Raw genomic sequence first — 470,952 nt, 5'->3', positions numbered from 1 at the left:
CTGCTGACTCAGATTCAACTTGCTGTTGACCAGGCCCCCCAGGTCCCTTTCCATGGCACTGCTTTCCAGCATGTCATTCCCCAGTCTGTATGAACATCCAGGGCTGCCCCATCCCAGGTGCAGAATCCAGCACTGTTGAACTTCCCAGAATCCATCCCCTGTTGAACTTCATATGGTTGGTGATTGCCCAGTCCTCTGATTTGTCCAGGTCTCTCTGCAGGGCCTCCTTGCCTTGGAGGGAGTCAACAGCTCCTCCCAGTTTTGTGTCATCTGCAAACTTGTTTAGTATCCCTTCCAGTCCTGCATCCAAATGATTTATGAAAATGTTGAGTGCCTCTCTCCTCCTGTGCTTTGTCTGGTTTACAGCTCCTTTGTATTTTTGCTCTTTTTCACTAACAGACAACTGGCATATTGTACTCCCACCTAGTACTGTGCTTTCCTGTCTATATGCCTTCATGTAAAAAACCCACTGAATCAATGCCTTGCCAACGTGTCTGAAGGTTGAAAAAACAACTTTAAAAATGCTGACATGTATTTGTTTTCTCAAAACAAACCTTGTGCCTGTAATGTTAGAAGCTCTAATTGCCTAGGGAATTTCTTCCTCTGACTGTGTGAAAGTTGACAATAAAAAGAATTCTTCTTACGGGGAAGTCTTTTTTTTTTTTCTCTTCATTAAATTGTTTTATTATGAATGAAGGTTGTAACTAGAATTACAAAACAGCAAAAGGAGATAGGGCTTTAATTCAGACCCTGTTTTGTCCTCAGGGCCTGGATCACCACCCTGTATCCTGGGACATTCCTGGTGCTGCAGAGGTGGTGACAGCTTTGCCTCCATCTGAAAGGAATCTGCTGGGCCCAGCAATGACAAGGGGAGGACCCTGGTACAAAAAGGATAAGCTGAGAAGCTGCTACTGTAGGATAAGGCTCCTGGGGTTAGAGGTGTCTAAAAGACTCTGGAGAAGATGCCTCCTTCCATTTCCATGGGTCCAAAGTCAATGCTGGTGCTTGATAACTTGCAGGTATCACTGCAACAGGAGAGGCAAGAGGAAAAAGAGTATCTAAAAAAGCTTTCACTGCCCTCCTGTATTATCTAACCCTGCACTGGAATCAAATATTTTCATAGAATCATTGGATCATTTTGGTTGGAAAATACTACAAGATCATTGAGTCCAACCACTGCCAAGTTCACCACTAAGCCATGTCCCTAAGCACATCTACTCATCCTTCAAATGCCTCCAGGGATAGAGGCAGCCACTTCCTTGGGCAGCATTTTTGGTGAAGAAATTTTTCCTAAGAGACAATCTAAATGTCCCCTGGGGCAACTTGAGGTCATTTCCCCTTGTCCTATCATTTATTACTTGGAAGAAGAGGCTGATCCGTACCTTGTACCTTGCTACAACCTCCTTTTAGGTAGTTGTAGGGACTAATAAGGTCTCCCAAGATTCTCCTTTTCTCCAAGTTAGAACTGTCAACTTGTCTTAATTTAAAACAAGAAAGACAATCTAACTTTCTGGATTGGATCAGAAGATAGACTGGAACTAAATGTGTTTTGGTGTTACATATGTCAATACGTATATACTGAAATACATACTGAAGCTTGGAAACTGGGCATTGGGGTCCTCTCCCAACAGTGTGATTGTGGAGAGGGGGCTGTGTTGCAGCTCTTGGGCCTGCTGGGAGTCAACAGGCTTGGCAGCAGTGCTACTGGCAGTGTTGCCATCCCAGGATCACCACAGCTGCAGAACCAAAGCCAGAATGGACAATGTCCTACATACAGGCTTTGGGGAGCCGCTCCTCTGGCATGTGTACAGCATCTCTCCCTTCTGCAGGGCACTGTATGTGTACCAGAGCTGGCTGGGCAGCTCTGGGTGAGAGAGCAGCCAGGTAGAGTAGGGACTCAGTCTCGGCTGCTGGATAGTGGTGTCTCACCATTCACAAGCTACTAATATTTTATGTAAAGCACATGTGGCTTCTCGTGACTTCATCTGAAACCTTGCCGTGTGAGGTCTGAGGTAGAAGCTTCTGTTATTGCTGGTACTTTTCCCATAGGGTCTGACATAAATCAAGACCTGAAAATGAGGTGGGATACCCAAGTTTTCTGTCTTTGCAAAAACAGGGTGTAATGTGCCAAAGAGGGAGTGTCAGGTTTTGGCTTTCTTAAATTTCCTGGCTATTGTTGATTTATATCAGAGCCTTAAAGCTATTTAAACAAAGTGTTTTGTTGGTATTTCCTTAGTACAAATGAGTGAAAGGGATGACATATTTCATGGAAGCTTATGTATGTATTCTTCTCAGAAAGACTCAAGGGATTCTTTTGGCATCAGCATGGCCGTTAAGATGTGTAGTACGTACCAGGTAGACTTTGTGGCTCCTAGAAGTTTGTCATGCTGTCTTCCTTTAAGCAGATACCTATAGTATTTTGTGTATGGCCTATATACAAAATTCAGTGTATTTATACTACATACCAAACCACGCTCCGTAAAAAACTCTCTGGTCTCTCTCATAAAATATTTACTTGGTATATGTGCCATGTGGAAAAATTCTGTACCAAATTGCATTTTACAAGTTTTCATGCATGCTCATTTAGGTGATATATCACCCTTACAAGAAAAGATCTTTCAAAGCTCCAAAAAGGAAGCACATACCATATGATTACTGCCAGTGCTTACTTTTAATTAAACCTGTCCTGAAATAAAACAACAATAAAGAGTATATGAAAATAAGTACCTTCAGAGTAATTATGCTAAGTCTTGTATTTCTTTGTTCTTACTACAGGCCAGTGACAATTCTAGGAGCAATTCACAAGGACGTCCATTTTTATCAGTTCACACTTGGTCTAAATTAATGGTCCTTCCACTTTCTTATTTTCAAAGTGGTGATAAAAGCACAGAGATCTGCAGGTGGTAGCTAAATTCAAACCTCTGCCTCGGTGGCTGGAGACAGTAGAAGGCAAGTAGCAGTCCAGGACCACGCAGAGTTCTCTCAACGCTCCCAGTGATGGTGACATATCTCATGCCACACCAATTGGTCCACGGGTCAGCCAGGAGCTCAGTCCAACTGCAGGGTCTCAAAAACAGGGAGGGCAAACCACAGCAAGCTTGGATGGACAGAAAAGGCTTCTTTTGACATCCGTCTTGCTCACTTGCAAAACCATCATTTCCAGAAAATTCACCATCATCCTTTGACGTTGTCATGAGCAGATTCTTCCTCTGATGAGCACCATCTTTCAGCTCAGCTCCTTGCATGTTTAGCTTAAAAAATGTCCCCATCAAATTTACAAGGATGGCAATGTGCTGATGCCGTGTAGTGTCCTCCCTGTCCACCTCCAAGGTTTGCAATGAATCCTATAAATTCTGGGAGCATTTATGATTTAAGGAGTGCAGTGTCCAGATTTCTAAATGCAGATCGTGCCTTTACCACTCAGTGCTACCATCATCAAATCACTAAGCCTGCATTACCCTGTGTTTCTTAAGCCCAAGCCATGTGCAATGGCAAGTCACAAAAAAAAAGGTCCAAAAATAGTAACACACTGAAAATGCGGGAGAAGGCTCTATATTTTAGATATCTTTGTTCTTACTCTGTTTTATTTTTTCCTTCTTCATAATACTGAAAATGATAATTTTTTCTCTCCAATTAATTCTGGTTCAGTTCAGGATGTGCAACTAAGTTACTGGAAATATTAATATAGTAGCTTCTCACAGTCTAAATTAAGTAAAATCCAAGCTTTTACAGAATACATCCAGCAGCTACAAAGAGGATGCAGCTTTGACTTGAAGGTGCCACAAAAATATGTTTTTCCCACTGAAAGATTATGGCAAAGGCCAGTTGATACTAGCTGGGGAAAAAAAAAGCAAAATCACTTGAATGAAAAGGAAGTATTGCTCTCTTATTCTAAAACTCATGTACACACACACAGAACCACAGAAGTGGGGAGGTAGGATGTACCTATTTTGTAAATGAGGAAGATTTGCCTTTCCCTAAATTGAACAGTACGGATCTCCAACCATATGTCATAGCCTAAATCTCAAATAAAAGTTGTATGGGTTAAATTGATATGTTATTACAAGTTAAATAACCAGAGGGGAATATTAGTCAAAAGCTTGCTCCCACCAAAGATTTGATATATAGTTTCTGAGGAAAAAAAAGGGACTGTTCGTTTCTGAAACAGGCCCTGGAGACATTAGGATATTATCTAATAGGAAGAAAGTTTATTCTGCAACAGACCACAGTGCATGAGAGTGACTGAGCAGCATGAGACTCCAACAGCTGAAGCACAAGGTAGTATCTATCATTCCACCCTTTTCATTTCCCAGCCAGACATATGGCTGAATCTTGTAATTTAAATGCAGATTATCTGTCCCAGCAGGAGTGCCTGAACATCCTAGAACCAGTGTCACGTTTCAGTAGAGGTGTCAGTGACTGTTTCATGTTGCATAATTTCAAAATATCTCATTCTCTGCCAAATTTAAGTACTGTTTATGCATTTAAAGGGTGGGTCTTCCTCCTACAGATGCTTTTTACTCCTTTAAGGAGAAAAGCATTAATTTCTGGTTTTCTGTGCTATCTGAAAGCTAGTTTGTCTCCAAAAATCTCCAATGAATGTCTCCATTTACAGTACCAGGAGGGCTGAACTTCGGGCTGTTTGGCCCCTCGTCCTGGGATGGAACTGTAGTGTACAATGTACAGTGGCGAGCTGGATGCCAAGGGCCTTTTGATGCAGACACATCATTTAGTCATGTAAACACAGGGGTTTCAATGAAAATCAAAGTCAGTAGATATATGGGTATAGGTATATAGGTGTTAGCATGTGAATTTTTTTTGCCAGATTTTTTTGAGGAACAGGCATTAGTAGCAACACATACACCTTTCAGAATTATGGTGGGACTTGGACAAAATCCACATGCCTAAATCCCAGGTGTTCAGACTGCCTACTCTCTAGCGCTGTCTAACCCACTAGATGTTTACCCTCCAGAAACATCCTGGTCTGCTGTCAAATCTCTCAAAGAAAAGTTTTGAGCCAACTCAGATGCAGCCCAGTGTCAGGAAATGCCCCATGTCTTTCACCTAAGATCTGTCATACTCCAGACTGACCAAACAAGATGCCCAACCTCTTCTGAAATTCCCAGAGGGGGCTTAACCTATTGGACACTGAATTCAGCTTTCAGGATCTTCGGTGTTAGCCATCTCACCTTGGAAATGGGAAAGTTTTTGAACCTCCAGGATTTTAGGCTGCAGCTCTTAAATACCTCAAGAATACTTAAATTACAGTGCTAAGGAAACTTGTAGAGGGAGTAAGCTCTGCTGTGCTGAAGTTAAGCTTCTGTGTGGTAACACAGGAAAGGCTGCATGGGCAGAAGGAGAAGAGGGAAAAGAAAGCCAGTCTACCTCAGTAGCTGTAACAGTGGTGTGGAAGAAGGGAATGAGATGGACAGTGCAGAGATGGTGCAGTGATAACTCTCAGGGAAGGTATAGATGCTACCTAGTTCAGGTGGTACTGAACTCTGTGAAGCTCATATAGAAAGACACGGGCGTGCCCAAAGGCACAGTCATGGTATGGCCCAACAGGTAGTTGTTCTCGAGTCACATCTGTGTGAGTAACAGGGACACTAGTCCAAACCTATCTTGTATTGGCCTTTTCAGCCACCAACACGCTTGTAACAAACGTGGGTAGAGCCCTTCCCAGATATTCGTTCGCGAAGCCCAGCCATGATGATGAGTCCAAACCTTAGCATGCAATTAGTCACATAGCTAAATTGTTAGTGTGATCTGGTGCTATACTGGCAATTATCACCATGGGTAAGGCCACATCAGGTCTAAGGCTGATGAGAAAAATTCAGTTGTGGCTATGGTGAGGACTAGGAAGTCCCAGCTGCTAGGATTCACCCTCCAAGTGAAGGAGAAATGCCTTTAAAAAAGGCTACTTTGTAAGACTGGAAGTAGGCAGCAGATTACAATGCAGGACTCGGGATAATGTAGTGGAGTAACAGAACAGGATTCATCCCAAGTGCTGTAGAGGAAGCCACACTACACAGCTGAACCTAACAATCTCTGTGGACAGAGGAGATAGACAGAAACACACTCAGAGCATACCTTGGTGGAATACCATTACTTTGTACGTCCAAACAATGCAGCTTTTGTTTTAGCTTATGCGCAATGAAATAATTGATTTAAATAGAACTGAATCAAATGGGACATATCTCAGCACAAGAAACATTCAAACTGCAGCAAATTCATGTGCAGAGTAAAAGATACATCACTCAGGTAGGTTGTTATTACATTTATTGCCTTTGTGTGTGGTACTGTGGAGAGTAATTGCATGGGTAAAAAATTTACATCCCTAAGAGGTACACAGAAAGAAATTACGCACTAAGAACCCCCTCAAAACTTACTTCAAGAAGTTGTTGTGATGTCTGTGTAAAGGTTCTTTGATTTCTTTGATTGCATGCTAGAAGAGTGAAATCCTTTTCCTAAAAACTTGCATGCAGGGTGATTAGTGAACAAAACTGGAGACAAAAGTGAGAAAAGACAAGATAAGCTTTTTTTTTTGGCATTACTGTTATTCCCACTGAATCTCCAAATGTCTCTTTAGCAAAATGTGATAGATTGGGAATGAAGGATTGTTTCCACATTTTTTGATGCTAATTAGGAATCAGTAGGAGAGAGAGTGGATCAGCATTTGACAGCCTTCTTTTACAAGCATGTTCGTAAAATCTCTGTGTTTTAGTGAGAGATTTCAATGTGCTCAATCTCTAAACCCTGGGCTTTTAGGTTTATCTTTGCATGTTTCAGTTTAAAATCTCAACCAACAAAATCATCACTTTCTATGCCTTGTAGGCTTTAATCCTTTGAAAATCTGATTTAATGAATTCTGCCTTCTGCCTTTTACCTAGATAAACAGTCTTTAAAAAAAACCCAAACCAACAAACAAATTAATGCCATCAACAATAGTAACAAATGTCCTGTCTGTGAGCACAATTAGTAGGAAAACAGCCTTAGTGGTGTTTAGCCTGCAGACACCAGTGGAACTCCACAACCATAGATTCTAATTAAGGGATTGACTTTTCAAGAAAGATTAAAATAACGAAATGCATTTAGCTTTGCTAAACAAAGACAGGGAGGGAATAGGAGAACCCTCAGCAACAGTAAGGAGATTGTAAACAGCAACAATGGACAAGAGCTGTTTAAAGGAAGAGAAAGAACATTTTCCTAGGCACCAAGAATAATAAGGAATAGTGGATGTGTAAATGGAATAAATAAGTTCAATGTTTTTTGCTGGTATTCTTATTATATTACAACTTATGAATGAACACAGGGATATTACTTGCCAAGGATGGATTTATTCATGACCAAGGAAAATGGAAGAGCTCTGATTACCTTGTTACCACTGCCAAATGTAACATCTAGTTTCATGTGACCCAGGAGAGGCTGTATGACTATATATCCACTCATCATGGAAATGTTTGCATCAAGTCTGGTTTCTATGCAGCCTCTGTAGAAATGTTTACCAGAAATAACATTTACAGAATGGTAAATCCACTTCATCCTTGCAAGGAGCAGTAGTGAAGCCACCCTCTTGCTACTGCAGAGAGAGGAGAGGAGCGGTCAGGAAGGCAGCATAGGCTGTTCAGTGCGATGTGCCCATGGTTTTGACACTGCATCCAGGGGTGGGAGGTGTTCCATTTCTAGCATGAGCTTGAGTAGATCCTTGGCTCCACCACTGGAGTTTCTTTATCAGGTGTCTAAACAGCTTGATGGAGAAGACAGAAATAAAACTGAAGTCTTTATCGTCTGCTACTGCTGTTCAATCCTGCTGTAGGGATTTCTCCTACTTGCTTCTGAGAAAGACGTATTTTGGGGTTAGAATAGCTTCAAAGCCTCTAAGAATACAAGGCTTCTAACACATATTTCAAAAGCCAAACTCAACATTGTTAAGCAGTTCTAGGTTATCAAGATTCAAGCTTGGGCAGATGTCTAGTTTCAGTAAATGCTAATAACTCTTATTAAAAACGCTCTTATTAAAGATTGAGATTGTTTTCTCAATCTTCATAGTAGAACATAATCTTATTACTGCTGAGAGGAGTAGTGTCTTCAAATTAAGCTGTACTGTGTCCATTAAAGCTCTTGTAGAAAAGCATAACCACTTCCACTAAAGTCACAGAATCCAGAAATGGACATAGAGTCAATATACAGCTCTGGGTATCCAAAATTAGAGAGGAATCCAGCAAGGCTCCGAGATTGCCTTCTTCCTTTGTCACCTGAGGACAGTTTCTGATAGTCCCTCAGAGTATTTATTTCCAAACAGAAAAATAATCACTTTTGCCCCTCCCTACTAACATTAAATGTCCTGCTTTTCCTCTTGACATGTGGGCTTACCAGGTGAACACCTTCCCTCCATTCCACAATGTGGACAGAGCTGGGGACATGTACTATTTCTAATGTGATGTTTGTATAATTTCCCACCAGTTACACAATTAGAGAGACAATTGGGAATTATTTTTTTGTTCCACTGCAGATGATGCATGCAAATGTAGCATTACAGTGCCCACCATGCAATTGCGATGGCATGTGACGGCAATGTTTGCAAATAGTCTATTCTGCAACAAAAGGTCAGCAAGTAACCACTCAGACAGACACAGTGACAGACTTCCTTTCTCCTTGACATGCAATCTTCCTAGAAAATGAAGACAGAAATTACTGAGTACATTTGTAAAACATAGAATGAGGTGTGTACAAAACCAATTAAGGAAAGAATTGCTTTTTGCCGCTTTTTTCCTAGTGCATTCTTTTGGAAATTAACCTCCATATACTAATTAACCTTTGGGTGACTTTATGTAAATTAGATGGCATTCTTTGCAGCATTGCTATGGTAGTGTGATTTAAAGTGATATAAAGTACTTTAAAGGTAGCCAACAACGTTTCTTTTTAATGTATTACACTTTAAAGATGTTCAAATGATCAGGTTCTCTTGCAATGAGAGAGATATGAGAAAGAGGGATAGATGAGGAAGAGAAAAGGTGCAAAGTGATGTGAAAGATACTGGGAAATTACACAGAGTTCATGGGCCACATCACCAGCTTGATAAACATGCCCAGGACTACTAACTCAATGTAGATGTTCAAATTAACATCATCTCAGGACCTAGGCTCATACACTGAAAAGAGATATTAAGGATGTTAACTGGAGTCCTAGTGCCCTTGCTGATTTTGGAGAAGTAATTTCAGTAGATCAGAAGTATCACTTAGGAAGCCAGGTGATTGACTTCCCTTATGATGTGCAATTAGTTTTCTTATGTGTCTGAGACATCAGGGAACCAAGAGTCTTGTGAGGAAATTTAACTAAGGAAATAGTGCTCAGATTTATTAATATCTGTTGTTATACCTGAAAGATTTCAGACTAGAATTAGCCTAGGTGACTTGGTGTTATCCACAAGTACTTAAAGCACTTGGGATGGCAAAGACATGAGGAGCAACCAAAGCAATGTCAAAAGAGTTGAAGTCCATGCTGAAGCCAAGTGTGACTCCTGATGTCCACTAAAGCGTTTCGTACAATAAAGATGTCTGGCAATGCCAGTAAAATTTAGAAACCTATTTTAGGATGAGATGAGAGAGATCCTAAAGGTATCTTTCCCATTACAGAGGGGTACAAAGGTCGTTGGTCCTGATGTAAATGCCTACAGTCCAGATTTAATAAGACATATCCTAGTGCCTCAGACAAGCACTTATAATCTAAGTAGTGGAGCTGGGATGTAAGAGATGTAGAAGATACATCACCTAGGTGCTTGCTGTGTATTATTGTTTTTATTATTCATAACACATGTATTAAAGCATTAGACATTAAAATGTGCTTATTACATATTATACTACATGTCATATATATATATCATGGTCAAGGTACTGCTGTATCATTTAAATAAAAAAAAAAAAAAGAGCTCATTCAGCCCCTTGAAAAGATGGCTGAGGTGCTCAGCTTGAAAGAGAACCAGGCTGTGACTCCCAAAACACAAAAAATACTGCCTTGCAGCCCATACTTAGACTCCTTACATGCTGAGACGGGAAATTTTACAATATAAGTGCTTCAGTCATTCTTTGTCAGTTTAAGAGACTTTCCACTCACTACTGTGGTTGTGGTGAATCCCAGGCACCTGATTCTCCATGTGACATACACAGAATGGGTATTTCCCACTGCACAGTGTGAACTCAGAACTGGGAGCCTACAAGTGATGTGCAGTGAAACTTGGTATTGTCATGTTTTCTGTGAATGTAAGTGTCTGGAAGTTAAGCACAGTAGCAGCTAGCCTTAAGGTGCACGAATTTTGCTGTATTTACCCTGTCATCTGTGAAATGCTCAAACACTTGGAACAATGCCAAAGAGCTACCTGGTTCACTGTCTGCATCAAACAGGATAGTCAGGCTGAAAGACTTACTTCAAGGCAGTCTGGTGGAAAACAAGGAAAATTTCAGAGAAATATTACGGGAAAATGATATTATTAATTATATCATAATGGCGTTAGACAACTTTGCATGCTGCTATTAGATAGGGGACTGAGTTTTAAGTATGATGGAGAGGCAGGTGTGGTAATAGCCCTGATGATGAGGGGTTTTGTCATCAGGGCATCCTGACCATCAAAGTCCCCCCAGTTACTCTACTGGGAGAGCAACCAGCTTAACATCACCCCTCCTCCCACCCTTTTCCCAATACACCTGTTCCTGGGTGAAGGGTATTTCAAATTATGAAAGCCATTGAGGAAATTTCTAAGACGCGGTTTCCCTTTGCTCCCTCCATTTTGCTGAAAATAGACATTCAGTTAGCAGGACTTTTGGCAGAGCAGTGCCAAGGCTGCCAGCAGGGCACTCTCCATGAGATCTAGTCACTCCATACTGTGCATTCAAACCTCCACCCACTGCAGCCAGCATTTATTTGTGTCTTGGTTGGAAAGGCAGCTTCCCTTCCTGGCTCCAGCATGTAAAAGGACTGGAGGTTCCTGAGGCTGAGGCTGTGAGATGGTAATGCCTTGCAGTCAGCCCCAGGTTTTTCACCTTTAGCACAACTTTGCATTGCTACAAGGAACATACCAAAGACACGGTGGCATGGGAGAGGCACTCATAATAATGCTTTAGAAATGGAATGAAAGTTTGTTCAGAGCAAAAACGCAGCAGACTAAGAAAAGGACAGAGCTGCCTTTTCTCCCTACCCCACGGCTGGCCTCATGCTCTGGTGTGTTTCCATGGAGGCTGTTGCTGTCACTACATGGCTCATGCTGGAGTGTCACACTGGATGGGGGCCAGCTCAACAAGAAAAATAAAGTGAGTTTTTAAGAGGTAATGTGATAAATGTTCTTCTCAGTCTGGCTACCAATATGTACTGTCTAGCCTGAGGCGTGCAGCACATATGGGTGAAGCTACTGACGTTTGGTACTTTTAACTTGTCAAGTCACTTCTTACAAAACCAAAGGAGATGCATTAGACTAACTGAGGAGTCAAATAAAAAAAAAATGGTAAGGAAAGGCAAGGCCAAGCAATCTGATTCCCACAGACTGCCAGTGCCCATTTCTCAATTCTTATTCCGAGGTTTACAGGCTTTCTGCATACTGGGGGATTTTCCCTGCTGCTTAGGCACCAGTAGAGCGGGCAGCTGTTTGCAGCAGCAGATGGCAGGATAGCAAAGCACCCTGGCCATGCTGATAGGGCTCAGGCAGGTGACAGTGTCCAGGACAGCAGCAGATGCTGGCATTCAAGCCACCTGCCTGGGGCAGCTGTAGTGGTAGCCCTGCTCTCCCACTCTTCCAGCAGCTGCTGGAGGAAGTAGCGTGGTTCCAGCTCCTCCTTTTGTCAGGGAAATTCAATTTTACCTTCACTCCTGAGGCTCAAATGAGCTCTGGTGCTAAGTGCTCCGAAGAGAATTTGCTCAGCCTGTTTGGGGAGGCTGGGATAGAAAGGATAACTTTTAAAGCAAAATATAGGTGATGTCTGCTCTTCAGAAATCTGTACCTCTCTCACTTACGGTCTGTCAAGACACTTCAACAGTCATTTTGTGGTGTGCCCCTGGGCTTCTGGGAGAGCATCACAACCTCCTCCTCTTTTTCCCATCTGTCAGCTCAGTAGTGACAATAGGGCAGACTGGAGTTTCTTTCAGCTCATTCGATTTCTGCGGTTAGCATTTGCCAAATGCTCAACCATTTGTAAAAATCATGTCATCAGTTGTCATTAGAAAGAAAATTGATAACTGGTATTTACTGAGCTTTGAAGTCACTCAAACAAATTCACTCCTTTAGTTCAAAGAAACAAAAATCACACAAACAAGCCTAGACATTAAGTAAGCAATTGCTACAATACGATGCTTAGGTTTTTCAGCTATTAGATTTATATCTAGTGTCACAACTATGAAATAACAATCTATGAAATTCACCATTTAAAAAACCAGAAACCTTTAAATCACAAAAAAAATAATTTACTCATCTGTAATGTGGTATTTACAGCTGAGTCCAGCTGAAGCCTCTTAATGCTTGTGAGTCACTGACATTCTGTATCCAGAAAGCATATGATCCAGAAATCATCATGACCATGGATATGTCCATGATGCTCAGGTGCAAACCCAGACATTTCAAGCCAAAGTAATGTAATAACACAAGACTTAAAAAGAACCATTTTTCATTTTTAATCATAGAATCATAGAATGTCCTGAGTTGGAAGGGACCCATTAGGGTCACTGAGTCCAACTCCTGGCCCTGCACAGGAACATCCCAAACATCTCATATGCCTGAGAGCATTGTCCAAATGCTTCTTGAACTCTGGCAGGTGTGGTGCTGTGACCACTTCCCTGGGGAGCCTGTTTCACCACCCAGACACATTCTGGGTAAAAAATCTTTTCCTGATATCCAACCTAAACCTCTCCTGACTGAGCTTCAGTCCTGTCACTGATCATGAGAGTGAACAGACTGGTATTTGCCCCTCCGCTTCTCCTCACAAGGAAGTTGTAGACTGCAATGAGGTCTCCCCTCAGTCTGCTCTTCTTCAGGCTGAACAGACCAAGTGACCTCAGCTGCTGCTCATACAGCTTCCCCTCAAGGCCCTTCACCATCCTCATTGCCCTCCTTTAGACACTCTCTAATAGCTTAATATCTTCCTTATATTGTGCCACCCAAAACTGCACACAATAATCAAGGTGAGGTTGCACCAGTGCAGAGCAGAGTGGGACAATCCCCTCCCTTGACCTACTGGTGATGCGATGCCAAGTTGCATGGCCATGAAATCAAAACAAAAATTATCAACATGAATGCCTTAGTAAAACAGGAAAGCATGTGTTAGGATGGAAGCTGGGAAAGGAGGAATGCTGTATGAGTAAAGAAAAAACATCTAAGTGCCTATTTATTTGGAGACTTACTCTGTTGTAATTTTTTAACACCTCCACAGGGAACAAAGAACTTTGCTTAATTAAAAACAATGGGGAAAATATTTGTTATACCTAAAACCTGTCAGGAAAAGCACGAAAGATTGCTAGGGTAATACCTGCAAAGAAGATATCCCAGATGTTTTTGGCTGCCTACTAGGTGCAAAATCAGATTCAGCTGAATGTATTCCTTTGCTAACCTGATTGCAGAATGCTTCTCAGTCCCATGCACAGCCACCAGCCATTTCTGAAACATTTCTGGCTTTGAAACTTCTCCTCCAGGTCTTTAACTTGCAGATCTTCTTTTGGAACCTATGAAATACATGCACAGGGAACAAATTAGATATCATCAGTTGTATGAAGACACAGTGGAACACAAAATTATCAGGAGATAGAGAGAACACAACACAGTGGGAGTTACAGGGAAAATTGGGAAAAATTGTCACAGGCTGTGTCTCTATCTTACCAAAAGAGATGTAATAGCTTTAATGTTCATATGAGAATACTGTCTGCCTCTCTTTATAAAGCAGTTTAAGAAATCCTGCTCCCCCCTTTTTTTGGTCTCCTAAACAACCAAACAACACATTTAATATAAGGAGCTGAGATAACTGAACATAGACTTCAAATTGATGGAAGAAATTTAATTGGGGTGATATTTAAGTTCATAAATTCAGCTATAAACTATAGGGTTTTGAAATGAAAATCCAGTGCAACCTGTTCCATTCATGGGCATTGCACTGACATGGTGTCCAGAGCCAGGAAGGCTTTGTCTCCTTTTCTTTTTTTTCTTGCAAAAACATTAACCAAACACTGAAGAGATGCAAAAACCAAAACCCTCCCCAAAACATGTTCCTTGATGATTTCCTGCTCCCTATTAACTTTTGCCAGTGTTGGATTATACTAAATAAGGAACTGTTCCCCCTGTTCTTCTGCCTCTTCAGTAAGATCATAACCTTTCAAGGGCCCTTGCTAAAAGAAGGCAAGTTTAAAATTAAAAAAAGAAATCCATGATTTCAATCCAAGGTTATAGAAAGGGCACAGAGCTTTTGGATCAAAGGAGTGAAGCATTAATACTGTGTGGCCCCACTTTCCTAGAATAAGTGTCTTGGCAACATTGCTACTCTAAATCTGGCAAATTGAATATTTTGATCTCTGCCCCTGGAGAAAAACATGCACCTATTAATTATATCAGATTATAATTTCCCTCTCTTGTGCAGTGTAACTGAACTATTCTCTGCTATATACTTTATTGTATCACAGAGGCTGCATTGTGTTCACTAACACTGCCATTTATGCACTGAGGTAGGTTGTGCTTTTTGGGGTGGTTTAAAGCAGAGTGGGCTGAAGGGAAGATTTCCTGATAGTCTAAGAACAAAAAATTGGTTTATACGAAGTACAGAAAAAAATAAAAATACTATGTCCAAAAGCTCCAGTGTTCATACCCAAGGAATTGTACTGCTGATGTTTGAATGAGTCCCACGAAATACAACAGCAATGCTTGTTAGTTGTACTTCCCTGTTTTAGATTGACTGGAAGTTGACTATAAAGCTCAGCATTTGATGGCAGGGTGCCGTGCATGTTGAAACACTTCATAAGTAGATTCAAAGAAACAGAAGCTGATGTCCTTGCCCAAAAACATCTGCACCCTCATGCTTGATGGCAGCTGTCAGATAAAGGGGCAAGGCCCACATGTTGAGCTTAACCCCAGTTCGAATGGAGTAAGATGGAGGAAGCACTTGGCAGATGATCACAGGCTGGATTGCAAGACAGCAACCATACCTGAAAGGCTGTATATGCTGATGTGGTCAATTCCTTGGCAAAGAAAACCCGTTTATTTGCCTGTATCCAAAAGGGAAGGGTTGTGAAAGGAATTAGTAATACAATCCCTCAACTGCAGGTATTTGAATTGATTATCTGTCAACTCAAAGGTTTCTCTAAGTTCAGCAAATGAACACAATCTGTCTTCTAAAATGCATCATGTAATTTGTTACAGCTTTTGTCTAACCGTGCATCCCAAATAAAAATTCATTTAGGTGAGGTTGATTTTTTTATTTGTTTGCTTATTTGAGTTAAAAAATTTAATACAATCTGAAATGGAATAAATAACAGGTAACTTAAGTGATTTTTTTTTACAACTGGTGTTAATTTAAATGACAAAATCTCTCAATATTCCGCACATTACTCATTTATTTCAGATGTATTTTTATGTGTTTCAGGCACACATTGTTAAAATATACTATTGATTTTATGTTTTCTTTTGTTCTGAGGTTCCCATGTACTCTCTGCTGGTGATGCCATTCCCCATTTTGAAAAATGATTGATTATTAATAAGTTTAAAAAAAAAAACTTAAATCATTCTTAAGTTAAGGGTAGAAGTTGCTAAATTGCTTTCAAAAGTATTATTTATTTGCACATGGATTAGGATCTAAGACAAAAATATAAGACAAATAAGACAATGAATATTGGGGAAGAATGGTGAAGAAAATTCTGTATCAGTGGAGGACAAATACAGTGTGAGAGGCTGAGGAACATTAAGGGGAGATTTTACAATATGTTGGTTTTGGTAAGTTTTAAGAAACTCCATTAGCGGACGAACAGCTAGAGGAAGACTGGAAAGAGCCATGTGATATTGTAAGTGGTGGGAGTCAATAAAAGGGAATTAGTAGTAGTGTTCTAAAGGCAATATGGCAGAAGTGGAGAAGGACTATGGAAAAAGTCTAAAATCACACATAAACACACTTGTTGAGCTTGTGAAAAAAGTAACCAGAAATGGTCAGTGGGCCAATTTTTTTTCCTGGTTTCCAAAAGTATGATTTTCTGAATTTAGTCTAGTATATGGCAATACGCTGTTAATGTTCCTGTCTCAAAATTTAGGACTGTTGTTTCTGAAAAAACAGCATGCTGAAAAGTCCCCTTGATTAATAGGAAATACAATTAAAGTTCCCTCTTTCCAGGGGGAAAAAAATGAGGAAAAAAAAGAACTTTCTAAATCTGGAGAAATATTAAATGTTTTCAAAGTCTTTCTGTGTTAAAATGTAAGCCAAAACATTTTCAAATAGATGATGTCTGCTCAGCTTTGTTAAGCTAGATGAGACTGAAAATAGTGGTCAGGTGTATGGAGTGAGCCAAGATGGTGATTTAGTAGGACAGGTTTTCCATAAAAGCATGTGATTGAGAACTACATTTCTCTATAAATCTGTGATATACATCAAATAGTAATGTGTAATATCCCTACTTCTGTATCAATCTATTGATACATAATCAGGTAATACATTTCTCATGCGAATGTAGCTACATATTTTTTTTCTTAGTTACTGCCCTGCAAATTCATGCATATGGGTAATAGTTCTTAGTAGCAGGCAACAGACCATGTAAACAGCCAACATAGCACATAATGAAGCTCGCAGAGAACAAATTTTATCACCCACTGTCAGTCAGCCATCCCCTCTTCTAAATGATTTCCTTAGATATAGTAGATAACTGAATAAAATATTTCTAAGTATGACAAAATAAATATTGGTGTTTTAAAATATTTTATCTGAAACTCAGTGGAAATGAGCTTTGTCTTTTTCTCAGGGCACAGCAACATGTGTAACGTGATGTTTCTCTGCTACACACCTTATCACACCATCTACATGCAATCTTCTTCCCACTATCACTATTCATTTTTCATGTGCCAAATATTCATTAATCCTTTAACCTCTGTAGGTAGAAACCAGTTTTTCTCTGCAGAACACTTAGTGCTCCCTGTTCCAAGTGGTTAAGGAGGATAAATGTTGTTAATACTTGTGTTTTTTATTGATAAATCTGAATATAAGCTATGCATCTGTCCAGGGAATGTTTCCAGCTGTCTCCTATACTAGCCTGCTTCCTATGGGATTGCATATTTTATCTTTTAAAACAAGTGTTACAGTGTTAACTTTTGACTTGGGTAAAATCTAATGTATTACATATGTAATTTACAGTGAGTAGCTGGAACTGGTTTTGTATCTAAAATACTAGCATGAGGAAAGACATTGCTTGGGTCATTAGACTGTATTTTAACTATATACTCACTTTTCTCCAAAGAAAATGATTACACTAGAGGCAACATTACAATAGCAAATCATGTATAATCCCCTTTATAGCTTGGGGAGACGTATATTTCTGTTTATAGCCATTTTAACATTTCTTATTTACTATTCTGCCTCTTTTTTTTTTTTTTTTTAACTTTGTGGAAATAGAGGTAAGATGCAAGGACAAATAGTGAAGGGTTAAGTTATCCAAACTATTTATGCCAAGAGGCGGCAGAGGACCATTACAGGGAGAACACACAAAGTGATGTGTACATGTATTTCCAGCAGCCGGCATGAAATGCTCTCCAGGAACAAACATTGGTTCTGGTTCTTCTGGCTTCCTCAGCAAATATTGTGTTGAACAGCAAATATTAGTTTGTATTTACCGCAAGTAATAGCGTTTTAGCAGTAATTATTTACCTGTGCTCAGCTTGGCTTTCTGTGTAAATACACAAGCTGTATGAGCATTTACAAACACCTGGACGTGACAGGCCAACCTCCTAGATGAGAGATCCATCCCTCTTTTTGCTTTTTATTCACCAGATTGTTGTTATGACTAGGACCCTCAGGAACTGTTGAGCTGAGTTTGAACTTGAGGAGAATGAGGGATGGGACTCCACAAAGAACTTGCCCGTTTCTACCTACTTTGACCATGGCTTTTGCCAGGGTCCAGCACAGCACCCTGATTATTCACAAGGCTGTGAATAATCAATTCCTTAAATTGAATTGCCCTCCAAACATTGCCCAGAAACCATCTCAACAGGCAGGGGTGGCCAAAGCTTACCTGCAGTCTGACCACACCGTTTTTACTTCATGCAACATGAACCACAGGGGAGGAGGCAGAAAATAGCCACATCAGCTTTACATTAACAAAAGGCTCTCCAAGGCAAGGGAATCCCTAGGTAACCTGTCAGGCCAGTTTAATAGCTTCAACACTGCTCAGGCATGGACCAGGATCTTTCCATCAAAATATTTCACTGTGTAAACACATACATATAAGAACGCTTTTGAAAAGAGATTTGCTTCTTAAGGTTTAATGCTGACTCTCATGATTTATGTTTTCTAAGGTTTGCTAAGTTCTTCTTTTAAAACATCCACGTAATGAAGACTTTATTTTAAACAAACTTTAAGATTATGAAACCTGTTTCTCTGTATATTGTTATTAAAGCCAGTATCCGCAGCCCAAACGTGTGAAAAACCTTCCCCGTAAAGGAAGTTCTCAGTTTGCAGGGGCGCGACTCAGGCTTACAAGCGCTGACCAAAAAAAAAAAAAAAAACAAACACAAAAACCCCAACCAAACCCCGCCTCGCGTATTTCTCACGAGCTGCAGCCTGGCTGTGCGAAGGAAACAAAATAAAAAAAGGGAAAGGTTTTCGGCGCTCAGCGCCAGGTAACTGCGGGACACGGCTCGGTCAACCCCGCCCGGCAGCGCGGCCCCGGGGCGGCCCCACCGCGCCCTGTGCCATCCCCCCGGGACGCCCCCCAGTGTCGCCACCGCCTTGTCACCTCCGGGGCCCCTTCAACGCTGCTCCCGCCCCCCTGGGGCTCCCTTCAGCGCCCCATCGCCTTGTCCCCCCCTCGAGCATCCCCTCAGTGCCCCGACTGCCCGTCGCCCCCTTCGGGCTCCGCCCGCCGCCGCCACCCCGTGAGCCGCCTCCGCCCCCGCCCCGTTACACGCGCCCGGCCCTGACGAGAGCGCCCCCGCCCCGGGCCTCCCTCGCGCCACCGCGCCCCCGCTGCGCGGCCCCTGCCGGCCGCCTCGCCCGTCGGCGCCCCGCTGCCCTGCCCCTCCCCGGGCCGCGGCGGGGCCAAGGGCCGGGCCGGGCGGGGGCGGCGCGGCCGGGCCGTTTCCCGTCCCACTCCCCCGGGGCGGGGCGGGGCGGCGCACCGGGGCGGCCGCGGGCGGGGGCGGGCCGCCTCCCTCCGCTCCCCTCCCTCCGCCCGGCTGCCGGTGGGGGCGGGGACGCACCGCATGCAAGCGACGCCACCGGGCGCCCGGCCGCGGCGCGGAGCAGGGGCCGGGGCTGGGAGGGGGACACCGGTCCGGACCCTTTGTCTGAAGAGGCCCGCGGCGCGGCCGCGGCGGGCCCAGCGCCAGGCGCGCCAGGCGGCGCCGGAGCCTCCACGCCCGGCCACACTGGCCGGGCCTCATCATGTGACGCAGGTAAGTCGGCGGCGAGCGAGACGCCGCGGGCTCCCCCGGCTGCCACCCATTCATTTCCTGGGTAACGGCCGCCGTGCGGGCTGTGAGTGCTGGGGCAGCTGCCGGGGAGAAGCGGGCGGGCCGGACAGATCACAGAGCGGGGACCCTGTGTCAGGGAAGGGAACAGTTTCTTTCTCCTGTCTGCGCTTTCTGCTCAGGTCTGTGCCGATTCCCTTTCTTAGCCAGGATAAACGGCGAATGTGTGTGGGTTTTGCTGCTGCTGTCCCAGCCAGCCTTCTATTTAAAAAAAACAGACAAACAAAAAATCGCTCCTATGCCGAAGTTAAATAATTCTAAAGAAAAGGCGGGGGCAGGGCGGCCGCCCCGCTTCCCTCCGGCCGCCGCGGGGAGCCGGGGGTTAACGGCGGTTGGGCGCCTCCCTCCCTCCATCCCCCTCCCTTCCTCCCTCCCCCTCTCCATCCATCCCTTCCTCCCTCCATACCTCCCGGTGCCCCGGCGGCAGCGACACCGGGGTAGGGTGCTAAGGGCCGGCCCGAACTTTTCCTCAACTTTCCCGCTGAGGCTTTAGGAGGGGGAAAAGGGAGAGGGGGAGGGGGGACGGTGAAAAAAGCGGGGAAAAAAAAGGCGATAAGCGAGGAGTGATGAGCAGCGATCTGGGAGCGCCCAGCCCTTTGTGCTGCCGCCCCGGGGGGTTCGGGGGATGGGGCGGGCGGCCCCCCCTGCGCATTTGGGGGTGGACAATTAATATATAAATAAATACCAAAAAAGTATAAAGCGTAACGCTCTTTGGAGGGAAGAATCGGAGTGTAACGCTCTACGGGGAAAAAAATCGGACTCTAACGCGCGATGGGGGAAAAAATAAAAACCAAGAGTGTAATGCTGTATTACCTTCTACAAAAATAATTATCTTCTATGGAACAAATCAGGAGCTTGGGGAGCAAACCGCTGGTATTTATATTTAAAGCGTATGCCCAGAGCGGCTGCGGGAGATGCGTTATCCCATGGCATCGGCATCACCCCATGAAGCTCTCTGAAAGCTTTCCGCGGCTGGGGTGAAATTTCCTCTAGGACGAGATCTGGACTCCTATCCGCCTCCCCCAGAATCCTGCACCACCGCTGGTGGTGGAATTTGGGGGAGGCGGGTACGAGCAATCAGATGGGTTATTTTATATTCCCCTCCCCGTGATTTGCAGGGGTGCGATGCTCTGGTCCAGACAGCGGGTTTTGTTTTTTTTTTGTTTTGTTTTTTTTTTCCCCGGATCTTGGCGTGATGTTCACTCCCGCAAACGGGTTTGCTTGGGAAATAAGGTGTTTTACGCGCTTAGGGAGCAGGTATGAGCAGTTTCGGTAGGAAGCACTGAAGAGAAGTTCACTTGATCGTGTCTGTATGGAGCTTGTAAGATCCTGCTAGCTCTTGGCAGTTCCCCACTCCCTAAGTCAATAAACTAGTTTATTTTTTTAATTATCCGTCACGAAATAAATGGTATTTCCCCCACTCCCCCTTTTCCCCCTTGCTTCTCCCTTTTTGTCTCGCCACGGCAGGTACATTATTCGTGGCAACTTTGTGTGGCTGCTTTATATAGCGCTGGCATATGGGCTCCATTTTCTGCTCTCTGGTTGGTCTACAACTCTGAAATGCACAGGAACAGCAAAGTGTTCTCAGTGTGGGATTAGTAACTGTGCTGAATAGGTCACAGATGGGGCGATAGGAGCATTTTATTAATGACGTAACGTTGCATAAACCGAGTCTACTTTTTTTTAATATATTATTCGGGCTGGGGGAGGGGGAATATTTTGAATGTCTTTTTAATGGGACATAATGAACTTGAAACCGCTGTCTGCAAGCTGGCGTATCACCTCTCGTCACAAACCGACGGCGCACAGCGAAGGAAACATTGCGGATTTTTTTTTTTTATTTTTTTTAATGTCTTTTTGGTTTTTTTCCCTTCCCGTGCTGCCTGAGGCTTTGGCAGTCGCTGCTACGCTGCTGCTGGCAGGTGCCCGGGCTGGAGGCTGGTGGGATGACATCACCCCCTCGGTGGCACCCATGCGCACCCCTCGCCAGCCCAGCACCTCCACCCGCTCGCCCCCACTGCCTCCGGGACAACAGCGGTGGTATTTTCCTCCCTCCCCCCCCTTTTTTTTTTCTTTTAGTTTTTTTTCCCCACCATTTCTTTTGCTGTGTTTGGTACCTGGAATCGGGGGGTGGGTGGGGGGGGGACAGTCTGAAGAGCACCTTTTTTTTAGTCAGACCTTTTCATTAGAACACTGGCAGCTTTACAATGTGGTTTAGGCTTTTTTTTTTGGTTTTTTCCTCCTCTTTCCCTCCCTCCCCCCAAGTTCATGGAGTAGTCAGTATAATTTAAAATGGGCTGTGAAAAAATCATATTTCCTTCTGTCCCCCAGCTGTGGGGTAAAAGAAGCTTTTTGAGGAGAAGATATGCCATAGGGCATTTAGAGTTTAGGATATGGGAGATACTGTTTGCTTTCTGCTTCTGATAGTGAAGCAATATCAGACATATAAATAGGGGGTATGGGAAATGAGGTATTTTTAATTCTGTTTTTTCCCCCTCCAGCAATACTTGGTGATGGCATTTCCAGGCCTTTCTTTGCTCTCTTGTAGAAAAACCTTTGCTAGAAAGGCCCCTGAGAGCCCAAGAAGACTATGTGTAACAACTTTTAAAAATAAACTTTAAGATTCCAGGACAGGCTAATTGTGGAGTCCTCTGCCAGCTGTTTCTGTTGGGATGAGCCAGACCTGAATGTGCATGAGCAGAGTTTCACTTTAGATGAGAGAAGGCAGAAATGTAGTGGGGCTGAACCAGCTCTTCTTCCTCCAGGAGATGCTAGTATGGGGTCAGTGAAGGGCTTGGGCTGCAGAACTTTGTGGTACCGACTGTTTTCCTCTTCATGTAGACCAAGGTGGTGCATGATGGTACCCACCATAATTAAACAGAAATACAGACCATGTATTTGGGGGAAATGGGTGATGCCTTTCCCAGGTGCTTGGGGAGCTCTCTGCTGCACAGTGTGATTTCAGAAGGTCTGTGTTATTTGGTGCAGGTTTCAGTGCTAGAAGGGTATCCCATTGTGCCTTTTCTCATGGCTGGGTGCATGATGTCCACTTACCAGTAGTGTTCACGAAGTTGTAGTGCTGTAGCCTCCTTGCTTCAGGCTGCTGGATCACCTGTGTGAGCCTTGCATGGCTGCTGGCACCACTTCTCAGAGTGGTCAACCTCCTTGCTCTTTCCTTCGATAAGTGTTTGCTTTGTGTAACAGGTCTCATGAGTACAAGGATGGTTTTGACCAAGTCTTCCTTTGAATCAAGTAAAATAGGCGACTGTGACTGAGGTGTTTGTATATTAATAAATCTGGGGTTCTGAAAATACTTTTGCTGAAGGGTCTTGCTTCTGACTTTTCAAGTACTGTATCTTGGTTTATTCTGTTGGAAGATGACTGTGGTTTTGCCTTTCCTTGACATAACTAAACTACTAAAATGAGACAAAAAATTAATTTCTTGAAATAGAAATTTTGGTTTTAGAAAAGCTGAAATGGATGCAGCACCCAGACTTTGACCTTCTCAGCTCCTCACTAGTGGTTGTTTACTACAGCTGCAGCTGTGCGTCTTTGAAAGAGGAGGAGCTGCAAACGCAAGCATGCTCACTTTCCCCAGCTAAGACGAAAATGTCTAATGAGCATGCTGTTTCAAAGTGAGATGTAGAGAAAAGTATTGAGTAGTCAGGGTGCAGCTTTTCCTTTCCTTTGTACAAGGAGTGCTTTGCTGTGTCTGTAAGAGAAATTTTGAATCTTGAAAGTGCAAAACATGAATGCATGAAATGATTACGTTTCCTACACAGTAAAAAAGTTTTGTTTGTTTTTTTTTAATAAAATGCATACTTAAGCTAGAAAAGAGAAATGCTTTTGCACTGTAGTACTGGGGACACTTTCAACATTGTTCATTACTGGAAAAAACTCTGTGTAACCTTACCCTGTGTTCAGCAACTGAACTTTAGACAGTCCTCTTCCTTCAACTGAATGATTTTTTTTTTTTTTTAGTCAGTACTAAATGAGGAAAAAAAAAGGCAACAAGAGTTTTATTTGATGATTCAGTGTCAAAATGATTGTGTTAGTTTATAGCTAGACATACAGGTATGTTGACAAACTTGACTAGAGTGTTGACTAGACCCTGTGGCACTGTTGCAAAAGTGGGTAAAATTGGACCGATCTGAACCTAGTTGTGCAGTCTCTTTTGTTTTTTTATACATATATAAATATATAACCCTGTGTTAACAGTGCTATGTTTGCATTTGGAATCTTTTTTACTGTGCAGAAGGTTTGCTTAGATTTGGTGCTCTGAAATACATGAACTTTCTCACACTTCTGCAAAGTTTGGTGTAACTAGTAGGTCTGAAGTTTATTCCAAGACTGTACTCTCATTTGCTCCTGAGGAATAACTTAATACAGAAAAGGTAAACTATTCTTTAATTAGTTCTATTTATCTTTTGGTGGCAGAGAACTCTAAAATAATACTGAAAGACAGAAAGAAGAGGGAAAGTGAACATGGCTTTGCCAAATATATATCCATGTTGTATGTAATACTGAGCTTGCAGGGACTTTCTTGAGTGTAAAGTCTCTTGGTATTAATCAGAAAGCATTATCTAGATTTTGGACTAAACCAAAATGAAAATATAAATATTTTTTGCATTTATGTTTGCTGCAGAATGACGTGTTTTGATTTGGAGAAGACAGATTATGGTGTGCATTGGTCTTATAGCTGTTTCTGTCATTTTCTGCTTTTTTGGGGTGGGATGATGGCATCAACCATCTCAGTGTTTCTCAACTGAAATATATGGTAAAACTTGGGAGTGAATCAAATCATGTGAGATACATTCAGGGACTGTATGCTTCATACTGTCTGTTTCTTCTTCCACTCAACATCTGTACACGTCAGCTCTTGTGTCAGAAGAGTCCCTTTAGCTGCAGGTACAAGGGTGGGACTTATCTGATGTTGACTTGCTTATATTTTTTATTACTTTTTTTTTAAAGTTCAGTAAAATCACAAGGATTCAAAACCTGTGTATGTCAGGATCAAGGGAGATGCCATGATTAAAGAGTATTAAAGGTACGTATTCAGTGATACTGCAGGGAGACCTCGACAGATCAGAGGACTGGGCAATCACCAACCATATGAAGTTCAACAAGGGAAAGTGCCAGATTCTGCACCTGGGGTGGGGCAGCCCTGGATTTTCTTACAGACTGGGGAATGAGATTCTAGAGAGCAGTTTTGCGGAAAGGGAGACCTAGGGGTCCTGGCGATGGCAAGTTAAATCTGAGTCAGCAGTGCCCTGGCAACCAGGAGGGCCAGTCGTGTCCTGGGGGGGCATCAGATGGCAAAGCATCACCAGCTGGTCGAGGGAGGGGATTGTCCCACTCTGCTCTGCACTGGTGTGGCCTCACCTTGAATATTGTGTGCAGTTTTGGGTGCCACAATATACGGAAGGTATTAAGGTATTAGTGAGTGTCTAAAGGAGGGCAATGAGGATGGTGAAGGGCCTTGATGGGAAGCTGTATGAGGAGTGGCTGAGATCAATTGGTCTGTTCAGCCTGGAGAAGAGGAGACTGAGAGGAGACCTCATTGCAGTCTGCAACTTCCTTGTGAGGGGAAGAGGAGGAGCAGGCACTGATCTCTGTGGTGACCAGTGACCCGAGGTAATGGCCTGAATTTGTGTCAGGGGAGTTTTAGTTTGGATATCAGAAAAAGGTTCTTTACCCAGAGGGTGTATGGACACTGGAACAGGCTCCCCAGGGAAGTGGTCGCAGCACCAAGGCTGACAGTGTTCAAGAAGCGTTTGGATAATACTCTCGGGCACATCGTGTCTCTTGGGGGTGGTCCTCTGCAAGGTTAAGAATTGGTACTCAATAATCCTTGTGGGTCCCTTCCAACTCAGGATATTCTGTGATACTGAATAAAGTCTGCTAAGACTGTTGAACGCTTATATTTCTTACCGTCTGAATGCAATCCTAATAATGTCTGTGCTTTTAAAAAAAAATCTGGTTTATTTGTTCATAGGATTTTTGTTTGTTTGTTTGTTGGTTTTTTTTTCTTATTTTATTTGTATTTCTTGAAACAATGCCCTCGTATGCAGTGATGTTTATCCTTTTGTGGATGGCTGGCAGTGCTGGTGTTGACAGGCTTTAGAGTTGCAGCACAGACCAGCACCACTTGAGTTAAGGAATGTCTGGTTAGCAGTAGCAAGCTTTTGTCCTCTCTGTGAACCAGCCTCCAGGACGGGAATGAGGCAGAGCTCTTTGCTAATGGCTGGCGTGGTATTTGCTACATAGTAGAGTAATGATGGGACTCAAAAATCGCTAGCTTTGTTCCTGGCCTGGCTGTGGGGCGAGTGTGTTCTCGTTGTTTAAACATAGAACAATCAAATGCATGACCTTGGACATCAGCACTTTGAAGGGGATAATTAATCAGATGATGTATCGTGTTGGGAGACCTGAGTTCTAGTCTTGTTTGTGTCATATGTCACCTGGGACGAGCACTTCAATACCCGCTCTGTAAGGTGGTAAGCAGTGACCTTTTTATTGTGAAGTGGTGTCCAGTGATCAGAGCAGCAAAGAGCACAAGGTTATGCATGCTAACGCTGATCCTCTCACTGGCAGCCTAAATAATTTCTTTTTCTTTACCTTGGCCAAGAAGGGCTTTTCTAGTCGTAGTAATGCATCTCTGTTCTGATGGTAGCACGGGAAGCATAGGGGTGCTGGCAGACCACGTGGGGGTGTGTGCAGAGAGCTCAGGCCAGCTGGAAATATGTTAAGGTTTGTTAGTGGAGATGCTACTAGTGAGCTCTGGAAGCCTTCCTGAGCATGGGTGAACCGTAATTCTCATACACTTTGGTCAAGTCTTGGCAGGCTGTGATTGACATGGATAAAGGCAGCCATCTATCCCCAGCAGTTTCTGTCTGTGGATCCCTGAGGGAAAATCTAAAAAAAAAAAAAAAAAAAAAAAAAAAATCCACTGAATTTTTTTCTTTTTCTGCACTACAAAAATTGTCAGAATTGACTGATGTGCTCTCAGAAACTTTCGAATCAAACTTTGCAGAAGCAGTCACTGAGCATTTCGGTTGAAATGATTGAAATTTGTTAACTGGAATAATGCAGTATTAGAAGTTCAAAGAGTAACTGTGACTGTTATTTACCATGTATGTTATTTACCACCCCGCCCATGGTACCAGCATTTTTAGATGGTCTGCTAAAAATTGAAGAGACCTTTTATAGCAGATGTCATAACACGACATCTGAGGTAGTCACTGAGATATTTAGGATTAATGGTATCAGTTGCCAGTTCTTTCTAGAAAAAAAGAAAGATAGTGGCTGTGACTACCATGTAGATTCCCGTTTGACAGGAATCTGAGCAGGACTTGACTTAAAATCAGAATAATATAGAAATATTTTTTTTTAATCTGTCTTTATTTTGAGTCTGTAGTGCTGGCATGAAACAGTTTTGAGTTAGACTTCAAGTATGGGTTGGCAGTGCTCTAGAAGAGCATGTAAAGAGCTGTGATTGATGACACTTCAAAATCTTTTAAAGTGTTGGAGAGTAGTTGGAGCTCTTCCAGTTCCTTTTTCAGTGAATCTTTCAGTTGCAAGAAAATTGCAAATGGGAAATGATTTCTCTTAAGAAAAAAAAAAAGGTAGATAAAAAAATTCCTTTCCAGTTTCTATAAATTGGTAACAGTTACCAGGTGACTTAATTTTTTCACTTGTTCCGTCTAACCAAGGAAATCTTTTGTGTAGATGGTGCCCTACAAAATTTTAAAAGGAAAAAATGAGCTAACTGGGTTATTTTTCCACTTTTGAAACTGAGAGCGTGCAAAGTTCGTTTAGTTAGGAGGCAGATTTGGAGGCTGCTATTTCAGAAAACATTACTGTTTTCACTTTTACTTTTGAGATCTATATTCAGCTAAATGAACACTTGGCTAAAATGTCTTCGACATTTATCTAAGAATATATATTAATAATTATGGACCTTTCATTTTGAGAAGGTGATACATTTGTAATTTTTGATTCCGACTTTATTGGGATAAAGTTTACAATAGTCAGAATCAAACAACTAAATATGAACATAGCACAAATTGAAAAATACCATGAGATTTAGTACACTTTCTCTGCTTTGCATTCCAGCCAGTATCCAAACTGTATTTATTTTGTGCTTGCTGGAGATGTGCTCTCCTTTAGGTTTCAGTTGTTGATGGATTTAGGAAGACAATATTTCTTTTGCATTGCAATACTGAAGAACTGTGGGGGATAGACAGGGGTGGGAGGCTTGACTCTGCATAGCAATCACAAGACATTTGCCTAAGTCAGTTCTCATGGATAGCTTGAATAAAATATGTTACTTTTCCAAAAAGCAGAGCTTAGCTCACCCTTGCCTCAGAAGTGTGTGCTAAAAATCATGACGCTAGAATCATTCTCATGGTCCAAACACCATCATAAAATCTCTCCGTTGGCTGACAGTAGAGAAAGTCTCAGATGTTTGGCTCACACGTGGATGCATGCACTGTACTTGTTAAAAAATAAGTGAGAGGACATCTGCAGTGCTGAAATCCTGGGAGAAACACTAGTGACCCTGCAGGATTTGGTGTGGTGAGGAAGGAATAGCAGTTTCTGTTGGTTCTTCTTGTGGTTTTTGTTATTTGGTGTTTAGCTTAGCCCATGTATTGCAGAAGCAGGTAGCCCTAGCAAGGCCACAGTAGGCAGGCTATGATTTCCTACAGCAGGGGCAGCACCAGGAGCTTAGTGGTTTAGTACCTAAGTCCTCTTGGGGGCATGGCCTGAAATATACCTGTATCTTCAGATCCCTCTCCAAGTAGTACTGAAGTTCCACCTATGTGTGGCTTTCATGGACGCATCTTTTTTCTTGCCTTAAACAGAAAGAAAAAACTAGGAATTGGAGTAAAAGAAGGAAGTTTCTTCTTGTGATGAATTCTGACTGCAGTTGATGTTGCATGTTCCCATCCATCAGTTCTCATCCCTGTGTGTTTAGCTATTGTGTTGTCTTCTGCCTCTTGCCAGCAGTGCTACCCTGCCCTTCTTTGGGCAAGGAGTGCTGTTCTCTTCCTCTTGCTGTAACTCTTCTGTTGATAACTTTGTCATTAAAAAGCTTCTTTAATTTTTATTTTCAGACACATTTTCTGGCTCCTGGATTATTTTAAAGATGCCTTCTTCTTATGAAAAGTATAGCAACTTTACCTACTTCCCACCTCTGATTTTTCTTAACAATGTTTCTACTTGTACAATTGTGTTTTCAATCCATCTGACTGAAGAAGCCTTTATAGATTACATATATATCGTGGCTAGGCTTCGTGAATGAAGATTTGGGAAGGACTCTACCCCTATTTGCTACAAGCATGCTGGTGGCTAAAATGGCCAACACGAGACAGGCATGTCCGATTACAAAAGGCACAGCAGAAAGACTCCTTAGGTGGTATATTCTGCAAGGCACGATTCTTTCTGCATTGCCTTTTCTCCTCAAGGGTGATCCTGCGTGCTTTCTCAAAGGCATTAGCAGCGTTATAGATGGTGTGTCTCCAGGTCTCCCGGTTGGAGGTCAGAATAGACCAGTTATGTTGATCAGTGTGGCCAAGGCTGAGATGTTGTTTCAGGGTGTCCTTTTATCTTCTCTTCAGGACTCCTCTCGTGCAGCAGCCGGTGGCAAGTTCACCATAAAGCAAGATCTTAAGGAGGCAGTGGTCCTTCATCCTTGAGACGTGTCCTGCCCATCACAGCTGTGTTCTCAGCAACATGGCCTCAATACTTGTGACTGCTGCTTGTTCAAGAACAGTTGTATTGGTTACATGATCTGACCAGTGGATGTTTAGGATTGTATGGAGACAGCGTTGATGGAAGCGTTCTAGGAGTCGCAGGTTGTGGCGGTCGATGACTCTTGATTCTGACCCATATAAGAGAGTAGACAGCACTATGGCTCTGTAAACACTGATCTTTGTGCTTTATTTCAGGTGTTTATTTCACCAGACTCTTTTGTGGAGTTTTCCAAAGGCACTATATGCCTTTGCTAACCTATCTCTCTGTCAATCTTACCGTCCGAAGAGATGAGGCTACCTAGGTAGTTGAACTACTGGACAGATTTGAGCTCTGATTTGCCAATGGTGGTATGGGAATGATGGAAGACTTCCTGAGGTGCAGGTTGATAGAAAACTTCTGTCTTCTTTAAGCTGACTTCCAGCCCAGGAAACTCAGGAGCTTCAGCAAAGCAGGATGTTAAATGCTGCAGAACTGCTTCTGTGTGGGCAACGAGGGCGTCGTTGTCAGCGTAAAGCAGCTTCCTGGACAAGATGATTTAAGGTCTTAGTGTGGGCCTTCAGTCGCCTTAGGTTGAAAAGGCTTCCATCAGTACGGTATCGAATGTAGATACCATCCTGATCATCAAGGTCTGCCATGGCCCTTTGGAGCATCATGCTGAAGAAGGTTGTGAATAGGGTTGGTGCAAGAACGCAGCCTTGTTTCACACCATTGGTTATCAGAAAGTGCATTGCCATATCTGACTTGGCCGTGCTGATCCTCATGAAGTATGATGATCATTTTAAGGAACTTGGAGGGACATCCTTATCATTCCAAAATCTGCCACAGACCTTTTCTGCTCACAGTATCAAAAGCCTTGGTGAGATCAACAAAGGTTACATAGAGACCTTTATTCTGTTCCCTACACTTCTCTTGCAGTTGTCTGAGAACAAATACCATGTCTGTGGTACTCCTGTTGGCTCTGAAACCACATTGGCTTTCAGGTAGTTCTTCTGCTATAGCGGGTATTAGTCTGTTCAAGAGTATTCTTGCCAGGATTTTGCCAGCAATGGAGACCAGAGTAATACCATGGTAATTTGAACAGTCTGATTTAACTCTTTTCTTCTTATACAAAGTGATGATGACTGCATCACGAAGGTCTGATGGTAGCTCGCCTAGTTCCCAAGAGCACACCACACACTCATGAAATTTAGCATGGAGTGCTTGACCCCTACGCTTCCAGACTTCAGGTGGAATTCCATCAACCCCAACTGCCTTGCTGATTTTCACCTGCTGTATGGCCTTAAGGGTTTCTCCCATAGTAGGGGCAATATCCAATTCATTCTTCACCGGTTGCTGTGTAATGCACTGAATTGCTGAGCACAGACATATATATATATATATATATGCTAAAATTGCTACTTGCTTTGCATGAGGGCTATTTTCTCAGTTGTTCAGCACCTAACTGGCAAGCCCATTGAGCAGGGCTGCCTTTCTGAGAGCATGACTTTCCATGGTGGCTTCTGCCTGACGGAGAGCAGGGAAGATGGGGTGAGAGTGCTCCTCTGCATTTGGTTGTGGGTGCTGTAGTGTCTTTCAGGAGATCCAGAGTGAGCCAGGGTCACTCCCATGTCCCATCTTACTCCTTGGATATTGCTGTGATATCAAAAATAGAAATGTTAGGGTAGTGTGAGAGGTCTTTTTGTATTGGTCATGTATTAGAAATATGAAAATAATCAGTGGAAATATTCTCGTGTTATACAGTGTTAAAACTAATTCAGCAAACTCAAAAATTCTAATCTATCTCAAAGAATCTGTACTAGTAATTCTTATATAAGGGAACAGAAATGAGACACATCCTATGGCAATCATTTGATATGATCTAAAACAGTAATTCCAGTCAGTGTTTGTCAGACATTATAGTGTTTTCAGTTTAAAAGTTGAACGACCAGACCGCAGCTCTTTTGAAGCTTGAGGTTTGGCAACTCTGTCAAATACAGGAATTGTGTTGTAAAAGCATCTTTACAGTGCTGCAAGTGCCATAGAAGAAGCAAAGCCACAAAGCCACATTTAACCAATATGTAAGTTGCAAAGATTTTTAAGGATTTCTGCCTGGATGAGCAAGTCTGAATTTAGCCGCAGATGTTCAAAGTCTTAGTTGGTGGTGGACAGGTCGACATGAATGAAGTTACACTCACTGGAGGCAGGACTTAGTGAAGTGAAAAGAAATATGATATGTATTATAACATCTCAACATGGGATCAAATTGTAGTCTCATTGATTTGTAGATCAGAGAAGACCATTATGATCATCTAATTAAATTTAAATAATACCATCAGTAGAGTATCACCTTGTCCTGCACAAACCATGCATGGTCTTTTGGAACTGGAGCATTTTGTGAGTAGATGGTTGTAACATAAAAAACTTTACGCAGTGGGGAATCAACTGTCATCTTTGGTAAGCTGTTCCAGTGGTTATAATTACTCTAATCTCTATGCTTTCTTTCTTCCCTGAATTTATCCATATATTTGGCTTCTAGCCACTTAACCTTGTTATACTTCTGTCTCTTAAATGAGTGGTCAACACGTCTCTTGTCAATTCCTTCTCTGTCTTCATTTTTAGAATATGCATAATTGAACAGTGTTTTAATTTGCAGCTGCTAAAGACGGTGAATTGATTTAAATAGTTTTGACTTTAAAGTAGTGGGCAGGAAAACTCGATTTAAACAATCAGTTTAAATCTTGCTTGGTTTCTGCAGTTTTTACTGACTTTCCATTCCCAGTGCCGTCTGTTGGGCAAGTGATGTTTAGTGTACTGGTACACAATAGGCGAAATAGTCTTTATGCAGATATACTCAAATTTTTTACCTGAGAGCACACATTGTATGCATACCTATATATTTAAAAAATTTGTGGAGTTAATATTTGTTTACCGTGTTTGAATTTTGGAATGTTTAATATTACAGTATGACTGTGTTTCTGGTTTACTAGGTGGTTCATCTTTATAATTAACTTTGTCAACTAAGTTAGAAATTGGAATTCATATAAACCATGGAATACATCATTAAAATAATTTTTGATAATAATTTGATTCCTTTCTGATGTGCCAGGTTACTTTAAAAATCTTATTAAAATGTATTAGTGTTTAAAACTAACTTTTATATTGAATAAAGGAAAAATAAACTTAGCTGTTAAGAAAAACACAATTTCTGTTAAAAATACCCTTGAGAGTATTTAGTATTTAGAACTAGTAGGTATCACCCTTCAGCATATTGTTTATAGTAAAAGACTGGAAAATAAAAACACATTTACCTAGTTTCTTTTGCTCATGGTAGATTTTTCAAGTTCTGAATGAGCTAGTAGTTGATCTGTGGTGGTTGAATAAGGTGTGAGAAAGAAGATACTCTGTACCTGCTTATTGATTAGCTTGAGTTTCAGTTTTGTTTGGTCTGTGGTTTTTTTTGGGTTAGTTTCTTTGAAACTTCAGCAGCAAATGCATACTGCTTCAGCATTGGTGAAAGAAGGAATGTAAATTGGTTTCATAATTTCAGATGTTATTTTGTTGAATAATTTAAATAAGAGTCAGAATTTTTCAATAATGTTACAGAAAAAAGCCATTTCTTCACCAGACAGGTTTTAGAACAGCATTGGTTAGGCTAATCCTTCTAGGAGTGTTAAACATTTGACAAAAAATAGGAGTAGGCAACTATTCTTGTTTTGTGAAAATGCCAGTGAAGATAACTTTTTCAAATATTTCACTTATTCTCAGCTGGTGACACTGACAGCCCAGTTCTCAGGTGCCTTTTTGGATGTGTCTATTCAATGTATTGTCTAAAGTGTGAAATAGGATGGTTAAACCTTCATTGGTTAAAGGTACCAGCTGAGCAGGAGCACCCAGGCTCAGTGTTTGGTAGACTTACCTTGTGCTGCACTTCTCAGACCTTCTAGTCTCTTACTCTTTTTTTTTTTTCCCCCACTCAGGATCATTTCAAATTTAATAATGCTGTTATTTGGATACTCCATTCCTCCCTACCCCCCACTGCTGCTTATTAATCATACCAGTTTTAAAAGAGTGAGTAAAAATACTAAGCAATTTTGCTGAGCTCTGTTCAACTTGGGGAAGTTTTGCTCTTTCAAAGTAATCTTATCACTGAAGTCCTTCTGGTACTCAAACTGGAACTCTTCACTGTAGTTATTTTATCCTTTCTGGAGACTTTTTCAATGCTTAGGTATATACTCCTGTATTTCCTCAGTCTTTTCAAGGAGATATAATTATGTAAATAAAACTTAATTTCTGCATCTTCTGACTTTAAAACTGTGATCATAGGTAAATTTATTTTATAGAGAAACCAAACTAAAAATGGGCTTTTCTCCTTTTTTTTCTCTACCTAACTTCTTGAAATGGCAATGTAAGACAAAAGCAAGATTTTGTTTGCCAGCTTTTTCATTATGTAGTTTTGTTCAGTGTGATGACTCCATTTCTACTTTTATTTGTCATGGAACCAGGCAAAATGATGTAGGATGCAGAGTTATCAGAAAATAGTACAATTGGAAATGTAATTCACTTCCTTCTCAAAGAGGGAGAAGGACATTTGTTGGCTACGTTGCTTTCTTTTTGCAAATTGACGTAACCAGTGCAGATCCTGTGAGAAGGATCAGGGCTGGGAAAAAGGACCATTGTGCAATCCAACCCTGTGCAGCAAGTCAGAAAACTGAAAAGTGGTGGTCAGAGGAGAGGTTTTATTAGTGTTTCAAGCTGCCTGAGAGCAAAGTGAATCAGGTAAAGAGAAATACATCCAGCCATGGTGGAGACTCTTTGAAAAAATATCTCTTTATGCTCTTGAGAGAAGTAGAAATGGGTGTTTACTTACCTGTGTTTTAAACGATATAAATATGTTATAAAGCTAATTTTACACGCACCTCATGCGTTACTACTGCAAAACTAATTGGCCTGTGGGGAAAAATAGCACCCTTATAAGATCCAGTTGGCTTTTGGTCACTTGTTAGTCCCAGCATTTGCTCTGGTTCCTCTTCCTGACAGACTGTTCTCCAGTACACACTGCAGTGTCCTGGTCGAGACTTCCAGTGGGGTGCTTGGGCTTTCCTCCATTGAGCTTGCTACTGTTAATGATTTTTATGTTCTTTAGGAACCATCAGTTTATGAAGAAATAACCTCATACTATCTCATGGTGGTGTGCAAGGCTTGTGAACATGTCTGTATGGAGCTTTTGAACTTTGTCATCTGAGTACAGGGCTTTGCATGGCAAAGAAGAAATGTGAGCTTAAAGCATTTGTGATCATTAGCTTAAAATCCTTCCTCTGTGAAGGCTAGTACTGATTTTAATTTTTTACTCAAGTGAAATTTTTAGGTGCTGTTTTTGTTCTTCACCAGTAATGTTCCTTCTGCTTTGTCCATGCAATGACTGCTAGCCTTTTTATCCTTTTTTACTTCTAAGTTTTTAATTTTTTAATGCAAAATTAAAAAATTTTGCACACAATTTGAAATGTAAAAACCAGTCATCACTTAATTTATGTTTTCATGTTGGAGATGACATAGCGTGTTATAGGTCTCTGGAGCCTTGAATTTCTGCTGAGAATTTATTGCAGCAGTTTCTTCAAACAGTGTGGTGGAGCAGTAACCCCTTGGTTTCTGGGTCGGTGCCATGGGCAGCTGGAGCTGTGTTTCATGTCTTGGTGCTGGTGTTTTGTATTACCTTTGGATAAGCTTATGGTACTTCACAAGTTGCCATATGGAAAGCAACTCCATTTCTTTGATTTAGGTCAGGCTGTCAGGTGCCTTTTGTGTCCTTCTCTTCTGTAAGTGGGACATCTGAGATGTGAGGTGACCATGATTTCAGATGCAATCTAGCTGGAGGGTCCCTGGGGTCTTCTACTCTCCTTGCACTGTAGATGGGGGCTGCCTTTATGTGTCCTTGTGTTTGTTCTGCCTCCAGGATCTTGGGAGAGTATTTCTTTTCTTTTGCATCTGTTTCCCAGTTGTGCTGTTGGACTCTCTCTGAGTCGCCCTTCTCTGGGATGAAGACAGGAGGCAGGGGAGAGAAACTACTAAATTAAGGGGTTGTGGGGAGAACACAAATGGTCCAAGAAAAGTAAAGGTGTGTGTTTCAAGAGTAAATGGTGGCAAAAAAAAAAGCCTGTTGTTGCTTTGTGTTGATTTGAGGTCTTTTGAAAACTACTTGCTGCTGAATATACTTTCTGCTCAACATAGATTTCTCTTATTGCAGCCCTGGTCATTATCTACTGAAGATCTTGTTCATTGCTAGTATCTCAGTCATCAGCCCTGGAATGACATTTCTTATTCTTCGGACAACTTTGAGACATATTGCAAGATAAAAATTGGTTTTCGCTGCTCATGAAGGATGTTTATGTAGCTAATGTGATGCCTGATACGTTGTGTAAAGTGATTCTGTTGCAATGGATTGATTTTTGTTGTTAGAACAATCTGCTGTTGTAATGTCAAATGCCTCCTGGCTGCTCCTTCGAAAGTTCAGGTTTATTTCATGTGCTGTTCTTAAATATGGATCTTTGAAAGTTGCAGATTTGTGCTCGATGCAGTAAATTTTTATAGTCGAAGTCCCTGAGTTCTGCTTGATGCGTATTATATTAGGAGGAGGTTATGATGCTTTCTTGAAGGGCGGATGGTTCTGTTGTTACTATGAGCCACAATAGAGCATCCAAGTCTTACCCACTGTTGTTTCTCTGAGTGAGCAAAATGCAGCATCTTGAGGAACTTGTGTATAATTTGTGTATTAAGCAGTTGCCAAGGGTGTCTTGCAGGTGGATGTGAGCTGATGTGAGGATATGATGTGGATTTTTCTAATCGGTATTCTTCTGGTGAAACTTTAGAATCTTTGTTTTTCAGCAAGAATGTTTGGATGCGTAATGCTCTTCAAGTGTACTATTTAAAAACACATTACCCAGCTTTTTGGAAACAAGTCTTACAGAACTTCTAACAGACAGGAAAATGAATTTCTGTGTTGCTTTGATCTGTCTTCAGTGTGCAAGAGCACAAAAATATGGTTACAGGCATTTTGTTTATAAGTCTTCACATTTATCAAAGTGGAATTCATAAATTTGTTATTTCTACTTAAGACTTTTCCCGCCTTTATTCTTCAGATAGAGATGTTATATCATTGCTGTTTTCCTGATTATCTTGCTTCTTCCGAAGATCCCATCAACAAAATTACTTACAGTATATTTTGTGCTCCTCACCATTTACTTCGTCTGCAGGATGCAGTGAGCAGTCATGCCTTAAGTTGATTTAAATATCTGTCAAATAAAAAAATAGTTGGAAAAATCAAGTAAGCAGCATTCTGTTATAACATGCTACTCTGTTCGGTCTCTATCTTCATTAATATTTGAACTTTACTATGAGATGCATAATACGTTTTTGGAGAGGGCGTGCAATATTCACCATAGGTGGTGTACTGGCTAATAATTTGGAAGTCATTTCAGAAGTGCCTCATTTTTGCACGTGCAAAACGAATGTAATGCTGTTTACCCTGGACATTTTTAGATCTACCATTGGGAAAAATACATAGAAAAGTTGGGAAATACAGGGGTTATTAGACACATGCTTTAGATGGCGAGGACCACAGGGATTTCTGTAGATGCTTGTTACATACATTACTTCAGTTCCCTCTGCATGCTGATGACACATAAGGCAAAGTGTAACTTCTTTCCTTTGTCAGGCTGCTAATAACTTCTGTGAGTCTTGTAGCCGTGAAAAGTGTATTGAAGGAGGTTGTTTGCAAGAGGTATTACCCATTTGGTTTCCTTGGAAACATGAAACATGATTTACAAATATTGACTTGAGAAAGCTGCAGCTTAGAGGAAATCCTAAACTGTTGGTTCAGACTTTTAAATTAATATCTCCAAAGAGTTCAGTCCGTGTTGAAAGTCACTTTATGAAGTCCATTATAAATGATATTTATAGTAGTTCTGGGTTTCTGTGCTTCTCGGTGTAATAGCCAATTCTGAATGCTGGAGGACTAGAGAGAATGTGAGTTTTGCTGGAAAAGGGGTACTGAACTGGGATCCCTGGCTCCAGTGTCACCTGTGTTAAATAACTCGCACTAGAGTCAACAAATTGATGCTCTTGAAAGTCAGAGCTTTGGTGCCTCCCTCATATAGCTGATGGACTGTGACCTGGAATGCTTTCTTGTTGGTGAGGTTCAGACACTATAAATCATCATTCATGTATTGTAAACATTTTTAAACTCCCTGGAGGGTGGTTTGAATGCTCTTTGTTACATTCATGTAAGTGACTGTGTGATAAGCCTAAGTAATTTCCATTTACCGGGTAGCTTATTTTTATTGTATAGGAATTTTCATATAGTCTTATTTTTAAAGACTGCTGATCATAATTTGATCTTTTTGGGCTCATTAAGTGTTTCGAAACGAAAGCTCCTTTATCCCTGGAGCATGGTTATCCTGAAGCTGGTGTTAAGATTCATGCTGGGGGGTGGAAAGGGGCATCAATATGGGAGAAAAAACATACAGCACAAGTGTTGCATACATGCTGTGGGTGCTGGGTTGTATAAAGGGTGGAGAGAGATTGCTTCTGTGCACTCATTAATGAGGAACAGGTCTTGGTTCAGTCAATCTCACCAAAATGCTGTTGGATGTGGTTTTATTGGTGCTTCTCTTAGTGTCAGTGCTGGCTTATGTGGTCCCTGTTGCCACCCATCTCCTGTGGTGCCTGTCCCTCTGTCACTCACACAGCTTCTGCTGTCAGCGGACTGAGTTGGATAAAGAAACTGCTCTGTTTTGGTTTTTCTCATTTATTTTTGTGTTATTTTCCCAGTTCATCCCCCAAAATAACTGCGGCTGCGCAGGAGCAGATCAGGTGGTTGGAGGCAGGAAAGCACCTCTAGCCATTCCCAAAGTTAGGAGTGTGACAGCTTTATATCCCCTGTGTTCTTAATCCAGAGGAGAACACCTCCAGAGCAGAGATGAGATGAGATCTTGGATTTTCCTGCAGAAAAGCCATGTGTGTTTGTCTGCTGGTTGTCATGCTAGTTGATTCATGGCCGTGAGGAGGTAGCAAGGCACAGCTTTTAAGAAGGTATGATGTATTAGGTTGAAAAAATGACGTACTTTGAAAGAATGTGAACATTCAAGTCTGTACTGCTGTTTTAGATCTGGATAAGGCTGTGTATCAAGTTGTTGGATTCTTTTCCCCCAACATATCTTTCATGTTTTATGCAAAATATCACTACTGCTTAAGAACTGCACTTTGCTTGGTGATTGTAAAGGTGTTTATGGTGAGCTGCCTAAGGTGGCCTTATGTGGCTATGTTTATTAAGGCGGGATAAACCTAAGTCTGCCTTCATCTGGGGTTGCAGGAGGATTTTATACTGGAAGTAGGAGGTGGGATGCAGGCAGGCAGCTGCACAGATCAGGGATCAGATCCTCAATATCCAGAGGCACTGGTAGTGTAGGCAAGCAATGATTGCTGAAACCTGTGTCACAGATAAGGCAGCTAAATCTGTGGGCTGTATGTCTTGTGGGATTTAACATTAAGAACAAATAGGAGACCACAGAAGCCTTCAGTGCATGGGCTAAGCGATGCTACTGTTCTCATCAAGCCAGTTTAACTAAGGGGAAATGCTTTGCCTAATGCTTCTGTAAATCATGCCTAACATCCTGAAGGTTACAAAGATGTTTGTGGATGCTAAGGAAGTATTCAGCTGTATTGTTTTTCACTGACTGGTTCTAGCAGGTGAGGGCAGCTTGCTCTTGACTTGCGACATGCAATGACTGTGGATTACAGTGGCAGAGGAACCTTCTCTGTGGAAAGAGAAGGTTCATATGCAGAAAAGATGGAGTGGAAAATGGCAATGCTTCAGAATCTCAGATGGAGACTCCTGTTGTTGGCAACTTGTGTACAGTCATTCATTGAGGATTGTGAGTATGCTTCAAAAATTGAGTACGATGGTTTAGGATGCCAAACACAAGTACTAATAAAAAGATAATTATATAAAATGAACTGTAGTTCTTTGTGTAACCAGATAAACTGTGTGGATTACTACACAGTCAGTCAAGATGGGAACAAGGATTTACAGCACAAGAGTCCTGCTAAATTTAGAATTGGTTTTGTGTGAAGCCATTGTGCCAAGAAAAACTGAATTTCGTACTGCAGGATTGTTTGTAAGATAAATGCCTCCACAGAATATGGAGAGAAGTCCCTAAGTTACTTAAACTTAAAAGGACAAAGCAATAACTGCAGTGAAGGTGTATAGAGAATTCTCAGAGTACAAAAATAGAAGATGAAAACGTATGATATGGCAGTATGAAAGGTTTTTAATTTTATAATATGATGAGTGTCTTCTGAATATCACTCACATTAAGTGATTAGAATAGTAGCCATATAATTAAGGTGTGCAGCCTCTAAGGGAGAAGCTGGGAAAGAATACACCCTTAGACCTATTGCTCTTTTCTAGTTTTATTCTGATTTTTTGGGGTGTCACCAGTAAATTGGTAGTTGCGAAAACTCAGTCCTGTAGAAACATCAAGGGAGTATTATGTTTGCTGTTTTTCTGGCAGAATATTGATACTGTTTTCAGTTTTAGACTCCTTTTTGTTTCTACCAAGTATAGGTAGGTTTTAGGAATAGCTGTGTGAAACGTATTTAGCTGTTGCTTGTATAACACTGGAGGTTGAGAGCACCTCTCAGCTTTGTGGCAGCTCCAAAGCAGCTCCAGTGCAGCATCAGTGTCAGTTCTCAGATATGTTGGCTCTTATTCTAGGTTGTATTGGCTTCTGGGAGTAACGTGATGAAAGAAGAGAGAGATGACAATAGCTACAGATAAAGAGAAATATCAATTCCAGTAGGAAGTATCTCTTTCTTACCTTCAGCCTGTAATGTGGGTGAATCTGACTATCAGCAGGTTCTCTTACCAGGCATCAGAGCTACAAGGTTTTAAAGCTTTCTGGACAGAGCACTTGTATTATCTGTAGCTCAGTATGATGAAAGAAAGAGGTATTTCTGCTAGAGGAAAGATGGAGACTTCTGTTTTCAGCTCCATGACAAGATGTTTTTCATGTTGAAGCTGAAATCACTATTTGAAGTGTTCAAGACCAGGCTGGATGGGGCTTTGAGCAACCTGGTTTAGTGGAAGGTATCCGTGCCCATGGTAGAGGTGTTGGAACTAATTGATCTTCAAAGGCCCTTCCAACCCAAGCCACTCTGTGATTCTAAATGAGAGACATTAGTGTGGAGATGCCAACTCCTTCAGATCAGAATGAGCCAGTTCATGTCTTCCAATGTAAGTTTGTCACCAAGCTGCTATTGCTGCCTGTGAGGTTAAAGCCAGCGGGCAAATGGCTTCCACTGAGAAAGGAAAGGGTGAGGAAGAGAAATTATGACAAAATTGGCAAAGCCTACAGAGTCATTCTCACTGACTGACAGGAGCTAATTATTCTGGACTTATGTTTCAGATTTACTTGGTCTGGGTTCTGCATGGCTGGAAAATACACTCACCGAACAGCAATATACTGGACTAAGCATAGGTAAATGTTGAAGTTACTGAGAGAATGGCAAATACTGGGTTTAAGAGAGAAAGACTCATTTGGCAAATGACAAGTGAAAAAAACCCCAGTTTTAATGTACTCTTAAAAGATTACAAATCTGAGATACTGCCAGACATCCTCTTTAGTTAGCAAACTACAGAAGCATGTCTGTGCAAAATGAGAAATGTGTTTGCTTGGCTAGCTTTTCTGAACTGAAACATTATAGGTGTTGTGAAATACTGTAGAATGTACAAATGAACACGTTGTCAAGAAAATCACATTGCAACACATGGGGTAGTTTATACATCTTGGTACACCTCACTTAGTCATAGCGGCAGTCACAAGCTTAAGAATGTTGAGCTTTTGGGGATAAGACTTAGGAATCTAGTCCTAATTGCAGCATTATAAGTATTTATGTGTGGTGGGGTGAGATGGAGGTAGGAATGGAGAGAAAGGAGGGGAAGCATCTACTTCTTACTGAGCTAAAGGTGTTTTGGGTTTTTTTCTGAAATTAATCAGTAATTGAACTAAAGAGGGGAAGAGCTGGGGAATGAGATGAGCAAGTGAGAAAGGGGAGCTGCTGGAGGGCCAAAGGAATGGCTTTTGGTAGTGGGGTGATGGGAGATAGAGTAGACCACAGCATCTGGAAGCTTCACAGTGAATATGAGAACTGGTTGGGTTCCCGCTTGCCAATAGGCTATTCAGGAGAATAACAACTAATAACATAGAACATGCAAGGACAGCAAGACCCAGGTTCACTTGCCTAACACCAGAGAAAGAGGGAATAAGGTTGTGCTTTTCAGAAGTTTTGAAGTACTGCAGGTGCTGCAGTGGAAGTGCCAGGGTGCCACCTGTGTCACTGCACGGGAAATATTGAAAATATGCATTGGTGGGCTTTTTAATTCCCAGCTGAAGAGCCTGTGCTTCTGCAGGGGTACACCTGTGTTGTTTGGGTGTAAGGGCAGCTCTTTGCCCAGAGTTGTGCACCCACACGGCATCTGGCTCTTTCCTGACTCTGTTGCCCTTTCTGCTTGGTAGCAGAAGAAGCTCTATCCTTGTGGCATCTGGAGAGCACAGCTCTCTGAACCAGAGGTTCATCTCAACTGGAGCTGAGGTACTGTACAAATAGACAAAAGACTGTGGCGTAGGGAAAAAAAGTGTGTTAACCTTGGATTTACTAAAAGTTCAAAGAGTGAAGTTTTCACTGTTTACAGAGTAGATAGAGTATCTATTAAAGAAAATAAAACACTGCATGTCAAGCAGCCACCAACTGTGCTTTCAAAAAGTCAAACTTTTTAATTTGCAAGCAGCAGGGACGTTGCATAGTGGACTTTCAGTTCTGTCACTAGCAGCTGTTTGCACGGGGAGTGTTATTTTGGTGTGCACTGAATGTCACTATGGCTAAACTGAAGTTATTCCTTCATAGTTTCGTATTGTTTGGATTTATAATAGTGAAAGATCCTGTGGTTTGTAGATACTCTGGGGGCCTTCTTTGCTAACTTCTTTTCTTAGATACTTAATCGCACTTTCTTTCCTGCAGATTTTCATGGTTTATCATTTTGTGTGGGCTTCAAGTTAAAAAAAGATTAATTTTTTTTTCTTTTAAATACTTGACAATTTGATCTGAATTTGTTTCCTCATCAGTAATAGAAGCACAACAGATAGAGGGCTCCATTTACATCATGCAGGTGATACCAAAGGAACTAAATTCATACTGATGCTTTCATTTCCTTCTGTAAGAAAATAGGTAACTTCAATGGGAAGAAAAAAAATGGTGCAAACCCAGGAAAATACAGGGACTCAGCATTGTTCATCTTGTCCAAGTTTATTATGTAGAAGAAAATACTGATTCTAGCTTGCACTTATATTCTTCATAGGACTTAGGAGTTTCTTCTGTCTTGTTGCTTGCCCTTTCCTCTGTGTGTATAATTTCTTTCTCCTTTTTTGTGGCCTTGTTATACTCTCCATTTTGTTTGGGATTTGAAATCTAACCAGGTAATTGGGCAACAACCTTCTCCAGATTGATTTCTCAGTGACTAACTTCTGTTGCTCCTCTTTGTCATCTCTGCTGTAAATTAATGATGCAATAGCATACAGAGGAAGATAAAGACTGGGAAGTGTGGGAGTGTAGGCAAGAGCTTTCCCTTTCCATCCCTGGTATGGGTTGCGTGAATCTGGAAATGGTATTAGTGTTTATTTTTCTCCTATTCAAATATTGATGATAATACTTGGAGGAGATGAGTGTTGTTATAAAGGTACTAAAACTGAAGGTTGTGTTAGATTGGCTTGAGACAGTCTGGATGAGGACTACAGGTGCAGAGTTGTTTCAGCTCATTTACTGAAATAGTAAAGTTAGCCTGAAAATTTACCCAGAGAGTATCTGTAGTTGGGAACTGAAAAAGTGGGTCTGCTTTTGAAACATCAGCTCCTGGTATTAGTCTTCATATTGAGACATTGAGAAATGGGGTGTGTGTGTGTTTATAAATAAGCATAGGATGGTAATGAGAAGCATTCCTTATAGATGGTTCTCCTTAAAAGTTCTTGCATAAGTAAGTAATTGGAGAGAGTTATTACCCTTCCACATCTGGGAGGTACTGAGAGGCAACCAAAGAAATTATTACTTTTGCATCATTTACCTTTTTACTTGCAGGAGTAAAACTTAGTTCAATGTCAATGCAAGAGAGATAGTAGTTACCCTTTTTCAAAAAGTGCTACCTTCATTTTTATCAGTACAAACTGTGAGTGATGTGAGATGTGGCTCACATCATGTCGCTTTAAAGGTTTATAAATTTTACCTGGATAATGGTTTCAGACAGATGAAAATGTGATTCAGGTTTTAACTCTTGCAAATTGTAGCATAACAGTCACAAGGAGCTGAAATCTAGGAGAGGCTGACTTTGGATAGTATGTGATTTTTGTCAGTGTTTCTGCTAGAGTGAAGGGAGGAAGAACAAATTCAATCTTTCTTTGCAGATACCAAATATATGAATACTTACCCTATTTGTGTTTACTGCATCAGTACTCCATTAAACTGAAATTAAAAAGTAAAGTCTTTCATGTTTTCTGTTTTTAAACTGAGTTATATCAGAGTTACAGTGCAGCCAAATGGATTATTCCTGTTCAGTAAGTCTTTCAGAAAGTGTATGAATACTATAATCAACCCGTTTGCCAAGATCTTTCATACAAGTTTTTTATAATTAAATCAGTACCCAAAGCACACTTCAGTTTTGTTAACAGTAGTGCCTGATCAGAAGGCTCTGAAGAATAACACAGAGTATATGGGTGGTCCCTTCGAATAGAAGCCAATCTCCTCATTTGGGTCTATCCAAAGACTCAGTGACTGTAAATTGTGTAATTTGCTTGGAGAACACAAAAGCTATTCAATTATGTTAATCAGCGGTTCTACATCATCACAAAGTTGATCTCTGCTTTTCTTGTTCTGTGGGAGAATTTTGTCTTTAAGTGCATCATAGTCACTTCATTTTCAAATAATTTATTTGCTCTATTTGTAGAAGCTCTGGTGATAGGTCAGGATGCCCTTGTGATAGGTGTTCCACAAACAAATTTCTAAGAATGGCAAGTGTGAGACACCTAGGCATAGATGGACACAAGCAGACTAATGGAGGAACACACAGGAGAGCAGTGAGGGGATACTTATAACAAAAAAACTCCTCAAACAACCAACCCCCCAAACAAGTCAGAACAAGTGGAAAAACAACCTAGGTTTTAGCACATCAGCATCATGGAAAAGAAAGTTTGAATGTGGACAAATCTTTTTTATGACTACAAAATGCACCATATAGTGTGTAGATATATATAAATGTGTATTCTATTGATGTTATACTTCTATATATAGATAAATACAGTCTTTTCTGTGTGTTTTACCCATTCTTCATTTGATTGTTGCTGTTGTACAAGAACTGCCTTGTTCTTTTCTGGGTGTCTGTCATTTCAGCACAACGGGTGCTTGCACAGCAAAGGAGCCAGTGATAGTTCACTGCTCTCGCTGGCTCTTTGCTCTTCTTGACCTACTCTTGTTTCTCCTCTGTACTCAGAAAGCAGCTCCTTGCATTAGATCTACTTGAGATGCATCAAGATGACTTTTCCCTTAGATTTTAAAATCGTTTCCAATGCTTTATGGTTGGGTGTGATTTTTGTTTTGTGTTCCCCCTCTCCTCCCGTCTCGTGTCTTCGTTTTTGTAGCCATTCATTTTCCTCCTATTTTACGTGATTGGTATTTAGACCAAAGGATATGTGTATACCAATCTGTCATCTTTGCTCAAACTTTTTATTTGTCAAGGAGACAACTTTGCCTCTTACTGTGTGTTGAGTATTTTCTGGTCTCTGTCTTCACTGTGCCGGTCTTGGAGACTTTGAGTCCTCCTGGGTACAGACTTAATCTGAAGTTGGGCTTAATGATGAGTGCTCAAAACTGCTCCCCCCACCCCCAGCAACCTGCTAACCAACCCATCAGTAAAAGTTGAAAAAGATTTCAGATTACCAGAATCTGGGTGGAGGGGAGACAGGAAGCACTGAGGTGAAAAGGTAAGGACTTTGCTCCCTCTGAACGTGCAGAGCACATCTCTCCATGGCAGCTGCTGTGCTTTTTGGCATGCTTCTCATGTTGTTGCTGTAGCCTGCTCTGTGGATGGGGAGGATGCTGGCAGGCTGGACTGGTCCTGCTGGGTTTGCAGCCCTGTGGGCAGGAGGGGAGGTTTTTGGGTGGCTGTGTCACATGGAAAAGAAGACTCCTAGTGCAGCTCTGCTACAAGAGCAGGGAAGGTGAAATATGATACTGGATGTTCGGCAGCTAAGATGAAAAAAAAAAAAGGGAGGGGTGGCGAAAATCAGCGTTAACAGTTTCATGGCAGCCGGGAGGTTTTTGCAGAAGTCTGGAAAGTTTATGACAGTTGTTGATAATAGCATGCAAATCCATATGCTTAACAAAGCTTTAGTCAGCTATCAAGTGACATTAGCTACTGACATGGTGCTTAACTCATATGCCACAATGTGTATAGCTGAACAACAAATGTAAAAAGGAGACTGCTTCAAGTCACATTTTTTTGCTGAAAATGCTATCAAAGAGGTTGAATGCTTGCCTTTTTTTTTTCCTCCCCCTTCTCATTACTGCATGTATAAGGAGGTCTTCAGGCAAGAGTGACTTGCTCAGGACTGGTTCTTCAGCCAAGGTGTTTTCTGTGATGTGCTGTAACAGTTTGGTCCCTGTGGTTCTGTGGTGTTGGTGCTCTGTGTGCCAGAGCTTTCAGCATCCTGTGAGATGGCCTTTGCATGACTGGTGCTTCCAAGCTCGCTCCTTCACATATGATTCATACAGCAGCCAGGGCATTGAAATTGAATCCTGCTATGTTGGAAGTAAAAAAGAGAGTCGGTTGTGGACTGCTTTTAGAAAAAACATAGCAGACAAAGAATTTCCTCAAGGAGTCCAGAACAAGATTTGGTACTTTTGTACATCTCTGGGGGAGTGGTGGGAGAGAGGAGGCCACATTGGGCATGCTAGGGCCAGCATGTATTTCAGAGATCACTTATATTTTTACTGGTGGTAACTGATAGCTTTGTTTTTCAGATACGTAACTTGAAAATGGGTGAAGAAATTCCTAGTATTTCTTGGCTAGTTTCAGAAGTAAAACTGGTTCTGGGGTAGGTGGTGGCTCTACTGCATCTCTGATATTCACCTTCATTTTTCTTTGCCATTCAGTTGCCTTACAGATGTGTGTAACTTCAGTTGGAGTTAGAAACTTGGACAAGTTCAAGGTCAGACTTTTCCCGAACATGACCTCCTCTTTCTCAGGCATGAGCAAGCTCTGCCAGATAGATATCTTACTTGGTAATTACTTCTGTTCATCAGTAACAAATGTCATCATCATGGCTGGGCTTTGCGAACGAAGATTGGGGAAAGGTCTCTACCCATGTTTGACACAAGTGCACTGGTGGCTAAAAAGGCCAATACGAGACAGGCATGTCTGGTTGCAAAAGGTACAGCAGAAAGACTCCTTAGGTGGTAAATTCTGCAAGACACGATTCTTTCTGTGTTGTCTTTTCTCCTCAAGAGTTATCCTGCGTGCTTTCTCAAAGGCATCAGCAGCGTTATAGATGGTGTGTCTCCAGCCCTCCCGGCTGGAGGTCAGAATAGGCCACTTATGTTGATCAATGTGGCCAAGGCTGAAATGTTGTTTCAGGGAGTCCTTGTGTCTTCTCTTCGGGGTTCCTCTCTTGCGGCAACCGGTGGCAAGTTCACCATAAAGCAAGATCTTAGGGAGGCGGTGGTCCTTCATTCTTGAGACGTGTCCTGCCCATCGCAGCTGTGTTCTCAGTAACATGGCCTCAATACTTGTGACTGCTGCTTGTTCTAGAACAGTTGTATTGGTCACATGATCTGACCAGTGGATGTTTAGGATTGTACGGAGACAGCGTTGATGGAAATGTTCTAGGAGTCACAGGTTGTGGCGGTAGATGACCCATGATTCAGATCCATATAAGAGAGTAGACAGCCCTATGGCTCTGTAAACACTGATCTTGGTACTTTTCAAGTGTTTATTTTGCCAAACTCTTTTATGAAGCTTTCTGAAAGCACTATATGCCTTTGCTAACCTGTTGTCTATCTCTCTGTCAATCTTACCGTCCAAGGAGATGAGGCTACCTAACAAATGTAGTAAGATACTAAAGCCCTTTTTAATGCTCACTTGGAACAAGTTGATAAAACCTGATGGAAATAAGCCAGAGATGAATCGAGCACAGTTTGTTAGAGATACTGCAGCAGTTCACAGTAGTTTGAGTGTTGCCCATCAGCCTTGTTCTCCCCTCTTCTACTCGAAAGTACCTCTGCCATGCTGCAGAGAAGTGGGAATGCTTTGTGAGTCCAGTGTTACATATTTCTCCTTTAGCTTCCTCTATAGACCTTCAACCATCATCAGCCTTCATCATCCTGGAGTTTTTGGCAGCATTCTGCTTTGTTCAGTCTGAACCAAGCCCTCTGGTTGCTCCTCTGCAGACTTCAGGGAGATGTGCTGGTGGTGGCAGGTGTCCCTCTCCGTGCTCTGTGCTCTTAAACATCAGAAGAGATGTTAAGTGCCAGGAGACTACTGAACCTCTTTGGTTTTTATTTAATTTTGACTTAAAGAATGGGCCTTAGATGTAAATACTAAAGATCCTTCCACTAGTGGTCCTTGACCTCTGTCTTCATCCCTCTCTTTGTCCCCCAAGGAATTAAAATCCTAAGTATTTCGTGCAAACGATTTTTTCTCTGGGTGGTTCTCTTCCAAGTGCCCAGTAACTCTGTCACCTTGCAGACTTCGAGGGTGAAAGTTGAGAAGGCTAATACAGAAAATATTGAATAAAAAGCCCCAAAGAGAGCGGTGTAGTTGTGGTATTTGATGTATCACCACAACAAGGCCTGAGTAAAGGATAAAGGTTTCTGAAAACTCGATTTGCATAACATGCAAAGGATGGTTACCAGATCAGTCAGGCACTGATGATTTACATGCACGTGTAAATCTTCTCTTTAGTCACTCTTTTCTTTCCTTTTGGTCTGAATTCCTGTGCTGTTCCATGATTTGGTGAAGTTATTAAAAAACCCAAAACAACTTACTTGGTATTTTTTCCCCTTCTGATTCGTCTTCTCCTTCCGCTGAAAAGTATATCTGACCAATTAATGAATTTCCTTTATTCTCAAGAGAAGCTCATAAGGGGAGATTTCTTCTCCCTTGAGCGGTGAATGTGAGGTGATTGCCAGAGCACTGTTCTTCTAAATAGCTTATTCTTCTGTATGGATGGACACTTCTTCCCCCCCTCCCCATTTTTAGAGCACTGATTAAGTGATAATTTGTGTTTAGGCTTCTGTGAATACCCATAAGGTAATCCATTGCCAGTTCACTGGTGGGTTTGGTAGTCTGGGCAGAGAACCAGCAAACTCGTGCACTGAAGGTCAGATGAAAAATGTAACCGAGTTTTCCTCGGAGACTGTATGAATCCCTTAGTCCATCCTTTCCTCTGTGCAATCTCACCAGTTTTCAGCTGGTGTTTGAAGTGGCAAGGAGAAGATAGATCACCATGGTGAAGTGATTGGATCGGTATACCTGGCTCATGTGTGACTTCTGTGAGGCAGAAGTGCCCAGCAACAGGGCTGCGCTGGCACAGAGGTTTTGGATGACCTGAGTGCACAGCTGTAGGAGGAGATAAACCAACAGCCTCTGCTGAGGTTGATGTTGCTGGACCTCCTCACGCAGAGTGCTGTGTCCAGAGCTGGAGAAGCGAGACCTCTGGAGATCCATTATCATCTCCCCGCAGCTTCTCCAAGGCGTGAGGTACATGTTTTGTGTTTCTCAGAGCACGTGGAGAGTTTGGTATATGGGATTGGCAAGTCTGGCCAACTAGACTTGCTGCCTCCCGGTGGAACTCTCTCCCCTCTCCTGTGCACTCTCACTTGGTGCAGCTGGGTTGCTTCCCAGCTGCTGCTTCTGCTGCTCTCTTCCCTGCAGTGAAAGGCTTGTGAATCTTGCTGTTGACCTCTTTCCTTTGCTAGGAGGTTGATGCATCTCCAGCACAGCCTTTGTGCCTTTGGAAGAAATGTTACTTGCTTCTCTGGCCAGTAGCTCAGCATTCAGTGCCCTAGTTGCAGTGTCCTGCTGGGATTGTATAATTTGTGCCAGTGAGCCATTTCGGTGGCCTATGAACGTGACTGGTGTGAAATGACTGCTTAGTGGGCAGTTCCCAGCATCTTTGCCGTGTTCTTTTAGTTATGGTTCCTAGGTGATGTAAAAAGCTTGCTTCACCTTAGTCTTGAAGTGGTCCTGTGTCACACTTGACAACCTGCATGGCTGGAGACACCTGAGCAGTTCTATTGTTCCGGGCTCTGGTCATCCTGACTGAGTAGCTCCCACCTGCAATAACCTACTGAGTGAATGACTGTAGAAAATTCTACCAATGGTATTGGGCTTTCAGCTGGGGATTAGTTTCTTTTGTGGTACAAAACTCTAAGAAGTATTTACAGAAAAGGTGCAATCTCTGAATGCATTCACAGAAGTCAGCAGTTGTGCAGAAGACTATTCTCCCAGGCTAGCCCTAAAGCATTAGAATAAGTGTGCTGGTTTAAAGGTAAACCAGCAGGGGAATTTAACTCAACTCAAAAGAGAGACCACAAGTCAGAATAACAATTTAATGAAACAACACAACAAGTATGATTATACAGACAAACAACCGGCTTCAATCCACAAAAACCCAAATGTACAACCCAGCACCCTGGGACATGATCAAAACGGTGTTCCCCGGGCCCCACCCTGAGTCCAAAGTAAAGGGAAACCTGCTGGTGGGAGAGCTGTTGCAGTCTGGTCAAAATGGTGATTGCAGTCCAGTCGAGGGTGGTGGTCTTAGTCTGGCCGAGAGCGGTGAGCTGCAGTCCTCCTCTGGATCCCACGAGTGGTAAAAAGGTTCCAAAACTCCAAGTTTATATATTCTCCAGTTCAGGCAGGAATGCTCCGTCCTTCCCTCAGAGCAGGGAATTCCATAAAAGGGTATGAGGATGCTCAGTCCGTCCCTCAGAGCGGGGAATTCCGTAAAAGTGTATGAGGACAGGAACATCTACAGGCCTCTACTGCTAACAATTTCTGGGAAATGGCATGGAAGGCTATAGAATACACAGTTTTGGGTTACACCCATACCATGATGAACTGGTCTCAGCTGTCCTAACTAGGACAGTAAGTAATGGTTGTTTTGTTAAAAGTAGGAATATCTCCTTTGGAACCCCTTCTTGGGAAGGGTCCTTTTCAGTCTATGCAGCCATGAGATAGGTGACCAGGTTACCCTGCCATGGTGCTGTCCTCTGATGACTTTCAGGCATGAATGTCACAGCTGCTCTTAAGACTAGGAAGGAACTTGTCCAGTTCCTTCCTATTTCATGGTGTCTATTCAAACCAGTCATCTCTGAATTTATTTCTGAACATCATGAGTTAAAACTTCAGAAAGCTTCTTGGTCATTTTGACTTGGAATGAGAAATAGGCTCCAATACATAGCAGCTTTAGCGATATCTCTGAAGCATCTGAAGTGGAGAGATGATTTGGAAGATGATCTGTGTGGTACTGAGAGCGTTAACTTAGATTTCTCACATACATTCAGTTCAAACCTTTTTGTCTTATGAAACCTCCTTTAGTATTGATTCCATGACCATTGCCAGAGCAGTGATGCTTTCTGTCTGCATCATCACACCTGGGGTCAGGTTAACACCTTACATGGATGACTCATGTGCTTGGTATATTTGATCCTGAAAAGATGTGGAATGGTCATGGGCCAAAAAAGCATGTTGACTGTGCTACCTCATCTGTAAATGCAATTTCAGGTTGCTCCTCTGCATCTCGAGATGCACAAGTGAGGCGCTGAAGTCCTCTGAAACACAGCTCTGCAAGCTTGGGTAGATGCAGTTGTGGCAACACTGCTCTTTAGGCTCAGTCTGAACTGCTCTTTAGGCTCAGTCTGGAGGCAGGGCTGTGGAGTTGTGATGTGTCATAGGCACTTACACTCTGTGCTGATTTGTGCATTGAGATGCAAAAGCACTGATTGTAAAATATCCCCCAGTGATTTACCGTCTTGTTGGAGCAGGCTTGCCATTACAGATGTCCTTATAAAGAACTTGCTGATATGCATTTAAGTTTATTTAAGAAAGTTTATTTAACTTAGGTAATCTTGATTATTTTGCACTGTTAAGCAGGCTGAACCTCCACTTCCTCCAGCTCCTGGTCGGATCAGAGGTGCTTTGGATGCTTTCACTCTTGCAGGCTTTTCTTTACTGTCCTGTTGGATTTTTGTGTGCCCCCATAGCTTTTTACATCTCTTGTTAGTCAGCATCTCCAGAGTCTCCTAAAGTTATGGCAGAATAGCAACAGTGTGGAATTTAGGCTTGTTTGTCAGTTTGGGGTTTGTCCCCGGGTTTTCTGGACAGGAATGCTTTAGTTCTGAAGTGGAGTTAGAACAGCAGCACTGGGAGCATTTTTGTAGCTTATTGCTTTGCTATCCACTTGCTTGTATTTTTAAGGGTATCTCTGCAGTCATAACTTTTAGGTTGTCTTAGTTCTCATAGGGAAGATTAGGTTCTGCAGAACCAGATTACACAGGTGAAGTTTTCCTACTTGCCGGGAGTGGGCAGATGTGTCAATTTTTCAGATTTTGTGTTTGAAAGAGAAATTTTTTTCTTTTTTTTCCCATGCAGTCAAAATGAAAGTGAACATTCAGAGCTGGGGTACAGAAAATAATAAACTCTCCTTTTCTGCCTGGAACAGGACTGCTGCTTCTGCCAACTGACCTCTTTGAGAGAGCCAGCAAAGTTGTCAAGCCCATCTGTTTTCATCCACTGACACAGTGCACTGAGACAGCTGGAGGTGTAGGCACACAAGCAAGTGAGGGAGAGCGGAGAGGGTGGGTTTATTTTTCCTTCCTTTGCTCCCTGAGCAGCAGAAATTTTTTCTTCCTCATTGACAGCATCCTCATTTCAACCCTAGTGAGGTTCTGATAGATGATCTGAAGGGGCTGTAAACTTCTCAGCTGGAAATGTTGAAGGGGCACCTCAACATTTGTCATCTAAAAAAACTGGTCTCAGCCACACCTGCGTGTGGCTCAGTGTCAAACTGCTGTGACTGACTGGGTTGCTGGGGGTAGGTGAAAGTGTGGCCATCAGGGGCTGCAGGCAGGGTCCTTGATTTAAATGGCAAAATGGAATTTTTTTTTCTGAAGTAGAGGTCAGAAATGCCAAGGCTGCTGTTAGCTGACTCAATTGTGCAAGAGATGATCAGAAAAGTGGTGCTACCCAGAAGTAGAACACACATCATTTATAATTTATCAGTATATAGGGAAACACATTTAATGTCCTGCTGTGCAATAGATGTATCTGCTACAGGATCACTAAAGAGGGATAAGATGCTCTGCTTGTTCTTTTAATTCACCTCTTTTCACCTAGTTAGAAAGAAGTTGCTTTTGTTCTTTATTGTCCACTTAATCTAAGAGCTTTATTTCCTATGTTTGTACTGCAGGTTTAGAAGAGTGAATGACGCATAGGAGCCTGCCTTGAGGATTACATATTTGCCACCACAGCATATTTTAAAGGTGTACCATGAACTTCATATTGCAGGCAATTAGTGAAAACTGTTATTTCTGAGACATGAAAATATGATTAACTGTAGGTGGCCTGAAGGAGCATGCTGGCAGCCTCTCAGCTGGCTTAGGGAAGAGGCAGGATGTTTTGGACATAGGCACAGAAGTGCTATCTCACTGCAACATGTAGTTCATGGAACTAGACAGAGTTGTGACATGACTACATTCAGGGATCACAGTGGTGAGGGATGTCATGATTCAAGCTGATGTAGCATGGAAGCCTCGGTGGGAAGCCGCTGTGTTTGTAAGAAGTGGAGTAACCACAACTACCAGTGGTCTTGAAAGATTCCACTGTGGCTTTCATTATGAATAGCAGGAATGGCTGCTGAAAGCTTGGGTTAAAAAATAAAAATGGAGATACCAGCAGGAGACACCTTGTGAAGGAGACATGAGTTCTGTCTCCCAATAACAATAAAAATTTTTGTTTCTGCATCTGTAATGGTTACTGTAAGACAGAAAAGGATCAAAGATCAAATAATTCCAAAACACCAATTAAATTGATGTGGGGGAGGAGTGGGGAAAAGGGAGGGCCACCGTAGTTTTGGTTTATTTCAGTAGACTTGAAGAGGATGGACTCCTTACAGACTGCTGCTCATTTTATTAGATTAAAAGGCATCTCCTGTCAGTGGTTTTGGTCTTTTGCAGGAATCAGATGGGTTTGTTTTTGTTTTAAAATGCTTTCTGAAAATGATAGGCTGCATTAGCCCAATTCTGTTGAAATAATGTCTTAATAATTTGACTGCTGTACAAATACATCTCACTTGCAGCCTGACTTGGAATTTAGACTGAAACTGTTAAACAAACTCCAAGTTTTGCAGTAATTTTTATTTTGTACAAGGGATGTATTTTTCTGTCTTAAGTGAGTGGAAAACCCTGGAAGTTACACAAATCAATGTGATGTGTGTTTTGCACTGTAGGTAGATTATATTTATGCATAAAGCATCAGACATGAATTTCGCAGTCTTTGGCTATGAAAACAAATGAGGCATATGAGCCAGGATTTTTGGCTGATGTTATTGTGAAACAAAGTGTCAGTTTTGCCTTCTCAACATCATTTATGTGAAAATGGTTTAAATTGCCAAAGATAAATTAAGGGTTTTTGGCCAAGTTTTTCTACTGCAAATCTGTTTCTCTACCATGATGGAGGCATGGATTTTGCTTTTAACCTCTATATTATTCCACATAAGAGGTGATATTAATCAGCTTTTGAAAGAAGTTTTGCTTTCTTTGTTGGCTTTTCATTCTGCAGTCTATTAATATCTTTACTCTTTCTAGTCTTGGGTATCTTTTTCTGGTGTGTTACTGTGAATGCTTAAAAGGATTCTGGCCTTTCTGGTACTAGGTTCAGTCCTGCCTTTTGTTTCTTCTGTGTAAGTATGACTTCTATGAGATAGCTTTCATTTCGTATCTCTCAGCTGGGCTTGCCTTGATCTGTAGGGCTGGGTACCTGGGTGCCAAAACTCAGTGCGTAGTGCTGCTTCTGCTGCACCTGTGGCATCTCTCCTGGCTCTGCTTGCCCCTCCCAGGGAGTCAGAAAAAGGGCAGCCTGCCCCGCCACCCTTTGCTAACCTGCCACGAGCTCAGCTGATGAATTGCATAAGCACAGTGTGTGAAATCAGTGTCGAAGGGAAAGCATGGGGTGGGGGGAGCGCAGGGTAAGTTGCTGCACATTTATGGTTTTGTTCTTATTTGGTGTTTTTTGGTGTTGGAGGGGAGTTTGAGAAAACTTAGCAAACAGTTAGTTCTGAACTTCACTGGTGTTACGTGCTTTCTTAGGGGTCAGGGAAGTGCAGACCTGTGCTTGGTTTGGTCACTGCTGGGTTTGAATTATAAGCATGACCTGAGGGTTACGTGCACGATGAATCCCTTTCAGTGGGGAGGGAGGTACAAAGAGATCGAATCTGTCTGATCTACACCTCATTTTGTAACTGAGTAACTAGATTAGCTTCTTTTTACATCGTACCTTGCTCTTGCCCAGTGTTCACACATAACCTGTAGTTATGGGTGGTCTATATTACTGATGACTTGGTTAAATGTAGCTGTCACTTTCATAAAATGTCTTGATGTGTTACAGAGCTGATGACAGCTTTGCAGAGAATGTGAAATTCCCTTATATACGTTGTTTATGTGGCTTTTTGACTTATCGTGTAATAAGTCTCTGGGGACCAGCATGTGTAAGAACCCCTTTCTCTTCCTCTTTGATACCTTTCCTTTTGTGATTAGAAAAATTACTCGAGTTACTGGAGTTCTTCTCACATTAAGAGACTGTTATTGGCAACACATTTACATGGGAACTTCGTACTTTGGACGTGCTGAATTTACCCAGACCTCTGTTTACTGTAGAGCACAGTGCAAATCACTCATGCTTAGGCGTCTTCTGAACAGCGGGGATCATTGTGATTTGTGTGCTAAGAAATGAATTTTGCAACTGGCTTGTGTTTTGTCTTTCGGAGAGTTCACTGAACAGTTTCTAGCTGCCTTCTTGTGTTTGTAAATTTACACCGGAAGTGCCTAAAACCATGTTTGAGTTTGTTTTTTTTTTTTTTTTTTTTTGCTCCCCTGTGGTACAGATCTGAAGCTACTGGGTTGGAAAACTTTTTGATATTGCAAAGCAATGCAAATATTTAGAGGGCTGTGATACCATAAAATCTATTACAACAATTTAGTATTGTAATGTCTGAATTAAAGTTCAGAGTACCATTTTACATTGACTCCCAAACCTTCTGAAAGCCACAGGAGTCTTTTAGATTTCTTGATGATGTGCTTCCCAGCTTTAAAGATGAGCTTTGAGAGCAATAGCTTGCATAAAATCTGACTACTTTAAGGCACCTCCAGGTGGATGCATAACATTAACATCTGAGAAGCCCAGCGTCTTCTGAAAATCCTGGCTGACAGTGTGGGTTTTGTTTTATTGTTTAATGTTCTTGGGGTTTGGATTTTTGTCTGTAGGCTCCAGCAACTGACAAAGTTGAGACCAGAGGATTCACAGCAGCCTGAAAGGCTGTTTAACAGCCCTGTGAGGGAGGCAGGGGTGCATTGGGGTTTGGACCCTCTTTCTCCTCCATGCCCATATCTGTAATCTCCAGCACCAGAGCTTTGGTGGAGCACCTCGTCTGGGTAAAGAAGACTGGATTTACTTTTTTGTTGCTGTGGCACAAGTCAGGCAATGTGTAGTTGAGTGCAAAAACCTGTGGGCATTTTTTTGGATCAGGGGAGATGAGAAATCAGCATACCAAGAGGACTGATAGGGTTGAGAGATGGAGGATTGTAAGCGGGTGTGGGAAATGGTGGTGTGGAGGGACAGACATGCCACGTGGTGTGGGGGTCTTGCACTCTGTCACATCTCTAGACATCTCCCAGTGAGAAGGAAGGGGTTTATAGCCCCTATGTGCTGTTGGCCTGACTGGAGCAGGTGACAGCTGCCTATGAGAGCATGAGCCAGTGGTATTTAGAAGTAGCAGACACCCATAAGAGGTTTTTTTTTCCTCTTAAGTGAAATTTTTCGGGTTCTGTGATAAAATTCTGTTTTGGCTGCTCCCACCTACCTGTCCAGAGCTTTCCATTTGGGTATTTAGCTTCAGAAAGCATTCAAAGGTTGTTTGGGTTTGGGCTCAGAGATCTAGAACTTAAAAACGGGCTGATAGACCGAGATTTGATTTTTGCACGTCCAAAGTGACTTCTGCTACCTGCCCTGAGGTCTGAGGGCAGAAGTAATGCTCTGCCTTAAGAACCTGTATGTGAATGTGAAAGGTGCCATCCCTTTGCCAAATTGAAGAGTAGATGGTCTGAAGACAGATAGAAATACCAGTAAGGAACGCTTCCTTTGGGGAGGATCTTCAAAGGTGTTTTGGTAGTGATGGTGATGGTGACAGTCATGATTGAAAAGAATTAATTTAGTTCTGGACACAGTTACCTTTTTGCTTCTTCCTGTGCTTCAGGATTGGGCAGAAAGCTCTAATCTTTGTCTTTTTCCAAACCAGATTCTGCTTTCCAGGCACAGCCGAAGTGTGGGAACTCTGATGCTGAATGGTAGGAGCTTCGTTCTGAAGTGACCGCAAGAGAGTTAGGATGGAGGTGCTTGTGTGACTCTGGGGTTAAGACTGTCCAATTTAACACCCTGTCATGAATCACATTTCCCACTTTCCCTTTGGAGTATCTTCTGCCCTGAAGACAGGGGCATTGAACTTTATATTGCTTGGTGACCATAAATATCTCCTTTCTCAGTGTTTGGGTCTGTGATATGATAGCCAGTTAACAGTTGCATTATTTTAAAATTATCTGCTTTTCCTGAAAGACAAAATGAAGCCTGAATGACCCTCGTAGGTGGTGCCTGGTGTTTGTTACCAAATAAATTGCAGTTGCATCTTCCTGTTTGGGGCTGTTTCCTGTTTTGAATGTGGTGGGGTTGTAGCAAGAGCCTTCTTGACTTTTTTGTTGGTTTACAGATCCTGAAGAGTGGAATTTTAGGCTATTTTGGGCGTGGCAAGAACACAGGAGGGAGGCAGAAAATTCCTTTTGCAGTTTGTGGAAAACAGTATAGAAGCTCAGAGCTATATTTCCAGATACTTGGGTTGTGATTGCCTCAAAGTACTAATGAAAAAAATAGGGAAAACTGCTTTTATGGTGAGAAATGATTGGATTGAAATGAAATGAGCGTGTTCAGGAAACTATACCTTAAAACTTTTAGAACAGCCTGGAAAAACCGGATCTTCCCAAATGCTTTCCTTTTTCCTAGCCATTTAGAAAATTGAAGATGCACATAGCATGTGTTAATTTTTATAGAGCAAGACATCTTGGATGAGGTGAGCGGTAGCTTGCTTTTATCCTCCTCTTTGACTTTTCTCAGTTTCTTGCTACAGACCATCTATTTCCTTAATGATGCTCAGACTCTTCTTGGCCTTGCTGCTTCACCCTCTTCCCCGAGGTCATTCTCAAATCATCCATGTTCTCATGACTAAGGATAAACAAATGTGCAGATGCATATGAGGGAAGAATGAATGAAATAACTCCAAATCACGCAAACACTGCAGTGCACACATGTTTTTTCCCAGGAAAGATTTGAGAGACTGAGTTTAAGATAACACGTTAGTTATGTTTCTTTATGTCTTTTTGGAAGATGCTCAGATACTGTAGAACAAAGGACCTGCAATAATTCTATTTGTTTAAATATACTTGTACCTTTTACATTTTGCTTTCTTTATGGTTGGCAGACTTGAGATTGTTCTATAACTGCTTGATCTCTTTTCCTGCCCGGGGCAAACATTTTAAATATACTGACAACACATGTAACCCTGTTTGAAACTCATACATTTTTTTCTTATTTAGGAACATGCAAACACCAAGAAAAAGCACCAGCATATTGTAAAAGAGGCTTTCTTGTTAATACGTTGGTCTCTGCAATTGTGAAACCCCTTACAGAATAATCATCTAAAATTTCTGTGACAAAGATTTACCTCCTTAATGCCAAAGCATTTCCTGGATTTAGTTGTATTTGTCAAGACAGTGGCATTTGTTTCGATTTCAAAGCAGCTCAGTTTTCAGCTGGAAGAAGTCTGAAGCTGTATTTTTGATTGAGGACAAGAACCTGGAAAGCTAGCAATGCGTTCTTCCTTCTGTGGCAGGCTTCTTATAGAAAGCTGCTGAACTGCTCAACTGTTCTGCACCTTGCTGTGGGCGTTAACCATTTGAACTGTTGATGCTCTAGAAATTATTGCTTTGGAAATTAACTAAATTTGGAGATTATTCCATGAAGGTGGTCTCATGCAGACTTTATATCTTTGTTATATAAATATTGAATACAATATTTATATAATATAATATATAAATTATATAAAAAATATAAATATTTGATGCTTCATATTTTAAAAATATTTTAGCAATGTAGGATAGTATCTAGAAGAGAAGGATTTTTAAAATTCAAAATGATTCTTTTGAGAGCAGCTTAGAACTTGCTCTTGATATATTTTATGTTCTGGCTTTCAGAAGTCATCATACATTAGTTGTGGTTCTTTTTATTCTCAGCCACTACTGGAGGACTCGATAAATACTTCAGTGCTGGGAGGTGATGAATAAGAACCGGAAAATAAGGGAGAGTGGTTCAAAGAAGCAGCAGGAGTCAAGGAGAGTAAAGGGAACCATCAAATATGCAACAGATACTGATCTGGTAATATTAAAGAAACATGTCTTATGTCATGCAATGTGACTTTATTTTAAAAGGGATTTGAAGTACAGAATTGCAGAGCCTTGAAATTGCCAGATTTAGAGCCTTGAAATTGCCAGATTTAGACTTGTTTCACCTAACTGTGTGCTGGAGGCCATGTCTAGACAAGCAGAAGCAGATGGAAAAGATGGGAGCAGTTGTTATTGTAGGACCTTATGATCCCTTGAGGGTTGGAGTACACTTTGTGCAGCTGCAGAGGGGCTTCTGGTGTAGCTTCCTCCAGAAGCAGCCTGGTTTATGTGCACCATTGCTCTCCTGAGAACCAGGATAAGATGATAGTCCCAGCCAACGTGCTGGTAGAGAGTTGGCCTCTGTGTTGTAAGGTGTCTCCAGAGAGGGATACATCTGCAGGGCAGTTCAGCTTTTCTGTCTCTCTTCTTTTGACTATATTTGAAACTTAGGGTCACTAAACTATTTAGGATAGTTTGCATTTGGAGGTTATGTGGAGTAAAGCTGATCAGCTTGAAGAGTAGTAGAAGATTGCTTGTTTTGCTGCAGACTTTGTGGTTCTGTAGTATAACTCTTGTTCTCGGTTGCTGCTTTGACAAAAGATTTGTTGCACACTAAATTTTCTGAAGTTAAGAGCATATGCAAATTCACTTAAAAATGCTTCTTCCCCTTCTGAGAAAGGTAGGAGGTCTCATTTTATTTATTTACTCTGCACTTGGTTTGTCGAATGATTGTCTGTTTATCTGGCATCCTTTTTTGGCCTGGATATTCCTCAGGGCACAAAGATGAATCATTCATCTCTGCACAGGGTGAGATGCTTCCGTTTTTTAATGAATAATATTGTGGCAGAACTTGTGCTTTGTTTTTTTCCTTGGGAATTGCTGCTGTGTAGCCGATCAACCAAATAGAATGTAGCTGTATAAAAAAAAATGAATTGTCCCTTGCTTGTTTTGGAGGATGTCACTGTGGGAGTCACAGTGCTACATGCCATATGCATGCTGTCCATTCAGGATATAACCTTACAGAGGACCATTGCCCCGGATCCCCACACCTGGGGCTCTGTCCCTTTTGGGACCTGGAGGGTCAGTGAATTTCATTCTTTAGTTTTCCCACAGCTTACAAGCAGGGTGTGTTGCCTTATAATAAATAGATAATTAGAGCTTCAGATGTGTTTTATAATTTGTGTATCTTGTTTATTGTGTCCTGATCACTTAGACTTTTTTGTCAGCTTGATAAATGAGCCGTAGAATTGTATAATTGTTGGCCTACACCGTAATTCGTGTGTTATTTGTGCCTTGGACCAAAGGGCTAGGGAAAGAAAATAACAGTCATAAAGGGTTTAAAACAATTGGACTTAAGTCAAACTCTAAACAGTTAATGCTCAAAGGATGCTGGAATAGGAATATATTTGAGGATTTCAAATGCATAGGCTTGCAGCATGGCTAGTTACCTTAAATTTCCTTAAAAGTACCTTAAAATTCAGTTACCTATTACATGCAAATTACACAGAAATTTTGTATGCTACGTGTAGGTTTTTCTAGTGCAAAAGAGATTGATTGCCTGAGTGGATTAATGCCTCTCACATCTGCAAGTCTTAGTTCAGATCAAAAGTGAAACAAGCCATACGTGTTCCGAGCGGACATGTGTGCATGTCATAAATGCTGCTGCACAGCCTGGCCTGGATTGAGAATTAAGAAGGCCAATTTTTTGTAGAAAGGATTCAGGGCTAAAATATTAATGTTTCATAAGAACTATAGATTTAGCCTCAATTATTACTGTTTTTAAATTATTATTTGGATTCATCCCCAAATCATTCTCACTGGAAAATTTTCAGTCGAACTTTTTTTTTTAAATTTTACATGTATGCTACAATTTTGAAGTTGTATAGCCACAGGATTTGAAGGACTGGCGTTGTCTGGCATTTTTCCAGCTAGTCCAGCTGTCTTCAGAGGAACTGAGTAAGTTGGCAAAGTATGGTGTGGTTTCATTTGTTAAATCCAGCAGAGAGGATAGAAACGGGCAGTAGCCATGGTGAGAGCTTTATTGTGTGAGTCCTTTCTGTCATTTCATCTTGATCTCCTAAAATTCTCTCTTCTTCGTGGGTTTCCCTTTTATTTTTTGTGCTAGGTTTCCTGAGGTTATTACTCTGCTGCCTTATTACTCAGAAGCTGCTTGGGGGAGTGTGAGCTCCTGTTGCATCTTTCTCAGGTATTTGTGCTGCTCTGAGATGTCCTTCTGCAAAAATACACAGACTTTGTCCTGAGGGTCTCTGGCTGCAGGAATGGCCTCTGAGCATCCTCTGGGAAGGCAGGAGCAGCCTCCTCATCTTTTAGTCGTAATGTGATAGGGTGTCTGAGAATTGATAAGACCACCGGCAAGTGTGGGACTGGGGCTCTCAGGTGCTTATTTGACATGGCTTACTGGAAGTATGGATGAACAAATACAAAGATTAAAGCAAGCAGTGAGCTGCAGGTATGGACACTTCAGCAAACACAGCTGAGGAAAATCAATTTTTCACAAATGAAAGAGGAGGGAGAAAATCAATAGGGAAGGGACTGTTATTTTCAATTTAAAGCCAGAAGAGTTAGGAGTTGATCTCAGAGTTCATGCATTCCTGTTCTCATTCACATGTTGCACGGCTCTGTTATTGGGAGAACTGTATACTGTGTTGTATAGAGATCATTAAATATAAATGTCTGAAAGAATGTGAAATGCTCCCCATCCTTATTTATTTATTTATGTCTTATCTACATGCAGACACTCCGTAGTTAACTCTTGTGGATACTAACTCCCTGTGTGAAGTATTGGAGTGCGTCAAGCTTTGTGGGCTGTGAAGTCCACCAGCCTTTTCCTGGTGCATGTTTTGACAATATTTAAAGCACACAAATCAGACTGTAGTTATTGATCTGTGTTTGTTTCTTTTTAACAGACTGTGATTCCATCTGGCTACCTGATGGTGTGAGTGCCCCACAAAAACATAACCAATATTTTAAGTAGAAATACAGAACTTGACTTTGCAGTACTATCTCCATGAGGTCTACTAAATATGACGTGAGTGGACAGAGCCAGGTGGGATGCAAAGGACCCTCTTGTCTCATCTTGGTGCAGCCTGCTGTAATGGCAGGGCAGAGTGCCAGTTTTTGATGTTAAAAACAGAAGCAAAACAGTGTTTTTGGCTGATTCCTGTTGCTAGATTCCACATTGCCAAACACATGTCTACTAGCTTTAACTGTGTGAGAGCCATGCTACCTTGCAAATGCCCTTGCCTGGGAGCTAGGAGGCAAACCCACGCGCTGATGCAAAGACTTTCTTTACTAACACTCTGCTCGCTTGCAGGCAGGCACTAGGTAGGTCTTGGCTCCACTGGCAACTCAGGAAAGCAAGCAGAAGTGATCATTAGGAAGGTAGTACCAAGTTCACGAGTGATCTGCAAAACTGCACATCTCTGTTTCTCTTCAATCTGTGGTAACTATTTCTTCTAGTATATATTTTTTAACTTAAGTGGATTAATGTTTCTGCTGTGTATAACTCCAGCTATGCCAAACTAAAAGTCTGCTGGGAGAAGCACCCGCACCCACTAAAGGCTTAGAGGTTCTGTAAAGGTGAATGGGAGAAATAACAGTCTGTCCTGACTTGTATCAGTTAATTTCTTTGCAAGAGCAGCTTACTGCTTGAGTGCAAGTGTACCAAAAGCAGTTCTACTGAAGAATATTCAAGTGCCTGTATTTATTTATGTGTGTACATACATGTATGTACATACATGTGTATATATATGTATTTGTATGTACTCATACATGAATATGTATAGTGTATGTATATAGATATGAAATACAACAGTAAGGGAAGGTGACCTAGGCTTATTTCATTTAACACCTGATGGAGGAACTGTGCTCAGGTGTAGTCAGCACAATGTTCCTGCTGTGGTCAAGGGAAAGGTAAAAAGCCCTTCTGATCTTGGGTGGGTTGTGATTACCTCTAGAGATACCTGTCCCCATGTAAATTGTATGTAGGGAGAGTCTACATTATCTTATGTCCCCATCTGGGTACTTTGATTAGATGCCTAACACTAGGGGGAGACAGACGTAGACCGTGATGGCAAAAAATAACGTAAATGATAGGATTTTTTAAATTGTCTGAATGACTGAGACAAATAAATGTGACTCTGGTTCTCAATGGGATGTGTCTGAATGGCCAATATGCTCTTAAAAATGTCTCTAAAGCTAGTACATAAAGACTTCTGAACTAAACGAGTAAGAAACATACAAATTACAAATTAATTACCATGTGAGACCATGTTCCTGTGTTCCAGGAACTCCATCAAAAACCCGATACCCTAACGTTGCTTCATCATAGGTTGCTACATACTCAGATATGTTGGGATTTGAGTGCATTATCCTTCCCTAACAGGAATATCTTATCTGAAGGGAGGGTAACCACTGGCTGGAGCAGTTTCAGCAGCAGTGGGCAGCATCTTCTTCAGCGATGGAGCCTGGAGGAGGAGATGTGATTGAAACCCGCGGTTGTCTACACATTGTGTCGCTTCGTGGAGAGTGGTGGGAATTGCAGTTCAATCCTGTGTTTTTTCCTTGGCAGTTTCTTGAGGCTGTGCATGTTTTTTATCCCTGCAACTTCTGATATGAAGTGAAGCTGGTGCATCTGAAGAGAAAAGGTTATTGCAGGAAGAATCCTTACCATGCAGTTTGAGGAAAAGTTTTGTTACCATTCTGAAAGTTTTTTTTCACTGGACTGAAGAAAGATAAGAGAGACAAACAGAGGAAAAAAAAGAATCATAGTTGTTTATGTTGGGAAAGACCTTTGAGATCATTGAGTCTGACTGTAATTCTCCATGGATACTCAGACTAACATTTTTAGGGATTTCTTGTAATTATTATATACGTATGCACCTGCATGGGGAAACAGCCAGAGAAGTTGGAAGAAACCAAGATACTTGCTAGCTGGAGAACAGAAAATACAGAATGACTGAGAATGCCTCTCCACTTCTAGTTGAGGTTAGTAGCGGAGAAAATAAAACTAGCCCCAGGCTTTAAAAGCAATCCAGAGCTTTAACTGGCCACTGTCAGGTGGGGATTGGAGAAAGCAGGAACATCTCTGGGATGGTATGGATCTTTCTTGCTGAAGATTTGACTCATTCCACTGAGGTTGATGTAATTGCCAACAACTTAGTGTTTTCAAAAAAATTGTCCTTCAAGTAAAGCAGAAACCTGTATGGAGAGAAGGCTCCCATGCTTCTGCAGAGCTGGAGCATGGGTACAGTAAATGTTACTTCCTTTTTCTGTCTTGCCACTGGTTTGTTAAAATCCAGAATAGCTATAAATTTTGATATCATGAAAGTACTCTTATGAGTCCTGTCACCATTTTATTATGCTTATAAATACAAGACGTTGCCAGATACGTACATTGTAGAAGTAAGGAAAGCACGAGCATTACCGCTGAGTAACTTGAAATTTTGTATTTTTCTGAATATTTTCATCCTGTCGTTTCTTTAAACACATTTTTCATCTTTTTCCGTATCTGACTCATCTTTGTTCTAGTGTCTTATATTTGTCTGATGGTTTCTTTTTATGGCTCATGCACCTTTTTGTGTCTCTTTCCATTCTGGTCTCTTGCTCATGAGTATGCATATGCAAGATGCTCTTGCTATTTAAAAACATTTAAAATCAATAGATACGGCTTGTCTCAATAACTTCATTTTACTTCCTGATTGTGGTTAAGTCGCTCAGCTTTCTGATCCAACCATTTCTGTAATAGTAGAAGCAAGAAAAAAACCCACTACACTGAACAAACAACAGCTAAAAGGCCATTGTTTCATCAGAGGAGTATTTGGAAGTTTCTTAAAATACTTAAAATTTTCCATACCGAAAGAGCGATAGAAATGTGCACCATTTCTTTTGTGTTTCCTCTCTCTGTCACTCACCCAGTTCTTCCTCCTTTTGCCCACTATTTTTTACTTTGTTCTCTTTCTCATGTTTATCCTTTTAGTGCTGTTTTCCCTTACTTTGTCCTTCCTTTTTCTTTCCTGGGAAGAGGTTATACTGCTGCTGTTCCTCCTGTCCCTAAAGGTAACTGCTACCACTTGCTATCTCCTCCTCTTTGTTTCTCTTCTGTTAGTGGAAGACTTGGAGGAGATGACTCTACTCTTGCGCAGCTGTATTCCTTGTTGCAAGGCTAATGGGCTTGGTCTGTTCATCATCATCTTCCAGGGTGAAAGTTTGTGACTGCCTAAATTCTACTGAAAACCAGTGTATCCTGAACTGCTGATGAAATTATTGCCCCAGTGGCTGTTTTTGGAGCTCCAGAGAAGGATCTGGTCTAATTGCAGAGAAAGGCAAGGCCACCTAGTGTCTGCCAGTGGTGGTAATCCAAGGTATGCATGGGGCTGGACTTGAATGAGGAATTTAGCAACTTTCTTCAGCAAATATCCAAATGCATGAAATGGATATGGGAAGGTGGGACCACCTTCACCTTAAGTGCGTGACTGGTCATGCTGTCCCATGCTTCTCAGTGCCTCTGGAAGAGTAAATCTATTATTCCTGGCTGGGAGGAGCTAATATCAATCCCACTGACCTGGGAGGAGCAGTTTAGTCCTCTCTGCATCTTCTGATGCCTGTGTAAAGTGGCGCCAACCCCATGTTATTGCTACTTTGTTTTAGCCTAGAAGACTGAAATTGTCAACTCTTTTTAAGTGAATAATGTTTGTTCTTTCTATGTGGGAACCACAGATCTGGTACCTTGTACAGAGGATTTGGGTTTAAGATCAGCCTCTTTTTGGGGCATTAGGACTTTGCTGATCCTGTTCAGCTCTTGAAAGTGTGGGTGAAGGCTTTGATGCTTCTGTGAGATGCTTCTCTCTTCCCATGCATAAAATCCCCATCATGGGCTTCTGAGTGCTGGAGCTCAAGGATCAGATGCTTGTGAGCTTGAAGCTGTGGTGGGGAATGTGTGGACACTGCTGTGTACTGGATCTGGTCTTCAGGTTTGTTTGTGTGTGTCAGATAATGCCCAGCTTCCACAAACTGAGTAACTGCCTTCCAAACATCAGAGTTTATGTTGTTCTGATATTAGAAGGTAGTTGGGATTATGAATAGCTAACTGGTGGAAAAAAATCATTTTGACAAAGTCAAAATGAAGCAGTTTGATTTGTAGTTTGAAGGGTACTTCATTGCAAAAAGATGGGGGAAGAAAAGAGAAAGCTTTTAAAATAAAGCTGAGATAAGCACTGTCAGTGAAAGGACCTTAAAAAGGTTGCATCCAGCAGTCATAAAGATAGGACATTTGTGGAAGCAATTGTAGATAATGGTTTACCTTGAACTATCCATGTCTTTTTATATTGTTACAATAAAGGTTTTTGATAATATTAAGTAGCTGAAAATCCATATTTCTTTTACTGTCTATAGTTAAATATGTCCACTGGAAATCCCTGTTATTAGGGACTGATAAGTCTCAGCTGTAAAAATGTGTTCTGAGCAGAAATTTAGCATAGAATATCTCAACAAAAATAAAGTCACTTCAGTTATAAATTACCTGCTACCTGTAGAAAACAAGTTAACAGGACTGGAGAAGATATGTTGTACTGTATTGCAAGGAAGTCAGCTATATTACAGAAATGGCATATTGTCCAAAAAAGGGAGCTAATGGTCTGTGTGACATGTATGTCTTGATACACCAATCTAAACTGTCGTCTTACATTATTTAAAAATTTCATGCCATTAATGAGGAATGTAAAAAGTTTTGGAAAGCTTTTCAGTTCTGCAGTAACAGCAGTTTGCATGTTCTCCCATTTGTTCACCAGATATAGTTCTGATGAGACAGTCTTAGCAAACCCTGCACCCCGCTGTGCCAGAAGCAGTGGTCTCCATGTCCCCTTCTCCTTCCATTTGTACTCCCTTCCATGTGTTGGTTCCAGTTCTGATTTGACCTCTGGGCAAGCAGATTGAGTTGACTAATCTGGTTGACAACTAATTATTTAAAAAAGTCGATTATAGAGTTGCCCGTTTGGTGACCTTAGTTCTCCAAAGTATTCAGATGAACATCAGAGGTGGTGAACCAAGAGTTGATGATGTCAGTTGAGAGTGGAGATGGGGGAAGCAAGAGTTGGTTTCACCATGCTTTTAGATATGTTCTTCTGTTGTGATGAATTGTGCTCTTTGCCAAAAACATGACTGTCTTCTGGTAGAGTTACTGCTTTGTTTTAAAACAGAGGAAGCTGTGGCTGGGGTGTACAAAGGGTTTCCTAGGTGGTACAGCATGAAAAACAGCAGCAGTTGGGGACTACCTTGTGCTGGCTCTGTATTATTCCTTAAAAGGACATTACACTCCTGCATGCAAGAAGCAAAAGAAATAATTAAGTCACGGTTAGTTTCCTAAATTACAGCTTTCATCTATTAGATACATCTCAGTCTGTATCAAGGTCTTGAAACTTTTACTGCCACAGTCAAAACCTATTTTTGGGTAAATTGCATCACAGCAGTGATTTTAATAAGGGACCTGATGCTTGGAGACAGTGAGTAAACCTTTGCTGGCCTCTGAAACAGCCCATGTTCCCAAGTTCAGTTCGTGTCCTGGGCACCTCTCACTATTGAGTCAGCATATTTGCGTATGAGAAGAAGGAAGCACTAGATCTGTAGCATTACTGATTCATTATCTTGAGGGATTAGTTACAAATTTGATATTAAAAATTTGATCTAGACCAACGTGTGTTTTTCCCCCTGCCTTGGGCTATATTTATGCAGTGTAGTTAAAAAAGTGTCATAAAGACTTTTTTCTCAGATTTTTCAGTGAGAGCTAATATGTAAAACTGTGTTTGCCATACCTCCCTTAATACTGTTATAATAATTAGCAATATAATAATTAACTTGAATCGCCTGTGTTTTCCACTTCAAAATCCATGAGGGTGAAACTGGCTTTGTGTTTTACGAATAGTAGTGTAACAGTGAATCTAGATTGTCAAGCTGTTTCAGGCGACATGTATTTATCCTCCCTCCTTCCATCCCTCTCCTGAAGAATGTGGGTTAAAAGTTAAAACATCTAAGTATTGTGACTATATTTTCAGAAAGAGGATGCTTTGCTTTTGTGTTTTATTTTTTTTTCTTCTTTGATGGTATAGGGTTTTTTCTTTTTTTTCTCCACAGCTGTATATTTTTGTTGGTATGTGATCTGATCATTTAAAAAATAATATTGTGTTTGTCTTTACAATTACTGTTGCAATGCAGATGGTTATGGTACAAAGAACTGGATATTTGATGGGTTCTGTGGGAATTTGTTATTTTGCATTGAGCACCACTGCGAGTTGTTCAGCTGCTGCTTGCTTTATACAAAAACATTAAATGCTGATTATCCATGCCCTAGGTATGGTTGCTTGCCCTTGGGGACCTGATGGCATAGTTCATGGAGAGCCATGCTGGTGAGCATCCATTGCTGAAGGCAGTGGCTGCTTTGGATAGATGCCCAAAGGTGCTGTGCATGTAGTGAGCTGGACCAAGGCAGAGCTACTTTGCTCTCCTCGAGATATTTCCCAAGGATAGATATGTCCCATAACCTGAAACCAAGCATGACCTTCATGATTTACAGTTGAAATACAGGCAAAATTTTCTGCAGTCTGCTTTGTGTTCATTCTCTCTGGTTTTATATGAAATGAGTTATGCCATTGCAAAAAAAAATACTACCGATGTTGCTGAGAACCACGGTTTTAGTGTGGTGTTATTAAGTATTTTGGAACTGAGACACAACCTGGACACTGTGTTATCTTTCTAGAAGGGAGAAAGAATATCATCTGAGGCTGCACCAGTTCTGAAGGGAAAAAGCAACTGAATGTGTCTTCCCAGTCCTCGGTACTGTGCGGAGTCTAACTTTAGCATCAAATTATAATAGTAATTGTGGATTCCATATGTAATTCTGCTGATGCAATCTGTGGAGTCCTGGGTGATTAATATCATGTATGTGTCCTGATGCTTTGATCACAGATGATGGGAAACTACAGAAATCTGTTCCTCCTTCTGCTTCGTCATGTGATTTGTATTCTCTATTTGTATATAAAAATCTGAAACTTGAAATTTTCTTTTGGCATATATTTTATATCTCAGATGGATTATACATGCTTACATAAACATACCATGTGTGCATAGAAGAAAAAAAACCCAAACGGGTGGAATTATGACTTGACTTTTCACATCTTGCAAGTTCTCAAAGTCTTTGACAGGGCAGTTGATCCGAGCTACTGAAGTCCCCTAGATGTAGTGTAATAGTATGTTCTAGTCATGGCACATGATTTGACACACAAGTAATGCAGGTCTTTATTTTCATCTGAAAACATACTGTCACTTTTCTGGTGTCTGTATAAGATGTGGCTATAGCTGTTGTTACCCTAGTCGGCATCACAAGTATAGGAAACCCGTGACACTGTCACTGATTTAAAATACAGTTTGTATTATGGAAAAGCTGAAATATCAGTGAGATAAACAATAAACAGTGAGAATTAACTGTGTGATTTGTATTTCTGTGGTATAGTACTTTAATATGAAGCTGCTGTGTTTTTTACCTCTTCAGAACGCCACGAATATTTGGAGGTTTCAAGATATGTTATAAAATACATATAAATACACAATATATATTTTTACATACACACTTGTATGCATATTCATGATTAGGTGTTCTGAAGAAAAATTGCATTTCTTTTTGACCAGCTTAGAAGGAAAATGTAATTTGGAGGGATTTTTTCTTTACAGTTTTAAGAATGCTAAAACTTGTGTGAAGCTCCCCTGAACTCTGGGTCTTAAAAAATTGTGTCACTGGAATGGGATCTTAATATATTCTCAAAAACTCTATTGCTAAAGTCTTAATGACTGGAGAAATCTTGTATATAGAGGAAAAAAACCCCTCAGAATGGTAGACTAACATAGGTTAGAGGGTGTCTCTGGAGGCAGTTCATTTGATCCAGTCCCTGCTCGAAGCAAGGCCAAATTCAGTGATGGTGCTCTGACCATCGGGTATTCAAGTGTTGAACATCCCCAAGGATGAAGATTCAGTGACTCTTTTAGGCAATCTGTTGCAGTTTTTGATGACCTTTATCATAAAAACTTTCTTCTTTTCTGGTTTCACTTGCTGCAGTTGTGACCTTTACCTTCTGTCTTGTTCTTCCCCACCTCTGAGAGGAGTTAGGCTCTCTTGTCTTTGCACTGCATTAAGGAGTTGCAGACACCACTAAGTTCCCTGCCGAACCTTCTCTTCTTTAGGCTGAACAGCTCCAACTCTCACAGCCTGGCCACAAGTACCATGTGCTCCTGCCCTTGACCAGCTTGGTGACCTGTCCTGGACTCCTACCTGTTGTGTTTGTCTGCTTTGTACTGGAAAGCACAGCACTGGACCCAGTACTCCAGATGTCTCATCAGTGCTGAGCAGAGAGGAAGGATCACCTCCCTCAACCTACTGGTGATGCTTTTCCTAATGTAGTCCAGAAGGCTGTTGGCCTTCTTTGCCACAACGCCCCATTTCTGGCTCCGGGTCAATTCTTCATCCATCCAGACCTCAGCTCCTTTTCTGCCAAGTTGCTTTTCAGCTCATCAGACCCCAGCGTGTACTGGTGCCTGGGGTTATTCCACCCTAACTGCAGGACCTGCCATTTGCTTTTGCTGAATTTGATAGTGTTCCTGCCAAAACATTTCTCCAACTTGCTGAGATGTCTCTGAATCGCAGCACTGCCCTTGAGTGTGCTCACTGCTTCCCCAAATTTTGTCACCTGCACATCTGAAAGTCTGTCCTGGCCTATCAGTATTGGCAGCTAGAAATTGACTGTTAGTAGTGCTTTGAGTGGCTGGTGAATATATTGTGAGGCCAGTGGTCTAGCTGCTTTTTCAGCTGCTTTGTAGTCCAGTAGTTGGAGGTAAAGAACAGTTTATCTGATGTATGTGATAAATCATAGTAGGTTTTTTTGCTTTGCTCTAGATAATAATTTTAACCCTTCCTTTTCTAGACTGCTCATCTATTATCTTATTTTTTGGTTTTCTTTTTAAATGTGAAGTAATGTGAAATTTTGGTCATGCTGCTTTCTTGTACCTTTCCCCACACACTGTTTGCGACTTTGGCAGGGTTTCCTGTTGGCGTGTGAAAGAAAACCCTGAGCTCAAGCTTGTTCACACAGGAAGGAATCGCTAAAAATGACAAAGCTGGCTCACCAGAGTGTGAGCAAGCAAGCAAAAATTCACAAATACACCTGTTTTAAAGTCAGTAATGAGCGCACGAAAGAGCAGTCAGTTGCTGGAATCATCTGCTACTCCCATGAAAAAATTTCATTAAAAATATTAGACTTACACAGAGAAGTTAACAAAGCAAAATAAACGTAAAATTTAGTTTTCTATTTGTTGTATCTTGAATAGCTGTTAGTCTTTTTAAAGCACTATTGTGTAGAACCCTAGTTTTACACTCTAGGGTTTGATGATGTCTTCCCTGGTGACAGTAAGTTAGATGGTCTGTCCTATCATTAATACTTCTATGTTTCCATTACTGAGGAGCAGAGAAAACACAAATGCAGTAGGATGAATTGCAGTAAACATATATTCGTTTTCCTTCTCTACTTCTCAGCTGCATTTGAGTCTTTCTTTTTTTTCTTTTTCCTTCCTGCTATTTCCTTTCCATTCCTGTTAGTCTGGCTTTGTCTTTCACAAGTGTGTTTTGATGTTTGTTACTGCTTTTAACAGCATTGCTGTCTTATGTGACTATAACATAGAAGATAATTAAAAGTTACATAATTGCTCTGTATCAGTGAATGCTTATGATAATGGATTTATTAATATCCTTTTCAGACAGTGCATCCCTATGACACAGTACAGGAGGGAAGCATTCTGTCTGACCATTACCCATTAGAGTATATCTAAATAGCCAAGATCTTTATTGCCAAAACTGTGTTAACATTGTATGATCAAATTATAATAATAATAATTAAAAAAATTGTTTGCAAGGTCTTGTGTATGCAATAGAAAAAAATCCTGGTATTATTTATGGTGAGTCTCTGGGTGTTACTTACTGGATATAACCAAATCCCAAGAGATCAGAGGATTTATAAGTGTCTGTACATAGTAATAACAACTTCTGCATGTGGTTACCTTGAAAGTGTCTACATTTTCATGTGTCCTTTTACTGTACTAAAAAGATTTTTGTTTTAGTTGTGAGAATAGTGTTATTTTGAGTGCATTTGCTACTGTTCATTGCCACCATACAGCCTGCATACAGATTTACACTTACAAATTTACATTATGACTTTACATACCTTGAGTTGAGATGCATTAAAATAGAAAAAATACATGGACCAAGTACTGACTTTTATATTTCACTAGAGATCACAACCAATTAGATCATCAGCTCCACAGACTTTGTAATGACCTAGATGTGCCAGTATGAGAGTTCAGTGGTATCTGGAAACTTCATCTGACTAAGGTTAGCAATAGCCTTGCCTCTCTGAGAAAATAAATTTAGCCAGGGGAACATAGACTTCTGCATGAAGGAGCTGCCTTTTGTCACTCCTGTTTTGGGGCGGCATGGATCACAAAGCTTGTGTACAAAGTCTGTTTTAAAGAAGCTGGAGGAATGATTGCTATTGTGTATGGATTTATTTTTTTTTTCAATGTAAAAGACTACTGTATTATTTGAGGAATGAAAATATATTTTTCTTAACTTCTCTCGTTCTTGAATGCTAAAACTTCAATAATTTATACTGCTTTTCATCTTTAAATAATTTTGCAGACATCATCTGTGGTAGTTGATCTGAAAAACATCCTTAAAAGGCAGAGAATGTATTGTAATTAGTCATATTTTGTGGGGGGTTTAGTCCTAATTTTCTGTTGAAAAATGTTTACTTTATAGATGTTTTTAGGAACAATTGAAGTAAATATCAGAGCTCTGGCATGCTCCCAGCCTACATAAACTGCTATTTTTGTTCTTTTTGTGGTCCTGGTGGTAAGTTAAAGCAGATGTTTTGTCTTCAGAGTGAATTAGGATGAATCTTGGTGCTACAGGCAGTTTTTCTTTGCAGGTCCAGTGATTCTCTTCTTGAAGCCTGTGTATAATGGATATGATCAAGATGGAATGTTTTTTTTGAGGTAATCATAGTGGTGCAAATTGCTGGGGAGAGACTAGGTGATCTCTGGAGGTTTTCTCTATCCTAGTTTTCACAATTTCTCTTCAGGTGGCAACAGAGAAAATGAAACTGTGAAAGCAGAGAAGGGCCAGATGATGAGGATCCTGATCTGGCACACCACTGGCAGGAGTGGAGGAAAAGGACATGCTCTCCTAGCTGTGCCACCCACTCCTGCTAAGTTCTTTCAGTTTGAGAACAGCTCAGGAAATGCCATGGTCTTGTGGGGTAATGCCTCCAGGGTGGTGGCAGCTTCAGCTCAAGCTAATGTTGACCAGCTGTTTGAAGTTTAGTATTAGTTTAATTTAGTGTTAATGCCCCTCACTTCTATGGAAGAGTTGTTTTGTCTTGGTCTAGCTTGAGAAACAGGAGGCAGGAAGCTGAGCCCCAGAGAGGTAGAACTTGACACAACCACTTGTCTTTGTAGCCCTCATCAAGAGGAGGGGACAACATGTTACGACTGTCTTCTCAGCCTTCTATCTTGAGAATTTATTGTCCTTCTCTTTCTGAATCCGGAAACCATGATAATCTGAGTGTGCTGGGTGCAAAGTATGAGAAAGCTCAGAAGACACACAGGCACTGCTGTCACGCCTTCTGGCATGTTCATCCTCAGGAGACTTCTGAAGAACATCTTCTGTGAGACTTCTGCATTGCTGGTACAGCCTAGAGATGTTTGTTTTGAAGGCATTTACATGATAGTAAGAAGATGTTTGTGAATATCATCCCTGGGTATTAATACAAATGTGCTTCTGTAGTTAGATAATACACTCCTCCTGAACTCATTCACTATAGCGTGTTCTTGTGGCCTGCTTATAAGAAAAACAACACTGAAGAAAATACAGCATTATTTCTTTCAGTACATGTTTGAAAGAGCTTACTTTGTGTTTGCTGACATACTGCAGGTTCAGTTACTGCATGTTTCCAGTTAAGCTTGTGGCTCTTTGGTGAATTTGCTTGTTAGGAAGCCAGACCTCTCTGCTTTTCATTTTGAAATGGTACTGGCTTGTTCTAATCCTTCTCCACTTGTCAAAGCCCTTTTAACTGCTGGCCCCAGTCCATGAGATTTTTTCCATAGAAGGGGATGACCTAACTATATTTGATGCCTTTAAGATTAGAGGCCTGTCGAGATTTCTTGACTGCTTGACACTTGTATTGTAGCGTGCCTGCTGTGCGCGGCAGGATGTGGAAACAGACAGGCGGATGGATCACTGGACCGATCTCACGTTATCGTCACTTGGTCAGTTGATAAAGGAAAGAGAGATAAGAAAAGTGGGCTTCCTCCATGTGTCAGGTTGGAAGATGCAGCTGGAAAAGCAAAATAATCTGATGGTAATGCACAAGCAGGACTAAGAATAAAAGCGATGGAGCTGATGAAAATGGCCTTTAAATGCAAGAAGCCTGCCCCTATTAGCCCTCTCCAGCTGTAAACCTTTGGTTGGATACCAGGGCCTGATGGGCTGAGAAGGGGAAATAAATACACCTGTGCTGAATATGGCCCTGCTGGGAGCAGTTTGGGTTTTAACTCTTTGATACACATTCCCTCTGTGGGTTTGTACAAGTATTTGCATGAGTTTTTTTAATTTACTTTCTCTGTTTCTGAAACTAAGCCATGGAGGATCTAGTAGAGCAGACATTGTTTTCACTTTTATATATTTTTATGTATCAACTTCAGGGCTGTAACACTGATTTTTGTTCTGTTCTTTTTAAACTGTAAATGTACACCGAGGGAACTTTTATTTTCAGTGGTTTACTTTTTTTATTATCTATAAAACTTCATCTGTGTATCCAAAATCTATGATTTTTATTTTTATTGACTTGTATTCCTTCTTCCCATGTACATTACAATTGGTTTTATTTCCTTCTCCCTCCCCCAAGAGGCTAACATTTATTTTGTTTTTCTAATCCATTGCTTTATGAAAATCATCAAGTTATAACCTGTTTCATGTAATAGGATTGAATTACAGTTAATTAAAAATAGATATTTGTAACAGGCATTTTAACAAAATCTTAATTGTGATAACCCCTATCAAGTTGCATCCTATAGAGTTATCATTAGGATGATGACATTGGCCACTTTTTTTTTGGTTTTGCATTTGTGGAAGTGTGAGTTGTTTGCAGTATTCTGTATGTTTATTACGAAGACTGTTGCAGCTACCTCTACTTTTAATAAAACTGTTTTCAGAATGTCTTAATAGTGCAACATGCAGCGATATTTGCTGTTTGCCTCTGGACTGCTGTCAGTACTTTGGTTGTGTGTGGTGATGTTACTAACTGAGGTTTGCTCCTGTGGTGATGCTGTTATAATTGCTTCCTCTTCGGTAACAAAACCTTTTCAGTAGGAGAACATCGTGTTTGACAAGTTCTGTTTTGATGGTGTCTTGGAGTAGGTAGCACCAGCCATCTCTGCTGCTAACAGTGAATTCAGGATATTGAAAACTCAAAATATGTAGACCAGAGAATATTTGTATCTAATGAATAATCAGGAGTACAACTCCTGATATGGAAGAAATAATTAGCTTTTGTATTAAAAAAAAATCCAACAAAACCTTGAAATCTTTCATAGTGGTGGATTAAACAGCAGGATGGAATCAAGATTTATCTTTCTAGTAGAAATAGAGGCAGTTTCAGTGAAACTGAGAGGATTGCTGTTGGAATAGTACCAGTGAATGAGTGGTGTGCACAAAAAGGAAACTCAGGGAAGGGGATGAAGGGAGGGCTGTGGTAAGAGGAGTGATGAGGGTAAGTGGGACAAGTGACAGAGGAGTGTTGGGTTCGCAAGCTCTACATGGCTTTGTTTCAGATTATAATTCTAAACTCTTTTAAAACTGCTGAATATAAGGCAATGGAACGTGAGATTGCTCACTCCATGGGGTGAAAAGAGGGTGGTCTGGTTAACAGCCTCAGCCCCCTGAAGTCTGTGGCTGAAGGTGCTAGTTGTGGCACCAGTGCAGGGGTGTGCATGGGGGCAACTGCTGGAGAGGCTGCCAGCTCACCTACCAGAAGCGTGTCCTGGCAGTGAGGGATGTGGAAAGGGAGGTCCAGTGATCAGGAGGGGAGCATTTCCATACCTAGGCCAGGTGTCAGGGGTAGCAGGGACTGGTAGTGGCTGTGTCTTAAGGGCAACTGTAGGGATCATGAACCTGAGAGATGGGAGGACACTTGAGGCTTGAGATCCAGATAACTACAATCTTTCTGTGTTGGTTAACATGGAAAGAAGAAATTGTGTCACCGAAGGAAGCAGTTGGTAGAAAAGGCTGGAGGAATTTTGTGACGTTGATGATAGATGATGGGCAGCTGCTCAAAATCAGTATGATTATAATAGCAGAAGCTGTTTGCTATCTCTTACATAATCAAATTACAGAAATATTTTTCAATAGTTAATCTAATTTAGGAACTTCCTCATAATTTCAAAATGCCAGGTAAGCGTATTCCTGGCATTAAGCTGAAGATAGGTATAGCTCCAGGTGCATCTTTAGCTAATGTGTGTCTCGGATTGCCAGTTAAACCGCTTTGTTAAGCATTTAAAGTCATGTACCGTGTCAGGTGTTACCTGCAAATCAAAAAAGTAATCAAAGGGAATTGATAGAAAAACAAAAGCTTTGATTGTTGAGGAGCTGTTGAATTGAATCCTCAGAAGTGGTGGGTCTAGTTATTCATGTATTGCATGGTGCTCTGAGGACAGTTTGTATGGATTATGGATCGTGGTGGTCAGGGGAGGATGGTTTTGTGTGTCTTGGGTAGAAGTCTTTGAGGCTAACTTAATTCAAAATAGCATCCATATTGTCATATTGTTTTTGCTACACCTGGAATATTGATGGGGGGGTGGGGGGAGAGAAAAGTTTCTCCTCGCTGGTAATTGCCTCTGGTATTCGTATCTCTTTGTTGTTGTTAAATTATTGATTAATGGCATCTATTAATTTATTGTTACACCCTCTTCCATGAAAGATAATTAAATACAATGAGTCAAGGTGCTAGCTTGTAATGGGAATGGCGGGAACATAAATTTGGGGTTGATTTGTTTCACTGGGGTGACACAGAGTACAGTATCAGCAGCCTGGCCTAGTTGGGTAAAAATCCTTACTCTTTACAGTTGTGAGTTCTTCCATGAAATGCAGGACTTTGTGGTGGTTTTGTCTCTTGTTTAATAAACCAAGCATTTTGACTTCCTTACCATCCTCAATTTCTGATTTTTGTAATAATTTTTTTGTGGTGGTGTCCATGTAACTGATGATCTTTGGTACAGAGGAAGCTTAGCATGGATGGTGTCGCCAATTTCTGCTTTACAATAGTGTTTAACCAGTTCAGGTTACTTTTTTGTTTTTCCTTGTTTTCTCCAAGCTCGTGTAAAAATGGGATGCTTTTCGAAGTCTGTCTGGCTCCATTGAAAATGACTAATTCTTAAGTCTTAAGAATTTGGAGCATTTGATCCAAATTGAGAACAAAGGAACCCAAGACTTGTTTAAAAAAACAGAGCTCCTAAAACTTGTAGTACCCTTAACTTTGCAGACAAGTAAGTACTGTTTTATTTAAAATACCTTTTGGTCAAAAGCAGTTGCTGAACTGGCTGCAGTGACAGTGACTCAGGCCCTTACATTGCCTCTTTGTCTCCTTTAGCTATAGAGCCGTGAAGGGCAGCTAGTGCAGGTGTAGGTGTCTGTCAGTAGGTGAGATGAACCCGCCAACTGGCAAGAACTTTAGCAGATAAAGTTGCTCTTCAGGTCATAGTTTCTGGGCTGTGAATGTGAATAATTGCTGAGCCACGGTTAATGTGGTTGTTTGTCCATGTTGGTCTGCAGAATGAAATGGCACTGGCTTAATGCATGCAGATGGCGAGTCCTGCAGGCTGCTGCAGTCATCTCAGTAGGAGACTGGAAAGTTACAAGTTACCCTTTGAAATCAGACTACTTTTAGTTTTTGCAGTTCAGTATGTAGTCAGATTTGCAGCTTAAACCCCCCTTGGAATATTGCATGAAATAATACAATGAATTATTCCCCAACCATCCCCATCACCAAAAAAAATTGAAGTGATGAGGGGAAGCTGTCGATAGGGGAGAAACAAATATATTTCTAACTAAGCAAGGACAGGAAAATAACCAGACCACCTGAGTTTCCTGTTAAAAATATGAGGGCTATTAGAACAAGGAGAGAAACAGCGAGACCTAGGAAGGCTGATGGAATATGACCAGGTATGTTTTGGGTGGATCTCCAAACACATGTACCACTTTGCAGGGTTAATCATGGCTTGTACTGAGCTTTACAGTATATTGGGAAGCTTGAAATGCTGGGATGGAGAGTTTTCAGTAGAAATTCTCCAGGAACAATACTGGGGTAAATTTTACTCTCCTCGTTTCTCCAAAAGACATCAAGAGCCCATGTACAGTACAGTGACTTTCTCTGGATTTCAAATTACTAAAAGATTTGTAGCTACTGAGTTTGATAGTAAAACTGTTTCGAGCTGGTCAGTACCTGATGGGAATGTTGTATTGACAGATTTGGAATTTCTCCCTTTTCTGAGCCTTTTACCTCCAATATGCATAGGGATAGTTATTAGTAATAATGCCAGTCTGCACTTTCAAGAAAGGATAGGCTAGGAGAAGAGACATTAAAAATTATTAATTGAAACACTTGTGGTCAATTGATAAATTTAAGAGAGTGTACCTTCCCATTAATATAGACACTCATAACCCACATTCGTGGGATGCCAGCCAAATAGGCTCCTTAAACTGATTAATAACATCACTGGTATCATGTAGTGCTCCTGTTTTAGAGCCTGAGTATGTGCCTACGCATTCACATGGATAGTTACTATGCTGTTTTCTTGAAAAAAAAAATTATTGGTATGTTTTTAATAGAAAACAAAAGAAGGGGTCTAAATTATCATGAATGTGGTGTTGGAATTTGCTGTGGGTTATGCAAAGGCCAGGAGTAGGAGCTGAACATTACTACCCACTATGTAGAGCACAGTGCATTCAGGTTGTAACTTTCTTTTTTCTTGGAAGCATTACTCTGAGCCTGGAAATTAGGATGGTTGGGTTTCTTCAGTGCATATCACAACTTGGAACAGCATTTGCTTGGTTTTGTTTGCTCATTTTTCCCAATTTTGGGGTAAATTGTGGAAACCTGTCTTCTCATAGAGGCTGTGCCTATGTAGATAGAGAGGTCAAGGCCATGTCATGCTTATTGTTGCCACTGTTTTGGAGGAGCAAAATAGGTTTGTTTGAGCAGCTTGGGTTTTTGCTAACTTGTCTTGTGTTGATTGACACAGTGAGGTGGAATTTGCACATGTGGGTACTTCCGAGTGCCGTCTCCAGGCTGGGGCTTGGTGAAACAAGGTGTTGGCTCTTGCTGCCTGTGCCAGCCACAGAGACATCAACACTGATTTTACAACCACCTTCCGGTGATGTATAAACTTACAGCTTGGTTAACTTTTTCTGCCGCTCGTGGGAATGATTTTGTTCCCTTTTTTAAAGGAAGTTTAATGGGCACAACTTCTCTGTTTTTGTTTATTCTTTAAGTGGTTTTGCTGTGAAAGTTGGCACAGAGCACTTGACACTGTGGTAAGGGGAGAGCTGCATGTTATTTTGTCCACAGTGGGATGGTGGTTAGTGCTGTTCTCTAACTTTTTTATAACAATTTGTACAGTCTAAAAGGAGAAAACATGCCAGAATTTATATAAGCTACCACATATAAACAGTGTTACATTTTTTTTTCCTGCTCTGATTTTTCCACTGTCCTGGTGTTCCCTCTGAAGGGAAGTATGAGGAGACTCTTTACAAAGTTCTAAGCCACATAAGGGTAGCATTAATCAGACATTTATGAGTTTCAGATTTTCTTGCAGGCTAAACCACTATAGCAGTGCTCACTACAGGTGGGTTAACCAAGAGCAGATTTTGGCACAAGTGTCCAGTGAAGTTGAGCTCATTTCTTTGGACTTTGTAGCATGAGACCTTAGGTGTTCATCCACCCTCCCTTAGATCAGGTTGTCTGGAGGTTGCCATCACACAGAGAAACATCAGATGCACAGTCCACATGGAAATGGATGCTCCACTGACTTCCTAAAGAAACTGGTTCTTAAGCTCTGGTTATTTCATTTATAACTGTGTACTAGTGCAGGGATTACTTGTTCTTCTGTCAGTCTCTGGGATTCAGCAGCCTCTTAACAGAAAATGAAAACCCTTGTTTTATTTTTGAATGGGTTGGAATGTAAAAGATTATATTGCAGCTTTGAGAAGAGAGAGTAAGTACTGCTGCATGTACCATAAGAAGAGCTGGCTCGATTCTGGACTAAACATAAAACTTATTTGAGTAAAGGCATTAAACCAGTAGGGAGGAGTGAGTGATAGCATTTGATAATGCTAATCCATATTGTCAAGGCAAAATAAGAGTAGGAAACCTTTACAGTTGTCTTTTTCTGTACAACATCTGTAGTGACAATCTAGTCTCCTGATGGAAGATCTACTGGAGAGGTTGGTTTTTATCCCTTTCCCCGCTGTGATGATGTGGCAGACTCACTGGCAAGTCTCTTCCCTCTTATCCTACTTGAAGCACAAGCAATTTTCCTGTGGGGTTACCCTACTTTTCATTTTCAGTTTGACTTCACTTTTAGTACATTTAATCACATTTGTTTTATCTGAAGTATAAACAAAATGTAGAAACACAACATACATAATCCCAACTTGCAATTAGATATAACCAGTTTTAAATTTTACTGGTTTATAATTTCTTTCAGATGTTCATAAGCCCCTATGAGAATGAATCTTGGATAATCATTATCTGGAGAGTAATAGACACTGTTTTGCTGAAGAAGGTCAGGGGAAAAATAAAGTCTGTAGGGGAAAAGATGACTTTTTTTTAATTGGAGTTCTTTACGGGTTCAGAAACATAGTTACATTTAACAGCTTGGCTGAAAAGCCTGTGTTTTGAATAATACATTAGAAAGTATGCTTTCAGCAGATTCTTTCAGACTGTTATTTACTAAAAATTAATTCACCAAAAATTTGTGACTGTATAAGTGCATGTTTTTATATTAATATATACATAAATGTATATATGTGTGTGCATATAGTAAAGTTATAATTCTTGTAACAGCAACAGGCTTACTGAGTCCTTTGACTGTGTGCACAGGCTGGTAAATAAAATTGTAACTCTAATGTGTGAGTTTGAATTGTGTACGAGGAGAAGGTGGCAAACTAGCAGACCTTGTACCGCATGTGTGTACTGTAACATGAACATTTCCGTATGTCAGAGAAGCTGTCCAAAGTGAAGTGTGACTGTGCTTATCAGTATTTGTTTTATTTGGATCTAATGAAAAACAATGTCATTCTGTTTAAGCTGGAGTTGTGAAGGGAGTATCAAGCTTTCAGAGCTATCCAGACAACTGAGTGTCAAAGCTTACTACTTCTAGAATAGCAAGTCAAGGAGGATGCAGTGATTTGGTCTGTTTTCCTCTGCTCCCTGCAATTCATTGCACTCTTCTAGACTGACTACAGATTTATTACCTAAATCATTTAAGGACTCCACTACTTCTCCAGAGTTTAACTGTCCTTTTCTAACTTTACAATGCATCATTATGCACATACGCTTTCTAATTTCATTTGTGTACATTGATGCAGTTGCAGGGTTTTTTTAGGTATTACTGAAAGACATCGTCTTTCACTGAAACTTTATCTAATATTCTTGTCAAACCAGACCCTTAAGTTGTAGGGAGAACAAATTGGTTTTGGAATTCATCTTGAAGACTCAGAAGGTCTGAGACTTATCTTTGAAGCTGTTCAGTTAAGAGTAATTCATTAAAAGACTCTGGAAAGAATAATGTTTATTCTTCTAAGCCTTTACTGTAGAGAACTGTGTAAGCACTCCTTGAAAGTTTAGTCATGGAGTAAACCTTCTAAAGTGAGGAGGGGGAGGAACATGGAGTGAAGGTTGTGTGTTTGGTTAATGAATTGTTCATCTGCATTTGGCCAACTGCATGCTTTTTTCTATGGAAACCTGTTGTCAGAGTATAATGGTTTTGGGAAAAAAAACAAGCAACAGAACAAAAACATTGCTATGTGGTCAGTGAGCCAAGGATACATTTTCTTGCACTGCTGTGATCCCAGTGGCATTGAGATCATTCTGGTTAGGCATAAATGTATTGGAGGTATCATCCCATAAGGCTCAGCTGAAATTGGGGTACATGTTCAGAAGGAGCTGCATCACTCCCATCCCGGACTGCATTCTCCTCATCTTAGCTGCCTTAGTGGCTGAGCTCATAGCAGAGCTGCTGCTTCTTACCTTGAATCATGATGTACTTTAGTACGTGTGTCTCCTTTCTCTATGCTAGATGTCATTTTTTGTGGGAGTCTGGATAAATATTTCAGTCTGTAGGAGTTCAAGAGAGCTAGGTATCACCTAGCAACAAGCATCCCACTCTCTGCCTCCTGCTTCTCTTTTGTTAAAATATCTGTGAAAACCAGAAGTTGAAGCATTAAGTTAATTTTCTGAACTATTTTGAGCAACAGGGTATTTTTGTTATGATATTACTGCAGAGCAACAAAGATGTTGGTGAGGGCTGACCTCTTGAAGCAAGTAACTGCCTTGTTTGAACAGTAATCACAAAGACTAGCAAAAACTTTAGCTGCGGACAGAATAACCCTTATGATTGCAGTTGTTTAGTGAGTAGCAGAATGCATAGCAAGTCATCCTTTGGTCCTGTGAGGTCTATAAAATATGTAGCAATTACATTTAACCTAACCTGAATGTGTTTTAGGCTGTATTACCTGGTTCGTCTTGCAGCTTGTGATGGCTGCTGGTGGGACAGTGCCTTAATGTTGGAATTCAAAATTTTTAAACTTTTTTTACAGACAACTTTGTGACAAAGTGTGTTGGCTAGTTTCAGTTACAGTGGTACATGGCAGTCAGTTTTCAAAGATCCTGGGGACTAGACCCAGGTCTGGAAAGGTAGGCACTTGAAGTACAGTTTGGGATGTGCTAATTCAGTGCAGGGCTTCACTGAATTTCATCATCTTCTGTACCTTATCAATTTTAAATGTCAAGGACTGTTGTGGATCTGTAGCTAGTGGTTCATGCATATTTTATTTGTAGCTTCTGCAGAATGTCCACTCTATAGAGTTTATGAATTTCCTTGCAAGAATCAGGAACTTAGGGAAAAAGGACAAGTATGTGTCTACTATTATTATAAATAAGGTAGCTATCCTCAACACTGGGTTGAGGATAGCCTGTGTTCCTTCATTTCTGAATGGTGCTGAAGCTGTGCTTTCAGTGATCCTGCCTTACCTGATGGTCAGGGTGGTCTTTGTGAGTTTGGGAGAAGTCATGCTCTGTCTTCAGGAAAGTTTGGTGTGACTCAGGGCCTTTGAGAGGGATTGCAGAAGTCAAAATGCAGGTTTAAGGGCTTTCAAGGAGAAAAGTGCATACTTTAAAATAAATGATGTAAGAACGTGACTAAGAAACACGGTTATGCTCAAATAAGGGGTTTGTTTTTATAGAGGTAAAAGTTAATAAATCCTGATTCAGCAAATGACTTTAACTTTGCAAATGAGTTGGTCTTTTCCAAATGTATGTTCTCATATCTATCTGAATTAGAAAAGGGTAAAAATAGCATAAGGAGTAATTTGTAACTGTATTAACGTGAATTTACTTTAAAATTATCAGTATGTAAAAGAGAAGTGAAAGTGATACCAGTGTGGACTTGTTTTTTAAATGAATTAATACAGGTTTATATGTTGAAAAATGTTCTATTTGTAGAGATATGGGTAACTATGCACATAGAGGCCTCTATTTTTCTAGGAATATGCTCAGCATGACTGTCTCAAAATATATGCCTTACTCTGGTCCATGAGTCTTGCTCAGGTCTGCCAGTGGATGGGCATGCTGGTCAGGGTGGGACTTCCAGGACATTTAATCTGATCAAGACAGGTTTTCAAATGGACTAGGTGTTGAAATTTATTTGGTTTTCTCTTGCTGTGGGAGAAGGAGTCTAATGTTTGGTGGCATTCATAAGCTTTATAAACTCCTGGGATCTGAAAACACTATTTTAAGGCAATGGTTAGTCTTTGGCTGGTAGTGGACATAATTCTGTGTTTGCTACTTAAATTTCATTCTTTGGTTGAAACTGGTTATTTGTTAGACACTTTGTTCAGTGGTTACTTAAAGACCCTTTTTGACCTAAAGATTTTAAATCAGCAATATTGTGGAGTTGTCTCATTGGGTAGATTTTCTTCTAGTATAAAACCTGCTTGATGCAAAGGGAAGGTGCTTGTACTTTCAATGTCTGCTTTCATATTTCTGATAGTAGAAACTGAGTTTTCACAGTAAGATACTGAAAACCCAAGTCCAAAGCTGGTTTCATGGTGGTGACACACGTGACAGAATGGATGCACTAGATCTGTAAGGATGGATGGTCCTGTTTTTCATATGCATTTCAAAGTCCTTTCATCTGAAGTTGAAGCTTTTCCACTCTTGTCAAAATCAGGCCAAAGATTTGTGAAATTACTAGTTAAACGTAATTTTCAGATGAATGGTTTGCTCTTAGTCTTAGGCTTTTCTAGCCTGACAGCCCTTCTGGAGAGGTGAATACACCAATGGTGCAAGGATTTTGGAAATTCAGTGCTTGTTAATTTATGCAGACCTGAAGAGAGGAAATAAGAAAACCCAATTACTTGTCATTGTTAACGAAGTAGCTTTACCATGGGGAGGTGTGTTGGACACGATTTAATAATTCAAAACCAGCTGCAGCTGTGGCTAGTTGGATAGTGGTTTGTTAGCAGTTCTGAAACACACACCCATGTTTGCTGTGTCACCATAGCCACTGTAACATAATAGGACTCCGGCGTTGGTGTGTAACTTGAAGCTAAGTTGTGTTGTAGGACCATGTGTGTCTGGGTGCATAGAGAGAGGAGTAATGATGAGAAAACCTGGAGAACTGGAAACAATTACAGGTCAAACTCAGTCTTCCTTTCACAGAGACTCCATGAAGCTTTTGGATACATGACATTTAATTTAAAAAAACCTTGATGACTAAGTAATTTCCTGTTCAGGTTAGTTGACCACATCATAAAAGTCAAGGATGTGGAAAATCTGGTCCAGTTGTCCCATTTTTGGACATGAGCACAGAGAAAAGAGCAGCTAGAAACTCAAAGGTTGTTCTTTAATTAAAAACAAATCAAAAGAAAAAAACCCTGATAATAATGAAGATCTGTTTCACGAAATGAAAGTTTTGAAGCAATTCAAATAATGCCAAAGGAGATGAAATAACAAAAGGGAAAGACAGTCTACAAGATGCATGAGAGACAGGGCAAATGGTCTACATCAGTTAGCATGCTCTCAGCCTCTACACTATTTAGTTACATTTAGTTAGGTCAGTGTTTGTGGTGATTTTGCAGCCTTTTATGATTCACACAAATATTTGGAACTTACTTTTTTTCTATTAAATGTAATATTTTCTTGGAAATAAGATTTATGTGCGTGGTGTTTAGTTAGTATGATAGTAGCACAGTATATGAATGGACTATTTTTATGATCTTATGAAAGCTTCTTGTCTTGTTTTCAGTGTTAAAGTTTGTGTAGTGTTTGGAAACCTGTCATGTTGTCATATATACAACAGTAAAGAAATACTGGAATGTGGTTTAAAATCAGACAGGTGATGCTCTACTGCTATTTGAAGGGTGACCTTATTTTGAATGATATAAAAATAACAGCAGATTGTTTATAATAACTCTGACAGCAGATTTAGGTTTTCGACTTCACACCATTTCCAATATTAAAAGAGGCATATGTAAGTAGCATTTGCTTCCAGATACATGCACATATTCTGGTAAGAGGTTTAAGAGCATACTATTATTTAAATTTTTGACATCTGAAGCTCTCACCCCCCCCCCAAGGCTTTTTAAAAAATTTGTACCAATGGATGTGTATATTTTCTTAAACCTGCATGAGCCTCCCAAAACTATAATATAGTATTTAAATCTCTATACACTTTTTCTTTTATAGATTAATATAAAATCATAGAATGGTTTGAGTTGGAAGGTACCTTTAATATCATTTAGTTCCAACCTCTCTGCCACAGATGGGGATAATACCACCTACTAGGTCAGGTTGCTCAAATCCCCATCCAACCTGGCCTTGAACACTTCCAGGGAGGGGGCATCCACAATTTTTCTGGGCAGCCTGTTCCAGTGCCTCACCACCCTTCGAGTAAAGAATTTCTTCCTAAATTCTAATCTAAATCTCTCCTTGTTTAGTTTGAAACCTTGTCCTATGCTGTGTGCACTTGTGAAAAGTCCCTCTCCAGCTTTCTTGTACTCCCCTTTAGGTACTGGAAGGCTGCTATAAGGTCTCCCTAGAACCTTCTCTTCTCCAAGTTGAACAACCCCAACTCTCTCAGTCTGTCTTCATAGGAGAGGTGCTCCAGCCCTCTGTTTTTATGGCCCTCATAACTAAGCTAATCATGTATCTATATGAAACATTTAAAGAAATACATATTCAAATTTTGTGATGCTCTTGGACTTCGTCTTATTGTTCAGATCTTGCATAATATTTCTGGGAAATACAGTTTGAAATACTAGCAGTGTTTGCACTCAATAACTGATGGAGAATTTACCTTTACAAATGCAGGATACTAATATATAATAGGCTCTGAAGACTAATTAAAATAGTTGGGATTTAGCACACTCAAGTAGCAGCGTGGAATTTAAAGACACTGGGAGCTTTGACTAAAATCATGAGCTAAGAGGAAACATAAGGCTTTCTCCATTATACCTTTTTTTTGGTCATATTTGTTTAAAGTGCTCATAAACTTACTATTCTTCTGACCTCTGTTTTACTATGCAACAGATGTCTGTGGTTAGATTTTTTTTTATTTACATATACAATAATATTTGAGAAATAAATGAACTTCTAAGAAAATACATCCGTTAAATTATTTAATATTTTCTTTTTTAGGATTGAAGGGGATCTTGGGACAAATGGATGACTGAATATTCATATGAAGAGGAAAACCGTAAAAGTTGGTTGACATTTTTACAGCCATATGCATTATACGTATTAATGCTATCATCAAAATTTTATATTGTATTATAAACCAATAGATTAAATAAATAGTCTGAGCTTCATATGCTGTATTGTCTTTCAGGCAGGGGAATACTATAGCTTAACAACTGTTCCTTAATGCAGTGTTTTCTATCAATACCTGAATGTTCAGAGGAAAACTTGGTAGTGCGTTAAGGAGTAGGTAATTCCTTTGAGGCCAAGTGTTTGAATGGGCTGATACATAGTGGTGTTCATTATTATGTGCCAGGATGAAGGGAGAATGAGAGAGGCGTTGTTTTCCATTAGAGCTACTGACTACGAAGCTTAATATGTTGTGGAGTGGCACTCAGTTGCCACATTGAGAGATGCTCTTTAAGAATACAAACAAGATATGATCTCTTTGAAAGTATCTTGGTGCTTTGTTTTCTTGTGATAGAGAGAAGGCTGTTTTACAGTATGCATTTTCTGCACTAGTTAAAAAGGAAGAAGCTGTTAGTGGACCTCCATGCTTTACTGGCTTTCGACTTTTAAGTTGATAAAATACGCTAAGCCTTGACATCTGCCAATTTGAGTTGTTGGTGACTGTGAAGGATAGACTTTGGCTGGGATGCTACATTAGCCAATTCCTGCCAAGGCTGTTTAAACACAGCTGATGGTGCCTGTGGGTTTGCACTGTAGCAAATGAGTTGTAATGACAAATGCAGGGTGTGGTACAGAGGGGTGCAGGGCATCGTCCAGCAGGATGCTGCAGAGCAACTTGGTTAAATAAGGCCTTATGGAAACTCTACTACTCAAGGAGGGATATGTTGTTGTGGAAAACCTATTTCCTAGAGAGCTTCTGTCAACCCCTGGATCCCAGTCAGGGGTAGAAACAATCAAAAAACCAGCAAAACCTCCAGATTTTTTTTTTTTCCAAAAACAGAGGATTAGTTCAGTACAATAAATGTAAGTTTCTAGTTCTGTTAATTTAGCAAAGTAGTTCAGGAGGACAGATTCTTACTTATCTCAGTGATAATTTGGTTTTGTCAGTCTTTTCGTGGTTCAGAAGTTTTACAGTTTATGAACAATTGACTTGGATACAGAAGAGTTTAATTCCTTCTTTGGTGAACTTCTTTAGTGTTCACTGCAGCTAGTAGACATGCTGATTCCAGTGACCTCCAAATTCACAAGCAGTGTGAGACTTGATTGGAATCGTCTGTGTCCTTGAATCCAGTCTCCTGAAATAACAGCCAGTGAAACAATCTTTAGTTCAGAAGCATCCAGAGAACGTCTGCTTTATAGACTGCAGGTCCCAGAAAACACCTCTAGCCTCTCAGAGCCAAATTTAAACCCTAATAGAGACAAAGTGGTATTAGTAGCTGTGCAGTAATGTTTTTTCTGTAGGGTCAGGGGTCCATATGGCCACATATGAGCCAGCAGTTGTTGCCTGCTAAAATCAGCACACAAAATCTTGAGGAATTTCTCTTTGGTTAGATTGCTGACGTGTCAGTGGCTGCTGTCCGTACTGATGTCTAATAGCTTGAGGTGGACTTGCATCATGACAGAGCAAGATCTCTGCATGTGAATAGCAGAGTGAAAAACTGATACCACCCAAAACTTACATCTTCGAGAAATGCAGTCATAAAATCCTATACGTACAAACTCAGGGAGGCACTTCACTGTCAGAAAGTGCAAGAGGATGAAAAATACCAAACTAATTATCTGTAAGCTATCTCTGGACATCATTATGTTACAGTGGACAACTCATGCTGTCCAGAAGACAGCACAGAGCAGTACTATCATAGCATTGTAATATTTTGCATTGAATTGAGAAGAAACTGGACCAGACTATGTCTTAGGTATTTGGTTTGGAAAGTGACACCAGGGCAGAAAAAGTTAAGGATTTGTCAGATTCTTGAGAGGGGCTTTTGTACCCAGAGTCTGTGCAGAGGAAGAAGGGCTTCCAGATAAGGCAAAAGTAAAAATCTCTTGGACTCATGACCTTTCTACAAATTCCTTGGGAAAGAGTGTAATTGCATGAGATGTATTGCTGTTAGCTCTGTGTCTCTGTTCTGCTCTCTGCTTTTACTTTCCTACTTCAACACAGAGTGATAGCATCAAGGAAGGAGGAATGGGAGAACAGGGTGACCTCTTTCTTGTCAAGCCTTAGTTTCACTCTCTTGTACCCTTCTGATGACATCCCACAATAATCATGGGGAAGCTGCTCAAAATATGTGCAGATAAGGAAAGGGGTACTGAGTTACTACTTTAGATTTTTTTCTGTTTGCAGTCTTTGCAAATGCAGGACTCTGAATATAGCTGTTAATCTTTTATATTAGGAAAGTACCATAATTAAATCATATCATCAAATGAGAAGAAAAATGTGGTTATGTGGAGGCATTCAGAGTTTGAGGCTAAAAATTCCTTTTCTGGGAAGAATGGTTACAGGAAGCTTAAGCAATAGAGGTGGAGAGGGCTTCTCTGTGGTCACTGTTAAGATCAGTTGATAAAGTTCTTGCTCCAATAGGAAAGAGACTGGATTTTGGCCAGCACCCTGCCTCAGCCTTTCACTTTATTGCTGCTTTACTAACCAAGTTTCGAAAGCTTTCCATTGCTAACATGAATATGTTGGTGTGTCATTGGGAGTGTAAACAACTTGGTTTACATTGTCTGTGTGTTATAGTGGAATAATTTAGGTCTTCCTTGGTCTGCCTTGGACCCTATCATAATATATGTAAATGTGGTGTTGTATAAATATGATATCTAAGTGTATATGCAACTAATGAAGGAAATATGAAGATATTTTTTTTCTGTCCCATAGAATGAGGTTAGATGAAAAATGAGAAATATGCAAAAATAAACCTGAAAACATACATGTGTACTGAACGCACGCAGCTTATGATGCTTCTGTACATTCCATAATACTGATAATTGCATTCAGAGGTTCATTTCTTTGTTGAATCTGATGTTTAAAGTCTGTTCTTCAGGCTACAGTGATTGTGTTGGATGTATGGAAATGAGACCTGGGTAGGAGCTGGTAAGGAAATGGGTAACTGACAGAGAACTATAGCCCAAAGGTTCTGGGCAAAATAAACATCAAGACATCAATCCAGAACCAAGTAAACAGGACTGAAAGGAGTCAGAGAGCAAAACTGAAGGGGGAAAAAAGCTTGTTCAGATTGGAAAAGCACATCTGGGTTTGTACTTAGCAAGTGGCCTTGGGTGCAGTCACACCACTCACGCTGTGGTTTCATGAACAGCTTTTAGAAATAACACTGGACAGTTCATTTGATCAGGCTTAATGATGTTCTAATTTATTGAATGCTGAAAAAATTATAAACAACACTGAATTCAGTGGTGTTAGGAGATGCGTGCTAATTTTCTATGTGATAAGCCTGACAAGTATTTGCTGTGTCACAGATGTTGCAACCTGTGTGTCATCTCTTTAAAAGAAAACCGCCAACCAACAGCAAACTTCAGCTCAGCTGTTTAGAGAGAGAGACTCTATACAAAGGTGTATTTCTTGATCTCTCCAGAGCTCACCCTGTCTCAGCAGTCTCCCAACCCCTAATGTGCCCTTGCTTCACCTTCTGTCTCCTATGCGGAGCTGGACGTGGAGGGATGCAGGACCCCTGCGCTGCTCGTTGTGTACCTGGTGCTGCAGGATGATGCCCATCTGACGTTGTGAGGGCAAGCCTCACACCCTGTTCAGGGTGACCTCTTCAGGCTGGAGAAATGAGCTGGCAGGGTCCTCCCCAAGTTCAGCAAAGGGGGAAGAGTCCTGCACCTGGGGAAGAACAACCCCATGCTCCACTGCAGGCTGGGCAAGCCCCTGGATCCTCTGATGAGAGGAAGAGCCACCCTGGTTTTCTGTGGAGTTTGGATTCATTGGACTTTCAGCCTTTACTTTTTCATGATTTTAAAATCTGGTCATTATAAAAATGACTTTTTTTTTTTAATGTATTTGAAAGTGTTTTGAGGAAGTTTTATGTCTTTATTTGCATAGGCAGAATACTGGTTACAGTATGGTTACATATTTGGTTTTTCTTGTCAATTTTCCCCTCTGTATTACAAACAAATGCAGTTTTTCTTGAAAAAAAAGTGGCTACTCTTACGTAGTCTTTCATGTCTAGTATTGTTCAGTGGATTCTTGGAATATAATTATGACTAGAAGCATCAACATGATAAAATATATTAATCACAAGGGAATTATTTTACACAGGCCATCAATCTGTTTTTCTGTCATGTGCTTTTCAGTTTAGATTACTCTCAGGCAAAGAAGCTGTAGTTTGATGTTTTTTCTCAATTCATTATGATTATAAATTTGTTGGATAAAACAATGTAACAAATGACCACTTAAAAATGACTGACCCCATTCAGCAAGGCGGGAGGACTGTTAAGTTCTTTTGATTTCATCTGTTATCTAGTATTTATCAAGATGGATCCCTTAACAGTCAATTGGTGGTTGATTTTTAATGAGTATTTCACAATGTAAATAGATAGCAGGCAGTTTGTTGTCTGGAGCTTAGTCATATTCATAGGACAGATCTGCTTTTACTTGCCATCACAGAAGAATGTAGAAGTTACACTGAAACTGTAGAGTGGGAGGAAAGCTTTTCCTCAAACCTTATATTCAGGAAAGGGAGGAACAACAGAGGTTTTCTTTCTTTTTCTGTTCCTTACATCAGCTGCCACATACTGTGCTGTCTCTTGCTCCTATTGGGAGCAAGTCTTTTTCCATTGGGTGCTGGAGGGCTGTACACTGTTAGCCCCCAGGTTTGGTCACTGTCAGCTCAGCCCTGCTGGGAGTGGAGTGGGGTGAATTTGGAACTGATCCCCATGGCTGAAAAATTGCTGGGGTTATTTCCAATACTGATATTTTCCAAAGAGAAAAAGGCATTTAAGATACCTACCACAAACCACTTCAGCTTGATATGTTTGCATATAAGCTTGTTCCTGTTCCCTCTGCCTTTGTAGAGTTATGGAATGATTTCTGGAAAGACCTCGGTGTTCCTTTTAGACTTTTCTTATGAACAGCGGTACAAAATTTGTTCTACTCACCTTCTTTCTTCATTTCTGGTAGACAGATGCTTTCATAACCTAAATGGTTTCTTGTTTAGGGGTCCTGGGTCTTGGCTCCATTCCATTAATTTTCTAACTATTTTGGTGACACATACACGTGGAGTTAGGAGTAAATCATATTTAGTGGTTGACCTGTGAACTGACCAAGTTTAAATCAAATTGGGTTATGATTTTGAGGGTATTTAGTATTTTGTTGCAGCTATTGTGGATTGGGGAAAACATCTATGGAGAATCCTAGCCATTGCTTTTAAGTTTTATATATAAAAAATACAATATATTTTAGTGTTATTTTACTGCCTGAAGATACCTGTGGCCTTTCTGCACTCTCACACTTCAGAAGGGCATAGTAGACGTGTGGGTTAGACTTTCCCTGTCAAACCCTGATTTTCTGCAAATCCCTCAAGCTTTGTTTTAAAATCAATAGTTACAGGTATCTTATTATATAATAAATAAAGTTGTACTCTCAAGAGCAAAGCTGCCCAAGAGGCTTTGTTCATAATCGGGAGAAACTTCTTTGGCTCATCAGTGGTTGTGCGGGGTTTGCATCCCTGTGTCTGAACAGAGTTCTGCTCTGCTTGGAGCTGCTGTGGAATGTTTCAAGTGCATTGATTTTTGAATTAAAATCCCATTTATTAAACATTTTTTTGAAATAGGAAGAATTGCATAAAAGAGGATGGCAGCAACCTTCATGTGAGGTGATGTGTGGGGGAGTAAGGCAGCCCACATTGTAGTGCAGTTCTCAGGAGAATAGTTAGTCTAGAATTGACAAAATGTGATGAAAATGTGGAATATTTAAAATGTTCTGTTCACAGTTGAAGTTGTTAAAATTATTAAATGTCATTGTAAAGCTAAGGTAGATTTTGCTGGTGTTGCCTGGATCACTTCTCCCCAGAGAGATAGGTGGTGATGTTGGTCTGTGGGTTGTAAATTGTGGATGTAGATGAAAGCTGTTTTTAAGAGCTTCCTTCAACCCCTGCTGACATAACTCAGTGCTGTAGATTACCTTTTAAACTAGTTTTGACAGTTAATAGATATCCCTTTATGACTATTTAGTAAACATGTTAGCATCTATAATTTGTATTACTGCTGTTGTTTGTAAGGCTTGGTGTATGATAACTTCATTTGATTAAAGTCATTCGGAGCTTAAATGCATCCTGTGATCAGAGTCCTCCTGTAACTGTTGCTTTGGTTTTTAAAGTTTTAATATTTTTTGTGGGATTGAAGGTTTTCTGTTTGTGTGTTTTTCAATTCATATTGGGAGTGAAAAAAACCAAAAAAACTTCATCTTGAAGATATTAGCAAGAGCTGAGAGCAGAGTTAGCAAAAGCTAGCCCCTGAGCATAAAAGAACAAATTGCTTTACCATGCGGACATAGATACCCTTGGTTCCTGTTTCTCATATTGGAAATGCGGTGTGTGTCGGTGTTCCACTGCTGGGAGGGAGAGATGTGTTAAAAGCAGAGTTCCTGCATCTTGGATGCAACAGAAACAGATGCCACTGCCTCTTGTCTCCAAAATTTGTGTTGATGAAGTAAAATGATGGAAGCAACCCAAAGATCTAGATGAGAAATTTTGGTGTGACTGTTTCCTTGGTTCTGGCTACACTGGGAAGTGAGATGAGCGTGTTACTGGTTTAGCTTAGATCAGGAAATGCTTCCATGAATGTCCTGGCCCAGCACACTTCATTTCACCTCATGGCATGGCCCAGGGCTGCACAAGCTGGGTGTCTTTTGCAAGAAAACTGGTTTGGTGTTCCCAAACCACTGTCTGTTTCAAACCAGTTTCTTCAGTTCCTCTTTCAGCCTTGATACCTTTTTTGGGGACTAGTCATAAGTGATGGGATGTAGTCCACAAGGAACTAGATCTCAAGAGCCTTGATTTGCCCCTTTCAATTTCAGTTATTTTGCTGAAGGCTCCTGTCTTCCACTAGACAGCAGACAGCAGTAGGAATCTCCAGAGAGCAGTTCTTCCCGTGGGATTTCTGTGTCCTCCCTGAAAGAAAAGACCTCTCCTTTGCATGTAAAGCTGTACTGGTGCAGACGCTGTGAGTACACCAGGCTCCACTCTGCTGGACTCATTCTCCAACCCTTGGGTTTCTGAAGCACCCCTGGGCATTCCTGCTCTTGCAACCTGACTGATCTGCTGTGACATGTTCTCTTGGGAATGAAAGAGCAGTCACCAGGCTCATTTCACCTTTTATTCCTGGAGCACTTAGAGAACAATTACACTAATTCTGATAATGACTAAGTTTATACTACTCCAGAGAGGGAAGCACAAGGCATTTAATTTCAAAGCTGCTTGACAAGACCATTTCGATGTGCAAATTTTCAGAAGTGTGACACAAGTTTTCAAAGTACTTAATGGGGAGAAAAATTTTTAAATTCATACTCTCAGGTTTTTAGTTTCCAAGAAATTGAGTAATCTTCAGTTCTGTTGAGCATGATCCATCAAATAAAACAAGTTTACAACAGAGATACACAGAACTTGCTACTTCTGCTTGTTTATAATGACCCGTTTCTGGTCATTAGTTAAAAGGATGTAGGTGCATGGAGAAAAGGGTTACGTCTGTTGTGGGGGATATTAATTCTCAGTATCATGAAGCATCACAGTTAACTGCATTTTAGAGTTAATCTTTACTTTGCAGTGAGAAGGGGAAAACCCATAGTTTTTGATCTGCACAGTGGTGCTGATTAAGATACATTGAAACTGAAATACTACATATGTGTTTTTGTTTTCCTCTTCCTACATATCAGTCGGTAAGAATTTAGTGCTAGAAATAAATGCATTTGGATTTTAGTATTTTTGACGTGCCATGGAGAGAATAATGTCAAACAATGGCAATTTCTCACTTCTCATATGAAGCCTTAGAAGAATATATTAGAATTCAGTAACTAGCATATAAGGAGAAGATAGTTATTTTAATACTGATATCCACTGCTAACAGACCTGAATAATGATTCCCCTGGATACGATGTTTCATATATCCAAGGACATGTGTCTAAAAGGGAAAATAAGCTTCTAATATTAATCTAAATCTTGACCTGCTCTTACACTTCCCATGTGGTGCTTCATGTATACTCCTGGTGATTCATTAAGTCTTTCTTGTGCAGAGGTTTGGTTATGAGTCCGGAAGGGGCAAGTTTTCTGCTTTGAAGCTGTCACCTTCTTTTGAACTTTGCTATTTACTGAAAGTTTTTTGCTGTTCAGTTTGATGGTCAGCTGCAGCTGCAATTGCAGTCAACTGCGATGGACATGTGGGCATAGCTCAAGTGAAAACAAAAGCCCAATTTTTAAGTAATATAGAAGTGTTTCAGTATTTCTTTTAGGAAAAATAAATGAAAAAAACCCTAAACAAACCTCAACCACCAAAACCTGAACACATCATAAAAGGTGTCCTAGAAATAGCAAGATTCAAAACATTTTTTCTTGGCTTTATTCTTCTTCTTTTTTTCTTTTTTTAAAGAGAAGATGGTACAATGCTCAAACCCCAAACATTTCTAGTTCAGTCTTAGTTTCATTTAAAATTTTATGAGCTTGGGCTTTGGTGATTCTGGAATGACAGTGTGAATCTCTCTTGCAAATTAAGAAGTAAGGAGTTTCTGTTGGTCTTGGGAAGATGAACTTAGATATGTAGGTTGTCTTAAGTGCAGTGGAACTGAGATGATGTTTGCTGAACTACTCTTTGGAGATTTACATAATGGATGAGTTACAGGAGCTCCAGGCGGCATGACAGTGGAGTTTATTTTATCACAGGATGTAAAACAAGTGAATTGCCTTAATAATCTCTGCAGAAAGCAAAGATAATATTTTTTTTATATGCAGAGTTCATAATATCCTGGCTATTCATGTACAAGGAGCCAAACCTTTCTTTAGAATCATGTGAATCTGTTTAACCATTCTACTGTCTTATTGAAGACTTTTAAAGTTCTTCAGGAAGGGCAAGCAACATGCATCTCTGAAAATGTCTTTTATGTAGTAAAAATGTAGTATGAGATGATAATTCATGGCTTAATATAACATTCTCGTAACAGGCTGGGTAATTATTCTAACTGCTATGTATTTAAATAAATGGAAAGCATTTATAAGCCACGCTTACCTACTGTGTAGTTCTATAGTAATGATAATAATTCCAAAAATTTTAGAACCTTCCTAATTTCAAAGTGGGTATATGTTGGAAAGAAGCTTTAATATTAAAAGGTTTCAGGATTTAAGTTACTCAAACCAGTTGACCCACTTTGGTTGGTGTGGAAGTTTTTGTTTCTCTACTTTAGCTGATGATATCTTCTCAGCATGGAAAATGGACAAAGAAACACTGGAAAAGTAGAATAGTTAAGTGTAGATGGTAATAACACTCCTATTGTGTGCTTTTCAGCCATATATTTGGCTTCAAGCAAGAGTTTGACTATTACATTACTCTGAATATAAATGTACCATTGCTCTTTGATCTACAGCAAAAGTTTGTAATGATCAAGGCTACTTACCACTTTGGCCTGAAGGAAGAGATTTACTTTTAGGCATAGCTGGTTTCTAGAAGAGTTAATGATGTCCTTAGTTTCTGGTTTCTGTGAGCTATATGCAGCTTAAGAATCTTTTTGTGTTAACGTGATGTCAATTGCTACTTCTTTTAGAAGAGCCTGGGCAAGTAATTCATACAGTGTTGCACAGAAATAAAGGCATTGATTTACCTAATGTGTAACCAGGTTATTGGAAAACAAGGCATAATTCCGTGAATGTAGTATTCCATGAGTTTCTGCTCCTGTTAATGAAAAAACTTGTGATTTCAGCCATGATTGACAATACCTAGTCAATCTGCTAGATATACTGTGCTCCACTCTTATTTCCAGGATGCAGGCTGGGATTAGTTCTGACAGATTTACTCTGGATACTGGATAGCATTTATTGTTTATCAGTTGATGTAGGAAGTTAGTTTTTTCTTTTTGCCAGTTTCTTTTTTGCCTGGGTTTCTAGTAAACATGTTATTTCTATCCAGTCATAAGTCTGTATCAGTAATAGTTGCTGCAGTATGCAAGGGAGGGCACCAAAATGATAAGCTGTTGGTGTATATTTGCTGGAGTCTGTCCACATTGTAGCCTGGCGGAATCAGAGACCGAGAGATCTTTTATAAAGACAGAGTTGTTTGCATCAGAAAGTGTTTTAAAACATTGAAATTCTTCCACCCCCGTGGCTCTGAACTCTCCCACGTGGGGATCTTTAGAGTAAATAAATAAAAGATCACACCAGGCAAATGTGATTTAAAGTGTGTGTAACTGTTCCCCAAACAGCAGTAAAATCCTAAATATGATATGAGCAAGGCAGTCAAGGGGAAAAGTTCATTTCAGCCTCCAGACTTTACAATGTACTCTGTAGCTGTGTAGCACAAGACCCTATGACACAGAAGAGGATTCTGAAGAGTCATGGTATCTGTCCTGGTTTTAGGACAGCTTCTTCTTGCCCTACTTCTTCACAGCTTCCCCTACTTTGGGATGCTTGTACATTCATATCAGAGAGAATTCTCTCATTTCTAGTCCAAACATAAGTGACTTATCAGTATTTGCCTACACAGAATCAGAATCATAGAATGGTTTGGGTTGGAAGGGACCTTAAATATCATCTAGTTCAAACCCCCCTGCCATGGCAGGGACACCTTTCACTAGACCAGGTTGCTCAGAGCTCCATCGAACCTGACCTTGAATACATCCAGGAATGGGGCATCCACAGCTTTGCCAGGCAACCTGTGCCAGTGCCTCACTACCCTCACAGTAAGGAATTTTTTTTCTAATAGCTGATATAAACCTACTCTCTTTCAGTTTGAAACCATTCCCTCTTGTCCTGTCCCTACATGCGCTTGTAAGAAGTCCCTCTCCTATCTTTCTTGTAGGCTCCCTTCAGGTACAGGAAGGCCACAATTAGGTCACCTCGAAACCTTCTCTTCTGCAGGCTGAACAATCCCAATTCTCTCAACCTTTCCACGTAGGAGAAGTGTTCCATCCCTTTAATCATCTTGGTAGCCCTCCTCTGGACTTGCTCCAACAGGTCTGTGTCCTTTCTGTGCTGGGGACCCCAGAGCTGGGTGCAGTGCTCCAGGTGGTGTTTTATGAGAGCGGAGTAGAGGGGCAGAATCACCTCCCTTGTCCTGTCTCATCAGGGCTGCTCTCAATCTATTCATCCCCCAGCCTGTATTGATACTGACTTACCTAGGAGCAACACCTTGCATTTAGTCTTGTTCAGCCTCATGAGATTCCCATAGGCCCACTTCTTGAGCCTGTCCCTCTAGATGGCATCTCTTCCTTCAGGTATGTCAGCTGCGCCATGCAGCTTGGTGTCATCTGCAAATTTGCTGAGGGTGCACTTGATCTCTCTTGTCATTAATGAAAATACTAAATAACACTGGTTCCACTGCAGACCCCTTGAGGAGCACCATTTATTACTGATATCCATCGGGACTCTGAGCCATTGACCACATGATGAGACTGTCCAACCAATTCCTTATCTAACTAATGGTCCACTCATTGAATCCATCTTCCTCCAGTAAGAGAAGGATGTTGTGGGTGACCATGTCAAAGGCTTTACAGAAGTCCAGATAAATGACATCCGTAGCTCTTCCCTTGTTCACTGATGGAGTCATTCCATCACAGAAGGCCACTAGATTGGTCAGGCAAGACTTGCCCTTGGTGAAGCTGTGCTGACTGTCCTGAATCACCTCCTGTCCTAGTTAGAACAGCTGGGACCAGTTCATCACTGGATGGGTGTAACCCAAAACTGTGTATTCTATAGCCTTCCATGCCATTTCCCAGAAACTGTTGTCAACAGACTATTTACACCCTCTGCCCAGAGCAGCCTGACTCATCAGGCTACAAACTGCGTGTTAAGAGGCCTGTGAGATAGGAGGGTGCCCCCTGTCCTCATACCCTTTGTGGAACTCCCTGCCCTGAGGGAAGTACTGGGCATTCCTGCCTGAACTGGAGAATATATAATCTTGGAGTCTTGGAACTTTTATAACCACTCGTGGGATCTAGAGGAAGACTGCAGATCACCACTCTCAACTGGACTGCAGCCACCACTTTTCAAACGGACTGCAACCACCACCCTCGACTGGACTGCAATCACCACTCTTGACCAGACTGCAACAGCACTCTCACCAATAGGTTTTCCCCTCTCCCTTTACTTTGGACTCAGGGGGCCCAAAGGACACCACTCTGTTCATGCCCCAGGGTGCTGGGTTATACATTTGGGTTTTGTGGGTTAAAACCAATTGTTTGTCTGTATAATCGTACTTATTGTATTATTTTATTTAATTGTCATTCTGACTTATAATCTCTCTTTTTGAGTTGGGTTCATTTCCCCTGCCAGTTTACCTTTAAACCAGCACACCTCCCTGTCCTCCATGTGCCTTAGCACAGCTTCTAGGAGGATCTGTTCCATGATCTTCCCAGACACAGAAGTGAGACTGACAGGTTGATGGTTCACAGAATCGAATGTTCTACCCTTTTTAAAGATGGGTACAATTTTTCATGTTTTTCCAGTCACCTCAGACTTCACCTGACTGCCATGACTTTTCAAGTATCATAGAGAGTGGCTTGGCAAATAGATCATCCAATTCCCTCAGGACTCTGGGATGCATCTCATCGGGTCCCATAGACTTACATACATTCAAGTTCCTCAGGGGGTCATGAACCTAATTTTTAATTACAGTGGGAGCGACTTTGCTCCCCCAGTCCCCATCCTGCTGTCCATCTACTCAAGAGGTGTGGGAAGAGAGGTTACCTTTGAAGACTGAGGCAAAAAAGTTGTTGGGTACCTCAGCCTTCTCCTCATCTATTGTTACCAGTTTACCAGCATTGTTTATTGGTGTGGGACATTTCTTTTGAAATTCATGCATATCTAGTAAATCAGAAAAAAAAGGTGGTTTTCTATGTGTGGCTGAGATACCCTTGCATTTGCAAAGGTATATAAGTGCTGACTAGCATGACTGTGGTTATTTTGTTAAACTGTTGTTCATTTAGTAAATACCCTGAAGCTTTCAGTTGGAAAATTTTACAACTTATACAAATTTTAAAGGAAGAAACGAGTAAGCATCTGCTGCTTGTGTTGTTGTACGATGGCAGTGTCTGCCTCCTTCACTTCCTTCTGAGATGGCAGCTTAAGAATACTTATCACACTTTGCTGAACCCATATTCCTTGCTAGTAGCACATGAAACTGGGCATTTCCATCCTGCATTATTAGGTTGGACTGCTTTGAGCCCTGGGGAGTGTTTCAGATAGTCAGCCAAGATTCTGTCTTGCATGGTCACATGTTACTAACCCCTTTGTAGGCCATTCAATGTGATGAGCATGTGAAGTGCTTAGTAGTATCCACCTTGCGAAATTTCAACGAAAATTATCCAGTCCAGGCCTAAACCTCTATGTCTGATGCTAAAGCATTTGTATGGCAGAATGGGAAGGATTGTTTGGGAACCCATTTTAAAAGCTTGTTTTGACTGAGTAAGGTTTTACAGGACTTGATAATTAGATGTAGTAATAAAAAGTATTAACAGTGATCTCTTGAATTAGTCTGGTAGTTCCTCAGAGTTGAGGATATGACTTCTTTTTTTCTTCCCAGTTGTGGTATATTCAGGTTAATACTTAATTTGTGTTTTAAAATAATAGATCTCATCCACTGATTTTGCAATTATTCTTTCAGGTTGCAAATAAATTTAGAGTTCTGTTCTTTTTCAGGCAAATGACCACTCAGAGTTGTCATTACTTAAAAAAAAAACAAACCAAACCAAGCTTCAAAACAATTACAAGAACAAACTCATCAAAACCTCCAAACAACAAAAGAAAAATAGAAAATCCCAGCTGAATGTTTTGGAGACTATTTTAAACTTAAAAATAAATGATGATAGAGTTTCACAATTTTTGTTTAAGAGTGGATAATTTACTATTCCTGGCACCAAACAGGTGATAGAATTACCCAGCTCTTTTCTGTAATACTTGAAATTATGAACTTATTAATGTCTTCAGACAATATAAAGTATACCTCCACATACATAAGGCATACATGTGCACACAAATGTTGGATGGAAGCTCTGTCTTGATTGTGTTGAGCCAGGGGATGGATGTCTCAAGAAACAGCACCAACAGTGACATACATAGCTTTGGTTCTTTTCATTACAGAACATAAGCTGGGTGCCTGGCACAGATTCTTCAAACTTAAGTCCCATGAGGAGTGATTTTTAAAAAAAAAAATAAATTTTCCTGAAAAAATTCTCAGAGTTCTTCCTTACTTTGCTTGTGAACTGGTGACTTGGCATGAGCTTTCAACGTGGAAAGCATTCTTGTGATTACATTCTGCATTGATTGAGGGAATCATTCACCAGATTTGTGTCCAGCATCATTCAGTGTCTAATAAACACTGCTCCTGAAGCCACCAGCGGCTGTGATTTTAATGGTCAGAATATTTTAGTAATGTCTATTGGAATTTCAGCATCCAGAATAATGACTTAGGCAGTTTATCATATTATTAATATTAGCAGTCCAGATATCTTCAGAGAAATGCAGTACACATAACATTGCATGTCTGTACAGAGGTTGTTGCTTAAAAATATGAGCAGCTTAACCCATCCAGTTCTTGTGGTGCAAAGTAAATCTAATAAAAGCATTTTAGTCTATGTGAGACATAGCTAATGTGGACAGGAAATCGTTTTGATCATTTTACACAGTGTAACTATACCACGTGTTTGGAATAAATATGTGATTTATACAGACACAATTGCTTTTTATGTCCTAATGAGAAATGTTAAATATGTTAGTATGACTTGGGGCTTGACACGTGCTCTAAAGACTATGTATGATGCCAAACAACCAATTATCTCAGTGCATTATTCCTCAAAAGCCTTGACATGGGTAGGGTCACCATATATTTTAAAGGGATCGCAATGCTAAGTTATAAAAAGGATGCTACAAATCACAATACTTTGTTAGATCTTCCTGCTGCACAATGTATAATCAGGTGCTCGGACTTAAAGAACACTAATGAGGATTTAAAGACCCAGCGGGGAATGTTCAGCAGTCACACACAATTCTATCAAATGCTTTTGTAAAGGGCACCTCTGATGCAAGGTGGAGTTCAAAAGCAGGTAGGGTTGTATAGTTTTATTGTATAGCTTGGTGTAATACTTCTGTGTATTTCATTAAGAACAGCAGTAACTTGCAATGTGCTGGGGCTTTGGCAGGTGCTATTGTTTGGCCATGACTTTTACCAGTCATGAAACTAGCCAAGAACGGTAATGCACATGGACAGGCTGTATTGCTGCATTTTCAGCAATAGAGTAGTGACTGAGGGGAACAAAGGAAGAAGCTCTGAAGGTATTAGTTGAAGTCCATGCTAAGCTGTAGATGCTGTGTGCTGACCATCTCATTTTTCTCTGGAATAAATGTTAGGAAGTGAAATACTGCAGAACACAGTGGCCTACCTAGCTTAAGGTCCCTTTTTGGCAGTGATCTGTATGAGATACTTGGCAGAAGAATGTCAGTTCATTCTGGAGTGCAGCTCTTGAGACTGGAATGCTATGATTTAGAGATGGTTTAACTTTCATGTTTTTGGCATGTATTATACTTAAATAAAAGACATATAAATATGAATGTGACTGTTTTCTATTAGAGCAGATGACCATCTACTTTATCTACTTCCTCTGCCAGTAGTCAATAACAGATGCTTAGGGAAAGGATGTAGCAAGGCTGTTGTGGTGGTATTGCCCCAGTACATCTTCCAAGTTTGCAAGAAATCTAGGGCACAGATACTTCCATAGCCAGAGATTGTGTCTGTATTTTCATGCTTGATAGATAGCTCTTCATAAACAAATTTGTAGAAAAGTCCAGTTGTTTTTGGATGAATTTCCAGCTCATCAGACAAGCAGACATGTCATGAGACCAGTTTCTCTCTATGGTGATGTCATGGCTTCCAGTGCAAAACCCCTAGATCCCAGTTAGCAGGAGGTGGAAGCAGAGACATGCTATAAAGGATGAACACAGAAATACCGCACAGGCACAGAAGGGGTGGTGTCTGGAAAGCTAAAGCTCATCTGGGATTCAGACTTGCAGGGAACGTCAGAGACGATAGGAGTGACTACCCCTACATCAGTAAAGGGTTGGGCAAGGAAAATATGGGTCAGTGGCTGAGTTATTGACAGTGAACACTGACAAGGCCAAGGTACTATCCTTCTCTGTATGAACCTTCACCTGCATGGCCTTCTCGCAGACCTCTGTGGTTACTAGCAAGGTTCAAGAAGCAGAACCACCAGTCATGAATGAGTGATTATCTGAGAGGACTCAACCCACACAAGCCCATGGGAACCACCTGGCTGCATTCATGGGTACTGAGGGAGCTGGCTGATGTCCCTGTGGCACCCTTCTCTACCGTGCTTGAAAGGTGCTGGAGACCATAGGAGATCTCTGATGGCCAGATGAAAGCAAACGGTTTGCTCCTCTTCAGATAAATCCAGAAGGGCTGTCTGAGGCCCTACAGACCAGTCCATGTATAGAGTGAGTCATCGGGCAACAGACTTCTGGGCACCATGAAGGAGAGAAAGGTGTCTGGGAACAGTGAACATGAAATTACCCAGGATAAAGCATGCCTGACCCACCTGATTGTCATCTGCAGTGTAAAGTGACTGGAGTAGTGCTTGAGGGTAGAGAATTGAACACCGTTCACCTCAGCTTCTGCAAGGCTTTCGTTAGTGTCTCCAGCAATGTTCTTGTGTCTGTTACAGTTATTACAGCCTGGGTGGATGCACAGTCAGATAGGCAAAAACCGACAGGATGAGTGGGCTCTGGGGGTACTGCACAGTTCATAGCTGTGTGTGGTGGGAGAATCGGAGACAATGCGTTGAAAGCAAGAGATTAAGGCTGGGTGTGAGAAAAACCCTCTTTTCCCCTCAGTTGGGGCTGTTGCCTGATTGAGCAGGTTGTGCCATCTTCATTCTTTGAGAGTGTTAAGACCTGACCTGACTGGACACAACCCTGAGCAACCTGCTCTGACCTCGTGAGTTGCACCTACTTTGAGTGGGAGTTTGGACTGGAGACTCCTGAGATGCCTTCCCACCTAAATTATCCTGGCATCCTAAAAAACCCCGAAATCAGATTGGCTATGGCATTCATTGTTCCCCCAGTTTTTCCATGATATTTCATGCTGTGAAATGATGTGTTATAAATTGATTATTCATTATCTTGTCCTTTGCTTAGACACACACTCAAGTATTCTTTTTGTAATCTTAAATTTAGTATATCTGCCTAGTTTGATTGGCTGAATATAGCAAATTTGAGATCTCTGCATTTTAAAGAAGTTATAATGGAAGTTCAAACCATCTGTTAATGTAGTACTATATGTACTACTTATATATCTCTTTCTGATGTTTTTCTATGGTTTTTATGACTCTATCCATGTTACTTACAATACTCTTTAATCTTGAAGTCTACAGTTATTTTAATTATTGGCAGTAATTTTGTTTCCTGTGCAGTGCACTTCTTTTTTAAGCATGTTTGAAGAATCATAGTTTCTCTCAGAATCTGGGAAATGTGTATTGGCAACATTTAAAACTTGTTAATTGGAAACTTTGAACACTTAATTAGAATTGCCTTTAAAGGGAACCCTCATTCCTCCATAAGTTATTACTTGTGGAATCTAATTTGACAGTTTTGTACATAAGCATTTTGGTCATTCTGTTTTGGGTAAGTCAGTATTTCATGTGAGTAGTCAGATATCAGCTTCTATCTAAGTTGATGTGAGCAGTCTGAGAGCAATATGTATTATTATTATTATATATTATATTATACAATTTTCCCACATATTTGGTGGATACGTACAAATTCTTATTTGTGAACTACGGTGCTTTATAGTTCATTCACTAAGTGAACAGGAGTCAGTTTTCCCTTTTTTTGAAATGTACTGAGTACTACACACCAGCTTTAATGTTAATATTTTCCCAGGAGTTTGCACTGAAACCTGTGGGGAGCAGGAAACCTCAAATTGTTGTTAAATAGAACAGAGATTGAGTTGGGACAGGGTGTTAAACGGAAGTTTCATCAGAGCTTACACCCTTTCTTTTTGCATGTCAAAATAAGCAGTGAGTTTATGAGAAGTGTATAAAGCAATTGCCGTTCCTCCATGTGTGTGTAAGGTGCTGTGCAAAAGATACAGGAAAGGGTGATGGAATAATGCTCAGTTTCTGGCGAATAGTCTGGCTTTTTCATCTAAGTGTGCAGTCACTCAGCTTTATTTAATTATTCCTGTGGTATTTTGGCCTGCGTATGAATCATGTGATCTCTGTATGTGCTCTTGCTAACACGGGCACTCTGTGCTTCTGAGGCAAAGACTGCAGTCAAGGTTTTCCTAGCAGCTGGAATAGGGCCATTGTAAGAAAGCTTTTGGTTTCCTCCCTACTGCCTGTTATCTCTCTGACTTTGTATGTGAGCTGTGATGGTTTCTGAGGCTCTGTGAGAACCATCTGCACACCTCGCGGGTGTGTCCTACAATACCTGACATAGGAGAGTGCAGCTGCACACAAGCATGTCCTCCTCCCCAGGGCTGCTGTCCATGTAGCTGGCAGCATGACAAGCTGAGCTGGAAATGAGCAACTGACTTCTGGGAATGAGGTTCTTGTATGCATGCCATGTACTGCTCTGTCTTAAATAGTAAAAAATTCTGAAAAGTTTTTAAAAATTGCTTATGAACAAAGCAAATATGAAGTGAAAATAAGGCTTAACTGAAATTCCTGAATTTTAGTGGTTACGAAAGCTGGTTTTTCCTTGTTTCCTTTTAGTTCTGCCTGTATGTCAGAGCTCCCAGATCAGTGAGAAACACTTCTGCTTGGTAGAAACAGTATCAGCTGCTTGACATTTTTGTGGCTTGTTTTCTGGAAGGCACTAGGCATATTCAATGTTGGCATAACCTTATATTACTCTTACTCAGAGGATACCATTTGCAATGTCCATGATTTATAAGAAGTTGGCTTTTGGCCCCGACAGTCAATTTATCACTATATGTTATGCTAGGGGAGGGAACATCACACCTGGAGGAGCAACAGTTTTCTCTCTCATCTGAAGGGTTGGGTATGATCCACTGACCAGTCCTGCAACCACGGGGCAGACAGCATTGTTGGTAGTGTGTTTGGTTTCTTTGAAACACAAGATGGCAAGGGCCAGCATAATTTCTGGAGTAAATGATGATGCCCAGGCCTGTGAAACCACCTATGCAGTTGTTTCACTGCTGCCTCTGGAGCTTTGCGATCGCAGAGCTGAAGGCACTGTTGTTTTGAGGTGGTGGTCCCTTTGGACTGCACGGAGTGATGGTGCAAAGCAGATCCTGTAGATGGCGTCTTCTCTTCTTGGCAAAGAGCAGTTATGTTTGGCATGCCACATGACATCTCATGCGTGAATTTTGGACTAAACTGTGGCTACTGCTACATGCTAAATATTCCCATGTTGTATCTGTCTTCATGGAAGCAGACTTTGCACACTGGCAGGTGGGGGGAAAGTGTGCCAACCAGCAAACTGTGCTTTCAGCAGATAATTTTCTGACCAGCGCAGGTACAGTCAGAATTCAGAGTAAAATTTTAGTCACTGTGTATTTGCTGGTAAGCTCCTGAGCAACGCCACTCAATGTTAATTTGCTCAGCAAATAGAAAATAGTCATAATTTAGACAATTAACAGATACAGGAAGATTTTGTCAGATGATAGAATTATTCCACTGGCGATTTATTGATGTCACATACTCTTTCTAGCACCAGAAGTTATTTAAAAATGTCTATTGAATTGAGACTTACTTTTTGATTTTGATTTAGGCTTTGATTTAAGCTTTTTGTGAAGACAAAGGACAGGGGACCTCTTGAATGAAAACCTGACCTGAAACTGTTTTTGCTAGCTGTTCGTGTAACTTCTTTTTCTCAATTTTAGTAGTGGAGGCAACAACCCACTTAATAATAAAGGTAACCTTTATTTAGTATGTGCTTCAGAAAATTTGATCAATGTAGGACTAGAAAAATTCTTTTACATTTCCTGTTACAATTTTTTTTTGGCAGGTGGTGAGGTTTGTTTTTAATTTTAAGCCTCATTCTTCAAACTCCTCTTTAAACTCTTCTCCAAACCCAAGGACAGTTGTCATAAGATAGTGGAAAACGACTTTGGAAATTGAACAGTAGTGTTTTAAAACCACTTGTCTTATAACAGTAGTCAAGGACAAGTGGTAATCTAGGTCAATTAGCAGAGTTTTTTTTGTCAAAAAGTCATGCATTTCCACTTGATAGTAGTCTTCACTACTTGTCTGTACTTCAAAAACCCAAAGGAGAAAGTATCAAGAGTTTATTTTACTATAGTATACCATCGAGTGTTCTGAAAAAATGTCTTTTTAAATAAATCCAATGTAAAGATAAATGTATAGTGCATGCTTTTTGCACGCCTACCCCTTTCATAAGTATGCATCTCTCCTAAATGATGGCTCTTTTGACTCTCCTTTGCTGTTTTTTTTGGGGGGGGAGGGAGGTTGGGTTTTTTTTGTAAAGGGGAACTTTTAAGTGTAAGGCAAAGAAAATCCACAAATACTTAAGGAATCCATTGGTATTCACAAACCCTCAATTATTCTGTGAATGTTGTATTAGAGGGAAAACAATGAAGCCATTAATGTTGAAAAAAGTTAAAGGAGAGTCTCTGGTGTAAGTACTGTTACTTGTAACATTGTGTCTGAACCCCTATATAGGAAGGATCAGTAATTCTTTGTGGAGACAGCTAAAACTGGCAGGAGAGCAGAGCTGATGTAAAGGGATTTTAAGCTGTTAAAGCTGACAGGGTTGCCTGCTGAGTCTGAGAAATAGCAGATTGGCTTCTAGTTTCCAATGCACTTGACACTTCTCTGTCACCTGGAAGCTGACCACATCTCTTTGGTTCTATTTATATTCCCTAAAACTAATTTAAACCCAAACTAACAAAAAAGACTTTAGCAGCAAAATTTGAGATCTTCGTTCTCTTCACTGAATATTGTCTGGACTTGAACTCTTTCCCTGGAGACAGATTTGTAAAAATACATCAAATTACAACATAGCTGTGTCCTTAGGCATTTGAATACTTCATAACCTTGGAAAGTCTGCTGTCTTCAAAATCAGTATTATTTTCTTCCAAGAGATGACTAGGAATTCGAGAAGCTTGTGTTGCATGTGTACATCTTTGTACTGGTAGCAATGGGATACAGCTGGACACGGTCTGGTACATCAGATGAGGATCTGAGCAGAACAGCATGAGCTGAAGGCCAACCTTTACATGTGCCTCTTGGGCATTGACAGAATCAAGTCTCAACTGCTGTTGAGGTCTGGGCTCTACCTGGCACACACAATTGTAATAAGAGACCACACTTGGAGGCCTTCCTGGAAAGCTTAGAGCTGTGATGCCACCCTCTTCACTGGATGCCATGCTGATGCATGTCCACTTCCCTACTCACTAAAGGAATTTCACTGTGAACTGGAACGAACTTGAATCAACTCCTGTTTCAGATGAAAACAGTACGGATGCTAAGGCTTTACTTCACTTTTTTCTCAAGAAACTGTTGTGGCTTTCCTGGATGCATCAGTGAATGCAGCCTATACTTTTCTGGTGAATTTGACTGGAAATTCAAGTTCAGAGTAAAATGAAGAACTACCAGAATCTGTGCTTTCATAATGAACATTTCACACAGCTATAGACATAATTGCATATGATGAAGATCTTACAGCAAGACATGGGCTGTTACCCTCGATTCCCTGGCAGAATTCCCAGTTGAGTGATTATCTTCTAGCCACATAAACCTACTTTCATTCTATCGGATAGTTGTTTCTTCCACTTTTTGGAATGAACTGCTCTCATGCATACTGTGACAATGTTACATCTGCTTCATCCTAGAGAGAACTACATTGAAGTGACCAACAGATCTAACATTGTATGTTATATAAAGGTCTTTAGGAAACTGAGGTGGTTGACAACTGAGTGATTCTCCTTAGCTTCCTCTCTCTAAGGACTTGATGAGAGATGGTAATCTTTCATTCTGTTATCCCTTGAAACAAAGAGAAAAAACAGTTTCACGCTTTGAAAAACTAGTCATATCCTTAAAAGATTCTGTCATATCTTCAAAAACTTTACCTTGGGTGGATCACTTCAGATTTTTTTGCCCTGGTGTGTTATGCTGTCTCTTGCTTTGACTGATTAATAACTTCACTGTAGTAAAGTGTATTGAGAGTAATATGAATTTAGGTATATATGTTCAGAAAAATCAACAAGATAATCTTATTGATAGGGCATATAACTGACATAAGTTACTTCATTATTAGTTCAGTAATGTTTCTAAGATATCTGTATAAAAAAGGAAGACTTAAACGTTCATGTTTATGAGCTGTCAAGAACATTGTTATAACAAAAATACTCCAGATTTTTGAGCCATGAAATAAAAATATAATGATGAATTAAGAAATTATTGCATGTGCGGAAAACTTGTGTAAAAATAATAGAAGATGAGGCAGGTAAAGTTATACGTCATAGCTTTGGGACAGAAAGACTGCCTAAGGGTTGTTCTTTGCTCTCAGCTGTTAAAACATACGTCTTGAACATGAAACTTTTATTGTAGCTTGAATGTTGAATTTGAGACTGCTCCTCCCCCAGCTGATATTTCATTTCTCAAAATGAGAGTGTGTCATGTTAAAGTTAAGTTTGTGCAGAAAAGTGAAGGAAGAGTTAGAATAAAGTTGGGCCTGAGCAGAAGGGAGGAGTGGGTGGAGATGTTTGAGTTTTGTCTTTATTTCTCACCGTGAATGTCTATTTTAATTGGCAATAAATTAATATTCCCCAAGTCAAGTCTGTTTTGCCTGTGTCGGTACCTCATAAATAATGTTTTTGTCTTTATCTCAGCCCCTAAGCTTTTCTATATTGTGTTCTTCCCCTGTCCTTTTGAGGAGGAGAGCAATGGTGACTCGGTGGGCATCTAGTAGACAGCAAAGGTCAAGCCACCAGAGTTATGAAGCTTTGAATTATCAGCGGAATGTTATAGGTCATCATGGGAAAGGCAGAACCATCCGTGGCTTTGTCTTGCCAGTATGCAACTCTTCAGTGTGACTAAGTAAGCCTGTAACTTTCATTAGTGACAGCAGTAATTAGCATCATCCACCTTGCCTCTGTGTATTGCTTGTGTTCATGAAATGGAACAAGAGTAGGAAGGAAGGTAATGTTTGTCAGTCCATGCAGGAAGTGTGAGGTCTAAGTGTTCTGGTTACTCTGAAGCCTGAGCTCACTGCTTTCTTCCTGGGGTGGCATGGGGTTGGACCTATCATACTTTAGTACTGAGCAGCACGATGGGAAAATCTTGGAGAGTGGGAGAGACAATTGTGATGTGGGATGGGGATGTGTGGTTTTGTGTCATCTTGCGCTTAGAAGAGATTATGAACGGAGTTTAGGGATGTCTTTGGTGGTGTCTCAGGACAGGAGAGTGGTTGTGGCACCAGCTCCTCTGTCACTGTTAAAAGTTTGCAGTGTGATTCTCAATATTTATGGCTTGGCCAAATTAAAAACTTGGCTATAAAACCTTAACCCTTCTTGTGGATGGAGCCAAATGTCATAATAGTGTAATTAATAATTAAATAAACACTATAGGATGCTGTGGGGGGTGGAGGTGTTGTATAAGGATGAGATAATTAGGTTTTTGGTTTTTTCTTCCTTTAAAGTAGGTAAAGATGAATTTGATTAAAAATTGCAGCAGAAAATCATCCTCATTAAGAAAATGCTAGTTATGGTTACAGTGGTGCTGTACTGAAAATGTAGGCCTTTTAAGAGGGGGGAGATTCTGGTTATTAAACTGATTGCAATAGCTTCTCAGAAGAAGAGCTTGTAAGCTTATCTGCCTTCGATAACAACAGCTCTAATAGCAGCTGCCTGTACGGACCTAGGTATGATTTGTGTTTTTAATTAATGTTTCAAGGGACTAAATGTCTGAAAGTGATTAGTGAAAGGCTCCAGTGGATGGCACTGAGAAAGAGTGCTATCTCTTTTAGGATGAATTACTTATCCAAGAGAACAGATGTTCTGGTAAGGTCATGCAGTGTTTGGCTTCATTATATGCCCAGTTTAGGACCTACATTTGCTATGTGCTTTACCTAGGTGGGTAACTGGAGTACACCAGGAGGTGGGAGAATAGAGAAGGAAGGACTGTCACACGAATTTAGGTAACCTTCACCTGGGTGATTTTGGGAGTGGAAGTTAGCTACCACAATTGATGAAGAGGATTGAGTGAGCCAGGAAGGGGCTGTGGCTTGAATAATTCATTGATTCAATATATCATATCAGCAGTCTCTGCGGGTGGGTCTTATGAGTGTCATCAGTTAACGTGGGGCACTGGAGCAGCCTGGCCTCACTCAGGTGTGGATGCTCCATCTGCTTCTCTGACCTTAGAGGCTCCTGGGAGAATTCAATTAACACATTCAGCCTCTGTGAGAATGAGTCAAGCCCCTTTGGCTTAGGTGACAGCCCACTGAATGCAAACCTTGGCAATTACATCCTATTTGCCGCATGGCTTTGAACATACTGTAGTGCAAAACTGGTTATGGCGGGAGAGCGCAGTTGGGAAAGATCAGCTTTCTAGGGCTGAACGTGTTATCCCTGTGTATAGCACACAGACTGGAACTACTTGGCAGTGGCCCCCCAGGATGTGTCACACAATGTACTTCCAGTTATAAATGCAGGAGGGATCAAATAGTTTGGAAAGAATTTACTCCTGTGATTATTGCTACTCTGAATTATGAATTGCCCAAAAGCCAGAGCTGTTCGCAGCCAGAGCATTTGCTCTTCAGACCAGCACTTGAAAGGTTGCTTTTAAGAAATAAGATTTTTAGAGAACAAAAGGGGAAGTGAACACTATGGAAATTTAGTTAAATGTAAATGTGTTAAATGGTACATGAACTAGTCAGGTTTTCATGATTTATCAGTTTTAAACTTCAAAGGCTCTGGTTAGCTTGCATTTTTAAAACTAATGAGTTTATCACAGCCAGTGGGTAAAAATGGTTCAAGTATATCAGCTGTAAATTGGTACAAAGCACTAAAAGGGACATTAGCCTCTAATCAGATTCTAACAGTTCATTAAACCTGCCTTTCCTCCATGGCACTTTGTCTTCCCCCCTCCTTCGGCTTGTGCCTCCTGTGTAAGCTGGCCTTGTCCCTTTGCTCAGGCGGGTAAGACTTCCTCAGGGACACGATGCAATATCATATTCATTCTTCTTTGTCTATGAGCTAAACAGCCTAAGGGATGCTTCATGATGGTGTATTCCTGATCTTGCTATAAAACTCAGCTGTGCTTCCTATAAATCAAGAAAGGAGAGGAACTGCTTTTTCTTGCAGAATAGGCACTGGGGGAGCCAGGAATGCCACGCTGGGTCCTGCCTTCTTCACCCCACAGTGGAGCTCAGTGACACTTGAGATCTGCTGCTAATAAGTAAACAGTGCACTGCCCTTCCTGGGAAGAAGGATGTAAAGCCAAGAGCAATTTCATCCAGCTTCTTTGTGGCATTGAAGACCCTTTTGCTTTTTGTCCACCTCATGCCTCAAACACTGAATAAAGATCAAGTTGCACAAAATTATTTGCTAAGAAGACATAGGAAGAACTTTTTTCTTCTTCCTGTATTGTCAAGTCTAAAAAATACAGTAGATGCACAGAAGAAGCATAGCATGGACTGGGATGTCTCAGTAGCTTGAGTGGTCTTCATTCACACATGTTTGAACGCAGAGGTGTTCCGTTGAAAATGACTTGTTTGATCTGAAATTTTATAACTTAAGCATTTAGAGCTTTTTATCAATTACCTAAATCTACTTTTAAAGGAAAAAATAGAGATTGCATTTGCTTATCTGCTTCATCATTGAGTTCCTGCCTTCCCTGTAGTATCAAACCACGCAGAGTTCAAAGTGAGGATGACAGGGATTTTAAACAGGTCATTTGCTTCTGCACCATGTTGGAGCATGGGCATATCAGTTTCCCTGCTTTTCAACATGTTATTTAAATTACAATAAATACAAAAGTAAACAGCTTCTGCAGTGCTTATATCCCTGAAAATGAAAGTCCTGGGATGGGGTGTATCAGGAAAAAAGGAAATGTTTATATTTAAGTTTTTAAAATGTGTTTTGGAAGCTTCATTGGGACAGACCATTTTCCTTAAAATTCTTCTGCAACAACCGTGATAAGAAACAGGCATATGACATACTCCTTATGAATAATGGCACCATGCAGTGCTGGACAGATCTGCTGCCTGTGAAACACAGGGGAAAAGTGGTTTTTTCCATTAAGGTGCAGTTACTGAGGAGTACAAGGTAGCAGAGTAGAGGTGAGTTTCCAGTTTAGAGTGCTGACTTCCAAACAGGGCTGCATGTAAATAACTGACTGTGAATGAGCCACTTTTAAATGATATGTGCTGTAGTTTCGCTATTTGAAAAATAGCTGTGGCATCTCTGTGTTTTTGTACCACTGACCCAAGGTGTCTGGATTTGTAAGGTCAGGTTCTAACTTGAAGGATAAAATGTCTTTTATTGTCTATATGTTATCCAAACTAAATGACAGCTAAAGGTACTTGCTTTCAAACACCATCATTCGAGCCTTGGCTAGAGTAGAAAATTGACTCAGGTTGAGGTAGTATTTGAACTGAAGGCACAAGAAGTTTTGTATATCTCCATAAGCTGCTTCAGCAACAGCAGAATGGGACTTACACAGTGGGGATGTTGATTCAGGGAAGGAAATTTTTCTTCAGCTTGAAGCTCTTGGCATATATTGCCCATTACTACGTAGGCAGTGCATGTTTTTAACATGCTTTTTTCTCTGTCTTGTGTCAGAGATGTGTGTGTGGAGATTTTAGTTGACAAATGCTGATAACTTTAAAATACAATAAATGATAAGAAATATGAGGAGTTCTGTTAATTTATAGTGTCTTAATTTATAGTGTGTATATGTACATGCCTTCCCTGTAACGTTTCTGAACATAAGCGTATGCTTTCTCTAGGTAATACAGAAGTACAAATGTTTTGATTCAAATCAACTATACCTAAGTATACTCCCAAAAACTTCAAATGATTTGACATCACTGGTCTCTTTTCCAGTTCTAAAGCAAGGAACTAATATATGTGCACCTGTGTGATTAATTTCAAATTACAAAATAGTAATTGGAGATGATTTTCCCTTATTGTTTACAGAGACTTAGATCTCTTTTAAGGGCAACTAAAAGTATAATTTACTTTTTTAACAGAAGTAGTAACTTGGCAGCTCCTCCTTAAAATAACTATTATATCTTTGTTAACTTCATTTCCACTAAAAGAAACTTACTTGTATGGTATCATAGAACTTAAATCAGTGAATTAAAACAAGGTTTTCTTCCTTTTTTTTTTTTTATTAACCTTGTCCTTTTTTGTTTTAGGACATCAGCGCCTTTGAGAACAGAATGTTAATGCTTGATGGGATGCCGGCAGTCAGAGTCAAAACAGAGCTGCTGGAATCTGAGCAAGGGGTAAGAAGAGGTTTGTGTGACCTCACTCTGGTGACCCTTCCCCAGCTTATCTGTGGTTAGCTGTCCCTCCCATTTTCTTTTCTGTGTTTTTCTTTATTTCCACTGTTCTGGAGCTTATTTTCTTGGGAGTTGTACTGGTGAGATCTAGAACAAAACTCTGCAGAAGACTTACTAAAACTAGCTAGGATAGCTGGGATGGTGTTGGTATAATTTTACAACTATAAATAAAAAGGTACAGTTCAAACAAATAAACAAACAAATAAAAAACAGGAAAAAAGAATGGATTGTAGTAAAGAAGCCAAATTCTTATGTCTGGGAAGTCCATATGAATGTGTTTCCTGTTCTGCCTTATTGGGATATTTGCGTTACTGTGATTGTTTCGGCCTTTATATGCTTGTCCTATTCCATTTTCTGTTTATGCAAACCTGCTCTCTCTGGGGTGAAATACACTTGTTTGTCATTAGGATAAGAGGAGTAGAACCTTCAGATGGTTAAAGCTGGTATCACATCAGCTGCTGAATACAGGGCAGATCATGAATAGAATTTTGAATTTTTTTGCAGAACTTGGCATTGGAGCGATAGGTTTTAGGAAAATGGAAGGGTATTTTCTTGCATATATGGTAATACATCAGTAGTTGTAGATTACTGTGAGGGCATATGTATTAAATGGATTTTGTTTTATCATGGCAATTTCTTTCCTTGTGTGTATCTTGCGTTATCCCAAAGAATCCATGCCACCTTACTAATCTGAAGATGTACCTTCAACAAGCAATGTAATAGAAGCAGCAATGCTATTGCCATGTATGGATGGGCTTTTGCCTCCTTCTGTTAGTTGGCTCTTTCCCTTTCTGCTATTTTCTCAGTTATTTAATTGAGAATTAAAATTATATGGAAGAGAGGGAATTAACTTTCAGGATGACTTAATTTGAAACACTTGCAAGGAAATACCAGGGTGTATTTGAGGCTATAAGTTTGAGAGAAAAAAGCTTGACATTTAATCAAGTTTGTGCTCACCTCTTTGCCTTTTTGAGAGCAAGTACCCTCAGAAAATACTCCAATACACTGTAGTTTGAGGGACTGTAAAAACTGAACTATTGTATGAGCCACAATGATGTAAAGACAGATCCCTTAGAGGTAATTTTTTATTATCTTCTGGATGCTTTGCATCATATCTTTGTATGTAACAGAAACATTTCTCTATAGTGTTCAGAAGACAAAAGTTTCACCTGTATCTGCCTTTGTTTAGTTTAAAATAAAATTCTGTGCATGATACATATTGCTTAGTCCTTTATGAAGATTAATTCCTTTAGCAAAGTGTTATTTGATTCTGGAAGACCTTATTTGGTGTCTTAGAAACTGGAAGGAAATGATCGACCTATATAGTTTTTTAATTTCCTTAGAGTTCTTCAATAAAATTTTATGGACTTCTGTATTAGCAGAAAATGATGTCACTTTTTTCCAGTGGCTGAGCCATTGGACAGAGAGCTTGGTTTGATTTGGGATTTTATGCACTTTGATACTAATTAAGTAGTGTCTGGTCAAGAGTCTCTGGCACCTTTATGACTCTTCATTAGGGAACAATCAATAAATACAAAATGAATTCTCCAGTTCACTAACAGAGGAGCTGGCCATTAGGATGGCAGTTTTCCAGCAAACAGCTTAAACTCTAAAGAGAGCTGGTTGAAACAGATGTTTAGCATGTGCTTTGGAGACTGTTTTGAATATGTAGATGTTGGTATACATAACAGGGACAAGTGTTTGAAGGATGTGATTACCAAAAACAGCACATGGAGCTGTTTGGGAAGATGAATATCATAACTGGGAAGCATGGAGAGGGAACTAAAGTGTGAAACCAGTAGTATGAATCTGAAATTGTGGTGTCTGTATGTGTGTTGTTTATAGTGCCCGAAGTCCCTAGAATTGTACCTCCATTGCAGCATATGTGTGCACAGGGAGATGTGATTTCTACTTTGAAAATTTGCAAACTAAGATGACATTTTGAGTCTTCTGAATGTAGTGGCCAAAGCTTCATCACTTAGGATGCTGAACACCAGACAAACTTTTCCAAAACCCATAGAAAAACATCTGGGTTTTTTGCTGTTCCTTCTTGGTATCTACTCTTGACTCTAGGTTTGCTGCAAGGGCAAAAGTGAGGCATGGTTTAAGGGTTATGAAAAAAAGAGTTTCATGTGTGGTTGGGGGATCATGAAGGCTGTGTCAGTTGTGGAGTGGAAGAAACAGGGTCTGGAGTTGGCCTGGGTCTTGACCAGGATGGTGAGTGCTGAGCTGTCAGAACCAGAGAGTGCCGAGTTGTCATGTTTTGCTAATGAAGCTTTGAGATGCTGTTGTCTTAGAAGGGCTATGAGACTGCTTTGAATTGCTTCCTCTTTAAATCTGGGCCCATATTTCAAACAAACATCATCTTCATTTACAAATTGATCATGATGAAGGACCTTCCACAGCTATGCTAGTAATTACCTGTGCTTCTGAAAGCACACACCTTGTTTTTAATCTGACTTTATCCAACATCAGCTTCCAGCGCTTTCCAGTGGCAACAGAAAAACTCCATTGTGGTGATGCGTGAGGATCTCGCTTAACCCTTTGGGGACCAGACTGTACAGTGTATGATGAAGAGAGTAGGGTTGCTCCTCAGGTTGCTGTTTCACTGTGGGAGACTGTCACATGTGATAGCTAAGTATTCCAGTCTTGGTGAGTCCTCTGTGTTAATGGTGATGAGTGTTTACAAGGCAATTACCACAAAACTTTCTTGAAACTAAGATTAAATCAACTGTGGATTCCAAGGATATGTGCCTGTTCCTTGTAGGTGTATTGAACGCTTCCCTGCAGGACACATGAATATCTCAGTCAGAAAAGGTGTTTTCTCTGTAACTGTGCCTTGGTTACCTGTCTCTTGTAGTTCCAGGGTGGGATTCACAGAAAAGACCTTGCTGGGGGAATTTGGATATTGTTTGGCCATGCGTGCATGCAGGACTGTGTGGGACACTCAGCTGCTCCTTCCTACGGTCCTGGCTCTTGCAGCCTTGGCAGTAGTCTGGCCGCAGCTCAAGTATTGTGTTCAGTTCTGGGCCACACTCACTCAAGAAAGACATAGAGGTTGAGTTGCTGGAGTGTATCTGAAGAAGGGCAACGGAGCTGGTGAAGGGTCTAGAGGGTTAATCATATGAAGAACATGTAAGGGAGCTGTGGTTATCTAGCCTGGAGAAAAAGAGGCTCGTGGGAGACCCTATTGCTCTCTACAACTACCTGAAAGGAAGTTGTAGCCAGGTGAGAGTTGGTCTCTTCTCCCAGGCAACTAACTAGTGACAGGACAAGAGGAAATGGCCTCAAGCTGTGCTAGGGGAGGTCCAGATTGGATATCAAGAAGAATTTCTTCACTGAAAGGATTGTCAAGTACTGGAATGGACCGCTCAGGGAAGTGGCAGAGTCACCACCCCTGAAGGTGTTCAGGGAATGACTGGATCTGGTATACCTGGTGCTGTGGTCTAGTTGACAGGGTGATGATCTGTCAAAGGTTGTACTGGAGGATCTTGGAAGTCTTTTCCAACCTAATTGATTCTATGATTCTTTGATGAGAGAGCAGCCAGCAGAGGAGGGACTAATCACACAGTGGGCAGGGATTCCATGGAGGCAAGCCTTTGTGCCTGGAGGGACATCAGGGTGCTCGGTCAAATCTCACTTGAGTGCCTGTGCGTCCCATCACCTTCATGTTCCTGGGGTGTCTTGTGCATTACTGCTGTTGGTGAGGCAGAGGTGTGAAGATTTTCTCAGAAGATACTTGATGCTAGCACTGGATTACTGAAAAAGAGTGGGAGCCAAAGGAACCTCTGTGATTCTGAGTTTGGCTTCAAGACCATAAAGAGATGAGTGATGCCCTACATCTCTGCTTCAAATCAGAATTGACATAATGATGTTACATGTACCATGCTGGCTTGGTGAATTACTTCAGCATATGGCATGATCACAGGGTCTAAGTCCATTTTTGCTCCAAGGTTTCAATTAATTTAATGAATTTATTTGATAAATTAGAGTTTAATGATTAAATGATGTGTTTATCCTAGGACTTTATTAAAAGCTTTTTTTTGAAATTCATGTGGCTCTTCATAGTTTGTGAACCAGTAACCCATCAACCTATTGACTTGATCAGTAGAAAATACCCCTGCTTAGCAATCTTGGTAAAGTGAACAATGAGCACTGCTAAACTTGGGCAACACAGAAATAAGAATCAAAGAAGGAACATTCCCTTTCCTTTTACACCTACTCCACTAAAATGGGAGCACAATAGGAGGAAAAAAACCACCAGGTTTTAACCTTAAGTTAGTTTTTCACTTACCTTTTGTGGCATACAGCTACAGTGAAATAAGCACCATCTGCCTGTGTGCGTTTCATTAACCAGAAATTCATCTTCCCTGGGATGCTCTGAGTAACTTGATCTTCACCACCTATTGTCTCTTGACTGCGTGTGGTGGTAGTAGAAGGTCACCCATGATGTAGATGAGAACCAGGACAGAGCAAATCCTTAAGCAGAGAATAGCATTTTCTACTGTATTTGGATATCAAGCCAGGCAATCAATCCATTATATTTCTGGTTTTCCTATTGGAGTCTTCAGTCTTCTTTTCAAGAGAGGTTAAGTAGAATGTAAGGTTCTTCCCTATACTTTGTGTGTAACCTCCGGGATCTTTAACTTCCTTATTAGGAGACACTTTGTTTTGTTTCACTATTTGTGTTTGGGTGCTCTGTGCCCAAACCTGGGTGGATATCCCTGAAAAGTTTCTACTGCACAAGTGTTACATATCTAGACCAAGTGAAGGTGGAATTAAAATGCAATACAGCAGAAGGATTAAATGAACAAAAAAAGTGTAGTCCAGCTGAGGTTTTAGGGTAGCCTTGGGAGAATGAAACTGCAAGCTACTCCTACTGCAAAGCAGCCCAGTCTCTAGCTGAGGCTGAAAGGAAATTGGAGCTGACATTTCAGCTCTGCCCAGTGCACCAGACCTTTGGAGCCTGTGACTAGAGAACAGGTGGGCAGGACTCCGCAACTGCAGCCTGTGTCGATGCAGTGAAGACAAACCTTTACCAACCCGGATTTAAAGGACACTGAATTCAAGTTAGGTCATGGTAGGAGAATGGGATTTAGGCAGTCCATAAGGGAGACATGCCTTATGAGATAAAGGTTACTAGGCAGATTTGGAACAAAGAAGTATTTACAAGGGAAATGGATTTTCTCTTTGCTTTGGAAAAAGTTAAAACAGTTCCGCATTGTTTTATCGTTGCCAGTTTAGAATAGTTTAATGATTTTTAGAAGGCCATCAGCATTAGCCAGAACAGATGCTTATTTTTCCAGTGAACTACTATCCTTAATTTCCACAGGAGATTTAATGCAGACTATTGTTTGAGGCTTCAGGAAGACACAGTGCTGCTTTAATGACTTTATCACAAATGAAAAAACTGCATTACATAAAAGATATCACATTGCCCTTTAACAAGGCTTCGTTATTATCTCCCCTACTGTGGAACAGAAGCTAGCATTGCTAATAAATTGGTAGAATTACTTTAGAAATGTGAATTTGCTTATCATTTAATATCCTCCAGTGACCTACAGCTTTAGATCTTTCAATCTGCAGTAAAATCTTTGTCTGTCAGTTGCCAGCTTCAGAAAAGGGTGCAAAGAAGGTGTTCCCACCCCATGAGGCTGAAGTTGGGGTTCTTCTTTCAGTAAGAAAAAAAATCTTCAGTCTTTGGCTGTGCCAAAAACTATTTTGAGAAGTAATATTTCTCACTGTAAAAATGTACAGAGGCTGGATTAATTTAATTGGTAATAGAGACGGGGCAGTGAAAGCTAGTGGCTACTATCAAGAAATTAGGATGAATAGTGTTGACTGGCTTCAGCATGAAGTCTGAAAGTTTTGATCACTGCAAGATTTGGTCCAGTTTCTAAAAACTGGTAAATGTGTCTGACTTAGATGTGTAAAGCTGCACTTTCTGACGTATTTGCTGAGTGGGGCCATAAGCTTTTGTTAAAAGGAGATATAAATGTGGGACTTATGTCCCACAATTAGTCTTCAAATAGAGAGGATAATGAACCACTAATTTTCATCAGTCTTTTTGTTTCCAGATCTGCAGTCTCATCTGTTTCTTTGCCTGCGTTTTGTCCTCTCAAATTATTAGTGGAAGATTATATATCTTCTTGTGAATTCTCCTCCTAATTCTTCTTGATCTGCCTCCATTCCAAACCCTTATCATGACTGAATTATGAAAAGAAATGGCTAAAATGACAAAACCCTTTAACAAACCAATATTGTTCTCTGTGTCTTTCATCTCCAGCAAAATTATCTTGTTGTCTCATATCTCAGGAATGCCATTCATCCCTATGTTGTTATATACATAAACACATTCCACCTCAGCCTGGGTAATAGTAACATAAATCTGTTTTATTTTTAAAGATTTCCAAAAATACCTATTCAAATTCAGTTGAGTATAGTCTCAATAGCAAAGCTTGCTCCATGACTGTATGGGAAACTGTTTTGCAATGATTCATTCAGCTTATGTACATTCTTTGTATTAGCAGAAAAAGGAGAACTTCTTGTATTTGCTGTTTTAATTTGTGAATCTCTGCTTCATTCAAATAATTATTTTTTTTCTGAATTTCTTAATGTTTAGCATGACTGATTTGGGGAAATAAATGGCACATGTATCAAACTCTTCTGCAAAGAAAGCCCTTCATATTTGCTATTGGTTTTCTTTATCTTGCAATAGACAACACTTAAGGAATGTTATTGAGATGTTAGAAACACAGCTAGTATGATTCATTAGTTGCTTTACAGTCATAAATATAGGATATTTTTCTGAAAGAGATCAGGATCTGACCCGAAAACCAGTAAGGACCTAACCTACAGGGCATGACACAAAGTTAGGTGAGATGTACCTAAGGAGATACAGCCTTGTTTCCTTGCACTGCATCATGAGATGATGAATACTGGTACTGTTTCACACTGAGTGGAAACTTGCATGAAGAATAAAAGGTAGCCATCTCCTACAATTTTGCTATCATCCTGCCGTTCCTGCTGAATCCCTTGCCAGTGACTCAATGACATTGGGAAGAGTAGGGTCAACCGATCACTGATCCAAGAAAAACCTAACCCAAAAGGAGAAAGGGAATGGTGCTATTTGCCCTGCAAGTCACACTATTAGGAAATCATGGATGTCCTGTATTCTGTGGAGAGGGGAAAGAAAGGTGAGAAGAAGATCATGGGTGCTGCTTTTGACAGGAGTGTGTGATTGGAACTTGTGAATTGTATCTGAAGCTATGTCCTGAGACATCTCTACTACTTCTGGGACCCAAACTGCCTATTCCGGGCATGTCTCTGCACTGCTGCATTGATGAAAACTGCATATTTCAGTATTTCACATGTTCCTTACTCCTTTTGAAGTCATCTCCTGTGTAGAAAGCCAAGGGGTTTTATCATGGTTGTAGGTGTGGTCTCCTTACTTCTTGTTGTTGTTGTTGTTTGTTTGTTTTGTTTTGTTTTCTCTTCAGGGATCAGACTCAAAAGTCCGATATAAAGGTAATAGATTTAAGACTAATAGGAAATGACAGCTTAACTAGCTCAGTGAGCACACTTGCCTGGTAGCTTTTGCCAAATTAACCAAGATTGCAGTGAGAAAATGCAGGTGGGTTTGTAAGACTATGATGCTGTCTGAAATTCACACTAAGAGAAGGATCCCAGATCCTCTGAGACTTAATTTACTGACCACTGTCTGCCATTGCTTTCCTTTCCTAGGCAGCTAAGTTTGCTGTTACGGAGCACAGCAGGGAATGTGCTCCTTATTCTGTCTGGTATCATTTGTTGTATGTGTGCGAGGAACGGGGGCATTTTCAGTTGTGTGGGAGGACTTAATTGTGTGAGGCACTGTACCAATAAAGGGTGGTCCCTGGTATCTTGGTTTAATTAGTCAGAAGGTTAGACATGTTTTAATGGCCATCTTCAGAAAATAGTGATTGTGTGTATTAGGAATTTAGCAGCAAGTGTAAAGGTGTGATGCAGAGGAAGATCTCTGCTCTAAACAGCTTGTGTTTAGCCAACAGTACCATGCACAAAAGTGGTTTCCTACATCTGTAGTGATGGAAGGGCAACAAGAAGATGATTTCACTTACTAGAAAATTAGGTTTCATGAAAATGTATTTGGTAGAGGAAAAGGATAATATTTTATCTACAAGATTGGAGAAGGTTTCAAAGAGAATGTATGATATTACTCAGAAATTAACATGGCTTAAAATTGTTACAGTTCTATAGAAAAATCACAGTTATATGTTAAATACATTAATTGGTAAGTTTTATGTGCTTATATGGACTGAAAAAATAATGTTGGGTTTGGGAGAAGGAAAGTCAACCCTTTGATTTGAGCATAGTACTGAAGTGCATTGTGAGATTATAGTTTGGTTGCCTTCTATCCCCGGTCAGTTATTTTGTTACCTCACCTTCAAGCCAGTCTGCTTTTTTGATGATGTATAACCTCTCAGCTTGCTCTCCGGCCAGAGTTTATGATGGGAATCTCCTTTAAGATTTGCACAGTTGAAAGACTAGGCATAAAGAAAAACAAACGTGATACATACAAGCCCTGTATCCGTTTGGTTCCTGTGAATTTCTAAATCCACATTTTAGGTTGAAAATTGATTCTTTTATAAAGATGCAAAAGGTCAACATTTCCATTACTGCACTAAAGAAATAAATGAAAATGTGACAAAATGAAACAAAACCAAAAACAAACCCAAAACAAAGTAAGAAAAATTTTCAACTATCAAAATATCTACAATTAATGTAATTCCTCCCAGTAACCCCAGTTCCAATGACTCTTGCATGTGTTCTGTGTTCATTTTCTTTCATGTTCATTCTTTGGGGAATCCAATATTCACAGTTTAACTGTAATTTCGATTGCGTTTGCAATCCTAATTAAGGAACTAGTCAAGTATGGATTTTTGCTCATATGCATCCTGCCAGGAAGGTATTAATGCTGTAGTCACAGAATCTCAGAGCATGCCATGTATCAGCTGGTATACAGCAGTGAATTCTAAAATCCTATTGCACTTCTACCTCGAAATTCATCACAGGTCTCTGTCATTTCATGTCACAGTGCAGTGCAATTCTAAGATACAGTAATGTGCATTTTAGACTTCATGCAAAACAATTATTGGCATATAAAAAACCATTACCTTCTCATCTGGTGACTTACTTGATTGGGCATCCGAAGTTCAATTTGGTTTGCAACAGTGAAATTCAGTAGGTTGCAATCATAGTCCCTCTGTTCCTATTAAGAAACTGAGGGTGAGTTAGGCTATCCTGCTTTTATTATCAAGAAAGCTATCTTGAATTACCTCACATTTACCTCCATCTATGATTAGGTATATGGATGGATAGTGGTGACCTGCTGATGCACAGCAGCTTCTTTGTGGTTCAGAGTTCCTTATACAAAATGTTTTCCATTGAAACATCTTGGTGAAATAATTGTGAATCACAAAATCTTTACATTATTTAGCTAGGAGAAAAGTTAATCATTACATTTCATCTTGTTCTACTCACCAGTGAGTTTAATGGATTTTTTTGTTTGTTTTAATGCTCATTAGAGTGGTCACTTCGTTATGGCAGTCTACATTTTGTTCATCGGGGCACATTGGTATGTTCAGAGTGGGAGAAATGGAAGTGACTGGGCTCTTGTCCTTCCCCTTTGTTTTGGCTCAGGGTGAAGTGAAATCTTCTATATTCCTGGTTCTCAGTTGGATAATTGCTGTACTTTATTTCTTTATGGACACTTGAAGCAAGAAGTATTGTGTAAGTGTGCATTGTTATTATATTTTTATTACATGTCAACTAGCCTTAGAAAAATAAGCATAAGCTAATATAACTCAATAATTTACAGTATCACAGAACACTTCAGCAGCATGAGACAAATGCTCTTATGTTAGTATCAAAATTATTTTAGTTCTTGTTGGTTGTTATGAGAAGGGATTCCTTATGGTTTTCACTTGTTTGTTGATGTTCTTTTAGCTCTTCTTTTCTATTGGAGATTGCCTTATAAATAGTCTTTTTAATGTATATTTTACTCTTGTTCTGTATCCTGCTGGGGAAGTACTGAAAGAGCTGTATATATTTTTTAGCATCATTGGCTTTTTTCCTTATTTTTCCCTGTGGAGATGAGCTCTTACATAAATTACTTTAAGGATTCTATGTTCTTGATTTAAAAAAAAAAAAAAAATTTAATTCCTTTTCTTCACAATCTCCCCCACCCACCCCCATTTCACACTGGGAGATAAGTATTTGATAAATGGTTATTTAGGGGGTATCTGCTTTCACAAACATCCTTTTACAGATGTTGTTATTCCTTGATTGCATCATTTAAATGTACCAGAAAACCATAGGAACAATAGGCAAAAAAAGTCAGCAGCAACAGAAGGTGGTGTTTGTCCTCCCCTTCCTGCACAGGTCACTGTTCATGCTCACCATTGCCCAAGGACAGAGCCCAAGCAGACAAGGATGGTAAGACCCAGCTCATGGCGGTGGGCAGGGAACAAGGAAGAGGAAAGGTGCTGGGCATGCAATGGAAGGAGGATAGGTGGTCTTCCCAAGCGAGTCTTGTTCATGGAAAAGATGAGCATCCCCAGCCCTGTCTCCTCCAAATACCTCCATTCCCCTTGTTCCTGGGGGGAACACCAACCATGCAGATGTCAAATGCATCTTACCTCCTTTGGCTCTGTTGACATTTGTAGTTCACTTCCTACTTTCATAATGTACACTAGAGATAATATTGATACCAAGACTTACTTTGGCTTTGATCTTCTGTGATGCTGTATCTGCTGCTTATGTCATTACAGTAGGTGAATTACTGGAAATTCCATAGCAATTATGGCAGTCTGTCCTTGGAAGACAGCAGCATCACCCTCTCCTATCAGGGTTACAGATATGCTTGGTTATGTTTTGAATACTGTAGATGCCCTTTCACAACATTTTTCACTATCTTTGATAGCTTTCTGCCAGATAGATGGTTTTGATACAGCCTTTGATACAGGTCATATTCTGGCTTGGTAGTTCTCAAGTACTGGATGCCTGGTGGTTCTGAATGTTTTTGTGTTCACTTTGCTGTATTTCTTTGGTGATCTTCCTCTTTTAATTGTTAACAGCTGTTTGTGAACAGAAAGGTGTAAACTGATGAAAGATCAGTTGAGAGCTTCTGTCTTGCACTGTGGAACAGGGAATTCTTGGTGAGGAGGGACAGCTGTTGACTGAGAAAGGAAAGATATGATTGGGTACTGTTAGCGATATCAGATGCTTTATCCTGGGTGAATCCAAGCTGATTGTTCCTCCTCACTTTCTCCTCTTTCATGGTGCCCAGAAGTCTTTTCCCAGGGCACTCATTCTGTGATTTTTCTGTGGACCAAAGGGAGGCTCAGTGGTCTGTAGTGCCTCAGATCAACCTTCTGGACTTCTCTGAAGAGGAGGGCACCATTTGCTTTCTTCTAGTTATTGGGAATCTCTCATGGTTTATAGCACCACTGACAGGCAGTAGAGGAAGGTGCTGAAAGGATATCAGTGAGCTGTCCCAATGCCTGTGCATGGAGGCATGTGGGATCCATGGGCTTGTGTGGGTTCAGTTTTTCTCAGGTAATTCCTGGGATTTAGTCCTTGTTCGTGACTGGTGGTTTTTCACCTTGAACCTTGTTTGTAAGCATGAAGGCATACAGGTGAAGGCTGATGCAGAGAAGACAGTGGAGTACCTTGGCCTTACCTTGTCAATAACTTGCCCCTTTCAGCCACCAACACGTATTTTCCTTGTTCATCCTTTTACTGCTGATATAGTGGTAGAAATTCTTGTTGCCTTTGATATGTACTCCCTGCAAGTCTGAACTCCAGGTGGGCTTTGGCTTTCCAAACACTATCCCTCCTTACCTCTGTGCTATTTCTGTGTTCATCCTTTGCTTGATCCTCTTGCTCTACTGCCTTTTTGTGCAGGAGCCCCATGATGTGTTTCATGTCTGCTGAACTGGTCTCCTGATGCTTGATTTTCTGAGTGGTTACATACACTAGTCTTGCACTTTGATGTCCTTAAAGATCTTCCAGTTCTCCTGTGCTCTTTTTTAGAGGTACCTCCCATGGGGTCCCACTTAGTTCCCCAAAAACTTCTGCTCTCCTGTATCTGAGGGTCTAGATTGGTCTGGACTAGGTGTTTGTTTCTACCATTCTTTCCTCACTCTCCTCAGGTTCTCAAACTCCAGTGCTTAAAGGTCATTACACCAAAGCTACCACTGATTACCGCAGCTCCACCTCTTCTTCCTTCCACGTGAACAGTGGTCATTTTGGTTTTTCCATATGGGAAATTATGAGAACACTGAAATGAACACAGTGTGTCTGATGAAAGGTTCTTCTCACTCATACCATGGTAGCTCTTGGCATGTACTTACAGGAAGTGCAAGCAAAAAGCAAGCATACAGCAATACTGCCCTGGTATCTGTCAGTGTGCAGACTGGAGACCATATGAGCAGAAGCTGACCTTTCGTATTGTAAACTTTCACTGCTCTTTGAGCTCCACAGTGATTTTTCTGATAACCAGAGGCTGTAGTGTAGGTTTTGACCTGTAAAACCGTGAACTGTCTTGCACCTCTGTACTGCCATCCTGAGACTACAGTAGGAGCTTACAATGATAGAACGGTGGTGGCAACAAGAACATTTCCTGTGACAGACTCTTGATGTATTTTTCCCATTAGTCATTGTGGAACAGAGTTGTGGATTTTTAGAGTCCATATGATGAGGTTTCTGGAAGCTATGGTGTTGAGAACATTGTGATGCGCAAAAGATTTTGGTTTTGTTCCTTTATCTACTGGGTATTGTGGAACAATGCTGTGTGATAACTTCATGGTACTATAAACCTTATGTTTAATAAAATAATTAGGGCTTTTATACCAATGTGTTGTTGTATTGTTGAATAAAAATCAGATAAAGTGCTAACATTATTGAGAGCTTTCAACAGAAAAACTTCCCTTGTGGAAGTAGTAGTGACCTGGGCTGTAATTTTTATGGCAGAACATCAATTTGGGAAGCTTCTGTCCACTGTTAACTCTTCTGTGGTTGTGGCAGTTCAGATGTGTGCAAGAATGTGCTCTAAACCAGGAAAAAAAGAGGGAAAAAACCTAAAACACCCTAAAGAGTTTTTTTCTCTGAATTCAGGTTATTTCACAGATTCAGGTGTAGGTATAAACTGATTAAAGTGTTAGATCTGCAACATCCACAGTTCTGTGTGGTCTGCAGGTTAAAACATGCTGTGCAAACGTGGCACAAAAAACAGTATAGATTTTCATGATAGAAAACTTCTAAAATAGCATATAGAAATAGAATAGGAGCCAAAATGTTCTGATTGACTTCTGAATAGTATTCATTTTTACAGAATAAATAAAAAAAAAATCTGATGTGGAAAGGTAAATATTACTTACGTCTGTTCTTGGAAAACAGATTATAGTTTGGCTTGTTGAAGCTTGAGTTTGTAGCCTTTGTTGCTATACATATTAGTTTTCATGAATAGATTTAGGCTGAATGACTTGTCTGGGACGTGAAATATGCTCAACTTTTCAACATTTTTTTTCCCCTGAATAACCCTTCATACTATTGATGGAATAAAGAGGCAGTTTAAGACAGCTGTTAACATAAAATAAGTATATATGTTGTTAGTATTCAATACCCAAATGTTAATTTATTCTTAGGTTAAAATTCCATAAGTGCTTCTAGCCTGAAAAGAGGACTCCTTGAGTTTCATCACAAGTTCACTGTGTAGATTGTGACCTTATTGTTGTCAGAAAAGGATCAAAAATTTATTAAAGGCTGAACAGTAAAATAGGTACCTTATCTAGAAATTTGGTAGCTTTAAATGGATAATGGAGAAACACTTGCAGCTTCCCTTAAAGTTATATTTGCAAGTTTGTGTCTGCAAACCCAGAGTTGAAAAGAAACAAAATAGTGTTCAAAGTATCATTGAATCATTAAGATTGAAAAAGACCTCCAAGATAAGTCTAATCTTTGACCTAATACCATTAAGTGCTCTAAACCACATTGTGAAGTGCCATGTCTGCTTGTTTTTGGAACACTTCCAGGGATGATGACTCTACCACTTCTCTGGGGAGCCTGTTCCAATGCTTAACCAATTTCTCTGAAGAACTTTTTCCTAATATCCAACCTGATAAAGTAAATCCAAGTCACATATGCAGAGTATGAAATACCTGGACCATAGTGGAAAGCATGCTGTGGGCTTGTTCTTGGAAGGTGCTGAATATTAAGGATTCAGCAGAGAATGTAAATATCTTAGTTTTTAAGAACAGAAGGGCTTCTGTTACGTTCTCATGGCACTGACTCAGGACCAGGGTACCATGAAGGAACCTTAACTCTATAAAAACTGCTACCATAATCTCTAGAAGTGTTTAAAAGTGAAGAAATCAAGTAGATTAAATGTCCTTGTATTTTAAGGAACAGTAATGTATTATGTTAGGTATGATGCTTGTTCTTAGTTTTATTTAAACTCTACTATTAAACTAATTTCCAATACATCCTAAAACAAGGAATGCTTTTGTGAAGTAGTGAATTTTAAATATTCTTTAAGGACTGATTTTATTTATATCAAATATGATATGTGTATGAGACAGGGTTTATTGTTTATTGTGTACCCTGATTTTTTAATATGTTCCTTGCTTTCATTCAAATGATTTCTAGAACCATATAATCTCCTAAAAAAATAAATGTTTTTGTTGTTATCCATTAGTTAATGGTGAGTGCAAATTACATCAGGAAATGTAGTTGGAGTGTGTTCTATGCTAAGCTAACTTTCTGTTTAAAAATTTTGTAATAACAGTGCATAGATTTGCCTTACTCATTTTAAAATAAAGGAAAAATCTTTTTCTCCCAAACAAGATTTTATTCCATTTAAAAGATGCATGATGTAGGTCAGTAACTGAGCCGTGACGTGACCATTTCTCCTGTGTGTTTAGGAGTTGCTGTTTATATTGAGTGTGTGTTCCTGAACCACAGCTCAGTCCCCAGCTCCCCTGCAAAACGTGTTTGCTAGAGAACAGGACGACCATGCACACCTATGGACACCAGATGAAATTTAATTAAAAACCTACGTGAAGGAGTAGGGTGTGGGTGGTAATGGCATGAAAGGGTGAAGAGGGACCAGTGATGCTCTCAGTCCTCAGGAGCTGAAAGGAGGCAGAGGGATAGAAATTCATAGTGGGAATATGTTGCCATGCCAACCAAGTAATTTCTCTAACAGGGGGAAACTGGTAATGAATAACTGCTGAGTGGGAACTTTAAGAGAAAAACATGCCCTGTGAAAAACCAAAAGGTTACATTTTTGATAATCGACCTTCACCATCCCCCCTATAAATCCTGCACTGGCAATCTGTCTGTCAGAGCTTCCTGCCATCCTGTACCAGACCCTGCTGTGCCCATCTGCTAATCTGGAAAGCACTTGCCTGTGGTGTGGTGATGGTTACCAGTCCTGAGCCCGCAGCTGCAGGCTGACCTGAGCCTTATGTGGATTGCTTCTCAAGCAGCTGTGAAAGCCAGATGTGGGTTTCACAAGTCTGTCTCCCCTAGTAGCTGTTTTGGGTGTTCCCTTAAATCACTGACTAGTGTACTTAATTTTTATCTTCTCTGTCTTGTCTAACACAATGTCAAAACTCTGCAGAGAACTGGCATTTAAAAAAATACTTATTTCTAAACTCTGGAAATTGGACAAGTCCTATTTACATTTGATCTGTAGCTCTGTAAAACCTGATTTTAAAAAAGAAGGAAAAAAATAAAAAGCCATTGAAACTTTATCTGAAATATTTTTGTGTGTGTGTGTTTTGGGGTTTTTTTTCGTCTTACCTCATGCATTGCAGGACGACTTAGTAGTACAGGGCAGTTGCATTGCTTTACCTCCAGTGCCCTTAAAGCAGTGATCACAGCTAGGACTGTGATATGTGTTTAGATCAATACTCTCACTATTTGGGTTTGTGCACTTCAGGTATAGGCCGCTTCTGGCATCAGAAGAAGCCAAATGTGTTACTAGGGAGTATCTCTGGATACATTTGCCCCTGCTAAGTTCTGGGCTGCTGCATCTAGGCTGCTGCTGGGCACTGGCATGGCCAGGTGTCATAGAATCGTAGAATGGTTTTTGTTGGAAGGAACCTTAAAGATCTTAGTTCCAGACCCCATCCCATGGGCAGAGACACCTTCCACTAGATCAGGTTCCTCAAACCCCATCCAACTTGGCTTGGAACAAATAGCTGTACACGTTGTGTGGGTGGTTTGTGCTCCTCTACTGCCTCCTCTCAATTCCCTTCTCTTTCTGTTGGATACATGCAAACATCCACTTTCTGTGCCAATGTTTTAAGTGATGACCTCCGCTTTTTTGGGCAGAATAGGGAGTTGCTTTAGCCAAACACAAAGACTGGGACCAAACACAAGACTACTCACCATTCCTAACAAGATTTAATACTCCTTGTAGTAATAATCTAACCATTAGGTGTCTCATTTCTTTGCTCTTTCCACTTCCTCCCTTCCCTAACTCCTCAACTGCCATCCCTGAACTGATGCTGGTACCTGCGGGATTACTCAGTGAGCTGGTTCAGTTTAATAGTCTGACATAAAAGTAGCCCAGGGGGGAGAAAAAAGCCTGACAAAACTTTGACTTTCTGAGGAGTTCAGCAAATGCCAAAGCAGACTCAAAGCAGAAGGAACAGCAGGGAAGGGGAAGAGTGACAGTACATGCTTGGATATGTGCTACCCTAATTCATGGATTGTGCTTTTAGCCATGCCATGGGGATGAAGCGTGCTGTTGAGACTTTGCCATGCAGTTTGTAGGTGTTAAGTGACTGAACAAGGAAGGCATTTTGACTCCAGCAAAAGACAGCTAAATGACAATACATGAAATAATGGAACTGCATGACAGTGCAACCTGACCTTATTAGGGTGAGATGGATATTTCCCTGAAACTATTTTTTTTCTGATGGAATCTGCTGCTGGTGTGTTTTTGTTTTGAAAGCTGTTTTTCTGAGCATGAGGGATTGCACATGCAAAAGAAAGCAGTTTTCAAACTCTCTGCAGAGCTGTGTCTGAGGATCATCCTTTATAGAACCTCTGTGTAACCTGTGCTGTTTCTGGTAGTAGAGTTATCAACCTTTTGAGCCACAGAAGGATCAAGGCCTTTCTGAAGGTGATGCATCTGCATCCTGGAAATCTTGGGAGCTTGTCATGCAAAAGAAAGCCCCACAAAAATTAAAAATGCAGTGGCAGAGATTAGTTAAGATTTATTGCATCATTATCTCACATGAAACAGTAAAATTGTCCTGGCATGACTGAGCAAAAACAATGGTATGAGAGTATCATTATTTATTTTGTCATCCTGCTGATTGTCACTAGACATTTCCAGGAGCCAAGGCATCCTCAGCAGTGAGGTCTTTAGTTTCATGTAGTTTCAAATACATTAATTTCCAGGAGGGAAACTTGATCTACATCATGTCTCCTTCTTCAGTATATTGCATAGATAGGATGTGTTCATCTGAGATAGTGAGAGACTCAGTAAGTGGGAATGGTTTCTCCTCCTGGCTTCTGTTTGTTTCTATAAAACTTGACAACAAAGCCCCTGAGCAGATGCCTTGCAAGTTTACACTGAAGAAACATAAAGACTGATCCCTTTCCTTACTGACCTGGAGGAAAAACAAACTCCATACAATATAAACCTTCTCGTCTGAGTGTAATGAACCAGTAGTTACTGCTGTCTATAGAAAAACAGGAGAGTGCACAGATCAAGATACAGCCCATGACATGATTCTGATTCATCTACACTCATAGGTTTTTTTGGGGGGGAGCATATTAAAGAGTAATAATAAAGTGTTAATGAAATTCAAGAACCTTGTGAACACAATCCTGTGCCCATGTGCTGTAGGACCCTGACTAAACAAGGAGGTTGGGCCAGATGACCTACCGTGGTCCTTTCCAACGTTACCCATTCTGTAACTCTGTAATCTTAATATGCATCTTTAATATGCATAACTCGAAACTAATAAACTCCCCATTTTTGTAAGGGGAGCTTCATAACCTGGAAGTGATGCACTAAACATGAAATTACACTGTTGTAACTTAGACAGAGCCTAGTTCTAGTGGAATGGCTTAAAAATGGAGGTCATTGGCAAATAGCAGAAGGTACTTGATAAGATCAGCATTTAAGATTCAGTGATCAAGATGGATAGCACAATCATTGGTTGGACATTGTTACTGTTTGATACAGCATAAAGGTTTTGAAACATTTGCAGCACCCAGGGTTTTTGGTATGTGCACAAGACTGTTCTCATTATGTATTTTTTCTTCTCAGTATTTTGTTTATCTATAGCACTTTGTGTATTTCTAGAGATGTTTCTTAAAATTCACTTTATCAATTTGGTCTAGGCAAAAAGTGCCTAAACTGAAGCTTTCAAAAAAAGTGCCTCTTCCTATGAGATGCAGATAAATGTATTCACTATGGTCCAGCTTTACTTAAAGGTTCAGTCTAATTTTGAATTCAGAGTGCATCTCCTCCTGAGTAAATCATCTAGTTCACTGCTACCTACCACTTGAAGCCTGACCTTGAGGAAGTAAAAGAACTTTCATCATTCTCATGAGTTTGGGTAGGGGGAGAAAAAAAAAGGTTGGTCTCTGCATGAGTTTGGGTAGGGGAAGAAAAAAAAAAGGTTGGTCTCTGCTGGGCCAAGAAAAGCACTCCTGTCATGAATGCCCTGAACATCTTAACCTGGTCAGATGAAGAACCTTATCTGAGTTCAGTTGTCAGGGAAGAATGTATGGAAGAGAGTTTATCTGGGCTAACCAGCCTCTAAGTCAGTAATGAATTATTAGATAAAAAACACCTGCTTCCATTGTGCCCTGATAAGAACAAGAAGTCTGTGCCTTTTGCAAAACCCAGGTATTTTTTATTTTACTCCTTTTGGGGAGTGAGATGAATGCTACACTTTGTGTCCCTAGTAGGAAAAACTAGCTTTTCATGTAATATGTGTAGTTTCATCTTTCCTATGTTGCACTGACCACTATGTAGTTTCCTTAGTCTAAAAATCATGCTCAAAATCTCGTCATCAACCCTGTGTATTTCACCACTCTTCTTAAATCTAAGTGCAGCTCTTGTCTTTTTTTAAATACTTTGTGACCTATTAGATTTCTATCCAAATGGCATCTGAGTACACAACATGACATTTTGAGTAGTAATATCCACTCAAGGAGCTAAGTCGACACTTAACCTTTGTTATGTGGGCATGTGGTGAAACATACTGTGCATTAAGGTAGTTTATGGTTTCAGTATGGTTGTGTGGAATGAGGTTATAGCAGTAGTTGACTGGTTTGTTCAGAATCACTGAGTGGCATAACCACCATGGCAAGTCAAGCCAAAGGTCTGTGTGGCCATGCACTCCAGCAGGATCTCCAAAAGGTGAGGAAAACAGGGAAGATGAGGAAGGTCCATGTTGTGTGATCCTTCCTTGGACATAATTTTAATTGGTGAGCAGTTTTTAGGGGATTTTAAAGTCCATTGCTATACTCGAGTCATTGTGTTTGATAGCCACTAATGAACTCCTCCTAGCAAAACTGTCGAATCCATCTTTTAACTCATTTATCTCTCTGATTTCCAGACCACCTGTGTCAATGTGGTGGTAAATGTACTTATTCCATAAAATATATAAATGTTCTTATTTTCAGTTATTTTATAGCTGTTGTCTGCCAATTGCTTTTGTTCTTAAGTTGTGAAGAACAGTTTCCGTATTGATCAGGATTTTGATGTTTATCATAGGACTTCAGTCATCATTTTCCAAAACCAAAGCATATTATCTGCTTTATATATACTAAAATGTTCATTTCTCAGATCATCCTTGTAGCCTTTATTTGCCCTATTTTTTTTTTTTATTCAGTGTAAGCATACCTTTTTAAATATCAGGTTCAGGATTCTTCTTCAGTAAGTTAGGTATTTAAGTGTTAAATAGCAGTGTCTGAGCTAATCATCCTTTGTCTCCAGGACAGGCAAGACAAATAACCTGTCATCTTTTTAAAGGAAATGTTTTGTTTCCTAAGAGAACCCATTTCTAACCCATTACCACCAGAACAGCTACTTTTACATGTGTGTCCATTTACGGGTCATCACTGTAATGCATGGTAAGGGTTGGTTTTCCCATATGCATTTTGTGTTATTGCCTTGTCACTCAGTATTGCAAGTTCGTTCTGCAAGACTTCGTAGATGGATATCTGATGTAACAAATAGAAGGAAAATCTCTGAAATGTGACTTAAAAAGCAGAAGTGCTATATGTTAAGTGTTCTTTAAAGGGCCAAGAATACTGCATATTAAGTAACATGACCTTTAGTGCCAATCTCTTGAATTAATTATCATTGGTCTTCTCACTTAAGCAACTTCTGCATGTCAAGTGGGAAGTTCTTTCTTGGCGTGGTGCTGCTGAGTGCAAAACCCTCTTGCCTAGGCAATGTAACTCACTGTGCACGTCGTGCTTTGGCTGTTACCGACTTAAACTTTTTCATTGATTCTGGGTTTGGTTGGACGGAAAGTATATTTAAAAACAATGTACTTTTCTGTGTCTACTTTGAAATGTAAAAAACCCCCTCAGAAATAAGAGGATTATGTGTTTTATATATAGAAAGTGCTAGTGGGTTTATTGGTTAATTCTTTAAATACATGTATTGTTCTTTGCAAATGTATTGTTTCCAAAGCCAGTGACACCACCAGAAGACTATTTGCTGTACAGCTAAATTCTGCTAGATTGTTTGTTGCTATCTCATTGTTCTTAATTGGAAATGTATTGAGCTTAGGATCTGCAGAGATCTTAGTTTGTCTTTTCATTAAAAAATTATACTGCTTTTTCTGAGCTGCTTATTGTGCCTGCTGTTCATCAGGGATCATTTGGATGTAATATAGCTTAAATTAAATCTTGTGAGTTTCCACTGTTACTCAGCTGTTTGTCTTTAACTTCTTCAGCTTCTGAAGTGTAGTCCTCCTTTCCTGCCGCTCAAAGTTTATCACTGGCTTTCCTGCCCCATCTGCTTTGGTTCCATTTAGTTTGGTGGGTGTGTTTTTCACATCCATGGAGCCTCACCCCTGTGGCACTTTCATGTGGGGGAGCATTTGTGGAGAGGAAGGCTGGCAGGACAAGTAGTATGTGTCTCCTGCGCCCTGCCAGAAGTGGAGCTCATGGAGGCACTGAGTCCTCTACACTCCAGAGTCTCGGCTTCCCACAGTCTTGAGGCCCGGCTGGGGGGTATGTACAGTAATGCATTCAGTAAACCTTGAACTTGGGTTGTGTCTTCTATGATATGAATAAGAAGGCTTTAATATTACTTGAAGTGATGTTCCAGGGGAAACAGAGCATCAAGCAGTCATTGGTGACAGTGGAATAACAAGTACAACCTGTTGTCTTATTCACTGATTGCTGTTCATCGTGAACACCGAACGAACTGAGAGCTTTGCACAAATGCTAGTGTGCAATTATGTAAATTAAACACCCAGGAAAAACAGTCTAGGGACAATGGTACAATGAAGTTGTCTGTGCGTGGTCCCGCTGATCCCAGCGGGATTACTGACAGAGGGCACCACTGAATGTGAGTTGATTACACAGGACTCCAACCGCTTGGGCAGATGTCAGCGTCCTTTTTGAGTTATCCTCAGACCCACACTTCATTTCATCATAACCACCATCCCATGGCATAAGCCAGTACTGCTGCCAGCATGCAGTGTCCTTCCACCTTGTCTCCTTGGTTGACCCCAAGCTCCTTCCTCATCACCAAGAGTAGCATTCCTAGAGCATCAGGTTTGGGAATGGATATACAATAAAAATAATTTTTTGGGACGAAGAGGTGATTTTCAGTTCGCCAGTTCTCTGGTGCTGTTATGCAAGTCCCTGTGGAAGCATGAGAGAGGAGGCAAGTTACGGGCAAGCTAGAGTTGGGGTTACTGCCTCTTGTGACATCAGGTTTTAATGTCAGTTTGCATTGGTGTAGTGCACATGCCTGCTCTGGGTTAGAAGGACCAAGGTGATGAGTTAATTCCTTGGCTGGTGGTAGCTGTGCCATTTGTTGTTATTATATGAAGAACAACCTGAAGGCCTGTTCTCCAGTATTTATAATTTTACACTTTACATAAAAAATATGTCACTTAGCTTACGCTTTTAAAGAGTTTTTGTTTTGTTTTGTTGTTTGTTTTTTTTTTTTTTGTTGGTTTGGTTTGGTTTTTTTGTTGTTGTTGGAGGGAGTAAGATCAAGATGTAAGAAAAAAGAGAAAAGCTCGTCTTTTATTATGAAAATAGATGTTCTAAATTGTTGACTGAACTCAGTGTTCTGAGTAACAATCACAGATTTTTTGGTATCTGTGGATAGATTTCCACAGATTTGTGTGAGTCGGCAGTTCAAAAATTGAATGTAAATTGCTGTTCACACGCTGGACAGCCTGATAAAATACTTTCTTTTTCATTTTGCAGCTACAAGGTATTAGAAAAATATAGAAAAAATACTTCTATAGAAAATATTTTTGTTAGAATTTTCTTTATCTGAGAAACTCTGCTTTACAGCCTTTTCACTAACAGATGCCGTTCATACTGGGTAAGCCCCAGCAACCTTAGCTTTGTATTTCCTGGAATTCTCTTTAAGTCTGTTTTTCATGGGTTTCCAGTTATGTCATTCAGTTCATGCTTTAGAGGTTGCTTGTGCTTCTTTGGGCAGCAGGCTTGCTGATTATCTCCAAAAGTCTGTCATCAGGTATTTGTTGACAAAAATGAGTGTCGCGGTTGAAGCTGGTAGGGAAAACTTCTGATTGATTTGCTGTCTAAGTTACTGACTGTATGAGATATCATTGGAGTAAGGAACATTTTCAATTACGTCCTGTGTAATTTTAGAGATGCAGTCAAAATGCTGTTGTTAGTTATGAACAATCTAAGTTTCAAGCATGGATCCCTCACTCTACTCAAGACTAGTGGTTCATTTCTTACCAGAGGTTAGTTTATTTCTTCATTTATAAGAAATAAGTGAATTGAATACCATGCACTTGGCTCTGTGGGTGTGTTTTGGATGAGATCATAAAAAACTGAGATCCTGTTTATTCTGTGTGGGTGTTAAAGTTATGTCCCTGTTATGTTGTATGCTGTTTGCAAGTTGCTTAATACGTCTGCCCTTTGAGATGACTACATTTCAGCAGTGTTATGTGTACATAGTTGCAAAATGTTTTGGCATCCTTCAAAGCAAAAGGGCCTCCATGTGAGAGTGTCTGTTATATGCATTTATTGTGCCTATCACTATAGTGTTCCACACCATTTGTTATTGCTGTTTATTGCATTCATGATTGTTACTGTGTTTATCACATAGTTTCAAAAAGTAATCATCTATTTAATATTTTGAGCTGGCACAACTTAAGTTTTGTCCAGACTTTTATAATGATGTGAAAAAAATTTAGTTGTGAATTGCTTACTAGCCTTCGAAAAGTGCATTAATAACTGGGAGCCCTGTCTTCCCAGTTGCTGATGCAAGCTGTAGATATTCAGGACTCCATGGAATAAAAGCCATGCAATATCAGGCAAATATTCACTTTGTCTGCAAGTCCAGGAATTTACCCTTTTGTGTAGCATTTGTGACTCCTTCTCCTTTGCAATCCCTTGAAGTCAGACATAATTATCATTTTTAATAATCCGATTGGGGTGAGTTAGTCCATAATTTGTACTAATACCCAAAGAAAAGCATAATGATAGGTTAATACGGAGGTAATGTGTGGAGCTAAAGACAGCTTGGCCTGAAGATATTTCCATGGCAACGGGAAGGTCCCTACAGATGTCTTCCTTCTGAACCTGATGCTGTTTATTAAAGGCTGTCTGTAGTACAATCTGTAATTATCATTAGGTAAAGAAAGGTTGTGAACGGGGGTGTACTGCTTGGCTGATGCTCTCTGATTTGTTTAGTGCAGCTTTGAAATACAGTTACAAAAGAATATTAAAAACCTGAGATAATTTTGCAGTTTTTCTCTGCAAGTAAGTTGAGACTTAATTTGAGACTATTGGCTAATCGGAGAGTGAAGTATCTGAACAGCAGTATGGGTAGGATAGGGAGAAATGTTTTCAAACTCTTTCAGCACTATGAGTATTAAAGATAAAAGAACATTAAAAGTATGTTGGACAAATTAAAAACTGCAGAGCTTCAGATAGTAAGGGATGTAATGCACAACAAAATAAGGTTTTGTAAATAGCAAAAAGCTTCTGTAAGTAGAGGGAGACAAAGGAATCTGTAAGACTACTGTCTAAAGAAGAGGGTGAGAAAATAATGGATGATGGAAGAAGTTAGAATACTAATCTATCTGTCTTCTGTCTTTATGAAGGTTGATTGGGATCAGCTGCATAGCACTTGACGCTAACAGCAAGGTGGAAGGAACACGGGGCAGAAAAAGGAAAGAACAGGTTAAAGAACTCTTTCATGAGTTAAAAGTGTTCAGTTTTGTAAGCTAGGGTGGAATTTATTCTGTTCTACCCAAGCAACTAATTGAAGCAGTTTTTAGTCCATGAGCAATTACCTTGTAAAAACCGTAAAGGACGGGTGAGATCCCAGAAGAGGGCACATAGAGAGAATATATTCTCTAAAGAGAGAAAAAAGGAAAATCTTGTGACTGCAGACCAGTAAAACAATTTTGGCACCATGAAAGGTGCTCGAACACATAACTCTTCAAAAGCAAGTGGTCATGAGTAAGTGTAAGCTGGACATTTTATGACAGTTTTGTAATAAAGCACATCGACTTTAAGTCTTCTAGTTGGTTACAGTATTGAGGACAAAAACAAATGTAAGGCTGGAATATAGTGAGCTTGTGAAATGAATTTTATGAAATGATTGCTTGAGATGGAGTGATTTGGTGACACTGAAGCTCAGCTGGGATGGAGGAACAATTCAAGTGTCTCTTTGTGACTCTAGTAAGGCTTTGATTAGAATCATATACAACATCTCAGAAACAATTTGGAGATTTATATAGTATGTAAAATTATTACTATGTGGATGTCTGCAAACATACACAAACATGCTATCTGGATGACCACAAACAGATTAAATGGTGATGGCTGTCTGGTGAAGGATGTATCTGGTGAGGTTATCAACTTATGGATGATAGGATGCACTTGAGCATAACCACAGGATCACAGGGTAGTTGGGACAGACAGACACTTCAGGATACAGTCTGGTCCAGCCCTCTGGTCAAGCAGGACCACCAAGAACAGGTTACTCAAAGCTGTAACCAGTCCATGTTTGCATATCTCTAAGTATGGAGGCTCCACAGCCTCTCTGGGCAACTTGTTCCAGTGTTTGACCATTGTCATAATATGGAATTTTCTTCTCCTATGTTTAAATGGAATTTTCTGTGTTTCAGTCTATGCCATTGTTTCTTGTCTCTTCGCGGGGGACCACTGAAAAGGGTGTGTCTCCATCTTCTCTACTCCTTCCCATGGGTATTTGTTATAAACATTAACATTCCCCTGAGTACTTTCTTCCTGTGGATATACAAGTGTTGTGGTTTAGGAATGATATTCTCCAATACAGTGCTCCCACTAAATCCAACCACTGCTTGCTCCCCTCTGTCCTGTACAGCGGGCCAAAGAGGAAAATTGGAGGCACAAAAGGCAAAGATCACGGGTTGAGATGAGAACAATTTCCTGGAAACAGCAGTGAGATAAGAAAACAAACAGTAACAGCAAAAATATTAATAACAAAAATGTACAGGAGAGGCGAACGATTCACATGCAAAAATGCTCACTGCAGAGCTTGACCTTATTGCAGCCACGACACCTCGACTGCTCCCTCTGACTGCTCCCTCTGGCTCAGAAGCGGCACCATGCTCACTTCACTGGACAGAACCCCTTCTCCAGGAGAGTCCCTTCCCCACCCCCAACAATGATGTGAGGTGGTAGAGAATAACCTCCCGGTCCTGGCCATGCCCCCTCCTGGCAACTGCAGAAATTAACCCTGTCTTGGCCAGAACCAAGACAGCAAAAGCTGTGAATTTCAAGCTGGACTGCAAGCATTATAGAAGACTAGATTAAAGTCACTAAACTGGAGGTGAGATTCAGAACTATTAAAAAGAAGATCAGTACAGAAAAGTGACAATTTTAGAATGGGAAGTCAAGTCAGTAAATGCATAGCATAAAATAACTGGATAGAAACAATTGATAAATATTAAGTATAGAAAGGAGAAAAAAGGGTAGCATTCAAATTTTTGAAAAGGCTGTTTATAGGCAGAAAAATAAATATTTCATATTCTTTGAGACTGTGATGAGAAGTTTTAGTTTTCCAAGGAAAAACCATGTAACTTTGATGATAGCTAAGCACTATGCAACAGGTCACCTCCTGAGGCTGTGAAAACCTAGTTCTCAAAGTTTTAACGTTAAATTAAACAAACCTTTCTAAATATATCTGGTTCAACTTAATAGGACAACAAAAGTCATTAGTTTCTGCCTTAATATCATGTGCAGCCTTATGTTTCTCTGCTACTATGATCTTCTACAAAGGGATTTTTCTTTGTTATGGGGGGCAGGGCATCCTTTGAATGTGTTTTAGGATGTAGTCTGTCACCATTACCTTAGTATATGTTTTTGTAATGTTTTGCCTGGTTTTCAGTTAAGAACTGAAGCAAATACAAAAACCTGAATTGGCTGTTAGAATTAGGGTGATTCTGTAACTCCCTGTAGTGTGCACATGTCTGATTAGGGGCCAACACTGTCATTACTAGAGGAAAAAATTTAGCATTGGTGCATTTTACAGTGTTAATAAATTATGCCCTCATGAATTTTGCTCACTTGTTTGTCTGGAACTGACATTTTAAATTTTAGCTCAGTCAGAAGATGTTAGTTGATATTCATGGTAAGGTTCACATCTGCATTTGAAATGTAGTGGTTTTGGCAGCTAGGTAAACAGCGAGTAAGAGGGGAGGAGAAATGTAGCAAATAGATTTATGAAATTATTTTTTTATAGTATCTTGCATGAATAATATGGTACAGTGCTCTTCTGTTCATATTGATAGAGAGGCATTTTGCATATCATGGTGTGGTACATGATCTCAGCTGAGATGGGAACAAGAATATGCAAGCTCAATAATAGAAAATCTTGTAAAAGCAGAGGGGTGTCTCCATGTACCTCAAGACAACAGCATATCAGCCTTTGATTTATTGCTAGCTTGTCTCTACAGAACTTTGCCAATGACTAATCAATGTCTGAAACTTGACAAAAATAAAGAGCAACGTTAACTGCTTCTGCATCATTTGAAAAAAACAAACCATAGCTGAAAAAGACATGGACAAAAGCTGCATACAGTTGAGCAAACAAGTACTTTTGCCTTTCGCTTTTTTTTTTAAGTAATCATTTTAGCATCTCTTGAAGAAGACTTTTTTACTGTTTATTAAGTTAATCCCAAATTGTATCTGTTTTAGTGTCTGTGGGGATAAGAGAAAAAAAAACGGTCTTGCAAACAGTTGGGGCTTTTCCTGTAGCCTTGTAAACCAGAGCATTTTGTTTCATTTATTTCTTTTAGAACCTGACAACTATTTTGCGCTTAATTGCTGCTTGCCATAATTACCGGAAGATTCCTGGGGGGTGTCTATTTTATTTGAATTAGACAGTGATGTTTTCACAGTTCGAGAAGTGAGAGAGATCCTGAGGCGCTTGCTCAAGGCTAGTCAGTCTTGAATTGAATGATAAGCTGAGGTACTTGCTTTTTAACCATGTCTTATGCTGAATACTTTTTTAATGCTGTAAGGGCTGATTCATCTATTGGTTTTTAATAGAAACAAAACAAAACAAAACTTTATTTGTAAAGCTTTTCTTTATAAACTAGATGGAGAATGGAGGAGTCACCTGCCTCATCCTCTATGCTTTATGCAAGCATAGATAGAGTGACTGATGCTGTTATAATCTCTGGCATCTCTAGGTGATGAGAATAACGTTACGCAACCATACAGTCCTTCGTCCCCTAACAGTGTTCACAATGGGAGTTTATGTGTGTATTACATTGGGATGTAGAAAATTCTGTCACAGGACAGGAGCCCCTTCTTGTAGGAGCTGGTGCTGTTTTCGACTCACTGAAAAAAAACCTGAGTCATTTATCCTGTAGACTAATCAGTGCAAAAACATGTTTGCATTTGAGAACATGGCTTTTTTAGTTTATTTTCCAAGTGTTCTTCAGCCTAAGTGTGGCTGAATCCATATTTATTTAAACTCCCCATACCTACTGTGAGGCACAGAAGGGTGCAGGAGAGCTTTTCTGAAGGATTTTGATGCCTAGAAGTTGTACATGACCAAAGCCATAGCACTTGAATGTGACACTATGTGTTGTATTGCTTGCTTGCTTGTGCTTCACAGGTGTTAGAGAAATACACTTGATTTTTATGTGCCCCATCTGTGTGTCCCAGTCATAATTATAATCAAAAAAAGGGGCAGTGATATGTTTGGTGTACCTGTTAATGTCAACGTGGAGTTACAAACGTGTAGCAGTGTTATTGTTGCAGTAGTGCTGGAGAGAAATGTGAGGCCTGGACCACTGTGGGTCTGTGGACACTTAAGTCTTTTCTTTGAAAACAAAAATGCTGTGACAAGCATCCTGTTTCACCCAACTCTGATCTGCTGTTGTGTTTTAGATGCTTAAAGCAGATGTGGTCACTTGGCAATTAAAAAAAAAAAACTACCACCAACCCAAAAAACTCCTACCAAACAAAAAAAACCCGAAACAAATCCCAAAAAACCCACAACCCAATGTTTGTCTTTCAAGTGCTGTGTGCTGCCCTTGCTGTTTTGCACACTGTGCTGGTTGTGCATGTCCAATTCAGAGAGATGCTGCTTGGCATTTTACTCTTTGCTGGGTCAGTTAAGGTAACTTGCTCAGCTTCAAGTGTTACAAAGAAAATGAGCTTTGTACACTTGCATGTAAAAGCTCAGATAGTTTCAAAGTCTGTTGGAGAGGAGCTTCATTTTAAGATACCTTTCTGTAGCAGTCACTGTAATAGGTTTCTGAATAGAGTGTCAAACTGCAAGCCAGCTGTTACGTGAAAGAACTCTGTTTATTGCTCCTGGAAAGTAGCAGAGAAAAGGACTTTGAAGGGAAAATGATATTTAGTCAGCAAAGAATCAGAGTTGAAAGTGCCTGAACGATGATGGTGCTCTGGAAAATACGCAAACTTTTAAAGCGGTGAAGGGAGATAAGTCATCAGGGGGCTTTGCTGTACCATGTGAGTCTTGAGTTCACAATCTAGTTTTTGCAAGGATGCCAACTTTACAATGAGTGGGGTTCAAATGTCAAAACTTGAGATGTATCTGTCTACAGATACATAAAAATATGACGTAGCTATACTACGTTGAAAATTTAGTTTAACAGTAATAAAAATAACCCCAAATGTTGCCTAATGGAAGGTATCAGAAAAAAATACTGAACCAGTATGTTTCAAAGACCCCATATAAGCTCGCTATGCCATGTCAGGGAGGAGGGAGGAAAAAAGAGGGAGGCCATAAAAGAAGGAATCTGAGGAGCACATGTCATGACACTGCTTTCTCTTTAAAAGAAAGCTACTGAATACAGAAAAGATGTCTGGGGGGTTTTGTTCGTTTGCTCGCTTGCTTGTATTTTTTCAACCTTTGTACGTTCTTGAATGGACTGTTACAGGAACACTTTCTCCTCTTTTTCTACACAGTACCTTTGACATAGAAAAACTGTGAGAAACTACACAAGTGTAGTACATGGAAATTTTTTGGGTTTGGATTGCCTTACAAACAAGCATCTTGATTTTTGGTGCATAGACTTGATTGAATCCACTCACCAGGGCACAGGAAATACCTGAATGTGTTTGCTGTTGCATCTTCAGCATTTACATTGTATACTTCCTGACTTAAAAGGAAATTTTTAATCTTTGTCTCCTGACTCTGACTGTGGTTAGAACATTTGATTATGCATGAAAAAAAATCCATCAAGAATGTCATCCAATTTTTGTGAAGTTTTCAATTTCAGACTAACAGCTTCTTTTCCTAGCTGTGACTGCAGCTGAGATCAGAATAGAACCCTGTTGTTCACAGTGTTGGTAGTGATTAAAAACAGCTGCTAATATAAAAACTGGCTTCTCCTTGGCAGAAACTTTCTGGTATCAAATTTAATCTCTTTCCTGCTGGTCCAGTGGTTGGACTAGCACATCTGGGAAGAAAGTCAAAGTTTTTTAAGACATGGCATAACACTGTGAATCAGTACTTCTGGATGAGAACGTAGTTTCAGGGGCAGAGGTGGGGAGCTAGTGAGAAGACCATGCTTTTATTATGGTTTAAGTATGGAGTGCAGAGTAGAGCATGGAGAGGCTGTGCCATGTGATCTCTGTGGGTGGCAAGAGATAATGTTTAATGTGTGGGCCTTTAAGGACATAGTCTTTATAATGCTATCTGATTTAAAACTAAAAATATGACTTTCAGCAACCCTCTAAGATATCTCGTAATTCTGTGCCTTTGAGTCTAATCTAAGAGCCATATGATGGTGTTTGATAGAAATGATTTTAGCTGCTATTGCAGCTGGCAATTCTGTATCTGTTACTTATCACAGGTTTTCTTTCTTCCTTGACCTTTGTGTCACTGGATATCTTTCTGTGGCATCTCCCATGAGTGCAGCTCTTGTCCCTCTGTAATTGCAAACCAGAAGGAACTTCTGTCCGGTTCTGGTGAGAAGATAGCATTGATGTTCTCGTCAGAAACACATTAAATATTTCAGTTACTTCAGGAATTTTTTTTCAGTTGACTTTTAATATCAAGTTGGGTAGCATAGGAGAAATATAAAACTGGTAAAAAAATAGGCTATGTCAGGACAGGAGGTATATAGACCTTATCAAGTTCTGTATGAAGAAGGAAAAATAAAGACCATACATCTTTCAGAAGGACTTCTAGATGATTACATTTAAGTGGCTGATGATTCACTAGAGAGCTAATGGTGGTCCCAGTGCTCCTCAGGCCTTTGCTGAGGGACGTATGTTGTTGGACAAAACCACATATGTGGGCTGACTCCTAGAAAGAGACTTAAGAACCTGCATTAATTACTGAGACATTCTCTTTGAAGAATACTGGAATACCCAAAGGAACAAACTGATGTAAAATTCATGTCAGAGTTTTCTTTAAATGGATCTTTTCCTAATAAGACTGTAAATTCAGTGAATTATGAATGTTGTGTATGGGGGAGGCACATGGATATAGCACAGAGGGAAGAGAGCTGGGGTGAGGGGGTGTCTGCATTTCTTACAAGCCTCTTTGGCCAGTAACATCATGGGAATATTTAACTCATAGTTGATTGCCCTAGAACCTCTATCTTTTAGAGTCTGATAATTTTTAGGTATGGTTTAGATTTATTGTCTTAAACTTGCACCTTGTAAAAAGAATGATTAATGAAATTTTTGAGTATAAAAAGCTTTTGCAAATGAAGTTGGTTTATTTCTAAGGTCTTTTTTACCTTTCTAGTTGCAGTGATTTCAATAACTGTCTGAAAATTAAACTTACTTTCTCTGGTAGATAAATCAGTTACAGGATCAAAACACTGAAAAGCGGGATCAGGAACTCTTCGACCTGTGTTGAAGATTGACACAGAACAAAACGTCTTAGATTTCTTCTACTTCCATATATTTTCCCTGGTTTTTTTTGTGGACCTTTTAAATTGATTCATTTCCCTGTTAGCAGAAATTCTTGTGTCTTCAGTACTGACTAGTTTTACAAGTTGGGAACTCAGATGTGCCCTACAAACCTAAGAGCTTTCCTTGGAAATGCAATCATTTGGTAACCTTGGAAGATTTCTTGAAGGTGGAGCTCATTTCAACGCTGAAGCTTTGCAAAACTATGTTGTGTTTTGTTTTCAGGTCTTTCAAGCCTTTGAAGAGTCTTGGCAGTGCTGTACCTCTGAGGTTTGCTGGGTCTGAGCTGAGATCATATTTGGGGAAATCTGAAGGATGAGAAATAGGGTTGGTTTGAGGGACAAACTGTTTCAGTTGCCCATGATTTTAGTGAATTTAAATGAGCACTGAATTTGCCCTGGGACCGTAGGTTCTGGTGAAGGCCGTTTTGCCCAAGTCAGTTCATTCACCCCCAGTGCAAAACATATGCGGAAGGTTTCCTGAGAAGTATGTGCCTCTGACTCTTTCCCCCTCCAGTAATTTGTGCTGCAGCAATTGTGAGGCTGGAGCAGAATAACCTTCCCTGGTTAACTGACAGAGAAAAAAGAAATGGAAGGAACCATTATTTTCCCGTCAGGATTTCCCTGAAACAAAGAAGTGTCGAATTATGCATGCTGAGGGGTGTCTTTGGTCCTTTGATTAACAGTGGAGGCCCAATTTCACCATCAAAAGCATTCTTAATTATAAGCCCTGTTGAAAAGGCTGCCTTGAACGTTAAAGAAATGATATTACAGAGCACATCTATCTTTGCTTAGGTGATCTGCAGGCTTTTTGTGGGATTGTTTTATTAAAATCATTGGAAATCCACAGAGAACAGAGAAGAAAACTAAAAATATGTTATTTGTTTCAGTATAATCGCAGCAGAAGGCATTGCATCACTGAGAAACTCAATAGCTGGTTCTGGCTTGAGTGTGAGAAAGCTTCCTGCTTTGCTACCTTAGCAAAGTCTGATATTCTCCCCCTGCAGCTGTGACATAATGTGTATCACAAGGTCTTCCTCAAATAAAAGACATCCATCTTGGTTATTTTATGAGTCTGCTGATTAAAGAGATTTTATTGTAATTACTATGACTAAAAGGCTACAGCGGTAGATGGAAATGTTAATTTACAATCTGCTTGCTGACCAAGTGTCATGTGATAATGGATTGGGACAGACTGTGGTTTGCAAATGGACCTGAATTTTCGGAGTCACTAATTTGAAGTGGCAGATGAAGTGCCCGCATGTAGGTTTCAAAAGGGACGTGTTTGATTAACCAGCTACAGCGCAGCAGTGGGTGTTTGACAGGCTGGTTGAGGAATGATCACCTTTGGTTTTACACTGGTGGCAGCCATGTACATGGTAGAGGAGGGGAGGGAAGAAGCAGCAAGACAGATGGACAGGGCTTGTTGGTAAATCTCTGCTTTATAATATACAGACTGTGCTCCAGACCCACTTATGTTCCCAGTGTGCAATTAACAAAGGGGATTTAGGTATCCAGCTAGATATGTAGATCAGGTCTTTAATTCTGTCAGTCTCTTAAAGATGTGTATATAGTCACAGATGTAATTAATTCATTAAAAAAATATATATTTTTCCATCTGTAACATTGGCCCTGCTCTTTTTTCAGAGGCTTTATAACTCAGGATGCAAGATGTCAGGCATCCTCACTCTGATATGGTGCCAAAAGATTTGAAAGAGTTTCACAGTTGTGGGCTCAGGTGTTTCTGACAATAATAGTGGTGGTAGTCTGATAGCAGTTCAAAATGGTTTTACTGTTTCTATGGAAATTTTGAAGTAGAATGTTCCATAGCTGAGGGATAATCCTTTCTGAAATCCCCCATCTTGGTTTACGTGTCCTATTCAAAAGATTATCCTAACGTGTGAACTTACAAAACAATTTCTACAAATTTTAGTTCTTTATGTATGTTACTGAAATCTCCTGTATAGGTTAATTTATTTACAGTACTGCTGAGTCTTGTTATGGGCTCTTAATAGGTGGCTGTATTGAAACTGCAATTGGAACTGCCTGATACTAACAATAAACTAAGAGAATATTGATTGTGTAAGTTCTTATTTTGGAAAGTGATATTAGGTTACAGAAAGAATAATTTGCAGTGCAGAACACCTCACTGTATTTGTGTTGTGGCTTTGAAGTAAAGTTTTTGCATTAGGCACTCTAAAAGCACTGATGTATCCGATAGCATCATGCAGAACTTCGTGGGTTTTTAAAATTTTTCTACTGTTCTGTATGATAATTAATAAATAAGAATAGGACTTAAATTCATCATTGCTTTACAGAGTGATGTATGATGTTGCTGTGATGTCCTTTAAATTATAATTGAATTGCAAATGATTGATTACAATTATGCTCCAGAGATGACAGTGGAAATGAGGAGTAGCAGTAGCCTTGTTACACTAGGTCTTTTTTACATGCTGAAATATTGCAAGTTGGAAGCAACAAGCGTATATGCAGTGTATATTAGGGATCTATTTCTGGGCAATAGTTACCACAATATGTTGTATATTCACTACAAAAATATTTCTTGCTGAATGTTGTGAGCAGATACTGAATTTCTGAAGAAGATATAAAAAGTAAGAAGGCAGAGCTGAAAAAGGCATTGTAGTGATTGGCCCCCAAGGAGCAGATTCATGAGCACAGCTTGAAATCTAATGGGATTAAGAGCTGATTTTGTCAGAATTCACTCTCTTTTATTTTGATCTTTGATGGGACAATATTAGGGGTTTGCTGGTGTAAAACCAACTCTCATAAGCAGAAATAAATTGGAAATTCTCAAACTACAAAGTTCATTGGGATATTGAGTGCAATAGTAATAAAAACTTAGTTGGCTAAAAAGGAAGAACCTGGTGCTCATCGTTAGTTTGTTTTGATTTTTTTTTCCCTAAAGAGTTTGCAAAAAAAAAAAAAACACGCACCAAAGGGAGAAGGAGGTACTCAAGTGAAGTCAGTGTTTTATGCAGATTTTTGAGTTGTTCTGCAGATCACTGTGGTGTACATTGATACAGACAGATGCATTCTTAGGCTTGAGCTTATAAAAAAGCCTTGTCACTTGTTTATGTCAGTTTAAAGGTAGAACAGAGTAATCTGGTAGGCAATAGTAAGGCAGGTGTTTAAATTACGAGGTACCTGTTTTGGGGTGGCAAAAGGAAATCTACTGCTCTGCTTGTTGGGGATTCTGGATTCCACCAAAGTAAACACTAAAGCAAATGCACTGGTCTTACCATTCACTACCCTGAAGTGTGCGTGATGTGTTCATTGACTCTGTCACATTTCTTAATATTGAGACAAAAATGTCAGTGGATCTGTTATAATTTTATTAGCATGTCATTTGCGGTAGAGCTGATATGCCACAGATAGTAGTTGCTGACCTCTATGTAGTTATCCTGTGACTGAGAGTGCTGCTGTGGTGGAAATCTGTGTTCAAGAGACCATGGAGGATGTACCAAAAGCTTATGTCAGTCCTTGAACTAGTCCCACATTCTGAATGAGAGGCAAGGGGAAAAGGGCAAATAAATCTTGACAACCTACAGCACCACTGAAGAGCACGTGCACTGTAGTGTCAAATAAAGATGCTTCACCTCGCTGTCATCTCTGTGGGCTTTGAAGGTAGCTGAAGTGCAATTTCTAGCCTGTGATGACATCGTGTAGGTCTCCTGGCCCTGGTCCCGGGCTGCCTGTGGTGAGGCTGCCAAGGGCTTTGTGGAAAGCGGGATTTCGGAGATGTGCTTTAGCTGAGTGTATCAAAATGTTGTTTAGTCATTTTTTTCTGGTTTTCCAATTCTTGTAAGTTCATTCAAGGTTTTGACAGAGCTTGAATTATTGTTGTGGTGTGACATGACTTTAATGCAAGTGGCCTACACGGGAGGGGATCCAGCTTTCTCTCTAGATGCCATCACTGACACCTTGCATGTCTTCTTGAAAACAATCTTGTTTTCACTCTTTATGAAAGAAAAGGTGATGCTTATTGCCTATAAACAAACTTTTTGAGATTTCCAGACAAGTAGTCCTGTATTCCCCGAGCTTGATGCATGGCCGGTGAATGATGGTGAGCAGTATTGTGCGCAGCAACCTTTGACCATAAAATCTTCCCGTCTGTCCAAAGCAGTCTCTTGACGTGGCTCTTTCAGGAGTGGTGTTCATTGCCCTGTCCCAGCTCCTTCCATGAAAGAGGTTTTCTGTGCAGTGAATGTACCAGCACTGTGTGGCTGGGATAAAAGCGGTGATTCATCACCCAAAAATAAGTGCTGTGCTGATTATAGCTGCCAAATACTCAGTCATCAGTTTCCTCCCTGTTAAGCATTTGCCACCTTTCTGACTGTGGTGTAAGCAGATGGCGGGCAGAGTGAGTTAACCATTGATGAAGATAGTCATTGCTGGAGCACAGTGGTGGTCTTGTAGCTGCCCAAGGCTTTAGGGACATGTGAGGCTGTGTCTGCAGTCCTCCCAGGAATTCCTGTTCTTGTTTTGTTAGTAATCTTGGTAGTTAAAGCAAGCAAAAAGCTACAGATCATTGTTCTTGGAGATCAGTTAAATTTAGTTGCTTTTAATGGAAAATAAAATCTGGTTTTCATATTTGCAGGCTACTTCATCAGAAATTGTTATTTCACAAGGTGAACTGATTCAATTCATCTAATTAAGCTCCAAACTGAACTTGGGCACGTGCCATTTAGTAACCACACGTGTTGTGTTTATTATCTTTCCATTCGTTTTTTAGCTGTAGTAATAGTATGTAAATCAGAAATTATATCAGGTTACATTGTGACTTCAGTAATAGAAGCTAAGATTAAATATTTTAATTTTCAGTACTTTTGTGATACACTGTAAAACAGAAAAGACAGCAATTCATATGTGCCCTACTCATTCTTTCTACTCTCCTATGTATTTTTAATTTTCCTGTTCAAAAATGTCTCTATTATAAATGCAAATAATGAATATTACTCCATTTTATCAAAGTAATTCATTACTGTAGAGATATTTTTATTGTGTTGGTCACTTCAGAGTTTTCTGTTGAGAATAAATTGAAACACTTCACTGGTTTCTGGTATTAAATATTCTCAGTAACTGTGGTTCTCTTGGTTGTCCTAAAGGTATTAATACCCTTCCTGGGAAACCTAGGCTGAAGTTAAAATTCAGTATTCTGGACATCCTCAAAGTCTAATGCCTTCTGGTGGTGCTTCATTTAAGAAGAAGAAAATAAGTCCTTCTGGAGCATGCTATTGTCAGCTCTGTTTTAGTTTGGATGAGTAACATTGTGCTATTTCTGCTCCCTACTGTGCTTTTCATATTTGTACTGCAGCTTCATTCTGACCACGTGTACCTTTGGCCAAAAGTTAATCTGGACAAAACGAATGGGATATTGACAGATGAAGGAAATCAGAATTTCTGAATGAGGCTGTCCCTTCTATAGAGGCACTGTTGTTCCCTTGCTTCCCTTTTTCATTATTTACCCCTTTTGCAGCTTGAGGTCTACAGTTAGGAATTAGATAGGGCTGAGTATGCAGCTCCCAACCTGAAATCTTGCTTATCCTTTTGAATGTTGTAATTAGGGAGAGTTACCTTTTTTCATCATATAGGTGACATATTAGAAGAATCACTGAGTGATATATTGTCTTACCTTAAGTGAATTATCTATCTAAACCTTCAGTTTAGCCCATTTCAGTGTGTGTATGTAGGCTTCTGGTTGGACCTCATTAATAAGGGGAAGCTTTTTTAGCTGGAAGCCCAGGACCTCTCTGCCCTCTCCTGGTTCTACTGACTATAGGCAAAGATTAAATTCCTATAGCTCACATGAGAACATTTACATCATAGACATCCAAATGCAGGATCAGGGAATATTAACCCTGCCTAAAGCCAGTTTGTGGTACACCATTATGATTGCTGGTGTTAATAGTTTTTTTACAATATTCAAAGTACACTCTCTCCAAATATTCATTATTATTGTCATAATACAAGCAGTTTGACACACTTCTTTCACCATCAGTAAATTTTCTGGGTTTTATCTTGTGTAATGTAGTTGGTTCATTGACTTCAGCTGTAGTGTTTTATTGAGTTTGTTTGGCTAAGTTAGAGTGAACTAAAAACCAGCTCTTAAAACTCACAATAAGGTTTCAAGAGGCATGCTGACCCATGAATATCATAAGTAGAATAATATTTGATAACTAAGTGCCTCTCAAATTTCATGAGATACCTCTTAAGGAAGAAGGTTTGTCTGGATTAAACATATCAGAAATACCATGTTATGATAATTGAAATAGATTATGTATTCTGGGGTTTAAGCCATTGTATTCTAGCTTTTTTATTTTATTTGCATATATCCTTTTGTTTGGGGAATGGAGTTCAGTGCTAGCTGTGGTTTCAGGATCACCGTGCCAGGAGATGTTTCCCTGTTTGTACATGAGCACACCTCTACAGGGCAAATGCAAGATTCTAGGAGGGCTTGCTTTTCCGAATTTTCTTTCTTAGCTCCTCTTGCTATGAGTTAGATGAACTAAATGAGTTAATCTATTCAAATTTCTCTCTGTTTTATGTCATTTTTTAATTCTTCCTTAGTTTTTGCAGTGTTCTTTGTCATTACCAAAAATGTATGTGGTGGGAAAATGAGTGGCATACTTCTTATTATTTATATACCATGGATTTGACCTTTTTGACAGATCTGAAATATTGAAAGCAAGACCCAAAAACGTGTGTTCCCCAGGAGGATTTGACTGCTTGTTTGAGGATAGCCAGACTAGTTGTTTTACAGGACAAAGATAATGTGTAAGGGGAATACTGGAAAAAAATGTCTCACGTCGTTCACAAGCTTTCATGCGGGAGAGGCCTATTGAACTCGACATGAACTTGACGAACTTAATGATACCTTTCCAAGCACCACCAGTTACTGTATTTGTTACCTTTGTTGTACACAATTGCTATTGCAAGTGCTGCATTACCATCCTAAGGCTCATTTCTGTATCTTGACAGAATTACAAGGTAAACTGATTTTCCAAAGGTAACTGTCTTAGGCTCTCAGTGATAAACATAACCCTATGTAGTAGTGTCTGTTACTTTAGGATGTAAGGGAGATGTCATTTGACACCATAATTGTGGTGTGTAATCAATATTTCTAAGATTATATATTATATTTCTTAGATTATATATTCTAAGAACATATGTAATATTTCTAACATTATATTATATTTCTAAGATTATATGTTTCTAAGATTATAAGACTTCTGTATATAGAAGTCTTAGGAGACAGGTAGGATGAAGGCAAATCATGAATTAGGTTTTACTTGCCAAACTTTTCCTTTTCTTAGATTTACATATTATGTAATGTTATAAAAAGATTGGTTGTTTTGTCTTATTAATGTTCCTAAATCTTTCATGTTTGGGTATATCATGACCCATATCTTTTGAAAGAGCGTCAATGCCTGAAGCGGGGCACAGTCTGCAAATTCTGGCCTAAACAAATGTTCTTTCTCTTTTGAGATTCTGAGTATGAATAAATAACCTGAGATTTCCCTCAATAGATTCACACATTAAGTTTTTTTAGGGTTTTTTTTGGCAGCCACACAGCCCTACTGTTTTAACTATCAGCCCTGTTGGGATTTATTTTTAATAGTCAGAGTGGATCAGTTGGTAAATTCACTTTTTTGGCCAGTTGAAAAGTGGTTCCCTCAGAATAGGACTCATTAGTTTGTTCAGCAGCAGCCCTGGTTGCTCTAAGCATGCCTGCATCCCATGGGACTGATGTCTGGGCTGATGCATTGTCTAGTGTTATACTGAAGACATAATACATCTTAAAATGAAATAAGCAAATTTCAGAGGATGATACGTTCACATACAAAACACAATTAGAATTTGGCAAGCAAAATTGCTTTATTTAATCTGCGAGTGTATTGGTTTTGTATTCCTCCATGTAGCACAGACACTGTAGTTAAGTCTTTGGGCTAGTACAGCTGGCTTTGTACGTCCAAGTGATGACCTTTCAGTATGATCATGAACTTCCTTTAAGTTTAATAAAATGTAATATCTATGACAGATAGTAAGATAAAACTGGTATTTTCTTTCCTTATAAGAACAACTCACTTTTTAAAAAGGAGGGAAGGGGGGAAAACGGCAATCAGTCTTGTCATTAGATTCCAGGATAATAAAGCAGTACAGCTATCAATTATATCCTGTGCACTGTATAGTTAGTAGTTGAATATAAATGGCTGTCTAAGCTGTTGAGTTATTGGGTTTGAAGTTTGAGTGCTCAGAAATGCTTAGTGTGCTTGAGGAATAGTCCCTTGTATATCAAAGTTCTTGTTACTGTGTAATGTGATCAAGTACCTCATCTGTCTTTGAAGACCACCTGGGTTTATATTAACTATGACTTATTCTATAAAACTCTTGTAATGGGATTATAAAGTCTTTTCACAGCACTGTTGTCATGTTAAAGTTGCCCACTGTTGTTCATGTCAGCTAGTTTCTTGGACACCTAGTCATAAGCAAGTGTGAATCTGACTTTCCTTTGCCTCTAATTCTCTACACAGCAAAATAAATGGGCATGGAATATCACTCGAGATTTCAATACTTTAATTCAAAAGTGAAATCCTTAAATCTTCTGTTTGACTCCAAAAAATTTGGAGGACTGTAATGTTCTTTACTAATAATATATTTCCTGAGGCCTAAAACCTTGTTTATGAGTTTGTGGTCCCCTTAAGGGCAGAGCAGCTCAGTGCTGCATGCATTTAATCAGCACTAGGAAGAGAGGCAATATGTCTCTCTCCCATTGAGGGTATCTGACCTGGTGGTTGAGATGTTAAAACTTCTACTGCTGTGACTCAGACTCTGCTTTACATGCCCTGAAACACTGTGTTTTAAAGTACAGAAATAGTAGGTAATGTTCCTGCTTTCTTTTTTACTTGGAAGCATGGGTCACTTAACCACTAATGATGTGGAAGACCTCGGTTCAGTTTGCACCAGTGCCTGAAGGGATTCAAGTCTGCCTCGCACACGTGCAAGGAGAACTCTATTTATGAGGCTTTTTTGTGGTTTATGAGGTGCGGTTATGAGGCTGTTGTTCTGAGATGGGATCTTCTGATGCATCCTTTTCAAACTGGTCTGCTTTACAGGTTTTACAATATACAGAACAGGAGAGAGAAGGAGAGTATTTGGATCATAGTTTACTTGCTAGGCAAATTTTCAGCAGTGTTGTTCTCAGGAGGACTTTTCTCTTAACTGGCTGGGTATTACCAGACGGATAATTCCTGACATCTTGATTCCTTGAAAGACAGATGATTGTAGCATCTAATTCCTGCTGTGTGCTATTCACAGTCTACCCACATGCCACATTTGGTATATAAGCCAGAGGTTGCCAACAGCTGTGCTAGCGGAAGACAGGCTTACGCCATGTCACACATTGCTTACAAAATACCCTTCACTGATTTAATCCAGTGATTATGTAAATAATGTGGAATCAGAACTCCAGAGTCCCTCCTCAATGTCATTATTTTCTTAGAAAATTCAGAACAAAGGTCAGTGTGGGACTTGGTTTTCCCAACTGAACCTTCCTTCTTCCACAGGGACTTTGGTGCTGGAGTCTGGTGGCAGGTGGTGAGGATGCTGGGTGGCTTAGCCCAGCATCATCAGGACAGGTAGTGGGGTGTTGTACTGCTCTGAGAAACCACTTGCCTGCTAGCTAGGCGGGTCTCTATTCAGTGAGATGGATTTTGTTTGTTGGGGATTTTTTTTTTCTTACAAAGTTAATCTGAAGCATTTAACTTTCTCTATTATGTAATTACTGAGGGCATAGGAAACCTTCCTTGTCATCAGAATTTTCCATACCTGCTTCAGCCTTTTTTTTTTTGAAAATTGGCCTGTTCAGTTAAGAGATGCAAGTGGTAGACCTGTTGTTCTTTGCTGATGTGAAGTTTGCTGCTTGGGAAGTACACAGAAGATGAGATTTTTGCCATGGCCAAAGTATCTGTAAAGATGAGCAGTAGCTACCAACCTTGCCCCTGTGTAGTCGATTGCAAATCAACTAGACAAGCTGTTGAAACAAGAAGTAGAGTACTGCAAAAATCATACTCATCAAAGCATGATTTTAATTTATACTATCACTGTGCCTCTGAAAAAAACATTTTGGTGAGTGGAGGAGTAGTTGGCTCTGTACCATCCAGAAAGGATAGTCTGTGTTGTGGATGAGAGCATTTAGGCTGATCTGGAGGAGGACCACAAAAATAATCAGAGGGTTGGAACAACTCTCCTATGAAGAAAGAGTGAGAAAGATGGAGTTGCTCACTCTGGAGAAGAGAAGGCTCCAGGGAGACCTTTTTACAGCCTTTCAGTATTTAAACAGGGCTTATAGGAAAGATGAATAAAGACGTTTTACCAAGGCTTTGTAGCAACAGCAGAAGGGGCAGTGATTTTAAACTGAAAATGCATAAATTTAGATTGGACATAAGGTAGAAATGTTTTATGATGACATTGGTGAGACTCTTGAATAGGTTGCCCAAAAAAGCTGTATATTCCCCATTATTGGAAATGTTTAAAGCCAGGTTGGATGAAGCTTTGAGCAACCTAGTGTAGTGAAAGATATCCCTGCCCACAGCAGGGGGGCTGACTAGATAATCTTTGAAGGTCCCATCTCCCACCCAAACCTTTCTGTGATTTTATGATACCTTTGTGTGGGGATGGGTAGGGTAGTGGAGGAAATTGACCACATTGGAAGGAGGTACCTGAGCTAATTGGCACAATTATGCTGTGGCCCTGCCCCAGGCAGCCCCGCAGAGGAACCATGGCCCTGTTTGTGCAGGTGTTGTTCTGTATCAGAACCTGTCTTCTGTGTTGCTTGAATGCAGAAGTCATGATTTATTGAAGCAAACCTGGGAGATGCCAAGCCATTTATGAAACAGCTGCATTCTTACAGCTTTTAGTTTTCTCATGTTAGATTTTTCTCATGTTAGGCTGTAACATGCAATTATATGTATATTAAAACTACAGATACTCTTTTTAATTCAGTGGAAAAGAGCCCCTAAACCAAAGTGTGAATTCCCCTATTTAATTTGTAATATATTAGGAGCTGTCAGTACTAATTAGTACCGTAAAATAGCTTAAGCACAGGACTCATGTGTCAACAAGAGTAGTAGTGACTATGTCTCAGAAGAAGCAGAAATTTGAGTATGTCTATGCAGAGGTGTATTTGGTGTGCTCATCTCTATCTAGCTGTGCACAGTAATGATGGTTAGTGGAAAAAGAATGATTCAATTTATAATTTTTTTTTTAGGTTACCTGATGCACCCCTCCCAAAGTAAATAAGCATGTTGGGTTTGCAAGCTTGCAAATTCCTTCTGAATCAGAGCAGCAAGGTATCACACATGGAGGGATCAACTCTTGCGCCTTAAACCGTGCTCCTTGGACAACAAGGAGGAGTATTTGGAAATGCTCGGTAGTTTTGGTCCTTCGCATAAGCTTTGACTGTTGAGTAGGGTGAATACATGCATCCGTTTCTGCATGTAAAAATGCAAGAGTAAGTTCTTGGAGTCAATGAACACACAGTTAAGCACCTTCTTTCTTTGACCGTAACAATAATTTGAACTCAAATATGGGAAGTGTTTTCAATGATGTGGCAAAATGTCAGCTCTGTAGCCAGTATCAGATGTCCTGTTCAACCTAACATGGGTATATGTGACTGTGCTTACCCTGACATCATTGTTGTGACATTACACAACATCACATCACAGGCTTGATGTCTGTAATTAATGTCTGTATTTAAAATGAAAGAAAGCATTACAGAACCTTTTTTACCAGCACAAAGCAAAACATGATTTTTTTTTTTCTTCTGACTCCCTCTGTGCTTGCATGAGGTGCTTGTGTGCATCTTTCGCTGGGTTTGCATAGGTAACTAATTGCACAACTGCCAGCATTGTCAGCTTTTGTCCTCAGAGGCACTATGGTCTGCTCCAACCACTGTCATTGCCTCCCCGTGAGGGTTCCAGAGCCCCTTTCCCTGAGCTTCATGCTGTCCTCCCTCCTCCAGGAGGTCTCAGATGGCACCACGTGCCTATGCTTGGACATGCGAGTTCTGCTTAGTGAAAGAGTCAAAGGTAAACTTTGTACAAAATGTTGTTTTGTTAACAAAGGAAAGGGGTAAGGAAGAAGCAAGGAAAGGGGAGATGGGTCAACCAAAAACTTTTAGGAATTGATTTCAAATTCACTAGCTTGTTATAATTAGCAAAGAAATAACGAAGATCGGAAAACAATTGATATGTTCTTTGACTGCCTAAAGTTTAAATGACTCAATGTGTATCATTAATAATGGACCATTTTAATATTCACTTCTCTTCCTTTATTTTTAAATGGGGAAATTCTAAGGAGCTTGAAAATATAACTGTTCGTTTTGTTGAAAAATAATTCATGCACCAAAATAAAAGGTATCTTTTTTCCTTTTCCATTTCTTCCACTTTTTCTCTGGACAAGCAAGAGAAATAGTTTGTGTCTAGTTGTCCCTGTCACCATGGGAAGCATATAAGAAGTTTCCATTAAATTCCCCCTCTTAAGGGGGCTCAAGAGAATTGTTTTACATACAGTTTAGCTTTGGGTGTCTAATCTGGTGTTTTATATGTATTACTTGATGAAAAACACAACAGTTTTGTCTCTAGCAGAATTTAATTTTGGCTATTGTCATATATTCTGAAGTTGATATAAGCTTAAAAAATGAGAAGTTATTAAGCAGCTGTTACAAACCCCTTCTTTGAACATTGATGTTTGTTCTGTTTAAAAACAATTAATTCTCCAGAAAAAACTTGGAGTGATGTGATAACTAATAACATGGTGATCATACTAGTTTTGTATTAACTCTGTTCTGAGGAAAACAAATACCCAGTTTCTTCTGCTGTGTAGTAGTATCACTGTGATATTGTTACCTATTAAAAAAAAATCAGTTTCAGTTCATTTTAGTTCAGTTGTTGAGATATTTATTGTTTTAAGATTAAAAGTATAATGACATATTGAGTGTGTACAGTTGTCTCAGATTTCAGATGTGAGCATTTCAAATAATGGGAGTTGTTATAGATACACACTGCAGGGTTTACTTTAGAGCAGGAAAAATATTGTGAATAATGATAGATTTTGTTTTATGCTATTTATATTCAGCCCTTAAAAGTCAGAAAAAATAAAATAATATAAATAGGGTTTCACTGTTAGAATGCATTTAATTTTTTTATTGAATGTTTTAATTCCAATATTGTAACTCTAAACTTTGATATTGGAGTACTGGAAAAACTCAAGAGAGTCTTCCCTACATTTTCCCTTCTGTAAACTGGAAGTTTCTGTGTTATCCCCATTTAAAGAAGATTTCTGAAGACTAATAATTTTTCAGTAATCAGAAAGTGATTATTATTCTCATAGGATAAGAACTGAAACAAGGAAGTCTTCATGGTCAGCTTGAGAGCATTGTGTTAAATGGTCTGTAATGGAGTCTGCTGGTCCATGTATGGTGTCAGTGAGTTGTCCCCCTCATAACTAATATCCTGTCCCATTTAGCCTTTAACTGTAAACTTCATAATCTGTATAAAGACTCAAGGTGCACAGAGAGGGTTAGATTTTTACTCTTTTTCTATAATAATATGTACTATAACATGCCAGGTCAGTGAGTTGAATCAAAGTCCATTCCAGAGACATGAAAAATATTATATATTTTCCAAGTATGCACATTCATAGTTTATATACAACGGCGCTCATTTTGGGGGTAGAAAGTCAGAATTAGCCATCCTAATCCTACCTTCCCAAAAGCCAAGTTAAAAGAAAATTGGTAAACCTGAATGATGAAGCAGTCTGGGCAGTGTTAAGAGAAGGCTGTCTGTGCTAGTTTTGGTCAGGCCCTTAATCAGCAATTACTGCAATATGCACTTCTTGCCTTCATTTTTTGTGTACGGGTGTTGCAGAGGGACAGGATGTTTCACCAGTGGGTTTCAAGAATATCTGCTGACAGCAGAGGAATGGTGAACCTCAGCGGCTTCAGGTCCCATGCCAAGCACTGGTGGGCTGTTTTGCTTTACTTGGCACAAGCCTTTTTTGTGTGGTCATTCCAGGCTTGACCGATCGATCTCCTCTTCTCCAGGCTGGGATGCTCTTCTTCACATCCAACCAAGCGCCACAACCTTTCCAGCCAACCCCACAACCAATGACATGAGCACCATTTCCTTCCCACCCTCATCTTCATCTCATAGGCCTCCCAGTTGTATCTGAGGTGACATCAGGTAGCCAATGGCTTGCTTAGGATTTAAAGTGCGTAATTTCCTTAATTTTGTAGACTCACCTCACATGACCCCTTGGAGTCCATGTTTCTTTGCTGATGATATTCCAGCCTTCCCAGCCAGGACTTATTACATCAGTTTCCCCTTTCAGGCAGCACCAGACCCAATCTCTGCATTTTATCTGTCTCTGTAGGTTTTTTTTCCCAGCCAGTGTTATTCTTCTCACAAATTTGGCTCTTTGTCCATCTTTGAGGTCAGCTCATATCCTCAGTGCTGCATGGTCCCAGAGGAAGGGTGGCAGTGGGAAGCAAGAGGAGTTCAAGGGGGTTAGAGAGGCAAACCACTTGCTCCCAGGTTAATGAGCTTGGAGTAGAGCCACTCACACTTGGAGGATGAGAGGTTTTGGCTAGACAAATTCAGGCCATGGTCCCTCAGTATGTAGTGAACAGTACCAGGCATGTTTGTTTGACTAGGACCAACTATAACTTCGAGGAACAGACACCAGAAAGTGCTAGTTTTAGTAAAATTTGATTGAAATATTTTCTTTCTGAACAGTTGGGTTTTTTTTAAAGGCATTGAAAGGCTTAATTTCAGTCAGACCTAACTATCTGTTTCTACTTGATGTATTTATTTCAGTAGAGAAATGTAAAAATTTAGATGCAGTCTCAGTTGTGAGATCAGAAGAGCAAAATGAATTTAAACTTCAGCCTGAAGGATAGTAGACAGAAGGAGGTTCATTTGGGAAAAATGAATCCTTCTAGTGGAAATTAAAATGAACAAAGACAAGCAAAGAAAGAGAGAAACTTGGTTGCAGTATATGGATAACATACTAGATGTGTGTTTCAGGCATGGCACCTCCATTGCCACCACTCCTGATGTTTGTATGTGATAGGTGTAGAATATTTGAAGCAAGACTGAGTAATGAGGAATGACTGAAAAGAAGTAACTGCCCAGTTTTACACCTTTTTCACGTCAGCTCTATTTACCAAGTGCACAGAGTCCTCATGCAGTATCTGGCACTGCTTGCCCGAGGAGGAATGATGTGGAAATGTAAGACCAGTTTGTGAGTGCTGAGCTCTAAGTCTGGTGGGGACATGGCTGAGTTTTGCCTGGAACTGGGCAACAGCTTACAGGTGGTTAAAGGGTATCAGTAATAGTTTCATGCATCGGTCATTCATATCAGTCCTTTTTGCTAATACATTTATGAATATTTTGTGATAATGTGCAGAGTAAGAAAATGTTTATCAAAACTTTGCATCAAAATTTTAACTTGTGGATCTTTGGCGTATGGTTGGCTACAATTTATTGTTAATGCTTTCGTTGTTTTTCAGTGTAAGTTGACTTATGTGGAAACATTGAATGCTTCCATATTAGTCTGAAAAACATCACAGAATATAATTTGATTATTTTCTCCTAGAAATGTAAATGCCGATAAGTGCTTTTTTCAAAAATTATTTTGACTAAGCCTTGCTAATTTGGTGGCCCTCTCTATCAACAAACCTGCTTGATAGGTACTTGTGGAAAGTTCTTGATGTATTCCATGGCAGACAAAGTAACTAGTCTAGACTGACAAAAGAGAATTCACTTAGAAAAATTGTACTAGATGCACACTGGAGTTTTTTACTATTTTCTAATATAAACATCAAGGACTCAAATTTATTAACTCAAGTTTTCAGATAAATAGAATTGGAAGATTCTGATTTAAGATTGGGCTAGAGAAAATAAAGAACCAAATGAAATCAAAATGAGAAGAATTACCCCAAAAACATGGGGGGAAAACTTGAAAGGAGAGCTGCTAAGTGGGTGTATGAATTCTTGTTGTCTGGGATTTTATAAACTAACCTTTTTTAAATTCAAAAAATAAATCTGAATTGGGGGCAATATAATATTTTTTCCTGGTATTTTACCTCCGCTTTAGCAATTATTTAGGGATCTGCTATTTTTTGAGAAATTTTCACATCTGAAGTTTCTTAGTACAAGGAATACAAGTATGTTATCAGTATTCTTTATATGCTTAAGCAAGTAGTAATCCAAGCACCATACCTTTGTTAGACTTTTTTCTCTTGAAGAGTTGTGTTGACAGATTGTTTCTTTGACAGAACATTCTAGTAACACTGCTCATATATAAATAATACATCTAAGCTGAACATGTAGTTTCCTGAATGTGTTTATGATTTAGGGAACAAGGGAGTAGGTTTTGTTGCTTATCAAAAATGTCACAGCAGGCCCATGTAGAATTTGAGATATTGAGAATTTGGCCTCATGTCAAAGAAATGTATCATTTTTACATTTAATGTACCAGATGGTACAGGGGCTGATTAGGTTATTTGGTGTAGAAATCTGTAATCATTTGTTCTTCTGTACTATTGTAGAAACCCTTTGATAAACATGTCATTTCAGGGACAGGAGGATTAGATGCCAAGTAACCTTAATGCTTACTTGCAAATGTATTATTTAAAAATAAGTATTTTCACACTAGATGTGTTTGCATTTATTGTTAAACATATTTAAAAATTTATACTGTTTGCATAGGGATCTCCATTCATTTCAAAGCACATTTCCCCAGTCCTAGTTAGAACTGCTACTAAAGGTTGGAGCACATAGTACTTTTTTATTGGTGAAGTGGTTGGAAATAATACCATGGTGTGACTGTTCAGGAAAAGTTAGAAGATAGTTTTTACAGCCTTGGAGCTTGAATTTTGCTTGTCTATGAATGGTTGATTTGCTTTTGGTCTCCCCGTCTCTTAGTTAATTCTCTTTTTATTTTGGGGTATCTTCTGGAGGTTCTACACATTTAGCAACACTCTGCTAATAAAGGCCACCTGCACCTCATAGTATGTGCTGAGTTTCTTTTGTCTCTTCAGATTCACAAAGAGAATAGATATTCTATTTTTAGGCCTTGAGGGTTGGAAACATCCACTTTGAAATCAAACTTCCAAGTGTTATGCAGAGATAATGATACATTAAGTGAATCATGAGTACTTTAAAGTGAGTATCTCTCAGTCTTTCCTGTTAAATTGATTCCAGTTTGTTTAAATGCATTTTCATTGAACCTTTTTTCATTTTAATAATTCCTGGGCTCTACCGCCTGTCTATCTCGGTGCCAATTGCTGCTTCAGTGTGAGTTGTTGTAACAGTCTGACTCGACCTTACTTGGGAGCGCTATCTCGTGGGGATCTCTTTTCTTCCCTGGAACACAAATTTAACCTTGACCCTGAGGAACCATTTGTTGAAAACTGACAGTAAGATACATTTTAATTTATGCTTCCAGAAAAGAAGCAGAAAGATCCAGCTGTCTTGCATTTTGCCCTCTTCTTCAGTGTGACCTCCTGCATTTGTCCAATGCATCCAAGCTGAGCAGTTCTGTCAGCCTGGGAACGCCTGCAGCAGCAGCCTTGAGCAAAAAAGCACAAATGCCCATTCCAGCGTTTGCATTTGGGAACAAATTTTTAAATATTTTGCTCAGTTTTACTTTTCAGCTGTCTACATGTTTGCCCTTCTGCCTTTATACAGCTGTCTGTTACCACTGTAGTGGTACATCCTTCATGCACAGATCAGTAATGATAGCCACATCTCAAATTAAGCATAATTGACTCTTGGGTGTGTTGTCTTTTCAGGAGGATAGCAGAGTGTTTCAAGTAGAAGCTGTTTAGTTCATTTTTTGCAGGTTGTATTACTTCTTCCTTTTCTTTTTGGTTTTTTTTTTTTTTTTTTTTGCTTTGGTTAAAGTGGGGATTTTCAGGCAGAAGCAATTGTTGCAAATGTAATTTCTCATTATGGGAAGGTGTTTTGCAAAACATCTCTTCCTGTAATTTTAAAGAGAGTTCACTCCTAAATTAGCAAGATAAGCCAAAAAAAGACTCTGACTAAAGCGCTGGGTACTTGAGCCATAACCTGCAAGGCTTTTTGAGGTGCCCAAGCTGCTACTTACCCAAGCTGGCTGTACCAGTCTTTTTACTCAGCAAGTACCTAGTTGGAGTGGGACAGGACAAAACCTGCTATAGCCAGATATGCTTCATGGCATGCACCCACCAAACTGCAATTTCAGGAGAATGAACTTTCTACCCTTGCCTACGAGAAGGATAAGGGAAATATTCAATTTTAATTTTAAAAAGCAAATTGTGTGCAAAAGATGAGCACACCATATCCTATACTCAATCCACCTGCACATCTCATGGCATTAGAGTTGTAAGCACATCTGTATGCTATGCAGAAGCAAAATGACTTCTACTAGAGCAAGTGGTTTTTGTAATTTAAAACATATTGGTTTGTTTTACTGTGAAGTGTTAGACAGTCTGTAACCTGCAGAATATTTCTGGTTGTTTGGGTTTCACCCTCCAAGCATGATGATCAGAGCTGAAACCTGCTCTAACTGGGCACAAGTTCTGCACTGCTTGCCCACACAACTGCATGCCTGCACTTCCAAGCCTTAACGTTTTGGTACCGCAGTAGCAATGATGTAGTTAAAATTGTGGGTAGCTTTTCAGATGGAGTGGGATTTTTCTCATCTCAGTCTCTTTTAGCTGACAAAACAAAATCATCTCATCTGAAATTTCTCCTGCCAGAGCAGAGTGAGGTGGGACAGCATGATGTCAAATAAGAACGGGTTTTTGAGTGATTTGACTGAAGAGTTAAACATTTAGCAATTTATTTTTTAACTTCCTGTCCTCAAAGCTAAATGCTAAATTTAGTCTGTTCAGTTTCCGTCATCAAGGACAGCTTTTTTGGTATGCTTTCTTACAAAATATTTGACCTTGAGAGATTGCTGCCAGAAAGGAAGACACTTTAGTATCTGACAGCTGATTGTTGGAGGTTTGCAAACTCTGTTGTGTGGGAGCAGTAAAAGTCCACAAAGGTAGAAGGATTCACTTCAGCTTAGCACCCTGTGAATCTAATGAACTTCAAGGTGTGAGGATGAGTTGCTGAAAACAAAATGATCTTTGCTTTTTGTCTGGTTTAAACTGTAGCTGGATGGAAACTATGAGCTCTTCATGGTTTGGTTATGGACGGGAGACAATATTGGTACACAGAGGAGATTGCCATGAGTAAAATAAGAGAATTGAAGGGGGCTATTGCAAAATTTCCTCTCAAGTAAGTTAAGAGGAGGTAGAGTTCAGGGGGCTGAAAAGAAGATGAGGAAGAACTGTGCAGGAAAGGATGGCCATCCAACAGATGGGATGTTATCAGCCACAACTTCCCATGCTTTGCTCAGGGTATTATGGCTTGTTGTGAGTTTGACTGGTTGTTTTTCCATAATGGTCTGGGAATAAGGCAGTAAGGAATGCTTTTTTACTCAGCCAAAAAAAGCTTCGTGAATAGGGAAATCATGTGTTATGTTCTTGGCGGTGTTTATTAATGACAAGCTAATGAAACAGAGCACTGCAGAGAATACTGGTGTACAGCTTTAAAAGGGCAGGCACAGAAGTGTGAGCCAAGAGCAGTGATTAATAGAGGCTGCAGCTTTATTGAAAAACCATTTGTAGCAGGGAGCCATCCTAACCTGCCTTCCAGTTCTCTCTCAGACTGGATTTGAGTGGATGGTGAACAGCATAAGGATGCAACGACAATGTTGCAGAGAAGGGCATTGCTGATATTTGCTTCTGAGTCCCAACTGATGCCAGGGTTGAAGCTGTCTGTCTCCTTTGTACCAGCAGGCAGGAGCAGTGAGATGAGGGAAGCCACGTGGAGCTCTACCCCTTCATGTTGTATTTCCGTGGTCTGGGAAATACGTCCAAGGCAGCCCACTCAGTTTCAAGGACCTCAGGCTGAACCCTTTCTAACCTACCAAATGCTCTGGAAGCTGCCAAACTGTCAGCTACAGAGTTTAGATGCATAAAACCAAAATGAAGTTCACAAAACCAACACAGACACTTTTGGAAACCAAACACAAAAAACCTGCTTCAGATGCCCAAACCAGCAATTAACTGAGCCTACACCACCACAAGAAGCTCAGTTCACTAGATGAGGATGGAAAAACAGGACTAGAGAGACAGGAGAAATAACACACAACTGTTTGTTTCTCATCCAATTGACTTTATGAGCTGACAGAATGGCTGATGCTATACCTCTGAATATCCCAGCCATAGCTTTATTATCTTCTCAATTAGAAAAGATGTAGTTCCATTAAATAAAACTAACAACAACATTCATTGTCTAGAGAAATTAACAGTTAATTCTCAGTTAATAACATTAGTGGGAGATGCTAAGAAATAGTGTGCTGAGAATTCATCCATCTCTTTCAGCTTCATTGCTACACTTCATCCTGTAGTTCTTAATTCTGGAATAGTCACCATTAGGAAAAGTTTACTTATAACATTCATTTTCAGAAAATAATGATAAATTTAATATTCAAAGTTTTGAATCACATACTGATTAAATAGAGTTTTGGCAACTTAGATAAAATTTGAGATCATGGACAAACATCTATACTGGTTGTAGGTCACTGTAAGGGAGCGTGAGTTTTTGGGCTAGGTCTTTGCTCACCACCAGCAGAACAAAATATAGCACTTGCTTACAATTTTTATCTTAAATATGAGATGCACAAACCTCTTTTCATAAGGATCCTCTGCCTTTGTAATGTCAGCTGACATCAGTCATAACCTGAATTTACCAAAAAAAGGGCATTCTTAGTTTTACAGTTTTGACAGTGAAAGGAGGTCATTGAAGGGTATACCAGTTTTCATCCTGTTTGAAGAAAATCATGAAGAGATTGTAAAGTTTCACGCTTAGTTTCTCTGCTGAAGACTGAAGTAATTAATAATATCAACGACATTACCACAGTACACGGAGACTGCCTGGTCCCTCCAGCAGCTCTGGACAAGAAGAGAGCACCTAGGGAAAAATATATGCAATACAAGGAATGTACAGACAAAAGTAAATGTAGACGAGCTCTTAAAAGAGAATGTGATTTGTATGATAGTCTGAAGTTACATGATAATTTATTTTTTTTTTTAAGTCTCAAAAAACTAGGTGTAAATACTGAGTAAAACAAAGGGCTATTCTTAGCACAGTCTAGAAAAATCTGGAAGCTAATGACCCGTGCTTTGTCGTAAAGACCATTAGTTCTATCCACAGAACAAATACTTTGTCTGCCATTAACTACATAAGGGTTTGGGGTTCTTCTTTACTCTTCCTGTGGGGGACCTAGTGCTGCTTGCTGCAAAGGCCAGAGGGACTTTGGGGCAGATGTGCTCCGTTTGCTGATAGACTGCTTTTGAGATCCATGTGGATTCTTTGTGTCCAGTCTCAGAAGTATCTTGGAAATTAGAAGACTAATACTAGCAGTCTGACATGCATACACTGGGTACATCAAGTCCCCAGTTCCCTCAGAGCACTTTAGAGTGCTCTGAAGAGCAAGGAAGGACAGCAACAGCAGGTAATCCATCCTTCAGGTCACAGAATAACATATTGTGTAGCTGAGGCAGGCGGCATTGGGTCAACCTGAAATCTGCCTTTGGCACTCAGAGGAAACCTGGAAGTATGGCAACATGTAGGATTTCCTCCATGGTGGATTTATCTGCCCTGTGCACAGAGCTGGCAATTCGTACTGCTTCTATATGACACTTGTGCAGCCATGTGCACAAGGGGATCTCTCATCTCCCTTGGATGCAAGTTATCCCCCTTCTCTTGAACATTTAAGACAGAGGATGTTGCCTTTGGCCTTATGAAGATTTGGGTATAATCTGTGCAGGGTGTCCCTCTCTGCCTTGCCTTTCCTCTGTCACCAGTCAGTTTAGTTTAGCAGAACCAGTGTCCCCAATTGCAAGTATATGAGACTTGTCAAGACTTGACAAATGAACTACTTGTGCCGTGTGTGTTTATGGTTTTGACTTCATGATGGCACAATGGGGGATCTCATGGATAATAATCCAGGCAAGGTGGTTTCAGAGGAAATTAAGAGGCATCATTACTGGACAATTACAGGCGGGTTTGCCTTCTTAAAGAAGAAGTTTTCATGGACTTCTCACTTGTAGCTGTTTATGCACTTTGAAAAGTAACCTGGTCTTCACTCTGTGTTCTTTCTTAGCAGATCTTCCCACTGTCTTTACAAAATGAGATTTTTTGCTTTTGTTATTTGTATTACCACAGAACAGCAGGATCCAGGATCTAGGTGAATCCTTTATTTAGATGGTGGTCTCTATTTTATATTGATTTGTGTGTGAATAGTGAAAGACTCACTGTTCCAGAGATGTTCTTGCTTTCAAATGGGGGGAAATGTCAGATTCAAGAACCAGACTAAATCAGCTAGATCTACTAGAACATCTCATGTTTCAGCACGCCAGAGATAATATCCACTTAGGTTGTTATTATTGGAGTTTTTAATATTAGTGTTTCTGTTTTCCTTTTGCAATAGAACTCCATTCTGTGTTGAAATTTGACTCTGATGCAAAACAAGGAGTGTTTTCTGTGAAAATATTTAACATACTTGATTATAAAAATCACAAAATGAATTAATAGTTTGCTTGATTGTTAGTTTATTTAGAGTAGATGTGTTAAAATATTTCTAGCTTAAATATTTCTGACTTTATATTTTTAGATACTTACTAAATATTGTAATCTAGAGATCAAGATAATACATTTAGAGCTGCTTAGGTACTGTAAAAAGATTGCTTGTATATGGAATAATTGCTTTGGATCGAGTGAGATTTGAAGTAGCATGGCAAACGTTTTATACTCAGTTTGGTTTTCTGTACTACTGCCATAACTGTGTGTGTGTGCCTGTCTGTAGAGAAGCTCTGCTGCAGTGCAGCATGATTTGTACTTTAAAATTATGAGCTGACACAAGAAAAGGAAAGAAGTCCTGTGGCTTTCATGACCAAATTGTGTGATGTGCATTAGCAATTGTGTGTGCAAATTGTCTCTAGCCACATATGTAACTATGTCCCTCTGTACTTCCTCAACAGTCTCCAAACGTCCACAACTACCCAGATATGGATGCTGTACCCTTGTTACTAAACAACATGAAGGCAGACCCCACGGAGGATTCATTATCTACAGACCACTTCCAAACACAGACTGAACCAGTGGACTTGTCAATAAACAAAGCCAGGTCATCCCCTACAGCAGCTTCATCTTCACCGGTTTCCATGACAGCATCAGCCTCCTCCCCTTCTTCTACTTCTACTTCTTCTTCTAGTCGGCCAGCTTCATCACCCACTGTAATAACATCAGTATCCTCAGCGGCGTCTGTACCGTCAGTATTAACTCCAGGTCCTCTTGTGGCCTCTGCATCTGGTGTTGGAGGCCAGCAGTTTTTGCACATTATCCATCCAGTACCACCTTCAAGTCCCATGAACTTGCAGTCCAACAAAATGAGTCACGTGCACCGTATCCCTGTGGTGGTACAGTCGGTACCTGTTGTCTATACAGCTGTGAGATCACCTGGGAATATGAACAACACTATAGTAGTACCACTGTTAGAGGATGGGAGAAGCCATGTCAAAGGTAAGGTGCAACCAGTTTTGTGCATCTGTAGCATCTCCGAGACTGCTCTTACATGAGAAAAATATAATATTATAAAGCTGTTTGTTTCCATACCGTGTTGTTTGCTGAAAAGACATATAACTTACACTGTAAGGAGGAAGAAATAGGACAATGGAAAAGTGTCAATATGTAAAACATCATAGATGAATATGGAGAACTCACCAGGTGTTTCAGGTTTAGCAAGGGAAGGAATGTCAGAGAGATTGGTCCCCAGCAAGGAGAAAGCAATCATTCGTCTGTAGGAATGTGAGAAAGAAAGGCTTTTATTAAGCTCAAGGAGTGGCAGTACAATACTTTCAATCAGGTTTCTTCTTCCAGATTAAACAGCAGAAAGGTTTCTTCTTCCAGATTAAACAGAAAGGGAAGGAAGCCACACGAGGCTGTATACTGGAAATGAGTTTTGCAGACACAGGACCTGAGAGGCGTGTGAAGGGAGGAAGAAGGCACATGCCAGAAGGACGGATACACTCTTGAGGTGTCCAAAGAACACAGAAAAGGGAGCTGGAAAGCAAGTAAAAGTGCAAACATAACAGTTACTGAGGGAGCTAAAACTTGTTAGAGATGGTGAGATGATGGGTGGAGGAAGAAAAGAGAGAACAGTTGTGCCCAGATACCTTGAAAACTATAGCTTTATAAAGGCAGCATTAGTGACAGAGATGGGAATATGAAGAAAGGAATGAGAGACACTAATTTCAAGGCTCACTGCATGTGAGTGAATAAAATACAGTAATTCTCCCCTGAAATGAGGTATTGCTTGAGGTGGAAAGGGAAGGTATTGACATATAACCTTACTTTGGGGCTTATGAGACTGCAGGACATTTCGTAATGTATCTTATAACATCTCTTCCATACCTAATTTCATAATGACCAGGTCTCTACAAGGTTTTGCCTCACCTTTCATGTCTGTTTTTGATAAACTGGCAGGTGTGTATTATTGCACAGGACTACAGTGATGGGTCACTCTGATGTTTAGTTGTATCTGGTTGTCTATTAGCCTCTGATTCTGCTACTGCTCCCTCAGTACCCAGGTGTGGATTGTGCCCTCCCAATGGGATTGGACATAGGAAATGGACTCATTGTTGATCTGAGTTTAGTTTTAAGCCTGAAAATGATGGGTTTTTTATTACACTTCATACAGTGATGTAATATTAGCTCTTTGTGTCGTTATGTCAAGAAATTATGAATAAAAGCAGAACTTTTCACCATATTGTCTAAAAAAAAAAAAAAAGAAAAAGGAAATTTTTAGTCTGTATTTTGATTTTGGAGCCTCAAGCTGCACCTGACCTTGAGCTCATCCAGAAATTTTTCTGTTTGTTTTCTTTTCAAAGGTGCTAGTTGGCTCTGGTAGTAGTCTCCTTTATAGGAAGCACTTTCTGGTCTCGTAAAACTGGAACAAAATTGCAGAACTTAATGTGCTGTAGGGATTTCAGCCCATGAACTCCATGCCATCTGGGCTGCCCTGACAATATGACCTTTGTGCTATTATTGGCAGAGGTCATTAACCAGCCCTGCAACACTTATTAACGAACAGTTAAAGAGAAAAGGGATTAACAGTTCTTGAATTTATCAATTTTTTTTGCACCAGTTGTACCCGTTTTGCTATCCCTAATGCTTTTGATATAAATGTTCTGGTTAATTTGAATAAATACAATCGAAGAATCATGGGTGGCAGTCCACTCTAGGTATGAGTTTTGCTGGAGTGTGTTTTTCATTCTTTAATGTAAAACGATACAAGTAATAATATGCAATGATATCGCACAAATTAACCAATTAAATAAATTTATGTGTGCAGACTAAATTTCCTTCAGTGATCAGCTCTTGTGCTGAAAACAAGAAATAAATGTACACAGATCCTAACAGGACATTGCTGTTAAATTGAATTAGTTGCTAGCTCTCTACCAGCTGATGGACAAATGCAGGTTTGGAGTCATCTAGAGTAACAACTTCCAACTTCTACATGAACGTTGATAATTTTCAGAAACAAAAAAATACACACATTGAAGCAGTTGATTCACAGACAGCATTGGCAGCCTAGTCTCTGTGTTGTTGCAGCTTTGGTGCTAATTCAGAGACTGTGTTGATGATCCAGGAGTGTCAGTTCGGAAGCACTTAAAGTTAGATTTACATTAGCCTCTGTCTAATTCCTTTTCACTCAGTTGAGACTTGGGCACTTTCCCGAACAGAAATTTTTTAATGCTAAAATTAGTGAAAATTACATCAGACTGAAGTTCAGACTTCTCCTGTTTTTCAAGGTTTCAGGTACTGAGGGGAAAAAATGGAAGAAACAGGATACAGAGAAAAATTTTTTCCTTGTTATTCCCAATTTTGTTTTTCTCATGCTGAATTTTCCTGTTCATTCCTGATTTGACTAGAACCATTTCATTTTTAATTTTATTGCAAAACCTTCTCAGACTGCCACCATCCCTCCAATCATGCGTCCAGGTGTTTTGCTCAGATGGCTTTCTGCTTTCCCTGATACTTCCCAGTCCTCCTTTATCTCTCTCTCTTAGACAAAACTGTCTTCCTGGTATCTGCTTTTTTAGGCAGTTCAAGCAAATACTTATTTCTGTTTGAATTCTCTCTTCCCTCCAGCACAAGAAATTGCTACCTTGTCTTCTCTTTCCCCTTCTTCTTCTATTTTTTCTACTTTTCTAGTCCTTCCCATCTTGCTGACTGCTCTTTGAGTGCCATTTTCAGCAGCTCTGTTTCATCTTCCCCTCCTTATCTGTTAATATTTCTAACCTATATTGTCATCTCCTCAGCCACTGTGCATCCTTTTCCATGGCGTCATTCATCCTGGCATTCTTTGTCTCACCATCCTTCAGGAGAGTCTCAGATCTCCTTTTGTGCCTCTCAGTTTGCTGCTCATTTCTGCTGTCTGTCCTGCCTCCTCTCTCCCATTTTCTTTACTTGCAAGGTTTTGCGTGGTTTTGAAGAGAAATAGCCCTTGTATACACAAGCAGCCAGCAGGATCCCATTAGGACCTGTTCCACGTGCTACACCTCAAGGCAGGCAATGGGAGACAGGGCTATGATGCTTCAGCAGCATCCTTATGTCAGTGATGCTTTTTGTGGGATAAAAACCTAGTCTAAATCAAAACCAAGATTGAAGCATTTTTAGGAAGTTATTAACAACACCCAATTAGAAGGTAATTAATGGACGATATGTTCAGCATCAGTAATACAACATCAGCCACTTACAAAATCTTACTTAATTCCTACAAGTTCTTTACACCATTTAATCCCCCAGCACTCACATATATGCACACACACCCCCAGGTGCATGCAGACTCCTCTGCTGACCATGTACCTTCCCTCCCCGATGCAGGAGGCAGTCCAACGAAGTCCACAGAGCGAGAGGTCTCTGTGTTGCTCCCACAGCACCAGCCCAGCTGTACAAGTTGTACCCTACAACCTACAGCTCTTGGTTTTTTGTGTGCACAAAGCATAGTGATGTGTTAGGGCTGTCGGGCACGGAGGGGAAGGGAGCCAGATACAAGTCCTTGTGGGCACCACAGGTGTGAGCTGTACCCTCTGCCACCCCTACAACATGGCAAAGAGACAAAGTTCACTTCCTTCAGTGGTCCCTGCTCTTGTCAAGCACAGCCTTAAAAAGTTCTTTGAGATTTTTTAATGTGTGGATTAGGTGGTGGTGACAGAACGTTATTGTATGTTAAAATATTCTGTAAAAGAGCATTGAAGTCCCATGAAAAACTCTTTCCTTGCCTTTTTTTTCTCCCTCTTCAGCAGTGATGAGGACTGATAAAAGGTAATTAGAGGCAAAGCAGGTAGCAGCACCTATAGATAAAGTTGCCTGATGATTTCCCTTAAAACTGTATGTTCAGTTGCACGAAGTCTGTCTATATGTTAACCGTTTAGAGTAGCATTTTCCATACTGCATATCTGCTGCAAGCTATTTTTATTTTTTTTTCTTCCTTTTGTAGGAAATTTTCAAGAAAAAACTATGCCACTCTTCACAGAGCATGGAGACAAAAATGTAGCATTTTCTATGTTGAAAAAATGTATTCTACCTTTTTTTTTTTTTGGTAAAAATCTGTAGAACCTCAGTGTTTCTGTCTCATGAACCTCAAGCTTAATTTGGACCATTGTCCTTTGCTTTCAGAAGATATCCATAAATACTACTGGCAAGTCGTGTCCCTCTAGCAGCAGGTTTCGCCATACATAATATCCTTTCTGTTGTTCAGAAGAGTTACTCCATTCATTGAAGGGCCTTTTAAAAGCTCCTTCCTGGTGGTGGTGCACCAAGGACAGGAGCTGTGCAACTTTGATATTTCTGGGGATTTGGGTTCAAATTTATGGATTCTCATTCTTACAGGTTTTTAAATTTTCAGAAGATACAAGCATTTGCAAAATCTAGTGGTCAGAACATTATAAATTTAAATCTGCTGACTGAACTTTATCTGCTTCCTGTGTACATAAACAGCTGTAATGACATGGGCTTGGACTATTTTTATATTATGTCTGTACATAGACCTGACAGAAATACAGTTGTGTCTTTTAGCAGTTTTCACATTCCATATTCCTCACTGTGAATATATTAATAAGTAGTAAATCCATACCTTTTGCTGCAGATTTTTTTGTGACTTAGATAGTATCACAAGACAACATTATCCACTGCCCATGGTGGTTTTTTTAAAGTACAACCTGTTATTTCTGCCTACTGTAAAGTTTATTCCACAGAAGTAAACACAATTTGTAGTACAAAGTTAGAAATTAACAGAACTGTTCCATATGTTTAAAGGTCAGATTATATGGTCTGTTTGTATAAATTATGCTATGGAAGAGACTTTTAATTAAAACCAATAGTGTTGCCTTTTTTATTTCATGTGAAGTGATTATCCTTTCTACATTTTAGGAGATGGTTATTTTGAATTTGAGCACTGAGGCTGAGAGTTTCTACTTTAGCTGCAATTTTTTTGTTGTTATGCACAAAAATCCTTTGCAGCTGTGCATATTCCAGCCTGTCCACCTCCATCCTGCTGCCCCCTAGAATGAATCTCTCTCTTCCCCTTTTTCTTGGTTCAGCTGGAAGGAACATTAGTGGTTCTTGGAAAGGAGAAGCAGGTTGGCAGTGGCTAGCCAGGAGGAGAAACAGGCAGAGAAGAGGCTTGTATTCAGGGTGGGGCCTGTGTTCCTGAAGGTGGTGCACACATTTAAGAACTAGAGCAAATAATAATTCTTGCCAGAATGCAGAGTTAAAACACAGGCTATAAGATACACTGTGGTATTTGAAACTGAGAAGGAGATTGAATTAAGACACATGCTGTTTTAAGATTAATCAACAGTGGATTGTATGTTTTTATGTATTTTATGGATTATATGTTTTTAAGTAGGAGCAGGTTTGGTGAAGGTAATGAGGTAGGTGCATATTATTTACAAAGCCCAGCATAAGCAGGATGAGGAAATCCATTTTGATGTATCCTTAGTCCCTGCACCTCTTGGAAGCTGTTAATTCCTTGTCTGCCATGTCAAGAATGCTTTTGGTCCTTCAGCTCTGTGTTCTCACCAGGGCTGAGCTTTGATCTGGTTGCTTTTATCCCAGATTTGGATCCAGCAGAAGCACATGCCTGAAACTTCTCATTTGTTTTATCTCTGCGTTGGGTTTTATTGTGTCTTGGACCAACCTGCTGGAAACTTTCTGTTGTCTAAAATATCTCTGGATATTTGTTGCAGTGTGTAAGTTGCAGTCTGCTACCATTGTGTAGTGGCTTTGCAATATTTTATTTAATATTAAATATATTCAGTCCTTGTTTTCTTTGTTTACTTTTGGTGATAGAATATTTGTGTACTAAATGCTCGGTGATATATAAATCTCAGTAATCCTAGTAGTTTCTTTTTTTGTGTAGATGAGGTTTTGTGGCATTGAAATAGCTTAGAAAGAGAAAAGTCCTTTGTTTAAAAAATGGTTTTGTGTGTTTATGTATACAATCCGATGACAGAGATGCTTAAATATGTGCATATTTTACATCCATGCAATCACTCTCACCTCTATATTTCTCCATACAGCTATTCTTTTACAGGTTTATGGCAAATTATTTGACTGTTGAAATGATTTTAAATATTACCTTTGATTGGATCATAGCAATTAATATTCCCTGGTAGATTAGTTACACTGTGCATTCAGTGCCAATTTCCATTCTCTGTGAACCATAGCTATGGTAGGTGCAGTTAACTGCTCTAGCCATATAGTCCCATAAAATCTCAATAAAATCTGAAAACTGTGGAGTATGGGTAATCTTGCTATAAATTGTAATAAAAATTACCCCTGTAGACTCTATATTCTGACCATTACGTTCATGGATACTGCTGCTTTGTACATAAAGTTTTATGAAATAAATCGACCAGTTCTACTGCCTCTTCTAGGCACCAAGCTGTTTTGATTGAAAATCTGATAGGTGTGCACAGAGCATTCTTTCCATGCATAAATCATTTATAATGAACTTTAAATAGGAAGAAAAATTCCGTATATGTGCTTCATGTAGTATGGACCAGCTTAGAAGGAGGAAATCATCAATACTGTTATTCACATGTATTTGTTAGGTCCATAAAGACAGGATTCTGTTTCCTAAAACACATTAAATAAACCTGAGTACCACACTTAATCTCTGATGTTATAGTTTGAAATAGCTCCTGTACATCTACATCTGAAAGTGTCGCTTCCACCATTAAAAACATGTACTGATGTCTGTTACATTCTCTTTTGACATCTTCCTACTGGACAAGTCTGTGCTGGTCTCCTCTTCTCTAAAAAAATTTCCAAGAAGGAGGATGTTTAGTTGCTTCAGATATCAAACTGTAGTCTGAGGCTGGGCTTGCACAGTTGTAAAATCTATTTTACAAGAAGGATGAGATGAGTTGGTTCCTCTGCTTGGTATTTGGTCCACCCAGGTACATTTTTTTATCAGAGGCATTTGAGACAGTTTCAGTTTAAGAAAGCAAAGGAAGTCACTGTTGACCAGCAGTTTCCTTCTTTCAACATTTCGGGTACTGAACTATGCTGTATGCCAAACTTAGATTCCAGAGTTGTGGTTTGGACACAGCAGTATTCATAATTGTTGGCAGATGATTATTTTTGATACGATTACTTTGACCCTTTGTGAATGACTTCTCCACATTTGCCTCCTAAGGCCCTGAGGCCAAAGATCCTTTTCTTTAGCTTCAGTGTTGGGGACTGAGGCACCTCTTTGACATTAAGTGAACAGTGACGGGTGGGAAGAAAGTGGGAGCGAGCAAGCCTGCATAGTGCTGTTGCCAGCACTGTGCAGCTGTCTGATCTCAGACACTTTCTGGGATCCCCCCCAGACACTTTTACTAGTTTCCCTGAAAACCAAGGTGTTGCAGAATCGCATGGCAAAGGCTTCTGTTGTCCTCTTGCCACCAAGGAGCAGGTCCACAATGGCTCAAGGGGACACTGAGTCTCTTTCCTTTGCCAGGACTGGTGGTCCAGCACCCAGCAAGAGGAGAGAGGGGGGCTTACACTGCTGAATTTCCCATGCAGCCCATGGAGACGAGTAGGCTCAGCATCCTGAAGGCACCTATCTCCTTCTGATCGGCTGTGTGGGAGGGTTGTCGATGGTTCTGTTTGCAGTACAGGTACCTGAAGACAGTGGCACTTCTCTCCCAGTGTCTCCTAGGTCCTGAGGTCTAGGGCTCTGAGAGGAGATGGGGGCTGATTGAAACATACTGTTAGCATTGTTAGGTCATGGGGTTGTTGCGAGTGGCAGATTATTATTATTATTGTTATTAGGTTCAAACTAAGATGATTTCTTCTTTTGCAGATTAATAGCATATTGTGCTACAACATGAGTGCCCTACAATTTTCTTAGCCATATTTTCCACTACCATCCTTATAGGAGTTTGGCAGCAAATGTCACTTTGCTACTTCAATCCTTCATGCTCTGCAGACACAGGGACACACGTGTAACAGCAGTAATAATGCGATTCTTGTAAATGTCAGTTTTGGCATGTAGGGTAATACTGGTTTTCCATTCCTAATGGAAGTAAGTACACAGCAGCATTGCTTACAGATAATGATGATCTTTAACTTGTATGCCAGCATGCACTCGAAGCCACTGGAGAGGAGTTTCTAAGAAACAGTAATCATGACCCTTTCTGACTTATTTGAGGCACCTCATATTTCTGCTTCATTTAAACTTGCATCACAATTAAAACCTGGGGCTGTGTTTCCGAGAAAAAACACGTCACCCAGGCTTGGATCAGAACTGGCAAGGCCGGAGGGGCTTCCCCACCATCCAGGCTGATGTCTCACCTAAAAAAGGTGTTGGGTGTTAGTCCGCACACTGCAGAGCCACATAACCCTGCTTCTGACTGGCAAGTCTTAGTGGCTGGATGCCAGGGCCACAAAAAAATCCCATCATGAAGAATCATTTTGATTAGCAAGTTGAAAGGCATCCTTCAGAGAAAGCAGGATGGGGAGTTCATATGTGAAACAGAAGCAATGGAACTCTGAATTTGTAAATCCTTTCAAAAAGCAGAAATAGATTCTTAATTAAGAGAGCAACTAAACATAATTCAGTTTTTATTGTGGTGTGGTGTATCAGCAGACCTACTTGTATGTATGTTTAAAAAGTTATTAGCAGAGAAGTTAATTCAATGCAGAAAACTGAGGTTTTAAGCTGGAGTAGACAGAGCCTTCGGTATTTCAGGATGCTGAAATTTTTTCTCTCTGCTTTTACACCAGCAAGCATCATCTCATAATGAGTCATTTCAACATCAGGTAATTACTGTGTGGCTTAGCTACAGACATCGATGAAACTCCTGAAAGTTACTTAATTTTCTCCTGTCTCTTAAATATTTTGTTTATCTGTAGCCCAAGTGGCTCATATTTGCCTCTAATTGAAAGATAGTATGTAGACATGAAGTTACTTCTAGTGGGTCTTCATAAGCCTACTGATGGGTTGAGTTTTCATCCCTTTCACTCACAGGAAATGTGACTAAAGTAAATCAGGTTGCAGTAACTGAAAACTGCCAGTGGTGACAGCAGCGTGGTGGTGTATGGTCCTTTTCATGACACCTGCAGGCATCCAACTGCAGGATTTCTGACAGCACTTGGCTTTGTCTGACCACATCAGACAAAGGTGTGTATCCCTAATTAATCACTGGAAAGAAGCAGAGAGGTTAGGACATACTTGGGTGAAGCCCAGATATGACAGACAGGGACAGCATTTACCTAACAGCTTAGTATGAGCAACGCATGTGTGAGAAGTGGGAGGAGACATGCTGGGTTCTCATCAGCCTGGAGCAATTTAAATCCACAGTCCCCTCCTTCCCAAGAGTTTCCAGAATGTGGACAGGAGCACTAGTTTAGAGAGTGAAAAAAACAAAAAAAATACTGTGATGGTGTGGTTTTGTGCTTGGGTTACTCCCCTGGGAAGGTGGAGGCTGTGTCCTGTTTCAAGAGGTTCATCTGCCCTTAGCAACCAACAGCCTGGATCCTTCCCAGAGATTTTGCTTCCTTGACATGGCTAATCCCATACCATGTCAAAACCAATGCAGCCGTGTGCCAGAAAGCTCAAATTCATTCAGTACTCATTGGAAAGCTACTGTGCAAGTTTAAATCTCTTACAGCACTGTAGAACAGGCAATTTTGCCCTCGAAAGCAGAATCAGGTATTGTCTGGCCCCACAGCCAGAAAAAATTTTAAAGCCAAAAACTATTTAGTTCAATAGAAATAGAAGCAAGCTTGTACCTGATCTGGATCAGACTTTTTCCTACTGGCAACTGACAGCTGGCAGATACAGTATTAATGATGGTAGACCAAGTTCTGTAGTATTTACAAATTGATATGTGCCTTATGTGAGATCCATTTGCACATCTTACTTTAAAACAAGTGCAGAAAGTGAATTTCCTCGTACTGCCCAAAGGGAAACTCCTGTTTGTTAGTTTGGCAAAGGGGGCATTGAGAAGGGATTGCATATATGTATGTGCATTATGAACAATTCTCTGTACTTTCTGTAGTGAAAAAGGACCATTGTTTCTTGAGGGTAACAGCAGTGTGGTCACTTGCAGCCTTCAGCACTTGCAGATGTTCTTAAATAACTCCCCTGGCTCGCCAGTCTGTTCAGCATGGAGAGCTAACAGCTTGCTTCTATAGCTCCTGTGCACTTATTCAATGGCACCTTTGTCCCATGAAAGCAGCAGTCTCTGACTTGTTTCATTTTTCTTGCCTCACCTTAACTTCATTCACACTTCACAAAACCACCAGATAGCTCTGTTGGACAAATCTTGCCTTTCAAGAGGAGCAGCAAGAAAACCAGTTCAGGTGTAGGGCTTGGGCTTTATTAATTAAATGTGTCTGCCTGTGTTAGGGAGGACTCGATTCAGTGACCCAGACAAGTTCCTTCTGGACCCATGGCCCTAAGTTCAAGGAAAAGCTTGGTTGTTAGGGCAAGGTACAGCACAAAGGGAGGTTAAAATGCACTGACATGTTTTGTGGGCTTTCTTCCACTTTGCTTGCCAGTTGCATTCCATCACTCACTTGTCCTGCACCTTTTTAATCTTATTTGCTAAATTATCTCTTACCTACTTCTCTTCATTCTTTCCCGTTTGATGTTCATTAGGCCAGTAATTACTTTTAATTCAGTGTTTATGAACTGAGGCTGGTATTTATAAACCTTAGTGCCAGCAGTTCAACAGTTGTTCTTAGATGTCCAAGAGAAAGTCAAAGCTGTTGACATAAGTAGGAGTCATGAACTCTTAATGTATAAAAATCCTGTGCTGCAGTTTGCACGCTGCAGTGAGTGGTGAGGAGGAGATATCTGTTGGGCTTTTGGCCAGTTGGTTATTCTCATGGCTCATTTCGGGTAGGAGAATAGCTTTAAAGGCTGTTTCCCCCTTGGCAGCTGCAGCCATGCTGATGAGAAAACAGGGCAGTTTACACCGTCTGGCTGCGGCAAAGTTCAGCTTCCCGGTTAGTCACCTCAGCTACCCAGTGCCTTGGCCACTCAAGTCTGCAAGCTGAAAAGAAGTGACAAATGGGGAGGGAGACTATAAAGGATGTATATGTGGGCCGACATAAAAAAAATAAGGGAATAATCCCTAGATCGTTATCTTACTTAATTACAAGCTTTGGTTAGGTTTATTGCAAAAATATAACAGAAAATGTCCTTGAGTTCCTTGCCTTTGAATTTGCCCACTGGTACATTTCCATTCCTTGCCTTTTGTCCTCACCGTGCTCATGTGTTGCAGCACCTCATGGTGTGTTCAAACATCGGTGTCTGATGGGGCAAACTGTGCCCATTGTGCCGTATTATCCCTAGGTGCGAAAGTACAACCCCATTGGCAACTTCATGGCTGTGTTAGGAGTATGCGGAGTAGGACTTACTTGGCAGACACAAAAAGAAGGTAATTGAGAGTTTTCATCCTAGCACATTCCTCTAGTAATCTAAAACCAATACCAAATGTCATAGGACTCTCAATAGTATTTGAAGAGCCAGTAATCTGCAATAATAATGAAGCAACATGTCTTACGAGGAACAAAAGTATGTAAGATTTTTCATATGTATTTATAACATGTGTTTTTATGTAGGTGTATTCATGCTTACATGATCAGAATTGGTGTGTAATAACTGTATTACAGACTAAATTATGTAACAACTTTTTTCATTTCAAGTTAGGCTTAGTTTCTGAGCTAGCTACTTAAAACTTCTACTGTAGTGCAAGTCAGATTAAACCACAGTTTACATAGTTTTTTGTTAAAATTTTTCATTTTGTTGACAAACAATTAGCTTTCACAAATCTGTCACCTGTAGCACATTTAAATATTGGGCAGATACAAACATAACTTTTTGTGATGAGGTTCACTTTCGAGAAAAAAAGCTTTACTCAGAGGATAGTGAGGCACTGGAACAGGTTGCCCAGAGAAGTTGTGGATGCCCCATCTCTGGAAGTGTTCATGGCCAGATTGGGTGGGGCCCTGAGCAACTTGGCCTAGTGGAATGTGTCTGCCCCACAACAGTGCAGTTGGAAATAGATGATCTTGAAGGTCCCTTCAAGCCCAAGCCTTCTTATGATTCTGTGAAAAAAATGAAGTATTAATGAAACACATAATAATAACCTCATGCTTTTAAGAAGGAACATTAGGAAACGAGGCAGAAGTAACACTTCTTTCCAGTTTTCTGGGACTAAATCAGCTGACTAGATGGTTCAGTTGCTCTTAAATCAAATGCTAGATTATCCCTAATGCTCAGGTACACATTGAATATCATCATGTGTAAGTCGTGATTTTAAAAAGCACAGTCAGAATGGTGCTCTTTCTGCCTAAAATAATTAAATGTTTTGAACAATTTCTAAGTTGCTGTGTGTTTGTCTCGTAGGTCACTATTCATTGTCAATAGTCTTTGGTTTGATAAGCAAAAGATGTTTAATTTACCATACATGAAAGAAATAATAAGCAGTCCAAACATAACCAACATTACTGAGACACATAAACTGTGCTAGGAGAAAGCTAGTAGAAATAGTACTGTGCAACTGTAAATGCACTGTGATTCCAGAAGGGGTTGTTCATCAGCTTACTGAACATATTTTCACTGTATTTTCTTTATGAAGTTCTTTAACATAAAAAAGAAAAACAGCTGAAGGGTAGTTTGTAATCACTCACTATTCTTTTACTCAGAGGTGGTTCACAGCTAAGACATGAATTAAAATTTAAGACCAACTTTCCCTCGAGTCATCATTCATTTGTGGGGCACTTTCTTTTCAAGAGCCCAGCAATCCATCAGTGCTACTCTATGGCTGCACAGCTCCTGAAGTATCTACAGCCCTCCCATTTTTCATTGTTAACTCAGTCCTTTTACTAGAGTCAAAGAACACTGTAACATAAGAAAGATGGCAAAATGGGAACTTTAACTGTGACTTTTGGGCCTTCCTCCCTAGGTGAACTGGGCCTACTGAACTGTTCGTGATCTCTAGAGGAAGCCTGTGATACCTGTTGTCCAGGTCCATGGCTAGCCAGAATTGAGTAGGAATTAATACCTTTCTCGAAAATCGTGTTACAAGACCCAGAAAGTGTCCTGTCTCTGACACTGCAGTACAGGAGAGCACAAACTAACAAACTGCAGCAGTTGGCTCTTTAAATAAATAACTGTGAATTCCCTTATTTCATCCAACCAAACAAAATAAACACATTTTACACAAATCTCCGCGTGTCTTTCCCCTTCCTACGCTTCCCTTGCGGAGTCAGGCATCTCTCCAGTTTTGCTCTGTACTCCAGCTGCCTTCAGTGTCTCTCAGCATTTACTAATCCTATGTGGTATTTCATGAGTAAGAAGGAATGTCTTTTTCTCTACATTACTTCTGAAGTTTGTCTCTGGATTTGTCCCTTGGCACAAGCAACCGCCCCAGTTCCTCTCAGCACTATCCCAAGTCACACTTGTGCCCCATATTTTCCCCCATGCCTGTCTCTTCATTTCCTCTCCCTCTCCATTTGTGGATTGTTCTTTCTTCCCTTTGAAGGGCAGCAATCAGCATAAGAGGGAAGGCAAGTCACCTGCCTTTCTGCTCTCCTCTTGTTTCCTGTCTCTTTGGCACAAAACCTAACTCTGGTGGGTTGATTTTGGCTGTCTGCCAGGCATACACCCAGCCACTCTCACACTCCCCCTCATCATAATAGTGGGAAAGATAAAGTGGAAGAACTCAAGGGTCAAGATAAAGACGGGGAGATCACTTATCAATTACCATCACAGACAAAGAATACTCAATGTGGGAAAAATAATTTATTGCTAATTAAAAGTAGATTAGGTTGGTGAAAACCACCACCCCCAACCCCCTATTCCAGGGCTCAACTTTATTCCTCTTTCTCTGGAGGAAAAGAGATTTCCAACTCCTCTCCCTCCCCCATCCCAGGAGGATAGGGAATGGGGACTGGGGACTGTGGTTAGTACATAATGGTTCCTCTCTGCTGCTCTTCCTCCTCACACTGTTCCCTTACTCCAGTGTGGGTTCCCTATAAATAGCAGTTCCCATCAGGACAGCCTGGTCCACAGTGGTCTTTTCTAGGGGCTGCAGGAGAACTTCTGCACCACTATGAAGAACCTCCTCCCCCCAATCTCTTCTCATGTTGGTGCCTGCAGAGCTGTTTCACAGAATCACAGAACTGTTAGGGTTGGATGGGACCTCTGGTGATCATCTAGTCCAACCCCCTTGCCAGGGCAGGGTCACCTAGAGCAGGTTACACAGGAACACATCCAGGTGGGTTTTGAATGTCTCTAGAGAGGGAGACTCCACAACTTCCCTGGGCAGCCTGTTCCAGTGCTCTGCCACCCTCAGAGTAAAGCGTTCCTCATACTATTTTTTCCTCCCTCCTCTCTTGGCCAGTTTTTTTGCTTTTTCTTAATCCTGTTTTCCCTGAGACACCCTCACCACAGCTGCAGGGCTCAGCCACATCCTGCATTGGGTTGTTGGAGCAGCTCGAACTGGCTGTGTCCAGCATGAGGCAGCCCCAACCACTCTGCACAGAGGTCCCTGCAGCTGCCATTGCCAGCACCTGAGCACTTACTCCATTGCCATACAGTATGGATACTGTAAACTATGAAGGTATAAAACAGTCTTGCAATTCCTGATATTCAGATATTTGTAAGACCTGAGACTACGGGACTTTTCAAAAAAATTTGACTAGGCCCCCTGCTATCAATCACTTAAAAGTTGTTTGCCTGTGTGAAGTTATGTATGTAATGTAGAATGAAGGATCCTTCAGAGGCTGACATCAGTGTTGAGCTGACATCAATGTGTGAGAAATAAGGACAGCTGCAGTTTTAGATACCTAAATTTTAGTTGGATGGAGTGACGTGGATTCCATCCTGGTACCTCATGATGAACGCTTGAAATCAGAGATTGCTCCTGGAATTTTGCTGTAAAATGTGTTGTTGAGTGTTCTGTGTTGCACAAAGCAGATGTAGCCCTTTCCCTTCACTTTCTGAAGATAGGCAGAGTAAGTAACTTGAGGGTAACCTGAGTTTTTGTTGGATGTTGCATGTACACTTGTATTTCGGTAATGCCAAGTACACTGGCATAGCCTTTGTGAATTCACACACCTGTATGCGCTGGTAGTGCTTGCACCCAGCTATGGCACTGCTGGATGACTTTGCCCACCTGTCACCTATTTGGGAAGCTCAGCACAAGCAATGCTACCTGGCCAGAGCAGGCGGATGTGTTGTGCGCCCTGATGTTGTTCTGGGACAAGATTAATTTCAGCACGCTCATATTAATCCGTTATATGTCTCTTTCCAGCACAAATGGACCCCCGAGGCCTATCTCCCAGACAAATTAAAAGTGACAGTGATGATGACGACCTGCCAAATGTGACCTTAGATAGCGTTAATGAAACTGGATCTACAGCGCTCTCCATAGCCAGAGCAGTACAAGAGTAAGTATCATATTCCCAGAGCAAGATGAGTGTTGCTGAGGTGTTCCCAGGCTGATGGAGGCACCGGTGCCGCAGGGGTGTCCTCTTGGCTGCGGGCTGCATACCTGCCAGCATCTCTTCCATGTAGCTTTGTTCCCTTCAGGAAGAGATGACTGTATCTCTCATCTCTCATTGTCTTTTCCTTTCTTTCTCTTTACCCTCATTATTAAGTTGAGTTTGAAATTGAAATAGTTTCTTCCCCTTCATTTACTTGCAAAGCTTACAGTGGTTTTATATCCTTTCCAAAGGGAGATCAGGTTAGATTTCCACTTAAAAAACATGAAATTTTTTTCTTGACTAAAAGCAGCATCAAGAAGTGGATTCTAGTTGCTATCAGACAGGAACTAGCTACATTTCTCCTGAAGGACAGTGTTTTTGGAAGAAAATTAGTGAGTGGCTTTGAACGGTTTTTCCATTGCGGTTATTTTTCTATGTACTTTACTAACTGGACGGACAAATAAGTTCTCAATTTAGTGTCTGCATTGCTTGTTTGAAAAAAAAGAAACAGTTTATCATGAACATTAGCAATTCTGTAGATATATGAGCTTGTTCAGTCACTGTAGCAGCTGGAAGGGAACCAACTGTGAGGTAAATAAGTATTAATATCCCCATTTTATAGGTGAGGAAAATGAGGTTATGCGTAAAGGTCACCCTGTACCTCTGAAACAGAGCTGGAAATAGAACTAGAGCCTCCAGGCACTGAAGCCTGTGCTAGACCCACAAAACCCATTACTTTATCTGAGAGGTTCAAAATATGGGTATTCTGGACATTATTAAAGAAAAATGCATATAATAAAGGCCATTAGACATTGTTATTTTATAAATTATCATGGACACATTTTAATTGTCTCTAACACGGTATCTAAAAACTTTTTTCTTTGTTTTCCTGGACATCAGTAAACAAAACCAGTGACATTCCTAAACCATGTTTGAGGAGGAACTGTCTTTTTTTGTGTGTGTGTTTTCACCAGACATATACTAATTAATCTTCTAGCCAGGCACAGTAACTGTGAACCTCAAATCTATATTATCCTTAAGCAAGAAGAGATGTTTTTATGGGCAAGGAAATGCAAGGTGTTGGCTCTCGTGATTAGCAGACTCCCCTTTTGACCGTTATAAAAGAAGGGAAGGTTTCTTTGCCAGTGACATTATTGCTTGAGAGACAGGTCCCTTATGTACTTTGAATTCGCTAGTTGCGACACTAGGCCCTGAAGTGCTGAGTATTTTGTTCTCAGATTACAGCACACATAATAAGCCAGAAAAATAAAACAACCCAGCATGATTTTGCACTAAGTGGTTCTTTCTAATTAATGAAAAAAGGAAGCATGGAGCACTAGCAAATAATTTTGATATATTACTGGCAGACAGATACTGTTCTCTGTGATGGATATTGCTTGAACACTTAGAGAATTGGTCAAACCATGAAAAGCTTTTTTAGCTTTTCTACAATGCATTCTACAGTTTGTGAAGGTAATGCGTTGAATATTACTTGGCTGGCTCTGGAGCTTCAGAATTGAATTAAGAAATTTAATAATATAACATCAACTCATCCTTGTTACAGGTTTTATTTAAACAGTAATCTGTTAGTTTATCTCAAAAGCCCCATTAGGAAAATCTAATTTGACTGTGATATGCAATTTGTCGTCTTTACTTCATTCTCAATCACAGACACCACACATACAGCTGCTAGCTGAAAAGGAATGTTGGTGCATTACACCAACTTCACTCAATCCATTTCTTTCTTGGTCTGCAATATTGTGCCCTACAGGCAGGCTCTATTCTGATTTTAGGCATCTAATACGTACCTTAATATTAGATGTTTAGCAAAAGAGTCCACTGAAAAAGAAGCCCACATTCTACTTACCTTTGTTTCAGAAAGGAAAGTGCCTTTGAAGCCTTCCAAAGGGAGATCCTGTGTACTCAATTTCAGTATCTAAACTTAGCAGACGGGAATTTCCTCTGAGGATGTCGAAAGGCACCTACTGTTCTGCTGAATAAGTGGGCAGCACAGGGATGTGCATAGTAAGACCACTTCAGTAGTCAGTAAAACATAGGTCCAGGCCAAGTGCCCAAGTGAGGCAGGCTGGCTTCACGTATAGACAACTGTCCCACAGAGTGTGTTCTTCTCTAAGTGAGCCTGTAAACTATTGTGAATAGTTACACAGTTAACAACAAAAAATACTTTCTTGCGTGTACTGGCTGGGAGCATGGCACTTCCAAAGGGATGGCAGCATCCTTTCCTTCAGTACCAGTTACTGTTGTGCGGGCCTGGCTTTGTTAGACACCATACCAAGCCTAGTTTGTAGATGCTAGTAGCAGGTGCAAGACAACAGTTTACCTTTCCTGGTTGGTTTTCGGACATATATTAAGTTATTCTGCATAAGGATTATAAATATATATATGTATGTATATATATTTGCCTATTGCCACCTATTCTCCAAGAGAGGTAAGGGATTTCAAACCTTGTGGGGATTTCACTTATCCTGTGGTGGGCATTTGCTTTGTGTTGATCCTGCGTAGCCCCTCATGCCGTGTGTGGGGTTGTGGGGATTGCCTTGGTACCTTGCCTTTCCTTGCCTCCTGGCTTTCCCTGTGCATCCAGGATTCATGTTGCCTACATAGGTATCTGCATCCAAGCTGGCTATCTCACCTCCCTGCATATGGGACAGAGAGCACTTGGTATGTTCAGACAGTAATTCTTTTGACCTGTTCTAGCTGTCTAATTTAGGGAGAGAGAGAAAGAGAAAGAGTCCATCCTGTGAGCGCCCATTCCTCTCCATTGACCGCAGGCAGTGCAGACAGCTGCCTGGGACACACGTCAGCACTGCAGTTCTCTAGTGTGAGGTGAGGGTACAGCAATCCACAGTGCCTGACTGAGGAGTCAGCGTGCCAGAAGCTGGTAGTGACAGCATCATACTGAATGCTGCAGCTTTTTGTCTTGAATCTAAGTCCGCTAGGTGGAGTTAGCCAAGGTTGTAACCACAAGCTGAAGGAAATCAGCTAGTCAGTTTTTGGGGAGAAACCGCTGTTTTAATACAGCCATTTTTAAGCTTTTTGTCTTGGAAATTATACTTTGTGGCTGGGTCACAGGTCAGTTTGGAATGCCTACATGAAAGCTTTGCTTTTCATGTCCTCTAAACCTGGAGGGCATCCACCTGTGTTGCTGCTTTGTTTCAGGTCCACTGTAGTCTTGCAAGAACAAAATTCTTAGCAGTAAAAATTGTGACAATGAAACACTGAGAGCCACAGGTTTGGCATTAGTTCTTATTTACACAAACGGAATGTAATTTGCTTGCATATTTGTAAAATAACCAAGTATGACTATTTTTTCTCAGGGAAATTGCATTCTTGCTGCTAGCTTTATATTGACTGAGCTTCAAGACTTGTTTCTTAGTAGTTCTTTTGGAATGACTTCATAGTCCTCCTTCAGTTCAACAAACCCAATCAATAATGTAAATTTATAGATAAACAAAGTCATTATTTCAGACAGGGTACTTTGGTGAAATTTCTTCATGTGACAGTGCTGCTTTATGGCAGTTGCTATGCCTTGAGAAATATGGACTAAGAACAATTTATTAATCTCAGATCATATGCTCTGGCTGATAATAAATATTGCAGCATTATGGAGATTTCAGTGGGCTTTGCATTGTAAGCAGCATTTCATCCTTTTTGTAGCGTGTTTTACAAACTCACTTTGACATGTAGCTCTCTAACAAAGAGCAGATTTGCCTCTATGCGCCTGACACCACTGACGCTAATTGCACAGCAAGAATAGCATCATTATATTCAGGGTCAAATCTCAGATATGCTCTAGAAATCTTTATGAAGCCAAGGGAAGAGAAGGCTTTAGTCAATCCCTAGAAGACCAGTAAAACTTTTTAAGGGTCCCCCCCAGAGGCAACAAGCTGTTTCCTTGGCCTGGCAGCCCTTCCATCCCTGGGCTGCTCTGATGCACTGGGGCTCAGGAACCATCTCCATGGTATGTAGTAATGCAAGCCCTGAACAGGGCATTAATCTCCTTATTTCCCTGCACACTTGTGTGGTAAAATACATTATTTTACAGCATGCAAATCTCTCTCTATGAATATGCACAACTTAAGGTCTCCTGTGTGCAGAGGCTGAGGGCAGAAGCAGGAGAAGCAGAAGGTGATTTTTAGCATGAACTTTTGATCAATATATCGGTAAAAATTCAGAGATCCAGAAATTCCTCTTTCTCTCTAGACTTTTTTCTCCTTAGGCGTTGTAGGTGGAGAGAACTTTTTTAATGATACCATTTTTTCTTTCAAATGTCAAGGAAAAGAGGAACTGTGCATATAAACTGATGATACTTCAGGTAGCATATTGCTTTTCTGGGGTAAGGGAGAGACAGAAAATTCTGAGAGGAAATCCCGACGACTTGTAGTTATAGCTGCAGTTAATTCAGAGAAATGGAATTTGTCATTTGTATGTGACTGCTGTGACCTTTAACAGGAACTCTTCTTTGCACTGAGCTGGGTGCCTCTGAGTGCTTGTATGAAAATGAGATTAGGGACTTTGACCCCACCCTTGTTCTCTTTGGCTACTTTATGTGATTGATACATGAAAGCTAACGTGATCATCTTACTTTATTTTTAAATTCACTGGCTTCTATTACTGCAATACAGTAGGAGTTGGTTTTTGATACTACACTAGTGAAAAAGAAATTCCACAGCAGACAGACAGCATACACACCATACCAATGTACTCTCTTAAATTAGTATATGTTTTTTCAAGTCTTAATTTTTTTGCCCTAGATCTCTTTTTGTCTCCCTCCTCTTCTTAAATGTAAATCAACTTTTGTGGCTTATTTTTATCTCTTTTGAAGTTTGTATCTGTGTTTCCATCAGCTGTTCATTTTCTGCACTGATATAGCCTGCTTTCCTGCTTCAGCTGCAAGCATTGCTGCTATTGTGCTATTCATTATAAGGAACTTTCACCTCAGTTTTTCTTCCACTTACCGACAAAAGACTTTGTCCTGAGTCTCCAAGAAACTTTAACAAGGTTGTTTTGGCAGTACTTATGTGTACTTCACCTCTCTCTCCTCTGGTACATCCACCCTCCGTGAAAAAATGCTCATTTTAAAACTGGCACACAATTGGATACTGGTTTTACAGATGGACAATTGACTAGTAGTGGTCCAGAATTGCCTCAATAAAGGATTTTTTCACTGGAGAATGCTAAGTGGTCTAAAGTGAAATTGTGGGAATACGTCAATTTCAATTTTACTTTTCTCATAAAGCGTTCCCAAGTCTGGGATGCATTTTTCCATTGCAGTAAGACTTTAGAGCAGAAGATTGCATAGTTGCTGCAATCCTCTTGGAAGAAAATTGGACCACATACTCAGAAAGAACTGTCTGTGGGCCTCCCACCTCCCCATAGGCTGTTACGTGTTATAGGGCTTCTCCTTGGCCTCCTTTGGAGTCACTTTACAAATTGAACTGACTTAATAAACACTGAGAGAGAGGTATGTATGTAGATCTGTAAATGAAAGACACTGGTGGTGTAGAGCCCTACGAGGCAGGCAGTCATCTGTGTTATGGTTGATGCTCCCACTGTGTCATTATTTCAGGGATTTTATCTTCTAGTTCTGTTTTATTTTTTGGCAGAAGTCTCAAGTAGGTATCCTGTGGCAGAAAAGAAGAGATTTCTGCGGTGAAAAGTGTTGCTGGGTTGGAAGCTGGCTAATAACCCAAGGGCACCATTGAGCTGGCAGACATGTGCTGTGTCTCAGCTAGCTTAGGCAACTTGTGGGCAATGCTGACTGTCCAATTTGGACATAACTTTGCAGCAAAGTTCATCTCTTCCAATGCAATCTACCTAAAAGTTAGGCTCAAGTATTTTGGATTTCCTCAGTTTAGAGAGATGCATACTCCAGTCATCTCATCAGTTGTGATCACCTTTTGGAGGAGTCTGTCATCCCCAGCAGCTGTAAAGAAACCTGGACAAGTGGTTTTGGGAGAGTGATAAAATCTCAAATGGCTGAAGATACATATGAGGAAACCCCCTCTCTGTTATTTTCTAAGGCCATTCTGGAAGTCTGTGACTTAAGAAGAAATTGAGCTAGTACATGTAAGCTTTGGCTTGGTGCAACTACTATAGGGGAACTTTCTGCTACCTACATGCAATTCATATAACTCACTGAAGAAGTACTGACTTTTTCTACAGTGTGTTTATATGGCATTTTACAAACTGCTTCCTAGCAGAATCTGAATTCTCAGAAACGTCTGCTTGTATATAAAAAATTAATGTGCCTAAAGCTATATTGAAGACTTCTATCCAAGACCTTGAAAAACCTATATACCTCTGGGAAATGCTCTTTTGGGCACTAAGTATGAATCTTGGGTTTCAGTAATCCAATGAACTTATTCTAAAAAGGTTCTTTTTCTTTTTTTTTTTTTTGAATATGTGATATTTGACAAAAGAAAAGTTTAATAATTTGACAGTTGTTAGTAAAATCAAAGGATGCCATTCTGTGCATGCACTAGTATTTTTGGTGTGAACATTTTTTGATATATGTTCCAGAGCCTTTTGCCAGGATAACAGATTTCCCATCAGCCAGCAACCACAAGGAACAAGGGCTAGGTGAATGACAATTGTAAATCAAAAGCATCTTCTTCAAAGAAGTTGACATCACTGCCTACTTTAAAAGGACTATATTGCTTAAGTGACAGTGTATCAGGGGATAGGGGTATTGTCAAATTGTTTGCTGAAGAAAGCTAATTTGAAAATAAAAGTGCTTTTATCTTGGTCTACACAAAATCATGTTTTCCCATTTCCCTTGTAAGAGTAAGTTTCCATGACTGTTGAGTAGATGATTGTAGAACAAGGCCATATTGCCATTAGGATGTCTCTTCTCTTGAATCACTTAGAAGGGGTGGCCATTGCTCTTAAATACATATTTTACCCCACCATTGCTAGAAGTAATATTCTCCTTTTGAGAAAAATATTTAAGTGCATAAGCTGGAAGAACTAAGGAATCCTGCTTCTGTTAAAGTCCAGAGGAGTTTTACCATCAACTTTGTTTGGTCTAATGATTACTCCTGAAACTTTAACAGAAGTCTGGATGCTAAAAAGAAAACCAGTAACTCAACACTTGGGCTATTTTTGGAACCAGTATGATGCAAAGAGAGAGTTATTTGCAATATGTATTCATTGATACCTTCTGTATGTCTCTTTCATTTCCTTTATACATCACAAGCAAATTTGCTAAAATCTTGTTTCCCAGCTTCAGTTTAGTGTCTGTATTAAACTCACATATAAATATCTTCTCAGAAATAAATTAGATTTTTTAATTAATTTAAATTTTACTCTGTGAAATGCCGATCATTTCAAGGTAGTTACCAAACTTTGTCATTATTGGAATTAACATTTCTAAACATGTTTACACAAATTTGCTTTGGAATAAATTGCCACAAAACAATACCTTAGGATTATCATTCACATAGCACTTTTTATCTTTGGAGTGCTTTGCAAACATTAACTAATTAAATTGTACAGGTCCCCTGTGTGTTCAGATATTATAATTATCCACAGGTTAGCGACTAGCTCAAGGCCATGCAGCAGAGCAGAGAACGAGCTGATATCAGGAATGTCTGCCTCTTACTTCCCTGCTTAATCCACTACAATGTGTTGCTCCAGAGTCATTAGTTGGTAGATATGTGAAATGCATTTTATGGATAGGAAGGTAGACATTCTATAGTTGCTTGAAGAGCATGACACTGAAAAAGGAATTATAAATAACATTATGAATTACTGCTACCCAGTTAGCAGTTTGTACACCTATTTGGTATCTGTTCCCCCAGTGATTCGTTATTCAACTTTTTATGTTTTTTCTTTCTAAATGAGAGCAAAAAGCAGGGACAGAGCTGTGTGTCTTTAGAAATTCAGGGCTGTAGCAAATACTTAGAGGTGTGGATTAGATAGCAGAACACTGCCAGAAAAAAACACAATGAAACTACCTCATTGAACTACTACCTTGGCTTACTGATAAGAAAAAGAAAGAGCATTGTCCTCTGCTGTCACTTGAGCCAAAATTACTTCTTTTTTCATTATCTAGATCAGATAAGTTTTATCTTTCCTTTTGCATAAGGCAGTTCCTGTGATTTTGTGACAGACAAATATGCAGCACAATTAAATCTTAATAGCAGTGCTTATACTGATTTATGGAAAAATTGTCCTATTTAGATCAATGCATGCAAACTACAAAAGTTGTGTAGGTCATGGATATGTAAAATGCATGCAAAGGAGGGGAAGTATTAAGAGACAAACACTGTTCAGCAAGACAAAATTGAATGAGCATGTAAATACAGGGATTAAAAAAAAAAGCCACCACCCTACATTTTTTCCTGCCATTTTCCTGCATAATGGGAAAAGATTGTGCTAGATTTTCCTGTCTATTAGTTCAATTCTCTGTGACTAGAAGTGACTCCACCTCAACCTCATTTCTCACAGCAAGTTCTTTTTGGGCTGGAAATAAAAGAGAAATGAAAGGAAGTTCCTGGGTGATGGGTACAGAAGAGTTTTTTGTGTTGAGCCTGCGTGCCAAGGAGTTGTCATTGTCCATGTGTTTGTGACTTAGGACATGAGTGTTACTATTCTGAATACATCACAGAAAGGATACTTGGAGCATAAAGTCACCATACACATGAAATTACTCTAGCCAAAATGAAAGGAAGTGAAGGCTGAAACAAAGACTAAAGCAGCACAGTGACTGATATTTTAGCATCTAATCCTGAGTAATGATGGTCACAGATTTCAGAGTCAAACTGAACACCTCCATCATTAGAGCTGTGACAAAAGATGCATCAAGGAGGAAGTTTTGGGTCATGTTTTTCTTTATTTGTCCTTCTGAGATGTACTGACTTGCCACAGGATACAGTGGTGCAAGAAAATATGAAAGCTGAGGCAGGAAGAAAATAAGGAAGAGACCAGGGTGGATCAGAGGAGGCAGCAAAGGCCAAACCTCTCTTGCCTGTCGCTCGCTCAGGTGTCATGGGGCAGGCTTGCAGGTACTGAGGTCAGACACTGCCCTAGAAAGTGCTCATCCTAAGGCCTGTATAGAGTATCTGCTGCTGGCAGAAAAGCCCAGCATTGCAAACAGAGCCTGAAAAATAAATTAAGCTGGGAATGACCAGAAGCTGACATCAGGCACTAAAATACTTGATTTATTTACATGTTAAAAGTCAGCAGTCTCAGTCTTGTCAAAATACCTCTCTCAATTATTTGCATGAAAAATATTTAGCACAGGACTGGGATAATGCATGATAAATCAGGGACACACAATGCTGTTAGATAGACATAGAAGGCACCGTGGTGTTTATCTTAAGAACTGATGACCACTGCTGTTTCTGTAATCTGTTGCTTGTCAGGGCCAAAGAGTCAAACAGTTCACAGGAGGAACTGGAATAATGACTGAAATCTCAATCATAAAAGTTTCAAAAGCACAGTAGCAGGGTAATGTTGTATAATAAATTATTTGCTGAAAATTATTTATCCCACTGAACAGGTTGATTCCCTTTTCACTCAGTATTTCCACTTCGGGACTGCTTGCTGTCTGTATCACCACATCATTTCTGAGATTCTTAGCCACAACTAAAGCATAGTCAGAATAATGAAATGTGGGTTTCCTCTCGCTTGAAAGAAACTACCAAGTACACGCAGTTCTGTAACTGGTACATCCTTGTCAATGTACTGCATGGCATAGAGGTACCACTGTCCCCAAATGTTTGCAACATGTGTGAAGTACTGCAGGTACCCAGGACCAAGGTGGGCCATAATAGCACGGGCACTTGAGACAAGATGCAGATTGCCTGCTTTGGGGGAGGTCTGGTGGAGATGTTGTGAGGTTATGAAATACGTGATCAGCTGCAGCAGTGTTTCAGAGCACCTGCACAAGGCATTCAACACTCCCACAACATAGTCAGCAGAGTTAAAGGCTTTGAATTTCAGCTGCAGAGCAGCCAGCTTCCTAGAACTGTCTCCACTGACCTCCTAGGTAGGTATTTGGCTTTGAGTCATCTCTGCTCTCTTTGGGGCTTGGGCTTCTAACCTGTAATTGTTCGTTAAAATACAGTTCAGGAAAAAAAAGAATGGCTCACGTTCCCAATTTTCCCACTGTGAAAATTAAGAGATCAAGTACTTTGTTCTGAGCTTACCTATTTCTACCTATTGTAAAACCCAGATCGTACTCTTCCTCTTCCTGATAGCCATCACTGTTTAAAAATGTGACAGCCAGCAGCAGCAGTGGTGCAGCCACCCACCTATGGCATAAAAAACTAGTGGTTGCAGCAGTAACTCAGGAAGCTATATACCTACATTTCTATGCAAGGAGAGATCCAGGAGTGGTCCTTTATCTCTTGTTTTCCCTCTTACACTTATTTTGGATTGGGAAGATCTCTTTTGTGCTGATTACCTGTTGTTAGATGTGTTTTAGCCATTTTCTTATCACAGATAAGCTTCAAGCCCCAAAGACAAGGGTTGGCTATTTCTCCCCATGATTTCTCAATCGGAGCAGAAACTGGGTGGGAGGCCACAGCCCTTTGGCTTTCATGCCAAAGAGAGAGGAACATAATAAGTTTTCGGTGTCTGTGAGGTTGATTGGATAATGTCTGGGTGTCTTTTCCTTCAGTGTGTGGATACCGTAAGTTCTAATCAGAGTTTTAGTTGTCTGCGAAATTTCCCACTGACAAAAATTCAGCATGAAAATACCTCAACAAGTGTATTTTTGTCTGCTCTATTGCTTAGTTGTTAAAAAGGGTCCTATATGAAAAGAAGTGTACTAAATTTATAGAGTTATGACTTCTGAATAATCTATTGTTTATATCAGCTGTAGGAATAAATAATTTTCCAGTAAGACACAGAGGTGATTATAAATTAATTGACATGAAAGAGAACAATCATTGTTTTGGTTTTCAGTTACCACTTTTCCAGTGCATATTGCTTTCAGTTGAGGGCTGATGGGGCAGGGGAGATTTTTGTCCCAGTGCCCTTTGATTAGGTACTGACACAACTGTGAAATAAAATCTGTACCTGAGGTGACTTGGTCTGTTCAGCCTGGAGAAGAGGAGACTGAGGGGAGACCTCATTGCAGTTACAACTTCCTCTTGAGGGGAAGAGGAGGGGCAGACAATGATCTCTTCTCTCTGGTGACCAGTGACAGGACCTGAGGGAATGGCCTGAAGTTGTGTCAGGGAAGGTTTAGGTTGGATATTAGAAAAAGGTTCTTCACCCAGAGGGTGGTTGGGCACTGGAACAAGCTCCCCAGGGGAGTGGTCACAGCACCAAGGCTGACAGAGTTCAAGAAGCATTTGGACAATGCTCTCAGGCACATGGTGTGACTCTTGGGCAGAGTTTAACCCTTCTGTGTAGGGTTTAAGAGTTGGACTCGATGATCCGCGTGGGTCCCTTCCAACTCAGCATATTCTGTGATTCTATAATACTGTGGGACAAGTACCTGAGATATGTTTCTGAGAAGAAAGAGACTCTACATGAAGAGTGGAAAAACAATTTGGGAAAAAAAACTGTATCGGGCAATGGTAGAGCTAATAACTTAAGGCTTCAAAAATTCTTTACATCATTTTGTCATCTACATAGCATATTTCTGTCATTATCAGAAATCTAGCATCTAACAACTGGCAAAAACAGTAAAGAAAACAAATATTTACACTTGAAGCAAGGCAATCTGAGCAGTTCAAAATATGCAGTGCAGAATCTAGAGAGAAAATAGATTATTTGTAGATTTCCAACATCCAGTAGAAAGTACAATTATATAAATCAAGAGAAGTTGATCTGAAAATTTCCTTTTCACTTTCAACAATTACTGTGCCAACCTGGCCATTTTACCTTTATCTTTATGAAAGATCCAAAACATTTTCAGTGCAAATGCATTCAACTGCTACTGTACTAGATCTTTTTTTATGATTCATATTGTTACTCTTAATATTTTTGCTAGTTTCTTGGGCGTTGGCCTCAGACTAATTTCATAGTACATTTGAGGTCTCAACCACAGAAAGGACTAAAGGGATTATTCCTGTTCTTGGCTTTCTACAGGTTTTTCTTTTTTTTCCCCCTAACCTGGTGGAACCAGTTTCAAGTAAAAAGCATTAAAGCCTATGTTTTTTCAGTGATGTGTTGGGAATAATATTACTTATGCAGCAGAATTCTGGGAGCTGACATTCACTCCAGCCTCTATTTACTCTTTGTGCAGTGTCTGTCTGCTGTAGATTCTTGTTAATGTTTACCTCTTGATCACTGATTATTTTTTAATAAGAAAATATGATCCGTCATGATCCAGAATTACGACTGAGTGACATGTGGCCCCTTAAGCTTTGACTCTGCTCCCATGCAAATTAATCACAGAGCTCCTAATGACTTCCTTATCATTAGCTGGGACCTCTACAGAGCAGTTTCAGTTTAAGAAGAGTTTTAAGTGAATGGGAAAATCCTAAAATGCCTTCCACACTGAGGCTATGTGCCTTACTTACTTTGCAGTAAGTGTTGCTCGAGCTTGTCTAAGTCCCCTTCGATTGTTTAGGGTAACTTAAAATTCCTTATTGTCTGTGTTCAATTTCCAGAGAGAGCATGTGGGGCTGTGCCAGGTCAGCTGTTAACCCTTTTCGTTTTTTCAACTCCAGGTATGAAGCATTTTATTGTGTATTATATAATATTCTGTTTTATTGACAAAGTCTAGTAGCAGTGCTTTTCAGGTTTCTTTCCCTCTTTGTGTCATGACTGGGGGAATATGTGTGGCTAGAAAAGGTCCAAAGTTGAGTTTTCCAATTGAGTTTTATATTTTGGGGCTGAGAGGGTGGTGGGAAAGCTGCATTTTTGTTTTTTCTTCCAAATCCAAATGTCTGAAATACAAGAACAGAAAAAAAAAAAACCCTCTCTTATCTGATGTTTAATAATGTCTGTAGTTTAAAAATGTTCATAATAGTCTACTGGAATTGAGTACCAAAGTTAATGTGAATCATTGTAGCTCGTGTTATAATGGGCCATTGCCAGTTACCGTGAAACAGCTGGCAAGCAAAGCTGTAAAGTGAAGAAAGTGCTCTCATCTCCTTGCTTTTTTTTCAAGGAGGGCATAATTTTAGAACCTTACTGTGTAATGTGCCTAGTAGATGCCCTGCTTTAGGGTGCAGAGTTCATATGCCAGTCCAGTGTGGGGGTGACTGGGAGGTTTCAGCAAGTGTTGTGATGCCATAAGGGCCTTCAGGTTCACCCCACTTGCCTAAATAGAAATGATGTCATGTGACAGCAGGGACATACCAAAGCTGATAGGTTTCTGGTTTTGTTGGATTCATTGCTGTTGTTTTACTGGGTTTTAAAATAGTGTGCAATGAAATGTCCACTCTCAGTCTTCTTGCTGCCTGTTTGTCCTCCTTCCTTTCGTTTGTTTTGTGGGCCCCTCAGAAGATTCCTTTTGAGTCACGGTCATTGTGTGACAGATGGAAACCCATCAACTCACTGCTTTATTTATCCTTAGTAATCCATGTGCCTGTGGAGTAGAGAAGGAAAAACAACTTTACACATTCAATACAAGCAAATAAGTTGCAGAATAAATCAAATTCTTCATATTTATAAGTACAGCTAAGCTTCATAATAAAATTAGGAAGAAGTCATGTTTAAGAGCAGTTACACTTTCAAATTGGTAATGAGTAGTCAAATACAGAAATCATTCCCTAAATCTACTCCTATCTCCAGTTTGCAGTTAATTACGTTACAACTGGTATATTTATATTAAATTTTGCAGGATCTTATTACTCAAACATTTTCAAAGAAGCAGCAGGAACAATTTCTCTGTTAAAGCCAGTACAAAGCTTTTAAGGTTTCCTTGGCTATGAAATTGAAACCATACATTTATTTTTTAAAAATTCCTAGAATTTTCTTTGATCTGATTGAAATTATCAGTGCAACTTCAGAAATTATTCTGAAGAGCTAAGTAGTCTCCCAAAATGTTGTGTTTCTAAAATATATGTATATTTTTAATGCAGGCTTATTTAGCTGAAATGAACTATAGTATTCTGTGTAATCACCAATTATATTAGCTTCCATTCTACAGAAAGCATTTTCAAGAAGGAAGTTTATGTTGTTAATTTTTTACTCCTTTTAAATGTTGTCAATATTTTGCTTAAAAAATTGCTCATGGATTTACATATAGAGTGCACACAAATCATAGTAATGAATATGAGATCCTACTAATGAGGCCCCCTGAAAAACATGCATGGTGAGATGTATATGAAGATGACATTAATCACCTGGAGAAGAGGAAACTCAGGGGAGACCTTATTGCTCTCTACAACTATCTGAAAGGAGTTGTAGCCAGGTAAGGGTCGGTCTCTTCTCCCAGGCAGCCAGCAGTAGGACAAGAGGGCACGATCTTAAGTTGAGCCGGGGGAAGTTTAGGTTAGACATTAGGAAGAAATTCTACACAGAAGGGGAGTGATTGGGCATTGAAATGGCTGCCCAGGGAAGTTGTGGAGTCACTGTCTCTGGAGGTGTTTAGGAAGAGACTGGATGTGGCACTGAGTGTCATGATCTAGTTGACAAGGTGGTGTTTGGTGATCTCAGAGGTCTTTTCCAACCTAGTTGATTCTGTAATTCTGTAATCTCATGTAGCAATTTTAAACTGCTGAAGGTTAGTGCACTGTGACTGGAGCGAGATGAGACTGAAGTGTAATATTTGGCAAGGGAAATAGATTCAAATAAAAACAGAAATTTGGAAGAGAACTTTAGGGGGTTTATGTATTTTTAAAATAAAGGACCAAATCGATCAAGAAAGTTGCATCTACCAAACCTTATCTAGGCCATAAGAATCTGTCCGTAGAGTGAAAGGTGGAAATTAGATCAATGAGATTAATATTTAAGTCAGTGTATTATTTGAAAGTGTGAATTCTTACCCTGCACTTAATACTGCTGACACTGGCATTATTCCTCACAGCTGGTCCTGTTTCTTGGGATACGGCGCTGTTGCAGTTTAGGAACAATAACTGCTTGTCGGAAGTGAATTTGGCTACAAGTAAATGCAGCTATATGAGTGGATATATTTCATTTGAATTAAATTTTATGCCTACCTGGATTTGGTTTTTTTTCAATTTTGTATTACTAAAGTTGTCTTTTTCCACTGAATTGGAAGAGAGTTATCCTTCCATAAAATTAAACTCAAAATTATGGTATTCTAGTTATGAAGGTGCAGAAATATTCTTAGATTTTTGATATCTTTTGGGATGACGGAGGAACAATGGATCACAAAGTCTTGAAGAAACATTTTTTGTAGGCTTTTTCCTTTGTTTTTTTTTTTTTTTAGTTGGGTTCTACTCAAAGCTGCTAAGTTTTACTCAGAAGCAATTCCACACGAATCTTCTACATCTGCTGACTCTCTGGATGGCCACAGGCTGGGGATGTTGCTTCTGTTCATGCACATCTAACTCTTCATCTCCTATAAAATGTTGAACATTTTGTCCATATTGCCTCCCTTGATCCACCAGGACAAAGTGATAATATGTGTGAGTTTCATGTGTTGGCAGGCACAACGTGCCTCTTCATCCTTGGTGTCTTGCAGATGGTACTTCTTTTGCTCTTGTATAATTTACCCCTGTTCTTTTTTAACACCTTGTCCGCAGGCCCGGCCAGATGGGGATGTTTGGCAGCTGGAGGACCCAGATGCCAAATTCTGGAATATAGCTTTCCTGCATTGGCCTGTGGGTTCATGGCTGGCTTCTTGGCTTGCACCTCCGCTAGCTGCTTGGCTAGCTGTCTCTCTGGCAGCTGTAGTACTGCCTCTGGGGCTATGTTCAGGTCAAGCTGCTATGGAGTTGGATGACTTTCCTGATCTGAATTACCCTGCCGGACACCATTTTCACCTTAGATTGCTTTGACTCTCCACTATTCAAAGACAAACATTTGTAGTGTTCTGTTTTATTTCTGTCATTTGTAAGACTAGTTTGAAGCAGTTTTTCTCATTTGTCACCAGTTCAAAAAGAAAATAAGCATTGCAGTGCAGAGTACACTGTTTGACTTGTACTGTTTGACTTAATTCCCATTAAGTTAGTAAGAATGTTGAGGCCCAAGTCTGTGCTTGCAATTCATCTCCAGGACAAAATTGTTAACTACAGAGCACAGGCTTTAAAAAATGTATTCCTTATGCCTAAAATTTGATTGCTTTCAGCTGAAAGTGAATCTAACATCTGTCAAACAGGAAAAAAACCGCACATTTGCAGAGATAATCTGGATAATTTTTAAGAAAAGGATAAAGAGTCATGATGATGATAATGAATAGGAAGTTACTGGTAACAAGAGCACTGCCAGAAGGATATGCTTGATCTGCTACTTGCCTGGTTTGGAATGTCCTCATTTCATATTTTAGTTTTACCTCAGGGTTTTTACTGTTTTGGGGTTTTTTTTTTGTTGGTTTGTTGTGGGGTTTTTTTCATGAAGGAGGTAATGAAAAATTAATGCATCTAGGATAGCCAAAGCATTTGAAGTAATTCCCTAATCTACATCTTTTCCTTCATGCAGCTCAGTGCATAAACATTACTTTCAGTGGGAAAAAACTGCAAAATCAGGAGGTCACTAAGACTCTGGATACTTACAGTAAAGTGCAGATTAGTCATACCTGCTATGAAATTTTCATTCCCTCTCTCAGCTGTAGTGAGACTATGTTGTGCTACACTGGAGGTGCTGATGTCTCTGTTACACGCTCACAAAACTTTTTTAATGCTTGAGCAAGTAGCACTGGTGCCTCACTGTGAACACAAACTTCTACCTGTATGTTAAAGTTAAGCTTTGCAGGTTGATCTACCTCTGAGGAAAAGCACTTGAATTCCTTATTATAGTCACTGGAAAGAATTGCATGTCTCCAGAGCAACCAAAAAGGAGCCCCTACCCATCTAGTTTAGGTGTATACTTCGCTGATGGCCTAGGGATCATAAGTGCTTTTGTGGGAATACAGCCCATTTGGGTTAGGTAAGTTGTTATGGACTACAGAAGGAACGAGTAGGAAATAAAAGTGTCAGTTTCCCTCAGATAATCTGCATAGCCCTTTTTATATAACCGTGGAGCAGAGATGATTCTTTTGACAAACAAGCTGGCAGCGGCAACAGCAATATTGCCACCTCTGCAGATGGGCTTCGTTAACCAGCTTGTCAACAAAGTGGGAGACCTGAGATGTAGGTTCTCAGCACAAGCATCACAGGGTTGTTTTAATCATTGGAATCCTTGGTGCAGGCCTAATCAGATGAGATGCTTGGGGAGCAGTGGGGTGTCTCATCTCCATTCTTGCTGAATATGGGCTGTTGTATAGACAGAAGCACAGAAGTCATGGGGTGAGAAGGAGAGCGGATAAGAAGAACCTGTGTCCTGCCTGGATGTGGACAGGACTGGGACTGTAGGCTCCATTCACTGGAGCAACATCAGACCAGAAACAGTTGCGGATACTGATATAGAGCTTTCACTATTCCCCTCAGAGAGCTGTGTCCAGATTTCTAGTATGGAGCCAGGATCCCCCTTTTCTGCCCAAACTTTTAGCCTCATGGTTCTTGCATTCCTGGTTGCAGAGTAGCCTCACTTTCACGGACACTTATGCAGAAGACCCTGTGTCCTTATGGCTAGGTTATTCCTGGGGTGATGCCCCTTCTCTGGGCTACAACACAACACCTTGCCGGTGTTGTGGTGCTACCACCATCAGAACTCTGCTTGCCTTTTGGGACTTCTTTGCAAGATGTAGACAATGTTCAGGACGTGGCCCTGCCTGTGGGTGGAAAACAGGCAGTTGCCAGAATGAGTATGTGTGAGCACGTGCCTTGTGGTTGGTACCCAGAGAAGCTCCAGCTTACCAGTGAAGGACTTCATGGGTTTAGGGACATGCTGTTTAGGACTGTTCATGGGACAGTGGGTGGGAATGTGGTCATGGACCTAGGAATAGTCTCCCAAATCAGGGTTTCAGCGTGCCGGTTTCCACACTTCTCCATGTATTTCACTTTCCAAACTGTATTTTCTTCTTTAAAATTAGCAAGCTTTCAGTGCTTTTTAATGTAGTAGAATTAAAGATGGTATTCCAATTGTCTAGATTGGTCCTGTGCTGCTCTTTTTCCCTTTTCCCATTTTACCTGTTTCTGCCCTTTTGTCAATCAAAGGATGGATCTGGTTGTCCTTAATTTTTGCATCTCAGCCACAATTTCTGCCCCATCAAAGAGATTCTTGTCAATTCCTATGCCCCAGGGGCTTTGGAAATCATATATAAGATTGAGCTAATTATCTTTCTTCTTTTTTTTATTTTTAAAGGGCCTATGATTGTTGTCCCTTATGTATTCTTTTTAAGCAAAGAAACAATGTGTGCTGTTAAAAAGGGAAAAATAAACAACTAGAAAGCTGTTTTTCCCATCTTTTGCACCTCTAGTACATTCTGTAACCCAGTTACTGTAATTGTTTTTAAACTTTTTTTGAACATGCATACTGTCAAGAGGTTGCAGTAAAAAAAGTGTTTCTCATAAGGCCAATGAGACCACAAGGGACGAAAAAAGATGACTGAGCAAACAGAAAATCCCATGTTTTGTTTATCAACTTTTTTTTTTTTTTTTTACCTAATGGCATATTCTTGGAAAAAGAATCATGTTACTTCAGTGAAAGACTAGCTTAGGGTTTGCTGATTCCCAAGGCAAAAAGAAGGCACAGTTTCCAATTTGCAGGCTATTCAGTGTGTGTGATGAACTGAAGTCATTTGTGGATTTCTGTGTTGCATTTTGACGTGATTAAAAGTTTTAAGTCTATTGATTTCATGCTGGGGATTAATGATGCTGAATGAAGGAGCATCAAAGAATAACACATGTTTACATGCTCGATTAAAATACCTTAAAAAAGGAGCCAGAGTACCTATTATTGGATAGGAATGCGATAAGAGCAGCACAAGCCCAATCATGCATTCTGCATCAATGGGAAAATGAATTAACTTCTTTAGGCATAGAAAGAAGAAAAACAAAGATTTGATAAGGATTGACTGTACCTTTCTGAATGCTTAACACTCGTGTTTGACTCATTTTTTTGGAAGAGGAGATTAAAGAGGTTTCATTATCAGTTACCACAGATCTGATTTACTGGATCAATCAAAGCATGATGCTTAGCTTCTGGGGATTAATCTTTTAACTGGAGACTAGTTGGTAACAGCAATGTTAATAAAGGACAAGACCCAAAGATATTCAGTGCAACTGCGGACATGAGATACAGTGAAGATGGTGTTTGCTGCTTTGAATTTGCATAATACTTTTAGATCTGTTTGCCTTAGCATATTAGCTCAAAAACATATCGTTATCTTAAAATGTTCATAGTGCTAATTGGTTTGTATCTGCTCTCTGTAAATGTTCCTAATAGCTGTCTAGATTCATGGATCATATCTGGAGTTGCAGTCACATTCATTTTACCAAGATGATAGTAGACTGAGATGGAAAAGACCTGTTTGCTTGTTAAATCCACCCTGTTGCAAGCACAGTATAGGCTCTTCCAATAGTATTAAACTAACCCCTGATAGCCAGAATGCCAGGGAGAAAATTTGTTTATGGTACATCTGTGGAGAAGGATGCCTTAATGATCAAGTTATCATGTGAAATACTTGATGCACATGAAATACTTTCTACTGAGCCAGGGAGAAGTTTAAACGTGCAGTTTAATGCAGCAGAGTAAATGTCTGACAAGACCAGCTCATCCACCCATTCCTTCTTTCTCTGCTGATGCTGATCCGGATTAGCGTATGTGAGATGAATTCAGCATCAGTCTGATACAATTCACCTCAGAATGGGTTAAATTATTATCTTGGGTTTGAGGCAGCAGAAGGGTTTGACAACATGAGGTTAGGGTTTTTTTTCTGCCATTTCCATTGCTTAATACAAGACCTGAAGCCCTTAGTTACAGAACAAAGTATCTGAGCAATAACCAAGCTTGTGCAAACCCAAGAGAAGAGTAATGACTGTTCCTTGCAAGCTTCCTGCCTCAGTGCAGGTGCAGGAATCAGGAGGGCTTGAATAATTCATAAAGTGCAAATTAGCTCCAGCTTGCTCCCACTGCTCGAATTTTGCTTCTGCTTACCTACCTAGTTGCTAGAAAGAACAGAATAGAGAACGCTCGGGAAACCAGAGAGAGAAGGGCAAAGAGTGGTACAGTTTAAAGGCCAAACTCACAAGAGACTCCTGAATGCTGGGTGTTTAAAGGCTTGGTGCTTATTGAGGAATTGGACCATATATTGATTATTCATGGCTTGTTTCTCAGGAAGAAGGAAGCTCTGGGGACCCATTCCATTGCTCAGAGAGGGAGAAACTTCCTTTTCAGAATTAGATTTTTCCTGTTTTATTGTTATTGTTTCTAAAAATTATTGGGCAAAAAAAAATCTTAAAAGTTCATTTAAAGCCTAATAAGGTATTTGAGAGAGTATATATTTATGATGTCACTCAACTCAAGGGTCCAGAGAAATTTGATGAGAGATTTTGGATGGTAGGATGGTTACTGCTTAGAGTAAATATAGATTCCAAGAGCTGATATGAAACTACATATGAAAATACAGTGTGCAATTAGTTTGTATTTTTATCATTTAAAAGGCAGCATTCCTCTGCTTTAAATACTGTTAGCGATGGTTACCTTTTCTGTTGGGTTACATAGCTGCTTTTTCTGCCTGGAATAACAAAATGAGAGGTGAGTGGTGTTTAATTCTTCTGCTGCACAACATTGCAGCTCACCCAAATATCAAGTAAAAGGTTTTGCTGAGCACTGTAGTGGGAGAAGGGAATTCCTGATGCAAATCTTGAAACAGTTTGTTGGTCGCCATGCAGTACAGAGAGGAGCCAGCCTGAAAAAGGCAGATTGTTTCTGCTGTGTGCCTGAATATCCCTTTGAGATACCTCATGTGGGAGATGGAAACATCTAACATCTCCAGCAGGAGCAGGAACAAGGTAGCTAGTTCTCCCTCTTGGCAGGTGTTCAGATGGAGAAAAACTCTCCTAATATTTTTGCTGTGCTGAATATGAAAAGAGAACAACAGGAGGAAGAAAAGCTTCCTTTTAGTGGATTTTGGGGGGGTTCTGTTTTTTCATTTGTTTCTCTTTTTCAATGTATACCCCTTCTTTCTCCATTTCCTTTTACCCCACCCCCTCTTGGCTCCCACGTGCAGCAAGTAGATCACGTTGCCATCGTCTGTTTTCATATTTCCCTCATTTGGGTAGCTGGAATAGGAGCTGGCTCTCATTTCTATCTGATTCTGTCATTTCCGCTAGGCCCCAGCTTGGGCAAGTGCCAAGACCAACAGGTGATCCTTGTAGCTGCAAAGCAGCAGGAAGAGGGTTGTACATGGAGGAGATGGTGCACCAGAGGGGCTGCCTGGCCCCGCTCCATCTTGCTGTATAATTAATGCCCCCCTCCCCAGCCCCCCGTACTGAGGAGAAAATCTGTGCAGAACAGCTCATCTGTGGCAGCCATCATAGGGAAAATGGTAATAAAGAGTCCTGGAAGAATATCAGCTGTGTGAGCGCAGAGATGCACTCCCTCTTAGGGAGAAACCGTGGTTGGTCCTTTGTAGGAATAGGGGCAAAATTGTATTAGCTGCTGTAAAGTAATATGCACTCTCTCAACCACTACAGGAGAGTAAGCATTTCAATAAATTTAGGTGTTATGCTCACGGGCTTTCTTATTTGTATAGAAACTAGTTTGGAATAAGATGATAATTCAGTTAAGCTTTTCTCTACAAGAAGTAGCTTGCAAAGTCACGTGGAAATTATTTGGGTAGAGAGTTAACTCTGGTTGGGAAGGGCTGTCTTGAGCTGTAGGACTGGGGGCAACTGGAGCAGGAGCCATGCAGGCTCTGCGTTCTCTGGGTGCCTGCAGTGGGGAGGGATGACTGTGCAGGGCTTCACAGGGATGATTTTTAGAACACATGAAAGACTTCCAGGAATTCTCAGGATGGCCTCAAAGAGCCATTTTTTTCAGAGGAAACTCCTAAGGCATTTATTTTTTTTATTTTTTTTTTTATAAACCGAAGTTATATTTAGATGACAGTGGCTTAGCAAAACCAGTTTCAAAACATATCTCCAAGACTTAGATTAACCCCTTGGCATATACCATAATGTGAGATAATGTGTCCCTGAAAACCCTATAACTGCATGTTTGTATTTGAGAGGCAGGCTGATGCTTTAAGATAGACACGTGGTAGCCTTAATCCTCTGAAAAATAGATGATATGTCAAATTGTCTCTGCTCAGTACACATAGAAGCCAAATTGCTGCTTCTACCTGTGGACTCAGTACTAGTGGTTTGAAAGCTGAAGGTTTTATATAGACAAGGTATAAGTTCCTTGTATGTACTTCTGTAGGGAGCTAGACTCTCAATACGCTACAGCACATCTCCAACAGCAAGGGGAGGGCGTTGGAAGAAGTGAACTGGGAAGCCTCAATCAGCTCTGCTGCAGCAGGTCTGCACAGCAGCAAGCATCACCTTGCCTAGCTGTTCCTGCTACACACAAAACAGAAACACAAACAGCAATGAGATCAAATTGTTATGAAACACCAACATGTTTAGTAATGCTTCTAGCAGCTATTGTCTACAATCCTTTTGACTAAGCCAGCAATTGTTTCTCTGTGCGTTGTTCCACAGTTTGTCAGTCATCTCTTGGGGAGGAAGCGCCCTAGCAGGGGTACGTTTCATCTCAGGGATACATTGTGTGTGTGGAAACCTAAAGGTGGTGCAAGACTTGACCACTGCTCATGAATACACACTTTACTTCCCTTGGGTATGTATCCTCATGCTAAATGGTACACCACTGCAGTGGTGCAATGGACACTAGCTTCTCAGGTTTTTTTTCCCCTTGTGCCCCTTCCTTTCTTCATACTGGTTTACTGCTTTTTTCCACTTCCAAAACCTCTGGTATATGAGGCTGTTAGCAGGGAGTGAGGTCAAAACTTGATGAATTTTTCTCTTCTCTCCTCTGTTTCTTGGAAGACCATCCTAATCCTTACATTTTCAGTGAGTCCTGGACAAACCTGAATAGTCCCTCTGGCAGCCTCCAGTCTTCCCCTTTCTTACCTTTGGGTTACGGGACTAAGGGGAATGATTTCTTTCTCAGACTCTCACCTGTGGCTCTAGTGACTTCTGTTAAGCCTCATGGGAAGAGCAGGATGCTTTTATCTGTAGGGTGATGAGGGATCCCAGTGACTTTCATCAGGAAGCAGCAGTACCACTTGGGGAGGCTGGAGAATGAGCAGGGATACTTCCTACCTGCATTTGGCTCAGTATAGCCTCAACTGGACAAAAGCCCTCCAAAGAGTACTGCAGGCAGGAGAAAAGCATCCTTGGGCAACACCCAGAAAGTCAAGTTTTCCAGTGCCTTTGGCAGGCAACCTGAAGCAGATCATTCCTTACTCCAACCCTGTAGAGTGCTACCCCTCACAGCTCTCCCTCGTGTTGCAGCACATACCTTACTATTATTAATAGTCTGGAGGTGCCAACAGCATGCTTTGTTCTGGACAGTATGTAGTTGCCCAAAGTGCAGGGAACTGCGTGGCAATTGGGTTTGTATTGGTAGATGGATTTGGTAATGAGCACTGTAGTTTTTCCTGGTCATTTCTTTTTAATTCACTTTCCTCTGTTCTGCCTCCTCTCTGGGCTGTCCCCACTGCACTGCAGGTGAAGGATGATGTAATCCTTCCTGCAGAAGAAAGGGAAGAGCTTCAGGAACACGGAAGTACATGGTAGCCACAGGCTCTCACGGCATCATAGCACCTATGCTATGTAGATCAGCTATGCCAAGCAGAGTGCACAGTTCCCTAAACAGGGAGCCCTAAAAATCAAAAGAGCAAGTGAGAGAAACAAGTCAGTAGTGAGTTCTTCTAGCTTGTGATGTGAGTGTGCAGAGTCCCACGATGTGGTTTGTTGGTCTGTTATGTGGCGTGTAGGGAAAAGAGCTCCTTCTGTGCATTTGGCCTAGTGCATCTTGGCCCAAAGTTACGGACTTTTGTGCCATCACTGTGAAATCAGTGAAAGTTTCAAAACCTGTGGCTGCTGTTTGTTGAATCCTTAATAGGTATATTAGCTTTGGAACTGACAAGACTTTTAAATATATCTGTTTTCAGGCTTCAAAACCTTCACACAAAAAAAATGCAGATTGGCATTTTGCAAATGCAAGCAAACAGCACTTTTAGAAAAAAAACAGTGGATTTGGAAAGCATGCTAATAAAATGTCCAGTCACAGGTATTCCTCTGAACTCAGTGTAGAATAAGAAGAGGCAACATGCACTAAACCTTGTGTCCCCCGGATTAGTAACTGTTTAATGTTATTCCTGTAACCAGTATACTTCCTCCTGTTACACCACCTCCTGTTTTTCCACCCTGTGTACTTCTACTGTTTCATTGAGTATTAGCTCATTGTAGCTCATAGTTTGTCTTTTTAACTACTTTGTGAAGTACCTAATGCTCTTTTGGGTGCTATAGAAGTAATAATAATAATAACTTGCCAGGTGTACCGTATCAAATTGGTTTTGTATTGTTTGTTGTGCAAACACAAAGTAAGGGTGACGGATGAATGCTGAAAACTCAGCTGTAAGGTAAACCCCTAACACAGGAAGGGAAACTGTCTGGTTTATTTATGAGTACACTCAGAAACAATGTCTGCCTTCCAATATACCTGTGCTTTTTAAGATAGCACATTTTACTTGGATGCAGTATTGCCAAAGGTCAATAATAATTAGGGCTAAATTGCTTACAACGCAAATGTAATGAAACACTGTCATTACACACCAGGCTTCATTTTCATTGTTAATTCAACATTGTTTAACTTTTCACTGATTTCTCCCTTACAAATGTGGTAGTGCGACAGCCAGGCTGAGCCATCTGCTGCTGGTGCTTGAGAGGTGCAAAAAGGCACCGCAAAGAAAATTGATTGACTGCAGTTGACTGTATTAGGGAGAGACCTTACTTGAACCGACAGTAACTGGGGGGAAGTGTGAACTGGCTTTAATTCTCTAGGAGACCTCTGAATATTAAGGATGTACACAGCAGTTGGGAGGACGCATTCAGAGTCTGGTCATGTTCGAGATCACATCCCCTTGGCTTTCTCATTGTCTCTGGTTGTTTGCAGCTGAGAGGAATTCGCTAGCTTTTGGATTTAGTGGTAGATATGTAATTGGGCGGAGAATTAATATAAACTTAAAATAATTTGGTTTCACAGTCATTATACTCCTTAGCTTTAAATTATTTAGCTTTGTGTCTCTGTTATGTCCCAAAAGCCCTGCCACTACCAATCGTTTGACTGTCTTTATTAGCTTATATTTTTTCCTAAAAGCAAGGCCTCGTGTACAGTGTAATTATCCAGCAGTGCTGATTAATGGCATAATTCTCTTTTTCTGTAAAATGGCTGTTTAAATTATTTTCATTTCATAAAAATTACTCAGGCAATTTTGTGGAGGGTTTTTTGATTTTTGTTTTAATTTTTTTTTCATTCCCCCTTTCCAAGCCACCCTCTCTATCGCTGTGTCATGGTAGTGTTGTTAAATATCATTTTGTATGATCTTGGTATAAGCACTAAACCCTGCGGTGATTTCAATTGAGTAAACTCAGGTAGTTTCCATAGTATTGTTACTTCTACCATCAGACCTGATGAGCAAAAGTAGCTAGGATAGCCAGTTCTTAGAGTAGAGGTGTTTTTGGAGATAACTGTCTTAACAGCAGGATCAAGGAGACTTCTTCTGTTGAGCTAGCTTTTGAAATCTCTGCCACTTCTCAACCTTTCAGATTGCCTGTTGCTGCTTACAGTATGCTTTCAGGAACATAAATGTCCATTTTTTTTTTCTGCTCCTCACCCTTCCTCTAGCCTCTTGCAGTGAGACTGAGAGGGAGTCATATTCCTTCATGCTCCCTACACCTGCTTCCTGGGCTAGATGATACTGTCATGTTCTTTTTGGACTATGAAATATGCTTGAATAGGAAGGGGTACTGTGCTCATCAACTTCTCATCTGGATTTGACCTGCACAAAACAATGAACAGTGTACAGTGAAGAGCCCTGCCTTGTTGGACTGAAGAATAGCCTTAATATTGCAAGTAGAACCTTTTCCTTTCTGTTGAGCATGTGTTTCGTTTGGTCTGCCTTTCTTAAGAAAGCTGCCATTTGTTGCATGGGCCATGTATTTGTAAGCACTCCAAGCAATGTAAAGTTGGGAGGCCATCCTGCTGGGATAAGAACCAGCCTTCACTAAAGCTGGCATTCAAGAGCTGGTTTCAAAAGGGCATATTTCACTAGTGTGTATATAGAAACAACTGACCAAAGTCTAAAATTCTTCCTTCTGAGTCCAAACAAATCCAGTAACCTTGCTAGTGTTTACCAAAAGAGCAGAAAAACAAGGTTGCTGTTGTGATTCTTCCTCTGGAATACCCTATGTCCCGCCCCTTCTCTTATTCATATTTTACTTTATAGCATACAGGTCAAAACCGTAGGGTCAGATACAATACATCCTTGGGCAGGATGAGCTCATTAGCCTTCTGGCAGTCATCCTAGGAGAAGGACAACTCTAATCCCAAACCGGGGCAGATGGAGCTCACTTAGCCCTGTAAGGCTATCCATCTAAGAGAAGGACACTCTAATCAAACCTACATCCTGAGGACCTTGCTGCCACCGTCCAAGCTCTCTTCAGTACTAGCCATGTAGTTCAAGACTCAGCAACTCAGTCCGCCTCACAACAACCGGTGAAGAATGAATTGGATATTGCCCCTACTATGGGAGAAACCCTTAAGGCCATACAGCAGGTGAAAATCAGCAAGGCAGTTGGGGTTGATGGAATTCCACCTGAAATCTGGAAACATGGGGGCCTTGCACTCCATGCTAAATTTCAGGAGTTTGTGGTGCGCTGTTGGGAACTAGGCAAGCTACCATCAGACCTTCGTGATGCAGTCATCATCACTTTGTATAAGAAGAAAGGAGATAAATCAGACTGTTCAAATTACCGTGGTATTACTCTGCTCTCCATTGCTGGCAAAATCCTTGCAAGAATACTTTTGAACAGACTAATGCCCACTATAGCAGAAGGAATTCTACCTGAAAGCCAATGTGGTTTCAGAGCCAACAGGAGTACCACAGACATGGTATTTGTTCTCAGACAACTGCAAGAGAAGTGTAGGGAACAGAACAAAGGTCTCTATGTAACCTTTGTTGATCTCACCAAGGCTTTTGATACTGTGAACAGAAAAAGTCTCTGGCAGATTTTGGAACGTTTAGGTTGTCCCCCCAAGTTCCTTAAAATGATCATCTCACTTCATGAGGATCAGCACGGCCAAGTCAGATATGGCAATGCACTTTCTGAGCCCTTTCTAATAACTAATGGTGTGAAACAAGGTTGCGTTCTTGCACCAACTCTATTCACAATCTTTTTTGGCATGATGCTCCAAAGGGCCACGGCAGACCTCGATGATCAGGACGGTATCTACATTCGATACCGTACTGATGGAAGCCTATTCAACCTAAGGCGACTGAAGGCCCACACCAAGACCTTAAATCATCTTGTCCAGGAACTGCTTTATGCTGATGACGCCGCCCTTGTTGCACACACAGAAGCAGCTCTGCAGCGTTTAACATCCTGCTTTGCAGATGCTGCTGAGCTCTTTGGTCTGGAAGTCAGCTTAAAGAAGACAGTTCTCTATCAACCTCTATAACACCATCTATAACGCTGCTGTTTCCTTTGAGAATGCACACAGGATCACTCTTGAGGAGAAAAGACAACGCAGAAAGAATCGTACCTTGCAGAATATACCACCTAAGGAGTCTTTCTGCTGTGCCTTTTGCAATCGGATATGTCTATCTCGTATTGGCCTTATTAGCCACCAGCGTACTTGTAACAAATGTGGATAGAGCCTCCTAAATCTTCGTTCGCAAAGCCTAGCCATGATGATGATTATAGTGTAGAAAAAAATTAGTTGTTTCTGAACCTCAGCCTCTGAGGCTATTTCTAGACCATAATGTGTAATATCCATATATGGCCTTGCCCTTTGTGGACTTGTCTGATCCTCCTTTGAGCTCATTTATGCTCTTGTCCTATGCAGTAGCAGTGAGTTCTAGGTATGTGTTGCATGAAAAAAAAGTTCTTCCCTCTGCTCAGTTTAAGTCCTCTGTTCCTGGAAAAAATAGTGAATAATCACTTCCTATCGCTACATTCTTGGCTGTGCAGAGCTCTACTATCTCCCTCAGTTATCTCACAAATTTGGCATTTTCAGGGTAATATGGTTGTGGGTCAACTGTCAAAGATGTGGCTGAAATCATTTTCACAGGGAACCTTTTCACTCTGCTCTCTCTTCTTGAGACCATATTAATTCTAGATCTGCCATCATCTGAATCTGTTACTAAGAATAGGATAAATTAAAGAAACTTTCTCACTATGAACTGTTCTGTCGCTCTTTACATTCCGAACATCACTACAAATCATTTCTTGTGGCAAAAATAGTTGCAAAGCATAAAACTGCTGAAATACCAGTCATTTAGCTGCTTTCACCATTTGCTTCTAATAAGATGGTACCTTGTTCAACTCTCTCATTTTTAGGTATGACAAAATTATGCTCATTGCTGTTCTGTTGCTTTAGCTGTTGGCACATCCCTATAGAGCTCCTCATTTCTGCAGTGCCAGGAAGAGCTAGGATTACTGTACCAGTTGTTATAGTTATTTCCAAATATCTCTTTAGCTTGTATTTCTAGAACTAATTTGTTGTCTTTTTACATTTTGTTTAATCTCATGCACCTGTGCTTTTAGACTGTACGTCCTTTCACTGATATTCTGTGTGCTGCTGTGAGCTACAGCAATGACCAGATAAAGTCAGACGAATAAGTATCTTTTACGATTTAAAGTTGAATTCTTGTGTTTAAAAATGCAAATGTGTGTTTTGTGTTGCATCTTTTCCTGCATTTTAGACTTTCACCACTCAAGTTAAAAATTATCCTGATACATTTTTTTTCCGTGGTTTTTCTAGTCTCAGTGACCTTAACAACCAGTATTTTTGTTGACATGTGGCTTGGCAAATAAAGACTGAAATAGTAAATGGACTGTCCTCTTCGATGTATTTCATAACTGGTTTCCGTCAGACATTTGCAATAGTGATTTTAAATGTTTAATTATACTCAAAGTCATTAGAAACCTATTATATATGTCTGACTTGGAAGTGAGAGAAGTAACCCCTTCAATACACTTCTCCCTCCTCCCCTAATTCCACTGTAACATTGTGACTGATAATAATTTCTCATGTTAATTAGTTTTATTATCACAGCGTAGAGATCATTGTCTTTAAATCTCCATAGGCCTTCAACTAAAGATGGAACAGATTTTTGCAGAACATTAGGGAACACTATTGTTCAGAGTGCCATAAACCAACCCTGTGTTTCCCCCTACACCGTTTCAGTACACCTCCATACTGCAGAAGGGATTTGTGTCAGTATGGGTACTAAAACGTTGCTCTGCTTTAGCAATCTTGTCCTTATAATTGGGGAAAAAAAAAAAAAAACAGAAATGTGTTGCTTTGCAGTAAGGATCTGTTTAATTGTAACAGAGGTTGGGCTGTAAGCCATGCTAAGTCATAAAGGTCACAGCTTCTATGAAAAGTTTATCTATTAATAGTCTATAAGTATTTTGTTTCTGCCAAGCCAATGCTTAGAACCAAATTAGTTCCTCATTACAAGTCTAATACATTAAAGTCAAGGGTGTATGAGCATGCCCTGTGTTGCCTCCAGACACCCTCCCCAGTCCCTCACTCAGACTACATTTTCATAAATGCACACATATGGTAAATATGAGTAGACAAATGACTAAGCAATTCGTTGAGCAATGTAACAACTTGTAAAACAAGTCTTTTTTTTCCTTCTCTTTTTCTCTGCTCTTAAGGACATTTTGCAAACCTACATACCTGTTGCATTCAGTGTAGCAGCTAAAGATATAGCCATGGATAAATAAATATTATGTGCTTCTCTTGGTATGACTCTTTTCGTCAGTAGAGTTCATTCTGCATTTAATGGAGAGAGGTGGGCTTGTCCATCCCATTTTAAAACATGCATGTCTAAGACACATGAGGTGAATTATCCCAGGAATTACCAGTTTCTCCTTGGGTCTGTCTTTCCTTTGGTTGTCAAAGAAGTCTAAGCAAACCACTTAGAACAGAGAAAAAGAAGGCATTTTGAAGAGAATGTAACAAATATAGTGGAGATGTAAGGTAAAGATACCATCCTGGAGAAGAAAATCCGTCTTTGAAAATTATTATGTGAATTCTAATCCTAAATACCAAAACTTAGCACCTAGGGAAAGCCAGGAAAATGGAGTTTGAAGTATGAGTTAATCTTGAATCACATACACCTTTGCACTCACTAGGTATATGGAACTGTGACTCACGATTTCTTACCTGCCATATACCATCCTGGTTATCATAGATTTCTTATGCCCTGCTTTTTAAGGATGCCCCAATCACTCATATTTAGCATTTCATTCCATTCCATTGCATATTTCTATTCTATTTCTATTGTTAAAAAAAAAAAAGAAAGAAAAAAAGAATTAAAAAATTGGGCAGTTAATTACTCTGTGTGTCATTCCTTTGTCTGAAAAATGGTAGTAACGTTGTCCATTGGCCTCACTTGGGTATTGAGAGAATAAATTCATAAATCTGAACTCTGTTCAGATTTTATGTTGATTCTCATAGTAAAACCTATGAATTATAGATAAACCTGATAATAATTGAGAATAAAGGGAAGATGAAGGTTTACTGCTTTGTTTGCTCTTTTTGCTCCCTCTAGTAGCACAAAAATGAATTGTTCATTACTGTAGTCCTAAGGTGGGACCCCCGGTGATTTTTGCTGCTCTCATAAATTGTGTTGGACCCAGTTTTTAAAGTGGCCATGGTTCATATGTCATTTCTGAGTCATAACTGTGTCAGACACAAAAGCAATGATTTTTATCCCAAGGGTGCACGTGCAGTCATGCAAACAAGCCTTGCACCTTCAGAGAACATCTTTAATTTTCGTGGTGTCTCATGTAGACACAAGTTTGGCCATTTGGATCCACTAGCAGGATTTAACATTTAGATCCACTAATTTCAGGGTTTTTTACCCTCACACAATGCAGAACTATGTACTTCAGTGGGGGGTAGTTGGGACTTTTCCTTAAAAAGCACTGAGATAGTGTGAGCGTGGTCTTTTAGAAGACACTTTGTATTGGGATGCTTCAGTTATATATGTGGATGGAAGTCTTCACTTGTTAACTTAGGGTTTGAGTCCTTTAGCAGTGATGTAACTTGGTGATGTTAGTTCCTTTTCCAAAAGTAGCAGGGATAACTTGATTGCACAGATGAATGGACAAATCTAATGGTCCAAGTGCAGTCCCTGTTCCTAGTCATGGTTATTCAAGTGCAGTGCCTGTTCCTAGTCATGGGTATTCACCACTTCTCTTGTGGGGGTACCCAAGTTCAGCTGAGTTCTGATCAGTCACACTGGGGGCAGCACTGGCACACGTTAACTCCCTAATCTACTTCTCTTTAGGATTAGAGGTGTCTGTGGCTTGGAACAGAGAGGGGAGAAAGCAAAACTGTTGCCTTTATTAGATGCCTGTGGCTGCATCATTTCAGGTGTATGGTAAAACCACAATGTGAGAAATATCATGGAATGATCATATAATTGGTAGTGGTGGTTGAGTAACAGGTCTTTTCTGATCTTGCAGTAGAACTGAGTCAGAGATGAATTCAGAAGTTAAATTTTGTAATTTTTTTTTCTTACATGTTTTTATATTTTTTTGGTACTTTGTGTCAGTCTGCTAGTCTAAAATCCTTAGTTCTCAGAATCCTTTTTTTCTCTTGTTCCTATACTTCTTATAGAAAGGTGAGGATGAAGATATCTTTTGTCATTTTCTATGCTTTTGTAACCTGTATTGTTGCACAAGACCATGTGTGTATGCCTCATAGCAAGGCAACTAGGTCCACACTTCAGCCTCACAAGCCTTTGGATTTTTGGGGCCTCAAATTGGCATGTAGAGGACTGAATTGTGTTTTTTTTATACAGAAAGCTGAAGTCCATGAGTTGCAAAGATAGCCCAAACATAACTTGTTCATGTGTTGGAGCACCACATTTAAGTATCTCCAAGCTGTAACTATTCCGAAAGGCTGTTTCCTGAGTGCTCTCCAATGTCCCTGTATGTCCTGACCAGGAGAGCTAAGACCGTGGCAACACATGTATATGGGAATCCTCAAAATGCTGACAGTATGTGTTTTTTAAAACGCATTTATGGGAAACTTCACAGCGGGGACTGATCCAGCTGAAGTGAAATTGTTTGCCAAATAAAGTGTCTTGTGTGTTTGAGGGCTCACAGAATCAGCCTTCAGTTGCAGCTGTTTACAAATGTTAAGGAATTAGGCAGGCATAGACTTTTAGAAATTTCTGTTTAAGGTATTTCTGTATTTCAGTTTTATTCATGTGGATATCAGAGATGTTATCATGACAAAGAACATGTGAGAAATCCTAGAGAGCTGGAGGAGGTACGGTACCCTACCAAATACCCATTGGGGGCAAGACACTAGCAAGAGAATGGGGAAAGAACATACTTGCCAAGACTGGTGACTGAGTGGCAAAACTAACGGTAAATATTAGGAGAAGAGAAAAGGAGAGGCGTTCAGACAAGGTGTTTTTGCTTGAGCAATAGATTTCCTTATGTGTTAAGTTTTACGATGCATAAAGTAGCCTCGGCTCATCTAATAGACTCCACCAGCATAGTGTCAGTACATCGTGTCCAAAGAGAGAGATTTGTAAAATTGTTCAGTGCTTTAAAGCCATATTCTTTACGTAGACTTTTTTCCCAGTTCAAATTCATTATGAAATGGCACCTTTTTTTCCCATTTCTTCTGTGTCTCTTCTTTTTTTCTTTGTCCTTTGCCTCTCCCTTTCTGAGGGGCTGTGTTTAGCCAAAAAGAAGCACTGTTTTCCAACATTGCTCCAGGTGACTGATAGGGGAAGGAGGAGGGGAAAAAATCTTCCTTTCTTTTTTCCCACTTAAGGCCTCCATTGTTCTGTATGCTTTGAAGAACCTTGTAGCTTCACTGCAGGGAATAGCTTGATTCCTTTTAGTGAAAATGCCTTCTGGTCATCTTCCCCAAGCCGTGCAGCTTGGAGCACTGAAGTCTTTATTTGGGGGAAGAGAAGGAAGGGTGGAATTGTTTGGAGGGTTAAGAAACAAAGACCAGGAAACTAAGGAAGGAGAAAACCAAAATCTAAAGGAGGCTGCTGCCATCTAGAGTCGAGACTTAACGCTGTTGGCGTTTTTGGAATGGCATTTAATTAATGTATCTGAAAACAATAGTAGAGGAAAATGCCTCAGAGCAATGGTACTGCTTTTTTTTGCTTTTCATTTCAGCGGTAATAATGGAAACTTCTAAAAGTATCTTTGATTTTTAGTAAGTGCTTTTTTTTGTGTATGTGTAATCTAACTATATTAATTCAGATTAAAATTTTCCCATCACAAGTGAAAATTGAGAATTAACACAGACAGTGCTAAAAGGAGGACAACAGTCTCTATGTAAATAAACACTGCTGATGAGACCAGGTACCTCTGCTCTCCTGCTGTGGGGCAGGCAGAAGCTCCCACTCTCATGTTTTCGTGAGGACTGGGAAGCAAGCTTCCTCACAGCACAGCCACAGCACAAAGCAGTACATCCCTTTCAGCTCCTGAAGACATTAAAAATCCCACTGCATGCTTGTAGCAGAAGAAGTATGGCATTTCAAGCAGAAAAGGTAACAGACTATCCTGACTTGAATGTATGAGAATGTCCCATCCCTAATCTATGGCTTGCAGGGTGGTGGAACGGCCTCATTCTTCTTGGTGGGTTGTAGATGGGGCCAGAGGAAAGAGGCTAGACATTAGGTGGAGCAGAGCAGAGCTGAGCTCAGCATGGCACACACAGGCTTGAAATACTGTGCCCTAATATTTGGTTCTGTGTGCTTTCAGAAGAGATACCTATTACCATTACAGGATCATTATGTCTTTTCACCTCTGGTGCATCCTACTTCCAGAGCCTTGATGTAACTGTTGATTGGCAAAAGTTTACATATTTCCATTCTCTGTATAAAAGGTTATATTTCAATCAGCCTTTTCTCACTTGTGTCATTCAATACTATTTTAATTTTCAGCAATTCAAATTTTGACCTCTTGGTTTTAGTCAATTAAATGTGGAAACACACTTTGTGTTTGAGAACAACATTTTAGCTAGATATATAGAGACACCTGTGCCTATCTATGCAGCACTCCCTAATTTAAAATCAGAAAGTGTTCTTTGTCCCTTTCTTTGGCTCCGGCAGCATTTCTTTGACCTATGAACAGAAAGGAATATGATTGTGTTTTCATGGAAGTTCAGCTTAGGATCAAGGATTTCACACACTTTGGTGAATCTGCTCAGCCACTTTTTAAAAAGAGGTCTGTCAAAAATCGCTTTATAGTTTTACTCTTCCTTTTTGTTCTCAGTTCTTTTAATGATCCTATTCTGAGTCTTGAAAATAACTTCACATTTGTTAGTAGTTTTGTCTTTTTCCATTTTTGCCCAGTATGCTCTTGTCTTGTTATGGCAGCCTAGACGCAACTGTTAAGAAGCTAAAGTCACAAAGTATGTGAACTCTTTTTTCTTTCATCTCCTTTGAACTACTTGATCTCTGTATTTAATTCTGAGGTCTAAAATGAAACCCTGGCACTGTATCTTTCTCTCTACCTTGCTCAATTCTCCACAGCTCTGAAAGGAGAATTAGACATATGACAGATTACTCATACTATTTTTCTTTGTAGTTGCTGCAATTAAGAAGATTCACCAAAAACTTTTTGAGGGTTTTGGGGAGATTAAAATTCTCTGCTTGCTGGCCTAACATGATTACCTCCTTCAATCTCCTTTTCTGTCTTCTGGTTTAATAGAGTTTTAAACTAATACAAGACTTCTGTTTACTTTCTTATTTGGGCATAAACATCTCAGAATTTATGACCAGGATCTTGGTTTTAAAAAAATAGGTAAATCAGTTTGCTTGTATTCTCTGACACATCTATCATTTAGTCATTAATAAATTCATTGCATTCTTTGAAATAAGAGCTTTACATGGAAAAAAATGTGGAGGGGAAGAATATTCCTCTCAGGAGGTATTTACCTGGATTTTAGATTTCTGCATGCTCGCTTTGATTTTGTGCTGGCAGTTCCACCCATGCGCATTTACAATGGTTTTTCCTGTGTAGCATCCACACAGTGTAATATTTTTATATTACACATACAACGTGTGGGGCTCATCCTGCAAATGCTACTGTCATGCATTCACTGAGAACATGGCATTATTTCAAGGAACTGTGCTGCGTTCAGTACACTTACAACTATGAACAATACCTGAGATGAGCAGCAAACTGCTTAGATTTCTGGAGGGGATAGCTAAGAAGGCAGAGTAAAAGAGTTAAATACATTTGGCTTGGCTAAACAGCAGTTCAGAGGAGTGCAGCATCACATCTTGGAAATGTAGAGGAGAGAAGGTGGTACAATAAAGAATCAATTAAGACCGTACAGGAAAGTATTAGGTAAAAACAGCGACAGCAGATTAATTTAGTCTATTTAACCCTTAGTTTAAAAACTTTCTGTCAGCACCTTTCTTTTACATCACAACATGAGCTGAAAAATAAAAAACCTTTAGATTATTTAAATGAAGCAAAAAATTGCAAGGATCCTTTATGAGTGGGAACCAGAAGAAATTATGACAGTGGGCTCTCAATTTGTTGGGTGTTAAATTTGAGGAAATCTCCTAGTCCTGTTAAAAGGAGTAGCTTGCATAGCTGCTGCTTCTTAGTACATCCCCCTTTCGCCTGTCAACATGTCCTGTAGGGCCATTGTTATTACTGGTGATGTCCCCATGCAGTTGCCTTCAGGAGAGAGGATGAGGTGTCAGGTGAAGCATATGTAATTCAAAATTCAATACCTTGCAATTTGTCTTGTCTGTGCAGGGAAAAAGAGCATGACCCATGCTGTGTGCATGCCTTCCTGTATTCCCATCATGTTAATCCATATTTCTATATCAGTTGTCATGCTGATAGTCTGGGCAGTTTTAGTTGTAGACCTAAATCCAGGCAGAGCTGCAAAGGGAGTAGGGATGGATGGGTGAAATAATGGCTCCATGGAAATCAGTAGGAGGTTGTTAACCAGTGTGGCTAGAATTTTCCCCCAGGTGTGTTAGTTATATTCTTGTAGATTGACTCTTCTGCATTTCATAATTTGAGCCATTAGAGACTTTATTAGTTTATTTCTTTTTTTTTCCTATGATATTCAGTGAACAGTTCTTCACCAAGATGTCCTGTTAGATTTTCATTAGCCCAAGTAAAAAAAAATTTATATTACTGTCTCCATTTAAATAGGCATTACTGTCCTTGAAATGTCAAATAAAATATGACATGTCAATTACTGTATGTCATGCACATGATGTATTTTCAGCCCCTGTTGATTTAGATGGGTTTTGATGTGTGCTTGACGTATTCTAATGGTGCTTCTTCAGTTCAGCAAATGTCTTGAAAACAACATTGAATGGCACATAAATCACAGCACCACCTTTTTCAGGGACTTCTGCCAGAACATGAAGTTAGCAGCTTTGCATTCCTGTGAATATTTGATCAATAATGGCTCTTTTGTCCCAGAGTTGGGAACCTGCAGTTTCTGGCAAGTTTGCTAGCAGAGCAGAAGCAGTCTGATCACACAACTGTTTTACACAGTTATTTTTTAATCATTACTTTAGAAAAAAAAAATCTAATATTTTCTTTAGAGATTTTTTGAAAATCCCATACCAGTATTTGGCTTATATTTTGTCTGGTGATGTGTAGTAAAGCGTGAAGTAGGACCATAGGCCTCATCACCGTACAGTGTTAGAACGGATTTCTTCCTAACCATATTCACCTTAAATACACACATACATTAAGGATGAAACACGCAGTTACTGTCCTTGCAAAAAGTAAGTTGCATTTGCTGACTTATAGCAGAGCCAGAAAAGGGAACAGGTTACTTTCTGATCTTTTGTACTATGTACTTTCAGCATTTGCTAGTTGTGACTAGCGCTAACATTTACTCTTCCGCCTGGAGAACATGTGTGTCCATACAGTCGTGTGATTCAGCCATTTCCCAAAAAGATGATACACCTTGGTACTAAGGTGTCAGGAAGAAGAGGGAGAGAAGGAGGAAAGGGTAGTATACCCACACTTTCCAAATCAGGAACTAAACCACAAAAATAGTAAGGAGCAGGACTAAGGATACCCAGGAAATGATTTGCAGTGCTCTGCGGCCCCAAGCTATGTTCTCCTCCTTTCACTATCTTCACTATGTTATAATGTAACACATTGCTTTAATGAGAAGCTGTGCAATTAGTTTGATTGTACTTTCAGATGGTATTGTTGAATAATACCGGCTTGGAAATAATGTGAGACTTCATAACAGAGTTGTCCTTCAAAATGGCTTTTAAATCCAGTGCTTTCAGATGGGTACAGCTAGGCTTCAGCCCTTCAGAAATACAAGCTCACTCACAGCACATCTATGTAAACCACGTCTCTGCTCTTTGAACTCCAGAGGCTGAAATAAAAGCAGCCTGTCACAAAAACAGATGAATACTGGGCCATTTTTTGTTATTGCTCAATATTTTGCCACAGAAATGAGACAGGATTTATCATCCTGGTGTGAAACAGAGAGCAGTGCAGTGTATGCTGCTCTTTTATCTGATATTCTGTAATTTTACATACCATCTCCCTGCCTGCCTTTTCCAGGAAAGGTTTGGCAGACTTCTAGTATGAAAAAATGCAAGGGGTTCACCTGCTAGGCCACTGACCACTGAAAAGGTTAAAGATGTTTTGAAAACTACTATAATTTCCTGAACATAAAACGCATTGAAATTCAGATGTCTTGTTTTTATAGGAAAGAACCTAACGAACAAGAAATAACTGGCCAGGGAACACAGCTATTTAATGCTACCTTGGGCAAATATGTTGGCAGAAGTGCTACAGCTTTATTCTGTACCGGCTGCAGGGCAAGTGGTGGGGTGGGTATACCTGTCCACATCCTCCACCTACTTCCTGTATGGTAGGAGAGGGACTTAATCGGGCCACAAGGTGCTTCTACATCACACTTAATTAGCATTACTAAAATATCAATTCTATCAGTATTAAAGACTTCTCTACCTACATGTGTGTAACAAACTGTGTTGTATTTGAGTAGCCAAACGTGAGACGTAAATGAGAAATGGATTTTTTGGCTGCTGTTACAGCTAATATGAAACTCAGAACAGACCTCCACTTACCCAGGCAGAGAGGGAAGAGGTGGTCTTGGAAGTGTGAGTTTCCAAAGAGAATTCAGGGGTGTAATTCAAATGAATGGCTTCCCAACAACGTTTCTGAAAGAAATGCGTAAGGGCACATCAAGTTGTATATCCAAGTTGTGATCTTGTGTCAAACTCTACTTCAGTCTGCAACGACAATCCTCCTCACTCCATCCCTGCTGTATAAGATTAAGGTATATCAGGGGCAAAGAAATTATAACTGTGGTAGCAAGGAAGAGCCCTGCTCTCTTTTGCTCCCTGAAATGTTTCTTTACCTCTGAATGGGTGTCACAAGGTGAGCGAGCAAGATGTCCAAGGACCCTTGTGTCCAAGACAGTGTCATCAGGGTCACCTGCACAAAGTGGTGGGTGGCTCCACAGGGCACATGGGGTATGGGACCCCATTTCCAGGGTGAGATGTCTAGCTTGTCTTGTTCAGGCAGTCACTTGCTAGGCCGTGGTTTTCTCATCTGACCCTGTGCTAAATGCCACTCTAATGTCTCCCTCTTATCTCCCTTTCTCTTATTTACTGTAGTTACAGCGATATCATTCTGTTGTGCTGGGAATTCTGGATTTGGTTGGGGGTTTTTTTGTACTTCTTCCAAATGAATAATTGTGACTGCAAAATGCTTTGATAATTATCCCTTTTTACTGCATGCAAAGGCTCTAAATTTTTTAGGAAATTATGGGTGGTTTTTGATCTTTACAGTTCTGGTATGTTTCATCCCATTTAGCAAAACAAAGCAAAACAGCATATGTTCAGGGTTGAGTTTTGCAAGATTTTAACAGACTCTGATTTCTCCAGTAAAAGCTTGAGCGTAAGCATGCTGGTTGTTCTTAATTGCTATATTGGCAATACTAGTTGATGCTTTATTTGGGGACTGATACTGTTTGTAAGATGTCATGTAGTAAACAGGCAGAGATTTTAACAGATTAGGAAAGGGAAAATATCCAGATGTGGGTGTGGAAGATTTTTCAGATTTTCTTTTTTCCAAAAGGGAAAATTAAAAAGTAGAATTAAAGAAGTGTTGATGTGAATGTAAGTTATTAAGCCAAACATCCTGTTGGTGAAGATATGGGAGACTAAAGCTTTCAGGGAGGCAATAGAAATTCCAGAGACGAATGAACTGGATCCTGGGTCAGAACAACTCACTTTGGGCTAAAATATGCAGGAAAACTGTGGCAAATGAAGGGACCACTGGGTCCTAGACGGGGCTCCTGACTGCACATTTAACATACTTGAAATTCAGAACACTGTGTTCTAGCCACTCAGTTGTGTTGACCTGCGCTAATGAGCAACATGCATAAATTAGCAAGGTGAATAGAGTGGCCTGTTATTATCATGCCTTGATTTCTTAGCATTGTAGGAGATGCAGTTGGGAGGGATACACCATCTTCAGAGAGAGCAGCTAGGCAGATTCCCTTTCCTTCTTTGCAGGGTTTCCTTTGTAATGTGGGTGTGCTTTCAAGTGTGAAACAAATTATGGTGATGGTAGTGTAAAAAATAAATACATCAAGTATTGATAACAAGGCCATAAAAATATTCTTTAGCACTCAATAGGAGAAGGAGTATCATGTGGATGAAGGACGTCTGATCTCCATTTCTAAGGTGTCTGCAAGAAATTCTACTGGTGACAAGATGATTTTTCTGCATAGGTGGAAACTTAGTTTCTTCCCTCCTCCCTGAAACAATTTCAAATCAAAGGAAAAAGTGTGCTCATCTGAAAAAGAGTGACTATTTAATCCCCTGTGAAAAAGTGTTCATATAAATACTGTACTATATGACTATGAATTCTCTTTCTTTTGTTAGGCAGCATTGTTTCTAAATATTTAATTCTTATGGGATGAAGCAAAATAAAACTAATTTCCTAAAGCCTACAAACATGCAGCTTTTTGCCTGTTACTAGTGTTTAGGGAAGGGCCAGGTCAAAAATCTGACAGTTGCAAAGCTTATTCAACTTCGTATGTTTTTATGCTTTTTTAAACAGAACATTCAATGTCTGTTGGAAAGAGCAGAATAATTTCCGTCAAACAATAATTGACATCCCAAAGGGATACAGACACTCTTTAACCAGTGGGAAGACATTTCTTTTCAGAACGCATTGTATTACATTTCAAAAAACCTGAAGAGGCAACTTCTTTTAAATCTCACCCAATTTAGATCCTCCCATAAATTCACATATACTTATAGTTAATATATAACACCAACTCCTTAGTCCAGTTTTGCCTGAGCAGAGCTAGAGCATTTATAGAGTGAAATCTTGACCCTTTATTTTGATGGCAAAAAGCCATCAGGATTTTGTTCTCTCCTTTTCTAGTGGGTTGGCCTTGGCTGGATGCCAGATACTCACTACAGCCGCTCACTCTCTTCCCTCTGCAACTGGACAGAGGAGAGAAAAAAAAACAACAAAGGATTCATGAGTTGACATAAGAGCTAGGAGAGGTCACTGATCCACCATCGCAGGCAAAACAGACTTGAAGTGGGGATATTAATTGAATTTATTACTACCAGGATCAGAGCAAAAGAGTGAGAAGTAAAATAATCTTAAAAACACCTTTCCCCCACCCCTTCTTTCTTCCATGTTCTCCCTCCTCCCCCCCAGCGGTGCAGGGGGACAGGGAGTGGGGGTTACGGTCAGTTGCTGTTTCTGCCGCTGCTCAGGGAGAGGAGTCCTTCCCCTGCTCCCCTGGGGTCCCTCCCATGGGACACAGCCTTTGATGGACCTCTCCAGCATAAGTCCATCCTTCATGAAACTGCTGTCCTGTGGGTCACTCCTCCATGGGGTGCAGTCCTTCATGAATGAGCTGTACCAGCATGGGTCCCCCCCAGGGGCCACAAGTCATACCCAGGAAAAACCTGCTCCAGTGTGGACTCTTCTCTCCCTGGGCTGCAGGTCCCCTGATCCATCTTGGGCCTCCCACAGGGTCACAGCCTCCTTCATGCATCCACCTGCTCCAGCATGGGCTTCTCCATGGGCTGCAGGTGGGTCTCTGCACCCCAATGGTCCTCCATGGGCTGCAGGGGCACAGCTGCTCCACCATGGCCTTCAAAGACCACCGGCAGAGTGGTTTCTACAGCTTTCAGGGACACTTTGCATCCCACTGTGCAGATGAAGCCACTAGAAATCTTTCAAATACTAGCAAATACAGTGAAACTGCAACTACATAAATTTCCATTTATGTAAATATCTCACTGAGTGACAAAACCTGCCCCTGTGATTCTCTAGAGAGACAGTTCCCACCTGGTGAATTGGCAGCAAGTGTGGGGGAAGAGAGGAGAAAAATACAGACAGGAAGAGAAAAGAAATGTCAGTCCTTGGGAAAGGAGTATGAGAAGTTGCAACTGGTGAAGCCCATAACATTGCTTCAGGTGAGACTATCTTATAAATAGGTGTGGAAAACCACAGATGCATAGAGAGGTAGTGGGGTTTCTTCATACTGCAGGTAGTGTATTAATACTCTGTTCATGTATTGGGGCCTCACTCTACTTATTTTGCTTTGCAAACACAAAACAGCCAAAAAGATGTAGGAAGGATCTCGTAATCTAAATGAAGAAATACTTAATTGGCACGCATGACTGTAAAGCCAGGTACAAGCTAGCTTATTGAATACAAAAGCTGGCTTCTTATATAATATAAATACCTCAGGATTCCTCATTGTAAGCGATAATGCTTAGTAACACAATCCATATGGCCTCGGAGGTGTAGTAACAATTTTGATTTATGTGATATTTTTCTCATGTTCTTTTATTAAAAAAAATTCCTTTCAATAGGAGAGGGTTCTCTGGAAGTTAAAAAAAAAGCAAAACTATAAATCTCAAAATTTATTGATTAGAAAGTAGTCTTACAGAAAGAAACCGAAACTCCTGAAGTATGATCTTGCGCTCAGTAACTTTTTTTGTCCCCAAATAAATTAAATTATTCAGTCCCTTTTTTCCTAGTTAGATCAAATAAGTATGGTACTTATATTATCTCTGCAATAGATTAATTCTTTGCAATATATACTCTCACACAGGAGCTTGTAGGGGACTGTGGGGCATAAACAATTGGTTTTCTGAGATGACATTCTGTTTGGGATGGCAGGTTGTCTTTACATATATATAAGCACCAAAATGTATGCTTCAGTGGGGTCAACCATTTAGTAGTTAACAAAATTTGCTTGATGACACGGGGTATGACAGATGACCACCCATAATTGTATTACATATAGGTATGCAGGGTAATCAAATATTTAACTTATCAATAATTAGCCTTCTGAACAGGAAGAAAGTAAAGGTCATTCACATGAGTTTCAGTCCCAGTGGAAGCAATGTTCTCATTTAATATCACTGACTTGGCAAGATGTTAGTGGCAATTTTGTCATCTAAGGATATAGAAGAGGGAATTTTTAATCACCACTGCAGTGATATCAGTTCCACATTTGTTAGTCCAACCAACAAGAGGAGGTGGATGCACAGGTGAGAATCATCATTGTACAGGCACTGGGACTGACTACTGTGATGTACAGTATGAAAAATCAGAATCAGAGATTGGAGAATAAATGAAATCTGGAGAGCAAGGTACAACACGCAGGGAGTCCTGCACTAGAAAGTGGAGCATCTGTCCTCTTTTTACAAGTAACCAGAACAAATACGAAAGACATGAATACATGTACATACTTATTTCCATGATGAGGCTTGTTTGTATATATGTTGCCAGAAAACCGTGAAGAAAAAAATACAAATCAAAAAGAAACAGGAGAGGTAAAAAGCAGGGCCCTGTGCTCTCAGAGCTGAGTTGTAGGTGCTCAGTTACCCAATTTTATGCTCTGTTTAGAAGGAGACAAAAAAGAAAGAACAGACTTGGCATTGATGCAGCCTGTCTGGAAAGAGGGTTAGGGTGGCTGGTGCTAGAGATTCTGTGAATGATCACTGCTGTTCTACTAGCTTTGAAAGGGGGGATGAAATAAGATACTCTTTCTCTGCTAGACCAGGATCAGGTCTGAACTAGCATGCATCAAACATGTTTGGAATACAGGATTTCAGGAATTATTCCTGCTTTCAGGAGGATGTACAGTGCTTTGTCTTCAGATCCAAAGAACAGACATTTGTTCATGCACTTTATTCCACCTGCAAGTTCATTGTGAAGATATGTTTTTCCCACTGCTTGAGGTTTCCTTGTTTTCATGGATTTTCACTTCAGTTCAGAAAAACATCGGGCTAAAGCAAAGTAAGCTAATTTATTTTTTTTTTTTTAAGAAATTCAGGTTATGTTAGCTCATGGCCACTCAGTTATCTTTCATTACAATATGTAGATATGTGTATTTATGAATATAAACTTTTTGTAAGAACTATTCAGAAAAAGCAAGCATTCATTAGAAACTCCCTTTTGAACGTGAGTATGGCTGAGCACTGGAACAACATTGCCCAGAGAAATGCCTCTTTTTTTTCCCATTTTTGAACATTTTCAGGCTTAACCAGGACAAGACTATGAACAACCTAATCTAGCTCTGAGGTTAACCCTGCTGAGCAGAAAATTTATAGGTCCCTCTCCAGATGAGTTTTTCTATTACTCTTTATTCCATGGTAATAAGGCATATTACAAAAAGACGTGTTAACGTGGGCTTCAACATGTATTGATGTTGAGCCATCCTGCTGATGGGCTGGAAGGGTCGATGTTGCAGTTCTACATCTTTTGTATGGTGCATGCGTTAGAAAAAAATACTTCTGAAACATACGTTAACATATGCGGTTGTTCATCATCTCAAGATCTATGACAAAATCTAAAGACAAGTGTCTTAATGTGAGTCTGTCTGTCCAAACCAAGGGAAATGCAGAGAACAGTGAAATAGATTTAAATTACTGAAAGGGTTTTGTCTATGTGTAAAATATCATAGCCTTCCTGTCAAATGTTTGTAAAACTTCTGCAGGTAGAAACAAGCTCTGTATGTCCTGCCATGGTAGGAGAAATGTGAAATTCGTCTTAGTTAAGCATCATCTCAGTAATTCAGTAGGGCTGGTCTGGGAATTGGTGCTGCCCATGTTTCGTTATTGCTGGATATAGCGGTGCAAGTTGTCATACAGCCATGAATCTTCTCAGAACCAGGAATAAACATTTTAATAATGTAGGCAATGCTTATATGCAAGGTAGTAAACATGTAATTCCTTTGCTTTTTTACACAATAGCTTAAATTAACCATTTTCTTGGTTAATAAGGGTAAAACAGACAGAAAGTTTTTGGTGTGTTTTTCTTTTCAGTGGCATTTCAGAGTTCATCATATATTTTGTTTATGGTTTTTCTCTGTCAGAAGTTTGCTTCGCAGTCTTCCAGTAATCAGATCTGGGGGACATGCTGGAGCATGTCGTAGATACTTTCTGGCTCAGCTTCCTTTCTTTAGAAGCCTAGCACAGAAGAACAGGGTGAAAGAGAAAACATGGTGTGTATTTGGGTCTCGGCTCAGTGTGGAGCTGGGACACACCTCAGGACAGCACAGCTCTAGGAGATGTGCTGCTTCTGGATCCCATAGCATGAATACAGATCAGGAGGATCAAGCAAATGTCTCATTCCATGTCTCAGCTTAACACAGCTGATAACAGAGATGATGAATAATTTTGGTAAGTTGTGCCATGGTTGACATTAGTGCTTTTCCTAGTAGACCCTAAAGTTCTTTCTCTCTGCCAGAAGTGTATAGTTGTGTTTCCAGTTCCACTCAAGCCAGAGCAATGTTGTGACACACTCGGGTTTTGCAAGGAAACTCAGCAGTTTGAGTACCTTTATCTGGTCTCAGCAGTAAATGCTGCAGATGAAGTCATGGTCAAAGATGTGCAGGGTGTTTTGTTTCCCAACTGCCCAGGGCAGTTGGGAGCATGGGAATGGCCATATGGAGCTGGAGCAGAGGATCTTCTTTACCAGGATGTTGCCTCTGGCAGCACTCAACAGTGGACACCTAGGACAGAGCATAACAAGACAAACTAATGGTGCTCTTACTCCTATCTCCCCATCTGCTCCGAGTGCAATTTTGCTCCATCTTCAGCTCAAGCACTTTCTGAACCAAATATATTCAAGTCATCTTTTATCTCTGTACTGTTTATCCATGTAATTTTCCCATTTAATGTGTGTGCTGTTTGTGTATGCTGCCAAATTCCTCCTTTCTTTCTTGACAAAAACTATAATTTCCAGTATAACATCACCTTCAAGTACAGTGATTGAAGTAACTACTGCTAATAAAAGAGTAGCACATATTTTCCTTTTATGATCGCCTTAAGTACTGCTTGATATGTTTTAATGTCTAAAATTCCTAAGGCAGCTGTTTGCCTTTCATGAAACATTAATTAGAATCTAAGAATAAAAGAGGGCAAAAAATATATATGTACATATGTGTGTGTATCTGTTTTGGACAGGAAACAGTAGAAACTTTGTATTTAAAAAGGAAAACAGTAAGTAAATATTTGAGTGAAAACACTTATCAGGAGATTACACTGATATTTAAGCATTTTAAAGGAAAAAAAACTACTGTGTTTTTATTTAGTAGGATATTGGCATCTCACCTCTAGGAGGAGTTTTATAAACTGTAATGAAAAATAATCCATGTCATATTTCTTCATGGTCTAATGTATGGTGTTTACAAGGATACTTTCACCAATATCCTGAGCGAGAAGGTAACATTATATGACCTATCAGAAAATTAAATTACATTATGTGAAAAGCTGCTACAAAAGAAAGTAATTGAGAGCTGGAGTATGGCAAATGTGATTCAATACCCCTTTTCAAAAAGGCACAGAGTACCCAAATCATACCTGTTAGCTCTGACACTTAAGGTCTTTAACTGATAGAGGATACTTGTCTTAAGTGAAATTAACTCTCTGAATGAGTGGTGTGCTGCTGTGGATGTGTTCACTCTATTCAGAAATGTGCTGGAGGAGCCAAGCAAAGGTGTTGGGGCTGCGGTCATCTCTGCTTCTGATTGTCCTTGGTGGGGAGCTGCTCTGGGAGCCACGCAGCTTCACCCAAAGGAGCATCAGCAGCTGCCAGGGATGTGTGTGTGCATGCTGCTCAATGTGCTCAAGGGGTGCCATCCCACCACCGGATCCAAAGGCCAAGATTTTCAAAAATAATGCGTAAAGCTTCACTTATGCCTGTAGTTAGTCACTATAAATGTTAAGCAGCCAAAACCTATAATGCTTCTTTCTGCAGCCCAGGTTCCCTTTGAATGCTGAGCAAATGCTAGAAATCCAAAGATTTTCTTCAGCGGCTCATTATCATCTGAATGCAGGCATGTTACATTCTAGTTTTCTGCTTTTATTTAATTTGCCTGCACTTTTAGTCACTACAACTTACAGGTTGACCTATAAGCTTTACATGTCTTATAAAGATTCACATCGCTAGATTTATACACTATTTGTGTATTTGAATACTGTATATTTACCCTTTTTTCCCTTTAAAACCAAATAAAACCTGTAAATATCTTCATGTCCAAAATTGACCTGAGGGTGGGATATGAGTGTTTGCTTCTTGGTTCTATCCTGTATTGCCAAAACACATTGTCAGCTCCTAAGCATTTAGCATGATTATATCTCCCAGTTTTTGTTTTCAACCTATCTATTTATGTGTTTATTTTTCTGTGTATTATATACTCAAGTATCACAAGAAGTAACTTCTCTGTGCAGCAAAAGGTAGATTTTCCAGTTGTTCCTGGTGTTGATTGCTTATGTCCATGTTCTTGATTTCTTTGTGCATATTCTAAATTTCCATGGAAGCTTTGGTAATCACAGCTGGTTGCCACTGAAAGGGGTGATGATACTCCCTTGACTCTTGGCCACAGGTTTCCATCCTCTTCCATGTGTCAGTGCAGGTACTTGATACTACTTAGGGGTTAAACCGCCAAAAGCTTCTCAGGTTCTTTTGGCAGAATTGACTTTTTGTCACTGTGGGTCCCTGCACCAGCTTGCTGCAGCTTCAGACAAGTGCCTGTGCCAACACCATGGAAAGCAACTGGAGTGGGACTGTCCTGATATACCATCTTAACAAATCACCTACGTCGCAGCCCAGAGGCTGAGGAACAAAAAAGGACCACAACTTGTGTTATGTCTGCCTTGTGGGACACAGTCTGGCCTGCTGAGCCCTTCATCCAGGCTGAGCAGATACTGCACAGGGCTGAGCCCAGTCTAGTTTTCTTCTCATGGTAGCCAGAGTGGAGGGAACATGCCTGGGTCTCACCTCAAAGGAAAGATGACGTCTGTTTTTAGGAACTCTGGACTGTTGTTAAGGTGCAGCCACAAGTCTCTCAATTAACTATGGGACCAGCTAGGGAGGAAGGTAATGCAGTCTGAGTGCTGTAAAGGAGAGATGTGTGGTAAGGTGGCAGGGATATTGAACACAAACTGGTCTTTACTTGTTGACCCTGGCTCAGTGTGTTTTCCATGAGGTCTTTGGAGGCAAGAAGGATTCATAGCCAGAGAGTCTGAGCTCATAGTGGAGGGACCAAGGAAGAGTAAAGGTGGCGATCACAAGGTTGAAGATGCAACATTGGGTCATTGTTTAGGTTTGTAGAGCAAAGAGCAAAGCGTAACTTGCTGCACGTCACCGACTCCTTGCTGGCTGTGTCAACCAGCCTTCAACTGGCTCACTGGGATGCCAGCAGCACCCAGAAGCTTGTATTTTGGTGGCCGAAGGTAACCCTGCAGATTGGCCACAGAGTGAGTGCACTTGAGGAGACTATTTGTTGGGAGCTGCCAGCAAGCAGTGACTTGTGTATGGTGTGTTGGTGGTGTGTCACGAGACTGAACACAGTTCAAGTCTTTAATAAACATATCATGCTCCCTTGGGAATTCTCTGGGCAACTGCTCTGCATATTGCTCAGAAAACACAGGATCGGTATAAAAAGACCCATTACATGTGGTTTTTAAGTGTTAACGCATATGCCAAGGACCATTCACAGTCTGCGTAGAACAGAGGCAAAACACCTAGGAAGTCATGGGTAGGCAGCATTTGTAGAATGGAAAAATAATCCTGCATTACTAGGTTGTTAAAATCCCTGTCTCATGCAGTGCAGATCACATTCAGCAGAACTTGATGGCCATCTACTGGCGAAGCCCCAGTCAGTGTTACACTTTGCAGACTTTTTTGCATCCGAGAGACAAGCACTTGGCCATGTGTGAGTGGCAAAGATGTATGTTTTCACTTCTAGCTGGAAATAACACAACTGAATTTTTATAAATCACTCTAAAAGCTCGTGTTGGTTTTACTCATTTCACCTTACCAGCCAAACTGACTGCAGGTGTTGCAGCTGCTCATGTAGGCAACCAGCAACCTGCCAGGATTCCTGTTAAGTGTAACAATTTCTATGCTAACATAGAAATTACACTGGTTTTAGAAATAATGAACTGCAAATAAATAAATGTCAAGCTGACAGGTCAGAACCCAGTTTTCTTCTTTGTTAATTTATCTTTCAAACTTGATGTATCAGCAGTAAGCTGATACATCCTGAAATTTCACTGAGCTGTTATGTGTGGGGTCAGTCCTATTGTTAAAGCCCACCTTGAGCCTTAAAGGCTCATGCCTGAGATCTTGGCCATGAACAGGAGAACTGGCAGCTCTTCCTCTGAGTACCTTAGTAGCTCTTGGCTGATGACAGGTTTCCAGGTCTTCCCTCTGTGCAATCTGCAAGGGACACTTAGATTGAGAGAGGCCGCTACACTGTGATTTGCTTGGGTTTTGGTTTAGTGGGGGTTTTTTTGTAGGTTTTTTGGGTAGTGTTTTTTCTTTATTTTATAGAATTTTGAAACATTTTAAACAAAAAGGAAAAAGAAGTCAGTTAAAAAAATTAATACCTATGAGTTCCCTGACACATCCATGCTCCGTCTTCATCTACCATGGTGCTGTCAAACAGTAGTTTCTGGAACCCCATGCTGACCAGAGCCATCTGGCAGAACTTCCATGGCCTTTAAAAGGCACAAAACATGGTTTTGAGGACTTCTTTTATGTCTGTGTGGTGAGAGAGAGTGTTTTGTAGGAATTACTTCAAAAAGAAGGTGTTCCTTTACTGCTGCATGGCGAAGGGAAAGAACATCAGCAAATCAGCTGGAAGTTACTATGTGAGGGACTAACCTGAGGAAGCTCATAAAAGCACTTAGTGCTCTTTTTAGGGCTTTTTGTGGTATCTCAATTTTTAAAAAGTTACACAGCTTTTGACAGACTAAAACAAAGCTGGTGCTATCAGGTAGATTCTGGCTCCTTTTCCACCAGGGAGCATGTCTGCACTGTGGGGGTCCCCCTGTGCCACAGGAGTTAGAGTGGCAGAGGAAAATCACTTTGGATGTACACTCTCACTTGCCATGTGAGTCTCCTCTGGTGATTAGTTTGTCATTTAGCCTGCACTGCTGCAAAGGAAAGGCATGAGGTTATATTTGCTGGTTCTGGCTGACAATTGCTTTTCTCCTTGGTGTGCTAAGTAAGCGATGACTCTGAAGCTCTCAGGGATTAGTGACAATGCACATCACCTTCTGTGGCTTATTCTGTTACTCTTCCTCCTCCAGAATAGGTAGAGTCCTTCACTTTTTAGAAAGGGAGCAATCCAGTTAAGAAGCAGCAGCATTGGTCATGTGCCTCATTCACAGCACTGCTTTATGCCACTCTCTCCTGTATAAATACCTGGGAAAGCACAGAGCAGTTCCCAGCAGTGAGATCACTTTCTTGTATATGACAAATAGCTTTTATGAGGTACTGACTCTTCTCAAGGTTCATTTTGTCTCCAGGCTGGAAATTGCAGCAGCATTATAAGCTTGATCCTCCTCCCATTTAAATGAGTTGTACTATCCAGGATCTGAACACTGTTACAGAACAGGCTTTTAAGACAGCTCATAAATCATGTGCAGTGAAAATGATGCACAAATATTTATTTTTAAAGGTAAAGATTTTCTGGTCTTGAGTACTGAATTTTGTATGTTCAGTATTGAGCTTTAACAGTTGATTTACACATTCACTTTTATTTCAGATGATGGGATGTTTAAAAAAAACAAACAGCTGGAGTAGTGAGACCATTCTCAGTGAATCATCTAACCCAACACTTTTATTTACCCTGAGATGCAGATGCTTAAACGCAATTCCTAAGCCATTTCTGTGAGAGCTAAACATACCTGTATTCCAGTCACATAGTGAAAGTGCTAATGTGTCTTACTCTCTTGTGGACAACTTTTCACTAGTTAATGTTGATATTACAGCCCTTTGTCCACTTCTTTCTGCATTTCAGAAATTCTCTGCGCACCCATTTGCACGCATCATATTCTAGGCAAAAATAATTACTCTGAAAAATCTCTTGCCTGAAGGTGAACTATGAATATGTATGAAGTGTTAAGAGAGAAAGAGGACTGTTGGAAAGAAAATACCTTTTTCTTTTTTAATAATGCTTTAAATTAGGGTTATACTATAAAAATATTCAAACAAAAAGAAAAATGAATAATTTGGACTACCACTAATTCAAGGCTTAAAGGTTTGCATGCAGAGAATTAGAACATCTCTGAAATCACATGGTAATTGTGTGAGATACTTTATGCGAAGTTTTAACCCAATATAAATAGTCCTCAGCAAATTCTGGAAATCTCTAGGAGTTAAATTTACTCTGGAACAGCTATAGCTGTAACAGTGGCTGTTGTAACAGGAGGTTGCAAATTGGTGTTAACACAGGAGCTTCTCAGCGAATGCATCAACATCAGTGCTTCTTTCAAATGCCTTTCTCAGTATGATAGCTTCACCAAAGGTTCATGCTTCTTCTCATTCAAATTGGTCTTAAGAGTCTAAAAGAACTGACTAATGAATCTGTAGCTTATTTAACTTGAATGTCAATAAATCTGGGAAGCCCCAGAAATCTGATGAAGGCCAGTGTTGTTCCAGTATTTAAAGTAGCTAAACAGGTTAGTATAATTGGGGTAACGTGATTGTTGTGCGATATAGTCATGGCGAGGTTGATAAGATGATCAGTTAATAAAAATTTATGGCTGGAAGTCAATGAGGGTTTGGATCTTAGCCCACCAGCTTGATAATAGTTTATCTAACCAAGCCAGATGCATTGCTGTAGCAGACTTTTTTCAAGTATTAGACTCAGTACGCACTGTATTTAGAATATCAAGCAACGTTGCTGTAAATGGAGTATCTTTGATGAGCATTTGAGTTTCTCTGGGATTGTTCTCTGGCCCTGTGCTAGTAAACTTTATTTATCGGTGGTCTGAATGGAAAATAAAATTGTTTGGCTTGCAAGTGGTAGATTGTGAATTGTTAAATAAGAAAATGGAAAAATCACTGCTGTGTGGTGATATGAATCTGTTAGTAGTTTTTATTCAAGCAAATAACAGGTGTTTGGCCTAATGCAAAGATCCATAGTCCAGATCTGGGTATTAGAAACACTTTTCATAAAAGGTTTCAGGCTTTTTATTTATTTAAAGTTGTCGAGGAGAAGTTGTGGAAGTTATAAAGTTGTTTAGAAAACAGAGTTCAGTGAACTTGTACTTGGACGTGTCAAATAGAAATAGAGCTCAGATAAAGTCAGGCTACTTCATTATTGGAGCAGTGTTTCAAGGATTGTGATGCTTTTTTTAGGGCAATAAGCACCTCTAAATCAAGACTTCAGTTATTTCATATTGCAAAATATGCTCTAGTTTAAGCACTGATTGTGTCAAATATGTGCTGTGAACTACATTATAGAAAGGGAAGTAATTAATTGTGTGTGTCACTTTTGTCACAGTCATATATTACAGCTGATTTTTTGGGGCCTAGGATGTACACTATGCTCTTGCTTCATTTCTTTGTTTCTGTTCTGTTTTTCAGTTCAATTTCACCATTCAGTATTGAGAGCACAAGACGTCAGAGAAGGTCTGAGTCTCCAGACTCCAGGAAGCGGCGCATCCATCGGTGTGACTTTGAGGGATGCAACAAAGTATACACAAAAAGTTCCCACCTGAAGGCTCACCGGAGAACACACACAGGTAAGACTTTGTTGGCACTGTGCACCATGGTTAAGACAAGCAGGTTCCTCTCTGCCTAATTTAGGACGTATTGAGCTTGTTGTCCTACACTAAGGGCCAAAGGCCTTTAAATAACAGAGATCTTTGCGAGTGAATCAGCACTGGCATTCTGGGGCAGATCAAGAGTGTCCCTGTCATCCCCCCTTTGGCAGTACTAGAGTGGTGTCAGCACAAACCAGACTCCTCTCCAATGAAACTAAACAGAAAAGTGGCCTTCAGGGACATCACCTACTGTGCTTCAACAAACAATGGGTGGTCATTGCTTGGGATCAACCAGAGCTAGTCCAAAGAAAACCCTCCAGAAGAGCATATAATGCGGTCATGAATCTTCAGCAACATTTTTTCACTCTACAGATCTGCTCAGGTCGAGCTACTACTTGCTTTTACGGATGTGGCCTTTGAATGCCAGGTGCTCCTGAGAGCCTTCAGTTCAACTCAAGTGTAAACTCAAGTCCTCAGTATGTCTTTCTGGAAGGCTTTAGGGAGCACCTACCCCATACTGGAGAGGGAAGTCAGTCACTGTATGAGAATAGGTTGTACTAGGTCCCTACAACAGAGGTGCAGGAGAGGTGCTTAGAGGAGCTAGGTCCCATTCAGTGATGATAATACTTAACACTTAGTCAATACCTGGTGTCCTTATTAACTTTGTGAACTGTTAGTCTGTATGACAGGCACGTAAGGGTAGCTGAAGCAGTGATGATGTAATAGTTGTAATTTTATTGTGGATAAACTCAGGAGCAGCAATTTGAAATACTAAAGAACAGTTTAAAAGGGGCTTGATTGGATGGCTGGAAAGGCAGTGGACAGAACACTCTGAGTCTCAGTGCTATTCCTTACTCTGCTACTGATTTGCCTAAATTTATTGATCTCTCTACTCTTAATGGACTTCAGCCTTCTTGTAACTCTTGAAGAAAAGATGGTGTTTATCCAGCATGTAGCACAATGTTGTTTTTTGCTGAGAATCTGCTGGCACTTTTTGTGGTGTGATGTACTCTAAGGAGTATGAGATATTATTTTAAAAAATTAAGTGATGGCTTCTCCATTTCAATTGAGGCCATGTCTCCATCACTCTTTCCAATATGTCTTTTGGTTGGTAGGACTTTTGTTGAGAGGAATTCTGAACAAGGCTCCATCCTAGTACCCCCTACTAAACCAATTTCGGTAAGGTAAGAGTCCCTTCCTTATACAGCAGAAATGTTGTGTTGATCTGGAAATTTCATTACATTTCCCTCCAGGCCAATTTTCCTGGTTTCTCCATATCTTCCCATTAATGCTTGTGCCTTCTGCTCTCTCATGATTTATAATTCTTGTCTTAAATCTTTTTTCTTTTTCCCTATTCTTGCCCAACTTCAATGTGGTCTTTCATCCCTACCCTTCTAATATATTTTATATACCCTTACCCTTTCACTTTGTTCTCTGTCATTCTTGTTTTACTTCTTTTATCCCAGTCTAACCCTACTCCATCCCTTTCCTTCTCCCGGCCCTGATTTCTGTGTTGTTTCCTTTTCTTGCCTGTACAGCCCTTTGAGCATTATAAAGCTGTAGCAGATTCAAAGACAGAGAGCCCAACAGAGACATAAGAACAGTAGAGTGTTTGGTTTGAACCAAAAATACTGTATATCTGCTTATACCATTGGGAAGTCACTCTTTTCTAGCCTGCAAGACTGGCAACCAACCCAGGAGTATAAGCAATCGTTGTGTAAAGAGCTGAGTTACAAAACTAGATGTGAACAACCTCAGAAATGTCATACCCAAGTTAGCCCAGAAACAGAGAAGGCTCTTCTCTGCCATGACATTTTGGAACACTGAGAATTATATTTGTCATGAGTCTGTAATTCTTTAGTGATTTCATGGGACAGACCAGAGCTTACAGGTAATGCACTCAAATCAGCGTTAAATAGTCAACACTGCTGAATCCCAGGCTGTGCACTTAGAATGCTCAAAACTAGATACTGAAGGCTTGAAAAGGGTATGGGTGATTACAGCTTTGGTGTCTGTAACTCTCCAGGCAGCATGAAGGGAGTTTGTCTACCTGCTGTAATGGTAGGATCTATCTCCTCAGCCTTGGTTTCCTGGCAGCTGGGTGTCAGGGCTATGCTATCTGTCTGGGATCTCTGGGTAGTCAGAGGAGAGGGATTGGCACCTCTGGGGCATGTTATTCCCTCTTCATGTATACCCAGAGATTGGCTTGCCAAAGGTGCTTTTCTTCCACTGCTGAGTACAGAGGAAACATGGGTACCTGCCAGGCTGTTAGCTGGCTGAAATGAATCTCCATGCCAAAAGACAGCTGCCTGTTTTGCAGTTATGCTGGAAGTTGGTTTATTACTTCAGAGAAAAAGAAAAGTAACATCAAATCAAAAACCTTGATTAAATGGTCAGCTGACAACTGCTTTATATTGACATTGCAGCAGGCATGATGAAAGAAGCGTAGTCTAGAAGGTGAGAGCTGAATTTAGCCAGTGGATCCAGTGAGAAAATCTGTATCATGCTGTTAAAATTAAATGCATTTTACTAAACACTTCTCAGTCTTGGTAAGAAGTTGATATATTCAGACTTACGTGCAGCATTGGCCATGAGTGTACTCCATGTACTAATGTCATTTTACATTTTTTATCTTGGTCTTTACTTTTGCTTCGGGCAAAAGAAGTCAATTATTCACGTATGACCCACAGTAATTAGTGCAGTTTTGGATAAGTATAAATGAAGTATGACAGCTATGCATGCAAGGGTGAGCAAGTTTCAGTAGGAAACTTTCTGAGAAAAGATCACAGAAACTCAGCATTGCATAATCTGGAGGGTTGTTGTTTTTTTTTTTAGGCAGGCTGCTCTTGCTGACAATTGTTTACTTAAGCAGGATGTATTTGAGAACGTTTGGGTTTTTTTCATTTACTCAATGATCTTCAAAGGTCTTTTCCAACCTAAACGATTTTCTGGGCATAGCCACTAAAACATTCATGGTAGTTTGGATACAGGAGAAAAAACAATGTGGTATTTTGACAGAAAGAACAGCTTTGTTGGTTGAAAGGTATACTTCTTTACACCTTAATTAAAAATGGAAACAAAATAATACAGATGGTAACAGTTGCATTTAATTCTCTTGGAGTAATTCATAGCTTGTGAAGGTATGCCATTGTCTAGCTTCCCAATACTTGTCACCAGTGTCCTCAATCTTAGTGTACTGGCGTGGGCAGAGAGTCCACTGGGGGGCGAACTTGAATTACGTATCTTCTCTCTGACTAGAAAAACTGCAAGTGAAACCTGTAATAATTAGACCATTTCATAAATCACAAGCCCTGGTATTAAATTTCTCATTCTAGTATCAGCTTCTTGTTGTTGTTTTGCCAGATCATCAAATAAAGCTATCAGTAGGTATTGGGTGTGATGGAGAGCCTTCGGGGCTCGCAGGCAATCTCGCAGCTCAGGTTTATCAACTCCTTCTGCAAGGAGAAACTGTGAGAAATTGACTCACTGGAGTTGTGTTGAGTTAGTTTCTGCTTCAGTGAACTTAAAAGAAAATTACTAATGTGTGACTCTACAAAGGAATAATCTTGAGAAATGGGAAGACCAGCAGCCATGGGTTGCGTTCTTGGTTTGCGTACATCTGTGTTGCACTTGGCATAGGTAGTGGTGCCTGCCCCAGGAATGGGGAGAGTGTAACTGCTGTTCATGTGAGGTCTGCACCCATGCAGCCCTGGTGGGACTCACCTTCTTCAGTTTGCTGCTTTTACTTGGAAGATGGAGAGGGAAACATCCGTAGCACTATTTTATGATCTCTAGTGGCTATTTCAGACCTTTTTTAGGCAGTACTGAAGTTGCCATTGACATCCAGTAGGACAGCTGAGCATTACAGACTCAGTAATAGTTGTTCCTTCCACTGTGTGAACATCTAAACATCTGAAGATGCTTGAGGTTAAATCCTGTATCTAGCTCATCGTGGCTATCCTCTTACCTGCTATATGGAAGAGCCCAAAGAGTTTAAAATATTGTGTGAATCACCCTGAAGAAGTCAACAAAGAAAGAAGATGCCTGCTTTGAGGTTATGTAGAACATAATTTTACCATGTCTGATACACAAGAGATTATTCCGTCTCTCACCTCCATAGGATCTCTTTTACTGTAGTAGTAATCAGCATTCTGTATTTCTGTGCAACCTTATTTTAGTCATTAGTTACAAATTTCTGGAAGAATGTGACTGAGTAGCTTTCTGGGGTCAGTGGCAGCAGAAGCCTGGGACTTTCCAGTTGGCATGAAATGGGAACAGTCCATGAGTGTAGGGCGCTGTATATCCACAGACATGGCTTTGCTTCTACCTCAGAGGAGTGAAGGAGTGGAGGAGGGCAAGGTCTGTAACCAGAGCACCTTCTGTGGTAGCTACAACTGTCCCTCTTCATGCATGAGACCACACTGGCTCTGAATCACTCTTGTCAGTGCTGCTGCTGCAGAAGATGGGGCTGCCTTTTCAGGCTCTTACAGAGGCAGGCTGAATATAGCCCCCAGGCCAAGTGAATTTTTTTGTGTTTGGTGCTTTGTTCCTTGATCAACGCCTATATCATTCCTGAGAGATGAGAGCAAATACCTTTGCCACAGATGTAATGAAGCCTATTTGTCAGTGTCAGGGGGTCTTCAGCAGTGTTATATGGAGACAGTAAACATGTCAGAAGTACAGATTTGTACCTGAGAAAATGACAGCATTCCCTCCTCAAGATGTTCCTTTATAGCTGACTGAGACACCACCCTAGAAGAAAGAGGGCTAGTGAGTACATGGGTGTTTTATTTAGTCTTTGCTTTTTCAAACATTGCATTCCTCTCACTCACTGTTGCACCATATATTATTTTAATACGAAAGGGCCCCTGTCATTAGTCTTTGTTCACATTTTCCTTTGAGCACTTTCAGAATGGACTTAAGAAGTCGAAGGCACCAGAAAAGTTATTTTTGTTCTGTATGCTTTTAAACTTCATTCATTACCTGTTGTTTTCTTAAGGTCTCTTTAGTGCCTTTTGCTAACTTTAAGCTCCGGAGAGATATTTACAGGTTTGTAGTCCCTTCTTTAGACAAATGTTGGGAAGAAGCAACATTTTTTAAATAATCCTTCTGGATTTTACTTGAACTGTGTAGATTTTTGGTCTACTTTAAAATCAACACCTCTTTATCACCTGTCCTCCAGACTCACTCTTCAAAAGCCCAGTTTTTCTTTTTCATGTCTTATGTGCTCCTTATTCCTGAGTTCTCTTTCCTCCATGTAAATCTGTCAGGTGAAAAAAACCTCCAACAGCAGGTTCATATGCTGTTCCAGAAACTGGGAATTTAGATAAACAAAGGCAATTTAAAAATTAATTTGTCTTAAGTAAAATAGAAGGTTCTGTTTGTATTGGGTGATGCTTTTATTTTTTAAGAAATACTTTCTTTTAGTGTTTAAAATTTACTGCCAGTTTCAATAAACAGTAGAGCTTTCCAATGTGAAAACGAGTATATTTCACGGAAGTTTTCCTTTCTAGCTTTTCTAGTCTTTCTTCATGAAGTTTCTCTTCGGAAGATAAACAGATTATTTAATACATGAAGCCTCAGCCTATTCCCATTGATGTGATGGGGTTCACATTTCAGGACAGAAATATATTTAAAAGCAGATGACTGTTGGTGCAGTATGCACCAGGGTGTAAAGGCAGGCTTACCAATGCCACTGCAGCCTAGTAAGGTGATGTAGAAGAGGAACCTCTGGATGTAGTCAGATAGTTATCTGAGTCCAGCTAGTTACAGGCAGGTGTCCATACCAGAAGAAGCTTGTACATCCAGTTCTCTTCCAATAGCTGCTCTGTGGAAAGATAAATGATTTCATTTCTGGCACATTTTGCAAGCTCTGAATTCACCTTACACACAGGGAGTCATTCCTCTGCATTGTAGGTCTGATGCTGTGCCGATATGGAAGAGTGCCCGTATGGTTATTCCAAGATACTTTGATGGGAAAGCAAGTCTAATTGCATCTGTGATTACTTTCAGTCTCTAGATTACGAAAAATATTTGTAATGGTGCCCCTTGACTTTGTAAATATGGGGTGCATATGTGTTTTGTCTGTGTGTGGCACAAGGGAATAATGATAATTTCATTATGCAGAACAAAATTTTCTCTAAGCCAACCATTTAGTACTTAATGTTCTACCTCCAAAGAACTGCAGTTCATCTGAGGTCTCAGGCATGATTGTGGTCTACCATGTGTAGCCCTGAAGTGGCATGAAGGCGAGAAAGACCTCTTTTACTCCCATTACTTCCAAAATGCTTTCCCAGATGTTGCACCCAGACCTGGAGGAATAAAGACAGTACAGGGTTTCCAAGTACTTTAACTCTTGCAGCCCCCTCAGTCTCTGACAGAGGAACAGGATAGCAACTTACTACTGACATGCCCATTACTGGTGATACCTCATGTCTTTAGGTAACTGTGTCTGAAGTTCTTTGTGCCCATCCTGTCCTTGTCAGGCCAACCTTCCATCGGAAATAGAGTCTTTGAGAGTGGAATATGCTCAAAACTGCAAGTAAGCTTCACAAAAACCTTTGTTTTAGTGTTTTATACAGACTTTCCTTTTTTCATGTGTAAGAGGAAACAGGTAGATCCTGAAAGGTAGTGTTTTCAGTCTTCACATTTTTGCAAATAAGTGGTTAGAAACCTGGGTAATTTTTACAAAATCTTCTTGTCTCATGGGAAAGTAAAAAGCTCAGATGACACTTGGGTAGGAGGAGTTATTTTCTGCACTTTAGTGTTTTCTCCATGTAAGATATGAAATAATGGTATTTTGATCACATTTAATCTAATGAACTTTTCCCTTTTCATGCATATTTTTGTCAGTTAATATTTTTCTCTAGCATTATATATATTTATTCTGCTTTTTATTATGATAAAAAGTGGTATTTCTTCATTTGGAAAGTTTAATTCCATTCACAACTCACTTAAATGGGAGGTAGGTTTCTCAATGGTCTTATTTATGTAGATAGCCCAGCACACCAGTGTTTCATCCTCTGCTTGAGCCTGACTTCTAGCACAGTGCTAACAACAAATAATCAGTTGTGCAAAACTGTGTGAGACAAAGCTCATCCCTTGGAGCCTTTTTGTTGGTTTTTGTGGTGGTTTTTTTTTTTTTCTTAATTTCTTTGGCAGGTTTCTTTTGTTGTTTTGTTTTTTACAGGTAGTGGAAGGTTTAAGTTTGATACTGAGAAACATAAGCATTTCTCTTGATGAACATGGTGGAGCTATGCCTGGAGCATCTAGGAGGAGTGATAGTACCAGTATTGTAGGCAGATGGAAAGGGAAGTGTTGCTTGTTTGACATCTCCCTTGCAGTTATGGACCACAATGAAGGAAAGTTGTTTTATTTGGAGAGGCCAGACTAAAACCCAAGCCTGCAGCACCCCACATAGAGTAAGTGTGCAGGTCTGCTGGTACCCTCCATATGCTTGGCTGATGAAGCAGGGATCTGTTACATCACCTTTTCCCAATACTTTTGTGAATGAGGGCTGCTATGAGGTAAAATCTCAGCCTTTCCACGCAGCATTGGAAATTCAGTAGTCCCATATGTTTGTTGTATCTGGAGGAAAGAACACTCTTCCACTACAGATACGTGTGTAATATATATGTTAAGTCTATATATATATATGCACTTAACATATACTTAAATATTTATATATGTACCATATTATGCAGGAAACAAATTTCAGGAAGGTTAATAAAACTTTTAATAAAAACAGTCATATACTGTTGGGATTTGGTCTAGCTCCTGGATTCAGGTGCACAGGAAGAGACCTTTTACATTTCCAAATGTTTTACTTTTTCTGTTTTTACAGGAGTTAAAATTTATCATTTTGCATCAGCAGTGCCTTTGGCAATGTACAAAACTAGTCCTGTCCCAGAGCGTTAATTCATTTCTGTGTTGCACAGCGCTTGGTATGGCCCATTGTGGAGCAAAGTCTCTGCAGAAGCCTGAATTATCAGAAGTAGAGCTTGTAAATAACTAGTTCAAGAGCTCCCAAAGTGTAATGAAGTTCTGTCTCCTCTTTTAAAGTGGAGGTAGGCACTGTATTTTTGAATTAAAGAAATTGTTTTGTCCCTGTGCTTTGCCTAAGTCAAACTGAGAACAAGAAATAAAAAACCTGAATTTCAAGACGTGTCCCAGGCAGCACAATATGTTCCTGTTCTGTTTGTAGAAATTGTTTTGCCAGACTTGCTCAACTGATACGAAACTAATCTCTTCCTGGAAAGATATTTTATTTGCATATTTTGACAATAGTGAAACACAAAAGTCAAATTACCTGTGTTCACCAAAGAGATACAGTGAATTAGTAACTAAATAAATAATTGAATTGGATTTTTGCTCAAAATGGTTGAAAATATTCCAAACTTTTAAAGGGATGAAAATAAGGTCTAGCACTTTCATTACAGAAATTAAGGTTTTCCTAATATGTAAGTCATAGCCTTGCTCTTCACATTCTCTGCAGTTTTGGGAAGGCTGCTGATGCTAGCTGTTTTGGTTTTCGTACCTTCAGAATGGACATGATATTTGTTACGCAGTGCTACTATGAAGACAGACTTTTATGAGTAGTTACATTTTCAAAAAAGTTTTATAAGGCACTTGGAAATGTAAAGTGCTTTATAAGTGCTCTGTTTTTTCATTAAAAAATTATACTAATAAAAATATCACATAAAATGTAAGAATTGTCATTTTTCCCTTTCCCTTGTGTCTGAAAGTTAAGCTCCCCTCTTCCTCTGCGAGTGCCTGAGGATGTTCATTATCAGATAGTGGTTTTACTGTAAAAAGAATCTCTTTTGCCTGAAATTTCTTGGGTTTAGTAGAAATGCAAAATCGAATTAGCGATTATTTGTGGTCTTCAGTGTATGATTTCCCCTTCTAGAGTCCTGTCAGTATGGGTGAAGTGTGACTGTCCCATATGTTTCAGAATGATTCTAGTGTTTACATGAGACCTGAAACCAGCTGACACAAAAACTACACATTACGTATATTGCATCCTGTAGAAGGAACCAAACCAGGAATCACCAGGAGATGTCCTCAACCCTGCAAGCTGCAGATCTGTTCACTTTGACTAGAAAATGTAGCATCATCAGACATAGGCAGAGGCATGCTTGCTGGTTTAATATTTTCTTTCCACTTGTTTTGGGCTAAATCCTTAGGATGTCGCTCTATTTTTATTCGGAGAATACTTTTCCAAGAGTAATGGCAGTAGAAACGTGGGGTGTACAGATGTGTCTGTATATAGCAGACCTCGGCAGGTGCCACCTAATAAACTGTGCCAATTTGACTCAAACCCATTGTATTTTGTGAATGTGGTGAGGGGCAGCATTTCCACCATGCTCCCAGCCACCCAGTCTGGAAACACTACACAAACTTATATGTCAAGTTTTGTTTCCACGTACTTTCAGACTTTGTTTTTCTCAGAAGTGGATTTTCAGCATGTGGCTCTTCCACAGGGTGCTGAAAGCCTAAATACAGAAAGAAATCTGACTAGATGGCTAAACCTTTACCCCTGTACAGTCCCTTGTAGTTTATTTTCTAGTTGACTCTTATGTGGAGTAAAAGTGTTACCCAGTGTTTCAAAATGCTGAGTACTATTGCAGGCAGGGCTGCAGAGAAGTGATGTAATAACTCAGTCATGGTGACAGTTCTGACAGTTCTGTTTGCAGAAAAAAATGGATAGGTAGGGATGTCTGAAAAGGACACAAATACGAAGGGATGTGGCACTCACCTGTGATACTGGAAAAGAGAGGGGAGTTCATGCCAGAGAAGGAGAACAGTTTACAACTTGAGTCCTGGTAGTATACAGTGTTACTTCGTGGTTACTTAATGACATGGTTGCCAAGAACCTGCTAAACTGCTGATTAAATGAAGCTTAAATAATACACAAATGAAAGGAACTGCAAGTGCACACAGAGTACACAGGGCATCTGCAGTTGCAGTAAATAAAGTTCCTTGCCTAAGGAACATAAGACCAGCTCTGTTTCCTGGAGTTACAGGGCAGTTTCCTTGCTGGCAGAATAACCCATAACTGTTTACATGGTGGTTTTGTGGTGCCTGTCTTTGAAGTTTCTGGCATTAAATACTGTGATACCAGCTAGTTGATGGGCAGAGGATAACTGCTGAGGAGTGTACCATGAGGGAAATTCTACATGGCAGAGAACAGAACCTGGTTCCTTCATGTGTTACATGACATGGTCTTATGCTGATACCTAGGTAGACCTTTTTTTGTAAGGAATATATGAATGTCATTGGGTTGTAAAGTAAAAGTTTGAGAGAGATTTATTCCCTTGGGTGAATGATCTTCAGATTTCTAAGTACACAAATAAAGATATGGGAAGACAGATGTTGGGCTGTGTGAAGGGTGGAAAATTTTGGAATCACTGGCTGAACAGTGGTCATTATTCAGCATTATTAATTCAGTATTTGTTGAGTTTTGGAAGATTTAATGAGCAACAGCTGTAACCATGTTCTTAAGTGCTTAAGTGAGAGGAGTCATGGTAGGGTAGGAAAAATCATACAATAAAAGTAATTAAACTAATTTGGATTGTGGCATTGGGACTACAAGAGTTAAGGGTTTGGAGCACTCTTAGAAATAGATGTTTTGTTAATAGAATATTAAAAAGCTACTAGTTCCATTTGAGGTATTGAGTCATACCTTCAAAACTTCATAATTAATTTTCCCAAACAGTAGAAAATACTCATTTTCTACAGAGAACTGTCTAGAAGAACTTCTTCATGCTCCAGGGTCTCTCTTGATCTATGTAAATGCCTGTTGTGTTGTACCCTTTACTGCCTATATATTGCAAGACAAAGCTGTGGAATAGTATTGGAATACAATTTCTGTGTTTGGGGGTATTTTTGTCAGGTTACAGGACAGAGAATAGAGCCCTCAAAGGCAGGTGCAGAAGTAGAGTCACCTCCTGTGAAAACATTCACAGCTTCAGGCATCTATTTTTAAATTGTTAGCTTCTTTAAATCTAAAATCTTACAGATTCAGAAGATTGAACTAGCAGGGTTGAATATTTTTCCAGTTTTCCTTTTCTCCTCCTCTTAATTGCTGCATGGTTTTTAGTCTCTTTCTGCAGCTCTCCTTGCTACCATTTTCCAAAACCTATCTGCTATTTTAACTTCTTCATTCTTCTGTTTCCACCACCCTGGGCAACACTCACACCACCCGCTTTTGCTCCTTAGAGCTGAATGAGAATTTGAGTGTCTGGGTGCATGAGGAGTCGAAATGTGCTCACACTTTGAGCCCAGAAGTTTCTTAAACACTTAAACTCAAGTGCTTGCACAGAGACGGAAGTGTCTGAGTCAAAAGCATTGAGTATTTGACTTCAACTCCACTGCAATCCAGTCTTGAAATGGAGATGGATATATAGAGAGGTATATGCACTGGGGTTAGGTTCTTCCAATTAACAGACTAGTTTTGTCCACATCCTCACTCACTGCTTTCTAAGTTGCCCTGCTGAGGTCCTGCTCCTCTCTGTTGATTGTACTGAGAATTTCAGCTGTGAGTGCTCAAGCTCATCAGCCAAAGCTGTGGTGTGTGATACCTGGCACCAGCTTCTGAGCTTCTAGCAATTCTGCTTCTGCGGTCCTTTTTCCACCCTTTCAACTCCTGGGTCTTCTGGTTTTGACAAAACCAGTGGTTAGTCTTTGTGTCTGGGATGTTTCCAAACAAAGGTTGAGTTAGTATTGTGTTGCCTATGAAGAGCATTTTTATTCTAGCACCTGTCCATGCACAGATACTGCAGCCGTTCAACAGAAAAGTAGTAGTATTATTCTTTCCCTAAAAATTAGGGTTGCGTAAAAGGTTGATTAATCTTAATGAACAATCATATTTTTCACAGTTTTCTTAACAGTGGCTTTATTAAGGTGCATATGAGTGAATGTCTTCAGAGTAATGCTACTTGGGCTGTTTTTTTCCTTCTTACACTAAATGTATATATTTAATTGAAAATAATGAAAGGTCCTCTTAGGTTGAGCTTATAAGAGTGATTCTCCTTCAGTGGTGTAAATAGCTTGCAAGGAATGTGGTTGGTCCTGTCTCTTACACATAGTTCTATAAGGGCTGGGTAAGCAGGACTCAATGAGGAGGGACGCTGGAAGCAACACGTGGGAACTCCAGCTGAGTGACCTGCACTCACATCCTTCCAGCAGCTGACTTTGATTTCTTACCTGGAGTGATGCTGTTTTAATGGATGAACAAACTATTTCTGGTATTTCTCTTACAAACCATCCCTTCCTGCATCGGGTTATCTGATTTCTACTAAGGGAAAGAAGATCTGGGATTCTGTGTACCAAGGAGGAAGATTTCATAGATATCTTTAATATCATTATCAGTGATCTTGACAAGGGGATTGAGTACACCCTCAATAAGTTTGCAGATGACACCAAGTTGGGCAGGAGTGTTGATGTGCTGGAGGGTAGGAAGGCTCTGCAGGGGAATCTGAACAGGCTGGCTGGATAGGCCAAGGCCAACAGTATGAGGCCAAGTGCCAGGTCCTACCTTTGGGTCACAACAACCCCATGCAATGCTACAGGTTGGGGACAGAGTGGCTGGAAAGCTGCTGGTGGAAAAGGACATGGGGGTGCTGGTTGACAGCCGGCTGAACATGAGCCAGCAGCGCCCAGGTGGGCAAGAAGGCCATTGGCATTCTGGCTTGTATCAGAAATAGTGTGGCCAGCAGGACTAGGACAGTGATCACCCCCTTGTCCTCAGCACTGGTGAGGACACACCTCAAATTGCGCGTTCAGTTTTGGGCCCCTCACTACAAGAAGGACATTGAGGTGCTAGAGCAGAGAAGGGCAATGAAGCTGGTGAAGGGTCTGGAGCACAAGTCTTGTGAGGAGTGGCTGAGTGACTTGGGGTTTTTTAGCCTGGAGAAAGTGAGGGTCAGGGCGTGCCTTATTGCTCTCTACAAATACTTGAAAAGAAGTCGTAGTGAGGTAGGGATCGATCTTTTCTCCCAAGTAATAAGCAGTAGGACAAGAGGAAATGGCCTCAAGTTACACCAGGGTTGCACCAGGGTAGCTTTAGGTTGGATATTCAGAAAAAATTCTTTACTGTGGCAGTTCAGTGAAATGGTTGAGTTTCCATCTCTGAAGATATTTAAAAGATGAGTAGATGTGGCACTTAGAGCCACAGTTTAGTGGTGGACTTGGCAGTGCTGGGTTAATGGTTGGACTTCATGATCTTAAAGGTCTTGCCCAATTTAAGCAATTTTATGATTCTGTGTGATTGGAGAGATATAGAATTTCACATGCTTTTAAGTAAGAATTTAAAGCTTAAGAAATATCTCCACACTGTGCTTTGGAGGTCTCTGTGATTGAAGAAACCAACAGGGGCAGTATCTGGCCAAAAAGAGAGTTTAAAAGTACATTGAGGATGGACAGGACAAGTGATGCACTTGGAAAACTTGATGCAATGTGACAAGAGCGTTAGAATCAACCTGCCAAGTTGGATGGGGGTACTGCTATGTTTGTACGGTGCTCTGCACCGTTTGTGGCAAGAATATGTATGTAAGACAGTTTGGTGGCAAATCCAAGCACATTTTGTAGCACTGTGTCATTGGCAAGTGTGCAGCCCGCCATCTGCCGTGTAGCTTGTGTCTGCCTGTCCAGCTCACAGCAGCTGCTGGATTTGAGATGCCCAATGCTGCATCCACCCCGCTGGCAACGAACACTATTTGGTGCTTTGTGCTTGGCTAAGGAGTATAAAATTATCTAGGCTTAGTCACTGCTGGTGCAGCTAGAGGCTGCGGTCACCTCAGCGCCCCGATTGTAGGGTCTTCTTGCAGCAACTGTTTGCCACCCCCGTCTGACATCAAAACTGCAGCACAGCCCAGATGGTGCACAGAAGGTACCGACCCAAGGAGCTCAAATGATGCTGACAACCTTGTTGACATGTCATGCTGATGTCTCTGCAGCATTCAGTTTCCTCACAGAGGCCTTTACAGCTGGATTTTTCAGGACTGTTTGAACTTTGTGATGATATTCATACTTGGAAATTTTCTTTTCGTAAAGCATTTATTGACTTTTGAAGAGACGCAAGGAGGGAGGTTCTGCCTATGACAAAGCAAGTGTTGCGTCACTGGTTCATGTAATTGAAATAGTTTCTTGCAAGCTGCTCATGATTCATAAGAGATAATAAATAACTGAGGAATGATTGTGCCTGACAAAGCAAACAGTTGTTGCAGAGATGCTCTTTTGTTGTCCTGGTTGTGATTAGCTGGTTTCAGAAGGGGAAGTAAAATTTTTGACACATGAAAGGAAGATACATATGGACCTCACACAGTTTCCTTTCCTCAGTTTTGGTCCACACTCAACTGTGAGATCAAGGTAACTGCCAAGGGCATTTAACCTGTTTGAGGGCAGGTGATGGAAATCACAAAGTATAGTCTACAAGCATGGCAACAATGGGATTTTATAATAGTTTGCTTTATGAAAGCACCAAATCCTATTTGGCTGTATTAATCTCCTCTGACAGAGTACAATGTAGAATGTGGGGCGTACATAATTCTTACTTTTAAATATAAAGCAGAGGGTGGGATTTTCCAAAAATCCACACTTAGCCCAAGTCTGAGCTCACTGAAGTAAATGGGTGTTTCTGAACAGTGTTGTGGAAGTCCCATGGCTGAGTACATTTAAAAATTGTACACCGTTCCTAGTAACATCTTATGCAAAATTAATTTTACTGAAAATAAATGCAGTAAATAAGAGGACATTTTGCAGGTTGAATTTTTATGTTTCATTGGAAAACAGTAGTTCATTTTTACCAGCTTGCTAAGAAATGTCCTGCAGTGCTGTTTACACAAATAATGAGAAACCTTCATAAACTTCATAAAATAATTGGAAGTCTGTGGCAGCCCATGGTAAATTGAAGAAATAACAGGTAATCTGGTTCTTAGGGGAGAAAGTGTAGCCTGACAAGATGAGGGTAACGAACTCATATGGTAATTATGAGAATAATTACACAGCCCTTTGTCCTGATGTTAATCCCCACATCGCCCCTGCAAGGTAGGATCTATATTATTGCCTTAATCCTGTTGATTTTCTTAGTTATATGAATGCCACAGGAATGATAAATCTCAAGGCCCTTTTCCTCGTATTCAGCAGATCTCGTACCTCGTAATTGTGTAATTTGGCCTACAGCAACCCCTAGGCAGTGGGTGTTCATGGGAAGCATGCAGAGGGGATTGTGGGGATTAATAGCAACAAGGGGAAAGTCACAACCTGTTTTTTCCCCCCCCCTTTCCCCTCTTTCTTTTGTTTCTCACAGGAGAAAAACCCTACAAATGTACCTGGGAAGGCTGCACCTGGAAGTTTGCTCGATCCGACGAACTGACGAGGCATTACCGCAAGCACACGGGAGTGAAGCCATTCAAGTGTGCAGACTGTGACCGCAGCTTTTCCCGCTCAGATCACTTGGCGCTCCACCGCCGCAGGCACATGCTGGTTTGAGAAACGCTACCTGTTCCAGCCGAGTTTAAGAGCTGGGTCTCTTAACTACCCAGAGTGAATTCAGCAGGGCTGAATCCCCCTCTGCAGTGTTAACAGGCAGGGCTTTCCCTGATGTCTGTAACAAAAAAGAATAACAGAAATTAAAAAAAAAAAAAAGCAGGAAAAGAAGTGCCACTCTTCTCCTCGCCATCTGAAGTTAACCCCGTCTGCCCCTCAGCATGGCTAACCCTGAAAATGTCATCACAATCACCTGGGAAATAGCAGCCGAAATGCTACAGGAATGGGCATTATTTTACATGCTGCATCCTTTGACAAAAAATGTTTATAGCTTGTATGTTTTCTCAGCTGCCAGACATTTTGTTCCTGAAAAATCACTGCTGATTGGAGGATTAGATACCACAAATCGATCATGATGATGATGATGACGACAATGATGATGATGATGATGATGATGAAAGCAAGACCACTAGATCTGTATTATCCCATCTTTTCCCCTTGTTTTGAATACCATTTGGCCGGTGTCAGCATTACACCTGAGCTGTGCTACAGACAAGCTGCGTGTGAGTAGGCAAGAAGATTCTGCTGGAGAGATCCTGCTGCTGAAGCTGACGGGTCACTTAATCAGACTTTTGCAATAACGGTGGTGGCATTTTAATATTGTACCACAATTTGTCATTATGCCCTAGTGGACACCAGCCATTTAAACTTTTTCTTTTATGTTTTTTTTCCCTTTCTTTTCTTTTGTTGTTGTTGTTGAAGTCTGTAAAATAAGCAAAGGGCAGCAGCATTTCTGCTGAAAGTACAATATTAAGTATCTGTATTTTACCATGGACTTATATAGAACCATTTTCTGATTTATATAGAAAGAACCCATCTAAAAACTACTACCCCGTTCTCAATGTGCAGTTTTCTTTCATGCAGGTATCCTCTTCCCCACAACCATTATTTGAACACAAGGAAATAGTCAGATCTTGTACTTGCTGGTACCAAGGTTAGTGGTGTAGCCATTCGTGAAATGGAATTGAATGTATCATCAGAACAAAGCAGAGAAGAAATGGCTACATCTCTTGCAGAGAAAAAGCAATAATAAGGTAAAATGGCTCTTGAGACAATAATTTACTCCACACCAACAGAAGTGGGGGGTATGCAGAAATAGCATGTAGGATTTAAGCATTAAAGTTAATCTTTCTGATGGCTTCACTGACCTGCTAGGTACCACAGTTAAGTACTTTTATTTCCTTTAACATAATACTTGTGTCTGGAAAGCATGAAAGATACAGGAAAGAGCTGATAGTTGAGGAGTTAGTGGATGAATTGTAAGTAGGAAGGAGAAATGTTTCTGCAGTGGTGCTCTGCAAGACATTAGGTTTCTCCCTGGGAGTTAGGGAATAACAAGATTTTGCCAGCTGTCTAGTATGATATAAATGGCCCTTTATATGTGTACCAGTGGCTGCCTCTGGTGGGATTTTCAATCCAAACCTTTTCAGATTAAATAAAAGGAAATTCTTGATCCTTCCCATACAGCCCTATAATTGCGAACCAATTTGTATTAATTGAATTATATAGGAAAGAGAAAAACTCTTAGTCATCAGTTATTCATGCAAACAGAATAGTGTTTTTCTGTTTTCTTTCCTCACAAAGATCTGCCTATTCAGCTAAATTTGACAAAGAGGAGGCTTGGCAAGACTTTTTAAGTGTTGAGATTTTCATATCTTAGAGATAAAAGATGAATACGTAAAGGCCTTTTGCAATGCATTTAATTATGACTATTTGGTTCCAGGAATTGCACAGATTAAACTTGTAATGCCACTTGTTTGTTTTTAAATGTTTGACCATCCCAGTTAATATCTGATTCCTGAAATAAACATAGTAATGTCGTGGGGATTCTGAAATCAAGGTAATCTTTAGGAAAAAGCAGCACAGAGTACCCATACAGATACAAAAGCAATTACAGTTAATTGAGGATTACTGTGACCAGGATAATACTTTATGACAGCATTCACAGGCCCCAGAGTTTGATTGTCTTTAAATATCCTTAGTATTTCCCCATACTGGATAGTTTATCAGCTCTCTGAAAGAACTCAGTACTGTAGAAGCTCAGGCTCCCCACTGAGTGGTCAGCAGAGAAACCCAATACAAACTGCTCACAACCATGGAGGGAAAAATGCCTTGGTCATTTCCCATTGACCATGTTGGTAATCAGCTTCCACCAAATTCGACAACATTGTAGAATCCATCTCCAAATCAGGGACAGATCAGGGCTTCAGGGTGGACCACGAGGCATTGCAGGGAAGCAGAACTGTGTCTTTACCAGCAGCATTACTGCTGTTGGTTTAAAAAAATGGTTGTCAAGTGTTGTGCGTGAGGTGCTTCATGGATTATGTCTGAGGTCTGTCTTTTGTGTACTTCAGTATTGTCCCGTTCAATGCATCTGTCATCGGTGTTTAGGGAAAGCAGTCAGGTCAGGTAGAAGTCAATTGATAAAATTGCTTTCCTGCCCAGGAACATTTTACCAACTAATTATTTGAATAGCAGTAATTCAGTTGAAAAACCAATGGCATACAGAATACCTTTTGGAACCCATGTTTTTTTTCTCCCATAGATAATTAAATCTATTTGAGCAGCAACTGTAGAGGGCATTCTGCTAATGTACAAGAGGATGTGATATTACTGAGAGAGATCAGTGTTTCTGATCAGAGATGTGTAACTGGGAGAGATCAGTGTTCCTCTTTAGGCTTCCCCTGTAGTCAATGAAGAGAGAAAAACTCCTACTAGAGAAATTGAGAGGCCTTAAATTTCAGCATTGAGCTTTGAACTGCCCAGTGGGGGAGCATATGTATCAAAGACAATGGAGGGGCTCATCTCCCAAGGCCGAGGTTGTTCTGTGTGAATCCTTGGTTTTTCAGCTTGTTGCCTATTACTTTATGCATTGGAAACACTGCAACAGAAAGAGGGCCTGGTTTTATTCAAGGAACCCTAAAGTGATAGAGGGTTAAAGCAGCACTCATGCCAAGGGACACAGGCACAGAGTATGTCAATAGTAACAGAATGAAGCCAAAAGGTAAAGGAGCTTGTGCTATATTTTATTATTTCACAGGCAAGAAGTATATCCTCAACCTTTCCAGCACATGTGCAAGGGCTTCTCGTGGTGCTGTTACCTCCAGACAACTTACACAACCAGCAGTAGTCCACCACTGGGTTTCAAGTACCCAGTGTGGTTCTTGACAAGTTTCTTATTCCTACCAGCACCTGCAGACTTGGATCCCAAATACTCTCTGAGGTTGTTTTCTGGTTTTCCCCTTCAGAAATATTTTAAGAGAAGTTACTCTGTGGAATGGGGGTGTTTGAATGTGGAGTTGATGTCCCCCCGATCCTCAGGGTGTCCTTGCCTTCAGTGCCTGTGGTTCAGACCTGCCAAACTAATGTGCTTGTGCAAAGACCAAGGGCAATTGCTCCAGGGTAGTATCCTCAAAAGTCCTGGTATCCCACTGCAGGTCCATGACATTTCATAACCATGGCGAAGGCTTACATCGTATGTAGCATGCAGAAATATGAGATCTCATCTTCACACAATGTAGTAAGTTCATCTTAATTGAGCAGTTGTGAGACACAAGTATATACCAGTGTCCCATTCTTCCAGAGAAACAGAGATTTAGGCTTTTGAGTAAAGGATAGGTAATAGCCACCATGCTGTGACATTGCCCATTACAGCCTCGCAAGGGAAATTATACCGCAAAGTGTCAGATTTCATATGTTTTCAAAAGATTTAAACAGATTTGACAGGAAATCTCAGTAGCCAGCATTATAGGAAAATGCAATGAGCAGACAGCTTTGTTACAGGACTTCTAAAATTTTTAATTGTCATTATTTTTTGAGCACCTGTTATATTCAGCACTGTAAAATTGGCTCATTGCAACAGCAGTTTTTAACTTGGGGATGAAGATGCAGTATTCCTTATTCTCTCTCATGCTTACATAACTAATTAAATAGATTTAGACTGACTTGTATGTATGATTATTTGCTGGAGTAACGTATAACAAAATTAACAGTGTTGAAAATTACATCAGTGATGTTGATGTTTGGGGTAAACTCAGCACAGAGCATGGACAAATAGCTGGACAGCCTTTCTCCCCTTTAATAATGGGAATAACAGTAATCATAAGTCTCGTTTTCCATTAGCCACATTGAAAATGTATTCTAGTTGCCATTTATAAATTTATCTTCTGATAATAAATGTTGTTTAATGTAAAAAAATCTCTCTCTCCTTTATTGAAGATGAGTACCTCAAAATCAGAGTAAGTTTGATTCAATATCCCACTTATTTTTTAGTTTGAATTTTGGTTTGGAAAGATCAGTGTGTGAAACTGCATCTTCCACAGCAATCAAGTCTTAAGATCATTCAGTAAATCCACGCTATTCCCACATGCTCATCATTACACTCATGCATATAAACCCCAGCACTTCCATGTGTCTCTACCCATGTGCAGGTAATAAAAAGTTTATTTAAAATTGAAATGAAAAAAAAAAATCAGAAAAGGAAGAATTTTAAATAAACACTGTTACAGAAAATACTACCTTAAGAAACCAGCTCATGTTATTGTGTTGTGCCTTTGTCTGTGATACATAACTGGAAAAGTGCACAGAGAAATTTAAAGATTGTTCTCTTTTCACATTTTTGCTGTAGCATAACAGTTGCTGTGTAATGTATGCTAATGATGTCATGCCCCTTGGTTCCTTGAAAAGGCTTAAATTCTCCACAATAAATCAGGTTTTAGCATAAATATGTAACTGTAAGGATACTGCATCTTTAGAAATCAAAATAACTTGAAATTATTTTACTATACTTGTAACAATTTAAATATTCTGCAATATATGTGATAGTGGAAAAGTATTTTCCAACTCACAATTTTACATGGGGTATTAAATAGATTAAATGAAGTATATTTTTAAAAAATAGTTTTCATCGGGAAAACTGGTAAGATAATGCTTTGCAAAGCTTACTGACAAAACACAAGAAGTAAATTGTTCTGTTTTATCAGAGTGTGTTTTCTCTGCAAAATGGAGTGGCCACTTCTTTGCTGTTTTGCAGGTGGCGTGAGATATAGCAAAGTCATTTACACTGAGTCCTTCAGTGTAAAATAAGTCAATGCTCCATGTCTTTGACTGAATAAAGGTAAAAAACACTTAATCAAAAGGAAAACCATATAGAAGGTTTGGGGGTTTTGTGATTTTTTTTTTTCCTTATGGCATTTTACAGTGAACTCCAGATACAGTAATGGCAAGCGCTCATATGATTTTATTTTTTCTTGTATTTCCCTGACTACAATGCATCTTCATTAAAGGTTGCAGAGCTGAAATAGGCAGCTGCTTTTTGCTGATTCGGGGGGAGTTTAGTCTTTTAGGTGCAGTAACATGTCAAGAAAATTAATTGTACCAGGATGGTTCTGACATTTAAAGTACTCATAGACTTCAGTGAGATAGCCTAAAATCTGTTTTAAAAGGTGAAACAGAAACTGAAAGTGCCTGTAATTAGAACTGATGGGATGTTCCTATACTTTTACACAGCAATAACTTAACAGGATTCTGTTAACAGTAAGGTGAAAATTAAATTTTACTTGGAGAACAATAATGCAGCACAGAAACAAACACAAAGTGCCATTTGTATGTTCACATGTTGAGATACTGTGTTAAAGGTTTTAGTTATTTTCTCAGATAACATCTGTCATATATTTGTAAGAAGAAAATAAATCTTAGTTTACAAATGACTCGTAGCTGTATCGATTCTCAGTAGATGTGATTGGAGGTCGTTGTCAAGCAGTGTTGTAGGGGATTTCTGCCTGTTTTATGTTGGATGTACCCATGTATCCAGGGTATTCTCTAGTGAAGTAATCCAAAAACCAGCAATAAACCCAATGGAGGTTTTTTTAGGGAATGTGATAGAACAGGGATTCTCTTGAAAAATCATTTGCATTGAACTCTGGAAACACAGAGTTGACCTTATGTCTCCTTTCTATTCGTCATGTAGTGCTCATAGTATTTAATATCATCTTAGAAATGGTTGACTTCAGGAGTGGACAAAATATATCATTTTTCTTTCTTTTGGGGACAAGTGAGTGAAAAACAGGACTATCAGTCTAGAGACTATTTGAATAGCAAACAAGAAGTTGATATTCCTAAAATAAAGTGTGGAGATTTTTATATTGGATGGCCTAAACATTTGCATCAGTAGACTAATTGATCTTACCAGTTAATGGCCATTTGTGACTCTTGTACTCTATTTTTTCTCAAATTTTTTTTTTGGTAAATATTAACTAGTGCTAATGGATTCTTAAAATAGCAGTGTAATGCCAGCCCTCATGCTTCTTTTATTTCTAAAAATTAATTTATTGAAGATGAAAATGTAACTGGTTGTCCTAATGCCTTTGACAAGGAAGATTGCTTTTTGTCCTCTGAATTTGTACCTGTCGTTTATCCAGGCAGAATTTTGTATTTGAAAAATGCAACATTTTATCTAGACTTTCACTGCTGTCGGTGGGTCGCTGCTGGAATCTCACTGAGGCAGAATTGTGTGTGCACAAAGATGCTCATATACAGATGAAAGTGCAGGTGCAAAAAAAAAAAAGAAGCACATGAACCCACATGTAAAATAATGAGATGTTCATACACATTGGTTAATCGCATGTCAAGACTGCTAGTTAAGTAAAAAATTTTACTGTTAACCACTAGCAGAAATAATCCCTTCAGAACATGCATATGCTTCCTCTGTTGTCCCAAGTTTGATCTCCAGATATTAAGCACACAAAAGATTACAACTCATGCTGGGGATTTTAGGAGGGCACCAGGGAATGAAGAACAAGAAGGACAAAGGAAACATTAGTTTTGTACCTTGTACCTGAGCTGTAGCTGTTGCTGGAGAGGAGACTTTGGTTCCTTGTTCTGGAGCAGCAACACTACAAGGAGGCACCTGTAGAAACCTGCCGTGTTGGAAGGTTTGGCTGATTCCGGCCTTACATGTGTTAGTTCCTGTGTAGGAAAGGGCACCTTGTCTTCACCAGCCCAAAATGATCCAGGGGTTTTTTCCCTTCATGTTGAGGTTTTTCCCTTTTGGGTTTTCTTTTTCTTCCTTAGCTGTTATGGAAATAATAGAAAAAAGTTATTTGAGATCCTGTTGTCCCAATTCAGTGTCAAAAGTTTCAATGAGCCAAGATACTGTCAGTTTTAAGAGAAGAGGTGGTTCACACATTGACTTGCTAAACCTTGCTCTTCGCTGTGACCTCTGCATTTAAAAAACAATGATTCAGTGTCTGGTAGGGGACCACAGGTGATGGCTTTAAAGGATTGTCATAAGCATGAACCATGAAATACACAAATAGGTTCAGATACCGCTTTTCTCCCTCACCCTGCCTTTCTATATGTAAAAGAGCTTCTTTGGAAAGTCAGCTTGAGCCAAATCTTCATGGCTGAACTAATATTTTTCACAATTCAGACTTCATGTTGTCATTTCTGGTTTCAAACTATTTTTCACTGCTAAATTTGCATCTTTAAAAAAAGGCACAGTTTATTTCTTTCCTTATTGTGCTATACATGGCTTCCTTGGTAATTTAAGTTCTTTGTTGAACACCTACACAATATGCTCTCTTGACCTCTTGCTGTCTGTCCTTAAAAAGTTGTATTTCCCATTTGCACATTTCTAGAATATACACTGAGATAGTAATGAATTACTGAAGTTTCATGCACCATCAGCCTTAAGACTTTCAACCCACACACAGACACATGTATTCATACACTTCAAGGGAAAGAGAGATTTGGACACTGCTGTCAACATGTGGGGTCAAAAATACCATTAAATCAGAAAGTTCTTTCAGCTGTGTTTAGGAAGAAACAACAATAATGAAAAATACCATTCTTGGCCAAGTTACTTATGGAAGAAGCAAATTCCCCTAGGGCATTAGTTGAATGAAGTGCTAAGGATGGGGTTGCATTTGGCCCCAAACTGTTCCTTCTGATCAGGTCATTATTGTTGTATGTACCAATGAGTGTTCATTTGATCCTCCTGTGTAAAAATACAAAAACATCCCGTCATTTACCAAGTAATTCGTTTGGGACCGGAGCTTCACAGCAATGGAATTAGTATGTACAGCACCTCAGTCTTTTTCCTAGATAAGATGCGAAAGGGAGGGCCATTATCGGTAACCCTATAGAGATAATAGTGTCAATAGAGGTCCTACACTTAAAAGGAATAAAAATACCAGTGCTAGCAAGCAAACGTTTTTTAAGTCTTTCTTTTGCCTTCTTTTCAAAAGCTTTTAAATACAAAAATTACTTTTCTTCCAAAATTAAACTTCTGAAGATCTAATTTCCCAATAGTTTCCTCTGCATTTATATACTATGTAGTGTTTAGGCAATGCCTATGTTATAAGTTTATTAATATTATGTAAGTGTTGTTCTTGTATTTATGTATAGTGTATGTATTGTAAATATACTCAGAGCTTTTTTTCCTCTTACTGTAAAAAGGTGATTTTTGCCCTATGATAATGTAAAGGGAGTCCCCTAATGAAGTTCTGTCAGAGGATGATTATTCCACTCTATTCTCAAAGGTTTAAATGAACAAGTGTTATCGTTTTAAATGGTGTCTCAGACATATTTTGTTGGTGCATTGCTTTTCTGTATTCAACTTTCCTATTAATTGAGCTGTGAATTGAAATAGAGTTTAAACCTTTAAATGTATGCATTTGTACAATTATCTGAATGGAGGCATGAAGGTTAAATAAAGCATTTTGTATGGAACAAAACCCCTAATTATTACTGTGGATGACTCAAAGCTTCTGGAATACCCAGTTATTAACTTTTTTAAATTAAACCTTTGTTTTCTATAAACATTTAGTGATTTTTAATGGAATTTTTGCTTAAGAAATGGATTTTACTTTTCTGATTTTTTAAAAGCCATCATAGAGAGTAGACATTCTTTCTCCTTTCATAGTGTTTGTGCATCTGTGGAGAAGCTGGAACAAATAAAATAGCACTTAGCAGTATAAACAAGAATGTCCTGGTATGATATAAAAATATTTTGCATTACTGTATAATCTGAGTTCCGTAAGTACTTTAAAATGGAGTTCTGTGTCTGTCTCGCTTTGCTTCTGCCCCCGTCCTTTCCTGATGTGTAGAGAGGTGGGTACAGTTAATGTGCAGCTTCCTTGAGGTACCTGTGCAGCCAAGAGGGGGTTTGTTCACTGTGTGCCCCTGAAGTGAAGGAACAGCTACTAGAGAAGGGCAATGGCACACTGGAAACAGCAACTTCATGCCTAGTTGAAGAGACTTGGTATTTGGGATTGCTCCTAGGGACATTTTGAGGCCTGTGAGCTTTTCCCTTGTGTCTCACCATTCTACAAAGAAGCTTCCTTCACGTTTGAGTCGGTCTAGGACATCTGTGGATGTCAAGTCAGTGGCTTGGAGCTGCACTTTGCCCTTACAGGTGAAGTTTCTCCTTAAAATTAATTTTCCCCTTCCCATGAATTTCCACTTGCTTGCTTTTAACCGATGTGATAATTCGTCTAATAAAAACCATAGTGTTACATGGTTACAGGCAGGGGAACAAGTAAACAAAGTGATTTGGACACCTCTGAGCCTTACGAAGAGATGTGTTTGAACCAAAGCTGTGCTAGAACAGATCTTCAATCTCTAAAACCGCTGATGAATTTAAAAATCAGATAGTTGTACTGGCCCTTCCAAAGCACTTCTGCTTTCCACACAATAAGCTGTTTGTTGTTCATCAGTGTCCTGTGTGTGCTTAATTTCATTTTTCTCCCAACAGTGCTGTAAGTATAAAATGCATCACTGACTGTTTAGTCTGACCTCTCCAGTGAACGCCCACACCATCCACTGCCCTGACCCACGCTCTGTTCCTGAAAAGTTATTTCTTCCACTTGCACAAACAACTGCTCAATTGTCATCTAATCCCTATTCCCCTGTTCTTTCCTTTGTTGTTGAACAGTCCACTTGGAATGAAAAGTTGGCACATTGTTTTAAGTACATCTTATGGGGCACGTCTGGCTCTCTGTGAGCATGACAAGGAGTGGCCGCTGGTAACGACCTTCAACTTTGCACATCGAGTTGCTGGATCAGATAAGGACAGTTCCCTCTCTATGGGCATAAAAGAACCACATTGGCGTCATCCTTGAACCTGGGGTACCTGCCCGCCTTCCGGGTGGAGCTCTGGCACTGCACTTTCACCCATGGATTTACAGTGCTAGTCATCCTGTCCAGCCTGTAATGGGGAAATGCACCCCTATGGGAGGTTTGGGTGACAGGCCTGCTTGCTGTGCTGTGGCCTGCTGCACTGTGGCCCAGTGGCACAAGATTTTGGTTGGGAATTGAAAGGGGAACTAGATTTTGGTGGTCACCAAGTATTTGTCCTTTCCGAAGAGAAGCCATCTCTGTGGGGCAGACTGCCACAGACATAATCAGTCTTCAGCAATGCCTGTGGTGCACAGTGTGGAAATCTGTCCCTGAACAAGCCTCCCATCCTTGCAAATTGGGCAAAGTTATACCCTTTAAATAGACAAAGAACAAAAGGCAATTGACTGAAGCTGCAGTGACTCAGTAGTTAAGCAAAAAATGCCCTCACAGAATGGGAGGTGTTGGCAGGGACCTCTGGAGGTCATCTGATCCACCGCCCGTGCTCAAACAGGGACACCTGGGGCCAGTTGCCAGGATTGTGTCCAGATGGCTTTTGAGAATCTGCAGGGATGAAGACTCCACAGCGTCTCTGGACAACTTGTGGCAGGGGTCAGTCACCCTCACAGTGAGAAAGTGTTTCCTGATCTTCATAGTAGCACCTACCCATTTTGAGTACCTCCTCTCTCACTTTAGCCATTAGGCAGAATGGGCTCCCCGATTAAGGTTTTGACCCAGCCCATAACTGGCTACAGTTTTTATACCCATGGGTATTTTCTGTGAAAAGACCCAAATAGCAGCAGTAGTTGTAGTCTTCCTAGCATATTCCCAAAGGCATTTACTGCCTCACATATTTGTCTTACCAAAAATATATAGCCCATAATAACTAGAACTGCCCCTTACAAAGGAATGAATAACCAGATTTAGCCAGTAAGCTGAAACATGTCAATATATTTTATCCTTTATGTTTTTGTTTGTATCTTTGCACAACCTTGCTCACAAGTGTACTGTGCCCTTTTCTGGTTATCTTTCTCATTTGCTGGGGATATTGATCTGTAAAATCTCCTTGTAAAGTATTTCAAACAAATCCTTTGTTTTTTCTGGGGTGACTTCTCTACACCTGTATTTTTGGGCCTATGCAGAGTATTAACAGACAGAAACTAACAATAAAGTCCAGAAACTACTGCAAAAGCAAACAGTGAAACCGAGATGCTTACAAAGCGCTATAAATCTCTACTGAGCTTGAGTTGCTGTTTAATCTTTATATACAGGTACGTCTCAAGGTTATCTGCTCTTGAGGGTTTCTCTGGAGGCTTTTGTGATTTGTCATCCGCTCAGCTTCTTATCAGTCAAAGGTATTTCCCCTTGTAACATTTATTATAGGCTCCACTCTGTGTTTTTACTAATGCAATGCCCTGAAGAGGCTCTGGTATGCAGTTTGTAAGGAGTTATTAAATCTCCCTCTCCCGTGATCAACGGGATCGTAAATGTGACATATGCAGCATAGCATGTGCAGCAGCATTGATGGCTGAAATGCCATCACTGAGACTGCACGGAAACAAGGAACCCTGCAGCTCTGGAAAGGACTTTCCTGTCTCTGTCTAGCAGTCTCTGGATGGAAAAGTACAGTTAAATACATTCATTATATATGTCATGTATGTAGAAGAGAAACTACTGCAAATAGCACCATTGTGGTACCTTAGCTAACACACCGGGTTGGATTTGGAGGTGGAAAAAATCTCAACCATTTCTGCCAGGATCATGGCCATCCTGCCATTCCATTTCGGCAGAGGCAAATCCAGCCGTGGCAGATGCAACCATGTGTCACCGTTTCTGAGGAACCAGCAGACTTGAGAGAGGACCACTGTGAAACTGTTTCATTACTAGGATGGCAGCGAGCCTGTCAGTACGTGGCTGAGGCTGGGACAGCAGGGAATTTCCTGGGAAATGGCTTTCTCTCCTACCTCCACAGTCTCATGGAAATGAGTGGCCAAAAGAGAAGGCTGGCTGCTGCAAGAAGCAGGATGCAACTGTTCCCCATCTAGCGCTTTATCCAGCAGAGAAGGCTGCTTTAATTCCTCGTTTGTCCTTAAATATCTGCTGTGTCTACATTGGCATCCGACTGGTAGCACGTATAGGCATGCAAGTACATGTATATATCTGCTCAGTACATATATATGTGTGTGTATATATATATTTATACATGCATGCACTGTATGCATATATATATGTATATACTGACTAACTCTTTCTAAAGGAGTCTGTCTACGAATTCATGCCTGTGGACACCAGGAGCATTACTGGGAATATCTTTGGGAGGTGGGTGTCCATGTAGCTATGCAACAGCTGAATAGCAGTTTTAAAACTCTTTAATTTAAGATGTTAGAGCCAAAATGGTTGTTACATACCTAGAAGTATTACAGGCAAGGTTGGATGGGCCTTTGAGCAACCTGGTCTCATGGAAGTTACCCCTGCCCATGGCAGGGGGGTTGGAACTAGATGATCTTTAAGGTCCCTTCCAACCCAAACCATTCTATGATTCTATGAAAGGTCAAGGGGAGGAGATGAATGTTCAGATTCCTTCTGTGTCTATTCCCCATGCATGAGCTGGTGCTTCAAGGGGTTCTCCAAAGCCCCATGTGCCCCCCAGACCTGACCTGTTCTTATTTCCCCAGCTGGCAGCATGAGTTCAGCCCAAGCCCAGCCTGCAAGGTGCATCTGAGAGGAGACAGTATGGCCTCCCCCATGACAGAGGGGTCCAAGGTCACCTGAGCAACCTGGAGTCCTGCTCACAGCACTGCCACCTCAGCACACAGGCACAGACAGAGACAGAGCCCCGAAGGACAGCAGGGACATGAAGCAGAGGTTTTAGCTTCGGCTATGTTGGGAGGCTTATCTCACATTCTGACTGGTGGATGGGTCTGCAGGTAAGTAATGCAAGCAGGAAAGGGGGGCTGCTCCTTGGGTGCCCTGGGACCCTACCTCAGACAAGCAGAGGTCTGGTATTTCACTGTTTCCAGAAGGAGTCACAGCGTGGGAGAAGGAGCTTCATGGAAATTGAAAGCCTGGAATTAACTGAGACAAAATTGGTCTCCATATGTGCAAATTGATAACATGGCTGTTTCAGTCTGCTGGTGAAGTATGCAAGCTGTTTCTGAGGCATTTTGTAAAAAATTAGAAAAGGCTGGTAGAGGGTTTCTGCAGAGCTTTTTTTGGTTCTGATTATTCATTTGTTTACAAACGATCATTTAGACCATCTGGGGCTTTTCAGTGTAACTGAGAGAAAACTCTGAGCTTCCCAGGACCCTACAAGTGTGCCAAGAAGGCAAGACTGCAAAGGCTTTTGGAGCTAATAAAACAAAGGCAGAAAAGTGGCTTGTTGTGATGTGGTAGGGGGAGGAGAACAAGGAACAGGACCCTTTTCCTTCCCCAGACTTGCTTTGTTTCCCATTTTGTTTGACATTTCTAATCAAAGCCTCAGCACCTTTGCTTTAGTTATAATAACTTTACTGTAGTTATTACATGAGCCTCCACAGATGTACACACAGCACAAGTTTTTAGCCTCCGGCACTGACCACTCCCCAGACAAGATGCTTGTTCCTGTACCACAGTACGTGTGATTCTGCAAGTTTCATTTATCACAAGGCAGCAGTACAGACACAAGAAAAGTACAGCAGGAGCCAGGGGCTCAAGATGAGGTTTGGCACACAGTACATCGACATCAGAAAAGGCTTGTTCCTTCAGCTTTCATCACTAGCAACATCTGGAGAGATGAATGTAACTCAGTCACAGTTACTGCAAATTAAAATAAATGAATAACCTGCCAAGTGTGGGACGGGAGTGCTACATTCATGTGTTTTTGTGGGAAAACTAATGTGGCCCTTTGGGATTGTCAGCTTTAGTTTGATTCACATGGATGGCCACATACCCATAAACTTTGGGGAGATTTCAGGGCTCAAAATATTTTCCTTGATTATCCTAGCAGGAAGGTTATTGGCAGGAAGTAGGGATGGCATTGACAGCAATTTCATGCTTGAATTTAGCTCAGAGAAGTAGTTCACAGGCCATAACTTGCAGGAGTGGTGGTGATGCCCAGTAGATAGGTAGCCACTTATCAAAGACACAGTGGAAGGTGACACCTTGCTATAGGAATCAGGAATGGCCTAATAAATATATGAGGGAATGTATCTTAGCCTGGAGAAGTTTGCAGCCTTTCAGTGCGTAAAGGGGGCTTACAAGAAAGCTGGGGTGGGATTTTTTACAAGGTGATACAACAAAGGGTAATGGCTTTCAACTGACAGTAGATTTAGTTTAGATATTAGGAAGAAGTTGTTTAGTGTGAGGGCGGTAAGGCACTGGAACAGGTTTCCCAGAGAGTTTGTGGATGCCCCATCCCTGGAACATTCAAGGCCAAGTTGGATGGGGTTTTGGGCAACCTGGTCTAGTGGAAGGTGTCCCTGTCTATGACAGGTGGGTTAGAACTGGGTGATCTTTGGGTTGGAAGGGGTGAACCCTTCCAACCCAAACCATTCTGTGATTCTGTGAAACTCAAGTGCTTTTTTCTGTTTAGTAGCTAGTCTGAGGTGGTGCTTTTATATGTAGAAGGACCACAGGATGCAGAATTCAGATAAGATACTGGCAGTAGCCTTTTGCAAACAGCTGCATTGCTCCCAACCACAGAAAACACCACTGAATAACACCGGACACTTGTGGAGGCTTCTTAGCCCAAGATGACAGATTTTCTGGCCTTTTTGCAGGCCCAGCACAGAGATTTAGCTGTGTCTATTTGAAGCTGTGATCTTCAAATCCTACCTAGCAGATGGTGGTGGGGCTGGGGGAAGGACTGGTAACAGCAGTATGAAGTGGTCAGGCACCTGTAGTATGAACCAAGACAAAGACTGAAGTGAGATGTGAAGTCAGGAAAAGGAATGAAAGGACACAGGGAAGTATTAAAAATCCTGGGGCTAAGATGAGGGTGAAGTATGACTACAAAGTGGTCGTAGGTGTCGGGGTTAGGGTTAAAAGAATGGCAGCAGCACTAAGAGTTAAAAATAACTAGGATACAAAATGCTGAATCAGATGGTGCCAAACATAACTGTTTATACCTTCGTTACACCTTTATCTGTATGTCCTACATACAGGTTTTTAGAAATGTCTTTGCAAGCTTTGTAAGAATTATTAATGCTGGTGTATTTCTCCTCTTTAACAACATGGTTCCTTACTTACCCTCAAGATTCAAACTAAATGAATACAGAAAGAAACACTTCAAAAACTTATACAAAAATATTTGAAGCATTAATTGTATCAGATTTACCTCCAGCTTTGTTAGAGAAAGACCAAGCATTTTGTATCTTCTGTGAAAACTTAGTTCTTCCCATTCTTTTTGTAGTATAAAACCAGTATTTTTAATCGTAGTGGGCAAGACCGTCATGGGCTTGAGGGTTCAAATCAGTATCAAGTGAAGCAAATACTACAAGAGCGGCATTTATTTCTTTATGATAGGTGTTAGAAGTTTATTAAGAGATTGGAGATTGGGCTGATTCTTGAAAAGTGTTTTTGAAATTATTTTGGATCCACAAGGAATGTTTTTGTATTTGAAATTACCTTCTAGTCCAGTTAAAACTCAAACCATAAATTTTAGATATTTCTAGTGAACCTTCAGGAAGCTTCCTTTGCATCTGCCTAGAGATACTGAGCTTTTCTTTTTTTAACTGCTAACAAAAAATGGTGAAAGTTGACAAGAGAGTGTATTCACTAAGAGGCTGCCAGGGATTCATAGGGTCCAGATAATTGATACTCATTAGAGATCTGAAAACCAGCATGGACTCATTTCATGGGCATTTAAATATCTTGACTGGATCAGTGGAGCTCAGCGAACCAACACATTTTCAAAATAAACTCTCTTGTGGTGAAAAACTGTTGGCCAGTGTTCATCTAAATGCGATCGAGTAGATTATACAGTCCAAGACTGGCAAACAACGGGAATTAAAGCCTAATTTCCTTTTTCTCCTGAGCATACTGTCTGCATAACAGCAAAAGATGCCACATACTGAACCCACAAGACTGAGAAGTGTATGTATCATGTTTTTATTCTGTTTCCATATAGAAATACATTATCATATTTTAAATGTGCCACGACAATAAAGCTCACCAAAAGAAAAAAAAAAGTGGTGGCCCCAGTGCCTGACTGTAGCACAAGCTCAAACTCTGGTGGGCTTAACTGCAACACCAGTGACATATCAGCAGTTTATGGACTGGAAAACAAAGCCATTAAGTTCTTTTGGCACTGTGTTTCTTACAACAAAAGAAGGTCTGAAGAAAGGGAGTTACAAAAATGTGTTTTACACTGGAGACCCATTAGCTCTATTGGTCAGAGAAACTGCTTTGCAGCCTCCACCTGCACTATTGTGTGTGAGGGATTTATTTTATGCTCTGTTCATCACAACAAACAGACCTCCCGAGTAGCAATGTGTGTTCTTATATAAAAGATAATTTGGGGGCTCTGAAGACTTGAAACTCAGATTTGGTCCTGATTATTAGAAGGTCACCTAGGAATTCTGGAGCTGTTTGTTTATCCTTATTCCAGCCTGCTAGGTCCAAGAAAATACATTTAATTCAATCCAGGTGACTCTCCATTAAATATAATCTTGTCTTAATTGGTGCCACCTTGACCTCTACTTGTGAAGTCTGTTTTGTGGTCTACAAGTCTAGCTTTAAATGCTCAAACACACATTTTTCTATCCGATTCCCCATGATTTCATTATGACAACAACACACTTCATACCAGGCTCTCCATGTGTGTGTGAAATGCAGGGAAGGTTTAGTAACAAGACCACGTCCAAGCAGGATAGAGGTCTTCTTCAGGCTGCCAGCCATGATGGGCTCTGTTACTTGAACCCAGATCCGTTATCACAAACTTTAAGATGTCCAAAGTCAAGGGATCAGTGAGCAATTCAAAGGCACTGCTCCCTGGGGCTTCTGCAGCCCATCCCGCTCTCTCTCCCCAGTAGAAAGGTTGCAATGTCCAATCACCAGGTAGGCTTCATGCACCCCTTGAATTTCAGTTTACATCTTCACTGGTGTGCTTTCCTCCTTGAAGTAACCTGGCAACCCTACAGCAGGCTTGAATTCACCCTAGTAGAGTATTCCTAGAAGACCTCTGCCTCTGTCAGTGATTTTACATTTCAGCACTGCTCTAATGAGGGAAGGAACAGCAAGGCTGAGGTGCTCCTACCAAGTGGTAGACCAAGGAGCATTAAGAACCACAGTTCATAGCAAATGCCCTCCTCTTGGTATCAGATGCCCCCCTCTTGGCATCAGGATTTTTAATCTGATCTGGCATTTCAAGCTGATGAAAAGATTACTCCGAATTTCCATTTCTGACAGTGGCAGAGAAACAGAAGCTCCTTTATTTTGCCAAAAGCCACAGTTTCCATTCTGGGAAGGAATACAGAAGTTAAGTAGCCCATATTGCAGGCAATAGCCTAGTGAGAGCTTGTCATGTTTGATCAATTGCTGGTGGAAGGAGATTTTCTGTGAAATGCGGTAAAAAAAAGAACAGACTCAACCACTGACATAGATTAATACACTAATGATATTAAACTTTGGCTCCAATGCTGGCTGCTGCTTCAGAGGGCTTGAAAAACTGAAGTTCTGAATTATGTACCAAACCCAGGCCACCGATTCATCTGGCAATGTTTACAAATGTCATATCAATGCTTTGCCAGCAAAGAACAAAGCAGAAACACTGACAGGTCCCAGCAAGCTTGGAAGAGAGAATTTGGATAGAAATTCATGTGGAGCACTTAAAACAGGTATGATCTGGATTGAGCTATAAGGTTAGTGTCTCAGGTAACTTACACAAGTAGGAGGTTTGAAAGTTTTCAGATAAATTAGATTAAAATCAATGCTACTAATAAAACTGCACCATATGGCATAAGGAAGCCAAGCACTGCTTGATACAATGCACAGACGTATTCACTATCGAGATAATATAAAGTGCATTTTATATGCAGAATTTGAATAGCATCTACATTTTGCACAGCAAAAGGCAGGTATTTTGGCTTTCATTAAAAGATGCAGCTTCTGAAGTCATGTGGCATCATGAGACGCAGCCCCCATTTGAGTGGGGGGCAGGAAATGGTGATTCATGGGGTCACAGAGAAAATCTAAAAATTGGAATTGTTCAAGAACAGAGGGGGCAAAGAGAAGGAACAGATTTCTACACCATTGTTTTTAAGGCAAGTTCAAAGTGTAAACCCTAACAAAGATTTTTATAATGGTATTGATAATGCTACTCAACACCTTGGACTAACCCGAGTAACTAATAGTACTTCATTACAGAAAAGATTGTCATATTGCTACCCAAGAGCCACATGCAGTTCCTGAAGCAAAACCCAGAATCTTCAGCTTCCTGTTGGTGTTGTGGGATTCAGCATGTGCCTCCTTAAGGCATCTGGGTGGGATCTTACTAGAGAAAAAAAAGGCTTGAGTGGTAGAGATGGGTGGGCATAATTGTGAGTCCCATTAAATCTACCTAAAAAAAGAGACTAAAGGAGGTTTCAAGGTCCTGGAACAAAGGTTTCTTCAGCAACAGTGGTGCAGGGAAGCAGCACAAGAGATACTATTTTTAGGGTATATTTAAAGGAATCAGTTTAGAGGACAAACAGTATTTTATGAATGTGTGCTGAATTTCTTTTTGGAGAGCTTAGACAGGATGAAACCTGATGGGTAAAGTGAAGGAGTGGATTGGTAATCCCATATATCATGTTGACAAGACATGGTCAAACCTCTTCTGTGGCCTGCAGATTGTACCAGTCTACTGCTTTTGTGTATTACACAAATAGATACCCAGAAACTTATTTGTGTCAATGAACCTCACTACAAGCCAGGCTTCAGTCCCACCATGACTGTCGCTGTTGGTTTAAGTGAAATAGGTCACCATTTCACCTGGGAGTGCTCCCCAAGTTTGTCCCCAAAGACCATGTGGACATGCTGGCCTCACTGGATTGCAGCTGTGGAGTGTGGTAGCAATGCTAATTCAGGAACTAGATCCAGAGGAACAAGGCATGATTCCTCACTAGGGAAAGGATAGAAAGGGAGTTCAGACAGTCAACTGGTTCAATTTTGTACTGGGTGCAATTCAGCTACATGCTTATGCCACAGTGAATCCCAAGCTACTCCAAGAGCGCTTTAGCTAAGCTGAAGTAATTAACAAACTATTACCGGATGCCTCAAATACTTTTTTTTTCCTTTTTGTGTTCAACTGACCATGGCTTTCAAAGCATATTATGAGCACAGAGAAGCATCATTCATTATGTAGGTGTATTGTTCCCCATTTAACAGATGCATTTCCAAAAGACTTGAATTAGGACAAGAGGGCACAGTCTTAAGCTGTGCCAGGGGAGGTTTAGGTTGAATATTAGAAAGATATTTTTTACAGAGAGAGTAATCAGACATTGGAATGGGCTGCCCCGGGAGGTGGTGGATTCACCGTCCCTGGAGGTTTGTAAGATGAGACTGGATGTGGCACTTAGTGCCATGGTCTGCTAACCACGGCGGTGTTGGAACAAGGGTTGGACTTGATGATCTTGGAGGTCTTTTCCAACATGGTTGATTCTATGATTCTATGAATTCACCTGGCTGGTGTTTTCTTTCACAGTAGCTTTGGCTTCCATGGTACTGTGCCAAGAAAGTCATCTTTACTTGTGCCCTTAACTCTCAGTGGTGTCAGCAAATTACTGGCAACAGCATGTATTATTTTCTTCATCAGAGTGAGAATTTATGATGTCACCACTAAATCCATCAGGGACATTACATCCTTATAATTCACAGTTGACTCTTGAACACATGAAAGGAATGGCAGTATGCCAGCTAACAAAGAATAATTGTGCTACTTACCTTAGCCATGATAATTTGATTAAATAATGAAAATATGCTGGTGCAACAAGGAAAAATTAATGCACCGATAAACACACAGCAGAAAAACAGGGAAGTACTGAGCTGTATATTAAATACACATCTTTATGGCAGCACCATTTTCAATTTCTGATACTTTAAGCTCATGGGAGCTTTGAACAATATTTACACTTCATTCAGTCTAGAGGAACATGGTAGCATTATTTAAATTTTATTTGATGGTCAAAAAGATGGCAGTACTTCATGGCAAGAAAAAATGGTACAGGCAACAAGTTGCAGTAAGTTCATATTTTTAATGCAAAATTGATTGACTGTGCCTGAGAAAGTATATTAAGGGAGTATTCCAGGAACCTAGTTAATCTGGGAAAGAAGTGCAATTCACTAATGAAAGCAATTGCTAAAAACAGACCCCCAGTGTAGATTTCTAGATTCTTCACTGCTCATGTCTTTGAACTTTTTCTCAAGGAGAAAAGATACATAAAGATGGGAATAATAGAGCTAACCAGAAAATGGGATTTCTTTTCCCATGAGCATATTATTACTATTGTTACCATTATAATTATTATTATTATCATCATCATTGCTGTTATGAGGATCATTGCAAAAGCAGAGTTTTGTTTCAAAACTGCAAAATGTTGACTAGAAAGTACCATCTTCTGTATGAAAAATGTGTCAAGGTGCCTTATGGGAGCTGTAACCAGAGTGCTTCTGTGAGCTGAACCCTGTGGAGAACATCACTCAAGCAGCACTGGTTCTATCTTACTGAGCTGTGCCATGGGCCTGCTGGTTATTGTGAATGATGGGAAAAGTAGTTCAAGCAGCACACTTGACTCACAGGGGAGAATTAGGGCATAAACAGATTTCTGTGGGATACAAAGCAGTCATGTTGGGATCTATGTACCAAGAGGTTTTATTTGCAAAGTATCCATTATTGAATCAAAATACCTTTGCTTTTTAGCAACCAAAAAAAAAAAAAAACCCAAACCAAAAACCCACAAAAAAACTTTCCTCTCTTTCTCTACTCTCCATCCTGAAAACTCTCTTTGAAAAAAATGTTTTCATTAAAATTCAGTCTCAGTGGAACACTTTGAATGAATTCACATTAGTGTGGTTTTGGTAAAACAGACTTTGGTAAAGCAAGCTGAAGAGGAGCATATACTGAAGACACTTGCCATATTAAACCATATCTAATTTATTAAATACTGGAAAGGGCTCTGTAGTCAAATAGATTTGCTTTTCAAAACATCACACTTAGAGGAGTGGGGGAGAGAGGGAAAAAGGAAGGGGAAGTTTGGTGCAAGAAATAATCTATACAACCTACAAAGGCTGCCAGACAAAATATTAGTCTTCTGTTAAATTATACAGCATGATATGAAAACACTTGCATTTCTGAAAGGCAACAAAAGAGAAAAATGTTGAGAAAGAAACTGAATCTTCAAAGCTGGAGTCAGGGATGTTATTCTATGCTCCGTGGTAATCCCCAGTTTACACCAGCTCTGTTTGGTCCTCAGTGCCAAGGGATGGTAAGCTCCGGTGATTTCACCATCACTATCCTGCAGCCTATGAATCAGAGAGGTTGTATTACTGCCAGGAAAAGGAAACCTGTTGAAAGAGATGTGCTCTGTAACCATGGCAGTCATCAAGAGGGTTACAAATTTTAACCACATTAGTGAGTAAAGTAAAGCAAAGCAAACTGTCAGCATAAACCTGTGAAGGGGAAAAATCCAGAGGGAGGCAAACTACTGCAGTGATGATATTTCCATGATTATGTGAGTCTGGAGAACAGTGCATACCTTGTTATACAACTTATGAAAGAAGTTATAATTTATGCTCCTTACATTTTGGAAGATGTGCACTGCCATAGATCACGTCATTAATGGTAAGAAAAGTTGTCTTATACTTACTGCAGTAAGATTAATATGCAGCCAGACCAGACATTTCTAGTTTCTTATCCAAAACTTGTGAAGCACAGTTTCTCCTGCAGCTTCTATTAGCCAACCAGAAATGCTACTAAAATTACTCTACAATATGTCATGAGTTGCATGGGATACCTGAGTCACTTTGTATTCTACACACCTCTAGATCTTTTTCGTGTTTGGTGTGAATGTTATCATGTTGAGATGGGATTTATTGCTATAAATAGTTTTCTTATGACTCTTTCCTGGTGCTTGTTTGACAGTGATAAAAACTAAACTGACATATGTTCATTGTGTGGTAATGCACTTAATCCATACCTTGTTTCTGGAGTCTTATAATCTGTAGCTGCATTGCATAAAGGAATGACTTTTACAGTATTTCAGTCTTTATAAAACAACCATTTGTGGATTAAGAGTGCGTTTCCATACTGATACACGTTGGCACGCCCACTTCTAATTTCCATTGTATAAGCCAAGAGAGAATTCTGCTTAGTAAGAACATGTAGGTGTATTGATGCAGGTGCACTACATCTCAAAGGTTACCTGAGGCCAACCAAAAGCCAAATCTGGTCTGGGAGGCCACGAGGTTGGTTCAAGGGAAAACTTTCCTTTGGAACATTTTAGTGCTATATGTGCTCAGGCAATGCCAGCCTATTTGTAAACTGTCATCATGCCATGAGAAGGTCAGGGTGCACCTGAGGAGGTCAGGCCAAGCAGACCTGGACAGACTTTTTGGGGGTTGCATAAGAGGACCTAAGGTGGACAGCAGGTGGGATTGTGTATTCACAGCTACAGATGCAGCTGTAGCATGTCTTGGCTAAGCACATGTACATGTGGCTAAGTCAAGGAGGAAGCAAAATCTATGGCACCTTTATTTGAATTAAAATTACTAGTGGAATTGGGACTAAATAACATCTTGCTCCATAAGCATGAACCTGCAGAACACAACACATTCACTCAAGCAGCTGAAGAAAATACTGTACCAAGGAATCATCTCTAATATAGGTGAGTGCTAAGGTGTGACATATTACTCACTTGAAATGCTGTGTCAAAATGTATGTGTTTATGAGTAATCCACCCCAAAAATGTGGCTTGTATCAATCAATCTGTCCTTAAGATGGTATCAGATTCAAAACTACCATGATCCTGGTTTTTGGATTTGATTCAGATATGACCAGAAACACAAGTGAATGATTTCTATATCTGGAAGTATGATTTCTAAAGGTCCATGCATCAACGCTGCTGCATCCAATTGAGCTCCCCCTATCTGTGGGCACATTTTGAACCCCAAAACAAACACAGCCTACACCTCTCCCATGTCTGCAAGGTAACGTGTTCTTACCTTAAGTACTCTTTTGTTGCGAGTCTTACAAGAAGCCAAATAATTTATGTATGGCATAAAATATATTTATGGTCTCTTACAGGTCAGCTTAAGCAACAAAAAAGGCAGCAACTTCCTCATAATCTATTGTGAGTAAAGAGGGTGGCACCAGTTTAGGAGGTGGAGGTTCTTTTGAGAGCCTTTCAGCAACCTATTCAGGAATCGAGAGGCAAGATCAAACCTGTTGATTTACAGGCCAAACAGTTCATACCTGTGACACATGCTGCAAGTGGGAGATTATTGCAGCAGAACAGCTATGATCTCAGGATTGCTGACTAGATCTCATTGCTATTGTCCTTGTCCTATATGGACTAGGTCGGCTGCACACACTGTATGGAGCAATGGGTCAAGGAGGCTGCAAGGCTTTTGAATAAAATAGTATGATAAGAGAATATCACACTTCATCTCTAGATGACGTATAATGTGGTGATCACCTTGTGAGCCAGAGACCAGTTGATGAGGGTTGTCTTTTTTTTTGCCATCAATGCTCTTTCAGCAAGCTGCAGTGACAAGGGCAGAAAGAAGTCTGGGTGTGGTGTTGCAGAGGACAGATAATTGCTACCTTGCCTCTGAGCTTCCCTATGTTCAGCAAGGAACTGAAAATCTATCTCTTTGTTCAGGCTTTTAGCCAACTTCCTTCTCTGATAAAAATAACTTAATAGTGAATGGCAGTTTTGAGGCAAACTTGCAAAAGTTTCCACTTGCTTTTCTTTCAAAACTGAAGTGCTCCAGGAGTTCACAAGATGTTAGTTTGTAAAACTGGGGACTATTTTTTTAATTGAAGGTCTGAGAGTACCTCAGATACTTGGAGTAAATTAAAAAAAAAAAAAACAAAAAAACAAATCAAAGAAGTGAGAATAATGACACTCTTTGTGATGAGGAATGCCATTGATCCCCTAGACTGCTTTCAGCACGGTGATGTCTGTCTGCCTGTTGCTGTACCCCTCTCATCATAGCCACCGGTACCCTGAACCTGCAGCAAGTCTATGCTGCTCTGAGGGCTTCCCAAAGAACCTGGAGACACTCCATCAACATGTTACAGGCCTTTGTTCTTAAATACAGATGAATTACTTGTGATATTTTCTTACAAGAACTTAATTATCAGTCAAAATGGTGACACCCATGTCTGTCCAGGACTAACACTTTGCTCAGCAAAAATTGTTATGTGGAGGGATGGGAGAGAAAGGAACACCTTTTTTAGTTTTCTTCATTTTAATGAAACAACAAACTCTGCAAAATAACCAGAGGAATACCTGCATTTCTAATTCTCCAGTATCCAGTTTCATTCAAAAAAGCATTATTTCTTTCATGCAGGGAGGTTAGTTTGAAGGTACTTATGGAGACTGTTTGCTCTGGACCGGAAGTTCAGCACACTGTTAGTTACAAGTTTGGCAACAAAATCCTACTTTGGAGAAGGAATTGCAGCTCACAATGACCAGAAGTGCAGTCGCACCTTGCTATTAAAGGGTCCTTCTTTCTTGGTGACCTTCCACAGAATTGAAAATTAGGTGTATCTTTCTTTATGGTGGGGACTCTGTATTGTATGAAGTACTCTCCTTGAGATATTTTCCAGTATCTGCTTTATTATAATGTTCTATTTAAACAAACTAGCAAGCCTGTCAGAAATGGTACTTATTGCAGGGCAAGAGGCTTTTGACCTTCTGTGTAATTATTCCCAGCTCACCCTTGGAAGTCTGCATTAGTCTAAACTGAATTTGTGGCATTGTGTGGTGCAAAAAGGAACTGAATTGTATCCATTAGTAAATTTGAACTGGAATGCACAGTAAATGTCAAGACTCTTAATTCTGCTTTCTATAATGGCTTCCAAGCTTACTAAGGAACAATCAAAAGCTATTAGTTATGACTAGGTAAACATTTTAATGATATGCTTTTTCCAGAAGACTCTTTACTTCTATTTGATGAGTCTTTGTACATGACTTAATGTAAAGCTATGAAAGAATAGATGTGTTTGTGATAAAATTAGTCTGAGGACTTTTATGAGAACATTCAGGCCTGAATACTCACAGTTTCAAAGTTTCAACTGTAAATTTTTATGCATCAGTCTATATTATACCAAAACCTTTCTTAGACACTTATGCTAAAGTGTCTAAGATGAATTCTTACCTATGAGTCTACCTTCTGTGCCAGACTTTTCTCATGTTAGACATTATCTCTTCCCTGCTCAGCAGTATTAAGTTGACAATGGAAATGTTCTTCCATTTTATGTGAAATCAGTGACAGACAATCTAGACAATCCAGATAGACAACCTAGATAGGAAATCTGGTTTCTTTTCTAGAGTAAGATTTTTATTTTTTATTCCAAAGCTGTACAACAGTCTTGTGAGAGATCTGATCAAGAACAATATAAAGAAAATTTCTTTCTTTGGAAATCTCTTACCCAATATTTGACTGAAAGCTAGGCAGAAGGTAAAGACTGTAGCTGCTTGCAACAGCTCCTCAAAAGCCAGTGTTATCTGACCAACAGTAATACATCCTTATCCAAGACTGAGAATCTGTTCAAAGACAAAGTAGTTGGCTGCTGCAGCAAGATTGGTTAAGATACAATGCTTCTGCAGCCAGCAGCACAAACGGGAACAACGTATTTAGCGTTAGATCTAGGTCAGATCTCAACTCACATAACCACGTATACATTTAAGTTGCATGGAGTGGAAGCAGCTTTCAGCAGGAGAATGAGTTGAATTAAGTCCAGAGCAAGACTTGAAATCTTATCAGTGAAGCCCTAGTTCTGCCACCATTACTCACATTCTTATTTAGATATTCAGAAAAAGTGGGTGTGGGGCTATGTCCCATGGCACCTCAGATAACTTCCAAATTCTGACATATAGCAATAAGCAGCAGCAGAAAAACAACAACGAACACCCCTCAGAAAAAACAAACAAGCAAACAAAACCCCAAAATAAAACAACAAAACAAAACAAAACAAAAAGGCCACTTGCTGAGAAGCAGTTAAATAACTTGAGAGGCATTGTTCACTGTTACATCTGGACACCAAAGTGCAGGGTAAGACAGTGAAAAGTTAATATATAGCCTCCTGGGCTTTGTGTGTCCTGTGTCCCTGCAGACATAAGGATGATCAAAAGGAGACACAAGGTGTAGGGAAGTACATGTAATTTAGACTTCCTGAATCTAGGCTCAAGCGCTTTAATGTTCACCACCCTAAAAATTTCTTCATTCACTGTTCTTAACAGCAGCTGCTTCTTAGTAATCATTAAATGAATTTATTCTGATTAACCATTAGAAGATTATGCAGATTTTAGTAGAAGATAAGTGTAAAATCATTAAGAGATAGTTGCTTTCAACTGGTTCCTTTTGTCCCCCAAATAGAAGCATCTATTAAAGCTATAGAGTTCATCTGAACAGGGATTGCAAAATTAGAGTTGTTGTCTACAGTGACTATGTGTGAAAACAAGGATGCTCTTAAGAATGCAGTGAAAGAGACATTAGAAACTTTCTGAGAAGCAATCCAGAAAGCAAATTCTTCACGAGCAATTTTTGAAAAGATTACTGAAGATAAAATGTCAAAGGCACCTGACAGTCAATAATATGCTTTGCATCTTGATTTTTAGTCTCAAATAATAGTGTCATAGGAAACTGGAACATGTACTCAAGAAAAGTCATTATAAGAAATATTAGTAAAAAACTCATTTGCATATAGTTTCTTCACAAAATTAATTCAGATTGTGGGTTTATTAATATAAAGAGGTGGAGCTTGAGTAGAGAGGAGGAAGAATGAAAGATAACCACAGCAAAGGAGAAGGGATAACCACCTCTATGCCACTAGAAGAATGAGAAGACAGAGATAAGCAAAAGCAGTGTTAGATGATGCCAGTGATGACCTATTTCTTTTTCCAAAGAGCAATATTGCTCCATTAATCCTTCTACCAGTGCCCTATCTACATGAAATCAAACTGTCCCAGTGCTTTGCAACACAGCTTGCTTATATCTTATGAGGAGGTGCTGCATTAGAGATGGATTTGCCTTCCCTTTGTCAGGTAGCTGGGCTGCTTCAGTCACCCAAATGTTTGTCATTGATTCATCTCACCCCCATGCTACCACTACTGTCCTGGCTTTAAGTCCAGTAAGAGACTAAATTCAGGTACTCAAAAATCCTCATGTATCCCTGGTGGCATTTGCAGCACACACATTCATGACTACATATTTCCCTAAGCCGTGGGTTAAACTGATTAATAACTGGAAGTCATTATAATATTGTTGGGCAAACGAGGTCTAATGGGCAGCCTATAAACAAAGCAGCAGGCCATGCAGAGTCTCCCTCCCTTTTAGGCAGCTGCGGAGGAGTGAGACTAGATCTACTGAAAGCAGGGTCTTTTGGGGGGTCCTTGATTTCTCATGAGCACAGACTAGCTGGGAGGGACTAGTTGGAGATGAGGGTGAGTTTAGGTTTAGCTCTGTGTCTAGTCTAACAAAGCCATAGTCAGAATGAATGAGTAGGAGAGGGGGCTTTTCAGTAAGTGCAGAACACTGGTATCCTACTGCTCTTTGGGTATCTCTTGCCTGATGCTTGGCTTCATCTGAGCTGCTAGTATGTGTGTTGAACAATGCCTCAAAATATCCATTGTTTTGAGGTTTTTTACTTTCCCAGTAGAAGCCAGCACCTGCCATCCTTGTCTCTGATACCAGATATGCTTGAAACACACCTAAACCCATTCTGAGGAGCAATGTTATTGTTCCCATGGTAATAGACCTGGCCTTTGGTAAACACCTGATGGTGAGATGACACCACCACTTCTGGACTGAAAGTGCACTTCACTACATCCTGGGGAGAAGTGAAATGATGAACAACTTGCTCCTCTACCTCTGCAAGGCATAGCAAAGAGAAACTGGGGTGGGGATGGTGGTAAGGAAAGGCTTTAAAGAGGCCTGAGGGACCTAAGAGAGGGGAAGAGAAGTTAACTTCAGCAACCTGAAAAGGAAAGTAGGAAGGCAGCAGCGCTGAATGCCTGGAGAGACCGTGGATACTCTGACTGTGGTGGCAAACAGCCACATCTATAACCAACCACAACTGATCCTAAAAGGGAGGACATGTGCCCACACTATGTTGTACATATGAAAAACCCACAGGATTTATTAAGATTTTAAAATGTAGGAAATGTGACAGAAGGATGAAGTGAATGTATATTAAAAAAAATCAAACTTACATTGTCTAATGTGTGTTCATGAGCAGCATTCATCTCTGAATGTAGCTACCCCACCTGATCAGGACCCTTGTTCTGTTTGGGATACTGTTTTCCCTGAGAAGCAACCAAGGGAGTAATTAACTCCCCAGGGAAGTCTGTAGATGCCTACCTCTGCAGTAAACCCTTGTTGTTTCAGAGGACTGCTGAAAGCTGGGGAGTATCACATGGATGCCTCCTTTTGGGTCCAAAGAACTGACCACCTCCCAGTTGGAAACCTGACCATCAGCATTAAGGCCAAGCATCACAGCAGTTCATCTCTCTTGCCTGGGTGGATAGTGATTTCCACAGGGCCTGCTGTCACCCATCACACCCACAGCAATGCCTGAGGCTGCTGAGTAGGTTGCACACACATCACTTATAGACAAATGTTGGCTGCTGAGTGGCCTTCCTCTTCTGTGCCAGATCTGTCAGGAGCTCACTACTTTAGGCAACCTGAGGTTTACAGGACCCCAGGGAATCACATGCCCTACACTGCTCATAAGACATGAGTATGGCTTGCCAGGGGGAGGTGGGAAAAAAGAAAAAGAAAAAAAGAGGTTGTAATTCAGTGGAAGTCAATCAAACCTGTGAGGAATTTTCAAGTCATATACTGAATTGATCCTCTCTGCAAAGGAAAGAATCCACCCAATGAACCCAAGCACTGAGCTGGGCTGGCTGCTCTGGCTACAATTACACCTGTAAGTCAAGGAGTGGTGGGAAGCACTCATGAGCACTGCAGTGCAATTGCCTGTACTTTTGTACTTTTGGAGTGGCCTCTGGCCTGCACTACCATTCTTCCAAACAACAGCTGAGAATCCTTGAGAAATGAGTATGGTCCGAAGACCCTTCCCAACAGGCAACTGAATGCTGCTATCCTATTTTGGAGGCTGAGTTGAACAATGTAGACAAGAAATGTCCTGTGCCAGCTGGCATCAATGCAAGAAAATGCTTTCAGGGTAGGTTTTTTTCATGTACTAGTGTGCAATTAGGTAGTAGGGAAACTTATTTGTTCTTGCAGCTTGGTGGCCTGTGACTTCAGCAGCAACTTCATCCACATGTTTTTAGAAGTCGAAGCAGTTTCTATTTTATTCCACTTCATTGAAATCTAGGGGCCTGCTAAGGGCTGTGAGTCAGAGATTTAGGATATCCTAGAATCATAGAATATTCTCAGTTGGAAGGGACCCACGGGGATCATTAAAGTCCAACTCTTGACCCCAAGAATTACACCATGTGCCTCAGAGCGTTGTCCAAATGTTTCTTGAACTCTGTCAGTCTTGGTGCTGTGACCACCTCCCTGGGATCCCGTTCCAGTGCCAAATCACCCTCTCTGTAAAAACCCATATATAAACCATATATTAAGACATGCATGAAAGGTTTTAGACAGCTATGGAGGGAGATAGCAGAGCTGAGAGATTTTGTTTTCTTTTCCTGTGCAATTTTGAGTTAAACTCATTAGCTTTTTGTGGTGGGCAGAGAGCTGTGCACAGCTAACCACAGGCTGGGTGAGGTACAACTTGTCAGCAAGTGATTGTGGGCAGGAGAAGTGATAAGATGTGTAAATTTCAATTCATTTATCTAACTGTGTATATCTAGCATAATCAGAGATGTCCTAGAGTATCGTACCTGGCCTCAGCTGCCTCTCCATGGAGACAAGGGTCACCCATAGGCCAGACTTCACAGCTGCTGATTCCATGTGGGTTGCCTGCTTGCCTGTGTTTAAAGTACTGACTTGAATCTTGTAGAAGTCTTTGCCTGGAGTATCTGGAATATCTGCTGTCTTATCTGAGGAAGCCATTGAAGATGAAGACCTTAATGTCTAGGTGGTTGATAGTAGGTCTAGGGAAGAATTAACTGTCTCCTGCAGGCACCTTGTACTGCAGCTAAATGCAAACCTTTGACTGGGAGAGGTGTCTATGTGTGCTTTGGATGCATAGCTTAGGGCAGACAAACTGCAGTGAAGGAGTCTAATAAATTGCTTTGTCACAAGCACAACCAAAGCAGTAATGGGCTCGCATTCAGTGGAGCAGGCAAAGTTCTGTGGAAACCAGCCAGTATGGTTTAGCACTGGCTTTAGAAGTTCCTTAATGTTGTTTGCTAATGGTGCAATTGTACTTACTTGGGAAGGACTTTATAGGGATGAGCAATCACACCGTCTTGTAAAGAAACTGAAAACCAAACACATTTATAAATGACTCAGTGAAAAATGCAAAAATGGCCACACAAAACAGCCCTCATGGCCATCTGCTCTCCTCTCCAGCAGAAGTGTAGGAGGGTAGATCAGGCAGATGGTGATGCCTCCTTCAGGGTTTAAAAGCCTGGACTAAGGCATCTCCCTGTTTTCCTATCCTAGTATTTAAAATTCATTTAGGGAACTCTCAGTCCCTATTTAACTTTGAACACAAAGAGTCTTCAGCACAGTAGTGTGTCGGTGGCAAAGAACCACAGTGGTCCGCGAGGCAAGGATTTCCTGGTGCAGAGTGCTTGAGCATCCAGAGTCACTGAGATGTCCTGGATGAATTGCTGCAGTCCCTGTGACAGACCTCTACCTACCACAGAGGCAGTGAATGCTTCAGGAGGGGAAAGCTTGCCTCTCATAAAAACTGACACTCTGGTGATTAAAGGTGTCGTCTCAAAAAGTCCTCAGGAGAGCTCAAAATGCTTTCATTAGAGCCAGATAAACCAAATTTAAGTAACTGTGTAGTATTATATAGCAGACACAGTCATCTTCAAATACGACATTTTTTCCCCCATAAACAGTTGGAAGAGAAGGGGACTGACAATTAATTGAGCACTGGGACAATAGGTTTTGATTTAATTCTATTACTTGGCTAAGCTTATAAACAACAGAAGAAGCTATGAAAAAAATAATAGGTCCTATTCATGTACATAAGGAAATCCCAGAGGATACTGTTGAATGAAACAAAGAGCTAAATAATTTTAAAAAGTGGATTTTATTTATTTGGTCATAGCAGGATAAACAAGATGGAGAACGTGTTGTGCCAATTCTCAAAATTGCATCAGAGGAACAATAATTAGCCTTTTTGTTACTTTCTTCTGTAGTCAGCTTAGATCAATAGCAACTTCTCTGTTTGTTTTATTTGAATCCCATTATTTTTCTTTCTTTGTTTCTTTCTTTTTTTTTTTTTTTTGAGGGAGGAAATTGCGTGACTGTGAAGGTACTGGAACAGAGAAAAGATCTTAAAGATTTGGCCGGTGAAAGCTGCTATAAGTGACACGTATGTGCCCCCCCTTCAGTGTTGCTGAAATAAAGAGGAGATTTGTGGTGTGTATATTTTTGACAGGACAACAAAAAATCAGACCTGAGTAAACGAATCTCTGACTTGTTTCCACTTGCAAAGAAGGCCTCCCTAGACTGAGCACACTGGTAGTGACTCACAATCACAGTTAAGGAATAATAAGGTTTTTATAAGAATCACCTGTTTAATCACCAGGGATCTGGGCTTGACAACCCAGGCCTGCATTCCTAAAATGGGTTTTATATGCTAATGTCAAGAGCATGAAAACAGGGAAAAGAGAACTACCTAAAAGATATTTTAGTGAAGCCTTCTCTCCCTCCTCATCAGCTAATTTCATCTTTCAGCCTGGCAGCAGGCAACAGACCAGAAATTTCTGCTGTATGCCTCATTTTCCTGAGGATCGAGAACATTTAAGTGGAAGACCAGGTTCTTCTCAGAGGGCCATGCTTAGTATCCCATTCATGTAAGTGATGTTGAAGAAGCTCCATAAATTAAAACAAAAAGACAGAGAAATCTAAGAAGGAAAGGGCCAAACTTAAGGTGCATCTCATCCAAAACCAAACAGAAGCCTCACGCTTGCTCAGCCTGACTGAGCTCACTAGACTTGCTGAACTGATTTGCTGTTTGACCTTAGAGTTGCCTTGGTGTTCACATGCCCCAGCATGCCCCAAAACACTGGTTTGAGTAGTTTCAGGGCTTAGCTTCAGTTTAAAACATGCTGAGATTCAGTCTGACAGAGCAGAATGGCCTGATCCAGAGGTTTCAAAGGGTGCTGCCACGTACGAACCTAAGATGTGGGTTGCAGTCAGCAGGCACTCATTTTCTCACTACCTGGATGAGCATCTACAGCTCTGGTGGAATGACTCCTAGACCCTGGTGCCTACAACTGGAGCATTCAAGAGCATCATCTAGAACCTCAGCCATATCTGTTCCATTGTGCCCCTTCTGAAATGATTATTTTATTTACAATAAGAATATGCATATAGAAAATATAAATTTTAAGCAGCTGAGTGAGACGTTGGCAATTTACTCAGACAGCTACGAGCAAATGAAAAAAAAATCAAGACTTACTTTATCATAGTAAGTTAGCTGTATGGCGGTGTCCCATTTTGCAACATTGTATGCAAAGTGTTTTCTTATATAGGACTTCTGGCTGAAGAACAAGTGCAACAAGAAAAACAGCTATGTAAACAATTCCGTTTAACTACATTTATCTGGGCAAATACACAGAAAAGTCTGAACAAACTTTGGCTCTCGGAGAGATTCTAAAGCTGAGGGCCAGAGTGCCAAGATTTCATTACTTTTGCGCTGAAAGAGTTATTGTTGTGCCCCCCAAAAAAGTTGGAAACCTGCATTGAGATGCTGAAAATGAATTTGTGCATAGTACTATACTCCTCCACTGGCAAAGAGAGAATTAACTGGATGATGTAATAACTATTTTCCATCTCAAAGTTCTACTAGGCGGTACATTTCCTTTGATAATTGTTGTGATTTCTTTTAACAACTTGAAGAGTGCCTCGAGCTTTGGCAGAGTAGGGCCTTTTGTTAATAGCAACATTATTAATTATAATAATTTTGTATTTCAATAAATATTTTATACTATGGTATATTTTGCTGTTCCTCCATGAAATTTCCAACAATTCCTATTTTAAACTTGGTGACAAAATTGCTGAAGACTGTGTGTTTTTCCAACATTCTGTGGAGACTGGAATGGACAGTAGCACAGAAAATGGAAGTTAAATTTTTTTTCAAAACTTGACATATTCTCAAAACACAGGGTGTCTGCTACTTGGGAAGTTCATTTTTTAAAATTTCTTGCAAACTGGAAATTCCAGTAGAATAATTAAGTACATAATAACCAATTAACTAATTAAAAACCTGACAAGAAGTTTGGGGCTTTGTCTACTGTACTTCTTCTTCTTCAAGGGACAAATGTAGAAGTGTTGACGCAGTGTCCTCAAGTAACCAGATACAGCTTTAGTGATTCAGTCTTGTTATACTGAGTTAAAGGATGACAGAATACCAGCCTGAAAACAGTCTAATGATATGAAGTATCTACCATGACAATTAGGTGAGAGAGAAGGAAGAGCTGTCATAAATACTGTAGTAGATAGGGGATACCTCATGCAAGCATTTAAAATCTAGTGGCAGTGCAACTTGCTTTATACAGCTCTGGTAGTATCATTTAGTGCTTTTGATTGTGGATAGATATTTGCTAAACACATAGTTTGAATTTAGTAACTCCCTTCTGCTGTTTTATCATGTGAAGTAGAAGGAAGCAGAAACTGTGCCACGATTCTGCATTTTCCTTATGACTAATCATAAGAAGCACAGATTAACAGAGCAGTTATTATTCTGTTTCACTGCTGAACTGTAATACACAATTTAATGAAACTTGTACTGTATATGCCTGTTATGGAGAGATTTACAACACAACTCAGAAAAACCATATAAAAGATACCATTCTAAGGGTAAAGTATTCCAGTCTGAGACAAGAGGTTCAAAGATAAGAAAATACACGTTTGTGAAAAGAAGAATCCCTATGTTAGATATGACAGCTCTATGGAGATGACAAAGCTACAACTCATGAATGAAGCAGGTTGGCTGTGCTCAACAACTGTTCTATATTTGAAAAGAGACTGTAAGTTGGGTCAATTATATACCATGTCGTGGATGGAATAGAGAAATTACTGTAACTGCACAGGAGGGAAGACAACATCTGCTGGAGAACTTGCATCTAAAAGTCCTAAGGAAATTAGCCAAGATCTTTGAAGACCTATGGTAAATTTTTAGCAAAACTTGGAAAACTGAAGAAATTCCTGAGGATTTAAAAACTCTTGGTACTGCTTCGGTGTTTGAAAATGATGAACGGAATGACACAGGTAGCTATCAGATAATTATCCTGACAGTGTTGCTTAGAAAATGTAGGGCCGTGGGTTTTGGACTGCAGAACAAAGAGTTAGAAGCTGTAAGTATTTTGGTTGGAAGGTAGGTTTTGTTTGTTGTCTTTTGTTCTGAAGTTGGCAGACAATGGTAACTATACTGATGTCACATACTTGTATTTCTCCAAGGCATTTGACTTTATATCAATTACATTTTGACTAAGAAACATGAATTATATAAAATTAACACAGCATAACACATTGCAAGTGTGTCATAAAGTGACTCCCGGAGAGATCTCAGGCAGTTGTTACAACGGAAGAGAAGATCTGTTTCCAGCACTGACTCTTAAGCTGGCACTGTTCAGTATTTTCATTAACAACATTGATGACCATACAAAGTGTTTTCAAGTGAGGTTTGTAGGCAACATAAAGTTTGTTGGGTTAAAAAAATATAGAAGAGAACACATGAAGGGCAGAATCAACATAATTGTCTGCTCAAACATTCACAATCCCATAAAATGTGTTTTGGTACAGACATCCATGAGACCTCTAGAAACAAAGATACAAAGAAACAACTCCTTTTACGGGATGGTGGCCTTCACTCTGGATAAACTTCACTTTTAACAGAATCTTACTGTCCTGGCTACTTTCCATGGTCAGTTGGGAGAGACAGGCATCTCCTGAGGCTCTTTCCAAATACAGTCAAGTTCTGACCAGTGTTCATTAACATTTTTAAATCTTTTATTATTTAGTCTTTTCTGATCAACTTAGATGCAGTCAAGGGGCCATAGTTTGAGGGGGTAAAAAGTTAGATGAGATGTGTGTAGTTCTGGGCCCCAGAATTTAAGAAGGATGTGAAGGTACTCAGGTGCATCCAGAGGAGGACAACAAAAGTGGTGAAAGGGCTGGAAGGCATGTCCTGTGAGGAGTGGCTGAGGACTTTAGGTTTGTCTAGTTTGGGCAAAAGGAAGCTGAGGACTGACCTCATTGATCATTCTACAGCTTCCTGAGGATGGGAAGTGGAGATGGAGGTGCTGATATCTTCTCCCTGGAAACCAGTGACAGAAGACGTGGAATTGGTTCAAAGCTGCACCAGACGAGGATCAAACTGAACTTTAGGAGGCATTTATTTACTGAGAGGGTGGTCAAACCCTGGAACAGGCTTCGTAGTGAGGTGGTCCCAAGCCTGTCAATGGCTAAGATGCATTCGGACAATGACCTTAATAACATGCTTTATCTTTTGGTTAGACCTGAATTGATCAGGCAGTTGGACTAGATGATCATTGTATGACCCTTCCAACCAAAATTCTGTTCTGTTCTAGTCTAGTCTATTCTGATGAGCTAAGTGTCTAGTTTCCTTCTTTCTACCATAGCTCATAAAGAAAAGAGAGAAAAAACACAGTCCATAAACATGCTGGTTCTAGCATCAGGAAGTCAACAGACTAACCCTTGCACCTGCATGCAGTTTCTGGATTAGAGCACATCCTTAGTAATATTTCTGACCATATTTAAGAGACTCTAAATCCACTCTCAAGCTTTTCTAGTTTTCAACTGTCCTATCTGCTAGGAAAATGCATCTAAGGTCAAGGACAAGTTTACCTAAATTGAACTTCAAGACATTACCTCTTATTAAGCCTTTGGCAACAGGACTGGAAAGCATGCCATTATCAGGTCTCATCATACACACTAGCATATGGGATAAACTACCTCCCCTCTTCTCTTCAGTGAATGTAGAAAGCTATAGAACCCTGAGGTCACATTTATAGCCACACTGATATTTTCACATTTTTCTTGAAATGTGGATTTCAGACAGGCTTGGTATCTCTACCACAGTAATGGCGTTGTCAAAGCTGTGTGGACAGCCTTGGTATTTCCCAGTCTTTATGGAATATTCTCCTTTTTATTGTTTAGGATCACTGATGCTGTTTTGTCACTGGAGTATTCTGAGATTAATTTTTTCAAAATTATTGAATATTTCTTACAGCCACTTTTTCTATGGAGAACGGTCAAGACAATAGAGTAAAGCAGAATAGAATCTAATTGAATCAAATTGAATAGAAGAAATTTCAGTTGGAATGGACCTAACCTACAAGGATCATCCAGTTCAACTGCCTGACCACTTCAGGGCTAACCAAAAGTTAAAAGCATTGTTCAGAATTTGGCCTTGTTAAATTTAATCTCATTAATCATAGCCCAGTGCTTCAACTTATCTAGGTCCCTCTGCAAGGACAATTGTCCCTCAGGAGAGCCATGTGGTGGGGAGCTCCATGCTTGTTAATTTCCACATTGTGATAGAGACCTGGAGTGTATCTCACGTGTTGCATCTTTCATAGCTTGCTGAGGAGGAATTCCCACTCTTCTTTGTGTTCAATGCCCAGACACATTTGTATGCTTATGTACTTTTTCCTCTCTCTGTATCAGTATGGCTTTTTCCCAGTGGAGGAGCACATCAATGTTCCCAACACATCGGTGTTCTCAGGGGGAGCAGTTGCAACCTTGGTTTCTCCTGCTTGCATGCTCAGGAGTCAACTAATCACCAGGTTTGAGTCAGTGCAGGCATCAGTAGGGCTTTCCTGTTCTCACCCTGTTCTGTACTTTTCCTGTTCTGTTCTACACCCTGCTGATTCAACCTTAGCACAATTTAAATATTATTTATTTATTTTTCTCCCTCATTTGGGACAGGACACGAGGACTAGAGTCTTTAACAAAATTGCCAACAAATTGGTACCATCATTCTGTAATCATCTGCCATGCTGACTGCCAGCTACTTCCAATTAGGAATATATCAAAGCCACAAATAAAGATGAAGCACAGTGCACAGCTGTAGTCTGACTCTAATATAGGCCTGTTCTGCTATGCTGTTTCAGCTATGCAAAGCTGGATAAAGAAAAGAGACCCACAGGTGGTAGTGGAAGTGAACTATTTCACGCTGTAATTTAGAGGGTAAAATATTCAATGTACTAGCACTGGAGTCCTCTGAATGTTGCTTTAGTAAATATATGCTGTCAGTATGAATGATTTTTGGCTCACTAGTGTTTTGGGAGGTCATGGGCTGTGTAATGCTTACGTGTGAGTAATCATTATGAAGGAAAACACTTAGTATGTCATCTTACATTGCCCAAAATCTAAGACTGGACATTAACTCATCCAATCTGATGGACCTGGGACTCTAAATTACTATGAGCTTGAGTATTTTGGAAGCCCCAAAAGATGTATTTCTGAACTCATACTGTACTCTGAATACTGTTCTCCACCCATGGCATTGCCCAAACCTGATACAATTTCACTATTATTAGCAAGTCAAATAGATCTTAAATGAAGAACAGCATTTGCATAAAGTGGAGATGAAGAGGTTTAATACATGTCTCTCCTGGCCATCACAAAATATTTACTGCAATTTCAGTAATAATGGGCAAGAAACTAGCAGCAGTGAGAAGGCCAGCAAGGCCAGCTCCACTTGACTGGATTTCTGAAGTAATGGATTATTATTCTTATTAGTTAGTTAGTTAGTTATGTAGTTAGTTTTAAATTGGGGCTTGGGATGTGAAAAAGCAGAGGTGTCTTGAAGCTAGCTGAGCTCCTGCAGGCTGCATCAGCAGAACTGGTCAAATGACAATAGGAACAGTCCTTCTGAGAGGCCCTAGATGCTGCTCAGGTAGCAAGTCCCTCTGCTGCCCGGTGCTCTGAGCAGGACAGTAAAAGAGGGACAGGCTTTGTGTTAAAGCCAGCGTGTTCCATACAAGTGTGTAACATTTTTGTAGTGGTGGCTTGTGAAGTTTTATTTCTCATAAACTATATCAACTCAGTTCAATTGCATGGTTTTCCTTTAACTATTTATTGAAGTCATGTCCACCTGCTGGACTATTTTGCCTGGTATGAACATCGGGATGACATATTGACAATTATCGAGTCACCTCAATTACCTTTCTGAAGCGTTAGCAGAATGCTTGGTTGGGTGGGGAAAAGTGTTATTAATTCTCTTGATATTAAAATGTGGCAGATGTTTCCGATTGCTCCTCAACTTTTCATTTTACTACTCTATTGTTCAAGAAACGTACTTCTGTAAATTAAGAAATGCCATTTGTTAGGTTTCTTAATTACTGATGTGGTAGAAAGCATTTCATCCTCGATGGGTGATATGATGATATAATGGAAGAAGATTTAATGACTTATTCTGCATTTTTGTGCATTATGAATAAGTTACATGTGGGTTGTTCAGATGCTTCTGTAAGGTATAGTTGTTGCAAATCTACTGGAAAGCCAGAGACCTTATTTATTATTCTGTGTTATCTTATTTTCATTCTGTATTCTCAGTGGTTATCCAAGGTGTGGGGATTATCAGTAGCCCAAAAGATAGCATGTCATCATTAGATATTGAGTGAGGATGTACAAGGAATACTCTTGACTGATGATAGACCATCTCAGGGCAATTTTAGATAGTGTTAAAATTAATTTGTATTTCACCTTCAGTTTTTGAAAATGGCTGGGTAATAGCTACAATGCTTAACATCTCTTATGTATCATTACCAGTCATTAGCAAATGTCACCTGTCACGTTTTCCAGTTACCACATTACAACATGCATTTCTGCTTCTCGATGACTGTGAATTGCCCCTGTTCAATCCTGAACTGTTGAGACAGCTGGTGGGAACATCCAAGATGTCAATTATCTCATATGTTTGGCAGATGGACAAGAGCTTTTCCAAAAGACCTTTCTGACAGACTCTTGCTGAAGCTGTCATATCTCCCATCTGACCCTCAACCTTACTACATTTGCTTCTGTCAGAGGACTTCGCTATGTGTTTTCATAATTACTTTCCACAACTTATCATATAACTCATATTCTTAGCGATGAACTGTGAAATGTAACAGATGGCATTGCAAACCCCCAAAATACCAGCAGACATTTTCCATGGTTGCTATATAATCATGCAGGGATGTTACTGACATGTGAAATTGCTTGAGACTTTCAAATCTTTCAAGAACACCTGCAAAAGGGGTGCTGATTTTTTGTTTAAAAGTAGCATGAATCTCTGTAACTGTTACCAATATTGCCCTGTAAATTCAACCCTTTGACTTTAAAAAATGTCCTGAGAGAGAACTGTCCGCCAGAAAACTTCCAAACCATGTAAGGCACAAACTTGAAACAAAAAAAAAATCACAATAAAAGTCACTGATGGTTCTGCATTGCTTTTCACACGCAGTGAGAGGAAACAATCGAGTCCTACCACCCTAGATTATTATACTTGTTCTTGTAGAGGTGCCAGTTTTGCACTGTTCCACTGGGCAAGTCCCAGTAATAAGGAGTACGACTAGTTGCACAGAAATATCACCTTTTTGAAAAGCCTTGAGGTCACCCCAAGCTCTCCTTTGCACCAAATATTATTGATGTGCACAGTACCTTTGTCTCACTTAATTCTATGTGAAATATTCTGGGCATCTACAGAAGGTACGTACATTTGAGACTGGTTAAAAAAACCCATTAGAACAATATCCAATTCCTATTTTTAAAAAGAATGTTTACCTGAGGCTCCTGGCCAAATTTCAGTCCCACTAGTTATGTTTTACTGAAATAAGTTATCACCTGCAGTTTTACTTGGACCACGTATAGTTTTTTGGTTGTTGCTCCTTTTACAGAATTGTTTATTTTTAGGTAAGTAGTGTTGCTGTATTTCATTGATAGGTATAAATCACAGCTTATTTGGTAGAGAAATACAGACCAAGATGCTTCAGACCTTTATCATATCTGGATGGGATATTCAGGCTGTTTTACAGGTAAGGAGGTCAAAAAGGTCTCCTGAGACTGAGTCTGACCACAGTGACTAGTGTGTTCAGCAGGTTAAAAGCCCCAGTCCAAAATCATGTTTGGCTTTGCAGATTCTTGGACATACTTAATTTCTGCTTGGGACGTGGTCCTGATGACAGTTACTTGTGGAATCATTCTTATGTACATACTTTCTCCTGTTAACTAAATTGAACTAATCACATGAATGAAGTTATGCCTGGGATCAAAGTATGAGCTCCTATGTTTCTAAAGTGACTTGGAATGAATTTTTTGTACTTCTGTTTTTTAGCATAAGTGGTGTAAAAATCATACTACTTCAGGAATACTTTAATGCTTCTTAGAAGTAGTATTTTCTGATTTTTTTTCAGTTGCAGAAAACAGTTTTTATTATGGTCTCTGAAGACCAGACCTAAACATTATTTAATTTCACTTACAAGTTCTCCTCTCAAATGCTATAAAACTGTAGAAAATTCACTAAGAAAATTTGGTAAGAAAATATTTATATTCGCATTCTGGCTGTATAACACAAATATTTTGTCATCATTAACATTCCATGGCAGGTTAAAAATCAAAATGCATACAATATATTTATTCCAAAGTGCTGAACTTATTCCTTTTCAAAATATTTTCAAATGCCTCATAAATATTAAGATGAATCACAGAATTTCTTTGAGTTCAGTTAGCCAGAACCATTATATTTATTCTGTCTTGCTCTTACTGGTAATCAAATTTTTGGCAGCTCTCCAGAAGTGCTCACAAGCCTGAAGGGAGAACAGTGAACAGGACAGCAGAAAACTGGCATCTTGGAGTATTTCTACTTGAAGGGTTGTTAAAACACTGTCATTCAGCTTATGGCCAGATATGACTATGGGCCAGTCCAGAATCTCCGTGGCCCTCTCAGCATAGCTCTGGTGTCATCTAATACAGCCCATGCTAATAGAGTTCCTATAATGCGTGAACTCCAAGGCTGTTTCTCACCGGTTTAGAGCAGAGTGCAACCACTCTTTCTGCACCTACCTGGAGGGAAGCCCCTCCAGATCTCCTGTAGCCAAAAGGGAGCTTATGCTCATTTATCTAAAAATGTCCCCTTTACCTTAACTTTCAAATGAAATGATGATATGTGAATGCCTTTACTGAAGCAGTCATAAGCTGAAGGTTGGCACATTCTGGACTAGATGTCAGGGCATGTTGCCCTCCTGGTCCTGGGCAAGCTATGCCTCATTTTGTGCCTTGGTTTCTTTGGCTTTGCATTGAGGCTAATTATGCTTCATGTTTGTTCTCATTTTTGAGGTCTACAATCTTTGGCCAGCAAGTCAAATAGTGCAATGATAAGCGTGAGGAAGTCCTTGGAAAGCCAACCATGGGACACTTTCCTTTCCCACCCTTGTGCCCATGAAGGAGCTCCTCTCCATGCCATGGCTGTATCATTGCCACTTCCAATGAGCTGCATGTGATTGATTGTTACCCATAATAGATCCAAACCACCTGTTGAGAACTGATTATCTACCATAATCTGATGCCCAATAGTAAGAATCTAATTGCACTTAGGGGTAGGATAAAATCATCCTAAACTCTAGCTTAGGTCATCATCACCCAAACCCTGGTCTGATCCAAGGTGAAAGTTCAACTTGCCTGCTTTTCAAAACTGCTTAACATTGTATGTTCTTAAGTTTTCTAGATTCCTTCCTAACTTACCTGAAAGGTCCCCAGGCATTTAGGTTTAGTCACCCACATGTGCCTGGGAATATCTGTTCCTGGTTAATTACTTCTACCTGTAGGTAGACATCTGAATGCTGTTGGTTTTCCATGAAAAAAGTCTCTAGGCTCACTTATGGTAGAAACTACAGTCGGTGTCATTAGTAAGGGTCATTCTTGGTGGTTTGTATAAGTGTCAGGTAGTTCCACCTCTTCTCAAGCTTTCTTCCTTCTCTTTACAAGGAGGGGGAGATTTCAGTTTTACCCATACAAGAACATTTGGGGTTGTTGGGTAAGTTGCCAAGGCTTGCAGACAATGAGATATTCTTTTTGAGCCCAGTAAACCAATCTGGTTTTCTATTTCTGCACTGAAGCCAGGTCACTGCAAAATGAGGCATCCAAGAGTTTAGAAGCTGTGAAAGCAGTAATATCAGAGCCTACTTCTAGTCTAGAGATACAGTTGCTCAGCTGAAGCCTCTAGAAATTTGTTCTTGATTTTTTTTAGGAATCATTGTGCATTTCCAGTCAAGACTTTGTTCTTTGTCCAATATATTATGTGACAAGCAGATTCATCCAAGGGACTTGGAATGGAGATCTGGCTCTGCAGCACATACGTTGCTTGTAAACATACGGAGAGCCTTTCTTAGAAAAAGTGTCTGCACAAGCACTGTGAGCAGGGGTATCTGAGTTCATCACAAGTGATGCTATCATTGTGCTGCTGCTGCTCTTTCTTCCTGGAGTTTTAGGAAAAAATCAGAGCACTGAGAAATCGTCATAAGCAATAAAGACGGCACAGAAGCTCTGGGGGATACAAGTACAAAAGTAATAAATTTCAGGCGACTCTCAGTTATCTGTACATCTTGTATCCAGATTAAGGATTATGTGGGTCAAGACCATAGGGTCATATAAGCTGATTCAAGGTCAAGTCTGCTTTAGGAGCTCAGTATTGGCAGCCCTGAACACAAGTGTGTTGCTTCTTAGGGACAGCTCATACACACTGTAGCCACTACAGTGTGTCCTGCAGTCCAGACTAAAAAAACTTGCTGAACATGTACTAGTTCGGGGCAGAACCAGCTCAGCTGCCCCTGCTTCATATCTTTGGGATCTAAACAAGTACAAAATATGGCACGTGCTACAACACCAGCTCATACCTAGCAGGGTTTATTAGCCTTCTCTGACCTGAGTTACCTTTGTATAGTCATTCTGTAGCCAGTTAAAGAATCTCTCCTGGTCCTCAGGGTGTTGGGAAACATGGATATAGAGGCACCAGAGAGGATTCCCCAGCAGCTCTCTTGGGCTGTGTTAGTGCTTTGGCTAGTGCTTTTCTATCCTAATGAACCCAAGCCAACGAGTTTGGCTGGACATTATTATCATCTATTCAGGCACTGTGCTATCCAAGATCTTTCATCCTCAGTAGCCCAGATAATGAGGAGCTGCTGGTGCAATTCTTACAAAATCACGTTTGAGATAATCTTCAGACTGATGTTCCTACAGCTGTTATACATCCTGTTGAAAATACAGAATGTAACTTAAAGAGCAACTGTTCCCACAACAGGCTGAGACTTGAAGCTTCAAGCCAGAGGGAGCTAGTTGGGGGGGGGGGTTGTCTGGAGTGCCCCAACTCTGGATTTCTGACAGCAAGAAAGATTACCAAGTCCTCAGAGCCATTTAAGAGCAGACTGGGAAAAAAAATAAGCTTAATTTGCACAGTCTCACAGTTGGAAAGCCCTCAGCTGACTTCTTCAGGGTAATTTTCTTTTTCTTTCATTCTTTCTTTCTTTCTTTTTTCTTTTCATGTACATCTCTTTGAAGTGTTTTGCATGAAAGTGTTATTGCATATTTTGGGAAGTGTTATTGTCCCTGTGTATTTTTTTCCAATGTAACTATAAATTTCTATCCAAATATGCTCAGAAGCTGTTCACTGTCAGAACATGAAATCGACTAGTAGATAAGCATACACAAAGGTCGTTATTTCCATAGACAAATCAAAGGCACAAAACAAATTAACAACATTCTTTGAGTCTGAAACACAGGCAGCTATATGGGTGGCAGGAGAGGTGGTTTGCTTTTTAAAGTGTGTTTCTTAAAGTTTAAGTTTAGATGTCCCCAAAATTAATTTGCATCTGACGATGTTACCTTTTTTTTCGCTCATGAAACTCCACCTCACATCTCAAACTGTAACAGATCATTAATTTTACTTGCCTAAAAGTTAGACAGGCGGTATAAGGTATGATTTGATAGCCCATGGAGGAAGAGAAGCAGCTCCCAAATGTCATCATCCTATACTTTAAATATGTGATAACCCATATCCCATTTCAATTTTAAAATTCAAAGAATTGAAAACCCTGACCTGATGAATATAGAAAGAGTGGAGACCAACTAGATTGGATGAAGAACGTGACTTTTAGATGGTTAAAATTAATTACATTAAATCCTGTCCAAAACCATAGAAGATGTCTAGCCGAGACTAAGTTTAGACTAACAAGTAATTCACCACAACAGGGCAGACCAGAGCTTAACAGCAAAGGCCTTACAGCTATGCTTACTTTAGGAGTGCTCCGGAACTAAACATCCCTGCAAATCCTGTTGTTCAAGCTATGTGAAGAGCCAGTCATTGGGTTTAACCTTTACATGCTACCTTGGGCTCAGAAACCATTGGTGTACAGCTGGAGCAGAGTTTTTGGTTTACTTTCTTTTTGAAGGAATCTGGTCTATCTTCCCCCAAAACTGCCTTGTGATTGTGCCAAAACACAGGACACCTGGGGAACTGGGCTACCACTACAATCCAAGGTACTTGAGTACAACCTCAGGTTTTTTTTAGTGTCTGCTAACAGAGGCTGCTGTTGGTCATCAAATCTCAGTGAAATCAATGAGACTCGGCTGGACTGAAAAGTTTCCATGGACAGATCACTCTCCCAGTTACGAACCACTAAAGTGTATTGATAGGGGTTTTATACCAAAATGAGTCTCTAGGCAAGATTGTGATCTAAATGAGGACTTACAAGTAAATCACAGGACAATAAATTAACCAAACAATTTAAGCAGACAAGCTAAGGACAGGCCGAAATCTTCTCTCTCTTACTGTTTCTCACTCCTAATTTTCTGCATACTCATTTATATTTAAAAAGCATTATCCCCAATCGTTTATTAAATTCAGGTGTTGATAAGCTGCCATTACAATAGTTTTTTTATGCAGAAATTCACAAAATCACAGAATGGGCAAGGTTGGAAGAGACCACAGTGGGTCATCTAGTCCAGCCTCTCTTCTTATGCCTTATCCTTCCACTCCATGATTTTTGAAAGACACTGTGTTTTTTAGAACTGTAGCAAAAAAGACCAAAAGAAATAGTTTATCTCATTTAAAATAAAAAGGAGAGACTTTTTGGGCTGATGCGTCTACCTGAGTTCTGCAGTTCTTTTAGAACATGATATAGCTCAATTCAATATCAGGATTTTAATGGCTGGTAGTTGTAATTACCATCTGTTATCAGGTTTTCTTATGCACGCCTGTTCCATGTGATAAGTCAGTTGCTTTACAGTCAATGTCTATATTACATGAATAGGGGCCTGCTGTTACTTTGACTTGGTACACCAGTAGTTAACAGATTAAATAAAAAGGGTAAACACTACATGAATCAAATACTGAGAAGGCAGCAGAGGAATATTTGATTCCTGCCAGCAGCAAAAGAATCCATCTGGGAGAAGCTCAGAGTGGTACGGCAGAGGTAAGATCTGTACATAAAGAAAAGTCAATAGAAAATTTTGTTATGGCAAATTTGCTATTGGTTTGGAACTGACTACGCAAGTAGACTAATTGAATAATATCCAATGAGCTTTTGAGTCATGTTGTGTTTTCCAAACTATCATGAGCTATTCGAAAAACTGAAGATACATGATTTATTCAACAATATTTCATGCATGGTTGAAAAGATAATGGGGAGATGTGGGGAAACACTGACTGACTCTAGCTCCAGGCAAAGTGGTTGAGATCTCTGAAAGTTTTCTAAAAAAGGTGTATGTACCTCATTGCATAGTATATATGTAAAAAAACATTACCTGTTTCCCTTAGTGATACAAGAAGAACAAATTTCTGGCTATTGATTATTAGCCATAAAATATTTCTACAATTCATTTTGGATTTCAAAATGCACTTTTTATTAACATTCTAAAAATGTACATTTTCAGTGACCTTCCCGCATTGAAATAACTTTTGTCACAGGCAAGTGGAGCACTTACAAAATTTACATTTTGTTTTGCACGATGATAGGCTGTTTTTGCAAAATATCTTCAGGGCTAATTGCTTAATTATTAAAATATTAGAAGAACATTATATGAAGTCAGACAGAATATTTCAGTACATAATTGAACTGTGGTCAATATTTTGGATTGTGTTCTCAGCTGCTCTAAAGAACAGGGGGTATGCAATTGTATCTCTGTCTATGCTACTGAGCCTGAACCTTCATATTCTTCAGCTATTCTGAGTCACCAGGCACAAAACCCTGTTCTTCTCTCTGCAGAACTGTGCTCCAGACTATCAGATATGTCCTGGACATTGAAATACATAAATAAGTGAAAGTTCTGCTGAGTGATTGGTCTGATAACAGCGAGGAATGTTTTAAGAAGAAAATTCTCATAGCTGGAATTGCAATCATTGGAGTTACTCTGAGTTTGTCTTAAAGCAGATAGATTGAACTTTAATCAATCAGTATGTTTTTTCCAGATGGCCATAAGTATGTGTTTTATAATCTGTGTTTTAAGGAGTGTTTGTTTCTTAACTCCTGAGGTACAAGTAAATTAAGATATAACCCTGAAATCAGTTTAAAGAACACCACCAACACTAAAGCCTATTTTCTTTCCAATATATAAATAAGATATGAGTGAGAGATAGTGATAGCCTGCTTTTCTCTGTTTCTCTCACATGGATATGTATGAAATGCCTTTGAATACTATGCTGCCAGCACCTTTCATTACTTGTTCATGAACACTAGCTCTCAGGTCCAAAGTTAATTAACGTTGCTCCAGACTTTTGCCTCTGAGTCCTGGATGCTAGACAAGAAAATCCACAATTATGAGAGCTCTGGTAGAGGTCTTGAACTCCAGGGATCTCTGATGGCCCTTGCTCTACCACTAACCCAACTTTTGGTAAATCCTGTCTGTGCCATGGATGGATTTCTTTGATCTGTATTTCCCATTTGATCAATCTAGAAAGTCCCTTGAGATCTGCAAAATCTCTTTTCTTGCTAGTCTTGCTCATTTAGAGGCCAACTGGGCACCTAGCTTCCCTTTCCTCCAGATCAGAGTACTTTCATGTAGTCCTTTGGTCTCTAAACCTTTGGTGATTCTGGGTTGGCCACAAAGCACTGCCGGTAGCTGAGTCTGCCTTTCTGGTCCCCACACAGCAGATTGCTCCAGAGGGTGAATCTCAACTGCAAACTTCAGGATCAGGCCCCAGCATCTGAAGTAGGCAGACGGCAGCCCAGGCCTGGCAAAGTGCATGTCCCTCTCAATAACTTCTATTATCTGCCCTTAGGAAGGAGCAGATCTGGAGGGAGCCTCAGTTGTATAACACTAGTATTAGCACAGGATCAGAAATGCCCTAATTCCTGGAGTAATTTGGGGTTGTATAATGTGATGAATGAGCTTTGCTATCGCAAATGCTCTGGTGTGGGAAGGAGGCACTTGGGGGAACAGGATGAAATACACTGTGACTCGAATGGATGCAGTGGATTAAGCGGGATTTTAAAACAACACAAGCATTAGTTGTAGTAGCAGCAGAGCCAGAACTCACTGCCTCTCCTTCTCTGTGGGAAAAAGAAACAGGGCAAAAATCAACCACTACACTGTGGGGCAGCTGGAAGCTTCAGAGCAAGAATATGGTACTCGAGGCTTACAAAGCCTGCAAACTCCCCTTTTACAAGGTTGAGCCTTTCAATATTGCTACCACTAAGTGCCCTATCCCCAGTGGCTCCCCCACAAAATTAGTGCACTGCTTAACATTTTATTATTTAGTATCTTGTGGAGTGAAATTATTTTCTTTATGTTCCACTTCTGGGGAAACGATGGACTCAAAATGCAGGTAAGCAAAGAAAAGAATACAAAGGACAGCTTAAAAAGAAGCATTTTTTCCAATACAAGGGCACTAGTAGAGTACCCTTTGAAAACCTTTTAGAACGAAAAAAATGAAACTAGCTTATCCTCAATGTGCCAGAAGCTCTTCCAGGGACTGTTTAGATTCAGACCTTGGTTTGAGTCTTCTTCTGGAAATTCCTCCCTCTCCACCGGCTGTACAGAGAGGGTAAGATAGGTCTGCTCCTCACACAGGCTTTTGTTTAGGGACCTAGAACAAGGTGGGATGAATCTGCAGCTGGATGATTATGTGTTCGCCAGGGTGAACCCTATGCAATTTGCCCCCGAGGACTATAAAATAAAAAGCAGAGAAGCAGGTCAAGATGTAGCTGCAACTGTAGCTACAACTCTCCAGAGACCTCTTTATGTTTCTCTTATCTGGCAATAAATGTGTGGGAACAATTTGCTTTCCTTTTCCCTTTACAGTTCCACCTTTTGATTTTGTTTTTTTCAAAGTATAATCAGAAGATGTTCCCAGGACAGATCTGTACCATAGCCACTACTATGGATGGAAAAATAATAAGATCTACGTGAAATTAAAAATCTGATTCGAAAACAGCCTACTAGACGTGTATTTCAAACTCAACTCACTGGATTCTTGCAAGATACATCCTGGGATTTTCAATTTATACTGAAAGGCTTAATGTTATTTTGGAGGTTTTTTGAAGATCTCTAAGAAATGTATAAAACAATAACTTGTCTACTGGACTGTCAGTACACAAAACCATGTACAGCACTTAGGATGGAAACATCCATGTAACATTCATGCAGTATAACTGGTATTGTTTCCTTCCTCTAAGTCACTACGGAAAATCTTTGTGAGTGAGCAAATTCTTCCTCAGACCACCACATTCTGAAACCAAATATTGGAGAAATTCAAAGGCCCTGAATGGAAACAAGATTTGTTTGCTGTACTTAATGTCCTGCATCATGTGGCTGCTTGCATGCACTTGTGGGAGAATATTTGTATGCACAGAAATAGTGCCACAAGGAATCTTGGCTGTACTCTTGAAGGTTTTTTAAACACACACACACTCACATATATATACACACACATACATATATTCACTATTTGCTTTTTTAAATTGCTGCTGAGTTGAACTAGGAATGACTTTTGTCCACTTTCTTTCTTCTCAACTCTTTCTGGGTATATTATTACCTCATCTGGCTTATTATTGTACCTTGTGTTCTTTTCCTTTTTTGTTACAACTCTGTAAAAGGCTTTTGGGCTTATTGTTAATTTTCTCTCTCTCTCTTTTATTTTTTTTGCCCAGTCTTAATTGTATATCTCTGAAAATGTGTTTCTGAGGTTTTAGCTTTGGCTGCAAGCACAGTAGTTATATTTATGGGTCGACCATCAGCTTGCTACAGTTCAAGTGATTTTCTGCTTTTTGCTTGTTATGTTTTTGCCTGGACTTGATATACTTTATGAGTTTTTCTGCGATATTGGCTTGTATATCTGGCATAGATAATATTTTGCCTTTCTCCTAATATCCTATCAGAGACCCAAAGAGCAATAATTTTTCTTCCTGTGTAATGTTGGGAGATTATTTTTTTAAATGAGCTGGAAAGCTTTATTAGTTTACCAGAAATGAAAGCTTGTAATGAATCCACATGGAATTCTTTAATCATATCTTTGCTATTTTATAACTGTACCTTCAAGTGGAATGTGTTTATATTTGCTGAGGAAAAAAAAAGTTCTCTTGTTTAGCATTTCAGCATTATGCAGGAATTTTCAGTGCAGGAGGTTGCTCATCATTTTTTCCTAAGTACAAAGTGTACTCAGAAGGGAGAGAGGAGAAAGGTGAGAAGTGTTTTTCCAGCCTGAGAAAGGTGAACGAGCTGCTCCTCTTTGCCATCAGAGATTATGCTTCTGGCACACTGATTTGTGTGCTGTAATGTAGAGCTGGGTTGTGATGCTATGAATGACACAAACAGCTTCATTTTGTACTGAGGGTTGTGGAGAATAGTTCTGTTTTATTAAACTTTGTCTCTGTGATAAAATTCCAGGAGAATTTTTCAGCTAAAGGGCTTTTACCTGCAAAAATTAGTAATATCCACACTTTTAAAAGGTGTTTTGACATGCACAAAATTTCAAGCAAATGAACTCACATGAACAAATGAAAAAAACACACGTATCCGTGTTTGTTTGTACCTGAAAGATCTCTTATGGAGATTTTATAAAGTCAAATGTGAACTTAGCCCAGCCATACTTGGAGCTGCAACCTCAGACTGATCTGACTGTAATCCAGGACATTCTGGGTGGTGTGTACCAGGCTGGAAGGTCTGCTGGGTGAATCTGCTCTCTACAGATGGGCAGTAGGTGCTCTCAGGGAAGGATGCTTGTCGCCTTACTGCTGTGCTGCTGCTTTTTCTACATAGCCTCCATGAAAGTTTGCTGACTGCACAGCCTTACTAGAGGTAGGTGGTTTTGAAGACTATGAAGATACTCCATGCAGTATAAAGCAAAAAAAACTTTTAGCTTTTATATCAAAATCAGCTTAAAATGGCACAACATAAAGGTAAAGAAAAAGGTCCTCTGAGGGGCTAGGGGAATTTCAGTTCTAAATGTTAGACATCATTTTTTAAATACTGGATCCTAACAGATATCCTATCTGGTTACAGGAAAGTGAGTAATAGGCCTGGAGTTTTTCAGCTGATCGCTGCCTTTCCTAACAAAGCATTAAAGACTTAGCAAAAGATTTGTGGGCTGTCTGGTTAAAAAATCTAGGCTAAACAACCTGAATCCTGCCACTTTCTGATGTGCAGAGGAGGTTCCCCTTCTCCCACACTGCTTTCAGCTGCCTTGCAATTGCTTAACACAGGGAGTATCATTAGAGAATCATATTGTTGTGAATTTCATGCTTAGTGTCACAAAAAAGATACAGTTATTTTCAAAAGCCCCATCAGACTTTCTTTTAGGAGTACCACGGAATTCCAGATTTCCCAGATTGCTTTCTTAGATTATGGAGAAATTGCCGTGTCTCTTTCATGTATCAACTGTCTTTTCCCCAATTGTTATATGGCACTCTAATCGTTGGCTTTCAATTATTCTGAATTATTTTCTTCCTTCCCAATGCAATCATACCTACATCGCTTTGTTTTACAATTTTCTTTTTACAGTTTAAAGAGGGTGTTTTTTCTGTCATTCTTCTTGTTTCTGAAAAACATTTATTAAAAAAAATCACAAATTAATAAAAAAAAAGATAGTTAAGACCAAAGGGGGATCAAATCGGAGACAGAAAAGAAGAACCGGCCCCCTGAAAATTCTTATCTATTACTCTGTTTACCCACACTTCATACATCTTACCACGAAGGCTTGGTGTAGACAGCATGTAACTGGTAATAAAGAGAAGGGAGGGTAGGTGGTGTTAAACTGAAACAGTGACTACACAGTGGAGAGCAAGCCAAGTGCCAAGGGCAGCCCTGCACCTGAACAGAGGCCAGAAGATGATGCCTGCAGTTCAGAGAGATTCTGATGTTCTGTGGTTTGCTTCTGGTGGAGATCTCTGGTGTGTTTTTTTGTGTAGGAGGAAAGAAACAATGAACAAAACCATTAAAGAGTGCCTGCATGTGAGTGAGGGCATCTTGTGCTAGAGGAAAGTTGTGAGGATCCTCTCCAAGTAGAGTGTAGGCTTCAAGCCTACAGTCCAGCCAAGTGCCCCAAGATTTTGCAGAGTCACTCTTGCTCCTTAAGCTCCTCAACATTCACCTCTTCCAGCAAGCTATACAGATACAGTAGGAGGCAATTGCCATAAGATCCGGATTTAATAAGGCTTCTAATAGGGTTGAGGTTGTGGTTGATCCAGATTTTAGCCTTTGTCTCCCTGAAAAAAGTATAGAAAGCTTTTAATTTGGGTGCTGTCACATTTCCACATCAGCAGGGCACGTGTCCCTGCTGTGTCTACCTGGAGCTTGAGTAAAGGTGCTGAAAAACAGGGTTTGTCATAGGGAAAATATTTCCACCAGCTCAAATGAGCTCCTCATTTGGTCTAATACATACCCTGGGGTCTATTCAAAATGTATTATATACATATGTAAATGTCTGCATTTTTCTGACTTATATGTCACATTGCACAAGCTGTCTTGAGAAAAAAACAAGTGCAAGTGTTTAGTAGGAGCTGCTGACACACTTCAGAATTCCAAATAAAGTGTTTCTTCAGAGAAGTGTGAGAAGCACTCACAGTGTCTCTGCACTTGGTCAGAGAGTTTTAAAGGACCTTGATTTTCAGGAAGTGCTTTAACACCAAGATCTTTTATGATAGCTACTTGAGTAACCTGAAACAGTTTAAAATCCCTATATATATTTGAAAATTTAAATCAGGAGTTTATTTTTGGTGTCTCTTGTTAATCAAAATGTTTTCTTTACTTCATCTCCTTACAGGAGATTGATAGAGTACTAACACTATATATAAATATTGCATGGATTTTTAGATTGACCTCCCTGTGGATGGTTTTTTTTCACTTATATAGAAAGATTTTATTTATCATGTCATTTGAAGTACCAAGCTCTTTGCACCATGCTAGTCAGGGAGAATTCAGTGTCTTGGTACAAATGGCACACTATGTATGAGGTTTTTCCATGTGGGAAAAAAAAGTTAGATGATACTTGAATAAAATGAAGCTTGACTTTTCAGTGAAAATTTTAAAAATGCTATAATTTTTAAACTGTATAACTTCTAGGGCTGTTATTACATATTTGAAAGGAGAAGAGAGCCAGGTCAAGTGATAACACTGTGTGAGAAAGAGAAGGAATTTTCTGTTCACTTTTGGAAGTCCACTCAGACCATACTAAGAACTTTTCATTCCCCAGGGTCTCTGTCATTTCCCTATGGATTTTAATAATTGATTAAAAATGAAGAAATGAACATATGCTTGAGAGATGCAAGCACTAGGCTATGAAAATGAGGGAAAGCCAAAATGAGATTAACAGATGGCCAGGCATGAGGTCCCATTTTAAGACACACACTGTCACTTTAAGTTGCTGTCCTTCTGGAAATGTAAATGCATTCAGCAAAGGAATAATGCTCTGTCGTTAATTATTCTTCACTATGTATATGGAAAGATTTTTTATTACCACTTCCACTTCAGTTGTATTTTCATTGTAAAACGAATGTTGAAGATAGATGGATAATTGTTCTCTGGAGATGCCGATCTATTTCACTGAATCCGAGTATTCTGAGTTGGAAGGGACTCACAAGGAACATTGAGTCCAGCTCTTAAGTGAATAGCCCATATAAGGATCAAAATCATGACTTTGGTGTTATTAGCACCATGCTCTAACCAACTGAACTAATTTCTCTCTATTCATACAGTCTAGAAAATCCTCAAAATTCACTTCTCTATATATTAACTTGACAGAGAGAAAGAGAAGGATTGTGGCATGAATTTGATACTAAAGCTAGGTGACAAATGGTTTTCATATCTAACTTTTTCTTCTTCCTCAGCATTCCAGACTTCATTGTTTTCTTCTCTGTTGTCCTGTTTGTGCGGTCCTAAACTTTTCCTTAGAGTTTCTTTCAACATTTTATTTTTGCCTTTCTCTGCCCACAGCTCCACCTCATTGTGCTCACTGAACTCCACCTTCCCAGCCTTTCTCTTATCTTGAACCAGGACTTTTCCTAATTTTCTCCAAGAATGGAAAATGCAGGTACCCTGATAAGGAAAGTGGAGATACTCTTTGAATCTGAGTGTAGGACCCCACCTTGCCCCCTCCACCTGGGCAGGCCTCGTGCTCTGCTCAAAGATAAGGAAAAGCAGGAAAGAGCATGAAGCAACCCTAGGATGAACCTTCTGACTGGCCATACATTACTAGTCCTTAAGATGAACCTTCTCATCCAACAAACTGGCTTTTTCTAACCACCTTACTTCCCCACTCTCTCTCAGGACAGGGGGAAATCAGACACATCTGATGACCTACAGTTTCAAACTGACCTCATCTGTTCTCTATCACAGGAAGAAAATAGATGGAGGTTGTTACCCTTTAAAAACAACAACTAGAAAGCCAGAAAGGGATATTTTTCTTTTGTCTGCAGCCTTGTGTTAGATGTCACCCACAACAGAGAGGCAGTGCTCAAAGGTTTTACTTGCTCCCTTAAAGACATAAAGTAGAGTTGGATGGAAAGTAGTAAGAGTTCCATGAAATCACATCATCATAACAGAAAAAGGTATTTAGAGGGCTGCTTCAGGCTTAGCAGTCCATGCTTCAAAAAACCCCAGCAATCTGACTCGAAAGATGGTTTTGCTATGAGACAAAGTCTGATTTCTGTACATGAAGTGGCTATTACCAGCAGTTATGACAGTAAGTTCCATTGTACATGTGTAGCTTCCCAGTGCTCCTGCAATCCTACTGTACTTTTGCTTTACAAGCAGTCACTAACCTGTGGGTATGTGTGCCTGAAAAATGCTGTCTTTTCGCTATTCCTTCAGTGAGGCTCAGAGCGCCTTGGGAATGGGGTACAAGGATGTGTATTGCTGGGTGTGTCTACACCACTAAAGTCACCACGCCAAACCATGGCCATGTGCCACAGCTTAGTTCCTCTGTGTGCTGCTTAGTGCTGAATCCCAAGAGCAAATTTTCTTGGGAGGAGCTAGCAGGAGTCCTCTGGACCAAACCCAGGAAATAAGCTCTGTGAGGGGGTTGGAACCCTGTCAGGAGACCCATGCTGGAGCTTAGTTCCTGGCCTCCTTGATTTTAGCAGTGTCTACATGCCAAAAACTCAGTCCTGCACAGAATTGTTTTTGTGTAAGAGCCATTTAGCCCAGATGAGATCACAGACAGTGTACTCCAGACAGCCCAAAATGCCACAGTCCCAAAACTGTCTCCCCAGGGATGGGGACTCTGCAGAATCAAATGCCCCACCACTTTGCAATTCTGCAACCATTCTCAGTCTGGTAATCAACATTTTTTTTTACAGATTTCTCTTCAAATGCACCTCTAATGGTTCTGCACATATTTGTTTCTTCCTAATTGTCGGTTTCTATAAAGCTTAATGTCTCCTCTCTAATTTTTCAGCTAGAAATATGTGGAGAAGATCTGACACGGGTAGGGCTGGTAATTTTATAAACTCAGCCTTTAATTTTCACACAGGAATCTGTGAGGTAAGTAGTGTCTATTAAAAAAAAAAAAGGAAGAAAACCATGAGCATCTACTGTTCTTTCAGAAATTGTTCTGTACTTATGTAGCTATGATATTGCCAAAATAAATTCCTCCTTCCACAGTAATTTCAATAGACTTTGATGTGTTTCAAATGGCAAAAGAAGGCACTTGATAATTAGTAAGTATAAAAGTAAAGAAAGTCCGTAGATATTCAAATGGAATTCAATCATGGAGTTAACCTCAGAGTTGAGGTTACTTAGGCTGTAAGTAAGGTTACAAAGTTTACTTAGGTTGGATGATACTTAGGTTGGATAGAGCTTGCTTTTTTGCTCTATCTATGAACTGGTGAAATGTTTACTGCTAATAATAACTTGGTACAATCAGCCAACAAGATGATTCTTGGACAGTAGATCTTTATACAATGAAATAAGGTAAAATTCCAATATGTAAAACAATTCTTTGGTTGCTTTATGGTTTTTCTTTTTTTTTTTTTTTTTCAATTGAACTAGCCTTTTATTAGATGTCCTAAGACATACATTTCCTATTCATAATTACAAAAACTGATTTTCTGTTGTCCTTCTTAAAAGTGCATTTTAATATAATATCCCTCTGATGTGTACAAAGATCAACATATTCTAAAATGTACTGAGTGATTATACATTTGATAAGCAATCTAAATATCATCAAAGTGGAGACTGTATTTAAGAACCGGAATGAAGAAAAACAGTATAGTACAAACACTTCCAGGCATTTAGGAAGACCAGAAAATAAAATATCTGAAACACCCTTCCATACAACAAAGAGTACAGAAAAATAATTGCAAATTCTGGAGAAAACCACAGGGTTTTCAAGGTGGCTGTTAGAAATTCTGAAGTATTTAGAGTACAATAATATGAAGGAAGAAGAAACGGTGAAGTTATAACACATGCAGACTGTCTGTAGTAATACGAAAATGCAATACTATGAAATTCTGATCCCCTCTGATAGAGCCACACACAGACCAAAGAGATGCTATCTGAAGAAGCATTTCTTCGGCACTAGCAGTGGGAAGAGATGGAGCAAGCCGAAGGTATACTCCGTAACAAAAAAAAAAAAAAAAAAAAAAAAAAAAAAAAAAAAAAAAAAAAAAAAGCTGAAGTGACATTATTTCTCCTGAAAATAACAGACCTGGAAAAATGAGACTGTGGTGGGAATGACTGCTGTCATCTGCCTTCTGCTTAATGGAGATGGTGAGAAAGGAGGGATGAGTTTACAGTTGGATAAGGCTTTTACCTGAATTTACAGGGTATGCCTAACACAAGTTGTAATGAAACTTTAATATCACATTACACCTATCCAGTAGGTGGAATATGGGAATTATAAGTACTGTGTCTCTTCCCACCGAAACCATGTATGTATTTTTCAAGATATAATAAAGTGTCAAAATTTGATGCAACCTGATGAATTGTAAAATTTTCTACAGATTCATACAGATATCTCAAACTTGCAGCACATACGGAAAATGGTAGCTCAGTACTTCTAATGACATTTCAGGTGCAGATTCAGAAAAACTTAAAGGGATATCAGTTGTCCTTACCTATAGGGTCTGATTCAGAGTAACCAGTTCTCCACTCCCTTTACTGTCTCACTGCTGAAAAGGGACATCTCACACTGCAACCCAATTTTAATTTTAAGCCCCTAACCACATATTTTAGTAAACATTATATGAAGTTAGAAAAAATAAGTCTTTCTAACTGAATTTTGTTTTCTGCACAAGAATTAGCAAAAAATTCACCTGAAATCAAGGTGTGATTATTCATTCTGTTTCACAGACTAGAAGTAAATTTTAAGCAACCGTGATCTCCTTTTTTTTTTGGTTTCTATAAGCCCTGCATTGAGTAATTCTTTGTACTGTATTAGATCACATCAACAGACGTGACATGATGTACTACACTTGTCAAATGCATTTAATTTTGCCATGCATTCTGTGGGTAGCTGAGAAACAAGCACATTCCAGGACCTTGAAAATCCTTCTTGTTCTGCAGAATGGGAGGGCATTTTTTATTTTTTTTACAAAACTTTTTACAAGTTATCTTATAGTATTCACCCTGAAGGACAAAAAGAATTTTAAAGGGATGAGAGAGTAAATCAGCCAAATGCTCAGGAGGAAAGAAAATATGCCAGCTCCACCCATTGTTTGAATGAGAAGTTCACCTTATAGAGATATATAGAACAGGTTAAAACCAGGAAAGCAGTTGTGCTGGCATGGTGCAGAGGCACATGCATGTTCTAGTCATTACACTTTTGCTAGCAAAATACCATATAATTCTGTAGCTGATGCTTCACATTCAGCTTAATCTGCAATACCTTTTTTTAGCTACAGAATCAGCTGCCTTGGTCACACAAGGTTAGGACTATAAGTAGCTCCAATGAACTCTGGAATGTATTTTCCAGTAACAACATCTGGCTATTGAAAATTCCACTGACAGCTGCATTGGTGGCTATGAGAGGCTATCTTCAGGTCAAACTGCTGTAGGGCTGGCTGAGCCCTGCTTTTCACCAATGAGATTTACTCTTTCCATCCCCTTCTCCTTGAATCTGGACAATATCAAGCTTTCAACCTTTCCTTGGACTCAGGAAAAACACTCTCATCATACTAATCTGTGAACTGATGTAAGGATATAGTTGAATAACAACATAGTTGTGCTTGAACAGTTGAATTTAGTTGAGCTCACAAAAAATAATTTTTGTGACCTTTGCCTTGCAAAAGTAAGTTCAACAGCCATGTGTATACTATATTATGAATCAGGTAAAGCACCTTGCCCTGCTATCCCACCAGCAGATCCTGTAATAATGCTGCCTCCTCTGAGAATTACAACTTTTTCCTCATTTCTCTCTCTTCCAGGATGTTATCTCAGTGCCTTGAGAAGTGAGGTTTGGCGTCAGTATGTAGGTTCCCAGAACACAAGGAGGGGCTAAGTCACATATTCTCCGAGCTTCCCACCTTCATCCTCTACCTCAATACTTATGGTACGGTGCCTTGTGTGTATTGCCCTTGCTCTTCTCCCCACGGTAGTCACAGCAGAAGAGAATCCATGAATGGAGAAGTCAGGCCAACCTCACTCCAAGCCACAGCTGAAGGGCAGGATATGATGATGGAGTCTCTGAAGTGATCTCAAAGAAACTGACTGCTTACTTGTTGGTTTGGTTGGTTGGTTGGTGAGGTTTTTTGTCGCAAACCCTTGACTTTTACTGATTTCAGGTGTCCCTTACTTCAAGAGCTTTAGTCCACTTCTTTAACCTGGCAGAAACTGCAGAGTTTTGCTAACCTCAAGCCACAAGCAATAAAGCTAATATAAAAAGTGAGAAGGCAGGTAAGGGTGTGCAGGTAGATAGAGCCCATACAGTCCAGCCAGTTTTTCAGAAGTGTCAACAGAGACACCAGTTGGCATCTGTGGAATATCCAACTATGCCTGAAATAGTTATGTCTCTGATGTCTTTAAAATGAGAATCCTGATCAATGCCTGGAAATATCAGTCCTTTTCTAAGAGTTTGATTAGCTTCTACTTTGGCAAAGTCAGTCAGGAAGGAGATTTCACATCCTTCTGTTTACTTAGTTGTGTTTATTTCTAAATTTCTAATTGCTCTGAGGTAATCATCTCATTGAAGATGATTTCCAGAGAATGAAAACTGGACTGCTAGGTAGCACAGGAAGAGTTCTTTCCAACAGGAATTAGGAAAGATCATTGGAAATGTTAGCGGTTGTGTTTCTAGAGCTTAGATAACTTCTTTCCAGTTGGCTTTAAGGTATGATTAAACTGTTTTGCATAGCCAAGAACTGCAGGAAGACTGCTGCTTGTGAGTACTTTACTAGGAAATTGTTTCAGCTAGAACATTATTTTTGAAAGTGTTCATTTGCCACTTATTCTGGAAATGTTCACACCCAGCCCTCAGTGGGTTTTAGTGTTTGCAAAGGGCTCAATCAAACTTCTACTGAAATTAATGGAAAAATCTGAGTAGTGGAAAGGTCTCTAAATATAATCAAGTGTATGGTTCTCTGCTTGCTCAGAAGACTTAACTGTAATGATTCATAAATGAACCACAGACAAGGAGACCAACAGATAAAATCCTGTCCAATCTGAACAAAACTGGGCTGTCAGCTAAAAGGCAGAGATGACACTGCCAGTGTAGCCTTTACTTCCTTCCTGTTTGTTCTTCTCTACTTCTGTCATACTTCCCAAGACTAATGTGCATTGTAAATTAGATTTTAACTCTGAATAATAACTCAGCATTAGCGAGGCCTAATTATGATCTCTTTGTATATTTACTATTGATTTTGTGTAATCTTGATATACAGAGAGATAAGAATTAGATCATTGCACCCTGGTTAGATATTGTACTGTTGAAATCAGTGGGAGCAGGACTTGGCCCTAATCCAAAGCCTGTTGAAAGAAATTGGGATCTTTTCATTCATTTGGACATGTTTCATGTCAGATTCGTGAGGAGAACCAAAGGGAAACTGTCACTGAGGTACAAAAACTTTCTGAATGAACATTAAAACACTATCTGGGTAAAGATTTACTTTTTTTCTTCCCTTCAAATTCAACAAAGTCTTTTAAAAATAGAGGGCAGTTTAATATTTCCATTGATAATCTCTTTCATACAAATAAAAATAGTCATGTTGTATAAATGACCTTGGGTTATTAAGGAAGGATGACTGGAAATGGAAAAAAACATTCCATTTGCAATACTGAATGTAGGCAGCATTCGTACCTGGCAAAAACATTTTGTATGCTATTATATTGGCTTTGAACTTATTTCCCATGGGAGTAGCTGTTGCTCAAGAAAACAGGTGTTTCAGTATAATACCTGGAGGGCATTATTTAAGTAAGTTAAATATTATTTGTTTAAGGAACCCACTCAAGGTTTCTTGCACTTTGTTTTGACAGAGCTTAGCAGAAGATATTTATTAGGATTTAAATAGTCCATGGTTCCTAAATGTAAATGCCCATGACTGCTACATGAATCTGTTTAGACCTGCTAAAAATTTAAAACTGAACCAAAACATCACGTTTTCTAAGCTCTAGTTTTGTCTCAAAACTCTGAAAAAATGGCATTGACCCTTTGGGTTTTCCTGTCTGGAATGTCAGACTGAGGTTGCTGCAGTTACGTTGGCCAGTGTCCTGCTGCTGGCTCCGGTGAGCTGTGACCCTTCTGTGGAAGGTGCTCGCAATCTCACCCTTGGGGGACCAGATTTCCCTTACCTAATGTCAGCATCTAAAAGTCAGACAGAAGTCTAAGGCAATTGCTGCAGTTCCCTTAGATAACAAAAAAGGAGAACATTTTCAAAGGGTCATTCATCACCCCATCATCCAGTGTGAGGAATTGCCAGTTGAGCCGCCCAACTCTCGGTTGCTGATGGAGAGAACCTCTGCAACAAACAGGCTTTCTGCAGCCAGCTTTTTATGTGGATAATGTTAGGGGAATTAATCCTAGGGCTGTGACTAATGATTTATGGAGCATGCCTGCACAGGTGGGTACAAAGGGCCCTGAGTTCATCCTATCTGCACTCCTGCTCTGTCAGCTAGCTCTGAGGAAAGGCAAAATGAGCTCAGGTCTGCCTGCACCTGCCTAGGTAAATCATGCCCTTGCAAGAAGAGGTGTAAGTGGCCAGTTACTGCTTTCAGCTGCACCCATGAAGATCTGCTGAGGTCACTCCTGGAAAAAAAAATTAAAAAATCAATAGGAAAAGATAACTGAATGATGTCCCAAAAAGCCCTCTTTCTGACCCTGAGTGTGAAAAGAAGAAATGAAGAAGAGAGGAGCTGTGTCCCAGGAGATATAGTTAATGAATATGTGAGACTAGGATTTCTTTTTAAAGTCCATTAAGCTCTAATTGCTCTGAAAGAGGCCAAGTTCCATAACACCAGCTTCTACACAGCAGCAAGCGCTCTTCTTCCCATGCACAGGCCGCTCTGCTCTGTGTGTAGAACAGTTTCAGAGGTATCTAGGACATGAGTTTAAATACTTATTTTTGAAGCTCTCTTCATCTTTTCTGAGTGTTGGGAGTTCTATTTTTATGATGAAAGTAAGCACAGTAACATATGAGTGCTACTTTTTAAATGGCATGCTTGATGCACTCTAACAAATTAAGCATATTGAACGTGTCTTGTAGTGAAATTTGCAAAGAAAAATACAGAAAATATTTTTGTTTGTGCTTAAACATATGGTTTTAAAGCTGGCATGTGTGCTGTTTAAGAATGTTGTTGCTTCTGAGTATAGATCTTTTACTTTTTTTTAATTGGAGATTAAATGAAGATGAATCAATTCTGGAGGCAGATCTCTTATTATCAGACTGTCTACCATTTGACTTCTGATTCTCCTAACAGAGAAAATCATTCTCTAGGTTAAGTAAATCTTGATAACACTATACCTCCTTATTCCCACCTACTTCTTTCAGTGTTGCCACTTGATTGGATGGATAATGCTAATGAGGTCTCATATTCATGAAGAATCTGTTAGGTTATCTGTTGCAAAACTATTTAGAAATATCAAAGTTGATTCTAAATTATCTGTTGATAAATACAACTTTTTATATTTAGTCCAGATATGCAGTCTGAAAACAATGCGTTGTTGATGTCAGTCAAGAACTACAGCATTGTGTCATACTTCCAATGTAAGCTGTGAGAAGGAGTGAAGTTCCGCAAGGAGCAATGTCCTAGGATGTAGCTGTTATTTACGGTTTGGTTTACAACAGCATTCAGCTGAGGCAAAAAACCTCATTTTAAGCATACAGATGATAAGGCATACAGTCACCACAATCTGTGTGACCTGAGAAAGAAGAAGGTAGACGAGGAAACACTGGCATGGAAGAATGGAGGAAGCAATCCAAATGAAGAGTCTCTCTACTATAACTGCAATATGCCAAACTAATACCCATATCCCACTGCATTGCTTTGCAGGGTTCTATCAAACTTAGAACCATTGGTATAAATGCTGTTATGCAATACCATCTGGCTTTGAATTGTTCTGTTCATATAGAAAAGACATTCTGAGATCTAGATCTTATTTGCATTCTGGAGCCAGAAGACTATAGTTGATATTTTCCTCATATACACTTAGACACGTAATACAGCAAGATAGTCTCAATGAACAAAAACTCCCACAATGAAAAATTACTTTGATTAAAAATTGTTTTATTTTGAATTTTTCACCTTTTTTTTTACCTACATATTTTTGGAGTGTTTGGGGCTTGCTGTCACATCTATCTTTCTCTTTTCTTTGCATATCTACAGATTTATGTACCTGTGTCTAGGACAGAACTCACTGTAGTGTGTAGTCAGAAATCAATATATGATTAATGTTGTCTGAGTTCTCTTCAGTCACTCTTTTCTCCTACTATGTCAGTCTTCTTGTGCCATCATCAGACAGAGATGTCAGTGAAAAGGTAGTTCTGCTTGTCTAGCTTACACATCCAGCATGCTTCTAATTTTAAGTTCTTGGTGAACTTATTCTATAAAAGTAGGTGCTTATAAAGTCAATGGAAAAGTGTACATGCTTTCAAAGCCATCCAAGAAGAATTACTGCCCATTAAGTTTTAGGTATCTAAGCCAGGTACCTACTTTTCTTCTTTTGCTATACACAAAACTCAGGTGCTTACTGTAATGATTCCCCAAATCCCTGAAAATTAGTTGCCCAAGCTAGACAGAGGCAATCAGTTTTAGTGGAATTCATGTGACCTGTGCTTAAATATCTGGATTTGAACTAGTTATATTCTTATACATCTAATCTTTTTCAGAAATCTTCCTCAAGAATTGCATGATGGGATCTTTTCACTGATTAAAAAGGATGATTATCTCAGAAGCAGGTACCAAAAGAGTGTTGCTACTGAAATTTGGAAAGATTAGTATCACTGTTTGTAAATGTTGACTCTCTATGGAAGAATTCCAAAAAAGTCAGACTGTTCATTAAATTAGGAGTCATCCCATCTCAATATTTGTGAGACATTATGTGACAATAAAAAGTACAGCTTTACAAGGTACTTAAATATTTGAAATGCACATGCCAAAACCAGCAAATAATTTGGAACAAAAACTTCCACCTGGTCCATCATGATTTCCACCTGCATTTGTATCCTCGCTAGTTACAACTATCTTGTTAGATTATTATTTACTGTATATTTATCTTACTGTTACCTGAAAGGATATGGTTTTGTAGAATAAGGAAAAGCTGAAGAACTACTGAATATTCTTCTGTTTTACTGGAAGATAAAGTTGGATCTCCAAGCAGATTCAGGATCTCACCAGGTAAATTCCACACTAAGAAAGAGAAGCTCTTTGTATCTTTTATAATAAATCACAACAAATACTTGAAAGCAAGATAGGAGATCCTCAGCTTCATGTGACTTCAAATTCAGTGTTGCTAATTATCATTACTGAGAATAAAGACCATGTGAAGAGCAGATCACAACATTATGTGCAGTTCCCTGTTATCATGGGCAAACAGACTATAGAATGCCTGCCATAAACTGATCAAAGCCTTTTCTAAATGGTTAGGCTTTGTCCTTACATAAATTTTCCTGTAAGACTCACAACTTTATTTCATGGAATCATGGAATCATAGAATGGCTTGGGTTGGAAGGCACTTTAAAGACCATGTCTTTCCAGCCCCTGTGCCGTGAACAGGGACACCTTCCAAGTTGCTCAAAACTCCATCCAATCTGGACTTGAATACTTTGAGGAAGGGGGCATTTGTTTCTTATAATCCTTCTTTTATTTTCTAGTCTGAATTGTGTTTGTTACTAATTTTTAACTATCCGCTCTATTCTAACATGATAATTTAGCTTACAGTAATTCTTTTTGCTCTTATGTTTGTCCTCCGAGTTTAAGGAGAGACCATCCATTTATCCTCTCAGCCTTCAATCTGCTTAGTTAAAGACTGAAGACCAGTTCCACACTGGGGGACTTAGCATAGTAAAGCCACACAAATTTTTGATCTTTGAACACAAGAGTGGGAATCACAATCCCAAGTGATGCATTTAAATTCTTCGACCAAAGATTTGGTACAGCCCAGTGCTCATGAATGATATTCACTCACAAGAGCCAACATGCCCATGCCTAAACTAACCCCAAAAGAAATGCCAGAGAAAGGAATGTGTTTGAGATTCTCATCATGGCCTGTACCATGATACTCATATTTCTGGTTTTATTTTTACTTGAAATACCTGGTCTGATACAACCTAAGAATACCATGCTCACCCATTGTCTTCAGAGATCTGAGTTCCTAGTTCAATATAGAATCCAACCAGGATATACTGGAGTATTTATGCATTAAGCAGAAGTTCAGACTTGAAATAGCAAATATGAATTGATGTGACTGGTAGAGCTATCCCTGAAATTGTTCACAATGGCTGTGGATTATTTTGAGATATGGTGGGATATTCGTGTGGTCTAAAATCTACAGCTTTGACACCAACAAAACAAAAAATGAATACATTAAAAGAGATAACACTATCAATGGACCATCATTTGAATGGTATTATGTTAGTACATTTAGTTGTTCAGGGAAAAGGATTTAGAATTTCTTTATTTTAAAAGAACAAAAGCATCAGAACACATAAAGAAAGAAAGTATACAAAAGTAAAGCAGACAAAAAGTGACATGAAATAAGTCATACAATGGCATTCTGATATTAGAAAAGTTTAGTTTCATACAGATGAGGTGTTTGCAAAACTTATTTTGTTAATCTATTACAACAGTAAATCTTTCAGCTTCTCTTAAATCTTTTTCTTTCAGTCTGAGTCACATTTCTATAGGCTACTAAGAGAACATACCTAGCTTTTTGCACAAAATGTGAAGGCTGTTGTCATCCTGATTGTGAAATTCTATGAATTCATAATTGCAATTATAAGACCAAATATAACCTTGTTAATAAGCAAATAACTAGTTCAAATGTCCCTCAAATCTCCTCCACCCATCAATGTAGGATATATCAAGTTTTTCACAACCTTTGTCAGATTTATTTGGTTGTCAGTTCAGTTACTGATTCAATTAAAAGGTGCTATGTAAATATTACATTTGTGGCAGAAAAACCCCACTATTTATGAACTTCACTCATTCATCACTGTTTTAAAAACACTTTTTGGAGTTTAGTTCCATAGCAACATTCCATTCAAACTTCCCCATAGGCTAATTTGCCAGACTTGCCAGAAATGTATCATTCAGCAGGTGATGGTGGCAGTTAAGTTGGGTATTGTGATGAGATAACTTTGTTTCAGTGAGCTAAACATTTGTGCACACACTAATGCAAAATTTAAGATTTCAGTTACTGGGAAATTAATATAAGATGCCTTCATGTTTGTTAAAAATTGTTCCATTAAAAAGAATTTTTTTTCATTGCAAAGATCCATTTTGCATCTAGGAATGTCCACATAATGTTGGTATGATCAGTAGACAATGCATTTATGTATGTTAAAATAATTGCATAGGAATGTTGAAAATAGAATGAATTCTTTACAAATTATTCAAGACATCTTAATTTTTTGTTTTGAAAGCAATGCAAAGGCAAGGTCAATTTATCTTATCTGCCTCCAGGATGTCAATTCAGTATATTTGTCTAGTGACATCTTGGATTCTTTAGGCTTATCATGCCTTCAGCTCTCTGATCAGAAGAGTGCAAGATGTTTGGATTCTGTTCAATGTCAGGTCAACACAGATTTTTTAGAGCATCTAAGATATCAGTAGTGATGCTGGATGCCTCTGTTTATGCAACTGACTTGAGACCCCAGACATTAAATTGTCTTTTGGGTTGAGATTCGTGCATCAGCATGGAGGTGTCTACACATGAGCAAACTCTCTAACATGAGAAAGTAATTTGAGCTCAGTCAATGCAATGAAGTATTGAATACAATGGAGTATTCAGCTGACCAAATCTAAGCATCTACTGTAGGGGGAGTTGAATGACTCTCCAGATTTTATTAGTTCTACTAAGAATCAGCTCAGCTCTGCAGATTTAAAAATTGAGTTCCATATAAACTGTTCTAAGATATTCTGACTGGCTTCCAACTGCTAGTCCAAAAGGGTTCTGGGGTTCTTACATACGTATTCTGTCTGCCAGCCCCAAACTATGCCCCAGGTACCCAGAGTAATCTCCTTGGCACCCCTGAGAAGATATATAAATCAACCCTTGAATCACCATTTAGTAAAATGAGAACTTACACATCTATCTCACATGTAGACACCTACACTTGCTCACATTCAATGTCTACAACCTGGATTGATTCCTTACATAATCAGCCAAACTTAAGCTTGTCTGGTATGTCTCTAGAACAGTAGCAACGGGCACCTCCAATGGGAAGCTCAGACCTTCCTAAGATCAGAGATAGTTAGGGTGACATGACCACTTCTCTCCCTCAAGAATCCTTCATAGTTAATGCAGATTGCTGAAGATTTGTGTTATCCTCTCTGTGTTATGGTCACTGTAGATGAACAAAAGGTTATGCTGAAGTAAGGATCTGTGTGAGACCTACGGACATCAGAACTTACCCAGAATTGTCTTTATGATTCCAGGAAAAAGACATCAATAATACATGACACTAGGGCTAAGTGATAAGAACTTAAAAACCAGGATTCAAGTGGAAGTCATAAAAAAATCATTACTTTGAGGTCAGTCAAACTTGTGAATGTTTGTACTTCAGATACAATCAATATTAGGGGCGAGCGGAAGGGGTAGTGTGTTGGCATTTGTTGTAAGTTCAAAGGTGTATGAAGCATTTGCCAGATGTTATATTTATTTTTTGTTTTCATCTAGTCAATGAATGAATAAGACACGATTAAAAAAGAACCCATAATCCTAGCATAGAACTGTCTTTAGGTGTATGTTTTGCAAAGAAAAAAAGAAAGACAGTGGGAATTCACACTTCGAGATCTTCCTTCTATGTGGGCTGAACAACATAAAACAGTTTCCTTTCATTACTGTGTGGGACTGTCATTTACGACACAATCTGAATGGATATGGAACAGCTGTTCTTTAGTTCTCTGGTCTTGAGTCTGGCAGCTTAAAATCAGTAAATCAAGAGCTTCAATGAAGTTAGAAAAAGGCTACTTTGCTTGCTGCTTTTACCAGGTTTAGCAGTTCATAATAGGGTATTATGCCACCACCCAATGTACAATGAAATGCAGAGTCAAAGCCTTGATTTAAGATGATGGTTTCATGGGTCTTGGTTTGTACCTCTTGAAAAGCTTAGAAGTTCTTAACCCATTATCTGTAATCTTGTTGAAATTAATCTAATGTTAACTGTGTGGCACAATTAAAATATATTCTTACCTTCTTTTATCAAAAATAGAGAGTCAATGGTAATACACAACTCTTCTGCTGGACATGAGCTGTCACTTTGGATTTTAGAGATAGTGGGAGCCAAGACAGGTCAGAAGATAAATGCTGGAGAATTAGCGACTCTCTAGGATCCACATCTCTGGATCCTTTGGCTCTACAATTTTTTCAAGTTACCCATTTGTTTTCTTCTACAGATCTGAAACCTTTTCTACCTATTCTTTATGTCTTACCCAAAAGTGGAATTAGTAAAATTACTTCTCTACACTTGACTGTGCCTTAGACTTGTACCAAACAGTCACTCCATCTTCACCCAGATACATTTGATAGTTAAATCCTGTCACTATTGTTTTGGCAGTAACAAATATCAGTTATGACTATTATATAGTTACCTGATTTTGACATTTAGATTCTTCCTGAAGAAAAAAAGGATCCGAACAGTTTCAGATGTTAATTGCAGCAAGCGTGACTCTTTAGACCACTGAAAGAATTTCAAAGTGAATACATTTTTAACTCATAAACACATTGAATATAACTCTAAGTATATATATTTGTATTTACAAAATGGGGAAGAACTTCTAGCATAATCTGCTAAAAACATAGAAATGGACCTAATTTTTCTATATGGGTCTATTTGATAAGATAGGTAGATGCATATATTCACATGAGCATATAAGCATATCTGGTCAGGCTTTTTAATTAGTAACTATTTAATTTGCAAAGAATGTTACCATTATTAAAGACATTTTAATACCAGTGGATAAACTAGATAATCAGTTTTTATAAACTGTCAACATGTAATGACATTTTATGGTGTTTCTTTATGACTTTCATCACAGTGAAGCGCTGGTTCTGTTTTATAATCCAGTCTGTTTTACTGACTCACAAAGGCTGGAGTAAAATGCGAAAGTCTTTTGGTCCTTCAGTTAGAACTTTTCATAATACTGAGTGATTATATGTTTATCTTCTTATTAACATCAAATACAGCATTATGTGAACCCATGATCCACAATTACCATTGTAAAACTAACTTTAAAGTACAACAGAACCACCTTGACATGTAAAGAGATAGAGAAAAGTGCTGGGTCTGAGAATATGCAAATAGAACTCTAACCTGTCATTAAGAAGTGTGTGTGAGGGGAACCCCAACCATCATGTCATGAAGACTAGAATTTGGCTAGAGGTCAAGGGCTCTGTGTAGCAGGTATTAAATCTTGCTTGTCTGCCATAATAGAGGAGTACCTGTATTAACTGTTTTGGGGCAGAGAAGAAAGTAACCACATGTGCATGCAAGTCTGCTTGAAAGTCTGCTTTCTCCCCTGTTCATTCACGGATGTGAGGAATTTCAGTTTAAACAATAAAATTGGGTTAATTGGATTAATAATCCACTCTTATTTGCTGTTAAAAAAAGGGTATATGTAATATATATAATCTATAGAATATATCATATTTCATGTTTTTTAGACATTCATGACATGTAGGGAGGAGTCAAAGGTTTTGTGAAAGAGCCTCTCTTGGAAGTTTATGGTATGTGCCTAAGACTGCAAGAAAACTCCAAAGCTCCTATACACAGTTTTCCTGAGATTTTAGAAAGTGTTCTTAGTTTGAGTAGGAATGAAATAGAAGACTTTCACAATCAATAAATAAAAAATGAGAAAACCCCCTTCCAAAAAGATCGGTTATCACAGCTTTGAAGTGCTTTCCTGTCCTGTCATTTCACATATCTCTGGTAAGGACCCTCACCACCAAGTTACTACTCAGTTTTTTAAGATGAACCTTCTCTATTATTCCTTATGCAATTCATAGTAGTAAACTTACTTTAGCATCTAATTATTAACTGGAGAAGAGATCTTAAGGAGGGACTTATTCATCTGAGATAACTATTAAGCATTGGACCAAAACTACGATAATATTTTATTTTAATTTTCTCACTAGAACCAAATGCATTAAAAATCTCAACTGCAGCAGGATAGGGAGGAAAAGAAGACAACAAGGAAGAAAAAAAGAAATTCAGACTTGATCCTGTGATATTCCATATTTTGGCAAGCAAAAACTATCATAAACATTTCTAAGTGACTTAGAAACCCAAACCTTGTATTTCAAAGAGGCAGATTTTTGAGGTCAGCTAGACAGCTAAAGATTTAAAGAGAGACATCAGGGAAAGTTTTTTTAAAGCATGGGGCAGCCAGCAGAATATGACTATTGAAATCAGTAGGAATTTGTTCTGGCAATAATGCATTGTTTAGAAATCAGCCAGAGCTGGGATGTCCAAGTTCACAGAGCTTTTTTCATTGTCCATGTTCTGACTGATCAACACAATATAGCAACAAGCTCCGATGACTTGTGCCCAACCATTTTTGAGGTGCAATCCTCATACCTAGAGTAATAACTTTCCTCTATCCCATTTTGTAATTATTCCAGAGAAACTGAAACAACCCAAAAGGGAAATAAGGAAAGATATCCTGTCAGAATGGCTGTTATCTTGCACTGTTCTGGGAGGTCAAAGTGAGCTAAATGCTGATGGTGAAAGCCAAATCTAAGTCTTTCTGAGTGGTCAGGCAATTTAACCACTGTACTATGGACTGAAACTGCAAAATCTTTCTGACTTTCTCAGATTCCTTGGTCTTCTTTTCTCCTTATGCACAGGGCTTGATGCTATGAAAAGGCCTTGTGACCTGAAGCTGCCAGATGTGATAAGTGGGGAAGGATGTAGGTTGTCCCAGCTTTTGTTGCCTAATGTGCCTAGTTGCATACTACGGATCTAAATTTCTAACAGGCAAAAATTTAGTGGAGTTTTGGAAACAATTCGGCTAACCAGATGTGCATTGTTTTCTTAAGAGTGACTTGAACTGACTGGGTCTCAGTTGACCTCAGCAAGATTGTAGAATCGCTCATATAGACTCCTAGACTCTACATAACTTATTTTAGGCCATGTGCTTTGAGAAGAGCAGTACTGTTTTGTCTTAAATAAATGTAAACCCACCCTATATTCAGCAAATCTAAAGTGTTTCTGTGAGCATGTAACACTTTGAATACCTAGGCCTGCCTTCAGTGAAAAGAACAAACACCATCAGAGAACAGCTTAATTCTGGAGTGAGACTAACCACCCTCGGGAGATATGTGTCTCCTTTGACAAGAAGGGATGCTATGTTGCATAGGTGCTTAACTTAAGTAGTATGAAACCAGCCTTTCCAGTCTGGAGCTTCTGTGTTGTGGCATGCTTTTGACAAACTCTTCTTAAACCTTTGACTCAAATGATCTGCGCTTATGTTTCTGTGTTGCTGTGTATACACAGTATGTACACATGTGTGTACAGCTACAAAATATGAATGTGTTGTTGGTGAATCTATTGGCTTCAGAAAGCATAACTACCAAGAAAAAACTGAAACTTATTATCCGAATTGCATAGTTTTAAAAAATATGCATAGTGGGACTGGAACCATTCTAGCCATTGTCATTAGCAACTATAAAGGCCTAGATTTATTGTCATGATGTGTCAGCTGTGAAAGGGACATAATCTATGATTCCTGTATCCCATGGTCACAATTGTTTACATTAATAAACATCAACTTCAACACCTACTTGATTTCTAACTACTTTGTTATCCTGACTTCCATAATAAACTTTGTAGCATGTTTAGCTCAAGCTCTTACTCTTAAGATCTTCATATAGTCACCACAGAAGCAGAGGTGAACAGTATAAATTATTCAAGACTGTAAGAATACAGAATGAAACCTTTAATGAAGAGGTCAAACTTCTAACAATACCAGTTTGAAAAGGGTAAACCTACTATGGGTAAGCCTATGTGGTAATTAACAGTAGTCTTGAAAAGCCAGGACCTGAGATCCTTCCATTTATATTATTCCCTCAAGGACTGAATGAACTGGCCCTGCCTGAATCCCTAATGTGTAGGAACCTGGGTGAGAGGAGAGAGAAGTCAACACAGCAGGCACGGGAAGCATACTTGCCCTGGCAGATACACAAGATCATGGTTTGTCCAAGCCTCAGGCTACTATTACATGCCTGAAAAAGGGACAGAAGATGTGTCTGGTTTTCATGGTGACTGCATGGAGATAGACACCTTGCTGTAAATAAATTTAAAGAGGTTTCTTGGAAGACTTTAAAACCAGGGTTGAGACCTAATATTAGGATCACAGCATTGCTATTTTGCATGACAAGTTGCATATTTGGTGTTTCATTAAAGTCCAAGTTCCTGAGACAAATGGTTATCTAAAGATCTCAGGTTTTTTTCTCTTTAATGAGAATTTAAGTCTAAGCAAGACACATTGCCCTTTCTGTATACAGTAGATGCAGAGAAAGAGACACCTCCAGAACGTGATTCATCTCATCATAAGATAGGCATCCAAGATAGGTCATATAATTTGCCTCTGGTGGTGTTTATTTTCTCCTACACTAACTATAAAAGGAGCCTTGGTTGACTAGCTCACGCTTAGATGTTCAATTTTCAGACATCTGGAAGCCATCTAAAGGCACTGTTTGAGAGCTCCAGTAATAAGACTGGTTAGCCTGAGCTTCACATTGTGTTAATGGGACGCACATGGTTTTTGACTTGAAGACTGGGCAGAGCACTCAGTGCCTGCAAAAGACTACAGACACACCCTGTGAGAGATTAACTGAGCCAATTCCCTGAGTAGAGAATTTTTTATCCTACCTGCAGCAAACCTTTGAGCAAGAGTGGCAAAAATGCTGTAAAGTGCTGGGGAGAAGTGATGAATACATGAAGAAAACTAGAAAGGTATCTCACAAGGAGCAGAATTTCTTTATCTGTCCTGACCTCGGTATGAGGAATAGCCACAGGGAACAGGAATTCCTCCGTACATCTACCACCCTGAATAATGTGAAACCAATGACAATGAAATATCTGCAATTTCCAGGCACATTTGGCCTAGGGGCTTCAAGTGGTCACAGCAGGTTTCCTTCATCCTGCCAGTTTTTACAACATGTATCACAGACCTTTATTCTTCCATTTCAGTTTATGGCTTCTTGTACATGACAATGGATAGGAATCATTGGCCATGTTTATGACAACAGTGTCCCCAGCAATTCAACAGATGAATAGACTATCATCTCAGACTTCACAAGCCACTTTTAAGAAGGAACTTAAAAGATTTTTATAGCTAAGATTTATGATCTTCAGGATTAACCAGGAGATGGACCTGCTTTCCCAGGCTTTGACTGAGCAGAGAAACAGTGGATGGACTAAATGAATGATGGCCTTTGAGTGGACTCATGCAGAAATGTCAAAAGATTCTCTAGTGGAGTCTGTGCAGCATAACTCAATAGCTTAGTGGTCATGTTATGCAGAAAGAGTTGGTCTGGACTTTAATTCACTGTTTTCATATTTCAGTCCATAAATTCTTCAATATGTGCAGACTACAAGATAATCACAATAAAAAAGTAGACAAATATATACTGTGAAATAGACTTGTAATCATCAGTCTGAAAAAGATGATCATCCTTGATTAATCAAACATGAGTGGGATAAATGGTCTGGAATTTCTGTTCAGCTGCTCATTTGGAAGCTCAAAAACCAACTTGATAGTGCTGTCATATGAAATAAGGAAAGACACACACCACATAATTAGCTAAACTGTTGAACCTGGGTGCAGCAGAAGGAAGTGAATGCCTTCTACATTTCCCTCATGTACAAGGAAAACATGCTCTGTTTTGTACATAACCATTCAACACGGTTTCACTCACTAATTCACTTAATGTGGACCAGAAATGCTGAGTTCTGCACACACCATGAAGTATGTCTGGGTGCAAACCATGCACTGTCACTCTGGTAGGTCTGATATATTGAATTTATTACTCCATAGCAACGTGCAAACTTAGTACCTAGATGTCCAAAACCCTTCAAAGAGTCCTGCCCAATCTTAGTTAGAGCTATTATGAGATTTTCTTCACAATGCTATTTGACTAGTTGCAACCCAAATTAACCCTGAGTAATTTTAAAGGTATCCACACATGGAGTAAACAGCTCCACTACATGTATATGTGACCTAAACAGTCAATAGGGAGAACTAGACACTTCTCAGGGTGCTGAATCACCTTCCAGAGGTGTCTTGCTTTCTTTGTTGACTTCCCAGGGGCCTGGAGCAATGAAGTTTCTGGCTTGCATGCTTCAGCTAAAGGTGTTTGGGGGAGGAATTCAGACCATGTGATCTCTGGCAGAAGAGGACAGAACAGGCCAGACTGCATTCCCTTGAGTGGCTTTCTCATGGAGCCCCACAGGGCCTGGCTATGTGGTCTCCACCAACAAACAGCAGAGATCTGGGACCCGGTCCCAAGTCAAGTGATGCTAATTGCCTCGTGCCCCCACTGCTTTGGGCTGGCTGCCTCTGCAGCAGGTTTCTTCTCAGCAGAAGCAACTGGAGCAGCCCAAGCAGAGAACAATAGCAATTAAACTGTGTGAACCATTAATGCTCAAGCTTGGTCTATGGCCCTGGATGACTTTTCCAGTCTTATTATTGCTTTATGCGCTAGTATTTAGATTTTTGAAAAGTTCTTAAAAATAGCAATCCATTAGGTACTCAGTCTCTGCCAATACTAGTCAAAGATGCACTTTCACCAACAAGGATTTAAGCTTCAGGTTCTTTAGCAAAATACCTATCAAAACTTCCTATTCACCTCTCAGTTACTAGCTCCAGATAATTAGTCTAAATTTGAAAATTAATGTATATTTGGACGGTATGTTTTCACATGCCTCCAGATGGACATCTGAACCACTCTAGCACAGAAAGGTACTTAAGTCTCCCTGCAACTATTTTTGACTCTTTTTGTTAGCATTTTGGCTGTATATATCTCTGTATTAATTGTAAATATTAGAATATTTTTAGAATTCTTTGGAAAATGGTAGATTTGGCATAAAAAGGTGTCCAAGAAACTGTTTTGAAAAATCCTACCCTTATGCTTTAGCCCAGTGTTACTCATTCTGCAGTCACTGGCAGATGGTTCATGAAATATTTATTGAGAAATTTAAAACAATAACAACAACATTGACAACAACAGCTTATATATACACCTCTTCCAACAAGTTATTGAATGAAAACCTTTTCCCTCGTGAGGACAATCAGATAGGGTGCAGGCCATCCAGAGATTTTGTGCAGTGTCTGTCCTTGAAAGTCTTCGAGACCCAACTGACCATGGGCCTGAGCAACCTGGTCTGGTCAAAGAGTTGCCTCTGCTTTGAGCATTAGGTTGGGCTGGAGGGGTCTTCCAGTCCTGTGATCCCACAATCCTATAAAACCAGTGTGAGTGAGAATATATAACAAAAAATATGTCTCCTGACATTTATTCCAATATTGATTCGATTGTAAATGAAAATTACTGTAGCAACACAGGACAAGGTGATTCTTGTGTCTAATTGAAGAGATGAGTTGGTTAGTGAAAGAAAAAAGGTTTTATAGAAAATCTAATCTTAGTAGTTAATCTATTGGACTTTTTTCAGTCTAACTCATTATTTGCATGTATGATTTGCGTACTTTGAGTGTTGTTTGTGAATTTGTAAGAATTCTTGTCAGGAGCTTCCAAAAAAATAAAGCAACTTATCTGAATATGTAAGCTTGCTGCAGTTTTCAGTAACTATTACAGTAAGGTTCAGTCAACTGCAGTTTATTTCCACATCAGATGTGTTATCTATATTCCTTTATTTTCAACACAAGAGCACAGCCCGTATATCATAAATGTTTATATTTTACTGTTTACTTACAGACTTGTTGCACTTAAGTGGTTCTGTGTTTTGTTTCATAGTTCAGTGCTTGAGTCATTAGAAATGGTCCATTTGCTTCAGATTTTTAAGCCAATTATTTAACTAGAAATAACTCTGACACCTTTTACCATATTTTTTCTGAGAATGGAAAAATATTTAAAAGAGAATAATCAAAGGACTGCTCTGTACTCATTTGCTTAGTCTCTACACAAAGATAAGAATCACACATTTAAAATGCTACAGGTAGCAAACATGACTGTTATAGCTAAACATGCTGGTTTGAGATCAAAGGTGAAGTATATATGTCACCTGGAAGAGACTGTTTGATAATTGTGTGGATAAAGACTCTTGAGAGGAATCCTGCTTACCCTTGTGTACTGTTATTGATCTCTTTTGTTGTAAATGTGTACTTTGGGGATAGGTAAATCACCCAGGAACATGGGGGAAGAATCTTGCTTCCTTTGTCTCTTTGTCTTTATGTCTTTTACTTGGGCAACTGATAAAAATGAATCCCTGATCCATGAAACCTGGTGAATCAAGCAACCTACAACAAGAGCAGAATCAGCTGGTCAATTCCCTGAGCACAGCACAGGGAGATATTGTGAATGCCAAGATTTTGTAAACAGCAGGAAAAATTAAAAGTTGCTTAATCACACGCTGCCTTCCTGTATTCACTAATGTCAGTGATGGAAATCTCTGTCCTTTTTCTTAATGTCCTGAGCTTTTTCTTGGTGCTGCTATATGCACACAAAAAGTATTTCAACCCAGAGTTATTTCCAAGTGGTTTGATGTCAGAAGTGGAATGTCTGAAACTCACACAAAGCTTTGTGACCGTTATGTTCAGTAGCAAATTTGTGTTTATGGGGATGCTGTCAATCCTCTTACCATACTAGCTGAGATCATCAAATTCACAGAGGCTAAGGACAGAGCAGAAACTCTCAGTATCCTACTACATCTGTAAAATGTCTCGCATCAGGACCTTGGTCTTTAGCGGCCGTTTGGTGTGCAGCCCATGTAGGATTAGGAGGATTAGTATCATGGAAAATTATACCACAGCAATTTTGATGTTTTGATATAATTTCAAGCATTTTCCATGGCATGTGAGATTCAGAGAAATCTTGAATGAAGGCTGACAATGGCATCAAAGAGATCCAGTCAGCATTTTCTACTATCTTCTCAATTCAATAAAAATCATCATTGTTCAGTCTGAGTGAAGAGTGAAGAAGAAGCCCTGAGTCATTCCCTGCAGTGTTAGCCATCAAACCATCAATGAAGTATTTCAGTCTGTGCCTCTGGCTCTTAAACGCTTACAAACTAACAGTTCAAATACTTCTTTTATTTTTCATGGGCCAATTCTCCTCATCCTTTCCCTATGGTCTAGTTGGGAAAAAAAAATAGTGAAAAGGAGTTTTAACTTGTACAATCAAGATGGTTTTGCATTACAAGTAGGCCAGAGTGACTTGTACTTAGGGAGAAGTGTAACAAATAGTCACTCTGCTGTTGTGCAGTTCGAGAATTACTTAGAAAATACCTTTTCTTCTAAAACTAAGAAAAAAACTTTCCAAAGTAAAAAAAAAAAAAGGGTACTCATTTGATATTTATATAATTGAGATAAAAATGAAGAGGCAAGCATATAAGAAGTGCTGAAGAGAAAATAAATTATATTTCAAGAGTCTACTTGTGACCTCAGTGTGTGGTTCTCCTTTGAAAAATGATTCTCTAAAGTTTTTCCTGTTCCCGTCCTATACTCCAAGCTCTGTCCTTCTCTTCACTCATTATTCACAGTTTTAAAGATTGTGTGGGCTAACTTAAAAAATTAAAGAAATCTTTTTAAAATGGGCAATTTTTTTTTTCCTGATCGTAGTCCAATAGAAAACAACTATAGGCCTTTCCCATTGGTTTCACAGCTCCAGAAACACATTTGCCAAATTGCAGTTTATGTAATTTGCACTTCAAAATGTGGGCACATAACCTCAATGCTCTCGGAGTTGTGGGAATAAACAGAATTTCTCCACAAATCTTCAGGGGAACTTTTAATCAAAAGTCTGCCTGGGGCCGGATGTTATCATGCAAGATGAAGAAGCAGGATTGTGATAGATCTACTCCCAGAAAGGTTTAATCAAATCTGTTCAGTCAGAGTACTTGAGTCACTGATGGGCATAGACAGTGCAGAAGTGATGCAAGAATGTCCTTAAGGGAGCAAGGCACTCTCTTGTCCCTTGCATTAAGCATAGACAGCATAGAGCACGAAGCCCTGCCTGCTTCTCACTCTCCTTGGGTAATGGGTAATGTGTGCTCACTCCCGTTTCTAGCTCCAGAATAAGCAAGGTGGAGTGAATTCAATATCCTTTAAAGTCACATGCGTTTGCATGTGCCTCTGGACAGCGTTTTCAAAACTCATTAACCGACAAATGAAGAATAATAAAAAAATTTATCATCATCAAAAGAGTAACCCAGAGGAAAAATCTGTCAGAAATTAGGCACCAACAGTACAATTTATTTATTTATTTGTAAGTTTATGTAAAACTGCATATGAATTTGATATTCTAAATATTTAACTAAACATTTATTACTATTATAGAGGTCTAATTTGAATCTCAATTATGCTGAGGTAATTCCGAAATAACTCCACCAAGTTAATGTTTTTGAATCCAGCAATACATTAACACCTTCGATCTGGAATTTCCTCAAGCTTACGCTTTTTTATCTGAGACTGTGGAATGAAGGCTTAGGTCTGGAAAGAGGCTAAAACAACCATGAACAACTTGCTTAGGATGCCAAGGCATCAGAAAGAGATCACCATTGAAAAGTGGCTTAAGGATTTACTCCGCAAAGCAAAGGGAGTGGAGCAACTTACCTGTGGTACTGAAAAACACAGATATTGGGTTTTTTCCTCCATGCATCTGGGTTCAGAAACGAAGGAGCATTTTATATAAGGTGCTAAGTCACAAGAGTGAGGCACAAAATCTCCATGAGCAGCTTCACTGTGAGTTGTATTACCCCTGTATAGTAGGACCCGTGATATTGATCACACCATGCCCCTTGTTTAGCAGGGCCAAATAGCCCTAAAATTAATAGGAAGTTAATTTTCACTACCTGCTTGTAAAATTAATCAACTGCACTGGTTGGGCAATGATTGGAACAATATTTATTTTAAAATTTTCCACTATTTCTTAAACCAAAACATCTTCTGCTTAAAATACATGGGACATTGAACTTTTAATAAATATGACTGTGTTGGAATGTGGTTACACTACTTCATGTGTATAAGGTAAGGAATTATTTTGAAGAAATGAGAGGACTCAAGGTATTACAAATGATTTCTCAGTTCAGTAAAAGAAAACATAACTTTTAGGAAAATGATTCGCAGTAACTCAGGTTTTGGTTTTCCTCCTACAGGAAAAGTACAGGATAAGTAGGGATAGAGCTGAGTAGGAATTTTCAACAATTCAGACTTTCAGTTGAAAATAATGATTCAGTCAAGGGAAACCTTAGCTTGGAAGAGATTTGGTTTTCACAGGTATTTTTCTACCTACAGGCTTTTAGGAATTATTTTCAAAATTTTTTTTTCTGTTGCTAATAACAGTGGAAAGAGCAGTAAAGAAAAGATTTGTTTTTAAGCGAAGAAAGAGGGAATCCACAACAATTTCTAGAAGAAAGCTACTCTACAGGAAAGTTGCTAATAATTGAGTATCTTTGTCTTGTTGACCCTATACGTATTTATTTTTAAACAGTTATTTAGACATATAGAAGTAATTTTAAAGAGCCCTTTGGAATACAAGGATTGTTGGTACCATCCCTGTTGCCCCCTTAGCACAAAAAGCCTCACTAATAGTAGGAAACACTTGGCACAGGAAAAATGGAGCTATCCCAAGCTGTACAGTGCAACCACCAGACTGTTTGGGTCATGCCTTTACCTCTCTGTGCTCAGACATGGAGCCTCTGCAGAGAGGCTGTGAGAAGGCAGAGGGGAGAGAGTTTAACCTGCAGCATTTTAAATCATTCTGAGAGGGATAGATTTACAGCACCCATTCAGGAGGTGTACAGTCCTGCAAAGAGGGACTAGAGATGTTTCACAAATTGTAAAAGCAGGGAGACAAAGACAGAGCAAAAGCAGGAGTGAAATCTAGCCAATCTTGTGAACTGCTTGATTATTCAGGCTCGGAGTAGGAGCTGAGACTTCATCCCCTGAGTGAGCAACCTTTGCACTCATCTTATGTTAAGTTTCAGACTGCATTGATGGCGGCTGTAAGTGTAGGGAGTACAGGTTCCGTGAAAGGTCTGAGAGCACACATGAAAGCAGAGCAATTACAGAGGACAGGAATGAAGGGAAAAGCATTGACTCGCTGTGTGAATGTGAAACAGATCTTGTATCTTTCATAAATATTTACAAAGTAATTAGAAAAAAGGAAAGAAAATACACATCAACAAATGAGGCACATCAAAACACTGTCACTAAAGCTTGCATTTCAAAAACGGTTGGGAGGAAGAGAAGCACAGCTGTAGTCTATAGAAAACTTCATTAATGTTTTCAAATCACTCGTAGGATTTAGGTGCTGAAAGGCATGCTAAATTGGGATTTATACATAATCAGATCATTGAAAAACATACAAATGGCTGCCAGAGAAAAGTACAATGTTCACTTTTGAAATTACAAAAAATCCTTTGTTTCAAAGAGTGAATTAACTGAAGTTTAGTTTCAGTGAAGCATGTTTTTGCTTTGGGTGTCATTATTTAGTTTGGCCTCTTTGCCAGAGAAACCTTTTTACTGACTGCAGTTCCTTCAACTTGTTTTTATTCTCCAGCAACCAAAAAGAAAAAAATAAAGAAAATTCAAGGCTGCATCAGATGCTTCAAATTTAAATGAGAACTGCTCAGTGTTTACCTTTAATTTTGAGATGGCAGTGGGGGTGAATTGCATGGGGCTTGATTGCTTGCCAGTATTTCTCAAACAGATGTATTTGAGCCTCCTCACTTAAATAATCTGGAAAATCAGGTTGGACTGGTTGAATAAAAATCTTGGCAGTGGGTAAAGAAAACATCCATCCACCTATCCATCTAGGCACCTATATCACTCCAATCACCATGGTATCTGCGCACCTTCAACACCAACGTCATGCAGCAGCTTCAGATTCCACACATCACCAAACATGCCCTTGGCAAAAGCCCAGCAGCCAGCAGCTTTGCCAGAGATAAGGGATTATGGATGTTATGCCTGTGCATACTAAAGAAAGGTTTTTTGCACTTTAACAGGAGTTTCTAAGGTTTCTATGGCTAAGATATTCAAGCACACACGTATCCTAAATCTTAGGGCTTAGTAATGATGAATAGCTCTGAATGTGCTCTTACAGTACATTAATTGAAACCCTGTGATTAGAGAAGAAATAAAACACATATTTCCTTTTATTTATAGTTAGATGGAGGTAGGAGGTAGTTTTTCCAAATAGTTACTAGGTAAACTCTTTTGTCATCATCTTTTTTTCTTTTCTCTCTCTCTCTCTCTTTTTTCTTTTTTTTTTTTTTTTTTTTTTTTTATTGTGAATGCTGCCTGTCTCAACACCTGTAGAGACAGGAATTATTAAAGTCTGAGTACACTCCAAGGAGGGGGCAGGAAATGGGAGCAGAGCTGAACTGTCTGTTTGGACATCCACCCTTGCTGAAGGTAGTTCCCATGGATACAACAGGAAAAATATTTCTCTGCAAAGAACGAAGTTCCAGTAGATAAGGGGCACAATGTGTCCTGTGCAGTGAGAACAAACTCTGATCCTCCTGAGGTGCACAGTCCATACAGAATATTTGAGAACAATACAGAGGGTAAACGCAACCTGTGTCCAAGAGTAGCATGATATGAAAAGGTCTGAATAAGGACCTTGAATCATTTCTTCCCCTCCCCAGCCCAAAGCTAGCATATTGTACTGGCATTAATCTAGTTTACTGGGATACTTCATGGGATTTTGTATTGCATGAACTTTGTGATGATTTAAGAGTCAACTTCTTGCCAAGAATCAGACTAGAAAAAAAGAACATGTATCAAGCTTTTCAGTATTACATGTTTATAGAGAAGTACATGGTATGAAGGGTGGGTCCTTTGCATCAGGGCACTGCTTTCTAAGCAACCACTATTGGTATCACAGTTCCCATCTTCCTTAATGTTCTACCAGGTCAAGAGACTACTTCTTTTTTCTATTCTATACACTTAAGCTGTGGAAGTCCTTCCCAAAGATGCTACAGATGTAAGATCTTAAATTTGTTCACACAAGATTGATTGAACACATGATATACAAACACTCTGAGGGTTATTAAACACAAAGCCATCACCTCTGGCTCAGGAGGCACCACCTGACTTCATGAGGAGGACAGGAACAGTCCTTGCAGCCACTGGTGGAGGCAAGGTATGGGGAGAAGGAATTTGGTCTCCGACTGCTACAGAAGTTTGTGCCTTCTGCTCTGTTTCATGGCTTCACAGAGCCATAACACACAACAGCTTTCCTAAATTTAAATGCTTAACTGAGATTCTTCAGTGAGGAAATGAGATGCACCAAAGTGCACTCACATAGCCCCTGGAGAGGGGTTGAGAGAAAACTATCTACAATAATCCGTGTGTAACATAGAGGAACTGGCCTCATTCCAAAATGTAGAATTTAATCCTTGAAATATAGGTGGAAAATTCTGAGTTCTGAGCATTTTATTTTAATGTTTTTGAAATGTCTTTCATTTGTGTGTTTCTTTAAGGAAATTTAAAACTGACAAGTGTTTTCAAAAAAGCATTTCAAAAGAAAATAGTAACATTTTTTCTTTTGAAAATCCTCAAAGGTCACCAGGGAACAGCTTTTGTTTGCAGATTTCCCATTAAAAAAGAAAAAAAAGGAATAGAAATTTCAGACAGAATGCTCTGTTTAAAAATTGTTATTGTGGTCAAAAGCCACTTTTCAATTAAAAAAATGCCAATGACACAATGTCTTCGAATTCTAATCTCCAGTTTAGAAGTACTTACTGATATAAGTAGTATCGCTGACTTCGTTAAAACTACTTGTAAATAAAAACAACAGTCACTTAAAGGTGCATATAATATACCCTAAAATTACAGTTTTGAAAATGATAACAGTGTATCTCATTCATGTTGATGCAATTTGAAGTCTTTCGACAACTTGCAAAACTCAGATCCCTGTGCTGTTATTGGCAGCGATGTTTCAGGCATCATTGTTATACTGTTATTCTTTTATAATGAAATAATACCTAGACCCCAAGCCTAGACAGAGCATTGGTCTAATGCATATGGTACAAGGGAAAGATAGTTTGTAAAAGGTTTCAGAGAAATCACCAAAACATGTTGCAATGCAAATGTAAACAGTTTTCAGTTTGGCTGAGTATTGACACAGTTATGTGGCTAGGGTTGGGGCACTGGAGTTTTGTGAACTCTTATTTAATTTGGGTTGGATTTTGTCAGCTTTATTTATACGGAGTAGTAGTAGTGGAACCCCTGTCTGAATCAATGAAATATTTATAGAGCATGAGGCTGACCATGACTAAGGACATGTTTACTATGAGAATGAAGGTGATGCAGAGAACCCAAAGCCAGTTCTGAGGCTGGTATTATTTCTGAAAAATTATACAATGAAGTCAGACCAGTGTGACACTGTAAATACAGTCATGTAGAACAGCAGAAATGGAGATTTGCAATCCCTAACCCTGATAAAAGCCCCTGCTCCTCATCAGACAGGAAGACCGTCTCTGGGAGGATCCCCTGCCCAGTTCTAGCCTCTCTCTCTACCCAGCAAGCTCTAAAGACACCTGACTTGAAGCACTATACAGCCGTCAGTCTGACGGGGGCACAAAGCAGAGAGCTCAGCTTGCCACACTCCACTGTGAGGCAGCCGAGAGGCCTAAACTGACACACACACTGGTCCCTAAAGGGTTAAACAACCTGCTTTCCCCTCCACCTTTTTTCTATTGCTGCTGTGTGGACTTCTGTGTCTACACAGTCCCCAACCACCTTGTTACTAAGATTTAGATCACAAATCTTGAAACTAAACCGAGAAAAGCTATAAATGGTTAGTTTGAAATTTAATATGTTTCCTTACTTATTCTCAATTTTTTCTAGAAAAAGGTGTATGATTTAATGTCCCTCTTTACAGACTCTAATGTGGTTTTGTAATTCAGATACTATGTCAAAATATGTATTTGTATCTCATTTCTATTAGACAAAAATAGCCAAAGAAACAAAAAATTCTCTCTGAAAAACAAAAGATTCAGCTTTCAAAGTGCTGTTGTTACAGCAAGAATAACAACCCCATAAAGGAAGGAAGGATGATTTTACCCAGTGCCAGGTGTGATCCAGTCACTAAAAGTTTTCTTATGCTCAATACAGTAGAATAAGTAATGAATAGGATGTTCTTCAGGTCATGCTGGTGTATATGTGAAAGAGACTATACGAAGAGGCTGGCCTTTGTTCTTTTCTTTACCCTGGCAATAAAGGGAGTATAGAGCAATGCAGATGTCTATATTATAAGGTTTGAAGTTAGGTGTAAACAAAATATTTACTTCTGGACTAGGATGTATTGGTGCCATAAATGCTCAAAACTCTTCTTTCAGACTTTCATACATGCTAATAATTAGGAACTTGGCCCCAATATCAAAGATATTTAGAGATGAAACATATTTTAGACTTTTTTTCCCTAATTTACCTTCTGTGTTGTGGGGGGGAGGTTCAGCCTTCAAGGCACATTTTGGTCACGTATTTAAACTCTCCCGTATAATGAAGGTTAAAGCTGAAGTTTAAAAGTCTTATGTAATCAAATTATTCTGGAAAGTCGAGTTTCAATACTCCTCTTACCTTTGCTAAAAGTTATGACTGGGTTTATAATGTAAGAATTTGAAGTAAGAGTTTTCTAGAAAAAAATATATGTGGCTTCTCTGAAAAGATTAAAAATCATGTGGGCTTTTTTTTCATCGCGAGTGCTGCGAGATGAATAATTTCAGAAGAGTTGTGGTTGCACAGCCACAAACACACAACATAATGCTTTTGAATGACACGTAGTCACTGTGGATCCTGTCTGAAGAAAATGTTGCTAGGTGGCTGATAAATAAAAACAAAGTGGGTTGGATGCATAGCTGAGTCTGAACATGAATTTTCAGAACCAGCAAATGAATATGCCATGAACAAAGGAGTCAGCGAGGAAACAAGGAAGAGTTTCAGAGTAAAGCTGGAGTTACTTGCATTGCTTTCCAGACGTAATTAGGCACAGTCAGGTGCAGCAGTTGTGCTGTTATGTGACTGCAAAAATTAAGACAATCAAGACAAAAGCAAGTTAAATTTAAGGTAGAACTAAGGCAGTGCAAGTGGTGGCCTTGGAACAGGCAGAAGAGTTAACTTCCGTAAGGGATGAAACCAGGTGCTAACAAATCAAGGCTACACAGCAAGAAAAACATTTGAAGTTATTTATTCTGAGAATTATTTAAGTGCAGTCTAATTCTATCTAGTTATTTGACACAAAAAAATACATAAATACTCTTTTTAAGTGATAACCTGCAAAATTCAGTGAATTTGTGAGATGACAAGTTTAGCTTGAACTGACAAGTGTAGCAAACTGAGGCAGGTTTTGATTTTTTCATAGAAAATAAATAAAAGTTGGTAACTATCACCTCAAAGTTATTATTTTGTTACTCTAACCACAAGTCTATATTGACCTCCTGTAGTGGGACCCTAAAAGTGGAATCAGGCCATGCCTCCAATATAATGACTTCCAATTTATTTTTTTCAACCATAGTTTTGCACAACATACCTAGAGACCTCAAGATTAAAATATGGACAAATTTTCCCTCTTAAAATGGAAAGCATTTTGAATTTCGCTGTTCTAACAGTACAGCTGTATCTATTTTAAAGCAGGTGGAAAACATTTTCTTCTTTCCCTTGAAATTGAAATTTCCCCTCAAAGATGGTAGAGAAAAAGGAAGGTTCAAAATAGGTGACATTGAGCCACATGGAGGGGTGAATTTAAAAGCACCTTATACCAAATGCATGTTCAATAGCTATTTCTTTAAACATGTTCAGCTCTGCTGGGCTGGGAACAAGAACTTCATATTAATGCTTCTAGCTGAAAAGGTCCTTCAACAAATATTTGCCCCCAGAATTGTGACATTTTTATACTTGGGAGTAGAGATTCCTGAAGATTTTTATGGTTCTTCTTGACCCCTGAAAGACTGGATTCATGGTAAGTAGGGCATGTGGCTTTTCAAGGCTACATAGCATAGACTTAGTAAAAACAGGCAAAACTTCCTCACTGCTCTGATGGTTACAAACCTCCTTATAATTTCCAGCTTCAATGTATTCATGGTGAGTTTATACCATTTGTTCTTGTGCCAACCTTATCCTTTACTTTTAATAGCTTTTCAACCTCCCTGTATTTACCTCTCTAATGTATTTATAGAGAATGATCACAAGTCCTCTCAGATCTTTGCTAACTTTTTCAGTGTCCTCTGGTAAAATACATTTAAAAGATTCTGCTCTAACATATATAGCACATGCAGAATACATATTATAGTAAATTTTTTTTCTGCCACTTAGAATGATCTCCATAGGTTACCCACAGGTTTCTACTGCTAAATACAGCAGTTGCCCTAGTTTGGGTATTTATTTCCTTCTTAATATAGTCTCCTTTACATCTATATACATGTATACTATGTATCTTATTCTTGAAAAAATTACACTTTGCTCAGGCTGTAGATGAGTGACTATATGAAAATGCAGTTTATTATTTTTAATTAATCACCTACACTGCCTTTGACCTGAAAGTAATGCACATTTCAAGGGCTAAACACAAAGTAAACTGATGTAACAAGGAGTCACCTCACGAAAATGAGTAGAATTGATGAGACTGTATGGACATTCAAAAGTTATAAACCAGACCCCCAAATTAGCCATAAAGCCCATGAAATTAAAAAAATTTCTTGAAGTTTTAATGCAGATCTTGACTTTTTAAATTTTCATGACCCTGACCTTTCTCTGCAACTTGTAAGGATTATGTATCAGTGTCATAAAAAAGTAAGATAGATTTTCTTGTAATTAACTGACTTCAGTGGAAGCTTAGGTAAAAAATACAAAATATTATGAGACTTGTGATAAAATCTGAATAGTCATTATTGCTGAGTTATAGAAACAGAAAACTGTAGGTGGTAGGATCCAAGGGAGCAAAACAGGCATTACTTGGCTGTTGATGGAGTATCAGGAGGTTCAGAGAAGCACATGACTTTTGGAAAAACCAGGGGCTTTAGAAGGAAAAATTGAAAATCTTGACAATGTTTACACTGGAGTTTTGAGAATTGCTGTGAAGAGGATCCCTTCTCATGAAAAATTGCTTCACACAGCACCTATCGAAGCTCTGCGTCATGAAAGAGGCTTTTGGCTTCTTAACATGCCATCTTCTGCATACTTAGAAGTCCTGCGGCTGTTTAAAAGTGTGCTGTAGAGTAGCCTCTTTCAAACAGGAATTTCACAGCAGAGATCACTGGAGAACAGTTTGCTCTGGTCACAACTCCTCCAGCTGTGAGAGTTGTCAGCTGTATATTTCAGGCGGTTTTTCAGCTTTTGTGCAGCCAGGAGTGGATCCAGGCCAAGATGTTTGAGGTACAATAGGTTAGAGCAAGTGCCTGAAAAGTCCATAAAGCCAAGGGAGTTATTTTGAACTGAATCTTGAAATCAAAAAGAATCTATTACAGTTGCTGCAATGTGGGGGTGATGTGTCCGCACTTCTTTGTACTTGTGAAAAGGTGCCAATAGCACTCCGCACCAGTTCTAGTCTGGAGGTCTGGGATTTCTGGAGGCCAAAGAGAAGCAACTTTACTGATGCCAATAAAAAGTATATGGTATGCTGAATTTTAGTTCAAAAGCAACATGACTAGCACACCTTCCAAGGGAACAAATAACCACAAAAAAGAAAATCAAACCATGGAAATTGTTTAAAGACAAAAACTCACATTTAATTGTGAATCGCTTCATGTGAGGTAAGGGAGCCAAACCCACGGAGTGTTTCAGCTGTGCTTGATTTATTTAGCACAGTGGGCTTGTCTCTATCACCTGACATAATAATTTTAAACTATCTTTGAATTATCTTTTTAATTAAATTTCTGAGAGATGATTGGATTTTCTGTTTGAATGATTACTTGTTTGCTTAAAAAACACACTAGACATCTTGCTGTTTGACCTTTCTCTTACTTAGAGGAGGGCTTAGAAACATTGAAGAGCTGGTCACTTTGTTAACAGCCAGTTGATGGTAGCTCCAAAGCTGGAACATCCTTCCCTAGCACCTAGGAACGTCCTTCCCTCCCCCACGCTAGAATAATCCAGTAACATAGAGCTCAGGTAGCAGTCCACACGCTTCCCACCAGCATTTGCTGCTGAGGTATGATATTTTGTATCCGTCTGTTCCCTGTCAGCCATCTAGAACAGCCCTGTAGTCTTTTCTGTGGCTACAGCTTGGCCACAGCTGAGAGCTCTGGGGAAGGTGTAGAAGAAACTTTAATGCGTTATGTGTACCTGTGACAGGTGCAAAAGAGGAGAAGACAGGTGGAGGGGGATGAGGCTGTAGGTGAAGCTCAACCTTATCCAGTGTTTTTGTATCACTACAGAAATAGTAACTGTTACACCTAGAAATAAATAGAAGCAGTTAACTTTCTACAAATTACAGTACAACCAGAAATGGGCATTTCACTGTAGTTAAGAAGAGTTAAGCAAAGCTGAATGTTTCTGACTAGTCTCCTTCCCATCTCCCATATCACAGAATAAGAGGCACGATATCACCAGTGGTTTTTGGTTGGTAAAAAGTAGGGAGGGGATTAAGCTATTTGGCTACATTATCGCTAGAAAAGTATGTCCTAATAGGGGCTGAACAGGCAGCAATCATTCTAATGTGAATGCTGGAATAAACCCAGAAACAAATTTTAAAAAAATGACCTTTTCAACCACTCATAGCCACAATCAACCCTGGAATTAAGGCACTGCTCAGATTAACACCGAATTATGGAGTCCTTAGATTTTATCCCAAACAATGCATGAATCATCAAAACAGTGACCATTGCACTGTTCCATTGTGGGGTTTGGGGGTTATTTTTGTTTGGCCGATTTGGGGGTTTTTTTATTGGTTGGGTTTTTTGTTTGTTTGGGGGGTTTTTTTTCTCTTCTTTTGAGCGAAAGATAAACATTATTATTATAAGGAATTTTAATAAAAAAGATCACAGGCAGATCTGGCTCTTCTGACTGTTTGCCATACTTTGTTCCCTCTTTTGTTAGAAAATCCTAAGCAAATTTCTCAAGAGTTGGTTAGGGATCTGATGAGCCATTTGGAGAAGATATCTTCTCACTTAATTTTGCACTCGTGCTATGTAGACATCTACATCTGATCTAGTCATGCTGGTTATTGTTGATGAAAGGAATAAGCACACAGGACACATTTCATCTGAACTGGCTTAGATGTCTCTGTTATGGTAGACATACATCACACACTACAAGCACCTTTTGACTCCAGTGACTGTTAAGGAGAACCAGGTTGATTAACTCAGATGTGAACATCTTTCTATAGATGATGTGTAGACATCTACATGCAGGTAATATACTCCACCCTTTCTTACTCTTATGACATAACATTACATATGATTCTAAGTCTTTCTGTTTTGCCTACTTAATTGTTGTTTGCTTGTTTGTTTATAATGGCTGGAATATTTCTGTTTTACCACCTTTGCATGTAATGTAATTTTTTCATATAAGTATACCCAATTTCTGACCACAGAAGGTCTGAACCATTCTTTCATTTTGGCACATACAAACATTCAAGTGCTTGCTCATGTCCAAGTAAAAATCATATTATGAGAGTTGATCTCATAATACCAGCAAAAAATAGTGATTGTTCTGTGCTAAATGACCTCAGTCATGACCTGCAGATTATCTGCAGATGATCTGTCCTCTGTGACTCCCTGTTTCTCAGGCTGTTCTGCTTCACAGTTTATGACTGGCTGTGATGAACTGAGCCAAATTACTCAATTTTTTAGTATCTCTGATTAAAATATTATGCTTTCAAAATCAGTTAAACAGTTTTCATTCAATTCTAAAATGGAAGTTTGTTTCTGATGTGAAGAAAAATATTTGTTTTATTTAGGATTTTCATTTTTAATGTTTGTCTCTCCCAGTTGTTTTGGGGGTGGATTTTTTTATGCTCTTATTTCACTGGAAAATCATCAAGATTTTTTTTTTAATAATTGGAAAGCATATTTCTCAACTTTTGAATCCTTTTAAACTTCATATTAGAAAATCTCTTTTTACAAGTACACTATTCATTCTGTTCAGTCCCTTTCCCCTTGCATTCTCCATGTTTTCAATGGGAGAAAATGGAGGGAAAGAGGAAAAGACAATGAATGAAATCTGATACATTATTGAAGGAACATGTTCTTTGTTTTGACATCCTTTGAAACATTAAACATTTGTCCAAATGATTTTTTCTCCCCTTTTTTTTTTTTGTGTCTTTTCTTTTTTATACAAACACAATCTTTCCTCAGGAAAATTACAATAAATTATAATTGGTAACTCAGTGTCTTTTAAGATGGACTTGTATTTCCTTATAATGCTGAAGCAAAAAAAAAAAGACGCAGATCTTTACTGCTTTAAAAAATGGCTTATTTCTTGAGCACTTTTGGCCAGTCAACATAGATCTCATCCAACTCCCATGTTTATTTTCTATTTTCAAGCAACCTAAATTTGCATTCACACTTTAAAAGTTTTTAACATTAATACTATGCCCAGAAGAGGTGAGTTTCAACAGCTCCACCCAACCAACCAGACAATATTGTTTCAGAGGAAAGGAAGGCAAAAAGTCTCTGCAGGTATTTATACTCCACCAGACTTCTTAAGTTCTCCACGCATGAAGTTTTAACTAGGTTTATACAGAAAGCACCCTTCCCTCCTGTTTCTCCTTCCCAACATTAGCTTACTACTATAGCATTGCATCTGAAATCACTGAGGACACAGGGACAAAGGAGCCCATGTAGACTTCTTGAAAGTTTCTGAAAGTTTCAGCCAGCTCCTGACTACCCCTCGTGACCCCCAACAGATACACAACTGAGCATAATGAGAGAGAATGATGAGCTGCTCTTTGTCAGGAGCCACCTTACAGGTCTGTCTGCAGAAAAAGTGCTTAGCAGCAGATAACCTTTGCATTGTCCATTCTGCTCCAAATGGACAGATGGGAAGAAAATAGCTCTGAGTAGATGTAAAGCCAGAGATAGTAGAATGGAGTTTGGGGCATTTGTGCAGTGAGGAAAGGCACATAGTGTTGGTGAATTATTTGTCTACGTGATTTGATTTTTGAGACCCACTTTCATGTGGCTTTAACATGATTGTAAAATGGTCCTCATTATTTTTAGTCTCCTCTGCCATGATGTGAAGCAACAGGGCACAAACCAGAGCCAAACAATGTCAGTTCAAGTGCTGAAAGCCAAGTTTTTAGCAAACTACACACTTTTACAGTAGTACACAAGTTGTGGTACATACACAACATCTCAGAATTTAGACTGAGACATAGTCTAGGTATAGTGAAGACAATAGAAATGGAAGCATAAAGAGTCAAGTTTTTTTTCCAGCATTCATTGAAAAAAACATCCACTTTCATATAAGTTTTTAAATATTTCTCATAGAGATGAAAACAAGCTATTGTTTTCTCTTTATTTTTGTTATGAAATGTCAAAGTAGTGTTAATGTACTGTTATTTGGCATAACAAGAGTATTGCTGAGAAGCAAAAGTCTCCAGCCCTTGATTCTAAAGGTGTTAAAAGGTATGAATTAATGGATTTTTCAAAGGTAAGTATTTAAGTGCTTACTCATTTAAGTGCTTACCCATTTTTAATCCCATTAAAGAGCTCTCTGCATCTTACATTTCTTACAGGCAGTTTTAAGGATTGACCATCTGTTTTAAAGAACAGTTTTTGGACAGTCATCTTGAAATCACTTGTATTCCTCTTGTTTTATAAAAATGTCAGTAATCTTATAAAGTAGCAACTATTGATGTACCACACAACAAACACCATAGTTTCTAACAAAGAGTTTGAGGTGTGTACAGTTTAAGTAGTTTATGAATAACCTATATGCTCATACCTCACAGAGAGAGAAAAGACTTCTTTTCATTATTTTTTAGGAGTTTTTTTCTGAGCTCTACTAGACAATTATTAGAGTTCCCACAATCAGGGTTGTTGGGTTTTTTGTTTGTTTGGTTGGTTTGGTTTTGGTTTATTTGTTTGCTTTTTTAACATTAAGTATGCTTTCTCCTCCCCAAGGTTACCTTCTGTATTTTGCAAAAATAAAGCATGTAAATGCCTACTTTAGAAACTGGAACAGGGAATTAAAATGATATTCAAAAGAAGCTGAATTCATCTAAAACTAAAGTACATTGTCAACCACCTCCACTTGCTCCAGGCACTGATGCCATGATTAGCTATGCAAGAAACTACCTGCTGGTTTAGAATTATATGAAGTCACCTCAGGGTATCTACAAGCTTCTCACGCACAAGATACTGACAGTTTCTTTACTTGGCTTGAAACGCAGTCGTTGCTACATCCAAGTACTATATCATAGATTGTTATTTCACAAGCTGTCATTAAAGTAGCTTGCCTTATTCTCACCAAACAATTAGTCTGCAAACAGTAATGGTTTGTTCCAAATACCCTCAAAGACTACAAGACCTCTAGCATTTTTCAGGTAACAAGTTCTCATCTGAAGTATGAACGTGCAATGTTTTTTTAATAATAGAGAATTAGGGGGGATAAGAGTATTATAATCTACCTTTACAAAGCAACTTAAACTGGGGAGTGGTGGCAGGAAAGAGGAGACTTATTCTGGCACAAAGATGCCTGGTAACAAAGGTATCTGTAAACCTAAACAATAACACGTATGTACAGGAGTTTGGAGCTGAAAGCGTTTTTACCCGAACTGGCCGACTTGCATTGGAGAACCAATATTTTATTTTAATTGTTTATTGTCAGTTACTGTGTACATGAAAAGCAAATCCAGACATCTCTGCGGATTAGATATAAGAACATATATAGTTCAACTGTCTCAACATAAGCAGCATAAATGTTATTCTGTTTAAAGTCAGTGAGAATACTTCAGTTAGAAGGGGCTTCACCTGCATTGGCTGAGGGCTTTTGCACACTTTGCCTGATGATTCTTAGTTATCACCAGCTCACACCACACAAGGAAAAGATGAGCAGTTCCAATTAGATCAGATGTTTTGTACCCATCCTTAACACAAATGCATCAATAAAACTCGATGTGGACAATCAGTTCTTTGTCCTTCATGTTAAGATTTCTTCTAGGCTGAAGTCAACAAAACTGGTTGTTTTGCATTTTGCAGCTCATTTCTGACATGAACAAACATTTCCTTAAATGGGTGCTTCAGTAATTTCACACTTCATTATTCAAGATTTGGTTAGGATCAACTAATTCATTTTTACTTGTTGTCTAACCAGATCTTCATTGCTATAAAAAAATCTAACAATCAGTCTTTGCTCTGATCTTCTCAGCTTCTGTGCTTAGTTATTCATTCCCCTGAAGTGCATCCATACAACCTTCCTCATTCAGGTCCTTTTACATTTTTCAGATGGGACTCATGATATTTACATGTGTTTGCATGTCAGGAATCCCTGTTTGGCACAGCAGGGCACGAAGGTGCCTGCTAATAATTCTAGTAGGGAAGATGGGAATAGATGCTGTCAGCGCCAGTCAGGAGTAATCTGGACCTTTGAAAATGAAACCATTTATATTTAGATACATAAATATAGACCAAAGAATCTAAATTTAAGTCTTAGGTTGAAAATGTTGACCTCAATGAACAAACCCCTCTGGTAAAAGCTGTAAGGGAATGGCATTACTAAACAGTTGAAGAGAATGATTTGAACTCCTCACTGCATTCATCTCCTGGTATAATTCTGTTGTCCTTAAGGAAACACTTCCTTGAAACTTATCTTGATCTTAACTAGCACAAAGGATTCACAATTTAATGTAAGTGGCATTAAAACAAAATGCAGCTGCTGAGCAATAAAAAAAGCTACTTTTATAACTGATGAACAGTAAGACATAATGTCACCAGGACCATATACCTGTGCTTTGAGAAATTCATGCATGGGAGTGTGCAAAGGGCTCAAAGCAAATGAGATGTTACATGCAGAAACACAGGCACACAGACACACATATATATGTGATCTTACTCTCAAAGAGTTTATTGTAATCATAGACAAGACATAACATCAGAAAACCACAAAAATAGGAAGTAGAGAGAAAGAGGAAGAATGGAAAATAGTCACCCTAATGCTAATGCATTTGCTGCTTCAGCTGAGATTTCACACTGTATGTTATTCAAAAACATACTCATTAGTGACTTCAAAGCACACGGAAGTCAACATAAAGGCTCCTATTTGTCTACCATAAACGTTTAAGCAGGCGTTTGAAAACACATGGCTACCTGCTTTCTGTCAGATGGTGTTAACCAATGCAGAATGTCACTCACCAAAACAAACGATCTGCATGAATAGCTTTTCTACTTCTTCCATATTTTGCTGTCAGCTTGTCATACATAAGTTGCTTCACAATAATAAATAGACCATGGCAGGTTGGATTAATATCAGTTTTTATTACAGTGGTTGCAACCATTAATTATCTGGCTGACTAGTGATGAGATGCGGTTCTTATCTAATAGGTAAGGGTATCAAGTTCATTAAAGTTCAACAAATATAAACTAAAAAAATTGGATGCTGCAACTTTTCTAGAAGTCTCATAACAGAAAAATTCTCAAACATGCACATTCATATGACTTTTACTTTTCCTGTTGTAGTATAAAACTAAAGCTGTATTAAACAGGAAGAGCAAATGAAAATTAGTTGGAAGAGTATTTCAAATCTCTCCCATCTTAAAATCATTTCTTCTTCCCAAAAAAATATTTAGTAGCTTCCTTAGTGGGTGTTTTCTGTTATGATTTAGAATTATATCTTATAAATCCCTTGAAGAATTATCCTAAAAATACAGGATGAAACTCAGGCTTCTTGAAGTCAATGCCAAAACTCCCATTTACTGCAACAGAGCCAGAATTCCACCCACAAAAAGATTCAAAACAAGAAATTACAAACTGTCCTTTCTGTAAATGCTTAATGTAATTTTTCAATGCCCAATTCTTCAATGATTTTAGTCTTCATTTTTACTTTGTCTTTGAATGAGGTTTTAAATCCTAACTCAGCCTACAAAACACTATTGAGCAGGTTTTTCGTGCATTTATGCTGATACTTATAAAAATATTCACTGCACATGGTGTGACTCTTGGGGATGGTCCTGTGCAGAGTTAAGGGTTGGACTCAATGATCCTTGTAGGTCCCTTCCAACTCAGCATTTTCTGTCATCCTGTGATTCTATAATATCTAGAGAGAAACCTACTTTAGTGTATTCAAACATTTTGCTGTTTCAATTTGCATGTATATTAAAAAACTTGATTAAGGTAACTCAAAATATCTACTTGTAAATGACTTCAGGGATAACTGTTTGCCTTAGAGAAAAAGCAAGATTTCTGTAACACGAGATAAGAGTCTTTCTTAAATGCACTACACCTTAAATTTTAAGTGTTTGGCATCCAGATGACATTTTAAGAATTTAATGTTAATATCCAGGAAATAATAAAGTTGTTATAATTTATACACAGAAATCTTGTTTATGAAGCTCACAGGGCTGCTACATATGCAATGTATCCAAATCAAGGCTAAGCAAGGAAATGAAACTGTAAGCTACATGAAAGTATGCAGATTCTACTTTTCCTTTCAAAACTTGCTTATTATTTTCAGAGCACCAGGTGCTACACTCACAATGAAACTTCCTTAAGAGCCTGCCACTCTTTTAACCACTTTTCCCAAATAGTCATTTAACTAAATTTTGCTCTCAAAATGTAAAAGCCACAGGATGAATATAGGGAGTCACTCGCACTGAGAGACAATCATCCGGCAAACACAAAACCAGACCACGAGGGAGAAGGACTCTCCTTCAAACTGAGCAGATACCTGGGCACAGCATGGGCACAGCCATGTGCATATCTGTCTCCAGCAGTGCCCCACACAAAGCAGTCCAGGCAAACTGAGATAGTCGGTGCCTCCCTCCAGAGACATTGGGAGTCGACAGTCTGACCTCTGTTAATGAGAAATAAATAACCAGTGTTGCCATATAATTCAGTCCCGTCTGCAACAGTTTTAATGAGATTAAGAATCTCACTGAAAAAGTATAATTAATTCACTGTTTTCATTCTAGATCTTTGCATTTGCTTGCCAGATGAAAATGATATAATAGGATGATATGGTGTCTCAAGCAAGAACCTAACTGCCTCTGGCCTCAGGGTATTAGATGACTTATTCTCAAAAAAGGAGATAATAATAGTACTCATTAAAAACAGACTGAATTTCTTTCTAGAGACTTATCATAACTCAGAAAGGCAAGAAGTGTCCGTTTAGTTGGGCCTTGGGCAGTGTTTGTTCAGCACACTCAGAACATGTGTCCATGAGGCTGAGTTTTTCAGGTAGAAAAAAGAACCTGTTACCCTGAAGAGCTCTTGTGTAGTTCTGGGAGTTTGGGAAAGCATGACAGACAAGTGAAGCAGCTTGTCAGCATCTTCAGCTCAACATTCATACCAGCAAAATAAGACTTGATGTCCTCCAGGAGTACATCACCTGCCACTGTTTTGAATTCTGCAAGAAACAAAGGTTGGATAACTCCTTTCATTTCTAGATGACATCATGTTCTGAGTTAATATAGGACCCGAAATCTACTTTTGACCAATGTTCACTCTTCTGGATGCATTTGAGAAGGTGGTGACTTTCTAGAGAGCTCCAAGAGCTCTTTACCCTTTGTGGCTGTCTCACCCATCATGTCCCATACTGACTTTGATCAATTATGAGAATCACCATTGGTCTTTGTCCTCAAGGTGAGAAAGAGGCAACAGCACATTCTTCGCAGAAGCTTCACAGGACTGGAAATAACTTAGTCCTGTGAGCTCTCAGAGGTAAGACTGTTGATTTTTTCAAAGGTGAAGCAGACTCATTAATTGTACCATTTCCTCTATGTAGACCTGTAATCACAACTTCCTTGTTTCGGATTGACAGTGTTGTTTCTGATCTGTAAAATCCTGAAGGGCTTGACATATGTTTACTTTGAGAATTATCTCTTTCCCCTCTCTGTGCTGCTGCAGCTGAGAAAAGGCAGCTGAAACACTACTCCCAGAAAACAAGGTCTTGGTGTACCAGGAAGATTAAATAAGTCTGGTTGGATATCTGGAGGATAAAGGTTGTTACTTTGCTGTTAATGTAAACTGTACTGCACTTTTAAGGATCTTTATGGGGTACCTGAACCCCATTATAGTGAAGTGATGCATTTATGATAATGCTGGTGGACTCATTAACTCCAGTGCAATGCAGAATGGGGAGCACAGAAAACAAGCAGCAAAGATGACATGGACCCCATGTGCTGTTAACTCCTCAGGAGGACATTACAGAGCCTTCTTGTAGGATTCACACTTGGTCCCTGCTGCTGCTGTCTCCCAGGAGCAAAGCATATTCCCTTTTTATGCAGCCTAGCATTTCCAATTCTCTGCCTACAGGCTTGGAGTCACCTACAGCTAGTTTCTTGCTGATCCACAAATGTTTTTGAGGGTCCAAATATTTTTTGTCAGACAACTCTGACTCACTTGTGCCTGTAAGGAAGCATCGCCAAGACTACCTCAGTCCTGTCTTTCCTCCTTGAGTTCTTCTCTTTTCTTCTCTGCATGTCTGGTCACATGAAACCATGGCAGCCAGCATGAAGGCAGCTACAGGTACATGTATGATAGCTTCAGGCTCTCTCTGTAGGAGACGATTTAACTCACTCCTCTCTGCTAGGAGTAGTCCAGACCCTTTCCCCAGAACTATTTGAAGCAGGTGTTATGGAGTTTGCACTGGCACTTCCAGTGATGTTTGGAGAATCTCACGAGTATTTCAAGCATCCCTACACTCACTAATCGGTAGGTATGTAAGATCCTACAAATCTTGTCATGGTGAGATAGTACCTTCTCTCGTTCGAAATTGTTTAAAGGATTAATGGTTAAGAATATGCTTTCATGTCAAAGCTGTGATTGTTCCTTCTCAGCACATGAGAATGTCAAAACACAGGGTGTAGTAAAGGATTGTTTCAGGTAAAGCTATGAAGGCTGCATGGTATTTAGTGAGGGGAATGCTGCACAGGGACATAAAAGCAGTACACAGAGGCTAATTTTAGTCTAATGAGGTTCACCACTCCTCCAGAACAGGTTCAGCACACTTAAAGCTAGGCTTCTGCTCTGCTTTATCAACAAAGGCAGACTATCAAGACTGTACTCCCCATCCTGATGTCCGCCTTTGAAAGCACGAACCAGAAACCAGTTTGGGGTTGAGTGACTTTTCAGAGTAAGTGCTTATAGCAGCCATAATCCCAGCATAGGGGAACAGAGAAGGCTACTAGGGACAGGGTCGGGGTCTGTCAGCAACTATCTGAGCTGCCTGTCTGCCCAGGAACCCTGCAGATTACACATAAAGAAAGGAAGAGACACACGGAGGATAACTCTCAAGGGCTAAAGCTCAGGTAAACATACCAGAGCTGCTCATCAGTTCAGGCAAAGCTAGCAATGAAGCTGCAACAACAGAAAACTTTGGACAAGGTGCAAAGGCTGATCAAAAAGCTGACAAAATACTTGGGTAGTTAGCTCATGCACGTGTTATGTGCTTTAAGGGCATGGTTGGTGTCAGTACCTGGGGAAGGAGGCACAGATTGAAGTTGACAGAGGGACAGCTGCACAAGCTGGAGTTATTACAGGAGGCAATGCAAGGTAACAAGCTCCTTGTCAGAGGTGTGTGGTGGAGATGGAGTAGTTCGGTTACCAGACGGTATTTTTACTTTATTCACTGTACTCAGTGAATTCAAAAAGTCCTCCACACTCAGCAGAAGAGTGTCTAATAGATAGCAATATCATACAAGTGCTTGCATGTTAAATCTGTTTGTGTCCTTTGACTAGGGACTTTGTTCCACTAAACTTTTCCTCTTGGCTTTCCGGAAGGCCAGAAAAGGTCCTCATTTTGCCTGCCACTATTACCTACGGGGCTCAGAAACCCCCCTACATCATCTTAGACGTTCGTCGCCTTCAGAGGAATGCTCCTGTCTCTGAGGAAAGCTCAGCTGTGTAGACCATGACCAGACTGATTGTGTTTCACAACACAGAGTTCAAGTTGTAAGGAAAACAAAGCAAAGTACATGTCCTCCCATCCTACCCACTGCCTCTGACAGAGGTGGTGTTTTAGAAACCAAGTAAAAATACCAACATTTCCAAACAGTGATAAGTGCAGTTGGGCCCTAAAGCTGTATTCTGGCATCCACAAGGTGTAATTGGTTTTAAGATCAGAGCTGGTGAGGACTCACAGTCCCTGTTAAGAGAGAGGCATGCAGACTGTTAAGGGGCTATCTGTAAATCAGGACAGTGGCCTCAGGCCTACCTTTGGAATAAAATGCTCCACTTTTATAACACCAAAGCCCAGATCCTCAAAGACATTCAGATGCTAAATTCCCATTGACCTCTCTTTAAGGTTTCAGGCTTCAAATTTCAGCATTTAGGAACCAAGTACATAAACACGTTTCTCAGGTCTCTCTAAAATCAACATTAACCCTCCATTTGTTTCCAGCTTATAATTTATATCAAGCAGTGATGACAGAATTCAAGGCAGAGTATTTGACAGGTAATAACAACTTTGCGTCTGCTTTGTGTTTCTGGGTGAAAATCCAACAGGAACAACTAGCAACAAATTCTTTTACTGTACTGCAGCCTTTGGTCATGCTTCTATGACTGCTGAAACAAATTGTACTTACAAATACTAAGGGCATATGTGGACTATCATGACAAAAGTAAATTTAAATTGGAATGACAGGGTGCCCCATGAATTACACTTCCACAATGTGGACATGTTGAACAGTCAAAAAAAGGTTAAAAAATAATTTATTTTGGTAAATTGTAAAATTTAAAAATAAATCATAGAATCATAGAGTGTATACCACAAAAAGTGGTATAATGTTCTGAACAATAAGTTGCATGTATTTCATATTACAAATAATCTGTAAGTCATTTTTAAAGGGATTTAAAAATCAGTGAAGATATTTAATTTCAAAAGTTTGTAAAGATACCTCAGAACTTAAAATGTCTTGTTATGCTGATCCTGTCAGTTCATATACACTGATCACGTGGATAGGTATAATATTACATGTAATGGAGAATAAGAAATTTGCTGAAATCCATGCTTGAGGAGGGAGGGAATACCAGTTTTCAAGAAGTGCCTGCTAAATACTGAATATGAATGTCTGAAACAGTATTTTTAAATGAAGAAATGTTATGAAATTAAAAAAAAAAGTTGATTCTGTCTGAACCAAAACTACAACTCACCAAAAACTTTTTTCTTGCCCACTGGCCAACAAGTTGTCCAAGAATATTTTTGGCATTAAGTAGTTTAAATTAAAACCACAGTGCTCTATTTCATCACGATTTTTTTGATACCCAATGCCAGACACTATACAGTTTGAATGACAGAGCCACATCGCAGTTTTTAATTCCAAGTGTAACCTGTGGAGAGGCGCGAGCATTCCAACTGTGTCTAGAGTATCTGGATTGCCAGACTTCAAATCCCTTGTAAACAGCGTGTTGCAAACCTAAAAATAGCTGGACATGTGCAGGACCTGATGCAGCAGCTTTCAGAAGGAAGATTCCCCAGCAGAGAGACAAGCAGAAGGCATTAGGAGTTCAATGAATTATTATAATTGATTTTCCTTTTAGGTTTTTCTTCATTTCTGTCTACCTCTTTATCATGCTATAAATAATACTCCAAGTCAGGACATAATTTAGAGGATGCTGTAACATGGGTTTTTTTAGCCTTTTTGAGATGTAAGGTGCGATTTAATTTTAATTGTTTTTTATTCCCACCTAAATATTAGCAAAACTGCCATTACAGAGAAGGTTTATATGTATGTACCTTGCTCTTTGACAGCCGAACTCTAGTTATTTCAGGAATAAAAGGATTTAGTCTTCTTCCCCTCACTCTTATGAATGGGTCTTTTGGCTTCTAAAAATACCTCAGTGTCAGAGTTTCCAGAAATTTTCCCCTGAATTATCAAGAATTTTCTTAGCATTTACAGAATTCATTTATGCTAGTGATGTGTCTTGGGTTGCATGAAAGTCTTCCAGAAAAAAGCAAATTTCCACAGGCCATCTTAACTATTCTCTTGCAACAACTAGCCTACACGTATAGAATATATGGCTTCCATCAGACATGGAAGTAAAATGAGTGTTCTTTAGTCATGATCTGACATGTGAGGGAAATGTTGAGAACACTGCTAGCAGTATCCACAAAGGATCCACAAAAGTTGTACACCTTTAAGCAACCATCTGTAAAATGTTGGAGGCCCCCTTAAGAAATGCTTTTCTGTAGCACCACATTTCCTTGGTAAAGGTCTCAGTATCAGCATGTCTTTCCCTGCAGTACTGCAACACAATGTAATAATTAGCACAAAGTGATAAAATATGGGATAGCAAAATACCCATTCATTGGCCCAGGAGGCAAGTGCAAACAACTGCAGTTCTGTCAAACTTACATGCAGGTATGGTTTATCGAATAAGTGTATTTGAAATATGATTTATGTATAAAGCTCATGATGTGCTTTTCTGATGATTACTTTGCCGGAATGACTATGTAAACATGTTATATAAAGTGTTTTGAAGTCTTAAAATGAAAAAGGCCTGGCACTTGTTATGTATTGCAAATACACATACATGCTGAAATAGGCATATTTCAGCATCTTATAGCACCTTACATATGCAGATCATCCTCTCCAAAGAATTTCATTGCATGGATGTTTTGAGCACTGCTCTATTTATATTCATCCTTCAGCAAAGTACATTCAGAAACTACTTCCATGACTTCAGTACCTATTTTGAAAGAACTCTGTTCTGGTGCATTTATGTCCTACATACTTAAATCTGTTATAATGACTGCAGGCATTTACCAAAAGGGTATTGATACCAGAGACATTATGAAAAATAGACAGACTCCATCACTCATTTCACCCTACACAGAGCCAGATGAGCTTTACTATTACTGTATCTATCATTGAATCATAGAATGATAGAATCATAGAATGGTTTGGGTTAGAAGGGACCTTAAAGATCATCTAGTTCCAAATCCCCCTACCATGAGCAAAGGATGCCAACTACTAGAGCAGGTTGCTATGGGCCCCATCCAAACTGGCCTTGAACACTTTCAGGAATGGAAGTAATTTTTATGTCATAGAAATTTTAATATGTTCAGGTGCAAGCAACAAGTTAAAAGTTCACACTGAATTTTCAAACATACAAAATCTCAAACCAAAATAGAAGTAATATTCTTTTATTTCTTGTAAGGGGAAGTAAACTAGTACTACTTCTTTGCACTGAAGAAAATCAAGCTGTTATGAACAGCATAGCCTACATTTTCACAATGGCTCATTCCTACATGATAATCTGTTATTTAACATTTACATATGTGAATATTTTTTTCTTTTAAGTTTATGCCACTGTAAAGACAATAAACAAATTTCAGTCCCCTCTGATACTATCATTTTGTCTTCGTAAGTCACAAATACTCCATTTTTCTATTTTGAATTGAAATGTGGCCTGAAGCATGAAATTAGTATCACTGCTCAGAGTGGGTCAAAGGCAAAGCCTCAAATACGGGCTCACTGAAATTTGCAAGAACTTCAATGGATTACAAAACCAAACTGGGATTGAAAGCCAAGCTCTCATTCAGATGGATATCAAATCTCATCAGAATGAGTATCTCCAAACTTCTTGTTAGATTTTCCATAATGCTTATCCTTGAAACTTCACCATAATTGGATTAAGAACCTAATCTATCCCATATGGGCTTGACAGTAATGTTATGGGTTCTTTTGTGGGGTTTTTTTTCCACTCATTTGCTTTACTGAGGGTAAGTACAGGAAAGAAGCACACTAGGAAGTTAATGTTTAGTAAATCTCAGGATGTGATTCAAGGAAGTCATCATGAAAATAAATACAGGGAAGTTGTGAAATATAGCACAGAACTGTGCTATTAATTAGCAAATAGCACTTTCTTCAGCAACAACAAAAAAAACTAAACAAATGGAATGCCTCCTCCCTTCTGCCTCTCCATATATATCTCTGCCTTCTAGCAACTTACCATCTGACATTCAAACCATGCTACGCCTGGAATTACATAGTGCCCATACTGAACATATATTCCATGCACCGACAGACACAAGTGACATGGGAGCCACAGCACCCACAGGGGCAGGGAAGTCCAGAAGTAAGGAGGGAAAAGACCTCCTCTCAAGTGACTCTGGGATAGACCAAAAACCAAACATCTCTAGGCATTCACCTAGGAGGCTGTTCTAGCAGGATTTTGAGTACTGCCTAGGCACCTGGGACTCAGGGCATGCTTACCATCTAGGCTCCCTCCCAGCTGAGGCACCTACACAGAACCTTTAAGGTTGGAAAAGACCTCTAAGATCATTGAGGTCTTGAGGACTTCAGCCAGGAACTGTGGGGAAGAATTATGTCGGACCCAGGTCTTGCAAAGGCTTTGGCTAGCACCCTAACAACCAGAAAATCTTTCCTCTTGTTGTTCTTTATCATTCAAATGTTGAAGAATGGTCTTGCGGTTTAGCCCCAGTCGGGATCAGAAAACATGGAGCCAAGCACCCCAGGCATAGGCAGGAGCAACAAGAATTGTAATCACTTGGAGTCACACCCACCCTAAATCAAAGGTACATTTACTTCCTGGCTCATGTTCCTGGCTTAGACTCTGCACAAGTCACTTGAACTGCTGGTGCTTCTGCTTTCCTTTCCTGTAATTTTAGGATAACAAAACTGGCCTCCCTCCCAAGGCTACTGTGGGGATCCACCAATGCAGACTCATAAAGGACAGTGGGATTGCTGGTCAGGAAGCTGTGTATGAATGCATAGTACAGTTATCATAAATGTTACTCATAGAGGACTCAGATAAGTAACTACACATGCACACAATCATTTAGCTTTATTGTTTCATTAGGTTCCAGTGAACTAATTGCAGATTACTGTGTCATTATTCTTAAATAATACTCTTTCCTGAATTACTGATTAGCTCAGTCAAGCATCAAAATCCGACTGAATATCTTTAAATAATTTGGGTCATTTTTGCCTTCATATAAATGAGCAACTAGTTTTACAAAGTTAAAAACCTGACTCCCAAATTTTTGTTAGCTAAGGTTTCAATCACTGCCATCAGCCATCACAAAATGTTCTAAACCAATTGAAAAATTTGTGAAAATTAATAACTTAGACTGTTAGCCATATCCTTTCTTCTGCTTCAGAGCTGCCCATGTGACATTCCTGGCCATAGGCTGGTCGGCAGGAGGAGTGAGCATGTGGTGGGTAACTAGTAGGGCTGCAGCCTGGCTCCCCTCCCACTGGCAGTTCTCAGGCATTCTGCATGCTGCCCAGACTGCTGCTGCATCACTGGTGGCGTCAGCCCAGCTTTAGATGGGGCTGTGTAGCTTGCTGCTGGTTTGCCATGCAGCCAACATATTCCTGAGGAGCTCAACTGGGAGGAAAGTGGGAAATGTTAGTAGCGTGAAAGTCAGCCAGTTCTCTAGAAAAGGCATTTGTTTCCCTTGCCAAAAGTCAAAGTCTACTATATACAAAGGAGGCATTATAGCTTCTCATAAAAAGGTCACAATAATCTTTTGTAATGGAAAGTGGAGTACAGCCTAAATATAGGATCTCTCCCAGAATTCCTATAGCATGTAGATTAAATTCTGTTTATTAGTATTGTGTGGATTGCTGTTACACTGTGGTGTACAAAACTCAGCAGTTGAAAGAGAAGAAACTCAATCTGTTCTGTGTGTAGCTGGAAGGAGATGTTGTTATATGTGTTTTAAAGCTGAGGAACTTTAATTTATCTGCAAAATATTCCAAGATGAGTCACTGATCTCTCAGCCTCTTATGGAAAAGGCATCTGCTTTCTTTATCTTCCTTCCTTCATCAGAAATGTAACCTGTGGCACGTGCATTTGCACAAGTGGGAATAATTTTATATGAGCTTTCAAAATATCTCAAGTATGGTTGAAAATCTGGCAGGCATCACAAAGAGCAAAGCAACATATATAGCTGTGCTGTTAGACATTCACTCCTAGGAAACTGTCCTTTTGACATTACAGATCTTGAAATGGGGAATTACTGGTAATTTTAACAGCAGAAAATTGAGCCAGCATTTTCCATGGAATAGCTTTTCCTCTTTCTGGCTATATTTCTAGTCACCCAGAAACAAAACAGTCCTTATCTACCAGTACCTTTTCTATTCCACTCTCAATCGTTATTCCAGCAACAAACCCCACTCAAAAAGTGTGTAGGTTACTATTAATAAAGTCCATTTAGAAAAAAAAATCAGCTTTTGCTATTTGATTTTTTTTTTGTGGCAAAGAAACAATCATTAACTTTTATAGTTTCAGCTCATATTACTGCTTGCATGAGATGGTGCAGCAATCACTTCTGCTGCAAACACAGCAAAGCATTTGCAGAAGGCACATGTCTTTTATTCTTTTTATATATACATTTATACTCACATGTATGCATGCACATGCATATTTGTATAAGATCTGTGAGAGAAAAATTGAAAAACAACAAAAAGAATCAAAATAGATTTTCAAAGTATATATTTGTAAATTGCATATCACTAGTCATCATATGCAGAATGCTATAGAAAAATAATAATAAAAAAAGATATTAATATCAAAAACATGTTTTGGATTCCGACCATTAAAGCCTGCTGTATGTTCATCCTTCATAGCTTGAAGCAGTGCAGAGTTGGAATATCAGTGACTCTGACTTTATCTGACTTACACCAGGGGAAGAAACAAACAATGTCACAGACAACAGAAGATGCATTTTTTTTTAAAAATACATGGTTGCTGGAGGCCATGATTCTGGTGGAGTGAGATTCCTCTCCTTATTTTTGTTATCTAAAAGTGAAATGTCTTTTCTAAACTCATCACCTTGATTCTCTCTGTGGAAGTCAATGGGGAAGTGGCAATTAATCTTAGTCTACCGTAATTGCCTAAGATAGGTAGATGAGCTGCCCTTTGTAGGCATCTCATTCTTTCCATTGACTGCAGAAAGCCAAGATAAATTATATAGATTTTGTCTTTTTAGGTGATTAATGGTCAGTGAGGCAAATACCACCTGACTCCCATGGGAGAAGAGAAAATTTCTTACTTCAAGGCCAGTGGAGGGAACGAGCAATCCAAGACTTGGAGGCTGCAGGTAATAATATGCCTTCCTTGCGCCATATCAGCAAGTCTGGAGGGAAGGAAACCCTCTGAAATTAAGGGCATGACTTTATTCAATAATCAGGGAGAAAGATTTGGATTTCCCATGATGTCACTGCCCTTGAAACTCTCTTTGCTTCTGTTTCTAATGACAAAGACTGGCTCTCCAAAGAAAAGGATGGGACTGTCCTTTTTAACAGTTGCTCTGATGGTGCTGCGTAAACATAGGCAGTATTAGATCTCTTTCCAAAAACATTTCTTGTGAGACATAGTGGTCTTCTGGAGAGTATAATAGGTAGGCCATGTGGAGGGGAGATATTCACTAGTGATAAGTGGTTTTTAGCCCCCATAAACACTCCGTCTTTGGTCATGCCTCCTTTGAACTGCCAGTGGATGCTGATCAAAAGCATTTTCTGCAGACGTGAGTGTACACTTGAAGGAGATAGCTGACCTTTGCACAGGTAGACAAGACAGTGGGAGATCACTTGCTCTCTCTGACCACTCCACCACACCTAAGGAGACGGATTCGATGTGTCCATGTGGAAGTCTGAAGACATTCCGGCATCCATTGTAACTCCAGTAAACCCAAACTGAGCTGCTCTGGCTATTTAGACAGACTTCCAGGTGAAGCTTATTCAACTCCCTAGGACTTTCCTATAAAATGACCAGACCATTGTCTGGAGACAGAAATGGCATCACAGGCTGTTCTTAGGCCTGAAGGAGGAACGCATGCATGCTAATTTGTTTTACGGTAAGATTAATTAACAGAATAACCACAGTGCACAGGGCTGAGCGCTGATCCAATCAGCTTGGCATGCATGTTTTTTTCTATTACCCTTCATTGCATTAATACCCTCTAAAACAGGTGTCAAAATTAATAAGTGACAGGGGTAACTCCATTTTGATGGTTAGTGAAAAGTCTTCAGTGATGTGAGTAGTTCTGAAGGAAATAATTGGTGACATTTTCTTTGTTAAAATTCTCAAAAATACAGCTAGCAGGAAGCAGCATAAACTGTATTTTCATTGTGTAAACATTACAATTCCACCACAAAATGTTGACCCCATTGATGAAACACTCGTGGAAATTTTGCCACTTCTTTGCACCTGATGAGGAACTGATGGTAGACACGGCTACCTTTTTTACGCATTCCTGTTTCATTCCTCTTTGTGGCAAATGCTCAAGTTGCTGTTCCCTACACTCAGGAGGACTCAGATAAGGGCAGCAGATCTGCATCATGTCTTGAGTCTCTTTTACCAGCCCACATCCCAGTGCCGCTTCTGGCAGCTTTTCTGGTTTTCTGTGTCTCCTCTGTCTCTGTGGTATTTCTCACACTCTTATGCGCAGATGAAGTACGCTAATCCCTTTGCCCCTGAGGCATATCTTCATAACACAAGACAGCAAAGGCTAGCCATATCCCATGCTTGCCCTGACCTTCAGAGAGCAGCAGAAGGATGTCAGTGTGGCTGCATCACTTAAAACCTGGATAAGCATCTGCATTGTGCAGTACATTGTGCACTGTAGACATACTCAGCTAAGCTTTCCATCATACACTAGTGACTTGGTAATGCACTTATTTTGGCTGAAGAGCTTTGCTGTTTCAGCTATGGTCAACTGCATCTTAAAATTATCCTGAGTCAGAGGAACTGTGATACTAAATAATGCCAGTGAAGGTTAGCTTGCCAAATAAAAATTTACTGTAATACACTGATAGAGTCCCTGACCCAACAGAGGTATCACTTATAAATCTCTAGTCTTCAAAGCAATTAAAAATAAATACTGTAAAAATCTGCTGGAATCAACTATAATTTTTACTAAATTGCTTGACTATTTTTGTTTATGTAAAAAAATAAAAAGAATTGCTTTTGATATCTTAATCTCTGTTTTATATCAGCTTTCTGTTTCTGGAATGTAAAGCAAAGATATTAAATATCCCATAAATCTATAACCAAGCTACTGGGAAAGAATCCATGAAAAGCAAATGTTGTAAGAAATGCAAAAGCTGGTTTGTCTGTCTAGTTAAGAAATTTCTAGTCACATCTAAATAGTTTCTTCTAAACAAAGTAGTACTTGATTGTTGTTAATCAATTGCACATTATAGGAGTTTAGATTTTTGCCTTGGAAACACGTACACTTGTGACATGCAAAGCCACAGGTAGTTGCTTTAATTAGTTTTTCTTTAGAACAAGACACTTATTCCCTGGGGCAGGAAAATACATATATTAGTAAATTATTTAAATTATAAATAAAGCAAAGTCTAATTACAAAAAGGCTGAGAAAAAGTGTGTGGTCCAAGCACTCTTGAACTGTTTCAAATGACTTAAAAATCTTCTTTAAAATCTTCTTAAAAGTTTTTAGCAATTCAGGCCCAGTGTATTGCATTGGCTACAGAAGTGATCAATTTTGGTTCTTAAAGGGGTTATACATACATGACAAGATATTGAAATGATGCAGTTTATAAATCCAAAGATAAAAAAACAAAACACAACTCAAGCACCCCTGCACATAGTCTGCCCTTGCAAAGAAGATCTAGAGCATCATGCAGGGGTGAAGAACACTGTGTGCTAACTGATGAAGGGTTCTGGAGAGGGAAAGCATTTTCAGAAATGAACTGGGAGTCACCAGAGCCACCCACACTTGTTTTTGCCCAGTAGTCTTTCCCAAGTGCAATACTTAAAATGAATAATGTACTTTTTATTGTTCTCTTTTGTTCTGTTTATTTTTTGTTACTTTCTTCCCCAATGAATTTCACAATTCCTGTACTTATCAAATAAAAAACCATGGTACTTTCCAGAAGTATCCAAAAGACATTTCTCCTGTCTATCATCATGAAAGGTTACCCTGTTCTTTACAGTTTTCTTCCAGAATATTTTTTTCATTGGCCACTGTCTGTGACAGGATACTGCGCCAGACAGGTTACTGTGTTAGGAGGATCTGTGGTCATATTCAGCAGGGCTGTTTTTACACTATGTTCTTACAATACATGCACATAGCTTTTGTACATTTATTTTCTGCAAGTCAGTAAGGCTGTATTCCACAAGTTGGGATATGACAAGTTGGGTATGTCTTAATCCACGCTGTTTAAATTGATCTTTTAAATTGAAGTGTGTGGTGACCAGTTCCTAAAGCCATCCTTTCAACAGAGAATTCATTGTAGCCCTTACTATAAGTAAGTTAATTATGTTTGCAAGCTATTGGCAAGTATATTTTGGAGCTCAAAATTTAGCATAGATGATCAGAAATGGGTGGCAATTTCATTTGAGCAGGATAAATGAAGATGAAAATGTATGTTCATTGCTTGAGTGCAATGGGAGTAATGAAAATTCTAAATAATATAAAAGGCTACAAGTTCCCATTTTTTAGCTGGCAATTGATAATGACACAAAGGTGGAAATATATGTGTTAGGCTAATATTAAGTGAAGATTGTTTTTGAATTTGGGGAATGAATAATCCAAGCAAGAGTGACCTGCTAGGCAGAATTCAGAAGGTAATCTATTGTCCTCAACTGCAAGGCCCTGAGCCTTGTAACTGCAGAGATGGTTCTGCTTTGAGCAGGGGAGTGGACCAGAGAACTTCCAGTGGTCATGTCTGGCCAAAATTATCCAGTAATTTTATGTTTCTTTGTCTCTCTCTCCTAAAAATAGGAAGAGGCAAGGAAAAGTGAGTAAGGAGAGTGAAATCTCTTGTCTTCTCCAATAGGGATTGAGAAGAAAGCAGCTGCCCATATAGTATCCACTGTGGCCTGGGTAAAAGAATGAACAACAAGCAACAAGCTCCTCTATACCACGAAGGCTAAGGTACTTTCCACACGTGTGAAAAGTAGCTGCAGAACTTTGAAGTAAGCAGGATGTTGAAGGTGCTGACCAAGGGGATCTGTAAATGTGAAGATGCTGTGTGGGCTTTTAAGATGGTAATTTTCGGTATTCAAATACATGGATCACCCTTTTTCTTGAAACATGGCAGCAACAGGTAGTAGTGGTGATGTTAATGGTGCAATTATTCTTTTTTAAAGGAATTGGATTGTTATAGCTCCTACACAAGTTCTAGTAAAACTACTTTAACACCTGAGCTATAGGATAAAAGAGAAACTGTGGTTTTTTTCATGAACTATATGACTATTCTCAGGACTTAGATGGTAAGAGCTTGTTCAGTGGCTGAAAATTAGCTATTCTGAGAACAGAGTTCTCTAGTGCCTTGGGAATTCAGAGGCAGCTACAAGCAGACAAGTGTCCCAGGATGATTCAATAAATAAGTTCATGTTTGCAACAATTTCTTCACAGACTACATAGGATGTACAACATTAGGATCAATGTGACAGTAATTTCTCTGGTTTTTTATGAAAGAGGAAAAGGAAGCAAAGAAAATATAAGAAGACAATATTTCAGAATGGAATAATAGAAAGCTGTGGGTATTGATTTTGGATGGGACTTGGGTTAGTTTTGTAGGTTTTTTGGTTTTGTTTTCTTTTTTTTTTTTTTTTGCATAGCCTTATTCAAATGTAAATAACTTTGAATTTTATCCTTGTATCTTACTCTTTTAAAATATGCTCTCTGTACATTTTCTGGGCAGAAACAGTACTTGCTCTTGGCAACTCTCAGTTTTGCATAACGTCTGTAATGAGCTATGAAAATTAGATAAATACCATGAACTTTTTCTTACTTTTTTTTTTTTTTTTGCTAATCAAAACAGCAGATTATGTTTCCTTATGCTCCAAGATACACAACTTAGGAGGAGGGGGTTATTTTGTCAAGAATATTTTACTTTCCTTATCCCTTATATAAACTCTTTCTGTTTCAAAACAATAGTCTTTCATTCCTGAAGTCAACTGTATATGGAATCTTCAAAACACTCCCTTAGCTTAAAAAAAAAAAAACACAAAAAAACCCCTCTTCCCTTTGATGAAAAGGTACTTATAAAACCAGGTCAGGTTAAATAGAAATATGTGACAAATGGGGTAGGCTGAAGCATACATCTCCTTGGGTTTCAGAATTTTATAGAGCACCAGCAGCACTTCGCGATTTAAATTAGTAATGAAGACAATAGTGTATAGAGCATCTCATAAGGAGTTTGTGGAAACCTTAAAGGGAGTGAAGCACTCGCAAACACTCATGCCTGATAAATAAAGGACTTCAGGACACTTCAGCTCCAGATGTCCTCTCTACCTCCTAAGATACAGGAAGCTATCCACAGGCTAGCTTTTATTAACTATGAGGTGTGCATTCTGAATAGGATGTATAGTAGTACATGAAAGAACTGCATACCAAATAAAAGAAAACCCCATAAGATTCTAATCCTAAATTTGACAATTCACTTTATTATCCAAATAAATTTGTTTTCTACAGGAAAAGTTTCTTTATGTTGTTTTGATCTTGCAAGTCAGGCAAGCTCCTGGGAGGCCACATCCTCAAGTTTTGCACTTGAACTTTGGGCTTATATTGCACAAATCTCTGTTGCTCACCGCAATATGGCAAACAGCACCAACATGTATTTCCAATGAGACAGTGGAGCATGAAGGGGCAATACTAGGTCAGCACCTGAAAACAGATGAAACAGTTCTGTCAGCACAGCGGGGTTAATAAGATTTATCTTTTAAGTCTTTGCATGGTTGCTCATTTTACCCATATAGGTGAAAGCAAAATTATTTTAATGGAGGTTGCATTAAACTAATTGAGAATCTCAAGCTTTCAGACTTAGATATTTGTGTGAATATATGGAAAATTTTTTTCAAGATATCATAAACAATAAAAATAATTATTTTAATTGTTTATTGTAAAAGAAAGAAAGCAAGAAAGCCAGCCTTTTATGCTTTGCGTTATTTTCTGATTGGAATTTTCATAAACTCCTGGAAGCGTTTGGAACCCCCTTGCCATATTATAACTACAATAAAATCAACCTTCACATCTCAAACTTTCTCCAAAGGCAAATCTTTCCTCTGTGTCAGGAAGGAGTGGGAAGAAGGGGAGTTAACCAGATTAATGTTTGTCTAGCTAGCAGAATGCTTGTCGTTGTTGATCAGGACTCTAATTTATGTGACCACATGAGAGATAGAGACTTTCAGTCATCAACTCTCTTGCTCACTACAGGAGGAAGATATTGGCCAAATTTCAAACCTATTATTTATTTTTGAAAATACAAGTTCCACTGGGATTTCCGTGATGAATAATTTTAGCCAGAGAGGGAGGTAGGACCAAACTAATATAGCCAGAAAGCCACATGGTGTAGCCAATGGCTGCTGAAAACTCTTAATGTAAAACAAAACAAATCAATTATTTCTTATTAATTATGATTTAATATTACAAAACTTCAAAATTCTATAATATTTCCTAATATTAAGCAAAGAAACAGGTTTTATTTGTTTGAATTAAAGGTGAGTTAAGGAAAAGAACTTGCCTCAGGAAGCAAACATGAAATAAAGATGAAATAAAATTTGATATCAGGGCTGAAGTCCTGGGTGATAGTAGACAAGGAAGGATGAATAATGGAGTCATTAATTATCCAGAGAAGACTGGCAAGACTTGAGGACTATCTTCCCAGATGGAAAGAACTGAAATGAAAGCTAGTGACTGGGTCTTACAGGAGGGAGCTGGAAAGGGGTAGCAAGCTCTGGTTTAAATATGATGAGAGTAACTGTTCAATGGGATGGGTAATGAAAATGTTGTGCCAGAAAATATAAAGCAGGAAGGATGAGTTTCACCTCACCTCACTTTAAAAATCTTTGAGTTAGTCATTCAGATTCCCTTTATAGGCAATAAGTACTTCCAGGGAGTGAGTCACCTGACCTAAATTAGACGTCTATCTTGAGATGAGATGAATCACACACTCAGAGTGTCTATTGATATCTATTGACTATAAAAGGAACCAGGACTTGCTTAGATGCAGACATCTACATTGCAGATGAATATCATCCTTAGGCATTTTACAGAGTAATTTGATAAACACCAAGAAAATCCATTATTGGGGGCCAAGCTTCAAATACAGAATGTGGGCACAGGGAATCTGGTACCCTCCACCTCACAATATAACTGGAAATAGGATTAATAGATTGGGTCTTAGGATAATCCTTTACTGAGTTGAGAAGGAGAGGCCACAGAAGGAATGTTGCTCTGCAGAAAACTACTGTTAATGACAATAATTAGACTGAATCAGAGGCTCTGCTTAAAAGACAGAAGTAAGATATGTGTTGGGCGGAGGAGAGAGGAAGCAAATGGAATGTGGGATACTGCATCTAATCAGAGACTGATATCAAAGTGTTAAAACTTTATTAAAAGCAGAATCTAAACAAATGCCTTTCTACTCCACTCACCCTCCCAAATTCCTTAATGGAGAGTTTAAATGAAAATAAAAGTTCAAAATAAGTTCAATCACTCTAAAGAAGCTCTTATATCTGAACATTCTGCAATGAGAGCAATTTGTTATATATTAACTGTAAGATTTAAGAAGTCAAATTTTAGAAAGGTGTGGCTCATGCTAGCAAAAAACTGCCACATATTTTAAATTTCCCATTCTTTTAAATATCGTATGTTATATTTACACTTGCAGGCTATTGAATATAATCTGTGTTTTTAATTCTTTGATTGCTTTCTGCTCTGTAGTCTCACTTATGCACTGTGTCATCACTTGGTTGAAGTGGACCAAAATTTTTACATTGACTTCTGTTGGTGCAATGCCAAATCTCATGCATCTACAAACACAAGATATCCATCATCAGTAATATTTTGCTCTGTGTGCAAAAGATCAAGCAGAGGTGTTGATTTTGGCTACCTTGTTTGGGGACTGCCAGTCTGAGAATCCCGGTGGAACCTCAGGTGCTATTCAATATTCACTATTATATTCACTATTTATATTATATTATTAATATTATATATTATAATCACTATTTCAATAGTGGAAATAGTTAAAAATTAAAATTTTACTTTTTGTTCCACCTTTTCTCAGATAGACACACCCTGTCAATACACAACTTCCCTACACTGCAATTAGGATGTTGCAGTATGCCCTGCATGGGATCACCCCTCTTCTTTGTGGAGGTAACTGTTTTCAGAAAGTGTTCTGCACTCTGTGGGATTTTCTGAGCTGTAATAATCAGCAAACAGGGAACCAAAGCATTTTTTCAAGGTAGCCATGATATAAGTTGAAATATAGATATTTAAGTCAAATAGTGTTATTAAGCAGATGTACTTATAAAAAATTATATTGTGTCTACAGTACAATAAAGTTACAACACTGATGACAGTAATTTTGTTTTCCCTAATACTGTACAGGAATTTTTTGAACAGGATTGTGAGTGCATTACTGATAAATCAACAGCACAAACCCAGCAAATATGCAATAGATTAAATGAGGTATATGGTAAAATCCGCCCTTTAAAACTACAAAACTCCAGGGAGGCTAAAACATGGAAACATCTACATAAAAGTTGCTTGCATAATTCATAGCAAGGCTTAGTATCATCTCCATTAGAGCCAATATAAGGAATACAAAGGCAATTTTAAAACAATCAGTGAAACATTTAAATTTGCTCTGCATTCAGTCTTAGTGTGGAGATTCCAGTGAATCTTAGAGTGCATTTCTTAGTTTAACATTTGTTTTGCTAATTCCTCCATGTCTCCATGGATTGTATTTACTGTTCTGTTGCTAATGCATTTTAAAGCTTTAAAGCTTTTAACCTTTAATCTCCACTTATTCAAGTGAGGTTAAGTGATCTTTTTCCTTACCTTGTGTCCAAAAACAGGTCTTCAATCAAACATTCTTCTGAAAAGACCACACTCACACTTACCTACATCCTCATAAGCTTCCTTTTAAATGCGGAATCCTTTCTTAATGGTAATTCATAAGAAACATATTAAACAGCTAGTGCAGCATTCAAGAGCAAAATAAACACTGTTTTTTTCCCTGTGTCTTTTCACATTTAAAGGGAGAGATACAAAGCACACTTGACAGAGACACATAGACAGGGTGCTTCACAGCAAAAATGATATTACATTTATTTGAAGTAGTAACACAATACTACTACTGTACTGCAACACATAGATTTTGCTGAGATAAGAGCCGAGCATCAGGGAAAAAAACAGAAAATCAGATATGCTGTATCCAGGCAGATGTGTTTTTAAACAAATCAACTTCAGAATTAGTTTTTTCAGTGTAGATACTGAGTTATACTTACTTCAACAAAGACTTCAGGAAACAGCAATGTTTCTAAACATTCATTCAGCTTTTCCATTGGCATTCCTCTCTGATTCAATCCCCAACACATTCTACCTTCCGGAGATGCCTTCATCTTTTTCTTGATGAAGAGGGAGCCTGGGAGATGAGCTCGGAGCAAATAGCCAGCCTTTTGACAAAGAAAACTAGGAGTTAGTGTTCAGCTGCCTTACACTACAAAGGGAGGCACACAAGTACTTGAAAAACCTGTGTCTACTGTATCCCCTTTCAAAAGTGTCAAGTTTTGCACCTTTGTTCTTGCTGTGCATGGGTAAGATAGGAATCTGAGGACAGCAGAAACAAAAGGCCTGCAGAAGAGGAAGTAAATAGGCAGGAGGCTATACAGGTCCTCAGATGGGTCTCTTAGTAAAAAAAAAAAAATCCCTTCTAGAATGGAGATTCGCAGAGTACCTAAATCCAATTCTTATTTACTCCTTGGCCTCTAGGTTGAAATTGTCAACTAAGTCCCTGGTTAGCTAATCTAAGATTTGTTAATGAGATCTAATTACATATTTTGACCATGAAATCTTTCTTCTAGAATTTTCCATATCCTCCAAGATTCTGTATAAAAACAGTACATGAAAATAGAGATGACATGAAAGTATCCGCTCAGGGAAATGTTGACATGCTGTTTCATTCTATGTGGATTACTGAACACAGACAGTGTCAGTCTTAAAATGAAAACAAGTGAATGAGAAATCCAAACTTAAGAGGCTACAAAAACTGTGACTTTGAATTATGAGAGACAGATTCAAAACTGGTTGTTGTCCTTAGGAATTTTTCTGCTTACCCTACAATCTGTCAGTCAGCTTCCAGACAAATCATACAGCAAAATATCCTTTCAGTATCAAAAGCTCAGGGTTGTTGTTTGTCTACTTTGTTCACATGGTAAAAAATTACAAGAAATTTGAAATCAAATTAGTTCGGTAACTCGTGGAAAGTAGAAATACGGTTGACTCTCAGATGATGTAACAACATAAATATTGTGCTCAGGGACATTGCAAACCAGCAAATAGCTCATTTCAGTATCCAATGGTATTAAAAAAAAACCTTTAAAGGAATCTCACGGCAAGTTTGTTCAAAGATAGTATTCTAGGGTGTTTCTTTTTTTGTTTTGGTTTTAATTATAGCAATTGCCATTAATAAAAGATTCTGAGGTAAGGACTTGTGCATTCCATTCACTCAGTGCCGTGTTTAATTCCTATCAGTGTTCAATCACTTGTTACTTTATTTTTAGGGGCAAATTTATAGCAAGCTGCTGGATCACATGTACCCAAGTATTTGAAGTATCTGCAGCTGCTTACATTGCAAGAGATCCAAGCTGCATTCCTGTCATGAATCATAGATTTGTGAGGGCAGAGCCACAAATATATATTAAAAAAATGCAGCTTACAAGGTTTGAAATCAGATTTTAAACCACCTTCCTAAAGGGTTCATACTGCCAGAAGAGGTGGGGCACTCCTTCACCCAGGTTATGATCTCTTTCCCTTCATGGGGCATCTTTAGCTTCTCATTGTGAGCTTCTGCTGGGATGTTTGCTGGAGACACACCATACTCACTGTGTGACTGTAGATAGAAAGGATAATTAACAGAAAATTAACAGAAAATCATTCAGGACCAACTTCCCAGGGAGGGACAATGGATTTTGCATTGTCATTGGCGCAAATTCTTTCCTGCAGGATTTGCTTGTGCAAACAGGACTTGGACCTATAACTTATGTCCTTTTGCTATATATGAGAGTGTCACCAAACGGCACGACAGCTACTGGTGGTGAAATAGGTGAGATAGGAAAGCTATCACGCAAAAAATCAGTCTGTGGTGAATAGATCTATGTATCAGTGAATGTCTGTGTGTGTGAATGGACACAGACAGTGTAGTTCATTCTCAATCACATTCTCTATTTTGAGAATGCTGACAAATGCCAGGTTACTCTGAAAATATTTGGGACTAAAAAGTTTCCCAGCTGCTGTTCTGACTAGATAATAAAAATGAGAGTGATTGCTGTTAGTCACTAGTGATTGTTTTGTGATTCATTTTTAGCTTCCGATCATGAAGGAAAAAAAACTACCATGTGACACAGATATCAACCCAACCAATACAAATAGAGTTAAACAAACAGTTCATGAACAACATGTAGACTGAAATTAAAATTGTTCACCACTCCTTTTGTTTTTCTTTCCTTTACAGATTGGAATAATTCTGAAGGGAAAGAGGGTAAGTTCATATGTGAGTCACTAACCAGAGAGGGCTGAACTGCTTGCATTTGAAAAAATTCTCCGTATAATAAGATTAACATAACAATATAAGTATGTTCATTCAATAAGTAATAATTGTAATAATTATACTATGAAAATTAGAATTTATTAGAATCCTTTGGACTTCATAGAAAGTTCTGCAATTTTATTATATAAGACAAGAAGTCTCAAATACTGTACATGAAGGCAGGTGAGACTTATAGATCACAGAAAGTTCCAATTTAAATGAAAGCTATGTTTGCCAATCTGCATATATTTTATCCTTCAAAATGGCCACAAAAGCACTTGTCCAATTTCTTTCCTATTTTCCATATCCTGTATATCTTCCTGCTTTTCTTTCCTAATCTACAATGCCAGTTTAATGATTCAAACAATTTTTATTCCAGGTCTTCTTTTTAATGACAGATTAATGTTCAGTCCCCTGATAGTTTATAAAGAAACTGTCATCTTGTTACTTGCATTCTGAAGGAGATGTCTGTAATTTCTTGATGCAGGGACAACATACAAATATTTTTCTCAGATAATAAGAAAAGAGTGAAGAATAGTAAAAGAGGATTTTCACAAAGCAGTATCTTGGGAAGATGAGAGTAATGCTTTATTTCAGTATTTAAAAGCCTCTTATGTGCTTGCCTGTGTTCAGTGCTAAAAATGCAACACTTTTGACATGCATACATACAATGAAATGAATGTGTCACTGCTTTTCTAGGATCATGCATTTGAATAAATAGTTACCAGACAGACACAACAGTAGTAAGGCTGATATCAGGAGTACATAATCACGTGGAGTAAAAAGCACCTGAGAATAATAGTGGACTGGGAAGTAACCCGTGCCTTTTTTTTTTCTTATTAACACTTTTTGTCAGTGCTTTATCTACCCTACAGAAGGAGGGATAGTTATGAGCTCAAACAAATACTGTTTCTGAGCCCCTTCATGCACCTTGCCATCTGAGTTTAATTTCCCCTCTAAATCAACTATTTGTGTGATCTCTTAATGTTGAGTTTGGAGAAAAGAACAAAATGTAGAATGACTTTTGTGTAAGAATGCCTGTCTTTTTCACTTCTGAATATTATAATGATGTTTTATACCAGATTTTAAAGGCACATCTGTTTATCATTTCAGTGTTCATAAAGTGCTATCAAAAAATAATGACATATTATTTATAGGTATTGCAAAAGTGCTACCTATTAAAGGGTTTTCTGAGAATAGCAATCTATTACTCATCAATCCATGCTGACTAGCAGTCTTTTTCAGACAATTTCCCACATTTGGTATGTGTATGTATGTTTACATGGACACACAAAAAAGCCCAGAGAGATTCTTTGTTGAGTAAGAGCAAGCTGAGTTTCAGACAGTTCTGCCTGGAAGTTTCATGGCCCTGCTAGTATGGAGTGCTCCTGAGCTAAAATAATCAGGGGAGGTTTAGGCTGGATATTAGGAAAAAGTTCTTCACACAGAGGATGGTTGACCACTGGAACAGGCTCCCCAGGGAAGTGGTCACAGCACCAAGACTGACAGAGTTTAAAAAGTGTTTGGACTCACTTTTGTCTCAGGCACATGGTGTGATCTTGGAGGTGTCCTGCGCAGGGCCAGAAGTTGGACTTCGATGATCCTTGTGAGTCACTTCCAACTTGGAATATTCTATGATTCTTTGATTCTGTAAAATACTCTTTCTTGCACAGCACTCTTCACCATGGAGCTAGGCTCTGTTGTTAAAGAACAATATATATGATGCTACAGATTTTCCTAAGGTTATTGTTTTGGATTGATGACAGTGCCTAAAGAAACACATAATATAATTTCCTTCAAATTACTTATAAAAGTGTGTTCAAATATTTGTTAAAGAATTACAGGGCAAGAATTTTCACAGCTAATTTGAAATCCCCTTGATTTCTTTTCTCTTCAAAAATGTTGTGGTTAATCATAGAGCAGAAACAACACCATATGTTTAATATCAATAAAAATAAAGAATAATTTTGCGGAGAACAAAGAGAACAAAGATGTATTCAATGCAACTATCCTCATTTAGACTGCACTGTTACCAGTACAAGGACCTTTTTTCCAAGAAGTCTGCAATGTAACTATGACGCCTTTTGCCCTAGCCTGGTTCAGACTTCTGGCTGCTACTACAGTGCAGGTTATGTTTGTCAGAAAACATTCACAAAAATCAGAGCATGTCCCTGTCTGATTCCTCAACAAAAAATACTAACTAAACCACTTTCTTACTACTCCTTTTTTGAAGTATTTGCAAACAGTGACAGCAAAGGAACAAATTAAATCAGTTCTTATGTGAAATCACAAAAGATTATTTTGTTGTATATGACATTCAGTCAGACTAAAGAACTACGCATTTGCATATCCTTGTTTCAGACTTTTATATAAAGTAAATGATCAATCAATGTAGAAGAGACTAAAAATCAATAAAGCAAATACATTTTCCTTGTAACTTGTCCAAAGGTTGTGATTTAGTTACAGTGCAACTTAAGTTGTTGATTCAGTTACAGCATGTACGACAGTAAAATGTCTTTTTATTGATCACAAACTATGTGATCACAAAACAAAGAGAAAAGAGTTTAAAAATGCCAAGTCCAAAGAAGAATTTTGTCTTAATGGGCTTTATTACAACCATTTCCCTCACTGTGTCTTGATCTGAAATCCAGAGGAGTGGATTTCAACAACTGTCTTTCCACTGACTGCAGTGAGTATTAAAATGGGCTTTTGAAATCTTATACAATTAAAAAATGGTAATAAAACCTACATATGAGAAACTTTCATTTGCCAGAAGCATTCCTCATATGGTGACTGCGTTGATGACAGTGACATTTTGCCATACAGAATGCAAACAGAAGAACTATGTAGAGAAGGAATAACTCACTTGAAAATTAAAAACCCAGATTTTCCTCCATTTTTAAAGTGGAATTACTGGTTCAGTTTTTTAAAAAGTCATCTTTTAATGGAGGAGATTCTTGTTCATTCCTGAAATGGAGGACTTTGCAGACCAAGCCAACCACAGGCAACAACCACTGTGTATGGATTTTTTTTATGTGCATACACAAGTGTATATACATCAAGTGTAAAATGCCTCTTCTTAAAATCAGTTGTAATTTCTGACCTGGGAAGGCTGGCTAAGGGCAAAGGGAGAGGGAGAAGGATTTTGTTACCACAGGCATAAAACAATTCTGGCACCAGATTTGCAACCGCAGAACAGAAGAGAGTAATGATAGTTTACATTTTTTAAATTTCCAGGAGGACATATTTAACATCCTATGGGCTTATCACTTAAAAATATATGCCATCAATTCCTCAAATAAAATTCTTACTTTTAATAACTTCTACTTTGACCTTGCAAAACAGACAATGCCATGATCAATTATCCCTGAAGTCTTCCTCAAATCTCCTCTAAAATGTTGCCTACTCCAGTGAAAAAAAAAGGATCAGGATTTATAAAAAATTTGAAGTGAGGTGGTAAGTGACTGCCATCCTTTAAAATCAAGATGGCTTGGACATGAATTTCCATGCACCCCCTCCCTAATGTGAGTCTCTACCAAATAGACCATTGAATTTGCCTTCACACAGCCTGAAGTGTCCCAGAAGGTCCAAAGTAACCCAACCTGAGTAAATAAAGAGATGGATGTGTTCCTGGGTTCTGGTTTTCCTCTGTAGTTCCTTAACACATAATAGATTTCATGTAGTTAGTCCATTAAGCAAAAGATAGCAAGATTGTGGAAATTATTATAATTTAGAGTCACTTACTGCCTGCTTAAGACAAAAACAGAAACTGTTTTTCTAAGTAACTGATGAGAGTATTTACCTAAGGAATGGAACATCCAGGTACAAATCCTCACTTCAGAATACCTGTATACCAAATGAAATAGTTGTGGCAAGGGGAGCTGAAACCAAGGAACTCGGTAGAATAGGTATGTGGGTGGCCTGGATCCAGCCTCTGCCCTGTATGAGGTGAGAGCCTCTGTCACACTCTTCTAGCAGAATAGCTTCATTATTAGTGTGAAGTAGAAAAGCATACCCTATACATGTTGCTGTATTTCGACCATATTCACAGGATCAGGCCCATGATATCCCTAATGTGAGATTCCTGCTTTGGCTTAAACTTAAACAGCTTCAGTGCCTGTGGTGATTTAGACTTTAAAAAGCTTTTCAAGTCCACCTCTACTAAATATTTAGTAGGAATACTTATTATCACTTATTAATCTTATTTGTACATGGTTCTTTCAGTGTTCATTCTTGTCATGAAGGAATTGTTCTCTCATCGGAGAGATCTGATCACTAGCATGAGGTGGGGAAAAGAGAATAGGGTATGTGTACCAAGATATGTGAAGCAGTTAAATACAGAAGTTATAGCCAAGCTCTTGCTTTGGCCTTTGTACACTCTGTGATGTTTCAGTAAAGTGAGAGGTCATGGTACATTCTCAAAGCATCTTAGTATGGGCCACCAAGTGTTAAAACAGACAACAGAGCAACACAGCCATGAATTACAAAGACTGGTAGGGAAGTGTTAAGATTTTAAGTAAAAAGTATGCCAATGCTTTAAAAAGTGCAGTCTGGGCTGGAGGATTTTGAGATATTGTATTCCTCCCTCCCTTCCCCCCACCCACTTTCTTCTTCTATATTCCTATATTCTATATTGCAATCTGTAAAAAAACTGTAATGCATTTTGTATCACAGCTGCTTACTGTACCAAAATGCAGTACTGAATTTGGAAGAATGCATGGCACATTTTAAAATTAACTGTACCACAGATTCTGCAACGATAAGGGTTGACATTCCTGGGAGGTCAACTGCCAAATCAATTAAAGACAATTCGGATGTGGAGGCTGAGCTACTGATGGCATTTCTTCCCAGAAGATGATATGAAAGAAACACTCAGCTTCCTTGCTACAAACTTTCTGTTCTATTCTGCCTGGAGAAGGGAGAGACTTGGAAAGGATGTGTCCCATATATTTAAAGTGTACAATAAGAAGCTTCTAAAAGGATACTGAAAACAAAAGGAAAATTTTATGAAAATTTAATAACAAATAAAGATGAAATAAAAGAATATGACACGTGAACTTGGCAGAGGTAAGAGAGAATGGTTATCTTCTGGGAAGTGAATATGTAAGAAGATAAAAGACTTTTTGAAAATATATCTGAAAGACTTTGAAAATACATCTTTGGTTTGGTTGGTTGCTTGGTATCATAGTTCTTTGTCACATTAGTTTTTTTATTACAAATAAATGTTTTGAAGAGATCTGTTTCATGAATTGACCTGCTAGAACAGTACAAATATGCTCTTTCACGTTACCCTGAATTGAATAAATAGCATTCTTTTTTTTTCCTTTGAAAAAAAGTCACTGTTCAACAGTCTCTCACTTTCCAGTATTGCAAGCCAGTTTTAGTTATTCTGATGAGTCACAGGGTTGTGCTGCCAGGAGGTTCTTTTGTGTAGCCAATGCATTATTCCAAAACTCTTCATTTTATTTTTGCTAGAACTTTATCTAAAATAACTTTGGCCCATTTAGTCCTAGATTTGTCCCACTCAGGTTTCAAGCACATAACTTACATAGAGGAGGTTAACAGCTTCCTGAATATGCAGAAGACACCCTCAAAAGTTAAATCAAGTTCAATTCACCGCAACACTTCTTATTGTCATTTCACTCAATACTGAGACAGCCTCAAGTGACTGCTACTTACAGACACCTCGGTTAGGTGGGATTAATTCAGGTCCTGAAGTCTTTAAATCTGTACTAAGCACCTATTTTTAAAGACACACTATCTTTCATACAGATACCATGGCTCTGATACAAAATTTACTTGTGAAACTCTCATACATTTGGTAGGTTTGATCTTCAGAATGACATCTCTGAGCCTTAAATTCGAGAACCTAGAAATTATGGCATAAGGTATAGGTCTGATGGGAAATGTCTACAGGTAGTCTAGCTACAATAATTTTTACTAGTTGAAAAGTATATGAAATGTGAATTAATGGGATATGCAGTCCTGCAATCACCAAATCATGTTGGGATATATACTAGTGGGTTGCAAAATGAAGCAAAGTTTGAATAAGTAACTTCAATTTGCAATATTCTATACGCAGCATAATTTGGAACAAGATACACCAAGATCTTAGTTTTTTTTCAGATAAGTTTGGGTTGCAAAGATTTGCTTCCCTTCCCTGTATAACTGCATTTCGCTTTGCTGTGAAAGACCATTTCCTGATGAACTGACAACTGTTCAGCTTCTAGCAGCACTCTTTGTTACTGTGTAAAGGAGCTCACTATACTACAGTCGCTGAGATTGCTGAGATTGTTGCAAAAATTCTTCACCAAAATGTTTTTCTACATACAAAATCAATGGGAACATTTTCTGAACTTTCAGTACTTCCCTTGTCCCCTCCTTTGTGTGTGTTTGTTTGTTCTTACTCAGCTCCATCATCATCTGGCATTGTTCTTGACTAATTGTAATGGACTGATTCTTAACACGTGTTGTCAGTGGATTGTTTGCTGGCATATCTGACAATATTACCATCTACTTCAATCTCTTATGAATTTTGGTGGTTTTATGCTGTGGAAATTTAATAAACAGACTGGTAATTTAGAAAAAGAAATGTCAGCAAGATGTGTGGGATAGGACAAGGCCTACTCTATATCCCATATTCTTCAAATGCAATTGTTTCTTTTCAAAGCAGCACAGCTGTTCAGCAATCAAGGACTATCTGTATCCCATATGCTAAAGCCAGATGTCAATATCACTGTGTGTGAATTTGCAATGCACTGTTCTGAACAGTCAAACCATATTTCAGGGGAGGACATTGTCCAGGGAACTGAAGTGGGAGAGTTTCCAGCACAGCTCCCTGCCAAAGTAGTAATAAATCCTTTCTTTAGGGTTTAGACAAAAGCTTTGCATTATGTGGAAAACTAACTCTTCTTTCTTAACCAATAAAGCAGCAAAACTACAAACCAGTGTTTTAAAACATACTTACCTCTCTCCACTGCCTAGGAAAGGCACAGAGTGTGAGCAGCTCAGATGAAAGCATCTACTTTTTATCAAATGAATCCCACCCTCAGTGCATAGTCACATGTGATTATGAAAGCAGAGATTTACTACCCTCCACCCCTACAGTGCATGCTGTATCTTCCCACTCATTCCACCTCCCTGCATGAGATATGTTCGTCATATGTGTCTTCCCCTCTGATCCCTTTAAATGCTCTTTGCTCAGCCAGTATTGCTGAGGTAGGTGGAAACCTACCACCACTCCAGTGACCCCAGCAGCATTTAAGATGCATTGCTTTCTTGGTCATTTACTTTCCCATCTACTTTTCTTCTTGCTCCATATCTGAATCCTATCAGCACAAATCACTGATTTAGATAGATTGAGGGAGATCATGGACAGATCCTGTGTCCCTTGGAGCACAACATCTGAGTCAGGTGCGGATGTTGGAGAAGAGCTGTCTCACATACCAGAATGACTCTAAAGATGATATTAAAAAAAAATTGAGACTACAATGAAAATTCTTCTAGAGATCTATTCTTGTGATGCCATGAAAAAAAGATCTTTCTGGGGTAAACCAAATGTTGGTAATAAGGCATTGAAATTCCAGGCAAAACTAATGAGAAATGAAAACAGAAGTGATGTGGTATTCAGCATTCTGAATGACAATTCTTAGGCAAAATGAAGGGGCAGAAACTTTGAATACATACTGGATAAAAGGAAATACATTATTGGATTTCCTTTTTTATTCACCAAACCCCTAGGGTCCCATCACATACTGAATTCTCTGCAGTTCATTATAATATAAATCTCACCCTTTTTCCATACACAGTGCACCTATTCATCATCAATGAACAACTATCTTACACCATTAATTTTTTACATTTAAATCCAAGGCTGTTGCTGGCATGGAAGCTACAAGACCCCCCAGGAGGCAGTATAAAATTGTACACTGAATCATGAACATTAGAAGTTACACAACCACAAGTGAATGACCTCACATTTCAAATAGTTTGATCCAGGATGGTCTTTTTAAGTGAGAGAGACTGAAAGGTTGCTTGTGTGCACATAAATCAGTGGAGCACATGGAAATTGTATATAAGAATATTTCAAACAGAATTTTTGCTGTGTGTATACCAGTAACAGTTTGAGAAGCACAAAGCTTTCACCAAAGTTGAAATGAGCCTCTTCTTTTTCATATATGAATATAATTCGCCCCACATTCTCCCCCATACTATTCAAAGGACAGATGTAATTTACATTTTTCCTTTCCTGGAAGATACCAGATGGTTAACAAAGTGCTGCAGGAGCTGAATTCAGAGGAAAAGAGATGGATCTTATTTCCAAGAACTGTATAAAGTTCCAAATTTCTGTTTAAAGGTTTTTATGGCACTTTGTTCCCAACAGTTTATTGCATCCTGACTAAAGCAATTTTGGCATACAATCCCAATAGGATAGCTTTGTGCTCATATATGTTAAAACTACTTCAAACCTTTGACATCTGATTGAAAATGTTAACTTCTCAGGCATTATCTTTAGCTTTGTTAGCCAAAGAACAAAAAAGATTACATATTTGGCAGCACCCAGGATACTGACCTCAAAATAGCCCCCAAAGAAGTAAGTCAATCTCCTCTTACTGCACAATAAGGCACATACGGTCTTTGAGGGACTGTATGTAAAGGAAAATTGTTCTAAAGCAGCTGAGTAGCTTGACAGCTACTCAATACATTTGAGCCTCATGAATGGTAACTCTGAGACTTGTAGGTGTTTAGACACACTCTCAGTTTAAAAAGAACCATTCCCAAGGGTTTTAGAGAAGCCTGCTTGACTTCTGAATTGATTAATGCAATTATTGGATAAAAGGAGGTGTTTGCACTGCATGAATGAGCTCTCCTAACAAGAAAATGGCTGGGATCCAGCCAGCAGAAGACAGCATCGACCTATCCCTTCTCCAGAGCTTAGTCCCAGGATTTGCGGAGATGCACGCCTAATTACATCGGTTTCAGGCTGTTGCACACAATCTGATATTAGGCATTCACAAAAGCCCAGCCTGCTTTTCTAAATCCAGCCTGCCTTCTGCATAACAGTTTATGATTTAAACACTCATGAAGGATGCAGGAAGTTCAGATGCCTGCGTCTTTTTAGCTTGAGCTGTGTCCTAAACTTCATGCTGTAGACCAGCTATGCACTGTACTTTCCTCCTGTATAAACTTTGTTCTTTTGAGCAAGGTCTGGATTTAAGACAGATAATTTTCTTACTGCTGGAAGGAGAACAACAAATAATTCAGGAACCTCTTGGGTAGGTCACTCAGCTGGGAGAGGGGAGACCTGGTTCAGGTCCTGACCTTAGTCTCTACTTTTTTTCTAAATCTCACTCATGCAAACTGCATAAACATCTCTGGGAGGGGAATCAGGCATCTCCCTGCTCCCTGCAGAGTGCCCTAACTGTGAGGCCTCAGAGATCTGGGCAAGTTATCACTCAGCATGTGGGACACTGAATCATCCTCTCAAGATGCCTAACTTTCTTACTTGTCTGACTAAACTGCCTGAACACCTAATTTAGGTGCTTTGACTTATTCCCTGAGCACTGGGCAGAAATTTTGTAGGCACTGCAAAGATAAAGTTCAAAACAGGCATTATCAAACTAGCTCTAAATCACTTTTCAAAGGTCTTGCAGAAGTCCTAAGTCCACTAAATGCACATGAAAAAAAAGTCGCCCAGAGTAGTTTCTATTTTTACATATTTGTTTTGCCTCAGTCATTCTTGCATCTGTTTAATTGCTGGGAAACTGTGCACTAGTGTAGTCATTTCCTAACCAGGTATGTTCTCTCCAATTGCAGATCCTTAGGTTGGCCTGACAGATAAAGACATCATCATCATCATTGCCATGAAGGTGAACAGAAGATGTGGCAAGGCAGAAGAATGGTTGACAATCCGTATGGTAGTATGCCTGGCAGGAGGTGTCAATTCCCTACCACAAAGGGTGCCCTCAGACTCTTCTCCTAAGGAGAAAACAAGAGAAATCAGACTGCTCAAAGGGACACAATGTGGAAGAGGACAAAGGGCAAGCCTAAAGAGAATAGCAGAGTATAGTATAGCACTGCAAAGAATACAGTATTCATTCTCTGCTCTTGCCTCCCAGTGATTTTGCTGCCTTGCCCTCTGTACTTTGTATTCTTTAGCTATTAAAGGAATTAAAAATTCAATAATGCACATTAAAAACTGCAGCCTTGACCTGAAGGAATGGAAATAACTGTTGAGGGTCTCTAAACTTTCTCAGAGAAAGCACACAAGGACATTTACAAACTTGCAATTCATAAAAGAGCAGCAAATTATTTCTTTATTCTATGCATCTCTAAGGCTTGTGTTACTTTTATGCAGAAGGTCAAATTAATTCCACATGTAATTCAACATAGCAAGTGAAGCTGTATTGTGTCTTCATATGGTCATATAGATTACCTAGACTATCATTTAAAAAACAACTAATTGCCACAGTTAAAAAATATTTGTAATAAAACAAATTGACATTTCATCATGGTCCTTCCTATGGCACATTAAAACTGCAGCTGTTGGTCTTCTACTACTCTTAAATCTATGACAGAGTATTGGAAGTGTTTTTTGGCCTGTGGTTTGAGGAGGTGTTTGGAATATATGTTCCATGAATGCTTCAGGACTATCCTATTTTTTGCATGTGATTGGAAAGGACTGGTTTTGGTAGTCTAGGTGGTCTGTTCTATCCTGTGATCTTATCTTTTGGTTTTTCAAAGTCTTCATCATATACTTTTCAATATATCTTTCACACTCTTGGACTGGATTGCTACTCTCAAACCGCTGATGGATAAAATTTAACTGTTTGTTACAGAGAAAAATGTCTGGTGTCAACTAGTCGGACAGTATTCACTTCCAACAGTGGGATATCAATCAGAAAAAGTGCATCTCACCATAGGTTAAAGAAACATCTTTCTCCGTTTTGTGACTTTAGCTGTATTTTGTTTCTATTGAAAAAAGGTATTTTTCTGTGTAAGGCAAGTAGTTACTACTGTATCTGGCATCTATTTGAGACTCTATCTGGTCATCCTGATTTATCTTTGTCAAATAGTAAGCCCTTTGGCTACAGCCTTATTTTCCCCACAGGTGTAAAAAATGTAAAACTGTAATTTATAAAACAGAAGATGACAGAATCCCATTTGTACAATACATTTAGATGCCAAAAGGTAATCTTATTACAAATAACACAATCTTCTCACAGCACTTGCTATATTATTTTCCGGGTGGTCTAAAAAGTTGATTCAGAGAATAATGCCACAACAGCAACTCATAGTTCCTAAGGCCAAATAGCCAGATGTGTCAATAATCAGTGCAAACTGGAAACAGATGTACGTCCTTGCTGAATAACAAATGTAATGAAAATACCTCCTTAGCTCTCTCATGCTTTCACACACACAAGAATTTATGTCTTCCATATTTTTTAATTGAATTTATTTGCCGCTTCATTTTTATGTCACCAGGATCTCTTTCAAAATCTTAGTCACTTCACAATGAAGTGATAAAGATTATTATATCTGCAGCAATTGCTTAATATCTGGTTGAATAGGTTCTACCTGATCATTTTATCAGCAAAATTCCTTATCATTGAGATAAGATGAAAACTGTTTAAGGCGGATGTGAAGGCCAAGTCTGGGTACTCTCTCGCACCTGCGTAGTTTCTCATGTGTATGAAAGTAGATGGTCTATAGGACTGATAACACAGCTCAGACCACTAGCCAAATCCCTGACATGGCTAAATAGACTTAAGTATTAAGTGAAAGTAAAAACATTCTTTCCTGAGTATTTCATGCTATCAGGATCTTTGTGAAACCTTGTATAAAGCTACATGTCCAAACCTGATCTGTACCTTCAGTCCTTGCTTGAAAGTGATGACAGATCACTTATGTGAAAAGCTACTTTAAAACAGAATACCGTCTTCAAAACTGAAAATAAATACTTTGTGAGCTAAGAATCCAGGTACTATTTGCTTAGATTGTGATGTTCAGCGCCAAAAAAAAAAACCCACCCCAAATTCTTTAAAAGGGAAAAGTCACATTTTTCTCAACTAAAGTAGTTTGAAGCTTTTTGATCAGTATTTTACCCCAGATTAAGGCAACATTTTTCACTATGCAGAAAATACAGCATTAATGTCAGAACCACAAAGCCTTTATACAAGCTTATATTATGCCTTTTGAGACTAACTGGAACTGTCACCTTATGAAATTAAACAGGAAACTGAGAGAAAAAATTATCTGTCTTGTTCCCAGATACCAGTATGAACATTGATCCACATCAAATCTTTACCAGTCAGACAAGTTATGTCTGTGTATGAGAAGGGTAAAGAGCATGAAGGAAGAGCTCAGGAATGTGAGTCATTGCCACAAACTGAACCAGGGAAAACACTTCACATGAAAACCCCAGAAAGATGTTAGAGCACTCATCACTTTTGTTAAAAATGAGAACAGGAGGATAAACAGTGTTGAAGGTAAAAAAGGGATTGCAAACTTGTTATACTACTGTTTTCCAAGACACTTTCATCCTTTAGGCTCTAACTGTCTCCTCTTCCTTCCCCACCTTCTTCCTTCTGCTCCTCCTCCCAGTCGTTCTCCTTCTTCTTCCCAGTGCTGCTGTGCCAGGCCCCCCAACTATACCAGAACAATTGTTTGATAGACTGGGCTCTGAACCCTACTTAATCAGAGCTTCTCTTTAGCTCAGACCATTTCAGAATCTCAGTGCACACTGTAGCTCTGAGAGTGGTTAGTCAGTGCAAAGGATAGGGCTTCTGCTCTGGGATGAGAGCTGAGCAGGAAGGCGGGGAGCAGAAGATCCAAACTTTTTAGCTATGGCATTGCCCCATAGCTACTGTATCCTGAAACTGCAACTTCAATAACAATGTTTTGCTCTTCTGAGTTTACTGTAGATGAAATCACAAGTGTAAAAAATAAACTGTGTGAAGGGTATACTAATATTTATACATACACAAGTTTATTACCTTGACATAGGAATGTGACTTACAAACAACAGCTGTATATCAGCTCCCATGTGTCTCCTTGGATGCTGATAACACAATACAGAAAAAGAAGGTGGATAGATTTAGGCAAATAGGAGCAAACTGCACTCTGATTCTTGTGTTAAATTTATAATCCTTAAATAACCAAAACCATGGGCAATTAGGGATGTGTCAAAACATACCCCTTACCCTAGTTTCAAAATCTTTGAACTCAAAATCAAGTGTAACATGGGTTAGATTTGATCTAGCAACATTAATTGTCATACAACCATAGGGAAGATGAAAATAAAAAAGGTTAGTCACATTTTCCAGATGACTGCAATTCAGAAAGCAGTCAGACCAAAAGAACACAGAGGTCAATGTCCAGAACCACCTGAACATGATTCCCAATACATGTTGTTGCAAAAGCAAACTAAGACATTTCTCAGATACACAAGTAGATTATTTTTAAGCTGGAGTTGGCTGGTGGAATTACTGGTGTTTGTGACATTGAAAAGTCATGTTTCATGTATCTAGTTTTGCTGTTCTCACAGAAATGGATGTTGTAAACCTGGTGAGGACACATACAACAGTGATCTGTGATTTAGAAAGTACACCTTATGAAATCAGATGAAAGCCATGCCCACGATCTCATAGCGCTGCTCAGTCTTTGCTGCACAGCCATCCAGGCTGCTCTACCTCCCAACGATACCCAATTGCCTGTCATGGGCTTCTATTAGATCACTAATTAAAAATCCAGAGCTCATTATGAGCTATTGTAGAAGCAGCTGATCCTGAAATTTAGCTTTCTTTCGGTAGTAATCTAGGATTGCTTGGGCCTTGTGGTGTTCAGCTCCCAGGTCCTCTCCCACTCTCCAAAATCCTATCTCAGGTGACGAGAGGATTCAATTTTCTTCCAGCAGGGAAGAGACACCAGCTTCACTCTCCCACAAGCTAGGTACATGTCATATTTGGGGAATGCTTTGTGAGAAACATCCACATCTCATGCCTCTTAACTTGGCCAAGAGGTGCTGCTCCTGCATCACTGGAGATGTGGCACTGGTCAGGGAAACACTGTGATGTTGAATCAGCATAAATCCTAAATTTATCTTATAGATAAACCATACCTCTCTGTTTCAGAGGTTGTTAATCAGGATAAACACCTCAAAAGTTGTCAGACACAAAGACAGGACCATACAGGTACCTTACAGAAGCAGGTGGGTAACAGCAGTCATGAGACAGAGACATTAAGACAGCTGGATTCTGAAGTTTAGAGACGATGGCTGCTACTGGGACCACCCTAAATTTCATAGTCCCCAGAAGTGCACTGACAATTTTTTATAACATTACTAAAGTAGGGATATCCTTCAGAGAGGTTTCCCACCTTGCTTTAGGTTTGGAGATCTGGAGAATTTGTCCTATGTGTGTATAGTCTGTTACTAACAAGGGTTAATTAACCTTGTGAAAAACTTCATCTTATTTTCTGCTTAAATTGTGTTGACTTAACTTAGAGCTATTAGTTCATGTAACAGCTTTGATAGATTACAGAATCATTGCAACACTGACTGGAGCAATGCCTAAATACCTTTGAAAAACAGGCCTAAGCTATGTGACCAAGGAAGCCTGCTGAAAGAAGAACCTTGACTTCTCAACTCCTGGACTGGCACTGAAATAATGCGTCCATTCTTTTTCTAATACAGTCTTTCTATGTACAAACAAGAACTAAAATTGTTTATCAACTCTCAATAACCTAAAAGCCCATTGAATATAGAATTTTCCTTCACTGTTATCTTGTGACAAATGATGGAAAAGAGGAGGTCTTTTCCAAGAGAAGATGACTCATAGAGAAAACAACTCATAGAGAAGACTTAGAAACTCACAACTTTCAATACAGCTGTCAGTGAATAAAAAGCTCTTTCTATAATTATTATTTTTTTTTAATTCTTCCTTGTTCCAATAGTCACAGAGCACATCACGCTAGTCATGTGTACTTTAGCACATTAAGTTATTATTTCTAGCAGGCTATGCTGATTAGCAAGTTCATACTGTTGATGCTAGCCCTCAAAACTCTAATTTTGTAGGATAAATTAATTTTCACTGAATTCCATTTTACCTTAGTTACACTATGTCTAGTATGTGAGAGAACTTAGAAGTACGTTCCAATGCAGAGGTATCAGATAGGATTGGTATGAGTTAACTTGTAACATTTCTATTTAAATTGGTCATCCTCATCTCTTAATATGAGATAAGAAAATTAAGGCAGTAAAAGTAAAAGGTTAATCTCATACTTTTGTAGGTATGTAAAATGACTGTGAAATAAGTTCCTGTTTGCCACCACTGACCACAAAGTGGTAACTGGATCAAATATTGCTGTAACCTTCATTGTCTAAGGACAAAGGTGAAGCAAAGTTTGTAAATAGAGGTAATATTTTCTATTTGAACAACTGTTAGTTTTGGTAAAAGTAGCAGAACTTCTGGACTTTTCAGTCTTTCTGATTTCAAAAAAGGCCTTGTAGGTTTGAACCTAGTCTTCCTTTCCCAGCTATAAAAATTGACCTAATAAAATTTCAGTCTCTACCAGTAAGTCTGGCCTTAACTCAGATGGAAATATCTACATCAGAAACCTCTCTGTTTGGTCAAATCCACCTTGACACTAATTAATGTGTTTGTCAAGATGAATCTTTATTCAATATCCAGATGAACAATAATTACTGTTTTAGTTGTAAATTATAGTTCAGAATTAAATACAGCCCAGAGGGAACACTCATTCTCAAAGTTCTTGCTTATGCATCTCTTACAATTCTGTACCTTGCTTGCCTAATTTAACTACCTAATAAATATCTTACCTCCATAAAAGTTAGATATTCAGAACGGACATAACACTTTATGGATAGGGAGCCCAAAACCCAAAAAAAAACAAAAAAGGGGAAAAAAGGAAAAAAGAAAAGAAAAACTGTGCCAGGAAGGTAGATTGACTCATGGTTTGTAAAAGTATTGACTTCAGAGGCAAATTATTCAATCCAGAGAGACAGCACCCAATGTGTACTCTGGGCAAGCTATCAAAATGCAACTCATCCCACGTGTAGGAAATTATTCCTAAAGCAGTTAGGTATAATAATATCAATAGGCATAGCTTTCATCTGCATTTTTCACTTAGTACATAATGTTTTAAAATTTGTATCTTGCCTTACTTGAACCTGGAGTTTGTTAACTTGTATTTTTTTTCAAATATCAGGCCCTTCATTTTGTCTAGGATTATGGAACTTTTAGTGACATAGTTTTGCTCTGAAAATCTCAAAACACTATTCAGTCATTGCTATGGCCCTGATTAATTAGTGGACTTTTTATTGCAAGCTGTACATTCCTCACTTGTATCTCCCACTGCACTTTGCTAGCCATATTAAAGAAAATCTTGCAGGAGACATGGTAGCTGTTATATCTGATAGAAAGAAGGACAGAGAGAAATAATAAAGTATGGTTTTCCCTCTTTCGTTTTTTCACACTTTTCAGAATGACAAGATAGGACATTTTTTACTAAAGATCTAAGTGAAGAAACTAGTAATATCCATGATACCATCACACTGTTATGTCAAAACAAGGTTTATTAAGAACCAGATGAGCTATTTTTGCAAAGCATTGCATAGCGTGATACAAACATACTGTCCAGAGACTGATGGCAGGATCCTCAGCCAAGTAATGTGGAATGATTGCATCTTCACTGCTCAAATGTAGCTACATCACTTCTGATCTGATGTAGCATAAAATGTCTCATGTTACCACCATAACCCTCAAAGACAGCTAACATTTTAGATAGATAGATAGATAGATTGATTGATTGATTGATTGATTGACTGATGTAGCCAGTGTAGTTTAAGATTTGCTTTATAATCCATTGAGTTTTGTTCATTTAGTGTGAGATTGAAAATAGTTGTTGTATGTCGTGGTGTGTGTTATGAAGGCACCAAGAGGATTTTGAGGCTTCAAAGCCTTCAGAGGTGTTGTTGGAGGACTGTATAAGGCAGAGAGAGACAAAGCTGTTGCGAGTCTTATCCTTAACTCACCATACTGGAGCTTTGTTTTAGATGAACTACTTGAGTCGTTACAGAGAATAACAGCTTGGCAACAAATGAACATTTATGCAACATGGACTGTAGGGGAATAGAGACCCAGGAATGAACTGAGAACCTAAGTTGTTTGATATTGTAAATATATCCTAAGAGACATCAGACATGGTTGATGCAGGTTTAATAAATAAGAGTGTATGACCTTACATAGCAAGCATCTCCTTTTTCTAGTTATCCTGATCTTGAAAATACTGCATGCAAAACCACAGTGATGTGCAGTATAGGGACTCCAGAGTTAGATTTCAGACACTCTTTCAGTCTCACTCTTCATCTGAGCCAAAGTGGATTGTTGTAATGGACAATGCTATTTAGTCTATCACTTACGCATTGTGGAGAAATGGATTTGAATGGAACTATGAATGCAATTTTTTCAAGATATAAATTATGCTAAACATTGCAAGACAGTACTTCTTTCAAGTGTTGTGAGTCTCAGTTACTGCACCAACTTTAATCTTTTCGGCTAAAGCAAAGATTGAAGTTGGCAGCTACATAATTTGACAGCCTTGTTGTCCTAGTTGAGAAAATTTCAGGCATCATTTTCCTCATTTCAGAATTTCTCAGTCAAGTCGGATGAATAATCCGTCTTAGTTTTCATGGTTACTTGATAGCAGATCTATTCCTGTACACATTGTCCCAAACACTTACATAAATTCTTCTGACTCTGCTTTTCAGGGCTTAAGTCACAGTATTCTTGTTCCCCATTCCAGAGCACCTCTTCTTGCTTTTTTACGTTCTAAAATAGGGGGCTAGGTTGAAAAAACTTGCTGGATACAACATAGATGTCTTTTAAAAGACCTGCTCCAGTGACACTTAATGAATTCCCCTGGATTTCTCAGGGTTTTTATCACACAAAGAGAAGTTTGTAAGCCTGATTTTAAAGCTTGTAAGCTGACTTCTGCAAAAAAATTAATACTTCCTTTCCTCATATCATGTAGATATCTGTTAAACAGTAGGTTTCCAAAATGTTCTGAGATCTCAAATGCCCATTCTTAGACATGATAATAAGTGCAGTTGCATGATATTAGCCCACATTATAAAAATGTTGGCAAAATAACTCCTCCATGTTGTTATAACAAACAAAGAGCTGGCTGGCTGATTTCACCTCCTACAGATAAATTGTGCTGTCTCCATACCACTTGAATAGCTTTTAAATGGAGATACAAATTGAATATCATACCAAGTCCTAACCTTTACATGTTTGTATTGTGCAGCAAGTAATTGCACATTGGAATAGGTTAGAGAACTGCCAAATAGTGTAACTAAACTGCATCTTCTCTTTTTTCAGACTAGACTGCAAATAATTATAATTCTGATAAGTCATGGGCCAAGAGTGTATGTGTAGAGAGTCAGTGATGGTCATTCAATGAACAATAAGTCAATCACCTGAGCATCTCATATTCTCCAAAGTTTGAATTTTAGATTCAGTTCAGCACACAACAGAAATGCATAGCTCTAGGCCGATCCACAATGCAAACAGTGAATCTCAGTGCATATGATCATTTCTAACTCAAGGGTTTGGCTCTAGGAGTCAAACCACTATGGAAGTTATTTTTGATTATTGCAGTTCCTTCTCAGTTCCATGGGACTTGTTTTCTTCTTTTCCTTTTTCAGAATCACAGAATAATTTGAGTTGGAAGGGACCCACAAGGATCATCAAGTCCAACTCTTAAGTGAATGGCTCATATCAGTATCAAACACACAACCTTGGTGTTATTAGCAACATGCTCTGTTTGTTTGTTTTGTTTTGTAAGTTCACAGTTGATCATGATGTTCATTCAAATTAAGCATTTTGCAAAAAAAAAAATATTTTGGAATAGTTTTCATTCCTTTAGTAGTTTTTCATTGGACTTCTATCACTCGAGATAGAACCCCATTTCAATTTAATGAGATATACCCTAAAACTGTTTATTAATGCATTTCCATAAAGAATAAGAATTCTACAACAGCAGAGAATTTCTCAGTAATCACTTTATTGCTTATTCTGTTGAGGTATTTCAGACAACATTGTCACAAAAAGATCTACTTTATTCTGTAATGCAGTGAGAAGACTGGAAGGTCTGTCCACCACAATTTCACTTAACAGCTGAATGTTAAGACTCCTTAGTAACCTGGAAGACAGAGCTGACAGATTCAAGTTATCAATGCTTGTCTTCTCCGGTGACAGTGAATATGGTAGCTTGAGGTGGGGGGGCTTACAGGGTTGGAGAGAGAAAAATAGTTTGGTTTTACTTTTTTTCCTTATTTTTTTTAAGCTCAGCGAGTGATGAGTACTGTTGAGAAAGCGCTGTCTCATTTTAGTAGGTTTAACTCAGTGTAAAGGAAATTACAGCTGTCATTGTCATGAGGTATGAGTTTGCTCAGCAATTATTCTGCTACTAAAGGCTTGAACCAAAGGGAATTTCTTTGCTAACAAGTTTCTTCATCCATTGAAATTTTCTTCTTACTTTAAAAGAAAGTCCCACTAGGGATAAGGAAGAAAATTTCAAATTTCATGAAATTTTTGAAAGAAAACAAAAGAATAACCAGCTCAGACATTTTTATATTTTTAGTCTGACAATAAGAAAACATTTCCTTTAAAATCCTATGTGACCAACATAATTTTTATTGCAATCCGTATTTCTAAATAACAAACAAAGAGAAGTGGAAAAGCAGAGGGGTTTTTTTTGTACATTTCAACAATTCCAAACATTTTCTCCAAATGATTTTCAAGACTCTGAATATATAAAACTTAATTATCTTTTATGAAAAGTTTTGGCTTTGAAGGACTTCCTCCCCCAACCCCCCCCCAATTAAAAACATTTCATGATAATTTAGTTGTATTCCAAAATCCATTGAAGTCATTACAAACTGCCTTTGATTTCAGAAGTTTTTGGATCAGGTCCACAGATGGGATTTATGTGAGCAGGATACAAGAAAAACAGATTCATTGCACTAGTACAGATTTTAAGCTCATCCCTACACATATAGTTTCCCTTTATTTTAGAGATGAATACATGTAAGGGCAACATTTGGCCTTGAGATGTATTTTCAAAAGCAAATTAAATAGAACCTGAAAGTTTCAGCTGAGAAAACAGCTGATTTACTTTTCAAATTATTATTATTTATGACTTATACATTAATGATAAGTATATTATTACATGAAAAGAACTTAAGAGACTACAGTGCAGATAACATTTTTTTATTAAAACACAGATTTAAATCTCAGCAATTAATTGATTTCTTATTATTGACATCCACTCATTAACCACAACTCAGTTAGTTTCTGCATAAAATAAATTTAATAGAAAGGAATGTTTTAAATCTACAAAGTTTGGGTACATATTCCAAGTAAATTATTTTATTACTAACACACTCTTATTTTACTTCTCTTTTCCTGCATTGATGAGGTTCAAATCTCAACTGTGCTTAGTTTGTTCTAAATGACATTGTCACTGTGCCAGTCCTGGGATGGGACAGCCCTGAAAGCTGTTGATTTCATTGTGGGCACCTGGACTGTTTTTAAGCTCACATCTTGCTGGGGCTTGGCGGAGTGTTCTTTGGGAGTGTAATAGAGCAGCATGCGATCTCTCGTGTTCTGGTAAACACAGTTGGCAAAGTGAATAGAAAGGGATTTAGAGCTTGTTACAGTGTCATTCACCATCTTAGGCCAAATCTTCGAGGCCGTTTTCTAGTTGCAAAGCAACATGATCAAGCAATGAAGTATGGAGCAAGTCATACAAGTTTGACAAAGCAGTGCTTACATTGCATATGGGTATATGAACAATCAACCGCAGATACACACAAGTGTACAGCTATCTATTTATCTCTACTATGTCATATAGGTCATATGCCAAACTCAATTCAGAACTACTGTTATGTATACTAGAGTATATGTATGTACATGTATTCCACATTTTTTTAAAAAGGGTGATTTTGAGGCGCTGCATGTAATGTTATGGCATGTCATCAAAGAACACCAAATGTGTACTTGGACTTCAGACGTATACTGTCAGAAGACAAATAAATTTCCATGTTTTATTTTGACTCCTTTATATGTGTATATATATAGATAGATATAAATATAGATATATTTAAAAAACTAGAAGTCTTTGTGTGTCTGAAAGTTTGTCATGTTTATTCACCTAAAACAGTTAGTTACCTTTCATAACAAACCTTAATTTCTTTGTGTACATAAACATATGCACAGGTACACATAAAAAACTTGTTTTCCTTTTTAATAGCAAGTTATATTGCACACATATGACATCAAAACTCAGTATAAAAGCCATTTTAGCATGTACCTGGATTTTATTTTTTATAGTAACACTTGTTCCACTTTATGATCTATAGTGAAATAGTTCACAAGTAAGCCCCTAGGCATGGATTAATCTCATTTAACATTATACCTGTAAAAGTTCAGAAGTTAGTTATTCAGCCTCTGTCTTCAGTGAAAGGCAGGAGACAGGCAAATCACCCCTGTGTAGGACAGGAATCTAAAACAGGTAGATGAATCACCAGCTGAGCATGCCTATTTCTCTACGCTAAAGCATGAAACAAGTAGTTACATTTAGACAAGCAAATATTAGATGTCCAAAGTCAGCAGCACTGAATCACATGCCACCAAGCCACCAGGAGGAATGCATGGGGAAGCAGAGGAAGGTAGCTAGGTACCTGAGACTGAATGGCATTAACACATTGTTCTCCTCACACACACCTGCAATTGGACACAGTCTGGTCTCCCACTCGTGGGTGGTGGGGGAAATGATATCCACAAAGTTTAAAGTGTGGCTAATGTATTTGTTCCAACAACCTAAACATTCATTAACTCTGCCCTTTCGACAAAATAGGGTACATGTGGGACATCATGCTACCAGGCAGCAACGAAGGACTGTTCCATGGGCTCAGCTGCGGTTTGCCACAGGCTCCCTGCATCAATCAGGGCTTGTCTGAGCGGCCTCAGGCACATGCCATAGAGCTACTTGGTGATGGGATGACCAACAAGATCAAAACACGCACCCCTTCAGTACCCTTGTTGTGGATGATGATGACAATGATGAAGAACCTTGCAGTGATCCTGTACCTAATATAATATATGCTTTCTGATTAGAGGCTCTGTCTCCTTTTCTTTCCCACTCAGTCCTTACCTACAGGAAGCAAGAGAGGAAGTTGTATTTCTGTGTGTTTTGCTCTGTCATACTTTTAATGATCCCAGACTCCTCCATTAAAATCACATGGAATAACAATATCCATGGGCATAGTAGATTTTTCTTCTGTCTGCGAAGAGTTCCAGACAATATAGAGGTGAAGAAGGTGCATAAAAATGGACTGAAATTGTGGGACAAGGAATATGAGGCTACTCACTGTATGATGTCCTATATTCTGATCCTCCTCCCAAGGAACCCAGCTTAATTCTTTCCTGTTATGCAACCAATTTCTCTGAAATGACTGAAGTCCGGTTTCAAAATATTGCTATAGTTCCTGAAATTGTACTCGGAAAACAAGAATACAAAAACTTCTCACTTATACAACTTGTAAAAACTTTCTATGTACAAAAAAAAAGCTGTAATTCACTCTGAGATTCAGGAATGCCATAAACCTCCAGAGTTGAGTTAACATAATTAATCATCAGAGCCACAAAATTAGTTTCCTTGTACTATCATAATCTTTGTTGTTTTATCATACACATTTAAAATATTTCTACCTTGAGATGCTCTCTAAGACATGTTATCTTAGTGATAACTGAGTTTATTTAACATCAGTCATAGATGATTACTCTTTCTCTCTAAACTGAACAGCTGTTACGGAGTTGCAATGAAAATTAGCATGAGCATGTAAGCTGTGGGTGAAATGGTGCTCCGAAATATTTGAGGGTCAAGCACCTGACACCATACTTCCAGATTACCACATCAGATATCCTTTTCTGTTTCTACTCCTACCTGCTTAGAGTAATGAAACTCAGCTTCAAAGTTAAGTGAGGGTGCAATGGGACATTATTTCCCAACTGCTAAACAGAAATACATGGCTTGAACTCATATAATTTGAGTAAGTAAAACATGTAAGTTAATATTTTTTTCTTCTCCAGAGCTCCACAGAAAGAGTGAAAGAGGCTTTTCTTTAGGGTAATTAATCAATGTAATTGCTTTCAGCAAAAGCCTCTCAGTTCTGATACGCAGTCACTTGTGAATCAAGACACTTACTCAGCTAAGCATTTTAATAGCTTTGCCACTCTTTCAGGTAGCGATGGTATCATTCAGATATTTTGGTAAGAGGTTGGGGGAAAAAAACAGCTCAGGTAAGCAAGTGGGGGGCAGACGCTGATCCTCTTGGTCTCCAAAATGGATTGTTGCTTTCTCTGTGTAGGCAGTAGGGTATCATGGTTTGCTCCATTTTTCAAAAATATTGTGTTTACCTGTTCCCAGTGAGCTGTAGGCAAACAGGATAGCTGTGCTGGCAGTGAGCCGCTTCTATTCCAGGCTGTGCCAAGAGGCACAAGGAAACTAGGCCGCTTTTGCTCTTAACCCCCACTTCTCTCACACAGGGTTAGGCTTCATCTGGCCATAGTAAATACTTCAGCCAACTCATCTTAGAAGAGAGAACTTGAGTCACAGTGTCTGTGAAATCCTTGGTTTTCATCATTACGAAAATGTATCCCAGTGCCAGAGTATCCTGTTGTTTATTCACTCTTCTGGCATAACCACGTAAGGGGGTGGATGCCAACACAAAGCAGTCTGCAAGAGGCAGACAAACACAGTAGATGAGACTGGTTAGGAGGTACAGACTAGACACCTCCTTCGTAAAGAGCCAGTCTGTTGCCAGTACGACTGGGAGCCCTTGGAGGCTTCTGAAATGTGCCCTTTGGTATCTTGGCTTAAAAGTCAAGAAAACAATGTATGGTTTTACTATGCCCAGCAACATATCTCCTGCCTCAGGAAGAACTAGATGGCTTGCTTTCTGAAAGTAATGGGGGAAACACTTTGAACTAAGAGATTGATTAATGCATTGGCAGTTATATAAAACGTATGTTTCTGCTGGAGCATCTCATTGTGTTGCCACCATTTTGGCATGCCAATGTGATGAGCACGTCAATTAACCACATAATTATGAAGAAGATGCAAATAGGACTGTCTCTTGTGCCTTTTTCTTCTTTTAGATTAGTAAGTAATATGCAATCTCCACTATAGTATATATAACTTTTGGAATTAAATCAGGATTTCCTGCATAATGTCTTGCAGTTACTGTCAGTTGCATCTGTTAATAAACTATTTCCTTGGCTGTCAACAATCATTCTATATGTCAATTATTACTAATTTTCTGTCTGAAATTAGGATTTCAGTAACTTTTTAATGCAAATACCTCCATCAAGTTATTATATTGTCAAAATCTTACACTGAAATAAATTCTTCCTTTCTCTCCCTGTGTCAGAACTACACAAGGCTGTTGAAAAAGTGAATGACATACCTTAACAGCTGTGAAAGTTCCCTTTTACCTAGATCAGCCACATTCGAGTTATAGAGTATTCACATTTTCAAGCATTTCTACAACCTCAGTTTGAAACAAAAGCTCAGACTCTTCTGTAAGTATAATACTTCAAGGAGGTAACATTTGAAGGAAATTATTAATTATCATAAGGGTTCATAATAAAATCTTGAGATACACCAACAAAGAGTCATTTTCAGGACAGAGGGGAGTAAATAGTCTTTAATTCAAGAGGATACTGATTGAATTCCAAATTTTCCCTTAGTTACATTATTTTTATATGATAAAATGCCAAAATTACTCCAAATTTTAATTTACAACTTGACACTAAAGGTCTAGCTACATTACGCAATGGAGTATTATTCGAAGAGTCCCTCATCCTCTCCAATGTCACTTTAGAACTGGAAAATATAGATGATTATAGTAATACAAACCTGTTTATAAGCTAATAATATTTGTTTAGAGGTACACTGAATTAATACGGGTGTCTGTTCTTGTTCTCTATGCTATTTCATTAGGTCTCGAGTACATGTTCACAGGATTTCAAGACATGACATCTAGTGGGAAATGTGTCTCTGAAATGCAGCCATTGAGCAGTAGATACACCTGGAAAGTAAGTAGAATAGATTCTTGAATAACTTGCAATATTATATATTTATTTATAGAAAGAAAAAATACATAAACTCATAACAATTTGAGGGCTAGAAACATACATATTGTATTATTTTTAATATGATATCTAGAAAATGCTGTCACTAGGGACTACTTGATGCTCTGTTGTGTTTTCTGGTGCTACAGAAATAATCATAGCATAATATATATAGCAATTCTTCCACAGTGATGATCTTTCCTAAAGCTTTTGAACAGAGAAAATGTCAAAATTAAGAATTAAATATATTAGAACTTGAGGTTTTAAAGTAGAAATAAATTTTATACTTTTCTTGGGAGATAGAAATGGAGTTTCTTGAAACTACATTCTTCTTGTATTCTAGTGACTGAAAACTGGTCCAGCTACAGGCTCCATAAGTCCTGTGAGCATCCATATTGTTCTACGTTTTAACATACACACTAGTCAGGTTCTGGTGCAGGCCAGTAACCTGTCAGAAGGAGCCTGGAAACATGGATAACATGAGCCAAGGACTGTTCCCTTATGTAAACTTAGTTTTGGGGATGAAGGACCCTTAAGTTGCTCATAAACAACATCTTGACAATTGCCCTCAGGATTAGAGAACAGTCCTGTCTCATCTACCTGTACACAGCCAGGTCACTGGGTCTTTAACAATTCAAGATGCCCTAGGATGTGCAGGATATCAGCATGTGACTACAAATACCCCACCTCTGAGCAACCAGACTGAGCTACCTTGTCTGTAATGTAGATCTGCAGAGACTTACTCATGAGGCAAAGAATATGCTGACTTCTGAGACAGCAGTTCCGTACCATAAATGACTCTGCTGTCTCCTCACAGAATGATGGTTGCACTGAGGTTGAAGAAAAGCCTTTCATTGTTTCCCCTTAGTGATAAAAGCCATGTTGACTATAGTTTAAAAGGACTAAAAGGCCCAGTCAAGGCTTACCATCTGCCTGGCTCAAACTGTTTAAATACGATTGCAATACTGATATTGCTCTAACCTCTGTTATGCCTCTCTCTGCCATCTGCAGAGCTGGGAGAACAGGTTTTCTTTATAGTCACCATGACGAACTGTGTGATAGATTGAAGGAAATCATGTTTATATAAATACATAGTGTGTATACAATACATATAAAATAACTTGAACAGCTTGTCTGACCACCAAGTATCCAGGAAAGGACAGTAAGTCACCTCTGCTATCAAAATGCAAACAGAATTTTGTTCAGCCAGAACCTTACTGAAACAGGTGGCACGCAATATTATGTTTGAAGGTTATGTGTTTATGTCAAACTTAGCAACAATAACTGGTAAGAATAGAAAATTCTATGCAATCTATGTTACCTGAAAGTCAAAGTGATAATGTCGAACTTCCTTTTTGATGCAGTAAGAAAGTGTCAAGAAAAGGAGAGGTAATCATTTTATGACTGGTGTTGGAATGGAGAAATTATATTGTATGTGTGTTACCATAAAATAAGCCTTTATGTGTAGAATGATAATGAAGAAGTTCATGCATTCACTTTAGCAACTGTCAAGCATATAAAAATATAGGGAGATATAAATAAAAGAGAGCATCTCACTGACATTGGAAAGTGTGTCACAAAGAGATGTTTAGAGAAGCATCTTGTCTGAACACAAACCCTGTGTCAACAGGGCTGCATGGAACACCAGGGGCAGTCATTTGCCTAGGTATATAATTTTGGAGTTAAAGTGTTATTTTAAGGTACGTGCTGGTCTTTCTTTCAAAGATGGCACTGTAGGGTGATCTGAGAATTAAAATGCCTTCCTTTGGCGTTTGGCAAAACTCTTCAGACCCACACCACAAACTGCTGAGGTCATTACAGACTTTTGGTTGAGCCCAACAGTCTCTGAATCATAGATGTCATATAAGAACAGTGAGAAAGAGGACAATTAGTGCTAGGCACGGAGTGACACAACCTGATAAAAGAGGAGAGGAATTGAGTAGATGTTGACAATGCTCATTTCAAACTGCAGGAGAATTTTAAGGAGGAAAGGCTAAATGTAATCCTTAAACTGGGAGTTCACAGGAACCACTATTCTGAAAAGCACCACAGCATTGACTGTTCACCCAAAATGTGGCAATTCAACAGCAAATGCACCATCATGAGCCTGCCAAGAACCAGTCTGGTTCTGACTCAGAACAAAAACTATAACCTAGTGATTCATCAGCATCACTTCCTTCTACACATTTAATTTCCTGAAGAATTTCTCATCTGCTTTTCCTTTCCTTTAAGATCTAGCAATGGCATGGCTGAAGATCAACATATGAAATTTCACACTGACAGAATAGAAAGAGGAAGAATAGCTCTTCTCAAAACATGTACCAAACATTCTATTTACCTGTATTTTATGGGAGTGGCAGTAGAAAAGGCAAGACAATTTATAATTTAGGCCTGTTTTCACAGTGTTGTTTTCAAAGTGAATCATCACCTTGAGTTGATTCCATTTTCTAATCTAAAGAGTTTAAACATGCAGAAAAATGTACTTTTTCTCCCTTTATCTTATCAGGTACATCATCAACACACTACCATCCTCTTCCACTAAAAACATTATCCAGCATGCCAACTATGAACATGCCTCTGGCTTATTTCTTAAGAAAGATTAAGTATTACCTCATAGAGTGCATTGAAAATACGTCCAACAACAACATAACATCTAAGAAAAATGCAGAAACCATTATTTTCTGTCAGTGGGGTTTGAAACCAATTTTCATTTTAGTCTAGGGGAAAAAAAAAGGGACAGTTTTTCACTTTACCATTTGATTGCACCATTTTAACTTCATGTTCCTTTCAGCAGGTTTACAAGTGAGACCAGACTGGTCAGTTGATTTTATTGTATGTATATTTTCATTGTCAACACCTAGATTTCAAATTCTTATGGAAAGCAAGAGATAATAAAATCAAAGGTTCACCTTATGCAATGATTATTCATTAGAGCTGGCACAGCTCTCATAAAGTAAAGAAATGATGAAAACTATGGAAAATTTCAGCAAATAAGATTTCCCTTTGGCTAGTAGGAGTCATTACTTACCCTACAGTAGACACAGTTGTTTCTAATGATTTGTCCATTTGCACTTCACTCTTGGTGTGACTGAATTTCACATATCAATGCTTGAATTATGTTGAGTAGCCTCCTCCACTAAGCCTATACCTGCACACTAAAGCTCCTCTACCCCTTTCTCACCTAGATTGAATTTTCTTTTGCCGTTAGAGAATTCAGGTGCTATAAAACCCCACAGCAGTGAGAAGGAGAGCTGGTTAGGCAACATCTCAGAGAATACTCGCAGTTACTACAACCATTTTATTTTATTATGCCGAAGGGAAACCCTAGTAATGGAAATTTCCATAGCTGATATCCTTTCTTGAGATCCTTATGATTTCTGCTGCCGTGACTCACAAGCAATGACCTGATGTACAGGACGTGAGAGTACTTGGAGACTACCTTAAATAATAGCTATGGGACAGTTCTGTGAATACAAGGTTCAAATTTTAATTTTTTGACCAAAGAAAAACAATGTGTAAATCTACAGCATGATCCCCAATCTTGTCCAGATTTCCAAGATAGGCCCACTTCTCAGGGAAGCCACAGAGGCTGCTGAGACTCTAGTGGTGGCATGATCTCTAGCCTGGATTGGTAGATCTAATCTGGTTAGTTTACAACAAACTTAACGCAATTAGACACCCACTTAAAATAGCCTCTGGCTAACTGTCTGACTTTCTGTCCTATCTGTGAAACTGGCAAACAGCATTGGGGTATCTGAAAACTTTGGTCCTATCCCGCTTTATAAAAGATCTCCATGTATATCCAGAATATACAATCTGGCTTCATTTTGTGTGGCTTCATTGTGTGAGAATCAGGCTTCAAAAAAAGAATAATCAAATCAGTAACCTGTTGCAAAAGTAAGGATCAGACCATGATACGTAAAAGCTCTAACATGAGACATAAACAAGAGTCTGTCCTTACAGAATTCAGTGGTGTTACCGTGCCAGCACTTCCCTATTTCGTGGGCAAAGGGAAAGATAAAAATGCATGAGTTTCATAATAGTTTCTTAACAGCATCTGGTTTAGAGGTTAGTATTACATTTGTCATCATCCAATACACATTTCTCACTACCTTCAGCAGTCATTTGCTAACCAATGAACTAACTGTAGTATGTAGGAACATCCAAGGGTAAGTGAGACAGGGTTTTCTCTGCGTCATCTCTAGGAATTTCTAAGTATCTCTATCTGAAGAAAGCAGTCCTAAGATATTTCCTACCTGTCTTGCCAAAATGAGGGTTTCAGGAATCCAAACTGCTTTTGAGGTTAACAAAAAGATGGTTTAGGGGTTCACAGGACACATCTACACAAAGCCATTCCCTCAAAAGAGAGATCTGTGGCCTGACAGTACTGCAGGGTGATTTACGGCCCTGTTGGCTTAGACTTCTTTTGTGCCAAGTGGGAACACCGCAGCTCCCTTGAAGCTCTAAGGCATAATGTCATGATTTAACCTCCAGATGTCAACTCAACCCCACACAACTGCTCATTCACTTTTTCCCAGTGGGATGAAGGAAAAAATCAGAATAGTAAAAGTGATAAAACTCATCGGTTGAGATAAACAGTTAAATAGGTAAAAAACCCCACACAGACTAGCAAGACAAACAAGACACCTCTCAGCAAAATTCTGGATTCTAGCTCTAGGCTCTTTCCATTAGAATAATCAATGATGATATTTGATGAGGCTCATTCAGACATAGGCAAATACAAATGATTTCACTCACTGTTCATCTGCTTGCTGATCTTGGGTTCTGGGAGAGATGTGAAAAGTTGAACTTCACATTCTGTATTTTAGTGGGATAGGGAACACCAAGCTCTGAGAAATTATGTGTGGGCTTTTGGGAAGGATTGCTTTTTAAAAAACATGTAAAACCTCATCTACTGCCAAATATGCTACAAACACAGAAGATCAAATTGAGATTTCTGAAACAAAATGGTATAAAATTTCTAACAAGAAGAATTAAAATGATCAGAAAGTCCTGTGGGAATTTTCTGAGGGAACATGGAAACGTTTCTTCTTATGCATTTTCTTTTTAATGTTATTTGAATATACATATTTGAAATGTGTTTCCTTTTCTTAGAAAAACTGTTGAGAGGAAACATGTTTTTCCTAGCTTAATGTGAAATTAAAAAAAAGGAGAGAAAAAGGTCTATATATTATACTGAACATATATATCAGTTCTGCAAAACTTAAAACTTTCATTTATAGTGAACATCACCAACGCACTGATCCAGCCATGTGTTCTGAAGTCAGTTCATGTTTATGGAATTGTAATAATAACCAATGGTAAAATAAATTAAAATATTTATGTGCATGCATTGGCACAAATGCATCAGAGCTGAGCAGGACTTGCTGTACTTCGGTTATGGAGAAAAGGATGGACCTCAAGAATTTCTCTTCTGTTTCCCATGCCCCTTCACAACAATTCATTCATTCAATTGTTAGAGGAAGCACATGGAGACGTCATGCAGAATGAATTTCTTTGATGATAATAAAAATCTCAGTATAATGTAAATAATACCTTATCTGTGCTGTTAATTTAGGGCCAAATTGAGACCTGAGAGACAGTAAATGGACTGGGAAATAAGGGAGTGTTTGATGACAGCAAGAGTGGCAGAATTTGGACCTTGGAGCAAGCTTCCTCAAGTGAAGACCTGGAGGCCAAATGCAGCTCATAATGCCCAGCCAAAGCTCCCGACAAATTTGCCTGCCTGGGGAGCGGCCTCAAATCCAGATGGGATGAGTGATAAGAGCCCTGGGATCTTACTCATGCTCGTGCTCCTTACTCATGCATATACACGAGGCAGGGAGAAGTAGCTGAAAGTAGCAGCTATAAGGGCACAAGCACATCCCATTCTTCCCGTTCATATGTGCTTCTGAACATACTCCCCCTTGGGTGTTGATCTGTCTACTCTTCATTATTTTTTGTCCTTTCAAGAAAGAGCATACACTTTTATTTTTTTCCCGACTACTCTGTTCTGAGTGAAAACTTAAAAGCAAATTCCTTGAAGATATTTCAATAGTACTTTACCTCATTTTTTTAAAAGAAGCCAAAATTTGAGCCCTAAAGTACACCCATGAAGATAATTCTCTATGGTATTTCTGCATATGGTATTTCTGCTTCCTTTTGTCTTAAGCTGGTCCATTGAAAGAAGTGTTTTGGCTTGAATTCAAAAAATATCATAAAATTTTCACATAAATAAATGCTTCAAACATAATTCCGTGCTTGTCAGTTGGTGAATATGTTTAAATGATTGTTATAAAAATTGTTATACAAACTATAAACAGAGGATTAGAACAGTCGATGGAGTACGTGCATACTGTACATTTACACAGCTTGCAAGTTAGAATAGGATTACCTGCAATGACTGTTTACCTATGATAAGCCACAATGGGTACCTTTATACAGACAATCTGTCAGTGAATTTATGCATCAGACTCTTGATGGTCGCACTGCTTGTATCTTAGCTCACTTCCTGGCCTTGTACTGAAGATTGCCCCTCCATGCAGTCTCTGGGATGAGTCTTCTGTAAGAAGGACTGATGCTAGGCAGCACTGATGCAAGACAGCCAGCGTCATCTGGCCTCCAGGACAGGGAATGGTCCCTGCTTTTTTTTTAAGCCAACATCATTTCATACACACGCTCTGTCTCTTACGTATGAGATTAACACACTCTTATCTTTACCTGGCAGTACACGTCTTCATTTCAACCTGGCAATTATGGCCTTAGGTTAATAGGAAGACAGATGGGGTGTCAGCATAGCAATCGAATTTTGAGTGCCTTTCCCTGAAGTTGCCCCTTAAGTGTTGAGGCACTAGAGGCATAAAGGCTAAAGAAACCTTACTACCTGCCAAACTCTGCTGCATTAACCTGTGAGGTATTATTTTGGAACTTATTAATATAGAAGACGCGGTGAAATAAATGAAGTTATATCACTCTACATGCCCCTTAATATGTCCCTTAGTATGCCATATTAATATGGTCCTTATAGGGCAGAGGATATCCTGTCACTAGTGAATTTCCCTAGAGAATGCCTTGGATGATGGGACACCTCAGTTCAGAGCCTTGTGAATGAAGGTCAAAACCCTACTGCACTCCTTACAATCAAGGCTTGTCCTGCATACCATACTATCCAATATTATTTCAGCAACATGTTTGTGTTGCATATACTTGTAAGGTCCACAGTTTATTATTCTAGCTGTCATCTTTTTTGGGGTGGTGTTTTTGTTTGTTTGTTTGTTTGTTTTAAAAAGTAAATCTTCTAGTAAATTTTTTATGCTACAGTTTCATGATTCATTCCAGTTTGGCTTTAACACAAAGTTTTTCCACCCACATAGAAAAGCATGCCAAGCCTCCAAGGTTTTGCAATATTCTTTTGTAGTATTACTTTTATCAGGCAATCAAGTAAATATTAATATAACTCATTTTTTTTAAGGAAAAGCAACTTTTCTTGCCAACTGCACAACTTTCCATGTGATAATTTGAAGTATCAACATGTATCTTCTTTGAAAAATTCAACTTATATATTCCTAAACATCTGTAGTGTTAAACTGCTCATGGGTATGAACTTAATATCACAAGCATTTTTACTTTTGTTTTTTTTACATAGGCTGTTTGTGTTGATCAGGACTCAAAGTCTGTTCATTTTATTCACTTGAGCATTCCTATTTGACTCAGAGTAGGTAAAACCCAGCAGCTTTATGACCACAGCTATATGCTCTGTTGCAAATAGTTATGCTGGCATGTAAGTTTTAATGTTATTATAGCTTATTCTAGATCTTGAGAGGGCATAACCTGCAGCAGTTTCAGTACTTCCAAAATGATAATAGCATTATTTAAACTGACGTATTTTACCAGTTTAACAATATAATTAAACCAGAAAAACGTTCAGGTCTAAATCTGATGTCAGAGCACAAGAATCTGGCTCATATGCACTTCAAATGATGGGGTTTAGATGATTATTTTAGAGACGGGTGAAAACATAGATACATAAGATATACTGCTCAGTTTCACAATCTTTTTGCATGATGAATCATTTTTGCTCACTTACATAGGTGAATAAGTATTGTGGCACTTCAAGTGAACACAATCCAAAGTAAAAGTTGCAGAGTAGAACCCATAAAATACACAATATACCAGATAAACTTTTCAGTCATGCTGCAAAATAATTATTTCCTGTCATATCACTGCATGGCAATTTTTAGTTCATGATCCAGTAGTTCCTACTCAGTATCTTCTCTAAGATTTTTAATGCACTGCAACAAGAATATAGCTACCAGTCTTAACCCATGGCTACGGCTGCATAGAAGTGTATTTCCTTGTCATTAACAAACTAGAAGAGACACGTGTTCCTTATATTAGTTAACAAACACACACACACACACACGCACGCACACACAGAATCTATTTCAGGTTAACTGAAAGGAATTTACTGTATAACTTTCAGTTCAACCACTAAACCCCAAAATCCATTATTTGCACAGTTCTATTTCCAGCACGCATAAATATGCCACTCGTGTTCATTATTAGTACCACAACCTACCTCTGTCCTTTCTTCCCTGTGAATAGGGCTATTCTTCACACTGCCAGCACTTGTTTAGCACTTCCATTGCATTCATTATGAGATATTGAGTAGAATTCAGCTTCCCTGAATTTGAGCTGTATAACACAAGTGTCTGTATCTGAGCTTGTCCAAGTCCCCATCAGAGTTAGGGGAAAGCTCAGATCCAAGCCAGTTTCCTGGATATAGATTCGTTATTGAGGTGTTAGGTGCTACTTGCTGTCACCCTTAGGCTGTTCCAGAAGAGCACGGATCTTGGGTCTTACCTTCAGGCTTTATGAAGATGTCTTATATTCTTGATGGCATCTCAAATGACGTTAGAAGGTTGTGCTTAGGCAAGCTTCAAATTCTCCATTAACTTTAATAGGAGCTTAACACCCAAGTGAGGTGCAGATACCTACACTGCAGACACCATAAATTAGGCTGAGCTGAATCCTTCTCACTGAGATCTGAAGAAAACAGACACTCATCTGTTTTGGGGCTTGTGGAGAGTTCTCTGACTAACCTATCTTGACTAATTTGGGGCTATTCTGCATTCAGACATCCTTCTCATGAGGTGCTTTTTCCTTTGCAGTTATGCCTAAAAATCTTACACATAGGCTGAAAAAAAAGTAATTTACACACTTTGTGCATCCATTTATGTAATTGTAATCCATTACTATCTGGCATAATAAAACACCCAACAAAGTACAAAGTCAAAAGGATTATCTACACACAAAGTGTGAACTCTGCACCAAGGAAATCAACTAATGCTCAGCTGTCCATAAGAACTTTCTTTAAAAGGAAACATACTTTTTTCAGACCACAGTCAGCACCATCTGTAGCCTCGTTGCATTCATCAGTGTGTAGGAGAACACTCACCCTTGAGTGACCAAAAGGTCATTCCAAAAGGCTCTCAGGACTCTAAGAACAAAATATCTTTCTAAGACAGCAGACAAAGTTTTAAACAGCACTGTTCCACTCTTAATGCGGACAAATGGAATAACTGCAAATTGAAATGAGGTGGTTCTGGATCATTTATTGACTTCTCTCAGAGTTCTGCAGTGAGTGTCTCAAAACCTGAGCTATCTAAGCCTACAGTTGCTTTAGCAAATCCAGACCAATGGGAAGAGGTGCTGAGGAATGATGGGTACTCTGCACACATTTCAGGGGTTTGACATCAGACTAGTTCTAGTTTAGTGCTGTTGACTGAAGTTCCATTAGCAATGCAAGGGTGTCAAGTAGTCTTCTGGAGCACATTTTCTAGTTAATGTCGTTCAAAAGGAATCTTGCTTAAATGCTTTGAGAGGCTCTGTGGTGCAAACGAAAGCTTCACTGAGCAGTAGGTCGTGGGAGGTGATTCTGTCCCTCTACTCTGCCCTTGGTGAGACCCCACCTGGAGCACTGCATCCAGTTCTGGAGTCCTCAGCAGATGAAATACATGGACCTGTTGGAATAGATCCAGAGGAGGGCCATAAAAATGATTAGCGGTCTGGAGCCCTTCTCCTGTGAGGAAAAGCTGAGAGGTTGTCCAGTCTGGAGAAAAGAAGCCTCAGGGGAGACCTTATTATGGCCTTTTGATACTTTAAAGGAGATTATAAGAAAGACAGGGAAAGACTTTTTAGTGGGGCCTTTTCTTATAAGACAAGGGATAATGGTTTTAAACAAAAGGAGGGTAGATTCAGAAGAGATACAAGACAGAAATATTTTATGATGAGCATGATGAAACAATGGAAGAGGTTGCCTAGAAAGATGGTAGATGCTCCAACCCTGGAAACATTCAAGACCAGGTTGGATGCGGCCCTGAGCAACCTGGTCTAGTGGAAGATGTCCCTGCTTGCTACGAGGGGGTTGAACTAGATGAGTTTTAAATATCCCTTGCAACTGAAACCATTGCCCTGATTCTGTGATTCTATACTAGCAAGGGGTGGTCAGGAGATTCCCCTCAAAGTAGCACTCACAACCCAAACTAAAACACTAAAAGACAGCTACCTGAAATATCTCCTTCTCCTGTCTTCTGATTGTGGTAGTAGATTCTGCTTGTAGTTCCTGGGATGCCTTTGTACACTGTATATATTGATTAATCTCCAGAGATATTTCTGTTCCCTAACTGCAGTATTCATTGGGATAGAAAAAAATCAGAAGTCTGGGTAGACATGGATATTAGTGTCTTTGTATGATATGACTGTGGTTGCCCAAGTCCATTTCCCAAATTACAGATTTACATTGAAGAAGTTATTGTTAGTAACACTCTTCACGCAAAGTTCAGCCCAATCTCCAGAAAATGAATTGTCAGCATTGTAATACATTAACTAAGCTGGGTTTCAGTGAGAGTTTTGCATTGCACTCCTATGACTGTACTAGTCTTTTCTTGTCACAATAAATACCTGCCACCTTTTGCCATTTCTTTGTATAAAGGAGTGTATATGTATTTTACTGATTTCATAGTCACTGTCTTCCTAGCATGCTTCATTCATAGCTTCTTTGCATCTTTACATTTGGTGATGTAGCAAATGGAGGATGAAGGGTTAACCAGTTTCCAAAGGGTGCTGTTAAATGATGGTTGTCCCTCTGAATCATGGATTAGCAAATAATCATTTGTTCTGATGATGTAATATTTGTAACTTACAGTAATGTTACTAAAGGGAGGAGTTCTGTGAAAATTGGTTTGAACTGGTCTCTCTGGTTTATGATCCTTCCTGTTTCCCTGCTAACGCACTGGCTTAATCTTACTCAGTAAACACGTTTGTTTCCTAATTCTGCTTCAGACCTTGATTTGCAAACATCTCAGGGGAATCCTATCCTGCTTTTAAACCCAAATGCATAAAAAAAAAACAAATCCAAACCAGCACTTTTGCCCTAAAAAGCAAAAGAAAGCACTGATTTACTTCCAGTCATTGCATTCTAACTTGGCATAAAATTAACTTCCTGGAGATTGCTGATAAATACATTCATCTTCCTAAGCTTTCATTTGGCTAATAATCTAAAGTTTATCAAGGGTTTCTTTTTAAGGCAGTTCCCAAGAGGCAATACTAAATGCTATATATTGTTACAAGAGGTAAAAAAAAATCAAAACCAATTCATTTATATTAATATATTTTCTACTGGAAGCATATAATGTTTAAAGCACTTACAGACAGCAAGTGACATTTTTTTGTAGTTGCTAAAAGTTACTGTTTCATTAGGGCTGCAGACTTTCTCAGCAATATCTTGAATATGTACTGATAAATCCTGAAACGGAATTCTGCATTTTTTCTCAATTTTCTGCTCCTTTCCTACCACAGGGAAGTGAGTAGGAGTAACATCATCTTGTACTCATTCACCCTGTCAGTGACCATTATCGAAAAATCAACAACTGTTATCTGTTGTCATACCATAACATGTAAAGTAGATGGTTACTTTCAAGTATCATATACCAATACAGACAGTATTTCTGCTAATGAAGACTAATAAATATTTAGTTTCTAATGATGCTATCGTGTGCATCCAATTGTGTACAATAAAATATAGCATATGTGAAAGACATTGCATTCAAGATGAATAGTCATGCTTAGACTGTGGAGGGGACAGGATGGAGGAAACCATTATTCTGCATGATGGATTGTGTTTGTGGATTTGACAGTTGCAGGGTGGCTACTCCTAGCAAATGCCAAGCCACTTCCTCTGTGTGCAGCTGGAACAAGCCTCAATTTACAAACCACCTTTAATATATAGTCCTGGGCACAGTCCACCACTGACTTGTATCTGTTATCTGTAATAGCACCACAGCGTCTCTGCTTACCATCACATGAGAGATTTCTTACTAACCAGAGAAAGTGGATTTTTACAAGAAATTCAGTGATATCAGTACCAGCTCCACGCCAACAAGAAGCAGCGGAGCTGCTTTTTTACTATCACTGTTTATAAATTATTTTCTCAGCTGAACATTGAAGATTTTGTGTGCTATTCAAAAGAAGGGCAAGTTAACTCAAAAAAAAAAAGTGAAGTAGGCATATATGTAGGATTATGTGAGAATGTTCCCAAACTGTGAAATAACTCAAATAGATTGGCATGCAATGATGCATAGGTCAATCAAGTCACAGCATGCTTCTATTTAGTTTAATAGTAGATGCTCAAACATTTGTAGTTGCACAGTGCATAGTCAAACAGTATCACAAATGGATTTTTTTTATGTGTGTTCTTCAACTCATATTCTATTCAAGGCAATGTAAGGTTTTTCTTTTTCTGATTCTCTTTTTTTTTTTTTACAGCTGAATAAGTCTCTAGTTACTTTCTTACTATTGTTAGAAAACACTTTGGTAAGCAGCTATATTTAATATATGTTGACCTTGAATTTTTCTGAAGAGTATTCATCATATCCTTAAGCACTTCGCTTATTTTTGCATCTTAAAGTCGAATTATTTGGGTAGTATCCAGTGGTTAGTGGCAATGCAGTCCATTGACCCACTGCCAACAAAGATCACTGAAATCACGGGATCCCTTGCTTTCCAATGCTTCACTCAGTCTTAAAGATGAGAACTGATATATCAATGGCCCTCTTGTTGCTGGAACAGAAAAGCTGGTTAAAGCTGTGAACACAGTCCATGTTAAATATAACTTCAAAATTTGCTTCGGTGCTGAGTCACAACTGAACCAAACATTTTAAAAATTGCCACAGAACAAAAAATTTTATATTTTTATTTTAAAAATTTTCTTGGAGAGGAATTCTGATTTCAACCCAAAATTTCTCATTGTTAGTAAAAATTACAGTTATTTACTTACTTTTATGGCTTCATCGTGGAAGTCCATAATAAACCATATACCATAACATATTGTTTGAAACAGGATTGCAGGATAATGGAAAGATACAGTAAACAGCTGGCTTCTCTAATTTGTATGTTGTATGTTTACGTGCTCCTTTTGTTAAGTACCAAACTGTTTCATCAGGACAAAATCACAAGATACTTTGATCTGAAAAATAATGTAAGATGTTTCAATGACACATTGCAGCCACAATTCATCCTACCTAACATTAATCACCTATGTAAGGCATGTAAATTAGGGGGTTAGTCACCTCAGACTCCCTCTAATGTTGCAGGAGGATGATGGGCACTTTCTCAGGGTGGCAGGGAGACTTGGTGGCTCCACAAGAGTGGAGGGAGCCAGGGTGGCTGGGCTGCACTGGTACCTCAGCGGTGGAGCCAAGTGTAGGTTCAGGCACTACCTCATAACTCCTGGTTTCCGAAACAAGTCAATGAAATAGTGTAATTGTTCCTACTTCGTAATTCACTTAGGAGATGGGTTTTCTTTGGTAGGAAATATAAGTAAAATCTTTCTGATTCTACAAAAATTTCTGCGCCATTAGGAAGCAAATTACATTTGGTCCAGATAATCCCACCAGCTTCAGCTGTGAGCAGTGCAAAAGTGCTATATTACCAATTCATAGAGGGAAAGGTGTACTTTCATTCTTCAGTAAACTACATTTATGACTTCAGAAATGGGCTTTAACAGGATCTGGAAAGAAGTCAAATCAATTTGCCCTTTAGCCTACAGGCAGATCAAGCAGGAGTGATGATTTTGAGGGCCAAAATGGGAAGATTAGGAGGACACCTGAACTGCAAGATGAGTTCAGCAAGAAGCACATAAATCCCCTAGCTGGTATTCTTTTTTTTTCTCTGCATTAAACTGTTTTTTGTTTTGCTACAAAAATGTGAACTCAGAATACATTATTGCAAGCGTATGGCAACGCCATTATGGGATAAGGCAGATACATATATGTGTCATCTTGAGCAAAAGTAAAGGGCAATGGAATGAGGCTGGTATAGTGTAAGGTGTCAAAGGTAAAGAAGCCTCTATGACTAAAAGCTTTCTAGATTCCTAGAACCAGAGATCATGGAAAAACCTGTAGGAACAGAACTCTGGGGGTCATCTACAGCAAGCCCCAGCTCAAAATGGAACTATTGCAAATACTGGAGCATCTCAGCTGGGCCTTTTTCAGCTGAGACAGCGTAGAAGTCCTCCAGGGATGGAGATCCCACAACTGCTCTGGTTTTTGTACTAGAGCAAGTCACACAAAGACATAGAAGATTACCACATGGTCACTACCTTCAAATAGATTTGCCTTTTCAAAATCAAAGATTGATGCTGGATGGAGAAAGAGGTTATTGTACTTTGTATGTATCACTGCTCCCAAGCAAAAATTTTGAGGACACTGGAGGTAGAAGCAGTAAGGTGGGGAAGATGAGAGACTGCCTCCATTTCCTTAGTTCCACTCAGTCTGATCTCAGAGCCTCTTTTCCTCCAAACCTTTCAGATCTAAGTAATTGTATTTCCTCAGAGGACTCCACCAACTCCCAATTAATCTGATGTTCTTTTCCTGAGGGGAAATTTCCTCCCCTGGTGCAATTCCCAGATTTTACACTTTGCTCTTGTAAGTGTCGACTATGTCCTGACTTCTCTCAACCCTTCCTCTGCTCTTCTGCAGAAAAATCCCTCCCCCTTGAACTTCCCACATACTCTCTTTCGTCCTTTCAGACTAACCCCCAAACTCAAAGTTCCAGTTTTTCCTGTCCATCTGATTTGACCTCTCACTCATTGTCCCTCACTTGGACCCTCTTGCTTCAAGCTTTCCAGCTCCTGCCAACCCTTCCTTTCCCCATATGGAAGTGACTGTCCTGTGCCACTGCCATCTTGTGCTGTCACCATCACTTTAGAGATCAAGCTCCCACTGGATATAAAAACCCAGAGCATTCTCTGCCTAACCCTTCCTGCTTTCTGGATTTCCCTAGTGTTTCCTCTGCTTTGGCAGGGATTTAAAGACCTCACATTCTTCACTAAGAATACACTTTGGTGTTTGCTTAGTGTTTACATCCAAGAAAAAGAGAAAAGACAGAATCCATAGATACAGTAGAATATAACCTTCTTGCTATTGTGAATATTTGAAGTCATTGTCAACAAAACTGATCACCTATAATGGAGGTTAAATGAGAAATATGTGGGTTCAGAAAGAAAGTGTACCTAGAAAACAGCAAAATTATATAACTAAATGAGAAAGTTGCTGGGTTGTTGGTTAAGGTGCAAAGGAACTCAGACTGGTATCACTTAGTCTTACAAAGAATAACAAAAACCAAGTACAGTTGTAGCCTGTGCATCTCGGCATTGGATAAAAACCAGAACCTATGAATGGAGCTTTAAAAACACAAATAGGTGAGGTGCCCAAGACAGGATTCAAATCTGCATTAACACCATATTTCCCATGCAGGATCTTTCAGCTACTTTACAACGAATACAAAGGCAAAGATATGTCTTACTTGGCATTCAGAGACCAGCATCTGGAAGAAGGTGTCTACATATCCTCTTTCTGAAAGCATACTTCTAAAATGGGCTGGTGATGGAAATGTTTCTGTCTATTTAGTACAAGTAAGGTTATAGAGGACAAAGTGGGAGACCAGAATTTAATTTCCTCCAGTCTTTCGAGTGCCAGATGTCCTACTTGTTTAAGTTGAATTGAAAGGGTGTTGACCATGAAGTGTATAAGCAGGTCCCTGCCCAAAATTACTTTGTGGAGGCTACAGAATAATGTGTCTATTTTTAGGTGCCTGTCTAGAGACTTTCAAAGTTTTTTGCTACACATTAATACAACTTGAAGAGAAAGAGTAGACAGTGTGCATGAAAACCCATCTCTTCCCCTCTAAAGAAAGTCAAATCTGATGAGAGGACATTTTCCTTGGAAAAATGTTAGTTTCAACCCCTTCAGTCAGAACAAAGTGTTGAATCTGAGCCTAACTTCCTTAGCAAATGACTTAACCACAGAATTTTGTATGAAAGGTGGGTGGCGGATCCTCCTCCACTGTCTGTTCTAAAAATCACCCACAAAGCTTTTTCCAAGGAGCTTTCTGGGTGTGTGTTGGGTGTTTTTTTGAGAATGTCTGCAGGTTTGAGCCCCCCAGGAGACTTCAGCAGAGGAATTCCTTGCTTCATTGGTGGGAGATAGCAATCAGGCTGCTTAAACTGTTCTGGGCACATGCCAAAGCAGTGCTCTGGACACCCAGAAGAGCTGAAGTTCAGACAGGCAGGTGCCTTCAGCAAGACTCAAATAAAACACCTAAGCACTTATGGTGCAAATGGAGAATTTCATCAAAGAAAGTGAAAAGTGATTTTCTCTATAATGTTTGCCCCACTAAAGTACTCAAAATTTTCATTATAAAATTTACTTCCATGCTTAAAATTACCCCACTGACACCTTGACTGAACTAAATACATAAACCACCATTTCCCAGAGTGCGTTTGGGATTTACAAAGCAGGTATTCCACTGCCTAAGGCCCCCAAGGATCGCAGTCTTCTAGACATGCTTAGGTCATGTCTAATACATATGAACAGCACTAACTTCAATATGGGACTGAGCTGCCACAATCACTTTAATTCAAAAACACTGGTGTAGGAGAAGCAGTGGTGGTGGTGGTGGTGGAATTCACTTTTGCATACTAGCCTATGGAATTGGCCGCCTACACAGCCATGGATAACCCAGGTTCATTGAATTCTGGAATCAGACTGCAAGCACGGAGAGCAGATAAATCCTTTCTGGTGAAGCCATGGTGTTATCTGGCAAGAATTTTATAATAAGGTAATTATTGGGGTTTTTTTTATGGTATTCCTAATTAAGTACGTTTTGAAGAATTATGGAAGTTTTTCCTGTCGCAGCTGGTGTCCTGCATGGACCAGTTTGTCCCACAGTTAAGTTAATTAATCTTTTCTGTTCAATAAGCTTCCCTGCTCTGTAAAAGAATAACTCAGTCTAACATGTCATGTTCCAAATGCACCACATTTGGGACTGCACCACAGCCGCCTACCCCCATCTGCAACTAGGATGAATTTAGCCCATTGCCACTGAAAAGGGCAAACAGTGACAGCAGCTGTCTGTGGGACAGGATGTTAACAAAGTGTGAATACAAGCCTCCTTTTTACGTAGATATTATGCAGATTATTCTTATTTGGTAACACTTGGAGTATACTGAGAAACTTAAACACATGCTGTTCAGTTAAGTAAACTATAAAAGAATATGGGAACCCAAAGGCACTGCAAAAAAAATAAAGCTCAACCTCATTGCCAGATTGGATTCAAAGTTCTGCAAAGCTGGTGAAGGTAGGCTGAAGAAAACAAAAGACAGCAATGCTATCTACGACACAAGAAGAAAAATAGGAAACTCAGCACAGGGTTTCAAGATTTCTGTGGAGGTGGGTGAGTCACTGTTGCTCACACTTTGAAGTGAGTGAGACAAGCCTGAGCATCATATGTTATTTCCTCTTAATCTGCAGAGAACAGGCCATCCCAAGCCATTGATGGAAGCCAAACACTTCAAGCACAAATGAAACGTGACTGGACACGGGTTTCTCTTAGTCAAGCATCCTGGGAGCCTAGAACCACAAGTCAGACTCTGTCAGCAGTTGAAATACCTTTGGTTTACAGGTTAGCAACCTGGTGATAAAAATGAACTGTGGCTGAAACTAAGCCTACGTGGGCCTAATGTAATTAAGAGCCAAGTTTCATACCGCTATAGGGCTGATACTACACCCACTGAAGTCAATGATAATCTTTCTGTGAATAATAGAGGCAGATCTTTTCATCTCTTGATACCTGCACTTATAAGACAGGGATAACGGTACTTTCTTTCTCCTATGTTTGCAGCCTCAAAAACATTTTACAAGGACTGTCTCTTTCTAGGCATTCCATGTGGCATTTAACACCTCTAGGTTGCTCTCTTGTTTGGAATTTGAAGCTAGAAAAAGAACACTAGGACTGGCATGACATTTCCAGCAGATATGATGTTTGTTGTATACAGACTATCACAGACTTGTGGAGATCTGAAGATATAATTCTATAGCTACCAATGCAAACACTGTAAGTAAGGGTTACTGGCAGTTTTTGAAACCCCTGTCTAAAACCTCTGGGTTTTTTATTTCTTCTTATTTGATATACTACAGTGGTATAAAATTTGTGAAGGCAGCATAGCTGTTACATATCTCAGAATTTTGTAGGACTTTACAGGTGCAAGGTTGACTCCACTAGTGAAAGATAACTGCTTAGCTGAGTTGGACATGTATTTTTTATTCACATAATGCTGTTTAAATGTGTAGCTCAACGTTTACATTAAGAACAGTTTCTACCATGTGCAGGACGTATGGCAAAAGAAAGCCTTGCATGATCTCTAACGTATTGATTTGTATTGATAATTGAGCTGGACTCTTCATTTCATCTTTAAGTCATTTATATGAATGTATGCTTGGTTTGTTTTTTTTTTTTCCCATTATGGGAAGCAGCTATACCTTACATAGACTGCTATTATTTGCTGCTTTGGAAGACATACTGGCAGACTCGTTAGTTTACATCCCCTACTGGGCTTGGGTCTTCTTTTTATTTTTTTTTCTTTTCAAGTAAATATATGTTTAGTTGAACATAAGCTGAAAAAGCATTTTGTCACCGTTTTGTAACAAAGCCCCACACCATCAAATACCATGTAAATATATACCCTACATCAGAGGATATTAATCCTTATTTAAGCTTAAGTCGACAGAATCAGGACCTTTCTAGGGTCTAAGCATCTTATTAATGAACATGATCAAATAAAATTATGTTGACGCTTGAGACGAATATTTTCCCCGAGTCCTGAAATGTCCTCACTTAGGCCTCTAGACCCTGACAAACTATTGTTACATCTCAGCATACTTGAAAGGTCACAATTTCAATAGAAAAGCCAGAGGTAACAGCCCACCAGTCCTTTGTAGCTTGCTGAGCCCTTCCATCTTGAAAATCTGGTGTCTATCTTAGTGGAACTGCACATTTTAAGGCTAGAAAATTCTCTCAAAATTACAGACTCTTTTAAAACTTTTGTAAGCCAAATACTTTGCTGTTGCACTTGGAACAAAACAAATCCTTGGGCAACTGAGCATAGAAAATAGGGCTGAACAACCTGTTCAGAAATCCCAACCTGCCTAAACACAGCAAGTTTCAGCTTGAAGCAGACTGATTGTGCTGAGCATGGCCTGAAGCCCATATAATGCAGCTAAACTTCCGTGTCAGTTAGTTATGAGTTTCAGTGAGCTGGGGTAGACGCTATTCTTTAAAGAGAAGGCTCCACTCATCTATTTGAATCTGATTTAGTTCTGCTTACAAAATATAAACAAGAAAAAGCAAAAAAAAAAAAAAATGTACTGAAATAACCTGGGTGGCATTTTTTCAGTATTATAGACATCATAATCTCTTGAGATGATTGTAAGGGTTTTATGGATGCCAATATCTTTCACTGCTTACTCGGAAAGGTCCCAGATGTGGAAAATTTCCTTGAATCTCTCATGGTGGCAGTGGAAAAATGTAGAAAGGAGCAAAGGGTACTGATTCACTACATTGTTTTTTTCCAAAATGACACATGGATGTAATATTGCTGGGATCAATTAAGTCACATAAACATAAAACTGGGCCAAAGAGGTAGTGGATTTGGCTCAAAAGGTCTATTAATGTTTTGAGGAAGGGGGGACTGCCTCCTGCTACTTCAAAATAGCCTACAATGTTTTTTATGTAAAACAACAGTGGCTGCCAATAATACACCAGGCTGGTTGAAAACACTTTCACATGACTGCAGGTAAACATATGTTATAAACTAGCTGAGACCTGGGAAACCACTCTAGGCAGTGGTAGGCAGACAGGTAAACTGAGCTCCATGCTTTGCTTTTAGAAGTTCCAGTACATACTGCCACAACCAGTTTTTGTTTTGTTTTTCTTCCCAGAGAGTCAGTCTGTAACCACAGACAAATGTTTTTCTCTGTTGAAACTCATCCTTATGGCACGACAGCCTGGCTAATTCTTGGTTATACTGCATATGTAATAAGAATGCTTTAACATAAAAGGGATGAAAGACCAAAGCAGGAGAAAATTTCTCTGCTAAAAAGCCAAATCTGGCATACCCAGATCTTTTTGTTGGTTCTCAGTGCTCAGACTGGGGATGTGAACAGTAGCCATTGATGCCATTTAGGTTTCTACACGTATTTAAGAAATCTTTCTCTTAGGCTTCTCCTTTGTCATTTTTTTCCTTCCTATTCTCTCATGCTCTGGATTGAACTCTGTTTAATAGCCCATGATATGCAGACTTTGTCTTCTAGTTTCTGTTGTCTAGAACATGTCATCTAGTTTCTGTCTTGTTCACCTTTTGTGACCAACCTTGGAAATCCTCCCTTAACTCACTTGTGTAATTATGCCAGTAAAAATTTCAACAAAATGACATTAAGAGGCCTTATGTTTATGTCCTGTGACTGTCTCAAAATAGTCTAGTTAGCAGTTTAATATGAAAAAAAATTTCGTTCTTTGTTGCTTGCCGTAAAAATTCATCCTTGACATCTGAAAGTCAAACTGCTCTTTCTCCATACATTTAAAGAGCTATAAAAATTCAACTATGGAAATCTGGGCCCCAGTTCAGCAAAGCACAACTATTTACTTAATAACGAGGTTGATCCAGCTCACTTTTCTATGTATGAGCCGTGCAAGGCCAGCCAGAGCTAGGGAAGTAAGAAAATTTTTTTCATAAGCAGTACAAGTGAGCACAGTTGAAGGAAAACTTAGTCATTTCATTCTCATGCGTATTTGTATTCCCACTTTCCATATGGTCAGGGATCCTCTGGCTTATGCAGGTGCTTACCACATTCCGGAGGGGGTTTGGAGCTGCCATTACGGACTGAGATGGATATTGCCGACAGGATCATTCTCACACAGAGATGTTGTTCAGCTACACAGCTGCACCAAAGGAGCCAATACTGTTGTTCGGTCATATTCCAACTATCTTTACTCACAGTGAGTAATTCTTTTGAAGTCAGTGTGTTTACGCAAGTGAGTAATGGCCTCAGGATCTGGCCCTTCAATAGTGTATGACGTGTTCTGTTTCAAATGCTTCTGCACTGTTGTTTTTCATTGCAATTTACCTACTGGAATTATCTTCTGAATAGCTTCTTTCCATGGATTCCATTATGTATATTCTTTTATTTATTACATTTTCACTTTGATCTGCATGCCAATCAAGATAAACTCAATAAAGATAGAATTTTAATGAACACAAGGAACTATGTGTAGCTGCAACAGCCAGTTTTACTAGTTTTATGGGTGTGTGCATTTATTTTTACTTGTGTAATATCCAGCTTGTCAGGCTGCAGTGTGTGAAACACTTCATATTCGTTTGCTTGTTTTAAAAAATGAGAAATCTCTATAATTTTCACGACTATCTAAATACCTCATTTTATCTGTTTGAAATTTTTTCTTCAGTTAAAAAGAATTAAAGGAGACTGTTAAGAAAAACTAATACTAAATAGAATCATGAAAAAGATTAATATTTTTCAGAGGATATCCAGTAGTCTTTCAGAACAGGGACTGTTAACTGTGAAATGTCTACCACCTGGCTCCAGATAGGTTATAAATGGATGTTTCCAAGGTCAGGATCAAAGAAACTTAAACCTGTTAAATCCCTTTGCCTGGAGAAGAAAGGCTTGGAAATAAGCAGCAATAGTTGGGTATCTGTATCTTTTAGTAGATGAGAAGTGCAGCAGGATGGAGAGGAACATGTGGAAAAACACACAAGGAAGGACTAAGGCTTAGATGGAGATGTTCAAGACTTTTAGCATCTTTCTTTACTATGTCTTTTGATAAGTAATGCATGGGTTACTCAAATAAGGCAATCAACACATCCTCTTGGACAGGCGTTTTTGTACACGTCAAAGCCAATTAGGTTATGATCAGGAGATAAAGGCAGTTTTCCTCAGTCCAAGGTCCAGCCATAGAGCCTTTAGAGTGACAGTTTCTACCAAAACAGACAGGGGCCAGGAAAAGGAGCAGGTTCCAATTGTGAGAGATGTTTAAAAAAAAAAGAAAAGGAAAAAAAAAAAGGGAAAGAAGAGGGGTCTGTGGTAGAAAAGGTCTTGCAAGAGTATCTAAAACAGAGTTTTCTCTGAAAACAATGGAAGGTGCTTTAACAGGTAACAATGACCACAGCTTTGTAGGTATATGAAATTCGTTATAGTAAAACTATAATGTTGTGGACCTACCTCACAACATGTTGATTCTGGAAATGAAGTTGATACCAGCTGCCTGTAAAAGTAGATTTCTGTACAGTCATCCCAGATTGCTTTACCATTGCTACTAGAATTTTATGCTTATGTAGAGTGCTGAGGGATGCTTGGAGGTTTTGATTTCCCCCTTTTGGAGATACCTTGCACCACTCACCGCTGTTGGTGGAGTGCTCTGAAGGGAGCCCTGCAGCCTCAGCTGACTGGGTGCACTCACATATGCACTGCACAATTCCTAAAACAGACAAAAGGCAAATTTGTGCCTAAGCAATCACCTCCAGAGTACTAAATTGCCAACATAGTTGCACTAGTTGAGTACCCACCTACCTGTCTGGGGAAAAACTAACATGAACCAAACTCATTCCCTTTTCAAATTCTGGTGACAAATACCTGTACTGGAAGATATTTATATTTTTCTTTACCAGAGGTTTACTACAGTTCAGCAACAGACAACAAAATCAGCACCATATGTCTAACCAGCCCTCAGTGAAACAGCAGTGGAGTATGAAGAATTGTCTCAGACTAACCATCATAATTCTTTTCTGTATAATAAAATGTTATGATAAACAAGGTAGATGCAACTGGCACCCAAATTAAGAAAAAAAAAGCAGATTCTCTTTCCTAAATTTTCCTATACCACTGAGTGCAGTTTCAGAAGCATGACGTATCACAGTTCAAAGATCATTAAATTTTAACCAGTTTCAAGAGTTCATCTGACTATCTTGATGACAATAACTAAAATGCTTCTCTAGAAAATAACAGAAGGATTCCAGCAATATAGAGGTTGTAGCAGCTCAAGCAATTAGTGCCACAGAGATAATAATAATATTCAGTGTCCCTGAGACAGGGGAAGTGTGGAAAACACAGTTCTTCCCGAAGGATCAGGAAAAGGAGAATGGAGTACACAAATGATGAGACACAGCATGTTGTTGAAATAACCAAACATATTATATTATATACATTAGCCAAGGAGCAAGAAGGTACGCTTGCCTCGCAGTGATGCAGGATTTTTGACGGTTCATGGTTTGTCAGTGCTTTGTCATAGAAATTGTTTATGCTTCAGTCTGAACGCATGTGTGACAGTTTTTGGTCCTAGTCTTAACATTTTGCTCAACCCCCCGTCTCTTCTGTCAAGCTCGTTCTTCTTTTTTTTTAGAGCTGGACTTTTTCTCAACATGTCTTTAATGCTTACCCATACAGCCAAAGCTTGGTCTGTGTTCAGTATTTCTGCAGGGACAGTTCTGTCACTACACATGGGATTTCCAGTTTTCAAAAATGTGGACATACCAGTAAGAGGCTTGTCTATACTGGCCGTAGGCCTGGAAGTATACCACTCTTACAGCAGTTAAGTATTCCAATGTGGATTCATAGAATAATGGACTGGTTTGGGTTGGAAGGGATCTTAAAGATCATCTAGTGTCGTGGGTAGGGAACCTTCCACTAGACCAGGTTACTCAGAGCCCCATCCACGCTGGTCTTGGACACCTCCAGGGATGGAGAGTCCACAACCTCTCTGTGCAACCTGTTCCGATGCCTCACCATCCTTAAAGAATTTCTGTATTCTATAACAGAGAATATTTCTATACTCTTTGCTTGAAGCTTTGTGGACGGCTTCAAGCACAGAGTACATATCTCTGTATTTTGTTCAGATGTGATCACAGTCTTCTGTCTTGTTTCAGGGAAAGTATTAGTTTGATTTGAAAAAGTGGACGAATCTCATTTTTCAAGTAGAAATAATAAAGTAGGAATCATTTATTTCTCTTTACTCAGGTCTATGGTATAACAAGGTTTGAATTCAAATCATTAACAGAAATCTCTTGCTAAAACTTGGGATTAACAACTGGACAAAAATCCATACAATAATAAAAATAAAAAAACTCTCTCACTGATTTAAGAAGTGAGAGAAGTGAGTTAAGGTTTTCTTTGGTCCTGATGTGTACTTTGGTATAACCTGCACAGTTATGACACAACAAGGTATAAATATAGTTTGGATACCAGCCTCTGCACTTCCAAGAGCCAGTCCTGCTTCATTGGCTTCAAGTAAACCTAAAGAATGAAACCAGAATATGGTGCCCTACAGGCTGGGTAAATACACAGCAAAGATGTGCAGCTTTGCAAGTTTCATCAAGGAAAGCCAACAGCAAGAAAAAGGTGTTTGCCCATTACCTCAAAGAAAATGAATGGTATACACCAGGCAAATAATTTCACCTCCCTAACCCTTGCCTCAAAGGGAAAACAACCACAGGAGGTGCACTCTTAGTGCATACGCACCTTCCTAGGTGAACGGGCTGGAATAACGAGCAGGTCTCCTGAGATCCCTGCAGCACTGTGGAACTGCCCGTGAACTCTTACCAAGAAAGAGTCAAGTTTGAGTTGGTGGAGAGGGAATTTCAATTGAATACCTGGTAAAATCTTGCTGGGCAGAGGAAGCATCCCATCTGGGCCTGCTGACAGCATGAGGAAGCACACATACAGAATCTACCAGTGGCTTTGGCAGCTGTGGGGTGGTTTCACTGAACTGACTTCATGCCTCAGAGACCCGATGATGAGCCGCGCTGCCAGGCACCTGCCTTGCTTGTTCCCCAGGGCTGCAACACTTTCTCCACTGCCATGTCCCTCCAGGAAAAGGCTTCTGTTTTTGATTGGGCTGGGAATCCATGGCCTGTGGGCTGGGCTGGAGCTGGGGCTGGAGCTGGAGCTGGAACTCCGTTCCAGATGACCTGCAGCCACCCCAGTGGGAGGAAGGCGGTCACAGATGTCTCACTACAGCACAGAAGGTGAATGTTAATTGTATTGTAGTTATCATAGGAGAATCCTATTGTGTGCATTAATGTGCAGCCCACAAAGAATGTGTCAAAACCCCAGATAAATCCTAGGCTAAAAAAAAATTCCCTTCCTGTGACTACAGAATCTCCACTGTCCATGAATCTGTGGCGAATGATCTGTCATATCAGCTGCAGCAATGTCTGATCCTTAACATGCCTTAAAGCAGATGGTCTATCACCTAACTGTCCACATGACAGAGCCTGTGTTATTATTACAATAAGCATAACCTTGGACTCTGTCAGTCATTAAATTATGTTCGTCTCTTCAGTTAACAAATGGATTTTGTAATAAATGCTATTGACAGGACACAAGGACTTTCATTGGAAGAAATGTGGATTTAAAACAAAGTATTTTTTAAATTACTGTCACCGCCTCCCTAAGATCTTGCTTTATGGTGAACTTACCACCAGCCGCCGCAAGAGAGGAGCCCCAAGGAGAAGATACAAGGACTCTCTGAAACAACATCTCAGTCATGGCCATACTGATCAACATAACTGGTCTACTCCAGCCTCCAATCGGGAGGTCTGGAGACACATTATCTTTAACACTGTTGATGCTTTTGAGAAAGCACACAGGATCACTCTTGAGGAGAAAAGACAACACAGAAAGAATCGTGCCTTGTCAATACCACCTGAGTCTTTCTGCTGTGCCTTTTGCAACTGGACGTGCCTATCTCGTATTGGCATTTTTAGCCACCAGTCCACTTGTAACAAACGTGAGTAGAGCCCTTCCCAAATCTTCATTTGTGAAGCCTAGCCATGAGTGAGTGAGATAATTGCATTCACAACTTTTTTTTCCAAAGCAAAACTGTCTCTCCATTGCCTCTGATGCAAAAATGAATGAAGTATTTCAGTTTTCTTTTAAATAGAATGCTAAATTCAATTTGAAATCTGTGCACATTTTCTTCTCAATTAATTCAAGACATACATGACAACAAAATGTTATCAAGATAACAAGAAAGTCAATTATTCTCACAATCTTGTCTCATTGACTATACTGAGGGCAACATCCAGAGGTCACTACTTGTAGGTAAGTACATTTGTAAAAGACAAGTGTTCTGAAAAAAACACAATGCAAAGTGATGCAAATGACGCAAATGTGATGCAAATGAACATTCTTAGTGCCAGTAAAAGTACTGAGATAGAGTTTGGAAACTGGAGAAGCTAGACAAAAAGCAATTGGAAACGTATTGTACAACTAAATGTCAATATGTATGTTAAAAACAAATGTTACAAGTGTTCTGAGAGAGAGATTAAAACTTTACCCTCTGTGAATAACTATTTGTGAGGAAAGAGATTAAGGAGGTATTTGACATCTAACAAATACCTACAATATTACAGCAAAATTATCTAAAACATAATTCCGATTTAGAAAAGGCCTCCTATGAATATTCATGAAAATCATCAAGTAGTAAGAAAATACTAACATCAGAATTATGAAATTTTTTGTCTGGAAAAAAATAGTAAGGTGTCATGCTAAAAATACACCACTTAAAGAACTCTCCTAATAATATATTTTAAAACACATGTTTGATTTCAAATGCAGTTTTATGGGGTGGGTCAATGAATCAAAGGAATAAGGCTGGAAATGGCCTTGAGAGATTGCTGTGTTCCCAGATCATCCTTACAGGCATTTATCTAACTCATCCTTAAAAGACTCTAAAAAAGGAGATTTTCAATGCCCTCAAGTGAATCTGTCTTTTTATGGTAATCTCCTCCTGTAGTAGACTTTTGTATCCTCTCTTCTGTCTTCCTCTTTTAGACCAAGGAATTGTCTTTCTATGGCTCTTCTTTTGTGTGTCATGTTTTCTAAACCTCTTACTCTGATTCTTATCCTCTCCTGGAGTTTGCCTACATCCTTGTTCAAGTCCAGCACCCAAAAGTGGGCAGAGTCTTCCAGGTGAGGTTTCATCAATGTCAAACAGAACTAATTAGTCAGCTCCTGTCTCTTATAGATGATGTCCTTGATCACATCATACTGAATTCTTCTTGTTCACAACAGCCTCAGATTGCTGACTTGCCTTCCTTCACAGTAATCTCCAAATCCTTTCCTGCTGCTCTCATTATTCTTTATTTTATTTCTGTGGGTTTTTTCCCCTCCGAACTGTTCTCTGGGTTTCCCCCTGCTTAGTTTCTCTGTGGATTTCAGCTCATCCCTCCTCTTTGCCCATTCAGTTTCTGAAGATCTCCAAAGTGCTTGGAGTATCATCCTGTCGGTGCCATCCACAAATTAACTGTGTGTATGTATGCTCTCTAGCCTGCTGTCTAGACCCCTCCTGAAAAACCAGATTAAGGCTGGGCTGAGGACAAAAGCCTGCAAGGACCCCACTTGGAAGGACTTCACAATTTTGTAGTAAATGTTTACTCTTTAAGAAAAATGTTTCAGGCTGTCCTTCTTCCCAGTTAGTTATTATAGGCTGTTTTTCCTTACCTTGCTCATTACATTGTGAAAGATGGTGTCAGAAAATTCTCACCAAATATTTATCTGCTGTTCTTTCACCCTTCAGCAGGTTAGCTATCCACTTAAAGAAGGAAAAGGGCAAATTGCAGTAATACTTTCACACTGAATCATACAATCCTTATATTCTAAAAAAATATCTAAAGTAAAGCTTTTTTTTAAATAAATGCCTGAACTTTTCTATCAGTGATTTAAAAAACTTCCCATGTTAAAAAAAGAACAAATACAATAAAGACACACCACAGGTGTTTATACTTCTGATACTTCTGATCAGACAGCAAATGAGTAAAACTTACACTTCACTTATAAACTGTTTGCTTTGGCATCTGCCATATAATGTGTCTGTACAAAGAGAAGGCTAGTCATGCAATATAATTATTTTCCCACCTATTCTTGTCACAAAGTTTCCTGAAAGTGCAGTTTATTTCTTCACTCCCTGTCTGTAACCTCAAAATAGTATCTCATGGCCACAAAACTCTTATGTTGTGTAAATATCTTCTGGGGCATTTGATCTTTTCACTCTTCTTTCCTCCTCTTCCATTAGCAGTTTTTATTGCAGCCGCTTGAATACAAGGTAATGAAAGCTCATGTTTCTGTTTGCACTGGCTCATATTGGTACACAGAACAAGAGAGGAAACAAAAAGCCTGGGCATCATTATAGAGGTTGTCATCAAACAACCACTATAGTTTAGGAATGACACTTCAGGACCCGGTATTTCATGCTTTAAAAGGACTTTTTCTGGGATTCTTTGCAAAATACTCTTTTTTCTGTGTGCAGTGAAAGGTAGCACATTTTAACTTGGTAAATAATTTAAATTTGATAATAACTTATGCTTGTGCATGATGCATGACCAATTAGTGATTTGTGATTGCATAATGCTTTCTTTTCTTCAGACAGGGTATGCGGCTCCACTCAGCATTACACAGGAACAGGAGGTGAACCAGACTGTTACTTGCATATCCTGGGAGTCCTTTGGACTTCTGCAGGAGAGCAGTGGAAAGTCTCCAAGGGTGGCAATAGTGCTGTTGTATCACACAAAGGATAACGATGACAAGAAAAGCCAGGCAGAGAGCGTATCCTTCTTGCAGCTGCAAATTCTTAATGTGCATTAAGAATCGAATATGGCAAGGTTAAGATAGATAGATAGATAGATAGATAGATAGATAGATAGATAGATAGATAGATAGAGGGAGGGAGGGAGGGAGGGACAGATCTGGTATGAGGAACTGTCTACCCTCTACAAAGATGTGTGGTAGGGGAAAAGTTCTATTTGTATTCAATCAGTACATAAATATTACAGTTTCCATGGTGTTGGTATTTGTCAAACTACTTTCTAAGGAGAAGTTCAAATACTGAGTAGTTAAATGACTAAGAATGTCATTTGAATGTTAGTTACTTCAAAAACTTAGTATGTAACAATATCCACCCAAAGCATTTACAAATTCCAAACCACCACAATTATTTTTGAAATTATAACCCCTCCCATAAAATATGTATAAACAGAACTCTCCCTAGTGAGTGCTTGAAAATCTGGCCCTTTGGCCCCAATCTTTGGTTCCTTGGTTAGTTAATTAATAGGCTTTTCCCAGAAAATAAATTTCATACAAATCCAAACAATGGACAAATTCATGGAAAACGTGAACAGCTCATAGGCAAATCATGAACAGAAGAAACAGTTGGAGTTCTTCAAACAACTTGATAGCCCATAAGGTTTCCTATTTTGCGTAGTACCAGAAAGAGTAAGATCCTAATATTTCTGAGAGGCAGTGTGGTAATAAACCTGTAGATAGGTAACTTAATTCTAGAGAGGAAACGACAGTCATGTATTACAATCATTCAGTCTCTCTCTGTTTCTGGCATTCCTGTTAAATTTAACCTGTTTTCCCTTATTCTCCATGCTACAGAAACTGCAATTTGTTGAAATACATTACTATACAAGTGGGGTCTGCAATTGTTATTCTCTGATTGCTACATGGAGTAGTAAAGAAATCATTACAGAATGAGTGACGAACATGTTTAAGCACCTTTAAAAATCCCGTTGCACCACATCTGTATTTTTAGATGCTATTTTCAAGCCCACTGATAGCTCATCGCAGAGAGAGGATACCGTTCACACACTTGAAGTTATAAATGTTCCTGAGTGCTTTGCAAAATAAGGGTCTCCTTTATCTATCAAATGGAAATACAAACAGCTGGAAACTCTTTATTAAGCAGCCGGAAGGGAGGGAAATAAAATGAGAATTTAATAAAACATAAAAATGTTCCAGTGATTGGTTTTGCATGAAAAATTCAAGCAAGCTCCAAGTATTTTGGGATGGAAGTCTCAAAGGCACATTAATGTATTTTGAGTAACAAAAACCGACCCTTGCACTCACATATTTCATTTACCCGCTTGCTGGCTTCATCCTGCACTTTTGAATAAGACAAACTCTCATTAAAACTAATGGCAGTTTTGCCTAAACATGCACCTGCAGGATCAGACTTCAGTTGCTGAAACTCACATTTATTCCCTGAAACTACCAGCAGATCAGCATGTTGATAAGCACTGAATACATTACCACAGGAGAGCATACAAAGCTGCATTTGAACAGGTGACATTTCCTTTTCAAGGCAGATCTGTTCAAAAGTTTAGCATTAATCATTTGCAAGCAAGCACAACAGAATTATCTACTATATCTGTCAACTTTCTGCTTCTTATAAAGGCAAAATTCTTCAACCCGTAGAAAGTGATGTCAAAACCAAAAAAATAGGGCCACTGATTAATGACTCAGCGCAATTTAACAGCAGCGTCAGAACTTGCTCTATCAACAATTGCTACAAGTCAGCAATATATATGTATATATGTATACATATTTATATACTGCTTGAAGTAAGAGAAAATATTTGCTTTAGTTACCTCAGGCTCAGTTCTGCAGAGCACTATTGTCACAACTGACTTTCCACAGATGAGTGAATACACTGAACACACCAGACTGGACTAGCAATCAATATCCATGTAAACTACAAGAGGGTGCCCCAGATGCACCTGTGTCCTATTTTGAAGGGCCTTCATGAGCTTTGTTTCAAGTACCTGAACCTCTATAATCTATTGTTTGCAACAAACAAAAAGGAAAAGCACTTGCATGCAACTAGCAGTAGCTGTAGCACTCTAGAAGCACCTATTAGAACCCACATAAGTGCCTATGAGGCTGGGAAAGAGGGTTGACCTCGATCCCCCTGGTTCCTGTTTGTCCTGGTGTGCCTGGCAGAGCTGGCTTTGGGATGGGAGGCTGTGGGGTGCACCACAGGATTGTGAACAGAGCGTGAGTTTCTGGGACTCTGTAAAGTAGATTTCAGACACAGCTGGAGCTGTGCTTGCTGATTTTGTTCTTTGTGCAGCCCAGCTGCACTTAAACTAATGAATGACACTTGCATGGGACCAGCATCCAAACTGGCCAACTCACAATGTACCATGCCATTAGTATTAAACTCTCTTACTCCCCTAACCGGGGTGGCCAGACCCATATGGCCACCTGGGAACACTCTCTGGACTCTGCTGAGTCCCCAGTTGTGTCAGGGAATTGTTTCGGGAAGTGCTGGGTGGCTCAGGCCAAAATCATGTCAGCAACCACACTGATGAGTTAAGTTCCAGTGCCCTGGCACCATTTAATCTACTAGTGGAGAGGCGAACTCGGTGCATGTGGTCTTGGGAGCAGCCTCAGGGAACATCTCAGAGTGAATGTAGAAATATCCCCTGAGGCTATTGATGGGACAAGTAACTTCTTGAGCTGAGCAAGATTATCAACAGCTGGCCTATAATTAACACCACTGTCCAAGCTGGCAATACACTGATAAAGTAATACTTAGCACTGTTATAGCTTGCTCTGTTTTGATTAATGAGTATGCATTTAACTAAACAGTATACATTAACTATTATTAACAGCACATTCATTGTTAACTGCACAGTACCTAAACACTTCATTAGATAATTGTCTCTCCATTAATACATTAATCAATATGCCTATAGATTACATTGTTTGAAAAAACTCTCATCTGTATATCAGAAATAATTATATTAAATTATTACTCTGAGAGGATACTGATTAAAGAATTCTGAGCATATAAATTCCTTTCTTACTGGGATATTTTAACTAATTTGGCTGTGGAAATACCACTCTGCTTATATGATCACCAAACAGTTACCACATTCCTATAACCTCAGATCTTATCACCATCTCTACAACCTTTGCAGCTCCAATTATTTACTCATCAAGAAACTCTCATTCCATAATAAAAAAGAATTTCAGTGCCAGAGTAATACATGACTAAGTCTTCCTGATAACCCCAAATCTAGGAGGTTTTATTTGGAATTAGACTCTTAGGTTTCCATCTCTATTTGTCTTTGACAGGAGGATAAGCAAAACTATATACCCAGATATGACTGCCAAAGGCACTAACTTGAAAGACCAAGCTAGACAACAGAGTGGCTTATACCACCTTTTGTAAAGCCTAGACAAAGGAAGAGCTGCCAACAACTGCTTTGTATACAACAACTTAGCAGTTAGCGTGTTCATGAAGAACGTGGAAGAGATATGGAGCCTATAGGAGTTTCCCATCTGGAGAGGTTCAGCTACCCATATTCCAAGCCCCCAGTCCCCTAAGGGAGTGCTCCAGCCACCATTGCAGTAAAGTTGCCACACTGCATGAAAAACAAACACAGAGACCTACAGAGAGAGAAAGCAAAAAAGGGTATGATGGCATCCATCACGGAGGAGAAGAGTCCTAGGTGTCGGTCCTTGTTCCAAGGGTTGTTTGTATATTTTATCTAATGATTACTTCAGGAAACACTCCTCATATCAGGGATGTGAAACTCTGGGAGCGATCCAAAGCCCGTTGAAGTCAATGGAAATCAAAGCTAACTGAAGTCAATAGAAAGCTTTCCACAAATTTCAGTAGGCTTTGGATCACTTCGGGAATACTTCTTGGGTGGTAAAGGCTCCATGCCAATGCACTGGAGGCATGGACCGATTGCATGCTAACACACACGTTGTTGTGGCTTATTGCTATATTGGAAACAGCCTTTGAAAAGTATCATAATATCTTGAGGCAAACTAGAGAGTCAATTATTCAAAATCTTGGTCTTGGATGTTTCAAGGCCCAGTCATGGGCTCCTTTGGGTAAGTTCCCATTGCCTGCAGTGAGAACTTGCTCTGAGGAGGATGGGCAGAGTCACACTCTGAGACTCACATTTGCAGAGTATTTTGATGTCCCTGGCACAGCCACAGCTGCAGTTGAATGCAAAGGTAGCCAACCTGACTTGAAACCTTGTAATGTGGGTAGCAAACACAATTTAGCTGTATTAGCATAGCACTTCATATGGGTTAATTAGTCCTGCCAAGAGGCAGAGTTCATTAGCCTGAGGAGAAAACTGCATGAAGATAGACTATTTCCGACTCATTTAGAGGTAGCTTTGCAAAGCAGTGCTTTGTGCCATGTAGACCTGCTAACTATCCTCCTGTTCCAAACAATATGCACCTGATGCTGCAGCAGCTACGGCAATTGTCCACTTACTGTGGACCCCTCTGCTCTGTCCATGCAAGGGTCTGTCATGCAATTTGATATTTCCATTACCAGAGTGCACACATCGTGGCTTCTCTCTCACCAGGTAAATCAGTCCCAGGATGAAGATTGGCATACAAAATTTTAGCAAAGAAATTTTAATTACCTTCTTTTTCTTTTTCAGCAAAACAACCCAAACTAAATCAAACCAAAACCAAACCAAAGATCACTCATCTTAGTGATTTCAGCAGTGCAAGTCTTATATTCCTGGAGACAATTTCCAGCACAAGCCCGCGTAGTCTCACCATCAAGCCTTGACCATGTCCCTCATTCCTGCCTGGAGTTGCATGAGCTGCTGTTTCACATCACAAGATTCCGGTTCAGATTCCCTTTTCTAAAGACACACCTTCCATTAAAACTGTTTTTCTGGCAACTATGCAAGTCTAATTTGCTCAATGCAAGTTTAAGCTTTGTTTATTAATTTGTACAGAGTTCCAGGTAACATACAAACCATCTCAGTATCCTGACTGTAATAGCACCTAACACTTTACTCCAGGAATAAATTCAGATGCAGTACATGATTCTGCAATCCATTTTATGCATTATTTATACTTTGGTGTCTTGATGAATATTTTGCTAGATCTGCCCATGTCTTTGACTTAGGATCTCCTTGTGGCAAGTGTCAACGTCTCACTCCAGTAACGTGTAATTTGTGAGAGAACTAAATGGGAACTGAAGTTGCTCAACTGAGAACTCCACAGAATTTTCCCCATAAAAGGAGATAAGATCTTTGCAGCATAGAGTTAGAGATGAATTAAACACTAGCAGACAGATAGACCAGACACATGCCGTATTTCTCAAGTGAGTTGCCACATTGTGGGCATTCATATTACCAGCTGGTGAGGTACAAGAAGAGGGAGGAGCAGTGTTTGATTTGGTGTGAACCACCTTCGTTGTACAAGCATCTGTACCCGGTAGGCAGTGCAATGCAAAGTAAATTTTTACAGCCACCCCAGACTGTTTGGAAGTTGCTGGCTGAACCATGCGCTTGTGCAGAGTGCAAACTGCTGGAGGACATAGGGAAGACATGCTTTCCCCCTTTTGGAGGTACCCTGCATCCACACTGCTAGTGGGTTACTCTCATGTCATTGCTGCATGACTCCAAGTACAGACACAAGGCAAACAATAACTCCCTCAGAGCACTAAGTAGCTAACATAGACAGGCCCACTCAGTACAGCAAGCACTTCCTTATGCAGGCCACCAGAGCTACCAAGGAGGAAACTGCAAGGAGATGCTAAGCCCTTTGCAGGTTCTGTCTGTAAATTTGGTTTCATGTCTGGCAACGAGTCATCCATTGCTATGGCAAGACACCAATGCAAAGACAGTTCTTGACCACTCCTGCTCAAAGCTGTGTTTCAAAATCTGCTCAGACAGTTGCACTTAGAAAAATAACTTCTCAAAACGACAAAGTGATGTCCAAACTTAGAGAGGGGGTAAAGAATAGAGCTGTCACCATAATGTAGATGCAGTTCTGTACTCAGGAGAGAACTGTGCACTAGTTTTTGTGAAAAATCTGGATATTTAAAACTGTGATAGCAAACAAGGGTTTCAACCATCATTTACAGCATTCAGAATTTTCATAACTTAAAACTCACAAGAGTCCTCAATGGGCAAACACACTGTGTGCTTGTTATGTATTCATTTGCCCAATAGGCTGTAAAACTTCAAAGAAATTTACTCTGCTGCATGCTAAAAAAGCCTTTTTAACATTATACACCTTCAAAAATGTTATGGTACCTGGTGCCAAGAGGCTGTATTTTTAAAATTCCCTACTTCAGTCTGAGTTCTGAACCCATTAAACTCAGTAAGAGTTTTGACTTTGACTTAAAAGAGTGGAAGATCAAACAATTACCTGACAGACTGTAACAAGACTCAGAAATAATTAGGGAGTTTTGAAGCCTATGCAGGGGATTTTTCTTTGCTTTAAATAAGAAATGTATGCACAAATGTATTTTGGAAATATTAATTTAAATTTAGAAGTGGGAATATTTAGCATGAAGGAAGATGTTTGACTCTAGTTTTTGGTCTTGTTTCATATGTTTTGTGCATTTTTGACATCTCTTCTAATCTAAATAAGACTAGAGGAAGCCAGGATGACAGTAAAGTTGGTTCTAACACAGTCAGGGATGGCATCTCACATAGAAATACACTTCAATTATAATTTTTAAATTCTTTCTTTTTGCCCCAAAAATTCAACCTAATTCACGGAAGACATCATGAGAACATCATTTCACTGAAGTGTGTGGGCTGCAGTAAGATTTTTTGTATATCTGCAGTTAAAGTGTGGGGGTAAATTGTTTTAAAAATTGAATTTATCAAAAGAAAAATATGTGGATTCATACACAGGTCCCAAGTAATTGATTTCTGCTGAGACATATTGTCAAAACACAGTGTATATTAATAGATAAACTTGCAGCCGTATACAACAAAGCAACCATTTATGTTGTTCTCAGGCCCTCAGAAAAAATTGTGGAAAAAAGCGGCCATAACCCATTCCAAGTCATTACTGTAGAAAAGGCCAAACTGTTATTATGAGATGCTGCTGCTGATATACCACCAATACTCTCATCAGTCTTCTAGAGCTGAATAGTAGCTGGTCCCAGTTGTGGATATGTCCATGCCATGGCCTTCTGAGCAACCAGCTGCCCAGACAAGGTCTTTCCCAGGTCATACAGATGTGGGGGACTGTGTGTCTCTGTCCCTTGGGACCAATATGACTGGGAAGTATGGAAACAAATGTGTTATTGAGAGAACTTAGTGTATTTGCAGGTATACACACATGCACACTTTACCCTTAAAGGAGAAGATGTTAGCATGTCTTTAAAGAATCTCTTGGGTACTCCTTGAGTATCTCCTTTATTCTTCACGTGGCTAAAACTATTGGTGTCAGTAACTTTTCTGACAACACAGACTACCTGAGTTTTTCTAAAATGTGCTATTGTTCTTGTCAAATCTACATATAAATTTTTATATACAATCTTTTTCACATTGAATTTCTTTAGTACACAGATAGCAGCACAAGCCCTTTTTCTACCACTATGTGCAGCCATAAAACCTAGAATAAATGATAAGATAGTATGAAAACATTGATTTGTGTCTCATGATTTGTAAAAGACAAACTGACATATCTTCTTACTGTAACAGGACAATCAATTTTGTTAACAAAATAAAATTCTAATAACTGCATTGCCTCCTGCATAGAAAGACTGACTTTCAACAAGGGGAAAAGTATCAACATGTAAGGCCCAAAATTTTGAAGGCAAAAGTTGAAGGCCTTTTATTTTTTCATTTGAGTTTAGCTGTCAGACCAATCACTACCTGGCAAAACAACTACCTCCTTTCATGTATGAAAAGGGACAAGTAAAAAAATGTGGCTTTCTGCTCCACAGAGAACTTGGACAAGTAGCAGGGAAGCAGAAGACAAGGACTTGGACATTTCCTTCCCTCCCCAGTAAATCAGTGCTACTGTCCAGCAGTGAGAACTTGAGCTGCATGCACACTGCAGTCAGTCATGTGGAGGGAAACCAGGGGATGGGACTCCCAACTGCCTTGCAGGACTCTGGGGAGGGTAAATCCTTGCATGCTGAATGGGTCCCTACTGTGGGTAACTACATTTTAGTGAAGAAAAAAAAAAAAGGAGATACTTTCTTCAGGTGCCATCTACATTCCACAAAAACATTACATTAATGGTTCAGTTTCAGCTCATCAAATTGCCTCAGATTTGCTCAATTCCCTGCAGATAATTCCTGGTGTTTGGGGGGTATTTTTTGCAATATTCAGTGTCACCCCAGGCAGTTCATTTAAAACTCTGTATAGCCACTTGTCTATGAAAACTGGACTATACAATCCGTTCGGTGGGATCCACAAAGCTACTCAGCTCATAGCAAGAATGGCCTAACTATCATGAAGACTTACCACATAGTTCTGGACCCCACTGTGTTGGCTAAAACTTAACTGACCCTGCTGGTTTCTCATGCACTTGGCTCCTATGTTGTGCCTGTAATGAGACCTAAGTTCAGGTTTCTACAACCTGAAGCTGAATCCCATGCCTTCAAACCATCATTTAGGGCTTAATTCAGTTGCCTGGACTCTGATCTTTAGAGACTTCCAAGGTGCTGTGATGTATCTCACATGGCCTTCAAAACATACCAGCATTCCTGTGCCCTATCAGCCTGCCCCATCCTATTCCCTTGGCTGCTGTGAGAAATCCAATGGGCATCACACACCAGGTGCTCATCAAATGGCACTAGACACCTAAGTTCACACACCTGACTCAAGCCCTCAGTTTGCACAGACATAGCCCTACATCAATGAGGCTCTTGTTTTAGCTGCAGGAGATGTTCAAAAAGGGGAAATAATCAGCCAGATTGCATAATCTTGCTCATTAACTGATATTCTCTCAGCTTTTTTTTGTGGCCCTTGCTCAAACAATGATTTCAAACCCCTCCATTTTTCCCCCATCAAAATAATTTAAAAAATGTTACTTTAATTGTAGTTTGATTTCTTAAATTGTCACCCCATGTTTTCAACCAGTAGTGAAGATGTGCCAGCCATGTGCCTCCCCAGCAGCACAGGTCTGGGCTGGATGGCATCCCTCTGCAGGCTGCCACACTCAGTTCTCTGATGGGGAACTCATCAACCAGGGTGGAAAAGATAGGAAGGGAATTTCTCCTTATTCCATGTCTTCTCTGATTGAACCACAGACTTGCGAAGGCAGCGGTATGAGAGCAAGGAATGAACAAAAGCAGCAGATAAGATCCAGCACACAGTTCAGACACTGAAGGATCCTGTCTTAAGTCACAGGACTTTGTTCCTTCTGAGTTGTCAGTGGCCCTTTAAGTAACCTAATCTGTTCTAGCTATTGTTGAGATCGCTACTTTAAAACAACAGGCTTTGTCAGATATAATCCTTCCAGTTTAAAATAGATACAAGTTCAACGAGTTCTATATTTTATTTCTTTAATCCATTTCCTTATGGCCAGCGTTTATGAGAAAGCTTTAAACTTTTAAACTTGCAACTGATACAATTTCAAACATCACAGATGCCTGTCTGTTACACTAAAATAAGAACTGCTGCTCTGCAGGCATTGCTGACCTACAAATAAGCCCTTACTACAGCCTCAAAACCAAATAAAAATATTTAAATAGAGTCAGGATAATGCAATATTTCTCATTATGCCATTTACAATCATACCAGTAGTAAAGGACCTGAAGTTTATTTACTTGAGGGGGAGACATTTTTTCGAATTCTATTATTTGGGACCTGAGTGGCTTTTATATAAATTTACTCAGCATGATTTCCAAAGGTCTCATTACTTAAAGCCAACGGTCTATACTTATGGGTATCCTCAGTAAAATATTCATGATTTCCCACTGAATTTACTTATAGGTCTTATTAGACTTATGAAACAAAAACCAAGTGTACAGTGATAGACTTGGGCTTAAATTAAACACACAGACACAAATGCCCACAAATGAGATCTAAGCAGTAACTTGGAAAATTCTTCTAAATATCTGTTTTGAACCCTTTGAATAAACACATTTGCACTAACCACTGCATTCAGAAAATAGACACACGAGTGGAATGAAACAATCTACTGAGGGATCAAGAGGATTCTCCACCTGAGACCCCTAAATAAAAACTGGATCACTCTTTGAAAAGACACATCCCAGCTAAAGTGTCTGCAATGCTGTAGATTTGCTCATCTCTTTGTTATATTCTGGTTTTGTTAATCAAGTCCTGAAGAGGCTGCTACTACTGTATACTTATGTTGTGTTCAAATTAAAAGAGATGAGTCAAAATAGGTCAAAGTAACTGATGGAGAAGTAGTCACAGTATCTCATTTAGAACATCTCTTTTACTTAAACAAAACTGATTCGGATCTTGTGTGGTAAATTAAGTGAGATCCACACAGTCAGCTGTTCCAGAAAGGTGTTTTTTTTCAGGATAACTCTGTGGTATTTGAAGTTCTGTCTCCTGCACCTCCTAGACATCAGTGAATCTCATCCTTTCCGTGGTCTTTAGAATGCTCCTTTGTAGTTTCTTCTCTCCTGACTGGTTTTTCCTTTTGAATACCAAAATAACCAGATTGCCAACACCCTTGCTGTATTTAATAGAGATCTGGCTGCTGGGACTTGTTAAACACACGGAAGTTTTGAGTGTCCATTGCCTTGCAAAATCAGGCCAAACTTTTTATGCTAGAAAAGTCTGACGTGAATTAACCATGTAAGATCTCAGAGAGTTGTCAAGTGTTGTCTGTTACTCCTTTCATGATTGAATGAACAAGGTTAGAAGTAACGAACTGATAGAGAAAATATGCAGTGGTTTCTTGACAACACAGATATTTTCATCAGTAATTTAATTCCACTTAGAGCACTTGTATGGTGAGCAGAGGGTAAGGGAGTGGGGCTTGTTCAGCCTGGAAACGAGACAGCTGCTGAGGTATCCAAGAGCAGACTCCAGTACCTACAGGGAGGCCAGCAAGGATATGGAGTCAGGTCCTACAGAGTGGTGTGTGACAGGAAAACGAAAGGTGGTGGCCTTAAGTTGAAAAAAGGTTAGGTTCACAGTGGCTATAAGAAAAAAAAGTAAAATCACAACCATCTCTTGGAATTTTTCAAGACACAACCAGATAAAGCACTAACAACCTGGTCTGAGTTCGTGTCACACCTGCCTTAGGCAGGAGGTAGGATGAAAGACCTCCCGAGGTCTCTTCCTGTCTGAGTGATTCTGTGATTTGTATCTTTTAAGAGCACACGTTTCCAGGTTGTATGTATATATGAGCAGAATGTATGAGACATATCTACCTTTGTCTGAACTCACTGCAATGATTATCCCAGGACAGAGAGGATGATCCTGTATTTTTGTACAGGCAACATGAGGTCAGAAGAAAGCTATATACACAACATCTACATTTACTATTTTAGATGTGCAGCACAGGTGCAATTTAAAATAAAGTGAGGGACTTGTGATCTTTATATAATCTTGACAAAGATAGGTGCCTCCAGAAGGTGATAGGAGCATCTATTTTGGATTCATAAAGCTATGATCAATGTCTCCTCAGTCTTCAGGTTGTGCAGGTCATTGATTTGGATGTATGTACGTATAGAGATATAGTTCTCTTACTCCTTTCACACAACTAGTAGCTATATATGGACACTGTTATTTTGATCAGCAACTGGTGCTTAGATATAGCATCTTCCTGTTGGCTGTTATATTTTCAGCTGTGTTGGAGATGTGAGTAATATGTTTATTTTGTATGTCAGTAATTTGTAGTTTGCATCCCATGGTACTTTCTGTGTGTTACTAGATTTCCCTTTTTTATCCAAGATGCTTTGTAGAATGACCTGTTGAGAATTTAACTTTATGATGAAGATACTTTTTAAAATTAAAAAGTTAAAAAGGCTTTACATGAATAGATAGCTTTAGAAAATAACTGGTATGTGCATACATTTGTTTAACCCCCTAATGTAAATATATACATTCTGAAATGTATTTTAGTCCTCTAAAGAACTAAGAGCAGCTTTCAAGATCACATGACAAGCAAAACATTTGTTAATCAGAGAAACTACAGCCTATTCATGCTTACTGTTTGATTACTTCCACTCTGAACTCAAAGATCCCATTGTTGATTGAACTAGTTATAGTAACTTCTATTTATTTTTACAACTAGCTATTATGAGTGCAAACTATCCTTATCTCCAAGTGATTGATAGGCACATTAAGAAGCTGTTCAACAGGTTGCTAGGTTTGAAGAAATGCTTAAATCATGATTAGTTATTCCTTATCAGTCAAGAATGGGAGCTAAGCTCAGATAAATACATGGTGACGAAAATTAGATTTTCAACATCAAGTGCTCTCTCACTGTTTTCTGTTTGCTATCATTAAGCAGCAGTGCTACAGTTTCCTTTCAGTTTTATTTAAGGAGCATTTGGGCTTTCTTAGCAAACGCAGTTGTCCTGTTAGTGTGCTTAGGAGAGCTAAAAATCTTGTTCAATGATAACATGCATCAGGGCCCCTATGTAGCTTTAACAAGTGGTGAACTGTGATTTATACTAATACATATTCATACTTTCTTCTTTAAAAATTTGAAATTACTTTATGGTTGAACATTTTAAGTGTGTGAATGTGAGGCTTAAATTCTCACAACAGGATTGATGACTTTATTTGTGCTATTGGGAGCATTTCGATCAGCCAAGGCCAGCTGTGCAATCTGAGGACCAAAAAAAAACCCAAAGAAAGGTAGCTGTAGGAGGTATAGCTCTCTGTGTTTTACCAACATTGTGAGTCTCCTGTATTAATTGTCTGAAGAAAACTCACACATTTTGGTACATTTCTACCTTTATTTCAACACTTATTACTCCAGGTAACATGCAGTGTGATTTGATACAATTTGTGAAGTCAGTATATGGAAAGAGGCACAACTTATATAACCAGAAAATAAAAAGGAACTCAGATCATAAGTTGCTGGTTTTAGAAAAGTGCACTGGAAAACTTGAAATCAGGTGTCTTAAAGGAGGACTGGTTTAACATATTTGTCAAAACGGACTCTACTCAGTTTCTACTCCTTGAGCTGTATTTGTAAATAAAGTCACAAAACAAAAACTGACAACCAAGTCACAGGAGATTTTCTGCATGCAAGGTTTGCCAAAGCAGAATATTTCCTTTTCCAGTTTTGAATCACTATTACTCCTAACAAACCTTCAAAAAATTAAAGGGCAGATGAGAGCAGGGATAGAGAACTAAAATAAATATACCAATCTGAAAGCTAAAAAAGTTTCTGTTTTTCCTATCAACATCTTACAAAGGGTGAAAGGGCTGAGTTTTCACTCCAGTGTACACTCAGAGTACCTGGAAGGGGGAAGGGAAAGATGGTTTTCCGGTGGTTCTGAAGCTATGAGATGCTAGAAAGACAGAATCTGAAAGTAAGGTATTTGTATCCAGGGTGATGAAGGCCTCAGGTAGGACTGTGTGACACAGCTTGGTAGCAAAGCCTTTATGGAATGTACACACATCAGCCATGCTCTACATCCAGTGCTCAGGGAACATAGAGCAGGTAGGACCATGAACACCAAGCCTGAGTGGATGAGAAAGGACACAGTACCAGATGCTTCTATACTCAGTACCTCCCATTTAAAGCACTTGCTCAAGATATTTAAGAAGCTGCTTGCATCCCTTTGTGAGCCAGAGGAGGCTCACACAGCCTCCTTCACACCTTCTCCCAGGTATCCCTACCATCAGCCAGGGATACCCATGACATACAGATGGGCTGTCTGATCCTTCCCTCAGAAATGGCCCCATATTTAACAGAATAAATAAATATTAATTAAGTCAGGTACAGAAAGAAAAACAGAAACAAAAGAACACAGTGCTATGGCAAGCAAGGGCTATTGAGCAGGAAAGAGAGATGGATGCCCCAAAAGTTCCTGCATCAGCAAATCTGTTATAAAAGAGCAGTGACAAACTCATTAGAGGTCATGATCCCCTCCAGTTATCACAGAACCATAGTTTTCAGGGTTCCCAGATTTTCCCATGAAGACATATAGCAACAGTATGCAGGAACTCCTTCTTGGGAGTCAAGCATTGTTGACTATGTCACAAGAGAGATGCTGCACCACAACACCTAACACAGAGAGATTAGAGAAGTCTCTGTGTGTGGCTGGCCTATGAGGTTTACGCAGTGCAGGTATTTTTGTAGGCAGCCCCCATCTCTGACTTGCCAGTCCAAATGGCTGGGTGTCCATACCCAGCAAAATACCTCAAACACTGCCCTCTAACTGTAAAAAAAACCCCAATTATACCAACAAACTTCCAAATTTTCATCTCCTTACTGATTTGTGTTTATCTTATGCTTCTCCTTGTTTACAAATGTCAAACATATGTGGGATTGCAGGATCAAGGTAATGCTGGATTCTCCCACTGTGTCCTCAGTTTGCAATTGCTTCCAGCATCAGCACAAGGTCAGTGCTCTCTGTCACACGGCCTCTGCACTTTCCATCCCTCCATGCAGCAGAGGAAAAATATTTGACCCCTGGACTGTAAAAGCCTTTTCTACGCTGTTGATCTGCCCACCTTAGAGACATACTACCTTAAAGGAAGGAAACTTCATATGGAAATTACAGATTCAAAATCTGCCTTAAGGAAAAAAGTGGGTGGCAGCACATAATTAATAGAAGAAACCCTTCAGAAAATACTTGCTACAGACACAATCAGTCTTTGCAGGAGACAGCCGTGACAAAACCCAAACTGTAATCTAATTTTTGTGGTATGTGCATCTGAAAAGAAATAAAAAATGCAGTTTTAAGAATACCTCTCCCATTCAAGTCAGACTAGAACCTGATACAGTTGTGGAACAAAGAGACTGTGAATTGCTTGGGTTTGGTATGACAGGTCTACCTGAAAGTCCCAGCTCTTCTTGGCTGTAGTAGTCAGAGTAGTATAAAGGATTGGGGATTGTTAGGTTTAGGCTGACTTGGATGTGGTATGAGACCTGAGTTGTTTCATTGCGGTTTGTGTCAGTCAGCTGGTAGACTTCAACAGCTTCAACAATTTTCATACACACCTCAAAGGAGCCAAGGAACCACCAAGACAATATGAAGTTAGCAAGACCTAATGCAAGGAGCTAGTGAAGTGGTGTGTTGGAGGAGGGGAAAATACAGAACTGGGAAAAATAACCTTGCACAAAGGGAGTGAGACAGCAGTTGACCCTCAGCAAACATCAGCTATGTGGCAGGTCCCTGAGAGGTGTGTATGTGTGGAGCCTCTCTGAGCTCCTGGGTTTGGGAGCACGTCCAGATTCCACTAAGAGGTAAAACAGAGATGCACACTGGCTCCTGGCTGCTTGGGCAGCCCCAGAAGGACCCCAGCAGATGTCTCAATGTGAGACACAACAGCTCAGGACTGTAACTGCCTGCCATCAGGCAGAGTTAAGTGTTGAGAATCAGACTCCAGTGACCTTACTAATACCCCTTCCCTGGAAGTGTTCAAGGACAGGCTGGATGGGCCCTGAGCAACCTAGTTTAGGGGAACATGTCCCTGCCCACGGCAGGGGGAGGTTGGAACTAAATGATCTTTAAGGTGTTTTCCAATTAAAACCATTCTATGATTTCATGATCCTGAGGGCTCTGCCCTCCAGCTACGCCTTAAAGGCCATGACCAGGTAAGATCAGTGTTTAAAGAACCCTTTTTAAATATATCCTAGAGATATGGGAAGGCAAGTGCTTCTCAGGAGTGCCCTGTCCCAAAGAGTGATCTCATACTGAGAGGCAAAGCCTTTATGTCCTGGGTTCATGAAAATGCACAGCAACAGACAGTCATGCCTTTGAGTGCTCTCTGAACCTGACTAGTAATAGCCAGGCAGTGGTGGGTGGTTCTTGGGTTGATAGCAGCTGTGCTGCCACCACAGATCCAGTGAGCATCTCAGAAACAAGGCTGGTGGTGAGGACACTCAGGCTGCCTTCTCCAGCTCCTTCCAGGAGCATAGAGCATGAGGCTGCTGGCTGAAGATGACTGTGCTTGGGTCTGTTCCTGCCACAGCGAAGGGTTAGAGCACAGAACAGTACAAGTCCCACAGAGTGCTGCCCTTCTGAAATCTCTGGACTTTACTCACCACGTTCTTTGCCTTCTGCCTTATCCTCCCAGCCATCCAGAGCCCTTTAGAATACAAATGTAGGCATTTCCCAGATGAGGTAGGATTGCTTATAATCTAACAAAATGTAATAATATAGCCTGAAATTTTACAGGTGTCTGTCTATCTCCTGCAGTGTTTTCTTTTTATTCCCCTACTATTTCTGAAATTATTTTTGGGCATGCAAAGCAATTCTTGAGCTTTTCTGTAACACACCCCTGGGTTCCCACATTTTCTAGGCAGACCTCAGAAGTCCAGAATGATGGTAAACCTAGTTCTTTGCCTTTCCCTGCTCCAATGAAAATCTATCCAAATTCAGGAAATTGAAAATTTTGAAAATTTGAGGTATACACCTGCTCAGAGGTTCATCTGAGCAGGTACTTAAACCAGCTCAGGCTAAACCACTTCAGTATTACTAAACATGCTTGCATTTCTCACAAGTTCCTACATGTGACTGTACTGCACAAACATGGTCCCCAGCACGGCATGTAAGTCTGGGCAGGTATCTCTTTCTAAATCACCCATGCAAGACTCTGGCCTCACTGTGTATGTAAAACCAAGGTGTCCCCTGTTGACACTATGGTCAACAGTAGGTCCAAGGCATTTGGCATCAGATCTTTAATGACTATGGGATCCTTTTCCAACCAGAGGGGAAAGCATGATTCCTGTATAACTGCGCACTGAGTGTCCCCACAAAGCAACTGGGCAGAAGCAAAGAAGGCTTTCTTCATGACTTAGTGGCTGATAGCAATGGTTAAGAGTGGAAAGGGATCACATACAAGAACCAAGAGAAAGAAACTTATCTCTTCTGCATCCTCTGGGAGATTGCTGCTGGAGCAAGGCGGTGGGAAGAGGAAGCAGAGATGTGGTTTGAAGGGTGAGACATCAAAGTCAGACAAGAGGATCAGAATGGGATCCACTGGGAGGATAAGTTTTGTAAGTTTATCCCAAAGCAGGGAACAGAAACCTAGGCTGGCTGGGTGTGGAGACAGGAGTGATGACTGAGTATGGAAAATTGGACTGAGACCTGGGACTGAAGAGCCAGATAGCTGAGAAACAGAAGCTGCATCTGTACTTACTTGCTCTGCAGCATATCTTAGGGCCATCATTTCCTGGTCATCTGAACTGTCAGGCCTGTTGGGACACGCTGCAGCTCCCATTCAGTGCACATGTCCAGGTTTCCATCTCAGCATGCAGCTGGGGCATGACTAACCACAGATCCAGACATGGGAACTGGGAAGCACTCTTGGGTCCAATGGGGTAAACATAGACAGCAAGTCTAGATAAGGAGCTTGAGAAAGAGGAAGACAACAGCTACATGCCTATGGTTTGCTAATGGAAACAAGCAGTTTGGTCATAAGGAAAGACTGTGCAGGATACAAAAAGGCAGTAAGATGGAGTGTTGGATCTGGAGGACTCTTCAAGTGAAACCTTGGGAATGGGAAGCAGGGCTGGGGAGAACATGAGGGTGCAGTGGACATGGTACAGTGGTATGGAAACACCACAGACCGGACTTGGCCTGACAAAGCCAAAAGGCTGGAGAAGTGTGACCAGGCTGGGTTGTAGCAAATCTTGACAGAGGGTTGGGACCAGCTGTGCAGGGAATCAGACGTCAGGAGAGAGGCTGGGTGCAACTGGTGCCTACTTCTGACATTATCCACTGCCCGTTTAATCCTGTTGTTTCATTCTTGCCTAACTTGTGACACACAATCAGACATTATGATGCACCCTGTCCAGTAAAATGTACTTGACATGCTTTGTCTGGTTGAGGCAGTTGCAAGCAGAGCGTTTTTACTAAATGAATGTATGCTTTTGCATGTGTTATGATTATTTGGGTACAGAAGACTCATTTATTTCTAGTCCTAGCCTGAAATACTGAATACTGAATTCTTTGTTACCTATCAAAAACATAGGTCAAGCCTTTACAGATTCTCTATTTAAATCCAATCTGTGAAACCTTTCTTAGGTTGCTTTCCTGCTACTCACATTATTCTTTAAAACACTCATCTTTATTATAACACTTTAAGGCTCATTCTCCTGACTACTTAAGCCAAAATCCTACTAGTGCTAAGAGCTTCTTTTAACACTGATAACAGAAGCTGGAAACAGACTTTCCCAGAAACATTATGCTGAAAGCCTTAGCTCCTTTTTTGGGGATCACATCCTTATACATGGCAGTTACACTACATATTTTGTCTCAGACAGGCTTTTCAATAAAACTGCAATGTAAATAATGTACCTTTGGACTTTTTTCCATGGAGCTCAAGAGAGTCTGTTTGCTTCACAAATCTCACTCAGGATTGCATCCAGTTTGCAACCATTATATTTGTAACTGAAAAAAAAAAATTGTTTCCCAGCAAGATGCTTGCCAGGCCCCTTTTAGCAGAGGCAATAAGTAGTTTATGATCAGTTTCAACTGGCAAAAATTCCAACAAAGCTTTTTTACACCTCATGGCCTGGGACCAAGTCTTCCTTCTCTATTTGAGTGCTGTGATGTTTTATTTCTATAAGTACCTATGACACATGATCCACTATTGCTACTTGGCTGGTTTCCAACCAGTCAGGCCAGTTTTGCTGTGGCTTGTTAGCTGGTGGCAGAACAATTTAATCCTGGGTTTTCCTTATATGAGGGGATTGGGGTACTGCTGTGGTAGGAGAAAGCAGGGGGAATGCAATGGGCCTGATGGGGCAAGGAAGAATTGGATGAGTCTCTCTCTGCAGTCTTGGAAAAGGAAATGGTCTTCCTGGTAGCAGGGTGGTGAGATGACCTCAGCTAGAGTGAAAAACCCGCCATACCACCATCCAGGCTGTCCCTAGGGTTGCTGTGATCACAGCTCCAGTGGTGAGGAGAAAGGAAAAAGGAAAAGACAGGCTATGAATGATCAGGATAATATAGTGCTAGGACTGGGAGATAAAGGAAGATGAGGGAAAGAGGATGATTCGGAGCAAGGGAGATGAGATGATGGTTTCTATGTCACTGTGGAGGTGAAGAGACTAGATAAAGACCAGATAAAGACATCTTGGTCAAAGGCTCAGGAGAGCTGCAGTTCTCTGACACTTCAGTGCTGAATAGTGGATGGCTTTCAGGTAGGAAAACAGGCTTGCACCTTTAGATTGCTGATTTTTCTTTTTGTTTGGGTTGGTTTTGTTTTGTTGTTGTTTTGGTTTTTTTGTTGTAGTTCGGTTTTTTATTTCAAAGATTGCAACCTTATCTGCAAGTTTAATTGTGCTGTTGGAAGAGGTCTGAACAAGCCCTGTCATAGAGCTGTCTGTGGACAAGTTTGCATTTAAAATAATAACTTCTAGATTGTGTATGTCTACTTTACTGCTATGCACCGTAACAGTCATTGGGTTAGAAATTATTTAGCTGACACAAATCCAGTTTTCCTTCATACAGTCTTCCTTTGCAAGGTGTCCTTGTACCTTCCTGTCTACCAGGGCAAGGCTATTAGAGATGCCATGCTGGTGGCACCTCAACAGTGGGATAATATCAAATACCTTCTGGACCTCTCAGTCTTTGGAAAAGTAGTCCTCTGATAAGCCTTTTATGCAAAAGCTGGCTACCACCATCATTACCCCTAGTAAGCAAAAGGTCTACTGTTTTTAGGCTAATCATAGAGGTAACCTTATAAGTACTAGCAAGCTGGCCATCCTGACAATCATCCAGGATTAGGCACCTAAAGACCACTGGAATCCCAGTTTTAACCTATACCTAGGAAACTACTTGCAGATAGTTACAAGGGTTAGTATTTGTCTCAGAATCCAGACCTGTAGGTTCTGCTCTCAACTGGGCCACAGCCGTACCATGTCTTTCAATCGAGGCAGCTCTTAATGCTTTCATTTCCTCAGATAGGACATTGCAGAAGTTACTTCACTAACTTTGGAATGTGCAGATCACAGTTTTTCAGAGGGTTCCACTTGAGTACTGTTAAAATGCTGATGCTATGTTCTCTTAAAACAATAGGCATCTCAGTCTAATGCAAATATTAGAAAAACTACACTGATCATTTAGAAGCACAGTTGCAGGCAAGAATATTCCCACATATGCCTGCTAAGATGCAATGCAAGCAGACTGGGATGTCAAAGGTCTGTGTGGTAATTGTTCATTTAAAAGGGACATTAAAAGCACTTACTGGGAGTAGGCAGAAGAACAGCAGAAAATACTGTAAGGAAAGGTGAGAAGCCTCAAGCAGATCTGACTCTAGGTGAAGAGTTTCAAAGAGCGGAAAGTGGAAAGCTGAAAACAAGAAGGAACCAAGGCAATAGAAGAGGTGACCAACTTGGCAGCCCTGTCAAGAATGAAGGAAAGGGGCTGACTCTACCTGTGAGATGACAAGGTGTTGAACCACTCTGGCTCAAGCAGAGACCACCAGCAAATTTAGGAGGAAGGACCAAGATTGAGAGAACACATGGATGTTACAGGAAAAAGATGGCTTTTTCGCAGTGTCTTTCACTACCACTTTGACTGCCGTCTGCCCCTCCTTTGAGGTATTCTTATTTCAAGATTTTCAGTAAATGAGCAATCGCAGTGTGTGGCAGGGCTCCTAAAGCAAGCACTACAATCCCTAAAATCATCTGAGGTTTGTGACAGATCAAAGTCAGCGAAGCTGGGTGCTAATTAATGGATAGATACCACTATGACCACATTCAGGTATTAGAAATTTGTTCTCTTTCCTAAAGGAGCCAGGTTGAGTTTTCTTCAGCTCTCACCTGTCCAATGGTTTATGGATTCCCAAGGTCAGGAGCAATAAAATATTAACATCTAATCTGTCATACCACCAATGAAAACTATAATCTGGCCCATGACCTCACGTGAGTACCAGGTTGTTAACTAAAGAAAGGAATCAAATCTTCCTCTAATAAATACTCCAGACTGTGACAGGTAAAATTCAGGTCATATGTCTCCTTTGAAGTTTTAATGACCACTCCAATTTTATGATAAAGCCACTCACCTTATGTTTGTAGTAATTTTGCAAAGCCTGAAGCGGCTCTAGTCATCTTTGGTGCACAGTTCCCAAGGACAAAGCTCTCATAAAACTGCAAGCTTCAAAGGGATTAGACCTCTTCTTTTCTCTCCTTTTTTTTTTTCTCTCTCTCTCTCATTTTTTTAAAGGAACATTTCTGAATATTTCCTCCCCTGTTTTCTACATAGGTCCCTGCAGAGACTCCCAGCTGAACTGCCCAACTAGATTTCTTCCTCAAGTTCTGTCACTCACTAAAATAAAATAAAATGAAATTAAAAAAAAATTAAATGTATTTTCCTTTTTCCTAATAGTAAGGCAATTTTCTGGGTAATTTCTGCTCTTTGTCTTTATTCTATTGTCAATGCAGAGTAATTTGAAGCAAATCAATAGAGCCTGTGTGTTTGCATATTTGCATATTTCTCAGGCTCTAGGAAGGACCACATACAGCAGAACTACTCCCCTGAATGCCATGGGGTTTTGTTTATTTGCTTCCCTCCTTTTAAAGTCAGGGGGAAGCTGAGTTGAATCTGCCAAAGTTTGAACTCCAAAGTTAATGTCCATCCTGGTAAATGAAACAGCACTGGGGAACATTCCCAGGCACTGGAAGGCAATTGTCTGTGCCATTCAATTGTTAGTACAGTGCTTGGTACAGCAGAGCCAGGGCCAACTTTCCCAAACAATTCCCGAGCATGGGCCAACAGCTGGCATGGGCTGAGGACACTCTCAACAGGCGGTTTGTGTGCAGGGCAAGGAGGAGAGGGGAGGTTGGTATGGATGCACCATTTCCATCTCCATAGGACTCAGCACCAGGGAACAGTCTGGACCACATTTAATTTACTAGTACAGACACAGCTGTGATTGCTCAAACAATGCTTGTACAACTATGCTGTTGCATGGAGAAAGCTGCTTATCCATCCTGACGGTATAAACATATATATTTGCTTGTAGACTGATTGTATACATTGCCTTGGTTGTAAGATTGATTTGTTTCCATTAATTGCTAAGGGTATGGTTTTTTCAGATTTTTAGGCTTAAATGCAAGGCTGAGACACTCGTGGGAAAAAAACAAACCAAACCAAACCAAACCAAAATATTCATTTTGCCAGTTCCCCAATAGCACTAAGGAGTAGAAGTCCAAGCTGGAGCAGATGGGAACTTTCTGCACTTACACTAAGCACTGGGAAACAATTCAAATCAGGTGTTTGTCCAGGTATGGGCCAAACCAACCCCAATCACAATTCTGCAAATAGCATACAGTTCAAGTTTATTCAGTTTTATCAGCAAATGCACCCGTCCCAGATGTTTCTCCAGACATGGTAAAGTGCACCAACCCATGCACTTTATGGCAGAGATGGCTGGTGGCATTTGCATGGAAAGAATACTTGCTTGGAAACAAGTTGAAGACTGGTCAGATGATCATCCTCTTTTGAGTCACCAGACACCAGCTAAGGTCCTGTTCCCCACTCTGGGGACAAAGTGAGTAACAGGGAGGAGAAACAGGAGGAGGTGCCTCTAAGGACCATCACAAAACAGCAATCTCAGCCGAGAGCAAATAAAGGATCATTTATCAGCCATTATATGCATGCTAAACAACATAAATACACTAAATATTCTCCCAAAGATAATGAAACGGGAACCTGTAGGTTCCCTGAGCTTAATTTGTCTGCAGATGGTACATGTCAGAAATAGCTGGTATTCAGAACTTTCTTTTCAGGGCACACTTCTTTAAGGTTACTGAAAAGCTCCTTTATTCAAGAAATTAGCTTAAATGTCCTAAGGCACAGAATGTACTCTGAAAATACTCACATTTCATTTGATTGCTGTTGTTAATGTTTCAGAAATGAAGTAAGTTTTCCCCTGGGGACATTGAGCCTGGCTTACCTATTTGTCTGAGTTTCTTCAAAGGAGGAATGACTCTTAGTTCTAGGCTGATAACAGCACAGGAGAAAAACCAAATGCAGTATTAGAAAAAACAGTGATTTATTAATTTTTGGGATAGAGGGGAAGACACAGGTAAATTTAGTAATAGTATACAAATATTTGTATAAGAAAACTGCTGCTATTTCATTATTTATATGAGAAGTTAGAGAATAAAAAACAAGCCAAAACAATTTCTACTTCAAGTGTATCTCAACATATTTCTATTGTTTTTCTTACCAACAGTTTGTGAATTTGAGCGTTCATTCAAGGGATTCATCATAGATGGGATGAGGGGAAAGGTTTGGACCATGTAAGGCTCTTACTGATAATGGGCAACACAGGAAATGGTGTTAATCTGGCAAGAATTCTGCTATCTTCTGCAACAGAAATCTTACTGTATTCAAACAAAACTGGAAAATAAACATCTTCTGAAGGATCAAGTCTGGATCCGGCCCCAGGAGACATTGCAGATGAAAAGACTGGCAACCAGAAATTTGTTATGAAAACTCCCCAAGAGCAATACACTCAGACTTTAGGCCTTCTTTTGTGTTGTACTTAAGTACATCAGTTTTTCAAATTAAACCCTATTTTGTGTGTATAATTTCAATCAGCAATCCAGTTCCCCAGTCCAGCCTGAAGTGTACAAGGTTCCCAGAGTCACCTACAAGGTAATGGCAGTGTTCATCTGATGCCAGCTCTGCACCATTACTACCAAGGGAAAAGGCTGCTCCCACAGACCCAGATTTCTGAGCTGTCTCTGGTGCCAGTGCAGCCTGCAGAAACAGATTTCTCAAGCCTGCTCCGGTCATGTGAGTTACCAAAGTTGCACATTGCTGCTTCTCACAGAAGCAAAACATTTGATCCACCTAAAAGGGATTTAGCACTTAAGGTGGTGTGTAATGTAAGCACGCAATCCAAAAAACCTTCATACTGGCAATGTTTAACCCTACAGGTTAAACTCTGATAAATCTATAAGTTTAAAATTCCTTATGGTCTTAGAGCTGTGCTTGTGTAGATATGCAGCAGAGCCTCAGGTTTCATGCTGTTAGGGACTCAGGTCATCTTCATTCCCTTTCAGGATCCAGAAATGAGGTATTATCCTGCCTAAATCCTCTCAGGGTCCTGATGTCAAAGGCACTCTTCCGGTTCACTTTCTGTATGCACACAGCATGAACCTTCTCACAAGCTGCTGCTGCTTTTCCTTGCAAAGCCACTGTCTTGAAGGAATTTGGTGGTGGTTCCCTTCAATGATAGACTAACCTATGAAGTAGGACGATCCTCCAGTGGCCTGGAGATGTGGTACTGGCTCATTCTGGCCATAAGAAAGACAAAAGTCCCCAACTTCACAGGACACACAGTAGGTCATGGACTATTCAGAGACATAGTGAGAGCTCACTGCGTTCACATTCGTCCTCTTCAAAGCCAGGCCAGCTAGCAGCCAAGATTGGTGGATTCATTGGACTGGAAAAAGAGAAAAATGAGTCTGCATCCTTGCAGCATGGGTACTGACCTGGGAGACTGGGACTCTGGTCCCTCTGAAGGGTCTGTGTCCTTTTTTTGGTCTAGTAATCCACCCCAATGGGTTGGAAATAATGACAAACCGCAATAACAATAGCCAGCTAAACAAAAAAAGTATAAACAGAAACAACAACTGAGGCTGGGAAGAGAAATGGCCTTTGGGGATATTATTTTGAAGAGACTTCTGACTTTGATTTCCCAGGCAGGGGAGATGGCAAATCAGCCAGTGTGACTCCTCATTTCTTGAAAAACAGACAAACCATATTTTTCTAAAGTTTTCTGTAGCCAAAGTCATTGAACAGACTCTACTACATTAAAAAAGAGTAAGGCAGGAAAATGGGGAGGTCAGCGCAGAAACCAAGGCTGGAAACCCCATGACTCCACTCTGAAGAGTTAAACCTTTCTGAGTTAATGCCTCAAAAGTGCAAGAATCTCCCTTGGCACAGCATGCCTTTGCTCGATCCCATGAAAAGAAGAAGGTTGTAATTATCTTCCTGAGCCCTGTGCGGAAAAAAGATCACACTAGGTGCAAAAGTAGTAACAGCATGTCCTACGTATTGACACAAGCACTGTACATAAAGGAAAAAGTTTGCCCCAGTTATACAACACAGGGAGACTGGCAGAAAGCCACAAGTCAATAACAAGCCACACTGTTATTCCTTGTGCCACAAATTAAAAACAGAGGCAGGTGAGAAGTGTGCCCCAACCGGTAGAAGTGCAGCAGTGGGCCTCATGCAGACAGAAGCAGGGGCAGCACTGGCCCAAGCCTGTTGCCAGCAGCTGCCCAGTCAGCTGGGAAAGAGCAGCAGGAGCTGGAGCTATGGGAGCAGTGGGAAATACGAATTAAGCCTGAGACTGATGGGCAACAGAAACAGGATGGGGCAGAGACCAGGAAGGAAAAGCAGAGCTAAGGAAGGAGGAGGCCTGCTTTGACAAGCTACCCTTGATACCTCATTTCAGAATGCTATCTGCTGCCACCTGTGCAGGTTCTTCTGCAGAAATAACTCATATTTCTAATCTGCCTAGCTGAAGAGTTACTCTCTTTTTCAGTGTGAATTCACTTTGTTTCTGCGATACAACCACCCTTCCCTCTCACCACAGTTCTCTCTCTCTCTCTCTCTCTCTCTCTCTCTCTCTCTCTCTCTCTCTCTCGTTTATAAGACTTCAAAACAAAGCAATAATTTACTCCTTGGAAACAGAAATTCACTGTTGGATTTCTTTCTCAATACAGTACACATAGAAGGGAACACAGACTTTTAAATTTCCCCAACTGTTTGGAAATTTGGTGTGGAAACATGGGAGCACCCATTTTCTCCTGAGCTAACCTGCGGAGTTCGGTGGTGTGACAGGTTGGCAAAAAGTAAGTCTTTGCCAGGATTCAGAGTTGAACTGAATATGCAAATGAACCTGCACACACATGCCAATATATATTTACATACATATTTATATATAAACAGTAACTATTTTTAAAAAGGACAATAACAACATCAAAGGAATCTGGGGAACCATGGCACTCTTCGTTTACCATTGACAGGTCTTTGTTGTAGACAGACTGGGCTCTGCCAAGTCTGTCATGGGCTCTCCAGTTGCCTGAGTCTACTTAAATCCCAAATCCTAAACAAGCAGCATTACTGAGGGTGCTGGAAACACAACAGATGATGACAACAACAACAACCTAATGGTTAGTAGTGGAGAAGAGGAATAAGTAAACACAAGCAAAGTATGCAAGTCACTTTATTAAAAGCATACCCATTGGGCTGCTTCTGCTACTTACAGCCGCTAATAAAGTCCCTCTGTCCTAATACATTTGAAGTGCCAGGATGCATTATTCAGCACATGAGTAATCCATCACATTCTTTTGGCTAATAGTCAGTTGTTGAGCCAGACTCTCATTCCTGAAGGTCAATAGCAACACGACTATTATAGCTGCAAAGCATGGCAGAGTCTTGTGGCACCTTACCTACCAGGTTAAAACAAGGATCCATGCAAGGATCCCATGTAATGAATGTTACAAGGTTCCCAAGTGGGCATAGAGGTACTTCTGTGGAAGGTCAGGCCCTAAACTCACATTGAAAACCACAGGAAGGAACTCAGCACCCAGTCAAGAGAACAAGGTGTTCATACGGCCACCAGAAAAGCCAGTTGGCCCACTGAATTTTCCGTCTTCATATGGAATGATAATTTGGGTTCTGAAGGCTAATTGGAGAGTTGAATTTGAGAGTGGCCTCAGATCCTTGGGGGACTCTGCGCAACTACTTTAAAGGAACTGAGTGGGGGGCTATGGTGACCTGCTTTTTCTTGCAGGTTTTTAGATTAGGCATGTTGTTGAACTCCCATATTAATATTCTGCATTGTAGCTGTAGCACTTGCCAGAGAAGAAAGCCCCTCTACCTCTGGTTTTGTAATGTATCCTGGTGCATGGGTCTGTTGTGTCTTTCTCTGTTTGCATTAGATTAAATGCTGCTGAAGTAGACAGGCCTAATTATGGCCTTTCATTCAAGATTAATATGAAACCATTAAGCTGGTTTATGCAACCAGGTAGCTGAGCAATAGAAACATCTAAAACAAGTATGAGGCAATGTTGGAGGCTCAAATCCTGCAATCAGCGGGCTTTTGTTGTGAACAGGCATGGGAAACACAGAAGCGAGTGCTGCCCTCATCTACGGACTTGAGACAAAACACAGCAAAGGGCTACCAAACCCGCCACCAGTCCAGCCCCAGATTGGAGGGCTGAGCTAAACAGGGAAGCTTGCTGCTCTCCCAATGCTCCATGTCACCGCTGTTGCACTACCCTGTGCTCAGCAAAATAATCTCGGGTAGTTCTTTCACAGTGACAGCACATGGACGATTGCCCAATTCACTGCCAGCTTCTTCTCCAAGCAGAAATGCCTCAAAGAAACTTGGGCATTTTTCTAATGGCTAGATCAGAAAAGGGCAATGCCACAGCAATGCTTCTGGGAGGTCTCTCCCTATTCCCCAAAACATCGCCCTTATCTTTGCAGTTATGCAGTTAGTGAGATGCAGGGAGATTTTCTTGGTAATTAACAACATCTTCACTGACTTTGTTCACGCTACCCTAGGTATTTTTTAAAAGGATGGATTAGCTGACATGGGGGAGAGGTTAATTAAGAGGGAAAAATTAATTTAAAAAAAATCAAAGTTTGATTGTAAGGAAAGAACAGAGAAATTCAAGAAAGGATTTATGAGTCAGAGTTTACAAGAAAATAATGGAATTTTGAATAAATTGATAATTAATTTAATTGGATTATCATAATTTGCTCATAAATTGTATTTAAATTGATTCTTTTATTAGTTTAAGATAAATTTCTTCTAAGAAGTCCAGCATGCCTGGTTTTTTTAAGCTTGGAGAAAAGGAGAAGACGACAGATGTACCCCCACCCCAATTTCAACATACACATCCACTCAAATTTTTCAAGTGAACTATATTTCCTTCTCCCAAGGGAGAAATACCGAAAAGGAGATACTGCTGTGGCAGGCATTGTATAGTGCTGTTATGGGACCTTCCTGCCTTTCTAGGGCATGAAAGCACCTTTCTGGGGAGAAACATCTTTTGGGCATCACTGCTGATGAGCGTGAATAGGTTTTAACCATTTTGAAAGTGGGAAAGAATTTGTATACCTCTATACACCCAACCTTCGATTTCCAATCATGCTACTGTAGATGGACAATTGCAATCGTTTTCAGGCAACCATACACTTCCTTTAAAGTTCAGATGGCAGAAAAGCACCATCCTTTATCCCTTCACATTTATTATTTCCATCAGGGCAGGAGGCAGAAGTGCCAGGTATTTTCCAAAGGGGCAGCCCCTCCTATGCAGAACAGACACTCTTTGCTTAATATTGCCATGATTTCCAGCTCCCACTGCAAAGACACAGAACTTTCATTGTCGGGAGCTAGGGAGAGCACATGCACGCACACGCACACACATTAGGCACTTTGTTTTATTTTGCAAAAAAAAAAAAAAAAGAGTCTTTATATATAAACCATTTCATTCTCTCTCAAAACATTCTACAACTATACAGCTGTTTGCTCCATCATTTGCATAGGAAATACCACAATACAAAAATAAGGTAAGGGGGAGGCAAAAGAAGCAAAACAGCAACCAATTTATGCATGTGTTTCCACGTATAAACATTTGAAGCCTTACAAAATTATTTACATCATTTGTCAACTATTTACATTAAGAGCAACATTTCTAACTATAACAAACAAAACTATAATTTATCAAGTATACGTAAAATTGTCTTAAAAAAAAGAGTCTATCATATACCACAAATAAATAAAGACAAATAACGGTTTTAACAAAGCAGGGTTTCCTGCAAGACCCTTTTTTGGTATTTTGATTGTCTATTCTAGGCTTTGGTTGACAGCTTAATATTACGGCTTGTGAAGTTCGGACACTTACTATTTTGTTTGGTTTTCTCCTGTTGTCTGGCCAAATCCTACCTGGTCTAACCTCATCTTTGGCCCTTCATCTACTATTTCAAGGCTGAGCACGGTGGATCAAAGTCATTGTTAGCAAAAAAGGGCACCATTTCTTTGACTTCAGTGGAGTTTCAGCTACTTTTGTCAGCAGTAAATTTTCCCCTGCGTGTCAATCTGAACAGTGGATTAACTAAACTGCACTGTAATTTTAAACAAAACTACTGTATCCTTTACCTCCTAGTAAATTACATGCAATATCCACATCAAACTAGATCATACTGGTGCTGAACCAGCTTAACATGTCTGTGTATGGAAACTGCATCCTAAATCCTTCTTTTTAAAGAGATACTAAGTTTAGCTTATAGTAAGAGGTTTAACATTCTGTGTTCATTTTGACTATCCCCGTTATTTCAGCTTCCGACATTGACTTTACAGTTCACTCTGCATGTTTTGCCCTTTTAAGCAACTTGAAAACAAAATCCTGCTTTGAATGTTCAGTGCACACCATTGAGTTAACAGGTACAAAACATCTGAAAGGCTTAGCTCAGTTCTCTTAAGAAAAATGAAGCTAAGTTGGTTCTGTTTTGAGAGGTATATAAGTAACTTTTTTTCATAAATGTGCCATGTTATCAAATGTAAAACAACTGCTTTTTTCAGATGTTTCTTAGAAAACTTTTGTAATAAACCTAAAAAAGCTGATCTGCATATTTACAAAATCTTTGTCATAGCAAACATGCAACACACAGAACAAAGTATTTTGTTCTATGGCTTTTTATGAATTTTTCTATGTATTTTATATCCACAGAACTCCTTAACATTAAAAAAAAAACCACAAAACACATGTACTTAATATGTCCAGTAAAAACCTGACAGATTACAGTTTATGGCTTTTCCACTGTGTGCATTCATCTGCATCCTCTCATTAATTTGTTTACCAAACACTGTCACCATAATGACAGTGCTTTGGTCAAAACACCGCAAGAGGAAAAAATATGTATGAAGCTGCAATGTGTTGAGATATAATACTTGTAAAGAGATGAACCTGCTGACTAAAGCCATATACATTATGAAAGCAAACAAATGACCAAACACTCCGGTATTGTGATACAGTGTCTTCCCTTTTCCCGCATAAATATACAAAATATACATTTCCAGTTTCTTTTGAGATTTCTTTTAAATGGATAACCCATACTCAAAAATTAAACTAATTTCAGTTGTATGTTGAGAGTCAATAGGAAATTGCATAGATACAAAACAGCCTCAGTGACAAGTCCGGGTTTTAGTTCTGATGCCTCTTCATGTGGAGAGCCAGGTGATCGGAGCGGGAGAAGCTGCGATTGCAGACGGCGCACTGGAAGGGCTTTGCCCCCGTGTGCTTCCTGTAGTGGCGCGTTAGTTCATCCGAGCGAGCGAATCTCCAGTCGCAGCCTTCCCATGTGCACTTGTATGGTTTCTCACCTGAAAGAGAGCACAGAGAAGCGAAACTGTCAGCCATCACTCTTTAGCAAAGAAAACTGATGAGAGATCACATCGAATAGCACTGCTCTTCCATCTGAAGAAACAAATGACAAACAAGCAGCTGATGCCTCCTAGTTATTTGCAGCTCTATTCATCAGGCCCCAAACAAGCAGCCCCTTTGTTTTTTTCAGCAAATTTTGTTCTTGAAAGCGTGATTTAATACCTCAGTAAAACGTAAGAAACTTCCAAATGCAAATTAGAGACAGCTACGGTACAGAAATGCAGAGTTAAGAAGCCTCCATGAGACTGAAATATATTCCTTTACACTCACTGCACTATGACAGGGAGCAAGGAAAAAAAGCAGCTTCACGTGACAATCTAGCCAAGTTTGTAACTTATACTTGCACCTCTGAAAAATGGGTAAGTTATACAGAGCTTTTTTAAGAGGTCTGAAATGGGAAGGAAGACTTCTACGAAGATTCTTTGTAGTGTGCAGATCTGTTCAAGAGCTTCTGATGTGTGAAGAAAGGGGCACGGTGTGATACAAACACAATGAGGATAGTATTTTCTAAAATGTAACAAGCAATAAAAACTTGTGGTATCCTGCTTGAGGCTAGCTATATATAGGTGAAGGCACCTTCAAGTTCAAAGCACCCATTTTCAGAATGAAATGTCTACAATAAGGTGCTTAAATAGCCATATTTTAGAGGTGGAAAGTGCCTGCTGTTTCTAGCAGTCTGTACTGATGTAGGGGAGCATGGCATCTCTGAAAACTTGCTGTGTTACAGCAGCTCTGAATGCAACTTCAAAATATCCACCTAGTCTTGAATACACTGGTCCAAGCACCTCAAATGTTTGCATTCATCCATTTTAGAACTATAAACACAGTATTTTAAGCATGCCTTACAATTTACAGGTGTTTGTTGAAATGGGAGAAATATAAATTCACAAAGCCATGATGACTTCTGTGGCAGTAGCTTCATCTGGAGCAGAAATACACCCAAGCCGAGCATTCCAAAAAGGCCTTTCTAACCTCTTCTACCTCTCCATTGGTCTCAGACCTTTACCCTCACAGGCTCAGTACTACTGCACTGTTGAGTGCCTCCTGCTTTTCCATTTTTTACCATCACACAAGCATGTGGAAAAAAGAGAGAAGCCCACATCCTGCAATCTGTTTATTCTGCATAAGCTATGCAGGTAACACCATCTGAGAAACTCCAAAACATTACTTCAAAAGCCCTTATTTATCATGCAGATGAAATTATGAAAACGTTTTTGTCTGGGAGTTTCTACTGCTTCTTCTGATCAACTAGAAACTTTTCATCTCCTACTGAGTGCAGAACCAGCCCTTTGCTCACAAGGGGGATGTGGCTTCAAGTTAGCAGGGTCACAACCATAACCAGACCTCTGCAAGAAAAACTAACCACCCAACCACCTCTTTGCAAAAACAGTAACTAGGATTTATTGAAATCACAGTGGAAATGTAACATCCCTTAAGAACAACAAGAGCCTGGCATCACCTCTCACAGAATTTATAATTACTTGGTGGATCGCAAAGCAGAACACAAATGATCATAGATTTCTGTCATAGCTGAATTTACTCTGACTAAATTCTGATGCTGATTGAAGACCGAATGCTCTATCATATAGGATTGTTTTTTGCTCTGTGCAACACATACTGTAGGCTAAAATACAGATGTGTAAAATACAGTGTGTAAAGCTTTTGTAACACCAGAGAAGCCAAATAACACATTTGGTCTTCACAGTAGAATGACAGAAAAGGTCCCTCTTCAGTGGGGGACCTTTTGCACTATATACATTGATGTATTTTAACTGGGTTATTAAGGGTGTCTGTAAAAGACCGTTGCTGATCAATAGGCACAGCACCAGGGAGATCTGCGAACACTTTGCTTTAAAACACACATGCACATACGGACGTTACACAAAAGCATTACTCCTGCATTTGAAGCATCTTAACTTAAAGCCAGTGTATTTATTTATTTTTCTCATTTCTTTCTCTTTTCTCCCTACTAGCTTTAAACTCTTCTTTAAAAGTCTTCACTTAAAACTGCCAACTTTATACTTGATGCTGAACTCCTAGTCTTGTGATCCTGTCCCCCCTCACTGCCCAGGGAGAGCATATACATAGTTAGGTCTCTATCTACTCCAAATGTTTGCTCTTACATTTTGCAGAATTACACAAGGAATGACAGAAAAGGTAAAAAGGGCAGGAAAATAGCACTAGCTAATGAAAGCCTAGAAATATCCAGACCAGATCGGAATGGAGACCTGGAGATTAAAATCTGTTTCCAAGCATCGAGGAGATATGAAGTACATGCAACTTTCACCAAGTGTTGGACTACACTGCATTGAAAAAGCAGCCTCGAAGTTGTCTTGTGCAGGTGGTACCTGACCCTGTTAGAGTACAAACAGAAAAACAAGCTGTCCTCCATTAAGACTTTTCCTCATGTGTGAGCAGTGTCAGCAGTGATACGAAGGCTCCTGGCACACGAACTGCCAGCAGCTGGGGCAGCAGTGAACCCTGTACCTTGCTGGGTGCAACAGCGTCCAAACCAGCGTCGAGTCCAGCAACCAGAACGCCCATCAAACTCCAGGGCACTCAACTTCGTAGAGACACTATCTCGACATTTACCGCACTGTCATGGTCACTTCAGTGCCAGCCACCGCCAGAATCCTCCCGGGCAACAGCGTTGCTCAGGGGAAAAGCTACTCGCAGAACAGCACCGCTCCTCCCTGCCGGCAGACTGTTGCAGACCTGAGCTAAACCAAGCACTGCTCAGGGACGGATGAACAGAGGGGAACAAGCTGCTGCCTTACACAGATTGTTTTAACAGTGTTACTTTTATGTACTGGAAATTAAGGTCAGAATGCTGCTTTTAACCCCTGCTTTGGCCAACAGTGAGAACTGGAAAATGTATTTTTAGTGCCAGTGTAGAGGCTCAGACTATTTTGAATAAATCCTAGGGGTAAAATACTGAATATCTATGTTTGTAATGCTAGTTTCCGTTGGAAAGTTCTATTTAAGAACTGACTCAATTTCAAATGTTTTCCTTTTGGGCAAGGAGGAAGCAGGGGCAAGAAAAAGTAGGTGGAGATTATTTTCACTCTTTTAGAGCAAGTAGAAGAACAACTATCTGGTAGTATTTTCTCTCTCTCAACCTATACACATGCTTTTTGTCACTTAGCAGAAATAAGAATTTGGTTTAAGTTCCTGCAAGAGAGGGAAAAAGCACCTCACATTACATATTTTCTGAAGTGATCCTACTTCTTTGCTATGCTGACTTTAAAGCTCTGAGAAATCTGGGTTGAAGATTTATTTTTTAAAAAAGCAGGTATATACAACAAGGGACACTGAACCCTTTATCCACTGTTTTCGTTGGCTACATAGTAATGTAAGATTTGTTTACTTTAATGATTGTGAGAAATACAGTAGCAGTAAAGTTTTAGAAATATTTGGTTTTCCTCCAGCAATTTAGGGCTTCTATAGGGTGTTAAACCAAGAATGCCACTGGTCATCAAATATGAAGGCAGTACAGCTTGGTTTTCTGGAACACGATCACGGTATCAAACAGATATTTCACTGTAAAAGCAAGAAAACAGCTAACTCCTCCACTTCAGGGGAGCTTCCATGGGATTTGTTAGAATGTCAACACTGTTCAACTAAAACACCATGAAGGAAGCTGGTACCGATTTCCAGCCAAATAGCACACTCCAACCCTTTCTTCCCTAGCCAGAAATATTATACGCAGCACTTCTGGGAAACAGAACTGCTTTCCTTTAAATTAGACTTCAACGGGATAGGGATTTCATAAGTTTAATTGGATTTCTGCATAACCTCCATCCAGTATCACTGATTTAAAATATTTTGCTAGGCTTATACATCACAAAATATATCTTTAAGTTCCTGAGCTCTTAATACATATCCACTCTCCAGTGTAAAAAGAATACATTTGTGGAGCATGAGAAAGAGACTTGTACTTGCGCACAGAAATTTTAAGCTCTAATGTTTAGTTTGGAAGCTCTTTTACAGAAAGTACCTACCAAGAGATAAGGGAGTTTAACCTGAAAGGAGACTATTTTGCTTGCAATGTGCCCGTTACAAAAAATTATTTACAATGCTATGAGATTGCAAGGATGTCAAAAAGATACGTAGATATCCACATATAACATGCTAACCTAACCAGTCACTTCAACAGATAAAATTTCCTCAAGGTAGATCCCAAGGTTCGGGTTTCTTATCAATACCACAGGAGAGTGGTCTGGACCAGTAAACACACTGTGTTGCCTCTTCTCCCTTTAATTTATCTTCTTGTGATTTAGCCATGTCAAAATGCACCAACTGCTTTCCAAACACTAATTCTAGTCGCTGGCAGTGACACTCATGGCCATGCTCATTTGGGTAAGGCACAGTGCCACCCGTGCGGGGGTGACGGTCATTTTGAAGACACCCTCTATCTTAAACATGCAGCCTCTATGCAAGAACATGTTTCTGTTTAAAATTCTGTTTGGAAAAAACAAGTCACTGAAAGCTTCCATTATTGATGAATTTCCCCATTAAGAAGAAAATAAACTTCCTTATTTCACTGAAGAGATTTATGACTTTATTTCTGCAATTCACTGCTAGGATGGCTTTTTTTAAATATAAAGCTGTAAACAGCAAGGGCTGGATTTTCAAACCTAAAGTTAGGTAACTCTATTGGTATGCAGAAATCCAAATACAGGTATTACACCAGGCAACGCCTGCAACTTCACTTGTTTGCTATCAGAAATTTTTGTCAGAACAGCAAGTTTGGAGCTTCCTTGACAAATAAAAAATAGCATGCTTTTCAAAGACTCCAAAAAGACAACACCTGATTAGATCTTGTTAGAAAGTATAAAGACACCCTCTGCCAGTCTTTCCATTTTAATATTACTTGTGTTTATTATGGAACTATTTCTAGTGGCAAGTGTCTGGCCTTAAAAAATTTTCAGCTAGGTATGATAAAAAAGTGGTAGGGAAAGCAGAAGTTTCCGCACCATAACTGCACCAGTTATGTACATAACCTTTATCATGTTCAGTTTCAAACTAGATTATTAAAAATATTTATGTTGCCTCAAAGCTTTCCAGTGAATTTGTTTTCAAATTTTTCACATGTTAACATCAGTCGTCTTAATTCCCTGACATGCTATAGCCTTAAATTTTTAGAAAAAAATAAGAACAAACAAAATATTTTTTTCTATTTTAGTTTGCTTGAAATAGTGTTTCTCTAGTTCACAGCACCACAGTTTTAAACTCTGGTCTCTTCCAGGCTGACTGGACCGGAAAGTAGTTACTTGGGTGTATGCCTGCACTCGTTCAGATGTGTTTTGCTCCCAGTGTTTAGTTAAAATCAGACCTTCCTTCTGCCATTGACCAAGTGCTGCAGTCGTCATTAAAAGCAGCTTCTTGGTTTGTACTTGGGTTGTGGTTTTTTTTTTTAAAAAAAGAACAGAAAGCTGAAGTTTCAAAACAAATAATCCCTTGGGTATTTAAAAGCTCTTTAGTGCACCAAAATTCTCAGTTGTCCAAGAGGTCTGGTAGCACGAAAGGTATGTCCAGCTTATTTTGTGAGTGACAAAACAAATTTAGTCCTTGAAACATCCATCCCATCAATGATATGAATGAGCAGCATATGCTGCACGTTTTAAAATGTGATAAAGCCACTACCTAGTATAGTAATGGCTGGAGTGGGACCATTAGGTACTACTTCACAATGAAACAGCATTTTGAGGAATTTTTTAACAGAGAGCTATTGAGCCCTCGAAGTCCGATCACTGATAAATCAAGCATGGACAGGAATAAAAGATAACTGAGTGGTGAGCAAAGAGGACTGAAAAGAAACTGTGCATCATCTACTTTCTGACCGGAGAGGAATTACCTTCGCAGGGCTCCCATCACTTCTTGAAGCACATTTATTTTGGTAAGTGTTGTCTTATGCAGTTCAAGGATTACTGGGGAATCTTGACTGGCCTGTGCAATGGTTTATTTTCTTTCTGGTATAACATTCTGTCTTAACAGAGGTGGTCTCTCTTCAAAGAGATATGCAAACAAAGAGGAAAGGAATTTTTTTAAAGTAGGTTTATAAGAAATCCCTGCCATCTGGGGTGCATGGCTGTGTCTACGCATTTCCTAAGAACACATTTCCTAACCTATGCCTGTGGTACAAGAACAGCTCTTTAGCTCTCTCACCAGTAACACTGGCTTTTGTGCAGTCAGATAAGAGGTGCTCTTAAAATGAAATTTATTAAACATGTACTGTAGACTTCCAGATATCCATCTACTGTATGCACACAGACACACAAAAAAAAATTAAAAATTAAAGCAAAGCACAAAAGCTATTTTAACTCAAAGCGAAGCACTGTACACTTGCCAAAATCAAAGGTTTTAATATGTCCTTAATCAGAGTTGTTAGAGATCACTGAATATAAATAATGCAGCCTGACAGGACAGGAATGCTGCTACTAAGATACTCAGACTAAACTAGGACATTACTCAAATGTTTCTAATCTTTCACCAATGGGAGGTGCAGGTCATCTAACAAACAACAAGCAACACACTACTCTGGCTGGAAGCAGGAGTCAATCATCCCAGTCAAGCTCAGAAATTAATTACAATAAGGAATGTCTGATCAAATAATGGAAAGTTTTAATCACTGGCAATTGCTGTGAATCTTGGAACTATATTAGCCTATGGAGGGCGGTCTCAAAATGAACTATATTTAAAGTCAGTCTCTTAGGTCAACAGTTTCCTTATCAGGAATCAAATATCTTGGAACTGAAGTTTAATCCTCTCAGGGAGCAATTGACAGAAACAACAGTTTTTTTAAGCTTTCATGCTTAGAGGGACTTTCTAGGCTTTTAATCAAAAAGAAAATATTAGGCTTTTCTTTTCAGTATCTAAAATCTGAATACCCCTCACCTGACACCTTAGAATTTAATTCCTGATTCGTAAAAATTGTATGCTGATGTGAATGATCAGTAATATTTAATTAGAATATAGTTTTAGGTTGCTAAAATTTCACCTTCTTTTGAGCAACACATTCTAACACTTCTCATTTAGCTTCTGACTACAGATAAAGAACCAGATCAATTAATCCCAAGGTCTGCAATTGTTCACAAAGTGTTTGAAAAAAAAAATGCATTATTTTCCCTTAAACTGTGGTTTGCACAGGAAAATAATGTACTTCCATTTCTCACACAGGCAACTAATGGATTTAGAAGAATTCATAAATAAAAGATGCTAACATACTCTTCTGCACTGTCTAGCAACACTGCACTTTAATGCACTTTGTCAACAGTTTTATTTAACTCTCTTCCACTTTTCCTTATGGTCTCTATCAATGATGGCATTTACTGACAGCTCCTTAAAGTATAATCTGTGCAACTGACTCATCTAACAGGTCAAAGAAGTGGGGTCTGCACAGAAATATTACTTAGTATCTGTTTTCATGATGCAAAGATTTTTCCAGGATGAGGTTTGCTTTATGCACAGACGGCTGCAACCATGAGCAAAGCAGACTCTTTTGGGGTCTCCATTCCTCATTTGTGCTCCCTGAGTGAAATCCGTCACCAGAGTCTCAGGATGATCTGAGCTGATACATGTTTTCACAAGGTGCTTTTCTTCCACCAGGAGTCAAACTACTACCTATTTTCCCTTCTCAACAACAGGCATCCTGAATTCCTGGGCAATTCTATATGGTACCACCTTTAACAAGTGTCCCTAAAGAGCACCAAGTCCTAGGGACTGCTCAAGTCCACTGCACACAACTGGTTCTAATTCTGTTGTACCATCAGTCTAATTTTGGATCTATCAAGGCAGAAATCTAAAATAAAATAAAACATTTAACACCTTGAGGAACTGCACAAGTCAGCAGCTGTTCCATGCCTATATAAACATTTGAAATAACTAGGGACAGTGGAAGCATTTTGAGTGCATCTCATTTAGAGAAATGCCATTTCTCTTGAGTTATCTCGGCTTCCACTTCCCATCACTAAATCCAAACTAGATCTATAGATAGAGATGAAATAGTTCTGCAGTTAATGCTAGAAACTATTAATGGCAAGCCCATCATGTGACCAGAGAACATGCCTGTACAAAGACTCTGTATACAGAAAACCAATATGCAGCTGGAAAATGTCCGCAATGTGCGTGCCTTGATGCGTTCAAAACAATGACAGATTTTCCTCCAAAAAACATACGCAATTCTGAAGCGTGCAGCTGTTCACAGAAATAATAATTAGAAAACCCCTGGAGCCAGCAGTTCTGCAGTGTTGCAGGTAGGGTATTCCAGGTACCCACATATCAAACACTCAATTTCCACAATCCAATCTTTAACATATAAAGAAATCTAAAAGGGTAAGTCACAGGGCCACTGTTGCTAAATGATTACGTGATATATATATTTATATACTCAGATGCCAGAAAAGGAACTGAATGAAGTTTATCTGCAATACGCAAGTAACTGCTTTTCATTGATATTTGGCAGGTTTTTTAAGTTGGACATATAGCTGTTATGCCAAAGGTTTAAGGTGGTTTTACTGCTGAACAGCCTGCGATAAATGCACAGCTCCCTCACACATTTTATACCATAGTTGCACAATGCCGGGCATAAAAAGAAACTTGTTCCACGACGAACAGGTAAAGTTATTTTAAAAGGAAGTGTTTTAAGGTATTACGATGTACCAGACACCTGCATGGAAATGGATAAAAAGCGTTACGCATCTTTTCAACATTTGAATCTTTGTTCATATTCTGGTTTGGGTTTACCAGTTTTGAACTAAAATCTACTTCATCATTTACAAATGCTAAAGCATTACATAGAGAAAGAAAAATGTGTGCCTGCCTCTGCAACTGGTACCAATACTTAGCTCTTAATGGGAATACTGGATTCCTAATCAACAGCAAGAGTCCAGAGTAATTGCATTAAATCAGCATAACTATATTAGCTTATACCACCTGACTTGGTGTAAGATAAACACCTTGGGAACACTTAAGAAGAAAAATGTATGGGATTTTCCTCTTGCCCATTTCCTACAGTTTTATTTAAATGTATCTCACAAAGTCTGACAGCGTGTTCATATCCCAACTGAAAACGAAAAGACTACAGCCTACATTCCACCTATCAAAAATAACATTTCCCTTAGCTTTGTTCTCAAAGAACATCTACTAAACCCAGGGAAAAACTTTCAGAAGGGAAAGGTTGCTAAATAAATACCGTGAAAAGGCTGAGATTTTCCAATACAAAAAGAAAACCATAAGGTCTGTCTTGACTTTTAATGGCAGACAACCTTTGCTGCAGGCTCTTTTATTTTAAGATGACAGATTGCTGAGAAGGGTGGGGACTGGTTGGGATGAGAAAGAGACTGCAGCCAATTTTAAAAGGTATTGTTAAGAAACTAAGAATAAGGAGAGAACAACTTCAGTGGTCCATGATTACTAAAGAACGGGTTTAGCCAGATAAACAGGTCTGCTATCCCTGAAGGGATTTGAAAGAATATCACACACAACTTTATTAAAATGGATTACGTGACATTTGCTTTAGACTTTGAAGGTAAAAGCTTCACAAAAGTCCTTTAAAAAAAATTTAAACTAAAAAAATCAAAACTTATTAGTGCTGTATGAATTCACAGTTCAGGGGGATGGGATGCACAGAGGCACACTCCCTAATTTAGCCCTCTGTGCATTGAGTCCTCTGGAAATCAATAGCGAGATTCCCTAGCACTCCTGGGGGAGCTGAGCAACTTCTCAGGTTTCCCTGAGTTTGCACCCCTTTACTTTAACGTTCATTAATCGATTTAATGTTAAGTCAGAGATCTGGCTCTTAATACACACTTCAACCATATGTTAAGGCAGAGATCAGAATCAGTGCTGAAAATCTTCAATTATGAAGTGAATATTCAAGAGAGTTAAACTAATCCAAACTCTGAAATATTGCAGGTAACAGGATACGGACTCACATTCTTGCATGTAATGCACGCTTTAGACAGTTTATCCCTTCATTCACCTCCCCAGAAGACCCTTTGTATTACAGACCTGCTTAAATTCACTAGATTTTTATCTAAAACAACATTCTTGTTTTCATGAATACATCAGTTCCTTTGACCTTTGCACATCTATCCACATTTCTAGGTAAAAAAGTGAAGGCAACAATAAACATTAGTGACCCTAAGCAATATATGTTAGCAACGTGGGATGTATTTCCATGCACACACGTATTAACTTTGTAAACCCTAACGTCGTTACTACTCAAGGTGCAAAAAAGATATAAATTGATTTAAAAAAGAAGTGTTCATTTCAAATGCTGATGTAATGGTAACTTTTAGACTAAAGCTTTGCTTTTATTTCTCTTTCTAGCTATTATATAATAGTAAATGAGATATTTAAAACTGGTATTTAGTTCCTGGCTGAAGTGCGTAAGTGGAAATTGCACACTCTTAAATTTACAGATTATTTATTAAAAGGGGTTTCTACTGTCCAACACTACTCACATTTACATCCTCATGAAAATATTCCTTTCTTACTAAACTTACTGCTAATGAGTGATTACATATAAAAAGTATTTTTAATAGCGTTTGTGTTTAGTCTGTTACTAATGCAAAGCAATAATCTTTGTACAGCTGCTTTCGATTTTTCACTGTGACTGCAACACAGGTAACTTTTGTTTAACAAAAAAAAATTTCCTTAGTAACGTTTAGCCTGGAGATACTCAATTTCTTTACGATAATCTAACGATCCATTCTAAATAGCTGCTGAACAGAAAGCCTTGTTTCCATAGAGATAGTGAAACATTTTGTTAGATCACATCTCACGACAAGTTTTGTTTTGACTTCTGGTTTAAACTTACTCCTTACTTGAATGGCACAGGCATCGCACTGACAGCCTGCTTCAATAACAAAGTTGCTTGAACTGTGATTTGTGTTTTGCTCTGATTCAACGCCCATGCATAAAAAACACCAGGTTCATACTCGGTTTTAAAAACAGGAGCCGCAGCCCTCTCATTTGATTTGATACTTTTCAGTGATTTAGCATGAACAGTTCTGTTCTAAGATCCTGGCAAAGAGCGGTACTAAGCTTCCGATGTCCTAGTGGCGAGTTTTTCTCCCCGTTTCCCTCTTTCCTTTTCCCTGCCTCAGCAGGTGAATGTTTAGGAAGAGCACCTAGGGCAATTCCACCTCCCAACCACTGTCCTCTGCATGCACAGCTCCTGCACCTACGCACAAGCAACACCATCCCCAGCTCCACTCCATGCGGGCCCGAGAACGAGGACTGTCTCTGCAGCTGCAGGTGGAGTTTGATCAAGGTACAAAAAACAAGTGTGACTCACTGACACTTTTAATTGTTTCCACTTTAATGTCATTCACTGACAAAGAAAAAAAAGAAATTATGTTGTTGCTTTTTTAAAATAAGTATGTAGAACTACTTGTCTTTCAAAAAAAATAATAAAACACACTTAACGCCAAGGACGAAGTAAATGGACATTATCTTGGGAGTTTTCATGATGTTTCTGAAAAATTCTAAGATTAAAGAATTCTAAAAGGTCAAAGAGAAAAACCCAAACCAGAAAATTCCATTTACTTAGATAAATCTTTAAAAGAATACGTTTACTATGCTTAATTCATTATTCAAGGGGGAAAAGGTCTATTTTTTAACACGTTAACGGCATTTTAGATTGAAAAGACAAGTTTCCATCTGCTTTATTCTCAGCTATTGTGAGTTCCGTATTATAAAAGGTTTAACAAAACTGCATTAATAAAAGCAATTTTTCTTTTCATTGACCAATCCCTAAACATTTCTTAACTGAACTGCCAGTTTGTACCTACACGACTCTAGAGAAAACAGGGAGGAGATGGCAGACCAAACATGCTTGCTTTCTCAGAAAATGTCAGCCATGAACGAACAAGAGACAGTAAGAGAGTGAATACATACCTGTGTGAGTTCTCAGGTGTGCTTTTAAGTGAGAAGACTTTGTATAAACTTTTGTGCAGCCTAAACCAAAACAAAAAAGCAGAGAGGCTTCAGTAGGGAGAAGAGGAACACTTCACATTACATTTAAACTTCCTCAGTCAGTGTTGGGGTACTATCTGGACACATTTAAGTTTACTACTTTCTGGCATCATCTTTGTCATTTAGAAGTAAAATTTTACATAGAAAGCTCCTAGGGATATGCTGCTTTACATAGAAAAAGCACGTATGTTTCTGGCAGAGCTGCTACAATCTATGTACAGTAACACCTGCTACATAAATTAACAACTCAGTAAGGGGCTTCATCTTTTAAAAATTTCCCAGAGGACTTGATCAAGCCAGACTCGGTGTCACTGTCACCCGGGGCTCAGCGTAACTCTTCTACCGAGCACTTACCACACTGCACACCGAATGGGTGCTACACCACCCAGAGTTATGTTGCTCAGGGGGAAGAGCAACCACGAGCAGCAATCTCTCTCTGCACTACAACGAGTGTGAACATCTTGTATCTGGGATTATGTACTACATGGAGGCACAGTTTACAGTCAGGTCCCTCTTCCCCTTCAGTGTAAGAGAAGGAAAGGCTGAAGACAATCTACCGTGGGCAATTTTCAGAGATGGTTTTAATGGATTTTTGAGGGCAGCTGAATCTCCCGTTCGTAACAGGGAAGATATGGCCATGGCCTCAGCTGCTAGGAGCCGAAATTATTCTTTCGGTGCCAGAAGATTCAAACTGAGCTGTACTGCGTTGGACGAACTGAGCCTCTGCTCCACCACAGGTACTGGAAGAATGAGAGTAGGAGCTGCATAGTCACACTGACTTACATTAGCAAAGGTCATAATTTTTTTATTTTCTATAGAGTAAAAATTTTGTGACATGGTAAAATGAACTCAGTTGTTTAAGAGAACAACAAATGACATGAAGAAAACAGTATATATTATTTAAAGAATGTGAAAATGTCCCATTCGAAATAAAACAACAAAGGAGAGAAATTCTACTTTGACAAGAAACTATTTGGTTCTCCCTAGGTGTAGACAACAGCTAAAGAAAAACCACTTATACCTCATCCATGATTATTCACACTCTTTTTATTGTAAGGGCTGGGATTTTCTGGCATAGATTGCTTACCAGGATAGTCACAGTAGTGGATACGTCTTTTCTCCAAATCTGGGTTACTTCTCCTGTTGTATCTGACTGGTTGGATGTTCTGGGGGGTTATGGGCAGAGTCGCTGGTAAGTTTGGATTGTGAATCGCCAGCTTAGAAGCTATAGTTGCGGCATATGATGGAGGGGGGGTTAAATTCTGCAGCATCTCTGCTTGTCTGTCTGGACTTCCAGGCTCTGAGCTTGGGGGCGAAGGAGGGAAGTAAGTGGCCTGCTGCTGCAGAAACTGGTTTGGCATGGTGTAGCTACAGGGGGGGATACCCTGGAACTGTTTCATTGCAGTCTGTGGAACAGCCGAGGAGAGCGTGTTAAGGCCCGCCATGGCAGATGGCATGGAGACATTGTTTAGGGAGTCCATCACGGCTGCCTGAGTAGTAGTGTTGGGCATATCTAAATCCGGTGAGCTCAAGAGCTGATACAGCTGGCCTTGCTGGGGTGTGACAGAAAGATGAACATCTGGAGTTGGAAGCTCCTGCTTGATGAAAATGTTGTTCACATCAGGAGTTTGGTGGGAGCTGAAGATGCTGGTAAATTCGGGGAGGGCCTGAGTGGGAGTAGGGGCAGGGGCAGTAGTTTCGTTCTGGTGACTGAAGATGGTGACCGGCTCTGTCTTGATGTGGGTTACACAGGGTCGCTGAGATTTGTACAGGCCAGTTCTCAGATGGCTAATGTCGGGGAGGAAGACGTTCATGTTGATGCTGTAAGGCAACCCTTCGCTGTCAGTGAAAAACTGGTCTACAACCGAGGCACTGTCTCTTCTGTATTTCTTATGTTCGGGGATGACAGGAACAGGCGGGAGCTGAGGTGCCAAGTATTTCTCCATTTCACATCTTGTCTACAAAGACAAAACAGACCATAATCCACATGATTTGTTACCAACCAAGAAAGATGATGGCATGCAAGTCATGTGAGGTTTTGCAAATAAAAGGCAATACTCTTCAGCCAGCCGCAAGACATCTACAGAAGAAGTTATGAACGCTCACACTAATGAGAACCTGTCTTTTATAATCACACGCTGATCAACATCATCAAGGACAAGGAGATAAAGTCATGGCATAAGTCACTCACACATTAAGATCGATCTGATGTTTCAGCATACACAAACTTTTCATCTTTTATGCCTACAAGATAGTGCGAGGCACAGAAGTGACAGGCGCTGTGCCTAATCTGCAGATCTCCTGCTATGGAATTCACTGCTCGAGCAGGGTGACTGCCTATCTGTTTCACCCGCTTTTCTTTGAAATGCTAACTCTAAAAGCCACATCCTCAGCTGGCTATTTGAATGCTAATACTTCAAATAACGCTTATATATACGTACATATATTTCTACACTTCCAGGATTTTTCATCCATAAAAGAACAGTATTTGATTAGAAATATGACACTACAGTGTAAAGTTATTAATAATATTGAATAACAAGAAGAGGGGTTGACTGCATCAGAGTACTCTTTGTGTAAAGTGTCTCCAGGACTACACTTAAATCAGTAATAATCTGCGCAGTGTATAATTGGCTAATAGCATGATAAACATGTCCCGATCCATGCCTCAGTCCTCGGAGAGCTCTTTAATTACTGGAAAATCATTCTCTTAGCGCAGTGGTGCGAGGGAATCCGTGGGTGGCTGGAGCCCTATACATTACTGGTGTACAGTCATCGGCAAAACATTTATCACGCACTCTCCAATGGGCAAATGCTACATTCCCCCCTGCCCTGTCAAGAGAGCGCTCATACCAGACCCGTTTAGCACCCCGCAAGAGAAAGCAGCTGACAAACAGCAACTCTGCCCGAAAGCGGATTTTAGGACCTTTCTTCAAAGACCCCCAGTAAACACCACAAACAAACGGAGCCGCCTTCCCGACTCTTTGATCTGGATCTGCCTCGACATGCCAGACTACTTTTTCTAGCTCTTGTTTACGAGCCGAGGGTAGCTCGCTTTGAAGCCGTGAGTTATTTACTCGCTGGGGAAGACACCACCGAAACGCAGCGCCCGATAGCCCG

The 470,952-nt window shown here is 39.6% G+C and overlaps 2 protein-coding genes and 2 long non-coding RNA genes across 6 annotated transcripts; 2 read left to right on the top strand and 2 right to left on the bottom strand.

The window, feature by feature from the left end:
• Positions 1 to 7,317: 7,317 nt before the first annotated feature.
• LOC108639393 lies at positions 7,318 to 13,811 on the bottom strand. Its single transcript, XR_001920427.2, has 3 exons — positions 13,587 to 13,811; positions 10,376 to 10,434; positions 7,318 to 7,747 (listed from the first exon to the last, which is right to left on the bottom strand). It is a non-coding gene; the product is annotated as an uncharacterized LOC108639393 (long non-coding RNA).
• A 10,855-nt stretch (positions 13,812 to 24,666) lies between these two features.
• KLF12 (Kruppel like factor 12) lies at positions 24,667 to 262,780 on the top strand. Of its 3 annotated transcripts, XM_029960880.1 has the most exons (9): positions 24,667 to 24,728; positions 87,355 to 87,418; positions 114,936 to 115,025; positions 169,914 to 170,454; positions 185,760 to 185,895; positions 198,525 to 198,584; positions 238,074 to 238,231; positions 239,368 to 239,436; positions 253,563 to 253,634. In XM_029960880.1, the coding sequence occupies exons 2-8, from the start codon at positions 87,398 to 87,400 to the stop codon at positions 239,406 to 239,408; spliced, it is 1,047 nt and encodes a 348-aa protein (XP_029816740.1). In that variant the 5' UTR covers positions 24,667 to 24,728; positions 87,355 to 87,397; the 3' UTR covers positions 239,409 to 239,436; positions 253,563 to 253,634. The 3 variants fall into 3 exon arrangements, with proteins under 3 accessions (XP_029816740.1, XP_029816738.1, XP_029816739.1); XM_029960878.1 differs by lacking the exon at positions 239,368 to 239,436 and having other exon boundaries at positions 253,563 to 262,780; XM_029960879.1 differs by lacking the exons at positions 198,525 to 198,584; positions 239,368 to 239,436 and having other exon boundaries at positions 253,563 to 262,780.
• Positions 262,781 to 370,262: 107,482 nt separating this feature from the next.
• Positions 370,263 to 381,224, top strand: LOC108639421. The gene is made up of 3 exons (XR_001920459.1): positions 370,263 to 370,287; positions 371,025 to 371,051; positions 380,916 to 381,224. It is a non-coding gene; the product is annotated as an uncharacterized LOC108639421 (long non-coding RNA).
• Positions 381,225 to 454,985: 73,761 nt separating this feature from the next.
• Positions 454,986 to 469,839, bottom strand: KLF5 (Kruppel like factor 5). The gene is made up of 3 exons (XM_008927363.2): positions 468,920 to 469,839; positions 467,755 to 467,814; positions 454,986 to 455,789 (listed from the first exon to the last, which is right to left on the bottom strand). Exons 1-3 carry the CDS (start codon positions 469,776 to 469,778, stop codon positions 455,611 to 455,613), a joined length of 1,098 nt encoding a protein of 365 aa, XP_008925611.1. The 5' UTR covers positions 469,779 to 469,839; the 3' UTR covers positions 454,986 to 455,610.
• Positions 469,840 to 470,952: the final 1,113 nt, after the last annotated feature.

The sequence above is a fragment of the Manacus vitellinus genome, unplaced genomic scaffold (assembly GCF_001715985.3).
Source record: "Manacus vitellinus isolate BGI_N305 unplaced genomic scaffold, ASM171598v3 scaffold_2_pilon, whole genome shotgun sequence".
In the NCBI taxonomy this organism is placed as follows: domain Eukaryota; kingdom Metazoa; phylum Chordata; class Aves; order Passeriformes; family Pipridae; genus Manacus; species Manacus vitellinus.
Note: the sequence above shows the minus strand (reverse complement) of the source record. Positions and strands in the feature narration are given on the sequence as shown.

Bases quoted from the DNA above. Each gene is read 5' to 3' on its own strand.
- KLF12 (XM_029960878.1), top strand. From the start codon at position 87,398: ATGAAGAGGAAAACCGTAAAA. The intron at 115,026-169,913 runs GTAAGAAGAGGT...CTTCCTCAACAG, and splicing joins TGCTGGAATCTGAGCAAGGG to TCTCCAAACGTCCACAACTA. The intron at 238,232-253,562 runs GTAAGACTTTGT...TGTTTCTCACAG, and splicing joins TCACCGGAGAACACACACAG to GAGAAAAACCCTACAAATGT.
- KLF5 (XM_008927363.2), bottom strand. From the start codon at position 469,778: ATGGAGAAATACTTGGCACCTCAGCTCCCGCCTGTTCCTGTCATCCCC. The intron at 467,815-468,919 runs GTAAGCAATCTA...GTTTTGGTTTAG, and splicing joins CCACTACTGTGACTATCCTG to GCTGCACAAAAGTTTATACA. The intron at 455,790-467,754 runs GTATGTATTCAC...GCTCTCTTTCAG, and splicing joins ACACCTGAGAACTCACACAG to GTGAGAAACCATACAAGTGC.